Genomic DNA, 576,716 nt, shown 5'->3' with positions numbered 1-576,716 from the left:
CGTCGCATGGGGTCAGCGGTAAAAAAGTATTGATTTCTCATATTTAAAGACGAGCCAAAAATTCATCGATTATACATTTTAATAGTACATTGAATACAGAATCTTTTGGTACCAAACAGACACCAGCGTACAAATTTTTTAACTTAATATACATAAAATAAGGTTGCCTCGCATAGGGTCAGCGGTAAAAAGTATCGATTTCCAATATTTTATGACGAGCCAAAAATTCATCTATTATACATTTCAATAGTACATTGATTACAGAATCATTTGGTACCCAACAGACACCAGCTTACAAATTTTTTAACTTGATATACATAAAATAATGGTGCGTCGCATAGGGTCAGCGGTAAAAAGTATCGATTTCCAATATTTTAAGACGAGCCAAAAATTCATCGATTATACATTTTAATAGTACATTGAATACAGAATCTTTTGGTACCAAGCAGACAACAGCGTACAAACTTTTTCATTTGCTATACATAAATTAAGGATGCGTCGCATGGGGTCAACGGTAAAAGAGTATTGATTTCTCATATTTAAAGACGAGCCAAAAATTCATCGATTATACATTTTAATAGTACATTGAATACAGAATCTTTTGGTGCCAAGCAGACAACAGCGTACAAATTTTTTAACTTGATATATATAAAATAAGGATGCGTCGCACAGGGTCCGCGTCAAAAAAGTATCGATTTCTAATATTTAAAGACGAGCCAAAAATTCATCGATTATACATTTTAATAGTACATTGATTACAGAATCTTTTGGTACCAAGCAGACAACAGCGTACAAACTTTTTCATTTGCTATACATAAATTAAGGATGCGTCGCATGGGGTCAGCGGTAAAAAAGTATCGATTTCTGATATTTAAAGACGAGCCAAAAATTCATCGATTATACATTTTAATAGTACATTGATTACAGAATCTTTTCGTACCATGCAGACACCAGCGTACAAATTTTTTAATACGATAAACATAAAATAAGGATGCGTCGCACAGGGTCCGCGACAAAAAAGTATCGATTTCTAATATTTAAAGACGAGCCAAAAATTCATCGATTATACATTTTAATAGTACATTGATTACACAATCTTTTGGTACCTAGCAGACACCAGCGTACAAATTTTTTAACTTGATATACATAAAATAAGATTGCGTCGCATGGGGTCAGCGGTAAAAAAGTATCGATTTCTAATATTTAAAGACGAGACAAAAATTCATCGATTATACATTTTAATAATACATTGTTTACAGAATCATTTGGTACCCAACAGACACCAGCGTACAAATTTTTTAACATAATATACCTAAAATAAGGTTGCGTCGCATAGGGTCAGCGTTAAAAAGTATCGATTTCCAATATTTTAAATCGAGCCAAAAATTCATCGATTATACATTATAGTAGTACATTGATTACACAATCTTTTGGTACCATGCAGACACCAGTGTACAAATTATTTAATACGATAAACATAAAATTAGGATGCGTCGCACAGGGTCCGCGTCAAAAAAGTATTGAATTCTAATATTTAAAGACGAGCCAAAAATTCATCGATTATACATTTTAATAGTACATTGAATACAGAATCTTTTGGTACCATGCAGACACCAGCGTACAAATTTTTTAATACGATAAACATAAAATAAGGATGCGTCGCACAGGGTCCGCGTCAAAAAAAAACGATTTCTAATATTTAAAGACGAGCCAAAAATTCATTGATTATACATTTTAATAGTACATTGATTACAGAATCATTTGGTACCAAACAGACACCAGCGTACAAATTTTTTAACTTAATATACATAAAATAAGGTTGCGTCGCATAGGGTCAGCGGTAAATAGTATCGATTTCCAATATTTTAAGACGAGCCAAAAATTCATCGATTATACATTTTAATAGTACATTGAATACAGAATCTTTTGGTACCATGCAGACACCAGCGTACAAATTTTTTAATACGATAAACATAAAATAAGGATGCGTCGCACAGGGTCCGCGTCAAAAAAAATCGATTTCTAATATTTAAAGACGAGCCAAAAATTCATCGATTATACATTTTAATAGTACATTGATTACAGAATCTTTTGGTACCAAGCAGACAACAGCGTACAAACTTTTTCATTTGCTATACATAAATTAAGGATGCGTCGCATGGGATCAGCGGTAAAAAAGTATCGATTTCTGATATTTAAAGACGAGCCAAAAATTCATGGATTATACATTTTAATAGTACATTGATTACAGAATCTTTTCGTACCATGCAGACACCAGCGTACAAATTTTTTAATACGATAAACATAAAATAAGGATGCGTCGCACAGGGTCCGCGTCAAAAAAAATCGATTTCTAATATTTAAAGACGAGCAAAAAATTCATCGATTATACATTTTAATAGTACATTGAATACAGAATCTTTTGGTACCAAGCAGACAACAGCGTACAAACTTTTTCATTTGCTATACATAAATTAAGGATGCGTCGCATGGGGTCAGCGGTAAAAAAGTATGGATTTCTGATATTTAAAGACGAGCCAAAAAATCATCGATTATACATTTTAATAGTACATTGATTACAGAATCTTTTCGTACCATGCAGACACCAGCGTACAAAATTTTTAATACGATAAACATAAAATAAGGATGCGTTGCACAGGGTCCGCGACAAAAAAGTATCGATTTCTAATATTTAAAGACGAGCCAAAATTCATCGATTATACATTTTAATAGTACATTGATTACATAATCTTTTGGTACCATGCAGACACCAGCGTACAAATTTTTTAATACGATAAACATAAAATAAGAATGCGTCGCACAGGGTCCGCGACAAAAAAGTATCGATTTCCAATATTTAAAGACGAGCCAAAAATTCATCGATTATACATTTTAATAGTACATTGAATACAGAATCTTTTGGTACCAAGCAGACAACAGCGTACAAACTTTTTCATTTGCTATACATAAATTAAGGATGCGTCGCATGGGGTCAGCGGTAAAAAAGTATCGATTTCTAATATTTAAAGACGAGCCAAAAATTCATCGATTATACATTTTAATAATACATTGATTACAGAATCATTTGGTACCAAACAGACACCAGCGTACAAATTTTTTAACTTAATATACATAAAATAAGGTTGCGTCGCATAGGGTCAGCGGTAAAAAGTATCGATTTCCAATATTTTAAGACGAGCCAAAAATTCATCGATTATACATTTTAATAGTACATTGAATACAGAATCTTTTGGTACCATGCAGACACCAGCGTACAAATTTTTTAATACGATAAACATAAAATAAGGATGCGTCGCATGGGGTCAGCGGTAAAAAAGTATTGATTTCTCATATTTAAAGACGAGCCAAAAATTCATCGATTATACATTTTAATAGTACATTGAATACAGAATCTTTTGGTGCCAAGCAGACAACAGCGTACAAATTTTTTAACTTGATATACATAAAATAAGGATACGTCGCACAGGGTCCGCGTCAAAAAAGTATCGATATCTAATATTTAAAGACGAGCCAAAAATTCATCGATTATACATTTTAATAGTACATTGAATACAGAATCTTTTGGTACCATGCAGACACCAGCGTACAAATTTTTTAATACGATAAACATAAAATAAGGATGCGTCGCACAGGGTCCGCGTCAAAAAAAATCGATTTCTAATATTTAAAGACGAGCCAAAAATTCATCGATTATACATTTTAATAGTACATTGATTACAGAATCTTTTGGTACCAAGCAGACAACAGCGTACAAACTTTTTCATTTGCTATACATAAATTAAAGATGCGTCGCATGGGATCAGCGGTAAAAAAGTATCGATTTCCAATATTTTAAGACGAGCCAAAAATTCATCGATTATACATTTTAGTAGTACATTGAATACAGAATCATTTGGTACCAAACAGACACCAGCGTACAAATTTTTTAACTTAATATACATAAAATAAGGTTGCGTCGCATAGGGTCAGCGGTAAAAAGTATCGATTTCCAATATTTTAAGACGAGCCAAAAATTCATCGATTATACATTTTAGTAGTACATTGAATACAGAATCTTTTGGTACCAAGCCGACAACAGCGTACAAACTTTTTCATTTGCTATACATAAATTAAGGATGCGTCGCATGGGGTCAGCGGTAAAAAAGTATCGATTTCTAATATTTAAAGACGAGCCAAAAATTCATCGATTATACATTTTAATAGTACATTGAATACAGAATCTTTTGGTACCATGCAGACACCAGCGTACAAATTTTTTAATACGATAAACATAAAATAAGGATGCGTCGCACAGGGTCCGCGTCAAAAAAGTATCGATTTCTAATATTTAAAGACGAGCCAAGAATTCATCGATTATACATTTTAATAGTACATTGATTACACAATCTTTTGGTACCATGCAGACACCAGCGTACAAATTATTTAATACGATAAACATAAAATTAGGATGCGTCGCACAGGGTCCGCGTCAAAAAAGTATTGAATTCTAATATTTAAAGACGAGCCAAAAATTCATCGATTATACATTTTAATAATACATTGATTACAGAATCATTTGGTACCAAACAGACACCAGCGTACAAATTTTTTAACTTAATATACATAAAATAAGGTTGCGTCGCATAGGGTCAGCGGTAAAAAGTATCGATTTCCAATATTTTAAGACGAGCCAAAAATTCATCGATTATACATTTTAATAGTACATTGAATACAGAATCTTTTGGTACCAAGCAGACAACAGCGTACAAACTTTTTCATTTGCTATACATAAATTAAGGATGCGTCGCATGGGGTCAGCGGTAAAAAAGTATCGATTTCTAATATTTAAAGACGAGCCAAAAATTCATCGATTATACATTTTAATAATACATTGATTACAGAATCATTTGGTACCAAACAGACACCAGCGTACAAATTTTTTAACTTAATATACATAAAATAAGGTTGCGTCGCATAGGGTCAGCGGTAAAAAGTATCGATTTCCAATATTTTAAGACGAGCCAAAAATTCATCGATTTTACATTTTAATAGTACATTGATTACAGAATCATTTGGTACCCAACAGACACCAGCGTACAAATTTTTTAACTTGATATACATAAAATAAGGTTGCGTCGCATAGGGTCAGCGGTAAAAAAGTATTGATTTCTCATATTTAAAGACGAGCCAAAAATTCATCGATTATACATTTTAATAGTACATTGAATACAGAATCTTTTGGTACCAAGCAGACAACAGCGTACAAACTTTTTCATTTGCTATACATAAATTAAGGATGCGTCGCATGGGGTCAGCGGTAAAAAAGTATTGATTTCTCATATTTAAAGACGAGCCAAAAATTCATCGATTATACATTTTAATAGTACATTGAATACAGAATCTTTTGGTACCATGCAGACACCAGCGTACAAATTTTTTAACTGAATATACATAAAATAAGGTTGCGTCGCATAGGGTCAGCGGTAAAAAGTATCGATTTCCAATATTTTAAGACGAGCCAAAAATTCATCGATTATACATTTTAGTAGTACATTGAATACAGAATCTTTTGGTACCAAGCAGACAACAGCGTACAAACTTTTTCATTTGCTATACATAAATTAAGGATGCGTCGCATGGGGTCAGCGGTAAAAAAGTATTGATTTCTCATATTTAAAGACGAGCCAAAAATTCATCGATTATACATTTTAATAGTACATTGATTACACAATCTTTTGGTACCATGCAGACAACAGCGTACAACCTTTTTCATTTGCTATACATAAATTAAGGATTCGTCGCATGGGATCAGCGGTAAAAAAGTATCGATTTCTGATATTTAAAGACGAGCCAAAAATTCATGGATTATACATTTTAATAGTACATTGATTACAGAATCTTTTCGTACCATGCAGACACCAGCGTACAAATTTTTTAATACGATAAACATAAAATAAGGATGCGTCGCACAGGGTCCGCGACAAAAAAGTATCGATTTCTAATATTTAAAGACGAGCCAAAAATTCATCGATTATACATTTTAATAGTACATTGAATACAGAATCTTTTGGTACCAAGCAGACAACAGCGTACAAACTTTTTCATTTGCTATACATAAATTAAGGATGCGTCGCATGGGGTCAGCGGTAAAAAAGTATCGATTTCTGATATTTAAAGACGAGCCAAAAATTCATCGATTATACATTTTAATAGTACATTGATTACAGAATCATTTGGTACCAAACAGACACCAGCGTACAAATTTTTTAACTTAATATACATAAAATAAGGTTGCGTCGCATAGGGTCAGCGGTAAAAAGTATCGATTTCCAATATTTTAAGACGAGCCAAAAATTCATCGATTATACATTTTAATAGTACATTGAATACAGAATCTTTTGGTACCATGCAGACACCAGCGTACAAATTTTTTAATACGATAAACATAAAATAAGGATGCGTCGCACAGGGTCCGCGTCAAAAAAAATCGATTTCTAATATTTAAAGACGAGCCAAAAATTCATCGATTATACATTTTAATAGTACATTGATTACAGAATCTTTTGGTACCCAACAGACACCAGCGTACAAATTTTTTAACTTGATATACATAAAATAAGGTTGTGTCGCATAGGGTCAGCGGTAAAAAAGTATGGATTTCTCATATTTAAAGACGAGCCAAAAATTCATCGATTATACATTTTAATAGTACATTGAATACAGAATCTTTTGGTACCAAGCAGACAACAGCGTACAAACTTTTTCATTTGCTATACATAAATTAAGGATGCGTCGCATGGGGTCCGCGGTAAAAAAGTATTGATTTCTCATATTTAAAGACGAGCCAAAAATTCATCGATTATACATTTTAATAGTACATTGAATACAGAATCTTTTGGTACCATGCAGACACCAGCGTACAAATTTTTTAATACGATAAACATAAAATAAGGATGCGTCGCACAGGGTCCGCGTCAAAAAAAATCGATTTCTAATATTTAAAGACGAGCCAAAAATTCATCGATTATACATTTTAATAGTACATTGATTACAGAATCTTTTGGTACCAAGCAGACAACAGCGTACAAACTTTTTCATTTGCTATACATAAATTAAGGATGCGTCGCATGGGGTCCGCGGTAAAAAAGTATTGATTTCTCATATTTAAAGACGAGATAAAAATTCATCGATTATACATTTTAATAGTACATTGAATACAGAATCTTTTGGTACCAAGCAGACAACAGCGTACAAACTTTTTCATTTGCTATACATAAATTAAGGATGCGTCGCATGGGGTCCGCGGTAAAAAAGTATTGATTTCTCATATTTAAAGACGAGCCAAAAATTCATCGATTATACATTTTAATAGTACATTGAATACAGAATCTTTTGGTACCATGCAGACACCAGCGTACAAATTTTTTAATACGATAAACATAAAATAAGGATGCGTCGCACAGGGTCCGCGTCAAAAAAAATCGATTTCTAATATTTAAAGACGAGCCAAAAATTCATCGATTATACATTTTAGTAGTACATTGAATACAGAATCTTTTGGTACCAAGCAGACAACAGCGTACAAACTTTTTCATTTGCTATACATAAATTAAGGATGCGTCGCATGGGGTCAGCGGTAAAAAAGTATCGATTTCTAATATTTAAAGACGAGCCAAAAATTCATCGATTATACATTTTAATAGTACATTGAATACAGAATCTTTTGGTACCAAGCAGACAACAGCGTACAAACTTTTTCATTTGCTATACATAAATTAAGGATGCGTCGCATGGGGTCAGCGGTAAAAAAGTATCGATTTCTGATATTTAAAGACGAGCCAAAAATTCATCGATTATACATTTTAATAGTACATTGATTACAGAATCTTTTCGTACCATGCAGACACCAGCGTACAAATTTTTTAATACGATAAACATAAAATAAGGATGCGTCGCACAGGGTCCGCGACAAAAAAGTATCGATTTCTAATATTTAAAGACGAGCCAAAAATTCATCGATTATACATTTTAATAGTACATTGAATACAGAATCTTTTGGTACCAAGCAGACAACAGCGTACAAACTTTTTCATTTGCTATACATAAATTAAGGATGAGTCGCATGGGGTCAGCGGTAAAAAAGTATCGATTTCTGATATTTAAAGACGAGCCAAAAATTCATCGATTATACATTTTAATAATACATTGATTACAGAATCATTTGGTACCAAACAGACACCAGCGTACAAATTTTTTAACTTAATATACTTAAAATAAGGTTGCGTCGCATAGGGTCAGCGGTAAAAAGTATCGATTTCCAATATTTTGAGACGAGCCAAAAATTCATCGATTATACATTTTAATAGTACATTGATTACAGAATCATTTGGTACCCAACAGACACCAGCGTACAAATTTTTTAACTTGATATACTTAAAATAAGGTTGCGTCGCATAGGGTCAGCGGTAAAAAAGTATTGATTTCTCATATTTAAAGACGAGCCAAAAATTCATCGATTATACATTTTAATAGTACATTGAATACAGAATCTTTTGGTACCAAGCAGACAACAGCGTACAAACTTTTTCATTTGCTATACATAAATTAAGGATGCGTCGCATGGGGTCAGCGGTAAAAAAGTATCGATTTCTAATATTTAAAGACGAGCCAAAAATTCATCGATTATACATTTTAATAGTACATTGAATACAGAATCTTTTGGTGCCAAGCAGACAACAGCATACAAATTTTTTAACTTGATATACATAAAATAAGGATGCGTCGCACAGGGTCCGCGTCAAAAAAGTATCGATTTCTAATATTTAAATACGAGCCAAGAATTCATCGATTATACATTTTAATAATACATTGATTACAGAATCATTTGGTACCAAACAGACACCAGCGTACAAATTTTTTAACTTAATATACATAAAATAAGGTTGCGTCGCATAGGGTCAGCGGTAAAAAGTATCGATTTCCAATATTTTAAGACGAGCCAAAAATTCATCGATTATACATTTTATTAGTACATTGAATACAGAATCTTTTGGTACCATGCAGACACCAGCGTACAAATTTTTTAATACGATAAACATAAAATAAGGATGCGTCGCACAGGGTCCGCGTCAAAAAAAATCGATTTCTAATATTTAAAGACGAGCCAAAAATTCATCGATTATACATTTTAATAGTACATTGATTACAGAATCTTTTGGTACCCAACAGACACCAGCGTACAAATTTTTTAACTTGATATACATAAAATAAGGTTGTGTCGCATAGGGTCAGCGGTAAAAAAGTATGGAATTCTCATATTTAAAGACGAGCCAAAAATTCATCGATTATACATTTTAATAGTACATTGAATACAGAATCTTTTGGTACCAAGCAGACAACAGCGTACAAACTTTTTCATTTGCTATACATAAATTAAGGATGCGTCGCATGGGGTCAGCGGTAAAAAAGTATTGATTTCTAATATTTAAAGACGAGCCAAAAATTCATCGTTTATACATTTTAATAATACATTGATTACAGAATCATTTGGTACCAAACAGACACCAGCGTACAAACTTTTTCATTTGCTATACATAAATTAAGGATGCGTCGCATGGGGTCAGCGGTAAAAAAGTATAGATTTCTAATATTTAAAGACGAGCCAAAAATTCATCGAATATACATTTTAATAATACATTGATTACAGAATCATTTGGTACCAAACAGACACCAGCGTTCAAATTTTTTAACTGAATATACATAAAATAAGGTTGCGTCGCATAGGGTCAGCGGTAAAAAGTATCGATTTCCAATATTTTAAGACGAGCCAAAAATTCATGGATTATACATTTTAATAGTACATTGAATACAGAATCTTTTGGTACCATGCAGACACCAGCGTACAAATTTTTTAATACGATAAACATAAAATAAGGATGCGTCGCATGGGGTCAGCGGTAAAAAAGTATTGATTTCTCATATTTAAAGACGAGCCAAAAATTCATCGATTATACATTTTAATAGTACATTGAATACAGAATCTTTTGGTGCCAAGCAGACAACAGCGTACAAATTTTTTGACTTGATATACATAAAATAAGGATACGTCGCACAGGGTCCGCGTCAAAAATGTATCGATATCTAATATTTAAAGACGAGCCAAAAATTCATCGATTATACATTTTAATAGTACATTGAATACAGAATCTTTTGGTACCATGCAGACACCAGCGTACAAATTTTTTAATACGATAAACATAAAATAAGGATGCGTCGCACAGGGTCCGCGTCAAAAAAAATCGATTTCTAATATTTAAAGACGAGCCAAAAATTCATCGATTATACATTTTAATAGTACATTGATTACAGAATCTTTTGGTACCAAGCAGACAACAGCGTACAAACTTTTTCATTTGCTATACATAAATTAAAGATGCGTCGCATGGGATCAGCGGTAAAAAAGTATCGATTTCTGATATTTAAAGACGAGCCAAAAATTCATGGATTATACATTTTAATAGTACATTGATTACAGAATCTTTTCGTACCATGCAGACACCAGCGTACAAATTTTTTAATACGATAAACATAAAATAAGGATGCGTCGCACAGGGTCCGCGTCAAAAAAAATCGATTTCTAATATTTAAAGACGAGCCAAAAATTCACCGATTATACATTTTAATAGTACATTGATTACAGAATCTTTTGGTACCAAGCAGACAACAGCGTACAAACTTTTTCATCTGCTATACATAAATTAAGGATGCGTCGCATGGGCTCCGCGGTAAAAAAGTATTGATTTCTCATATTTAAAGACGAGCCAAAAATTCATCGATTATACATTTTAATAGTACATTGAATACAGAATCTTTTGGTACCAAGCAGACAACAGCGTACAAACTTTTTCATTTGCTATACATAAATTAAGGATGCGTCGCATGGGGTCAGCGGTAAAAAAGTATAGATTTCTAATATTTAAAGACGAGCCAAAAATTCATCGATTATACATTTTAATAATACATTGATTACAGAATCATTTGGTACCAAACAGACACCAGCGTACAAATTTTTTAACTGAATATACATAAAATAAGGTTGCGTCGCATAGGGTCAGCGGTAAAAAGTATCGATTTCCAATATTTTAAGACGAGCCAAAAATTCATCGATTATACATTTTAGTAGTACATTGAATACAGAATCTTTTGGTACCAAGCAGACAACAGCGTACAAACTTTTTCATTTGCTATACATAAATTAAGGATGCGTCGCATGGGGTCAGCGGTAAAAAAAAATCGATTTCTAATATTTAAAGACGAGCCAAAAATTCATCGATTATACATTTTAATAGTACATTGATTACAGAATCTTTTGGTACCAAGCAGACAACAGCGTACAAACTTTTTCATTTGCTATACATAAATTAAGGATGCGTCGCATGGGGTCAGCGGTAAAAAAGTATCGATTTCTGATATTTAAAGACGAGCAAAAAATTCATCGATTATACATTTTAATAGTACATTGATTACAGAATCTTTTCGTACCATGCAGACACCAGCGTACAAATTTTTTAATACGATAAACATAAAATAAGGATGCGTCGCACAGGGTCCGCGACAAAAAAGTATCGATTTCTAATATTTAAAGACGAGCCAAAAATTCATCGATTATACATTTTAATAGTACATTGAATACAGAATCTTTTGGTACCAAGCAGACAACAGCGTACAAACTTTTTCATTTGATATACATAAATAAAGGATGCGTCGCATGGGGTCAGCGGTAAAAAAGTATTGATTTCTGATATTTAAAGACGAGCCAAAAATTCATCGATTATACATTTTAATAGTACATTGATTACATAATCTTTTGGTACCATGCAGACACCAGCGTACAAATTTTTTAATACGATAAACATAAAATAAGGATGCGTCGCACAGGGTCCGCGACAAAAAAGTATCGATTTCCAATATTTAAAGACGAGCCAAAAATTCATCGATTATACATTTTAATAGTACATTGATTACAGAATCTTTTGGTACCAAGCAGACAACAGCGTACACACTTTTTCATTTGCTATACATAAATTAAGGATGCGTCGCATGGGGTCAGCGGTAAAAATGTATAGATTTCTAATATTTAAAGACGAGCCAAAAATTCAACGATTATACATTTTAATAATACATTGATTACAGAATCATTTGGTACCAAACAGACACAAGCGTACAAATTTTTTAACTTAATATACATAAAATAAGGTTGCGTCGCATAGGGTCAGCGGTAAAAAGTATCGATTTCCAATATTTTAAGACGAGCCAAAAATTCATCGATTATACATTTTAATAGTACATTGAATACAGAATCTTTTGGTACCAAGCAGACAACAGCGTACAAACTTTTTCATTTGCTATACATAAATTAAGGATGCGTCGCATGGGGTCAGCGGTAAAAAAGTATCGATTTCTGATATTTAAAGACGAGCCAAAAATTCATCGATTATACATTTTAATAGTACATTGATTACAGAATCTTTTCGTACCATGCAGACACCAGCGTACAAATTTTTTAATACGATAAACATAAAATAAGGATGCGTCGCACAGGGTCCGCGACAAAAAAGTATCGATTTCTAATATTTAAAGACGAGCCAAAAATTCATCGATTATACATTTTAATAGTACATTGAATACAGAATCTTTTGGTACCAAGCAGACAACAGCGTACAAACTTTTTCATTTGCTATACATAAATTAAGGATGAGTCGCATGGGGTCAGCGGTAAAAAAGTATCGATTTCTGATATTTAAAGACGAGCCAAAAATTCATCGATTATACATTTTAATAATACATTGATTACAGAATCATTTGGTACCAAACAGACACCAGCGTACAAATTTTTTAACTTAATATACTTAAAATAAGGTTGCGTCGCATAGGGTCAGCGGTAAAAAGTATCGATTTCCAATATTTTGAGACGAGCCAAAAATTCATCGATTATACATTTTAATAGTACATTGATTACAGAATCATTTGGTACCCAACAGACACCAGCGTACAAATTTTTTAACTTGATATACTTAAAATAAGGTTGCGTCGCATAGGGTCAGCGGTAAAAAAGTATTGATTTCTCATATTTAAAGACGAGCCAAAAATTCATCGATTATACATTTTAATAGTACATTGAATACAGAATCTTTTGGTACCAAGCAGACAACAGCGTACAAACTTTTTCATTTGCTATACATAAATTAAGGATGCGTCGCATGGGGTCAGCGGTAAAAAAGTATCGATTTCTAATATTTAAAGACGAGCCAAAAATTCATCGATTATACATTTTAATAGTACATTGAATACAGAATCTTTTGGTGCCAAGCAGACAACAGCATACAAATTTTTTAACTTGATATACATAAAATAAGGATGCGTCGCACAGGGTCCGCGTCAAAAAAGTATCGATTTCTAATATTTAAATACGAGCCAAGAATTCATCGATTATACATTTTAATAATACATTGATTACAGAATCATTTGGTACCAAACAGACACCAGCGTACAAATTTTTTAACTTAATATACATAAAATAAGGTTGCGTCGCATAGGGTCAGCGGTAAAAAGTATCGATTTCCAATATTTTAAGACGAGCCAAAAATTCATCGATTATACATTTTATTAGTACATTGAATACAGAATCTTTTGGTACCATGCAGACACCAGCGTACAAATTTTTTAATACGATAAACATAAAATAAGGATGCGTCGCACAGGGTCCGCGTCAAAAAAAATCGATTTCTAATATTTAAAGACGAGCCAAAAATTCATCGATTATACATTTTAATAGTACATTGATTACAGAATCTTTTGGTACCCAACAGACACCAGCGTACAAATTTTTTAACTTGATATACATAAAATAAGGTTGTGTCGCATAGGGTCAGCGGTAAAAAAGTATGGAATTCTCATATTTAAAGACGAGCCAAAAATTCATCGATTATACATTTTAATAGTACATTGAATACAGAATCTTTTGGTACCAAGCAGACAACAGCGTACAAACTTTTTCATTTGCTATACATAAATTAAGGATGCGTCGCATGGGGTCAGCGGTAAAAAAGTATTGATTTCTAATATTTAAAGACGAGCCAAAAATTCATCGTTTATACATTTTAATAATACATTGATTACAGAATCATTTGGTACCAAACAGACACCAGCGTACAAACTTTTTCATTTGCTATACATAAATTAAGGATGCGTCGCATGGGGTCAGCGGTAAAAAAGTATAGATTTCTAATATTTAAAGACGAGCCAAAAATTCATCGATTATACATTTTAATAATACATTGATTACAGAATCATTTGGTACCAAACAGACACCAGCGTTCAAATTTTTTAACTGAATATACATAAAATAAGGTTGCGTCGCATAGGGTCAGCGGTAAAAAGTATCGATTTCCAATATTTTAAGACGAGCCAAAAATTCATGGATTATACATTTTAATAGTACATTGAATACAGAATCTTTTGGTACCATGCAGACACCAGCGTACAAATTTTTTAATACGATAAACATAAAATAAGGATGCGTCGCATGGGGTCAGCGGTAAAAAAGTATTGATTTCTCATATTTAAAGACGAGCCAAAAATTCATCGATTATACATTTTAATAGTACATTGAATACAGAATCTTTTGGTGCCAAGCAGACAACAGCGTACAAATTTTTTGACTTGATATACATAAAATAAGGATACGTCGCACAGGGTCCGCGTCAAAAAAGTATCGATATCTAATATTTAAAGACGAGCCAAAAATTCATCGATTAAACATTTTAATAGTACATTGAATACAGAATCTTTTGGTACCATGCAGACACCAGCGTACAAATTTTTTAATACGATAAACATAAAATAAGGATGCGTCGCACAGGGTCCGCGTCAAATAAAATCGATTTCTAATATTTAAAGACGAGCCAAAAATTCATCGATTATACATTTTAATAGTACATTGATTACAGAATCTTTTGGTACCAAGCAGACAACAGCGTACAAACTTTTTCATTTGCTATACATAAATTAAAGATGCGTCGCATGGGATCAGCGGTAAAAAAGTATCGATTTCTGATATTTAAAGACGAGCCAAAAATTCATGGATTATACATTTTAATAGTACATTGATTACAGAATCTTTTCGTACCATGCAGACACCAGCGTACAAATTTTTTAATACGATAAACATAAAATAAGGATGCGTCGCACAGGGTCCGCGACAAAAAAGTATCGATTTCTAATATTTAAAGACGAGCCAAAAATTCATAGATTATACATTTTAATAGTACATTGATTACAGAATCTTTTGGTACCAAGCAGACAACAGCGTACAAACTTTTTCATTTGCTATACATAAATTAAAGATGCGTCGCATGGGATCAGCGGTAAAAAAGTATCGATTTCTAATATTTAAAGACGAGCCAAAAATTCATCGATTATACATTTTAATAGTACATTGAATACAGAATCTTTTGGTACCAAGCAGACAACAGCGTACAAACTTTTTCATTTGCTATACATAAATTAAGGATGCGTCGCATGGGGTCCGCGGTAAAAAAGTATTGATTTCTCATATTTAAAGACGAGCCAAAAATTCATCGATTATACATTTTAATAGTACATTGAATACAGAATCTTTTGGTACCATGCAGACACCAGCGTACAAATTTTTTAATACGATAAACATAAAATAAGGATGCGTCGCACAGGGTCCGCGTCAAAAAAAATCGATTTCTAATATTTAAAGACGAGCCAAAAATTCATCGATTATACATTTTAATAGTACATTGATTACAGAATCTTTTGGTACCAAGCAGACAACAGCGTACAAACTTTTTCATTTGCTATACATAAATTAAGGATGCGTCGCATGGGCTCCGCGGTAAAAAAGTATTGATTTCTCATATTTAAAGACGAGCCAAAAATTCATCGATTATACATTTTAATAGTACATTGAATACAGAATCTTTTGGTACCAAGCAGACAACAGCGTACAAACTTTTTCATTTGCTATACATAAATTAAGGATGCGTCGCATGGGGTCAGCGGTAAAAAAGTATAGATTTCTAATATTTAAAGACGAGCCAAAAATTCATCGATTATACATTTTAATAATACATTGATTACAGAATCATTTGGTACCAAACAGACACCAGCGTACAAATTTTTTAACTGAATATACATAAAATAAGGTTGCGTCGCATAGGGTCAGCGGTAAAAAGTATCGATTTCCAATATTTTAAGACGAGCCAAAAATTCATCGATTATACATTTTAGTAGTACATTGAATACAGAATCTTTTGGTACCAAGCAGACAACAGCGTACAAACTTTTTCATTTGCTATACATAAATTAAGGATGCGTCGCATGGGGTCAGCGGTAAAAAAGTATCGATTTCTAATATTTAAAGACGAGCCAAAAATTCATCGATTATACATTTTAATAGTACATTGAATACAGAATCTTTTGGTACCAAGCAGACAACAGCGTACAAACTTTTTCATTTGCTATACATAAATTAAGGATGCGTCGCATGGGATCAGCGGTAAAAAAGTATCGATTTCTGATATTTAAAGACGAGCCAAAAATTCATGGATTATACATTTTAATAGTACATTGATTACAGAATCTTTTCGTACCATGCAGACACCAGCGTACAAATTTTTTAATACGATAAACATAAAATAAGGATGCGTCGCACAGGGTCCGCGTCAAAAAAAATCGATTTCTAATATTTAAAGACGAGCCAAAAATTCATCGATTATACATTTTAATAGTACATTGATTACAGAATCTTTTGGTACCAAGCAGACAACAGCGTACAAACTTTTTCATTTGCTATACATAAATTAAGGATGCGTCGCATGGGGTCAGCGGTAAAAAAGTATCGATTTCTGATATTTAAAGACGAGCCAAAAATTCATCGATTATACATTTTAATAGTACATTGATTACAGAATCTTTTCGTACCATGCAGACACCAGCGTACAAATTTTTTAATACGATAAACATAAAATAAGGATGCGTCGCACAGGGTCCGCGACAAAAAAGTATCGATTTCTAATATTTAAAGACGAGCCAAAAATTCATCGATTATACATTTTAATAGTACATTGAATACAGAATCTTTTGGTACCAAGCAGACAACAGCGTACAAACTTTTTCATTTGATATACATAAATAAAGGATGCGTCGCATGGGGTCAGCGGTAAAAAAGTATTGATTTCTGATATTTAAAGACGAGCCAAAAATTCATCGATTATACATTTTAATAGTACATTGATTACATAATCTTTTGGTACCATGCAGACACCAGCGTACAAATTTTTTAATACGATAAACATAAAATAAGGATGCGTCGCACAGGGTCCGCGACAAAAAAGTATCGATTTCCAATATTTAAAGACGAGCCAAAAATTCATCGATTATACATTTTAATAGTACATTGATTACAGAATCTTTTGGTACCAAGCAGACAACAGCGTACAAACTTTTTCATTTGCTATACATAAATTAAGGATGCGTCGCATGGGGTCAGCGGTAAAAATGTATAGATTTCTAATATTTAAAGACGAGCCAAAAATTCAACGATTATACATTTTAATAATACATTGATTACAGAATCATTTGGTACCAAACAGACACCAGCGTACAAATTTTTTAACTTAATATACATAAAATAAGGTTGCGTCGCATAGGGTCAGCGGTAAAAAGTATCGATTTCCAATATTTTAAGACGAGCCAAAAATTCATCGATTATACATTTTAATAGTACATTGAATACAGAATCTTTTGGTACCAAGCAGACAACAGCGTACAAACTTTTTCATTTGCTATACATAAATTAAGGATGCGTCGCATGGGTTCAGCGGTAAAAAAGTATTGATTTCTCATATTTAAAGACGAGCCAAAAATTCATCGATTATACATTTTAATAGTACATTGAATACAGAATCTTTTGGTACCATGCAGACACCAGCGTACAAATTTTTTAACTGAATATACATAAAATAAGGTTGCGTCGCATAGGATCAGCGGTAAAAAGTATCGATTTCCAATATTTTAAGACGAGCCAAAAATTCATCGATTATACATTTTAGTAGTACATTGAATACAGAATCTTTTGGTACCAAGCAGACAACAGCGTACAAACTTTTTCATTTGCTATACATAAATTAAGGATGCGTCGCATGGGGTCAGCGGTAAAAAAGTATCGATTTCTGATATTTAAAGACGAGCCAAAAATTCATCGATTATACATTTTAATAGTACATTGATTACAGAATCTTTTCGTACCATGCAGACACCAGCGTACAAATTTTTTAATACGATAAACATAAAATAAGGATGCGTCGCACAGGGTCCGCGACAAAAAAGTATCGATTTCTCATATTTAAAGACGAGATAAAAATTCATCGATTATACATTTTAATAGTACATTGAATACAGAATCTTTTGGTACCAAGCAGACAACAGCGTACAAACTTTTTCATTTGCTATACATAAATTAAGGATGCGTCGCATGGGGTCCGCGGTAAAAAAGTATTGATTTCTCATATTTAAAGACGAGCCAAAAATTCATCGATTATACATTTTAATAGTACATTGAATACAGAATCTTTTGGTACCATGCAGACACCAGCGTACAAATTTTTTAATACGATAAACATAAAATAAGGATGCGTCGCACAGGGTCCGCGTCAAAAAAAATCGATTTCTAATATTTAAAGACGAGAAAAATTCATCGATTATACATTTTAGTAGTACATTGAATACAGAATCTTTTGGTACCAAGCAGACAACAGCGTACAAACTTTTTCATTTGCTATACATAAATTAAGGATGCGTCGCATGGGGTCAGCGGTAAAAAAGTATCGATTTCTAATATTTAAAGACGTGCCAAAAATTCATCGATTATACATTTTAATAGTACATTGAATACAGAATCTTTTGGTACCAAGCAGACAACAGCGTACAAACTTTTTCATTTGCTATACATAAATTAAGGATGCGTCGCATGGGGTCAGCGGTAAAAAAGTATCGATTTCTGATATTTAAAGACGAGCCAAAAATTCATCGATTATACATTTTAATAGTACATTGATTACAGAATCTTTTCGTACCATGCAGACACCAGCGTACAAATTTTTTAATACGATAAACATAAAATAAGGATGCGTCGCACAGGGTCCGCGACAAAAAAGTATCGATTTCTAATATTTAAAGACGAGCCAAAAATTCATCGATTATACATTTTAATAGTACATTGAATACAGAATCTTTTGGTACCAAGCAGACAACAGCGTACAAACTTTTTCATTTGCTATACATAAATTAAGGATGCGTCGCATGGGGTCAGCGGTAAAAAAGTATAGATTTCTAATATTTAAAGACGAGCCAAAAATTCATCGATTATACATTTTAATAATACATTGATTACAGAATCATTTGGTACCAAACAGACACCAGCGTACAAATTTTTTAACTGAATATACATAAAATAAGGTTGCGTCGCATAGGGTCAGCGGTAAAAAGTATCGATTTCCAATATTTTAAGACGAGCCAAAAATTCATCGATTATACATTTTAGTAGTACATTGAATACAGAATCTTTTGGTACCAAGCAGACAACAGCGTACAAACTTTTTCATTTGCTATACATAAATTAAGGATGCGTCGCATGGGGTCAGCGGTAAAAAAGTATCGATTTCTAATATTTAAAGACGAGCCAAAAATTCATCGATTATACATTTTAATAGTACATTGAATACAGAATCTTTTGGTACCAAGCAGACAACAGCGTACAAACTTTTTCATTTGCTATACATAAATTAAGGATGCGTCGCATGGGATCAGCGGTAAAAAAGTATCGATTTCTGATATTTAAAGACGAGCCAAAAATTCATGGATTATACATTTTAATAGTACATTGATTACAGAATCTTTTCGTACCATGCAGACACCAGCGTACAAATTTTTTAATACGATAAACATAAAATAAGAATGCGTCGCACAGGGTCCGCGTCAAAAAAAATCGATTTCTAATATTTAAAGACGAGCCAAAAATTCATCGATTATACATTTTAATAGTACATTGATTACAGAATCTTTTGGTACCAAGCAGACAACAGCGTACAAACTTTTTCATTTGCTATACATAAATTAAGGATGCGTCGCATGGGGTCAGCGGTAAAAAAGTATCGATTTCTGATATTTAAAGACGAGCCAAAAATTCATCGATTATACATTTTAATAGTACATTGATTACAGAATCTTTTCGTACCATGCAGACACCAGCGTACAAATTTTTTAATACGATAAACATAAAATAAGGATGCGTCGCACAGGGTCCGCGACAAAAAAGTATCGATTTCTAATATTTAAAGACGAGCCAAAAATTCATCGATTATACATTTTAATAGTACATTGAATACAGAATCTTTTGGTACCAAGCAGACAACAGCGTACAAACTTTTTCATTTGATATACATAAATAAAGGATGCGTCGCATGGGGTCAGCGGTAAAAAAGTATTGATTTCTGATATTTAAAGACGAGCCAAAAATTCATCGATTATACATTTTAATAGTACATTGATTACATAATCTTTTGGTACCATGCAGACACCAGCGTACAAATTTTTTAATACGATAAACATAAAATAAGGATGCGTCGCACAGGGTCCGCGACAAAAAAGTATCGATTTCCAATATTTAAAGACGAGCCAAAAATTCATCGATTATACATTTTAATAGTACATTGATTACAGAATCTTTTGGTACCAAGCAGACAACAGCGTACAAACTTTTTCATTTGCTATACATAAATTAAGGATGCGTCGCATGGGGTCAGCGGTAAAAATGTATAGATTTCTAATATTTAAAGACGAGCCAAAAATTCAACGATTATACATTTTAATAATACATTGATTACAGAATCATTTGGTACCAAACAGACACCAGCGTACAAATTTTTTAACTTAATATACATAAAATAAGGTTGCGTCGCATAGGGTCAGCGGTAAAAAGTATCGATTTCCAATATTCTAAGACGAGCCAAAAATTCATCGATTATACATTTTAATAGTACATTGAATACAGAATCTTTTGGTACCAAGCAGACAACAGCGTACAAACTTTTTCATTTGCTATACATAAATTAAGGATGCGTCGCATGGGTTCAGCGGTAAAAAAGTATTGATTTCTCATATTTAAAGACGAGCCAAAAATTCATCGATTATACATTTTAATAGTACATTGAATACAGAATCTTTTGGTACCATGCAGACACCAGCGTACAAATTTTTTAACTGAATATACATAAAATAAGGTTGCGTCGCATAGGATCAGCGGTAAAAAGTATCGATTTCCAATATTTTAAGACGAGCCAAAAATTCATCGATTATACATTTTAGTAGTACATTGAATACAGAATCTTTTGGTACCAAGCAGACAACAGCGTACAAACTTTTTCATTTGCTATACATAAATTAAGGATGCGTCGCATGGGGTCAGCGGTAAAAAAGTATCGATTTCTGATATTTAAAGACGAGCCAAAAATTCATCGATTATACATTTTAATAGTACATTGATTACAGAATCTTTTCGTACCATGCAGACACCAGCGTACAAATTTTTTAATACGATAAACATAAAATAAGGATGCGTCGCACAGGGTCCGCGACAAAAAAGTATCGATTTCTAATATTTAAAGACGAGCCAAAAATTCATCGATTATACATTTTAATAGTACATTGAATACAGAATCTTTTGGTACCAAGCAGACAACAGCGTACAAACTTTTTCATTTGATATACATAAATTAAGGATGCGTCGCATGGGGTCAGCGGTAAAAAAGTATTGATTTCTGATATTTAAAGACGAGCCAAAAATTCATCGATTATACATTTTAATAGTACATTGATTACATAATCTTTTGGTACCATGCAGACACCAGCGTACAAATTTTTTAATACGATAAACATAAAATAAGAATGCGTCGCACAGGGTCCGCGACAAAAAAGTATCGATTTCTAATATTTAAAGACGAGCCAAAAATTCATCGATTATACATTTTAATAGTACATTGAATACAGAATCTTTTGGTACCAAGCAGACAACAGCGTACAAACTTTTTCATTTGATATACATAAATTAAGGATGCGTCGCATGGGGTCAGCGGTAAAAAAGTATTGATTTCTAATATTTAAAGACGAGCCAAAAATTCATCGATTATACATTTTAATAATACATTGATTACAGAATCATTTGGTACCAAACAGACACCAGCGTACAAACTTTTTCATTTGCTATACATAAATTAAGGATGCGTCGCATGGGGTCAGCGGTAAAAAAGTATAGATTTCTAATATTTAAAGACGAGCCAAAAATTCATCGATTATACATTTTAATAATACATTGATTACACAATCATTTGGTACCAAACAGACACCAGCGTTCAAATTTTTTAACTGAATATACATAAAATAAGGTTGCGTCGCATAGGGTCAGCGGTAAAAAGTATCGATTTCCAATATTTTAAGACGAGCCAAAATTCATCGATTATACATTTTAATAGTACATTGAATACAGAATCTTTTGGTACCATGCAGACACCAGCGTACAAATTTTTTAATACGATAAACATAAAATAAGGATGCGTCGCATGGGGTCAGCGGTAAAAAAGTATTGATTTCTCATATTTAAAGACGAGCCAAAAATTCATCGATTATACATTTTAATAGTACATTGAATACAGAATCTTTTGGTGCCAAGCAGACAACAGCGTACAAATTTTTTAACTTGATATACATAAAATAAGTATACGTCGCACAGGGTCCGCGTCAAAAAAGTATCGATATCTAATATTTAAAGACGAGCCAAAAATTCATCGATTATACATTTTAATAGTACATTGAATACAGAATCTTTTGGTACCATGCAGACACCAGCGTACAAATTTTTTAATACGATAAACATAAAATAAGGATGCGTCGCACAGGGTCCGCGTCAAAAAAAATCGATTTCTAATATTTAAAGACGAGCCAAAAATTCATCGATTATACATTTTAATAGTACATTGATTACAGAATCTTTTGGTACCAAGCAGACAACAGCGTACAAACTTTTTCATTTGCTATACATAAATTAAAGATGCGTCGCATGGGATCAGCGGTAAAAAAGTATCGATTTCTGATATTTAAAGAAGAGCCAAAAATTCATGGATTATACATTTTAATAGTACATTGACTACAGAATCTTTTCGTACCATGCAGACACCAGCGTACAAATTTTTTAATTCGATAAACATAAAATAAGGATGCGTCGCACAGGGTCCGCGACAAAAAAGTATCGATTTCTAATATTTAAAGACGAGCCAAAAATTCATCGATTATACATATTAATAGTACATTGATTACAGAATCTTTTGGTACCGAGCAGACAACAGCGTACAAACTTTTTCATTTGCTATACATAAATTAAGGATGCGTCGCATGGGGTCAGCGGTAAAAAAGTATGGATTTCTGATATTTAAAGACGAGCCAAAAATTCATCGATTATACATTTTAATAGTACATTGATTACAGAATCTTTTGGTACCAAGCAGACAACAGCGTACAAACTTTTTCATTTGCTATACATAAATTAAGGATGCGTCGCATGGGTTCAGCGGTAAAAAAGTATTGATTTCTCATATTTAAAGACGAGCCAAAAATTCATCGATTATACATTTTAATAGTACATTGAATACAGAATCTTTTGGTACCATGCAGACACCAGCGTACAAATTTTTTAACTGAATATACATAAAATAAGGTTGCGTCGCATAGGGTCAGCGGTAAAAAGTATCGATTTCCAATATTTTAAGACGAGCCAAAAATTCATCGATTATACATTTTAATAGTACATTGATTACAGAATCTTTTCGTACCATGCAGACACCAGCGTACAAAATTTTTAATACGATAAACATAAAATAAGGATGCGTCGCACAGGGTCCGCGTCAAAAAAGTATCGATTTCTAATATTTAAAGACGAGCCAAAAATTCATCGATTATACATTTTAATAGTACATTGATTACACAATCTTTTGGTACCATGCAGACACCAGCGTACAAATTATTTAATACGATAAACATAAAATTAGGATGCGTCGCACAGGGTCCGCGTCAAAAAAGTATTAATTTCTAATATTTTAAGACGAGCCAAAAATTCATCGGTTATACATTTTAATAGCACATTGATTACAGAATCTTTTGGTACCAAGCAGACAACAGCGTACAAACTTTTTCATTTGCTATACATAAATTAAGTATTCGTCGCATGGGATCAGCGGTAAAAAAGTATCGATTTCTGATATTTAAAGACGAGCCAAAAATTCATGGATTATACATTTTAATAGTACATTGATTACAGAATCTTTTCGTACCATGCAGACACCAGCGTACAAATTTTTTAATACGATAAACATAAAATAAGGATGCGTCGCACAGGGTCCGCGACAAAAAAGTATCGATTTCTAATATTTAAAGACGAGCCAAAAATTCATCGATTATACATTTTAATAGTACATTGAATACAGAATCTTTTGGTACCAAGCAGACAACAGCGTACAAACTTTTTCATTTGATATACATAAATTAAGGATGCGTCGCATGGGGTCAGCGGTAAAAAAGTATCGATTTCTCATATTTAAAGACGAGCCAAAAATTCATCGATTATACATTTTAATAGTACATTGATTACAGAATCATTTGGTACCAAACAGACACCAGCGTACAAATTTTTTAACTTAATATACATAAAATAATGTTGCGTCGCATAGGGTCAGCGGTAAAAAGTATCGATTTCCAATATTTTAAGACGAGCCAAAAATTCATCGATTATACATTTTAATAGTACATTGATTACAGAATCATTTGGTACCCAACAGACACCAGCGTACAAATTTTTTAACTTGATATACATAAAATAAGGTTGTGTCGCATAGGGTCAGCGGTAAAAAAGTATGGATTTCTCATATTTAAAGACGAGCCAAAAATTCATCGATTATACATTTTAATAGTACATTGAATACAGAATCTTTTGGTACCAAGCAGACAACAGCGTACAAACTTTTTCATTTGCTATACATAAATTAAGGATGCGTCGCATGGGGTCCGCGGTAAAAAAGTATTGATTTCTCATATTTAAAGACGAGCCAAAAATTCATCGATTATACATTTTAGTAGTACATTGAATACATAATCTTTTGGTACCAAGCAGACAACAGCGTACAAACTTTTTCATTTGCTATACATAAATTAAGGATGCGTCGCATGGGGTCAGCGGTAAAAAAGTATCGATTTCTAATATTTAAAGACGAGCCAAAAATTCATCGATTATACATTTTAATAGTACATTGAATACAGAATCTTTTGGTACCAAGCAGACAACAGCGTACAAACTTTTTCATTTGCTATACATAAATTAAGGATGCGTCGCATGGGATCAGCGGTAAAAAAGTATCGATTTCTGATATTTAAAGACGAGCCAAAAATTCATGGATTATACATTTTAATAGTACATTGATTACAGAATCTTTTCGTACCATGCAGACACCAGCGTACAAATTTTTTAATACGATAAACATAAAATAAGGATGCGTCGCACAGGGTCCGCGTCAAAAAAAATCGATTTCTAATATTTAAAGACGAGCCAAAAATTCATCGATTATACATTTTAATAGTACATTGATTACAGAATCTTTTGGTACCAAGCAGACAACAGCGTACAAACTTTTTCATTTGCTATACATAAATTAAGGATGCGTCGCATGGGGTCAGCGGTAAAAAAGTATCGATTTCTGATATTTAAAGACGAGCCAAAAATTCATCGATTATACATTTTAATAGTACATTGATTACAGAATCTTTTCGTACCATGCAGACACCAGCGTACAAATTTTTTAATACGATAAACATAAAATAAGGATGCGTCGCACAGGGTCCGCGACAAAAAAGTATCGATTTCTAATATTTAAAGACGAGCCAAAAATTCATCGATTATACATTTTAATAGTACATTGAATACAGAATCTTTTGGTACCAAGCAGACAACAGCGTACAAACTTTTTCATTTGATATACATAAATTAAGGATGCGTCGCATGGGGTCAGCGGTAAAAAAGTATTGATTTCTGATATTTAAAGACGAGCCAAAAATTCATCGATTATACATTTTAATAGTACATTGATTACAGAATCTTTTCGTACCATGCAGACACCAGCGTACAAAATTTTTAATACGATAAACATAAAATAAGGATGCGTTGCACAGGGTCCGCGACAAAAAAGTATCGATTTCTAATATTTAAAGACGAGCCAAAAATTCATCGATTATACATTTTAATAGTACATTGATTACATAATCTTTTGGTACCATGCAGACACCAGCGTACAAATTTTTTAATACGATAAACATAAAATAAGGATGCGTCGCACAGGGTCCGCGACAAAAAAGTATCGATTTCCAATATTTAAAGACGAGCCAAAAATTCATCGATTATACATTTTAATAGTACATTGATTACAGAATCTTTTGGTACCAAGCAGACAACAGCGTACAAACTTTTTCATTTGCTATACATAAATTAAGGATGCGTCGCATGGGGTCAGCGGTAAAAATGTATAGATTTCTAATATTTAAAGACGAGCCAAAAATTCAACGATTATACATTTTAATAATACATTGATTACAGAATCATTTGGTACCAAACAGACACCAGCGTACAAATTTTTTAACTGAATATACATAAAATAAGGTTGCGTCGCATAGGGTCAGCGGTAAAAAGTATCGATTTCCAATATTTTAAGACGAGCCAAAAATTAATCGATTATACATTTTAATAGTACATTGAATACAGAATCTTTTGGTTCCAAGCAGACAACAGCGTACAAACTTTTTCATTTGCTATACATAAATTAAGGATGAGTCGCATGGGGTCAGCGGTAAAAAAGTATCGATTTCTGATATTTAAAGACGAGCCGAAAATTCATCGATTATACATTTTAATAGTACATTGACTACAGAATCTTTTCGTACCATGCAGACACCAGCGTACAAATTTTTTAACTGAATATACATAAAATAAGGTTGCGTCGCATAGGGTCAGCGGAAAAAATATCGATTTCCAATATTTTAAGACGAGCCAAAAATTCATCGATTATACATTTTAGTAGTACATTGAATACAGAATCTTTTGGTACCAAGCAGACAACAGCGTACAAACTATTTCATTTCCTATACATAAATTAAGGATGTGTCGCATGGGGTCAGCGGTAAAAATGTATAGATTTCTAATATTTAAAGACGAGCCAAAAATTCATCGATTATACATTTTAATAATACATTGATTACAGAATCATTTGGTACCAAACAGACACCAGCGTACAAATTTTTAAACTTAATATACATAAAATAAGGTTGCGTCGCATAGGGTCAGCGGTAAAAAAGTATCGATTTCTAATATTTAAAGACGAGCCAAAAATTCATCGATTATACATTTTAATAATACATTGATTACAGAATCATTTGGTACCAAACAGACACCAGCGTACAAATTTTTTAACTTAATATACATAAAATAAGGTTGCGTCGCATAGGGTCAGCGGTAAAAAGTATTGATTTCTCATATTTAAAGACGAGCCAAAAATTCATCGATTATACATTTTAATAGTACATTGAATACAGAATCTTTTGGTACCAAGCAGACAACAGCGTACAAACTTTTTCATTTGCTATACATAAATTAAGGATGCGTCGCACAGGGTCCGCGTCAAAAAAAATCGATTTCTAATATTTAAAGACGAGCCAAAAATTCATCGATTATACATTTTAATAGCACATTGATTACAGAATCTTTTGGTACCAAGCAGACAACAGCGTACAAACTTTTTCATTTGCTATACATAAATTAAGGATGCGTCGCATGGGGTCAGCGGTAAAAAAGTATTGATTTCTAATATTTAAAGACGAGCCAAAAATTCATCGATTATACATTTTAATAATACATTGATTACAGAATCATTTGGTACCAAACAGACACCAGCGTACAAACTATTTCATTTCCTATACATAAATTAAGGATGCGTCGCATGGGGTCAGCGGTAAAAATGTATAGATTTCTAATATTTAAAGACGAGCCAAAAATTCATCGATTATACATTTTAATAGTACATTGAATACAGAATCTTTTGGTACCATGCAGACACCAGCGTACAAATTTTTTAATACGATAAACATAAAATAAGGATGCGTCGCATGGGGTCAGCGGTAAAAAAGTATCGATTTCTGATATTTAAAGACGAGCCAAAAATTCATGGATTATACATTTTAATAGTACATTGATTACAGAATCTTTTCGTACCATGCAGACACCAGCGTACAAATTTTTTAATACGATAAACATAAAATAAGGATGCGTCGCACAGGGTCCGCGACAAAAAAGTATTGATTTCTAATATTTAAAGACGAGCCAAAAATTCATCGATTATACATTTTAATAGTACATTGATTACAGAATCTTTTGGTACCAAGCAGACAACAGCGTACAAACTTTTTCATTTGCTATACATAAATTAAAGATGCGTCGCATGGGATCAGCTGTAAAAAAGTATCGATTTCTGATATTTAAAGACGAGCCAAAAATTCATGGATTATACATTTTAATAGTACATTGATTACAGAATCTTTTCGTACCATGCAGACACCAGCGTACAAATTTTTTAATACTATAAACATAAAATAAGGATGCGTCGCACAGGGTCCGCGACAAAAAAGTATCGATTTCTAATATTTAAAGACGCGCCAAAAATTCATCGATTATACATTTTAATAGTACATTGAATACAGAATCTTTTGGTACCAAGCAGACAACAGCGTACAAACTTTTTCATTTGCTATACATAAATTAAGGATGCGTCGCATGGGGTCAGCGGTAAAAAAGTATGGATTTCTGATATTTAAAGACGAGCCAAAAATTCATCGATTATACATTTTAATAGTACATTGATTACAGAATCTTTTGGTACCAAGCAGACAACAGCGTACAAACTTTTTCATTTGCTATACATAAATTAAGGATGCGTCGCATGGGTTCAGCGGTAAAAAAGTATTGATTTCTCATATTTAAAGACGAGCCAAAAATTCATCGATTATACATTTTAATAGTACATTGAATACAGAATCTTTTGGTACCATGCAGACACCAGCGTACAAATTTTTTAACTGAATATACATAAAATAAGGTTGCGTCTCATAGGGTCAGCGGTAAAAAGTATCGATTTCCAATATTTTAAGACGAGCCAAAAATTCATCGATTATACATTTTAGTAGTACATTGAATACAGAATCTTTTGGTACCAAGCAGACAACAGCGTACAAACTTTTTCATTTGCTATACATAAATTAAGGATGCGTCGCATGGGGTCAGCGGTAAAAAAGTATCGATTTCTAATATTTAAAGACGAGCCAAAAATTCATCGATTATACATTTTAATAGTACATTGAATACAGAATCTTTTGGTACCAAACAGACACCAGCGTACAAATTTTTTAACTTAATATACATAAAATAAGGTTGCCTCGCATAGGGTCAGCGGTAAAAAGTATCGATTTCCAATATTTTATGACGTGCCAAAAATTCATCTATTATACATTTTAATAGTACATTGATTACAGAATCATTTGGTACCCAACAGACACCAGCTTACAAATTTTTTAACTTGATATACATAAAATAATGGTGCGTCGCATAGGGTCAGCGGTAAAAAGTATCGATTTCCAATATTTTAAGACGAGCCAAAAATTCATCGATTATACATTTTAATAGTACATTGAATACAGAATCTTTTGGTACCAAGCAGACAACAGCGTACAACCTTTTTCATTTGCTATACATAAATTAAGGATGCGTCGCATGGGGTCAGCGGTAAAAAAGTATTGATTTCTCATATTTAAAGACGAGCCAAAAATTCATCAATTATACATTTTAATAGTACATTGAATACAGAATCTTTTGGTGCCAAGCAGACAACAGCGTACAAATTTTTTAACTTGATATACATAAAATATGATTGCGTCGCATGGGGTCAGCGGTAAAAAAGTATCGATTTCTAATATTTAAAGACGAGCCAAAAATTCATCGATTATACATTTTAATAATACATTGATTACAGAATCATTTGGTACCAAACAGACACCAGCGTACAAATTTTTTAACTTAATATACATAAAATAAGGTTGCATCGCATAGGGTCAGCGGTAAAATGTATCGATTTCCAATATTTTAAGACGAGCCAAAAATTCATCGATTATACATTTTAATAGTACATTGATTACAGAATCATTTGGTACCAAACAGACAACAGCGTACAAACTTTTTCATTTGCTATACATAAATTAAGGATGCGTCGCATAGGATCAACTGTAAAAAAGTATCGATTTCTAATATTTTAAGTCGAGCCAAAAATTCATCGTATATATATTTCAATAGTGTATTGTTTGCAGATTATCTTTGTACCATAAGCATACCAGCGTACTACCTTTTTGGTCTAATATACGTTATATAAATCTTCGCCGTATGGGATTTGCGGCTTAAAAATTTTAATTTTGGATATTTCAAAACGTGCAAAAAATTAATCTTATATACATTTTAACAGTACATTGTCTGCACATTATTACGAATTATGCGTGACTGCATGCATATATCGCGGTAATATATGTCGAAACTCATTTCTACTGCGCATTCGGAATTCGAATTATATCAAGATTATCGAAATGTGTCGGACGAAATATATTTGTGATTCTAATTAAGAAAATAATTTTTGTTTTAAAAATTATATCTACGAAACCTTAATTGTAAATTTGTATTCATGTCTCACTTCTATTCTTAACTTAATAAATATACTTCTTAATTAAATAAATATATTAGAAAATATTAATATAGTAAGGTAATTAAATTTTAAAATAGTAATATGTTATAAAAATTAAAATAGCAATATATTGTAAGTAATATGTTGTAATATCTTATCCTCGATTAATATTTTTGTTACAGAAATCAGCTGATTAAAACGTTAATTTGCTAATTAATTTTTAAAATAAGAATATGTTATAACATTTAAAATAATATGTTTTAAATAATGTAATATATAATTCCTTAAACTCGATTAATATTTATAATAGCTATCAGCTGATTTCTGTCAAAAAATGTTAATCGAGTTTAAGGAATTATATATTATTTTAATTTTTATAACATATTTTAATTTTAAAATTTAATTGGCAATGTAATGCTTTAATCATCTGATTTCTGTAAAAAAATATTAATGAAGTTTAAACAAACTTTATATAAATACATCATACTTTTTTTAATAAAATCGAGGAATGGCATAACGCTTGTGTTATTCTAGTCTTTTTCTAAAAAAGACATATTAAGTCGATTCTCGCAAGTATTGTTGCCTCTTGTCCGCGAAAATATTAATCAAAATTTAAAGTATTATAACATATTATTTAAAACATGTCATTATTTTATTTAATTTTATTTTGGACTAACTGTCAAACTGCTAACTGCTAACCCTCACGATGACAGCCTCTTCATGCTTCAAATATAACACACAACGCGAATGTCAAAAATATTAATCAAGTTTAAAGTATTATAACATATTATTTAAAACATATTATTATTTTATTTTATTTTATTTTATTTTGGACTAACTGTCAAACTGCTCACTGCTAACCCTCGTGATGACAGCCTTTCGATGCTACGAATATAACACACAACGCGAATCGACAGAGAGCCAATCAGCATCGCGGAAAAACGACAACAATGTCAATAACATGCCTTTTTTAGAAAGGGGATATTAACTATTAAATTAAATATTATGTATTAAATATTATATATTAATTTATATATTATATAATATTATATAAAATTTGTAGATAATACCAATGTACTGTTTCATAAATATATTTGTGTAATCAGTAAATCGGATCGTGCAGATAAATTTTTCGCATTAAAGTTACAGTCACGGCATTGGTAAGCATGGCTTATTGAAGTCGAAATTAGCAATATCTCCGGGAATAATCTGGATTGCCACCGGAATAATTAACAGAAAATGCATAATTAGCGCTACATTTGTCGCTGTTCTGATTAAATTTTCACTCGCTGGCAAGAAATGTCCATGGAAAGGCCACATTTGGTCATATTGAAAATTAAGAATCGATAAGATCCACTATGGAATGCAAATAAAAAATTACTCAAAATACACGAATATTCAAAAGCCAGTCAAATGTTTCTTATCATTTCTTTACAGAATTTTTTATAGCAGTGACAAATTATATTTACAATTACGAAATGTTTTATTTACTGTGTAAAATCGAAACTATATAAAAACAGAAACTTTTTGCACTTATAAATGGATAATGAAGTTTTAGTTCATTGCATCGCGTTCTTTAATGACAACATTTCTTTGCACACTCAAAGAAACTTCTGTGTCTCGGTTCATTAAATCTCGCCACACCAGGATCGTCTTCAAATACTTGCAGTTTCAATATCTATCCGATATTAAAGCAAAGAATAAGAGACCTTCCGCGAAGAAAAATGAGAGAATTATGTATTATAGATCTTTTTTCATTTCTCACTTTTCCAGAGGTGAATATTTAATTGCTTTTTAATGAAATGTACCGAGACGGTCTACAGAGCAAGCTGTGGCAGAGTAAATTTATCTTGAAGTATATAATAGCTCGTTGTTACTATATATATATATATATATCGAGAGACGATAAAATTCTCTTATAAATGGATAAAAAAATATAATATGCATTAGCTGAGAAAATATCTATCGGTTTATGTATAATAATTTAAAAAATTACATTTTTTTATATCTCTTTGTTAATTTTAAAAAATACATTTCCGAGAACTGAATAAAAATCAGTTCATATAATACGCATGAATTCGTTAAACATTAAAGGCGCATTATAAGCATTGTATATTTTGCATGGAGACTAGCAACGTTGAATGCATTTTTAAGAGTAAAGTTTCTAGCAGTTGTAAAGTGGTATAAACGAGCCAATTCCACTGTGTTTGCCATGCGAGAATGAATTCCACCCCGCAGAAAGTATCTCTCTATATATTACCTTACGGATTAGAAAGTTACCTGCGAAGGTGAGAACGTTTCTGCAGAAACAAGCCCTCTTCCATTCCCTTTATGACTTTTATTCTTTATAATGCATTTTTTAGTAAAAGAACTACAACAGTGAAATGGATTTCCAATCGGTCACACGATTATATACATTATATATTACAATTATAACATATAACTTAACGCTATTCAATGTAATAATCATTATTTGAAGTAATACAATTACCGTTATTATTTTTTATAAGTTATTCGATAATAGCGTGATTAAAAGCATTTGTGTACTATTTGCGCGAATTAATATATAAAATATAAATATTGTACACAGTCTGTGTGTGTATATAATAACTCTTAAAAAATCTTTTCAAAAAATTTTAATTAAAAATAATTAATTAAAATTATTAAATAAAATATATTGGATTAATCCACTTTTAATTTATTTTTCTATATACTCATAAATTGGATAATTGGATCAGATTGGCGTCATCAAGAAAATCATGAATTTGTTGTCGATATTTAATTTTTCTGCTTTTGCACTGCGCTGAGAAGTTTGAAAGGAAAATCTGAAAGAGGTCAGATGAACATAAGTCGTCTAGTTTAACTCAGAGAATGCTTGCTAGAGAAATACAAGAAGACTTGCATCGAAACAGAAACATTATCTCAAAATATTAGCTTATATTTTTCTTGCATCTAGTTTAGTAATGGCATCAGGAACGACATCAAAGTTTTTTTCTTTTTTCTTATATATATATAGTATAACTTTATAATTTTTATTTTCTTTAGTCCAATGAAGAATAGAATAAAACTAGAACAACACAAGCGCGCGCTACGCGCGCGCCATTCTTCGGTTTAATGTTAAAAAATATATTTTTTTTAAATAATATAAAATTTGTTTAAACTCGATTAATATTTTCTCATAGAAATTAGCTGATTAAAGCGTTAATTTGCTAATTAAATTTTAAAATAATATGTTAAAAAATTGAAATAGTAATATGTTGTATATAATATGTTATAATATCTTATTCTCGATTAATATTTTTTGATAGAATTCAGCTGATAACTTTCAAAAATATTAATCGAGTTTAAAGTATTATAACATATTATTTAAAACTAATATTATTATTTTATTTAATTTTATTTTGAACAAACTGTAAAAACTGCTAATCCTCACGATGACAGCCTCTCGATGCTACGAATATAGCACACAACGCGAATTTTGACAGCCAATAAGCATCGCGGAAAAGCGACAACAATAAACTTTGATATATGCGAGTATCGATTTGACATATCTTTTTTAGAAAAGAGAAAAGAATTCAGCCTTTTTGTCGCGCAATTACTCTGCCATGAGAATAAAATAATAAATACGAGTCAAAAATAATAAAAAAAATAACACGCACTTTATATATCGTAATTTTATTATGCGCAAGTAAGAATTTTGATAAATTAAGTAGTACGAGTCAACAATTTCTCACTACGGTTAGCCTTTTCGTCGCGCAAACACTTAATTAATAACATAAAATCATTAATGCCAATCAAAAACAATAAAAAATTATACGCACTTTATATATCGTAAATTTATTATGCGCAAAGTAAGAATTTAGATAGATTAAGTAGTACGAGTCAACAATTTTGCACTACGTTTAGCTTTTTCGTCGCGCAATCAGTCAGCTATTAATATAAAATAATTAATACGAATCAAAAACAATAAAAAATTATATGCACTTAAATATCATAATTTTATTATGCGCAAAGTAAAAATATAGATAGATTAAGTAGTACGAGTAACAATTTCGCAGTACGTTTAGCCTTTTCGTCGCGCAATCATTTAATCATTAACATAAAAAAATAAATACGAGTCAAAAATAATATAAAAATAACACGCACTTTATATATCGTAATTTTATTATGCGCAAAGTAAGAATGTAGATAGATTAAGTAGTACGAGTCAATAATTTCGTACTACTTAATCTATCTACATTCTTACTTTGTGCATAATAAAATGAAGATATATAAAGCGTGTGTTATTTTTTACTGTTTTTGACTCGAATTTTTGATTTTATGTTAATGATTAAATGATTGCGCGACGAAAAGGCTAAACATAATGCGAAATTATTGATTCGTACTACTTAATCTATCTATATTCTTACTTTGCGCATAATAAAATTATGAAATATAAAGTGCATATAATTTTTTATTGTTTTTGATTGGCATTAATTATTTTATGTTATTAATTAAGTGATTGCGCGACGAAAAGGCTAACCGTAATGAGAAATTGTTGACTCGTACTACTTAATCTATATACATTCTTACTTTGCGAATAATAAAATTACGATATATAAAGTACGTGTTATTTTTTTATTATTTTTGACTCGTATTTATTATTTTATGTTAATGATTATATGATTGTCCGCGACGAAAAGGCTAAACGTAGTAAAAATTGTTGACTCGTACTACTTAATATATCTATATACTTACTTTACGCATAATAAAATTATGATATATAAAATGTATATAATTGTTCATTGTTTTTGATTCGTATTCTTTTTAGTAATACATTTTATACAGATTACTTCTATACCAAACAAATTGAAGCGTACAAATTTTTTCGTTTAATACACATAGTATAATTCTTCGTTATATAGGGTTCGCGTTAAAAAGTATCGATTTTTAATATTTTGAAGAGAGCAAAAAATTAATTGATTGTTTTTTTAAATAGTACATTATATGCAGATTATTTCTGTACCAAATAAATTGGAGCCCAAAATTTTTTCATTTAATACACATAATATGAATCTGAGATTTAATGGGTTCGCGACTATAAAGTATCGATTTTTAATAATTGAAAAAGAGCCAAAAATTAATCGTATATATATTTAAATAGTATATTGTTTGCAGATTATTTTGGTACCATAAGCATACCAGCGTACAAACTTTTTGTTCTAATATACGTAAAATAAATCCGCGCCGTATGGGGTCCGCGGCATAAAATTTTAATTTTTAATATTTTAAAACGCGCAAAAAATTAATCTTTCATATATTTTAACAGTATATTGTCTGCACATTAAGATGGTACCATCAGCATACCAGCCTACAAACTTTTTTGTATAATATACGTAATATAATTGTGCGCCGTATGAGATTTTCCGCTTAATAATTTTAATTTTCAATATTTTAAAACGAGCCATCAGCATACCAGCCTACAAACTTTTTGATCTAATATACGTAAAATGAATCCGCGCCGTATGGGATCCGCGGTATAAAAATTTTAATTTTCAATTGTTTAAAGCGAGCCAAAAATTATTCTTTCATATATTTTAACATTACATTGACTGCACATTATGATGGTACCATCAGCATACCAGCGTACAAACTTTTTGATCTAATATACGTAAAATGATTCCGCGCCGTATGGAGTCCGCTGATTAAAAATTTTAATTTTCAATAGTTTAAAGCGAGCCAAAAATTATTCTTCCATACATTTTAACATTACATTGACTGCACATTATGATGGTACCATCAGCATACCAGCGTACAAACTTTTTGATGTAATATACGTAAAATGAATCCGCGCCGTATGGGATCCGCGGTTTAAAAATTTAAATTTTCAATTGTTTAAAGCGAGGCAAAAATTATTCTTGTATATATTTCAACTGTACATTATATGCACATTATGATGGTACCATCAGCATACCAGCGTACAAACTTTTTGGTATAATACACCTAATATAATTGTGCGCCGTATAGGTTTTGAGGTATAAAAATTTAAATTTTCAATAGTTTAAAGAGAGCCAAAAATTATTCTTTCATATATATTAACATTACATTGACTGCACATTATGATGGTACCATCAGTATACCAGCGTACAAGCTTTTTGATCTAATATTCGTAAAATGAATCCGCGCCGTATGAGATCCGCGGTTTAAATATTTTAATTTTCTATTGTTTAAAGCGAGCCAAAAATTAATCTTGTATATATTTCAACTGTACATTATATGCACATTAAGATGGTACCATCAGCATACCAGCCTACAAACTTTTTGGTATAATATACGTATTATATTTGTGCGCCGTATGAGATCTTCCGCTTAAAAATTTTAATTTTCAATATTTTAAAACGAGCCAAAAATTAATCTTTTATATATTTCAACAGTACATTATATGCACATTAAGATGATACCATCAGCATACCAGCGTACAAACTTTTTCATCTAATATACGTAAAGTGAATCCGCGCCGTATGGGTTCCGCGGCTTAAAAATTTTAATTTTCAATATTTTAAAACGCGCCAAAAATTATTCTTTTATATATTTTAACAGTATATTATCTGCACATTAAGATGGTACCATCAGTATACCAGCCTACAAACTTTTTGGTATAATATACATATTATATTTGTGCGCCGTATGAGATTTTCCGCTTAAAAATTTTAATTTTCAATATTTTAAAACGAGCCAAAGATAAATTTTTTATATATTTCAACAATACATTGTTTGCATATTATGATGGTACCATCAGCATACCAGCGTACAAACTTTTTGATCTAACAAGCGCGCGCTACTCGAGCGCCATTCCTCGTTTTGATTGAAAAAGATCAAACTTTGAATTAAAAAATTAAGGCCTGTGTAAATCATACAGCATTTTTTTTTAGCGCATTGTAAAGATGTCTTCAAAACCTTAATTTTTGAAATCAAAGTTTTAATGTTTTATGCGAAAATTAAGGCCTGTGTACCTCGTAGAACATCTTTTTAGGCGTGTTTTAAATATCGCTTCAAGACCTACAAAATGAGCCCTCAGAAATTGTTCTACGTCTTACACAGGCCTTAATTTTTGAATTCAAAGTTTAAACGTTTTTTGCTAAAATTAAGGCTTGTGAAAGTCGTAGAATATTTTTTTCGAGCGAGTTTTAAAGATCTCTTTAAGACCTACAAAATGAATTCTCAGAAAATGTTCTACGACTTACACTGACCTTAATTTTTAAATTGAAAACTTAATCATTTTTTGCGAAAATTAAGGCCTGGGTAAGTCGTACAACATTTTTTGAGGTCTTATTTTGTAGATCTTGAAGAAACTTTTGAAACGCGCCCAAAGAAAATGTTCTACGACTTACACAGGCCTTAATTTTCGCATAAAACGTTTAAACTTTTAATTCAAAAATTAAGGCCTGTGTAAGTCATAGAACATTTTCTGAGGTCTTATTTTGTTCGTCTTGAACGCCTTTTTTAGAAAAGGAAAAGGATATATAAATTTTATTAAAAGAGAGGTGTCTATATATGTGAATATTTTCACATTATTTACATAATTTGTGTGCGTAAATATTTCATTATCTATGAAGGAAAGCACAAGAAAGTATACTGTAAATCTCGGTAAATTATAACTACCGTTTATATTAAAGAAGGGATACTAGAGGGAATAGGCAAAATAGACATTAGATAGTCCCATAGCAGTTAAATTTACAACTATGTATCTTCAAAATTCAACAGTAATTTATTAACCGAAACTTTTTTGTATCTTTCTGCTCACATTAAAATAATAATATAATAATATCTATTATTATAATATTTTCGATTATTTGCCACACATAATTATGATAATTATCGATGCAGGTTGATAAAAATTCTAATAAGTGGAGAGTTGGAAAAGTTAGAAGTTCGCGCATAATCGTAAAAGCGTCGCTTCAACGGCGACACTTTTTTTCCTAAATGTCTCCACGATTTCTCGAGAGAATAGGATAATCGGAATAAAGTAACTGCGATTTGGTCCGCGAAAAGAATCAAGAAAGATTCTATGTGACGTGCAAGCGGTGACGAAGTTCGCGAATTACGATTGCAAAAGTCTCTTAGTTGACCAGAGAAACGCGAGCGAGATAGGGCGCTGCTTTTCGCTTCATCTGTATTTATTGCCAGGCGGGTTACGGCACCAAAGTCAAGAGTTTTATGCTCATTGATGGATCGTGTCTTTATGACGCTCTGCCGTAAAATAAGCATTTCCGAAGCTTTCCCGAAGTGGAGGAGGATCTCGACTCAGCATTCGCTGGAATCGCAAAAATGGAGTTCCTATATTATGTGTCTTTATATATAGCACGTATACAGAGGAGTAGTCAGATATTGCAATAAATATAGCTGTATATGTTATTGATACATGTATATTCACCTAAATATCAATAACTGCGAATGCTAGTGCGCTTTATATTATTCTTACTTTGAAACAGAAGAGGAAACACATTATCTGCTTATAGAACATTGGAACCTTTACTTTTATGTCGCAGAATTATGTCTATTCTATATACTGATATTGAGAAATATTGCGAGAAAACGTACAGCAATAATTGATAAATTATATATATCGATATATTTAAATTTAATTAAAAAGGACCGCATTCTTTATATTTCACAAATGTTTGAAAACATAAGTACGTGAATTTTCTGCTCGTTTGTGCCAGCACATAAATTTCTATCTGACGGAAGCACGATCGTAAAATAAATTTTCTCTTTACGTCGAAACGAGAAACTACTATCGTCCGCAATATTCAGATGTAAACGTCACGACGATGCGCTGTTATTCAATACTATCATTCGCGAATACGAATTCGTATTCGCAAATGGCAAACAATAAAATTTCTAAAAAAAAATGCGATTTTTGTTCTACGATTTCGCCGAGTGTACTTAAGATCGAGATCATCTAAAATTATCATCTAACTCTTGAATCTCATTAACAACTTCGAATTCTAAAGCATTCAAAGCCTGTGAAAGTTTTCTTTGAAGGGCTGCGAGATAAATTTCTCACAGTGGCTCTTGAGAAGCATTAAAACCATTAAATAAGTTTAAGTGCAATTTGATACATGCAAATCTCGTTATAACTTATCACGGAGGTATAACTTTTTAACCATCGGTGCAGTAAAAAACTCACGTTACCGAACACTCTCTTATACAGTCTGGATACTTTTATTATTGATATTGCATTTAATGTTGTTTACAAATTTTTTCTCATTAAATTTTTTTCTTTATTACACTTATTCCGTCGAAATTTAAAAATCTCTAACAAGATGAAATAAATTGGAGCAAAATTCATACAAAGATGAGAAAGATATTTATAATTTAAATAAGATATTGAAGAAAGAGAGAGGAATATTGCGACGAACTCTTCATCGAACTGTTTTATTCGGTCTTTTAGTGCGGCTTCGTCCATGACGAAGTAGATAGTAAATTCGCATTTCGTCGAGAGAACGTAAAACTTCATTGAAAGTGCATTTGTCGTTCGTATCCCGGTATCTTCATTGCCGGTGAACGAATTTACGCTCATTGGAAGATCACGATTTCATGACGCCTCGTTGTCTAATGTCCTGACATATGGCGCACTAAAGACGTTTCTGGAACGCGCTCGTTTTGGACGGCCTATTGGAAAATTGTGTCCTCTTTCTTCCCTCGTAGAGGTTCAACCTGTACGAGGGATGGATAGGGAATGCCATTACACCTCTCGAAGACGTTGTATTTTCCGTTGTATGTCTCGCGGGGACATAAATATACCGTTAATGGCTCTGCCATCCTATAGACACGATCAACCCAATTATTTCGTTCACCGGAGCGCTGCGAATTAAATACAGCCCCGCTAATGTTTCATTAATAGTCACATTTTAACGAGCGTTACGCAGCAACACGTTTAATGTTCCGTGCTGCATCGAAAGTTAGCGCGATTGCCAATAATCAATCATTGAACCACTTGACAGCTCTAACGATTTGTATACCATTATATCAATAAAATCTTAAACATAATAAATTACTTCAGACTTGAAATATTATCATCGGAACGCGTCAACTACTGAATAATCTATATTTAAACGTTCGAATTGTAAATGAAGGTATAAACTGAGAACATCAAAAACGATTCGTAAAGCGTACTTGAAAAATTGCATACTTTTAGGAAACAATCCGTGATCATTAGCCGTCACCTACCAGCATATCTACCGTATTTCACAGCAGGCGTAAAAGCGTTAACAGCCGCTGCAGAAGGTGTTGCAGACTTATTTCGTGCAAAAGCGCGCGAGTGGACAGTGATTTAATTATGACGTTTATATGGCCATGCCTTGAAAAAGCATGGCACGCAGGAAGCAGAAAAATTTACATAATATCAGGAAACATTCAGCGTTAATTTTACATCGGCGAAAAAGCTTGAAATTTACTTCAACACGACGCGAAGCTGTAAATCCAACTCTTGAAACTATATACACGCGGATTATCATTATGAATTTTACATTTTCTCTTGCAAAAATTTATAATTATATAAATTAAAAAATATAAAATGTGTTAAAGTAGTAAAATACAAATGCCGATAATATATATATATATATATATATATATATATATATATATATATATACTATTACTAGTGATTTTAATAAGCAAAGGATATTTCGTAAACTGAGATATAAGTATTAATAGGGGGATCAAAATCTCTTTGCACACACAAATTGGTAACATGATATTATAATCCAGCAGTACGTATATACAGCTCTGTCCGTTATCACTTACTTTCGCGAAATAATCAAATTATCGGTGTCGGATCGAATACGAAGTTCTGACTCGGGATTATTGAAAGAGAACAGGGAGGGCAGGATCAACCATTAATGCATATTAATGAGCATTAGCACAGTCCTCGTGCAGCACTTTGCGGTTAAATAAATTAGCGGCCGAACATTGAAAAATGCGTTTCCGTGGGATTAATGCACCGACATGCACATTCCGTGCCTTAAACTTCCAAGCCTTAATGGGGTTGTCGATTAAGGATTTAAGGCTAATGCTCCGTGCAAATACTTGGGTACCTTAGACCCGTGTGGCTTCCCCTTCCTTTCATGTTAGCTGCCTTTAAATAAAGAGAGCGGTCGCGCGGCGACTGATCGAAAACGAATAGTTTCTTGCACGAGTAAGAATCGGTATCGGTCTTAAAGTCGAAAAGAATCTTAATACGGTGATCTATATTCTTTCCGCGTTTTCCGCAGTTCTCGTAATAAGCTTTAAACTTGGCGATTTCGCAAACTCTAAAAAAAAGTATTCATAGTATAAAAATATTACTTTATATTGCAGTAGTATATACATTTTTTATCTTATGGGGGGAAAGCAAAACTTGAGAAAAAATTACATAGACAGATATCGACTTACATTTAATATGGAGAATCTGATCGTACACTTGGAACAATTTTTCTAAGGTCGGAAACAAGTTTTAAATCAAGCGAGCGGACGATTTCTTTTCTATCTCGAGAAGAACCTCTCTCTATGCTCTCAAGAAGAATCTTGACACAAGTTCTCTCGAGAGTCAAGAAAATGCAATTCACGCTGAAGGGTACTTTCAATCTGACATATAATTTGACGGATCGCGCGTCAACGTGTAAACAACATTTCAGCTATCACGATGTAGTGTGAAAAGAATTATGATACAGATCAAAGTTTGGCCTGTGGCTTGGAACAGAAAATCATGTGCAATTGTTTTCAAAATTTTAAATCTTAAACAATCATATTATTTACAAAATAATATCTGTTTGAATCAATTTTATCGAATCAACGTTGATATAAAAACATAACAGGCCTTTTTATTTGAAAAGCGAATTGTGTTAAGACGTATATTTTTATAAATAAAATTTGGGATATAGACTTTTTAATAAAATTATATTATATTATTATTACTATATTACAATCACATAATTAATTCATTTAAGTAGTTTTTATTTTTTGCGAAGCTGACAATTTGTGGCGCATCTTATTATATTCATATTTTTGCAAATAATAATATCGCGATACATTATGTTCAAAGAATTTCATAAACTTAAAAAGCGAACAGTGAATTAAGATCATCAATTTCGCGAATGATGATAGAGAAAACACTTGTAGTTGCATTTATGTTGTAGTGGTAAACAAGTCTGTTCGCGCATGGATACACCGCCGGAAGGATCCAGGAAGAAAAGGCGATTCCAAAAGAGAAGAGAAGAGAAGAGTGGAGAGGCGGTGGCAGTCGACGAGATAACGGAATGCAGTTCCGGCTTTATGATGTAACCCCGACGTCTAGAGATAGCTGTATGCGGATCAACCATCGCCCTCGGCGGCATATCTGCATCTGCATCATCGCGCGCAGCCAAGCTGCAGACCGCGGAATTCGCAATACCGCTTTGAATTTGGATTTATATCTGGACATCGACGGCTGGTGGTTTTAATAAAATGTAAATATGCGCTGACGGGCCCTTCGAAAATGCATTAATTCCCGTCGATCGATCGGGGCCGTAGTTTCCTTTCCTAGCGCCAACATCTCGAATGGAACGGTTAATGTGACTGGATGAAAGTTAATAAACGCGGTGGCTTAATCGGGATAGCTCGCAGCAAAGATTAGATCGATGGTTGTATAATTTATAAAAAAAAAAACAAATATTTTTCATGATTTTCTTTAACATCGCAAGTCTAGTAAATGTTTTGAAATTTGCACGATTTATAAACTTCTTACTTAAAGTTGAATTAGTCATTATTATACTTTTCAACAACTTACGCTTGAGTAAAAGAAAGCAAATCTTTCCCATCGAGTTATCTTTAATTAAGTCGACAGAATAAAATAAAGCTAATGTAAAAAACACGAATGAAGTAACTTATTGCATTATTTCTCAATAATTATAATAAAATTAATAATTCTTATTTAAAATAATTATTATTTAATTAATTATTATTATTTAAAAAATTAAGAAATGTTTAGATAAAATAAAGAGAATAAAATTCTAAATAATTAGAAAATAAATTAATTTTACTAATAAAGAGTACAATTTTTTAAATTATTATTTAAAATAGATTTTAAAAATTATATACCTTGATATATTACAACTTTAATAAATTTTTGTCACAATTTTTCATATCTTTTACTTGTGAAAGCCAAATGCTTCCGTCGTCATCGTATATACCTGATTTCTTTCCTTGTCGAGTTACTCTTGCGGATTATCGTAACGGAATTGACTCTACACGAGGCTCAACTGTATATATGTTCGATCACCGTACGTGCACACCGCACCCGCACTATGCTCTATGTGTGGATCACATGTGAAATAGAATCATAGCTTTTCCGATTATCCACTCTCCGATCATAGCGTCGACCCGTCGTATCCTCTCAGTTCTCGCAGAAAAAATATTCGAAGAAGACAGGATACCCAATTGCGATCCCTCATAATCTTCCTGTGAAAGTTCTCTCCCTCGGAAAATTGCATTTGCGATGACGGATGGTAAGGGACACGACACATTATTCGTATATTAATCGTTATATCGAAACGCATTAACAAGAAACAATATATCGCGATTAATTTCGTAATGATTTTTTATTAAATCATAGTGTAATAAATTTTTAAAAGTAATTTAATGCTATTTGTAAACTTATTCAAAAAATATTAAAAATTTTTTTAAAAATAATTAATATATATGTCGCTATAAAGTGTGTCAAATAGAGATAATAAATAAAACGAAAAAAAGAATCGTTTTTGACAAATTTTCATGATAGCGAAACATCTCACGAATATTTTTATCTTCTTAAAATTGCTGAGCTTAAAGTTTTATGACAGTGAATTAAAAAGTTGATTTAATGGTTAAAGATATTAAGCAATCTAAAAGAAGCCACGTAAAAAGGTTCAACAGCTTTTAAAACTAACGACTCGATCTAATGAGATACATTTGAGATAGATAGTCTGCTATTACAAATGAAATTCATAACAACTACTATTTCATAACAATAACAAAAATTTTGTAGCGAACATTATACTCGTAATATAAGAGAAAAAATTAAATTGCAATTGAAAAACATATAATACTTTAATATAAATTATCTACAGCGTATAAATATATATTATCAGCATAAATAAGTTAATTGTTTTAATTCAAATAAAATAATTTTTAATATATTAAATTTTTATTGTATAATTATAAAAAATAATAAGCAGTGTTAAGTCAAAATTATATAGAACGGGACGAAATATATATATTACATACAAACGAACAATGGAAATAATAGTCATAAATAACTAGCAACATTGAAATCCGTTCAGACAGTTGCATAAATTTCTAATGCATTGAATGGGGATCAAATTCAATAATACCAGTATTTACCGGTAATTACAACCAGTTATGACTATAGGATTCCCGCAATTATTTACTACGAGGATCAATTATTTGGGCTACTATTCCATATTACAGTACATTTTCCAATATAATATAATTATTACAGGATCAAAATCACATATACATATCTGTATATTGCATGCAATTTGATATTTGTAAAGCAATAATCTTATTTTAATGTTTGGATTTAAATATACATATATAGGTTACTTCGTTTTAAACTTATCATTGATTTAAACGACATTTCGTAATTATTTATAATTAAATATATGCAATAATATACAAATTGCACGATTTAAGTGCCGAAAAATCGTGATACATTAATCGCATGTGATATATTAACTATAACAATTACTTTAAATATTATTATAGAATATTATTTATTAATATTATTAAACTACATCGTATACATTCTTATTTCATATTCATATATATTTATTTTATACTGTACGTATTAAATACTTTTTTACTACAAACTTTTTTATATAATATACATAATATATAAATAGGCGCCGTGGGGAAGTTCCGCGACGACAAAGAGTCGAATTTTAATATTTAAAGACGCGCCAAAAATTCGTCGCCTACTCATTTCAATACTATATTGTACGTAGATTATTACTATATCAAACACATACGAGGCTACAAACTTTTACATATAATTTACACAATAAAAGTACGCGCCGTAGAAGGTCCGCGGCGATAAAGTGTCGAAATTTAATATTTAAAGAAGCATTGAAAATTTTTTGTTTGCATATTTCAATACTATATTGAATGTAAAAAACTACTATATCAAACACATTCGAGCCTACAAACTTTTATATATAATTTACATAATATAAGTACGCGCTGTAGAAGGTCCGCGCGGCGACAAAGTGTCGAAATTTAATATTTAAAGACGCGCCAAAAATTTTTCGTTTGCATATTTCAATACTATATTGAATGTAGAGAATTACTATATCAAACACATACGAGCCTACAAACTTTTACATATTATTTACACAATATAAGTACGCGCCGTAGAAGTTCCGCAACGACAAAGAGTCGAAATTTAATATTTAAAGACCCGCCAAAAATTTTTCGTTTGCATATTTCAATACTATATTGAATGTAGAGAATTACTATATCAAACACATACGAGCCTACAAACTTTTATATATAATTTACATAATATAAGTACGCGCTGTAGAAGGTCCGCGCGGCGATAAAGTGTCGAAATTTAATATTTAAAGACGCGCCAAAAATTTTTCGTTTGCATATTTCAATACTATATTGAATGTAGAGAATTACTATATCAAACACATACGAGCCTACAAACTTTTATATATAATGTACATAAAATAAGTACGCGCCGTAGAAGGTCCGCGGCGACAAAGTGTCCAATTTTAATATTTAAAGACGAGCCAAAAATTTATCGTTTGCATATTTCAATCCTATATTGTATGTAGAAAATTTCTATGTTAAACACATATAAATAAGCGTACAAATTTAAAATAGAATATTTTACATATATTTAGTCCAAATACTTAAACATTTATTTTGTATTAATACGTCTTTAATATTTCATTGCAACGACGAATTAATTTTTATATTATATGAAATGTAAATATATTTGAAATGTAAATATGCCGTTATTATTTACATACCTTTTCCCTCTCATTCACACGACTGAGACTCGAGCGACAAGATTACGATGCTCTGCATACATACGTAATCGTTATATTACAGATTGTTTTATTTTGATATTTTTAAAGCGCGGTGATTATTTCTTTAACACTTGGAATTATGTCACGTTCAGTATGTACGGATACACCGACATGTCATCGCAAATATCTACATACATTATATATATAAACGCGATTATTTATAATTATTTTATAATTATTATACCTCAAAATCATATAAAATTATTTTATAATTATTATACCTCAAAATCACATAAATTTATTTCGCAATATTTATATAAAAATGCATTATATAATACTAAATTTTAATTGAAAGTTATCGAATGATTTAACGCGTTTTAATTACGCATATTAATTCAATTTGTGGCGTATCGACATGTGATATATCAAAGCATAACAATCAAAGTTATTTAAAAATTTTTCGATTATTAATAAAATTCGTAAGTATAGGATAGTGTTCAATGTAATTAATAAATATTGTTGTGTGTTAATAAATATTATCTATATATTATATAATAGTTAAAAAATATAATCAAGTGTCGAGCGTATAATAATTTTCGAATTGTTTTCTTGTGTTTTCGGAATAAGTGTCCGTCTTGATTAACATCGGGAGTGCCGTACAAAGTATCACGCGCTCATTACATTTTGTTGATTAATGCACGCTCGAATTTAATCGTATTTTCGCGAATGAGAAAGTGAGTGATGTATCATGAAGATTGAACACGAGAGAAAAGAACCAAAAAGACGTCGGGCGATGGCAGAGCAACCGTAAAGTGAGTAATTTGTCACTTATTCAATTTAAATGCAGTATTTAAATGCAGTATTTAAATACAGTAAACTCTATGATGCAATAATATCTTTGATACATTTTTATAATGCGGTAAAAATATTATCATAAATTGTGTGTAACATATAAATCTATATAATAATAATAGATAAACTTTAAATTTATTTCTTTTATAATAACTCTTTATAATAACTTTTATAATCATTTCTTTTATAATTAACGTATGTAATTTTATGCAACTTATAAGATGGATTATATAACACGGAATATATCTCTTATATATACGAAAATTTATTGCATGTGCATATACATATATTCTATCATGTAATGTGTGAGAAAAAAGAGAAAAAACAGGAAATAAAAGGAGCCATTTTAATCTATAATAGTTAAAAAATGGAATTATTAGAATCTTTAAACTATTTTATACTAGTTTTGGCAAAATTTTTATTTGTAAAAAGAACATTTTTATTTTAAATTTAAAAACTTAACATTATTAAATAATTTAAATTTTAATTGAGCAACTGTAAATGAAAATTGCAACTAATTATATATTCTTCATTTAGTTATTATTTTTTTTACCATTTAAATCTTGAATTGAAGATACACAGTTGGAAAATTTGTGTTTTCTTGTTAAAAACGGTCCCCGTAAAAATTTTTGTGTTAAATATTTAACACATTCATGTGTTAATTTAACATATTGCTGTTATGTTAATTGGACTCAAATGTTAAATTATTAAAACAACTAAAAAAAAGTGTAAAACTAACACAATGTATATCTATTTTTAATTCTACACAATAAATATGTTCCGTATTATTAGTGACAAGATTTATCTGTTAAAATTTACGGAAAAAAAATGTTAATTTTACTTTATAATATAAGTGGGGGTGATAAAATGTAAAATTAACAATTTTTTTAGTTAATTTTTACATTAAAACTATGTTAATTTTACACAAAATTTATTTTAAGTTTATTTGAAGTTTGCATTTATTTTATGTTAAAATATTAACACAATATTCGTGTCACCATTTAACATATCCGTATTATGTTAAATTAACACAAAAATTTCTGTGGACCGTTTGGGACAGGTGATATTTATTAAATTTAACACAAATTTTTCAACTGTGTAGTTTGCAGAATGTGCATAATGACTTGTCATTCGATTAATTCACATTCGGTCTGATTACATCGAGCGAATCGATAATGAAAACGGACTCTATTATACCTTTTACCTTTCTACAAATGGAATCGGCAGTGAAAGATATTTTAATCGTTCAATATTTGACAGGCCGAATTGTGCGCCGTTTGACGCAAACAAATTTAACGTTACCGAACTAGTCGAAGTCAACGTCGAAACGTTTTGCGAGCCCTATAATTGCCTGTGCATTTCCAACAATTAATTAGTCAATCGCGCTTACGGATTTCACTAATTATTCGCACGTCTGGAACGGACTGTCGTTGTCGGTCTATTATAGTTTATTGAACGTAAACTTATGAATATAACGTAGGTAATGGACGATTACGTTCGTATTTGATTGTTGTAATATCGTGTTTTATGTAATTTACATTACATAAAAGTATATTTTTATTACACAAGTAATCTGCAGACAATATACTATAGAAATATGCAAGGAAAACATTTTTGGCTTGTTTTAAAATATTTTGTATCATGAAATTATCTCTCGGACTCTATACGGCGGAGACTTTTTTATGTATATATTAATTAAAAAATGTGTAGGCTCGTATATGTCTGTTACACAAGTAATCTGCAGACAATATATACTATAGAAATATATAAGGAACAAATTTTTGGTTTGTTTTAAAATATTAGATATCATGAAATTATCGCCGCATAAGATATAATTTGGAATTTATATAATATTTTTATAATTTATTTTTAATATTAGGCACCATTTCCTACAAACAATTTTCGCTACAATAATCCGTATTACTTTAATTCTCATTATTATTAATAATCCATAAATATCAAAATGATTGCTATTTAGTCAAACAGATATATACATAGATATATTGCGCGATTTATTCATTTGACACAGAAATTGAAGTAAGAGAAAAATGGAATTTTAATTTATTGTTAATTTAATAAACTGTAAATTTATTGTGTAATATTTTTTACGGACAATATTAATTCTTTAATAATTTATTTTTATTTTCAGATAGAATAAAATAAAACATATAAATCACCAGATCGAATAATTTAGATAATGGAAAGTGCGAATAATGTACCGATTTATATATTATTATTCAATTTATTATGCAATAAGCAAAATATTCAGTATAGAATTATAAAGCATTAAATATTCGATAACGCACTTTAGAGCGACATATCGATATATCGATAGATCGGCCGGCACATGGCCTTGACGAACGCGTACGCGTGACGTAAACATTCGCAGTCGCGCGGTGACGCTCGAGTCAGCAGGTAGGTGAAGCGTGTTCCGTATTTCATTCCTTGGAACGCGATTCTTTACAAACAATTATCAAGCTAATAACAGTTAATTAACTAATTAAATATAGTTTTATATTTAATTGTCATTATAATTATCATATCCGAATAGATAGAGTAGAATAACATACGAATCATACGAAGCATACATATGAATCGCCGGATCGAATGATTTAGGTTAGAGTTGTAATGTGTACCGATCCATATATTAATAATTAATTAAATGCACGCGAAGCAGCATATTCGGCATAGAAAATAGCTTATAAAGCGTATATTATTAAGTATTCGATGTAACATTTCAGAGCGACAATACATCGGCAGGTGCATCGCCTTGAAGTTTGTTATGATGCGTGTATATGAGCGTCATAACCATACTTCGTGCTACTGTAGGCATTTGTACGGCGACACTCGAGACTCAAGCTGGCGAGTAGAATGCTGTGTGCATTTCTCGAAACGCAATTAATCTCTACGAACAGTGATTATCAGGTAATTAATAATTAATTAACTTTACGATTAAAGATTCATAGACGTATCAAATATTTCGTGCAATTTATTTATTCAAAGTAGAAGCGATAGAGAATGAGAATGATTTATTTATCGCGACAAATTTATAACCTAATTATTTCTTTAACACGATAAATACATATATGCACTTCTTATATTCGAATATATCTTATTCATACGTGTATTCATATATATATACACATACATCTCAAATTTGAATATATTTCGCATCGCAGTGATAACAATTGATTGAATCCCTTTCTAAAAAAAGCATTAAGTCCATTCTCGCAAATATTGTTGCATCTTTTCCGCGATGCTTATTGACTGTCTCGATTCGCATTGTGCGTTATATTCGTAGCATTGAGAGGCTGTCATCGCGAGAGTTAGTAGTTTGACAGTTTGTTCAAAATACAATAAAATAAAATAATATGTTTAAAATAATATATTACAATACTTTAAACTCGATTAATATTTTTGATAGTTATCAACTGATTTCTGTCAAAAAATATTAATCGCGGATAAAGTATTATAATATATTATTTACAACATATTACTATTTTAATATTTTTTACATATTATTATTTTAAAATTTAATTAGCAAGTTAACGCTTTAATCAGCAGTCTGTAAAAAATATTAATAAAGCGTTAATTTGTTAATTAAATTTTAAAATAATAATATGTTAAAAATATTAAATAGTAATAAGTTGTAAATAATATGTTATAATACTTTAAATTCGATTAATATTTTTTGACAGAAATCAGCTGATAACTGTCAAAAATATTAATCGTGTTTAAAGTATTTTTATTTTATTTTATTTTGAACAAACTGTTAAACTGCTAGTAGTTGATAAAATTTTGATGCAAAAAAAGACACATTTGGCATATATTATAGAATTTTATAATATATTATAGAAGTTTACAAATATATTATATAATTTTACAATATGATATATAATATTCATATGATATATAATATTCATTCGTTTTCAGATGGTTGTCGCGTCTTTGCCTAATGTTATTATATCGGGTGTCGCACGTTATTATATCGGTTACGTTTCGGTCGATTGTCTGATAAGGATCGGTGGATCATCATAGTACAGATCGTCGTCCAAATTCGGGAGTGTCGTTAAAAATGTCGCGCGTTTAAGTGCGGGAGTGTCGTACAAAGTGTCGCGCGTTTTAAACGCGAGAATGTCGCGTAATAAACTTTTTGCGAGTAAAAATAAACTTTTTGCAACGTGCGAATCGACGGATCTTGAGAACCTGAGAGGAGGAGCAGGCCTAGGAAGCATCGGGCAATAGCGGAGCAATTCTAAAGTAAGTAATTTATTATATATATATGTATTATTTTATATATCATTTTAATCGCGCACTATTCCTTTGCATAACTTAAATAAAAATTAAGAAAAAAAATTGTTTATATAATATTTAAAAATTTTTTGTATATTTTAAAAAGTTGAGCAGAGAATTTTTTCGAAAATCATTTATATAATTATTTTATTAAATATCTGTTTATAATTGTACGCATCAAATATCTGCATACATTTTTTCAAAAATGTTAGTAATTTAGGCGTTGCTATAATTTGGATCTTTTTATATGTTACAGATCAACGTAGCTTCAATGTCATCAACTCGGCTGCTGCGATCGGTGAGTGACAAATTTTTATTTTATGATAAAAAACACTAAGCATATACAAATAACATGTCTCAATTTTTTATTTTTTTTAAATTTCTATTTGTTGCATACAAGAGTTTGAATACTTTTTTGTACTTAATAATAATAATTATATTGTAAAAGAATGATATTTTAAAAGAATAATATAAAGCTTATTTACACTCGATTAATATTTTTTGACAGAAATTAGCTAATTAAAACGTTAATTTGCTAATTAAATTTTAAAATAATGTTTTAAAAATTAAAATAATATATTTTAAATAATATGTTATAGTTCTTTTAACTTGATTAATATTTTTGACAGTTATCAGCTGATTTCTATCATAAAATATTATTCGAGTTTAAAGTATTATAACATATTATTTGCAACATTATTATTTTAATTTCTATAACATATTTTTATTTTAAAATTTAATTAGCAAATTAATGCTTTAATCAGCTGATTTTTGTCAAATAATATTAATCGAGTTTAAATAAACTTTATATTATTTTTTAAAAATATTCTTTTTAATATAAAACCGAAGAATGGCGCGCACGTAGCGCGCGCTTGTGTTGTTTTTAGTCCCTTTCTAACAAAAGGCATGTTAAGTCGATTCTTGCGAGTATTGTTGCCTCTTTTTCGCGATGTTGATCAGCTGCCTCGATTTGTTTCGTTGTACTTTATATTTATAGCATCGAGAAGCTGTCATTGCGAGGGTTAGCAGTTTGACAGTTTGTCTAAAATAAAATTAAATAAAATATTAAAATGTTTTAAATAATATGTTTTAATACTTAAAATTCGATTCATATTTTTGACAGTTATCAGCTGATTTCTGTCAAAAAATATTAATCGCGGACAAAGTATATATTATAACATATATTATTTACAACATATTATTATAATTAAAATTATAATATTTTGTAAGTAATATAATATGTTATAATACTTTATCCGCCATTAATATTTTTTGACAGAAATCAGCTGATAACTGTCAAAAATATTAATTAATATCGAATTTAAAGTATTATAACATATTATTTGAAACATAATATTATTTTATTTAATTTTATTTTGGACAAACTGTCAAACTGCTAACCCTCGCGATGACAGCCTCTCGATGCTACGAATATAACGCACAATGCGAATCGAGACAGTCAATCAACATCGCAGAAAAGAGGCTTCAAAACTTCGATACAAATTGAATTCACTCAATTATGCCTTTTTTAGAAAGGGATGTTAAACACAAGTTTACAACTCGCTATTTATCTTAATCGTATTTCGATGCATTCGCTTCTCTTTGTCACCTAATGTCTCAAAGTGCCAACACACGAAGGAGCTCTCTTATGCGAGGGAGCTCAACGAAAGTTGTATCAATTTCCCCGCGCACTCTTGAGGAAAGTATCGTCGTGCGGATTTCCGGCTGCGAGGAAATCGCGTTCCACCTCCGAAAGACGTCGAACTACGGTGAGGTTGCATACTCTTGATTAATTCAAGGATTCTCCTCTCACCTTTCCCCTCGCGACAATCCGGATAATCGAGTCACTCGCGACTAAGCGGATCCAACAATGATGATACTGTTACGCGTAGATAGCACTACGAATGGCCCGGGATCCATTAAGACTCGAATCGCGATGTTAGAGCACACCGGCAGATGCGCATCAGGATTTCCCGGTGTATTATACATACCCTTTACATCTATAATAGCTATCTTCGCGTGACGTATCGTGAACGGCGATGTCAAATACATTCGATACAGATCCAGCTGCCAAGCGTATGCATTTACGTGTAGGAAGAGATAGCTCGGTATTTTTGCTTCGTATTCCAAAAAACGCAAAATCGTCTTTTCTGCATATCGTATGTTAATAAATATTCTCCACTTCATCTCTCGCATTATTGTGCTAATTAATTCAAAAAATAAATTAATCATAAATTTGTAAATCGATATTTATGGAACATTGATATAAAATTAAATAGACTAATTTTTTCAGTTTTTTAAAAATATTCTATATATTTTTTTCATTATCTTTTTAATCTCTCAAATATGAATCTAAAATATGAAACCTGTATCTAAAAGACATATAGGTATATTTTATTGACATAAATAAATGTTTTCTTGATACAATATTATTGATACTGAAAAATGATTCTTATTATAAAAAATATGTTTAATAACTTTAAAAAATATTTGCAACATTTTGTTATAAAACTGATTTTTTTTCTCCAAAATTACATTATTAGCTTCGAATCATTTTCGATCAAAACAGATAATTATTTTTGGATGTTTATAAAATTATAAACTGTTTATCTTAATCACGACAAATACGAGTATAATATTTTTGTTAAACACTATCAGCATGTAGGTATATTAGTATGTTGCATGAATTTCACTAATAATGCAGTTGCGGAGAATCGGGAAACCAAGCGCCGCAGAGGAAGTCGCTTAGTCTCGGCGGAAATAACGAACGTTTTATCATTTCTGCTTCTGTCGACGCGTGGAAAGAGAAGAAGAGAGAAAGAGATTTATTAAAATAACACTTTTGGTATTTATTAGCATGAATAAATAAAATAATTACATAAAATTATATACAAATAAACTAGATACGAGTATACATGGACAATTGTTTGTAATGTTGTTAGAACGCATATTGCTGTTGGGTTAGAGAAACACCATGTAATAGTCTGAATGCACTTCGAGATGCAGTTCTGATTACACGTTTGCTTGTTTTGCCATTGTGCAACGTGCTACTGTTTACTATGAAAGATACCTGAAACACTTGAAATTGTAGTTTCCAGTGTTACGACACACTGGGCTTTAGGAATTCTATTTTGCACTAAGATTATACCAATATAGGAATTTAGCAATTAAAGAGGCTGTTGCTTTAATTTAATTAATACAACAAATTATTAATGTGTGTACAACATATAACTACAAACTGTGCATAAATTAATTATTATATAATTATCACTTATTGTTCTCAGGATTTATACACTTGACAGTTATTACGTTAATATAAGGAGTTAAAATAATTCATCTTACATAAAGATTTTAAATCTGAATCATATAACATACATTATATTTTGAATATAATTTAAAATAATACGTTGACCAGAAAGTTGAAAATTAATTAATATTGTTTTTTAACTAACATTTTTAAAAATATAATTAAAACTTTAGGATAGGATTTTTTTTCTATGCATTACATTTATAAATGTTACATGACAAAAACCGCGCGCACGAATTTTAGACTAAAATAAAATTTCTATCATAAAATCAAATTTTTGAACATTGGATACTACGATTTAAAATGCTTCTATTATTTTTGATAGTAAACAATAGTAAATGGCACAATAACAGTAGAAACAACTAAATGTACAGTAAAAACTGCATCAAAATAAAAAAGTATATAAAATTATTCACTACAAATTGTGCTTAGACTTTATAACTGATAACTTAACTCGATAAATAATACACTATTTTTTCGCGGATAAATTAAAAACGGCGCATCGAAAAACGAACGCACAAACGCAATGCAACAAATTTGTGAGCGTGCAAAGTATTTCTTTGAAACTTGAAATTGGTATGCCATTCGCATTCGTATCGCGAGATCGTCTGGATTAATAACCGAACAATGTGACAATGCTTTTTTGTTCGCTTAGACGAAAACGACAAAAGCAAATGTTTGCGATGGCCGTAAAACGAGCGACGAAGCATGAATTGTACATGAACCAGAGATTTTGAGGCACCCCATCGTCATTTTAAATGTCAAAAATTGCATTCATCATTTGACTTTGCTACGTAAATTAGAACATCAACAAAAATTCCACGTTTCGTCATCAATTATTCTAAAACGGAAATCGAGATTTATCGTTTTTTTATTCAACCGTATATCATCTTTTGATTTAGCACGAGACTTGAAAGAAATGCGTTATATTTCTCGAAATTAATTAGTGTTCTATTTAATATTAACAAATTTAAATTTTCTTTTTATACTTTTTTCCTTTTAAATTATATTTTTGAGAACTATCTGTTGCTGCAAACTAAGAAACTGTTTGTACTGTTTGCTTTTTTATACATAAAATTATTAAGTTAAATTCAAATAACGTAACTTTTATATTAAATCCGATATGTATTAGATACAATATATATATTGTATTATAAAAACGTAAAAAAGGAAAGAGAAATAGAAAAAAAGAAATTATTTAAAAAAGTATAAATTTTTTGCAAATTTTTTCTCAGGAACTTTATAAAATATTTATGCTAGTCTCAGAAATTTGACTTTTCTTATAATAATTAAGAATTAAAGATAAGATATGTAGTCAACTTGTTTTTTTCTCGTCGGAGTAAAATATGAAATACGGTCAAGTTGACACGAGAAACCATTGTTGCATCAACTGTTGACAATTAATCAAACTTTTGGAACATCAATGGGGTCACCACTAATTTGCTTCGAGGTCCCTACCTTGATCGCCCGTTAAAGCTGTTAAACTCTAGCTATTATTTCGACCATTAATCATTTTACGATATATAATACATGCCATATATCTGCCTTCCTTTCAGTTAACCTTTCTCTCCATAGGGTTCATGTATTTTGACTGGGCTTTAATATAGAAAGGGGCTTTAAAACGATGATGAATACATTGAGCTTTGCCTATCTCATAAAGTCACCGAAAGTTAGTTAAAAGTAAGCTTCAACGAAATTTAATAAATAGATGATAAATAGATATAATATTATTTATTAAATACATCATATTAAAAAATAATACATGTATATTAAATTATTTTTAATAAATAATTCTTATAAGATAAAAAATTTTTTAAAAAATAAAAAATGTTTAACATTGTATAAAATATATGAAGAAAGATAGAATAGCTGCAGAAAAATATGAAATATATGTATTATATTAAATTATCATAAAATAACATATCTTTCTTTTCGTGCTAAATATTAAATAAATATACATAGAAAATTTTCCAATGGAAATATTTTATTACATTAAGAATAATAGTCGCATTGTATGATTAAGGGAACAATGTACGTATGCAATAATAAATTCGAAAATATCGGAAAAATAATGTATATAACATAATCGCGTGCTAGAATTTGCCAAAGCGTTAAGCTGTTGCTCTTTTAAAAAAAGGTACGATAATATTCTCGCTGTTTTTCGCGCGAGTTAACTGCATAAATCGCGTAACCCCACATCCTGCGGAATATTCAGTATCATAACTACTAGCTATCGTGGCGATACATTTTATGTCTCTGTGTTGTATTTAATGCGGAGATTTTATTAAGAATTTTTATACGTCATCTTCCACTCGTATCTTCCGATTTAATAATTATCGTGCGAATTAGTTAGCCTAGTCCTTCTTTCGGAACCGCTCATTCACTCTATTATATTCATATATTTGCACTTCTTTTCTTTCCCAGCTGTTTCTTAAAATCGTTGTCGTAAAGAAAAAAGAAAAACAAAAATCGGTAGATATGAGGAACAAAGAAAATAAAGCAGTACGACAAAACAATATATTTGATCACTATGTGGAATTTCTGAAAATCGTTCGAGAATTTCTAATAATGAACAGTTACAGTTTGCTATAATTATTAGTACAATATTAAACTTGTTTTACTGTGTTGTTTTTTTGGTCATTGTAAACGTACAACTAGCAATATCTAAATTTATATTTGCTCTTTGTCCTTTATTATTCATTATATCCAATTTCTGACGTACAAATTTGAAATATAAATTTAAAATATAAATTATCACGACAAAGAGAAAGAGAGACAGTCATCAACGTTTATGATGATCTGTGTGATCGCGATTTATGCGATGACATGATTGCAATTTATCACAACATTGTTTCATTTAGATCGACGGTTGATTTATTTGTAAAATAATTTATGAATAACTAATAATAGATTGCAAATTGTAATATTTTCTATAAATAGAGTAAAATGTTAATTTTTATTTTACAATTTATTATCGTGCGAGCTGAACAAAATGCCAGCGCAATCGTAGGATTTTATAGATTTTTTTACGTTCTTTTCTTCCCCACGGACTTTTCGACTACTAGAAAATTAATTTTTCCTGAAATAAAAGCGCTGCGGGAAGCTTGGTACACGTTATTGGCATAATCGTTCACTGATACTGCGACCGCTCAAACGACTACGGCAATGTTCGATAAAGTGCCAAAGTTCTCGTGATACCTTCTACGGGAGTTGGCAGCAGCATAATGAGAATAATGCACCTGACACCAGCCCGAATATTACTTCCACAGGAAGGAAGTAAATGCGTTACAAAACTCCCCAGTAATATCGAATTATCTAAATATATCGTATAACAATTATATTTTTAATCGAAAACCAATGTCATAATTGCAATAATTTTTAACAAGCTATCGAAGACAGATTTAATTGGAAAAGTTTCCTATTTAGCTTACAAAAATTAATGCAATTAAGTTTATTTGCTTCTGAAACATTCGCATTAAATGATGAATGAAATCTGAAAGGGAGTGTGTCACTGCGTTGCAATTCTATAGCAATTAAATGTGCAATTACGCGCGCGCAACCGCTGCGGTTCATTAGCATAAAAAATAATCAGGGGTAGTGTGCGAGTCCCACGTGTAGCGGTCTGGTATATTTAATTGACCATAGCGTCGACACGTATATACATAGTTAAACAATCTCCGACTAAGAGTAGCCAAGAGGACTATCTTGCCGCGTTAATCGCGAGTGCAAGATGAGTTAGGCCGGCCCGTATCATCTATCCTCATTGCCGGGAGATCCTCGGCGGTATCCATCCCCCTCTGTCTACCTCTTCTTCACCGTTTCTCCCAGCATCTCTATTTTCAACCCGCTGGGGACCCACTATCCCCCAGACTCCAGCGACATGGTAACCACCGGCACTGTTAGACACATCGGCACACAAATATCGGGAGTTTCAGAATATCCGAGTAGATGTTTGCTTAATTACAGATTCCTTTGACGAATAGAAATATCAAAATGCAATTCCCAAGTAATTAGGAATAGAACGATTTTCACGATTATTAATCTTTAAGCAAATAACGAAGCAACTTTTCGGAATTGATTTCTCAAATTAAAAAAAAAAGACTTTAATAAAGTTTAAATTTGTTTTCGTGGAAATTAGAGAGTCTCAGAGTAAACGTATTTCTCGCCTGTAAAGGGATCGGCTCCAAATTGGCCAAGAAATCTATAATTAGAAGGGTGGTTCTTCGAACACCCTGTGTACACACATGCATTCGGAGATTACGTATATGGGCGCATGTGGTCTCTACCACTCACTCTCGTGCCATTCCTCCCTTTCGGGGACGGAAAAGAGGAGAGGAAAGAAGGAAGGGAATGCTGAAACGCCAGACGTTGAATCGAGCACACCCCCGGGTACGAAGATTACGCTCTTTTTTTTATCTCGGCCGCAGTTTTACCGCTTTCCCCTTCCTCTAATCCTCTCTCCCCTTTTCTACCGCCAATTTTTTCCGAGCTTTCTCTTTCCCTTCGGTTTGTTCACGATCTTCACGTCTCTCTTTTCTCGTCGCCCCTCGTAACGAGGGCTGATAAACCCGAGAACAATCGACGGGGATACGAGCGACGCTGTCGGCACGAATTGACCACCGCGTCTTGCTGGAGTTTGCTTTTGTAAGAAATAAGAAAAGACTACGTTGTAGAATCATGAAATGATGGAATGGAGAGAAAGGAGAGAGAAAAAAAATTCGATTTATTATTCTCCGTTGGAATAAACCAATACACATAAAAGAAGGATACGACGTTGAAGGATCACAAAATTATAGCACGTATAAAAGATATAAAAAAAGTTATTGGGAAGAGAAAAAGAAATACTATATATTTAGCTATATTTTAACGAAAGATAGAAATTAAATTAAATAATAGGCCTTTTTTTAAATTAGAGACATGCACTAATTACATTTTTATTATATATGCATATACATGTATGCATGAGATAAATTTTTATTCTTTGTAAATGTTTGTTTGCGCGCATCTATGACACTGAAATTTTTTATATCATGTAAAACTTTATTTTCTTTATAAATATTTAAAACTATATAAATATTTTTATAAATTCAGTACATGATATATCTTTAATATACGCTGAATAATAAGTTACGCAGAAATTGAATGGCGTTACTGGGCGTGACGAGAAATTCTAATTTCGTGAAACCACCTGCTTTAAAATTTATTATTCCGTTACTAACTCTAAGACACACCACGTATATATAATTAATTAACTGTACAGATTAATACAAAAGGGAAACGTGATTTCATTCTCTTTACTGGAGATATATGAGTGACGAATTGCAAGATACGCGGCGTTCTCTAAATTTCCGCGATATTTCTGGATTGACATTATCAATAATCTTTATTAACGCTGCACTAACGCTGCACCACGAGTTTACGACGATAGATAATAGTCGGATAATGGTCGATATTTTATCGAAGCTGTCCTCGCAACATTACACTATCCAGTCCAATGTCTAATTTCACGTTGATTAATGCCGCCGGACATTACGCGTGTATATTTATGCAATGTCCCCGAGGTAATGCATTTAGATCTACATTCGTAACTGAATATTCTCTCGCAATATCGCCTCGCAAGACTGATATCGGATTTTCGTTGATTAACGTCTTAGCGCATCATTGAAATCAAAATAGACTAAATTATTTTACATATTATTTCTATTATATCTGAGAATGCTATACTATACATATTATTTCTATTATATCTAAGGATACTATACTTTATTTAAAAAGATGACAAAAAATATATTAAATAGACAGTGCACGAGACAGTGCAATATCTCTTGCAATTACGCAACTCAAGCGAAAGTGATCGGCAATTTCAATCAATTTACTAGAATTATGCAACTTCCTTGTGGCGACTGATTCGATAGAGATCTACAATACAGTAGTTACAAAGTTGCTAATCTACTATCTAGTCGCTACTATCAAAAGCATTGTCCGAATGATGGTATTGTACCGCGAGAACTTCTGACCACAAGTCGTAAGCATCTGTCGTCTGGAACCATCCAAGTCCGCATCCGCAAATCTCTCTTATAATTTATAGTATCTGTATTTGCGCACGTTAACTTATTAATATCAGAAAATAATAATTTTATATATTCATATAAAATAAACTCGATTTAAAGCAAACTTAACTTATTAACGTAAAAACTTTTACTCGCGTGATTGGAATTTTCAGATTGATTGCTTTATTAATATTAAATTAACTTTGTCATAGTAGTTCCATCATTACAAGTTTAATCGTGATCGTCAAGGATTAAATTTAATTTTACGAGGATGAATTATTTCACAATTTTATACTTTATCGTCCTCATTATTTCTTTATTCATGTCATTATATGAAATAACAGTTCAAATGATATCGACGATTAAATTGTCATCGTAATGAGAAATTGAAAACAAGTTTCGAAACTTATGCTATTAATGATGAATCAAAGTCATCAAGGATACAGTGCAATGTGAAAACTGTTCAGAGTACGCGTGACCTCAGGAGTAATAGGATCTGCCGACGAATTGCACGAGGAAAGACAGGAATTCAATATAATAAAAACATGTAGTCGTTTCGGTCCGTTAATCACTCCCGCGCGAACGAGCAATAAAATCCCGTACGTTTTTCAACTGGTGGATCTCGTTGAAAGCTCACTCACCCATGTTACGAGTTATAGGCGTACATGTGATGGCAAACGAGTTCTTGAATGTGATAAACACACATAAAGTGAGAGAGGAGAAAACGAGACCTTTTGAGTGTGATTAAACGACAATATAAATATATATACATATATTTAATCTATAATATATAAATATTTATACATTTGTATATAGAAAAAATTTTGCGCAAACAAGACAAGCTTTGCATCAACGAGATTATCATGAAAAATTTGACAAGATAATTTTTTCCTGATTCAAGAAAATTTGCAGAAAATTTTACAAAAATATATCATCTAAAAAATGTATGCAAAGGCAAGGGAAAATGTATATAATAAATAAATATATGTATATTTATAATTATATATATATCTATATAAAAAGAAACGCGAACTATATAAGCTTTACACAACTATGTAAACGCGATGCATAAGTAATCACGGTCGGTGAATACATCGTAAAGATTATCAGAGTAGTTTAATATATAGCCGGAACTTGCTTGAAACGAAACTTTGGATAACGCGTTTATAAATTCGACGAAACGTAATTTCGTAGCAGTATCGAGAACAGTACATCGATAGTTCTCTCACCCTCGCATAAACGTAGAGCTGCATTCTCGGCGCACGTTTCTCGATCGTTTGACGAGCCTCCGTGGAATTGCCCGTTTTCTCGCCTTCGTTTTCTCTTTCTCGTATTTTGTCGATGATTTGCACGAATCTATCGGTAGAAATGTTCGAAAGTTCCGCGAGATAGTTGGTAAAGTTTATTTACAGACGCGCGATGCGCCGAGACGGAATTTTGTTTGGAACTTTGTGAATGAGAGTTTGCAGTCCCGAATTGAAACTACAAAATAGAAACACTCGTAAAAGCGCTGATTGGTACGAAACAAAGAAAGTATCACATATGAGTGATAGTATATATTGCACCCAAATTAATAATTATAATTAATTTATAGGCTGTTTTATGTGTTCCAAAATTGTACAGCTTATTTAAAAAGTACGCTAAAGATAAAGAAAAGAAGGAATATTAAAAATCTTTATCTAGAAAATAATTAATTAAATATATAATGATATAATATAATATACTGATGACAATATAATGTCGTAAGTTATATGTAACCTTTTACATTGCGCGAAATTACAACATCTTTTTCCAGTTTTTACGCGATACTTGTACGTTGAAGTGTGTAATTTTCAGCTTTTTTTATGACTATTTTTTCAAGCACGTTATGACTTCTCTAATTCTTCTCGTATTTTTACAATAATATCTTGACGAAACAGGACGATAAACTTAGAAATTTCCGCTTCTTACAGAATATGAGGCATTATTAAAATCTTCCATGTCTATTAATGAGAAGAAAAATGCATCGTAAAACGAATATTATACACATAGCAGGCAGTTTTATTCAAGAATTGTTAATTTATAATAAAATATGAGTAGAATCGTTAGTTCTCATTAAATTTCTCTACTTAATTTTGCGCGCACAGTAATTATATGCGCGATATTTGCCTCTTGCACACGCGTGTCTTAAGTAAAGCGTGAAATTACAAACCCTTTTACCATGCACTCTTGTTATACTACGCCTATGCGCTGCGTTATACTTCGACCAGCTGCAGACTCTGCTCGGCCGTTCAGATAATTTACATCCGGTCTAACTTTACGTTACTAGGAACTGCAGAAAGTGCATCCTGACCCCGCCCTAGCTTAATATCGTCGGCCAGCTATCGAGACATCGGCTAACTTCGGCGACGCAAAACCGTATTTAATATTTTAACGCTGCTAATATATTGCCATTCTCGCGCTTGCTATCCCAATAGCTCCGGATATTATAAATATAAGATGCTGAAAATCAATTTAATAAAATACCGCGTTTTTATTCCTCGTTTCTTACAGATATAACTTTATTAACTTTATTAAATTTATTAGCATATTTAAAATTATCGGATCGCGCATTTTTAAAATACAAGATAGAAGCTAAATTATTACACACCGCATCATCATCTTTTACATAATTACTTAAATATGAATATTTTAATCGACATTCGTTTATATTAGCTAAATTAAAATACAGGACGGCAGATTACGTGCATAAAAATATAAAAACATCGCTTCAGAATTCCTTGGAGAACGCAGCTGTTCTCAGACAAAGTTTAAGAATCACTAGGAAATATATCCCGAAAGTTCAGTGCTCCGTCATATTGTTTCAACTACGAAAATTACATTTTGTTTTGCTCATCTATCACTTATAAATTCGGCATATGATTTATATGAGATGTGATTATCTACATTAAAATATTCGTCATTCTGTCTGCGAGTTTAAAAATGCATTTAGAAAAGGAAACGAGATGAAAAATTCTATGCTTTGTTGATGATGTATTTTTGACAAGTGAAATATCTGTGAATATCAGAGATGGAATACTTTTAAATTCTAATTTAATTTATTATATTATAATAAATTACATTATGTTTTATAGGTAATATAAAATTCGAACGCGCGTTAATACATTAGCTGATATCGATATGATTAGCGTTATCGATATATTAATTGAAAGAATGGGAGCTTTTCGCGTTGGAGAGATGCGAATAAGCTTTTATTAAAACGCAATCAATTACTAAATATACGAGTATGTAATTTATTATCAAGTATAATTATCTGAGCGTAGAGAACTGATATCGCACTAACGATTGAAATACATCAAAGGATTGATGTGGGTACAGCAGTTAATTATTTATCCGTTACATAAATTCGTTTCGCAATTCGCACACATATCGCAGACATAATTTAGTAATTATAATTACGATTAATCAAAATACTTCTTATTTAATAACATTGATTTACTGTACACGAAATAACGAAGGACGGCTATAAAAATTATTTTTATTTTGTATTTCAAAACTGAATAAAAAAATATTGTAGAGTTTTTAAGTCGAAAAACACAGAAGTAACTTAAAATTTATATTTCCTATAAGTCCTCACTCCACTTAATGGCAATGACAAGACTTCGGCAACTACTTTCGCGCACTTGTCAGTTACTAACTATCTGATAACCACATGAAGCGTTCGCACCAGAAGGAAACTGGCATATCGAGTTTAGCCGCGAAACTTGGGAAACGACTGCAATCGTGCAACTTCTGACGCAGAAGTTCGTCTTCGAAGACCCTGATCCTACTGTTTGTGATAAATTGATAGAATATCAATTAGCTTCTTAATCGAATCGATAAAAAAATATACATCAAATGTATATCTGTAATTTGTCTGCTTATTACATTTTGATCACGTTGCATAGTTAAAAATTAATTTCCGAAATGTATCAAGACTCGCAGGAAATATACAACACATGAGTATTCTCACGTGTGACAAGATCCCGAGGATTCCTTCGAGGGCGGATTTAATTTTCCGATGTAACCAGAACTTCGTAGACTCGATACTTATCCGGTCTACGTGCTAGGCTGCACTCGCATACTGTGTTAAACGGAATGCTGCAAGCGTGACACAATTGAGACCTACTAGCTCGGGATCCTCGAACTGCATTTTGATCACGAGACATCGTCTTATTGCGTGCCCCGAGGAAATCGATCGCGCATTCTAGAATCATTTAAGGCACTCTCTATGGCGTCTCTTCCTCCTTCCGCCATCATATAATAATACGAATCGATGTGTCGATGACTCCGTACAAACATCCGAAATAAGATTTGGATTATCTATGTGTTTGTGTATGTGTGAAGAAAATATATTTTTATTTTTTGTGCTGAAAAAAGTGAAAAATATATCTAGTAAATTATAAAATATTTTAATAAAATTTTTTTATCTGTTTTATTATAAGATAAGAGTAATTTATTACTTTTTTTTTATAATAAAGAAAGTGTGTTAGACTACGGAAGTGTGTTTAGTATTTAGTTACTGTCGAGCGTGAAACGAGAATAAATTTGATTTTCTCGCTTTTAAGACGCTTTGAAAGCAGAAGTGCGTCGTCACGCAACAACGATTTCTTCCCATTATTTTGCTTGAAGACGCTTGAGATATTCTTAATATGCTTTCAAAGTTTACGCAGTATACCTGCTTTCGGCGTGATTACGGTCTAAATCAACGTTCTTTGAAAACGTTCGAAGACAGAGCCATTTTTCGAGTCTGATGTAACCACTTATAATAATTATGATCATAGTCTGACAAAATCGGTACGAACCGAGATGTACATAGATATTCCCAGGACACCTGCATGTTTTACGATGTTTGTGCGGTATAAAATAAAGTCTATCGAGATACAGGCTGATGTTTTAAAAAGTTGCCAACGCTTCCCGTTTATCATTCTGAGTTGTGCGAAGGAGTAGCAAGTGATTAACTCGGGAGAAAATGAGAACGATGTGAAAAGAAAAGCCTTCGCAACAGTTCAACGATGATTAATACGCCGGCTTTATCAATGTGTAACTTGTGCGAACTCGTTACAAATTAATTAAGTCACGCAGATGCCAGAAGAATGTGATTTATTGCGCTGAATTATTATAACGTACAATTATAGCCACACAAAGACGAATTTTTTGGTTGTTATTTATGATCAAGAAATTTTAAAGATTATATTAATTGTTAGTAAAATTGCACTGAACACAATTGTTAATCGTAATCTTTAATATCATACAGTTTCTTGTATTAAATCGAAAAATTATTGGAGAATTTCTTGATATACATATTAATAAGATTATTAATAGGATAATATATTAAATTTATTCTATAAACAGTTCAATAATGATTTATTAAACAGTCCATTAATTTTCTGCACTTAATAACTCGATAATCGATTATCGGATTAAATCAAATAGAAAAATCGATTAAATTATAAATTATAATTTTAACAACATACCGATTTTTCACTTAATTTCGTCTACATAATGTAAATAAATTAATACTTGAAATTTGATCAGTAATTTTATAAATAACATTATAAATGTACTTTATTGTCTGTCGAGTTTAATCACTTGTTTTTTTATTTTAAATTTATCAAGATATATTAACACGTTCCATTGCATTTACCGATGCAACAAAGTCGAATATATATTATTTTATAATAATTTTCTTAAGCTCCATTTTCCTCCATTTTTCACTTTTTTCTATTTAACTGAATCTCTAACGTCAGACGCCGAAGTACTTCACAGTAATGCGCTTTCATCGTATCAGCTGCTGGAAGGAATCCAGCTTGGGCAGTGCACTAGTAGTGTGATCAAAAGAAACTCTCAACTTAACTTTGCCTTTGTTCATATACATTGTAAAAATTTAGTTTACCTCGATCTCTACACTAATGCACAAGAATTTGTATCGGAATTGAATTAATTATATTTAATATATTTAATATTAAATCGAGAGAGAAAAAGCAATAAACAGGATAATAAGCTTGAAACATTTTTTCTTAAATATGATTCTCATATTTATTTTTTCGTTTACGCGAAAAATGTGAGAAATGATTTTTATACATCCTATATAACTATATACGAAAAACTTGAGATAGCATTTTATTACATTATATACAATTTTGAGAAATTAAGTTTAAAAATACGTAAATATTTTTTTCTACATATTCCGTCTAATTCCAATATTATTTCAATATATATTCGTAATAAAATCGACATGAATATCAGTCAATATCATCGTCATGAGGGAAGGGCGCATAATGAGTTTGATCCAAGTGACGAACAGCGAACGTGTTAAAGACAAATGACGCAGTCAATCACATTTTACATCCAATTAAATTACGAATGTCCGCTGGGATTCCGGAAACCCAATGGTAAAGAAGCCTATCATCAAGCGAATGATTAAGCGTTATAGGATCGCACTTGACATTATTAGCAACTAAACTCACTGCTTGTTTTAACATTAAACATCAAGAGAAGTAAATTAAAATATACATCATAATATAATATAGAAAAATGTCTCATTTATTAAATAAGAAATAGATTAGATAAGAAATAATTTTATCAACCTCTGCGCGCGCGAGCATAAAATTTATTTTGCCAGTTTTATTAATGTCTGCGATAAAGCGGTGCAAAAAATATCTCCTAGCTCAATTATTAATTCATTATTCCGCTTAAATAGAGTTAATTACCCTTATTGTCGTCAGTTATAAAAGTTCTTAAGTGGGTAGCTCTCTATAAACTACCGGCAACTGATTTTCACCTCTATCTAAGGGTAAGACAATTGCTGAAACGTCGCCCTTTCAGAAACGCTGACGCGGTGCGCACTGCTGCGAAAACAGTACTGAAAGCCCTAAAAGAAACTCGCTTACGCTACACTATTCTCCAGAACTTTACAATTGCTGGGCAGAGTGTATTGCTGTACAAGATTATTATGACCAAAGAATGCTAGTCATGTCTTGTAATAAAGCGCAAATTATATTTTCTGTACACATATTAGTAAAAGAAAATTCATACTTTGTATAAGATTAAATTTAAAGTCGGAACAACCACAATCAATTAAAATAACTTTATTGGCAAGCGTACTAAAAATCTAATAATTTAAGAAACAAAATTAAAAAGATATAAATAAGCAAGTTGATCAAAAGAAGAGAAAAATATTAAGCTACAAGAGATGACTTGAATATTTCTTGTTCGTTGAATAAAATCATGAAGAAATATTCATTGTTTCGTGAAAAACGACATGTGTATATTCTATGGCGGAAATTGTGCCGAAAGACAGGAAACAAATTTTATTTATGCTCATGCGAAGAAGACAAGTCACCTAGGTAAATGTAGGAGTATATTGCGGTTCAGATTTTTCTCTTCTTTCTCACTACAGAGGTCGACTTTTATGTCGCCGACGGAGGTCAATATAGTTCAAGGTGATGGTACAGAGATATACGATCCTAATAGAAAAGATTTAAAAGGACCTAATCTCTTTATGTATAAAATGATAGCAAAAAGTTATTTTATGAGAATTACGTAAGTAATCTAAAAAAGCTTGCATATTTTGATACTAAAACCTTCGGACAGTTTATATCTGAAAATATCGGTTTTATATATAGAATATAGAGAAAATATACAGAATCTCTGATAATAGATATATATTTGCAATGAATCTTTCTTTATTATATTAATACTAAAGTGCTCTTTTACATTCCCTTTAATAATTATTAATCGCTTATAAGCGATTATTTATTAAAGCAGATGCTAATTCCGCAGGATTTGCATTCTGATAATAATCTTCCCTGAAATTAATCGCGCGTCAATAAAATCTTTTTCCAAACGTAACCGATAGATTTCAAATGATGAGACAGATATTATTGACTGTCAGTAAAGAACAATTTTTCAATAAATGCACATCTAAGATTTTCTGAAACGTAGTTACGTCTGGAAAAACGAGCTTTTGCACCAACGTCAAGATTTATTATTTGATTCTGCGACGTCGAAAGAGGACGGCGCAGAAACGAGTTTTACTTGACCACGAGATGAGATCATATTTTACAGAGATATACGCACAGGATAAAATGTATCCGCTTTCTCAGCCATCATCGGTGTATATCAAGCGAAAGGATGAGAAACCTTATCACTTATATCGCAGTCATTTTCTACAACATGGCACATATTTCAACGCTCTTGGCTCCTTACAAAATGTATCAATTAAGATTATTATAATACGGGTTATATATTGCAGTCTAGTTTAAATTATTAAGCATCTTTGATAAACTTACCAAGTATGATTTCCATAAATCGTTGAAATTTACGTTTAGATATTTATACAACTAAAAGTGAAGTGCAATTAATACGAATTTATTGAAAATTTATATTTCATATACTACTGTTGAATATACTAGCTATAATGATGCATACACTCCTTGATTATAATGCTTAGCGGGATAATCCTCTGTACATTAACATTTAATATCACCTTGCACGATATTACACTAATTTACTGGAGTTATTGCAATCTAGCTGTAACATATGAAACTAATAATATGAAAGCCTTGTGATTGTGCTGTACATGAAGTAAATATGTAAATTTGTGAGCAATGCGAAATATTACATTTGCCAAAATATTAAATTTATCGGAAAATTATAGATGTCACGCAATGCAAAAAGTGCAAAAATGGAAATTAATGATTTATCGGAAAATTATCAGAGATGCAAAAGATACAAATGAAAATTAATGATTAAAATTAATGATTATGAAATATATAATGCAATTACGCTGTATATACAAAAAGTATACTTTATTGTTTATTACATACTATATATAATAGAAGGCTCTGGTATAAAAATATAATTTCGAGAGAGGGATGGGCTAATAAGAGCCAGGCGCGGAAATAAAGCGCAACAAATTTGTTAGATTAAAATCTTTTTTTATTCAAATTTTTGAACGATTTGGTCCTTTTTTGGACCATCTTTTTTGGACCATTCTTTTTTATTACCATCATTTAATTTTGTACCTGACTGAAGTCAAGATGCAGGCATTTTCTCGCCTTCTATTTCTTTATCTCGCCTTCGATTGATTTGGTGAGTCCCTCTGTTATATGTTACCCTCTTCAATATACATTTTTAAGTACACATTTTATTTTTAATTAATACAATTCATTGCGAAATAAAAACATGAAAAGTAAAGAACGTGCACTAATAATGTTTTAATCAGAACTCTCATATGCAAGCTTATATGTAAAATTTCTGTCACAGATATAGTTATTCATTGCAACGTTGAAACATTCAGATATCATTTCAGATATCAATTTAGCCTAATTGAAGAAACATTAACATTCGCAGAGAGGCGACATTCGCGTGATTTGATATAAGTAGTGACAAATATATCGGTTTCCTGTCATCCTTTTTCGTATTTATTACGCGCAGCGAGAGCATTCGTTCTATTACTCCACCTGATGCAAGAAGCTCACCGTACTGCTTCATCTTGCAACCGTTTGCGAAGAGTGGCAGCAAAATGCGTTATCGCGTCATCGTAAAAAGACATGTCGCACGATTCGCTGTCGCGCCGTGAATGTTGACAAAGTCTCACGAAAGTTTCTTTTTTCGCAACACTTTTCCCTCAGTCATATAGCCACCATCGTCTTCGTCGTCGTTCCTCCGGAAATCCTTGTTATTGGTCGACGGAAGGCTTTGACGTCAACGAAACGAATAAAAGGGGTGAACGGAATCCGGATAGGATTTCCTTCAGTTTGGGATCCTGTCTGATTTGAAAACACCGAAGATAAACAGAGGATCTTTATTTCCGACTTATTTTGTACAACGCAATAACCATGAGATTTTTAAAGATATGATTTTAATTTAAAATGAAAGCGAAGAGCAGAGAGTTTTTTTTTTATCCCGAAAGTGTCATATCTGTTTCGAAGATATTAGGAGTAAAATTAATTACGCGATGTATCATTATACACATATTGCTGTTTCTATCTTGCGTTGCTATACATATTGTTTGGTATTGGATACGCGTCATTTGACTAATTAAATATTCGATCCAATTAATTTGCATTACGTTGTATACCTGCGTAATTTATGTGCATGCAAATTAATAACTTATTAACTATACAATTCAATCTTACTAGGCGTGAAATTGACGTTCGTTTGAAGTTACCAGGATTATCGCAACGGTACGAATAATCGTCTATGTGTGTGATTCAATATTCGCTGATTATAAATCAAACGTAAACTCATCTAATGAATGATGAAAACGATCGATCGTAGGTATCAGCGACTTGTAAAAATAATTATAAACATGATCTAAATTGCAAAACTACGTAGGTATGTGGATTGTCATATATGTGGATTTGAAGAAGAAAACATTGCACATAAAGGAGAAATCATATTTATATGTTTGGCTGATACATGCGCAACGTAGATCATGAGCGTAAGAATATTCTGCAGATGTTTTTTTTCTCATGATCTCTCTTACTAACTCACGAGAAAAGTCCTGTTTTCCTCGGAATAATATTAAATCAAGTGAATACGTGGTTCTGTGAAATTCCGTTTCGCCGTGAGCAAAGAAAAATCTGAGCGACGATGGGGCGATAAGACAAGGCGAAATAAATAAACGGAAGAACTGAGAATATACATTTTCTTCGGTGTGAAATATTAAATCGACCGAGGCGACGATTCCGCAAGGCAACTTTGCATACGTCTCTTATGCAAATTGTTAGAATACACGGTCGAGAAATAAATTTGCCGCTTTAAAAGTCGCCAAGCATACTTGGTCGCCGCTTAAAAGTCGCCAAACAATATCAACATTACGCGTGTCTTATCATTTTATTGTATTTATTTTAAATTTTTATTTGATCTTTGCAATACTGTAAGTAGTATCGCATTTGTTATTTCTACGAAGAAATTCTTAATTAATCGACGAAACGAAAAAGCTATTGCCGATTTTCGTCACTATTGCATTTAATGGTCTATAATCTGAAAAATGTATCATAAATTATTGCTTGCAGCCGCAGAATTTGGTAGTCTATAGTATGTAATATTTTTTATGACTCGTAAAATAAACTTTATCACTTCCGAAGCTATCGGTGACACTATGCGTAGGGCGGAGAGTGATCGAACGAAACATTTATAAAACATATATGGGGTTGTCACCCGCGGCTACAACTCTGGGCAGAATACGAGTCCAGTTTTCGGGGTTGTTTCGTTTTGATGCTGTTGTTATCGAGAAAACAACGCACACATCCACCCCTCTGTATCAATATTCATAATATTATGTGCAACCAGCGAAAGTTCGCTCGTGATACTGCGCATCCATCTTAACCGTGCGCGACTCGACGCCTGTGAACGCTGTAAAAAATTTATTTCGCCACAGCAGGTGTGATGCCGGTGCAACGAAGAAAACATATCGTCCCGCCTGGTAAATTTATCGCTGCGTCAACCAGCGCGGAGCTTTGCCTACTCGAGCAAAATAGAGAGGGGAAAAAAAATGTCCAGCCGCGTGCGCTTCGCTCCGTCGTATAAAACAGATGTAGTCTAAGAATCTGGGCCACCTAGTCAACAGCGTCGGGTAAAGGGACTGAATCCCTGCTTTATGCTGGGCTTTCCACATCGAATCAGGACACAGTGCGCCTCGCACGACGACAGATATAATGAAGATTTAGTATTACTCGCAGATTTACTGTTTTGTCATGTTGCGCCGATTTTTTTTATTATCAATTTGGCACGATCAAAGATAAGAAGTATCAAGCGTCAAATTCTTTAAATAAATCAATTACGAAAAAAAAATCAACTAAATGTAAAATATCATATATTGCTACAGATTTTTATTATAAAAATGTGATACTAATAATAAGATATATTATAAATACATAAAGAGATCTAAGAAGCACTAATATAAATTATATATGATTGATATTTGTACACTAATGAGAATAATAGCGATTAATCTTTATCGCATTTAAATTCTATAACAAACAACATTGTCGATTTTAAACGATCTCACCTGTTTTCCGCTGTACTTATCTCGATCCATCGCTTTAATATGTGTATCAGCGCGTCCGATATAACAGAGTTACAACTAATTGAACCTGTTTATCTCAATCAAGTAGTATAGAGCTTATTTTCTCGGACATCGGACAATATTACGAGATTTGCGGACCTTCCGCGCTCAGTTGAAATCAGACATGTATATATACATGCAATGTAAGTATGTGCCATATAAGTATGTACCACATGGAGTCGTATTTACCGCGAATAGATTGCGTTGTACTTCACGTGCTGATGTATGCCGGACCTCATCGCAATTGCGATCTTGTTAGGTGACCATTGTACAGCCAAAGTCAATCGTCACCGTGAAACATCGACAGCCGACAAATGAAGTAGAAACATAGTTCCACGTATTTAATGCAGATTTCATAAATCTTTAGATCAGAAAGAAAAAAAAGAGAAAGAAAAAAGAGTTTTACATTGACACATCGGCACAATAGCAACATTAATATAATATATAGCAACGTTTATCGGCTAAACGACAGATTTATTGCGCTCCATCAAGTCACTGTAATTGAGATATTTAGATTCAATAATTAGAACTGGCAAACTCGATGATTTGAGGCAATTTAAGAGGACTAACAAAAAAAATATATTATTGTGAAGATATAAGAAAATTTCTAGAAGCAGGTATTAATTAAATAAACAATCAAGTATAATAACCAAAAATGTGTGTGTATGTGCATGTGTGTGCATGTGTGTTTATTGTATTATATATTACAAAATTATATAATATAATAATCCCCCCAATTTGAATAATTAGATAATTAGCTGGCACATTAGAAGGAGGATGTCTCTCTTTCAATTTGAAAAAATACGCATATCTAATAAACCATCAAAGATGAGCGCAAGTAAAATGCACTTATTCGCCAAAAACAATAAGCAGTCGATAAATAGAAGGCATGTTTATCTCTTTTTTCGTTCTTTGACTAGAGCTAAAATGTGGCTAGAAAAATAACGAAAGGTAGGTCTAACTGTGTGTGAGACCCGAAAAATATGGAAAAATATAACCGAAAAATACAGCTACGCATAAAATAAGCGGCCAATACTGGCCAAAATGCATAGCAAGAAGTATATACTTTGAGTGTGTACAAAAATATTTCACTTATTTTAAACTTTACTTACAAATACGTGCAATAGCACATAATCAGGAATGCTATCGATGCATTCGATTAGAGCACGCGATTAGGGCACCCGAGTAGGATAATCGAGTAGGATACACACCCCGAATCTTGGCTAATCGCGGATTAATTAAAGTATAATTTATGTAATATTTTTATATTTTATTTTGAAAAATAATAAACTCTAAACTGATCAAATGTTGAATTATTTTGCCATTCTGCAAAAATAGTAACGATTAATTATCTTGGATTATACTTTTGTATTATTTTGAATGTAAAATAAAATTAGTATTTTCAAAAAGAATCGGGAGTATATTGCGGATTTTTCTCGCGGTGCCTCTGATGGACAACCTTAGCATCTCGTATGCATTATACATCATTTTAATTTCTATGAGAAACGCGAGAACGGAGATAGTAAGCGTCGAGACGCATTACATAGCAACGCAAATGGTAAAGCGCGCACGTGACTTTTTCCGCTATTTTAATAATTTTGCATTCGCTCATTCGCGTTTACTGCGACGGCGACATGAAAGGCCATATTTCACACGATAAGGCTGCTTCGCGAATCCATCGCACCATTTTTCACAATGCTCGATGATTAATTATCAAAATAATACGCCCCACTATTCGCCCACAACGATGGATTATTATAATATAACCAATTACCTAACGATCATGCTCTTCAATTGTAAATATATATAACATATATTATATGATTAATCAATATTATTCCGTCTATTATTTCAATCATGTATAATCTAATATATGTATTACATTGTGATTTTTTATCATACTAAATAACGCTTTAAGAATCATGATTTTTTTTTATTTAAATATTATATATAAATAACAATTTTTATTTACTAAAGATTTATTATTAAAACAAAAATTATCGCAAAAGCAGACATATAAATATATTTAATTATTATTTTGATTAATTATACTTTCTTCTCATTGAAAAAAGTAAAAAAATCAATTTTTTAAACTTGCAGTATCATCCCTATTTTGTTCAAATCAAAGATTTAGTAGTATTTATTTAATTCCAACAAATTTATCTCTCATCTCGAGTACTGTCGTAATCGGCACTTTCATTTTAGCCACTTCAAACGACAGGAGACAAAGGCAGGAATAAGATCAAAGCGCTTTCATACTCGTTACAATTTTCATTATGTGCTCTGATGCGTGCAGTCTACTTGCGTGGCTTAACTAATTGATGAATGCACCTAGAAAGTGCATTGCCCTTGTAGACTAGGTATAATTAGACTGTGTAGATTTTTCATAAAAATTAAATACTATTTGAAAAATAAAATCTCTGCATATGTTTAAAGGAATCTTTTTCTTTTTGAAATCTACACTGGTACTTTTTTTAAAGCTATTTAAGTTGCAATGTGTTTATGGAGAATACACAGAAGATATCCTTAGCGAATTATTAACGTAAGCTTAGCTTTTAATATCTGTAAGTGATAGTTTAGAATGCTATATATCGTAATTATATTATACTAAAACAACACAAGTACGCGCGCGTCATTCTTCAATTTTATATTAAAAAAAATAATATTTACAAAAAATAATATAGTTTGTTTAAACTCGATTAAAATATTTTTTCACAGAAATCTGAGCACAGGAAGCTGATTAAAGCGTTAAATTTGCTAATTAAATTTAAAAATAATAATATAGTAAAAAATTTAAATAGTAATATGTTGTAAATAATATGTTATAATATCTTATTCTTAATTAATATTTTTTGACAGAAATCAGCTGATAACTGTCAAAAATATTATAACATTATTTAAAACATATTATTATTTTAATTTTTATAACATATTATTTTAAAAATGAATTAGCAAATTAACGCTTTAATCAGCTGATTTCTGTCAAAAAATATTAATAAAGCAAAAATTTGTTAATTAAATTTTAAAATAATAATAATATAAAATAATATAAAAATTAAAATAGTAATGTTTTATTTTATTTTATTTGTTACAGGTAGCATTGCTGATAAGCTGCGCGCGAGTTTCTGCGAGATTATCGAGTGTCGAACGGACGTTGATTCGTGCGATTATAGTTTTCGCATCGTTATTTCTCATTGCAAATGCAATGTACGCGAAATACGCGTGCGATTCACGATTTGCGTCGGGAGTGCCGTGTAAAGTATCGGGCGATCGTAATTATTCGTGATTTTGCGAGTGTCGCGAGTGCTATCATGAACTAAGAGAGGAGGAGGAGGCCCGGGGAGGCATCGGGCGACAACGGGGCAACTTTGAGGTAAAATCTAAAAACATTTTTTTCTAAACTACATTGAGATATTCGACCGTTTCTAGACTTTCAAAACACCTGTACACACATATACACCCCCTCCCCCCACACACACATGTATATACATAATTTGAATATTTTATTTTCAGATCAATGTGTGCTGTCTACTACAATTCCGCTATTGCACGGACCGGTGAGTGAGAAATTGTTTATTTCGATCACACACAAGTTAATAAAATATTATAATATCCCTTTCTTAAAAATGCATGTTAAGTCGATTCTCGCAATATTGTTGCATCTTTTCCGCGATGCTTATTGACTATCTCGATTCGCATTATGCGTTATATTCGTAGCATTGAGAGGCTGTCGCAAAAGTTAGTAGTTTGTTCAAAATAAAATAAAATAAAATAATATGTTTTAAATAATATGTTATTATAATACTTTAAACTCTCTCTTGATTAATATTTTTGATACTTGCGAGAATCGACTTAATATGTCTTTTTTTAGAAAGGGATTATATTATGAAAAATAAATAAAATTGTTTGTATGTACATAGTATTTTGTTTTACAATACAAATATAACATACACAAGACGAGAAGATAAAAAAATTAAATTAAATTTACTATTATAAACTATTTTGACAAATCCGTATTAATTTGTGCTTCACAACGCTGATAACTGATTAAAAAATATATCTTTTAGTATGCAAAATTGAATGGAACCTGTCTTAATTGTTCAACGTACAATATGAAATACGAGATGCGGAGAGATATAAGTCTCGGTTGATTATAATTAACTCTCGCAGCGACTGTAGTATACAAGCCTCATAATTAACTTCGCTATAGTTTCCTATTCTAAATATCGGCCTAAACTAACCTAGGCAGTTAATTGCCAATTTTCTGGCTATATTCAGATATCAAGACGTAAACTTGCTTATGGTCATTTCCTCGTTGTAGGAGCAGTTATATAAACTCTTGTTGTGTGTGTGTGCGGTATGGTCCATTCGAAGAGAAACATAGAACGGGTTGAAAGCTGTAGTTTAATCATAGAAAATCGAGAACATAAAATTATTTTTCTTCGAACGTAAAATCTCATTAAATTTTATTTATATTTGTAACTGATAATTTTACTGAATTAAGAAATTCTTCTTTTACATCACAATTTTTAAGGTTTATATTATATATATGTAGGTTTAAGAATTATATGTAGAATATAATATACAATATAAAATGTCACGCGCTAGTGTAACATTAAATATCCTTACATAGGTCTCAAATAGAGATATACATACTAATCGTCATAGAATTGGATCGTTATCGATATTAGACTCGTTCATACATAATATAAACAAAAAAATTTTTTTTTTCGCAAAGCTTACAATTAGATTTTTTTAGAATTTTTTCTCTATTTATGTATAATATGCAACATGAATGCACACTTTGATTGCATTCATTTGATTTACTCGTTTTCGCTTTTAAAGCGCGAATGATAACTCGCTCGATGACTTTCAAGAAGAACGCTTCCGTTGTCCGGTCGTAAGTCTCGTGGACAGTAACATCAGAATCTTTGAAAAATGCAGACATTGAAAAAGATGGTAGTGCCGGCAACGCGATAGCGGTGCATTACTCGAGGAAAAGGTGCATTTTTCATTCGGAATGTCCCCCTGTCGCGTGTGAAACTCTCCAGTGTAATATGCATGATACAGCATTACGTGTGGAGCGAGATGCATTTAAACAGCATCCCGCAAATACATACACAAACACATATATACATTTCGGAAACTATTCACCAGTCGTCGTTGTCACCGACACTTCATGAAATTGTCTACCACGCAGTAAACGCGATCGTCGTCGATTCTGTTGGTGATTCGTTGGAAAACCTGCTACAATCTTAACATAGGTATACATAAACTAGGAGAAATTAAAACAATTTTTCCTGAAAAGAAAGTGATAGTAAAAGTGACATTTTAAGAAAAACGAACTTCTCAATGCCTGAAATTAAAACATTTTTTTTAATAATGAAAAAATAAAAAATAAACCATCGATTAATAATATTATAAGATTATTATCAAAATCCTCAATTATATAAAAGTATAATTATTGTCATTTAAATGCGATTTAATCGTTTACATTGAGAAGATCTGTGAGGATCAAAAGTCTATACGAGAAGTTGCTCGGATTTGATGATTTCGACACAATATAGATATACATTGAGAGAATTTTCTCTTAGAATTTACCCTGAAAATCATGGTAATCGTGGGACAATATGATATGGAAAGAATTTTATTTATGAGAGAATTTCTCTGAATAATATTTATCACAATAAAAATAATAATATCTATTACAATAAAATATAAAACATGTATGATTAATTTCACTAAACTGCGTAGTAAAATTAATCAAACAAATTTTATATTTTATTGTAATAGATATTATTATTTTTATTGTGATAAATATTATTCAGAGAAATTCTCTCATAAATAAAATTCTTTCCATATCATATTGTCCCACGATTACCATGATTTTCAGGGTAAATTCTAAGAGAAAATTCTCTCTGTGTACATATATCTGAAATGGCAAACGCATAACATGCGTATTTAATAGCACACCTCGTAAAGTTGACGATTTGAAATGCGCACGGTTTATTCGAGCAATGTGCCCACACATGTACGAATACACTGGAATACGGCAAAAAATGAACAAAAGATCGACATAATAAATGATCGGGGCAAACAGAATCTCCAATTGTTTGCGCGGTCGTAGTCGTTCGAATCAATCGTCGCGACGTTGACCCGAGGGCTGTTATTGTTTGAACACGCCATTGACTTCCATTTTAACTGGCATTTACATGGAAAATGTTACATGAAACTTTGAGCTCGCAACATCATTTTTAACATCACGGTTTTATTTGCACTAGAAAGACTTGTGCATGCCGACGCGTTATCGCTCAAGAAACGGGTATTGATATGTCATTTTTATCGAATGAACATCGTTGTACAGTTGAATATTAAAGTATTGTTATTTTTGTATTTTTTTGTCCACACATTTATTATATACGTTAATTAATTATTTTACCGCTATTAAACATATGAAATGGCTATGAAATAATATTTGCAAAATTTTGACAAGCATGATTTTGCAAACAATAAGCGCGAAATTCTCTCTTTGTTTTCATTATTTATACGATTATAAATACTCCAGTCTAATGTAGAAATATAAATCATAAATTCATGTTTTTAATATTATTGATGAAATATCGTTGTAGTTCCCAAGGCATTTATCAGATATATATTCGTACAATTATTATATTAATTATAGCTACCGTGAAAAGTGTCTACGTTTATTTGATTCACTATTGATCAAAAAAGCGTACTCCGATGGGAAATTAGAAAGCAAATCTCTTTGACGTAAATGTACCGATTTTAACGATGTGTCTCGCGTTTGACAGTACATTTAATTTATTAAGTTGCAAAATGAAATGATAGTTAACCCAATTATAGAACTCGATTTTCAACAACACTTTGAATCACATTCTTTTTTTTTAGAGAGAGAATAATTGATTTCTTTTAAAGTACTATGTTACTTTTGCGCCATTGTTTATTTTACAATAACTCTATAACTACAGCTCTATAACTACAACTCTATAACTTCCTCTATAGCATCGTCTTCATGATATCTGTCTAAACTTTTGCTCTTTGATCATTTCTCATATAACATTCCCATATCACGGTCGTGTCAATGCGGGCTTAGAAATTTCATGAATTGGTTCGCTGAAGTGAAAATAGATTTATTTTCTCGGCGTTTCCTTTCGTATATACCTATATGGAGAAAATGTTTGCAACCGCATCCCAAATCGATCCAAGAGCAACTGAATAGCTGAAAATCGTTACTAAAATATTAACACTCGTATAACCGATCTTTGAAGATTCTTTTCAATCCGATAGTGTTCTTGTCATATACATATTCCAAATTTTTCTAAATTTTTTTCTACATATTTCTAAATTTTTTTCACATATCGAGATTACAATATTCTTATATTTTTTTTTATCGAGACAAGAGAATTAATTTATGTTACGTTTGTTATCAACGAACATATTTGTCAAGCTTTAACGATCTAGATTTATATAAATATTCTATGCATCAAGTGTGAACTATGAATATTCTATTTCTCATCTCAGATATTGGTTATTCAACGCATAACGATATTCATGCTATCCGTGCTATATAACAGAAACTTGAAACTCGGATATCTCTCTCTTTCTACAAATTGTGTTTTTGTAAAGGAACGTTTAGTCTATTGCTAGATCCCCAATCATTAAAATTAATATTTTATTACAAAATGATCAATGACTTTGATAATACACAGAATCTAAATGCGAAGAGTCGATTTCGCCAGAGAAATCAGAACTGATAGTAAGCCGAGTTTAATTCGCCTTAATGTCGCACTTGCAAACGAATTCCTCTAATGCGAGCATTGTGTCTGTGATCGTAATGCCATTCCTGTTTCATGACAATACGCTTAATCGATCATCACCGATGGAAGAGAATTCGCATTGCGCCGGAATATCGGCGAACGAAGGACAGGATAATAGATTCTAGCAACGTGCCATATAAACGATGAAATTCCCAAGAAAATTAATTAACCGAGTTTAAACGGGCAACGCACCGCAGCCAGATACCTGCTGGTTTATTGCTCGCATCTAAAACTTGGAGGCTATGAGATCAACGGCATAATGATCGCGACAGGATAAATGTCGCTGACGAGAATTATTTGTGCATAACCACGGACGTTTTGAAATATGAAAATATACTTGCAGAGAAATATGAAACTATTGTATAATAGAGGTAGAAAAAGAGTTCAAAGAAATGTCTTTCTCCCACAAGAATTATATTTTAAACATGAATTACTTTTAAAGTTTTTATGATTTTAGCGAATACAACTATCATAATTTTCTCCATTATTTCTTTCTTTTTCTCTGTTATATGATATATAATTAGCATTATTTTTAATTAAAAATTTTGATTTTTAAATAATTTTATACTGTTATTTCGCAAAGCTTCTCATAATTATATAGGAATTATCCTATGATGAACAAAATCTTTCTGTGCATGGTATAATTATGAATAAAGCAGATAAATAGCAAACGAATGTCGGATAGTTTACAAATTATCTGTGTTAAGCAGATTATTCAGTCAAAACAATAATTTTCTGTTTCTATCTACAATTGTTATTTTATCATATAGTAGAAACACAACGTAAAACTTGTTATATTATTACAAATAAAGAAAGACCGACGAATTGCATAAATGAAAGGAATTAAGATGCGAGAATTATATTATAGGGCAAAGTAATTGAACAAATTTTAATGATAATCTAAGTAAGGTCGATTGCTTTTAGACGCTATCAAATAAAGATAAACGAATTGTCTGGTGTAGGATGACTTGGACGAAAGATCAATATAGCAAATAAGCGGTCCAGCTGAGAAAAGCTCAGGTGGCTTTAACTTTGCTGTGATGTCTTACAAACCTGTAAAAAGTGTTAAATGATGGGCAACTCGGAGTTGGATTGGTTAAATAAAAAACTGAAAAGTAGAATCAAGATTAACCGGGAAGTCGAGTTCCCTTTCGATCGCCGGCCGACCTTTCTGCCTTTTTCTACAGCTATGTCTCCATCGACTCATTTAGCACCTTCCTTTCTATTACATCCGACCAGTAAGCTTCCAGTTCCGTCTGTAACAAATGAAAGCACAAAGAGCTACTATTCATTTTCGTAATCATTTTCTTTGAGAAAAGAAAAAATAATTTACTTCGTAGAACTGATAAATCAACATTGATTTCAACGCTAGAATTGACGTTAGATTATTGACCTTTTAAAGCGAAATATTAATTTAAAACCGAATTTTTATAATAAATTAAAAAATAGATGTTATATGAACAATATAAATCTGCACTACAACTATTACACATATAATTTTTATATTACTAGAACAACACAAGCGCGCACTACGCGCGCACCATTCTTCAGTTTTATGTTAAAGTGATATCTTTTAAAAAATAATATACAGTTTGTTTAAACTCAATTAATATTTTTTCACAGAAATTAGTTGATTTAAGCGTTAATTTGCTAATTAAATTTTAAAACAATAATACGTTAAAAAATTAAAATAGTAATATATCGTAAATAATATGTTATAATATCTTATTCTCAATTAATATTTTTTACAGAAATCAGCTGATAATTGTCAAAAATATTAATCGAGTTTAAAGTATTATAACATATTATTATTTTAAAAATTAATTAGCAAATTAACGCTTTAATCAGCTGATTCCTGTCAAAAAATATTAATAAAACGAAAATTTGCTAATTAAATATTTTAGCTTACATATATTTATATTTATATTGTGTTATAATGCAAAATAATAAGATTATTTTGTTTTTAGGTCAATGTGTGCTGTGTACTACAACTCCGCTATTGTACCTACGTATCGGTGAGTGAGAAATTGCTTATTTTATAACATTTTTATAGCTATAGCGGTAATGAAGGTGTAAATATGTGAAAATATTAAAATAATAATATATTTTAAATAATATGTTATAATATCTTATCCGCGATTAATATTTTTTGACAAAAATCGACTGATAATTGTCAAAAATATTAATCGAATTTAAAATATTATAACATCCTTTTTTAAAAAAGGTATGTTAAGTCGATTCTCGCAAGTATTATTGTTGCATGTTTTCTGCGATGCTGATTGACTTTCGATTCGCATTGTGCGTTATATTCGTAGCACCGAGAGGCTGTCATCGCGAGGATTAGTAGTTTAACAGTTTGTTCAAAATAAAATAAAATAAAATAATATGTTTTAAATAATATGTTATAATATTTTATCCGCGATTAATATTTTTGATAGTTATCAGCTGATTTCTGTCAAAAAATATTAACCGAGTTTAAAGTATTATAACATATTATTTAAAACTAATATTATTATTTTATTTTATTTTATTTTAAACAAACTATCAAACTATGCTAACCCTCGCGATGATAGCCTCGATGCTACGAATATAACGCACAACGTGAATCTTGGCAGCCAATGAGCATCGCGGAAAAGCGACAATAAACTTCGATATATGGAAGTATCGACTTTACATATTTTTTTAAAAAAAGAATACATAATAATATATAGCGTTAATTTGCGAAATAAATTTAAAAATAATAATATAACGCCGAACCGAGCCGAGCTCCGAGCTCGCACGCCATTCTTACGCTCGACCCCCACCACTACGACTTGGGACTTGGCCATCTTGTCGCACGTGTCACGTGTTGCGCGCCATGCGCCATACTTACGCTCGACCCCCACCACTACGACTCGGCCATCTTGTCGCAACGTGTGACGTGCTGGTTGCGCGCGTCCCGTAACTGGCAGTGCCAGTCCGGCAGTCCGACACTTGACAACAGTACTGCTATTGTTAGGTACATTTTCGATTGTTCGCGATCGACGTTTGCGCGCTCATCGCCAGTCCGCGACAGTACGCGCGTGAATTTAGTGTTTTTAAGTGCTTAATTATCATATAAATCCGATCGCGTCGCGAAATCGTGTACCGACACCGTGGTCGCGATCGCACGAGCGAGTCTATTACATGGGCGAGTTTACTACACGGGCGGATCGAATTATCTGCTGCGACACTTTCGACACGAATTTCCGGAGTTTTTCGGCGTTGGTGATCCGCGATTTCTACGTCGTTGAATTGTGAAATATAAAACTCTTGGAATATCGACGACTCTTGACCTAACCTAAGTACGTCGCGGGGGAGTCGCCGCGCATCATCGTCGTTCGATGATAACATTTTATTTTTAAGAAACAATTTTTGTTTAAGTATCTCTATATATATGTATATATTTTATTTGTTACAGATAGCATTGCTGATAAGCTGCACGCGAGTTTGACGTTGATTCGTATACGATTATTATTTTCGCATCATTTTTTCTCATTGTGCAATGTACGCGAAATACGCGTCGCGTCGGGAGTGCCGTGTAAAGTTTCGCGTGTCGGGAGTGCCATGTAAAGTGTCGGGCGATCGTAATTATTCGTGTTTTTGGGAGTGCTACCATGGACCAAGAGAGGAGGAGGAGGAGGCCAGAGGCATCGGGCGACAGCGAGGCAACTGTGAGGTATACAAAATAAAAACATTTTTTTATAAATTGCATTGAGGTATTCGACCGTTTCTAGACTTTTAAAACACCCTGTACACACACATGTATATACATAATTTGAATATTTTGTTTTCAGATCAATGTGCTGTACTACAACTCCTACAACTGCTATTGCACGTATCGGTGAGTGAGAAATTATTTATTTTGATCGAATTGAAAATATTATAACATCTCTTTCTAAAAAGGCATGTCTCTTTCTAAAAAGTCGATTCTCGCAAGTACACTGTAAAAAAAAATGTGTTAACTTGACTAAACCGTTCAACTAAATAATATTTTATTAACTGAACATATAAAAATATTTAAATTAAATATAACATATTAAATCTAACAAAACTTTTGACAAAACGTATTTGACTTAAATACTAATATATGTTCAATTAACAAAACAGTAATTTAGTTGAACGGTTTAGTCAAGTTAACAAATTTTTTTTTACAGTGTATTGTTGCATCTTTTCCGCGATGCTTATTGACTGTTTCGATTTGCATTGTGCGTTAATCGTATATATAATCGTAGCATCGAGAGGTTGTCATCGCGAGAGTTAGCAGTTTGAGTTTGTTCAAAATAAAATTAAATAAAATAATATGTTTTAAATAATGTTATTATAATACTTTAAACTCTCGATTAATATTTTTGACAGTTATCAGCTGATTTTTGTCAGAAAATATTAATTGACTTTAAAGTATTATAACATTATTTACAACTTATTACTATTTTAATATTTTTAACATATATTATTATTTTAAAATTTAATTAACAAATTAACGCTTTGTTAATATTTTTTACTAAAATCAGCTGATTAAAGCGTTAATTTGCTAATTAAATTTTAAAATAATAATAGGTATGTAAAAAATATTAAAATAGTAATATGTTGTAAATAATATATCATAATACCTTATCCGCGATTAATATTTTTTGACAGAAATCAGCTGATAACTGTCAAAAATATTAATCGAGTTTAAAGTATTATAACATATTATTATTTTATTTAATTTTTTATTTTGAACAAACTGTCAAACTGCTAACCCTCGCAATGACAGCTTCTCGATGCTAGGAATATAACGCACAATGCGAATCGAGACAGCCATAATCAGCATCACGGAAAAGAGGCAACAAAACTTGCGAGAATCGACTTAACATACCTTTTTTAGATTATATGTGTTGTAATTATATTTAATATATAAACGTATTATGTTATCATTATAGTCTCTTTTATCAGAAAATTATATACAGATAATAATATTCTGATTTTATTCTAAAATCTTATGAATGAGAAATCTAGTATCTAGATAGTATAATCTGTCATATAACGAAAAATGTCATATAACGAGATGCAAGGTGCATTAAGCAACACACGAGATATCGCAATTTTGTATGTAATAATATGACATTAGTGGCATGGCAAATGCTATATTTTAAAATTTTACGAAGCTGAATGTCACACAATCTTCTCTCCATTCCGTGGAAATTGGACCACTTTGTCCAACGGGTTTCCTTGTACCGTGAACCGCTTTTGGTCGGCTGAGATTTTCCAGAGGATTAGTGCAATCGCTTAAGTTATTTTCATTCAAATAGCTCGCTCGATAAGAGGCAACTTGCTTTTGTCGTTGCACATTCTTATGCACTTGTTACTCGCGTTTATGTACCTCCATTTCCGACTATTACACTCGAGGATACCTGGACTGCTTTTATGTAACGTGGAAACGGTTACCCGATCTCATAAACGTGTACCACATAGCAGTTTTTAGAAACGTACCGAGAATTTTCGGCTAGGAAAGATCGCCGATTTAAACCGCCATCGTGTCAGATATTAGGAAATTTTTGCAGGCGTATAAAGCGCACACACAAAAACATGAATAAACGATTATAAACATTTTTCGCAATTTAATTAAACGTAATAAAATTCACGAACTCGCTTTTATAAAAAAAAACTTTGCGAAAGCCACAAATTAAACTGAATGTTTTAAATAAAAACCTAACGTATTGTGATGTATTAAAAAAAAAATGAATTTATCGATTCCGTTATCCACGAGCGTTTCGTAATATACGCAACGGTTATTACAGCGAATTGTGCAAATGCTTGTATCCAGTACGCTCGAACAAAGTACGTCGAAATTACCATGAAAGCGCAAAGCCTATTAAGCGGAGTTCATTAGAGCGTACTGCAGTGTTCCATTGGTACAATATTTGTGTGCTCCGTGCTTCCGCTTATGCGAGTAACAAGCCGGTTTTAAATTATCCGTCATGCTAAAAAGCCGTTCCTGAAACGTTTCTTGCAACAACTTGATCTTCTTACTTTAACACCAACATTAAATTACACCTACAAATAATGTTTTACAAAGTTTCTCGAAAATCGTGTCGAAAGACAATTATCACATGTACATGAAGTTTCGTCGCATAAAGGCCGATTCGTCAGAAAAAGAGAAAGAGAAAAAGGGCAAAGAGGAATAGAGAGGAAGAGAGAAAGAGAGAACTACTTAATAAACATTTTGCTTAGAGATAACGAGCATTACATCGCACATATAAACGCGTCTTCGACGGCGCACCGATACTGACAGAGATCGTTTCTCTTCTCTTTTGGGCTTGCTTCTCCTTCCCTACCCACAATATGCAAATGTTGGTGAATTAATGGCAATGTCTTATATGCATGTAGATCTACCTAACATCCTCAGATACGCGCGAGAGGACCAACGACATGTTACGACGACACGGGTCGCCCGGTATCCTTCGCGGAGGAATTGCGAAGGCCTTATTCTTGTCGCACCTGCGACTCCCTTAGGAAATAATTTACGGAGGAATATGTGGACTTTGATATAGAATGCTATAGAAATTGAAGAGAGTGACCAAATTGAAGGAAATCCGTCTTAAATGAAGTTTGCTTGACAGTTCGCTTGATGCGAAATTACATTATGCATTTAGAAAAAAGAAGGCGTATATATGAAAGATACAAAAATTATTAATTATAGCATTCTATTAGTTTTTTATATTTTTCACAGAAGAGATAGACTTTAAACCGACATTTTAGCTGTAGGAAAAGAAATATTTTCCATTTATTTAATTTATATATTTCCATTTATGGCACAAAGGTTTAGCAAAAAGGATACAAAAAAATTGAATATAAATTGACCAGCGGCAATTTTAAAGAAAAAAAAATTACGATATAAAATAACATGAATATATTGACTTAATTAATAATCAATGATCACTATGCAGTTTAAGTCTAATTGATTTCAATATTCATGAAAAGTCTAATAGCATAACAGTATATTGAATAAAAAGAGAAATTTGTGTCAATTTAAAAATATTATCTTTCATAATTTTTAGTAAGTCTATATATATAAATGCAAACACATCTCGCGAAAATTAAATCTTTAATGAAGAAACTTCTTCTAATACTTAATAATCCGAAAGTAGATTGAACAAAAACGTACAACTACATGCAGAATATGTCTAAAAATTTATAAAATTTTATATAAAGTTTATAATAAAATCAAAAAAATATAAAGTTTTATATAAATTTTTTAATATAAAATTGTATATAAAATTAATATTAATATGTTGCTTGTAATTTGCGCTTAATTCTTTTATTATTATTTTCTATTAAATTTTCTAAAAATGATTATAAATTTATACAAATCTACTTTTTAAAAGTGCGGATGTAGCTATTACACAAAACAGATATAAAGCTTAAAATATATAAACCATCTAAATTTTTTTTTTATAATATCACATAGCTTTTCAAATCATAGAACAAACATATAAATTATATTTTTTTATAATTTTAATAATGCAATAATAGATCGGATTAATTGCAATATAAAATTAAGGATATTTACGGCTTACGATATATAAATAAAGTTGCAATAAGCCTTTATCAAAAATAAATTCTCATGTTTACTGCGAGGAAATTTAAATTTTATCTCTTGACAACTCGCAGACACAAGAAAAGAAATGTTTTTTTATGATTAAAGAGGCTATTATATTCTCTCCGAAAATTCTGTCGCATTTCTTCCAACGGAGAAACACGTGTCAGAAATCATCTTCAAGGTTAAATATATATAAAAAGTACATTCACAAAAGGTTTGTTACCGGCGAAATTAATCTCCGTAATCAAGAGCGCGATAAAGGTTTAGTGTTAAATCGATTAGTCGAGCTAACTGGTAAAGTTTCAAGGGAATTGGAACGTACCAACAACTCTTGAATTCATTCTGCTTGCGGCCAAATACTCGGCGCGCGGATGCAATTCGAGCTTCGAGATGTTTTCCTCTGACGAGTGCGTGTATTTCGGTCGACGTAAGCACATCTCGGGATAAACATCTTATCAAGATCTTTAATCTGTGTACACTTCGCTATATAGAGAGGGTATCAAAGAGTTAAAAAGCTTACACGGGAGGTTACATTTGCGTTTAAACGGTGAGATTATGGGAAAGTTGCAAGTTACCCGAAAATCTGCGGTAATGTACCTCCTATTACGCTCTGAATGAAGTTTACAATATACTTGAATGGGATCGATATATGTATACGAGAACCGCGGCTATTATATTAACTTTACGAAGTTTGGTTTGTGTCTGACGAACATCACTTTATCACTGTCTCCTTGGTTATCTTTAGTTAGACATTTATTTAATTCTTTAAGCATTTACACGGAAGCTAAGCGTTTCATTATTACGTGGCGTATGCATCGCGTAATTATATAAATTAATATTAAATTAATCAATTAATTGCTTATATTAGGGTCAGTTGCTTCGAAAGCGTATAAGTTGTTAATTTCAATTAGTATTGCGATTAACAATTACGATATGATAAACTATCGCATTTTTAATTTTAAAAATTCACGGAAGAAAAATTCAATTATAATAATAATTGTTATACGCTAACACAGAGATATAAATGCAACCGATCTCAAAAAACAGCGCGATTACGTGAAGCGCATTAATTTTCAATTTCAGTTTGATGAAATCAAATCAGACCATGTTTTAATATACGCTGAAAAAATAGTTCTCGCGCAAAAAAAAAAGCGTCTGTTTTGCTTCACAACATAAAACATAAACGAGCTTATTGTCAAATAGTGCAAGCTATTGTTTGTTATCAAGCTTATAAAAACTCGTCTAACGATGAGAGAGATTAATTTGACACGTTCATGACAGATCCTCCACGACAAAACATTGAATATTCCTCTCCGCCAAAATTGCATTTAATTAAAATCTTTTCACACCGACAAGAATTTGCAGATGTTCAGTCCTGCATGCTCAGACTGAGTCTGCGACCTTCTGGATTTTAATAAAACACGTTCTAGTACTCCTCTATATCTCTATATCTCTGTATCTCTCTCTTTTCTATGTAATGAGCTTCAAGGGAAAATATTTAATATAAAGTAATTTTTGCAACGTGTACACGCAAATTTACCGGTAAAAACCGACATATTACGGAGGGATTTTAATCCCCCTTTGTTTACATAAAAAAATACATAAAAATATCTTTATATAACATAGAGATATTATATAATATTAATAAATTAAGAACAATAGAATTATGTAGTGTAAAAAGCACATATTGACGTTTAAAAAAGAGCATTGGTTACCTTATAATTATTAATTATCTGATAATGCGATTTCAAAATATTATGCAAGAGTTGCATGAGATTTCATTAGTATATTATTTCGGAATATTTAAGCATAATTATTTAATTGGCAGAGATCAGTAATCTATTTTTGTCTCAATGTCTAATAATTTAAGTAAAAAATATTGATTGTTGCTGAAATAAAAGTTGAAAAAATGCGGCTCTCTTTTTCATTTACCAGTTGCAATATTTCCTTAGATTTTCTTTATCATATTAAATAGATTAAAAATTTTTATTTAAAAATATAATTTATACACAATATTTAAACATTTAGAAATTTAATAAAATTATTATATACAAAACAAATAATTATTTAACAGATGCACTTTTGATAAATTTATTGTGACAGAAAATATTTCAGCGCACATACTTCTATTGTATTATGAGATTTGCAACCTTAATAGAATTATAATATATATATAACGGCAATAGTATCAAAAATTATTGTTAATATCGAAATACAATTTTCACATTTATTCTAGGCTCTTTGTGTGTCAAGATCCAAAGCATTTGGCATGATAATAACCGCAATTAACTCGATTAATTTTTCGAATATCTGTTGAGAGAGTCATTTATGTGTCCATCCTTCCATGAATAAACATTGCTTAACGTGTGCACATGCTGTGTGTATGATATCCAATATTCTGGAAAACTTTGCTTGGCGTCGAATTTAATTATCGATATTGTGATCAACTTAAAGATTATGGAAAATTTATAGAGAAAAGAGGAAAAAAAGCGAAATTTTATCATGTCGAATATTCTTATGTTTTGCATCGTATCAAATACGAAGTACTATTTATCGACTTTACAAAGAAATTGTTCGTTTATCAATCTTCATGCAATGCGCAGAGAATGACTTCGTTTCTTACAAATTGCGAAGATTTTTCACGCTCGTGAATATAATATATCGAATAACTGTCTGATTTACGACTTTGTTATAGTTGTTAACTTCCTTCTTTCGCGTGACTTGGACAAAAGAATTTTCTTTAACAAGCTAAAATAAGAATGTAACAATGTCTCTCTTTTGATTTTGAAATCTCTCAATCTCTATATAATCTCTATATAATCAGATCGATAGTTCAACTAGATAGACATATGACGCATATAAAAGTAAGCTTGTAATCTTTTATTTGAGACCCTTATTAGGTATAAAAGTCTTAAATATATGTAAATATTTGATGGTCCACTCTTACATTTTCTTCGGAAACTAAGGAAGACAGATGTAGATGCGACAAAAGTTTCGCAAACTCAGAATTTGTGTTTGTCACTTCTTTATAGTTCTCAATAGGAAATCACAGAAGCATTTCAACGGTGTGCATCTTCGTCTTATGACAAAGTTTGACAAAGAATAGGCAAGACTTGGACGACATATCTCAGAACAATGGCGTCTTCGACACACCCGTCTATCACGTAATGTCCTAAGATATGTTCGTCTTGTCGATTTATTGGCGAATGCGCGCCAAATTGACAGCGGAATTCGAGCAGCTTGCGAAAGCGAGGTAGACATTCAGAAAGTTTCTTCTATCTATTCTTCAGTCGGTTTATTTTGAAAACTATTTTAGAAATTTAGATCAAAAATAAAAAAAATACATATATAAAAATAATAAGATTTGAGATGAAAAATAATACAATTTATTTTCAGCATTTATTTTTTAGATCTTGAAGTAGTATACAACGTATGTGTGTAGCAAAAATAAAAACAATTATTAAATCCAACTATCAAAAATTTATCTCTTTATTTTAACATAAATAATATCAAAGATAAATCTATTTTTTTAAATATCTCTAATATTTGTATTAATATCTTGGTAATTATATCAATAATTTTTTAATAATTTTATAAAAATTCTTAATTTTGAAAAACTTGAAAAACACTATATGTATATCTATAACTTATATTACAGTATTAGATCTTATACATAAATGATTTACGAAAATTTTCAGATCATTGTGTCTATTACGCAATTATAATATATTATAATATCATTATTATAACAGTTATTAAATAAAATGTTCTTTCATCTTGAGAACAAACGAGCTATTTTGCATTGAAGATCATTCGTAGCTATATCATCTGATTCTGATTACTAATGTTATTCATCAGTTAATAAATCTACGGAAGTAAATTTAAAACTAAGTTATGTCATAAATTATGCATTGAGTATAAAGAATATTGATGTCCATAATTTGCTGAGAATAATACCAGTAATACGTTTCTTAAAACACACGTACATTTTTTAATATATACACACGATATTAAGTTGTAAAACTTGATAAAAGTACGTAGAAAACCAGCAATCCGTAAACTGTTTTCTATTTTAAACTATTTAATAATTGAATGTTTTTCTTTAATTAATAGCAGAAATGAGTTTCTTAAAGTATAGTAGCTTGAAAAATCTTCAATCTCGGAGAGTATATAGAGAGTAAGATATATAAAGAAACGAAAGAATAAAAGAGAAGATATATATTTCCGGTATGGTGTTGTGTTATACATTCTCACTGTGCGTATGTTTAATAATACATCTGATGCTATTTCCATGGTACTAAAAGCTCTAAAACCCTGTAACTAAAAAAAAACCACACTGTTGGAAACGTTCTTCGAACACGTGACACGTGAAAAATATTCGTTACTGCATGTGCGTGAGTTTAAAAGCATGTAGTGTTTTGTAGAATTGCCGGGATGCAGTGGATAAAAAACATAATCTAGTATTAATCTTTCGCTTTTCTCTATGCGTATATAATTTTACACAAATCAGAATATATTAATTTTATTATATACATCTCGTACATTTGTCAATATCAATAAATAATGCAAAGTTTGCTCCCGCATATATCTTCCACATAAAAAAAGATTTATTCAAAAATTCCACAAAAGTACAAGGAAGGTACACATTATGTAAATATTTAAAATTTAAAACATCACAATAATAAATAATTTAGTATTTGCTATCATATATGGCCTTATTCATTCAATCAATATCTACCTCAAAGTCTGCATTGCAGCATGCCAAAACTTTATCTTTGATCTTGTTGCGGATATCAAAGTTTATCAAGTTATTTGCAATGTTCCGAGCCATCAACGTGTTGTCTTGTTACCGAAAAGTCGTTTGGCCACTTAACCCGTGAAATTGATCTGTTAGTCATTGAAGTGTTTGAAACTTGAAACGCTCAACAAACCTCAAGTAGTTGCAAATTTCATAACATGATGATTCAAAGTGCTTAAACGTACTTTATTGCAAACATGCTCTTCCTTATAACTATCATATCTATATCGCAACAATAAAATAAAGATGTTTTTCATACATACATATATATTTTTTATGGATCATAAAAATATAATAAAATTAATTTACAAGAAATATATATATTGAAACTTTTCAGAGAAAAAATTTAAAATTTGATGACTGCTTTAAATTAATTTAATAGTTTATGCATTAATAGTTTATGATTAATAATAGCATATAATTACTGCCAACTATTTATACAATTAAATAATATTATATTTTTTGATTAATTACTCGGCGTAACAATTAAATGTAACAGTTTTGATGATTCGTGGTAGCGCGTTGCAATACATAGACCAATAGATGATTTCGCAACGTGCTATCCGTATAAGTTGTTTCATTTTCGTGTCGCCGAGAGATAGAAATGACCGCGGGCAAGTTGCTCTGTAGTATCAAACAGTATATATATATATATATATATATATATATATATATATATATATATACACATATATAATAGTATATTCCTTTGCAATAATAACACCACCGACTAAATGTCAATACCAATAATTAAACTTCATATTTCGCAGAATACGCAAGAGAATTGGCAATTTTTACTCGCTCGCAATTAAATGGCGATTTGGCGAAGCCAATCTTTTCTTCGCGAAGTAGTTTATTCGTTCGTCCGGGTCATCGTACTTGCGAGAGCTTTCACATCCCCTTTTAGTCCTATTTATTCAAATTAGATGCCCCGAAAGTTGGTCATCGCGTCGGTCAGTGCTAACGAGAGCGTACTTTCTCGTGTGAGCACTGAAATTGGAGAGCATCCGAATGCAGAGCGAGTTGGTTCAAGGACCGCAACTTGGGTGTACTTTTGCAATAAAACGGTTGTCACATATCTTCACGAAACTACGAGCGCACTATTCATCTCTGTCATCTTAAACTTAGAAAGTAATTATCGAGAAAATAACTACAATATGAAAAAATCATCAGAGAAACAGCATTTGTTTGTGGTCTTGTGGATAAAATATAAAAAAGAATTTTGTGTATTTTTTACTATAAAATCTATCTCGCCCGTATAATTTTATAAATCCACAAAGTACCGCGAATTATAATTTGCTCTTCTCATTATGTGTTCTTTATAAGACTTAATGATATAAAACAATTCTCTCCGAGATTCTCTCTAAATAATTAACCTTATTTACTTAGAAGAACGCGGCTGGGTAATGTTCCAAAATCTTCTCTTCAACGTAGATAAAATTAATATGCTCCCCTAGTCACGCAATCCCCTCAGCAGTCATCTCCGTTGGTGTAAAAAAATATGCGGTATTTCTTCTCGCGTCAGATGGAAACTCTAATCAGATGTTTCGCAATTTCAGCCCACATAAAATTTATTTCTTCTGAGATAAGATGAAGTTACCCCTTATGCAAATGTGGATCATTATTCTGCGAGAAAGTCGATTTTCGATTGTATCAAAATAATAGAAAACGGGCGAACTGCGGTTTCCCAAACTTTAATATTTATTACTTCGCTTTTAAATATATTTTTATATATCTTTTTTTAATGACAAATCTTTTTATTAAGTTTAAAATTGAAATAAAACTGTTCTTTAAGAAAATTAAAGTCATTTTCAAAATTTTATATTTTATGACTAAACTTTAAATTAAAATTCTAACAAAGTAAACTTAATTTAAAATAAGTTCTATTCTATACAAATAAAATTTTGTTTGAAAGTCGGGAAAGAACTCTTTGTCTTTTCTTTTTAATTATTTATAATTTACACAATATTGACATTTTGACATTGTTAAAAAAATTGTTGAATCTTATTTATTTGCTTAATTTATAATTTCTTTTTCTTAGCAAAGATAAACATGCTCTTTTTTTTATAATCTCTTCTGATGATTTTTTAATATCAAGATCCATCGACAGTTTTCTTCTCTTTCCTGATATCTCTACCTCTAAGAGACCAAAGTCACTTAGCCGAAATATTTGAGAGAATCGATAGCTGCTGCCTTAATTTGACATGCCTCGCGCTTGACGCGAGCCGGACAAAGAGGCAAATCAAATGAAGTGAACGCAATTGAAGCGAACATTGTCAGCGCGATTATCCTAGGCGTCATCGTTAGAGCTATCGAGTTATCAAATGAGAGCTGCGCTCTCAGAAATGCCTTAGTCAAGTTCCGGTCGTTGAAAGCGTGGCGCGTATTAAGTGTCCGAGAGACCTGGGAATTAACATCGTTCCGCGTTGTTTCTGACTGAATAAGCGCACAAATTTTCTCATTCGGCACTTTAGAAAATTACTCATACTCACGTCATTTCGCTCAAGAAGATAAGAGGAAAGAAGAGAACAAAAAGTACAAAGAAAATATCACCTTATTTTGCAAAATCAAAGCAATAATCTTAGAACTAATTTGATAACTAGCTTTACGCGAGCCTTATTTTTAATTTATTATTTTATTGACTGTTTATTCGTTTTCGTTTATATTTAGGCTGGTAACCGGTTTAAACAGCGCTGTTAATTTTCGAAGAATACTTTATAACAAATATCATAAATAAATTGTAAAAATTAGATAAACTTATTACACTTATTTAATTACTCATAAATTGAACAAAGTTTGTAAAAAAATTGCAATGACTACATATCGGTATATTCTTTCGCGATTTATGCAATGACCTTTCGTGAGAAAAGTCGCTTCACTCGCGAGGTGAATACGATATCTTAGCGACAAACGTAAACACGTTTTCACGTTTCCATTCATCAGGCATTTCTGCGCGGCTCGCGAGATCATAAAGAATTCAGAACGCGAACTGCCAAGTATCGGCTAACTTATAGTAAGAGCGAGGGAACCACCGCGACAAACTTTCAAACTTTTTAACTCGCAAAGTCAACGCCGATCGTGCGTTACCGCGATTAACTCGAATCTCTCTTGTCGTAAGAGAAAAAAAAATTAAATGCAATACATCATGACGTTTGTGGCCGTATTAAAATACAGAGTAAATTGGCCTACTCTCAATCAAACATTAAATATACTCGAATCGGTCAGGCTTGCTTTCATTTTCACACTCACAAGAAATTTATACAAATTATGAAACTTTTATCTATCAAAAATGAGAGAAATTTATCTCCAAAAGATTGACAATATCTCGAGGAAATATTTCTCGTAAAAGATAAACCAAATAGGATAGGTTTATTTAAATTCTATAAGCAAAGTCTTCAATGAAATATTAATAAGAATTATATTAAAGGATAAGAATAAATACAAATTGTAAAATATTTTTAAAAATATGAGCAATTTGTAATAAAAAAATATATATGTGTATAAAATGTTTTTGATATTAATATTAAAAAATAGCTGTTATGTAAACTTTGAAGTTCTAAAATCAGATATAAAAATATAAATAATAAAATATATTAATAAAATAAAATATATATTATAGATAATTTATTTTAAAATAAAATATGCATTGATTACACATGCTACGTGCAATGCTTCGGTAAAAATAACAATTTTCCGATACTCTTGCGAAAATAAAACGCTCGGAAGTTCAGAAATCAGTAGTTGCCAAGTATACGTGACATCGATTTATTTTGCTATGCAAAACGAAGTCACGTTTTCCTGCCATCCATCGTAAACTCCGTGTAAACAGATCCGTGGATTATATATTTCTCGATGTAACATGCGGATGCAAATGAAGCAGCAAAGCGCCATACGCGATATACGCTTTTTTTGTGGTTGTATTACATGTTTTTTCAGAGATGTTTTTTGGTCAAATTTTCAATAAAATTAATTAAAATTAATTAAAATTAATTAAAATTAATTAAAATTAGTTAAAGTAAACAAACATGCATTTACTTTGTTTTGTCACCATCTATTGCGATAAATAAAGTAAATGTCGCGAAATAAAATAAATTGTATAACAGACCATAAATAGACAACCTATTGCAGGATAGTTTGATAATTTGTTTGATATTTTAAAATTAGTCAATTGATCGATTTTTCACGTTTAGTGTATTCCGAAATGGCATTATTGACAACTGGCAATATATGTACTTGCAAGTTGAAAAGTAATTTTTAACTAGCATCTCTATAGATTTGGAGCAATAAATGACGCCAAATGTATTTGTAAATAAAATTAAAATACAGAGAAGGATCAAGATGTGAAAAAATATTTCAGTATATAACATTAAAATAAAATATCTCAATTCTGTATTTTAATTCCATGCATACCTATTCAACAAAATATTTCATTACCAACTTTATTTAAGGAACTTGCATGTACATTAACGTATTTTATTATTTTGTTATTTTATGTAAATAAACATAATGTTTTAAAATGATTTTATCCAAAACTTCTTTGTATGGAAGAGAAATTATATTTTCCATTTAACATTTTCAACAAATTAATGCAAAAATTAATTTGTAAAATTCATTTATAATGATATTGGTTTATAATAATGATATAATATTTACTGCGATATATGTCAAGAAAGAGAGAAAGAGAGAGCGCGAGAGAGAAAGAAAAAAATCACAGAATTTTTTTCTTATTTTATTTTGCCAGCTGGCGAATCGCTATCGTCGTAATTGTGGCAATCAAACTCATTTATCTCAGCTTGCTCATCCTTGATCTCTTCCATGTACGGACTAAGATATCGATACTCTAAATCCTGCTCATACGTGACCCACTTTTCTTTGGGTAGATATATCTTCAGAAAACTCAGTTGCATAGCACGTATGATCCTGCAAAGCATACAAAACTATTATGTGTTTTTATTCGATAAGCGCCGAAGGAGCTTAACTGAAAATCGGCTACGTAGTCGGGAAGCGATTATCTACTCCCGAAGCTTGTAATATATATAAAAAAAAAAAAAAAACAAGAAGTTGTTTCTCTTTCTCTCCCCTAGTTCGCGCGTAGACAGTGAGAACAATGAAGCAATTTTAGAAAAGCACCCATCGGAAATAAAACGATCTGTCACAAACAGATATCAAAAATTTCTCGTAGAATACGAGCGCTGACTACCAAATTAAGATCTCGTTAAGCGAATTTAGCACTTAATAAAAGTGGCGCTTTAGCAAGTCTTTGAAACGCCGTGCAATACGCTGACGCATCTGAAGGCATCCTCGTCAGGCTGGCTATTCATGTCCGAGGTGAATCTTAAAGAATATCCAGCTTTGCTTAAAGAAATCTTATATGATATTGACTAAAATTTACTTTCGAATTTTAAATATTAGTGAGATCAAGTCTGTGCGATCACAGTATATAAATGTATTATAAAATATTTTCAAAAAGAGAATACTCTCTCGTTCTCATTTTCTCTTTCTTTTAAATTTTTATTTTACAACTTAACGTATAAAAATGTCTATGATTTATATACTATTTATATTCTTTATTTTATTTTCTTAATTAGAGAAAGAGAATCTTGTCTTCTTTATTACTGAGAAAATTCATATTATAAAAGTTCATGATAAATTGAAATACCTGAAATTCCTAGCGTCCAGCATATCCATTGGCAATCGACGTAGTGCTTCGCAAACTACAGGATCATTGTAATCTATGACGTCATGTGTGTAAAGCCCGTATTTGTTGTATCCTGACCATCCGAATGCTAATTTCCTCAAAATAAATCCCCAACTTTTTTTACTTTCGCATTGATTCTGTGTGAAATTTCGCCTTGATAATTGCAGATTTTTTATTAATGTCCAAGAAAATTTTATCCTGGACGACATTTTTTGATAAATAATCTTTTACACACATCCAACAGCATAACATATAATCGAAACATTAACCTCTTAATGATAATTGCATATTAGCCTGTGATGTAGATTCAAATGAACATCATGCATCTGTCTCTCTCTCTCGATCTCTCGATTGTTTTAATTCTTTTTAAATATATGCAAAATTATTGGCGCAATTATTGTCAGTTAATTTGTATTACTGACGCGTGTATTTATATTATAATATAAAAATTATTAAATATTATTTTTAATTTTTCCAATAAATGTAAAGTTGCTTAAATATGTGCAAATATTTAGCGATATTATTTAGCTAGCGTGCAATACAATTATAATTAGTTGAAATTATAAATATTGTATATATTAGCATATTAAAATCAAAAATTTTATAGATATACATATTTTTATGATACTGAATATAGAGTTTGTATATTTTTTCGTTACGTTATGTTATTCTTTCTTTTCATTCTTTATTTTTGTAAAAGCGGGCTTGCGAAACAGTTAGTTGAAAGTGAAGCGGATCGAAAAGCTACAAAATCTCGCGAAAATAAAACTAGGAACACTTTTTCGATTAGTTGAACAATAAAAAAAGAGAAGGAAAACGAAGGAAAAAGCCAACGACAGGAAAATCCGGGTAACAATGCCTTAGCGAGCAATGCATTTCTATTTCGCTCAATTTTGTATTCCAATTTCATTTATTCTAATGCATATAAAAGTAAAATATATATGTACGAAAAGATAACATGTTCAGTATGCAAAATCTGAGTCACGAAAAATAGAAAAGACGAAACGAAAAGACCGCATGTGCTTCTCCTTGCACTTTCGCGTAAAGAAAAGAGAGTAAAGTCGTTGCCGGATTTATGAAGATTGATTTCAAAGATGGAATTAAAACGGTTATCGTTGGTGCGTATATTTCCGCAAACTAACTTCTACAAGAACGTACAGACTACGATTACACTCATGAATAATATTACGTTTCGATTTGTTTGCACGCAAATGCATGCGAAAAATATATACACATATATACATTTCTTGTTCATCTCATACTACGTTGAATAAACTTTTGCGTGCATATTTGTTTGAGCAAATCGCGAATACGTAAACAATCGCCTACGATCTTTTTGTATTGTGCTTTTGCATACGTTTCTCGTAGAAAAGTGTATTATTATTTTTTACTTGCGTTTTCTTTTTACGATACTTCCGTCATGTAATTTATATATGTACCTATATATGTATATGTACATATATGTAAATACATGCAATTTACTAGATGTCCAAGACGTGATGCAAGACGTGATGACGTGACTGTTAGAATTATTTCAAACGCGGGAGAACACTTTTGCATCTCGTATCGTGCTCAATGTGTTCTAATGAGTTGCATGGTGGCACTGATTCCATGTAATACGTGATGAAACTTTTTGATATATTTTATGTGTGACTATGTTAAAGTATAATTAGATATGCTATTCAAAAACAGTACACACACAAATATGAAATTAAATATAAAGTTAATATATTATAATATATTATATTATTTAGATATGAGTGTAAATATATGTAATATACATTCTTAACACATCTTGCAATTTACAGTTAATAATCTCTTCTATAAATTAAATTAATTATAACGACAGTTTTTTTATATATTAAATTTGTACAGCAATTTATAAATAACAAAAACACAATAGTAAAAATTATTAAATTAATCGTATAAGAACCCGTTTATTTCATAGATTTTCAAATTTTTGAACTCTAATTAATTCTGCATATTAATGTGGCTGTTTATATTTATAGAAGCGTGAATATTTTTTTATAAGCACAATCCATTTTTTCAATATATAGACATTATTTCTATTTGTGATTGCCGGATTTTACGTATTCAATTTCACACATTGCACAATCTTCTAATCTAAAGTAATGAAATTATAAAATAGAATGTCAATAAGCATCGCTCACAGTATCATAGTCTTTTACAACTGCAGAGTGGAGAAGATAATATTGTCCCTCAATCCTGAGATGAGAGTGTAAGAAGGGACTGTCGCATCCCCATAAAGAGCACGCGGTACCATAAGAATTTCAAATGGTGAAATCTCGATGAGATGAGTTCTTTTTTGTGAATAGCGTCGATTCCAGTAGTGTGGTTCGCGACAACTTCGTAAAAATCGCGCCATAAAAATTTGTTCGTAAATTTTTGCATTTCGTGTGCTTTCTCGCCCTACTGTCGAAGTGTTCACTTCGATTTCATTGTAAAATATCGATCGATAGCGGCTTTTGTTCCGAGTTCGACTATCTTGCCCTTTTTATGAGCGACTATTTTCCGCGTTCCGGCTCGCCTCCTATTCAGCGAGAAGAATAATCACATCGAGCTATCATGGTATATGTATATATCATTGTACGAAAGACGCTCTCGACGAAGAATACATTTTTTTTTTCAGTTTTATTCATTGAAATTGTATGTGATCTTTCATCGAGAGGAATAAAATGATAGATTTTAGTATTCTGCAAAAATATCGCGCGTGTACGATCAAAATGTAATTGAAAAAATATGATATACATGATGTAGAAATCATATGTATCATCTCTATTTATCTATTGGGTTCTGTTTATGTTTTTTACAAGCTTCGTTGAAAATTTATACAACAATTTTTATATATTAGATTACTATATTACATATATATTAACTTGTATTGTACATATTTATATTTCTATTTCTGCGGTCACGGAGTATCTCATATTTTCAGTTAAACTCGTTATTTATCAACAAAAATATGTAAAATATTCTATACTATATATATTTTATACTATATATATATTCTATAATTATATATATATATGTATATATATATATATATATATATATATATATATATATATATAAATGTATATGTATATACACACATATCTATTTTTTCAATTTGTTCAATCAAAATACCTCTGTGCTTCCATTACATTCGCGCATTAGCCTCCATACGTCCATCACGTTACGCGTTTCGCGCGAGACTGATGCAACAGTTCGGCTTTCGACTCTCGACCTCGACTTCATTCTTGGCTGTGAAGTTAGGATTCGCCGTTAGTTAGCGACACCGCTGCGCAGAGTATTGTAGTTGGTGGGGATCAGTCTTCCGTGAGATGTGCAGCGTAGCGAACGCATGGGACGTGCAAGTCTAGTGGAAAGAGAGAGACATTAGGTTTGGTCAGGCCTTCAGGCGAGGTGCCGTCAAGTGGCGACACCACTACGCAGTCTTGTGATCGTGGTCAGTAGTGGGAATCAGTCTTCCGCGAGATGTGCAGCGTAGTGGACGGATAGGACGCGCGAGTCTAGTGAAAAGAGAGAGACGTTAGGTTTGGTCAGGCCTCCAGGTGGGGTTCCGTCAAGTGGCGACATCGCTACGCAGTCTTGCAGTCAGTGGTGGGGATCAGTCTTCCGATCTCCCGAAAGACGTGCAGCGTAGCGGACATGTGAAGATGTGCGAGTCTAATGAAAGCACAGGTTAGGTTAGGTTAGGTTTATATCGAAACATTCTTATAGGAAATTCTATTTTTCTGTTCGCATTTCCTATTAAAGATTTAAATATTGAATTTTTATGCATGCATTGCATTAATTATTTTTATGCAAACGTTGCAATTTTTAAGATTTTATTATCAAAGAATAATATAACTTTGCTTCAAGCGCGTAATTATATTCGGTTAGATTAAACGAAATGAGAAATATATATAGGTATATATATATATACAACAAAATAAAAAAAAAAACATATAATTAATAAAAGGCGACATTGAAACATTTCTCATTGCGGCGATAAGATAGAGATTAACTTTCGAGTTAGAATTCGAATGCGTCATTCAGCAGTAGTTTACTTTACAGAGTACCTTGCAGAGCAACAGTAGCAAATATTTCTAAAAATATCTAATATATCATGTAATATTAGTTAAATTAGACGTTCATTCGTGTAGGTGAATTGCAGAACAATATAAGCGCGCGCTACGTGCACGTCATTCTTTGGTTTTATGTTAAAAAAATATTTGTTAAAAATAATATAAAGTTTGTTTAAACTCGATTAATATTTTTTCACAGAAATTAGCTGATTAAAGCGTTAGATTGCTAATTAAATTTAAAAAAATTAAAATAGTAATATGTTGTAAATAATATGTTATAATATCTTATTCTTGATTAATATTTTTTGACAGAAATCAGCTGATAACTGTCAAAAATATTAATCGAGTTTAAAGTATTATAACATTATATTTAAAACATATTGTTATTTTAATTTTTATAACATATTATTATTTTAAAAATTAATTAGTAAATTAACTCTTTAATCAGCTGATTTCTGTCAAAAAATATTAATAAAGTAAAAATTTGCTAATTAAATTTTAAAACAATAATATGTTATAAAAATTAAAATAGTAATATGTTGTAAATAATATGTTATAATACTTTATTTTTGATTAATATTTTTTGACAGAAATCAGCTGATAACTATCAAGAATATTAATCGAGTTTAAAGTATTATAACATATTATTTTAAAAATTAAAACGCTTTAATCAGCTGATTTCTATCAAAAAATATTAATAAAGAAAATATGCTAATTCTATTCTAGTTAAATATTCTAGCCTTACATATTTAAATTTATATTGTGTGTTACAATGCAAAATAATAAAATTATTTTAATATATGTATGTATTTTATTTGTTACAGGTAGCATTGCGAGTCACGCGTCGTGTCGAGAGTGCCGTGTAAAGTGTCGCGCATCGGGAGTGTCGTGTAAAGTTTCGCGTGTCGAGTACCGTGTAAAGTGTCGGACAATCGTAATTATTCGTGTTTTCGCGAGTGTCGTGAGTGCTACGAAGGAGCAATGATGGTCGACCAAGAGAGGAGGAGGAGGCCCGGGGTGGCATCGGGCGACATCGGGGCAACTGTGAGGTATGCAAAATAAAACATTTTTTCTATAATAAACTGCATTGTTTATGAGATATTAGACACACATATATGCATATACATAATTTGAATATTTTGTTTTCAGATCAATGTGCTGTGTACTACAACTCCTCTATTCTACGTATCGGTGAGTCAGAAATTGTTTATAACATTTCTATAGCAGTAATGGGGTTATATAATATATTGAAAATATATTAAAATGTTAAAATATATTTTAAATAATGTGTTATAATATCTTATTTGCGATTAATATTTTTTGACAAAAATCAGCTGATTGTCAAAAATATGAATCGAATTTAAAATATTATGACATTCCTTTCTAAAAAAGGCATGTTAATTGTCGATTTTCGCAAGTATTGTTGCATCTTTTCCGCGATGTTGATTGACCGTTTCGATTCGCATTGTGCGTTATATTCGTAGCATCGAGAGGCTGTCATCGTGAGGATTAGTAGTTTAACAGTTTGTTCAAAATAAAATGAAATAAAATAATATGTTTTAAATAATATGTTATAATATATTTTAAACTCGATTAATATTTTTGATAGTTATCACATGATTTCTGTCAAGAAAAATTAATCGCGGATAAGGTATATTATAACATATTATATAAAACTAATATTATTATTTTATTTAATTTTATTTTGAACAAACTATCAAACTGTTAATCTTCGTGATGACAGCCTCTCGATGCTACGAATATAACGCACAACGCGAATCTTGACAACCAATGAACATCGAGGAAAAGCGACAACAATAAACTTACGAGTATCGACTTTACATATCTTTTTTAGAAAAGGAAAAAGATTAGACGTTCATTCATGTCGGTGAATTGCAGCTGATTATATAAGCCATTTGAATGCCAATGTCTGAACTTTGATTTTGTGCTATTATTCTTCCTTTGTTTCTAATAATTGCAAAAGTATAATGAAAAAATTTAGTTCGTTGAAAACGTGAAATTAAATTTTTTATTTACACTGTACAAAAGTTTCATTAAATTTGGCAATAAAATTGTAATTAAGATACTTTATTTTTACTAATTTTCTATCAACAAATTAAAGATATCTTGTTTTAAAAATCTATCGCATATATAAGACAAAATTTTAATAAGTGGTTACACTTTCAAGCGAAAAGTGAAAAGTATTTTTATTTTTGCAAATGCAAATGTTGTCTGTTATTCGGTTGCGGCTTGCATCAAGATCTTCGAAATTTTGTTTTTTACCCCTTATAACGTTAAAATGATAAATTATGAATTTATCAATTAAATTAAATTAAATTATAAATTTATCGATTAAATTATGTATTTTCTCATGTAATGCATGTATTTCACCAGTTATTGCGAGTGCAGTAATTACTATGTTACACATTATTGATTAAGAATTTTTGAAATTTTTGAATTTTGCGAAGATTATCTTATGCTTTTACAAATCGATACGAAGTTCGCATGCGTTCTAACTCGTTTCTTAAGTTTTCGAATATATTATATCAATAAAATAATAAGCAAACACAATTAGAAATTAATATTTATTTACATTAAATGTTTAAAAATTTATATTATTAAAATATTTAATATATTTATGTGATATTTAATGTAATTAAATATTTTTATTAATATTTTAAATTTCTATAAATAACGTTTACACATAAAAAAATTAATATCTTTACTACGTCATCATATTTCGAGTGCAAAAATAGAATATTCTGCAAATTGAAGATCTTGAATAATGTTTTATGGAAATGCAATCATAATTCCGCCACTATGTAGGTCACTGCGATGACATTTTGGTCAGTAATTACTCGTGCCGGAAATGAAACGGCGGCCATTTTGCACCTGCCGCAAATCGAACGGACTGGCAAATCGAGGAAATTAACCACAGCAGATTTAATTTCTCTGGGAATCGACGATTCCTCGAGAGGAACGCGAACCAATCGACTTGGAAAAGTGATGGTACAAATCAAATAAATGATAAAAATCTAAAAAGTAAAATATGATTATTGGGATAATATTTTTTATGGGAAAATATTATTATAGAACAATTAGTAATTTCATGATAATTTGCAAAAATAGAATTCAAGAATATCTTTATTAAAAAATAAATGGTTATACATATAATAAAATAAATGGTTATACATATAATAAAATCAATATTCATAATACATCGAAAGTATAATATATAACATAAAAACATAATATAAATATATTAAACAACATTTCTTAACAATTATTTTGCTACGAAATATAATTATGGAATATTAATATTACTGCATCATTTTTGATATTCATGAACATTTTGTTCAACTAATGAAAGTTTATTGCAATGAATTTATATCTCCATATTTAATATTAGTCACATTCGTTCTTCCGGAATGTGTCTTTTACACCATAATTTATTGTGTTTCTGGCAATATCTATTAGTCATATTAAACGGATTCCTGAGCCATACGGTACTCAAAAACACTTCCACGCTCTGTAAAATTACGCAAACTTTTGTTAGATCTCTCTTTGTATTTTGATGAAAGTCTTGTTGCTAAACGCTGAGAGTCGTAAACTTTCGAAGATAGAACTGAAGATTCCTTTGCTTGTTCTATTTTGCTAACAGGACCGTAACCACCACCCCCTGGAGTTTTCATAATGAATCTATCCTGTTAGAAAAATTTTATGAAAAATTGTTAGTTTAACTTACTTATAACAATAATTACATGTTATTGAGTTATGGTGAAATAAAAATACTATATTGGCAATAGAGAAGCTAAAAGTTAATTTATGTCATAAAAAAGCATGTGTTTCTCTTTCATTACAGTACTAATTTCTTTAAAAGAATTAACACATTTTATTTTATAATTTTATTAATATAGAATCCAAGATATACGCGTATACAGTTACATAAAATATAACAATAATTATTTATTGCTGCTATTGTATATTTATTATTTTTATATTGCCATATTGTGTATTGAATATATTATTATATTTTTATGTGAGGATATGTACTCTTTGTACATACACTAATAATTTATAATGTGGTAATAGATGCTTTAACGAGTATAAAGATATATCATAAAGTATCGCCGACAGTTGAACTTACTTATCATTAAATTATAAGTTTATAATTATTAAATGCAGTGAGAAACGCGACAAGCACCGAAGAGCAATAATGCTACGCTACTACAGGTTTTTACATGCGCGGCTATGTGCATCACAACTTTTGACTAAACCGCTGGAAACTATTCTATCGAAACTTCGATGCAATATCATACCGCAAAATAACGTCATCAAAATTTTTGGAAAATTGCTTTCACCCTCGCCGCAAAATCACGTCGCATATTAATCGAGATTTATAACGCAAATCACGCGTGATGTAGAGGCAAACTTTAATTTATATGTAGAGAATTTTCAAACATAATATATCTAAAAAAAAAAAAAACGAAAGTATTTATATGCGCGTTTACTACTTGATTGCAAAGTGTATTGTATTATAAAGACAGCATTACTAGAATAATCTCTATAAATAATTACACAAACGTGATACAAAATAATATCGTAAGCACTTTAATTTAGATAACATAAAAAATTGTGATAAATAAAATCATTTTCTTATAATTACGAGCTATAATTTGTAAATAAAATTGCATCAGGAATTCTTTTTATTTCCGTTCTCAGAATTATGAATCAATCCTCTTTTAATGAGATGCATCATCAACGCGCGGAATATTTTCCGGTGATAACGACCGTAAAGCCGTTTTAAATGCGAAAAAAAAGATAGAAACTTTTCATTAATATTTGTTTCGTCCGACACACCGATATGTGGAAAAGATTAAATAAAGAGCCTCACGGATGCGTCGTCCATCTCTCGCGAACGAGCTTTGAAAGGAAAATATAAGTAAACAAAAAAGCAAAAGTACCGGGGTAGATTCCGGTTTATACACCTGCATGATAATTGCTATCTACGTTTCACGGCGCTACGAAATTTTCGGAAACGTAAATGCACATCCGTCGCCGGCTTTCATGCTCCGATAACTGTGCAAAGAAATTTTTCTGGTGTCGGCTAATGCGCATACTTGTACAGGTTTTATCGCCTCTTCCCTCTACTACTATTTCATCCATCTTCCCTCAACTCGTCTCACATTTTTTTTATCTCGCTTAAGGAAGCAAGTATTATAGGAATCAGAAGGTGTAGGTTTTTACGAATGCACAAAGCTCAGCTTCTTTTAACAGAGGAGATGAGAGAAAAATTTTCAGAGCTGAAAGGCATACTAAGACATATCTATGGTCTTTTACATATTCTTATAAATTATAACTTTTGATATAAAGAAAGTAGTATGCTCAAGTATTATGCTCAACGCGCGCGTAAAAAATTTTTACAGATAATGTTAAGAAAATTACATTATGTATCTTTTTGATTGTATATAATACTGCACGATTTTTTTAAACTCTCATAAGTTTTTTAAAATTAGAACATACTCAAACCTATAGAATCGCAGGGTTTCGAAAAAGTTTTTGCTCCTTTTGTTTTAAGATTGAGAATGATATATCGAAATTTTTTCGCTCATGCTTCAGAATTAGCTTAACATGTGGCGCTTTCACGACAAACTTAAAAAACACGACTACTATCTAATAACGCGCACACAGCTGCAAAGGAAATTATTTTACCCCTTGCTGCGTAGCTATGTACAAGAGTACGGTAGACGGCAGATCCTATCTACCGGGATAAAATCTTTACGAGCCGACATAAACCATAGAGGATTTCTCCACTACTAAAGATAGAGTATCTTCATCTCTGCCTATCCCTTAAATTCTACTACGCTGACTTTAAACTTTATTATGCAATTATTTCTCCGAGAGAACTAAATGTATATCAATTGACCATTCGCTGATTGTAGGTGAAATATATTTTTTTAACACTTTAAGTGTTGTTTTATTTTTATATAAAATATTTATTCAGTTTATATCACAGCAATTGTAGCAAAATTTGAATTATTATTATTATTATTATCTCTTTATGCAATTATCTATATAAAATTAATTCTTTCCGATATATATTATAATTACGTACTTGCGAAAGATGTAAAATTGCTTACCCCTGTATAAACTGGAATGGCAGCTTTTGGACCTAAGTTGATTCGTCTGCCATTAGCCCGTACCAGAATATTTAAGCCACATGCCCCTTCCTCGCCATCATCAAATCCAGGTGGATGGTGCACTCTCCGTTCGGTTAATACCGATAAGGTCATCGGAGCTCTATAAACAAATGTTCAACAAATTTTATGAAGACAATTTTTACCGACACAATGATACGTTAGCATTCTCAAAATTTAATTTTTTATTAAAAGAAAAATTGATACAAAGATTAATAATATTTAGAAAAATTTAAGATTTAACAATGTTTTTAATTACCTAAATATCATCTCACGCACGACACCGTCACCACCAATATACATCCCATTACCACCGCTTCCAAATCGAAGCGAGAACTGATTAAGTATAATTGGATAGCGAAGTTCCAATATTTCTGGATCGGTGATTCTAGTATTGGTCATGTGCGTGTGAACGCCACTTCTGCCATCCCATGTTGGTCCCTGTAGGAACACAGACGTGTTTATTAAAAGAATCTGCTACAACGTTAAATAATATATTAATTTTTAAACAAAAATAATTAATTATAAATTAAAATAAAATGCAATATACAATATGTGTGTGTACATATTTAAAAAAATGTATACCTAATATAATAAAAGAGATGTCTTGCATTTTATTTCAATTTATGATAAATGAATAATTAATGATTTTAATATATACATATATGCATATACATGTATATATACGTATATCATCTGATTTAAACTTGTAATTATCTTACTGCTCCACTACCGCCAGCAACCGTCTCGTAGTAACCCCAGTCTTCGGTGCCGAGGGTTACATTGTTCATACAACCCTGTGAGGCCGCGCAAATTTCGAAAGCTGTTAAGATTACATCAACAATACGCTGAGACGTTAGGACATTGCCGCCAACCACCGCGGCACCCTCTGAAGGGTCGAGTAACGATCCTTTAGGAATAATTATCTTTACCGGTTTCAAACAGCCCTACAAAGGAAATGACACAAATACGAATTTATTGTTGAATTTCCCTAAGAAGGCTCGAGAGGACGTTACCTGATTTAATGGTATGTCTCGACCGACCATACACCTCAAACAATAAATTACCGCAGACAAAGTTATGGCACGCGGTGCGTTGCAGTTACCCCATACTTCATAACCCGTGTCACTGAAAATTCACAAATATCGCCTTGCAAATTGTTACACAATTTCGGTAATGTTATATAAAATTATTACACATAAAATTGCCATACAAAATTTCTCGAAAAACAATTAGAAAAAATAGAAAATAATACTGTATTTTTTCACGATTATTATTTAGAGTTAGAGCACAAAAATGTCATTGTATAGAAAAAAATGGAAATTGCAAATTGTTGATAGATTAAAAAAATAAATATCCAGCAATTATAATTATTATAAAATGTCGATATATTGATATTTAATTAGAAAAACATACCGGAAGTCAAAAACAGCTTCGCCTTTCTCTATATCGAGATCCACATGTAGTTTGATAGGACTGCCATCGTCGAGATAATCAATGGCATCGATATCGGTTTCTTTCTGTCTTCGCTTCTTAATCCTCGTACCTATCGACTTCAACATTTCTCGAACAGCAACTTCGGCATTATGCTGGATATGATCCATATACGCTTGAACTACTTCGAGACTGTATATGTCGATCAGTTCGTTTACCAGCTGTGAACCCTTATAGAAAAGAAAACTGATTTATATGCGAATTCTACTTTCAAAAATATTTCAACTTGAAATAAAATCTTTATTTGTAGAAAGAGAAAAAGAGAGAAAAATAAGGAGAGTAAAAATAAAAAAATACAAATAAGTTTACATAAATTTTATAGAAATAATTAAATATTATACTTTTTGATTTGCTGCAATTTGAGCTTTGATATCACTGATATTATTCGAAAGGTTTCGCGTTCCCGAACTTCCCGGTATTTTGCCTGGTGCCATTAAAGCGTCCGTCAATTCTTTTTCTTGAAATATTCCTTTGTGTACTAACAGAAAACTTTTAAAAACAGCACCTTCCTATACAAAAATACATTTTTCATATATATATAATTTTTTTCTTTAATCTTTGCATTCGGTGACAGTATTCTCGTACTTGATTTAAACTCGTTGAATGCGGTGGCATCGAGCCCGGTGTGATTCCACCAATGTCAGCGTGATGACCTCTACTAGCCACGAAGAATACTGGCGTAGGCACATTTCTGTATATAATTTGCATTGGAATATTTAACTTTCATCAAATTAATTTTTTTTTTTTTTTTTTTTTTTTCATTAAAACATCTAAAATAAGTACGGTGCTCGCATATGTAACGTTTTTCAGAGAATTTTTTTTATGCAAAAAATATACAGACTTGTAAAATACTGGTGTAATGACTGTCAGATCTGGGAGATGAGAACCGCCTGCTGACGGATGATTAGAGAGAATAACGTCTCCCGGCGAGAATTTGCCTTTGAACGCCGTCATCTGATATTGCACGGTTTCTTGCATAGCGCCCAGATGCACCGGAATATGAGGTGCGTTTGAAACGAGACCGCCGTCAGGACCAAAAATCGCACACGAGAAGTCCAATCGCTCTTTAATATTCGTAGAGATCGAAGTTCTTTGAAGTACTCTATCAAAAATTAAAGACGCGAATATTATCTTGCAATCTCTAAAGGGACACTGAGAAAAATCACATATATTATTTTTATTTATTGATGTACATACCGACCCATTTGTTCGGCGATGCTCATGAAGCGGTGCGAAAAGATACTGAGTTGAATCGTATCGAGATCGGTGGTAACTTTTGTTCGCAGACCTTTCCCAATCGTAATTTTTACGTCTCCGCGACAAGTAATTTCCGCAGTACAATCTGGTTCTACTAGAAGTGTGCTCAAACTATCCATGATAATGACAGGACCGTGTAAGACATTTCCAGGAGATAATGTATTTAATTGATAAACGCTGGTTTCCTGATAACCGCCCTCGAAATATACCATGGTAGTCTAGACAATTTAAAACATTTCGGAATTTTTTTCTTAGTGACAAAATTTAATAATATATTTGAAAAATTGAATTAAAATATAGAAAATATTGATTTAATAACCATGTAAAATTATCGATACATCTATTAGTCATCTAACCTTTTCAGCTTTCGGAAAAGCTTGTGAAGGAGATAATACGGGATCCTCCGGAATTTCAGTCTTACCACTTCCTCGAACTCTAACATCATTCACCAGAATTTTACGCTCTGGTATGGTAAAACCAAACTCTGTTTTATATCTTAATTAAAAGAAAATTTTAATATATTACAAATAAACAATTGAATTAAAAATTACAAGTAAATAATTGAATAAGAAATATTTCTTCAAGTTCTCAGACCAGAGAACTTACCTTTCTAGAAAAGGAGTAAGAAAATCTCCGTGTCTGGTGGCAATGTCTCCTGAATTTTGATTTACAGAAGTGCACATTAAAGCGCAGTCGGTGCCATCGTAACGCAAGTGTAGAAATGATTCCGTTTTTATTTGAGAATCAGCGAATCCTTGCGCACGGAGTTTGCTTTTAACTTTGGCTTCCATCGCACCCAAACGATTGTCCAAACGTGCGAAACTTTCTACATAATAATACGAATAATATAAAAAGCATAGCAATAGAAACAAGCAAAATAAAATTTGTTATCATAAATTATAATTATGTGATAACAAATTAATAATTATTAATAGATATATAATCATATTATGGAAAATTGTCATAAATCACCGGGTTCGTAAGCTTCGGCGCTAGGCTCTTGTAGCTCCTCAACAACGTCTGCTAATGCCATTCCATAAGCTGACAATATACCGGCATACTTGTGAACGAAAACAGTGCTTATGCCTAACGATCGAGCAATTGCACAGGCATGTTGTCCTCCGGCACCGCCGAAACATGCCAGAACATGACGGGAAGTATCGTGTCCCTTTGCCTGTTTCATGAAAGAACAATATAAAGATAATTTAAAAACAATATAACACACACAACGCATTTATACAAGAAAAATTATGAGCTGACATTATTTAACTATAGTCACCTGAGTCAAAGCGCGAATTGGTCGGCACATGGTCTCGTTCGCGACCCTGATGAATCCCATGGCTACTTCATCGACCGACATTGCTTCATTCTTCTTCAAGAATTCATTTATCTGTGACATTTGAAAATCAGTTTAAGAAATGTATTCTTTTACAACGCATAAGATTAAATGGAGATATTTGATGAAGATTCCATCTTCATACATCAGAAAATTACCTCGTATGTAAGTTCTGTGAACATGCTCAATGTGCAAGATACATCGAGTGGCTCGTTTTCTTGTGGTCCAAAAATTTGAGGAAAGTATTCGGGTAGCAAGCGACCCAGTACGAGATTCGCGTCTGTCACAGTCAATGGACCACCCTTCTTGTAACACGCGGGACCAGGATGAGCCCCCGCGCTCTCAGGTCCAACCACGAAGAGACCCGATCTGAAGAAAAGCATCGATCCACCTCCCGCCGCAACCGTATTGACATCCAACTTCAACCCAATTTTTATTCAAATAAAAGAAATCGAAAAGTGCTCTCTTGACGAGAAATCTTACGATTTAAAGTAATATTTGTGAAGTAAAAGATTAATTATATTCAATATATATTTTTTTATTTTATATATTTACTAAATTTTTTATATATTTACTAAAAATATATCTTAAAAGAGATTTGTACCTGTGGGGCTTGTATAGCGATGCCGGCTGTAGTGCTCTCGTAAACATGCTCGTAGCTTCCTCCGTATCGGCTTACATCGGTCGATGTGCCACCCATATCAAATCCGATCACTGGTAAATCAGTCTCCTTTCCATAAGTCGTCATCGCGTATCCCACAACACCGCCAGCTGGTCCAGAAAGTATAGCCCGTGATCCATTAAAGCTTTAATGCGTCAACAAAACATAATCTAATTTAATATTAAAACAATGAAAGAAATTTAAAAAAAAATAGATTTCAATACTTACGAATTCATAGGTGTTAATCCGCCATCGCTTTGCATGAACAATACGTTTACATTCTTCAAATTATCTTTAAATCCTGAGGAGAAAGCCTAAAAATTTATCCATTAAAAATATAAATATATCTTAAGCCCTAGAATGGAATCATTTTTTGCAGATTCCTTATATAATAAAATAATATTACTTGTAAATAATTTTTAATGTGCGGTGTTAAATAAGCATCTGCACACGCTGTGAAGCCTCTAGGAACTATTCTAGTCATTGGCATAACTTCGTGTGAAAGAGAAACTTGCGAAAAACCTGCTTCCCGAGCTAGTTCGCCGATTCTAATTTCATGATCTGCATAACTATATCATATAACAATGCAATAGCAATATATTGAAATAAGCGTATAATTAAGATTTCATTAAATTATGAATGTAATTATGAAGTATAATATACTTTCAGAAAAAAATTATCTAAAAAATATTGGAAAGAAATTTTTATTTGAATGGTTTACTAACGTATAGCTATGTGCCAGAACGACAGCGAGACTCTCGATTCCTAAATCACGAAGTTCTTTCAAATCTTCTTTCAATTGTGTCTCATCAAGTTCTTGAGTAACAAATAGATCTTCACCGGTAGAACCCTTTACCCTTTGCCACGATTGATTTTCCATAAGACATTTTCCCGGCAAAGCGGGGATTACTCTACATTTTACCCCAACCACATATTTGTACAAAACCTCGGGCATCGTTATCTCCTGTTAATATTTAACAAAGGATAAATCAAACGCGAAATAGAAGTAAGAAACGTAATTATACAGCGTCCTAAATTTCAAGAGAGTTATATATTGCAATCTGCTAAATTTAAAAATTTTGAATATAAATATTACATTTATTGAATTTAACTATACGAACCAAATCAAAAATATTTGGCCGTGACTGATTACCAATGTATAGAAGATCCTCAAAACCATTATTTATTAATAGCGCCATTTTTGCGCCTTTTCTTTCCAAAAGCGCATTAGTGGCGACTGTCGTTCCCATTCTGATCCATTCTATATTAGAGATATCCACCGTCTCATCCATTTTAATATCAGTTTCCTAAAATTAATACACAAATATAAAATATATAAAAAATTTTTAATTATAAGGCTAAGGAGATGTTATATAAAATATTTCATTATGCATTCGCGCGATTATGCACAGAGTTTTCGTTAGTATAATATAATGCAAACCTCTTCCAATATCCTACGAATGCCTTCTGTCGGTGCATCATTGTAATTATTCGGATCGACCGAAAGTAATTTCATAACTCGGATTTTACCTCCAGGACATCTAGCATATATATCGGTGAACGTGCCACCGCGATCTATAGAGAATTGGAATTTTTCATTCTCCATTGCTCTTGCTGACGTAGATTACACTAATAAACAGAGAAATTCGCCATGCTGTTATACTGTAAGGATTGCAATTCTTAAAATTTATGCAAACTATATTTGTTTCCCCTGTTTGAATTTTAATAAAAAATTGTATTTCCTATTTTTTAATAAAACACAGTATATCTTAAAAAGCCTATTGGCTTTAATTTTTTTGTATTATTTTGGTATTTTATTATTTTAACATATTTTATATAATTTAATTTTAAATTCAATCCCTTTAATTTTATTAAGATTTTATAGATATAAATTTTTTATACATTTTTAATACATTTTTAGAGATACGTGCACACACACTTGCTTAAACAAAAACAAATATGCGTGTACTGACGAATCAAGTATGACTTCTGATAAGAAATTAATTTATACCTCTCGCGAGAAAAAGAAAAAGAAGACTTATTATTTGATAAAACTTGTTATTATTTGATAAAGCTTCAAAAATCTTTAATTATATCGTGTAATCAGTATAATAAGTATTTTTCGATTTATAGCTTTAATTCTCGATAAGCACACAAATTTTACAAGAATTATAAACTAGACTTTATCTTCAAGAGATAATAACCAACAACTGATAAAAACTATTTGTCAAGATTTGTTAAAGGCAAATAAACATAATGATAAAGATAAAAATAGAGATAAAAGTCATATTTAAATCACTCTTGACAAAATAATCTGAAATGTCTAAAATACTACATCTCTGTATTTGTGAATTAAAATTGTATATATTTTATTATTTTGAGATGTTTTATAATTTTATTATATACCATATAATTCATAAAATATACTCGCAACGATTTGACTAAATAGTTTAGAAACAATTTAGAAACACATTATATACACAATATAAGTCACCTCAGACATAAGATACTAATAAGGTACTATAATTTTTCTTGAGTATAAGAAGAAAATTTTATTAATTTATTAAACTTTTAAAAATATCAGATATTTCAAACTTTACAATTCTTGTTTACGTATGCACATAAATATCTGTATTTATACATTAATTATATCTTTATATTAACACTTCATCGATAAAATTTTATTATTAATAATAATTGTTGTGATATATTGTATAATTTTATCACAAAATATAATATCACGTGATAATATCGTAATAATCTATCACTAACGTTTTCTTTTGGCTTTACTATATCACTATACGTTTTATATAACACAGTAGCTTTAACAGCACCAATCTGCAATGTCGGAATAACTACGACTGAGAACATGGCGATTTTAACGTCTAGTGAGTCCTCATGTAAAGGTTCTCAATCAAAAACCAAAGAATCAACACTAACTATATACACACATTTACATATACAGGTGTACATAACATACATACATACATACACACGCACACATACATACAGACAATCATTGTATTGCAATAATTTTCCTTTACAATTCTTAAAAATAATAAGTAAGTTCCTTATTTTTTTTATACTAAAACAATTAAATTTATAAAAAATTTTTAATTAAAAATATACTTAAAAATAATTTTAAATTTTAAGTTAAAAATACAAATAACAAACACAAACTTACGTAAAATATAGTAAAAATTCTATATTTTTTAATTGTATTACTATATTTTATATATTATATATTTACGTAAAAAAAAATAAAACATGATATATATTTTATATTGATTACTTTGTATTGCACTTCTTTGGCTGTGTCTTCAGTGGAAATTGTTTAGAAAAGAAGAAAGGCAAAATTGAGAATTATTATTATTATTATAAAATTATTTATTTATATAAAAATTATAACAAAATTAAAAGAGATAATATTTTGAAAAAATATATCTCTGAATATATATATATATATATTATGTTAAACTGTTTGTAAAATATTAAGCAATTGCTCATATAATGAGAATCACTGGAAAATACGGCGACTGCGCATCTCGAACTAAACCGGTTTAGCTAATATATCGGGTGACCAAACAGTAATATACAGAGATTTTGTTGCTATTTTCAATACAACTTCCTTTGAGAAATAGAATTCTTTATTTATAACAGTCGTACATTTTCAAAAATAGACGTTAACAGTTCTGTAAAATACACCTCTGAATATATATATTGATATATGTTTGCAGAGACTGGAAGATATTGTCATTAACTAACAGTATGAGAATATAGTGTAATGATACATTTTATGTTAAACTATTTTTAACGAAAAAAACAACGTACATATGTGAATATTTATATAATGAAAAACACTCTAACAATAAGTCGACACAGATCATTTACAAAATTAAAACTGCAGTCAGTATATATTAAGCAGCTAAATTTGGGACCCATTAAAAAACATGTAATTTATGTTGTCATATGCAAAGATTAGCCATACGGCCAGATCCTTTTCTTTTTAGATATAAAATGCAACATTCATTACAACAATTAAATTATAATTAAATTACACATCTTAATTATCGAGAATTGAAAACTAATGGAATGAATTTAGGAATGATATGTAAATTATATCAAAATATTGTACAGTTATATGTTTACAGATTGTAACCTATAAGATTATGATATACATATAAATTCGAATATTGTGTTTGTAGAGATTTTCGATGTGTCTCAATAATAAGGCTTATTAACAGCAACGCATATAAATCTTGACAAATAAGTAATTAAAGCTCGGGAATTTAAAAGGATATACAATTAAGCCGATACAATCTTAATCAACAAATTATTGTGTGTGACTGTTTCTTTATCTTTGAAAACTTTTTATGTTTTTGTATTATGATAATTATAATAATTTGCAAAAATTATTACATTTTAAAAATCAGTATACCAAATTCGTCATATCAAGAATTTACAAAATGCATTTATAAATTGCTATTAAATTCTCTTGCTGAACTTAAATAAGATAACAGAGAGTTGTATAAAATTTAAAAATATAACTATCACTTTATAAGATATGTTCAAATTTTTATTATGTATGTACACATAATATTTTTTTATATAGGTTTAAATAATTATGATTCTGTTATATAAATAATTTATAAATTATAAAATATTAATTTTGATTATTGTAATCGAAAATTATGTTGAAATGATTAGTTTTCAAAATGATACGTTTTTGTACACGCGTATTTACGAAAGAAGACATACATAACAATTAATTGGTCCACAAAATAGTGATCATCGAATACTATATGACTAATTAACACACTGGGGAAGCTTTTATAAACCTTTACATCTAGAATTCCTAAATTCTACTTTGTCTTAAAAAGGAAGTATCTCCGCAGGAAAACGTATCAATTATAATCGAATTTTTTCTTCAATGATATCATTGTAGTATTTATCAGTCAACTTCACATAGGTATCATTGTTAAGGAAATAGATCGGATCTTTGACCTGTAAAAATTATTATTGTCATATAACTATTGTCTCTATTTTAACAAATCAAATGGATAAAATAAAACTTACTTTCTTAATATCAAAGGCTTCCTGTCGAAGGTCCTTCTTTTTTAGTTTGAATGTTCCTGTCAACGAACGAAATCATTCATATTATTATAGATATATGCCAATTTGCTTCAAATGTATCGAGATATCAATAAAGAATAAAATCTTTACCGGTCAATGACAGTTCTGGCACAATACGAACGAAACGAGGTTTGGCATAGGACGGTAAAACTTTCTTTAATTCTTCTCCCAACTCTTTAAGATCCACGGAATTTTTTGTGTCGTATATAGCAACCATACCCGCTTTACCCTCGTTTCCAGGTACCTAAACGCATAATTATATATGAAGAGATATTTATCGTTTTTTTTTTTTATACATTCCTATTGATCGTGTGTAAAATAATTATTTATTGATTTATAAATTGACATTATGTTTTATCTCATATAAATTTTTTGTATACTTTCCTTCGATAGAATTGAGTGACTAATAATTAATAATTGATGTAATTGACATTTACCTCGACACCATATACAGTTGCATCCTTCAAACCTATCACATTGCTGATGACGGCTTCTACTTCCGCAGTGGAAACATTTTCACCTCGCCATCTATAATATTATAGTTTCAAGAATATAATACCATTAATCAAATTTATTTTTATTTATTTGTTAATTTACTTCAAAAATATTTGTAGTTATTAATTTACTTTATATATGTAATTAATTTAAATTATATATATTTATAGTTAATGCTCTTTTACTAAATTTGATTATGCTTAAAATTTTAATTATTTGAATTTTATTCTCTGTGCTATATTAAAAGTGCATGTATATATATATACATATATATATACATATATATATATATATATATATATATATATATATATATATATGTATATATAAATGTGCGTATTTGCCTGAATGTATCCCCGGTTCTGTCCTTGAAGTAATAATATCCAAATTCATCCATGACTAAAATATCTCCTGTTCCAAAAAGAACTCATATCACTTAAATGATTCTCGATATATTAAGTAAATAGATTGTGTTACATTTTACATTATCACCGACCAGTATTAAAGACGCGATCACCCTTCTCAAAGACATCGTATATAATTTTCTGCTCTGAAGCCTTTTCATCCGCATAACCAGTGAAATTGTTAAACGCTTTCTTCGGATTAATTTTGCCCACGAAAATGCCAGGCTCACCTAAACGAATAATATAGCCACAATATAGTGTGTTTTTTATCTGATTTATTTAAATATTTAACTATGATTTTCGATGTTCGTCATATTTTTAATAAATAATTTGCCTAATAGAGAGATATTTTATATCTAATATTCAAGTAATGTAAGTATACAAGAATTCTTAAAAGAGTTATTGAAAGAAACAATGATAGAATATTACTGCTAGATGTTTTAATTATTATTTTGATAATCAGTATAATAAATATAAGAGTAAATTTTAGATTTTTTATCCTGTTTTTATCGATATAAATTTTCGATGATACATACCAGGTTTACATAGTATGCAGAGTCCATCTGTTCCTCTCAACAAATCTCCTGTTTCTTCGTCAATTTTTAACAAAGCAACAGGATAGAGACGCCAAGCGTATCTTGGTATAAAACCAACAGCACCAATTTTACTGTTAATGTTAACTGCAAGTTATACAAATATTTTAAAAATAATAACTATAATCGATAAATATAAAATTTTTAAAACTCACATTTGTCACTCTTTAAATATATTTTCAAATTTTTGAATAGATAAAAAAACTTAAAACATTAAAATTTTGTTACCCATAAAAATAAATTCAGAAATTACGATCGATTTATTATATTTTTATATTGTTTAATTATTATTATATCTTTATTGTTTTCTATTTTGAAAGTGTATTATTTAGCGAAATTCTAAAGTTAATTAAAAGCATACAAATTACCAAGATTTGAGTTTCCTTCAGTGACTCCATAAAATTCGCCTATTTGCTTTATGCCAAATCTTTTTACAAAAGATTCCCAAATTTGCGGCTTCAGACCGTTTCCGATCATTAAGCGTACATTATGTTTTCTATCATTTTCACTTGGTGGTACTGTGAGAAGAAAACGACAGACCTCTCCGATATATTGCGCTACCTGAAAACAATTTTTATTTTTATTTCGTTATTATTTGAAAATTTATTGATAATGCAATTTTAATGACAAAACTCTAATTCATGATACTATTAACAAAAATTGATGATATATAAATATATGTTGCAATCTATATATGGAAAATGTATAATTATTGCATTATCAATTTTATTAATATTAAGAAATATTTAAAAAACTCAAAAATAAGCAAACAGTAAAAGAACATAGAGATTTAAAATATTCACAAAATTCCTTCATTTTATTTTTTCATTTAACATAAACTTTCTTTTTGTTTCTTTAGTTTAAAATTAAATTGTCGCTTTGAATATTTTTACTACAAATTTCTCTTTCTAAAAAGTATTTCAAGTTGTTTCATTTACTTTTCAATTAATTCTTAGATCAATAAAAGCTATATTATTAGTGGTCTACACATAAATTTAAATTTTGAGTCATTAAATAAACATAGATTTAATTTTAATAGATCTAATTTTATTTTACTTTTGTCCCGATTTTTTTTTTTTAAGAGAAGTTTGTGGCATATATTTAAAACAATTTTTTTCAAAATAAGTATTATGTACTAAACTGCGAGTTTTTTAGTAATTAAAAAACTGTTAAATTGTATAAAAAAATAGAGTGATCGTACAGTGCAATCGTAATAGATGCAATCTGACCAAAACTTAGACGCACTGAATCGTCTACGAAGCACAATGGTCACGCCTCGCAAAAGTATTTGACCTACTCCAATTATTCCACCTGCGCTGTGATAAAGAGGCAGGGAGTTGTAAATTCGATCATCGGAGCGTAAACGAAGCATTAAGCTCGTGCCACATGCCATATACATATATCTGAAAACGACAATTATTATTTCTATTTGTTGATTTATGTAAAAAAACATATTCATTCTTTCTCTTATTTAAAAGTCATTGCCATCTTTCTCACTTATTGTTAGTATCTTGTATCAGAAAAATCTATTTCTGGTACAAGCGTACTTCCATATTCTTCAGTATCGCATTAAATGATCTTTCGTGCAAAAGTGACAGAGGATCACAGCAGTTTACCTCAAATGAGTGATAATGGCAGCCTTTGGCATTCCCGTTGTGCCAGAAGTATAGATGTAAATCAATTTGTCTTGGGGACTGCTATGGTCAAGTTGGACCAAGAGAGGTGCGGAATCGATGCTACGGATTCCGGTTCTGATATCTAGCGCCTCTTCTAGAATCGGTGTGTCCGTCGACTCCGACCATTGGTAAAGTCCGATATCGGGTATTTTATCCTTAATGTCACGAATTGCTGTACATGATAAGCAATGTAAACAAGTTTTAAGTTTTCCATTCACAAATAGAGAATTCATTAGAAAGCTATATTTACCAGAAAAAAATTTAATGATTATGAAAGTTGAGAGACACAGATCAAAATGTTTAAGAATACTTAAGATAATATGGACGTTTGTGATTGGTCTTTTACGCAGAAGATATGAAACCGTGTGATTATCTACTTGTCACAAACATCATGTATAAAAACTGTCATCGCACAGTACGTTTAGAGAAACTTGCATCGTGTTTTACGATCAAGTATCTCTTAAAAATATAATATAATTATTTATACCATATACATATGAAAATATTAGACATATAACACGATGCATATTTCTCTTTAAATAAAGTGAATTATATGGGATGTGAAAAAAGCTTTTCAAAATAATTCTGTACAATACAGTGTAATATAATGATGTGAAACAAAAGAGACATGCTTCTCTTTAGTTTGTTTTGACCAGTGAATAGCAAACACGAATATATATTCTATGACTACAAATGAAATCTTGCCTTCTTTCTGCTTTCGAGTCACGGATGTTAGCCATTTACAATGTAAATCAAAGTAGTCTTACCATCCTTAAATTCGGACCCGAAGATGATAGCTTTACAACCGACGACATTGATGCTATATACGAGCATGTCATGACGGAGGTTGGTATTGATGAGGGCCGCTACGAAACCAGCCTTGCTGAGGCCTAACCAGATACCGATGTATTCAGGACAATTTTCCATAACCACAGCTATAGTGTCATGCTGAGAAAACGGTCTCGTGCGAAAGTAACGTCCGATACGATTGCTAAAGAGATCCAGCTGTATGTATGTCATTAGGACGTTGATGATTATTATATTAATATAATATATAAGAGAAAAGTATTATATTATAAATATAATTATAAGTATAATGACTTGCAAGTAGGAAAAATTCATAATGTTTTCTTTTATCTATCATTTTTATTTTCTAAACGCAATCCATCTTCGAAAAACATATTTAAAAAACTTGCTAACTTGTATTCCTACTCTTAAAACTTGACGAATTTATTAATTTTTAAAAACATTGTCTGACTACTAAATTCTTTATTTTTAAACTATAATTAATACAAAAATTTGCATTTGTACGTATTGCAACTGTAATCACTGCAGCAATCAGTTATTTAAATCTAATAGGTTCGCCTTGACAATCATTGACACAAGTGCTAAATGCGCAGCACAGTGCAATCGTACGAGTGCAAACGATCTATCTCTTGACTGAACTTACCTCTTCAAATGTCCACTGTTTGTCTTCGAAAACAAGAGCGACTTTATTTGGATGAACTGCTGCGCATTTTGAGAAAATTTTCGGGACGGTGTATTCACACTTTTCCCACCACCAAAGAAGTATATTAACCTTAATAAATAGGTAACCACCCCTAGACAAAATAAGATACAAAAATCAGCCTACATTTTATTAATGTAATTTAATGAAAATATTAATTCAACTTATATTAACTTAAGCACTTAATTTATCCATATAGAGTTTTTATGTACCATTTATTAATAGCTTTCTTGCTCTAATAAATATGTCAATCAACTTTATTGTTGAATGGAATGATACTTAGTATCCAAAAATATTTTACTTATTGTTTAAAATTTGAAAAATTTTATTACTTTTATAATAAATTTATTTATCTCTCTCTTTTTCTCTCTTCTTCTTCTTCTTTCTTTAATGTAATGTAATATTAATTAATTAAAAAGAAATAAGAACTGAACAATTAAATATAATTTACCAAGGAAAGAATTATAACTATCATATGGATGATTTTTTTGATACTTTTTCGATATTTTTTTCTAAAAAGAAAATAAAGATAAAAAATGGTAAATGATAAGATTCCATTTTTTTTTTAATAATGAAAATAAAATTGATAACACATTCTTCACTTGATCCTTTCTCATGTCTTTGCAATTGGTTAATATCGCTACACGACATGCGCGCATGTCACGCGAATGTACAACTGCTCCATTATTACTGGCCTAACACCTGGCAAGACATGAGAAATGCGAATTCACCGTCGCAATTTTCGCATAAAATATCTGTAGAAAATAAAACTGTATTTTCTTAATTTGAAATAATTATATATAATTAATTTTAGTTTATTAAATCTTATTTTCAATAATAATGCCGAAGAAAAGAAAATTTAAAGTAACATTGAATTACAGATGCCACACTGATACACGATAAGTTTTTTTATATTCTAGATAATATCGTGAATGACTTAAATTGTAATTTCATTATTAGAAGTTACAAGTTATATTCTATGTAATTAATTATAAATATTAAATATTATTATATTAATTATAAAAATATTAAACATTTTTTATGACACAGTTTGACTTTTCATCTATTATTATTTTCATAGATCTACATTTTTATTGTAGAAACTGTTATATACATATATGCTATCACAAGATAATTATTCTTTTTCTCGATTCTTTTTCATATACTTAATATTCTTTTTTCATATACTTAATACACACTTTGATAATTATTATTAACTAGATAATATAATAATAATTCTGTTCCATAAGAAAACGAGGAAAAAATTCAAATAAGTTATTTTTAACAATCTTATAAAAATGTAAAGAATATATACACAAAATATTGTATAAGTTTTCATATATTAATATATTAATATATTAACTATTTTTTTATAAATATAGAAACTAATTTATATGTAGCATAAATATCGTTAATAATTACATCACATGCATATACATATATGTATATAATACGCATAGGACAATACGCTCAATGCGCACAATAGGAAAATTACGATTAATAATTTCAACGATTACATAATGTGATTTTATAATATACACATATACATATACATATAATCATAATGTATAATGCGATAGCATAAATTATACACATAAATCCTAAAAAGGTTATGTGTATGAGTTGTATTGTATAATAAAATACATATAAAATATACATAATAATATATACATATAATAATACTTATATAAAAGATAACTTTTATAAGAATATTTATATCGATTTATATCGATAATATCAAAATAATATTATATAATGAAATTATCCCTTTTTGTTCTTATATGCGCGTATATATATATAATCTGATATTTAGATTCATTTTATGTTTACATTTGTAAATTCAACAACACGCACGACCTTTGACGATATAATAGATATAGACATTAGATAATAGGAAAAGCACATATATTAACAATTTAAAGCAAAAATTTTTTTAAATATACATTCAAAGCAAATTTACAATCTAATAGATGTTAAATATATCGATATTTTTAAATATTCCGCCCGTTAATTATAAAGCATTACAAAAATTAATTATTGTAATATTCATGCGATATAGTATTTTATATTTTATAAAAAATATCTAAATTTTTAAACATATGTTCCTTAAAATCAAAACATTTTTTTGCAACATAATATACTCTTATTAATTTAAAATAAAAGTTTTTTATGCACTTGAGTTCAATGACATCTTTTATTGTAGAGTAGATAGCTAATTTCTATGTTTTTAGAATAAATTACGAAGTACGCAATGCATTATGTAGTCAAAAATTGCCAACTATCATACTTAATTCTATGTTTCTTGTTTTTAAAGAAATAAATTAAAATTAAAATGTTTAATTAAATTATTACTCATAAGCTTTTTAATTATTGATTAGATTACTTTATAATTAAATCTTAATGCATATAATTTTATCAATAAACACATCTGAAGATATTTATTATCAATTTATATATAATTTATATATAATAATATAATTGATAAAATAATATTTTGTAATGTCGAATAAGTTTAATAACTTAAATTTCAATTTTTGTTGTTATAATCATATCAAGACAATTAGAAATTGCAGTTAAAAAAAATAATTTTACTTTAATTAACTTAAAGTTTATACTTGAAAATATTTTTATATACTCATATATACATACTCATATATACTCATATATAGCATATATTAACAATTTAAAGCAAAAATCAAAAATATATTTATCTATTTCCCACACACGAAAACGTTAAAATAATGTTATGTGAGTCTTTTTGATCGCTTAGTGTTGTAAATAGAAAACACATGTGCATATCTAATGCGATCTTTGCACTAATGACACGTCATATTCCACATGACTAAGACAATGCACATAATATATGTATTATTGAATACATTATTGTACTGAAAGCAATTCGAGATTTATTGTTCTGCATATGATGCGAGTATCTCTGTTGGAATGTTATGTGTTTATTCGTGCGAAAAATAATTTAAAAATGACAAAAGAAACCCCCCAAAGTAAAAATATGAAATATTGTTTAATATTTTGTTATAAAGATTATTTTATTTTTATATTTATTATTTTAATGATATTAAAACAAAATTTATACTTACAAATCTCAATCCGTTTAAGAACAAAGAAAGTTTTATTTTTTATTAGTAATGTTCTAATTGCTTGTATTACATGCTATTAGATAATGTTTTTAAATGTTAATCTTATGTATATATTTTTAAACATATTGGCACTAATTTATGTATTAATTTCTCTATTAATTATACTAAAAAAGAAAGAGAAAGAGAGAAGGGAAAGAGAGAGAGAGAAAGAAAGATTAAAACCTTGCCTTTCTTAATTTAAATAAATTGTTCTTCTTAAATTGTTAATAATCTAAATAGGAATCAAATTGCATTTACAATTTTATTTTGTTAATTAAAATTTTATTATTTTTATCACATTTTAATGTTTTAATGTCTTTACCTTTATATTCATTATACTTATTATTCGATTTTGTAATTATAGATTCTTTTTTTATTTTTAATGATTGTATTATTTGTTACGCTGCATAGAACGTGTAATGTAATATAAATTTTAATTAAATGTTTATAGTTTTACAGCTACAAATAAAATTAAATGTCGTTAATTATTGTATATACAGTTGTATATTTGATTAGTTTTGGTTTTTTTTTATGAAAAAAGATTTAGAATATTACACTAAATAAAAAAATAATTTTTAATTTCAAATTGATGTTAAATTATTTAAAATAGAATTGACAAATTTAAAAGCAAGATAAAGCAATTTAACACTTTAAACTTTAAACCATGTGAATTTATAAACGCTCGTTATATATCAAATATGAATGTTGAAAATTACATTGGCTATGCGAGCCAAACGTGGATGTCAGTACGTATGCTTCCAATGAAATTAATTTTTTCGTTGGAATTTAATTCATTGTGCACGAGGCACGAATCTTGCTTGGTATTTATGCCAAGACTTTATTTGGGAATAATCTCAATTCGAGATTTAAGTGAGAGCTCGTGAAAGCAGTCGCCCGGCAAGCGAAAGGTCTCGGGTTCGATTCCCGATTCAGCGACTTTCGGATCTATATTTTTGCACAATGAATTAAATTCCAACGAAAAAATTAATTTCATTGGAAGCATACGTACTGACATCCACGTTTGGCTCGCATAGCCAATGTAATTTTCAACATTCATATTTAACACTTTAAAATACTATAATATTATAATTAAGTAAGACTAATTTTACAGCAGGCACTTTGAATAAAAAACTTGAGTTAAGAATATTTTTATTATAAAATTAAAAAATATATACGAGTATTAAACGACTACCTTTCATAAATTACAAGAGACACATCTTAAAATCTAAAATATATGTGTGACTATGACAGAGCAAAATACAATAAAATTTATCTTTGAAATATTAATTTATATAGCTACATAAATATATTTGTTACTATTATCTTATCTAAATAAAATAAATGAACTGTTTTTTCTGATAATGTTTAAAAAATGTTATTTTTCTTTTATACATGTGCGCAAAATTAATAATTTAATCGAAATATTATATATATATATTATATATATAAGAATATTATTATATTAAAGTTTCTTATAACTTATAAAGATATTAAAATTGCAATAAATTAAAAATCGAATAAAATATAAAGGCTAAGCAATATATACTGTAAAAGTAATTGTAAATATTTTAAATAATTAAAATTTTTATCTCTTTAACGGCGTATATATAAGATATTAAATCAATAAATAGTTGTAAATCTCAATGATGCACAAATTAAATTTATGAAATAAAGTGATTACTCCAATATAGAAAATTATAATGTAATAAAAAAATAGAAGATATATCAAGAACCCTTGCGAGTTCCCTTATCTTTTACATTGCATTCCGACGTCAAACGAAGCATTAAAGTGAATTTAACGAGCAATCATGCATTCCGGGCAATAAACGCAAATTATTAATCCATAACATAATGTAAAGCACGCAAGCCTCCTGCAACTTTAAATGCGGTTATATTCCAAACATTTTTTTAAATATATAATACAGGGACCCGGACCGAACCGGAACCAAAACCGATAACCGTTCCATAACCGTTTTTTTAGTGGAACCGAAACTGTAAACCGTATTGAAATTCTATTAAATTTATAACACCGGAACCATAACCGGACCGTTAAATTATTTTCGGTTTACGGTTCTTTTCGGTATTTTTTTCTGTTTTGCGCAAATGACGGAAATGTCATGATAATTGTCTTCTCGAAATGCAATTATAATTATTTTTTAAATATTCTGAAACGTGTACCTATGTATTATCGCAATAGTGATAGCAGTGAGGATATTATATTTTCCGTTTTATATATATATATATATATATATATATAATTATTTTTATAATTATTTTTTAAATATTCTGAAACGTGTACCTATGTATTATCGCAATAGTGATAGCAGTGAGGATATTATATTTTCCGTTTTATATATATATATATATTGCGATAATACATAGGTACACGTTTCAGAATATTTAAAGAATAATTATAATTGCATTTCGAGGAGACAGTTATCATTTCCGTCATTTGCGCCATTTGCGCAAAACAGAAAAAAATACCGAAAAGAACCGTATATATATGTATATATATATATGTATATATATATATATACATATATAAAGTATATATAAATTATATTATTTTAAAAAATTATTAATTTTTATGACATATAAAAATATATTTATATATGTACCTATCTATATTATATACACAGTTGAAAAATTTGTGTTAAATTTAACAAATATCACCTGTCCCAAACGGTCCACAGAAATTTTTGTGTTAATTTAACATAATACGGATATATTAAATGGTGACACGAATATTGTATTAATATTTTAACATAAAATAAATGCAAACTTCAAATAAACTTAAAATAAATTTTGTGTAAAATTAACATAGTTTTAATGTAAAAATTAACTAAAAAAATTGTTAATTTTACATTTTATCACCCCCACTTATATTATAAAGTAAAATTAACATTTTTTTTCTGTTTAACAGATAAATTTTAACAGATAAATCTTGTCACTAATAATACGGAACATATTTATTGTGTAAAATTAAAAATAGATATACATTATGTTATTTTTACACTTTTTTTAAGTTGTTTTAATAATTTAACATTTGAGTCCAATTAACATAACAGCAATGTTAAATTAACATGAATGTGTTAAATATTTAACACAAAAATTTTAACGGGGACCGTTTTTAACAAGAAAACAAAATTTTCCAACTGTGTATATATATATGTATATCTAAATATATTTTCATGTATAATATAAAGTGTTGTTTATTTATATGTCATAAAAATTAATAATAATTTTTTAAAGTAATATAATTTAGAAATTAATTAGAAAAACGAAAAGTAAAAATTTAAAAAAAACCGGAACCGTAACCGAAAAAATCATAATTTAAACGATTTCGGTTTTTTTATTTATCAAAAACCGAAACAGTTATTAAATATTTTATTAAACCGTAACCGAAACCGAACCCTAATTTTGTTTCGGTCCGGATCCCTGATATAATATAATATATAGTATACATATACATATACATATATTTACTTTATTTAATTATATATATATACATATATTTAAATAATCCGCAACAATTATTTTATCAAAAAATTAAATTTACATGCATTAATATAAATATATAAATATTTCTAAAACTATATAAAAGTAAAAGTAAAAATATTTTTATATAAACAATAAATTACAAACCGAGTGATAAACGTCATACAGTGTTACCCATCGCCACACACATTTCAACAACGATACTCTATAGAAAACGATTTAATGGGCCTCTAATGATCATTTTTGTAATAATGCGCACGACTAGCGTCATCGGACACGAATGTACTTCACATATTTTTTGTTTTTTACAAAGACATCGACTATTTTTATACTGAAGAAGGCTTAGTAAAGCCGAAACGTATATATTTAATAAAGTATTGTAAATCTCATGATTAACATAATATCTATAATTATTAGTTAATTTTTATTTTCATCTCCATCCAAATAATTGCTCGTTTAGTTGGCCTATGATTTCGAATTTTGCGTTTACAATATACGAGCCTATTTATAAAATTTTGTTTCTATATAAAATATACTATATATAAAATTAAATCTATATTGTATATATATTTTTTTTTTTATTTTACATAATTTGTATCATTAATATTGATGTGTCAAACATTTTGGAGCAAATATTTTGGCAAAAATTGAATAATTATCACCATTTTATATTTCGAATTATATTTACCATACAAAAAACTCCTGAGAGAGAGAAAGAGAGCAAAATAGAAATGGAAAAATTATAAATAACAAGACTCATATAAAAAATAAATTACATCTCTAAATGTTCTCTAACCTGTTCCCTATCTTGTATATTTGAAAAGATAGCGGATCTAAGCTCACATCTGATTATGCGCTTATTGTAATTAGAACATCTGTATCTGCGTCCTCTCCCGCCACATGTCTTTATATTTATTTATACTCACATAATATCTCTAGGCAGCGTCTTGTAGAGCATATAAATGATTCGTCGACGATTTCCGGTGAGGAGAAAGCCGCCGAGCAGGAGGCTCAGCGCGGTAATAACGATCTGGTAGAATTCTGTCATTATTATTTTTCGCACGTTTCGTCGTCTTCGTTTTCAACTCGATAATTAACAGCTAGACTACGACTTAGAAATGGCGCCAGCGGCAACCGGTCGGTCGCTCCGTTGGTTGACAAACGCCGATCGTGGAAACGCTTCGAATTGATTCCGCACGAGAACTGATAAATGCGGATGTCGCGATACGACTGAAACGGGACTGAAGTAGCGACTTCGACATATACCGCAAAGTCCGTATCTCCCCACGTCCGCCGTACAGAGAGAGCTGTACAACATATGAGTAATCATTGGGACTTCACTAGCCGCCCTACGAGGCTACTCCGAGGCTGGTGGGATTGATAAAAGCTTATAGAGCACGCTGCATCACACATGCGCAAATTCTTAGATGAAAGCCAAGCTTCTGAAAGCGGGAGCTGTGAAAAATGAGATGTGCTTGGAGATGAAAGTACATCTCGGTCTCTTTCTTAATTGACATGCGCTAGATTCTCTTTAAATAATTCCCATCAAATGAACAGTCCTCTGTAATATGCGAATCGATAAGAATTTTATATAGCAATTTTATGCTTTTAATTATTATTCCTACAATTCAGCTTTTTCTGCAGTGAGATTTAAAAAGGTAGAAATTTAAAATGCTACAAACTCTCTAATAATTGATAAAATAATTTACTGATCATTGTCTTCTCATTAATGCCTGAGTATCTGTAGCTATCGAGAAAATACGATACGAACGTGTGATATAAATAATAATTAGAAGATTAGTTAGAAATACGCGTCAATTACATTCCTTTTTCTTTTTACACAAATTTTGAGAGATGATTTAAATTTAAAAAATGCATATCTGATATATTAATATAACGGTGGTTGTTATTGAAAGTCATTGCTGTATATAGACAATGATGTAGCAAATCGATTCTTTTGAATTCGATTAACTGATCATAAATTGTCTCGCACGTCCATTACAATTTGTATTAGGTCACCGCATTACATAAAGTGTCACGTATAACATTGCTCTATAACATACTCGCTTTCTATTGCAAAACCTAATGAATTACATTGATCAATGAAATTAAAGAATGAATTGTGTGCCTAGCTTCCTAGCTGGATTGGAATTTTTCTCTGCATATATATCCTATTCATACCTATTAATTTCTACGTTTAATAAATATTTAATAAACATTTTAAACATATAAAAGAGTTTACTTATTTCATGTTACTTTATATTATCTATTGATTTTAATCTATATATTATCTTCTCAAAAGTACATATTCATTTTTTACATGAATTTTTCGGTCTTTTGTTCAAGATATAAGGCGAGAATAAATTTTTAAAAATTTATTGATGTAATCTGTGTGGAAATAATACAAAAATAAATAAATAATTATGCGTATATGTAATGCTATTAAAATATTTATATTCATAAATAATAAGAATTCTAAAAGCCACTATGTTTTATATTAATTGATATAAAAGAATATGTAGCACATATAAATAATTAATATTACTAAATTATAATAATTTATGATAATATGTTATTTTTCTTTCCATAAACATTACAAACTATACATCAAGTCGCAGTCAATTCTAGCTGTTAGCCGATATTTAAATACGAGAGAAGCTGTGTTTTTTAATACAGAAGATTTGCATGTTTTAAAATAGAATCTTTATAAATCCAAATACACAATCATGCTAAAATTTATCAAAACGTGGCATGAATTATACAGATTAAGCTTAACATACATTTGCATTTCTTGGAAAAAAAATGTGTGATAAGAAAGAATTATTGATACATATCATTTTACAATTTGATTTTGATACCAAGCTGTAAGATTAATGTTGAGAAAACTACGTATAATATTGTACATTAGTATACAAGAATCTTCTTCATAATTTTATTGAAAATCATGAAAATAAAACACGAGAAAGCATAAATAAAATAGAAGAAATAATTTATGCTATTTAAATAGTACTCCTACATAAATAAATAGAATCTTCTTGATATTAAATAATTAAAGATAATATATTCTGTTTCAAACTTTTACAGATCTATGTAAAAGTTACAAATAGAATATATTGTCTCAAATTATTATTACATTCTTTGTGTAACAAAGATATTCTTCCTAATTATTTCTTTGTGCAACATTACTAAAGGCAAATACAATCTTTACGATGATACAATGTATGAAAATGACAAGATTTACACAAAAATAATAGAAGATATATTTATACAGATTATTATATTAAATATAATACATATAATTAATTTGTAGGAAGAAAATATTTATGTACAACGATGTAGACAATAGATTGACAGTCCCTCAGGCATCACGTTTATGTGTACTTCACGACGATGGATACTAAAAAGAAATAAAAAAGAAGATTGAAAATCCCTCGTCATACTATAAACACGTTGACGATGATTACATAATGAAATTGCATCTTGCTATGCTATTAAAAAACAAGAAATGTGATAAAAAGAAGCGAGCAGAGACAGAAAATGTTGATATATGTGCGCAGAATAAATTGCAAATTACGCATGAACATTGCGTAGCACAATAAGAACACTTTAACGATTTTTAAATGCACGATTTTTAATTGTATTATTATTATTATAGCCTCTGAACAAAAGCCTTATTATGGAGTTATGGGAAAATGTGAAAAGTCATGTACCTTACAGTGAATGATCGAGGCTCAAAACATCGTGCTCGCTATCTGAGAACCAGGTAAAGCACCATGATGTCCAAAACTGGAAACGACACGCGCTATTCTAACTAGAGAGTATTAACCCCAAAGATTGACTGAATGAAATTAACGTTATTTAATATTCACATTTCAAAGTTTTAAAATTGTCATCACTTTGGTTTGAAAGTGAGCAGAAAGTTTCATACATTTATATACTGTGCCAAAAATTTGTGAAAAATTAGAAATGTACAGAATTGGATAGGATAGAATAGAATAAAATCATGTATGAAATAAATTTGATGCAAGTATGATGCATCAAACCCAGACCAGCACCATGTCCAAAATTGGAGCATAAGACATCTTTAAGAAATCCTTAAAATATCTTTAAGAAGTCTTATGATATGATATCCAAAAGACATCTTAAAAATATCTTAAAGATATCTTACGTGCCTATTTTTGATATGGTGCTATCTGGGAATTTATTTCAAATGCAAATATCTAGCTTATTGAATTTCAAATTTGTAAAATAAGTATCGAACTCTCAATTATTCATGCTCTTATTTTACGTCATTCCTTTACATACTTTACGCGTACAAATCGTTATACATTCACAAAACGTTTCGACTCACAAAACTGAACCGTCAATTAATTTTAATTTCCGATTATTTATACAGCATGTTATGTCCTTGCGTAACAGACTTTACAAAATGAGAAGAAACCAAGCAAAAACGCGTATGCAAATTGTGAGACGCAAGAAAGTTACGAAATTGCTAAAAAAAAAAAAATATTTGAAATACGTAGTTATGTGAGATATTACTTTAACAAAAACTATTCATACTCCACGTATTATCGTGCTGTTGTTAAGTTAATACTATTCCCTACCAACAATGAAAAGCACGATCGTCACAGTGATGCTGATAATGATGATCCTCGATTTCACATTCTGTAGCCACGCTTTTCGTTGTGCTTTCCTCGCTGCTTCCCTAAACTCGTTACCGGCCATATTCAGACGATCGCTCGCCTCTTGTAAATCCTCCAGCCTCTCGCCGCGATCCATTACTTTGTGAACATTATCCCGCATTATGTCTGTCACCTCCTGGATTTGCAGCTTGACGCTTTAAATGAAATAGATATTTATCAATTGCTTGCAGTAATAATTTCACATGTTACACTTAAACATATATATGTCGATGCAAAATAATTTAAAATTAAGCATTACATTTTAAAAAAATTAAACATACTGTAATCACCAGTAGAGGATACTTATGATAATAAATATAGTTTAACCAGATAATGATTGTCAGAAAGAAAAATTATTTTTTTCTAATTTAAAGCATTTTATACATTCTATTTAAGAGTATTTTAATTAGATAATATGATATACACTTTTCGAATTTATTTGAATCCTTAAAGATAAAAAGTATATTATTATTGCTCACCTATCCATTTTATTGTCAACTTTTTCGTCCCCATTTGACGTGCTCGGTCGACTGTAATTATATCACTCATATCAGTACATATCTGAATTAATTGAAATAATTTCTGGAAAAATGTGGCAAGAGTCGAATTTATCAGATGAAACATTTCAACAAACAAATTTATAATAAAATTAATAACTTATATTAAAATTTAAAACAGAAATAAAAATAGTACTTTAAAATAAATATATAATAATCATTATTTGTCCAACAAACATTTGTATTAATTTTTGTATAGTTTTTTTTTTTTTTTTTCAAAAAAAAACTGGCTTTTGCAACACTTACAGAAATTTTGTTAATTAATCACAAGTAATTATAAATTAAATTTTCTATCTTACGTAAATAACATTTCCTCGTCGTAATCACTATCATGCTCCAATAGCGTCTCCTGCGAAACAAGAAATATAAGTATGTATGTCAAATTTCCCGCCAAGTATGCCGACATTTTAGGATATTGCATGTTCTTCGTGCATGCTGATACAGTGATGAAGGGTACTCACTTTCTCATCTTTATCCGCAGTTTTGATGTCCTCTTTAGATAAGCTGCGTTTACCGGACGACAACATGTCGTCAGGAAAATTGATCCACGCGTTATACGCGGACTCCAAATAATTGATTCGCACAATTAAATGATTTCTTTCACCGTTCGAAATTTAACCATCCACGAACACTCAGCCATTTTGACAGAAACCATCCTGTTTTACCGGCTTTAGAACAGTTTGAATGCACAGACTATATGGATCAATATACTATAGCAAAGAATGAGTATCTCGTGAAGCAATGTGACACATACAATAAGGAATAAAATTACATGTATCTTTAGAGAAATAAACTTACGCGGACTAAATAACTGATTTGCACATTTAAATGATCTTTTATCGTTAAGAATTTAACTGTTCGAATATTTTAACAAATATCATCTTGTTTTACCGGTTTCAAGACGGTTACATTCAGTACTCAGGCTGTAGATCAATATAGCAGAGGGCAGTATCTCGTGGATTAATTTACACATGTAAAAAACAAAATTTATTCTTTGGTAATACTCAAATACATTTTATGTTAAATAAAACTAATAATTTTAATACATTTGATTTAAAAAATTATTTTATTTTATGTAATATGAAATTAGTTGTAATAACTAATTTTTAAAACATGATATAATGACAGCAGAGTATGTGATACATTATTTAAGGTTTAACACAGGACTTAGATTAAGTATTAAGAAAACAATTGTATTATTTTGTTGCTTTTATTTTGACGTAAACATTTATATTTAATTACAGAGAAATACATAGTATATAGCGCGAACAATAAAAAATTATTTGATTGTCATATAGACGCGCAAGGGTTCGCAAAAAACATTACAGTACAACGAACAAATATTTTATAAATCTTTTATACGATTAAGATTTTGAATTAATTAAAACAACTGCAATAAAGAGAAAAGTGTAATAATGTATAGTTTTCATAAAAATTATTGTAAATTTTTATTACTCTATGAGATATAAATAATTATAAGGATTCGATATTTGTTGAAATTGTTTTATAAATTATATTATTATTTAAATTATGTTTTTTTTTAAATTAGAAGATAGCGATATTTGTATATATTCACACACGTCGTCAAGTTACAAAAATGTAATGAATTCCCCATGCACATACTAGAAAATTTTCTTAATAGAAATATTTTTATAGAGTAAAAATCGCATCTCACGTAAATATTAGATCACGATAAAGATAGAGAGTATAAGTATATATATTTATACATAATTTTATAAAAAATAGACGAGCTTTGGCGGGGATATCTTTGTTGCTGAGGTATGCCTATAGTTTTAGTTTCGTAAGGTGACGAATGATACGTGCTTCGATATTATTGATTTACATTGATCTGTTATTCTCATGGCTCTTTTCAAAAGAGATTGATATATTTTGCACACACACACACACACACACACACACACACACACACAAACACACTGTTTTAAATTTCACTTGAAATTGAAAACCGACCTTCGTTTTTATATCAACACACGTATTTGCTTCCAACCGAATTTTCCTCTCTTAATATATACGATATAATACTGTACTGTATAGAGAGACAATTTTCCATTCGCATGAATAATCCAATTCTCAAAAATTATCGCGTGAATCCATATAAATGGAAATTCGTATAAAATTGCACAAAGCAAATCTCGTATATTGTATTGGAAAAAAAATTTTTTTAATTTTACAAAATTAACTTAATAAATGAAAACTTTAATAAACTTCATTAAGTGAAAAAAAGAATATAAAAACATATTTTAAAACTGAAGAAAAAACATAGATTTAAGATAAATGTAAAAAGAATATTTAATTTAAAGATTTTTGATTGATTGATTCGTTCACATTAGCTAAAGCAATATGAAATTACAATATTACATTTTTGCATGATTCTTAAAACGCATTATCCATGCAAAGCGATAATTATCCGCTCGTTTAGGCTCTCATATAAATAATATATAAATAATGCATATTTAATCGACACGCACTGATCTTAGGACCATAGTAATCCACGAAAAGAAGTACGACAGACAAAACATCTAAACTTGAAGCCGAAGCCACGCACTTCTCGTTTTAATACTCGCATATCGGTCTGTAACTACTTCCATATATGTTAAAAAAAAACGAAAGAAGGCTCTCTTGATAAGAGTAGCCAAGTGAACCGATATGTGTAGCACCGTTTTACAGCATTTTTCGATACGCGTCGCATTATCGCGACGCGATTGTAAATACATTATGCTTATCTCAAAATAATATTTGCGCAAATATTATAATCGCGATGTCTACAAACGTATGTATGTATATGTACGTATATACGTGTATAATTATAGGTATATGTGCTCGTCGGAGACGTCTCGGTCTCCAATTCCATTTTTTTATACGACTTTAGGCCGCGTCTACTTGAACGCATTGTTTTCCGTCAACAAGCGTGGCGAATGATATAATAAATTACGCATTGGAACACGCGTTCACATCTCAATAAGAGGAAGATAAGAAGCGAATCGATAGGTCGATATCGCTCTGATAAAGCGCAAAACGTCCCAAATCCGCAAATTTTTACATCTATGTAGAGAAATTCGATAGATAAATTTTACACAATATTTAGTACAGTCAAAAAATAATTTTTTGCGTACTTTCTGTATTAGAATAGTAAGCTAAATTAATTTGCACGTTAAGTGTACGAAGATACAATATATAGAAGTTTATAAATTAAACTGGAAATTTGCAAGCGTTAGGAATACAGTCTTATAAGTGATTCTTTAAGAAGAAAGTCTTAAATATACTTGTTTATAGAACCGATTAATTCGGGATTTTAACGATGATAGAGACTTGCCTCTCATTTGGTTACAACAGATAATTCTTAGGAATTATATCGAGTAATATTAGATGATTATATAGATGAAGATAAAACACAAAGAAAAATAGAATATACATGTTTTACATGAATTGACAAAAATGCATTTATATTTGCTCATATATTCAAGTCAAGATTTTAAAATAATTTAATTCTTTTATCACTCAGAAAATATCATGAAATTTAATTTTTGCAAATAATCGTGTAATTTTCTAAATAAAACTCGAATAAGTCGAGTAAATATATATTAAAAAGTAAGATCAATTCTTTTCCTTTATTTTCAAATATGAGTGAAAAAATATTGTGCATATGAAATTATGAAAACATTAAAAGGAACAATTTACAAGCGCATATTTTTTTCGAATAATCTGTATCTGCAAATGTGACATTATTTTTATTTTGCTAATAGAAGATTATGACGATTAATGCTAACTGCAATGTTAGTGCGCAATGATTAAATACAGACAGCATTTTAGATTTGTTGGAGTGTGTTACAGCTTTAATTAACCTAATTCCGATTAGTTATTCCTATCTAGGAATACAACCGTATCATAGCTGTAAATATACGAATGTATGTTTAGGCAGAGAATGAAAATTTAGGTAATGCAGTAAGTTAAAAAATAATGCAGCAGAAATGTCAGACCTGACCTTTAACACTGTTCCATCTATAAACATTACTTTATTCTATATGAGACGTGTGTGTGTGTCGTTATATAATAAGATAGATTACATTTTATAAAGTGAAAGACGACCAGCGTCGCAATCGGACGAAACCTGCGTCCAGCGTAATAAAATGATATACGTGACTTAGAACAATTATTAAATATCGATCATATAATGTTACCATCAACAATAAAGTGAGTTTTCACTTTATTCTTTCATCCCTTAAGATTTATTTTAATGATCAATTATGGTAGACATTGTTTTGCGAATATCTAACGAACATCTGTTTTTTTTTTCTTTTATAAAATGTATATAATACTTTAATTTATTTGTAATTATAGTTGGAATATAATTCTGCCATAATGTTTACTTTATTTCGAATTAATATTGAGGCATTTATGTACAAATAATAATAAATATTTTCGAGTTAATATAGTTTGTTGATATTTAGAGAGTTAAATATTTATGGATCAAGTTATCTAGTGCAAAATAGTGTAGGACAAAAAATAGTTATGCAAATATCATTTATTATTATTTAAATTTTAATTTCTCACTTGCTTAGTCCCCAAATTTTTAGTTCCGCAATCTATAATAATATTCAATGAACGATATAGAATACGTATAAATATCTTCAAAAAATTATGTGAGAACGTCGTGGTCATTGTTATGTGATTGCGATGCATTCAATTGCCAAATATTCGCCAAATGGAAGTTTTGATGTGTGTACAACACAATTTGATGAATTTTCACGCTGATTAATTCTTTAATTCAATATATTCCATACTACGTGCACACATCATAATTACCTTCTACAATTATTTTGCATCTCTTCACAGAACGAGACGCGTTCGCCATAACAAAATTAAATTATAATCAATTCCACTAGTTTAAAAATTTACGCTATACTATCTGAATAAATTAAAAATCAATTAGTCTTTTTTACGGAACAACGCTCAATTTTGTGAAGCATCATTTTTTTTATATAATCTCACCAGATTCATTGTATAAGTAAAAAAAATTTGTTTTGGGATATCGAGGAATATTTGGTCAGCGATCGCGTCGTTCAAAGACTTTATTCACAAAACGCAATTATCGGAGCGCCGCATTTGCATGGGATCGAACGCACATGCGACTCTCATTAGGCTCTAATAAATAATCAAATCACTGCATTGCAGAGTGACGGCGCGTCAGTATTTTTTTTTTTACCTGCGCCGTCATTCATCGTCTCGCGCCCGAACGAAACAGATCCTGTCTAAGATTGTTAATCTTACATTAGATTCTAACTTCTGGCTCGCGCGCACAAATTCATATACACACATACATGTTGTAGGTCTTACTATACTGTAATCACGATAACGTATATTGGAGCTCGGTATTCACTTCGTGCTCAATCCGCTCTCACTGTTACTCTCGAACTTTATATGAGCACGTACGAGAGGAGAAAACGAGACGGCGAAGGTTGAGAGCCCTCTTAATCCTTTAATCAGGTACATCCACCTGTGTCCTTTTTCTTGTCGAGGCACGTTCCCAAGGGATACATTGCTTGGGCGTTTTACAAGGCTTAGTATATATATATATATATATATATATATATATATATATATATTTTTTTTAATTCGTAATTTATTAAATCCATCATGAAGGCTCATCTATTGCAAAGAATAATATAAGAAAGAATAAGGATAGCGAAAAAAAAAAATCTTATTGGCTTTATTTTGTACTCTTTTAGTTTTATTAGAATCTCATCATCGTATTAAGAAAATAAATATATATATAAATAATATAATTAAACTTATAATAAGAAAAAAATTTATTTATTAAAAAATATAAATCTTTTTGTAAGCTGTCAGAAGTTAAGTAAAATTTTACTCTGAAATTTTATCACAAAATTGATATTCTTTGATATACATATATAATTATAGAAAACTGCTTTGATATTATTAGTCTTAATCTTTTTCGCATTACGTTTAAGAAAAAGCAAGAATGTACAATTTGTTTGCCCGTATTTTTTCGCCGTACGTTAATTCCGATTCATAAAAAATTAAAGTGAAGTTAATGGTACACAGAGAAAAGTTTCGCGTGTGTTTTAAATCAGTGCGAATTGCTGCTCTGGCGCTCTGTGCACGATAAGGATACATTGGATAATGTCAGAGGTCTGTTACGGGAACGCGCTGCAAGAACAAAGATCCGAACAGGAACGGCGAACATAGAATACATAGGTCGTAACAACGGCTCCTTACCGGGACACATAATCAGTGCGCAAATCGTAAAATCGTTATACGACCTCCTGACTGAAAAAGTCTTGTCCGAGGTTGGAGTGACATAAAGCTCATAATATCCGCCTGGATAAAAAATAATGAAAATGTCATGCAACACCCTCGCGCAGAGAATCGCCGTGTTTACCTTCTCGATCTCGATTACCTCTCGTTCGTGTTTCCACCCGTGGAACAATCCTCGATTGTAAAAGGGAAAAATCCCCTTTCGACATTTCTGCTTTCCCTCCCTTATATCCCGTCGCAATATTTCACAGCACGTGCAAGTTCTCGCAGCTCTTGCTCTTGCTGTCGTTCAAGCATATCTTGTTGAGAATTTCCCTAGCGAGATTCAGGTTCAGGACGGTCTTACTATTGTGCAGCTTCGACAATAGTTTACCCTTGCTGCCTTGACGCCGAAGTTTCTTTTCGCGGGACTCTCTTAGGCGGATTTGCTTCAGAACGCCGACCAGAAGCTCGTCCACATTGTGCTTGAGCCCGCTAGATGTTTCAATAAACTTGCACTCGCGCGACGTAGCCAACTGCTTCCCGTCTTTAACAAATTGCAGTAATTAATTGAAATTGTGCGTAAAATACCGATAAAGTCGGCTAAAAGTTTGATTATATTCGATTTTAAATTACATATGCAAAATATGAAGAGTGACTAAATCTAATAATAATGAGAGATTAATAACGATCATTTTTAATTAGAAATAATTTTAAGTACTCTTTCTGTGCGTATAATTCATATAAATATAAATAAATTATTTACCGTGAACTAAATTTTCCATTATAAAAATTATATAACTATATACATGCAGGCAAATAAAGTAAAGAGACAAGTATACATGGAAAAAGAGCAAAAACATCGTTTGCAAATACTATTTCGTTTTATTGGCAGTATTTTTTTTTACCATTTGCCGAAATTGTCCGACTTCTGGCGAGGTCGGACTTGTTGCCGACGACGATGACTGTATGTTCCTGAGTGTAATGTTCTTGCCACAGATAATTCAGTATCTCTTCAGCCACTTGAAAGCTCGTACGTGAAACGATTGAATAAACCACGATGCAGGCATGTGGCTCGTATGTCGACAAAGAGTTTTCGACCTAAAGGGTTTTCACAAAATTTTTGTATTTTAACTGACATTAATCGCATAAAATGAGATTGAGTGACATTAAACGCTTAAATATCATGCGGATATGAAATATTTGCTTTTATAAAATTATGAATAATACATATTTTTTATATGATGCTATTTCTCTTTTATTTCTTATGTCATATATGATGCTATTTCTCTTTTATTTCTTATGTCATAAAGAAGAGAATTTTTTAAATCAAATTATCTATTAAACATCATGATAAATTAAAATATTAGTTAAATAATTAGTCCATAATATAAAATAATATTCGAAATATACATATATTTGCATATTTGATATATTGAAAGAGAAGAATAGCATTAAGAGTTTGTTTGACAATGTATTCATCTTCAGTAGATATATGCAAAAGAAAATAAGAAGTTGAAAAAAATGCATGACAGAAGATTTTAAAGTTTGACTGAGTTAAAGCTTTGACCGAATAAAACTCCATAATCGAGAAATAATGTGACAAGTTACAGCATATTGTAGACGAGAAAATAAACTAGACGTCAAGAAAATGATTATTTTTAAAATTTAAATAAATTACTTTTTTATTTTAATAATTTAATAATAATTTTAATCACGACTGTTACAGCAATGATGATCAATTTCATCTATTAAATAATATTATAAAGCAATCTAAAGCTTTCGAATGTTTCAATTATGATTTATATTCGTATAAAAGCACGTTTTTTTTAAATACATTTTGGCTATTAAAAACTATCTCTTTGAATGTTCTTTCCAATATTGCTGCGTTTATACTATCTGTATCACGTTATTCTTTACAAAACAACGAGTTGCACAAATAATTTAACAAACTTTGCAACTACAATATTAAAGTTACAATCCTCGTCGATTTACGGCTTGGTACATGAAATTCGCATTAATGCACGCTGAGCGGACTTAGATAGGTAGGTAGTTCAACAAATCCCGAGAATGGTTCAGATTAAGGAAGTCGATTTAACATGGATGTCGAAGTACTATTCAAAAGGGATTTTGTTCAGAACTCAATTATATGAAAGCAAACTTTTAGAGAAAGTTAATTCCGTTTGCTACAACTTAATACAAATTATTGCTGCGCATTTATATTTAGTTTCAAGAAATTATATCCGCTAATATGCCATTGTAACGTTAATGTAGAACAAGGTAATCATCAAAAATACATTAGCAATTATTTTCTCTAAAAAAGTTTTAACTTTATGTTAAAGCCACTTTACATTTACATTTACAAAGGAAAGAATGATTCTTTATAATATCAATTATGCATTCTTTGCAACTTTTTTGCAATTTCTTCTCTATGTGTTTCTCTGAGTATTCCAATTCAAAACTGGCATATATTTTAAATTATTACTCTCTTAATTTTATTCTTTGATCTTTTATTGATCACTTTTAACGAGTTTGCCTTTATCTAGTTTCATAGCAATTATGTAGAATAAACCGTCGTCGCGATAACGTAAGAAATAATTAAGACATTCTACAGCGGACAAGATAAAAAACAATTTTCACGAACATAATTATTGCAGTAGCTCTGATTTGCACACCGACAAAGTGCACATGATATATATCAAAACAAAAAATATTATTTACTTAAACCAAATTTGATTAAATTAGAGAAATAATTTTGAAATATATTATGTTATAAAAATATAAAAAAAAATAAATATATAAACAAAATATGTGAGATAACAAATTTAAAACCTTTAAAATAAAGATTAGCTTATTAGATGAGTAATTTAGTAATATGTATATTAATATATTACTTTACACCTATGTAGTGTAGTACACATAAGATGATAATAGGAGAAGATGAAAAAAGGGCAGAGGAAGAGAAAAAGGATGGAAATATATATTAATTGATAAGAATAATATATTTTATACACACACTCTTTCTCTCTCTTTCTCTCTCCCTCTCTTTCTCTCTCTTTCTCTTTCTCTCTCTTTTGTCTCTCTCTATTAATATTATATTCTTCAATTATAAAATAGTAATTATGAATTGCGCCGCGTTAATATAAATTGCAGAGAAATCTGTCTGTGTCACAAGAATTGTGAAATACTCGGGCGCAGCAAAATTAATCATTTGACGAGAAGAATCTATTGAGCGACGTTCTCACAACCATTTGCATGATAAAACCTCTAAATGTCACCACGAGCCCTTTATTTATAAGCGAATTTATGCATTCCCGATAATACTGCACATTATATTGATTCAATGGAAAGATTCTGTGTTACAGGAAATGCGTATAGAACACTTTAAGCTATTAAAACCGAAGCTAGTTTAATATACTGGTAATCAATGTTTATCTACGCTCACACGTTATGAGATTGTAATACTATGCAAAATTTGCTAAGTTATGTAGAATTGCTAGATTTATGTAATAGTATACAGAGACAAAGCGTCGCAAGCATCTTAGATTTTTATATAAAAATTCATTAATTAAAAGTATGTGAATAATAAATTATAATATAAATATATATATATATATATATATATATATATATATTGATATAGAATAATACTATAATATTATACGCATAATGCAATAGTTAATAAGCCTATTGTTTATATAAATTTTAAAAATAATTTAATACTTACGCTCATTTCTACATGCGGATGATCAATAAAGATCATTTCCGATTCCTCACCATCTAACAAAATGGAAACGGTTTTCTCGCCAAACTCGTCATCTGCAACATAAAGGCGAAAGTCTATGCTAAATGTTGTTGAAAATTGTTGAACTTGTGATTCACGCCATATAAGAAAAATGTATTAAACATAAAAATTTTCATTCAATCGCATAATCTTTCTATATAATCTATAATATTTATTTAAGAGTACATTATCATAAATATTTATTTAAGAGTATATTATTATTTATTATACACAAATATATATTTGTTCATTTTGTAATCCAAATACTTGTGAGTTAATAGTAAGCTAATTTGATACTGCTAATTAGATAGCTTTACAAGTCAATAATTGTAATTAACATGAAATTTAAATACTTTTCTTATGTATATTCAATGCAAGTTATTTAATGAATTTTAAATTATTTAATGTATACACGTGTGTCTTATATAATTATTAATAATAATAAACCGATATATTAATTTCTAATAAATAATTAAAATTTAATGTGATTTGATATTGTAATTCAATATGTATAAATATGCATTTTGCATCAAATAAGTTTTATAACTGCTTCTCGAAAAATCTATTTTATAAAGCTAATAGACACATTCAAAGATCTATTACTATTTCTCATTGCAATTTCTCGTTTCTCATGCAATTGACATTCATGATAATCTTAATCTACGATACATTATTTCGTCACAGAAAAAATGTTCTGTAAGTTTACCAAAAAAATTTGTCGCTCGTAGAGGATGAATCATTGAGTTGAACTTTATTTCGTGTATTACTCATAATGATGGCAAATGCCACCATTTAATAAACCTAAAAAAAATTATACTAAACAAATACAAGCTATGATTTTAATATCAATCTTAATTCAGAAAGAATTAAAGTTGCTATTTGTTAAATTTTGTCTACTTTTCCATTTTGTCGTAAGAAGTAATTTTGAACTCTTCCTTGAGATAAAACTTTGCCGTATAAAATAGTTACCTAGTCAAAAATATTCAAATAACTTACATCATAGAAGACCTAATGACTGATTCAAGTTTGAACAAGCAACCAAAAGTTTCAAGGCGGAATGTTAAACTAGTTTGATATAACTAATGTACTACGCAAACTGTATAATTTGTCGCGTACGAGTTTGAACACCATTAACGATCTCTAATTACAATAACTTATATTACATTTACAAATGGATATGTTCATTACTTCCGATCGCGGAAATATAAATACGGAATCAATACAGGTACATTGGATATTTCGAGACGTTCGTATGTCAAATAATTTAAAGTCTCTCTACTTTTAATTATTAAACACAATATATTTATCATAGAAAGTATGTATGTTCTTTTATATATATATATATATATAATCACATATAAATAATTGCTAAATATTGAAATGTCCATTATAAAAAATGCAGGCCGTGATTAATTTTCATTCGATATGTGTTTCTTCTTCATTTTTTAAAAATATTTTTTTTGTCTGAGAAAAATGAATCTTTCACTGATTGTGCTCTCTGTTTTTCCTTATCTTTTTATATCTCCAGATAGTATTATCTGGTATTTACTTGTAATAAACTATATGGAGTATTTCGAGTACAGAATAGAGGAATAAACACGTGAGGAAAAATGTAAGTTATATTTGAGCTTATACAGAAGAGATTGTAGATTTACTTTATATATGAAATGGCGAATGCAGAAAATAAGTATGTAATAAATATATATTCTGCTAAGTTAGCGAATTATAGGAAAAAATATATTACTTAATATTTCTCTCTTGTTTGATTATAATTTTAATAACAGACTTCTTCTTCTAATATATAGTGTGGAGAAAATATTTTTTTTTCGGAAAAAATGTTCTCAGATGAATTAAAAAGATATTAATCTTTCTTTTAATATAGCAAATATATATAATATATATAATTAAAATATATAATTTAATATTGTAGAATAAATTATAAAGAAAATGACTTTAATGTTTGCTAAGATTTCTCATCAAACACAAATCCAATAGAAACAGAATTCTTGTAGACCACTTTATCTACATCAAGTAGAAAAGAGAAATCTTGCAAATTAATTAAACATAAAAACATTACATTAAAACATTACATTAAATTCAAGACAGCAGTATAATGAGAAATTATAAATCTATAAAAGATTGTTTAAATTAAATTTAGAGCCTTTTTCACTCTAACCAAATAAACGCGTATAAATATATTAATATGAAGTCATTTATAGACAGTTTGACAATGACTTGTAATGTGAAGCTCTTTAATAATCGGGACTGACATAATAGAAAGTTGCATATGCGAAAGGGATGCATCCGCATGAACTCTCGATACTGCGCACCGCGCGTTCTTACACGTGACATTCACGCACGTGTATGGAATGAATACCCGAAGCGCACAATATTGCGCCTGTGTGCGAAAGCTCGATTCATATACTAGAAATTATTGCAGCGCGAGTACTGCAACATGCTGTGACCGGAATTGCGTGAGGATGCAGAATTGGCCTCTTCATACAGCGCTTGCCGAGTTTCAAAGCCGCGCGATCCAGCAGCGTGGATGCAAAACGAGTAAAGTGAATTTTTTTCTTTCTTCAGCTTCCGCGTTATTATTAACTACCTTCGCTTTTCAGAGAAGTGGGCGTATAGCGTGTCTACGCCGCGCGCGAGCCGAGAGATTGGTTACGCCATATGTCTTTAAGCGCGTTAGTTTTAATTAAAAGTTAATTAATTAAATCAGAGAAAGGTTAATTAAATGGCAAAAGTCCCATTTGATCGATTTTATTATCGCGCGCAATAAGACTGCGCTTTAACAAAGTATGAAAATACGAATCGACGATGGATATCGAGAGGAAATCTATCAAATGACATTATTATCAGGAAAAAGGGGATTTTTCAATAAATCAAATTTTCTAGGTATATACTTTTTTAGAAATGTATAGAGATAGAGTATTCCAAATGTCTTACTTTGTTTCTTTTTTTTTCAAGAAATTATAAAAGATTAAAAATAAAGAAAGAGAGAGAATTTAAAAAACTTTGATGAACAATTATCTCTACTGAAAAGAGAAAGGAAAAAATTCTTGAAATTATTAATACGTAATCATACTTCCAGAGACACATTATATATTGAACTACGTCAAGTGTCGTGATGCAAAATCCTATATCAAAGGTGCAGGATAATCAATCTTTTTAATGGAAAATCTCGAGTTCCCACGTGTCTTGTTGAAGGGTGTCAGAGTATTGTTCTACGTGCGAGGGTGCACAGACTTACCTAGACTGGCATCGTACGTGTTTATGTATTCGCTCGTCATGAATTGCGAGACCAGAGCCGTCTTTCCCACACCGGAATCTCCCAGCAAGATCACTCTATATTTGGAAATACTTTCCTCAATGTCGCTACCGCTGCTAGCGTCTTGTCCGCTACAACAAGAGCCGTCAAATGGTGATCTCTCCCCCGACACATTGCTGTTTCTGAAAGCAGAAGCAAAAATATATTGAGAACCGCGATGATCATAATAAAATATTTGGAGTATTATATACAGACAAGTGTTATTAATACAAAATTACAATAACGAAGAAAGTTACTTTCTTAATTAATATTATTTATTCGTTTGTAAAAAAAAATTAATTTATTCGTATTCTTATAAATCGCATTTCACAATGATATTAATTTCTTGTCACGGAGAGCTCTTTTTATCTATGAAACGATCATTTAAAAAATATGGAGAATGTAGCCTTCCTTATGACAAATCTTCATATCTCTACGTTTTACTTATCATATTATTTAAATCCATGCAGAATTATTTTCCTCTTGCTTTCATCTGTATCATATCGAGAATATGCAAAATACATTCTCCTTTTTCCCTGCCTTCTCTGACCTCCATTTACGTCTTATGGAAATTCGTCGGTGGGAAGCTTTTGCAAATATACAATCTAATCATATATGTATTCTTCAGAACGCACATATAGACATACCACACAAATAATAATTAAAATTAATTAAAATATAATTTTTTATTTATTAGAAGATAGTTAATCGTCGCAATATTTTCTTTGATCTTCTCAGAATAATATATACGTTGTGTATCCTAAATATGTTTATTAAAAATATATACAATTAATGCAAATTGTAGTTATTATAATAAATTGTATCTATCTTTTTGAGACTTCTCTCTCGATAAATATTACAGTTTTGAATTGCAAAGTAAGAACAGTTTCTTCCTCGGAAGTTTTAGCAGAGCCATCGTTTATAATTTCCTTCATATTAATCTTCCAAAAGTTAAATACTTTAACAAAGTCATCATGTAATCCTTTACATTAATTTTCCAAGAATCTTTTAAGTACTTTGGAATCCCGCAACAATTATATTCCGTTACTTGGTAATATTGTGTACGTTTGGCCGAGCATCGATTTGATCGCATAACAAATACTGTTGCAATAAGCTACCAATGTCTATATACATTTATGTACAGAGGTTGTAACGTTATTATTCGAACAATATCACAACTTCGAGCAAGCCTTCGGCTTTGGCATCGACTGTAATAATTATCGCGTTTTAGCCGTCCGCCAGTATACAATATCAATCCGATGGATTTCGGCGTCCCCTAATGGTCGAACAGGCTGTGAGTCAGATTAACTTTGATAAGTTTGCAGATTACAAATGTCAACCGTAATATTAGCGTAGGTCTGTGATATATAGTTATTCTTAAATCAGATCAAAATTTTAACACGAAAATTTAATGATGCACATCGATCAATGCAACATTATTTATAAATGCGTATTAATCATGCAAAGTATTTTAAAGAATTACACAACATTATTAATTGTTATTTTACGTAAGAAACTAAAAAAGAGGGAAAGAGGTAGAAAAGTATGGTTTGGCTTATCGTTAAATCGCTTGCTCGTTAAAGTTACGGCATGTGTGTATACTCGAAAGTATACACGACAGCCATCGTTATGTTTAAAATCAGACAATAGTACAGAAATAAAACGGAGCTGATGTTATATCAGAGTTTCCACACAGGATTATTCCCGACGATGTGCTTGTCTGCAGTAAAAATACAGAAATAAGTAAAGACGTTTGTTATCAATAGAAAGAATCTTGTCAATAGGGTCTTAAATGGTTCGTTAAATCGTTCGTTTGTTTAAAATCCCTTAATAACATACGCAACGAACATTTATCATTCTGTGGCAGAAAATATAAAGAGATAGAAAATATAAAAAGATTTCTTTGTAATATTTAAAATGTTTTAAATTTAATATAAATTTACACAAAATATAGGTATAAAATAAAATATATATCGGATACAAAATATATTTAAGTAATTACACAAAAAGATTTCAGTATTTCCTAATATTTGCTTATTTAATTTATTTAATGCTCGATGTATGTAACTAAATTACATCTTGTTGCAGTATATAAATATTTACTGTACAGTAGCGCATACTTTTACAATTACATATTCGATTTGCGGATGAAACAATGTTGCAAACAATGTGATTAATTTGATTATTAAAATTATTTTGCCAACAACAATAAAATGTTAACTTTTTTTAAAGAAAACACATGATAAAGTATAAATATTTAGAATTTAATCAATACACATGATAAGAACGTGCAAATATTTTCTAAGAATTTATTGTTCAAAGCGAAAGGTACACAATTTTCAGTTGTGTAAGGTCAAGACTACAAATCTCGATGAATTTACACTATATTTCCGAGAACATTTTCCGCCCATGGCAATATCCAATTACGCGATTTACGCACAGACAGATCGAAAGATATACACATTTCTTCAGAAGCTAACAAGGCAAACTCCTATGTCCTTTATCTTCATCACCGAGCAAATGAATATGATGTAATATCTCAAAGTTGCTCGCTTTACGTGATTTTCTTTAATGTTTTTCCCCGAAAGATCAAATAACGTGTTATTTTCAAAAAAAGTAGCAAGAATTTTTATAAAGTAATATAGATGTAATGAAAAATTAATATTAAAAAGTTGAAATCAAAATAATATCAATTTCTGTTGAGCATGAAAATAATTTTGAAATTGTCTCTCTTTTACTTTATTATTCTTTATTTTTTATATTTTAGCATTATTAATTTCTTTTGATAAAATAAAACTTTTTGTAAATAAATAAATTTGTAGAAAAATATTGTATAAAAATAAGTCATACAATTTATTTGAAATAGTAATAATTTATTTTACTTTTATAAGGAATAGTGTTAACAGAAAACTCAACAAAGCATAAAAGCAATAATTTTCCTAATGACTTCACGTCAATGTATCTTTCAGCATTCCTCGTAACATTTCTTTCTTCAAAAACTCTCGAGGCAACAGTAAATTATCCACGCGAACATAATATAATTTATCGCAAATTAATGTTAAATTATTAATGTTAAAATACCGTAATTAGAATAAAACTTTGTGTCACACAATGAATTTAAAATAGTTTAATATTCTATCGAATTTCTATATAAGAATTTCTATCGTAAAGAATCTATTTGGATTAAAAGAAAGAATGTGGAATCGCGTCACTTGAAAGAATTAAAGAAAATTTCGCAGATTCGAAAACGATATACAATTATATTTCAATAATTCATAAATTCATGTTAAATCAAAATCCAATATTGCTTCGAAAGCGATGTTTTTCCTAGCGATTTAACATCAATGCATGCGCATCGTGATATCATCAAAGGTCATGATCGAACTGCAAAAAATCTTCGAAATATCTAAATGGCGTGAAAGGTAATGGCGCGAAACTGCTCGGCAAAATCCTTGATCGAACCTCGCAAATAACGCGTCGACCCGATCGTCTACCACAGCTGTGATAATTTAATTTTTCCTACAATTAAATTTTAAGATCACCAGGTACGTTAAATATCCTTGAGTCTCTCGTCAGAAATGCGATAAGTGAATGGCAAGAAAGGCTGAATTTGTGTCTTGGAAATATGCTTTGTTACTCTGCTGCTTTAATTATCAAATATATTATGTATAAGAAAAAACGCGTCATAAAAAATTAACGTTAATATCGTGATAATATTTAATTAATTATTTTATTAGTTATCTTATTTAATAGATAGAATAATACGAAATATTTTTCTCGAACGCGATTATAAAGAAACAATAGCGCGTATAAATGATAATATGAGTTACACGACTGCACGAATGAATATCTATTATTAAATCCATTGCATCCAGAAGTAACGATTTCATCATGCATCGTAAAATAAAATCTCTCGTGAATTTTTCACTATGTATTTCATTTCGTTGAATTCGTTTCGCCATACATGTGTAACATGGTTACAATGACGATTGTCTCTTCGACTCCGATGCCAAACAAAAGAATTTACTTTTTTGTTAGTAAAGTTACTAAATAAAAATGTCAGATTTATTGAATAGCGTTAAAAGTAGAAACAATTCCTGAAAATTCTCTCTACCGATCGGCTCTGAAATTCAATTAAAAGTAACCATTACGCCACTGAACAAACCTCGTCCATAAAATAGATTAATATGAATTTTTTACTTATCCTGAGATTTACTATCGAGATTTCCACTTGACATACGCACAATTCTATTTATATTAAAATAATATTCGCGTACTACAATGGATAATAAAAATCTCAGAACTCCAAAAGAATTTAATTAAGCTCCATTAAGCTTCCTATTAACGATTTTTGCAAGCAAATTTTAAAGAGTTCAGTATAAGCACTAAATTTTGTTGATTGTAAAATAAGCGATTCTTGCAAATTTACACTGATATAATAATTCATGGCGCGTGTACAACTCTAAAGAAATTATTCGAGCAGCAATTTATAATTGATGGCAAAATCTGATACTGTAACTAAAGGGATACACGATATAGTTAAATTCCCCCCCGTATTTCCTTGCTAAGCTCGCTGATCCGTAACCGTGTACGATCCAAAAAGGCTATTACTATAGAACCCCCTGGGCTGGATGGCTCATACGATCGCCAATGTCCGTAAGCCGAAAAGGTCGCGCGGTTGATCTATGGTTCGTGAAAGTTACGAGATCTATGTTCCGCGTCAAAAAGCAAACGTGAGTTGAGCTTTTACAAATGATTTGTGCCGAAAGTGTTGCGAAAAATAAAAACTGTGTAATTTATCTGCGAGATAGTAAAATATAACAGAAAAAAATCTTTCAGAATATCGAACAGTAGATTTTTTTATATCGAATGATTTTTCAGCTCTTCCAACTATAACGAAAAATGCGTGACTTAATTAATAATAAATTTAAAAAATTCAATTTCCATGAATACTTGTCATAATCAAGTACATATGTATCACATATTGAACAGGAATAATGGATATTTGCGAGAAAGTACATAATGTATGTGACATGCAAATACTAAAAAATATTATTTTACAATTTCATTTTCCCGTTAATTTTATTTTTCCGGTTAAAAAGTAGCGTACCTTTGAGAATTTCCACCATAAAGCGAAAATGTTTACCACGCTCGGATTACAAATTGATTGCGCGTGTCGGATTAACTTTTTTTTGATACATTATCCTTAATACGAAATAACATGAAGAATTGTTGCTTTGTGTAATGTTATCAATTTTCACTCATACTGCTACTTAAAGTAGAAAAATATGTATATGTATAATGACGAAGAAAAATCATCTTAAAAAAAAGAAAAATTATATATCATTAGTGCCAAGTAATTAATAATGTTACGAAAAGAGTCTTCGCCGTTCCTTCAAAGCAACCCCATTATCGAAAGTTGATCTCGCTTCCAAGAAACGAGTATGGCTTTCGGAGACTGCCGGAAGTGGCAGATTAATTATGGCTCCAATTAAAACGACGTTGCTCGCCCTAGACATACAACACTGACCCATAGCTCATTTTCTGGTCGGGTATAAACGCATATTTCAGCCAAGAACAATTCGCAGTAGTTATGCTTGGCACGCGTGAAAATATATACCTATACGTGTATATGTGTACTTAGGTATGTCGAAAAAGGGAGAGGAAAAAAGAAAGAAAAACAGAGCGAAAAAGAGAGAGAGAGAGAGAGATGGCGAAGAAAAGGAGAAAACAAATGCAAATATTTACCTCGTCTATTTGGAGAGACGTGGAAACGCATCGGCACAAGAATGGAAAATCTGTGCAATATATTATAAGTTTGAAGATAAAACAATCGTTATTCAAAAAATTTCTTCCATTTTATCGTTGCTTGGTTACAGAAAAATCCTATTTGCGATGACAGATTATATTTATACGAGTACATATGTATATGCATAATCTTATATCTTCTATTCTAAAGGATTAAATTTTCCAGAAGACATTCGGTGACAAATCAATTGTTGAATATTAAGGTTTAAAAATTTCAGATTCGATTTTTCAGCTTTAATTATTCAAAGAAAAAAGAATCATCTGACAGCTTAAATTATGCTAAAGAAGGCTTCTCTGGAGATAAATCTTTAATATCATGCAATTTTTTTTATCAAAAAGCAATATGTAAATATGCAAAATGTAAATTGCAAAGATATTTGTATAAAGAATATATAAATTATAAATAAATTATTCTGCTTTTATATTAAGAAATATATTTAAGATATGGTTTTAAAAGAATTTATTATCATGAAATTGAGATCGAATTATAATTTCACATTAAATCATGATTTCCTTTTTATTCAACAAATAGGGGGAAAAGCTTGTTAAACATTGTAAAATATAAAAGCATATATCGTGACATCCGTATAAAAGAGAGGATTGATCGTTGAGTCCAATACGAAAGAGAAATTAATGATAAATGATTGGACAGTGGAACAATTTTTTTTTCATGGAAGCAACTACAATAAAAATGCCTTTTAACGCATTTTGAGTTAAAAATATTTTTTTTTAGCTTACATCTCACCCGTACAATGAAAAAGCCGGTTGGTATAATAAAACTGAGCTTACAACGAGCACCGGCAAAGTCGTGACTATTTTGAGAGAGACGCGCTAACGAGATGTTACTCGTTTCGTAGCGAAGCTGGTGATGGTTGCATACCAGAGAATACAAGACGAAGTAGACGTGACCATTACACATGTAATGTTTTGCGCATTTAAAAAGATACAGAAATAAAATTGTCAAGTTTTTCTCATTAAAAATATTATTTTTAGACACTTATTAAGGGTAATATTGCAAAGGCTGTTAATATTATCCAGATTAATATTAATTTTACCGTTTAATCTCAGATTACTGTAAAACCTTGGTGATCGCGATTATAATGGTAAATTCCTCGGATAACTGACTCGGATATCTCGCCGTTAATGATCTTGCAACATTAATTCTGTACAACACAAATAAATTCGCAACCTTCAGTACCAAGGTAGCGTATTTTGCTACGGCGAAGTAAGCCGAGCAGTTTATCTTACAGTTAGTGTCACCTGCAAATTCTGCCGAGAGAAAATTTACTCAGTTAGACGCTCGCACGTCGAAATAATGAGTAATTATTATATTTCACAACGCGTTGGCCAACCGCAGCCGAAATTCGTACGTCTGCGTCGTAACGCTATTTTGGACGAAATCCACGACAACGTCAAATTCTCTAAGTTAGAAGTTCTAGTCTTAGAATTCTAATCTCTGAATCATCGATGACGATCTCGCTGCGCAAGATTCTTCGAGGGAATTGGCGAAAAACACTGTGAGTCATCCTTTCTCGGGAAAGAAGAATCATCAGATCGATGATTACAGAGTCTTAAATGGACGATGATTGAAGTTTTGGGAAACCGTCTTACAATCAGAGAGCTCACCAATATTTTTATAATTTACTAAAAACTGAGAATAATATAAGACCGTATATTATAAAATGCGACGAATATTATTTAGTCAAATTTTTCCAGGCGAGAAAATGCAAATGCAACTATTGATTCACCAGTAACATTTCTTACCCAGCGCCAAGAAAACTGCGAACACACCGTATGAATAATTCCTCAGTTTGAGAAATGAAATGCACATTTTTCGCACAAAGTGCACATACTAAAAAAAGAAAAATAAATTACCTTCAAAAGTGCTATTCTCTTTACAAGAATAGATTAGAAATTATTCTATTTCTGTTCATCAAACCAAGCTTATCACAAAATCGAAAAAAAAAAAGTTTGCAAAACGTGAATTTTAATATCATCTCTCTCTCTTTTTATTTATTAAATAAAACTTTCTATTAGAAACTTTTTGTTAAAAAAGTTATTTTTACCTTGAAGCCATATATAACTTTCCGGAAAATTGCCCGTTGCTTTATACGACATCTACTTGCCATTAAATTTTTAACCCATCACTAGCGTGCGAAGAGAATATCTCAGGCACTCATATTAGATCCGCAAACTCTTCAGGGAGCAGTTTAATTCTCGCGGATTTGCCGTAATAATGGCCATTTACCGCGTTGCTTTCCATTCTGTCGACCGACGCCGTAACTTTTCGCTATTATTCAATGCAAAAGCGTGCTTATCCGCGAGCTTTCGTCTCTCGAAAAGCGTAACAACGCCACAGCATGTGCGCTTGTTTACCGAAGTGATTTTCGCAGCACGCGTATGCACCTCATATACACAATATATATTTATATTTATAGCATGTGACTATACATTTTGAAAGCTTTCTTTATTACAAAAAAAATAAATAAATAAATATTTTAGTCCTATTATTAAAATTTAGCCCAATTATCAAATCTGTTATTAGAGAAATTAATACGTCAAATAAAAAATCACAATTAACAACAGTTGTAAAATTTATTTCTCTCACAATTATCTCACAATATTACGATCAAAATGTAATTTCCTGAGATTACAAGTTATGTACTTTATTTAGAAGCTCTGGTAAGAAAAATACGTAGTCCATTTGCTTAATATTCTACTTTGAAATTGACCCTAATTTCACTGAGATTCCCTACAGGTTTTATATAAAAGTCCAAGCAATTTCTCTTGTGAGATTTCTATTACGGGACAAGCGTAACTTTTCCATGATTTTCATTTATTTCTTGGTACGTTTTGCACGAAATAATCAAATGTCCTCCCCGTGATATTTCTATGATACGGCTGCTAGCAGCAGGACAGGATTGTATTGACGATTTTGCGAGGGAGCAAAGCAAATCTTATGTCGTACAAAAATAAACTGCGCTTTGTTGGCTTCAAATTGTAATATTAAAAGAATCGAATTTAGAAATCCGAAGCTTCTGATATTTCTTTTAACGCTTCTTTTAACGACACTCTTGCATAAATAAAACATTGTTGTTATGATATTGTCTGTTTTTTTTTCTTTTTTTCCCCCCTTTTTTTGTCATTGTGTGAAACATCATCCGTGACATCATGACACGCTATCTCTCCTCGTAAAAATTATAAGCATCATGCTATTTATAAACTTTGCAGAAAAGTACGTAAATCCATTTATCTAATAAAATATTTTACACAAAATATAATTTCAATAATATTTATATATTCCATATAAATATACATGTACATATATATAGAAATTTTCTATTACGAGTTCCTATGTACAAATTATAAAATTTATTAAATTTATCAGGCATTATATAAAATTTATTTTTACCGAAAGTCCACTTGTAATATTTGCCCGGCAAACCTTTCATTTATTCATTTTATTCGACAGTTTCGTAAATATGAAGATTGGATTAGAGTAGAGAACCCTGTGTCGAGAAAGAAGCAAAGAGATGCATATTTTAGATGATGCTCGAATAAATATAGATTAGTAGAAATATTCTAGTGTAAAAAATAAATAAGAGAACAAAAATGAAGTTGCGGTACATTAGTGAATTACAATACGAAAAGATTACAGATCGTTCAAAAATGAAACAATTATCTCGTATTTTTCTAATAAGAATTAAGAATTATTAGTAATTCTCTTTTGTTTACACTAGAGCATTTAGACTAATCTATGTTTATTCGAATATCTCGTAAAATATATAATTCTTTATTTATTAGTTTAATTAGATATTAAATAGAAATTATTATAAAATATATTTTTAAAAATTCGTTTTTTTTTTATTATGCTTTCTTATCGTATACTATCGCTTTAGACGAATTTCATCTCGCTATATTATTAACGATCATTCGTCGCACGTCATCAAAACGCACAAGAGCATTGACTCAGAATTGCATCCACATTGCACGTTGTCACTGGCCGGGATTCCACGAATATTCTACATCGTAATTTTTCACGTTTCCCCTGCTTGTTTATCTCTTGCCACGTGATCATAGACTTTCCCTCTCCGCCATCACTGCTACCAGTTTAGAATAACCCGAAGCTCCGACATCCTTACATTCGTGAGTTTAATCTTGGATAGTTCGCATCATTGTTGTATTGTCCTCGCGAGCCCCACCGAAAGCTCCGTAAGCTTTATCATGGAAGTTGCCAAAGGTAGGCTTACGATAAATTGGATTTTACATTTCAAAAAATTCTATTGAAATTATTACAGCTGCACTGTCTACTTTAAATTTTATCTGACTCGCAATTATGCTTTTAATTAAAAATATCTCTCTGGCGCTTTGCACTTTGCCTTCAAATAGCTTAACTTTCAATAGACTGAAATAAATGATGCTCAAGTCGGACAAGTTTTCTGTTCAATACGATACGCAATTTCAGGTTCGCATACGAAGATGAGAAATATCGCAATATTTAGTCCTTACGATAGAACTTTCAGATGTATATTATAATATAATATTATATATTTTATGATTTGTAGATATATACTATACTATATAGTATTATCTATTCTATTTTTGTTCAATTTGGCAAGTCCTCTTGTTGCGTAGACTCTATTGCATTATTATTATTATAATAATAACTATTCATATAATTTATCATTTAATTATGATTATTTCTAATGTACCTATAATGTCTATTGATTTATTTGTAATTCTCTAATTTAGTGTGCTTATTTATTTTATTTTATATCACTTCTCACGCGATTTTTATTATTTTGAATTCACGGCAGGTTATACCTTTTCCAATTTTCATATAATATCAACTGATCGTTCAATTGAAATCAATTAACGGTGTTAATATACCTATATCGCAAGCTACTTAAAATATAATGTACAACAAATAAAACCCTCAATCGATCTTCCATGCGAGTCATTTGAGAATCTTCAAAGTATTATATAGTCACAATCCGAATATAGGCAAATTATGCGATATTCTTTCAGTGAACGATTCGAACAGCAGCCTCGTCGAGCAATCAATGAATGTAACGTCAGCAACAAAATCCGTCTCGACGGCGAAATCCGTACAGAGCGTTCAGGCGAAGTCAATCGTAGAGTCATCGACCTCAGTTAAATCCGTCTCTTCGTCATCCACCAGATCACACCAATCGGTAGAGTACGAGGAATCGGTCGAGTATAGCGATTAGTGTGATTAGAATAATGTAAATCCTCTCAATAAAAAAGACATATCACGCGGGGAAAAGCTAAAAAACGCGACCAAAATCAGCTCGATTTGATTCATCGTGCGTTTGAGAATTCATCCTCGGACGTTACTCGATTCGATCACGCTATTCCTTCTTCGAGAAAATAATATTTGCGTCAGAAATGATAAATATCACTCGTAAGCTTCGAAGGAAAAAATTAACGACGGAATTCCGTGACCTCCTTTTCAATCTCGAGGATCCACGATAGATGATCGAGCGGAAACGAGAGAGTCAAATTGACAGGTCAAGGCGTTTACTCGTCAGGATTGTGCACCGAAATAACGAGATCGTCGCATGCACAGTCTGGCTATGCGACGAGAAGAAATACCACGAGTCAGAGGAGACGGATGGAGAGGAAGAAATTGAAAATGTGCCCGCGAAGGAACGCTCGGAAGCCTCTGGCCATCATCCAATCTATGTGATTCGCCGCCAAATAGTAACTCAACTTCCTTTTTTCTTTCGAGTTTTTTGTTTTCCTAATCGACGCTTCGCTGTCGATCCCTCGAGTAGATCGCTTGACATGTATGGCTACTCATTTACATTTGTATAATGAATTCTAAGACACTATGTTGAAGCGTTCGTTCATTGATCCTCTCTCTCCCTTTAATTATATAGTTTATAATTAATCCTCTGGTTACAATAGCGTCGTGTAAACTAAAATTATTATCGTTCGACAGGATCGTTCATTTCCTAATTTATCAAGTGCATAGATTCATAAAAAAGTCATTAACATATAATTAATATAAATTGATGTAAATATGGATATATCTCATTTTTGTATATATTTTGGAGATCTACGTATATTTAATAAATGGAGATTTAAAATTAAAAAAAAATTATTATTGTAATTCTTAAATTTTTAAGCTAATATAAAACTAGTATGTATACCAAGATGTATATGACGAGGCAATTCTAGTCGTGATTTATGATATGTGCAATAAAGCTCTGTGATATTAACCAACATAAAGTTAATGCTGAAAAGATTTGGAAAGAAGGTACTCCTGAGTAGCTTTTACTACTAAAATGAATCGCAACTTTTTCATCTCGTTTTATTCTATTCTCCCTCTTTCTCCCTACTTCTCATTTTCCGTGCTTTCTCACAATATTATATACCAAAGCGAACTGACACGTGCGACTGTGGCCCGATAGGAAGAACTCTGCTGACGAAAGGAAATATGGTTTGCGAGAAGACGGATATCAAGGTGGATAGAGGGTGAGCGCGATAAAGAGAAGTTGCCAAGCAGGGGTGACACCCTCTTACAAGGGGAGTGTCAGACGTGCCCATCACCGATTCAAACGGCGATTTTTTTATGAGTAGTATACTCAGTAAGAAACAAATTCTGTTAAAGGGAGAGAACGCGCTTCTCAAGCATTCGTCTGAAAAAAAATATTGGATGTGTGTGCATGAATTTTCTTTAAAATATATGGAACAAAATGTTAAAAATTAAATGTCAATCATTAAAAAAACTCGCGTAATATTTATTTATTTAATGTTAAAATGTTGCTGGGAACAAAAAAAATAAATTATAAAAAATAAAAGAAAAAAAATAAGTCACACACGGGGAGATTCGAAATCTTTAATATTTTTTTTCAGACGAATGCTTGAGAAGCGCGTTCTCTCGCGAGTACTACTCATAAAAAAATCGCCGTTTGAATCGGTGATGGGCACGTCTGACACTCCCCTTGTTAGATTAAATAGCACTTTCAACGCTCTGCGGGAACACGGCAATAAACGACGATGAAAGTTTTAGAATCGCGCTAAGTTCGTATAACGCATGCCCTCAGAATCCACAACAGGTAACTGTCTCTCGAGGGAAAGCGTATGTGGCAAAAGAGAGAAAGGAGAGATTGCGATCTTGGCGCGGCAGTAACAGAATGAGGGTTTCAATATCCTGTCGCTCAGGCAAATGGAGCAAATAGTATATTCGCGAAGATATGGGAAATCTCGAACGCTTTAGCAATTGCGGAACACGGATCGAATGATCCGCAGGAAGTATTTGCGTCTTATAGCGAATTGACTTCCGTTTCCCGCGCGATTGTGATTTAAAACTTTGAAAATCTACATAAAAAGCTGGTGGAAAGAGACGTTTCTTCGGTCATGCGATATTTATCGCTCGGACAATATTATATTGTGAATTAATATTTGATGGGCGTAACCGTAATTTCATGAATCTATGATCATACTATTCCACATGTTTATTCCTTACAAAAGCAGCACTGTTGCAAACATTAAACAATAATAGAATTTCTAAGCAGTTCTCTTGTCTCTCATTATAGCTCTTGTCTCTCATTATACTTATTTAATTTATATCTTATAGAATAAAATGCCAAGTCAACTTATTGCATACACAAATTTTGAAAATAGCGTCGAGAATCATTAAGTTCTCCAATATATATACATATATATTTTACTTGAATCATTTTCTGCCGCGTTTTAATATACTTGATCACAAAAGCGTGACGCTGATTTAACCGAGATGGATTATTTACAAGAATCCTCGCGAAAGCAGGTCACATACATCATCGAGACAACCTTCCAATGCTCATTCAGAAATCCTGCGCGATGGAAAGAAATGGATCGTCGGTGACTCGTTTTATTTGATGGAAAGGTCATCTTTTATGTGACCGAATATTTGGTTGATAGAAGAAACGAGACGACCTTTGTGGAGTTTGATATTCATTTTAAATTAATGCGATTGGGATTTTCTTCATAAAAAGAGGTCTTCGTAAAGCTTGATACATTTAAGTTAACTTTGTCATAAGCTATCTTATTCGCACGTTGAAAAACCCCAAGACTGAAAAGTATATTTGAAAAAAAAGTTTCTCTTTTCGAACGAATATTGCGAATTTCTTTAACGCCTACACTCTTTTAGCCACAAGATAAACTTTCAGGTTTATCATGCTGTGAATATAACTTTGAAGGATGATTTCATCCTGAATGTCGAAGGAATCCCGCTGACAAGGTATCTATCGCTTGTTACAGAATGAACTCAAACAATCCATCATATTACATCATAACTAGACAGAATTGTTTAGACAAGAGTATATACATATATAATAGAAATAAAATATATATGTCGATAAGAACATTCAACAAAGATAAAATCGATTTTTAAGAAATATTTAATGCATAACAACTTTTATTACAAAATTGATCCATCGTTTCGAGAACAAACTAAAAGAAAAAATAAAAATAAAAGACAAATATTTTTGCTAATTGCAAATACAAGAATATGTAGAAGTTACTAACCTTGTTACCGTAAAGACTATTTATCAATGAATCTTTATCACATTTTATTCATAACTTTATCTCAGTGTAATCAAAATATTGCTCCACAATAAATATCTTTAGATATTTTTTTAAATTTTGCCAGATTTATTAAAATTTTATCACAACGCACATATTATATTATAGTTAAGAATTTGTAAAAGAATTTTACGTCCAAAAAAAGCAAATCAATAACAAGAGCAGCCAAAAATATAAAAGCTTGAATAACACGATCGCGTTTTCCAACACAAGGTTTCAAAAACATAGTTCAAAGAAAATGTAATTTAAAAAGAAACGAATAATAATTATAAATTTAATTTATAATAAAATATATAAAAATATTTTTGAAACATACCATAATATTCGCCTTTCTAGAGTTTTTTTTAAAGGTTCGATTCTATTTGATCGACAAGTTTCTTTGCGCGTGCCTCAAGATATAAAGTAATGTAAAACTTATGCCTTCGAACCAAAATGAAAGTATATATATAAATCAGTACATTTTGTTTGTTTTTTTTTGGCGGCAACTTTTTTAGCAACTTTGCTTCGTCATCAATCAAATAACTAATCACTCCATATTGCTATTACCGATATATATTCCACATACTCTTATGCTTGTTACAACTTGATACAGCTATAATGAACGTAAAAATTTCAGACAAGATTTTATGTTCGAATTTATCTATTTAAATATAATTTCTGCTTCATTAAATGCCACAATATATGTTCAACATTTCCAATTCCGTTTATTGTTAACAATACGATTATATCATAAAATATCATCAAATTGTCATTGTCATAGCAAATATACGTATACATATATACACACAATAATACATATAAATATATAATAACATAAAATAATAACATATATATAAAATAACATATAAATATATACATATACAATACATATAAATATATATACACACACAATAAAAAAAATATTTTCACAATCTTTACTATCGTTTTTTTAATTGTTTAATTTTATAGAAATATCAAATATTCACGTCCATGCATAAAGCTGATTTTTAAGTTATAAGAGAGTAAACTCGATAAAATTTGAGAGAAATAATCATATATTTTACGAGAATAAACGGCCTCCGAGATTTCAAGTTCCCAGGCGACATATCTACATTGTCACAGTACCATAGTTCCGCGTGGAACAATTTTTCCAATTCACGAGAGCGCGCGCCTGACCTCTTCAGTTGCAGTTTATTTATAAGTTATTCCGTTTCCGATGCAATTCACAAACAAAAATAATCTAGTTGCAAAATGTTAAACTCTATCTGCAATTCCTGCGTAACCTTGTAAAGCAGTTTCAAACTCACTTCGTTTAATTTCCTAAGTGGAAGACATTAAAATTTGAGTGCCGGAGATTTATTACGAGAAACGTTGGTAAAGCTACTCGGGAAATAAGAAGTAAATTGATACGCGCGTTAAAGTAAAACGCGATTGAAGTTAAATAAAAAATTAATCATAATATAGCAATCTGCTTATTTTTGCCGCTTTTAAATTGGTTAAAGTTATTATAACGATGCAAGTAATTTATGGTGAAACTATGTCTATTGACACCTCTCATTATAAAAACTATTTATAAAATTGAAGTAAATTGACATTATATAATAGAAACTTTTAGTTATCTTAACATAATGGCTGGGATACTCTTTAACGATAAAAGTTCGTAATGTAATCACAAAATAAAAATATAGTGACTAAAATACACACTCTGAGCCAATTTGTATACTGTTGCCATGGTATTGAAAGGCATGAGGAAACTTCGTCGATCCACCGCTTTCTTAAGGCAAAAAGAAGGAATCAGACCGGCCTAACAATTAACCTTCGACAAGTCGCAAGATTAGATCCCCTCGATGTGAACTTCCAAAGAAATTTCTTTCATTTTCGTTTCGCTTGGGCGCTTCCCCAAATTGGTAGCATAAGAACTAACAAGAAAAAGAAAAAGAAAAAAGAGAAAGAGAGCGATGGTAGAATAACTTTAAAGGTAAGAAATATTTGTGAAAAAATATTTTATCGAAGGGGCGGCATCACGTATTTGAGATTACTATGTCTTCATGTCAATTCTCTGTCGACGCTATAGAGCTTCGTTTCTGCCATCATACCTTCCTTCCCCTATATATCGATTCCTCCCTTTTTTTCATTTTCAGAATAGCATGCGAAACGAGAGTGAGACACTCTGTTCAACTCTCAGAATAAATATTGACGCAGAAACGAGAGATAGTTGAATTTTGGTATCAATATTTGATCTTCTTATATCCGAAGAAACACATTTATATATATATATATATATATATATATATATATATATATATATAATATATATACACGACAAATTTAAATATGCGTGTATCTATCTTGCCAAGAATGCCAAGATTTGTAGCGGGTATCACGTTATGAAATACTAAATAAATCATCAAAAGAATTAAATAATAATATTATTCTCGTATAATATATAAAATATTAAAGCAAATCTAGCCTAGATGCAAAGTTCTTATTATCAAATCAGTTTTGCCTAAATCCTTATAAGCTGAAACTGACTAATCTTACAACAATAATAGTTAGTGTGTAAAAATATACTTAAATATGATTGAACTTTATTTCTAAAAAATTTAGGAAAATTCTTATAAATTCTGTCGAAACTTTACGCGATAAATATGTAGCAAAAAAATATGTACCATACGATATTTATAATATTACAATAAAAGATAAAATTGAGGTAATTATTTAATCGAGTCTGACTTTCTGAAATCTTAGAAATATTAAAAATTTTTAATTTAAATTTAAATTTAAATAAAAAATAAAAATGAAATTCTCTCTATGGCTACAATTTATAATTATATGCGGTTTCAATATAATCGTATCTCAAATAATACTTATCTTCGGCAAAATAATATATCATGTACTTATATCGAAAGTACATGATAAATTTCGCGCATTAAATGTATACATGTATTTCTCGGCAATATTTTCCTGCAGCTTAGCGTAAGATTCAGTAGTTGTCACACGTCATATATTTGCATATTCATCGAGCTACATAAATACTCAACTTACGTGCCACACAAAACAAACGTGTAGACACGTGTGAACACAGCGAGTGAATGAAATAATTAAACGTTAATTTATTCTGCACATATCAACTTTCACTTCTTTGCGCATATCAACATCACAGAGAATCTCAGTCTAGCAACTCACCTGCTACTATTGACGGAGGTATTGCTCCTGCTGCGTCTGGAAATGATGGAATCACCCCGATTTACTACACCCTTGTGAGTAATACTAAAAGCTCGGAGTCTGTACAGGTCGTCGCCTGCTCGGGGATTATATGCTTTTTCCGGGAGACTGTGGACACGTGGTCGTATATGATCCGGCACTGTAACACGATAAAAAAGAGAATTGAAATTTATTTAAGAAATATTTCCAATAATTGCAAATATGTGGCATAATTAAATCTTCTGTATAAAATCTATTTATGTATACACAAAGAAAAGAAGAACGTGTGGCTATATAAATATATCTAATAATTACACATGGTATGTAATAATCACACTGACAGTATTGATTAATTCACATTTAATAATCACAACGGCAGATTTAAATTATTTTTCTCGGATATTAGAGAGAAAAGAGAAAAGGGAGATATGAATGGTACATATATTTTATTCTAACATTTATATTTTTAAAATAATTATTTTAAAAATCCTCATATTTCTGATTATATCGTGCACGAATGCGCACAAGCGACATGAATCATGATAATAAATTACTTTCATAATGCACCTGATCATATTTCATCAACATTCTACCAATGTTTAAAAGTGATTGTTACGAATAATCAAAAGCGTATAGCGGCTTATCGCTCGCATGACAAATGTTGCGGCTTTTGATAGAATTACAATCAACGCTGATTGACCTATAAATCGATGTATGTTGACAACTAATCCATGTTTTGCACGTGTAATAGGGTATAAATTCGTTGTAAAATCCATCACTAAAAATGTATACCTTCTTCCGCCCTTTTTCTCCCCATCTATATTTATATCCAATGTAATCCAGTTTAATTACTTAGCTGGAGATCGCGTTCGCACTTATACTAACACTTATGTGTAGCAAAGGAGCACTTTATAGCGAATATGACAGCGTCCCGACTTTTGTACGGCGTTATTACGTCGCTAACACGACTAGATAAACGACAATCGATGGAAGCTAAACCAATATCGCCGAGTTAAATATTCATTCCATTACCGAGCGATATCGATTCAACGTCGAACTGTATATTGCACAGTAATAATTTCAGTATGCATCTCGAGTGCTGACGATATCGCATAATTACTAGTCAAACACGGGAAACTGAAGTTTCATAAAAAAAAAGTTATCAATTATCAGCATGTCGTTTTGATTCATTTAAATCGCTTCTCACGTTTTTTACGTAAAATACACGCGAGTCGGACACGAAGTAATGATACGTAAGAGTTGGTGTAAACGGCAGAAATAATATGAGAATAAAAAAAGCAGGAAGAGATAGAAGAGACAGATATACAAATGAGATGCCATTCCCGAGTTCATTTACTTTCGAGCATGCTATTTCGCTCGAATGACGAAAAAAAAAAAAGAAGCGGGTCAAACCATGGGCGACCGTTCGCCATAATTTGTCACCCAAACGTGTCGACGGACTCGGATGATTAGACAGCGGAAAGAATTGCCTCATATGGCTTCTTTGTCGCAAAGAGAGAGAATTATCGTGACAATATCATAAATCGCATGAATATCGTAGGTAATAAATGTACTGTGAAAATTCCGCGATAATCAGTTATCCTACTGTAATGAAATCCTATGTCGTATAGCGGATCTCGGAAACGTAATATTACCAGACGCATACTAATCGATACCTTTCCCAAACAAACGACATGCGTAATTAACCGAACGCGTAATTATCGGTTGCAATTTTTGGACGCGACAAATATGAAAGTTTTCAAAGACAGATCATTGGCGAATTCGTATTAAGTTGTACGAAATAACTGACAGTGTGCATATGCGCTGTGAAATATATTTATTATAGATTTAATCGCGACGTAAACGTGTAGAATGAATAAATACAATTTGTTATACCTCTGTTAAACTACAATTAAATATAATATTAAATCGTGTATTTTATAATCTATTAACGTAATACCGCAATCAACAAAAATTGAGATATAACATGAAATTTTAATAATTTCGAATTATATATAAATAATCATCCACAATTTTTTTGAGCATATCGCTCTAAATATCTTTACAAATTCCTCCCGAATTAAAGTTATATTAAAATGAAGTTGATCATTTTTAATGAAGATATTTTACAATAGCTGCATTTGTATTTAAATCTCTTATTTTCTTCTTCACTGGCAATTCGGGCTTCCACATAGAATTTGATTTCAATTGAATGACATCTCAATCGAGAATGAACTAATCAAGACGCATTTTTCAGGATTCAAGATCTCATTCTTTTGTCAAGACCGACCGCTGAGTCGAGCAAACAGAAAAATTGATCGACCGGTTCGATTTAGTTTAGCAACTCTAGTTTTACTGTCACTTTTATGACCGAGCTCGGCAGAGCTTGATTTGTACGGCTTTTTGAATGAATGACATTGCAAGCTAGCAAAACTGACCTGGCGCGAGCGACGTCGGTCATTAGCGATTCTTAACAGAATGATTTACGAGATCGTTTGTTATCTTCACGACCGTGCAAGTTATCTGTCATGTAATTTCCACCTTATGCATTTTCATTTATGCTTCTTCCACGCGATATGCGAAAGTGACACGAACAAAGCGATTAATAAAAGCAACCGGATTATTCTGTTTAAAGAAAGCCAAAGCCGCGGATTTTAAATCTGCTTGTGCTTTTACTATGATCGATGATTTCTCGTGCATATTTACTACGCGCTGTTGGCATTGTGTCAAAACATATGTTTCTCATCGTTTTAGTTGAGAAAATATTGTTTATACTCACAGATTCTCAGTAGTTATTTTAAATAAATCTATTTTCTTAAAAGCATTGCGTTAAAATCATATACGATAATTAAACTAAACGGTGCAATAAAATACGCATTTTACGTGTTTTTTAAAATAAATATTCTTTTTTATTATCTAAACAAATTTATTATATTTAATTTTAAAGTCAGTTTAATTCGAGAAAGCTTGTTTTTGTTCTATCGTCTTTCAAATGTATCTTTCAAATTTCTAATAATATCGCATTCGAATATTTGGTATATTTGTGCTTTTCGACATCTTGTTTGACGTTTGTCTGCCATAACACATGAAACACTTAAAGAAGTTATTTCAAGAGGCAGTTACGTTAATCCGTATCATAATAAATAACAAATAACCAATAGAAATAATATACTTATAACTCGGATTGTTTTATAAATCATACGATAAGACGAACAATATCGTCATATGTATAATTCAAACATTATTTAATCGATTTCGTGCTTATAATTACATCATGATATTATTTCCATATGTAGATTTTCTGTAGAATTTTCAATAGTTATAGTCAATCTAAATATAGACAATCGCATATTCCAAGAGAAATTCCAAATTTCATCAATATACATATCTAATTACATTAATGGCATCGCTAAAAATTGGCTCGCTCGAAATTCCAAGAGGTTTCTTGCCGTCTCTAATGAATCATGTATCGCGGTATTTGAATCTTTAATAGAATTACACTCAACTGAACACTCGAGAGTTCCAAGCACATGATCCGTGATAAGAAATTTGCGGTTACGTGCATCCAAAGTTAATTAATTAATTTAATTAATTATACAATATATCACTTATGTCAATACATCCTTTGTTATCGAGTCTTTGAACATATGCATTATTATCGATTATAAGATTTACAACATAAAGATTTACAAGATTACAACATAAAAAAATAAATAATAAAATATAAATAAAACTTAAAATTTGAATACATGTTTCATAGCTTCACATATTTAATTTCTGCAATAATAAATTCCGATAATCTTTCAAAAATTTCAAATAAATGATAAAAGTCAATAATTTATCAATTTATCACATTTTTTCCGTGCATATTTTCTCGCACATTCTGAGCAATATTAAACGAAAGATCGGTAAGAAATTTACATTCCAATGTGTATAAAAAATTTAGTAATTCAAGATTAAATAAGACGATCAGAGCACTATATTTGCTTGACCGAAATTATGTTTCACTGGAATTCAATCCTGCGAGAAAAAAGAAAGTTCATGAAAAATAATAAATAATAAAACAGACCTCGTCGAAGGCAAGGAATTAATCTGCGGAGGGTAGAAAGTATCCTGCCAGAGATGCTTGTGAAGAAGCGACAAATTTTCTTTAGGTATTTTATTTCATTGTACCGTGTACGTTGTTCGTTGCTAAGAGAATTTTACGTAGAACGAAAAAAATGCTATCTACCCAAAGAATGCGTGAGCCTCTGATTTCTAGAAATTTTATACAATACTCTAAAATTGTAAATTCTAAAAGCATCCAACAAACACTTGAGAAAAAAATAATATGCATTTCCTTAAATAATATATTTTCTCGTATTTTCTCAATTAAAAATCCCAGATACGCTTGATAATCAAATTTTTGAATCTGTATATCCTCAGAATTTCGAACTCTCTAGTTTTATAACAACAAATTTCTTTTGAAAAAGATTTGCTAAAATATTCTTATATAAATCATTTTTTAAATTTTGTAATTAGTCAGTCTCTCTTATTAAGTATAAAAATTATATTATTGGGAATAATAATATCCTGAGAAACACACCGAAAGAGAATCATTGACGATTAATTTTAATTATTATATTTCTTCATTCGATGTCACACGACACAATCACAAATTATATTGCAGGAAATATCATACTGTTTGCACGAAGTATTTGCAAAGATGACAGACGAGTAATTAATTTCCGGCGCGTTAGTGTAGCTATTTCGAATACTTGGATAATCTGACAATTTCATGCGGTTTCCAAGTTACATCAGAATCCGAGAGTAAATAGCATTTCAGTAAGACAGGATCGTTCATTCAAATAGCTGTCGGCTGTGTATATAAAGTCGGGAAAAAAAAAATGAATTAAATTTCGGTTTAAAAGACTTTCAATGACCAGTTTTTAAGCTAATAAGCGCGTTAATAATCTACATGAATTAAAAGAGACATAAGAAATGCTCAATATATCAGAAGTTACTATAATGTGAAATTAAACTAATCATTATTTAATGAAATAATCAGCCACGTAAATACACGTAATCCGAACAAGATTACATTAGTACAATTCGGACGTATACTTTATAAGATGTCGCAATCTAGGGACCTGGCCTACGATGAGATTCAACTGAGCATTTATTAATTTCGTACTTCGCGCACGTATATTAAATTCGATATTACGGCTTTCAACTTGAAGTGCCGTGAACGATTAATTAAAGCATCGCAGCCGGCGCAAGTGCAACAGGAGTGCAACTTTTGCGTAACTGCAGAGAACTTTGGGCTTCGAGATTATACATATTCACCCCCCCCTCCTTAACCCCCGTTTCTAGAAATGCAAATCCACAACGCGTGATTTTCGTCGCTCTACCGTCCGCGTGAGAGAAAGCTCGACATTCGCGCAAATGAATCTCCTCGAGACTAGCTGGAAAGTAGGCCACGTTTGGAGACTAATTACGCGCGCAAGAGGCATCCTCAATCCCTTTATATCAACTCATTATGCCGTAAATTTGACGCGCGCGCGATAGGGACAACATTTCACGTGCCAGAACTCTCACGTGCACGTCTGTGCACATTAATATTTAATTACTTTACTTAGTCGCTGTTGGACAATTTGACGCGACACTATGTTCACATTTATGGTAAAATCTAACAAGAGGCCGTTTTAGCTTTTTTACCGTCTTCATTATGCGAAGGAAAGATATTAAGGCAACGATATTAAAACTGCTTTACATTTACATCATATGAAAGTGTGCGATATAGACAATAATAAAGTGACGGATCGCGCAAACTAGAATAAATATCGTATTAATTTCCTATATTAAGTCATACGTGCGATATCGCGCTATGTTTTGCCACGATCGGAATGTAAAAAGGTGATATAGGAGAATATAGAGCTAGTACGTCAAGGTAGCAATCTCTTTTTGTTTTTCCTTGAATATAATAGAAATTTAGATAAATGAAAACGTAAAACTTTAGAATAGATAAATATATCGTGCATAAAAAATAAAGTAGTGATTAAAATCAGTAGTATGATATTAAAAATTCGACGTTGAATAAAATTCATTTCCGCACAAAGTCCAATAAATTGCACGATATTTTTGCAAAATGTACATAATATACAGGATAGAATTGTGCTCACTCTTGAATATTGACAGCGAATTGATCAGCAATCATTGTAAAGTAGTGGAGTCTGATCGATACATCGAGCTATTCATTTGGAAATAAACGAAAGCGTTACTTCTATCAAATCCTGTTCACAATACAAGAGCTTATCAAGAGCTATAATGATTTTATTGTTAATTATCGCAACCGCTGTCATGTTTAAATGAAACGACTGATTAAGGATTCAATCAAAATCTATTATTAAAAAATAAGTCTAATTTTACCACAGAAAAATAAAAAAATTAAATAAACATCTACGAGAAACGAAAATTTAGTCCAAGCACACTAGATCTATTATAATATTTACTCTTGTGAAGAATTACTATAATTTTAGTAATTACACTCGTGTAGTTTCGGACTATTTATATGTCACGATTATCCTTAAACATATTAACAGCAATGTCGCTAATCAACGTGCCAAATAAATACCCAGTTATAATTGATGCTGCAAATTATGTTACATATTTGGATTTCAAATATGAAAGCTATTGTTGATCTCCTATTCAAATCAATCGCTTTAAAATCGCTTTAGAAAGGCTGAATTATAAGTCACATACTGAGATTTCTCTACAAAGATAAATATTTGTTATGTCTATATACCTATATATTATATATATATATATATATATATATATATATATAAAATATGTTAATTAAAATGTTGTAATTAGCTTTTCCTGGTTCGTCCATAATATTTTAAAAATAATAATTTAATTTAAATATTAAACACGAGAGAGAGTTTATACACGGAATATATTTGATATTCTCAATACTCGCTGTAATTTTTTATGCGTTTACTATCAATACGCACGAGTTTTTTACTGTCATGAGACAAATTTTGTTCGACATTAATCGGCTAACAATTCACAGGATACTTTTATCTTATTGTCACCGATCTTGCCTTCGATGAACGAACTGTGCATTCGAAGTTTTAACCAGGCCAAACGCAATTCATGACGTTAACGCTTTTGATCAGGTTTCGATAAGTTTGACTATATACACATGGAAAAAGTATACAATGTAAAACAGCGTTTGACAAGTAATATTAATACCGTAAACTGCAGAAAATTGCGTTATAGTCTGGTAATTGTTAGATATGCTTAAATTAATTGTGTAAGCATCTTCTATGAAGCAGATAAATGTAAAGGATAATATAATAAAATAGTTATGGAAAAATGTGTTTTTCTAAACAATATATAAAAGAATATGCGTAAAAAATTAAAATTTCTTGTACTCTAAGAAACACATTTTATATAAAAATTACAAATTTTAATCATTCTTCTTCCTATAAGTTATACTTAAGACAACGTTTAATTTTGTTCGAGGAAAAACAGGATACTAAATTAAGAATATTAAGTAAGAGAATGTACAAGATAAAAGGAAACCATAATTAACTGAAATTAGAGCAAAGTAAAGCTTTACCTTTTATATCGTTTTATGTAACATCTTGCAACGTATAAGAAAAGGAGTTAGCAAGAAATTAATTATTGCAAAGTCTTGCACAATTTTTTTTTCTAATTTTAATATTATATCTTACATTGTATTATATAAACATAAAGTTATAGTCTTTTTGCATTTTGTACAAATCATATAGATCAAAACAAATGCAATGTTAAATTCTTTTATTATATTGTAATTATTTAATTTTATATCATAAATGTAACGCTACATCTTTTTTCTGTGCTAATGAAATAAATCATTTTTAATTTATCAATTTTAATTCAATTTATCATGATCGTTACTACAATTTTTCAATTCTTGAGACTCAGAAAATGTTTTAATATATATCTTGAACTACGTAGATATACATATATACATTTGATAATTATAAATGCACTCACCGGGCAGCTCAAGAAAATTCGAAGTTCTGCGTTGTCGACCTCGCGGATGAGCGCTGAAATTTAAAGGGCCCACATCTTCGTTGGTAATTTTGGATATGTTGGATATGTTGGAGCATTGACTATCGCGGGAGCCACGTCTGGATGCCAGATAAGCTGCAACACAATCACGTACGAGAGTTTCATGAAAACACATTCCAACACATTCCCAGTATGCGTTCAAAAGGGATCGTCAAAGAGTAAACCGCATCATGATGCGCCATGCTATTCCTGTGTGTGTGTGTATTGTGTGTCTGTGTGTTACATCACAGGTATATCGATATACGATCGATTGAGAGCGCGACGTTTGAGGAAACTCATCACTCGACACTATGTGTTGTGTTATGGCCATTAAACTTTTATAACTCGAGACCGCTCGCGAGAAATAAATTCTCGATGACGAGAAATATGAGGGTGACGTCTCTTTTTATGAATACCGACGAATATATATCAGGAATGAATTTCAAGATTATTGTCACTAACAGAAATCCACTTTTAATAACGATGATAATATTTTTACTATTGTTTACCACCGTAATATTGAAAAATATATTTTCATTGCTCCGACGATAATAAATAAATTCGCGTGAAATATTTTAACGAAATGTCAGCTCGATTCAATCTAACTGAGATTTAATTTTCCTTGAATCAAATAATATTTCCATAATGTCTATGACACGAGAGATATCTCGCAAATTTACGTTGGCGTTGTCAAATTTACGATTTCGCACGAACTCTGTGCGATCGTTTTCCCACCAACTCAACCAATGAAACCGCCAAACTAATGAAAGTCGAATGGCCAATGATCGAAGAGAATTGGAAGATTAAATCTCAAGAGTATACCGCAGCTCTTTCATCTAGTTTTATTCGGGAGTGAAAAGGTCCAGAAAAGTAAGAGATGAAAACAGATAAAAAAAAAGAACGCAGTAAAAGAAACTTTAGTAAGTGAATAAAAAAAATTACGGAAGAAAATCAGAAGTAAGAAAAGATTTCAAGAAAGTGTCAAAATAATTGACACTAAATGAGAAGAGGGTGAATTAATTTTATTTATCACCCAATAACACAGATTCATGTCAAAAAGCAATTATAAAAACTTCTTGTATACATATATATATGTATATATATGTATGTGTGCACGTATAAATTACGGATACGTTTAACACGTAAATTACGAAACTTGCATTACGCCCGTTATTAATATGCGTTATGGATTTTCATCGATAGGAGAGTACTTGGTCGGATTAAATGAGCCAAACTATTCGTAAGCTACCAATTTCGCTTTGTAAAATCGCCGTAGTAAAATCCCAAATTTCACTCACACGGAGGCCAATTATCGATGGCCAGTGTGCACATGCCCGAGATTATCCACGTGTCGTCGTTGTAATTCTCGTTTCCATCCAAATCGATCTGTGTCACGCTCGCTATATCGAAGAACTTTATACGCGATGTTCAACGCAAAAAAAATCCAGTATAATGTGATAATTGCGCGATATAATAAATATTGAAATGCAATATAACATTTACATTTAATTAATATTAAAAAATTGTTTCATTTGAATTATATTATTATAATGCACTCAAAAATTCTTGCAAATATAAATATTAACAATATAATTAACAATAAGAGAAGAATCTTAATTATAATAATAAAATCTAAATAATAATATATACATATTATAAAAATAAGTCAGATAAAAAGATTTTAATTAATGTAATTTTATGATGAAAAATATATGATAAACGATATTAATTAATGAGACTTCAAGCAATGAATTATTAAACATTATAAATTAATTGTTAATACTTATCACAAAATTACAAACTTCCAAATATTTTTCGTACGCTTTAATACAGCTACAAGGCTACGCTTATAAAACCTTTAATCAACCAACCCTCGTCAGAAAAGCAAATGTTTTATGCCTCTCGAGAACATCGGATGTCGTTTATTACCCAAAATTTCGCCACGAAATTACAGAAGTAAGATACAGAGAAGGATATATATTGGAAGGAACGAAAATTCTCTCTCGTTATAAACGAGGACATTTTTATATCACAGCTCTCTCTCTCTCTCTCTTTCTTTCCAGGATAAAAAAAAGTATCATAGAAAAGAGGAAGAACTCACCTAGGCCACCCTTCATGGAGCCTCTTCTTCTGGGACTGGATAGCATGGTGATCTCAGTATCAGCCTCGCCCATGTCCGTGAGATCGCTGGTCGATCGTCGAGACATGTTTTTCTCGCCCCTTCTGTGTCTTGAGCGCTCCTTTAATCCCTCACGATGATCACGACCGACTTCGTCGAGGCAGCCTTGGCTCTTGTTGAAGCGCTCGTTCATCTTTACACTTCTCGATCTTTCCCCGGCTCCCTCATCGGCGATTTTTTCCTGCATGCCAAGAGAACCTTCCATAGATGGCGGTTTGCCTGTATCGTTGCTTTTGTATCCCCCGGTCTCCCTATTGACGCCCTTCTGATCCACGTCCGGGCTTCGATCCGCTTTCGGGCTGGTCGCGTCGTGCGTTACTATCGTCGGCGACATGGGATTATTCAAGCTCGTCAGGCCGAAGCAGGAATTCCTCCGCCGATCAAAGGATTTCGGGCTCCTCTGACCATAACCGGTTGGCGAATTGACCGATCTACTGCGATCGATCGGCGAGGTCGCCGACATCGGGTAACTCGCCGCTTGTTTCAGATTCTTGCGCGGACCGCAGAATTGAAAGATGGGCGATTTCTGGCCGGGGGAGTGCAGGATTTCGTTGTTGGGAGTCATGGGACTGCGCGGTGGGCCGATGCGAGCATAGTAACTGGGACTCCTGGGGCTCCTGGGACTTCTGGGACTCCTGGGCCCGCGCTGCTGCTCGAGCTCGCCGGCGCGCCCAAACTCGCCGAAGTCGAAGGTCGTGTTGGATGTCTCCGGGTAGTACTCGGGCGGAAATTCGAAGACCAGCGGAGTACCGGGCGACTTGGTCAACGTGGACTGACCGTGAGTTGGACTCCGTTGTTCGGCGATCGGTACCTGCTGCTGGAGGCGAGGTAGCGCCGGCAGCTGCCGTGGACTCCTCGGAGACTTGAGATGGATCGATTGTCCGGGACTGTTGGTCGCCATCTCCGACACAGGGTCTCTCTGACGGATTTACCTTCCTCCCGGATCGCGTTATCTTTGATGAATCGACGTTCTGGCCCGGGTATTTATCGCGGTTTTGTCATTCTCGCGTTGCAGAAACGATTCGCCGTTCGACTTTCAAGCGACGTCCGTAAATCGTCTGCGTAATGTTCGACTACGACAGCCGCTCTTTTCATTTCAATGGATTTACTGTCAAATTCAATTTTCATAAAAATTTATACGATTGCAGGAATTTATGTATATTGCGGAATAAGTGTGCTTGATTGTCGTTTTGGCTAAACAAATCTTCTGGACTGTCAAATACGAAAATAAAACACGAAATTTAACATTTATAATAAGATAAATTTAAAATAAGACGTAACTAAAAAAATAAAATTAAATCGTATATAATTTTTTAACAAAAATTTTATATGTATATAATAAAGTTCAGTTGATCATACAATAGCTTTTTACATGCTTTAAAATTAAAAGTATAATATAAAGCTTAGAAAAAATATTTACATCTAACTTGTAAAAGTTGCCGTTTCTTATTTATTTTATAAAAGAGATATCTCTCTCTTTCACACACAAACACACAGAAAGAGAAAAAGAAAGAGAGACTTAATGTTTATATACACTCAATTTTATATATCTCTTTAGAATTTCAATTTTATTGCACAGAAAATTACCTTGAATAGATTTAATTAAATGAAAAATTACTTTATCTCATATTCAATCGATTCCTGATTAATTAATTACGATGGGATACGATGCTACTCTATATTATAGCGCGTGACCTATAACCGCAAGGTTAAAATGCTATGTCAAGTTCACAATCGAAATCTGGCGAAAGTTGTATATTGATCCAAATAAAATAAAAAAGAAACAAAATATTTTAAAATTTTTATTACTAACATTATTATTTTAATCAAAATAGAGACTCCACCAGAGTAATAATTATTGTAATAAATAATGAGAGAGAGAAAGAGAGAGCTTATTTCTAAAAAACAACGTTTTAAACAAAAAAATCAATATTTGCTGAATAAATGTTTATAAATAGTTTTTTTAGTCAAATTTTCTGTTTACTTGTTGCCATAAAAATTTATCAAAAAATGCACAATTTTATAACAATAATAATATAATAATAAAAAATTTTAACAAAGAAAGATATCACTTAGTCACTGAAGAATACATTTTGCAAATCATACAATAACATTGAAACAATATTTATCATGCACAACGTATTGTCTATATTCGATGTAATAAATGATAGAGATTATAAATGATATGACACGCGTGTTGCTTACATCGTAAGATAAACAGACACGACGATACACATGAGATTATTGGCCAAAGCGATACGCCAATTAGTCGAGACTAGAGATTAACCTGTTGATCGTCGCTGTCACGAAGAATATCGTCACGTTGTCTAGCTGCGCCAAGACGTCAAACGATAATGTTGCGATGTATAAAACGGCGAAATACGAACTCGTATCACGCTGATTGAAGAAAATCTGATCTTAAACGGAAATATGCACTCGTGTTGGGTCGAGCCGAATTTTACGTCGTGAGAGGAACAAAGCGTCGACACCTCGAAGATGCCACTTCGACGATGGCCGGCACGTTACTGAGGGGTTGCAATATAGCCAATCCCTCACCACCCGCTTCGTATTCGCCGCAAGCCACCCTTCCCGCATCCAGCTCGACCCTGGGGGCTTCTGTTGTTCTCTCCCTCGCACATGCTCTTTCAACAGTTCGCATTCGCGTTCGATGTTATTTACAACTTTAATGATTTTTATCGAATCTTCGTGATTTTTAAATATTATATTTTTTTCCCTATAAATATATAATAATAATGTTATATTTTTATTAATTTTATATAATCGGAGATTTATTTTTAAAATTTTTTATTTATATTGCAAGCACACACATTTTAGGAATGTTTTTTCCACATTTTGTTTTTATTTAATAAAAAAAAACTTGTGGAAATATCTATTTCTATTATAATTCAATTTTACGTAAAAATGTCTGCTAAAATTTGTTAAAAATAAATAAGTTTTGACAATTTAGATACGCAATTAAATCATGCACGTTACACACATATCGATATAATAAATTTAATAAAATCACTGTGCTAGTATTCAAGTTTGTAATTAATATTTCTTCTGGTCTACGAAAGGTATCGCCTATCGATAGTCTATCGAAAGAGGTTGCGTTTGTGTTTATGCAGAGAATAAAGGCATGAAGGTATCGCGTGCTTGAAGCCCGCAGCGGTGGTTGAAGTCTGTTGCAACAGTATCCAACAGGTAGATGTTTAGTGTATGCAGGCACATTGCGAAATCTAATATACCTCTGATGTTGGTCCAAACCCGTTTACATAGCATAGTTTGGCCTTTAATCAGTAAGGTACTATAGTAAGGCACTATGAAGGTCTCGCGCATGGAGTAATCTAATTTGGCCTCTTCATCAGTCTGTAACTCTGTCTCTCACCACTTTGTTGACGCGTCAGTTTTTGGCAAGAACGACATTGAATCGCTTAGATGCTTCGAATTAAATTTAAATGTCTAGCAGATATTAAATATTTGAGATATAAAGAGAAAAAAAGATTGATTGTTTACATAAAATAGGAAAAAGTAAATTATCTATTATAATCCCTCTGCATTAACTCTGCTTAACTAAATTTGCATATTAAAAATTCGATGGAAGTTTTTAATCAATTTTAGAAAAAAGATTATTAAAAAATGTATTCCAATATAATAATATTGCTTCATATTTTATGCTGTTTGAGAGAAAAATTTTATAATTTATTATAAACTAAAGTCAAGTTAAATTAAGATTTAAAAATAATTATCACGTTAATTAATAAGAAATATATTGTCTTTTTCGTTTGACTTATATCATCAGAGTAATGCATAAAATTAGTAAGATAAGAGATCGCTAGATAGCAGACACATACAGTGAAAAATATTCAATATATAATATAAATAGCGATAAAATTGTGCATATTATCCAAGCAATAAATTTTCTGATTCCAATTTATATATAAAATATATAGCAATTTTATTATTAATCATTCTCATTCTATAAATTATATAAATTAATAAATTAATAAATTATTTGTGCTCCAAAATTAAAACATTAATCAAATAATGCTTCTTAACTTTTGATTTAAGAAAACATTGCATAAAATCATACAATATGTGCTGTATAATTGATACGACAAATTGAAATATTTCCTTTTGGTACGATAATAATAATACTCCATCCTTAAATGAAAATGAATCTCTAGATTTTATATAAATGTTTCTCATTTCTGTATTATTATTTTATTTATTTCATTTGTAAAATATTTTATTCATATGATCTTATGATAAAAATCATTATACAATACTCACGAGATATTCACAATTGCAAAAGGAAATATGTTAAGGAAAATCATATCTAACGAATTATACAACTCGCTTAACGTTCTCATAGTGAGATATCGGTACAAATTGCTTCACGTTTTCGCTTAAAACTTGTTATCAAAGTCAATCAGAGTCCGTCATTCGCCAATTGTATTCATCATGTTACGCGATATTTCAATTGTTCGATCTCGATATAATTCGATAAGCAAAATCTTGGCTGAAATGCATTTTAGAGACACTATCGTTGAAAATTTTCCGTATCGAAATCGATCGGCCGGATCAACTTTATATATGATAGTTTGTTAGATCTATTGTCTAAGAAGTAATTAGAACAATATCTTAATTATTGACGCCTATATATATATATATATATATATACAGGGTGTCCGGTAATAGTCGCATCAACCGTCGTGTGCAGGTAGAGCTAGTTAAACCGAGTAGAAAAGTCCTCTACCATTTTGCGATATTCTCAATAATAAGAGAGAAATAAATTAAAGAAAATCAGCCAATTCGCGCGATGATAAGCGTGCGGCGAGAAGAGACAGCCCACTCTGGGGTCCAGAGTTAGCGCTACTCGTATGGAGTTACTGTCTTTTGTAAAGCGCTCCTCCCCGCTTCATCGCGCGTTTAGCAACCGTGTAACATTATACTGTTTCTTTTCGCCGCATGCTTAGTAACGACATAAAACTGGGCTGTCTCTTCTCGCCGTCGTCACGCGAACTGGCCGATCTTTATTAATTAATATCTCTCTTATTATTGAGAATATCGCAAAATGGTAGAGGACTTTTCTACTCGGTTTAACTAGCTCTACCTGCACACGACGGTTGATGCGACTATTACCGGACACCCTGTATATATATATATATAATTTTTCACTTTCTCCATAAAAATACTTTATATATTGAAGATATCAAACCGATACTTCTAAAATTTGATGTAGGACTAAATGCGTCTTATTCAAATTCATGTGTCGCGATAAATAATTTTTATAATGATAATGATGTGATCACTCGACATATTCTGCTTATTTATCTATACTAAAATATGACAACGTTGTTTTCTCTTTATACAAAAAATATTCTAAATAATTTATATATGTATAAACGAGAGGTCAATTTCTATATTCGATTTAATTAAAAATGTTCATTATTCAATTTTTAGTAAACTATTATAGAATTCCAAAAACATCGATTTGATTTTTATACATTTTATATCATAAAAATATAATTACAAATTATCTTTCACGGACATTAATAAAATGCTAAAATGTAATTATATACATGAAAATTATTGCACACTTTTAATCTAAGTTTTAGAAAATTTATCAGATTAATATTCTTTTGTACCTTAACACTTTTATTGTACAAAAAATGCTACATTAACAAAATAATCAGTAAGTTTAAACACGTGCACCAGTAACTTTTCCGTATCTAAATATCTAGTCTAAATTTCTAATATCATATATGTGAGAAATATAATTAGGCTGTATATTTTTGTGCTATAATTTTATATTTTTATCGAATTTTTGCATTATCAATATTTTTCTTACAGATTCACTTAATATAAGTTATTTCTATTTAATCTAAATTATTAATTTAGAATCAAAAAATAAAATAAAAAATTTAGGATGAAAAAAATTTCATAATTCTTATCCTTATTTCAAGTTTTATTAAGAAATTTGTTTTTATGTATAGACGTATATCATACGAGTATTGCCGAGAATGTGTGAACTGCCACTGGTATACAATGTAGTTACCTATATTTATTTCTTTTGTATTATATATAATCTATTTAATATAAATTTTATTCTCGCGCGCTAAAAAAAGACTATGGCCAAAAAGAAAAATCGAGTAAAATAAAAAAATATTAAAAACTAATTATTATAAGAAGAGAATAATGTAATCATTTAAACTTAAATACTGTCTGACTATATCATACGAGAACAAGGAAGTTAGTGGTGTCGGAAACCGTCAGAGAGCGGATGTGTACAATACAAGTTTCAGACGAGTTACGACGAAATGTATTGATGTATTGATGAAAACCATTATCAAGCGCAATCTACTTCAAAAGAATAAAAAATTCGCAATATATATATATAATAATAATATATGTAATATATGTAAAATATTATTATATATATATATATATATATATATATATATATATATATAATTAATTAATATATATACGTATATATATATATATATATAAATTTAAAAAAATATTTAATAATTTATCTCATTGATTATACCTATCAATTGATTAAGATAATGGAATGATAGTCCGCAATCTGCAACTCAATAAACTTGCATAGAAACGCGCAACACGCGATATAATTTTGCATAATCATCTCGATTGACCATTAATAGGTCTGACGAAAATCATTTGCGAAAGTAGCACATTTCCAACAGCTTGACGAAGAACAAAAATACATCACTCGCGGTGATGCATTCCCAATGAAAGCAAATGCATGTCTCGTAATGCATTAAATTATTTAATCTTATCTCTTAATTATATTTACGTTCCCTATTTTTTTATGTAAAATAATTGGAAATCTGATCTTTGTAATTCTCATTGATTGATCATCTTCACGTTACTATGACTAATCATATACAAAAATAATAATCTTACATTGCATCTTGACATTATTCTACGTCTCGTTATATTAATTAATTCTCTGTAAAACGTTGACGTTTTAAAGAGTTATATTTTTATCCAATAGAGACTGCAATAGACGTCATACATATATACGATATATATAATTGTACATTGACTCACGTTTTTTAATATTTTATAGGAACTAATTTAACGTTTTCTTAAACCCTCCCTTGCGTGGGATGATTATTATGATGACTCAAGTGTTTTGCAGTTTTATAAAAATACATATTCTCATATATTAATATTTATACTAAAAACTACATTAAAGCCTATTTACTCAAATTTTTCAAACAAACACATTCAAAATGCATATTATATATACTTATTCTTTCCAATTGTTCATACACGAATTTTTCTTTTTAAAATTGATAGGAATAATATTACTTTTGTTATCGCAGTTAATGGGAATAAAATTTTTTATCGAATATTTTGCAATGCGCATTAAATACTTCATAAAATTATTATTTTTAATTAATTTTATAGCATACATTTATACACGTCATTATAAAAGTTGCTATTGTAGTATCTTCTGTTAAATATCATCTACTAACGTCCTCATCCTATCATACTTTAATTCTTCGATTTATTCCTAAACAAAAAAAATAAGTATCTCCTACTACCATCGTACTACCATAAGGGAAGCAACACTCCAGCACGCACCCATGACGTTTCTAGTGGGGTGCTGATACAGAACCCACCCACGGTCTCGACGTTAGCTCGAGACTGGCAATCAGCCAGAACCGGTACCAACGCGAGAGGATTCGCATTCAGTCGTCGAGCGTCCCGTTCGTCAGTTACTTCTATAGTATAGTATCTCCCACTTCAGATCCCGATCACGAGGTCTCAGAACCTCGATCCAACTCGATAAAAAGCGAGATCTCGACACATTCCCAGATGCCGTCGTTGAGGACTTTTCGCATCGAATTCGATCGACCGGGCGCTACTTATACCCCTGGTGAATTCGTCACCGGCAATGTCATCGTCGACCTCGCCAGGGAAAAATCCATCAGAGGTAAATAGTGTGTCCAGAGTCCAGTACAATACACGTGTCGTGGCAAGAGATCGAGTAGTATCGAACGGGTCTGTAGTCTGTCGCCGGCGTCGAGTCGGATGAACGTCGGCGCCAAAGTGCGCACATGCGTGTCTCTGTGCGAAAGAATGCGTGCTAATGTGAAAACAGTGCCGTGAAAAAGAGGCACCGAATTTCGTGAAGAATGTGTTATTGTTTGGTTCTTTTAGACGTGATAAAAGAATGCTTGAATATCTATTTTATGTGGATAGATGAAATAAATAATTGAGAAGTTTAATCAGAAAAGGCTCAACAAGTATTAGCATCGTGAAAGAAATCTTGTTTTTTAAAACTTCAAACTTTGTAGTTTTTTAAAAGAAAAGATAAAAAATTAAATGAGAAATTAAATAAAAACGTTGATGACTATGCAAGAAAAATTAATTATATCAAAATTTTCCATTACATTAGAACACAATGAAGAACGCATTTAATTTTAGATAGAATTAATTAAATTGATTGTTTCTGTATGATCATTTTAACATACATATGTCTTCAGGATATGTTTTTATATACTCTTCTATTTTTATGTGTAATGGAATAAATAAGATATGAAATATAATATTTTCACCGATTGCTTAAACGTGCGTCCCTGTAAAGAATCCGATTAGCCATAACTTCCTATCAGACGCTTAGTACGACGTCATTTACAAACACAAGCTAAAACTACATGTGTAAATTATATCTTTCGGATGCTCACGTTTTTTAGCCCGTGCTTTAATATATTGTATAAGCAGTTCTGCACACACTTTATAAAAATAAAAAGAAATAATATATTAAAGACTTGCGTAACAAATTAAATATACAATTAGATACTATACAGTACAGTTATCGATTCACAGAAATGTGTTATCAGAAATGGCATCCTGACAGTTGAAGCAAACAAAGACCTACTAACATTATATCAATTTCGCATTTATTTTAAGAAATAATCATTAAAATGTATAATCCGAATTTTCCGAATAATATAGGAGCAAAATACATTAGGATATACTTCCCAAAACTTTCTTACTATCGCTCGTATGTGCTAACAAGTCATATTATAAAATAATTCACGTCTATGCATTTCTAAATTAATTTCTTGAACGTGAAATGTTACTCAATATGCACATTCTACAGTCTACGTTTCTATAGTCGTAAACAGACTAAAAATAAATTTATCAGAATTCGATCAGCGATTCCACTTACTCTGATCCGTTAAATTGCTAAAAAACCTGATACATCTTGTTGTATAATATATGAAACACACCATAGTTTTGCCACATTCTCGCATCTATTTTCGCATACCAGTAATTGATTATGCAACGCACATATATATACTACGCATTTAGGAATTCTCAATTGATACGTTTCAAGTGAATGATATTGAATTTCGAGCGCTGTAAACGTAACATTGTTGTGTAATGCGCAAGTCTCTTTCCTAAATCGTTAATTTTATAAAAAAAGAAAAAATCATCTGCTTTTTTGAAATCTTTAAGAATATTCAATAGACATATGGTCAAAAAAATGATTACTCCTGTTTGACCAGTGATGATCAAGTTTATTTCAATATTTGAGGAAGAAAATGAGAGAAAGAGATGATCGATTATTTTTTTAATGTATAATATTTTAATAAAAAAATAGATAACAATAAAAAAGATGTATATCTTTTTTTATTGCAGCGCTGAAATTGTCAATTAAGGGAGAAGCTAATGTTAGCTGGGAGAGAAGAAGAAGTACCAAGGATTCTCAAGGACGCAGACACACCCAAGTTGATCATTTTCGAGGGAACGAACAGTATTTTAATCTGACTTACTATCTGTTTGGGAATACAGGTAATATTTACAAGACTATCAAAAACTCTAAAATAGCATCCTGTAACCGAATATTATGATCAAGATGATTGAATTACTTCATCAATTATTATTCATTCCAATTAATCGGAGATTAATGCAATAAAATATTTTTAATTTATATACACGTCATTAATTATTACAGGTGAGGAAGTGCGGATGCCAGAAGGTTTTCACAAATACTCTTTTAATTTTTCACTGCCCTATAATATACCGTGTAGCTTCGAAGATAAACACGGTCACATCAGGTACACGACGAAGGCGGTTATTGACAGACCCTGGAGATTCGATCACGAGTGCAAGATTGCATTTACCGTGGTCTCATCTTACGATTTGAACGCTCACAGTGAACAATGTGTAAGTAAAATCAGTATGCGAAAATTATGTGCATTAATTATGCATTTCTTCTATTTTGATATTAAGCAATTATAACTTCGCAATCTCTCGAATTACAAAAATGACTACAAAATACGCGAAACATGATATATATTTGTGAACAATTTATGTTTCTCTCACAAATATTTATAATATGTATCTTCATATGTCCATATGATTTTTCATTAGCTAGGTGTAGACGACGAAATAAGCGAAAACTTTTGTTGTTTCTGCTGTGTCAATATGGGTTCGATAAAGACGCGTATTCGAATACCAATAACGGGGTTTGTTCCGGGACAATCGATAGAAACGATGGTCAATTTGAATAACATCAGTCGTGTCAATGTGACAAAGATCTGCGTTAAACTAGAACGGGTAGGTTCAGCCACCGTCGTCACAATTTACTATAGCTATTCTATATCCACAGTTATAGCTTATATCCATTTGTCTAAATTATACAATTTAATCTATCAAATTAATTTTTTCGTTTATAAAGTTCTTGGAATTCCATGCGAAAGTACCATATAATACAACGAAAAAGGATAAAGCAGTCGTAAAGGCCGAGCAAAGTATGGGACCATTCGGCCAAAATGCCGAGATTATATCAAGATTACAAATTCCGCCGATACCGCCATCTCAATTGGAATATTGCGGCATAATAGATCAGAAATATATCTTACGCATTACAGTTCACGTCTCAGGAATGTACGTACATTTTTCAAAAGCACGGTATTACTTGTGCAAGTAGCTATCAAAAAATGTCTAATATATTTGAAGAATTAATAAAAAAAGAACTCTCTCGAGTTATTTATAATGTATACAATTATTATTAAATTTATATATATATATATATATATATATATATATATGTATAATTATATATAATAAATAATTATATAATTATAAATAACTGGAGAATTATTTTTTACGTTAATTCTTCAAACTTATTAGAAATTATATTGATAGCTACTTGCAAGAAATTTGCCTATTGTAATTGAAATAAAATAAAATTATATTGATTGACAATTCATTAAAAAATCGAATTTCTGCGATAGGCATTGCAGCATCACCAAGAATTATCCGATCCTGATCGGGACGATTCCACTACGCTCAATAATTTCATCTGTACCCTACACTCAAACCGTACAGCCTACAGCTCCTGTAATGCCATATGATGACCCTCCCCCACCGATGCCGACGTCACCAGACTATGCTCCACCAAATACGCCTTACCCAGGACCTCAACCGATAGGTTTTGCCATTGCGAATCAACCTAGCACCTCGGCTAATCAGTGGGACATACGTGAGTAGATTTTCTTTATGTTTCATTGACAGCACAATTTTTTTTAAATTATAATATTTAATCTATTAATATATTAATAAATTAATAAATTAAATTAAAAATTCATATATTAATAAATATATATACCGATAAATATATATATATCGATACCGAATGTGCGATATAAACGAATATCGCACTTTATCTTGGAAGATTAGTATTTTAATCAGTTTAACAATGTGTCGTGTATGCATAAAAGAAGATAATTTTAAAAAATGATTATTTTCTAGCACCGCCATCATATGAAGAATGTATGCAAAGAGCGGATAGCATTAAAGAAGAAGATGAATCTAATTACGTACACGGTGCCAACGAGTCCTTCGCACCAAGATATCCAGTTTTTAATTTCCCAATGCCATGTAAGAACGAAATAAGAGTTACTGCTAAATGCTTTATATCATATTCTGAAAAATCATGCATATACCTACATATTTTATTCCATAGATCCACCTGGAAAATAAAATGAAATATCCATTTGGAAAATAAGCACAGAGAAAGCGAAAGAGACCCATAGAGCACCGACCAAGTTACTTCTATTTGACGCGCTTTGCCATAATGCAGAAGCAAGTATGCTAGAAAAATGCAGACTTCAATCGCTGCTACCTCATGTAATATATTCAAATATATTAGTTTTTTTACGTATAAATTGTGATTATTTTTATACTTTGTAACATATTCTATTGTATTTACGATTATAAATGTATCACGTTCTATGCCGGACAAATAATGCGTATTATATATAATAAAAAAAACAATTTTGTATGATGCGTATTTTGTATTCAATGTTTGTTTATAACAATAATTAGCATGCTTGAACGTTTAAAGAACGTCGCAGGATGGAGATCCGTAAAGAGAAATTTATTGCAGGAGGCGATAAAAATAGTTACGCGAAAATAGTATATTTACACAATTTATTTTATATTTCAACATCATAATATCATAATCATCATCGAGTCATATAATAGCAAAAATAACGCTAATAAAGTTTTGAATTTTTGGAACGGATAGATGAAATAACGTATAATAAAAATAACGCAACGAAGGAGAGGAGAGGGAGGAGAATTTATCTCGATAACTTTACAAACCAATCGATTTGAAATCGATCTATGAATGCGGAGAGTGGAGCATGGAAATCGAAGGTATAAAGTAAGACATGTAACGAGAAAGGACTTATGACATAATCGTGAACTTAGCACGAACGGTCACTCCTATATATGTGAAATTTTCTATTCTACATTGTACTCCTTTACAGCAAATGTACATGGTAAAACTATTCACATTCAGCCATCAAATGCCCGGCAAACGTATCATTGTAGGAACTGAACCCATCCATCTTGAAGCGATCAACGCCGCCTTAAATACTGCGAATATATGCCGGATATCTATTGCACGATATTGCTATCGGATGATTGCGAAAAACGATCGAAACTAAATGTTCTTATTTCGAGATCTCAAATGTCTCCGCAAACTATTCTTACTTCGCTTTAATATCGCTTACGTAAATGATCCTGTTGATTATCAAAGCTTGCCCTTGTTAATGCAAGTATTATTGAAATCTATATATTCCTTTGATGGATCATCTTTACAACCCCTACACTTTTGCAACTTTCGAACAGTCTTACGTGTTATTCAGAAACATCCGAAGCAAAATCGATAAGAAATAATGCGCTAATTCATAATCTGCGAGATATGATTGACGTTCGATGAATGTGTACGATCCTAAATACAGTGTCCGTAGGAGTTTACTCGTGCTAATTCGATATAATTCACAAGATTGGAGTAATTAGTGGAATAAATTCATATTAAACACAAGAATAATAAAATCGCAAGGAAAATTCACGTAATTATAGAGATTCTCAATGTGTAATTATATTTTTTTTTAAATACCCAGCCAGGAATCGCGAGCGCGGACTTATTTGGCAATAAACCAAACAATGTCATACAATGTCATAAAATCTTAAATTAACAAAGAATTCCAAATTAAGATTAAAATATAATCATTAAAATATTTGAACATACAAAGACAAGAGTATTAATAAATTAACAATAATTAAAAATATCATGATCAGAATAGAGCGATTTTTTTGTCCTTGACTCGATAATGTTTCCTGACTTTCTTTCTAAACTTTTTTAAGACAAAGTGTCTGGTTATCGGGAGGGAAAAGGAACTGTGCGCTCCGACTTTACAAAAATTTACTTCGCTTATATTACAATAACCTTCCCTCGATTTAAAACACACATCATTTTTTTCAACCCTTAATATATTATTATCATAAATAAATTTGGTCTATCGGTAATATTGAATACGCCAGTACAAATACTGGCAGTATTTGGTTAAGTAAAAATCATGATCACTAGAAGAGGTAACTTGTACGGGATCGATTGCGACATTGTAAGAATAATTCTTCTCGTAAGTATTTTTAATATTACTTCTTTTTTTACATTTCGCGCGAACACGCACAGATACGTCGTTTTAATGTCATTTCGCAAATTTGACGAAAAAAATTCTGTATTGAATTACGTAAATACGCACGTTACTACTTCCAGCAAACTTGATTTGGTATTCTTTAATTGTCGGAGGTTTCGCAAATCTATCCACGATAGAAGCAGAACTTGCTGATTAAATGCCAATATACTTTCCTTTGTTCAACATCATTTATATGTAATCTAGAGCGAAATAGAATTGTTAATGCCCTGCATGATCGGTTTCTTAATAAAAAAAACAATCCCCATAATCGTATGTTTACTTTTTTATAATCGTTTCCTCATTGTTAGATTAATATTCCACGAAAATGAGCTTGCAATATATATAGATATCTATCAAAAAGATACGAAAAAGACTTTCATATTTCGATAGGTTGCATAAATCTCGAATGCACTTCATGATAAGTAATAAGTTGACGCGCGACAAAGACAAAAAAGATAAAGCTACTTCGTGAATAGATCTACCAAATGGAACCGATAGGGGAGTGCTTTGAGTCAAGTAGATCGGTTTTAATTTAAAAAAACAAGCGTTATAACAGATGTCCTTAACATTTCCAACTTGATCTATCAAGACTGCCCCGCTCAGCATATATTGTAAAACTATCGCGATCCACTTATTCGCGCCTCGAGGCGCCTTATTTTAAAAAAATAATCAATGTGTTGTGTTATTGTTGCCGCTGCAGTGGCGTTATAATGGGTTCAAGACAAACATCAACATTTCGTATCTACTTATGTGTACTGTCATACCGTCAGTACAATCATTAACATTAAATGAGATTAATGAAAAGGCATTATTTTACATTGTCATCGTACATATGTTGATCCAAGTCATGAACCAGAGGATACTGGGTTGTGCACATGTAATGTTTATTTTATATATATATATATATATATATCTACATGTACATATATATGTATATATATAATATATATTATATATATATAAAATATATATATATATATGCATTTATGTACGTGTCTCATTGTGTGTTTATGTTGTGTGGTATATGTTTTGCGCAATCACTTTACATTATTACATTTTCTTTCAGTCCACACGCTTTCAAAGACCTGGAAAAAAAATTACATTTTGCTCCATTTGTCTATCCCCATGTTCCGATATTACTGCCAGTACTGAAAATATATAATATACGTAATGTAAACTATAGATTTTCAGTACTGGCAGTAATATCGGAACATGCCCTATATAATGAATAATCATTACACATTGTATATTAATATTACACACAAGAAGAGATGTAATAGAAAAAAACAAATTTTTTTTCATAAAAACGGTTTCAATTTTTTTTTAGATATTTAATATCTTTATATTTTTAATATTACAAATTAATTTTTCATTATTTTTAACTTTTTAAATGATGGATTTGAATAATAGATGATAATTCGAATAATTTTCAATTACATGTATAATAAAAATTTTGGTTATGCATCTTGAAATAATTGAAAATTATCCGAATCATGTCGAGTTTGACGTAATTTGCCGCAAAAGTATCATTAAAATTACTTCAAAAAAGAAATTAATTAAAAATATAAAAACTTTAATTTTTTTGTGTTAATACTGTTTTCTTCTATTAGAACAAAAAAAAAAAAAAAAAAAGATTTTCTTACATCTCAACACACACAAAAAACTGTTTTAATTAGCTTTTATGAAACTTATTAGCTCTTGTTTTGTATGTTCAATATATGTGGTAACGATGCGTAGAATAAGGTCACATTTTATTCGAAAATAAAAATAGATTTGCACAATCAATAATTACACAATGAGCTCTTTTGCAGCATAAGCATAAACGTATGTAATTCCAAAATCAATACTGTTGTTAAATAAATTTAGCTAAATAACTCTTTTTTTGTTATTATATAAATACTGTGACTAAATGATTTCCTTTTCTTTTATTATGTGAATCATACATGTGATTCAATTAAATTACCAAATATGCATAATGAAAAAAAGGAAAATTTGCAATATAGTAATAGAAAAATTTGAAGATTGTCTAAGATTAACTAAATAAAATATCAAAGCATACCATAATCACGTGTGTATCTTCAATTTTCTCTCTTAATGGCACCAGGAGCTTCAGCTAATCCTTTAACTTTAAGCCGGTCTGCCGTTTTGAGAAACGCTGGTAACTGATCTTGTGAAACATTTACTTCGCCTGCATACATGAATTCTAGAATGGCTTGCAAATGGCTGTACGCAACATCCTTTAAAATTATAATAGGATGTTTGGACGGATTTTCCTGTAATATATATCAAACAATGAGTTATAATTTAATTATACAATATATTAATTACCATCCATCAGTGTAATATAAACAACATACCTCTAACAAGGATTTGAAGTAAGGACTACAGGCAGACAAAACCATTTTATGCGCTTTGCAAGTTTGACCATCGCAAGCCAACGTCACATCCGTGAAACTTTTTTCATCTCGCAAGTGTTTGAACGACGACACCATGTTCGACTGGAAGTCGTTCCATTTAAGAAAAAACTGCTGCTGTTGTTCTCCCGCCATTGTGAATGCTGATATTGCCCTATAACTCCTACGTAATTGTGCACTCTGCAAATAAGATAATATCAAAGCATCAGTCAATGTCAATCGTGTAAATAAAGTAGAATCGCATAAGCATGTTCTTATACGTTTATGTAACAAAAAAAAGAAAAAAAAAATACAAAATAAAGCAAACGAAAGTAACGTCTCACGAAGAGATGCACGTTATGATCGCAAACTATCAGTATGAAGTGAAAAATGTGCTCGCACGATTCGAGCTTCTATGAATCGCGACAAATGTTGGATTGAAGAACGAAAGAAAGAGGAAAAGGAAAGAAAGCGAGAAAGAAGGTCCCTCGCGCCTTATACAAGATACCCTTAAGATAGGTTAAGCGAGAGGATATCTCGGCGAGCGAGCGAGCGGGACGCGACGACGCGGATCGGCCGAGTTTCGCCGCGAAGCGGAGCGTATCATCTCGCGACAGAGGAATATCGATCAGCCGAATACGATCGGCTAAACGGATACTGAAAGATCCGTTAAATCGCACGCCTCGTCACAACACGCGTGCGTCCGTCCGCCCGTCCCATCGAAACGGCGCACACGGATCCCCGATCCACAACACACTCTATGTAAGCGCAACGCAGGGACGCGCGAGCCTTACTTCGCGTCGTCGTCGACGTATCCTGGACGAGGCGCCGACGTGTTTGCAACCAGCACCTTGCTGCCGAGGGGACGCTAAAAATGCGCTGCGCCGAAAACTTTTTGCGCGATCACCGCACCGATTTTTTTGTTGTGACTAATATCGCACGATGAACAGGCAAGTTCGGCTAACCTCGAGTCTTTCCGGCGACGATCGGTCCGCGTATACGTTGTACCGACTGAAGTTCCTCTCGAACGCGTTGTCAGATGACGCGACTGACGCGACTCACGCGATTAATAGTCGCAGAGTTCACGACGTTGCAGGAGTTCTCGGAGTAATTTCGGTAAGTCGTACTTTTAATCACTATTTTACATATTAATATGTGCAACTGATGTTGTATAATATCATAAATCTTAAGTTAAAGTTATTTAATAATTGATTCATCTATATTTTCCTCGCTCCCCCTTTGAGAAACAAAACTATAATGATATAAAAAAGTCGATTACAATTGCAGTAACTCTAGCCTATATTTAACGGCCTTATATTTTACCGTTTTTTTTATCGCAATATAATATTTATCATTTTGTTGATATTTAAAATTATATATATATAAAATTAAATGTCAAAATAATTTTAAATATTATATTGCAATAAAAAATAAATGCACGTAAGGTAAAATCTATTGTATTAAAATTTATTATATAAAATCTAACATTTTTTTAATTCTTGCAATTATGAGGTTAAGAAGCTCAAATGTAGATAGAATAGATTTTAGCGTTTATAAATTTTGTAAGCAAACTATTATATTTAAAAAAATATACACAGAGAGAATTTCCTCTTAGAATTCACTCTGAAAATCATGGTAATCGTGGGACAATATGGTATATGGAAAGAATATTAAAAATATGTTTCATTAATTTTACCATACTTTTAGTAAATTTTACTATACTTTTAATAAAATTAATCAAACATATTTTATATTTTATTGCGATAGATATTATTTTTTATTGTGATAAATATTAATCAGAGAAATTCTTTCCATACTATATTGTCCCATGATTACCATGATTTTCAGGGTAAATTCTAAGAGAAAACTCTCTCTGTATATTTTTTTAAACATATAAGTTTGCTTACAAAATTTATAAACGCTAAAATCTATTCTATCGACATTTGAGCTTCTTAATCCCATAATTGCAAGAATTTAAAAATATTACATTTTATATAATAAATTTTAATAGTAATATTTTGAAGCTAATACACTGAGAGAATTTCCTCTTCGAATTTACCATGAAAATCATGGTAATTGTGGGACAATATGGTATGGAAAAAATTTTATGAAAATTTCTCTGATTAATATTTATCACAATAAAAATAATAATATCTGTCACAATAAAATAAAACATATAAAACATGTTTGATTAATTTTACTAAACTGCATAATAAAATTAATCAAACATATTTTATATTTTATTGCGATAAATATTATTTTTTATTGTGATAAATATTAATGAGAGAAATTCTCATAAAATTCTTTCCATGCTATATTGTCCCATGATTACTATGATTTTCAAGATAAATTCTAAGAGAAAATTCTCTCTGAATATATATATATATATTTTTTAATATGTAAGTTTGCTTACAAAATTTATAAAAGCTAAAATCTATTCTATCAACATTTGAGCTTCTTAATCCCATTGTAAGAATTTAAAAATATTACATTTTATACGTAATAAATTTTATATGTAATAAATTTTAATAGTAATATTTTGAAGCTAATACACTGAGAGAATTTCCTCTTAGAATTTATCATGAAAATCAAGGTAATCGTGAGACAATATGATATGGAAAAAATTTTATGAGAATTTCTCTGATTAATATTTATCACAATAAAAATAATAATATCTGTCACAATAAAATAAAACATATAAAACATGTTTGATTAATTTTACTAAACTGCATAATAAAATTAATCAAACATATTTTATATTTTATTGCGATAGATATTATTTTTTATTGTGATAAATTAATCAGAGAAATTCTTTCCATACTATATTGTCCCATGATTACCATGATTTTCAGGGTAAATTCTAAGAGAAAATTCTCTCCGTGTATATATAGGTACATATATATTTTTTTTTAATATGTAAGTTTGCTTACAAAATTTATAAACGCTAAAATCTATTCTATCGACATTTAAGCTTCTTAATCCCATAATTGCAAGAATTTAAAAATATTACATTTTATATAATAAATTTTAATAGTAATATTTTGAAGCTAATACACTGAGAGAATTTCCTCTTCGAATTTACCATGAAAATCATGGTAATTGTGGGACAATATGGTATGGAAAAAATTTTATGAAAATTTCTCTGATTAATATTTATCACAATAAAAATAATAATATCTGTCACAATAAAATAAAACATATAAAACATGTTTGATTAATTTTACTAAACTGCATAATAAAATTAATCAAACATATTTTATATTTTATTGCGATAAATATTATTTTTTATTGTGATAAATATTAATGAGAGAAATTCTCATAAAATTCTTTCCATGCTATATTGTCCCATGATTACTATGATTTTCAAGGTAAATTCTAAGAGAAAATTCTCTCTGAATATATATATATATATTTTTTAATATGTAAGTTTGCTTACAAAATTTATAAAAGCTAAAATCTATTCTATCAACATTTGAGCTTCTTAATCCCATTGTAAGAATTTAAAAATATTACATTTTATACATGTAATAAATTTTAATAGTAATACTTTGAAGCTAATACACTGAGAGAATTTCCTCTTAGAATTTATCATGAAAATCAAGGTAATCGTGAGACAATATGGTATGGAAAAAATTTTATGAGAATTTCTCTGATTAATATTTATCACAATAAAAATAATAATATCTATTACAATAAAATATAAAATATGTTTGATTAATTTTACTATGGAGTTTAGTAAAATTAATCAAACATGTTTTATATGTTTTATTTTATTGTGACAGAATTATTATTTTTATTGTGATAAATATTAATCAGAGAAATTCTCATAAAATTCTTTCCATACCATATTGTCCCACGTAGTAATAAATTTACTTCATACGAAAGTTGTAATTTATAAAGTATATATATAGCATATAAAATATATCTAATATTCTCATTAGTTATCTTCCTAAAGTATTATATATTGCACTATTACTTGTGTGTGTATGTGATAAGCATAAATAAAAAAAAATTAATTAATACTTTTAAAGTCATCATATACGAGAAAAATGCACAGAAATGCTTTCATTTAATAGAGATAAAAAATAAAAAGAATAAAATCGGAACAGCAAAAAATTAAAAAGAATATGAGATAACGCATTATTCATAGATCTCTTTTTTTTATTCCCGTTTCCCGCTGTTATGTAATGTACCTAGTGACATGCATATATATAAGATGAATTAGAGCGCGTAAGAAAGAGGGACATTTATGATTAGTGATGATGCACAAAACGATGTTAACGCGATTTTAATCTCGACGTCAATCGCGCACAAAAATTGCTTCCATTTTTTTTCTGTCTTGAGAGCCACAAAAGTCAATCAAAGCGAGTTCCTGATACGTAGAAACTTGTCGTTTTTCAATTTGCACGATTAATAACGTCAGCGTGCATTGGCTTGTATAGATCAACGCACGCATAACTACTGCGCGCGCGATATTAAAGATAAAAATCTATATGTTGATAAACAATCAAAATATGACGCAACAATGACAACTGTTTCTTGTCTATTCACGACTCATCTCGCGATGAAGTCGCCCATTGCAAAAAGACGATCTTGAAAAAGATCTTTCTCTCTCCGATTAAGCTGATTCAGCAATAATACCGGAAGAGGATAAACGCGGTTGAAAAAGTTGAAAAATTCCGGGGCAATTCTGGAGAAAGTACAGATAAATATTTTAAAACGATAAAGCAATCAAAGAAAGCTAAAGTATAAATAAGGAAATGAGTAAGATATATATATATATTGCTTTAAATTAATAAAAACAACTGTAAATTTCTTAGAGAAAATGCAAAGATCTGACCATCATAAAATTCGTTTATTTAATCCACTTCAATAAAGCGCGTTAAGGAATCTTTCGTAAATCTTGATTATCATATCTAAAATTTTACGAATAGTAATTATATAGCTCTTTTATAGTAATTATGTAGCTCTTTTCCGAATTTATTCTCATTAGTGTTATACGATAGCTCTTAAATCTTGTTTAAATGCAAATTAAATCTTCGTCAACTAAATCAAGATGCGATATATTTGAAAATAATGAAGATCATTTTCATTTGCAATCTCTAAAAATGTCAACAGAGGAAAATAAATACAACGAATGATTTCTGCTCAATTGGTTACCATCAATTGCGCAATATCGTGCAAACGGTGACATGTTTCTATATCAACTGCAACAGAAAGTATTGTTAACCGCACTTAATAATGAGGATTATGAGTATTATACCGATTATAGCGATAAGTATCATATAATGTCACATACATTATGCAGATTGTATTATACATACATTAAATTTTTAATGTATAATATATTTTTTGGTCAGATATACAGAATGTTTAATTAACAATCGAATCTAATCATCGCGCGTCCAGCCAATTTTCGCGTTTGATTCAAGTTTGATTTCTATCCATCTATTCGATAATTTTTCATGTCGTAATTAATAATGAATAATCTGATTATGAATCTTAAATAATTAATTTTTGAGTGGAAAAAATTCGTGCATTCTTAGCAAGTTAAAGGCAAACCACCTTTCTTACGCATATCGCGCGAGCGTTTGGCATCAAGCGGAGAATCAAAGCGGCGGAAAACTTTTTCCGCCGCGCGGAACCGTGACGGAACCGCAGCATGTGAGAGCACGAGGTAGAGCGAGAAAAAGAGAAAGAGAGAGAAAAAAAACCCATGACAGAATCGGATGAGGAGCGAAGGGGGCACGCGAAAAAGAAACGGCCGAAATGCGTCGGAGATAGAGAGGGAAACGTGAAAAAAAAAGGACCAAAATCGGAGGAAAGCAAGAGAACGAGAGAGAAAGAGGGAGAAAGACGAGTGCGTAGATAGCTAGCGCGAGAAAAGCGAGAGCAAGAGTTAGAAATAAAACAGGGGCCCATGGAGGAGAGCCAGGAGCAGGGGGGAGAATGAGAGCTGACTCGTACGAGCAATGACGGACGAGAGGAAGAGTGCGGTCCGGAGGAAGCTCCGCGCTTGCCTCCTCTCTCGTGGTCCTCTTTCGGAGGGGACCAAAGCGGAACGTGCGGGAGAAGCGTAAAGTCGCGCAAGCGCAATGAGGTCGCGCGGGCCGCATTGAAAGCTTGTAACATGCCGCCGAGGCGAACAGTCGCGCGCTAACTCTCATACGGATTGTATTGTCGCATCGGCCTCTCTTTCTCTCGTTCTCTTCCTCTCGTAGCGGTGTCTCTCTCTCTCTCTCTCTCTCATGTGTATTTCGCATGTGAGAGACAAGAAGTAGAATCCGGAATCTCCGTTGTGCGTGTAGGCGTCAGAGTATAGAGAGTTTGACGCGGAACGTCATCGTCGTCGACAGACGGAACGTGCGACACCGTCGAGGTCTTCGTGATCTCGAAATATATATAATCCGTTAGATCCATTAACTAAGTATTTGGAACAGTGTCAAAAACACGCGACGGTGGTGGTGTGAATAGATAATATATAGATTCACGCCGAGGAAGATACGACCACTGAAGAAGAGGAGGACAGGATAAAGTAGAAACAGCGAACGTGGACCAGACCAGAGTTCTTTCTACGTAGAGGGATAGACGTACAGGTGGTTGCGGTGAAGTCGCGAAGGGACTTTCATCTGTGATGTGCGAGTGAACAATGGAATCACCGGTCATGTACGATTCGGCCCATCAGGCCCAGGCCCAGGGTACGGCCGATCTGAAGAAGTCCCAGGTGCTCAACAACAACACCAGCAATCAGAACAACAACGCCGCGACAAACAACAATAACAATTCTACTCTGCAGATCAATCACAATCATAATCATAACCAGCAGTTGAGCAGCGCGGTGGTGAGCAAGGTCTCCGCCAGCAAGGCGACCTTACATCAGCAATACGCCGAGCACTGCGCCGCTGCTGGCGAACTCACCGATCTCAACACCCCGGAGATCTCGCTGGACCTCCAGAACCTGATCGATGACAATCACTTCAACGACAATCTATTGGACATGCTCAACGCCGGCAACGGGGTGAAACACATGAGGACGGGCAACTACAACACGCGTACCACACTGGCATACATGCCGCAACCGGTGCACAGCGGCGCGAATTACCATCAGGGAAGTTGTAGTGACAGCAACAGCTCGAGCTCGGAATCACCTAGCATCAAAGAGGAGCCGCTGGACCCGACGGATTATCGGCGCCACTGCCCTCAGTATCCACCTGGTTACAGCTCAGTGACGAACAATCCGTTCGCCAATGGCGGCCAGACCTTCACACCCCTGACACCGTCCGCGATGCAGGGCAATCATCCAGGCACGCCGATTCATCAACCACCGCCTCGGGGCGGCCCGATAAAGGGACAGGTGATAAACCATCAACATCACGCGGCCGCCAACGTCGCCAGGAAGCAAAGCAAGGCCGTCGACAAGGCGAGCGACGAGTACAGACGACGGCGGGAGAGGAATAATATCGCTGTGAGGAAGAGCCGCGAGAAGGCGAAGGTGCGATCGCGCGAGACCGAGGAGAAGGTCAAGTTGCTGGTGAAAGACAACGATCTGCTGAAGAAGCGGATCGAGCTGCTTACCGAGGAGCTCAACGTGCTCAGATCGCTCTTCGGCAACGTTAGCATGCTGCCCGAGCATGTGCACCGCGAGATCTCGAGGCACCTCGACCAGTTCCAGCAGCACGCGGTCGGACCCATGTAGCAGCAACGCGCGGACATAGTCGCGCGATGATCATATCGTTAGAGACGGCGTCGTTTATAACTCGCGTCCCTGGCCTATCGGGCTGCTCCGATTGTGAAACGAAGTCGTCATCGTCGCAGTCGCGCGTCTTCCGCTTCCCTCTCGCGTCTCCGCGCGTCTACACGCATCGCGTAAATCTCTCACGAGAGTCGTCCTCCTCCCCGCGTTCGCTCATTCCCTCTTTCTTCGTCTTCCTCCTCTCTCCTACTCGTCTTCTGCGTCGTATCTTATATCTTACTCGACTCGGAGCACGTGCATACGTTGTCGTCGTCGTCGTCGTCGCCGTCGTCGTCGTCGTCGTCGTCTTCGTCTTCGTCGCGAAGGCGCGAACGTGGGAGGGAGAAGAGGGGAGTCGACGAGTCTCGCGTAGGAAGACGGTCCAGAAGAGCGAGTTACTCAACGCGAAGCCTGCGACGAGCTGGAGAACAGCTGAGCGATCGGCATGATTCAATTTCGCGTGTTCAAAGACAAGTGCCTCCGCCCGCGGAAGTTCTTCCCTCGAAAGGAAGAGTGCTTAATGTCCGGACACTGAAGGAAGGCGAAAGGGGGCGAAAAAAAGCCGAAAGCAAAATAGCAAACCGTGAAAAATCGATCGCGTGAGCCGCAAACAAGCTAGTGTTGCGATCTCTTGACGTAATCGACCGAAAGTCGCGTAAGAAATTGACGAAGGACCCGAAAAAGGCTGTCCGATCTTTTGTTTTTCCCCTTTTGTTTATATCTTTTCTCTCCTTCGTCTCGTTACTCTTCTTCTTCTTAATATATTAATTACTTCCCCATCGTTCTTTTCTTTTCCTTGCGCTTATGGACGCTCTACGTAAGTAAGACTGTCGGTGATCTACCTAGATAAAAATTCGAATTTCTCTTGGTGAACGCGCAAAATCGCAACACGGAGCTCTCCGAGACTTCGAACAAATCATCGAACAATCTCTCACCTTTAATTATATTATATATTTCGTATACTACTACACACATATACACGGACACGATTTACCTAAAAACCACACCTTCAACGCGAAAGACACGTTAAACACACGGCGCTGTATTTAGATTTCGGTCCTTAGATAACATTAAATTAATAAACGTAGATTATATATTGCTCTCCAATTACCAAGTACCTAAAGAAAGAGAGTCACGTTGAAACAACGACGATCTTTTTCAATATGGCTCATGTATCGATATGTGTATCAATAAGAGAAGCCAATGTTCATTTTTTCTCTCGATACGTATTCGCTTCCGCGCTCGCCCTGTTCGATAAAAAATAAAGTCGAGTAAGGCAAGCACGAGCAATCAATCGCGCTCTTGTATTATAGTTCTTTAATAGTAATTTTATTATTATTATATTCGAAATGTATATATATACATATATATAAATATAGTATATATATAAAAAGCTAATATATTTTGTTAGAGGAGAAAAGCCAAGAATGCGCGCGAGTATGTGCGAGAGAAACGGCCGGGAAAATTGCATGCGTGCAAACGCGAGCGTACGTCAATCTATGTATGAGTACCTGTATGAATGTGTGTAACATATGTATGGCTGTGTGTAATTCTGCGTGCGTGAATGGGTCGATAGGAACGACGATAAACAAATTATTGTAATTACATATTTTATTAGTGTGCGGCAAGAGAGATAGAGAGAGATAGAGAGAGAGAGAGAAAGAGAGGCCTGAATGATACCTGAATGTTCTATTACATGCTTACAGTCGTATGAAAAAAAAGAAAACAATTTATCATCACTCGTATATGTAAATCCGATGCCTGTAACAGTGGCTGTATATATACCGTGCATTCATCACGGTTGCATGTATCATTACGTGCATTCGCGCGCAAATGATTTAATTATGCGAAGACGCGCGATCGCGGTATGAATGTGAACGTTTGGCACGATGTATGACTGATACGTATGATATTAGGGTACGAGATTACCTGTCACAGATCACGGTCATCTTGTCTATGCACAAATATATTTTGATATGAAACGTATGCGCGATGTCTCTGCTTCCTTCTCTGTCTCCGTATCATCTCGCTCCGTCCATCTTCCCCTGCGTCTCACTCGTAAACTTAATCTTTTGTGCTCTTAGATTTTCGATGCTACCTTCAACAGAGAAATAACGAATATATGTTAGAATGTCAAATATAATACTAGAATTTAAATTGTATGAAAATCATTTTTTTTACATTATTGTCAACGTGTCGTGTGCTACATCGTATGTCACGCGCTAAATACATGCGTATATCTATTTATCGCACGATGTGCATCACGTAAATATAAACATCAATCTTTAAAACCATATTTGAATTTAACAAGCAATTAAGAGCCAGACGGAAATCCGTGTGTCAGTTTCGAGGAAAAATTAATTTTTCGTTGAAATTGATTCGTTATGCACACTAACTTTCCTTGGTACGATACTAAGAAATTATATTAATCTTAATTCGAGATTATATTTCTTTAGGAGAGGAATAGAGAGGGGGTTTATTAAAAATAAAATTTATTTGATTTTCTTGGTAACGTGCCAAGGAAAATTAGTGACCTATGCACAACGAATCAGTTTCAACGAAAAATTAAAATTCTCTCTTCCTTGAAACTAACGCACTACTGTCGTCTGCGTCTGGCTCTTACTTGCCTGTTAAATTCAAATATGATTTTTACATTGAGAGTCTAGACTTTTAATTAAATTCAATCTTTAATTATTCTTATTGGTATTCTTATGGGTATTTAATTATTCTTAATTATTTTTACTTAGCGTGCTATGTTTTGGTTTTTTTTTTAAACTTTTTTTGTAGAATTCATTCAAGTATTCTCCTTTTATTTTTCAGGAATATAAGATTGATAAAATATATATCACTATTACTTTAATAACTCTCTATAAATATATTTTTAATTATTGTTAATGCATTTTTATTCTTTCTGAGATTTGGTAAAAAAAAAGAGATTATTTAGATAGGTTCGTACGCGATATATTCTTTCTTCAAAAAAAGAGAGAAATAAATCTATCATAAATTAATTGATTAAAAAATGTAAAAAATGACTATTATAAAATCAAGAATTTACTTCGTTATTTGAAAAGATGAGATTCAAGCAAAAGAATCTCAAAATAAAGAATCGAAGAGTCGAGCACGTTATCACATTTAAGCTTGATCTTAATGGTGTCACGTGCGCGGTCAAACGAGCCTCGCCTAAGGGAGATTTCTTTAAGGCACAAAATGCCACGTCCATACAAAGGTGGACCCTAGTAACCGACTATTAGTCCGCCAGAAAAATCTTTCGGCGCATACGTATACCCATACATATGCATATACTTATAGGATATATATATGGAAAGCTATTTGCGCGCAAATCTAACGTAGCGAGAGTGAGTCAGGAGATAAGTTTGTTGTTAGTCAGATTAAATAGATTAGCATTATTGTGTGACGAGCGTGACGCGCGTCATGGCGAGCACCGCGGAACAGGATACGACGTTTCACGTGTATGTACGAACGCATGTGCTTGCATCTGAAATCGCACAACGCGCAGTCGATGCACGAGGAAGCGCATTGCCTGCTGCTGCGATGGCAAAACGAGTATTCCTCATATCGTGATATCATAAAATCATAACGATATACGCGGCTAAATATGCATCTTTAGGTCGATTGAGAATTTAATGAGATTTTTTGACAGAAATTGTTGAAAGAACAAAGAGAATGTCAAAATGCACACGTCGAAGTAAAAATATTTAAATTAACTATCCAAATAATTATTTTAAAATTTAATTAGCAAATTAACGTTTTGTTAATATTTCTTGACAGAAATCAGCTGATTAAAACGTTAATTTACTAATTAATTTTTAAAATAAGAATATGTTTAAAAATTAAAATAATAATATGTTAAATAATATATGTTATAATTCCTTAAATTCGATAAATATTTTTGACAGTTATCAGCTGATTTCTGTCAAAAAATATTAATCGCAGATAAGACATTATAACATGTCATTTACAATATATTACTATTTTAATTTTTATTACCTATTATTATTTTAAAATTTAATTCTCAAATTAACGTTTTATTAATACTTTTTAATAGAAATCAATTGCTAAAACGTTAATTTATTAATTAAATTTTAAAATAATAGTATGTAATAAAATTATAAAATAATAATATGTTTTAAATAAAATGTTAGAGTACTTTAAACTCGATTAATATTTTTTGACAATTATCAGCTGATTTTTGTCAAAAAATATTATTCGAGTTTAAAGTATTATAATATATTATTTGTAACATTATTATTTTAATTTTTATATCATATTTTTATTTTAAATTTTAATTAGCAAATTAACGTTTTAATCAGCTGATTTCTGTCAAAAAATATTATCAAGTTTAAACAAATTTTATATAAAAATATCATTCATTTTTATATGTATAAAATCGAGGAACGGCACGTAGCGCGCGCTTATGTTGTTCTAGTAGGGAAATAAATTTATTATAATAATTTAGTTCTTGAAAATTTTTAAGTACATTAATGTGCAGCTTGAGCGATTTAAATCTGATTTTTTTTATTTTTACTATTAAAACTCTTCTTCAGGAACACTCAGGGACTTTGTTGTTCTCTGTGCGTACTGTCTCACGTGAATTCGCGAATTGATTAGATGATTCTCCCGGACAATTTATCGTATTTCTACGTGATACAATGCACAGCGTTGCATTGCGTGCATTCGCACGCCAATTTATTGTCCTGGCAAAGCGCAAAATGCACACAGGCAAGTGTACGAGAAATGAAAATGTAATGTCGAGACGGAATACTTCCGAAGAATTGGAATCGACATTAATGCAGGGGAATGCACAAGGTGCTTATATACGTTATACAAAATACAGGGGGTATCTTAGAATAACTTAAACATTGAAAATTACGTTGGCAATTGTGCAATATGGAGAATGTCATTCAATAATATAATCAGCACAAATTAGAAGCTAAAATCATGCAATAAAAATATTTTAGCAATTATAAATAAAATTTATTTTCGATATAATTTAAGATAAGCGTCAGCCTGCATTATATTGATATTCATTTTTGTATTCATCAAACGATGAGATTATAAATAATTCTAAAAAATTTTAAAAATATATATGTTTTTAAAATGTGGTATCTATGGTATATTATATATTAATTCTTAAACGTTGCTAAAATTACATTAAAATGATTATACAATAATCTTTATCTGTATATTAAACCATAATCTTTATCTGTATATTAAACCACTTTAACTTGAATATACTAAAGCAGCGTAAGGCTATCAAAATAGAATTTAGAAAAGAATCTAAATAATTTTTGAGAAGAAAAATAAGAGATATATGTAGCCCAAAATGATTCTTTAACGATAGCCATTTTGCATTACTCATTTATTAATTATTCGAAAGCTAGATAACTAAACATATCTAATTACAACGCCTTAGGGTAGATTTTAGTATTTACGATCGAAAGAAAGTGGCGTTCTCCAAAATTTCTTTAAAATTTTTATTTTAATAACTATTAATTTACTATTGATTGATAAAATATATCAATTGGACATTAATTGACAAAGGCATATCAAATAAATTATCTTATGCAAAAGTTTTCATTGAGAAAATATACTAATTTGTTTATTTTGATGTTAATATTAAGTGTTTAATTTGAATGAAAAAACGTGTTAGAGTATAATTTTCAAATTTTTAACAATTGCCAAAATAAAAATAAATAACCGACTAACGTGATTGTAAAAAAATTGTAATATTGCTTTGTAATAGCATTCGTTATAGATTACATTAGAATTTGCATTTAATATTTAGAGAAAAATTAATTTTTTCTTCATCTGTTAGAAATATTAAATGTACATTTGTATAATCTAGAAAATTCTAATTTTTATTAGATTTTTGCGCTAACTAGTCTATAAGAAATTTTACTCTTTCAACAATACATATAATGTATATATTTTAATAAGAGATACGTATTTGATTAATAAGGCCGCTCTTGATGAATAAAACAGCTTTTTATTATTTTGTGATTTTCTTGTTATAATTAAAATAGAGTGATAAATAATAATAAGTAATAAATAAATTTTGTAAATTTTTATTATTTTGAACATTTGATATGCCAAATGTAAAACATTATATCTTTAAAGTTTCAAAGTATACCCTATGACCCTATGACATATCGTATCTTGTTTTATGCTCGTACACTTGTGAAGATTTATTTTCATTAAACACAACATTATAAACGAAATAAATTCTTAATATGATTCGTTTTCCGACATTCGGCGATATTCTCGCAGCAACGTCAGCGGTTTAACTTCGTTGTCACATTAAATTTCTGACATAATACGCCAAGTTTTGACGCCGAAATGTCTGCATGCACGTGTCGTCGACGATTCTAGTTTTAGATACAAGCTGTGCCAATGTTCGTACACGGTATATGTCCACTTTTCGAATGTTCTTTCGAACTGAACAGCAACTTCTAGAGACGAGCAAATTCGCCGGGACGATTAATCTCGTGCAAACATTTCAACTTTGTTAACCACAATGTGTGAATCAATATTCTGACAAACTTTATGAATCAGGAAATATTGAATTTTCGAATGATAAATTACTTAAAATATTCGTTTTCTAATCTAATCTAATGGATAAAATTCGATTTAATTTTGTTTATCGAATAACATTCTACACATCTTATTTCAATCTTAATATCGATGCTATTTTAATTATTAAGCTTTGCATAAATTCTATTTTACTAAATCATTTATACTTCGCGTGACACATGTAAATTATATATTTCGATTTTAATCAATTGATCGAATTACTGAAACGATCACATTAATTCGCATGTATTCTCTTTCGGTCTGATTTTTCAAATGTTATATATAATACTTTTAATTTTACCAATCTTTCATTCATCTAACATACACACACATATAACATACATAGACATACGAGATTAGGATTAATATGATACAATATCTGTCATTAGTATTTATTATCAGCGAGTTATCAGTATCATTGGCTTCGTTTAATTTTTCATACTGACTCAATTAATTTGTTCACACTCGCGGAGTCAATCTACAATAATATTTGTTCGCGATCATTTTTTATTTCATTTAATTTTCCATAATTAAAATACTTTTAAAATATAATTAACATAAATCATAGTTCTATCTACTCACTTCTAATTATCAATCTTATTATCAGGATGTTTTCAATTGCTATACACATATCTATATGATAAATATAATTATTATATGATTATAATTTATCGCATATTCTCGATGTATTTTATTCATATCTGTATAGAAACTCATCAAGGATCGCGCATTAGTAATTTAATACAGAAAGTTCTAGTCGCGCCGAATTTTACCTGCACTCCTATTATCAATTGGCTCTTTGTTCTAGCTTCAGTGATCATGGCACAGAGCCAGTTCGAATTATAAAAGAGACAGTAGTCTTTAATTCGTATTAGCGTTATTATTTGCTTCTCTCTGTAGACATTAAGTGTCAATACCCATTTCAATTTATCTCTTACAGATATTATATACGAAGGAAATAGGCCGAAAAATTCGGTTGCTCTATATATTAAAAATAAAGATATAAAATAAAATATTTTACTAATATTGATATTATTGTAAAATTACGGCAAAGTTAAGACAGCAATTAAAACTTACGATATTTTTAAAAATTATTTTTTTCCTTAAGGTCACAAATCGTAAAATATTCCTAAATATTTAAGACTAAATAAAAAGATTGCGAGCTGTTTAAAATTATTTAAAAGAGTGTAAAAAAAAGATATACTATATATTTACATATGCTAATCGCCGTTCAATATCGTCGAACGATATTTCAAAAAAAAAGAAAGAAAACAGTGGAAAAGTCTGATAAAGGCGCGCCGTCAGCAACACGATACTTCGGCTTTCCCGGCCGTGTTTATAGTTACCTGCGTTCCTATCCGCTCACGACCGCCTGGTCTCTATTCTGGCTACGATGGTATATGGGTTAGGGCCAACTCTGCCAAGACCGCCCCGCACCCACGCGCGTTCGTTTCGCGCCCGATTCTCTTTTCGCGCATATATGCACGACAAATAAGCCTCACGAAAGTGAGCGAGCGAACTTGTATTTCGCGAATTGCACTGCAATGTTGCGTGTAACGCGAAACAAAGTTGCACTTGCTCGTGCATCTAGGAAAACTTCGAGATGCTCGCTAATGCAACAGATGACATTGAGCCGATCGTTGGTTGGTGTGCTCGCATCCCGAGCCAGATTCGCAAGATGTGCAGCGGAAGCGGTCTCCGAATTAGTCGCGACGCGTCACCTCGCAGCATCTTAGCCGTCGACATTTGTGACAGCATCTGATCTATTAATTTTAGCTATTAATGACCGGGGATGACAAATGTTATTTATTATCAGATATTAAAATATATTATATTCATACAGAATAATTCATTACTTTAATATTAAACGATTGTAAAATAAAAAAAAATGATCTTTTATTTTTTTAAATTATTTTATGAATTATGAAAGTCTCGTGATAAAAAAATAAGTGATAGAAATGAAGAAATTATTGTGACGAGATGCTTAAGAATTGAAAATCGGGTATTTTTTGGACCTTAATTAATCGTCTTAAAATTAATGTTTGCATGTAAAATTTCTTTTGTAGAATTTCACGAGCTGGATGGAAACGCATCTAATCCGGAGTTAAAAGAGGTCTGCCGTCGATCGGCATCGCGAGACTCAACGCCGCGAGCACGATGTGGGTGTGACCTGGTTTGCGAGAGTTTCACTTTCCTGTAACATCGTTGCACGGAGGAGGTAAGGAGGATTCGACCCCAGAGTTACGTCATGCATTGTTATGCCGGCCGTAACGGCTTGTAGTCATACGTGCGGAACTCTGCGAGAATTAAAATTAACGAAAGAAACGAGAGAGAGAAAGACAGAGAGAGATTCAGATCCCCCGCGAATCGATTGTCGCCGATGGACTCTGGCGATCTCTTCTATTATATCCTTTTCTATTATTGTACATTTCATGATTGTTCGAACAATGATCGTAGTTTGAAATATTCCAAGTTTAAAAAAAACGATAGAATTCGACATCTGGATATATAAAATAAATGTTAAATAAACATAAAAATAAATTTTCAGTCAATTAAAAAAATTTTATCACAGATGAATTTTTAATAATTTTTTAATAGAAAAATTGGAATTATTTTATAATCAAATTACAAATTATTATATATATTATATATATTTTATTATTACAAATGATTATATATATTAATATATATATATATATATTTTTATAAATTGAACAAAATCGTCTCTCACTTTTGAAGTATGAACAATGAAATGTAAGAATTAAAAAACTGACAAGATATTATATATATTTATATACAAATTCACGCTTGTGTGCTTATTATAGCATACTTATTCGGGAATATAATATGAATTTTTTTATTAAGTTCTTCAGAAAAGATTTTCTATACGGATGTTTTTCCACAATAATTAATAATTTTATTCTGCCGTGCGAACATGATAAGACATCGTGTCAAACTCACATCGTGTGTTGCTATATGAGTGCCTGTAACTGTGTATACATATATCTTCACTATGATCTTTGAGTGTCGGAGTAACAAGTACATAAAAGAGCGTTCTAGCGTGCGACCTATATTCCACGCCTGCATCGCTATATTAGACGCGTACGACGCATCAGGAACACGCCTGAAAGCGCCTCTCTCTTTCTCTCTCTTTCTCTGTTTCACCTGATGCCAATCAAATCCAAATTCAAAAAGCAATAAATAAGTATATTCATAGCTTCCTTGTATATTTAAACGAAGATTAGAAAAAAAGAAGGTAAGTAAATATTGAGATGACAAAAATAAATATTAATATGACAATTAAATTATATAAGAAATAAATAAAAGAAGATTTAAGATAATTTATATAAATCTATGAAAGAAAATAACGAAATAAAAGAAAAAGATTTAAGATAATTTATATAAATCTATGCTCTATGCGAATCTCTGAGAGAAAATTCATCAGAATCTCAAATTTCCAACAGCTGATGTTTATTATTCTTTTGTGAAATTCACTTTGATGATTTAAAACGGCGCGTTTTCCCTTACATCGGTTATAGAAATAAATAATCAAGCAAGGTGCAAGAATTTTCCCCCAAAATAAAAGTGCACACGTTTGCATATTCGATGTCGCATAACATCCAAACGACGAGAATGACAAATTTGTCACAGGTGCATATTTATAGTAAATTATGTACACGTATATGAATAATGACGCGTTTACTTCCCACGGGAGAAATGATGATCGTTCGATCGAGCGTTCACGAATTCGGACGTGCAGCCGGTTCTCGTCCCACATGAATCGACACGAGTATGTGACAGCACGCGTGCACGCACGATGCGCGTTTACGCGAGGAAGTCGGAGGATTTATTTTCGTCGCGGCCGCGTTCAAACGCATCACCCACTCGCTCTCGGTGGACTACTGCAGCCACACTCTAAAGGCCACATACCGGTATCTTTATACGGTCGTTTATTCTCCGGGACAACGGTAAAACGGGGTAGGGACGCTACCTAAAGTCAATGAAAGCCACTTCCGCGTTGGCATCTTATACGCTCCGCACGCAATGTGTCATCTTAGGACACACACATACACTGAGAGCATTTTCTCTTAGAATTTACTTTGAAAATCATGGTAATCATGGGACAATATGGTATGGAAAGAATTTTACGAGAATTTCTCTCATTAATATTTATCACAATAAAAATAATGTCTATTACAATAAAATATAAAATATGTTTGATTAATTTTACTATGCAGTTTAATAAAATTAATCAGATATGTTTTATATTTTATTGTGATAAATATTATTATTTTTATTGTGATAAATATTAATCAGAAAAATTCTCATAAAATTTTTTCCAATATTGTCCCACAATTACTATGATTTTCAGGGTAAATTTTAAGAGAAAATTCTCTCAGTGTATGCACTCGATTTCTGAATCAAAATAATAAAGAAGCTATTTTTTTGACTGCAGGATAATTTTTTTACAACTTTTTATGTTTTTATATTTAATTTTTATGGGAAAGAAACGTCAAACTAATTATATTTATGTACATTATATATGCCTGAAAAATATGTAAATTTTTGTATTTCTAACTATACTTTTCATTATTCTTTCAATGATAAACTATTCTTGCAATTTTTTCATTACAAAGAGTATTTATTTGATCTATGTTGTAATTTTTGGTACACATATCTAATTTGTGTGGATCCACGTTAGATCAATGCACCGAGAGTATGCGAAAAAGTAGACCTTAATTAAACTTAATTAAGGAGGTTACAATTATAGTTGGCTGCTATGCAACCTGGATAATCAGTATGAAAACATTCCAAAGATATGCATATCGCTCGCGGCAAAAAGGGTTAACGAGAGTGTTCTCATGAGTGGATTATGCCATTCGCTTAGTTAACGCTGCATAAATCTAGCAAATGACTAGCATAGCACTTTGTGAATTAATGGAAGATAGGAGCATTCGTCGTGTCATCACTATAAAACTTCGATTCGCATGGGAAAAACAAGAAATAGAAAGGATGCAATGCAAAAATACAACAAAATTCATAATATATAAAACGCATTTCAGATTAAAAACGTATTTAACGCGAGGTTCATCAATTTCGTTCTTACTCTAAATTCTTGATATATAGGAAAAATAGATGATCTCGTGTATTGCTGGAATTTTTTTGTCATTTCAAAAGTGTCCATTAACCGAATAAATATATATCCGTAATATGTTATGCATTGATTGCATTTTTAAGAACCATCATGCATATCGAGCAATCAATTCGATTGGCGAAAGTCAATATTTTGCGAGCAGGACAGCGCGATATTAATAATTGGCCGAGAAAGAAACGCAACGATTCCATATGGCCAACCTAAATTCTATAAAAGTTGAGTGTAACTAATGTAACTGACATAAGATAAACTACATAGAGACGGCGGAAAGATTAATGCAAAACTTGTGTGTGTGTATGATACTCTAGAAAATTAAACTTTTAAATACACATGTCAGATTTCCGAAAAAAATTTAATTTATAGAAGCTTGGAAAATTTTTATCTCCGTCTTTATATAGGCTTGTAATTATTTATGTATATATTAACATGATTTTGTGATATTTCACGAATATTACTAACAGATAAAATACAAATTCAGAACTGAATCTCTACCTCAATTGTCAATCGTATCTTATCGATCGCGAAAATGGATTCTGAATTTGCAATTTCTTCTTGCAGAAAATTGTAAAATTGGAGATATTTAATTGGAGTCATAATGAGTGTCCACGTTGACACAAAAAACGCGAAAATTGCTTTGTTCTACGATCGAGAAATTCGTGTTTACACATTCGATTCGATCGAGATATTGAAAAAAATACGCCACGCGTAAATCTTGACGATTCAACTGTGCAGTCGATGTCCTCTCTCCGTCGAACGACCGCGATCTCTCAGCTCCTCTCATTAAATCACAAATGAATGACATTAGCGGTGCTATAATATCGTGCCGCTATTACCGTGACGGGTATTACGTGTCACGAGGCGCGTATTCTCTTGCTCTCTCTCTCTCGTTCTTCTATCTCTCTTGTTCTTTCTTTCCCTCTCACTCTATCTATGTTCCTCTCTCTCACTTCCTCTTTAACCTCGCCACTCTCTCTTTCCATCTCCCTCCCCCCTTCCTCTCCTCCTCTCTGGAAACGCTCTTACTGTTGCATGCAAAGAATCAGGTCACTGCGCTGCAAGAAAGCAAAAGTCGCGGCTACGCGAGAGAGCGCGGATTAGTATTATCGAATATACCTATATCCTCCGGAAAGGGACGATGACTAAGGCACCGTTTCGACAGAACTTTCGCGCACGCACACGCGATCGCGGCCACGCCGAGTCGAACCGAGCCGCGCTACACTCATTATCTCATGCGTGAAAACTTTATCAGTGATCACGCAGTGCGTGAAATACGGGCTCGTAATTGCTATTTTCCTATATTTTCATTTCCCTCTCGTCGATTCGGAATATCTCGGTAAGAAAAAACTATAATAGATAGATGGATTAACAGCGAAAGAAAAGTCATTTTACTCGTCATTAGTTCGACTTAATTATTTATGTCATCATCATATTTTTCAAGTCGTATAATGATATGAATTAAGAGATGTTTTTTTTATAAGTTACTATGTTATTCTACAAAGGAAGCTAATAATTGATTAAACTGGAAGCTGGCTCTGAATCTCGCGCGATCAGCTGACGCGCTAGTGCGCATATATAGAAAGAGCAAAGGAAGGGTCGTTTGCGCAGGTCATGGTTCAATATTATTGTATGACACGTTACTCGAATACGGTGCCGCATCTGCATACATACGGTAATCCTAAATGCTAATGGCATTCATTCTTCGCGAACCTTTCTCTCGCACTGTATATATTCCGCGTTACTCTCTGTGCACGCGCTTTTCTCATATCGCGCGTTTCGCAATACGAGTTGGAGCCTGCATCCATTTGTCATTCGAGCGTCTCAACAATTACAACGGTATCTTGTAACATCACTGCAATTAGTAACCGTTTGATTGCGGAATAATCTAAATATACCGGCTAATTCAAGGCACGCGAAGAATACTTTCTCATTAAAAAAAGAATTACTTTCGTAGAATAGCCGCGCAGGATTTACGGCGACACGTCGGTTTAACTATAGAAAGTGAAAACAAATGTTTATATATCATGTTGGTGGAACACGCGAAGCTAGAATATCGCTTTCATAATTAACCCTTACACTCTAACCGACAACTACACCGTATAAATGATCGAAAGATTTCCATCTTTCCGAGTGCAGACGGTTAATTATATTATTATCCATCCTGAGCGCGTGATAAACAAATGTATGTTTATTTCTGATACTCGATTAATGCTTAAAAATTTTTTTTTTAATATATATATAACAAATAATAATAATTAACAAATTAGGAAAACATTTTCCTTAAATATAAATAAAAATACGTAAAGTTTTGGAGCATTTTGAGTGTTCATTCGCACATCGATCATTCGGATATCCTTTTGTTGATCGGAAAATACGACCCTTTTATAAATACTTTCACCGCTTAGCTACCTTATCTCCAACTAACAGTCGTTAATTATAAAACTAATCATTATCTCGCGCGTATCTGAGACGCGGACGCATGCAAAACGCGATATAAATTACAGGTGACTATGTCAAGAAGAAAAAGAAGAAGAAGAACCGACGTATTTTCGCTACGGAATACTGCGAAACCATAAGATGGGGTCAGTAAAAGTAGGGCCGCTAAGACGGGTCGCGGTTCAATGTCGTTTAGTTATGCGCATCGTAAATGCATAATTTGCGACGATACTTATTGAGGTGTGCGTACTTCGCTAGGAGAGAAAGAGATACCGGGATTACACTTCATTATTCCCTCCAACTATCTTGTTTAACGAATCGTAACGAATTAACAATTTGCTTTGTAAGAGATGCACGTCGAATCTTAAGAGCAAATCGTCGAAATAAATTGTGCATTAGAATATAGAAAAGTTTTATAAGATTATAAAAATTTTTTTTACGTTACTCGCAATAAAATTTGTATCCTTAATTACCATATGAATATGCCGAGAGAAAGCAGAATCTATAATTCTGATGGAAATTAAAATTCGAATGTTAAAACGCAAAACACACACCGTGAAATATTAAGCGCTGAAAGAGCGCAATCAATTTAATTAACCAGAAGAATGTCTGTAGCTGTATATCGCTCGGCGAAATTAAACGATTTATCGCATAATTATTATGAACGCGATTAACTGATTGAATAGATAATTCCGAGAAATATCAAAGAATTGCTAGAATATACGTACAATGTAAAACAAAGTTTCAATGTCTAATATTAATGGTGATACTAGTGTGTGATGCCGGACGTGTGCGTGAATATATGCGGCTCAATCACCGCCGCGCAAACGCTTTAATTAATTAGAGAATTAAAACAATTGTACCGCAACGCGGCACGCCGCGTTCCTACTTTCGCAAAGTCACGACTCGCGTAATCGACTCGCTATCACTGCTGACGCCGTTTTAATTAAACGCTATACAGCACATTTCGGGGTGTTCGAGGCTTCTCATCCTTTCACCTTTCCTCGCTCGTATTATTACGAGATTTTACATTACATTTCGAGAAATATAAAGTTCGTTACGCGTATCACGAAGACGAATAATTATCTCTTACTTTGAGAAATTTTAGACAAGTGAAAAAATATTTGAGAATATATAGATCATTATACATATATAAATAATTTTAAAGTATACGATTGAACATTCTATATTCTATATACGTAATATTTTTTTCCGTTTCAATTTTTAGATATTTCTCTTAAATAAAAATTTACAAATAAAACACGAATTTCTAAAAAAAATTTTATTTGTCATATAGACTATATCATACTTATTATGGTTAGTCATGTACGTTGCCATGTGCACTAAAGACTTTACTTGATGACAAGGAGTAAATTGCATTCACTGCGCTGCATCAGTTTGCGAAAATAAACATTATGCAGCGCAATAATATTATATGCCACGAAATCTCTCAATCAAGATCGCATTTTTTAAATGTATGTGTCATTACCAAATTTCGCGCGTGATAATATTTTTCTCTTTATACATTATATTTACAAGTAGCCTTTCATGAAAAACTGTAATGGAATATAAAAAAAATTATATCGGATATCTGCTTTCACAATTAAATTCGACTATAAAACAGAAGCTTAATTGTCGAGTCGACAATTTCCTATTCAAGAGCGACAGTCGAATGTATTTCATGGTTCATCGAACTGCCGATCAATGAACGATGAGATTATCTTTCATCGTATTGTTACCGTTCTAAAAAAAAATCTCATGATAGAAATTTTTATCCAACATTTTATCGTTAAAAATAAAATAATCGATATGAGTATATCTTTGTGTAAAATGCATTTATATAATATAATAAATATTGTTAATATTAATATTAATATCTAAAAAGATATTTGTCTTTCAAAAAGTTGAGAAATGTGAAAATACACGAATAAAATAAATAAATGCATAACACATATTAATGATTTCAACTTAAAAAAGAAAAAAACGGTTATATAAACGTAAGAATAAATTTTCTTATTAATTTTACCGACTACATTCTGCCAATGAATGTGAAATATATTTTAGAATCGCTAATAAGCATCTAGAGAACGGTCTAAATTTATTCCTTCCTGAATTCCACGTGCGAGGACGAAAGAGTCTCATCCTTGGGACCTTCTAGATCTTCCTCAAGCGTTAACGTCAAGTCATGACGATGGCATGAGGCCCTCCGGCCGCTTTGTTCCCGCACATCGTTTCATGAGCTTGGAACAGTCGTGCCACTTTTTTTTCCTTAGCCCTGCTACGCGTCAGCAAATAGCAGTCGTTCCATTTTCTCGGTCTTACGCGATTAGTTTTTATCTGACAATACGTGTGGCGAGGAAGTTAACTTTCTTTGTTCCTTTATTTATGTAATTTTAATTTATCGACATTGCATATAAATAAATAGAGTATTGATCGAAAAAATATCGATAAATTTTTTTAAAATTCAAAAAATTGTTTGAGATTTTTATTCTATTCTTCAAGTAAAAATAGAATTATATATAATTTATACAAAGAATTATATATGTACAAATTAACATATATAGACATAGTATTAAAACGATTCCTCTTTGTCGTTAACATTTCTCGACTAGTAAATTCTGGTGATGTTAATCGCGATTGGAATATCGCAGGAATAATATTAGATAATTTTTCACGCAACCAGATCAAGAATATCTGTTCTCGCGATTAATAATAATCATGTCTTCCCATACTTGGACATTAATATTTCAAGTTCAGTAAATTGTGCTCATATCAACCGATTCTTATCGTTGCAACAGGAAAAACCCGTTCTATATTCACTGATATTTTATAATATTTAATATTTATTAATTAATTATAATATTTTGTAATGCTTTATTAAATGTTAGTCTTAAAATTCGAAATACTGTCTAAATATTATGCTTTGACTGCTATTTGGAAATTTAAGTCCGCGATATGTTTTTACGATTCGAAAATTCAGTTGTAAATTAAATTTCTGTCAAAAATATATAAAATAAAACATAACAAATATCACTACACGACACTTACTTCTAATAATTAAAAGATTATACGAGAATAAATGTAATAATATTCGCACAATGAAAATTTTTGCTTATAAGCACGCTAAAACGCAGATACGCGAATTATTAATAGTTGAAATTGATATAAACGAAAAAAAGACACGAGATTTGTCTAAAGTTGTATTAACTCGCGCCAGAGTTCTTAAGCGCCAATAAGCGATTTGCAGTAAATAATTATAGATTCGCGCAGATTGAGTCGCGCGGAAATAGAGAAGGAGAGAAGCCAAACTGAAGTCGGTCTGTCATTATTCGTTGCCGAGATTCGCGAATTGCATAGCAGTGACGTTAATCGCGCCCTCGCTCGCGCGATCGCGAGCTCCACGCGCAATTATTTATAATCAAAAGGATAGGTCGGGTTACGATAGTAGCGATACGCGGCGAGTCTACAATTGACTCGCGATAATGACGGCGACGAACACAACGGCAGCGCCGAGCGAGCGACGAGCGACGACGATGACGACGGCGCGATCATAATAATTATTGCATAATGAACGCTGGAGGAGTCCTAACCACTGGTAGACGTGGTAGCCGGCCACTTTCCTTTTTCAGTGGCCTGGATCATCCTGTCTTCCTCTCTCGGAGCCGCACAAACGGCACGGCTTCGTTACCTTTTACTCTCAGTTTCACCGATTTGTATACTCAACAATGTAGGAACTCTGCGATCGTATGCTACTTAAACTCAACTACGTATCGTTATTCGAAAATATAAGAGGCTATAATAAAATTAAAATTGATGCTTTTCTTAAATTAACATCTATATGTTCTGAAGATCAAATACTGAATATTAATAATTTATATCTTCAAAACTATATCGTTTTTATAATAATAAAAAATATAATTATTTTAACTTCTCTCGTCCAATTATTAATTATTTGCACATATTATATTAAAAATCAGTGCACATCAATTATCGTCTAATATTATATATTTTTTGTGAGTTTTAATAAAAAGTCACATCTCAGGCTTGGAATCTTGCTTATAGATTTCAATTATACGGACATAAAAAAACTGCCACAAAAAAATTAGAGAATTATAATTTTACGGGAAAGTTGTCAGGATTTGAATGCAGACAAAAGCGACTTTCGTGGTGTGGATTATAAGACAAGAGAAAAAAAATATACACCGGTTACACGTGTACGGGTTTTTTTATGCATGCATTGAAACTAGCACTAAGGGATCAAGGTTCAAGTGACGTTGTATATCCAGTTCGCGCTACTCATCCACGTGTATGGCGTAGGTATCCGGCACGTGTGTATCTAGGCGTGTACGCGCTACACGCACACGCATATATGCACGCCTTCCATCGGCAAAGTCTCAGGAGAATGCTAATGCATGCCTCGTAGCAGTCGCCTGTAGCAACAGCGACTCTCCAATGAGAGCTTCCGGTCGCGTGTAGGTTCAATGAAAAATCATACCGACGAACAATGAGATTTTCAATTGCAGAAAATATTTTGTCATCGGTAATATAATTAAGATAATTATATTTTTAAGATTTGAACCTTTAGCGAGCGATTCGCAAACGATAACATTTTTTTTTTCGTTGCACAGTCTTATCGTTGTAAATTTATATTTATGTAAGTAGGTATACATTAACGTTCGAGAAAGAACACTAATATTGATTTACCAAATATATTTATTCGTTAGTTCTTTCTAAATAATGTCAAATACTATACACGATGCAAATAGCTGAGTTGAAAAAAAAAATCGAAGATGTAAAGGGACTGTCACACAAAATCGTGTCTGCATTACATCATGCTAAATATTACTCGGTATCGCGTCGGCAGGAAAGGAAAAGGCACAACATTACACAATGTAACCATCAAGCTTAAAGAAAAAACTATCGACATATGTGCCAACAATATTAGATGTTCTGTCGCTTTTATCATGCATGAACAATAATAAGTATGCAACTTATAGTGTTTTATAAATCGGGCAAAAGATAAAGTTATGGCACATTGATTCGGCGAGCGTTTATTCTTAGAGAAGCTTCCCTCGCTTATTTATGAGAATTAAAATTTATCAATTTTTCGTCTGCGGAATTGTCGAATATTATATTTTCTATTCTCACATTTAAAATTATTTTATTTTACCTTTTTCGTAAGGTCCTTTCAAATTTTTTTAAATGATAATTTTTTTAGTTTGCACTAGATTCTGATCAATTTAATTCAACAGACAAAAATTATATTGTACACATTATTTCGTGATTTTAATAAAAAAATTATCATTTTAAAAAATTTGAGAGAAAGTTATGAAAAAGATAAAATAAAATAATTTTAAATGAGAATAGGAAATATGATATTTAATTATTTTACATATAGTTAAATAAATGTATCGTATTTATGGATATTTTTCAATTATAAAAAAGTCAAAACATATACATATATTTAGTGGATACATTTAATACATATTAATGATGTAAATTTTTTCAATATATAACTCATATGAATATTTTAAATATATCTACTAAAAAGATGATCCTTCAATGACAGCAAAAGTGCATTAAGATCTTTAGATATACAATCAAAAATTGCTGGTATCAGCAATTAAGCGATGCATTAAAGCAATGAGCACAATTTAAAAACACACCAGCAACCTTGGATCTGGCTACGTTTTATTCGGTCTTATTTGGGTTATTTGTATTTCTTGTTTGATCAGCAAACAGTTCTATCATAAAAGTGTAACGAGTAGAAGGACATCAATCAAAGCTTTCATTAGGAAGCATTGAAAGGACCATCAATAAAACGTTGTAAATAATTTCGTATTTAATCTCTCTCTGAGCATCATTATCATTTAGAGTATTTGCTAAAACAATTATTCCTGCTGTTTTTAGAACAAACTGTTATCTAAAATAACGAAAGGTGGCAATCTTATGTGTATGCAGAAGGAAGATTATATATATCTGAAACTTTGCTTATCTACAGAATCATTTAAAGAGTCGACCGAGTAAAACTTGTTGAACATATTCAACCTAAATATATCTCTGTGCGGAATTTAAATTCTGTTAAGGTAAAGACCACTCAGGTTTAAATACGGAGCTCTCGAGTCCTAGGCAAGGGTAACGTAAGCCTCTTTTAACAGCGTGCGGCTCCACGATAGTTAACGGCGCGACGAGATGCAGAGGTTGCTCAGGCTAGAGAGGCGAAGAATAGTTTCGGCTCATCCTTTCCCCGGGACCCCGCGGTTCTCCGCGGTGATTCGAAAAGTGGGTCAGCATTAGATACGAGGGAAGCGCAAAGCACGTTGTAGGAGAACGCCGCCTCGCGCGCGTGTTGTTAGGGCAACCTTCGCGACTATTTCGACGCCACTCTTCCCGTTCTCACGTGGGGACGTGTTTATTTATCTCCCAGATAAGGTCTGCGATATGGTCTCAGATATCTGATCGCATCTATGTATAACAATATCATATATAACATGTATATAACATGTATATAACAACATCCCGATTATTCGCAATATTTGATTTGATATAGTATCGATATTTTTATAATTTTCGAGAAGTAATATTAAAAGAAAGTGAGAAAAAAAGAGATCACAAATATATTGGTACTAACAATGAATAATTTTGCAAAAGCAATCAAGGATAATAAAAGATAAAACTTCTCCTTTAACATATCTAGTTAATATAAAAGCTTTAAATTAAAATTATATTATTATTTTTAATTGATTTGAATCGTATAATAATAATAAACCACTTATACTTTTCTTCGCATGTATAAATGCAAAACAAAATTTTCTACTGAAGGAAACTAAAAATGACACATATATATTTACTAATGCAAAAAATATAATTAAAGTATTTTATCTTTTATAAAGGAGCTCCAAATAAATTAATTTAAAAAAAAAGAGAAACTTAATAAGACTTAAAACATATATATATATTTGATGAAAGCTGCAATAATATCTTTTTTGGTAAATTTATAAATAAATAATGATTGTAAAGCAGATTGAATGAGATCATTGCAATGATATGCGATGATACGGCCTTCTTCGATTGCTTTTTCTGTTGCCCGCCACAACTGCTGTCTTATACTTTCGCACTTTTGTTTGTTATTTTCTTTATATGCCGGCCTCTACATGCCGTAATTTACGTCCCCTGGAACATTATTTGTGTCGCAAAGCAGCAAATTGCTTGGTGGCCTTCCGTCACCCTTGCTCATACGCTTTTATTTCCAATTAGATATATCGCTTTCATTCCTATTAAACCGCTTATATTACGAGTAATAATCATAACGGTATACGTACACTCTTTATATTTATTTATTATTAATTATCACAGCTGAAACGATATTCGAACTCAAAGTCGTAATTATATTGAAATATTTATTTTTCTATACTCATAATATTTAGTTAATTAAAATGATTAAGATTCTCGTGTACGAAATTAATGATTGAAAAATCATATCTATGTGTTACAAATTTTAAATTGTGTTAATTAAGTTAATTATAATTGCAAACAATAGAAGAGCTTTAATTATTTTTATATAAATCAAATTTCCAATTGTTAATTTTTTATTTCATATACAAAAATATGTAATGCTCACACTTTCGCAGACTGATTTCCGGGATTAATTTTTCACAGCGTACGATATCGTTCGAAACAATTTTCCAAGAATTCCGTCTGTATTTGATGATACATTTGTAGACGCATCAATCGGCTTCTCTCCGTAAATCAACGGGTCGACGTACGATTTTTCCTATCACGAATATATGGCATGAATTTTAATTACTGCGCAGTAACCGCCGGATTAGACTCGTAAGAGAAAAAGAAACAGCGAGCATCGTCGTCTGTAGAGACGAACGAGATATAGCGAGAGAGGAATAAAGATGATAAGGAACTATACTTGCATCCACACATTTCATATGAATAATGCAATCTCACATATATCGCAAGCCAAATTACTTTTAGATTATATACATCCCATTATTTTGATATATTTTTATCTCAATTAAATAATTCCATCAATTTTTTGCAAATTTAAATCTTTTATTGGAGAAATATCTCAATCAGACAGATAAATAGGCGGTTCATAAATTCGCAGACAACAGAGTTAAGATAACGACATGTACAGATAATGCGAAACATATCTTGTGGATGTTTATAGTTCCGATACTTTTCTCGTTATAATTATATATGCGATATTATATAACATATTAAAGATAATTTCCAATTAACTCTTATCAATGTAAAAATTCTCTACATTCACCTTTTATATCAAAAGGATATTATTCTTTTCTCCCTTTAACATGATACTTCGATCTCATATTTGTGTGCGCTTAAAATTTTTTTATACAAAATATTATTACGTCGATATGGACAATCATTGACGTCACGATAATTATATGTTGCCTTGCAAAAAATAAATCGATATCTGCACTTCAATCAGATACTTTTCAGATCGAGCGCAATGCTGCAACTTTGTACTTCGTCCGCAGCTAGTATGCCGCAGAGTCAATTTTCTCGCACGTACGATCACTTCTATTTAATGCATTGCTGCCAATTTGCAGCACGATATTGTCACGACCTCGGCAAACTTGCACACGTATCAAAAACGGTAACCCAGAAATGCTTAAGAATTTAAACAAGTCGTGAACGTCTTGTCATACAACGCGATTGACTAAAATAAAATTATATGTGTGTAAATGCAACATTTTTATTAATTTTTAGTAAGTAAAAAGATCATTTACTTATAATTTTAAAAAAATTCGTATAAGATGAAATTAAAAGTTACCATTATAAATTTATTTATAACCTGATAATATTGTCCAATTATATAATAAAATTCCAATACATTTATTCATTATTTATTTTTTGTTTAAATCAAAAGTTATTCAAAGGACAAATTTTCATTTACGTTGATGACCAATGTATGTGTATGCATTTACATTTTGATTCATAAATAATTAACTTTCCGTACGCGCAAATTATTGTTAACATAAATGTATTGTTTATTTTGAGAAATGCATTACTGGTTGACGAATTCCTTCACGCGCAAAAATTTTCTTCTCAGACGAAAATTCGAGCAATGTTCGACTATATACTGCATGATTCTGAAATAAATCCAACTTTTTGTTGCGTTCTTCACATCTACGATTTTTTTCTCTACAAATATATAATTTAAAAAGTTTCGAAAATATTTCAATACATCTCCGACAAGAAATTATTTCCGTCCAAACGAAAAATTTCCTTCGCTCTTGTGCGACAGATATTTTATCGGGGAACGATAAAAGCGCCAATGTTTCTCCAAACGTCGATACACAAACGCACAGGCTTATCACTAATAATTAAGACTTTAAACAACTCCTCTCTGAGCGCTTTCCGGCCTTTATTACTTATATGCTGTTCGATATGCGATGCACAAACCACGCGAGATATCCGATAATTCTTCTCGTTCTTAAGAAGAGATCACGATATCTCAACTTATAATAATATACATGTAGATAGTAAATTTATCGCTCGCCGGACAAGGCGACGTAAGTTGAAGTTCGGAAGGTCATCTAATAAGAAAATCTCGTTTCGCTCGACTATCGAAATGATGTAACACAGAAATATTCAGATCACGCACTATTACAGATATAAGTAATTTGATGAGTATATCATATTCCTATTTCTAATAGGATTTATTTTTGTTTAAAATTATAGATTAATAATAATGTAGAATGTAGAAAATAATTAAGTTCAACGACAAGAATGAAAATACGTGTACATACTTTTGCACACAGATATAACTGGTCGTTATGTTATACGAAAATCACATAAGCAACAATCTTCCAACAATGTTTGCTTAATCTGCTATGTCATATTTGCAAATAACACGTGTGAATAAGCATAATTATTCCAGCCCACTTTTAACAGAAATAATAAACACTTTAGCTATATGCAAACATTTAGTAAAAGTATTATAAATATTTATTTTTCTATAAACTTCAAGAGATAAAATTCATAAATATAACCAACTAAAAATCATTACGTCAATGAACCTAAGAACTGAATATTGATTCTAATTTCTGATAAAACATACAGCTTCTAAAGGATGCTCCCAATACTATAATTAATATCTGACTCGAGAAAGCTAATTATTAACCTCGTATTCTACACACACATATATGATTATAATTATCAAAGATTTAATTAAAAAGTTTACGAGCTCGAAATATTCGTCATGTAATTGATGTGCACATATGCACGATGTCACGAGAGATATTTTTACAAAAAAAAAAAAAGAAAGAAAGGAAATAACGAGACAAAAATGTCAGTTTTGCAATTTATAATCGCATGAATTAAATTGCAATAAATCAGTTGAATTTGTCACATATCATTATAAGATATACGCTGTCACACATATAATTATAAGATATAGACTGATTGAAATATTCAATAGATAAACTTTGCGCGTGAAAGTGCCACGTGGCTATTTGATTATATATTATTTTTAATTTTTTGGGAGGAAGAGAGAATGAGAGAATATTAATATAGAAAAATTTCACAATATACATATGTGTATTATATGACATAATATATCTCAAACAAACAAATAATTGATAAGGAATATCGACTAATTAATTTTAAAGAATCTTTTGACGAAAATAATTTTTTTTTTTTAGAGAGAAAGTATGTATTAATCTGAGATATCGCTCATTTATAAAAGTATATATGTATATCATTCTTAAACCATTCTTTAATGTGCTCCGTTTTTAAAATTCATTAAAATGAATAGATAATAGAGAATAATGACTGTCGCGGTACAGATAAGTTAACGCGGGGACCAGGGACGGCGCCATGAGATCTCGTTACACGAAACGCAGCTATACGCACGATGCACCGCGATACTCGGCGGCGGGTTGCAAGTTGCACACGCACACACGTCATGCGTAACACGCGTGCAACATGCGTACTTAACACATAGCTGGACCGTTATTCGCGCGTGCGGGACGCGCGCGGCCCGCAAGGTCGTGCAATGTGCATCGCGAACTGCATTACGTGTACGCACATAGCTAGCATTGCGCGCCGTTCACTCGCACTCTCTCTTTCTATCTTTCACTCGATTCCGCTGCATCTCTCTTTCACACATACTCCCGTTTGCCTCGGATCTCTTTCTCGCTCTGATTTCTCGCATCGTCCTTCTTGCATCATACTGCATTTCCGGTGCTACTTCTCTTGTGGTTTCTTGTTCTACTTTGTCTTGTCTTTTTTGCTTTTCTCTCGATTCCGCGGATCTACCTGTTGTTCACTTTCCTTCTAGAGGATAAATCCTCATCTTCCGGAAACTTGCAGTTTATGATGTTACATTTGATAATGTTGCGCGTTTTTTCTCGCAATATCCATCAATTATCTTTATTTCGATTTATTGCGTCATCTTGATGTAAATGATTTCTAAAAATGCTCTTGCCTTTATCATATGAATATATTATTTTTCTCTTTTCTCTCATTCTCTCATTTGTCTCTATTCGATACATTGTAATTTAAATAAATTTGCGATTTAAATTAAATTGTTATTTAAATAAATAAATAGTCGATACTAATAAGTGTGAAAAATGTTTAAAAATTTTGCTGCTCGATAAGGATTTATTTAAACGCATCTGCATTTCTTTCCGAATATAGTTTAATATTATATATAAATAACAATGTTAAATATATTATTTATTTAAAATAGTACTTTGTAGCTCAAAATATACTGAAGGATAAAAAGTGTACGAGCGCAAGGTAAATATTATACGAGAGTAATTAACGAATAGAATTACAAATTCACTTAGTTTTATACTGTCTAGATTTTTTGAGATTTCTGAGGAAGATGTGACACGCACGGCATTGATAACGTCAGTATTATTATAAATAATTTAAAAAAATACAATATTGCATGGTATGTTACACAAATAGTATCTTTAAACACGTAATGTCTCGATGTGCCTGTTAGCACGTGCTTGAAAGTTGGAATTGGAAATGTGGAATTGCCAGAACTTATGAATCTACGTAAATATCCGGTTCGAGAACCAATTTGTATCTTAATGATATGCGATGATATCCATGACGCACGTGCGATACGATGAAAGAAAATAATGCTTGAGAGAAATTTACATATATAACACTGTGACATGACGTAAAAGAATATCCTTAACGCATTTATCGCACAGTTTTTCAACAAGCTATCTCTCCGCTTGATCATATAATCGTATCCATCATTTTTTTCTCGACTCGAGTGATTAAAAGTTCTCGCGTCTATATAAAATTCACATATGCGAGTTTTTTGGGCCGCTTGTTCTAACATATTTATATAGCTTGTTATAGCATAGCTAACAAAAAAGCTTTTTTTCTCACTTTATTGAAATATCGAACAGAGAGCCTTCTCTTCATATATACTGTGTTTTCTTAATTCGTATATTTTAAAACAACAAAAAATATTTATCGTTTCCATTCTTTTTCGATTTAAGAAATTTTGAGAAAAAATTACTAATTAACTATTTCACTACATTTTAAATTTTGAAATACGATGAAGAAAGGATATAAATTTCTGTAGAAGGGGAGGGAGCGTGAAAGGATTCAAAATCAATCTTCGTAAGCACACACGCGCGCGGAAGTACACGGTGTCACAATGCAGAAAACTGATAGCATGTCCACGAGCCGTGTAACGTCAGCTTGATAAAGAAAGGAACTGCATGTGCCGAAAGTGACTCATCGAAATATTAAGAGCCGTAGGTGCAGCAAAGTCATTGACCCGCGCGTCATTGATGACCGGACAGCAACGTCGATCACCTGTCGGGTTTGTCGGACGCATATCGATAACAACTTTTGCGATAACTCTCTGCCGCGTGATCTGTCTCGAATCGACCGATATTTTTCATTACGAAAGATTCCTTGCACCTAAAATAGTCGCGATCACTAAAGCAGCTTAATTTTAATTGATCATCTTGATCAAAAGAGGTTTCTCAAGATACGTACATATTTATACAATTTTTTAATAAGATGCAGATTACAAAAAATTATCTATCTTTTTTCTTGGTCTCGATTTTAATTTCAACCTTGATTGGTTTTGACTCCAACATAAATTCTTCCGGATTTCAAAAGGAGGAAGATCTGTTCGAAAAACTGATCTTCACATAACTGTGAAGTTATATGAGCTACAACTCTTTCTCTTTATTTAAGAAATTTTTTAATTATTATTTTGAATGAAAAATAATATTTAAAAATATATCATCGTGCATCTTGTATATTTCTAAAAAAAAAGAATCTAATTAGAAGATACGTAATTTATTATAACGAATTGTTTCTCTTAATTTCGTCAGCTCACATATATTTTCGCGCAAAAGAAACGTTTTTTTTAATCGCGATCTTGCCTGATATAGTTCTATTGATATAGTAAAACTGCAACTATAGAAAATTAAATTGCGATAAATAATTGTACTTGTTTTCAACAAATGTCAGAGTAAACAGAGTAAACTTGCGATAACGTATTTAAAAGAAAAATGCATCGTATCAACATTATGAATTCCTGTTTAAATCCGATAAAAAGCATGAAGAATTCTGCATGAAAGAATTTCGCCTTATTTTTGATAACGCGTATTATCAGAATGGTAGCAAATCTTTTCGCAGATAACAACGTGTCCAAGAATCTGATGTACACCAATTAATCGCAGTCGATCTACGTACTGGCCCACGTGTCTTTTCTGTCATGCCCGTAATTCAGTCGTCTCCATAATTCTATCTCTATAACAATAATTATTTGACGAGATAAATCTTTCGCAGTTGCAACAAATCGCGAATTTGTCGGTGACGTCATTGTTAAGATTAGAGCCGGGTACCTAGCAGAGACCTAATCATCTCATACTATACCTATATCATATTATGAAAAAAAATATTTAATTTTTGCAAGAATTTTAATAATTGCAAGATTAATAATTGTAATAATAGATAAAGTATCTTGATAACTAATTGTAAGTCTAGTATCTGTGAAAAATGCACTTAAATTTAAATGAAAAAGATAAGTTTTCGCGAAGGTTAATTGCAGTTCAAAAGAATCTCAGTTTGTAAAGAAAGCTCTTTATTTTCTCAATCGCTTATAGATATACGTAAATCTATAATTTGGAAATATTATTATATCTCGAGTTTTAATTCACGAAAAATCGACTTCAAATATTCATAAAATCTATCCTTGAAATTAAAATTAGAGATTCTGTAGAATAAAAAAAAACTGTATGAGTTACATATCGCATTTTAACACATAATACGTTTAATGATATCAGTTTCTTCAGTATCTCTTATCATTTTCTTATTGACATATATCGCATTGAGATAAACAATTGCTTATGCGTATTTGTGTTTGTATATGTGTATGTATGAAATAGTATGTGTACATCAATAATTATCAAACAATTACAAGAATATTAAAAAAATTGTCTTTATATTATTTCGATATTTTAAACAATTTCGATCTATTTTGATATGTCTTTTTATCGCATTTGTACATTATAATTAAGCTGTGATACATTTCGCGTACTTGCACGAATAGTCCTTCACAATGTTGCTTTATATGTGTCGGGCACGACATAATAAAAAATTCTTAAGTTTATATATTCAATACTAGTGTGACGACTTCGCATACACGTGCGCGCATAATTAGAAAAAAGACACGCGCGTAAATAATTAAAAAAAAGAAGCTATAACATAGTGTATGTGTGTGTGTGTCCGGAGTGTCGCGAAGATAATGGCTAGAGATATCGTGAAATGTATTCGAAATAGAATTAACATATTAACTCACAATCGACTTAGTTGCAATTCGTATTATTATTAATGTCACATTTGATCATTATTAATTGATCATCATTAATTGTAATTTGGATGGTAATGCGTCATTATGATAATTATCGCGATTCATCGATTCAATATATTCAATTGATTCTGAGTACATCGAAGCATTCGATTTGCCATGCACGTGTGTCATGCGATAATATCTACATTTTACAAACTTAAATAAAGTGTCGCTTTTCTTAATAACCTGTCAATCATACTTTATTTTATCAATTTTTTTTATTTTAACAAATAATTTTCTGAAACGTCTCATAATTATATATATGGACATGTCATATCAATTTTGGAAGAATATATTACATATATTAATACGTATTTTTATTTACTTACATAAAGGCATATAATATAATTGCCAAATTATAATATATAAATTGATTCAAAATATTAATATATATATTATCTATTACAAATTTTTAAATTAAAATTATAGATTATTACAATTTATATAGAAACTTTTGACAAAATTAAGTTACTATATTTACGTTTAATTTTAAATAATTCTTGCTCTTTATCTTTGCAATCGGATGGACATTTAAATCAAAATTAATGATGCATTTCTTTTTAATTCCTGTCATGCAATCAAAAATTCTGCAGCTGCTTCAAAGATCCTATCGAGCAGGAAGACAGCTTTAAAGATACTATCGAAAAGGATATTCAAACAATCACGGAATATGACTCGAACAAAATTTCCTCGTTCTTGACGAATTCGCGTATCGGAATAAATCGCGAGTGAACGGTGGAAATTGCACGTGTCGAGTATCTTTATGAAACGCTTATCCTTATCGAACCCTCTCGCCGAGTATACTGACTCCTCGGCGATGCATCGGTAGTTGTTCACCTGTTACCTGCGACGCAATGATAGGCTCAAACAAACACATTTTAAAAACTGTCCCGACGCGACAGATTAGCGCGACGAGTCATGCTTTTTCTGCGAAAGTTTCAACGCGACAGTTTACTGTACTTTCGGCTGGATAACGAAGTGCGGCCAATGACGGGAAAAGTCAATGACGGAGAACGAATCGGTTATCCCTTATCGAAAATAGAGCGCAATTTTCGATGACAGATAACATCGCGCGGAATATATCTTAATGCCCCGCATATGTGAATCATTATTGTTAATCTACATATATGGCAGATATATCTTTTTGCTCGGAAAAGTATGTATTATGCTATCGTGTAACCAAATTTTTTACAATGATTTTTTTACAAAGATATAAGATATATAATAGACTTTTATTATAACTTTGCTGGTATTTGTGCGGCAGAAATTTATATAACTAAATATTTAAGCAACGTTAAATTCATTCTAATAGAAAGAAATGCTGTCGAGAAAAAAAAAGATTAATAGCCGAAGTCACTAAATGACGTGCGTCATTTAAACTGCACGTGCCGTAAGTTTTAATTTTATACAGAGAATAGATCCGTGTAAAATCTCATTATAATAAAAGCAAATGATACCTATACATATATATATATAAAATGTTACTGAAAGAGAACGATTGATCGCGCGCACCGTCTTCGAAACCATAGATATTAATAAACAGTTTCGCGCAATTTACGACGATGGAGACGCGCAAGTTGTGACGAAATATACAATTACAATGCAATATTCGCGTAGATTTTTAACCGCAGGATCGTCCTGTGACTAATGGCGGAAATCTGCGACCGCGAATTGCAAATCAGCATCGAAATGGCATCGAACATTGCGCGAGCTATCGACCGCATTTTCGTTTAAACGACCGCGCGTGCACGCATTTTACATGACTCGCGACGATGCGTTAAAGCTGACGTTGCGTTCTGTCACGCGCAAACTTGCTGACTCCTTATTTTTTAAAGTAAATATCGAATCGGACCGATTCCGCTCGAGTAGCGAGTATATTGATATCGAACGGATGTTGTACATATCTCTCTCGTTATTTAAAATTCCGCGTAAATGCGTATGACATCATTAAACGTTATATTTTAGTTTACGGGAATGCATCTGATTATTTTTCCATTAACGCGCACTTAAAGTTACTAATAGCACATTCTGCAGTTTCTTGTGAAAAAAATACTTCTTTCGTTTTATTTGTTATGCCTTTAATTTTAATGAACGAATGATCGGGAAATTTTCCAACATTCGACGTAAATCGCGAATTTCCACGAACACGCTTGATTCATCGTCGCATGTTAGAGCATTTAGCATAGAGATAAAAAATATTCATGTCGACTGAAAGAATCAAATTATCTTGATTCACGATAGCATAATATTTACACAATGGCATGATCTTTCATAGTTTGTCCCATTAAAAATGTATCTATTTTTTCAGGTGTAACATACATATTCATTATATAGTCATTTAGCTCTTTATCCTAGTAGCCTAGTATAATTTATTAGAGATTTAATTTATTTTTAAGCGCCCATAAAATACAATACAATATAATATTTCCTATCACAAGGATATTCGAAATTTTCAAGAAGAATTTTTGCGTATTTTATAACATGTAATAAGGAGACGTTATGTAATCAATTTTTATTACTATGTTCTACATGCAACCACTCTTCTCTCCCCCCAAAAAGAGAAAAAAAAGGCTACAAAAACAGCTGGGATAAATTAAGAATTTAAAGAAGTTTTTACAGTTCCTCAACAAACTCAGAATTTATTTCTCATTTTTAGAATCCTATAGGCCTTCTTACGTGTGCGATTCGTCCAATATGTTTCTGCGCAAAATATACGTGATTACTCCGACTTATCGAACGATGACAACTCGCGCATCGTCCGCACGAGAATGCATGTTACGTACATATGTGTGTCGCCGTCGTCGCGCACGTGTCGACGGCAGCTCATGAATGAACGCGGCGGCGCACAAATACACAGCTATTTTTAAGCGGTGCGAAGACTATTATCAGAGTGATTCTCCACGCGATAGTCGCGTCGGCGCGCTTATCATCCATGCAGTTTGCCCGACTTATAGCGGTATGCATGACTAAGAGAAAACAAAAAGGAGTCTCCTCCGTGACGCCTCGCCTCGCCTCGCCTCGCGGCGGAAGCTCCGCACCCCATCGCAAAAACGACACAGTTAATTTCGTGCTTACTCGCCGCGTGAATTATCTCGCTTATCGATCGCTTTCTCTCTTCCCCGGCCTTCCCTCTTAGATCCCCTCGGTCAAGTGCAATCCTTCGAGACGATTCGTGATAACGACTCGTGATAATGATTTGTTATTTGAGTAATGACATACATCATGTCAATTAAAAATATTTATGTATACTAATTATTATACCTATATAATACTTATATGTAGCAAAGTATCAAATACTGGACATTATTAACGAAATATTGGAAATTAATTAAAATGCAAATAATAAATTAGAAAGTTCGATATTTTCTTCTTAAGCTTTCCAAGTTGATCCCATTTAAATTTGACGCTAATCATTAGTTAATTAGAATTGCCGCGCTTCGACAAAATAATTCTGTAATAATCGAATTTTTTTTCAAACTATATTATTCTTGAACTCAGCAATCGGGTCTAACAAAAGTGGGCTCCGAAAAAGAGGAGGGAATCCGCGGGAACCTCGTTGCGAGGCGATGAAAATCCAATCTGGCCGATTAAGATTTCGTCGAATAAGGATTACCTAATTCGTTTATTGACCAATCGTTGCATAATGATAAGGCCTCATGGCCCAAAAGCAGGCCCGGTGAAACTCGGTGAAACCACGGCCGCTCTAGTCGGCCCCGAACCGACGCGACTGGATCATGGAAATGGAAACTAACTAAATAGCCGAAACGCGCGCGATGCCGTACGAAAGAAAAAAAAATAAATTAACAAAATAACCGCGTTGACCGTACTTTCACTAGATTTAAGCTTGTCGCGCTGGACTCGATTAAACTCTGTCTTTTTCTGTCTCTATCTTTTTCTCGCAGCTCTATATTACCCCCCTTGACGCGGGACACCGTGACGATCCGCATCAGGGTGTATCGCGTTTTTTTCGCAGTCGATTCTTTTTGCGCGACGCGAATGACTCACTGGTCCATGTCGCGAGAAAATAGATAAGGTATGGGAAAGAGATCGAGGGACTTATTTCGGTAACGAATATTGCTTTATGCTATAATTGCTCAGTCGCAGAGAGCGTGGTTAAATTTGGATAATGTTATGATTATGGGATCTCTTTGAACGCGTGAGAAATAACATTCTAATTTATATTAACGGGTTGTAAAGCAACATTGACTCTGTCTTTTTATTCCTTATCTTCAAGATGAAATATGTGATATAAATAAATATGAGAAAGTATAATATTAATGTATGTTTCTATATATGATCTTATTCGCAGTCGTATAAATAGAATCAGCAGTCTTTCTCATACAAAAAAAAGAATTTCGAAATATTAAAATTTTTTTACATATATTGTACTACATGCTTTAAAAGTGTGTAATCTCTTTCTTCTGAAACATATTGAATATCTACATATATATAGGATCGAGACCTTTAATAAAATATGATAAAATTAATCGGCTTGTTTATCAGAATTTCCGCACGTTTGTAGCTCCCAGTTATCATACTTAAGGTATATACATTATATATTTATTCGCGAACTTCGCAGTATTTTCCTATTATAGTCGATGAAATATGCGATAAGATACGATATACACATTTCTCTTTGTTGACCAATGACATGAGTTTTACGGGGCTTTTAGTAGTGGACATATGATTATCTGACTTATGCGAATTAATCTTGCTCGCGTGATATTTTTTGTTGGATTAATTTCATCGATACAAATGTCATGGATTTTAATTTTGAAGCAAACAATTAAGATGTCATTAAAACATCACCGGGGGGACTTTCCTTTTTCATACTTTTATCCCTGCTCTCATGCGCAATTATTAACACGAATACAACGAATATATCTCCATTATGGATGTGCCTTATTTATGTGAAATATAAGGAGTGAACGCACTTAAAATGTCATTAGTAACGACGAAACTTTCCTTCCTTTTATTTACGTATCTTACAATTTGGAATAAAATGCTTTCTCTCGTCCTTTCTATAAGCTAGACCTTATTCTTAGAGACTTTATATACATCTAAGTATATAATTTCTGCTGTACTTTGTAGAATCACTTATTACAATTTTCAAAAATAATTGTTACAAATTTGGTTATAAAATCAATATAAAATTAATATTAAGAGTTAATTCATCTTAAATTAAGATTAAAATCGAAAGAGGTAAATGATTGTCGATATTATCTTTAAACTATCATGTTATACAAATCAAAAGCTTGTATTGCTGGATAACAAGTATTAATTAGTATTAATAATTATACGCTATACACATATGTGCTGTCTCTATTTTCAAGTACAGGATGAGGAAGGAAAAAAAAACGAATGACAGACAAGCCTTCTTCTTAAATGAGATTGATTCGCAATTAAACGAATGACACAAGTGTATAGGTGTGACGGAAATCTCACACAACTTGTTTCGCGCTAATGAGATTGTGAGATCAATCGCGGCAATTACAATGTGCCTTTGTTTAGTAGCGACAACGCGATCGGATTTTTCATCGCGGTAGAGAAGAGTGTGGTATAAATTAAAATTTTTTACTCAATAATTGTAAATTCACTGAGGTGATTGTATAATTCTAGAATGCAAATATAATTCATTATATTTCACATCCGTGAATATATTACATAAATCACAAAATCTTTATTTCAAGATCTCGTGCAACGAAACTCTATATGTATATGCATATATTCATGACAGAAGAAAAAATAGTACAAGCGCATTGGATACAAAAATTAATGCCAACTCTTGAATATTCCTTCGCAATAAAACCGCAGCAGAATAAGAGGAGGATGCATATGCAATTAAAGAAAAAAAAAAAAGAGATCAATAGAGAAAAAATCCCAAGATGGTATAGATGACGTTTGATGAACGCACATATAGTATATATTACATTTTTAAATGTCGCTTTCTCAAGAAAAAAAAATGTATATTAATAATTTTGAATTTGAAAAGGCTCTGCCGTCACACTCTGCGCGCACACGTCGCGTTTAAGCGAAGCGAGACGAAGCCAGGAAAAGTAAGGAGCTCGCGAGCGGAGGAGAGAAGCGTGCACTTCTGCCTCCGCTGTTATGTAACCGAGCGATTCTCGGAGCCAGCAGCAGTCAATTTGTGTGGAGCCCATCACACATGCGTATAGATACATGTATGCACACACAAACCCATATATACATGTGTACGTTCGCGTTTATTCGTCGAACACGAGAATGAGTTGGAATCAGGCATAGAACGTGAAAGTGAAGCGGCCAACGTACATGTGTGTGCACTGTGTGTTGGTGTGTAATGTGTGTATATGTAACGACAAGAAACTGGCATACACGTGGCATATGCGAGTGTGAAAGTGTGCGTGAGCGGAGCTGCGTGGAGCGAGAGAGCTAAGATCGGCTTACACCATTCACCAAGTCGGCATCACCGTTATCGAGGAAGAAAATGAAAAGGAAGATAATTTATTGGGAATAATACTATGTGCGTGACCCCTTCGCGATATGATCTCTCTAAGGGTGTTTTGGGAGTAATTTATCATAAGCGAGAGATTATATTATATATATTAGTATGTCCCTATATATATTTATTTTTCAAAAGAATTGGTGCGAGAATTATCGCGGCTTACGCAACTGCATTTTCGCCAACATCTGCGTTTACCGGTATCTTAATCCTCGAACAGTTAGCCAATTATAATATTATTGATATTAAAAAGCTTATTTAATAACATCAGCAGCAAATTGACCGAGTTTTTGCCATTACGTTAATCGACAACTTTCACAATAATATGCTTATTTAAATGAATATAAATACTTATATAATATAATTTCGAGTTAAAATAATTTATAAAAAAATTCTATTTTTTATTCTAATCTAAAATTTAATTTGCATCTAATTATTAGCAATTATTTCGCACAAGTATTTAAAAAAAATCTGTTGTTCGTGAAATTATGTACGGACTTCAGCAACAGCAACAAATATCGAGAAAAAGACGCGGAAGACAAAGGAGAGACGGAACGTTAGCGGAAAGCCCGGTTTCGAGGAGTAGGAGCAAGCGGATAGAAACCAAGTGAATCGCCGCGACGACGACGTACTCGCGTGGACTCTCGGCGGAGCCGTGTACGGCGCGGAGCGGCGTGGCGTGGGGTTGCGCCAGTAAGTGTGCCAAGGTGCACTTCTCGAGAAAGCCGGACTGACCGGACCGCTACCACACCGCGCCGCACCGGCCGCACGGATTTGGTCCTATTCCATCTGCGCTACGCTAAGCGCGGTGTGCCTACGATACTCGGGGTATCGATATACCCCGTTTCCGATACGGAGAGTCTTCGTCATACAGAGTCTGACACATGTATATATAATTATACTTGTGACCGATAACAAGTAATTTATATGTAATACATTGCTCTACATTTTATCTTTTAATTATTCATATGCGTACATTTATTTAGATTAATTTTTTTATTGATTTATTCTCGGTAGAATCGTCTTGCAGATTTTCTCTTGTCTATTTTTTCGGTCGAAATTTTAAGCCCGCAATATTATTCTTCCGTTATTACCAAAAATGCTTTTGAGAAGCAGAGTGAAAAAATCTAGCTGACATTTAAAAACGAATATCTTCATATGTATGTTGGAAGACGTGGGCGATAGTATAAACACTTTGCAGGTTCGAGGATTTAGGCAGTAAAAGGGGAGGCAGTAAAAGTGACCGGTCGCGAAAGAATAATTGAGACGATTGTGATAATGAAGATAATAACACGGGCTTATATACTAATAAAGATAATAATAAAGTTGATTGAAAGAAGGTTATTAGCGAAAATACGAAGAAACTATCATAACGAAGATAATACGGCGAAAAAGACATTAAATGGAATGCGGGAATGTTACGATCGTAAATTTAACGTGGTGCATCAGCTAAAATTAATGCGATCTGCACATGCCTACTTGCAAGTGCGATTCGGTATGTCGTGTCGCGTTTTTTTTATTTCTTTTTTTTCTATTCACCGAGAGTGATAATTAGGAGGCGCTCAGACTACCTTAATGCTAAATTAATTAACGTGCGAGCGGATACGAGCGTCTAAATTAATTGTCGTCTCACCACGGGGTGCCCGCGAGACTAAAGATATCGCTGTACACAGCCGCACAGATCCGAACGATTTAATCCCACTCCATAATATATACATAATACGCGATATAAAAGTCGTATCCGTTAATTGCGGGAGCGAGCTAGGTTCTGTATACGAGCATAAAAAATGCCGCTCGCGCTACGGCTGCTGACGCAAATCTAAAATTGTGGTATTCCCGACTCGCTATCTACAGAGACATTTAAAAAAAATATCAACGATCAATGATTAGGATAGTATTTATAGTCGGGATTAAATAGCAGGAAAAATAAAAAATGCAGAGATGCTGTACTATCAGTATTCGAAAATTTTTAACAATCTTATATAAAAAAAAAATTACATATATATTGTAATTTTTTTCTGTATGAAATATAAAGATTGAAACGATGATATCAATGGAAATAAACAGTCATTACCTAATTGCACGCAATCAAACTATAACTCATCGAAAAAATGTCAAAACATATATATATATGTATCGAAATCTTTTTTTTAATATATAATTATTATTCCCTATGTTAAAGATCGAAAAGAACATAGAACAATAATTATTAGAAAGAATACGCATATTGGCTTTTAGAAATATAATAAAATATAATAAAAATGTAAATTTTATATTCTTTTATAGAATCAAAATAATATGTCATCTTACCCCCCCCCCCTCCTCCCCCCGTTTCATACAACACTGTCATTTTTATTCATCTCGGGAACTTTCGACCATAAGCGAGACCATTCACGGTAACAAAGAAACCTGACGATGATATTCCCAGAAACGAAATAATACACGCATATCGAGAGAAAAGTGAAACAAGGAACAAGAAAAGCGAAGGAAGCTGCGTTGACCGCAAACTCTGGAAGCGAAACTTCCGTTGTATACAAGTACCATTCGATTCTTGAAGCACGTTATCGAAAACTGACTCCTCCTTCGATCTTTCAGATCCAATTTTATCCCAAGCACGTACATAAACTATTTTCAATAATAATAATTTAAAACAATCTTGCATATATTAATCTCTCTCTAATAGTGCCTTCAGAAAAATATTCAAAAGCGACAATTGATTTTATTGAAAAATCATATATTTGACTGTACTTCACAGAAATAAGAACGTTTGCCATTTGTTAGAATAAAATGCGGACGCGCGAAAAGCAGGAAAGAAATTGCAAGATTGAAAGCGCAGCGATTTCCTTCGGAGCTTAGAATCCCATTCTCTCTCACGGGCTTCTAAACTCGATTCTCTCTAAATATATCGACCGAAAGCTCACGCGCCCGTTTCGTTTTTCTTTCTCGATATTCAAGGCGACCTGTGGTATCCCCTGCGGTAGCCAGTAAGGCTAGTAAACTGATCATTTGCTCCCCCTGGCATACATCGGTGGTCCAAGGTGTCCTATACGTGGACGAATGCACGCGCGATGCGTACATACACGCACACGCGTGATACCTGCACATGTGCGTATACGCGCCGAATATAGATGCCAGTATTGAGGGCACTCGCCCTAATAATAGAAGTTGAGAAAATTTTTAGCCCTTGATGCCGGCCGGCGGTCGCATCCCCTCTTAGAGAGATCCGATTTGGATCTGCGCAACATACAGGAAAATTTTTGGTCGAAATTCATATCGGAAATTGGTAAAAAATAATACCGCGGTGATGTATAAATATACAGCTAAAATCATCGATACAGACAGAATTCGATGTAATAATAGTCTGGTTAAAGCTTGTTTGTGAAAATATATTCCAGCAAAAATAAAATATAAAAAAATTTAAAAAAAGAAGTGTCTTTCATGAAGGAGATAAAGGAGATAAATACTATAAAATAAAGGAAAATAATTATATATATAAAATGTGTGTGTATAAGAATTATGTCATAATTTACTAATTTCTCGAAGAATGATATAGATTTGAAATCGCGCATAACAGAATGATATTCATCAATCATTTAATTTGCTGAAAATAAATCGCAGAGCTATAGTATAAATATCATTTACAACAATTTCTGTCAAACTGCCTTTCTGTTATGTTATATACGAAACTTATTTACTGGTTTTCCAAAAATACTAATTTTTAAAGAGACAGACTAAATATATATTAAGTTAATGTATATGTGTAATAACTTTTATTCGGATACATCATACGCATATAAACTTTCATACAAGTCTCGATTAATCGTTGCAATTATCGTAATTGTAATCGTTATCGTAAAGAAGAAATGATTAATGTTAGTTGAATGAACATCGCAAGAGTAATGCCGGTACATATCAACAAGATTACTACTATAATTTCAAAAATATTTTAAATATAATTAACATATTAACACATTTGTGTTTTGATTATCCAGAACTATTTAAAATTATTAGAATAGATTATTTTAATGAGAGAAATTAAATAACTTTTGAAAAATTTAGATTGTATCATTCCTAAAATATTAATTGCTAAGAAGAATCGCATTTGAATTATTAAATTATATCTTTTATGATAAAAAGCTAATTATGAATCATTAGCCGTTATTTTCCTCCTGAAAATATTAAAAGATCTTTATTATTTACTGTACTTGTTATGTTTTAGATAATAGCATGACTTAATGCACTGGCGCCAGATTTTTTTATCGCTCTCACACAATATTTAACGTGATAAAATTGTTCAAATTTTTAACGTATTTATTATGACGCATTACTTACACGAGTATTCTCGTTTTGATTAAATACCATCGATTCATTCTTTCTCCCTTTTCTCGTGTACGTTGCATTTTTTATACGTACGTACTTGATATCACATATAGATAATATCATCATTTGACTCTTATAACTCTTTAAGTGATGTTGTTTGAAGAGTTAGTAAAATGCCCTATATCTTTACACATACTGAGTATGCAGATATTATGTTTGTTTACGAATTTTTGCGATGAAAATGCCACTACTGTCTTTAAAATTTGTCATTGATAATTGCAATTGTCATTTTAAAAAAATATTAGAAGCAACAAGTAATTTCTCCTTTTTATTATATTATTTGTAATATTTTTATATTTACAGTTTTAAATACTATCTTTTATATAGTACTATTATATAGTATTATTATACTAGTAATATAAAATAAAGAGGAAATTCTCACAAAATAGTCACAATCATTTTACAGAGTATTGACTTATCGAATAACCCGTACGTAGAGATTAAATAGAGATTGACTCTGGTAAATAGTAAATACATACTATTTCTTAGACATCTCTTTCATCTTTCACTAATAATATATTTTAAGACTTAATATATACATATATATTAATGACAAAATGTATATATTTTAATTTAATGCCACCAATTGACGATTTTTATTTAATATAACGTCGCACATTTAATAACATAAAAAAAAATTAAAGATTTAATTGAGCAATAACTTCCCGTAAAAAATCATTCTACACGATCGCGTTTCTAATGAATTAACTAAATCTGAATCAATGAATTAATAATTTCATTGATTACAATTTTGATAATCTTTTCAATAAAAATCTAATAATGATGTAACAACAAGAGCTACATGATGCTTAATTTATTCGATTATTAATTAATATTAGAATTGTTTGAAATCTTTCAGTTGACGTCATTCTTGTCTTTGATCAAAACTATTTTAAATTATTCCTTTTACAGTTAGTGTGAAAGTTTCAAAGTGATAAAAAAGATAGTCAGAAATACCGTAGACATATAATCTATGATAAATAAGATAAAAGAATGCATCATCAATGTATTGATATTGTAACAATATTCATCGATATCGTGATATATATAGTTAGATATATTACATTCAATTAAATTGATATCATCTATATGTATATGAAATACGTGAAATACAACTTCAATTATGAATAGTGTATATATGTGAATATACACACACACATTATATGTCATTGTGTGTGTGTGTGTATACCACCATATGCATATTAAAAGTAAAATTGAGAGATTGTTTATTTCAAGTACACAACAAATCAGAACACGTGAATTATTGATCTACGTAATCGAAATATTATTCTTCATATCAATCAAAATATTTGTCAACTGTCCAAATACATCTGACAATAAGTAAAGAAATCTCTCACCGCGACTGTTCATCACGTCATTTTCGGTGGCTATCAGGATATATTTTTTAGAGAATCGAAAAGATAAAAATCATTTCATGCCAAATTTGAATTATATGATGATGATTCATTATGATATAGTTTACTATTAATTTTGGAATAACTCTCCGGACTCCCCATTTGTTATATTTATCACAGAATTGCTTTAACTTTTTTGTTAATAATAAATGAAATGATAAATGAGAAGATATATAATTCACGTTAAACGCTAATTGTAAGCAATCACATGACCGTTTAATTGGGATACGAATATCGCGCGTTTTGGGCCAAGAGACCTTTCTATTCCTCTCGTTGTCTATTCATAGTCGTACTAGAACTAGATTCGAGGGTACCGCTGACTTTGATCCGGGAGAGAGAGAGAAAGAAAAAGATAGAGAGAGAAAGAGAGAAAAGCCTCGTTTCGGCTCATATATTATATACAATATGCGGGCTATGATTCCTTTTTGTTGCATTTCTCAACGAAGACATGATTCACTTGCACGCTAATTCGTGGAACAATTACACGCCCATATAGATCATTCGCACTATTTCATACGCGTGCGCTCAAAAAGAAAAAGGAAGCCGAATTTCGAAATGACTTCCATTGTATTCATCCAATAAAACTTATTAAATTAGACAACATTTTTTCGCAATATTTAGCGATTCTGATGTCATTCTATTTTATTTGGCGAAATTATTCTCTATTCCTTTTTTTTTTAGAAGAGTTTACTATTATTGAGAACACTTTCAGACTTATTATTTCACACTTATGATGAATAAATTTAAAAAATGAACAAATAAATGAGTAAACAGAAACAGAATAAGATGATGATTTTATAAAAAAAATCAGACAATTTTTACATTATTTTCTGTGGCGAGCGTTGATTACGATGCGATCTCTGTACGACAATAGTCGGCATTCGCGCAAGCCTGAATGACTAGTTTTTAAAACAGGTTGAACGCACAATGAGAGCCGCGCGCTAACCCTTTCATCAGCCGATCGCTCCGTGAGTTGCGCGGAGAGTAAATGAGTCAGCTATAATTCACTTTCTCGTCCTTGATCGTCCCGGAGAAACATAAAAGCGTCCCGCAAGTTCCGGCTGCCGGCGAACACGGATTTCGTGAGTCAAGGGCCCACGATCGCGGACGAAATCGGATCAGATGAGCAATGTAATTGAAGTGGATCGTGTCTTCGAGATTATATATCGATAATGCTTCGGTTTTAATTGACGACCGATTTCATGAAACGCGAATTTAGAAGCGGAAAGATAATTATTAATAATGCAAAACTTATTCTAACATAAGACGTATAAAATAATTGAAACTTTTAATAGATTTGTATTTTAATGGAGCTTCAGTTTTCTTTTCTTCTTGCATAGACCATAATTTGATCGATTCTTTGATCAATTTGAAGAGATTTCTATTGTTATTAAAATGTTGAAGCATATGCACGAATCAAATTGAAAATTTTAATTATAAGACCAAGAAAATATTTGTTATAAATCAGTCATATTCCGGTCCTTATAATTAGTACTCTTACAACACGATTCTACCAAGTCTTATTACAGATTTCTAAAATCTTCTTATAATGAGTTACTGAGATTTTACAGACTTTCATAGAAAATGCAGAATCAGCGTTTAAGGCGATGTTATTAGTTATCCGCTAGAAACCATTTTTAATCAATAAGTTGTGCGTCTCAAGATCATTAAATAGCGCTCTTCTAATAGTTTGTTAAGAAATACCACGAAAATATTAGATAATTATAAAAATATATACGAAGAATGATGAGAGATAAAAGAATATATTTTTTTCATAATTTATTAATATCTTTATTAGTCTTCTCATTAAGAATGCAGAAAAAAATAAGGAAGTTTTAATAAATTATAATAAATTATAACAATTTACAAGAGATATAAAAACTGATAAACGTGGTAAATGAGAAAGAAATCGAAATTGTTTTTCGTATTCATCCATTTTCCGTAAAACTAATGATCTCTGGAAGATATCAAGTTTATAGTTTTACTTGTACATACATTTCATACTTTATTAAGCCTACATTAAATTTAATTATATCTTAATAACTTATATAATTTAGTAATTTTGTAGTTTATAATAATATGCTTTTTCTAATTAAAGGCTTCACGGATTATCCTAATATAAGTACAACTGTATTCAATAATAATCATAGGAAATATTAAGGGAAAATGACAACTGAAAATTAATCTCTATTAAGTGATATTGATAACTGAGAAAAATCTGTTTGTATAGGACTTTCATATACTCGTAAATTATCATAGATAGCCGAATGGAAAATTTCGCAGACGTCATTTTTCTATGCATCTAAAATTGAGAAAACGATGCGCACACCGCTAGAAACGTTCGAAAAGAACTCGACAACAACAAACCCTGGACGAGCCGAAATTGTCGCTCGCGCGCTAAATTTACGCGCCATCGCCTACCGGCACTTCGACGACCGAGAGAGATCGAGAGATGCCATTCAAGTATTTCCAATTAAGTCACTACCGGCGAGAATGAAACCCTTGTAACGGATCAATCGTCATCGTCCATGCTGCCCGAAGCTGCGCGTACGGAAATGAGAAGCTGCGTACTCTGCGAACGTTGAAAATTAGAAGAAACCTGAGCGCGGCATGGCGACCAAATGACGAGGAAAAACGTGACGCAGAACAATGAAATACTTTTCTATTGGCACTCATATATAGCAAAATTGCCCACCGTCCATTATAAGATTCATTGTGCATTAATATCAGATTTATTTTTAAAGATTTATTTAATATATACAACAATTGAAAAAGGTAGAAAAATACAGGAAGAGAAAATGACAAGAAGAGAAAAAGGAAAGGAAAAAATAAAAAAAAAATTGTAAATGAGAAATTATAAGGAACAAAGAGAGAAAGATAGGATGAGACAGAAAAAGGAAGGGAGGAAAAAAGACTGAATAAAGAATCTGATTAAAGTATCTTCACGAGGAGGAAACGAAAGAAAGGCAGGCGAGGCGATGGAAAAGCACGCGTGAGCGAACATACGCGTGTGAGCGCGGTAATGTGCATTTCCATAATTTCTAATTAGTAATCAGTCGGTAGCTGTGCGTGCGCGCGCGCGCGCATGTTTCGCCTTCACCTCATCAACTTCACGCTGCGCGCTCAGGGAAAGAACTGTATATGTATATGTACGTAGTCGGAGTGCGTGTACGTGTCACGTAGGCACGCAACGGCGACGGGGGCAACGCGGGTATAAGACACACGTGTGTGGGTGAAACACGACGTGGTGGCGGCGCAGGCCATGCCTGACCAGTGTGTGCCACTTTCACTGGTTCGTATTTGGGTCATCGCATCCACCTTGCCTGCCTCTCTTGTCGCTCTTCTGGAGGGGTTGTTGGAAAGGATCCGATCGCGGACGCGCCAGCTGTTCGAAGCGCCGCGCTCGTAGAATATGCTGTCAAAATACAGCGAACGAGTCATCTTCCATTACGCTTTTCCGGATCAACGTGAACTACCTTTCCCACCTGTTGCGTCGCCTTCTCGCGCTTACGTCGGGAAAGGATCAATCAGAGGAAATTAATACTCGAATTTGTGTGCACGTTCAACTTGAATTTTAATTTACGAATTTTTTATTTCCTTGTTTTCTTTCATATGGTATCTTTAGTTAATAATTGATAATAATTATTTCCGATCATCCAATACTGGATATTATAAAAAAATTAATTTGTGGATTTTATTTTCTCTTATTTTGATATTTATTTATTGAATCTTTCTTTATTTGTACTGAATATTGGTTATATATAAAAAAAGATTTATAAACTCATCGTAAAATCTATAAGCGTAATTTTATGAATTTCGTGCTTATTGTGGCGCGACTCGAATTAATCTGACTCAGTGAAAGAAGTTAAATACGCGCGACACGTTTGAGTACTCAACTTGAGCGAGTAACAACATTAAATGCACATTCGCTTCTCGCCTGAAAGACCGCACTTAAGTTATCGCCAATTATGTAGTTACCTCGTGTTGTGCGGCTAAGCACATTATGACGCTACCCGACAGCATGCACGCTCGATTTGTTGTGACTCCGAGATGCTCTTTTCTCCGCTTTTAATTCGCTTACGCAAAAATCGATCGATATGTATATACACAGTACATACCGAGTGAAAGAGCGCGAATGCAATAATAATGCGATTGCGGCGTAACTGCGCATTATTATTAGCGCTTAGTGGCTCCATTGAAAGGGAAGAGAGGACATAAATCTTTAATGATCGTGATTGGAGGCGCTCTTCAACTTTGCTCGCTTTAGACGCTGTTAGAGCCAGATCGCGAAAGAACGATCATAAATCTCTTGACGGTACCATAGTTGCCATAAAGCGAACGCAGTGACACATATGTGCATATGCATTCAAAAAAAAAAAAAAAAAAGATAGCTATTTTCTATAATTCACATTGAGAAATCGCGCAATTTCGAATTAATCTACGATGAAATATAGCTCCGGATAAAATATTTCTCGCTCTAGCATATACATTTGAATGTCTAAATTTTTCCGATCAGTATTACGTAAAATTTGCGGTCTACCTCTTATTTATGCAGGCCGCATCAAACCGCATATTTAGCATTAAATTATGATTTATCTGATTCACCTCTTATTATTACATTATAATGATACTGCAGTTACATTATAATGAATAATAAAGTGCAAAGTCAGTTGCTAAATATTAATTATTGATCTAAATATTAAATATTGATCACGTTTTATATATTATATTTCGACGATATCGCAAACTTTAATTAAGCCTAACACAGTCATAGAAACTGTTGTCGATACAATAAATAAATCAACTTTCGTAACTCGAAAATCTACCATCTGTAATCAATATAGCCTGCCTATAAATTGATAGATCGAATAAATAAATAAATTATCAACTTCGTAACTCTCCAGCGGAAACTTTATCCGACGTGGAAAAAAATTTCACCGTAATTGAGCTGACAATATCTCCACGATCGGTGCCTCCATTCACGCCTCATTGCCAATATATCAGCACGTTCATTATTCAGAAAAGCCGTGGACCAGCCGTCAGACTTTGCAACCGGTGCAAGACGAGAGATCGCGAAAAATGCAACGACTTGTACCGGTAAGTCTATGCATTTTCGAGATATTCTACGTTCGCGATATGCTCTCATCAATGTAATATTAAACATTCTTCATTAATATACCTATATTAATTCAGGTTATCGGAGATAGCCCAAAAAATATCAGTTTGAAAACGGACAATTCTAAACAAAAATACATCCCTCTGAATATATAATCCTATTCTAATGCATACGATATATACCTCTATATTATATCCCGTAATATAAATTTTGGAGGATCCATCGGTATTTTCGTTGACGAGTGAAAGTATCGATATAATATACTCTGCTACGAACTTAAACCGTCCCTACTTAGGACACCAAAATCGTGGTACTACTACTCGCCGATGTCCTCTCCATGGTACGGTGATGCAGGCGGCGCAGAATCGTGTTCTCCCATTTACCCAGTTCCTCTCGCTCGCTCGCTCGCTCGTTCGCGCGCGCACGAGCGTACCTTGGTTATGTAACCAAGTGAAAGTGGCACAAGCACCGCCGCCGAGTAGCGCGCGGGCAAACCGGCGACGAAGACGACGACGACGACGTCGACCCGCGAACAGCCGTACCATACACACACATCCACCGTGATACATACATATTTATTTTTACTACTACTGTTGCGACTATTACAACCTCCTAGACCGACCAAAGATATGATACCGCTCCACGACGCGTCCTAACTTATTAGAGATTACGTCGCGTTGTAAATTCTACCCCTCGTCTATATCCTCGTGGTCTTGTGCACTCTATGATTTGATCTAACGCCGTCTTTGGTTTTAAATACAGTTACAACTGCGACGTTATATTTTATTTGCTTAGTAATGAGTATCAGGTTGAACTGAACACGTTTTATTCTGGCTGCTTTGTACAACAGCTTTAATTAAATATCAGATTCTACAAAGGTACATAATTATATATAGATTATATGTAGATTAATGGCAACGTCAATTAAAAATAAAATTGCTACGTTTAATGTTACACGCGATTCTTTGTTTCTCGTTGCAAATTATTTCTTAAATTATTCATCCAAAATTTATATATGATTTTTTTTTATTTAGTTGCCTTTTTTATGCGTGAAAGTAAAAAAAAAATTAATGTGATAGATTGTGCCTATATAAATAGAATGCTCAAACAGGAAATGATGTAAGCTATTACGGAAACTAAAGGCATGAATACTCGTGTCGATTTAATGTTTGTGATGTTTCGATTTATTTTACGTATTTCCTTATTTATGAATCTAACTATAAATTATAGTATGTCGCTTTTCACTGTTAACATAATTTCTCACAATAACTCTGTTAAGTTTAATTTTTGTTTCAAGCATTATGCACGCAACATCATCCGTTTATACCTAGAAAAATACTCGATTACATCAAGATTTACCTATATGCAAATTTGCCCTGCCCTTCCTAATTAATCTTCTCTAATGAAACTTTTTGTAAGATCAATAAATTTATGTCAAATTATCAGATAGTTAAAAATTTAAGTGTTTTATATCATATTTATATAAATCCTATAAAATTATTTAAAAATACTTTCATAACAACATTATTGCGAGAAATATTATTACAAGTATCGCCGAATCAACGTCGATTACTTAGAGCTGGAATGCAATAAAAATTCAACATAGCCCAAGAAAAAAAAAAAAAAAAAGAATCAAGCAAGCTATGCAAGTTAAAGTCGAACGAACACGGGAGAAGTATTTGCATTTAGAAAAATTCAAGTTGCACGATTACACTGTAGACTGTAGACTATCGAGGATCGACCGCAGACCGCGGTTACTTCGGCAATTTCTCCCCAAAGGCCGACCGACCGCTACGAGTCTCTCTTTGCATTCTCGGTCGAAGTGGAAAAACATTTCGTGGCCGTGCGTGTAGTCGACTTCCAGTGTAAACAGACAGTGGCGTAATAAGTTTCTCAGCCGGTCTGGCTCGAACGGCTATCGAGGTGGATGTGTTGGCTTGCTACCACTTTGTTGACCACGTCGCCTTAGAGCGAAAGGAATTCGCTGTTTTGTCGCGAGAACGCAGGAAAGAGGGAAAGGGCAATCGCGCGATTACCTATGCATTTTGCACTGTGCCGAATACGAAGCGTCGTCCCATTGTGCAAGAGTAAAGAGGCACTATCGAAAAATTTTGTAGAAAATATCTTGACAACTGATATAAAAGAAAAGGTGTCTAAATAAAAATTAGTACCTACTTCTGGGGCTATGAAGACTACAACAATTTTTTGTTACGTAGATCTTAAAGTAATATCTGGGTTGAGATATTTTCGTATGCAAAATAATAAATGCGCACTGCAATTTCTAAAAATTGTTTTATCGAGGTGCAATCCTCATCGACTTTATGCAATAGATATTTCCTTTGAGTTTTGATAAATTACATCGCGATGATATATTGAAATCGTGGTAAGACATGTCATTCCAACGCGAGTAATGAAGCTGTAAATAATCGTTGCTCTAGATATTAATGTTCGACCGATCGTGCGACATTGAACATTTGCAGTTACGCGATAGAAAGAGCGATCGAACGATCCGTGCTGGAGATTGTAGATATCGAGATCTCAGGTGTATGCAAATCTCTCTACTATCCATCTGTCGGATATTCTCCTCTCTCGGTGAAAACGAGGGAACGTATTTCAGAAGCTGCACGCCAGATAAATCGAGCATAATCGCGGCGATAACCGGTTGCGTTAGCGGTGCTGTAATAGTAATGCATACGTAGACAAAGGTCGTTCGCATTCGATAAGAAGGACGTCACTGAAACGTCAATTTTATAAAAATTTATTTATGTTCAAATTGAAAGCCAAATATACCACGACTGAATTAATCCATTTCTTTCGATTAAAAAATAAGCAGTAAACTTATATTTTATATACATAATTAAAGATACTAAATCTATTCTCTTTTATCAAAATATCGAACTTCATATTCACTTTGAATTCGAATTCTTAACTCTCGGAAATTCATGAAAGACAAAAATCCTCCTTCGGTCCACGAGACCAAGATATCATATTTATCCCTAAGATAATTAATGAACCGTGTAGGAGAGATCGATCTGGATACATCTATCCCTATTTTGGCCCTATCTTGGAAGAAAAGCAATTACCATGCACCCTGTTTGTTAACGCTATCGCGACACTCTCCCGCGAGCTCCGGTTATATAACGGCTTAATTACTCTGCCCCATTTTCGCGAGCCATTGTCTCGACGGAGGAGGCGCTTACTTTCGAACCTTACGGCGCACCGTCGCGAGCGAGCGAGGCGCTTAGGAGTTTAGGAGCGATTGTAGCCGCGCCACCGCGGCCGACTTGCGCAACGTTCCTTCACTTGCGCATTTTCTTTCCTCTTATTTTTCGGCTTCTCTTTTTTTTCTGCCTAAGTCTCATCGGTATGTACATTCATTTTTTTTTTTCGCTATTTTGCTAAATGTTGCTTCTTGTCTTTACACGAGATCATAGTTTTCGACTTTATGTCTCTTGAGAAAGGATTAGGCACACTTCTCGATTGAAATATATTCTTTGCAAAAACAGGAGATTTCTTTACACGTACGTAAGTTAAAAATCGATGAAAAATTAAACAATGTTAAAAATCAATTAATCAATTTAAAAATATACATATAATACTATATAATATATAAATATAAAAAATATATAAAATATTTTTTTAGGCTAATTGTCAAAAATCTTAATACGAGAATTTATATAATGATAATGATAAAATCACTAGTGTAGGCCTGCGTGGTCACCAAAGGAGGAATTCTAAGAAGATAGTCACGAAATAGGTCTACGTGACTCTGGGCGAGCAGGATGCAGCGCGGTCGGCGATTATAAATAGGGATTTCCGTCATATCCTGCGAGGATCTGCCCGCGCGTTTTGCTCTCCGGGAAAATCGGGCGTGGGTGATTGAATCATCGTATAGTGGTTTACAAATCGGCAGAAATTTAATTTCCTTTCCTCGCGGAAGGAAGATAGTCGCGGTATCCTGATTCACTTCCAGGACAGCGTGCGGTTTACTTCCGAGTAGTGATTCTGTTGCGTCTCTATATAAATGTTGTAGAATTACTGTGTCTGTGCAATCGTAATCTCTCGCGTTTCATCGCTTCCTTTCGCTGCGTCATTATCGGACGACGTCGTGATGATTAACGATGTCATCAAGGAGGAGTGATTGTTTGACCGCTCAATCCAACACTTTCCTGTTCGATCTGAATCGCGGAGGAGGTCAATGACGTTCAAACGGAAGTGACGTATGCCGAGATAATTCCAATTCGAATCGAAGATAATTGATATCGAATATCAAGAGAAAATGCTAAATGTCTAATTGCTAACTTTATAAAATTAGCACAAGAGACGCTGATTTTCTTTTTATAAAATAATCTCCAGTAATTAATTTATATATTTTTAATTTTTTCTATGTATCATCTTAAAGTCATCCCCGATTTTCGACGTAATATGGTTTATATTTTTCGATCATAAATTAAGAACTCGCTCAACCTTTTTCCCTGGGAACCATTACGTATTCCTACGCCGAATCGTCATACTTTCTCTAAGAATCGTGAAGTTTTTAACTTTGGCTCGAATTATTCGCTGTTATTACTATGCCGCGAGCGCATTACCACTTGAAACAGGCGTGCTACGAGGACGATAATCAGCAGCTTATACCGAACCGCACATACAACCCGCGTTTTAATTTGTACGCATTGGCATTTCATGCTGCCGCAGGTTTACGATCGAGAGCGCATATCCGTTCGCCGCCTCTCGCGGAGAGGCATAATACTTAATTGAGTGCACTTTGATGTGATTAACATGAATATTGACCGGGATCGCACCAGAGCTCTCACGTACGTGGCTCAGCAATAAACGTGATTGCGGAATGGCTTAACAGACCGACACGCCGTTGCAGAACTCGATTTATCGTTTCGTTCATCACTCGGTGAATCGCGATCGAGATTGCTCACTTTAAAGATATCATAATTTCCAAAAATCAAGAGAGAGACAGGGGTGATAAAATATACTGCAAAGATGGATCTTCATCGGACAAGTGGCTACCGCTTCTTTTAATGGTTTAGATTCGTTGTAATTTAAAAGATGCAACCGTAAAAAAATTTATGAAAATAAGAAAATCTTGTGTGATTTTTAAATAGCATATGGAATAATATATTTGTAAAATAATCGCGTCAGTAGTATCTACCAACGTCATAGCAGTATCTGACAGCATAAAAAAAATCAGTTGATGCTTATTGCTAATAATTATAAGTATCGTAACATATGTATAATGCTTTTAAAAACTATATGTCCGATATAATATTACATATATTTTACTCAGATAAAGTCGAAGGATATGAAATGCTAATTACTTTATCGCACTCTAACGTTTCTGCTATCCTCACATAAATCGCAATAAACATATGACTCAGCCATCACAGTCGGACAGTGGATTTTTGCGCTATTGCTTGTGATTTCATTAACGATCGCCTTGAAAGGTTACTCGTTTATCATCTTGTGCCTACCTGTATTAAACTATAACGAGCTACTTTTACTTCATTACGTCAAAATAAATGTTGAAAATCGTTCTTCATTCGCTTCTAACCGACGAGACAGAAATAAGTATGCAACTATATGTATATAAAGTGCCTCTGATAAAAAGTGTGATAATTAATAAAATAAAAAAAACTATGCATAGTTCTTACGTCTAAAAAAGAACTGTATACGGCTGTCCAGGACAGGAAGGGGGGATTTAGAGGGGAAAAAGTTTAGAGTAATCGGAGAGGACGAAACGGCATGTCTGCTCTCCGGAGTGAAGGCAATCGCTGCGACTGGCTTGGCAGGAGCTCACGATCCGTGACGCTCCGTGACTCCCCGGGATCTAGGCCGATTGTATAATGCCGCGAACGTTTTCACTAAAATCGTTAAATAACAGCCTACTTTGGCGGCGACTCGCCTAAGTCCGTCCAGAGAGCAGGCGGACCGTCGCGCATCGAACTCGTTCCCCGCGCTTAGTCATCGAGTCTTCCGCTCTCCCGCGTTCTCTCGACGGGATAATTGATTTTCGCTTTCGGTACGTCTGCTCACGATTCTCCGTTTACACGATCCGATCGCCGGCAAACGGCTCCTCATCGCAAGCGCAGCGCAAAAGGAGCGAATCTCGATTTGCGCTGATGCACTACATAATCGATAGGTTTCATAGAAGTCATAGAATAAAGTCGAATTTCATCAGAATCGATTTTTCTATTATTCTGTATTTGAATTATTTATTTTTAACTTGTTTGTTTTAGAAAAAAAATTATTAAACTAATCAATAACATATATTTAATTAAGAATGTTATTATTGTCGATCATATTTAGTTTTGTACATGTCGTATTCTTCCTATAATATTTTTGTTACGCAAGCGATAAAACTGTTCTCGATTCGGCACTTTCCGTTTTGCATGGCGACTTTAGTTAGCTAGTTATGCTATATTCCCTTCCATTCCTCCTCATTCTCTCTCTCGTTTTCATCTTCCATGTTATACTCATGGAAAAAGAGACTTCGCCAATCCCACGGCAAAGACGACCACACACGACTCGACAGTGAAAAGTATTTGGAAAGTGACATGACGTACTCGCTTCCGGTCCTTAAAAGTTCCCCACGAATGGCGGTTTCTTTCCATCTCCACTGTCATTTTTCATCTCCGATGTCATTTTTCATTTTAACATGCGTATTTCCCGTCAAAGAAATTTAAATGCACCTGCATATATGACAAAATAATTTAAAAAATGAGAAGAAATTTGTGGCAATCTAGAAGGAATGCTGAACCGGAAAGTATATTCTACATAATTAATATTTCATAAAACGGACTAGTCTATAAATTATTTTTTCTCAGCAAACATTTGAATTTTCTGGACTCTATATTCTTTTATTTAAATTTAATTCCTGACTCGTCTACATTTGCAATCACTCGCAATTTTAGAACGTGACTTTGAAATCTGAAAATACTATTATACTTATTGTTAAATTGCATGATACCATAATCATCATCCTCGTGACGACTGTCGATTAACGATGAATAAATAAACATCAGAAATAAACATTTTTCTTTCAGCGATTTCCTCTTACTTGCTATCACGATTACGCGATCGCCGATCGAGCGTTTTTTTATTCCTTCCAAATCGTAGCATCCAAACAGTCGTCTGTCAAAGTCTATTGGATTTGTGTAAAGTTATAATACCGTTCTATTTCTGTAAAGTTTATAATACCGTTTTACTTATTTGAAATTCACTGTTTCTTCTCCTTCTATCAGGGAGGAGGAAGAGAACAGAACCGGATTTGTAGATAAATGTTATATAAGATCTAAGCGACATCGAAAGCGTCTACCTTGTTAAAGATGTCCACGATAACGCTCAAGTAAAACATTAGAAAGAGAGAATGGAGTCGGTAGATATTTTTCAGTTTTCCAATTTTTGTGCTTATAGAAATTATGGCATTACAGGAAAATAGAAAAGTACATATAAAAGTATTGATATTATTAAACAAATGATATGTACATATTTGTTCAATAGAATCATTGTCGTGAGCTTATTAATAAATGTATGCTGTATCAATAAATTTTTTTTAAATAAATTTGCAGTAAAAAAATGTCTTAAAGTATAATTTGAAATATGCGGAAAATTTAATCAGACATCTATTATATTAGAGAAAAAAATTCATATACACATTGTATAACTTTTCCCCATGCTTAGCAATTAACAGCGCCGACAGTTTGTTATGTTCATTGTCAGTAAGAGTCTAGTGCTTTAAGCGATCGCGTTTTATTTGCACTCAGTAGACCCGGTGACACACTTTATTAAGCCGACTCATGATTCCCTGCGGGAAACCCGTATTGCAGAGAAAGTAACAACACGATGAAACTGGGGGGCAGCTCGTTATTGATCATAACCAACATTATGTCGCCGATGATGATGATGATGATAATGATACGCGCGACGCGCCCGTATCACATTCCATTGTTATGTACGTGGTATTATTAAACTTTTGTAGAACAATATTTATGAACAATCAAGATTAAGTTTTGTGTCGAGAAATTCGATTTAGTTGTCACAAACGGGAAATCAAATTTATATTATCATTAACGTGTACGGGATGAACCATATTTGCTGACCGGCGATAGTACAAAGATATATATTTATATTCAGGAATTTATCTTTATCAAGTTCAACGCTTTCTCATGGAATTAATGTAAAGATTTATCATCTCGATTTTGTCTCATCTCGCGAAATGTCAGCACAGATATCTTCGGGATTGTGTCTTCTCTCGATTATCGTTACTTTTATGGAAATCCTGGAAATGTGGAATTGGAGAGAGAGAAATACAATCTCCAATTTCTACGTCAGGCCGCGTAAAATGGAAAGGCATTTCGTGTTTCTCGCCGTCTCGCGGGATAAGCATTCTCGTTCGATGCGTGTCAGTGGGTCTTTACGGTGTTACATCAGCCACCGGAGGATTCGCTTCCGTCGGCCTACTGTTGCGACTCGACAGGAATGCCGGCCATCGAGTTCTGTTACGCGAATCGCTCCGGCACACTTCTCCCCTCACTCTCCTTATCTACGCTTATCTAACACCTTTGCTAACGTGACGGAGGTTACCTGCTTTAATAAAATGAAATAATGACTAAGCATATATATCTTTCATCATAAACTAGGTACTTAATAATCTCAGTCACGTTAAATAAATAAAAGAAAGAGAGAGAGAGAAAAGAGATCCTATATATCATATAGGATAGATATCGCGCACTTCATGAATGTACTAAAACGAGAGAGAAGAGAGAAGGATCTAATCACTATAGGTTCAATCTCTTCATGACAATTATTAGTACATTAAGCGCGCGCGATAGAGTATATCCTCGTGTCTTAGATTGTAATTTAATATGCAGAGGGACATTATCGTCGGCAAGAAAAGGGTTCGAAGATAAACACGAGGAAGAGCGCCAAGTGGCACCTAGTGATCATAACATACTAAAACGAGAGAGAAGAGAGAAGGATCTAATCACTATAGGTTCAATCTCTTCATGACAATTATTAGTACATTAAGCGCGCGCGATAGAGTATATCCTCGTGTCTTAGATTGTAATTTAATATGCAGAGGGACATTATCGTCGGCAAGAAAAGGGTTCGAAGATAAACACGAGGAAGAGCACCACGTGACAATTAGCACGAGTAAAGGATATATTTGCTTGTGCGCTCGCGCGTGAACAAAGTTTCACTTTCCTTGTTGATTCGCTTCCGTCGGCTATTTTTGTATCTCACGTATCTCTCACACTCCCCCTATACCATCGCGATGTATACGGCCGTCCTCCCGTGGTGAAAGTTCAAATTTTCGAGGGTCACGGATGCTTTCGAGGGCCGGCTTTCGTGGGCCCGCGTCACGAAAAGAACTCTCACGTGGCCTCGTGGATCCCACGAGTGTCGTGATTTAACGGAATGACGAACATGCTCGATGACTTCGCCGCAGATTCGCGCAATCTAGTTATGCAAAAATAGCAAACACGCGAGAAATATATACGCATATGTGAGAACAGGCCGAGCAATTGTTGGAACGAGCAACAGGTGGTCGAGGAATCAGGTTTTCCATTGATGTAGAGAACTACTAGATGAGTATTAACAAATATTTAAAGATAAAAAGTATATTACGTACGCGTATTGTCTATAAAATTAACTAAGTTAAAAATGGACTGATATAGAATTTCGCGAAAAAATATTCAATCATTTTTCGCTAAGGTAAATCTTTTTTATTTTAAAATAGAAGATATTTATAAGATTGCCTCATTTAATAAGCAGAGTGTCACGCGTATATTGAATTCGGAAGATGCTGTACTTAAATAATTTTTAAAAATCTATTTTAAAGAAACGTTCTGCTCGCTCAAGCGATTTTTTTCTACGTCGCATATAATCGTCAATGCCGGGGCGATCGAGGCTGCAGTTTAGAACGCTGAAAAGGCGATAGGATCGAGGACGCATATTCGGCGTCGAAGTCAGCTCTTTCAAAAACGAAAGTCCCAGGCTCTTCGCGTATTCCAGGCTCGTGTCGGCCCACGAGTTTCACCGAACATTCGCTACGTGTGCTACGTCTAGCGCGGACGACCAAGGAGAGGTCCGAAACTTGAGAGGAGAAACGAGAAGAACGAATGAACGGCGAAGGCAAAACGGGTCGAGTTTAAGACGGGCAGAAATGTTTGAACGCGACGATTACGATCCAAATCATCGACTCGATAATAAATAAACGATATTGCCGGCAAGATTAGGAACGACTGTAAAAGAAGCGTATCCGTCAATTTATGTTTGATGCATAAATTCATTCATAACATTTATATACATATATTATATGTTAAAATTAATTTTCCTTGTTGATTTCGAGAAATTCGTAACGCTTTATAAAAACAGGTAATTGGGAAAGTATCTGATCGGAGAAAAAAATTATACAGCAGATGATTCAGGCTTAAGGAATGTTGCTATTAGGTAACTGCGCAAATTCTCCAACCTTGGCGCAACACGAACTGCGTAGCGCTTCCAAAGTTTAATCTTTCATAGTGTCTTTACTATTAAAAAATTCTTCCATCCCCATTTTAGTGATGCAATTTAAATATTGACGTATCATTTCATACGCATATTAAGCTCCTTGACGATACAGTATTTTTACATTAATTTAGTTAGACTTTTTAGAATGACCCAGGTTGATCGAGAGTCGACAGGAGATCGAACGGACTCTGACTCTGATGGTGAGTCAAATATGCCATCGCGGCAGCGAACATTATATATATATGTGTCTTCTTCTTTTACGTGGATTTCCGCCCTGGCAAAACGCGGTACCGTGATTTCAAACTGAATATACACGTTGAAGAACGCTAGACGAACCCCGGCCAACCTCCCGATGGTCGCGGAGCGTGGCGTCGAACGCTGAAAAAGTGAAACTCAGCTCGCTGCGCGTGTAACCTAGAAACGGGGAAGCGGTGCTCAACTCTGCGGGCGCCCGTACATACGCTCGACGATATATACGGTGTAATAGATCTGGGCGGATAGTCTTATCGCGTTTTTCCGCGAATAAGTCCGATCCGGCGTAATATAAATCACTATAGAGAAAAAAAATCCAGGTGTGTCGATCCGCCACGCAATGTCTCATAGACGCGCGCTCGAGAATTCGCTCTTGATTATTGTGAATCAAAAAGTCGAATTTTTATGTACGACAAACTATGTTCAGTCTTTCTGTATCAAAATTGGGAAATAAATTTTAATTTTTTTTGTCAGCTGAAGGGATGAAGCATTCTTATAAAATTGTTTTACGTATAGTTTGTTTAAAAATAATGATACTGCGCTAAAATAAATCAGAAGAATCATATTCATTTTTCAAATTAATCTGAAGTTATTTTTATTATTTGCCAAAATATTATATAGATAAAAATATTCAGAGAAAGACAAAGAGAAACTAGAAGGATAGAACCGTATAAATAAGAATTACTCAGATTCTCGCTTATAATTCCCTCCGTTAAAAAAATGCGAACTCGTCCGTACCTACGCATATAGAGAGAGAGTGGCATTCCTACTTCGTGCCTGCGGGCGGGAAAGAAGAGCAACGCGCGTACAATTTTATTATAGCGTCAAATCTCTAACGGGACCGTTTGATAGAGATAGTCAAATGATGAGTGTGTGTGCGGTGCGGTGCGGAAAGATGGAGAACCGGTTGAGAGTCGTTTCCATGCCCGCGGTTTTAGCTAGGCTCGAACATAATGCGCAAGCTTATGTACATACGATTGTACATATATGTATGTATATGAGCGCGCGCGTTCAGGATAGGACAGCACACAGGACAGAGTACTTAGTTAGTGAAAGTGGCGAGTAGTCGGGCTCCGGGCGACTGCAGCACTAAAGGATCAAGGCCGGCCGCTTAGACGACGACTGCGGAACGCACGATAATAAGACGTTCTCCATCGTACCGTTTTCTCTATACCGCCGATATATCGACGGTCCACGGAAACTGAAAGCCACTGGCTGTCGCGCTCTCGGTAGATCGGTCCCGGAGATACACGGGACGAATCAGGACGAATTGACTCGCGAAATACGGCACCGAGAAGCTTCAGATGGATGAACGGCCGCCGCGAACCGTTGCGTAATTCCTTATTTGAATGATGAAGTTTCAATCTCAACCGGGATAATGGAAGTCGGATAGAGAAAAGTTTGCATCCGAGTGAGCGATCTTTCAGGATAATCTGAAGAAACCGGTGGACAACAAGCGAGAACCTCGGAATATAAATTATTCTTGGCTTAATAATTACGCTGTTATTATCTCTTTCTGATCACTCAGATGCTTAGTCTACGATAAAATTATTGAAATATCGAAATTAACGAAATTATTAATTATTTTTGTTGCGAAATCAAATTTTTCTTTTTTCAACACAATTTTATTATAAATGTTTGAATCCGTATTATTTAAATTATCCTGATAAATCTCCTTCGGTACAGCTTTACTATTCTGTATTATAATTTACAGATCCGCGTGCAATGCCTCTCTTCGCTCGTAAATACATCCTCGATGTCGTAACAACGACAGCTCGTCTATAAACCTAAATGCGTTCAGAAACGACACTTCGCTCCCCTCCGAGAGACCACCGTTTATCGTAAATCCTGCGTGCATCGATTTGCGCTGATTCCGCTTTATTGCGATTGTATCTCGACAGAGCACAAGTCAGCTTTCAAAGACGAAGGCTATTTAAGAGATTAAGAACTCTCGCAAAACGCACGGAACACGTCAAATGCTAGCGAGAAAGATTAACTCTCCTGAGAGTCAATAGATAATACACGTCCACGCATATGAATTATCGCATTATTATTTCAACGGATATTGTTGTCATTATACTAATGCTAGGTTTACTGGACAACACATTCTGGAACGCGTTTTACTCATATAGTAAAAGCGAGCGAGAAGACGATGGAAAGAAATATCTAGAACATTTCAGAATCGTTTTAGAATGTCATCCTTTGCACTAATATACATTATAAATTCGCTAATTAATTTAAAGAAACTTATATTTAATATAAAAATTTATTTATAAGCAATTATGAATAAATTTCAAAATCTTTTTATCCTAATTCAAAATAGATTTTAATATAATATAATTTTTTAATTTTTTTAAACTTAAGTAGTATCATTGGGTAATTACCATATATTCAAACTTAAAAGTTACAACAAAATAGATTGCTTAATTAAAAAATTAAAACAAAAATATATTGTGATTATTTAATTAATTTAGTTAAACCTTTCACACTGCTCATTTTAATATATTCTTCTAAATGAATATTAAATATAATTGTATGTAAAATTGGCGTCGCGCATAAAGTTTGTAGGTGGCTATTCGCGCAACAGTCCCTACGACTATCTTAAAAAGAGAAAAAAAAATATCGATCCTGTTCGTAGTCCCGAGTCACGATCAAGCGATCGCACTGATCGAGAAGAGACCTTCCCGCCCCCGTTCCACACCTAAGACTACCCACGCCAAGTTCTCTCGCGCGTATTACGTATAGCTACATGTACGCACGCATGCACGCACGCACGGCATGGCATGTTCACGTTCAGCGTGAGAAATTAAAGCGTCAAACACCACACCCTGATTTCCTACGCATTTTATCATTTCCAGCGACGATTGGAGCACAACGCGATACGCTTGACAATTGTTATGACGAAGAAAGCACCGACTTTTCCGGAAAATCTATTTTTCTGATACACAATACATATTAATGTAGGTATTCATTATTTAGACATTTTTCTCTAAAAATTAGATGTAAAGAGTACATGTTATTGTACCAAAAAACTTCTCCACATTTTGAATATAATTATTTATAATATCAATATATATATAATGTAAATATTTTATATTTATTATTAACTTACATTTTAATTGTGTTAGTTAATTATGTTTTGTGTATTATGTTATATTTTGTAACAAAAAATGCAGATGTAATATGTGCATCCAAAGAAAATTTTTAAATTGTATTTCACTATCTTTTACTCATATCTACCCCAATAAGAGCTATCGTATAACTTATAACTGATTAAAAAAAAAAAAGAAATACTATTGTGTGTACATTGAACTTTCTCGTTGCTCAGATATTTATCAAATCACAGTCATTCATCATAGTAGAACGCATAATATTAAATCGTAGTTTTATATTTATGTTTTTCTTCTTGAATGAATGAAGGCTGAATACGTTCACCTAACAAAGCCGAAGGCTATCGACTGTATGCAACTGAAGAATAGATCGCAATATGCGTGTCAATTCAAACAAACTGTTCATAAACATCAATGAAAACTGATTTTTGGACGGATTTTAGACTATCCAATTTAAAATTGTGTATATATATATATCGATTGTATAAGTTATATTTAAAATACAGACCATATAATTTATATATGATATCAACACAAATTATATAACATATAAAGATATAGTCAGACTTTTTTAAAAATATCGAAACTGAAAATATAAAAATTATTTAATTTTATGCAATAAGATATCAAATTTAAATAATGCATATATTATAATTTGTCAAATTCTATTGTCTTTATATCCGTATGTATAAATGTATTATCCATTCCATTGAACTGTCATTCAATTAATATTAGAGAATTGAGGGATCATGCTGTAAATCATAAATCACATAAGATGAAGTCATATATCTATAATTCTAAGCTAATATTTAATTATATATATCTCAATTTTGTTGTGTATGTCTATTTAAGAAATTTAGTAAATTTTTCAGATATTATCAAAATTACATATTGATTTTATAGTTTTTCCTTACTTTTATCAATAGGATTATTAATAGGATTATTCACCGATTGGATATTTAAGAAATTGGAAAATAGAGACCAAAGTCGGGGATAATATATAAAATAGCCTAATATGTGCGTTATTGCGAATTAATTCACACTACTGGTAATGCATTACGCAAGAGGATTTTTTACACACGCATGCACTCGCTCGCGTTCAAACGAACAGCCACGCCAAAGGTCAGGATCAGATCGCGATTTTTCTCTCCGGAGCTGCTAAGGCCGTTGCTATCGGTCTCTCGTAAGAAGAATAATCGTGCGTAACTTATGACGTCTCGAAAAAATGGCGTCCCGAACGAGAAGAATCGCAAAGAAGCGTGTTGCAACTACGAAACAATGCTTATAACCCGGTGGAAACGCGTATATCAATGATTTTTGCTCACTATCTCTCTTCGTCATGCATTGCGATATTTTTTTTCACTGATGAATTTTATCACTTGTCATAATTCCTAAGTCAATGTCAGACATCGCATTTGCTTCAACAATTTTGACTAGCAATAAGCAAAATATAGTATCCAATTAAATCCTTGTTAAGAAAAAATCGATTCGGAATTTGTCAAATAGAAAAAAAAATTGTAGGAAACTAAAATATATTATATATTTGAAAAGATGCTAGTACCCCGAATAGATGTAAATGCCGAGAGAAATTATACGATGGCTCCAACTATATCTCTGCAAAATTTTTGAATGAACTTGTGGACATTTCTCACGAAGACAACGCGTGGCAGAGATAAACGTTTGCTATCTCTTCTACCAATTCGATGAAAAAGAAAACTCTGAGAATGACAAATGCAGCTGCACATCAAAATTTATCTTATGTAAACTATATAAATATTGTATCAAATTTTGAGAGTCTTTGGAGGAATATAAGTTGTATATCTTATCGTAAGTCATATTTAATAATATATATATCTTTCTCATTTATCGTTATATAATGAAAACATTCGATAAGACTTATTGAAAATTTTAGCGTATCTTCTTCAAGGTTCAAAACTGCAAGGAATCTAAAATATATATATTCTGTAAATGTGTGATTATAATAATGCAGTTATACGTTTATCTCGTGAGATTCTTAATTCAGATTGAACAAAAATGGTTCGACTTCCTCTATTGTTTAACGCAGATGCTTGGTTTACGACATTCGCCTTTCTCTCATCGCGAATGATTCATCGGCGTTGATTACGAACCGCGAGAGAGCACGAGTTTGCTTTTACCCTCACAATAGGTAAGAGAGTGACATCGGGCGATAGTCAGAGGGTACCGGACACGCGACAGGACCGACGAGTGCGGAAACAGGGTGGTATTACATTTATATTCGTGAGCGAATACGAGTGCAAGTTTGTTTCGCGCGCGTATGTGGGTTGGGTTACCTAACAGCTGTTTCGCGAAACCCTGACCTTGCCTTGGTTTACGGCAGCGTGTGTATATGCACGGCCTACGCCGAATGGACAAGTCAGTCCTAATCAGCAACACAGTCAGTTAATCAGTCAGTCAGTCAGTCAGTCAGTCAGTCAGTCTGTCAGTCGGAAATAGGGGCAGTTGGGCAAGCGAACTACTTTTCGCAATCGGCGTCGTTGACTTGGCTTACGATTTACCAGCGAGACAAAAGCTCGGCAAATCCGCCAGTCTGCATCTCGCGGGAGAGTTGCTAGCGCAATCGACGGCGCCGACCGTCGCGTGTTACGTGATTACGTTCATTGAACGCGCTCGGATACAGGGTTATTCGACCTTTATGGAAATGTGCATTCGAGCATTAATTTATTCGTTAAATTTAATTATTAAATTATATATGATTTAACTGGAGAATAATTATATATTATATGTATATGTTTCTAACTTCCTGTACAGAAAGTAACACGAATTCTGTTAATATTTATAACTTATATGATTTATTTGCCCATGATTCTATAACTCTGTAAAACATATTTTTTGCAATTATTCTGTGTGCATTTTTTTTTATTTTCTTGAAAATTAATTATATTAATTACGCGCGCTGTTAAAGCAATGAATTTTATATAGTATTAAAATAAGAGAAGAAACCTAACCGAGAAAAGACAATTTATTACACTCATATGAGAGTCACTCTGTTAGATCATATACTTCTTTCAAATAAATCATCTTTCGCCTCTTCACAACCGAGTGATTCCATTTAAATGCTCCACTCTGTGTATTACAATCAAGCAGTGTAGGCGACACGATCATCGTCTAGGCTTTAGAACAGCCTCTAGAGAGGCGCCACGTTTATGCAAATATACACTCGTATGCGTTATTTGTACGTCCGCTGGTGCGTTTATATTTAGCGTCCATTAATCGCGTGCGAATGCATTGTCAGAACTCACACGATTGCCGATATATATTAGTACACACTCGAGACGAGCATCGAAACTGTAAACATTTGTTTCCGTCATGTAAAGATATTGAGAGAGTATTAACAGATACGAATCTTGAGATTTTAATTGTCGAAATATAATCTAGACATTCGAGATCATTTTTTAAAAATACTCTATAAAACAAAGACTTAATCTTTCTTAAAATATGATTGCTGTCGCACAAGACTAACAATAAGTCTAACGAGAAAGAAATTCGTACTTAGACATTCATATTTTTATTTACAGTTTTGTTTATAATTTTAACGAATAATTTCTGCACCTTTTAATTGCATATTAAGAAATACGTTCACTCTAACTGTTCTACTGCTAAAGAGGAAAATATCGAACTTTATTGATGATCTATATATTACTAATAAGCGAAAAAATCTGCACTGATTGAAAATATAAACGCGACGTATACTGCTATTTTTTTATCCGATGAATCTATGTTTAGACGCGAAAATAAACGATATGTGCACAAATTCCAGCGCTGTGTATTTTTATTATCTTCTTCCACATGTAAAAATTCTCGTGTGTTATCGTAGGTCAAGAACACCAGACAAAAATAGTTAATATTGAAAAAATTGTAAAACTAATACGGACTATTTATTAATAAGAGATTTCCGATGAAAAAAATTATCATATAGACTAAATAGCATATATTAGTCTCAATTAACGACTATAATAAAACATCTATCAATGAAGTTTTTATTTTCGATTTAAAATAACTTTAATACAGACTATTTAAAAGTCTCTATATTCCTTTTTCATCTATATCTATTTTAAAAAATTTTATGCAATAACAAGCAAAAAAACAAGTCATCAAAATTCGAGTTTTCTATACTCATTGTACAGAAGACGTGAATGTATTATTTTTTTTACTAAATACATTTAATTCTGACTGCATTTAAATCGCTCTTTAAAAAGCAATTAATTTAATTTGTAGATACACTTTTAAAATAATCTGCAAAGCAAGGAACGAATTTTACCTGAGAAAAATAATAGAAAATAAATAATTTCACATTTCGAGACAATTTTAGATTCCGCAGTATAATACGAAAAAAATCCATAAAAATAATATAATTATAAAGAAAAAATATTCATGAAAATATACATTATTTATAAATAGCATTACCGATCAATTGTGTTCAATTAATTTTATTTTGCGAGATATATGTATATATATTGTCTGGAATTTATACGAACATATATATAGCGAACCCATTTTTTGTCCCAAAGTATCGTTGATACCAATCTCGAATTTGAAAGACGCAATACGAGATGTGCACGTCTTCGTGAGCCAAACGACAGATATATAGTTATTTTATCGCTTGGGCGCTATAAATAATCATCACGCCGTATAGCGTACACACTTCCGCATTTTTTCGGCCCCATCTCCACGTCGCCTTCCACGAAGACAGAGAGCCCATCTTCTCGCATGATTGGGAATTAGATCCGGCATGGATAAAAGAAGAAAAAAAAGAAACAAGCGTAATTCTCCGGGAGCGTTTCGTGCGCGTTTCTGACCTTAAGGAGATGTTCCGTTCGCCAAGGTGCGCGCGTGCGCGAACATCACCCACACGAACACGAGTTTATTTATGCCGAACTCAAATTGGCAAGCGCCCAACAAAACCCAAAGCGGCTGTACGAAAACTGAGGCATCCGCCAGCCCCAAATTTGCCTTTTGATTAGGGTCTCTACCTGTACCGTGTTATTTCATATCTTTTTTTCTCACGAAATGAAACGAGGCGGAAGCGGCCCGGTTCTTTTGAGATATTTGACTTCGAGCGAAATAGGGCCGTCGACCCTTTCCCTATTTTCTTCGTTCAGAGAGTTTGTCCGACTCTCGCCACGGGGATCTACGAACAAAGGTATCACAAAGGATGCCGAAGGAACACTATCCTCAGTTCGATTTCTAATGTCCGTAATATTCATCATCTCTTACTCTATAACTCTATACTATACAGTCGTGCTAAGAGTTATGTTTCTCGATAAACGTTCACGTGTGTTTACTACACAGATATAATTGTTACGATCAATTTAAAATGGGAACAAAGAAATGAAATTTTGGCAATGACAACTTATTCTCATGCAAAAATATCTATCGATATTTATTGAAAAAATAAATCACATTTTATCTTGCTAAAATTTCTTTAAAATCATGGAATGGCTAATAGATAGCACGTACCCTGTCGCAAATCTGCGAAAAGTTATAAACCGTCTTTATCGGGTGTTACATCGGAGATGATCGCTCTAATTCGACCTACTTTATGCAAATACATTCGAAGCGGATCGGTCAGTCATGGAGCCGCGTAAAAAAAAAATCATGTGCACGCGACGAAGTTAACGGAAGAGGAAGAGTACAAGGTGCAGGCGCGACGGGTCGTTGGCCCGCAAAGAGTACACCAGCAGGACAAGCAAACGAGCAGACATGATCTTCCCCCTTGCAGACCCTCGCCGACACAGCGAGGAGGCGGTTCCTCCCATCGCCTTACCTGTACCGAATTCCTAGGTAGTCGGTCATTGACCCTTCTAGAACACGCACCTCTTGCATTCTATTTACCGGAAGAATTCCGATACACTCCGCTTATAAATCGTGACAAATCAAGATCAATTCTTCATCGAAAGATATTTATACCTTTAGATAAGAAAACCTCTATGAACTTCGTAGTTAATCTAATCCATATCTTTAAGAAAAGGGAAAGTTTTTCCTTCGATAAGCTTTACGTAGCAAACAATGAGCCGAATCTATACGGTATATATATATGGTATATATATATATATATATATATATATATATATAATCTATATGAGTAATAATTATCAATATGTTGTCATCAGATAAAAATGTATCTTATTGTTATAGAGGACCAAATAATATTTTTTAAATATTTATTTTAATTATAATAATAATGTATTTTCATTGTATTTTCCTAGATTGTTATTAAAATCGTAAAAACAGTCAAGTTTTTTGCATTAACATCCTTCGTACGTGAGTGTAGATAATAATGCCTATTTTTTTCAAACTGACACTTTCTACAGTGCAATGTGATATCAAATATGCTAAGAAACGACACGTAAGTCGATGAAATACGCTTTGCACTATATATTGCGAATCTTCATCAGTTTATATAATTCCCCATGCATTAAACAGTTATTTGATTCTAAGTCAATTTTTCTAGATTTTTCATAGACGCGCACGTGTAGAATATGGGGAAGTCATATAATTATGTGTAACCGAGGTTCAAAACAAGTTTCTTTGAACTATAACAATAAATCATTCTCAACTGAGGCACATTTTACCGCGCGTAAAGTATCGAATCAAGTCCGCGTGATATTGCTAATAGATGCTATCAGATATCATCATACAGGACGGTCGGGAGTCCTTGAATGATTCGACCGAGCAGTCGTCTCCGCACGTGGAGTGATACCAACACGCTAAGAGGTCACGGGTAACGACCTGACCTCGCGACTAAGCTCGTCCTCGTTATCGTCGCTCTATCAGCGCAGTCGATTACGAGACGCTACTTCTTCGTTAGATACATGTAGTACACTTACTCGGATTATTTATATATAGTGTTGTTCTATGTGGCGTTGTGTTTTTACAGTAATACCAGAAACACGGAACAAGATTAATCTGGCTTATTCCGAAAGAAAAAAAATGCAAAATACATGAAAAAGTATCCAAACACTTTGTATACAATAATTAAACATTTTTTTAAGTGAAAAATTAAGGACATTACATTCATATGTATTTGGCATTTTTTATCATAAAATAAAGAAATTAAAGACTCACCGAACCGATGCACAACAGCGGAATTTACGACGTTGATCTGTAACATACAAATAAAATACCAATTAAAGCAACGCACAAAATAATAATTAATTTGAAACAATTATTATTGTATAATTATATTATATTACATTATTGTATATTATATATATTATTTTATAATTATTGTATAATTAATATTGTATTTTATTATAAATTAATTTCAAGAAATTATTATTGTACATATTGAATTTTATACTCATACAATATACATGTATATAATGAACAAATATAATGGAATAATTTTATGAATTTTAAAAGACTATTTTTGTTAAATAAAAACATTTACAAGATTTATATAAATGGCATTAATAAAAATATTTCGCAGAAGGATTAAGCCCGAAGGGGGGAAAAAACGAAATCGATAGAATTGACACGAATGCGGTTCGCTCGACTTTTGTCGGTATACATATTCAGATCTCATTGTCAGTGCGATAAGAATTTGATTAAGCATATTTCAGATGAGACAGGGTGCTATATCACACACGATATCATAGAACAGGTAGATATTTCCGATGCCAACAATCTATGCAATCCAGAAGAAATGAAAACGCAATCTCTCTTCTAGCGAGTTAAATCGGCCTAAGTAGTCTAGTCAACTCATCAACCCGACGGTAGATGGTACAAGAGAAAAGATCCATTAACGACTATCCCAAGACAATCGAACAAACAAGTTTGTTATGCTTCATTAGCTTTTTTCCTACCTGAATTTATATTTTTATTTCGTATAAAGATATATATATTGTATATCTTTATATAAAATAAAAATTATCATTAAATATTATTTAATCTAAAGCAAGATATATTGTGAAATATTTTTTTAACATGCGCACATGCCAAAAGTATAAATAAAACAAACACAAGAAATATTTCTCGCAGCACATAACATATTTCAATGAATTTATATTTCATAAAATACGCAGTAATAACTACTTATTGTATTTATCTATTTCATAATTTGTCTTTACTCTATTTTCTCTTAGTCTGTCTCTTACTGCATCGTTTGACTTATTGTTGGTGAATATTACAAGGGATATGATAGTATCTTATTGTGTGTTAAAGTTGATATTATTCTATAGATATTACGCTCGCGGTGCACGATATCTCTGAAATAGGTCGCCAAACTTTAATTCTTATAGAATTCTTTGCCGCAAACAAAAAATGTTTACAACTCGAAGTAGAAGAATAATTTTTGGCCGTATGACCTCTCTTTATTTTCAAGACGATAGGTCACTAAATTTTACAACTCGTTTAGTGACTTATACTCGTTTTGAAAATGGGGAAAGGTTGTAGGATCAAAAATTATTCTTTTACTTCAAGTTATAACCTTTTTTAAAATATGTCACTGAACTTACAAGCGTATATTCATAAAGTTTAGTGACCTATTTTAAGAATATTCCGTATAGTTATCCGATTGCTTTTGGAATTTGGTGTCGCGCTTGCAAAAACGATATTTTTTTCAGCCGCGGGAAACAACGTGATTTTACGTGACGCGGCGATTCGATGCGATGATTAAACACGCGAGTACGATTAAGTTCCGCGATGCTATTTTTAACGCCGGATGACTGGAACCGGTCGATGGCGCGTCATCAACATCTATTGCCAGAGGCAACATCAGTATCGTCTTTTGACAAATGGCATATAAACACTTGATGAAAACGGCGTCAAAATATTTAATGTCATCCATTGTTCAAAGATTTTAAATAATTTCAGTTTTTGCTCAATTAATATTAATTACTTAATCATATTGATTTCATAAGATGAATGAAGAGAAGAAACGTAAAGTTGAGATTGATAAATCTGTCTTGATTCTATAAATTCTATAGCAGCAGTAAACAAATTAAGAAACAAGTTTAAATGTTAATTAAAATTCAAATTATATTTCTCGATATATCGATACATCGAAATATAAATATTATACTTTTTTAAATTTAGTTCATGCTGTAGAAAGATCCAAGTAATTTTTGTTGTTTTGGTCTCTTTGAAACTATAAAGATGACACTGATCAACGAGCAAAAAGAAGTCACAACACGTTCGACATATTATCATGGAAATTCTCGAGGAAAAATTAACAGGAATCCCCGCTGAATCGCCACTGATGTCAGAGCAATGTCATTACATAATTAACGACATAATAACACACGCGAAGCGAAGGCCTCGGGCAAGCTACGCTCGAAGGAAATCCCGTCATAATGAGAAAGCAGCGGCGATGCGTTTTTTCATACGCGAATATTAACCCGAAGATACAATACAAATTGATTATGAATAATAACTTTATGTAATATGTATCTATAAGTGTGGCTATTGTTTATAAATTTCTTTTACCGTTAAGGAGGATTTTAAGAGTTTAAAATTTAAGATTAAGAAAAAACTTGGTACAAAATTTTTTTTGTTTTGTCGTTCATATCTTAGGTCGGTTCTCTTCGCATTTTGAAGGAAAGAATCTTATTCCCTAGTTGCGAATTGTCAAAATTTTTTACGAGTTAAAATTTCACGAAAACGCATCATTGCACAGCTGGTCGATATTTATACCGGAAGAGATTCTTCGTCAATAAAATAGGATCTCGAATTGTCGGAGTAAACGCGATTATACGTGCGCGTGGGATGTGTTGTATATCTGCGATTCAGACAGAGTCCATACACTCTCGGGTCCCGTCGATATTATATATATATAGACACAACATGTCGACGTAAACACGTGTTCGCGTTCGGGAATAGGTATAGTCGGCCGAAGAAAATCATCCAACGTAGCCTATATTTGCGGTAAGTCGATGCGTAATAGAAAATACGTTGCTTTGCGTCACTGCTCTGACACACCTACGATTTCTACGCCTCTAAAAGCGCACCTCACCAAAGCCTTTAATTGCCTTCTCACCATCTTTTGTTATTATACGACTATTATACGTTATGTGTATACGGTTATTGCAAGGAGGGGCTATCTCTAAACATTTGCCGCTTATTGTTTAGTCTCGCTCGCGTCAAACGATCAATCACTTCCCAGAAATACAGAAAGATAATGTGATAATCTTCTCATCGCAGTTTCTTCTATGGTAAATCATTACGGTATCGTTGTTACGCGACGATAGTTTTATCTTCGTAAAAATTATAGACGTGAATAAATTATCACTTACGTTTGGAGATTCAAGAAGAAAGACAACGACCGAACTAATCCCAGAATAAACATTGCGAATTAAAGTTCAGATGTGATGTAGCGTGATGTAATTTGAAAATAATGACGTAAATAAATAATTAGAAAATTTTTACGTAATAAAAATATTACTTTTGATTTAACATTGAAATATATTAATGTGTATATTATAGCTATGGAAAGAAAAAAATTATGTCTGTCACATAAATTTCCGTTTTCATTAATTACGTCAAAAATAAATATCATCCCTATATCTCTAATTTCAAATTACAGGTGAATTAAACGGAATAGCCGCGAGTATTATTCGACGATCGATCGATCGATCGAAAGGAAAGTCGTTTTGCCGAAAGCGAGTCTCATCGTGAAACTGTGAATCCGTTGCGAGAGTTACATAATCGATCGATTGGCGACTGGATACCGGTAATACCGGCACCAATCGACCGTTCTAACATCGATCGAAATGCCATATCTCCTCGCGGGAATATATTCCATGGGAAATTACTCATGTATCGGCAGCCTAACTGCAGGTGTCATTGCTCATTTATCAGACACATACGTGTTTAATAAGTGTGTAATAGGTGTTTAATAGGCGTTTAATAAGTGAAAAACTTGTTGCCGTATGAGACATGAATTTTCATATGGGCGATTCAATATTTATGCAAAACAATTTTCAACAAATTTTACAAAAATTAAAGTCTCGTTTAACTAGAAAAATATTTTAGTATATCGATTAATATCGATAAAGATGCATATTCAAAGTAGAAAATAAAATATCCGGGAAATAATTCTGAATATTATATTCTCGAAATTAAAATTTCGAGAATTTTAATTTCTTTCAAACGCTCTGATCGGGATCGAATACCGATCAATAATACTATATCTGCGATCTCTTTTTGCCACGGTTTATGTTTTCGCGATCGAGCAAACTGCTGATCGCGCTCGGAAAAATGTGATGATCGGCGCTTTCGCTGGAAACCAAGGACGTGGCGGTCGATGCCTCCCGTATTTGGTGATTCTGATGTCTGATGATAAACAGCGATTGCGCTTAATGCAATTATGATTATGCTCGATTAATTAAATTTTATTAAATTAGTCAACAAAGAGCGACTCTCTCGATATTATGAATCCTTGAAATTGTCAGAATGCGCCAACATTATATAGTTTATAGAAGCCTTGGCCCCCCCTTAACAGCTCCATAATTCTTTTATCCTTTTCACATCGTCTTCTCAAAATCAATTAAATCAGATGGATTGTATTTCGACAGTCATTTTGAGAGTTACTTAATTGTGCGAATTTCTTGTTATTTATCTTTTTCATTTTCGATTATTGCAAATGTGATGTCCATTGCTAAACTAACATCGACATGCAAGGCATCATTGAGAGCCACTGCGATGGCGAGGCTTCCTAAACAATGCCCGACTCACTTTCACTTTGTCCCCACCGTCATGTCGGCGTCGCTTAGCGTCGTCATCGTCATCATCGTCGGCGTCATAATCGCTTGGTTACGCGCCAAGTGTAACACGCTTTCGATAACAATTAATTACACAGAAAAAATGCACGTAACGCGCAATTGCCGATGCAATACATGCGGTAAAAGTGCACGCGCGCGTTTCTTTTTAATGGCACCGAATCGACGTGACAGATTCTTTTAGACTAAGAAAACATACACTTCGGGCATAATTAATTATGAATTTAATTTTGTAGCATTGCGTTTTAGTCGCCATTTTGACGGCCTAATACGATCCAATGGCATACATATGTATCATTCTTGCATATACTTATGGTTTAGTGCGAGTACACTTTCTGTTACTTATAGAACAATAAAATTTAATTAATTCGTTGAATGTTGATTACATAATATCACGTGTGCTGTATTAATATGCTTATATTGCGTTTTATATATATATATATATATATATATATATATATATCTTTATCGCGTTATTTTTAACTTGTTAGCACATATATCGATTTGTTAATTATACTTTTATATCATTCAGTAAATAATAAAATTGTTACAACAAATTATTCAATAGTTCTATCTATAAATATTCATCTTTGCTGTGCCAAAAAAAGCAATATATGCATGACAAAGATAGATATGATGTTTGTAGGACGCGATCGAGATTTGCAAGCAATGCGCAATTAACGGCACTATCATTAACCTTTCCGATTAGAATATTCATCGTGCATTATCTGGCACAATGTAAAACGGATATCAACGTCGAAGCATATGGTGGAATTGAAACGAACGTAATTAGATTCAGAGAAACAATTGTATTAAAGAACAATTGCATATTCCATAGACAAAAAGGGACAAGAATTTTCACAAATAAAAATTTAAAAGTTATTGATGTTCGATCAAAAAGTACTAATATAATTAAAATTCGATTTCTCATTAATAAAAATCTGATTTACTTAAAAAGATTCAACCAAGAAAATTTTAAAAAATTTAAAAAAATTAATTAATCTAGAATAAATAAATGCACGAAAGAGATGATTACTTGACAGGGACCCTCTGTAATAAATTGATCTAATGTAACGTTTTGAAAGTGCAGAATTTATTTCACCGCCCTCGGCGCGGAACACGAACCGGGAGGGTAAAGAGCGCGAAAGATGAGGGAAATGATAGAAATTCCCATGCGACTTCTACACGGGCGGATTTTATAAGAAATATCTGGCGCCGTTTCGCAAACCGCCTCAGCTGGATTTGCAACGTTCGCTCATTGTTGCGCGAACTTTTGTCGAGCGTCGTCTTCCACGAGGCGCCGATTGGCGGGCGCAACTAGATCGGGCCTGGGAAGATTGCAAAAGAAGGAATTCTTAGCGGTCGGCCAACAATGGAGCGGTCGCGATCGTCGAATCCGCTCCAGATTCGCGCGCCCGGGAGACAGCGGGGCCCGCGCGAGCGTTCGCGCGACCCGCCGCTAATTGCCGTAATTAATTCGCCGCGGTTTGCGCGTCGCACTTTCGTCCACCAGTCGTCCCTCTCGATTCTAACGCGATAACGTGATTGAGAATGCGGACGTGATTAAAAGCGCGACCGCGACGATCGACTGCGCCCGCTAAAAATCGAACATCTGATTCATCTCAAATTTAAATAAATATTGTTGAAATGTATAAAAATTTCGTAAGATTTGTTCTTAAAAAAAAAAAAAAAAAAAATATTTAACTTAATATTTAATGGAAGATTGTGGTATCCAATATTTTTTATCTCAAATATTCTTTTCATTAATTATTCGTGTGGAGATATTAAATAATCAATTGCAACTTAAGCTGTTAAATAATGTCGGAGAAAGAAGAATAAACATATTAAAAATAAAATATTAGCCCTCAAATTCATTGTTTCTACTTTCCCCTAAAGAGAGAGAGAGAGATTCTCCTTTCTAACTTATAGATCTCGTCTAACAATAAATCGTTTGAAATATTTTGATTGTATCTCGAAGGGAAAAAAAGTCTGAGATTCTGTGCTCTTCTTCTCGACACCAATTCATTTTCTGCGACACACCATATATCAAGATATCCGGCTGTTATCAGCATATCTCGCACAGTTCTCGCGCTACTCTTTTCGCCCCTCTTTTCGTTCTCTTTGTTTTTCCTCCCGCCATAATATTCTGCATGGCGTTTTGTCCCGGTTACTCTAGCGGAATGGTGTCAGTTACATAAGGACTCCTGCCGTGCCCAGAAGTGTCAGAGAGGATTGCTAGAGAGGGAGCTCGTCCGTTCTAGAGGGGATAAACTGAGAAAAGGAGAGAGGATCCTCGGCGAGCGAGTAAAAACGATCACACGAGTCAGAAAGAGATGCATGAAATAGAGATTGAAGGGAAGAAGTGAGAGGTCAGAGAAAGAATCGGATAGAGAGAACTCTATAAGAGAGGGAGGCCCAATGAACGAGGAGACTGAACGAAAATCGACCAATTGCGAGTTGGTACCGCCATGGTACTTTTTAAGAACCACCGTGAGAGGGGCGAAGAGGTGAAAAAAGTGAAAGTTTGCACCAACGCTACGAGCAGTCCTCCATCCCTTCTTCTTTGTCAACCCCCGTCCTTCACTCTTCCCTTCCACAATCGATGCTAGTCTCTCTTTCCTCCTCTCCATCTCGTTCAACATTCGCTCGATTTTCAGCATTTTTTTTTTTTTTCTAGACGATTGTCATCTGCGTCACGTTTGATTCCAAGTTTCTTCTTCGAGAATAAGATTAATGTCCTCTATGTTCACTTTCTATCTGTCATTGATTCTTTTATGCTATCGGCATGGATGATTCGCTAACCATTACATATAGTATCTTATAATGCTAGAGAAAGACTGCACCATCTTTTAACTACATTTTTTTAAACAATATAATATAATAATTATTTATTATTAAGTTGTTATTTTTATAAAACTTATGTGTAACAAAATACTTCAATACTTATGATATTTTAGGAAAAAATCAATAAAGTGCACTTTATGTAATGCTGTCATAATGTCATTAGCTATATATATTAAAGTCAAATGCCTGAGATAATATTTAATTTTCCACTCTTTCCATATTACATAGATGGAATGTAATTCAACGATATAAAAAATAGGCAAAATTTCACCACATGAGGGGATTATAAAAAAACGACGATATGTTTTCGTATTCGTGTGTGTGCCTTTCCCTTTCTCAAGTCGAGGTCATTTCGCGAGCGAAATCGAGTAACGAGATCAACGCCAACCTACTTCCGGCAGACATGCGGGCTACTCAGTAACCGCGACGTGCGAACTGTTTGTTCCTGTCAGCCGAGTGACTTCTCGACGAAGTCTCGGCATCGTCAGCGGGGCAGAGCGAACGAACGAACGACCACGGGACTCCGGCGCGGCGCCCTCGATTTCACTTTCATTACGAGGCCGGCGAAGCGCTTCGCTCATTCACTCTCGTCCGTACGTACTTACGTACATACACGCGTGCACGCGTACCGATATATATGCAATCGAGTACATGCATACTTGTCCCCTAAGTTTTATTTTTGTTATCAAGGTCTCGTTATCGTACGTAAAAATAGATATGCGCCCTCACCGAGGAGGAAATCCGTGCTCGACGAGAATTGAATCTCTTTTTTAGAAACAAGTCTCGGAATTTCGATATCTCAGAGTCGGAATGCGAGAGACAAATACTATCGTAGCAAGTAATAACAAAAGGTTTAAATATATATATTTATCCGTTTTTTTATCAATATTTTTCGCATTAAGGCATTATCCGAACGAGCCTCTGAAAAGGGTGCTGAGATTTCCTTAATTATGAGAGAAGCGAGATCCTCGGTTTCGCGAGAACTATAATGCATTCGAAACACGCTATTAACAATCGCGGATGCCCTTCTGTTTTCGTAGTAGAAAGGCACTTTCTGGGTTAATGGCGCGCACTGAATTCTAAATAGTGCTTAGAGCATATCGATTGATACGCGATCGTATATACTAACTGTTGATGCGCCAACAAAGACATTTAAGTCTTAATTACTTTAACCGAGTTAAAGTTAGTTTAGCGCACCGTAAATCTATCCAATGGATTATCCAATAAATTACTTCAAAAAAATCTTATTGTTAATTTAAAATTCTCTCTGTTACGATTTCATTCTTCTGTACCATAGAATTTGACAATTGTCATCGAGGGTAACGAACAATCCTTTGCCAGTATGCTGAAAGTGGCACTTTTCGCCAAGTAATCTAAACATCATTGACGTAATATCATCAAATTCGCGGGTGTCGCAATCTAATTGCAGATTGAAATTTTGTGCTAGCTACAGCGTTAAATTGGGTTCGAAGAAGACTGCGCTTGGAATAAAACTTATAATACTATGTAATATCATCTTCTATAGTGCTAATAAAGAAAGTTTAATATTTACAGTGGTTTCCTATTTTTTTTACAGATATTTGATTTCCAAATAATCTTATACTATTAATCCAGAATACACTTATGTCATTAATAGCTTCTTAATTATATGATTTATTTATTTAATTATACATATATACATATATGCATAACTTGATTTGAAAGTCACAGAGAATATGCTTATTGGTTCAAACTTCAAACAATTCTCATCTATAAAAAACATTTCCATATTACTGCAAACTGCAAGAAAACTACTATATTTTTGTTTAGCTCGATTCATACTTTGTACAATTGTCGTACAAATGTTATTGAAAGATAATCAAGAAAACTAATCTTCTTCGATAATATGTCTAAATATTTATCTCCAAAGTTCCAGACTATCACAATAAAAGCATATATCTTGTGTTTGAGGTTCGAGCACAATATTGACTTCCAAGAATTGGATATATCTATATATATATATATATATATATATTTACAGAGAGAAATATAAGTTTTCTATATCAAATTCGATAAGAAAAAATTCTATCCTCAAAAAATTTATAATTTATTAAACATATCTAATAATTATAATAATCTATTTAAAATAATTCTACAGAAAAATTATTGTGTAAATATAAAAAATACGGTATAATATTTTATTTTGTTCATGTGAAATAATAAAATAATAATTACTTTTAATCTTCAAACGATTTGCTCAACGTTTTAACAAACGATATTTTTTATCGAAACATATTTAGAGAGCAGTTTCAATCTTCTGTACGTTGTCTTCAGATAACAGTAAATTGTTTCACTGCGCGAAATTTCAGTTATCAACAAATAGTTGGCAGTAAGTCTTTTACGACTGTTGAAACGGAAATTGTTTTAGGTAAACCGAGTGCTGAGCAATTTTTATTATTAGCCATGTATGCTTTTTTAAACATTATTTTGAACATTCTTAAACATGTTTGAAAAAACTCGTCTCACACCCAAGCATCTGACTATATTGAAATATTACATATACTTATGTAACAGAAACAATTATAAATTTGACATGTAATATTCTTTACGTTTAATATTCGCTGACGGTATTAATTAATTCATTTGCAAAGCGTGGCATAACGACTAAAAAACTACTAACTAAAGTAACTCTCAAGACATTGTATGGAAACATAGTGCCAGCGAACGAATTCATTAAGACTGCTACTCCAATCTTTTATTCGACTTGAACTGTCGATATCGCTATTGTATTAGTCAATAGCGAAGCATTTGTTTTGAATGGAAATACCCACTGTTAAATTTCAGGGGCTTACATGTTGCTCATTGTACGATCAACATTAAAATGAACATTATATGACGATTAAAAGAAGAAATCGATATGCCGCAGCTATGTATATTGCTAATCTATATATCTACATATATTTAATAATATTATTTAATAATAATATAAATATAATATTCGGTATTTCTCTCTTCAATTATATATATAATACAAAATCAAACAAAGATTCTATGATTAATTAGAAATGACCCAAAACAAACATCGTCCTAAAAATTATTTTTGAAATGAATAGATTTTGTTAAAGATGAAACATATACATATCGAATTTTTCAATATAATTTAATTATTCAAAAAATTTAAACTTGATTAATAAAACTCGCTCAGAGAACTCTTCTAATAAAATTAAATATCAGATATAATTATTAGTATTTATAGTTTACGAAAAACATTTATTTAAGAGACATAAATTATTAAAATTTTATCGTTGAAAAGTCACACTGAAGTGGATGGCGATCGGACAAGGGAGTCCACGTGAGATTCTTTCTAATAATAAAACCAACAAAAACAGGATCCGTGCCTAATACGGCGTGCTAACGTTAGAAGATGGAGAGAGGGGGGGGGGGGGCATCGAGAAGAATCGACATAATCGGTGAAAGTAACGTGCTCACTACCTTGGCCTTAAGTTAACGGATAAACGAAGTACGTACAAGCTGGCTTAACGGCTGTATTCCATAACGGGACATGTAACATAACGTCACTATATCGCTTTTACCGCAGGCGCGGACACTTCGCATACGCGAGCCCGCCTCAATCAAAATGAGTTGGCTCGCGAAACAAGGTTCATACATGCGATTCGTTTTCAGCTTATAGTATATATTTACTTTATTTAAAAACGAAGGTCAAGGACATCGTCGTCGCCGTCATCATCAACAATTAGATGTATCTCTACTATAAAGCTCCCCCTCCCCTCAGAACGATTTGTAGTATTTTATCTTAGAGAGATATGTACTATTACTAAATAAAATATGTGAAATGAGTATAACATGAAGCGTAAACAAGAAAAAAATAAAAAAATCATGAAGAGAGAGAGCTAGACGAATTGGTGAAATGCAATTTTATAGTTCCTCAATTTTTTTTTAATTGGCGCTATCTCTTGAACTTCGAAATTTAATATGACAAATAAGATGCGAGAAAGAGAAATTAAATTAATATTTGATACTGCTGAAGTTGAAAGTTTCTTAATCACAACCCGTCATGTCCCACCGTCTGACTAGTAAGACTGTTTCCACTGATTAGCAGTCCTCTCGTTTGGATTGTCGTTCAGAAAGAGCAATCCGATACGTGCAATGCAACCGCATGCATGATATCTACAACTATAACATCGACATGTCGCTAGTAATGCCGTAACCTTGACTCTGGCTAGCCAAGCAGCTGGCTGGCTAGGCCAGGAATAAGCTCAATGCGCGGTTACCATGTTCCGCTGCTAATATTAGCGAACGCAGTCGTATGTACTACGAGTGACCGAATGACCGACGCTCGTGCTCGTTGCATCCATCTCACAATTTCCTTCTCGGAAATCGCGATCTGGATAGAGAATAATCAATCATGAAAACGATGCCAAAGAAAGAATTAAAAAAAAAAAAAAATGATTTATTGCGAATAAATCGTGAAAGAAAATACGCGGGAAGAAACTATTAATTCTTAAGTGCGTAATTTTTTTTTAATACACATCGATATAAAAAAATAATAACAAAAAGAGTGAGTATGTATAAGATATTTTAGTTATAGATAAGTTTGATTTAAATTACATCGAGATGAATTATATCACACGAGATAATTGTTAATCAGAAATAGTAGAAACAGTCTCATTAGTCAGACAGTAAATTATACATTTTAAAAAATTAGATAAATTACGTAAAAATAAATAACACTTTTAGAAATAATTGATTAAAGCAAATTAAAATCGAATAGAGTATAGATTATCGAGAGTAATATATCAGGTTTATCTCAAAAATTCATGAATGATATGGCTCTCAAACAGTTATCAGATACAACATATATACGTAAAGTCATCCATAGCATTAAAGTATTCATATCACATGTCATTAAATTGCATACATAACATCTGATGCAGTTACATAATAGACGCATAATAGATCTCCCCTCATTAGCATACAAAAAATATTCAAGAAATCATTATCTATTGTGATAACAAAAAATATTTTCCCTACGCTCAATATTTACAAAGAATATGTTGAAGGAAATTAACATATAGCGGTTGTTTCTGTGTAGAATAAAACGAGTCGCGCGACAACTGATGTAATGGAATATAACTTATATGCTGATATATACATACAAACGCTTATATATACGCATTTTACGAATGGAATCGTCGGAAGGTCAAAGGACGTCGCCGTCTCTGCGGACCGACAGAATATATCTGCTAATTATATTGTCTTATGCTGCACATAATCTATCGCTCATTACGAACAAAGGTCAAAGGTGATTTATTCGATCATATTTCTGTTACATTCCTAAAAGTAATATTATATAAATTTGCAAATTTATCTCTGGTTTATCCGAATTTCTGTGGACGTATTTGAAAATTAACATGCGCGTTAATTTTCATATTTGTTGTATAATTAAAAGCCTCATTATTCAATACAATTTACTTGCTTCGTTCATTAAACTTGCCACAATTATTTGATATTTAAAAAAAACGTGGTCGAAGACAATTTTAATACAGTTATTTTCCACATCAATTTTAGCAGGCGAACTGTTGTAATTCATCTGTTATGGGTTTGGATGTTGAACTCATCATTACAGACTCACCATTACATTGATAATAATGTCTTATCAACCAAATTATGGAAGATTCAATATCTCGTGACATGATGAGGCACAAACAGTCTCTTCTACCGTCAATAATATTACCACGCCCAGTCTTTTTGTTCGCAAATGACTCACTATTAGATTTGCTAAGTATATGTATATATATATATATATGTATATGCGAAACAAGAAACGGATTAAAATACGATGCACAGTAATATTTGTTTTGTTTATAATTGTAAATTATAATTGATATTTATTCATACAATTATTTAACTTACAATTAGATATTTCTTTTTTTATCGCGATATAATTTTTTCTGAAGTTATATTCGATCGAAATTCATACGTGACATAAAATATCTTGAGAGATGCATCAAATCTCTTTTTTATTCCTTGCATTGCATATACATCGAAGACGTTCTGAGTCATGTTAGGTAGAATCGGATAAAATATGATATAATAGCAAATTAGATTATATACGCTTCATTAAATAATTCGTAACGCTGTTGAATTTTGTCAGAAAGAAAAATGTAATGTGTCAAAGAAAATTCTTTTCTTTTTCTCATCAAAATGTACGTATTTCGAGTTTTGTCAATCTCATCTAATGATTATCGTTTCGTTATTATCCTAAAATCTCATCGCGCTACGTCGATTTGAAATGCATCGCAAATGCATCTTCCTGAAACGGATGGCTGATGTAACCTAAGGAATACTTTCCAGGGACATCGATGCGCGCAATCGACGGCAGTCGCGAAGGGATGCGTCGCGACGCGGGGCACAGAGGCAAAGATTGACCCCCGAAGGGGGGAAACCCCGCAATACGACGCCTTCGTCGGCTCCTCGCAGGCTTTATCACGCGAGTTATCGCTGACGACCGCGACGACGATAGGCGACAAGACGAAGAAGAAGGGGCACCTCGCGCCGAAGATTAAGAGCGCCGAAGAGAACGAAAAAGAGTAAAAATACGGAACGATAACCCCCAGGGAGTCGCGTTATTACTGGAAGCTACTGACGCAATGGAAATGAGCGATAGGCTTCACAGGGGGTCCACGTCGGATCGTTGTTATTGCCGTTTTCCACTGCCTGCCTGTTGCCCCTACCTCCCGCGAATGTCCCCCGCACTACCCTGGGATCCCCTGGCGACTGATAAACACTCGTCGCCTTTGAACCCCTTTTCTTCCGCGAGATCACGCAACGTGCATTTTATTGCGGAATTATCGTGGATTAACGTCAAACGTCATGTACGCGATCTCTCTTGACGATGCTCGATGATGAAATTTTGATACTTAATTGCTCACTGTCTTCTTATTGTCACAGTGAATTCGGAAGTGTCTAATACGGAAGAATCTACTAATAAAGAAAGAAAGAAAAAAAGACAGACAAGATACATATACATCTCGCACTTTAGAATTTTTTTCAAGCGCAAGACGCTTTGAATTTTGATGTCATTGAGATAATAATATCGAAAAATGTGTTTTTTTATATAATAAAATATATATATATTTTTCTTCTAATTTTGAATGCGCGAAAATGCATGAAAATTATATTACGTTTAAAAGAAGAATAAGACTTAATAAGAAGAACATAAAAGACAGCTTTAATAATATATTGATCAAATTAAGTTTCTATCATGTTTGTATCAATTTCTCATTCCGCAATTATAAATGTATCTTGTTTATTCTCTCTCTATTTTCTAATAAAACGATATAGCGATAACGATACTTGGTGTTCAGTTTTGTTGTTCTTTGCAGATTATACGTATTATATTTTCCAGCATTACGATAATCATATGATACAGTCTAAATCAGTCCACGTGCGAATAATCATAATTATACAATAACATTTGTATTTACCAAGATTTCCGTTAAAGAAACGTGCGTCAATATGTATTATCTGCGACGTAATATGTCACAAGCAACATCATATCAATACAAACGCGAAAATAAAGATATCCAATCCTTGAGACAGCATTTACTAAATTAGTTTTCGCGATATCCCTTAACATATATACAATAATATTAAACTTTAAATAACTAGATTAAATCAAATATTTTTTTATTTATATTAATAAGAAATTATTTTCGCGCAATATTTATTTTACAGCTAAAATGTAATTATAAAAGTAATGAGAAATCTTTATAATTTATTGTATAATATATACGCAATAAATTAATCTTGTTAATAATTGTATCCGATTAATAAGTAAATAATAATCAATTGTAAGCTACGTTACGATTTAAAAATGAGTAACATTTAATTTGCATAAGGAAAATCGGTTGCAGGAGATACAATGGTATATTTTTGGATAAAAAATAAAAATGATAATCTCGTGCTTCCGATAATTCTTATCCGCATTGTATGATAACTTTCAGCCTGAATATAATTAATCGTCTATTCTCTTATATCGCACGCTCTTTTTACGTCTGCACTTGTATCTTTACTTCACGCCTTGACCCAAAGCATCTACATATATCGAATTCGTCCGGTGATTATGTTCAAGCGTTTACTAATAATTTCCAGAAATTTTTGGATAAAAGCTGACGAATTTAAAGAACATCGACAAGCCAACTGTAGAATTTACGAACACGTGATACGTTGTTTATTTACGACGATTAATATTTCGTATCGAGACTCTAACTTGTTGAAAAAAAAAGTTTATCACCGAATATTCTGCTGCATTGAGTAGGCAAATACTGCTACCGAAACTAACTGCTCAATCTCTTCCTTTAACTCCCTAAGTCATAGAATGACGTTTACTAAAATCTTGTCGTGCCAAACTTTTAGTTACGTGTCGATGAAAATCAAATCGAATTCCAGGGAAGTCCTAAATTCGCATTGAAATGGAAAGTTGGCGGAATTTAGCCGGTTACCCGATGCAATTATTCCAAGAATGCTTGCTCGTGCAAACGATGACCATACAAATTCCAGAGAATCGGAACGCACTCCGACCCCTCGATCCGAGTCGCACGCATATGTACCTCATCGCTCAAAGTAGGTTACGGTTCTTGCCGTTTCCTCGTAAAACCCCCTACGTGCATACTAGCACACCTACTTTTATGTAGGCCCACTCCATGCCTACGTGTTCCTCTTGTACGACGTAGGCATATACATATATATACGCTTGTGCACGGTGTGACGAGTCAGCACCGGTTAGGATTTCGACATGAATCTTGAGGTATTCCCTGATGTGGCTACCGCTAATCGAAGGCAGCCACTTCGCGTCATCGTCACTTCGATTGTCCTTGACGTTTAAATACAATTGTAGACACGAAGTATTACGTGTCCCATTGTATTGTATATTGATATCTTTATTTGCATTATTATTTCAGCGAAACCGATTTTTTTAAAACTCTTCCGCTTTTTTCTGTTTAAATGTTTTTAAAGACTTAAAATATGCTTCCGCCAAAGAAACTAATTTTTATCCTCTGAATGTGCGATATACAAAATAAATTCTGATTAGTATTTCTTCTGCAATTAATAGTTTTAGCGTTCGAGATACAGTTTATATAAAAAATAGAAATTGATATAATAATGATCTTGATGAATATTTAATTAGATTATTATCTTATAAAATAGTATACTGATATTTTCGTTTCAGCCAAGAATTGCGAGGAGAAGTAATTGAAAATGATTAATTCAGCGTTAATTAGCGATCATCGCCTGCCCTCTCATTTTCAATTCCTTCTCCTTCTAACTCTCTTGGTTAAAACGGATACCATTCTATTTTCATTTTCGTGAAGTGGAGCGAAACACTGCGTAAATGTACGTGTATTAGAGTCATGCAGGTAAGTAGCGCACGCCGTTGTTATCTAACAAACGGCGAGCGCACGAGAAGCGGGCGCTTCGCGCGATGAAAGGGAAATTCTGCCTTTTGCCCCGCTTAGCGATCCGCAGAGATCACGATGCGGTTCCGGTCGTTGATCCTAAGTATTCTCCCGCCGAGCGGATCAGCTGCAGTTAACCCTCCCCGGCGCACACTATTACTTGTACTACTACTTTTCTCGGCACCACCGCTCACCTTCACCTCGTCTCTTACTCAACGATCGTGCGCGGACCCCGGGTCTCTCTACCCCCGTTGCGTAATCGCCGTGCACAATCATTACCGAGTCGAATCGTCACTCGAGCGGAATAAGTGCGCGCTGGATCGAAAAGCCGGCGCATTAATCGAGCGAGCACCGGCTGTGTGTCGGGTGCGAAGTTCAGGATGGCCAAAGCGAACCCGTGACATTTCGAGTAAACAATCGGGCTAACTCTCGAACCTTGATTGAATCTCGGTTCTTCATGTTCCAACAATGCCTACCAATACGGAAGAATGCAAATGCCTTTTACATAAAAAACGATAATGAGAGCAATTTTGTGCATTTAGAGAGCGTTTAAAATCATAAGATAGAAGCCTTAAGAAGCCTATATATTATTATCGAATGACAAAGAAAAATGATACCAATTGGAGACTAGTTACAGTCGTGCAAGCGATAAGCTTTAAAATACTTAGAATATACGAAATTAGCATGATGAGCGCAATTTAAGCGTCCACTCGCTGCATTTTAAAATGTAATGCAAACAAATTATTATAAAACGAAGTTGTTTAAAACATTTTACGTGACAACACACTACACAAATGTCACGGTCTGCCCGTTATCGATTTGGGGAAAAAAAAAAAAAAAAAAATAGCTTTTCCTGTTTCTTGCAGTTTTCGAAAATTACTAATGCAGCGTATTTACTCGTGCTTATGCGGCTCAGGGTTAAGATCGTTATTGATATCGCAAAAGCAGCGTCGGCATCGCGCGCTTATCGGGACTCGTTTAAGTGCCAGCTGTCAAGGTCTTATCATTTTTCCGCGTGTTAGGTAGTAGCTCCTCAGGCTCGCTCGTATATCGACTGCAAAAAATATCAGTGTTTTCACGTCGACGGTTTCGCATCTATATCGCCGTTGACGATGGCAGCCTTGCGTCCTTGCATGAAATGAACGTTGAACCCTGATGTCGATGAGAAACGCGACATAGCACAGCCTCTCGACATCTCGCGATTTCTCGTGAATAATCCATCGCACATATTGTCGGTATCTATAAAACCGATTACTGTTCGCTCGTGTGTGTATGTTTCGGGTCTCGATATAATGATAATAGAATAATGCGAAGCGCGTTTAAATAATGACAGTACAAATCGTTCATTACGACCTTTCGTAGAAATTCATTTAAATTAATAATAGAAGCTATAATTATTCTATTAATCCATCATGCGTGCATCTTTTCTCTTTCTGATATAAAAATAAATGGGCAATAATATAAATTAATAGGAGGATTAAATATATATCATCTATATCTATTTATGTATATAGGCCTGAGTATTATCATTCTACAATATCTCGTAGATTATCTCATCTTTCACACTTAAAGAAAACTGTATGATAAAGTTGCTGATATACTAAAGAGCGAAAACCCTAATCCTATCAATGTAACTTTTCAAAAGTCAGTAGCAGAGATTGTTGATTTCTCTTGTATAAAGAAACAGTTGAGAAGTTTTAGATTTTAGTATGACAAAAGTATTGTAAAATACAAAAACATGTTTTGATCGTAACGTGGACCATATGAGATCATCATCAAACGCTTTCTCGTTTACTTTGCGCGATGCATATTATGCATGTTTTTCTTTAAACAAGGTCATGATCCTCCTAAAAAAACATACATTCAAAATAGGCATAGATTTCATCTCATTTCTATTATTTTTCGATTTACTTATATATTACGATAGTTAAGTTTACGATTGTCATAATAAGAGAATTGTCCTAATAAAGAGAAAAAATGTTTTTATAATTTATAAATAAATTAAATAATTAAATAAATGAGAAAAAAGATAGAAAGAGCTATGTATAAAATTATAAAACATAAAAAAGCAATCTTTACTAATATAAAACTAAAAATTAACTGTGCCTCTAACACTATTAAACACAAGCACAAACTTTGCTTTTTTTCTTTTACATCATATTTATAAGTAGACTTACGTATATGATTCAGGTAGAAAAACTTATTGAAAGGTATAGGAAGAAACAGTAAGTAGTGCTAATTAAAATTAGGTAAACCCGACGTACCATACAATCCTAATTTAAGCGGCATTAGTTTTAAGCTAATTATAAGTAAAATAATGGTAAATCCTCGATTGGAAAATCGAGAAATTTCCTGGCGCAATCTAATAAAATGAATTGTCATTAATCTCTCAATTCTGTATTGTGTAATGCGATCCAATTGACGTATGCGAGAAAGCGAAGAAGCGATTGACGGTTTGACAGAATGATTTAAAGCGTGAATCATCTCGACTTATCGAAATCTCGCGTGGCACTATCGACTTATGGCGGCTCTCGAAACCCGCACAAAGATGTATCTAATTTAAAACGTATATCTTATAATGTATTGCGCGGATGTAATCTCCTAAAATCTCACGATATCTTTTCAGAGATAAACGATTATTCAGATATTTTTTCGATTAAATAATTTAGTATTAATTGTGTCAATAATTGCCTATGAAATTTTAAACGATTTCAATAACTTGAACGTCAATATTGATCAAAATAATAGCTCAATTTATATGTAAAGATTATACAAAAAATACTTTTATTTATAATTATTTATATTTATATTGAGAATCATTATTTATGTGAATAATGGAGATAAAATATTAGTCTTTTTTATACAATTTTTACATATGTATTTATGTAAATGAAAATTAAAATAATCATCATTTAAAATGCTATTAACATATTTGAAAAATCGAATATACAATGTTAGTTGATCTTCCTGTCATTTTTATCAAAAATTCGCCTCATTATTTAAGAAACTTAATTTAATTTTCTCAAGTTTTTATAAAATTCTTATTGGATTCTTTGTTATTAAAAGATAATTCGAAGATATCTCGCAATTAAATATCAATGCTTTCGCTAATTATAATCCAATTGACGACAATGACAATGACGAGGAAAGCGGACGAGAATGATCGTGCGCATCGTTATCGTCAATGTGTTCTGACAAACATCGGTTAGTCGCCCCACGTGATAATATACAATTGTTATCATGGATATACAAGAATATCGACGTATATGAATGGTACGATGGTAGCGTCGACCAATAGGGCTCGTCGTCGTGGTGCCTTACCCCCTTACACGTGACCCCACGAACGGTTACTACGTCATTATCGTGGCTCTGACCCCGCGGGGGCAAAATAATACGTGATATTTAATAACGCGCGTTGGCCGACCGAAACAAGCCAACATATTTGTTGCGCGGGCTATCGAAATGTGACGTGCCCTCGCGGACCGATTATCTCGACGTGCCGTAAATCATCCGATACGTGGGCCGCCGCGCCGCTTTGCCTCCACGTGGCGAGACGATTTAGGGATGATTATAACGCTAGCTTTCGATTCATACAATGGGGATCAAGCCGAATCTGCTAAACACTCATTTTCGTAAGCTGTACGAAATTAAAAACAGATTTCATGTGTATATATAAAAGATTGATAAGTATTCTTAATTATACATCTTACATCTCGTTTTCAGATTCTAATATTCAATAGCAATTCGAATGGAGAGTAGACTTATAAAAAAAAATATAGAATTGCCGTAAAAATCAAAAGTAATATATGTATATGTATAGTATTTTTATACTGTGTCACACATAAATATATCTAGATTTTTACAGCTGTTAATATTTTAGTCAAAGAAGAAAAGAAGAGAGGAAGAAAGAGATTCACCAAATGATGAATCACATCTTCGAAGAAGAAATCAAAGTCATTGTATAAAAGGAAAATCAATCAATATAGAGAATATCTATCCTATGTAAATCTATTCTATATAAATCTATCCTATGTAAATCTATCCTATATAAATCTATCCTATGTAAAAGATGGGATATTTTTAAAATAATTATAAATAATATCAATTATTAATTAATAAATAATCACTATACATTTTTCTATTAATTAAAAAATATATAATTTTGCTCTTGTTAAAGAAACAAAGTTTTATATACCGCAATACGATTACAATTTAATACCCTATTAATTTCCCTATTAATGGTTTCGATGTATTATTATGTAATACATTTTTATTTTATGAAAAATGAATAAAATCACATTTTAATCACTATAGAAATTCATATTACATGATTTGAAATATATCATAATACCGTATAGATGCCGCTATCATACGAGATTGCTTTGAAATGATTTTCTGTATTACAAGGCAACGCCGGTAAAATTGAAATCGTGGACAAATTTATCATTTCTATGAATATTTTTTTAGTATTAAGTAAATAAAATTATAAATAATGAACAATTAAACCTGAATTCAATCACAATATTAATTTTATTTATTATAATAGATACCTGAATAGCGCAATTGCTAAGTATAGATAATAATATCATAATAGTTGAAAAAAATTGGATTTTATATAAGAGATATAAAGAAAATTCTATATTATATTACATAATGTGTAAAAATAATCAAAATTAAAAATTAAAAATTGTTTTTGTACAACATCTAATTATGTTCTTTTAATTGGATGTTATGTTTTAATTTTATAAAATTAAAAGTATTAGGATTGTTTAAATTTTTATAATTTTTGTAATTTCCTGCAATTTCCTGTAATTTCATTAAAGCAAGTGACATGATACTTTATTCTAAGTATCAAGTATTCAGTACTTTCAAGTTATCTACTGAGTCTAGTATCAAGCATCGATATTTTAGGCATTCTCGAACAGAGCGTTTCAAGCTCGATATCTGTATTCTGGATATGTTATCTACTGCAAGAAGATACTAACGAGAGAGTCAAGGATGTATTAAAAAGATGGAGCATGTGGAAAGTACTTTAAAATTTGCTTTCTTCGCGATAGCAATATCGATAAAACTCTGTGTCTCGTGTTTAGTAACACGTAAACGTTTCCATTCGTTACCAAAAGGAAATTGTTCTTTCAAGAGTTTTTAATGTGCTTTAAACAAAGCAAGTGGTGGTAAACGAATTCTTAAAAAATCATCTTTTTCGCCTGCAAAGGTAAATTTTTTCCATAATTTTCCGCTAATACATACTTGGTCTATTTTTATTTGTGAAACAAATAATTAAGTTTTGGTTCTCCGATTTTATTACTCGTGAAATGAAATAATCATATAACAAACTCGAAGCGTATTTATCATGAAAACTTTTAAAGTGTTATCAATAACTATACCGGATTTTAAATGCCTACATGTTTCTAAAATTAATTTAAAAAATTCGAAATATATTGAATATGAGATTCTTACAAAATTGCAACTTATGGAAAATATTTACAACAAACAGAGAAATTATCTTCCTTTTCATATACAATAAATACAATGTCTTTATTACTACACGTCACTTCAATTATTTATAATTTACTTTTAATTTTTTATAAAATAAAGATATTATAGTACTCATTCTCTTGCAAAGTTTATTTCTAGCGACAAGTTATTATATAACAATTTGACGTTTCGTGCTGTCACGAAAGAGTTTAAAGTTATAGTTATATATACTTTTCAATTTACGTGCATACCAAATAAAATATCGTTGTAATAGCAAAGTCAAAAGGGCGAATTTATCGACGACGATCGAATTCCTTATCGCGACTGCTGCGGGCGAGCACAAGTCCCACAGGTGAAATGATCAAAGTTTACTAGACGCCGCACCACTCGTGCCTGTCCATGTCAATTTTCGCGTAATATGTCACGTAGAAGGTACAGAATTGCTGCGGGGCGTCTTTGATCTTGCAGCCCGTCCCCTCCGGACTTTGCCGTGCCTCTGTCCACCTTCCGAAAACCCACCCTTCGAGTCACGCGCCACGTATGCGCCGAGATAAGGGTGGCCAAATCCAATTTTATTGTTTGCACGCTTAGGCGCAGCCGAATTACACGATTGTAAGCGTAACGCCGAGAAATTCGCCTTTCTCCAGCGCATCCTGCAAGCAAGGTGCGAAACTTTCTCTCGCCTCGTGCAGGAAAATTTCGAATTTTATATTTAAATGTGTGTGCACGATGCTTCACATGAATAAAAGTGAAGCGTACGTTCTTAGCATAAGTTAGAAACAATGCTTATACGTAATTGTACTATGCAATTTGTACTTTTCATTACTTACATATATTTATATATCTTTACTTATATTTTTCAATAATTACTTTTGTAAAGAAAAACAGAAGCATTTGTTATCCATATGTTCTATCTTATTTTCGTGTAATTCATTATTAATGTATTATCGAGCATAAATTTCTTTAGAATTCACTCCAACAATGGTAATATTATTCGAAGAAAAATGCAGAAAAAATAGCAAAAAAGTGAAAAATATAGTTTGTGTCGAAATCGCATAATCATAGATTGACAAATCTAAATGCAGTCGAGTTTTTCGGCAAACAAAAATTTGTAACCATGTTGTGTTAAGAATCTAAAACAACAGTAAAACTTTACAAAGATCCACAAAGGAAAGTCTGAGATACCGATCCGTACTCGTAGCATCCATAGATCATTCCATTGTACTAAAGGGGGTGTGTACACACACATTATAACAAGAGCATAATGGCAAACGCCGATGTGTACACACAGTGGGACCGGTGGTGACACAGAATGTGCGGTGTTTGGTCTCCATTAATTTCGGATCGACTGGATGGTTACTGCAGGCCACCTCTCATATCTCTCTTTTTTTATGGAGCCATATGTCTGTCGTCCGTCGCGTCCCCGCGCTCATTTGTCAGTTTGCGATCTGCCGATCTGTTGCGATTTGATGGCAGCAGTCAAAACACATGGATCGGTTTTTATTCGCAAACTACAAACTCACCGCGCACGTTTCCGAATCTTATTTTAACCGAGAGAAAAGCAGCTTTTCATTGCGCGAAATTGTGAAAACACATGATATATAGCTTTTCGTCTGATCTTCTTAAATTCGCAAATTTTTCTCGCATTCGTGATCATTCTAATATAACAGACTAATAAGCATTCATGGTCATATTTGTTGTAAAATAATTGTATAAAAAAATAACCGAAAAGATCTTTATAATTATTTTAAATTTATGACTTTATCTAATTGCAAAAAATATTGCGAATAAAGGAAGCGTCCAATGATTGATAAATTAAATTTAAAATTAGTTGTAACTGTTCTAGCCATATATCGTCTCAAATAACATCCAAAATCCTCTCACAGTAATGAGAATAAAACGATACATCCCCCTGATATCGATAACTCAATGAAGCATCAGACCGTATCGTCGTCTCGCGGGCGAGAGATCGCGTAATGTACGGATAGTGACGTAGAAAATTACGGTGCTACTCTGCGAAAAAGGAGAGCCAAAGGAGGGTTTGCATAGCGCAAAGGCAGGGTGAGCAGGAAATACCGAAAGGGCGAGAAGGGTACGGGCATCCCCATGGCGCGTATAATATCAATGGACGACTGGGTGGCGATGATCGCGTCACATTAGCAGTCGAGCGTTCTATGAGCCACTGCCACACGATGTGTGTGTGTGTGTGTGTGTATGCGCAGAAACCCGCAGTGTATATGTATATATACATATATATTCCGGCGCGGTGGCGATGTGTCACTCCCCAACGGCGCGGTGCCTTCGGATGTAAAATAAACGACACCTAATTATACGCGGGCCGTCTGCGTGAAAAGGGCCGGCTCGACGGTAAGGCACCGCAAGTGCGTGCGAAGGTGGCCGTCTGCTTAATGGAATTACGAAATTACAATTTAGATGGATCGTTCCGCGCGACGATATTTATGGGCGAGATAATCGCGATATTTTGGATATCATTTCCATGATATCGATACTGTCAAATAAATTTCAATTCCTCCCGCTCCAGATAATAATATTCGTTAATTATTTATGATGCTTCTTTAACCGTATACTGTCTTTTGTCTCGTTAACAATGGCAATTTGTTTTATATCACTTCTGCTCAAGTATTAATTAACATCGAGAGATCATTATCATTTATTATTTGACAGAATTTATAGTAACTTGATTTATTATTAACTTTAGCTTCGATATAATAGGTATTAACACTTACTATATATTAAACATTCTTTTAAAATTTCGAAGGAAAGTGTAAATATCTTTTGTTACCGAATTTCATATATTTTTCCGCGAATTTACGCAAAAATCTCGCTACATAGTGACGACTTCGACATTTGGACATAACTCGTAATATATGGAGGTGCCTGCGTAACCGCGCTCGCTTTTTTTTTTTTTTTTTTTTTTTTTCGTAGACTGCCAAGGGGGTGACTCGCCGTGGGTGTGCTGGGCAATGATTAATTAGCGTTTGATGAATATGTATGAGAGAAAGGCGACCGCGACTCTGACGTACGTATGCACGTACAATACGCGCGCATCAGCATTCACACACACATGCACACATATGCGTATACGTATGCTACATTGTCAGGCATATCCCTCGCGTTACAATATAACCACCCAACCCCCTTCGCATACCTCGTTTCAACCCTTCCCCCCTGACCGACGTCGCTCCGTGTTTCACCTCGGCGGATTCTGCGAGTCCTCCGTGAGCTGTTTAACGATTCGTTTCCTATGTGAGATAACGTGCCGGTTAACGTTGCACAATGATCTATTTCGTTTCTATAAATTTGCATGAAGTAAAAAAAATCATGTCACCGAATAGGGGAAATAATTCGCGACGGAAGTTTGCTTTCAATTATTTAAATTATAGTTACAGAAAAGAGAGAATAAAAAAAAAGAGAACAAATTATATTTTCTATATATAATATCAAATTTAGATAATAAAGATATATATTATATTTTACATTAATATATAATTATTATTTATACAAAATATATTTCTTATAATGTTCATATAATTAAAAGAGAAAATTTTTGCAAAATTTGAAGCATATGACATAAATATACTTGATGCAATGTGTGTGCATCATACTATTAAATTCTGAACATAATTTGATAATAATCGTTACAATTGAAAATTAGCGTCGTGCTTTGTGCTACGCACATGGTGGAGCGACGGATTAAAAACGCTCTAGATCGATATGGATATTTCCAATCGAACGGGCATATTTCCATTCGACAGACATTCATCACGCGTTGTTTTCGCATCGAGGCGAAATATCACGGCATGGATGGCGAGTGAGTGGAGCGGTCCGAGGGGGTTTAGATTTCGCCAAAACGCGAGGCTGAAAGGCTGCGCGCCGGGCGCGGATTGTTCGCGCCGCGAGGAGAACAATGCAAACAATGGCCGGGACGTAGCGCTGCGGTGAGCCCAGGCTTATGCGGCGAATACAATTACATTATGAACTCGATTACCATTTAAATGGAAACAAACGTGAAATGCTAAAATACAGCGGCGAGTCTGCCCGCGCAGCGAGCACGAAACCGACGCAAGCACCCCCCTCGATCATCGGTATGCAAATTGTGCACGAGCATTGTATACAGAATGTTCCATACCTACCGAAAAATATTTTACGCACAGATTCTTTGATGAACGCGAGAGAAGTCGCTTTTTCCCAACGCGATAATACTACTTGACTATTTCAAGTTTCGTATGACAATTTTTCGAAACGACAGTATTTTTTTCAAACAAGAATCTATCGCGGCATAATAAATTATATTAATTATTTATATTATAAATATTTATATCATTATATATATTTTTTAATATATACCTATATATATTTTAATAAATTTAATAAAATCATTTTTTTAATAGAAAAAATATATGTATATATATTTTTTTTTTTTGACAGTAAGTTGCACTGATTCATAACAATTTTATTTTTGAAATAAACACAAAAAGGATGTAGCATTTGTTATATACCAATAGTCATTTTAAATCGCGCATAAATTAGATTGATTTAAAGGTAGAGATTATAAGACAGAGCGTTTAAACGTCACCTATCGGTGCCCCGATTCTAATTATTATGCACTTAACTTCCTAATGAAGCGCGTCGAACGAGGGTCGTGGAAAACTGCGCGCTCGTGCACTGATTTCACGGGCCACCTGTCGCACTGTCGCCTCATCCGCCCTATTCGTTTCGTCGCATCGGTCACGCAGGGTGTAAGACATTATTCTACAGGGTGGAGGGTTACGGACTATCTGCACCATGGAAACTAGTTCTAATAATATCTGCAAAAAAATCGCAGTGAAAAGTTACTTTTTCGCCTGCGATCAGTTATAATCTCTTACTACGCGTTTCAATCACCGCGATTCTTAATTTTTACTTTATAGCCTTTTCCAACAAAGTTATTTATATGTCTGTTTAAAGGATATAATAAATATTTTCAAAATTAATATACGCGCGCGTTAATTTAATTATCTGTAATTATACGTCTCGTATTAATGAGGAAAATAATAAAATGAATAAAGGACCAAAATTATCAAGATTACAAAATCGTAAAAGATCCAAATCTACGCATTTAATATTTATAAAACTCAAAGATATATTTTTTGTTTTGTAATTTTTGATGGCACATTGAAAACGTTACCCTAGATCCCAAATCCTGCGATGGGGCGTGTCGTTTGCCCGAATCTGTTTGGATGTTTTCCGACAAAACCGCGCTAGCCTTTCCCGACTTTTGTCGTCATCATCATCTGTCGCCGTTCGGGCACAATACCGGCAAAACGACAAATATGTCAGATCACGAGGAAACAAAGGGAAGCGCGCCGGGCGTCGAAACGCCCCTTGGACTCAATCGATTAGAAAGTGTCCATCTTCTCGCGGTAAGAACCAACTATTCGCGCCACCAGTTGGATCGATTCGATCACGCTTTTTTTCTCCCGAATCATTCATCGATCTATCTCTCAGATGGGAGACACCCAATGTCGGAATGACCGTGGAAAAAAAGTTAAGAGAGAGTAAGGAATGTGTGTGTATGTGTATAAACGAATCTCAACGATTCTCCTTTCCTTCGGCGCGGCATTATCGCGGAACAGACGGTCGTCGACAAAAAGGGGGCGACTAGGGGGTAGGTGGATCTCGCCCTTAGATAGATAGGTAGGTGCGGTCAGTGTCACGAGGCCTGACAATGCCTGACCGCCGGTAGGGGCATTCAAATGGTAATCGGCTCGCGCGTCTAATGTACACCGACGCGCCCTATCCAACCCCCCCGTTTCAAGGGGGTGCGAGAACGGTGCGCAGCCCCTCGGCACACAGTCGAACACATTCGCACCAGAATCAAGCCAAATATTGGCAATATCATCCCCCGGCATTGTCCCTTACCGCGACCTGCCTCCTGCCACCGTCATCGCCGCCGTCGGTGGGAAACGATGTCCATTTGAATGCGCGATTCCATTACCGATGCCGGTATATCGGCCCGAGGATATTACTGGATTAGGATTTAAAGGGAAGCGGAATCTCGGCACGGCCGCAGAAACTCGGTCATTCCTACAAAATAAGCCGCGATGCAACGATACAACAGATAAATATTACTATTGACAAAGTAAAAAAAAAAAAAAATTCATCGTCTTTTCTTGCTCGTCCACGTGGTCCCTTATTTCTCCAATAAAAAATATACAGTATTATATGTTAAATTTTTATGTGAATCAAAATTTATGTATTTTATATTTAAATAAATCTCTTGTGTTATAGATAAAATTATAAATTAAAAATCCAAACTATAAGTATCTCACTGCTTTTATCACAGTGTCATAATGCAACGTGATATTAAAATATTGATAGTTATAACGTAAATCAATTCGTTGATTCGTTGTTTCGAAAAATACGTGCAATTATAGGGTAAATTCCGCGATCACATTTTGCTTAATTAGCGTCGTCATTTCGGTCGAAGCACACTTGACGCGCTTATGATAGTCGGAGATAATCCAGGTCGTTGCGCCGATTATCTCTCGTAAAACGGATTCGCCGCCGTTTGGATGGACGCGTCCGTTTGACGTTCACGAATAGATCTGTGCGATTCGCGATCGCTGTTGATTCAGGATGTGCAACGTCGCACGTGCGCCAGTGTAGACGCACGCAAAGCTCCCGCAACCCGAACTTCAGCACGCGCCACGATTACGCGATTACGCGATTACGCGTGTCGTCGTGTAGTCCGGGCTGATGCCCCGAAGGAGAGGTCGAACAAGCAATGACGCGGAAGATGATTCGTGGACCCTTCTCCACCCTCCGCGAGAAGAGGGATCCTACGATTGCGTAATAAGCGCGCATCTGCCAGAGAAATAAAGGGGCGCCAGAGTTTTTCGTCGTGTCCGACATTTATTTAGCTAATGTGAGGATTACGTTCAGCGCCGACGATATTCGGCATCGTGAGACGAGAATCAAATATCTACGGTTCATATTAAACGTGTTAGAAGTGGTGAGAAAAATTCTCTTAAAAGTTTAAAGTTATGTGGTGTTGATTAGAGAGGGTTTTTATAAAGTTACGATAATGAAATTTCTTCGTGTCTATTTAAAATAAGAATGTAAGACTCCACTAACGCGCGGGATGTTATTTTCTCTTCGTGCGCCTCGGAATCCGAGATGTAAGGATACATTTAGAATGGCATGGGTACGTACTTGGTAGGATTCTGCGCGTCGCCTACGCAGTGCGACGGGAATTAAAGAACAAGCACAGAAGGGAGTGATACGTACGAGTCGGCACGAGTCGACACGTGGCGGTAGCGCTTTATACAAACAGCATTATGCACGCTCGCGCTAACATAAATTACCGCGGGTTTAATATTGGACGTCAACGTTGGCCCTGACCGACCACCTCCTGAGCAAAACATGTTAAACGCGGGGAGAACCCGATGAATGCGAGCGAGATTCTTCGAATCATTCGAGAAATTCCTCAAAGATCCGAGATATATAAATTGCAACAATCGCGTGTATATTGTGTGTTTCGGTAAGATAATGTACGGAGAAATCGCAGAGAAAATTATTTCGTATGACGAAAAAAACTATTAAAATTGAAACTTTAACATTCACGTTTTAGATTTATTTTTCACGTCATTTTTGACTTTTACTCTTTCAGAAGAAAAACTGCAGAGATTGATTCGTACATATATATCACTGCTACAAAGCGATGCACAATTTCTAGATTCAGTTACTGCTGTAATAAAAAACTCATCTCTCTACCGGATACGAAATCAATTGACCAATTAAATTTGAACGAACAGAAAAGAGAGGCGTGTGAATAGCATTATTCGTGGAAAATCTCGACCGAATTTCACAGTAAGCTCTTTCACAGCGCGAAAGCATGTCCGTAAAATGACTTCGGGAAGAGCTTTGAGCCTTTCGTCCTTAGAAAATACCAGAGTATACCGCGAAGGCGAGAACGAGCGGAAGGAACGATAAGTGGAGAGTGATGCGATGCAGACCGTTTGTATGAATTAAGATCGCTCTCGTTTATGAATGAGTATCGGAATCCACGCGAGTCGGCTCTCTCGAGTGTTGCCCTTCGGCCAAAACCACGGCAAAGTCGCGTCTTAATCCCGAAGAAGCCGAGACCGGATACGGCCTCTTGAGTTCCGAATGTATTGATATTGTTTGCTAGAGATTTACGGGAAATTAAAGAGAGGGACAATCGCTCGTGTGAAAGAAAGCATAGCTTTCGTTTTGATCAATTGAAAAAAAATTTCGGAAAATATAAATAGAAATATTAAAATAATTAAAAATAAAATTAAAATTAAAATTAATTCGAGTTCGCGAAAAAATAGCGATATATCGATTCTTTACTTTTGAATCGTTACTTTCAATTATAGATTTTTTGGAGGGAAATAAAAATTATTGTATGCGTACTACATACATATAAATAATTTAATTTTAGAATTTCTGAAACATATGAATAACCGACAGATATTCTTGCATACTTCTCACGGTAAATTAATGTCAATGAATATTGTCGATGAATCAAACGATTCATTGACAAGACATTTTCCGACTTTGCTTTTAGTTCGCGATAGTATTGTAAAATGTTCCGACCAGAAAATTGACTCGTACATATGTTTCATATTCTCAAATAGTGTTGGTAGGTCGCGCTATAATATGGCGCAGGCATTCTACGTGCGGAATCCTTATCCTGTGCCGGATGTCTCCCGAGAGGGAGCGTGGATATCACGCGGACCCGTGTTGGGAGATAAAGTCTCGCCGTCGGATAGAGACTGGAACGTCAAGTTGAGCGCCCACGAGCGTCTTTTCGCTCATCATACCCTGAACAGCATCCGCAGGGATCGCAGATTCATCAGACCGCAGGTTTAACATACAATATTAAAATTTTATCACGACTTTTGTCGAAACGTGCGAATGTTTTTACAGGTTCCAGATGACGCTCTCGATTTAGCGCTAAACAGCGTTTATACTCACAGTCGAGACAGTCTGGTGTCAAAGATGTACGTGCCTATGCAACCGGAAACGCTCGGCAGAGAAACTTGGCGCGTCATGAGAAACGAGATTAAGGTATATATGCATATAATAAAATTACGAAACGCGCATATTCGACAATTTCCGATTTTTCGATATGAAAAATAAATCGATGCGATTGCACATTTTTAGATTTTCCCGACACCGCCTAAACCGGATAGACCGATGCACGTGAGCGGTCATTCGGACGAGGAACTTAAATCGATCGTACCTTTATCGGCGGATAAATCGAGGTGTCACAGTGGGCCAACTTTACCGCGGAGAATTCATCCGAGCAGCGTGAAATTAAATATCGAAGGTCCTCATATGGACCAATCGAATCCCGGATACAGTCGCAAAATCGACGGAACTTTTTACAGTATTTAAACACGGATTTAGATAGTGTTTGAGCGGGGACACGCTTGGAGAACATTCGGATTAAGTTGAAACCTGCCATTCGCCGAATAAAGTCCCCGCTTTTACAAATACCATTATCGCTATTGTCATAATCTGCCGAGATTTGCACTTTTGGGACGCTTCAAGAAGTAGCAAATTCGTCAACGTGACGTAGACGCGCAAGACTCTTGTGTATCACGAAGACGTTGCAAGCTTGAACAATTAAATCGCGCCGATTGTTGCAATTGCTTCGCGATTACCCTATCCACGCTTATCTGATTGTGTTGACAAATTTACTCAGTGGTACTCGGTGCTTCGCAAATCCGCTTTCAAGGCTATCGCTATCAAAGATCTCCCGGCTGCCATTCGCCCCTTTGACAGTCCGAGACTGCGCAGGCAGATCGACAGAGCGAGTTAGACAGAGGCGTGAGTCAGTGCGCACCAAGTTTCTCACTACTCGGCTCGCCTCGGCTCGGCAGTGAGCCGAAGGGACAGAATGTCCCATTACCCGGGTAATCCTTGTTTGTAATAAACCAGCGCCCCGCTGCCAACGGGATGACAGCGGAGCCACCCTTGCCGAGGGCCCGCGCGGAGGAGGAGCCATCTCCGCACGCATATGCTCCTCATGGAATATCATTTATGCTTCTCATCCCGCGCGCAGACGTCTATCTTGCGACCCGTTTGACCCGGCTCGCAACCCTCCGACATCCCTCTCTCCGTCAGACATAGAGACAGAGACAGAGAAAGAGAGAGAGAGAGAGAGAGAGAGAGAGATAGTAGGCAGCATAGCACGGTATCCTTATACATACGTCTAATCCGGCCATGATTGCCCCGCCAACCGCTTCGAAAACTCTACCTCGACTATGAGACGTAGCATGTCACCCTTCCTGCATGTGTCTCCGTGTGTGACCCCATTCTCCAAGCTTCTTTAAAACACTTTGTGACAAACCTCGCGACGTGATAAATTTTCGCGCGCGCTTCGCTTTCTTCTATTTTTTTTCATTTTTTTTTGTTTAATTAGTAGATTTATTGTATTATCGATTTATAATAATACAATTCAATGAATCCATTTTTATTAGACTGACTTAATATAACAATATTAGCTCGGATTAATGTATAAAATCACGTGGATACGTTGTGGTGATTGTTTTCATTAATCGTAAACTCCGGCAACCCCGAAGATAGTAATTTTTCTGCGGATTACGTCGCGGCGCGTGTCTATTGACGCGGATCCTTTTTCTTTCCCGATCTAGCGACGGAGAGAGAGAGAGAGAGAGAAAAAAAAAGAAAAAGAGAGAGAGAGACACACGGAGGGATGGTATAAGGGTAGAACGATCTCAGACGGCCGTCAGGCAACGAGCGAGGTTACCAGCCAATTACTTGGCTGAGCGGTTTTATTTGTATTTAATTCTTATTTAATTTACTTTTTACGGTCGTGTGGTTTTGCCGCCACCGTTAAGGAAATGGAAGGTTTCTTCGTTATTGCAAATTAACGGTCGCTCGCCATTTATCCCGTGGAACACAATCAATGTAGATAAAAAGCATCAGTTGCGCGTTATTCGTAACATTCAACAACAAAATTTGCACTTGATAAAAGTTGCGTATCATACGAGAATGCGCGAGTGCTTATTCTGTAATTAAATTGATCAAAAATTAGATTGGATTATCTAATAATATACGCGAGGCATATTAAAAGAAACAGCCCTCCCCAATTTTATATATATTTTAAGCATTAAAGATTTAAGAATCGATTTTAATCAAAGCATCTTTAGAGAGACATTCTTATATAGATAATGACATAAACAATGATATATGATAATGCTGCTGTCGTGAAAACCATGCTTAGACTGACTTCACTCTATCTATTCGATTCTTTCACGCGTACACTTTTCCAGAAGGAAATTCTCCGTGAAAGTCGAAGCAAAGTCGCATTGATCCCTTCGGGATGAAGCTGTTATTCCACTGAACTTGTTACGTTATATTTATCAGCGCGGTGCACACTGGCACCACCCGTCGGGTTTTATCGTTCCTTTCGGATCCGTTCTTCCACCGTCATTTCAGTTAAATAGAAGCCGCAAATGACATAGCGAATAATAAGCAGCACTAAATTAACCAGACGTCATATGTAATTTTCCATTTTAAACTTTATATTGCTTCTCAAACTATTAAATGATATACATACTCTTTATAATATGAAAAATTATATTAGAATAGCATTTCTGTAAGCGCATAACAAAATGACACTCGATAAGAGAAAAATGTTAAAATTTTATCGCGAACTATTGTATGATATTTTTGATTTTGTAAACCGAGTTTTCTTCTTTAGAAAGTTTTTGATATTTCTGCAACTTTGTAATATATTTAACTCTTAACATATTTATTTTGTATATAAATTTATGTTAATTCATACATGTATATCGAACTTCTTTGTCTTTATATCTTTACTTTACTTTAACTGTAGTATATCCAAAGTAAACTTGAAATAAAATCTCATATTATAAAAACCTTATTGATATTCAAATAAATGAAACAATACTATGAAACAATTACCCTCTGATCTCGCGGTTTATTTTTTCGTTTCTCAGCCCACGCTCAACAGAGAGGCCACCCTCCCTTTAACGAACTAGACCTATCAGAGAGTGGCAGCTTAGAAAGCTTATTTTTTAATTTTTACACAATATGGTCACACGCGCCGACGTAGTGTTTACTCAATGTTTTAAAGTTATTTTAAAACAACTCGTCCCATGACGAGGAAAGGGGTATTTCGCGTGGCACGAGTGTCAGGGGTTGACATCATGATCTCGAATATAGTGGGAACAAACGTTCGCCGTGTTATCATTTCTCGTGCACGAACTTTAAAGGACACCGCTGCCGAAGAGGATCAGCTATAGAAATATATTTCAGAACTTTTTCACGACTTACAAAACACAATATTTATCACGAACTCGCAAAAATCACATCTTACAAAATTCGTTCTAAAAAAAGTATCTCCTTATTAGTCCTAAATATCATAAAAAATATAAATAATCCTTTTCTAAAAAGATATGATAAGATTTTCAACATTATGGACCCCCATTACCACTATAAAAATGTTGTAAAATAAATAATTTTTCACTCACCGATACGTGCAATAGCTGAGTAGTTGTAGTACAGCACACATTGATCTGAAAACAAAATATTCAAATTAAGTATATACATATGTGTGTCGAATATCTCATAAACATACACAATATAAATATAAATATGTAAGTTAGAATATTTAATTAACAAATTTTCGCTTTATTAATATTTTTTGGCAGAAATCAGCTGATTAAAGCGTTAATTTACTAATTAATTTTTAAAATAATAATATGTTTTAAATAATATGTTGTAATACTTTAAACTCGATTAATATTTTTGACAGTTATCAGCTGATTTCAGTCAAAAAATATTAATCGAAAATAAGGTATTACATATTATTTACAACATATTACTATTTTAATTTCTATAACATATTTTCATTTTAAAATTTAGTTAGTAAATTAACGCTTTAATCAACCGATATCTGCAAAAAAATATTAATCGAGTTTAAATAAACATATTATTTTTTTTAAATACAAAACCGAAGAATGGCGCGCGCGTAGCGCAATGGGTTGTTCCAGTAGTTTAAAATTTTTTATGAAATACAGTTTTTTACACGAAGACAAAATATACAAATTGAACAGCATGCGTTCTTTTTGATAATCGTCGAACAAGCGCACATCGCGTTTCCTCTAATCTCGAAATAAAAAAAAAAGCGAAATAAATTTTAGTACCGCGCGCAGCCTCCACTTTTTCTTGATCTGCGAGCGGATAGACAGGGGGAGAAGGGAGAAAAGAAAAGCAACAGAGTGAGGGAAGAGAAGAGAAAAGCGGATTAAAACGCGGGGCGAGAAAAGGCGTCTAAACGACGGTGGAAGGTCAAGCCCGAGATTACGACAGCCCCGTGCGACGTTTGCTCGTTAATTAGGGAGTTCTAATTATAGTAAATGCATGAGCCCGGACGCAGTGGTGGCGCGGAGAGATCGTGCCACGGCGGAAGCTCCAGGGATCAAAATGCAACCCTCCGCGAACGAGCCAAGATTACCTTCGAGGGCCCTCGGGCGCTTCCCTCGCTAAGGCTCGACCCACAACCTGCGCGACGACGACGACCGTCGTCCCGTCTCTCTTCCGCCTCTGCTCAATCTATTCACCGTTCCCTCTCATCCCGCATCTCTCCCGCATTTCCTCAACGATACTCTCAGATATCACCTAAAATAACAACGTTCTAGAAGCGCGCCCGAGCAGATAGATTTTACTGCTGGTGGTGTATAACAAATGGATTAGTATTTCGGTAGACGCCTAATCCTCTCTCGTTGTGGCCCCGGAGATTATTTCGATTATCCGGACCTGATTTTAGTTAATTAACGCTCTCTGCCCCCCCCCCCCGTTCTCTTCAAAGATCTAGTCCGATGAATAATCTGCTTCAGACTTATCTTTGATCGTCACATTGATATTGCAAGTACTGTTAATTATACTGTTAATTATTGAGCAAGATAAATCCTCCTCCTTTCTGTATAAATGTAATGAATAAATAATCTGTTATATTAAAATTAATTCAACAATAAATTTTTTTTGACATTAATATTACGAAAACTTAAAAGTTATTCTCAACGAATAGATAGAATATTAAAAAGTAAAATATATATAATTTCAATATAATTGATATAATAAAATAATTTCTCTTTCAACGAAGTTCAAAATCAATCCCGCCTAATAAAGTTGCCATTTGGCGCGAATACAAGAACAACGACGAGAATGCAACGCGCACGAGTGGGAAATCGTATCGTTATGATGAGAGGCGCCGGATTATTTGTGCAGAATTTCGAGATTGTCTGTCGTAGAGATCGGTCGCGCCCACTTACAGCCGCGAGTAAGGCAAATATCGGTGTAGAATCCGCGCGAGTGAGAAACGTGACGGAACAACGGCATACAATGAGGAGGGTGTACGTGTACGCCGATACGACCCCCGGCATCGGCGTTCACGTGGGAACGTGAACACGCGTCCTCGTCGCCCCTCCGTGCGTGCCCCGACGCGACGCAACTCCGGGGGTTGTTTCTGCCATCTCGACTCCCTCGTACATTCGCGACACATCTCGACCATGCAAATTATTATTATATAGCGAGAGAAAACGACTGTAAATATATGTACAATCGATTGCAACAATAATTCGCCAAAATTTTATACTTGTAATGAAAAAAATTAATCAGTCAAATCTGTACAAACATATTCTAAACAGCATCAAATTAATAAATAAACATTTAAAATATAAGAGGTTTTAAAATATTTCATCTTACAATTAGTATTATTTTAGCAAATTTATAAGCCTTTTTATACTGTTATTTAAATATTTCGTGCCTAAATATTTTATCAAATCTACATATATCTCTTCGAGATATAAAATAGATATCCATATCTCGCGTGAATAAAATCGCGGGATATTTCGTTTCCAACCGCCGCGCGGTGAGAAACGCGTTTCGACGGAGATTGCCGCCATCCCCTACGTGTTTTCACCCCTAAAGTTTTTCCCTACAGTCGCCTATGAAGAGCGCGCGTCGCGTCGACTCACAGCGCGGAAATCTGACGGATGCGAATACGCGACATGTATACATATAATGCATCTATACGTCGCACACATATGGTATTCGAAAAGGCGGACACATAACAATTACCATAGCCGCGAGGGTGATTGACGTACGTCAAGGTCATCAAAGTGAGCCTGCTTCTTATCAGACAATTACGGACAGTGTCATAAAAGGATAGGAGATTAATTAAAAATCGGCTGTTATGGCAGATTCAGTAACGATAAGAGAGATGAGATATAATTAAGTATAATAATGCAAACAAAATAATAAAATAAAATTATTGTAATTTAAATTTCATTAATTTTTAGGACAATTATTTTACAAACTATGTATAATATTTTAATTTGAGATGGCTAATAGCCCAATAATAATTAATAAGCGCTTGTCACATTTGTTATAATAAAGATATAAACCTTGTACTATTATTTCATATCAAAAGCTAGATAATTTTAGAGTCATAAATGTTTTCTTCCAACTCAACGATAAAGACCTATCATTCTTACAGAATTTTATCTTTCCACTTATTTTTTATTCGTTTCTTCTTGACTCTATTTTTTTATTGTGCATGCCTTTTAAAGTAAAAAAATATATAATGTAGTATAATTATAATTATTTCAAACAATATGTTTTAAAACTTTTTAATAATTTTAAACGTTGTTTGAAATTGTACTCTGTTGTTTATAAAATAAACAGATGTTTGCTGTTCTGAATTACTCTGATGCAATTTGTATTATGTGAGAATTCAATATTATAATGGGTTATAAAATCATACATTCGCGCACACATAGCCGCCTTGTCTGCTTTAGAAATAGATGTCTCTTTATCTTTCATAATCTTATCGTTGATCGTTGTCATCTGACTCGCGGTTATCGAAAGCGCAGAAAAAAAATTCATATGCGTATATCGTAACTATCGTCAATGTTTATTATATTTGTTTAGCAGAGGCTCTGCCAATAGCAAAATCACTCTGTAAAATTTTTGGCGGCAATAACAGTGTATATATCCTCCAGAGACTACCATCTCTCTTTTAAAATAATAATGCTAGAATAGATGGAGATTGTCTCAATATTGAAGTATAAATATTCAATAAGTTACTAACAATCAGTTAAATTACTAACTAAATTAAAAATAAAAGAATTTAATATGATATGATAAAAATTAGATATAGATAGAAGTTAGATGTAATAAAAATGAGAGATATATACTTAAATAATAAATAATCCTGAACAAAATATTAATTTTAGATGTAATTGTGTGTAAAAAATATAAAAATAAAATTTAAAATTGCTAAGAAAATTACACTCTTCCTTCTCCTTTATCGGTCAAATATTTTTTTTAAGGAAAGAAGAGATCAATTCACAAAGAAATTTACAAAAGAATTCGCGAACAAGATGATAATTTCGGGACGCTATGTAATCATTTGGCGACCCGTCGTTTGTTACAACACTCGCAAACATTTCTAGAATTGGCCAGCTCTCTGAGAGAGCAAGATAAAAAAAAGTTACGATGCGGTGGAATTTACGTCGAACGACGAGAATGTGTTTGGAAGCTGGCGTGAGGCTCGTTCGCATTCTCTTAATCGTTTCTCGTATTTACGTAAAACCAAGAGAAGCGATAGCGTCGGCGGGAGGGGTCCGTTTGCTCGCGCCGAACAACAGATGATAAGGTTTTATGAGTTGTCAATCATCGGCGAGACAAGTCGTTGTGAGAGTCGAACGAATTGCGTGCACCACGTCAAACGTGCCGACACGATTTTGATGTCATCGCGAAAATAAAAGCCAGACGACAATTGCGCTGCGCGATTCCGACCTGTTCCAATTCTCCATCAAGCAATGATTTTTTATTGTCCGAAGAATTATAACAGGGAAATTCTCTCGCAACATTTATTATACCTCGATGATAATTTCTCCCGAAAAATTTGCCTCGCCTTAAATCATCTCGTTAAAATTTGCCAAAGTGGCTTTATTCCTATCGTCATTTTTTTAAACGCGAGCAATAAAATTTGATAAAACAGAGTTTCCTCATTCCTAAACTGTCAAGGTTCCCGAATAATCGTTTGTTATTTTTAAACATATGCATGATGTCAAAACCATTATTTAAATATCTATAATCTATGAAATATTTATATATGTGTCAGATTATTTAGCATTCTGATCTTTTGATATTCCGCATCTTTCTCTACTATCAACATTCGCGATTTTTCAATATACATATAATCCCCGTTGCACGCAACGATATAGAAAAAAAAATATTCCACATATCGCTGAAATGAGAAAAAAATTATTCCCTTTAATAGCACGTTCTCGGAACTGAAATATGTTGTAACGATCTTAGAAACCGCCTAAATAGATGGTCTAAATAGGTCTTAACGGTACCGTCGAACGCGCAACGTCTTCGAGCAATTACGTCAGTTGCCAATAGCGGCGGGTTGATTTTGATAAATGAGACTGAGGGTAGTTCCGCGCGGAAGTTTAAGGAACCGATGGTACGGTTCGCATGAAGGAACCGCGGGAGGAAACCGAGCGTGAGGCTCTTCTTTTCGGTAGGAAACCGCCGGCAAAAGGCGCGGGTTGCGCGTCGAGGCGGGGTGACAGCAAACCGGGGGTGTCGTTCATCATTTCATTGCCGGAGCGAACGAGAATATTCATGGACTACCGCCACACCCCTGCACCCTTGCAGCGTCGGAATGACAGAGAGATGCAAGGAGAGGAGCAAAAAAGGAACGGGCGAGCGAGCGACGGAGAAGGAGAACGGAAAGAGCCGTGATATATGAGCGCGTGGTAGAGAGCACGTGGCTTGTTCACACCTTCTTACAATCTTTGTTCCTACTATCTTCGTGGAAAGAACTTATCTTTATGTCGGTCCTTGAACATATACATACATACTCACGATGCACGCGGCGTTGGAAAAAAAACGTCGCATCTTAATCTCGGAATTAATAAGAGAGAATGTGTAATTCTTTTTTATTTCTTAAAGTATCTCACGAAATGTCTATTAAATCTTTATTACACTTTAAGTGACATTTCAACGCGAACCATTACTTGCCATTATTTGAACCATCATTAGACGAAAATATTCTGATTATATTAAGTGTATGCTATACTTTTAAGATTTCTGCCTCATTAGCACATTATATTTAATAAAAATTTGCGCTTCGATTAATATTAAGATGTGTATAAATATAATGTTTGAAAGACGAGTTAAAAAATATTTGGCCTAAGTAAATACATATAATTTTTGTCTGTTTTAAAAGTTAACTCTAACTATGCGACAGGACAATTGCCAGGAGCATCGGAAAATTCAAGCTCTTAGCTTTTAAGGTATTTATAGGAACATTATCATTGAAGCAGATAGGACGGGGATAATTATTTTAGGCAGGCACTGCTTAATCCGGCCCACGGTGGGAAAATAATTTGCGATATCACCTAAGCCATTATAAGTTATGCGGAGCTTCAGACCAAATGAATTTTCCGCGGGCAGACATACACAATGCTTTTCCAGTCATTATTATCTACATGAGAGATTAGCTGCGCGGTTCACGCCAACTCCATGTTTCCAAAGTCGCCTAAAATCCTGTAATGATATATTATTGACGCACCCTATACACTTGTTTGTGAACTCTCTCGCGTTCAGATCTGGAGAAGAAATATTTTGCAAGCTTCCAAATAAAGATTGTATCGAATCGATATAAAAATTCGGAGACACGAGAAAAAGAGATATATTATTAGTTGGTCATTTGCAACGATTGATTTTAAGCTCTTCAAGTACCATAAGATTTAATATCACAACGCTGATTGTGTATTCTTTAATTAAATTAAATCATAATATCAGATCTTGATTACGTAATCGTAATTATGTAAGCGACATACAATGATGCCTAGACTGCAAGTCATTACGTCTCGTTCATTTTCAATATCAATTCTGCACATTTTAGAGAAATAGATATCTTTAAAATTAGATCACCTCGAGCCTTTGATTTTCGAATAATTTTCGTTTAAAATTTGTATAAAGACACATATTTGTCTTTGGCTTCACATTTGCTATTCCATCATATTTCTCATTTTCTGCCAGAGACAAATTTATCTTAAATTCATCCAACGTGGTTTTCGCTAGAAATAAACTCCAGCAATCAATCAAATTAATCACGTCAGAGAGTCACGTCCAAGAAGATTTACTTAAGGGTCAGAATATCATACAGACAGAGGAATGTGAATTTCAAGTCGAATTCCAAGCAGATATCGAACACTTGGTGATATCCCTGGCGAACGGTGAGCTGTAAATTAAGAATGATACAATTGCGTCGTAGTAGTCTCGCTTCACCTGTCGCTTGCACTTCACCTCACGTCCGGCGTCCGGCGACGTGGAAGCTGTCCTTTACCTGGCGTTTACTGAAAAACAATGCTATAGACGTATCTATCCGGTCCGAATTACGTGGGTCACTGCATCGTGAAATTTCTGGCAGTTGGCTGGCGAGCGGAGACGCCGCGACAATGAAACGTGCGAGGAACAATAGGTGGAAACGGATGTATCGACGAGAGACGTACGAAGTGGATCTTCCTCCGCACTGTGTCCGCCGGTGGACGAGCAAGATGAAGAGCTGCCATGTTGGTCGACACCAAAGGCACCGCCCCGGATGCGCGATTCCATTGGTCGTCGGCGTTGTTCCGGAGCACGGAGAACGAAGGGGGCTGCGGGGGTAGTCACACACACATACACTTTCTCTCTATCCCTCTCTTTTCGGCTTCATCTATCGCTCCCCGCCGCGAGATTCTCCGGCCGCGCGTGTGCGAGACCGATATACCAGGACGGGTATATATGTGTGTGTGTGTGTGTGTGTGTGTGCGCGCGTGAGTATCGACGCAACTGCGAACATGTGGGTGGCTACGTGGGTGGCTACGTGTGTGCGTGGTATCGACGCACATGATACAACGCACACACTCGTGCGTTGAGTAATTTCGAGTAGGACCAGAGGGACTCTTCCTCTCGCTTCTTCTCGGGGACCGAATCGAGGGCAAGAAAGCGTCCCTCCGACTGGATAGATCGTAATTTCAAGTATATTTTGCGGCCTGACGGGTCGTCCGGAGAACCGCGGAGGAGACTGCCGGCTGGATTACGGAAGATTTCTTTGATTTCGGTGGCCCTCGATGTTATTTCGCAAAGTTGAAGCTAGTTTCGGGTCGAAACGAGACACACATACAAGAGAGTCGTAAGAAATGTAATGATTTTTAGATCCAATCATTTTTCAATGTCGCGAAAGGGAGAGACCAAAGATCACTAAATAGAAACATATCTTACAATATCTTAAATAAAATTAATCAAAAGGTAATTGCAGAGAATATATATTATAAGTAATGACTTGCAGTGATGACATCAATAATTCTCATTTGTTTATTTATTTATCGATTTCTGATAATCGTGAAATAAACTGCCATATTTCTACTGATTTTATTTTATTTTAATTTTTTATAATTATATATTAGAAATCACTCTCCATATGTAATTATTATGATGTCATAATAATAGTTTAATTGATACTGTCAATATTATATCAAATTTCTTGTTTCTGCGATGGTATTTCATCAATCGATTTATAAGACAATAATAATAAGTGAAAAAATATGTTTATGGTCGAACCGTCGCGTCGGCGCGAAAGGAGATATGTAATTCGTACGATCGTTAATGTTTGCCATCCACGTACATTTAATATCTCCATTGGCGTTTAAACACAACCAATGCGTGCTGTCCGCTTTCAATAGGATTAGTCACGCACGAGACTCGAGTTTTGCCAATAATAAAAAAGGAAAAAAACACCTGCTTATCTTACGCGCCTCTCTTTATCCACGTAATCCCGTGCAACACGCATTGGCCCACGGAAACACAATTGTGGCTATAATTTTTTGTCATCAATGTTATCATTTATTTTGTTTTCATTAAATTGTTATCTATTTCGTCGTGCATATTACTCTGTATATGATGCTGATGTTTAAAATCAAAAATTAATTGTGAAGATAAATTGCTATTTTTAAAAAATCTATTAAATAAATAGATAGATATTAAACTTTTCGTGATAAAAAGAAAAATATTAATTATCGTTATTTTTAATTAAATATTTGTTTTGAGACTTGAAAGAGAAAAAATTGATCTCGTTTCACGTATTCAAATTCGACACACAGTTCGATAAAGATTGAAAAATATACCTGTGTGTGACAAAAGATTTTCGCGAGCTAAGACAGGTGAACCACAAGTGTGAAAAGGGATATAGAAAGGAAGATAGAAGAACGAGTATATACGTAGGTAGCTATAACCGGCCAAAGAAGGAGCCGCGATAACCGTGGCGGTGGCAGAGCAGAGACTTCTTTGTGATTGAAAATTGATGGAGTGGAATCAAGGGGGCTGAAGGAGTTCGGGTAAGGGGATGACGGTGCTCGCGGTTCATTTATCAAAACACGCAAAAGGGTGACGCCGTTTACACGTGCGCGTTGAATTTTAGAGTAACAAAGAGAGCTTAGGTAGCGCGGAGAAAAGAGAATTTTGCCTTCCATATGCTCTTTTATATAGCGATGAAATAGTAGTAGTTATAATCTTATAGATGTATAAATAAAAAATTAATATATTGCGATATTCTCTTTATTCTGATGCATTAGATGCATATATCCCTAATAGCACACATGTTAAACATTCTCTAGACATTCTCTGAACACGTTTCGAACATGAGTATTGTTTAACATGCTCTAGACAGCCTTTAAACATCTTTCGAACATATGTGTGCTGTTAGAGTAATAATAAAAACGTAAGAACATTGTAATATAAGATTCTGTATTTTAAACATAATTAACTTGATATCGCTATTTGATAGATTAATTTTTTTTAACGTAATATCATCTAATAATAAATATATTAATATATAATAAATATATTTCGTTATGAATTATAAATAGGATACAAAGGTATACGAAAAATAAAAAATAATCCTTTTTTTTTAGATAGAATTAACTCGAGGAAATCGAAACACAAAGATCAGACGATAGCGATGTCAAGTTTATTGAGAATCGAATCCTATGCTATGTATTTAAAGAAGCGCGAAACGAATCCGCGCGCGAAATCGTTTGCTCCATTGAAAGCTCGTTAACGAGATCGTCGCTTCTAATGCCACTAAGCCGCACTATCACCGGAAGGCTGACCGAGTAAGAAGCCAAGTTTTCGCCTACTTTCCGTCCATCTTAAATAGGATTAACCTTAAACTGGGAATAATCCTCGCCGTATAATCGGCCGGTAAGCGGCATAGTCGCAAAGGACCGATCGATTCCTTGCATTGTGACTTATTATTCCGTTGCATTTTCTTTTCAATTAATCGCAATCCCATTTCTTACGGTTTTGACTAAAATATTTTTAATAAGTAGCTTGTAGAGAGAGATATGTAATATAATTTCAGAGAGAGAGAGAGAGAGAGAGAGAGAGAGAGAGAGAGAGAGAGAGAGATTATAAGTTTAATACATATTAAATATTTTATATACTGCTGGTTATTAAATAATTGCAATACTATATACATATATGTATAGTGTTGCAATTTTAATAACTAATGTACATATTGTGTACTTTCAATTAATTTATTTCTAATAATTCATAATCGGTATGTGGATTTTAAAAAGCTACCTTCCTTCACTTATTACATATGTGTGTGTATTTCGATACGAAATTTATCGGCCGCAAAACTCGATCGTGCAAAAAACCGAGATTGTTCTCCCGAAACTATATTTTGTTCTACGGATAAAAAGACATATCAGCGATCGCGAATTTTTTAACAAGACAAGACACGAAGCGTTTCTCAATATACAGTTCGTCCGGCGAACTACAATTCACCAGCACCACCCCTAACGCGACGCAGCATCCCCTCCTGCGGTCATCGGCTTTCCCTTCTCTTTCATACCCCACGCCGACGAGCGAGCACGAGGGGATGCAAACTGCTCCGCCCAGCCACGTGACTATAGCGTCGACTGGCGGGGGTGGTAAGGGTACAGAGAGGGATGATTTGGACCGAGAACACTTCCCCTACGTCGCTCTCGTTACTCTAACTTTCTTTTTCTCTCTTCTCTCCTCGGTCGGCTTCTCGACGACTTTATGCCTCATAAAAATGATATAAAATTTGTAAAGACGGCGCGCTGTAACGACCGAACGGCTTGGCCGTATGGAGTGGGAGCGAAGGGTGAATCGAGGGAGAAAGGAAAAACGCACGAGCGGTCCGAGAGAAGGGATTCGAAAGAACGACTGGCACCACAGTAAACGAAATCGAAACAGAGAGCAACCTCTCAGGTCTTTCTTGACGGCAATCGATATGATTCCTTTTCTTACGAGAATAAACTTGGAACGGTTCGACATGTATATGTGCGACAACGCGCGCGTAAAGATGTACGCGTTTCTCTTCGTTCATATACTTGACGAAAGATGCTTTGGCGTGTTTGGATGTCAAAGTGTCAGAATTATTTTGAAATTATCATGGCACGACGCGTGAGTGTTGTTCATTACATGTATTCAAAAATCACCGATAAAAAGATTCTGTTCGAAGATAAACTCTCCGCGCGTCCGATGGACGTGTTTTACAATCGAGATAGATAGATTAGCCATTTTTATCGTACAAGCTAATCGATATAAAGAACAAAAATCAATTGAGGATATTGTAAATTATTGCGTATCTTTCTATAAATCATTCGATTTTTCGAAATTACGAAAGCGATAGCCGACACTTTATTTTAATTGAATCGGTAAGACGTTCATATACTTCTTTTCTTTAAAAAAAATGTATTTTATTATGAGGTTTATATATTTGTTTGGATTCATAAAGCTTGATTATAGAACGCTATTTAATTATTAAAGAGCTATATTGACTTGTTTTTTTTTTAATATAGAGAGATTTATTTTATTAATGAACATGTATACATTAAAAAAATATAACGAAAATTTACAATGATAACATAAAATGCAATTGTATATATAAGAAGATAGTTTTTCATGAAACATATCATATATATACGTATATAAGAAAAGAATTACTTTTTATGCAAATTCGCGGATTAATCTTGAATGGGCTAGATCAACAATATAAATTTGTTAATCGGTGAATCGATTACCGCGCAATAAATGTCATGAGATGCGTATCGTTCTGAGAATGGCGATAACGGAGGATCGAAAAATCTTAGAATGCGAATTCTTTGCCTCCCCTTCGAGGTCTCTTTGTTAAGATTCGGCGATGAAGGAAACGAAACGCAGGCACAAAGGTGGGCATTATCGCGTGAGTCAGATACGAATCTTGAAAACGATATTCCGAGTATCGATTGTTTGCGCCACGGGCACGTTTTACTGTCGCTAGTAAAACACGAGCTAGTCACGTCGGCATTGGCGCCAATTGATCTGCTCTCTTGCGGTCATAGAAACGCTTCGTGCCGTCGATAGATCCTTTACGGCGGCCGCACCGAGACCGACTTATCTCACCTATTTTGTCGATATATTTCGAATATAAACCGGGATAAAATTTCTCGATCCGTTCATCTTTCCGTAAGAAGTGGAGAAACGAGAGTGAATCCGCGTTTAAAAATAAGACATGCCTGAATTAAAGAGTTTAGTGCGACAATTACTTTTAGTTGCACGAAGTCGAAAAAACATGAATTAAAGATAATCATCAAGATTTAATATCAAAAGTCAAGTGGACGTTTCCTGAGAAAATACTTATGCAAGAAAAATTATCTTCACACTGATCATGTTGCGAGAAAAGAGTAGATAAAGTTTTGATAAAATTACATTAATATATTTCGCACATTAAAAAATTATCAGTTAATGAAAATGTACAATTATTTAATTAAATTAATAGAAATACTTTTGTATTAAATAATATATCAAGATATGTGTGATTTGTTATATGGTACGTATTTGCCTTAAGCATGTATGTTTGTGTGTGTGCATAATACAATTATTTTTATTGATTTAAAAATGATCTGTTTTCGAACTTGTTCTCGTATGTCAATCGCATATTTTACACATTTTTGCATCGCATTGCGAAATAATCATATTCGCGGATAATATTTAACGTCAAATGCGCGTTCATGAGTCAAATTCTCGTCGTTAAAATGAAACAACCGACCGCTCGTAGCTGATAAATGTCTATCTTATCCTTTTATGGCATCTCGGCAATAACTTAGTTTATGGTTGTCGCCGATATCGAGCAAATGACAAGTGCAAATAATAATCCCACGTATGACGCTGAGTAATAATTCCAATTACGAGTGTTAATTAGGTAATATGAGACTCTGTTTCTGGCGGCTCGTAAAACCAAAAGGTACGATAAGATTTATGGGAACCAATATGAAGACCAAATCTAGCATTGATTGTACACAATTTTGGTTTCATATATATATTATTAATATTTATTATACATTAATAGCAAAAGCTTCCTACTTAGAATATAAATCATTAGATTTTCGCAAATTTAAATTCATTTTAAAAATCTTTCTCAGGTGGACATGTTAAATTATATCTGTGCTTTCTCAAATTCATCAAGTCTTATTCTCACTATGTATAATTAATATTAAATATTTATTTATATTACACTTCTTTGTCATATTTATTCTCGCAAAACGAATGAAACTCAAAATCGCGCACAATCATACGTTTGTTTTTAAATATAGCAAATAAGAGACTATCTATATTTTAGAGGATAAAAAACTTCTGCCAATTTTCCAATGTGAACACCCCATATGTGCATGTCGGATTCAAAGCATAAAGAAGCAATAAAGAAAAAAACAACGCCGACGACACGTTCGTGCCGTTACACAAAGTTTAACCATCGATAGAATGGGCCGATTGTCGAATCGCAGTCAGGGTTGAACGTCGATCGAGAGAGACCAATAGTGAATAGTCGATGCAATCGTGCGCGACAGCCACGGCATTGAGGCCAGCCGCAAAGCCGTGCTGCGCGTGGCTCTTCTATATACAGAGATAATCCGTAATCCTTCAATTATTATCGAATTACAATAATTATGGCCGGACGTATAATGCAAATGCCCGATTCTGCCGATCGTGTCGAGTAGCGATAGAAACGGCACGTCGCAAAGTTCTATTTTTATTAAAGATAACTTTACTAAAGTTATTTAATTATTTAATTATTTATTAAAGTTATAGTATGTCAGTCATATCTGATGACTGACTATTAAATACTACTAACAGTAACACATTTGGCGTATCGTCGATCGCAAGAGGATAGGGGACATAAATTATTTTTCTCGCGTTACAACTCGGTCGCTTATATTTCGTCCGGGACCAGCGTCCACCCACGATCATCTTGGACTTTAATTTACCGTAGCAGAGAGTAGTTTCTCTAGCTTTTTCTCCCCAATGTCGCGAACGACGTCGCACTCGCCGTACGTTGTGTCCATATAACTTGGCCGACCACTTCAAAAATCAGGAAATACCCTGGCGAACACATCCTACCCCTCGTCTACCTTGTACATAATCCGTCTCTCACTCTAGTTTTCTCCCTTCCCTCCCCCTCTCTCTTTCTCACTCTCTCCCTCGTTTCCGTCCCACCAGATCGCTACTGAGTCGCGCCGATGTGGTATGCTCCCACTCTGGCTCTGAACTCTGGGAAGTCACACGCACACACTGGCAAATAACGCCCATGGAGCCAGTGTGGTAGGCGTGGCCATCTTGTCATTTGTCTCTTCTACTTTCCCCGAGGCGTTAGGGGATCCCCGGGATGGCGCTCTCTGTTCCTAGCTTGACGTATGTACTGCCGCTACAACCCCCGTTTTCGTATCGCGCTCTCTTCGTTTTCCGCGCGCCCACCGCGTTCTCCACCATCGAGTGCTTTAGAGTCGCAACGTCCCTCCTCACCCACGTTTACCCATCATACCCACCGATGGCCATTCTCCGTCTCTTTCTACATTTTCCCTACATCCATCGCTCTCTTCCGCACGCTCTTTCGGAAAAGACGCTCCCTCCCTCTTTCATCCCCCGGTGCCATTCGTTGCGTGACAACTTCTTGACGCCAGTCACGACGTCTTCGGCTTCCCTTTACCGACGACGATTCTCTTACGAGTATCACACGCGGCCTACTTCGTCTTTGACCCTTTCGTATACTGTTCCCCACCCTGATAAAAGAAACAAGTCATGTCTTCTAAGTAGCTACAGAAATAACTAATAGGTTATTTGGTTATTGCAATACTCTATCGATATCGCGAAAATGGAAAATATAGCTGAATCCAACTTGCAATTCGGAATTATTTTAATTTAATGAATTCTAAAGCTTAAAATGAGATATCATTCGCGGCTGATCTTACATTTATCTTCTCTCCTTATTGTCTTCAAACTTTAACGCACATAAACAATCAGACTAAATGAACAAATTAATATTATATATGAACAAATTAAACGATAACTTTAAAATGCAGATAACAAGATAAATAATAAATTAGAGCTTTAAAATCCATCTCTTGAACTTTACAACATTTGAATATCGAAGAAGAACGAATGTACTCTTTAAATTGTTGCCTATTGCATCCAAGAATTATTTTCGAGATTATCATGCTTGATGCACCGAAAATGTATTCCTTCTCATTTAGGATAAGAAATCGCTAAAGTCGCGGAGTAATGTGTAATATAATAAATTTCAAATTCTCAAACTAATCGCGCGTGAATGTCGCATCTGTATCATTTGACAATAGACAACCGGGAATTCTCGTTTCTTCTCGAGATCTCTCGCGCACGCGTGCACGTACGAGATAAGCATTATTGTGTTCGAGTCACACCTCTCTGGAATCAAATAGTACGCCCAATATAGACGACTGCAGATGTCATTGCAGGCTGATATTTACTTCGACTGATAAACCGAGCGATAACAGCTCAGTTTCGATTAAGCACGACTTTAATGTCAGACAAATTCATGATCGTAAAATTATCGAATCGATAGCACGATTATATTCAAAATAGAACAACAATTTTATCAATTAGCCAATTATAATTATAAATAAAATATTGATTATATACATCTTTTATTTGTAACTCGCGATCATTGTCAAATAATTTTTTAATATTAAATCAAGCTATACTCTTTAAATTGCAGACAATTATTCGATAGATTTATTAAATATATAACGAAAGATTGTATATGATAATTTCCTAATAACTATTACTTCCTTTTTTCTTCCATTTTATTTATTTTTCTTTTTAATCACGAAAAGTGACAAGATTGACTTTTTACAACTGCATAGAGATATTTAAACTTTCTATTCATTATTTTACTTGCGTGTGAAATTTTTTATATAAATAAACAGATATATATGTATAGCGATGTATCTCTCGTAAAGGCAAGGGGTAATCATCAAAGCTATTCCGACGACGAATCGCGATCTTTCGTGATCAAGGCGGTATGAGGTCGGCTGCGAGAGAAACAACAAACAATAATCGTCATAGTACGGCAAAATCCGCAAGATCGCCACCGCTGGTCCAAGAGAAGGGAAGAGAGGAAAACACCACGTGTGCGTGTGCGTTCGTCCGAAGGGGCGAGTACGCCGGCCACTGTCGGCACCGTAGGAGAGATGACGCGGGGTCAAAGGTGGGGTTGGAGTTCGAAGGTAGGGATGGACCGGAAGGGGTGCGCAACAGTGACACCGAGCGTTGACCGGCGTGCGACCGCCTTGGCTAACTATCCCGCGAAAAGAGAGACGCGAAAGATCGCGGCGGTGTATGAAAAAATACGAAGTGATCGAGAACGAGGAAAATAATGACACAGATAGAACTCTAGTTACATCTGCAGGGGGAAATCGCGCCGTCGCTGTAGTCTAGATACGAGACGGAAATTTCGGCGATAGAGATCGCGCCGAGATGCGAAGAAAAAGGAGTGATTCTGGAAGAAGGGATGCTGCGTGAGAGAAAGACGTTGTGGAAAGATTGGCTGGAGGGAGAGTGCGAGAGGAAGTAAGAGATCGCGAGATAACGGGTGAGAACCCGCGTTACGTGGACAAGGACGGCGCATACGATCGCGGGGGTGCGGGCGGACATGAATCGCGGATGAACGGCACGGAAAGAGAGATGCGACTGGGTGATCTAGACGAGAGAGAGAGAGAGAGAGAGAAAAGAAGCAAAGCGGCGGCGCGAGCACAAGCGTGAGAGATCGTGCAAAGGGGTGATAGAAAGCGAGGGGTGTCGGAGAGCGAGCGAGACGTGTTAGATAGGGGGGGAAGTTGGGATGCGGCAGCGAAGAGAGAAGAAGCGGATGGAGGGGAGTAAGAGCGAGCAAACCGGAGGGAGAGACGCAGTCAGACAGTCAGGCAGGCCGCCCGGCAAGCAAGGAAGGCAGGCAGGCAACCAGGCAGGCAGCCAGGCAGGCAAGCAAGCTAGCAGGCAGCCAGTGCACCAGCCAAGACCACTAGATCCGCTTGGCTTACCGACTTAGAGACTTAAGCCGGCAGGCAGTCCGAAAGGCTCAACCGGCTAAGCCTGGCAGACCCACCTACCAACCGACTTACGCCGCGGTAGCCACTACGCCGCGTTCCATCCACCGACAGGAAAATCGGGATACACCGCTGCGACCGGCGGCACCGCCGCCGCCTTCTTATATTTTCCTCCATCACCGTCTCCCGCGCCGCGCTTCTCCTCTTTGACGTACGTTAAGGGCGGAGGTTGCGAGTAGTGACGAGTGTCGCGCGGACATCATCATCGACGCACGCTCGTGCCGACGACGACGACGACGACGACGTCAACGTCGTTGCCCGCGGCCGCGGCGTCGGACGACGGTCGCGGGGAGAAGACCCCGTCGTCCTCGTGTCAAGTCGCGCCAAATCGCGTGTAAGTCCGCGCAGTGGAGTCTTAGAGTGGAAGACGAGATATCAGGAATCGAAAGTGGATAATATAGATCGTGGTATCGCGGAGGTGTCGCATTCGTTCGTCGCTCGCGTCATTTCGTCGACGTGACTCTTTAATCGGTGACGATAGATTGGTTGGTTCTTGGTGAACGCGCCTTGTCGAAGAGAGCGATTAGTGGTGGTCAGCGTAGTGTCAAGGATACTGAATGAAATTTCGACGTCTTTCCTGTCGATCGTCTTAATCGTGAGCGAACCTGGTCTACAAACGTTTTGCTCGAAGAAACTCATGTGAGAAACGTACAGGCGTGAATTGCGAAAATCGAGAATGTTTGTAATGATAGTCTCTGTCAAAGTAACAGAAAAATAAAATAAAAGATCGAAAAGATAGAAGAGCAAGAAAAGAAGAGAAAGGATGATAGCGCTGGTAGTTTAACCTACTTGAATGACGAAATTTATAACTCTTCGCCTTTTCTTACGTAACGTGGCGACGGTTATCTAATTTATCTGTCCTTCATAACGCGCGCGTTATCCACGTGTCTCGCATTGCTTTTCGGAGTTTTGACGTGTATTTGCGACACTCTACGTATTTTCGTCAATTAATCTCGGATGCCGACGGTGCGAAATATCGCCAAAACATCGTTATTAAAGAAATCATAGTGCAAACGGAAGAACGACGACATGCTGTAATCGTCTCTTGAAAAATCGCATAATCCACAAACATAATTTCCTCGCAAATCTATATCGAAAAACGTCATTACAAACTCCATCAACCCTGGACATCGGATTTCCAGCCGACGGAGGCTTTGACAGAACCTGCTATCTCTCAAAACTCTATTTTCTCTTCGGCAAAAAAAAAACAAATCTAATGTTCTCAGCTAGTTATCGTCTTTAAAGAACGATTGCTCCGATTTTCGCGACGATACTACGACCCGATCTACGAGACAGGAGAGGACGCTTGAATGTGTCCTTAAAAGGAGGCGGCGTGCAAATTCGGCGCTAATTCGCGGGGCCTCTCGCGGGCCAGGTTGATCGTGTCATCAAGTTGTAAGGAACAGTCAACACGACGTTAACCTTCTACAGTATGGACCGGGGCGGCGGGGCCGGGGGGAGCCTCGAACTCGCCGGGGGCGGCGGTGGAGGAGGCGGCGGCGGCGGCGGCGGCGGCGGCGGTGGCGGTGGCGGCGGCGGCGCGGATCTATGTCTTCAGGATCTCGTGATCGGGCCGACGAGCGGCCTCTCGGTGCAGCATCATCAGCACGCGGTCGCTGCGACCGCCTCGATGGCCAGCCTACACGGCGACCATCTTCAGGGCGCGATGCACCATCACGATCTACACGGTAATTCGCATCACGACACGTCAATGCTGCACAGTTCCAGCCACCAGCTGCACCACGAGCCGTTGGAGAAACTTAAACGTGGTGAGTCGTTCACAATACTAAAGACGACCGGCGATCTCTTCGATATTCTGACTGACGGGCTTATTGTTTATTGATGGGTTTATTGATTTATTTTATATGACTTGTATATCATTTGACTGCTTTCGTGGACAAACATTGGTACATTTAATAATATTTTTACAAGAATTAACGTGTATATCTCTATTATTGTCAACATAGTATTGTTCATAGCAACTTCTAAATCATCAGATTTCATAATTGTGAGATAAAATAAAAAGTTATCATTTGACAAACAGATTGGAGCAATTAGATTTTAGTTTGTACAAAAACAAAGGATTCATTAATGTTTTTCTCGTAGAATAATCGATTTACCTTGATATACGCATCCATAAAGTGTTGAGAGATAATTTACATAGTTTGTCCAAACAATAAGTACGTCAGATTATGCGATTTTTCATATCTAATAGTGTAATACATGCCTGTATAAATATACCACTTCAAGATTCAATGTAATTATGATCGAATATGTCATGCATAAAAATGCATGACGTGCAATGAACCGAATTCCGTTCTTTGAGATAGTGATAAAAGAATTAAGCGCGATAATGTCACGGTAAAGTGGCTTCCTGAACGAGTTCGGTAATTACAAGAGACGTGTTCCTTTGTACGTACCGATTCCGACGAGATATGAGATTTGCTTTTTCTATAATGTCGCTGCATTGTCGCTGCGTTATCGCGATGTAATCGCTTGTAGCTGACTTGCCGTTTGATTTTGTTGTGCGATAATATCGATCTTTTTCGCGCGATAAGTATCCGACATTTTTCCGCTGGCACTCTTTGCACCGCGCGCGCGAGAATTCGCGTCGAATTCGCATTATCTCGTGCATCACCGCCGAAAACCTCGTATCACAGACGTCTCGCTTGCGAAACAAGATTGATGCGTGTGACATTGCACAAAAGTAGGAAATTTTCTTTATTCTCCCCCGTTTTTACGACAAACCGCCGCGATAAACAAACAAACAAACAACACGCGACGCGTAAACAACCGGGTTCGATGAAATAATTCGACGAAATAAAAAAAACGAAACGATTCGATCGACGCGAATCAATCGCGATGAATCGCGACGTGACGCATCTGAAATATTCAATTACACGGTACCTCGCCGAGATAAACCTCGATAAGAAAGCAAAATTTAATATATTACGCCTCCGTCATTGCGCTCTTATCGAACGATCTGTAATCCAAATGCGTCCATCGCAAATACTTCCAATCTTGCAAGAGGAAACATTGAAATCGAATAAATGTTATTTTTGTTGTGAGCGATTGTAATCAAATTATAATGAATCATATATTGCAGGCGCACGCAATTTTCTTAAACAATGGATGATTCTTTGATAAACATGTAATCATATATTTAATAAATTAAAGTTAATAAATTAAATGACGGACTCGAGCTATTTTAACATTTTTTTTTCTAATTGCAATATCAGAGAAAATCTCTGATGAAATGGTGTTGATTATTGTCAAGTACTAGGCGAAACAGCGATAAAAATTTAGGAATAGCTTTGATAAGCACCGTGCCTGTTGTGTTATTTCACACGCAAGATATGAGATAAAACTTCAAATTTATTAAGTGTGAAGTGGCAGTGCGTCGCAGCTGAAAAATTAGGAACTCGAAATATTCGCATTTTTGTGAACTACATAGCACATAGTATATATCTATTTCTTGTGACAAAGATAAATAATTTAAAGACTATACGTTAAAAAAATTTGCTTATTGTTTAATCTTCTTAGAAACTGTAAATATTATACTCCCCATATTTATATTATTATTTCATATTATTTAAATTTCATAATATTTTTTTCTTTGTCATATTACATTATTCTTTCTCGTATACTATTTTCCCCTTATAATTCTTAACAGAAACTTTGTTTAAAATATAAATATATACTTAAGAACACGTAAAAATATTCACTATTATTTCGCGCTACAAAACCGCGATCGAAAATATCGAGGGGAATGTTTAAAATAGGCGGATCTCAAAGTCGAGTTTTATAATACTCCTTGTTCATCGCAAAGCAATATCGTTCGGCGACGTATGAATTCATGCGAGTATCTCGCACATACGGCGATCGACGAAGACTATTCTCTCTGGTGGCAACGCCACCACCTGTTTTGTGATTCATTAACTCACCGGCTTATCGGGATAAGGCAGACTTATCCAGGGCTCGAACCCGACACTGCGGCTAAACCCGATCTTATTCCAATGGCATCCTACCTATCCCCCTTTCGGTTTCATTCCTAGATCCGACGCTCTCATCACTTAGAATCGCAGGTATTATCTTACGAGAGTTACAGTCCTCTCGCAAATACATCGAATTTTCTTCAACGTTCGCTCTTTCCCGACGGTAAAGTGAGACTGACTCGATCTGCGCACGCAAATAACGTAGAAGATCCCGCGTGGGATAAATTATATTGAATGCTATGATTTTATATCGTCGCTCATGAATCCGTCCAGAGAGCAAAACTCGATTGTGCAAATTCACGTGAAGTTTTACAGTGACAGAGGCTATTCGTAACATTATTCACACGCCTCTCGTGCATTACGCGTTCCCGATAATTTTTTATTCAACTATCCCATTATCATTATATTCGGCTCACTTTCGCGTTACACGTTATTTGTCGTCGCGCTTGATCGGTCAACAAGTACGACAGTGATAAATCCGAAGCGGCCGCGGGCGAATTAAAATTTCTATCGGGAACGCTACCCCACATATTATTGTCATTAATATCGCGGCGGGATTACGCGAGCTCTATTAATACCGGCACGTCGATGGAAATTAATGCCAGCGTCGACCGCGATAAAAGCAACGCCGCCCTCTAATGAAAACGATGACGCGGAAATAGCGACGTCCGGTCGAACGATCACACCGAGATTACGAGCGAAATATACGGCGAGGAGAATCTCGCACGTATCTCGCGGAAAATCTCTGTCTGTACTCTCTCTTATTCGGCCGACGGGTATAGGCCCAATATTTTGTCAACAGGGCGGCATACGGTCTACTCCGATCCACACACGGCCCCTGTTAGTCATTAACTACCCCTTTATTATTATCGCGCGGCCTTGCGATCGAACTAGCAGATGCGCCAAAGTCATCCCTTGGTTTACCCCTCTCCCCCGAGCTAATGGTGTTGACAAATTGCTCGGCTAGCCTCTAGTCTCCCCGGGGAATGCGCCTGCAAAAGTCTCCTCGCCGCAAACTTATATAGACGTTTAGACGGGAAATTGGACCGTGAAATTCAGATTTTCGCATTTGTGAAATAAACTTTGTCGTGCAACAATCTCGGACGAAACTTCGAGTTTCTGAACGTAACAAAAACATATTCGTGCAAGGAGCGAAGTATTGCATTTGTTGAAATTGTTTCATTTTTGCGACCCCGTATTTAAGAACTCAATAATGATAATAATAATTGATTTATTGTATATTGATTATATTGCAGATATTTTTTAACAAATATATAATATACAATATATATTTTATATATAGCATATTTTTACTTGTAAGAAATATTTGCATACTTCTAAATCATAGTTATTTAAAAATTTAAAACTATGCATTTACGTTTGGAAAAATTTAGTAGTAAGTTTATTATTAATAGCAACATATTACTGACGTTGTTATTTTTGATCTACATAGTTAATTGAACAATTAACGGATATATTTTTTCGCATTTTACGGAATTGCTTCTTTTTTTTTTTGGATTATTCACGATCGACGAACACGATCGAGTTTTTCGATGAGCCGCGCTGATGTTACGGTTCGAATTTCTCGATCAACCAGCCAATCGTGGCGATCCTTTAAGCGCCGGGGACCGAACTGGTGGGATCAACATAGAAATGAACTGATTTCCTTCCCATTATCTCAGCTGCTGCGGCAAGGCAGGTCCCTGTCTATCTCAACAACGAGGTTTTGTGTACTCAGTAGGCGGTTTCAGTCGCCGCGCATCGGCTAGGATAGGCTCGTTCCCGAGGGTTGTCTCATCAAGAAAATTTCTGTGCGTGCCGAAACGTGAGAACCAAACGATCGGGTCAACAGTCCAAATGTATAACAAATGTCATGCTCGCCAAAACAGGTGCTATCGTTATATCTTAGAATTATGATTCAGAAAAATATTTTTCTATTCTTCCTTATTTTTTTTATTAAATAATTATATCTTTCTATTTCTAATTTATTTCTAGTTTATTCATTTAATATACATCTTCAGCACATTTTATATATATGCATTTAAACAATTTTTTTTATTTTATAATAAAATTTTGCTTTTAATTGCGATTATAATTATAATTTTAAAAAATCCAGATTATATTTTTCTAAAATCTTTCAGAAAGATATGATTAAATTTTCTCGAAAATCTTGTATAGAAAGGAAAACATTCGTCACGTCATAATTTCTCATTGCAATGGGATATTCAATACCCGATCGTCTGTCCTCGACATCTCAAATTCTGACCTTCGAATTTTCAAAGCGCCAGGCAGTCTGAGCCTGCGGAACCTTTCAATCTGTAGAATTTTTGGAAATATCTTCGTCACGCCCCTGTAAAATATACGAAGGAGCCACTCGTTCTCGGGTTACTTATCGGTTCCATGTGCTTCCCTTGCCCGTCAAAATGAAATTAAACAAATTTCTTGACAAGCGACAATGAACCCTATCCGAAGAGCTGTAGATGCTCGATGACATTTTCGTATTAGGCAAATAAACTAATGGATTGTATTGTTCTCTCTATTGTGAAGAAACAGATGTCCACATAGGACAAAACATTCTAAGATAATCTATTTCGGACACTCTATACAATAATAAGATAAATGGAAATATGTCACAAATCGCTACCATCAGCAAAAGTGATAATATAGTTAATATGAGAAACGTAATTATTCGAACGTGTAGTGTGAAAAAGAGAAGATTAAAATCTATTAAAATCTATGTTTGCATTTTTCTCGATATCTTCCAACAATAGATTTTGTGTAACGACATCCATCGGCATGACGCGCCGCACGAGTGCACGTATTTATAGGCATAGAGCGATTTTAAGACTCCGGACACAAAATACTTTGCTCCGGTGACGCATAGCGCCCGGTTGCGGTTGACTAATAAACGACTTCCTAAGGAAGCTAAGGATTAGGAGATTAGGGGTGGAGACCCAGCGGCAGACTAGGACTTTCTCTCGCCCGAGCACACAAGCTGCTGGGTCCGCAGGTGCTCTCACCATGCCGTCGTACCTCAACCCCTGACGTAACCCCGATGTTTCCTCCTCTTACGATCGCTTTAGTAATTATTGAACTCACGGCTGCGCTCGTCCGTCATTCGAGAAACGCTATCCCCTATACGTGCCACATTTTGCTTTTCTCAGAACGCGCCAATTTAAGAAAACACGCGTCTGTCAAAAAGACTCGTACCTCGCTTTACATGGTAAGAAAAAAATACACATGTGATAGATTAATAAAAAAAATTGAGGGAATTAATCTATTTCGAGAAAAGAATCAATCTAAGAATTAATTTCTGGTGCGAGAGATATTTTTATTCAAATGTATAATTGAACTCTATTCTATGCAGCATGTATTGTTAAAAAAAATTAGGCTTTAAGTTTATTTGCATTTTTCGATATAAGAATATAAGCTTAAGAGAATTCTGGACGATCGAGCGATTTTTCGTGTGACTTTTCAAGTGCTTCACAGCTGTGTGATACACATATTTCGCCAACCCTCGTAACCCCCTTTGTCATCGAATTATGTCGCGTCATAGTCCACTAAACACGCACAATTTTTGTGCCACGTGTTACCTATTCATGTCTACGTATTATCTTCTCATTGGCACAATGATCGCCGAGCATTAAATGATCAAGTCTTTGAAAAACATATCAATTATTCCATCGGAATGTAACATATTATATATCATTATATTCGCAAAAAAGAATAGAAAGGTATAGACATATATAACGATGTATTAATCTCTTAATATCTGAAGTCCATCTATAATAAATATAAAAAGATATTCTCGTTTTATCGCGTTACTATAATTATTTTTACTATTGTTTATATATGTGTAATATAAAAATATTCATTCATATGTGTGCACTAAAATATAAATAATTTTAACGAAGAAGATTACGTTTCATTACGGCAATAAATTAATAGCACCGGAATGTCAATTCGCCAAATATCTCTTGATCGATGTCCCGTATATTGAAGCGAGCTTTATTGCCCCGCGTGAGTAAAACTTGCGGGTGATGAAAGCAGCAGCGTCGAAATAACAGCACGTTGTTAATTTTGTATCGGAGATCGGACTACAGTGGCCTAAATCATAATCCACGGCTTTTATAGTTTCCACGGCTTAACGTCGGTGTACAGTTATCACGGCCCGGATTATGCTTGCACGTATATCGAAAAATTAACGAAAGTGCATTATTTACTCGCGTATTACAGACAAATATTAATTTTCAATTATATACACCGACCATATTAAAATTTTGCAAAATAAATGTTTTCGTGATATTCTTTTACAATATATTAAAAATATACTATAGAGATGTTATTATTTCGATTGTATCGCAGTGTATTATTTGAAGTATATAATTGTCTAAATCTTGATGATTTTTATAACTTCTATACGCCATCGAGATATAGTTATTGCAATAAAATTTCTCGAACTTAAAGAAAGGTGATTAAATAATTATTTTTCTTGATAAATTTCGTAGTAAATTATGTCACATCAATGCAGTTATATTTCGCCCTGTTATTATAATAATTATTATCATTATTCTAGAAAGAAAATAGACGTTATTGTAAGGAATCTTACGCGGATCCTAAAAACATGCCGATTATCCGGAGGTTTTCGATAGCGCAATGTCGGCCGACAGAGAGTTCACTGTAACATCGCGATATCGACGAAAGGGCGCAAGACGACTTAGCCCGAGCGCAAACTCGGACATGGCCGAGGTCATGGGATCGGGAGAGAGTCGATGGTGCTAAATGGAACGGGATGAAAACGGTGCGCCCGTTGTAGTCTCTCGTCGCCGTCGCCCGACCGTCGTCTTCGTCGACAACAACGACGACGACGACGGCGACACTTTCTCGCATGCACAGCCGCCCCGTAAAATCCGTGCGGATTAGCGGTCCACTAATATATCCCGCGGGCGTAAAAACGCGCGCGACGACGCAGCTGAGATATTCATTCCCGTCGTCGTTTCTCCCTCTCGTTCTCGCAGGACGGACCCGGTTTGTCTTTGGCATAAAATAACTCGAAGCATGCAGGGAAAAGTAATAAATTTGTGAGTTACAACCTGTCTCTCTCTCTCCCTCTCTCGCGTCGTTCCTCTAGTTACCCTCATTCTTCCCCTACCACCATCGTCATCCTACCCATCGTCATCCTAACTCTTGCGTTTCTTTATTCTGTCCGTTCGAAAACATTGCGGTTCCTTTTTCCTCACTCTTCTCCTTCTTTCGACCTTTCCTTCTGAAACACGTGCGAACAACGCGACACTTGGTGTGTGAAAGAATCCGCCTCTTTCTCTTATTTTCGAAACTTGACAGAATCAAAAATCCCTTAGACTTTTTTATACAGATAGCGCAATCCTACCGTTCATTTAATTTCAAGCTCGTATCTTTTTTTTTTTTTTTTTTTTCAATTACATTTGTTTAACAGCTGTCACAGCGAAACATTATTCATACTTGTGTTACATATCCGAAACTCGCGCGATATTTCTGACAGATGTCCAAAGTAGCCTTCGGTTGCGTAGACAGAAAGAAAGGTCCATATTGTTTCGACGTTTTCAGGTCGAGGGATCAATATATGATCTCTTTCTTCGAGGAACGAAATGCTCGAACGCGCGAACGGGATCGGAGTGTCAAACGTGTTTGACAGGACGGGGTGGAGAGTGTCGGGGCCACATTCCGCCCTCTCTCTCTCTCGGGATCCTCTCTCATACCCGCGATAACTCCGCCACGAATCCATGGTGGCCGCCGGCGGACAAGCACACGGCCGTCAAACGATACGACATCTTAAGCCTCCGAGAACTCCGCAGGGGATCTCGTGGGAACGCGCGCGCTAGACGCGAGAAAAGTGTATCCACCCCCGAACGATACCATAGAAAATCATTGCGCGGTTTATTTATATTATTATCGGCCGCGTGAAAATATTCGCAATGTATCATCGTTTCAGCGAACTCAAATTTCTCGTCTTCGGCTTTGATAATCAAGTCGATTATATTCAGTAAATTCAATTTATATATAGAAAAATTTTTAATTTTTATTTTTCACAGAAATATATTTTTTTTATAAATATACCAGAGATAAATTGCATAAATCAAAAATTAACAATTTTCCAAATTTGAACTGATTCTAGTTATTATAAAAAGAGCATTTTCAAAGAAACGAAACGATGAAAATTAGACTGTTGCACAAACACATGATCATCTGTTCGTGACATACTAAAACGTGAGAAGTAATAGTCTATAAATTTTAATCGATGAGTAAATCGCTCGAATAATGTTAATGAGAGTACGATGTAGATTATATGATTAACTCTAATCTTGAAATAATATAGGTACAAGCAGCGATACATAGAAGATTTCGTCGGTATATATTATCTTTATCGAAACAAGAAAGATGAACGTACATGCGTATCCATCAAATAACATTTAAATACCTTCGTAATAAATAACAAAGAATTTCAAATTGTGAATGCTATGTGAAGACAACTTTCTATCTTATTTAACTATATAAATTCCCCCCAAAATTTTAAAATTTAGAAATAAATATAGAAACATAGAAATTTATGTCATCGTGTTTGTAAATGTTTATCTTTCCTGCGATTTATTATATACTATAGATTAACCAATAAGGATCTTCAAATAATTTCAAAATAATTATTTGCTTATTTATTAATCGAGAATGATTCGACGATAAGGCGACACTATTTCGATATGGTTGTCTTTTATCGGGGAGCAGCCTTAGCAAACAAGTCGCTCGTAACATGAGTTTATCCCTGTATTCCCATTCGTAGGGAAACACTTTTACATGTGTTTCGTGGCTCGAGCGACCATTTAAGTAACCGATCTGTTTGTGGAACCGAACGCTTTATAGGCAACCTATTTACACGCCGATATCAAAGGTATATCTCGATCCTTTTCTAGATGAATGATACTGCTGAATTGCAGGTAATAAATTTCGGACTAAATTTCAAGCGAGTTTACATTTCAGCGATATTACACACGGGCGATTGTACTTCGTTTCGTTGAAAATCGCGTTGCACTTTGTGCCTTGCATAATCCTGTCGTCGCGATTCATCCACTCTCGCATTTCGCCGACCGGCGAATTAATCACAAATTTTTCTGGACGAATCGCAGCATCATGAGTCACGTTTAAATATTTATATGATGCTCGAAAGAAAATGCATACACACATATTTGACAAGATTGAAACTCGATATAATTTGCGGTGAGTTTAATTAATTATTAAATATTGACTCATGCAAAGTAAATGCAAAAATATAAAAAGAAAAAAGAATAAATTATATAGAAAGAAATTTAAGAGATTCGCTTTAAATACAAAGCCGTATAATTATAAATTCTATTTTTAATTAAAATATACTTTAAAGACACATATTTCTTTCCTGCGCTAATCGTCTCGAATAAATACAGAGATCATTTCCGCGTGTCTGTAGCACCGAGACCTGAATTCACCGAAATTATACCGGCTTCAATCCTCGCTACCAAAGCGATAAATAACAGTAATGATTGTGTAAACATACATGGCGCGGATCTAGCGAACGCGCGACGAGAATCCATGCATTTGGAGTCCAAACGGAAGATTGATTTATACGAAGTCGCGATATTTGTCAATATCAATTTTCCGCGGCAGTATTACGATTTTCACCACATACCCGTCTCGTATAGTTACCTTTCTACAAATTTATAACCGAGCTATAAATATACAGTTTGCCCCCGAGAGAGTTCCTTGGGGAACATATGCACTCGATTTTTAATATAGAAAGTCATGCATCAACGAATCTGAAACCAAAACAGAAATCGCAAAGCGGACACGTATTACCGAAAGCTTTCTCTGATAAATTTGCCCCCTAAGAACCAGGTATCAACACGCGAGAAACTGTTTGACGCTGTCGACATTTGGCCCGCGTCCGTCAACAGTTTCGACGACTTCCTCATCGTGTAGACTATGTAACTCGCGAACGACGCGTAAATTGGTACCGCAGGACGCACGTCGGCTGAAATATTATACGCGCTGACAAGTACATCTTCCGTGGCCAAAAAAAATCTCTCGCGTCTATTCGCACGAGTGCATCTCGAAACGCCACCGTGATAAACTGAACTGACCGAGGTGTCATAACTTTGCTTGAAATAGGCGCGAATAAAATATTATTCGACTGAAAGTTTCTATGAACTATTTCATTATTGTTTCTAGTCACTTTTATTATCTATTATTAGTCCCTTCTTTCTCAATTTATTTATTTAGAGATGGAAGAAAACAGATTATTTCAAAATAAGCTTAATCGAAATTGCGATTTTTAGCAGATGTGTAATGTTAAATCGCAAAATAATATAATTGTATTATTTTAGATATCGTATATGCGGCTAACAATAAGAGAAACAAAGTTCTTCTATTAAATTAGAAGAATTAATCTTTGTGTAAACAAACATTTTATTATATATCTATAAATGGCAATGGATCTACAATATAGGTATTTATTTATATTATTTTTATTTTACTCAATTTTAAGATATATATATATATACTTTTTATTTTTAATATAATAATATGTAAAAATAAATATAAAATAAATTTAGATATATCCACAAGCATTATAAAGTATCAATAAAATTACATTTAAATTTTCATATAATTATTAGAAATATGTCTTTAATTTTTCGATTCTTTTCTTATATTCTTTTCATTATACCTCTTATACATAAATCTGATATAATTTTCGCAAATCCATTATCATATATAGAAATTAAAATAATAAATAGTTTCACTCACCGGTATGATGCGCAGCAGTGGAGTTGTACACAAATGTCGTCTGTCATCTGCAAAATACAAATATTTAAATTATAAAGTAAAGTTCAAAATATAATTAAGAAATAAAAGAATAATTATGCCCAATTAAATTTTTTATATAATTAATTATTTAATGCATAATTTTCATAAATCCCCAAAAAAGATTTTTTTTATAAATATATAAATTTTTATAAAATATATACGATAAAAATGAGAATATATTGTTAATTATAATTACACACCCTTCAATCACGAGAATACGATACGTGATTACTTTATTATATTGCAAAGATAACACGAAAATTATAATTGCGTACTCGAAAATCATATGACTAAATTTATTCGTCACTCTTGCCACATCGACGTTGTTTATAAATAATATATTCTCTTGTTTTAGTACGTATATTATCTTGTATTAAAAATTATAAATATAAATATGAATATATTAGTCACAATTAAAGATAAATACGCAGAAAATAAGATCTTCTAAAAGCATATTTGTTCGTTTTGCCAATTATTCATCCGATAAATATCGATAAATTTCGAATAAATTGTATGAAATATATGTTTACACAAATCACCGTTGTACAAATATTAAACTTTTACTATGCGGTTGACCAATATATTAAAGTAAGAGAGAGAGAGAGAGAGAGAGAGAGAGAGTGATTAAGTTCTTTCTAATTAAATTTATTCTAACACTCGACTCCGAAATCGTTCCATATCCGTGATACATTCAACATTCAACGTATGACATCGAAATTAATATTGCGCGAATCAAATTGATTAACTAAAGTACTATAAATTGTCCGAAAATATATTACGTCTCATATATTACTCCTATTTCGAAAGAATAAACTGCGCGAAATGTCTTTTTAAATAATCCTCGTTTACGTTTACGTAATCATGTTTACAAATAATTAATGGTTAATTATAATTATCACAAGGATGATTAAATTTGATGGCTCCTTGTACTTGTGATAATTGTGTTTCGCGAGATACTACGACACTACTCCGAGAAGACTCACGCTACTGCCTGATCATTGAGACTCGCAGCGCGTGAATGATAAAAAAAATCACTGAGAATGTCAACAAACACGCGCCGCGCACATGTGTGCCGCAAAAGAAAATGCATATTCGTATTCACATACAAATATGTGTTACAAATTTTAATATACAGTAATAATTGTCTTAAAACGAGATTGTATATTATTTGTTAGCAACAGACGTAGATTATTAAAACATGAACTTATTAATATTTCGCAATGTCGCTCGACTCGGAGTCGATCTGTCCTATATCAGTTACGTTTCATTTATGTAAGTTCAGTTAATGTTCAATTAATGGTTAAATAAAACGCCATTGTTTTATGGGTTTGTTTTTATAGTTTGAAATTAGAAATTAAAAGGAATCTCTTTAGTACCGTTTCATACGTACATATACTATGTTAAAGTACAAGATAATAATTGTCCTAAAATACGAGATTGTATTTATTAATGATATACGTATATTATTAAAATATACAATTAAATACAACCGTGCGTATTTATTAATACGTCGCAACGTTACTTGACTTGAAATTGATCTGTCCTGTATTAGCTATGTTTTATTTATGCAAATTTAATTAATGGTTAAAGTAAGACGCGATATATCGTTTTAGAACTTGTCGCGATCACGATTCAAGGGATAATGAGATGATATATGGAGCAACTTGCGACACTATTTTCCCGTTCGAGTCTCACTACGCGAATAACAACAAAGGATCCCGTATAAACTATAAACAATAGGAAGCTATATATAAAATATATATATATATAATATATACATATTTTTTTAAATTAATTTTTTTCTATTACATTTTCTACGATACAAATGTAATACCTTGTTGTAATATGCTTTCTTGTAAAAGAATAAAATCTATTTCAATAGTATTTGATAAATTCAAATATTTTTTAATTTAAATATGTTTGAAATCATCATTGAAATATTGCAAAAGGAATTCCTTCAGTTTCGTTTTGTACATACACGTGTGCGCCGCTCGCACACTTGGCAGAGGAAGAGTGACACGGGCATCTCCGAGTTCGTAGGCTACTAAATCAACCCGAGTTATGCGCCGACTAATTGTGAACTACGTCCCTCCTCTTTGCCTCTCCCTTAGAGAAACCAAATATAACTAAACGGAGCGAAACTAAACGACCGAGCCGATTAACTTCTCAACTTGCCTCGCGTACGCACACATACACACGAACACGTAAGGAAACACACATCGAGCACCACAAAGTGTGAAAAGGAAGCAACGGAGGCAATCTTTCTTTTTATCGCGTCTCTACTTCGTCGGTAGATAAATAATCGTTGATTAAGAAGCGGTTCGCCACAGCGAGACATAACTTTTATTTGGGTGAACAGAATACATACGTTTATTAATCATCTCGTACGAATTATGTACTACGATTATGAGAAATTACTGTCTAAAGTTTCCTAAATGCATTTTGGAGTAAAATTAAAAGGACAAAAAAACGGAGCGAAACGAATTGATGAAAATAATTGCCTTTGAAATAGATAGAAAATTAATTATTTTTTAACAAAGAATTCTTTATCAAAAAATAATTAATTTTTTTATCAAATTTTTTAATTTTTAATTTTCTAAAGAATTCTTTGTCAAAAATAATTAATTTTCTATCTATTTTAAAGGCAATTATTATATCTCTTTTTATTGAATTACTTAGACTTATCAGATTATCATTAACACAATGAATATTAATAATAAAGATTTATATAATGAATCAGTATTTCTCCAATTATCGCTATCTTAATCATTTGTCTTGAATCTGGAATGGTAACATATATATATATATATATATATATATATATATCGTTCGCTAAATCGTGCGAAGATGACTTAGCGAAACGCGAAAAGAAATTGTCCCCCTAATTAACGAGCGTGGCTTCGGCCGAGAATAAATAAGGATTATCATACGCCTAAACGATGTTGCAAGAGAGTGCGATATGTTTTGTAGTCTGGGCGCAGAGTGACTTTGGAGACGAAACCAACGGGGGTCTCGCAAGGCTTGATTCGGGCCATGGCACTCATACTCCCGGTGGTAGCAATCCTAGTACCCCGGGGGCGACTCCCACGACACCTTCCGGTGGATATTCTACCGGTCAGCCGAGAAACCGTACGAACACCACTCATAGGCAGGATATCCGAAAAGGTACGTTTCGATTGTACAAAAATAATTCAATATAAATTTCTTTATGCTGAGTGCGTCAAAACAATTATAATCTAATTATTGAAGCATAAATAATTTGATATTTGTTTCGCATCAATTATTATTTATTATTAATTATTGGTTTTATTATTTTATTATTAATTATTAAATAATATCTCTCAATAATTTTTACATATATATTTTTAGCATATTTTTTTACAAAACACACGGTACGAGATATGTGATATATCTCGTATATCCAAAAGCATACATAATTCAGAATTCGACATTAGATTCTGTAACGAGAGAGACGTGTTTGCTCGAATCAAAATTTAGTTCACGGGAAGGAGAGGGGAATTTTGCCAGACACCATCCTCTCTCGCGTTTACACGGAGTTCTGAAACGAATGCGCGAAATGGTGGATGGCGGCGAATGAGAGAAGAGACGCGGAAAAGGTCGCTTTCGTTTGTTTGCACGTTTGTTCGGCACTTAGTCGGAACACTCTCACCCGCGCCCCAAATCCCCGCAAATTGAAATATCTCCCGGAGTCTTACATTCCCGGTTAACAACAAACCTTCGCGCCACGGATCTCACTTCATTCGTTGTAATACCGGTAAAAACGTCAGTTTCTGCATGTGCTTCTCACTTGAGTCCGTCATATTTTAGTGACGACACGACGCATAAATAAGTTAATTTTAATTGGCCTATCTGATGGATCAAATATATAATAAAAAATGACACTCTTAGGAACATGATATTATTTGAAATCCAATGACAATTAAATTACACTGGATTAATCAATATATTTTACAATATATATTTTGCCTGTGAAGAAATATAATTCAAGATTCTATTTAATAAATAATAAATATTTAATAATAATTAGAAGTATCTTCTTCTAACTATATCACTTTTAAATATGTATTGTGAAAAATGAGTCAATTCTTTTTTGATATTGCGAAATTTTTTTCTGTTTAAATTTAAATAAATATACTATATAAATATACAATTAAACTGTGAAATTTGTTTATTATTATTTCCACGGATTATATAAGTTATTCTTCGAGAAAAATCTTAATTTACGATCGGTCCTATGATTGAAATATTATTAGCGGTTTCGTCGAGGATATGATACCTTAACACTTTTCAGGTGTACGAACACCACCAGAAGTGAAACACGAGTTGGGTGCAGGCGGTGTCGTTTCTCCTGGAGTGGTCGGAGTCAACGATACCGATGACAAGGACGGTAAGAAGAACAAACGACAAAGGCGACAGAGAACGCACTTTACGCAGCATCAGCTACAGAATTTGGAGATGACATTTATGAGGAACCGATATCCGGACATGTCGACCAGGGAGGAGATAGCCTGCTGTACGAACCTTACGGAAGCTCGCGTCAGGGTAAGATTTATTACGATTTATATTGTAAAGCTTAAATTTTCTCGCTAAGGTGTTACAAATACTTTAATTACCCGAGATGACTTTCCGTGAAAGAAGATGATTCAGAAACAGGGACTAAATAGATTTGCCTCAAAGATTTATTTAAGAACTTGTTCGAGAATCATTTAAGTTTGTTAATAAAATAATAAAAAAGGAATATATGAATTTTTTCTAAATTATATTAAAAATTAATATATTTGATTTTAATTCATTTTAATTATTCGTTTAGCAGATCAATGTTAACTCTCGATCGAACACTCGTGTTAAGTGTCCGTTTTGTGAAACATTAGTAATTTTCTGAATTGTCTTCTCAGGAATTATCTTGGGAAACGAGAAGTATAACAGTTACATGAGAACGATACCCAAAAATTTGAGTTGGTAACAAAGCAGTAACAGATGCACACAATGGTTGCATTGAAGCGTTGAAATATCTATTACAAAGACAACAATCTGCTGACTGCGGATATTTTTGTATCTTGCATTCGTGAACTTTACAAACGAATTTTACAAGATAAAGATGATGATAAAATTTTAAACATTATTAGCTAATTAATTAAAGCTTCTCTATTCGCAATGATAATTTTTCTTAACACACAATTTCTATTCTATATAAATTTATATTGAAAAATAATAATTAAGTTAGAGACAAAAATAAATCTTTAGCATAAATTAATGTATTGTTTTACATAATAATGTTGCTAAAAAAGATTCACTATCCATAACGAAATCTACTCTTAACTAAGCTAACAATAAGAATTTTCTATGAGAAATTGAAATCTCGTATACAAATGCGTTGATAATTCAAAACTATTTTATATCACTGTAATGCGGAACACGACAAGCGGTAATAATGTTTCTCCGAGAGAGTACTTCTAAAGTTGCTAAAGGAAGGCGCTTCTCTCTCACTCTCTCTCTCTCTCTCTCTCTCTCTCTCTCTCTCTCTCTCTCTCTCTCTCTCTCTCTCTCTCTCTCCCCGCGACGAAAAGTGGCGGCTCACGTCGAAGAAACTAAACCGTTAGAAAGTTCGCAAATCCGAAAGCGCTTTATAAATCCTCTCGCCGTCCCCGCGACTTGATTCGCGAACAAACGACGGATCGCGCGCGGTTTAAGTCCGAGAGACTTCGAAGCGGATCAAGCAAGCGGCCAGAACAGAGCTCCTTGAAATCCCGGCGGCCTGCTTGCGTTTTCGTCGAGACGAAACGGTCGGCATCGCGAGAGACGGCAAAGCGTGAACGAAGTGTGCGTGAACACACGGCACGAAAGGGTGAGGAAGACCGGGGAATGGACACGGAGGGCGGAAGAGAGAACGGGTCAGATAGGTCACACGCAGGGAAAGAGGTGAGAGGTGCCGCGCAGGCCGCAGGGGAAGCTTTGCGCCAGTAAGCCCCGGTGGATTTATAGAACCACACACAGCGTAGTACGGTGTTCCCGCCACGGTGCTATACGCCATGTACCAAAACGCTGCAGATCCCCCGGCCGTCGCGATGTCCTGTCGACTGCCGCTGTTGCTCATTCGCAAACTGTATCGCCGTTATGGAGAGACATTCCTCACTCTAAACCTCTCTTTGCGCGCACCTTACCTCGAGGAACCTGTCTTGCTACGCGATCGCCCAGCTAGCTTGGAATTTCATTCCGACCTTGGTCGTTAATATGGAAATCGTAATAGAGCTCAAATACTTGTCGAAAGAATTCGCGTCTACATTTAAATTTCATTGCGGAGATTTTCGTCTGATAAGAAATAAAATATATCTTTTATAAATCTTTAGGGAAATATATATTATCGCGTTCTCTCTGTGCAAGCAGGATCGTAATGTTTTAGGAGATCTAAATTATTAACTCGGTATACGAAAGAAATTTCAGAGTTTTCTAGTTTTAATTTTATGACTTTGCTCTCTCGGTCACAATGTGAATTATTACGTGCTACTTTTAAAGACGAACGATCTCATTGAGAAAAACTAGAGACGTGCGTCGTCATTTCGGTTCTCCGGCTTATTTTCACAGACTAGCGTAACGTCATAGAGAAATCCCTGATATCGGATTAAAGGTCCGGAAACGTCATATTGGAGAAAAGAATGGAAGAAGAGATACCAAAGAGTCGACGAGAGAAACAGGTCGAGAGAGGCAAAATGAGAGAAAGAGAGGAGAGAGAGAGAAAGAGAGAGAGAGAGAGAGAGAGAGAGAGAGAGAGAGAGAGAGAGAGAGAGAGAGAGAGAGAGAGATCGAGCGTGCGCAAAGCTGGGTACAGTTATCTGCAAAGAGGCAGGCGTATGTTTCGGTTGGTGGCAGCAGAGCGCGGCTGTCCGAGATAATCCGCCGGTGATTAAGACCATAAATCCATCGGCGGATTAGTATGGTTGCACCGCACACCTCGTGGCGGCGCTCTGCCTGGTGCACGAGAGAGTCGCTTTGCGCTCCAGCTTCCACTGGTAGTCTCTCTTTCTTTCTCTATTCTCTAGGTCTCTCTCTTCTATCTCTCTATCTCTTTCTCTCGCTCTCTTTTCCCATCTCTGTCCAATTTTCATTCTGTCTCTCTCTTTCTCTCTCGCGCAATCATCCACCTCTCCCGAACCCCTGATTGCGGCGCGACCGACACATATCCAGTGTCTGTATACCACGGCCTGGTCCAGGGGGTTGCGCGAATAGAGAGAAAGAGAGAGAAATAGAACGAGAGAGAGAGAGAGAGAGAAAGGGAGAGAGAAGAGAAGGAGGAGGAAGAGGAATCGAGCTTACACGCTATGGGAATGGGAAATGGGACGCCGCGGAATATAGGTGGACACTAACCGGTATGAGAGTGAGGATTACCGAGTGTCATCCGTATTCGGCCGGGTTAGCGGCTGTCAGCGGCCAATGCTATCGCTATATATCAATTATTACCTTTGGCTGCGCCGCGCGCGTTTACGCTCGGCTGCATTCCGCCGATGCACAAACTCCGTTGCATCGCGATGCAACGCGACGCATCGCATCGCTCGTCGCCGTATTTCGTTTGCGTCGCGCGGACCGATTTGCATCGCGACGTATCTCGTATATATACGCTTTGCACGGTATATATACGCTTTACGCGTTACGCGGGTTTAACGTCGAACCCCTGGCGGTTACTGTCTGGCTGATTTGGACCTCGAACTCGTAAGTTTTGGTAAACGCGAAAAACGCGCCGCACCGGCTATCTTGAGCTTTCGAAAGAAACGAAGTAATGATTATAGCGAGGAAAAAATAATAGTGATATTATGAGTGTATCGTCGCAATAATCTTTATAAAATGATTATGTAGTAAAAGTAAAGCTCGTATAATGAACACCAGCGCTATCAGTACTAGGACTGACATAATGAATAGATGACAACACTCTTATAATGAACGATCTTATAATAGCTCTCACATAACAAGTGATGGCAGACAATCTCGTACATATTCAAACGTCCTATACAAATTAGTCTCAATAAAATTAATAAATATATTTTTAAAAAACCTTAGAATGTGCGATGTGAAAATATGTTGAATACAAATACGTTATACGAAGGCTCTTTAAATATCTAGTATTTATTCATAGATGATAAACATGTTCATCATCATACGTATATATAACAAATTGATATGGTTAAATTCAATTCAACGTTAGGCATCATAAGTTTTTATCCCGCAAAAAGACTCCCTTTCGCCCTAGCTTTGGCTTTAGAGCAGGTTCGAAGCGGAGATATGATCGGCTTTACGGTAATGTCCGAGAGCGGCCGTTTTCAAGTTAATATCACGTTGAACGAGATGAAAAATGGCAAAGAGCGCGCGTACTCTACAGGCGAGTCAGGATTCGAATCGGCGGCAGTTAATCTTCCATCGGGTATTGTATTTTTGATACAGAACATTGCAATGCGTTCTGCGCAATTCCATCGCAAAGCGTGTTGGAATTCTCTTTCAAAGTTTTCAAGATTTAATACTATCATTTTCGAATATTATAAAATATTAAATTATCTTCATAGTAATTGTAGATAAATTTGGAAAGATAATGCTATTAAGAATAGTGGTTAATTATATATTTCATTATTTGATATGTGAAAATTTTATTAAGAAAAACAATATTAAAAAAGTCTCAAATATATATATCCATTTTTCCTTGTGATATTATGTGTCTGATATCTCGATATTTATATCTCGCAATCGCGGTCAAAGTCAGAAATATTATATAGATTTTTGGATAATCTTTTGAAATTGATTAATCATTCTTCCGGAATTGATTGTTTATCGCGATAAGAAATGTTTTCAAGGTTTTAATGGTCAGTGATCTCGATTCGCAGAGGTTGCGTCCAAAATGAGAAAATGTACGTCGCAAAATAAAATCATTGCTAGCATACTTGTTTACAAATATTGCAGCGATATGCAAAAGCACAAGGAAACAAATTCATTCAAGAATTATGTACGATAGATGCATCAATGAATAAATAGCAGTGCGTTTTTACGTACTATAATATAAAATAATGACATATTTAAAAAATACAATATTTTAAATAATTCATCTTTGCACACACATACACATATAAAGTTAACGGAATTCCAACAATTTGAATTTTAATTAATATATATATATAAAAGGCACATATACATATAAGACAATAAGATAATATATAGTATTTAAAAAATTATATGTATAATAATATTCATGAAAAGATTGAACTATGTAAAATATTTTTCAAGTTGGCATTTACTGATGCATCTATTCTGATATTTCCTGTGTGCAACAAGTCTTAATCGAATAAATAAAGAAAAGTAGGGAAAAATAAACTACATGATCCTGAAATACACCTAAAACTCTTTGCGATAAATTTACACGGACACTGCTCTTGCGTCGATATCGCGGAAGAATCGCTGCCTGACGGAATTCGATGCAGTAAAATAAATAAAAAAAAAAAAAAAAAAAAAGAAAGGAGGAACGGAAAAAAGTGTATTTAACTGGAAACGAATCGCGGCAATGAACGCGGGCAATGAGCCGTAACTATTTATAAATTACAAAGAAATGGAGAAGACTCGCGAGAGAGAGAGTTAGCAGGACGGCGGCATTAAAAATCACGTGTTCCGCTTGAGCTCATAATCTCGTATAATCTTTTGCAAAGTTGTTAATACTCGCGGCTTACGGGTGTTAATTTAATATCCATACAGGTACGCCGACATTGAATATCCGAATCCCACCGGCTGCAGCTGTTACGGTCCACCAGCACAACGATAAAAAAAATCCATAAAACTACTCTCGCCATGTGCGAAAGAGAGAAAGAGAAAGCCCAGCTTCCCATTTCGCGTCGTACGCGCCGGCTCGTATCGCCGTTTGTATCGTTCAGCACCGCCCTTTCGCAACGATTTCCGTCGGCCGTATCCTTCCGATTTGCATGAATACTATAAGATGCACGATAAAACACAAATATGAGACACAGAGAGTTCAAATACGAGATTGGACGTGACTTTGTACATACATAACTTCTCGGGTCTCAACTTTAAGCTCTCAATTTTGAACTCTCAATCCTCACAGATTCCTTTTTTCTCTCACGTTTATATAAAAATCGTGTTTACTTTTATTATACTTCTTTCTTGAAAATCTCATACTTGTAGCATCAATATTTAATCGATATTTTAAATATCGAGTAGAAATTAGAAAATGCTATAATATCATATATTAGAAAAAAGAAAATATACCCCCCCATCGAAGCTCGTATTTTCTTTCTCTTCAGAGAAAGCGCGAAACAACGTCCGATTATTCTTATTCCAAGTTGTTGATATACGCGTAAGCGGGATTCGGCGTTGTCACAGACGTGACGAATTTTCTTCATATCCACTCTCGATGGCCGATGGTTCGCCCATTACGTGTTCACCGACCTGAGCCGCATCCGTACTTATCCCATCCCCGAACGTATATACATACACCACGTATGCACGGGGCAACGTATATGCGACGATACAAACGCAGCCGTGTCCCGTTTCCCCCATGTCGGACGTGGCCATTCTCGCTGATCCATCTCGACGTTATAGCGAGATTTATGGAGACGCTACTGTTGGAACCCGAGACTGCGACCAAGTGTGGAGAGTAAGGGAGGAAGTACGGAGAGGATGAAGAGAGAGAGGGAGGAACGACCAGAAGACGAAGAGTCTATTTCGTGTTCGAGGAAGCGAACGCGCACGTATGAGGGTACACGTAGAGGCGGTAAAAAGAAAGAGAAAGAGAGAACTGTTCACAACGAGAGGAAAAAAAGGGTCAAAGCTAGGATAGAAAGAGAGAGAGAGAGAGAGAGACGTGCTATGGGGAAGAAGCGAGAAAAAAGACGAGAAGAGAGAGGAGAGAAAGGAGAATTTTCCTGGCGGCCATGATGGCCCTGGTAAGCGAGCAGCTGCCTTCTCTCTTCGTACATCGAACGTATTTATTTTCTCCGCAAAATGGAACACTTAAAAATTACCGGGATGTTGTCTCGCACAACTATGAGAGCGGGATTAATCGTTCGTGAACAAATGACGGGGTAGAGTCGAGAATATCGATGCGGAAATCAGTCGCGCGATGAACCCTCCTCTATTCCAGAGAGATGGAATACACACACACGCGGAGGCGGGAAAGCGGATGTTGTTATAAATCGCGGACGATGTCGCGAGAGCTTTCGCAAAGAGATGTAGGAGTAGTTCAAAGTTACGAGTGGTGAACCGCTTATTCCCGACAGACAAAGGTTTCCACCTTCGCGCCACCGTCAAATCCCCGCGAAGCCCCGGATATCCGGCGGTATACTTCACGGAATTTACTTTTAACGAAGTGGCGTCGCGACCCCACTTTTGACGCGAAACTACCGATGCATCTGTTTGTTCGACGCGACAATTATTTGCATTTTTCGCAATGATGATAATGATGATGATTTTTATAATATAATACGAAACAACGCGATGACAGACAGATAAAGTGACGGAATAAAAGCTGTTTGAATGAGAAAGATAATGCTAATAATAATGCATATCCAATATAATGTCGATCGGCACGAGATATGACATATACGAATTATTAAATTTTGAAAACAGAAGATAAAGAAACGAGGATTTATGAGAACGTAATGATATTGACACGCGTTAAAACATTAAAAATCATATAATATCTATTTCTGAATTTTATATTAATATGTGATTATACAAGACATTTTTTTAATGTGCATTTTTATCCAACTATAAATTTCTTATTTCTTTAGCAATAATTAGAATTAATTGTCTATAAGATAAAGATGTTCAATTATTGTTTATTGTAAGAGCAATAATGTGAAAATCCGAAAATTCCTAGGAAATTCTACTGATTGTGAGAATAAAAAAAAATTAAATAGTGCACAACTAACTCACAGTACAATAAAAATAAAAAAAATAGAGAAACATTGGAGTTCACGAGACAAATGAGAGAGGTGCACCGAATTATGGATAGGCGAGTGTATGTACAGGGAAAAGAACAACGAACGCGAAACTAAGGTACGAGATAGAGCGAGAGAGAATAAAGAAGCGAGTCTGCGGCGTCAAATCCTCGCGAAGCCCCCGGATATCCGTCGGCTCCTTTACGGAATTTATTTTTAATGAAGTGGCGCTTCTCTGTTTCTTTCTCTCTCTCTCTCTCTCTCTCTCTCGCATGCGCGTGGTGATCCTCGCAAGATTTTCGGGTAACCTGCCGCGAATTCTCCGTGGCCAGGGCAACGCTCTTCTTCGAGCCAACTTCTCATTTCCTTTCTCCCCGATGCGAAAAGACGTAAGAGTAGCAAAAAGGATAGCGGAGAAAAGTTAAGAAAGTGGCGAAGACGAAGGGAATCGCGGTCTAGGAACACAGAAGACGTACGTAAGGATAGCCTTCACATATTTCTTCCTTTTCCCTCTTCGGGAACATAGGACAACATGCGCGCCAGGACAGTTTCGCGAGTTTCAAGAGGTCGTAGGTGCGCATACGTCGGGAAACGGAGACGGAGGGATGGTGGATAATATAATGATGGCGTCGGCTGGGCGAGGAGGGGCGGGGCTACGAGGGGATCAATATTATCCTCCTCCACCTCCACTTCCGTTTCCTCGTTCCATGCATCTCTCTTTCTCCCGTTCTCCCTCGCTTTCTGTCTCTCCTACACCCACGACTAACCTTCCCTCAGACTCCCTCTCGAGTTTCCCCTCCGATGCGACCACCATCACTATCTCCACCCTACGAATGTCAGGTTGCTCTCCCTTCTACCGCCACCCGCGGCTTCCTCCTTTGGCTCGTCCTTCGGCTCTTCTCTCCCTTTAACCCCCTTCATCTTGCGAGCTACGCGAATTCGCACGAACTCACGCGAACATTTCGCACGGAATGGGCGAGATCGTTAATTTAGACGCACAAAAACGTAAAGAAACTACGATTTCTCACGCCACGTTCGAGATATTTATATATTTTGTTGTTTACACGCCGCAAAGATACTTCAAAATTTTTTTAGTTTGCATTCCAATCAATATAGAGTGAAAGAAACTTTTGATTTTTGAAATGTGTCATTTTCAGATTCTTATCATTTGCATTTATAATAATAATTAATCATCGATGAGATTTCAACGCAATCAACGTAAATCTATGATGTATGTCTTTAGATTTCGCAAATATTATAATTTGTTTATCCGACAATCGATATTCGTCATAATCATCGTTCTAAAATACAAGCTAGTTTATCGAAATAAAAAGTATCGGTCTTTTCATACGAAATGTTTGATTTCGCTTTTATTTATTTGTTATATCGAATCTACGTGATGTAAAAGGAAGTCTATAGTGGGCTTAATCGATTACTGGTTTATTCCGGAAAGACTACATATTTTACAACTCGAAACCGTCGAAAAGCAATACGTAATATTAAAAAATAATAAATATAATATTTATTTCGTCTTGAATTTCTCTGATTACACTAATCTTATCACAAATGTATTATAATTTTGCGAAAGTTCTATAGCTAAAAAAATTATTAATTTACAAAACTTGAATAATATAATGAAAAGGAATTAAGATAATAACTTTTTATTCTATTAAGATATTCATGCTTTAAGCTTTAAGAGGTGGTGTATATATAAGCAGGTTTTAAAAGTTAAGAATTTTTCTTGGTTATAGAACTCTTCCGCAAGGTTATAATACGTTTGTGATAAGATTACTGTAATCTGAGAAATTCAAGATGAAATAAATTACATATGTATTACATCATATTATATTACATTTATTGCTTTTTTTATATTACATAATGCTTTTCGACGGTTTTGAGTTTTGTAAAATATATAGCCTTTCCTGAATAAACTAGTAATTAATTAAATCCAGCATAGACTTCCTTTTACATACATATATGTAATATATATGTATATATATATTTATATATATATATTTATATTTATATATATATATATATATATATATACGTATATATATGTTTCAGAACTTAAGGAAACTAAACAAATTTTCAAGTTATACTGCAGTCAGTGTGCAGTAAATACAGTGGTGCATTATAGAATATGAAATTAAAATAATGTGTGTTAATAGTGCCTGAAATGCATCTATATCTTGAAACTATAAGTTTCCATTAGTAGATGATACAAACCAGCCATTTCCAAATCAATTTTATCGGCACAAATAGTACTTTTTAATAAAATAATAAGCATTTATCAAAATCTTAATTATATTTCGTTGCTAAAATAATTATAAATAGCGTCACACGTAAACAAAGTATAAATAAAAACGCCATAAAATAATGCTCCGACTCGATAAGATATCCTTCGAAAACCGTTCCGTTTAAATAGGTCTTACTTGAGAGAGCTGGGCTCCAAGTAAGGCTCCGGCTATAAGACTCTCTTGACCGAGGAACTAACGGCACGGCGTGGCGCGCAACTTCTGAGCGCAATGGAACAAATCGCGGTTACTCGGAGAGCCCGGAGCCCGATGTTAAGTCACGGGATTACCACGGACGGGCCGGTGTTCAAGGGTGTCTATGTAGCACGTAAACGTATGTGCGGCGCGGAAGACGACCGTAGAGAAGAGCGACGCCGCCAATGGAACGGGACAGGAGGGGCCCGTAGGGGGTGTGATTGATGAGGCACCCCCGGTCACGGTCTCATTACATTTATATAAGCTTTCGTAGATTGAGCCGAGCGCGCGAGCGAGCGGGAACGAGCGAGAGGCTTACACGGTGGCGAGGGGTCGTGATTTGATGAGGTTTTATTGCCTGAATGACGTGACGGGGCCATTGTTCTCCGAGCCGGTTGCCAGGCGGGAAACAGCGGATTCGATTTATCGCATCTCTCTCTATACTGAACCGCGGTACTTTGACATTTTTCGACGCTGTCGAGAAATCGATTGGACGCGCCGCTTCCGTGATTTCGATTAATCGTCAAAAGAAATGCAGATTCTTATGACAGATAGATGTATTTTAATCGCGCCACTTTTTTAGCTTAGTAGAAAAAAAATTACGACAAACGCGCAGTTTTACGAGAAAACATATCGTAAACAGATTTTATATATCACAGCTCAATTTGATTGAAAATAGCTGATGAGATTAATATGATGTATTAATTAATTATATTTTGAATTATTATATCGGGATATAATACCCGCAATAATATATTGACATATTTATGTCGCAATCACGATTCCTTTCGCGCGATTCGGAAAGATCATTCGGTCAATAGGTGGAATCTAGTCGGTCAAGCGATAGTCTCCGCTCCGGGATTTGAGCATACATTCGTCAAATTTACGATCTTATGAATCAGAGGCATTACGATTCTCCTGACGGTTCCACGTGGTGTTAGTCGAGATTCCGTGGCGCTGTTAAACTTTATGGGCGCGGCACCTCTCTCTTGTGTGTATGTACACGGGTGCGCCTTTGCGAGAGAGTTTATTGATTCTCGAGTCGCGGCATCTTTCGCCCGCCGTACCATTCTCTGTCCTATCGAGTTTACTCCCTCCTGGCTTACCGTCGTCGCCCATGGCGTCTCGCGGCTACCGGGGCCGCTTCGTAAAATTCAATGATGTTCCTCGTGTGGCTTATCGACGTGAAAAAAAAGATACACGTCTATACGTATAAACCTTTCGCGAGTTCAGATCAAAAATAAAGATTTCATAGCATGAAAGTAATAAAAATAATAATAAATTTATATTGCAATAACTGATATATTGTGTGCGCGTTAGTATCGACACACAAATACGATATTACAATAAGGATAATTATAATAAGAATAACTTCTCTTGACAATTAAAAAGAGCGATATAAACTAAAGCGAGCATAAATCAGCGAATGAGATTTTTTACATTAAAATCTCAATGAATTTTTGATGCGTCCCTCTACCCGCATTTCATAAAATTATTCCAGTTACGTAATCGAGACTACTAACAAATTCGGGCTGTTACGCGACATTCCGGGAATAATCGTCGAGAGGAAAGGACATTATTCTTCATTAGCTAGTCTTCCGCCCCTACTTTCAATGACCCGGCGTCGCGCCTCTTAGCGTTTCCACGGCGTGATCGTAGGGCCATCCATCTTACGGAGTATTCTCCCGACCTCCTTCAGCATTGCTTCATCCTCAGTACCATCCTTCGTTCCTTCCTTCCTACCTACCTTCCCGCCCGCTCTATCCGACCCTCCCTTCATCGAATACTTACGCCACGACCCTTCGTATGTCGCATTTTCCCGCCCCTTGCCTTACAGTTACGCGAGAGCGACGTGTATCTGAGCGCAACCACCCGTATAATTGTTGGGGGCAAGCAGGGAACGAACGGCGAGAAAGAGAGACGACATAGTCGGAGGACTCCGAGGTGGGTTTGAGGTTGAAGGGCGAGCGAAGGGATGGGAAGAGGGTGGAACGGCTGACGAAGTTCGCCGTAGTATCGAGCGCGGGAGAGAAGAGCCGCCTTGAATTAACGCCGTCATATTTCAGGATGGAGGAGTTCGCCGGGGTTTTCTTGCTATTTGTCTCGGGACTCGCCTACCGTCTACTATACGGAGCGGAATCGCCGCCCGCCGTTGCTTTCTTTGTTGCGTTCGTGACTAATAACCTGTGGCGTGCGAGCGCTCGGGAAATCTCTGGCAAGAAACTCTACGGGTTATTACGCCTTTCCTTCTTCTCTACCGTTTGATGTATATGAGCTATATATACGTTAACAGCGAAATCTGACGAACGAAAAACGATTTATCTAACGATGAATAAATAAACCACAGGATTTAAAAAAATATATTCTAAAGCTCGAAGTAAAGATTCACCGGACTAAATCTCTGTCAAATTTCTCAAATATAATATCGCATGTCATAATTATTAAATTTCACGACGCTACGCTTTTCTGCTTCTAGGTCTGGTTCAAGAACCGGCGAGCGAAATGGCGGAAGAAAGAGCGTAACGCGATGAACGCCGCCGCGCAGGCCGCGGCGGACTTTAAATCTGGCTTCAGCACGGCCAGCCTGAACGGCTTCATCGCGCAACCATTCCCGGATCCGGATACCCTCTACAGTTCGTATAGCACGTACAACAACTGGGCGGCCAAAGTGCCATCGCCGTTAAGCGGCAAAAGCTTCCCCTGGATGAATACTCTAGGCTCGGTGGTGCCTACGGCGTCGCATCATCATCATCATCCGCAGGTCAGTCCGGTGAATCCCTTCAACGCCGCGGCGACATCGGTCGCGGGCAGCCACGTGGGCGGCATGTCAGTGTCGGTCGGCCAGGCGGCCACGTCTATGTTACCCGGTATGGGTTCCGGTCTGGGTGTCGCGAGTTCGCCAGTTGCTGCATCCGGTGCTGCGTGTCCGTACGCAGCGCCGGCTGCGCCGCATCATCCGTACGGGCCCCCGGTTTACACGCCGCATCATCGATCACCCGAGTCCTGCACGGTAATGACATCGAGCAGCATCGCCTCGCTGCGTATGAAAGCGAAGCAGCACAGCAGCGGCTACGGCGGCGGCGGTACTTTCAGCGCGGGTGGTACCACCGGTGGTACCACGGCAGGTAGCATAAGTCCCGTCAGTTCGAGAGCATCATCGGTCGGCGGCGGTGGCGGCGGTGGTCTAAGCGCCTGTCAGTACGCGTTAACGACAGCTGCTGGAACGAATCCTCATTCCCCGGGCGGTCCCGAGGCGCACGCCAACGCTACCGCCAGGGCCCAAGTCTGAGGCGAAGCGGGGGCTACCTCTAGCCCCCACCATCACAGCGTAACGAATCCAAATTCCGCAAATTCTCTCAGCGGCGGCGGCGGTGGTAACAATCAAGGGGTACCGCCGTCCGGCCAGCCGAGCGACAATCAGCTGAGATCGCAAGAGTGACCCAGGCCTAGGTCTGCCGCCTCGCCAACGTTGTCGTCGACGCCGTCGTCGACGACCTCGCATCCGCATTATCTCATGTACGACGAGGACGGAGTCGCGGCGGACCAGAAGCTAGAAGTGGACGAGCGAGGTGTAATCGAGGCGAGTAGTATGGTAAACCCGGAACAGATGGTGGCAGCCGCCGCCGGTGGTATCGGCGTGGGGGTCGGCATCGGCGTAGGTGGACCGGCTACAGGAAGTGGTACCGGACTGACCGGATATTGGCAGCACGCGACCACCGCCACCAGCTACTGGCCGTCATTGTTCGACTGTTGGACGACGCCGCAGATTGCATCCGGCTCGCAGACGCTGTCCTTGCCGCGGGACGATGATTGAGGCCAGTAAAATTTTATCGAATTAACGTTTTATTAGCGCGTTGCCTTGATCCTCTCGCGAGATCTCGTTCCGTTCTGTCAAATGTCTGACGCCTAAACTAATACGACTCGCAGACCATGTTCTCGGAAACCGATTGCAAAAATAATGCTTATAATTCTATTATGTTTATTAGAATTTTATATCTCTGCCAGAAATCGATTATTAAAATATATACCGGAAGAATTCTTACATGTCTCTCTCGCGTGTCTTTATAAAATTCATAAAGACACAGTGTCATTTTCAATATGTTAATCAATGCTCGATTAGAATCGGAAATAATGCAAGTTTCGTCGCGGAATTAAATATTTTTTTTTTATAAATTTCATCGATGCGATTAATAATTTTCATTTTCAAGATCTTCGTGAAAATTGAGAATTAGAGAAACGGTAAGGTATCAGTATCTGCGACAACGGTTATACAATGTTAACACAACTTACAGTCGAGGAACATTTGCTTACGTTGTAAATACGAGGTATTACGCGAGCAATCAACTACGTCGGTCGTATTCGGCAAACTACAAGTTCGGCGAGTTCATTGGACTCTCGTATATATTCTTCAAGGCAAATAAACGTTGATGGAGTACAAATATTAAACTTCCGCCGCGATGAAAAATACGTTTAACCCCTCGATTTCCTTTCTAATATTTTTAATTCGGCAAATATTATATATTCATTATATATATTAACGATGCTGTTGTATATATGTCGCAATAAATAAACGTGTAATTATTATTTCATTGAAAGGAACGAGAAAAGCTATGTTTCCTCGCGAATTATATATGCGCTAATTGTATACGATGTATGCTCTAATAATTTTTTGTTTCTCGACACGACGCGAAAATTTGGGGGGTTAATTTCTAAGCAAAAAAACAATGGCGCTAATAAAGATCCGTCGCGGATCACGTACTCATTATTCTGTAGATATATGTATAGTAGAAATACCGGCTCTTTATGCGCGGGGCGTAACTGTATACCAAAAAAACTGTTACATTGTAATGATGATAATAACGATTATTTAAACAGAATACCAAAAATCTTGTAGGTTGTAAGTATAAGCGAGCGAATTATACGGATTGTACAGTGTATGCAACAAGGAGTATTCTATCGATTAGGCGTACGTTATAAATATGGATTAGTATATCTCGTCGAATAATTATTAAAACATAATATTCACAGTATCCTCGCGCGACGCGTGCAATTGGATTTTTCAAAAGTCCGTCGAATTTCCTCTTCATACTCTTATCGTTCTAGCGACAGCGTTTAACTTATACGTATATCCCTTGATTGTGCAATTAGAGAAGCGTTAACGTAACCGCAACAAAATATCCTATTTTTATAAGTAGCTTATTATTTGATAGATCATACACATTTGTGAGAGAAAAAAAACAAAGCCAAAGTTAAACCCAAAAATATTACATATGTATAGAATGATTATATGCCGCGCGTCGAGGTCACGGATAATTGTATAAATTATTATATATAACGGGGAAATGTGTTGTGTAATGTATCGAGAGGAGAGATTCGAGATTTCGACCGAGTGAAACGACGATGACACGACACGAATCGATCGACTTCCGAAAGTCGATAGCGAGTGGCCGATCGCCGTAAAGAGAGATCGAGACATAGTCACGTAAGATAGGCGTAAGAAACGACCGCTATTTTGTATGAATCCCAATGTCGTACAAATGTTCGTCGTAATCACATATCCCAGTCTCTGCGGTGGGTGATCCGTAACGTCACGCAGAATGTTTCTTCATTCCCGGTTGTCACCTCACTCACTACGTGTAAACGTTCCTACTGGGCGATATTGAGCGCCGTAAAAAGGCCCCGTTTGTAATCTAGTCACAATAAAAACCAATTCTATTCTAAAAAGCAACGTGTCTCGAAACTATACGCCCCCCTACCTATACACGATTTCGCCGATTATATTTTTTTTTATATTTCAATCGATTCACGATCTGGCAACTTTGATGATTTTAAAATTGGTCCTTTTATTTAAATAAAAATTCTAGAGTTATGTGTGGACATAAAAAAAATTATAACCGTGGAAAAGGTACATACACCTCGTAACGCGACGATAATACTTTTATATTGCTCCTCGCGTTGTTATGTTGCTGAATAGAAGGCGAAATGGGGAGAGATAACGGGCAATGAATGCCGATACATGATCGCGCTATTTATAGATAGTTAGTTATGCCCCTCGGACATTGAGGGAGTATCGATAACCTACGTGGAATCCACATGCATGCCGAGCATGTAACGTATTGCATTACGGTGGTTGGAACGCGGCGATAAATTATGCACCCTCGCAAGGGGTCGGTGGCTCGCAATCACCCCCGTGCGCTCTAGCTAAACTAAACTAAACGTATATTACAATGATCGTGGTGCCGTTAATGGCGCAGCAGTTATAAGATGTCCCGTATGTTCCCTATTATGCGTATATACATATAACGTCGCGTTTTAAGAAAACGACGCCAATTTTATTAATATCCGATGAATAGCAGCGCTCGAAAAGGAGTAATACGTTAATTATAGCACAATTACATCGATTCATATTGCGCGTGATAAGCTAAACGTAATCTTAATTGTTATCGCGAATGCAAAGTTATCGGTATTTTTTCAAGAGCTCAGCAAGATCTCGTCGTGCTGCTTAAATTTCTCTTAATTGTAAGTCCAATGTACAAAGAATGTTTTATCTTTTCACGACTTATCTTCTTCCGTAATCTTATCACTCATACTACGCGCCATACGACACTTTTTCCTCAAAAATCTCCGAGCGTGACAAACTTCTTCGCTATATTATTTGCTTTCATTTAGAGTTCAAAAAAATTTTCTACTCCTTTCATATTTAATAATATATTGATAGAGAAAATATATTGAGAATCTCTTGATAAACTCGAGGAAAAAATATTTTTGTTCTCAATTATATATATTCGATTTCCATTCATTCTGTTTTCGCGTTTATTTTGAAAAAAAAGAAATGTAATAGAACTTTGCTTCGTACGTCGTATTAAAATTATCCAACACAATTCATTTCATATATTTGGATAAAATTTTGAACCACATGATACTATATTTCGCGAAAAAGAAATGAAAAGGGGGAACCTCCTCTCCATCAGACGTCCTACTTTCTTCTCGCCTCGCTTCGTAACAACGAGTTCTCCCCCGTCCCTACGCCGTTCTCCAATTCAGGGCAGGTAATTCGGTTCTCGTCCGCCTCCGCGCATCCCCGACCGAACATTTGAATACGGACGAGCTTCGGCGAGACGTGGCAGGAAAACGAGAGGCTGAGACGGTTGGAGGAGGAGGAGGAAGAGGGTGGAAAGAGATGAAACCAAGTAGGCTAGGGCGGGCCTGCCATCCACGTTTCTCCGACGAAATGACCTTCGTCGGTAGAAAGACGCACCAGGGCTGTCATCGTCTTCGTCGGCTTACGAGCAGTCGCCGTAACTCCCGAAACTTCTTTCCGCGAAGTGAAAGCGCGCGCGGACGACAAGAAGAAAGAAGGGTGAAGGGGAAGGGGCGAAGAGGGTTAAGGACCATCGCGCGGTGGGACGAATCGCAAGGGAGCGAAAGACGGAGATGCAAAGACAGAGACACGGGTCCGCTGAGATTCGAGGATTTACCCACGGAATAAAATCCGATACAGCCTCGTGAATACGTTGTTTTTACTTACGGCATACTCGGTTTCCCATGGGCGACGATCTCTTTCTCTACTCTGATACATATATGGCGCTCGAGCTCAAGTAAACAAATATTACGATTGCTACGTCTCCGTATATAATCTTCCCTTCCCTCACTCTCTCTATCTACATTTCTATATACTAATTGAGTTACGCCATCGCGACGATCTATCGGTGTTGAGTCGACATCCGTATAATTCAACGAATCGCGACGAAAAATAAAGCAAGAACAAGAACATTTTTAAGGTAAGAATATATCCGACACTTTCTTGTATAATAAAATTTGTGACATTTCTTCTATAATTATGCTCAATTAATTAATATTTCAAGGTACATCTCGATTGTCGAAACGAGAGTTTTCTCTCCTGTCGCCTCTCTCATTTGCGCACCATAAAGTTTGCGAGAATCACGCGGTCAAAATATCAGGCGTCTGAGTAAGATAAAATGGCAATTAACATTAACTTGAGCAACGTGTCTCGCGAGGGGTAATAAAGATACCGGGCCGCGTATCTCCGCTAACATCACTACGAACCTTATCGCCGCTCTTACGCATTGGCGTAACTAATGCATTTAATGGATTCACGCAAACCTTCCTCGCACCTTCGTCGTTATTATCTTGTCAACTCGTGTAGCCAAGGTCAGTAATGTAGCCAGAATGACGCTAAAAAAAATTAACCACCCGCGGCGCGTTTAACATTAATACTTTTGTATAAAATATCGACTTTTAATATATCAAGCATATTTGCTTTTATTTTTTTTAATTATCAAAGAGAATTATCGTTTCAATAATTCGCCCGATGTACTAAATGTTAACGACGTTAACTGCAAAAAATGTTTAGTTTTAATTTCTGCACGAAGTTATTCTCTTTCGCTTTTCTGTACTTGCTGTATCCCGTGTGCGAACTATTGCACGTTATAACTATTGCATACTATACTATATCTCGCATATATCATAAAGAGTAGATCTCGGGTATCGTGTTATTTATTGCCGGTACGCGACCCGATGGTGCCGTCGAATCAAGCGAACCGCTCTCAACTTTCGAAGTTGCTTCAACTAGTTCGTTATGTCATAGTTTGGTATCAAGAAACTCATTAAGCGAGAAAATAATGTACTTTATGTTTTAATGAATTGGATGACTAATCTTTGTTAGAAAATTATTATTTGATTCGTTGACAAGTTGAGAAATTTATTATCTGCCTACATCTATTTTTATAATTATAATAATTTATTATTTATATCTACATCTTTTAATAATATATTGGTGAGTGTTCTTTTTCATTATGTATTCGTTAAATTAAATATATATTTACATTATATTGCCACGAGCACGAGCTAATTCATACACTAATTTATTTATTTATTCTTGAAAAAAGTTAGAAAAATATTACTGCAAAAATATAATAGAAAATATCTTAATATTATGCATAAAATCTCAAACATATATACGTATAAACATAAACTTTTTACTAAATCAGAGTTTATAAACATTTTTATTGCTATATGCTGATACACTCAGAAAAGCAAATAATAAGATTAACGAGTATGTGCAAGAAAGAATATAATTATCGTATCAAAAAATGGGAAAAAATTTGTTTTATGTTTAACCAGCATTTTGGCAAAAAAATGGCAAATTATTTATTCGCTCCATTATAATTGTAACATCTGGAAGTCGACGTCAATCGATCCATTTGGCAGAACCGATTGTCTTTACGCATAGCAATCAGACAAAGTGCGAAACGTTGTACTTACGTATGCATGCTGCCATAAAATTGAACTGTACTCGCATTTTCTTTCAAACAAGACTCGAGCGATTCGATACTTCAAGTGATTAAATGAATATAAAAGACTCCATTTAAAAAAAATAATGGATTGTTCTCACCAATATTATATTAAAATTGTGTAAATAAATATTTGGAATTATAACAATTAAAAACTACGACACGCGATAATAATTTGATATTAAGACAAGTGTTTAAAAAAATACAAAGATCTCTTATCATTCTAAAAATTCCAAAATTATAATAATGTTTCTTACTTTTCAAAAATAATTAATGATGATTAAAGAACTATAAATTAATTAAAGTAAAGAATATATTTTGTTTCTTTAAAAATATGCAAATCTGCTAAGATTTTCGTAATCGATGCTTGTCTCGAAGATGAGAAAAAAAATAAACTCCAATTGTCAAAAAGATTTTTTTCAGGCATATGGAAAATATATTGACAGAATATGTCTGCGGTTACGTTAACGGTTCGCACCACTGGTAAGTGTCTTGGTACAGCACGCCTATAAAGTTGGTGCGTTGCGAAACCCATGCATAGATGCATATAAGGATCAGCGAGGTACTACATAATGCATCACCGCGATTCTCTCCTCTCCCATTATGTATGTGTGTGTGTGCATATGTATCTGACTATCCGGCGTATACGACATCGACTAACGTGTTTCAAATGGAGCCCTTTGTGCCTGCGGCGTCGGCATCGAGATTGAATATAAACGCGGGAATAAGAAGCCATTTTATCACGCTTTCCATTGAGCTTTTACTCTAGTGAAATTGAGGGCTTAGGGCGGAGGCTTAGAGAATTGGGAGAATTCTTCCTCGGCTTCGTTTGCCTCGAAAATGAAATGACGTTGCCGTGTCGGAGAGAGAACCACTCTCCGCGTATTTTCCACCCGCATTTAATTCGTATGGTAATCGTTAGCCGCGCGCTTCGAATATTTTGGCTCACCCGGTGTTTTACTACGGGTATGAAACCAGAACGCTTTGCGATACGAAAATAACAACGCGTTTAGATTTGCTCGTATTTGACTAAGGAATGCTCTTAAAACTTGGGGAGAGACTGTAACAAGTAATTCGAATTGAATTAATGCTTATTTCAGATAGTAAATCAAACAATTTTAGAGCGTACTTTATTAATTCTTATTTGTACGAGTTGATTCGAGTTGATTCGAGTAACTCAAAAAACACATGTATATTATTTCGGAACGCCTGACATTTCGTAAAATATTTCATCGCGTACCGAGTGTTAAATCGGAATTCCACAGTGTGAGTTTCGTGATACCTTCGGTAGTGACATAGGAGAAAGGGACGACTGTCGGGATAAAAAAAAGCGCGCATTCGACGAGCACATACGAAACGGTGTCGTTAAGTGCGACTGACGCATCATGATTCAACGTTCTGTCGTGGAAGAGGATTCGAAACGGAGAGCCTGCACCTGCAGGGCACTTTGAAGTAAGGTAGGTAATCCCTGCTCGCAAACGACGGCAACTAAGCCTCCATGATTTAGAAGCTCTTGGAGTATTTTAAGAGTCCCCTTTGCTCTACCACCCCCGAAAACAGCCGCTCGTATGAGCGCGCTCCGGCCCGTGTTTAGAGATGCAACACTGTCCACCGTTGTCTTGACTTGCCTAATCTTCCCATAGTTATGCTATCGCTTTATCGCGTTTTCACCATCTATATATTATGCGACGATGCTCTAATCTCTAACGTGAGAGGATAAAATTACATTCCAGAAATCGAAATATTTCAAAAAAATCCAAAAAGTAATTAAATTTTTAATAATTATCGATTCATAAATAAAATTATTAATTTCGTGCATTCGTTAGTTCTAAAATACTATTTTATCTAAATAAAAAATATACATATAATAGATTCTCATAATTTTATATTCATAAATATATAATTGTATAAATGTTTGATGTACAACATATAATATTTTTATGTTTTTAATTATGCATTATACATTCTTTTTTTCAAAACATGTATGAGTCTAATAGTCACAGATACAATTAAATACTGATATTATTATTTCTCAGCAGATATAAAATATAATTATTTGAGATTCATAGTTTCCAAACATAAAAAATAATTATCGCAATTATTATTACACTAATTGATATTTGTATATAATGAGATCGAGCATCGAGCATTTCGTTCCGATTCATTTGAAAAAACTTGTTTGACGGAGAATAAGAATGTCTTGCAGTAGAGTATAATAATAAAATTTATTCGCCGTGCGAGCACAAGAACGAGAGCAAACGATTCCGGAAGCGTGTATGCGCCAAAACCGACCCGCCGTAGAAGGGAGTTCGAGTAAAGAAGAATGAAGGGAGTTGTCAGGATATTGTGAGGGAAAACGAGGAAACCTCTGGCTATCCTCTGGCAATGGTCTTCTTCAACGACGTACCTCGAGAGCAGGCTAACATTCTGGGCTACCACCTTTTCCAACCTAACAGCCACCCTCCGCCTTTTCCTCTTCTCGCTCGTTGAATCTAATTACACCCGCCAAGACCCTCCCGTTTTAGAGAGTGAGCGGAAATTCTCGGGGAGTAAAAGAAAGAGAGAGAGAGAGAGAGAGAGAGGGAGAGAGAGAAAGAAAGGGAAAGGGAGAGAAAGAGAAGGAAGGACTAAGAGGACTAAAACGAGGGAAAGAGAGATTGGATCCAAGAGATAGAGAGAAATGGACAGAGATAGAGGGAAAGCAAAGAGAAAGAGAGAGAGAGAGAGAAAGAGAAAAGCGAAGAGAGGGTGAACGTAGAGAAGCAGAGCGTTGCCAGGCGACGGGAGCCATCTTGGAGGGTTGCAGCCACTAATGGCCTAATGAATTTAATGGAGGCTCCCCGATATAGAGTAGCAAGAGAACCGAGGTGGAGAATAACAGAGGCGAAAGAAGGGAAAAGGAAGAGACTGGACGTAGAAAGAGAAGGATGGAAGTCATCGTCGCACGGCGACGACGTTCTCCGCGCTTCTAATTCTCTTCGGTGTCGGTGAACACCAAAAGCAACGAACGATGCGATTCCAACGGAGAAACGAGGAAGAAAGACGGTAGTGAGAAGATAGCGGATAGGAAAAAGAAAAGGAGAAAGAAAATCATCGGTTTTCTAGACTGCCGAGCGCGACAGGGATGGTGCATTAACCGAGCGTATAGCATTCAAAAGGCCGGGGATGGTCTACCTCTCGGATTTTCGCAATTAAGTAAAGAATGAGTGTCTGTCGCTCGCGAGAAAAAAAAGCGATGACCTACGCCGTGCCATTCTTTCGCAAAAATCGAGAATAATGAATAAGATAAAAATCATAGTTCTGAAAAATCATAGTTCATAAATTCTGAAAAAGATGGATATGAATATAAAAAGCAGCAGCTTTGTGAATAATTGTGATACATTTTTCGAACATAAGAGCGGTTATATTTTTTATGTATTATAAATTTTTATGTATTGTAAATTTCAAATTATAAATTATCTTTATATATAGATATTTGTATAATTAAGAGTTACAAATATTAGTTGTGTTCTATATCGAATGACCACAGACTGGACTTCATAAGATTAATTAATGTCATCAACGCGAGGAGAGAGAGAGAGAGAGAGAGAGAGAGAGAGAGAGAGAGAGAGAGAGAGAGAGAGAGAGAGAGAGAGAGAGAGAGAGAGAGAGAGAGAGAGAGAGAGAGAGAGAGAGAGAGAGAGAGAGAGAGAGAGAGAGAGAGAGAGAGAGAGAGAGAGAGAGAGAGAGAGAGAGAGAGAGAGAGAGAGAGAGAGAGAGAGAGAGAGAGAGAGAGAGAGAGAGAGAGAGAGAGAGAGAGAGAGAGAGAGAGAGAGAGAGAGAGAGAGAGAGAGAGAGAGAGAGAGAGAGAGAGATGTATAATATCGCCGAACTCTAATCGCCGAACTCTAAGCTTTTTCCTCATGAAGGAAATTCAAAATAAGATAATATTTAAGATTGATCGTCGCATGCTTCGCTCACGTTTGCGCGCGATGCACCGCGATGCAGACTAATTGTAAGAGAGTGATTCTGCGTTAAAAAGAGGAAAGACAGACTGCGTTTAAGGCAAGGACGTTGTTTGCCGATACGTGCGTGGCGAACGATCCGAGAAAACGAAAAAGTAATAACGGTTACAGGTGGCTTTTAAAACTCCCTCTCGACCCGTCCGTTTGCGCGAAGGTTTAACTTCGTTAATTATTTCTAATTTTATCCAACCTCCGCCACTTCGACACTAACGAGCGAGAAGATCGACTAATTAGCGCGAACGTGAGACTGCGACTGTATTATATCCGACAAACAAACTTTATTGCAAATTGTTTTCAATTGGATAAAAAATTAACAGGAGTATAAACGAGAGTATCTTTAAAATTCACAACACAAGATTTGACTGAGAATATCATCTGATGCAATATTTATTGCCATTAAATGGTATATTCTCGTCGGATTTCTTATATGCTTTGATATAAGATTGCACGTTTCGTAGATTCTGATAAAATTATGTGTATCTGCATATAAATGCATATACAATAATTGCAAAAAATAAGAAAACTGTTCGTTTAACTTTTCTATTCAGTATAATAAAAAATTAAGTAAATACTGTCTTTTCAGAATAGCCAAGCTTAATTTTGCTATTTTCAAAAATATGTATTACAAAAATCTAAATTCGTTAATTTGTCTGTATTCAATCTAACACACAAGCAGACTCAATTTCTATAAGAAACAGAGCATAAAATGTAAGAATAAATTTTATTTATTTTAAAAATAAATTATTGTATCATAATTCACATTATAATAAAATTATATTATTATTAATAAATATTAATAAAAAGCAATGTAAATTATCTAGTAATAGAAACATTTTCAAGCAGAGTATCGTGAAAAAGGATTACCTTAAAACAAGGCCGAAAATAGAAATAAGTTTAATAGAAATAAATTAGTAGAGTACGACAAACGCACGTGCGCAACAATGATTCGCCGCTAATGGAAAAGTCAATAAAACATCGAGCCTTCTAATGATGAAAACGCGCAGAAAACGATGCGCTTTATAAGTGCTGCGTAAACACATGTCAACGTAATTGAAGCGGCATGAAAAAGCGCGCCCGATGACTCTCGTCGTACTTCTATCTATGTCTATATCTCTCGACGTGGCATAGGTTACAATTGTATGTTATATATGGTTACCTATCTTTACAATAATCTCATATCGCATGCGGCGGTTATCAGCGTGTAAACAACCCTTTCACGGGGGGACCACGCGCGCACGTGTTTCACTCGAGATTTATCTGATTCGTGCGACGCGTATGCGTGGGCTCTCATGTACGCGCGAGGCTTGTCTCTATATTGCCGCTTTGATCGAGCGTACTTTGCAGTCACGATCTCGTAAGCTCAATCAGTGTAATTGTGACACGGGAGTAAACGCTGAGCTTTATCTCAATTTTAATCTCAAATTTTTCAGTAATAAACACGTAAAACTGTTTACGTAGAATATTGTTAAAAGTAATAACCCTCTTGTTCGGTAGATATCACGACGTTGTAAAAAAATAATTAAATTATCAATAAATAAATTGATTAGATATTTACACTGAAAATTTTCTCTTATAGAATTTACTCTGAAAATCATGGTAATCGTGAGACGATATGGTATGGAAAGAATTTTGAGAATTTCTCTGATTAATATTTATCGCAATAAAAATAATAATATCTATCACAATAAAATATAAAATATGTTTGATTAATTTTAGTAAACTGCATAATAAAATTAATCAAACATATTTTAAATTGTATTGTGATAGATATTATTATTTTTATTGTGATAAATATTAATCAGAGAAATTCTCACAAAATTCTTTCCATACCATATTGTCCTGCACGATTACCATGATTTTCATGGTAAATTCTAAGAGAAAATTCTGTCTGTGTACGAATCGACAGTTTCGTGTAAAAATCGCGATTTTAGAAATAAAAAATTACAAATCTAATAAAATTATAATGAAAAAGAAAGCGAATAATTTTTGTATTATCATGAATTATCAAATTTTATTCATCTAGTCATAAATAGATTCGAGTCAGAGAATAAATTAAATATTCAACTTTAGGAGGGAGAAAAATGGAATGTAAAATTTAGATAAGAAAGTGGATTTAATATTCGACTCATTGTCAGTCTTATTAAGTATTTTTCGAAACGTTGAAAGTGTGCAAAAGTAAGCCGAACGGGAAAGGTCGGTCGACGCGTTTGCCGAGTTAGAAATGAATGAAGGAGCTGGCGGCCTAAGGGAAAATGGGGCGACGGGGAGTCCCGGGTAACCTCTCGCAGATGAGGTAGGATTGAATGGACGTCGCGCAAAGGCGAGGGATAAGGTGGCAAGAGAAAAAAGAAAAGAGTATATGAAGACGACGGGTAAGAAAAGAAGGAAAATGTGATGGAACTAAAATCAAGAACGGAGAACGGGAGAAAGAGAGATAGCACAAATGAGCAGACAACGAAAGAGAAAAGGAGAGAGAGAAAAGTAAGAAAGGACCACAGGGGAATACACGGGCGATGAGACGCGACCGGATGAGACGAGATGATAGTGTTGCATGTAGCGCGTGCGCGTACCGACTCAATAAACATCCGTGGAAGCCTCGGTAAGACCCGGGCCGCGCTCTGGATTACGGATGCTACTTTCCTTTATTTTTCCGGATGCAATGCTCATACCCCTTTCACTCTCTTTCCCTTTCTCGCCATTTCTATCTCTCTTTCTCGTTTAACCCTTGTCCCACCTCGATCGCGTTTTGCTTTCCTTCCATGGTTTTCCCTTACTAACCCGTCATCGTCCTACGTTTCCTTCTCTCGCCCACGCGCACTAGTTTTCCCTTCCATTCATATATAAACCGTATAAATTCGATTCCCTGCCCTTTAACGGAACAGACTCGTCACTCTGACTACAGTTTCCCCGCTCCAGATTGTTAACCTCCCGGTCGAAATGGAAACTGCCCCGGTGTTCTATTCCCGGTTTCCGTGTTCGCGAAACCGAGCTTTCGGATAATCCACTGATTTGTCCCGTAATCACGAGCCACCGGTCGTCGTCGATTTGATATCGCTATATGCTAGACGAATCGCAAGTCGCCTCATCTGTCTCAAATCGCGCTGATATAATAAGTCGCAAATATATTTATATCGTACAGAAAATTAATTGCTCCATATATCATGCTAGATAACAAATTACAAATTTAAAATTACCTTTATAACAAATATCATAATATAGATTTCCCTAGATGCATTCTCTATAATATCGGAGTGTTAAAAGATATAATTTTAATGATAGCTTCTTTGATGAATTCAGGTTTCTATTATATTGTAAAGAATAGCAAGAGTAAAATAAGTCCATAATTTGTACGCTTCCACGTTAAATATGATGTCGTATTTAAAGTGGATTTTACGAGTTAAAGACATACATAATTTTTACTTTAAATTCATATTATTGCAGTTTCTAATATTCAACATTAAATCTGCATTAAAATCCCAACTTGGTCGAAAGGTCGAAAATTAAGATCGATAGATTTGGTACATCTCTCGTTGAAGTCCGTGATATAAATCGAGGACTGTGTATATAGGGACACACTAGGCGAGGCGATTTCCCTTCAGGGCGCAAAGCCGATAATCGATGAATCGAACCGCGTTTAATCATTCTTTCGAGCGAACGGGCGAGCAAGCGAGCAGTTTTTAGCGCGAGCGACGCTATGCAGGACGAAAGACAACGAAGAGTGCCGCCTAAAACCGATAATTGGCGACCGAGATTAACGTTTCTGTTGTCTCTGACGACGGAATAATGTGTACACTCGTCCCAGCCCGCTCTACCATCGGCTCTGCCATGTGACTGCCATTAAAATCTCGGGAAAGCAGTGAGAGAGCGTAGCACCGGCACCGAGCTCCCGACAGATAGGTACATAAAACCGCTTTTACGGTAGAGAGATTAGCTGGCGGATTTCGGCGCGATCGCGAGCGATTACGCGCCTTATAATATTTTAGTACTAACGATTAAAGGATTGGCTTTGCAACTGATTCGCGAAACCTTTTCGCGGTATTTTCCAAGCACTATTTCGACAGAGGGTGTCTTTCAAAACAAATTAATCATTATTGATGACGAAGTAAAGATTTGAATCATCTGTTACATGAAAATACGTGACAATTGTTTGATTTAATTGTATACAAGATACTACGTCTTTTTTCCAGAATTTATATTCTTTTCACATAATGATATATCTTCGTAATACTGTTACTTCTTAAAAGAGATAAAATTTTAAAAGTTAGATAAATTATCATAAATCATAAATAATATCCGACAACAGAGTAAAAAGAAAAAAAGATATAAATATGTAATGCGAAAGATCGATCAGAGGCTTGAATTTAATTGTCTGCTCGCACAATTCTATTTCAGTTATCTATTTCAGAAATTATTTTGTTGTCTGTTGATTTTTATTATTTCGCGCATTATAAAATATGGAACCACGCTAAAAGTGATATACGCTGATAAGGTATACTTAACGGAAATATCGCCGCTCTCAGCAGCTAATAAAAAGCGCGAACGCGCAGAGGTGCTCGAATGCGAAGCAAGGATGTTCATGATGATGAGTGGCGAAGGAGAAGGCGTAAAGGAACGGAGGAATAGGTACCTGAGAATGTGAAGTAGGGTGATTTTGCCGAGGCCTTCTAAGCGGCGGGATTAAGTGCTACGTAAATTCTACGAGCCGCCAGCGCGCTCTCCGTGCACACTCTTTCTTTTTTTTTTTCTCTCGCATAGATAAAGAATCGCCGTCGCTCGGTTAGACGCATCGTCGACAAAAAGTGAAAGTTACTCGTGAATCGCAAAAGGATTGCAAAAAGGCTTACAGGACTCTTAATAAGACGGAAGGATACTCCGCGCACCTAACTTCCGCCGGATCATTTCTTTAGCCCTTTCTAAAAAAGACATGTTAAGTCGATTATCGCAAGTATTGTTGCATCTTTTCCGCGATGCTGATTGACTGTCTCGATTCGCGTTGTGCGTTATATTTGTAGCATCGAGAGGTTGTCGCGAGAGTCATTAGCAGTTTGACAATTTGTTCAAAATAAAATTAAATAAAATTAAAATGTGTTTTAAATAATATGTTATAATACTTAAACTCGTTAAATATCTTTGACAGTTATCAGCTGATTTCTGTCAAAAAATATTAATCAAATTTAAAGTATTATAACATATTATTTACAACTTATTACCATTTTAATATTTTTAATATATTATTATTTTAAAATTTAATTAACAAATTAAAGCTTTATTAATATTTTTTACAGAAATCAGCTGATTAAAGCGTTAATTTGCTAATTAAATTTTAAAATAATATGTAAAAAATATTAAAATAGTAATATGTTGTAAATAATATATTATAATACCTTATCCGCGATTAATATTTTTTGACAGAAATCAGCTGATAATTATCAAAAATATTAATCGAGTTTAAAGTTTGTAACATATATTTTATTTAATTTTATTTTGAATAAATTGTCAAATTATTAACCCTCGCGATGACAGCCTCTCGATGTTACGAATATAACACACAATGTGAATAGAGATAGTCAATAAGCATCGCGGAAAAGATGCAACAATACTTGCGAGAATCGACTTAAATGTTTTTCTTAGAAAGGGATGTTATAATACTTTCAATTCTATTAATATTTTTGACAATTATCAGCTGATTTCTGTCAAAAATATTAATCGAGTTAAAAGAACTATAACATATTATTCAAACCTATATGACCATTTAATTTTTCGCAATATTTAGATATATAAATATTAAATAAATAAAATAAATAATTAATAGACTTACCGGTCGATGCATCGCCGTCTCGCCATCCATCCCGCGATGTTGGAAAAGATGTCTTCCAACGGATACGTAACACTTATCACAAACTGCGCGAAATATGTGTTTGGAGAAACGTCTCACGACAAACACTCGAACTCGCGAAGCGACGAACGCCGATTTTAAATAATTGCGAGGTGCCCGACCGCGTAATCCAATGGGTAGATCGAGACGTTTGTTCGTCGCTAGATTCGACACTTCCGGCTCGTCACACCCGCAGGTGTCCGCGACACGTATCACAAATTACGCGAAATACGTGTTTGGAGAAACGTCTCGCGACAAACACTCGAACTCGCGAAGCGACGAACGCCGATTTTAAATAATCGCGAGGTGCCCGACCGCGTAATCCAATGGGTAGATCGAGACGTTTGTTCGTCGCTAGATTCGACATTTCCGGCTCGTCACACCCGTAGGTGCCCGCGACACGTATCACAAATTACGCGAAATACGTGTTTGGAGAAACGTCTCACGACAAACACTCGAACTCGCGAAGCGACGAACGCCGATTTTAAATAATCGCGAGGTGCCCGACCGCGTAATCCAATGGGTAGATCGAGACGTTTGTTCGTCGCTAGATTCGACACTTCCGACTCGTTACCCGCAGGTGCTCACGACACGTATCACAAATTACGCGAAATACGTGTTTGGAGAAACGTCTCGCGACAAACACTCGAACTCGCGAAGCAACGAACGCCGATTTTAAATAATCGCGAGATGCCCGACCGCGTAATCCAATGGGTAGATCGAGACGTTCGTTCGTTGCTAGATTCGACACTCTCGGCTCATCACACGCGGCAGGTACCCGCGACACTTATCCCCGATTGCACTCGCGACCTGTAACAAATAAAATACATATATATATAGAAAAATACTTAAACAAATATAACCAAAATGATATGTTTCTTAAATGTTATTATATATTTATTTTTCTTACCTCACAGTTGCCTCGCTGTCGCCCGATGCCTTCCTGGGCCTCCTCCTCCTCTCTTGGTCGACCGTCGTTGCTTCTTCATAGCACTCACAGTTATCAGCTGATTTCTGTCAAAAAATATTAATCGAGAATAAGATATAACATAATATTTACAACATATTACTATTTTAATTTTTATAACATATTATTTGAAAATTTAATTCGCAAATTTTCTTTATTAATATTTTTTGACAGAAATCAGCTGATTAGAGCATTAATTTGCTAATTAATTTTTAAAATAATATGTTATACAAATTAAAATAATAATATGTTTTAAATAATGTTATAATATTTTTGACAATTATTAGCTGATTTCTGTCAAAAAATATTAATCAAGAATAAGGTATAACATATTACTATTTTAATTTTTTACCATATTATTATTTTAAAATTTAATTAGCAAATTAACAACTAATTTCTGTGAAAAAATATTAATCGAGTTTATAATAAATAAACTTTATATTATTTTTTTTTAAATATATATTATTCTAGTCGTAATAAAAATGGGAGAGAACGAGATAATTTTTATATATTAATTATGTAGATTAATAATAATATAATATTAATTTATAAATAAGAATATAGATAAAATAATAATTATTTTTTTATGTTAACCAAATCATAAATCAATATGATTATTTAGTAATAATATTATTTATATAATATTAATTGCTAAATAATCATATTGATTTTTATGATTCGGTTAATCTAAAAAAATAATTATTATTTTATCTATATTCTTATTTATAAATTAATATAAGATTATTTATTATTAAATTAATATATAAATAATATTATATTAATTTATAAATAAGAATTTAGATAGAATAATAATTATTTTTCTATATTAATGGAATCATTAATCGAAAATGATAGAAATTTAAGATGCAAATTTTGAAAAAGAAAGAGGAAAGCCCGATTTAAAAAATGTTATAATTAAAATAAAATCTAATATAATTTTTGTTCATTAACATGTTAAATTTTGAAGAAATAATGACATATTGTTTTAATAAATTATGGTGTATAAATTAATATTACTTTTCAATTAAAATTTTCAAAAATTAAATAAATATATAAAATTTAAATAGCAGATTTTCTTATTAGTCGTCAGATTAGTTTCATTAGAAAAATTAATTATAAAGATATTTCACTCATAAAATTATTTTTTAATTATATTAATAGATTCTTTATTAAAATAATAGTTTTAAACCTTTTTTAGATAATTTATAATTTGCAACAAAATTCAAGGTAAAATTTTTATAATTTTTAAATTTTATGTATATATAAATTAATATTAACGTATATTAAAGTAATATTATGTATAATATATGTATTTATCATATACATATATGTATATATTTTATTTTTCTCAAATATGTGCTTCCTGTATTATACAATATATAAAATTATATCTATAAATATTTGTCCTGAATTTTGTTGCAAATTATAAATCATCTAAAAAAAGTTTGAAACTATTATTTTAATAAAGAACCTAGGTATTAATATAATTGAAAAATAATTTTATGAGTAAAGTATCTTCATAATTAATTTTTCTCATAAAATGACTAATAAGAAAAAATCTGCTATTTGAATTTTATATTTATTAGACATTAATTTATAAGGATATTAATTTATAAGGACCTTTGTTTTTAAAGTTCGCAGAAGTGTGGTGTCTTGAAGCAGAGTCGTCTTCTTCTTCTTTTTCTTTTTGGCTGCTAGGGCTTCCGGGGAAAATTGAAGCGGAGTCGAAGTGTCGACCTTTATACGCTGGCTGAGATGCTGCGATATATCTGTAAAGAAAATTCATAAGAATTTATTCAACAAATTAATACTCTTAAATAATACAATAAAGAGAGATATTTTGTAAGGATTTATGTATATTTTTACAGAAATATTAAGATATGAAAACGATAAGAGCCAAAATTGTAACCGAGCATATCGCGTAGCAGATCAGAATTTCACGGACATTGTAAAGGCCGAACGAAGAATTGTGAATATTTTCTTGCCGACAAATATATTAACGTTGAGAACGCGTATAACTTGAAAATTTCGATGTAGTTACCCCATACCTTATTCATGTTATTCAGGAATCGATTTCTGTATCATTTCCGGCAAACATTTTTCACTAACAATTAATATAACTACACGATGAAAAAAAACGCGTGCGAACTACAACATGCAAGGTTTACGAAATGGCGAAGACGTACTACCTTTTTCGCAAGTGTAATGCCCTCTCGAAGCGGAGCGGAAGATCAAACTTCACGCGCTGGCTGAATACTTGCCATATATATCAAAGATGGAGCATGGAGCATTCTATGTCTGAAAAAAAACTCAACAAATTAATATACTCATAAATATTACAATAGAGAAATATTTTATAAGGATTTATATGTATATATTCAGAAATTATTATAGAAATATTATAGAAATATTATAGAAATCATTATAAAAATATTAGGATATAAAAATGATAAGAGCCAAAATTATAACCTAACATAGAGCAGATTAGAATTTCGAGAGATAATCAAGTGAAAATTGCAAATATTCTTGTCGACAAATATATTATTGTGTTACGAAAGCGTACAACTTGAGAATTTTGATGCAGCTATCACGTACCTTATTCGTATTACTTGGAAAACGACTTCTATATCATCTTCGACAAGTATTTCACGAACGATTGATATAATATTTCTCGGCGGAAAACGGGAAAGATATAAACACACGAACCGCGGCTCGCAAATAACGAAAATCTTTTGAATGCATAAACGCCACCACACAGCAAATCATTTTCGGCAAACATTTTTCATGAATAATTAATATAACTTCACGAAAAAACGCACGCGAACTGCGACATACAAGGACTACGAAATGGCGAAGACGTATTACCTTTGTCGTCTTACGTAGTGCCCTCTCGATGAAGCGGAGCGGAAGATTCACCTAACTTCACGGCGCTGGCTGAAATACTTATCATATATATATATATATATATATATATCAAAGATGGAGCATTCTGTCTGAAAAAAAAAAAAAAATCAAGAGAATTTACTCAACAAATTAATACTCATAAATATTGCAATAGAGAGATATTTTATAAGGATTTATATGTATATATTCAGAAATCATTATAGAAATATTATAGAAATCATTATATATAGAAATATTAAGATATGAAAATGATAAGAGCCAAAATTGTAACCTAACATATAGCAGATTAGAATTTCGAGAGATAATTAAGGCCAAGTGAGAATTACGAATATTCTAGTCGACAAATATATTGTGTTACGAAAGCGTATAACTTGAGAATTTCGATGCAGCTTAGTACCTTATTCGTCTTACTCGGGAATCGATCTCTGTATCATCTTCGGCAAGTATATTTCACGAACGATTGATATATATATTTCGCGCCGGAAAACGGGAAAGATATATAAACACACGGACCGCGACTCGCGAATAACGAAAATCTTTTGAATGCATAAACGCCACCACACAGCAAATCATTTTCGGCAAACATTTTTCATGAATAATTAATATAACTTCACGAAAAAACGCGCGCGAACAGCGACATACAATAAGGACTATAGAATATGGCGAGGACATCTTTGTTTTCGTAAGTGTGGTGCCCTCTCGAAGCGGAGCGGAAGATTCACCTAACTTCACGCACCGGCTGAAATACTTGCGATATGTGAAGCACCCTGTCTGAAAAAATAATTCAAGAAAATTTACTCAACAAATTAATACTCAATATATTGCAATAGGGAGATATTTTATAAGGATTTATGTATATTCATAGAATTATTGAGATCTGAAAACGATAAGAGCCAAAATTGTGACCGAATATAGCAAATTAGAATTTCGGGAGAAAGAGAGAGAGAGAGGGAGAGAGGGAGAGAAAGAGAGAGAGATGGTCAAGGTCGAGCGAGAATTGCGAATATTCTTGTCGACAAATATATTGTGCTTTAAACGCGTATAACTTGAGAATTTCGATGCAGTTATCACGTACCTTATTCGTATTACTCGGGAATCGACTTTTGTATCATTTTTGGCAAGTATTTCGCAAATAATTAATATAATTTCGCATCTGAAAACGGAGGAGATATAAACTCGCGCGGACCGCGACTTGCGAATAACGGAAACGTTTTGAATGCAGAAGCGCCACCACACAGCAAAGCGTGAATATCTATCGGTAAAGATGAGTTTGCTCAATAGATAACAGGTTGTATAGGTTAGATTAATACAGTAATTCTAAAAGAAAGATACGTGTGTTTTATAAAAAAGTGCTTATAAAAAATATAAATGTGTGTAAATATCGTATTTTTGTTCATTTCAATATGCTTAATAGACAATCATAAAAAACAATTGTGCAGCATTTATTATATTTCTAATTATATTATGTATGTGTATGCATATGTGTGTAACAGTAGAAAGTATATAATTACTTAATTAAAAGGAAGATTTCTTTACAAAGAAGGAATCTTTCGGGCGGTAAGTATTCTTTTTAATAAATAAAATATTTATTTCTCTTATTTTCTCAACAATTCAGAGAACAACATTATTTCATTACAGCCGTTACCATCTACTTTCTACTTAAATAATGTAAAAAGGCTACCTCTCTAAAACGTGGAATTATTCTTATTGGAATCAATGAGGTAAAAGTATACGTACAATGTATATAAATATCATCGTTATATGCTTGTTTAGTACAATTATACCATTCGCACAGTTTGTAATTGGGAAATATGCGAATTGTGTGCATAAGTATGCGTTGGAAGTTTAATGGTTTGCGAAATTACATAACATCCCTATTTTATCAATCGTCAGTGTTGCTTCGCACTAAATAATCATTCACTAATATTTTGCTAATATACGTTGCACACGTTTGATATCAATAGACTCTCAAATAATAAAGGAAAGACTTTTTCACATCAGATATACCCACGTCCCAATATTTCTATTATTCTTAAAATATTTATAAAAAGGTGCATACAAAACGCTGTGTTCTTATTAATCTATATCGAACAATTCGAAATGTCCCAGTCTCCTTGAAATGTGTATAAAGAATAAAAACAATTCTAACAAAGATATATTCTTAAAAATTAAGGCTCGCATTTAACCCCAGCAGGAAACGGTTACAAAATCTCATCTCTTTATTATTGTTATATAATTCCTTAAGATTTATAAATCACTTAATAAATCTAATAATTAGTTAAAATTTCTTTGTATAAAAAATCTAATATAAAAGATATATATTTATACCTATTTATATTTATTATTTATTATTAAATATACTTTTTGATTTGGAATTATAAATTTAAAGAATATTTTTAATGATATTGAATAATTAATTATTGACTTGTCTTTAATCCTGCTAGGATTAAGGACCTAAAAAAATAGAACGTGATTTAGGATAAAAAGAATTATTTTTGCAAAACATGTATAAATAGTGATGTTGAATAAATATAAATAGAGCTACAGAACATTGCAAATAATACCCACCACGACGAGTGTCTCTTTCTATCTAAAAATCGCAATCTATATTTCCTAAAGACGTGTCGAGACTATCGATATGCATATACTCGCAGTGGATTTTGTATCTCGCAAGATGTATTCTTCAAGATACCGTAAAACGGCGGTTCCGTGATTAAAGACGACCAAGTCTTCATCATGCAAGAGCAGTCCATGGCGAGGACGGATGCTGTAACAGAGTATTTACAGTCATAAACCTTGAACTTATCGCAGTATAATTCGGTGTAATTTTAGTAGTCGTAAATTTTTTCACGAGATTAATAAATGTTATAATTACTTTTATACACAAAATATCTTGAACTTTTACGCTCTCATTCAAATATTGTATCTATGTGATGATATGAATATTTTAACTTTTTTTATAAAGTTAATATTTTTTCTCTTCCTTACAATTAACAGTAAAAATTTAAAATATAATAAATATATTCTTAGATACGACCGGAGATATGGAATATACTGGATATTGTGAAAATGTGGTTAAACGCACGCACATACACACATAAATTTACGGTACTAGTCGCAACCGGCATTGAATTATGACTATCATTTCGACATACGTGGCTGGCCGTCGGAATCCGTATGTCATAATAGCCTACTGCTCGGACATCCATGATTCATTCTGTATTCCACATAAAGCATTCCGCTGTTATGCCAGTAATAGAGGGCTAGCACGACCAATGCGTGCCACCATTGATGCGACGAACCGATATAGTCTACCCAGCCTACGGTGAAAGCATATTGCGAATTTGCTTATTTCGACACATATGACAATATACAGTGATATTCTATTATATTTCGTAGTGCAGAATGCTATTACGATAACGAACGCGGTAATCACGTCAATAATAATCGAATTACCAGGGTAAAAACGTTCGGGTATCTTGAACATGTAGAACGTGAACGCTATCGCGTTAATAATGTACATTCCTATCACTCTGGGAATGAGTAACTTAACGATCGGATTATCGAAGCCGCCCATCGCGATGGTCCAATGCAGCGTTGGCAGCACTCCATATATCGCCCAGCACACAAATACGGCTAGCTTAATGTTGCCGTTGATGTTTAGGCTCGGTATCTGCAGTATCATCGCGAAAATGAAGATCACGAACACAGTTATCAGATAGAACCATTGTAACTCCTGTAAAAAATTAATTGATTCATAAGTCAGTTTAATTGGTCGATCGCGTTAACACTATACAAAATTATAGAAATATTTTTCTTTCAACTTTTTAAATACAAGTGATATATCGTAGCGTGTATATAAATTTAAATAATAACTAAAGTTTTGCTGAAATAATAACTAGATGAAATTAATATTACATTACCTTGTGACACCAAAAAGCATAATAAACACCAGACAAGTAGATCGACAACATGCTCAGAGCAATGCCGAACAAGTCGAAGGATAGGAAGCACCAGTAATCCTTTTCGCTTCGACACGAAAACGTGTGATATACGGACGATAGGATCATACATATCTAAAGGCAATTTTATTTATATTTATTTCGTCATTTCTTATAAAGAAAATGCTTTTTTTTCTTTTTTTTTTCATATTCTATCAATTTTCTTACCTGAAAACAAAGAAGCAACAGGGACACGATCAATTTATCGCTGAACGGCGCGTGAATATTCAGTAGACAGAGATCGTATAGAGTCAGACCGAAGAAGAGCATCCAGCCGAAGATGTGGCTCCATATGTTGACGGTCTCGTTTGTCCACCAAAATATGCTACAAAACGCAATTTTTCCATCAAAAAGCGCATGCTGTCGCCCGCGTCGAAATATGTATGTCCATGTATTTTATCTTCGAGACCCGTTTATTGCCCGTTTATGAGTTAAGGAACATTAAACTCAACCTTTCGAGGCATAGTTTGGTGCTCAAGCAGCCTCGGTAACCGCGCAGTATGTAAGGATTATATTGAAGAAATTGGGGCGCTTCTTCGAACCGGAGCAATCGTCTCAGATCTTCTTCCTCTTCCGGAGTAACTTTTTTCTTGACTGTCGAATTGTCGCATGCCTGAAATGATTTGAAAACGGAAAGAAAATTAAGACATATTCAATATATTTAAACACAAAATTAAAAAAAAATATCTAAAATTTTAGACATTTGTTTTGTACGATGTCTTCTAGACTCTTATATTGTTCGGAAGTGTACGTTCAATATTTTATACAGTATACATATAATTAAAAGCCACATACTTCTTCTTAATTGTAACGCTTTTAAAGCGTGCAAAATTGAAAAAAATACTGTTTTTTAAGTATTGAATAATAATGGTATTTAAATAATAAATTTTCAGTATACATATATTAATGATTAAATCGAATATTATGTCACTTTCAAGTTATCAGAGGAATTAACTATTATATATACCTGTTTTGCCTGCTCTTTGTCGAGCTTATCGCTGATATTAAAATTATATAATGAGATACTTATATAAGTTATACATTTTTTTAAAACAACTATAAAAATTATTAATGTATGACATTAATAACTATAAAAAAAGATTTCCATAAAATAAAAAAAAATGTTATGTCTCTTAATCATATTAACAGAATCAAATGAAAAAATGTTGAAAACTAGAAATTATATAATATATATATATATATTTTTTAGCTTAGCAATTCTTCAATCTCTGACACAGCTATTTCTAGCTAATATATTCACATTTTTTGTTTTAAATATGAATGAATAATATCTGTGTATAAAAAATTGCACATTATATTGAACAATAATGTATTGAATAGAATAGAAGTTGTGTTTTCTTTTAACGTAATTGAATCTAGATTTCAATAATAGTATTATCTAAAGGTATCTTACATAAGAGAAAAGACCGCACAATGACGCTTCGTTGCACTCGTAGTATTCTGAACAATACGAAGTGCTTTCATCGCTTTCATCCGTGGCATTCCTCAGCAATGTAAACTGTCTCACGACAATGGGATGTGATACGACTTTAGAATACAATGAGTTTCCTTTTTAATTTGACGTAATTATTCATAATTATCGAATTATACATAATTCTTTCCGTTTCCAAATTATATTTTTGTAATAACTAAACAATAAATCAAAGTCTAATATATTGGAAGAGAGAGCAATTAGTCGCGAAAATTATAAAGATATATTATACGTAACTCTCATGAAACTACTTAAAATAATTCTGTTTCATATAAATTTTACAAATTTATATATAAATATAGGAAATCAATTCTTAATGTAAGAAATTTTAATATTTAATGGAGTAATATTTAATGTATCGAAATTTAGTTGAATAATAGTTAGGACTCATTTAATATTAATTTATAATGATCTATTTTTACAGTTCAGAATACAGATTAATATACGATTGATCCTATATGATTAATGTCAAGACACAAAATGTCACTCGAGTAAATTGAAGATGTACTTAGAAGGCGAATTTAATGCGTACAGGATACGCTCCTAATGACTTGCAAAGAATCGCAGACGAGGATGTACAAAACGTTTTAGTCACACTATCTCGCGAAGATAAATGCGGTAAGTAGGCCACAACGGGACCTGCCTTTCATCCGAGTGTGTCAAGTTTATGTCTGCTTTCCTCTTGCGGCCACGTAAGTCCATAGCTAGCGAAATCGATTCTCGTAGTTGTACATCCACTATGATTAGAATGATTATCATTGCGGGCAAAAAGAGAATAATGATCGAATAATCTCGGATTTTGCCGGAATATAATTTCAAAGGACTATATACCACCATCGTAATAGATATTCATCGAATAATTAATGATCAATTCCCTTTATCTATCGTGATTCATGACCGAATAATTAACGCGATAAATTGCGAATGATTAATGTATCTTAGCGAAGTAGATTTTATTGTAAACGTTGAATTTTCACGACGATAAGGATAAGGATTAATCGCCTTTGCAATGTACACACAGAAAAAAAAGAAATGCAAAATTTACACAGTTTATGCGCAACCTAGAAAGCATCTATTCATGTCTTCAATTTAGAAAACGGAAGCAAACGACTCTGGCAAGAAATGGAGCACATCAACTATGTTTTCTTACATGGTTCGACAATTTCCGGAATCAAGTCATTGATTATATTCGCGAGTTTTCCGCAAAGCATACTATTTTTATTCATTTACAATGGCATATCAAATTCGCGTGACGTATAATCGCTGCATAATCGCACCGCATTTATTCTACACGTTCGCTTTTAATTCCCTTTTATACTTTTCTTCTTTATTCTTAAGTCTTTTGTTCCTGGATTATTCTTAATTTATTCTGGATTTAATTAAAATTACCATATCCAACACAATCATTATATATGGAACGTCGACTGACCTTGTTGACGAGCGGCTCGCTTGCTTCTTGAACCAATTCTGTTGCAGATTGCTTTTCATGACTATTATTGTTATGCAGTTGGCCATTATTAGACTCTTTTTCACAGTGGTCGCTAACCTCCTCTACGCCCGCAAGTAGTTTCATCATTCAAACAGCGTGGACCCTTTATATAACACCTGCTTCCTGAAAGATATAATGATAGAAATTAAAGATAACTGTTCGTCGCAATAATATCCGCGATAATATTGCTGTCAAACGAGACTCGCCCTAACATATAATCTTCATTTGGAACACGATCTAGAATTAAACACACGACAGAATATATTTAAAGAATTATACTTGACAGCGAGATTAATCGCAAATATAAAATTTCCGTATATCTCGAAAAGAATGTGTGTATATATAGAATATCTATATTTTAAATTTAAGAAAATTTGGAACCTGATAATTTAACAAGTATCCAAACATTATTAATTATTATTGTTCAGTGTGAAATATGTATATTTAGAGAGATATAATAATAATTTAACATACTAATAATTATACTCTGTCGATTACAAACAAGTTTTTGTTCGATTGCAACAAGATGTGTGCCTCTGTGATTTTTATCATATTCTTCATAAAACTTAAACATCAGATTTAAAATATTTAATTTTCCGCATGACGTTTGATGCACGTAACTTTCTTGAAAGGGGAGATTGCTCGCAAATAGAAGGTAAGCAAGAACCGTCACAAACGCTTTCTTACGCGACGCGGTCTAAATGGAAACGAATTTTTTTTCTAGCCGAATAAAAAATTGGTACATCATCGAGAGAGAGAGAGAGAGAAAGAGATCCCTTGTAAAGAGAAAAATTGCAAAATCGCGCAAAAGGAAAATTAAGTAGCGCGCAATTAATTTCCAAGCCTCGGCGCGTAATCGAATAAAAGATTAGAAATCTCGCGGTTATATCGAAACAACATTGGGTTGAAATTTTACGTACAATTTCTAATCGTTAATTCAGTGCGGACGGAAATAAAATGGAATGTGCAAATGTCAATGTACACATCGCGCGGGGATAATGCTAAAAGCGGGCAAAAAATGCATGTCCCGCGAGATTATTCGTGTTGTCCTAGTTGTCTTTTTATCTGGACTCGACGTGAGAGGAGAAGAGGAGATACCTGTTCACTCTCTCTACGTCACGCAAAGTCTAATCTACGAGAAAGTTGAAGGCGCTCTTTGGAATCTGTTGAGATTGTACGTCTAGACCCGGTGAAAAGTACAATCGTGCAGATTATATTTTCACCATTATATGAACAGGAAGTATAGCATGTCTACGTAACGATTCGTACAATTTCCGAAGTTTTGATCTTTTCGACGCATTATACAACGTTTCACGTCCACTTATTTATTTATATTTTCTGATAATAATAATAATGATGCAGTGAATATGTTAGATCGATACGAAAATGATGATAATGTCCACAAATAAAAATATTTGTTACGTATTTATAAAAAAAATTACATATGCTATTAATTTAGTAGTAAAATTTTAAAATTTTCTAATAATTTATTTCAACATTTATACGACCTATTTAAAAATCAATATCTAAGAAGCTTATGATTTATGCATTAACCTACTAATTATATATTTCTATGTCTTATTTTATCACTATTGTCGTTCTCTCAAATCACAGAAATTATTTTAACTAATATAAAAAATAATAAATTTCTCTTTTTAACAAAAAACTCGATAAATTTATTACTTTTTTAAATTAATTATACTTCACAAAACTTATTTTCCATTTAAAATCTATTTTAAAGTAAAATAAACTAATTGATATAAATTAAACAGATGTATAATATGTACGAACACATGGCCATAAAAGTTATAATGCATCGTCTAATTTTTTAATATTTGCTCTGCGTAGAAAGATAAATTTATTCTTTTAACTTTTGATTAAAACAACACTGATGTATTCTTGGCAAATATAAGTAAATATGTGTATATACAGGGAATACATTATATTGCGTCCTTCACGAAATTTCCGCAAAATCTATATGCAAAACTGCAGATTATATTGCTAATGTGAAAAGACGCATTGCAGTAGGTACAAACTTCACGCTCATATTTCAGATATTTATGCTTTCGATACCTGCATAATGAATAATTACGTTAATCATGTTGTGCAATGGATATATTATCTTGCGAACAAACTAGAGAGAGAATCAAATAATATCGTTCAATAACATAATTCTACACTCTGTAAAATCGATAAAGGTGCGTGTCATACTCATTTATTAAATTAATAAAAAGATTTAGATATTAATCATTAAATTTATCATTAAATATATGCAATATATGTACGTACGTATTATACTATACGTATATAATATAAATTTATATAATATAAATTTATATATATAAATTTATATAATATAAATTTATATATATAAATTTATATTATATAAATTTATATAATATTATATTAATACGTATAATACTATGAAATACCTGTAGCTTTCTAAATTATCTGCATTAATTCAGAAAAGCTAATGTGAATAATTGATTTATAGCGCTCTATGTATATGTATAATTAATTTAAAGTTATTCTTTTCTTAACACACTATTGTATGTAAAAAATCTTCAATTTATATAACAATAACATATGACAATAAAATGAATAACTATGAAATAGTAGCACATGTAAATGATAGTATTGTTCTCACGCATCGTTATCGAATTCATGCGATAAGCCAAGTTAATGACCTATAAACGCGTCAGTTATTAAATAATTCATCAGTCTTCTCATTTCCTTAGATTTATGGGGAACAAAGTCCTACTATTATTGTAAAGCACTATTACTGTAAAGCACTAAGCTTCAAGAATAAGATGACATTGAATTCATCGAGCGAGATATGTGTTCGGTGCCAATTTTGCAGAGTTAATTTTAATTTATCTTTAATCAATGATAATCATTATAAATCTGCGATGTTGTTAAAATATTTTCAATAGTAATTTTCATATTTTTTTCAAAAGGGGACTATAATACTTCATTATATGTTGTTTTTGTTATAAATTTTCTCGTTTACGATATAAAAATTTTTATTTTTCTAATATTGCAAAAAAGCATATCTCTTCTAATCTGTTTAATTTAATTAATTAATACGCTTTGAATATGCATCATAAATAAAAAATGATCTTTGATAATGATTGATATATGTATCTAATATTCTATCGAAATAATTTTCAAAATATATTCACCGATTAACGTCTTCAACGAGCACGTATCCTGAAGAACGGCAATCGTCAGTTTTGCAGATAGTCGAAGAAACGGAGAGTCACATCGAAGTCTCGTAGTTGATCCTATTGACACATTGGCAAACTCCTCGCATGTGCGAGTCTCCTCCGCGATCGCAACACGATCGACCGCACTGATTGTGAGCGCGGCGAGCAGAAGACTGGCAGCGAGCGGCGAGGAAGACGATGACGACGTCGACGTCAGCCAGGGTCGCACGAGGAACACACGCTCAAGAACTACTCAGGTCCCCCTCGCGCGTTCCAGATATAAAAGGGGGTCGCGTTAATACTTTCACTGTTGCTCTCGGACAGCCGAATGTCCGTTCTGTTCACCGTAGGTTCGGGTTCGGATAGCCTTCGTGTTATCAATATCATGACACTCTCACCAGTACACCTATACACACATATATGTATATGTAGAATATATAATTATATAATTTGCAAAAAATGCAAAGATCTAGTTTTTTTATCAGTAATATATGCGTACTGCTTTTTTATGTCTTTACGGAATTCTAATAAGATTTCCTTGTTGAAGAAACATGTTTTCAAGATTCTTCAAAACATTTTTTTTAAGTTGTATAAAATTTCTAACATCTGTGAAAACTTTGTTCTTTTTCTTTAAATTACTTGAGTATAACATTTCTAAATTTTAACATGGATTATTACTTGATAATTAAATCATAACATCTTTATCTAACATAATTATATCTCTTACATTCTTATTTAAATTTTGATTTAATTATACAGTTTTAACAAAAGTTTCTCCGTCATTTTCAAGCACGAAGAACTTTTTTCGTTCGCAAAGATCGCGTGTAACAAAATTTTTAGCAGCATAAATAGGTTTCATGTTACTTTCACATAGAAGTTGTTTCACGCTGACATTGAAGAATTGAGAAAGACGGGTGATTATTAAGACTTTCGAACAAGGCCATCGTTGGTATACGATAATATTTTTGCAATTCTGGCACGAATCTTCAATTACAATTTGTAAACGATAAGTAATATGATAAATGCATAACGCAAGACGTGGTCGATGCATCATCATATTATCTGCTTATCGTGCGCACGCTCGAATCTGTGATCTGGCCACGAAGAAAAAAAAGATTCGCTATTATTACCTTATCATGTGGACTTTATTATATAAAGGGCTAATGCTAAAATATACACAAGATAAGTTATTAAAAATGTTCATTATTGCGGTAGTAATAATTAATTATACACATGAATAGTCATCTTCTACTAGAGGTGAACGATGATTAATTTTCTTCGAGGACTATAACTTTTAAATACCAGATTCGACGTGTTTTTCGTAATTAAATTACAGCAAATACACGTTCGTATGAGACAAGGTCGGCGTAAACAGCGGGCCGCCGTATTACATACTAATCGATTTGTGTTTGTTATGTTGTATGTGTTGTGTTCATGTGTGTCTTCTCTAGATTCCTTTAGTCGCCCCATCAACTTGCCATATTTAAGCACCGATTACATCGAGACGCTTCGCTATAACGCGTGCTTTACATGTTTTCGCAAGACAAAGTCGTTTTACTTATGCACTAATTAAGTAATTGTATTTTATGACGTATCAGATTTTATTTATCTATGATTAGAAGCCAAAACACATTGCTAGCACCATCAAACAGTGCAATTATGTAGTTTTATATAATCTTAAATAAACTATCGTGTTGAATGACATTTCGCAATTTAACAACATAATTTGTTCATTTTGTATATAGCTAGTTTTTTTAAAGAAATATGTAATCACATCGCTTTACTCTTACAGCCATAATATATTAGAGATACAATATTGAAATTGCAGTGTTTAAATAAGATTTTATTTTAATCTATTTGCCCAGCAGAATGGACAGTCGTGTGTCGCAAATTTGTGTTATAGATGAAAAGAAAAAATACCAGAAGAAGGAGCGATCACAAGAACTAAATTAAAATAATAATAATAAAAAATTGTCGTTTAAACAAATGCAAATCTGCACGCAAAACAGCAGTAAAAGTATTGATGCGAGTAAAATAAAATGTCACGACGGATGACGAATTTCTGACTCGCAAAACGCGAACGCACTTAATAATGTATATTTATGCACTATAGTACGAAACGAATCGCCGAGATTTTAGGAATCCGATGGCAATCTCTTCACGCCATCGACATATTTGTCGCCTAATTTATAACGCGACTTATATATGAATTTAAATAATCGGAACTTAATCGCTCCCTTATTCATTGATAGTGACACCAACAATTTCTCATATCAGTTTAAAAACTGTCAGCCGAAATGGATCTTATGACACGAGCGATTCACTTTTGTTTTGTGTGCCTTCGATAAATCATATAGCTCTACAGAAACTGCAGGTACATACACAGAGGTCAAATAATTATATGTACTTTTTATATCTAGCATTTGCTTATACTTCCGATTACTTAAAGTCGCATGGTTGCCATCTGCCGATTAACGATATGCATAATTAAATTACTACACACACACACACACAGGAACCAAAAGCACAGATTTTGAGTTACTCGTAGAATTTGTCAGGTATAAGGAATTTTAATAATTGAAGAAAGCATACACGTACAGTTTCAGTAATATTTATATATATATATATAGCCCAGTCTTACAAAAGAGTGACCACATCGTTCCAAGGGACGGGCAAACATTGCTCACTTGCGTTAAGACTAACAATCGATGTGCTGTCAGTTCAAAGTTTTCATTTCCACTGAGAAAGTAGGTATCGTAATATTATAATTATTATAAGCACAATAATTCGAAATCAATCTATTAGATTCAAATACAAATCCTACTTTCACTCTCCTATATGTTACTTCCATTTTTTTATTTATGAAAAACAAAGCGGACAAGTTTTGTCTGATTCAATGTATATAATGCTGGGTGACCACCTTTAAAATTGCCTCCAAATTGCCATAGTGGCAACATTTTAATATTCGCGGGCTTCCCGAACCACGGAAAGTTCAGATCGATCACGTTTGCCTGAGGATTCCTCGAGCCCGAATACTGACTTAAAAGTTTAAAAGTATACGAGCCATAGCTAATTTCAATCGGTGCTGATGCGTAAGTGGCAATAGGCTGGGGCTGTTTCTTGGTGGTGTTTGGATGTTGAAGTCAACGGAGATTGGCGCATCACATGGCATACTTGCGCGTCCATTCACGTGCCAATTCATTGTACTTCTCCCTATCGGTTTTGTATATCCTGGCTATCTCTGGTACCAGTGGATCATCTGGATTTGGATCACATAGCAGGGAGCATATTGACAGTAACACTGGAAAATAATCAATAATGTCATATATATATATAGTGTGCCATTTAAAATACATATTTAAAATTCAATCCTTTATTTGACACATTTAAAAGTTATAAAATACATATTTTTGATTACAACTTAGAGAAGTTATACATACCCTTTGATATAGTAAGTGCAGGAGACCATTGCGATCTTAGAATATCCAAACAAATACTTCCATTACTGTTAATGTTGGGATGATAAATTCTAGTCGTAAATGCGACCTATAAATTAACAATTAATAGTAAAGGTTATAACTGGTGTAATTATTTTTGTAATGTAAAGTTAGAAATTTCATTTATATATCATATACCTTAGGTGGTTTGAATGGATAATCTGTCGGAAAGTGTATTGTTAGGAAAAATACCCCTCCTTGGTACGGGCTATCGGGCTGAAAAAAAGTTAAAATATATATATCTAATATATTACATATATTATTTTATAATCAAACTTTATATTGCCAATTTCTGATGTGATGTACATGTTCATTAACAATCTATTCAAGGAAAATTATTACGACATACAAAACAAAGTATATAAGATATAATCACAAGTCGATCAAAACTCAATCACAAGCTAATATTTTTTTATATTTTAATATTATAATATGTATAGAAACTTTGGTAAACAAAATAAATTCAAAGATATTAAAATTTACATAAGGATATATATTACTTACTGGTCCCATGATAGTTGCCTGCCAGTGGAATACTGGAAAAATATTAGGTCCAAAAGTTACATGCAAATAATTATTAAATCACGATATGTTTTTGTTTCAATATAATTAGATAATATTCAATACAATTAATAAGTTCAATATATAATTAATAATCATATTTAAAAAAATGCAATTCAAATAAGATATTCGCTGAGATTTCAAGCCTGCGAGATCTATAATTTGGTATATTGATATAATATTTATTTTATTCTGAATATTTATTTATTTAGCACTTGATGACTTACAATCATCTCCCACAGGTCCAGCCGAGCATTGTGCTGGCGGATCTCTACCAAGGTCCTGAAGTTCCTGAAATTATAAATACAGAAAAGATATTAAAAACATTCTAAAAATTAACCGCACGTACAATATTGCATGTATAATATACAGAGGGAATATTATTTTACATTATCTTAATTAATATCTTTTAATTTATATACGATATATGACATTTCATTTAAACCTTTTAATTAAAGATAGGATGTAAATTTATATTTAGAATGAATATATACCAGTTTGTTTTCCTCATTATATGTATATACTGCAATAATTCTGCACACACTGCATCATTATTCTTTAGAAAAGGTTTGGTATTTATAAACATGTGTACATAGTGCTAGTTACCTGACAACATATAGAACTTTCCAGATAATCTTATGCATATATAGTAATCAGAGATGAGATATTATTATATAAAGAGAATCAACTTTCGAATGAAGTTTTTTTATTCATTATCTATATAAGATCTCTTCGATAAGACCTTTATAATAATGAAAAAGGAAAAATGAAAAACATAAATATCAATAACTACAGTGTATTATGTTGTTTAAATATTAAGTAACTGTAGAATTATATCAGTTATTGATATCAAAATGCAAAATAATAGCTAATCAAGATGAAATAAAGCTATAGGAATAGAAGAAGTCTTTCGCTGGACATTACGCCTCCCTAAATCTGAAACTAAGCTCTTCGACGCTCCATATCATAATCCATTCTGCGATGAATAATGTGCATGACACATCAAATATTGGCATTCATAATATGGAGACGCACTATATGTCAAGTGATTCACTTAAATCGATTAATATACACTATGACAATTTTACATGAAACCACAAAAGAAAAATGGTCATGGAGATCACTATGAGATATATGAATATATGTGTGTGAAGGGACACAAAGGCCCAGCACCAAGGGGAGATAATTTCAGAAGCTAACTACGAGCCAATATATCGGAGCACGCGTGTAAAGGAGTAAAGTGCATAGATGCACGTCTTTGCGTTACTTCCGGCAATCTATCGCGTAGAAAAGTAACAAAAGTACACAGAATCCTCGGGATTCTCACTGTCACCGCAGCCGTGGCCGGCTGGGGCGGCGAGAAGACGATTCGCGCGGCCGTCATTTCCGTCCGGCCGGTGCCCCGGGTGATCCGGACGCGACGTCGACGTCGAGGACGTTCCGCGAAAAAGGTCCTCTGGCCGAAGGTGGACCGGACCGCTCCGTCCTCCGCACGTTCGCTCACATTGCTTCACATTGGCTCGGCGAGGAGACGTAGGTCGTTATAAAGGGGCGTACAAATCGAACGCGGCTGATCGCGACAACGCCCGGGTATTGCCCGACTACGGCTCGTACGGCCGTAACCGGCCTCCACATACCTTATTAATTCGCTTTAAAGCCATTTGACGAACTGTGTGTTGATATTAACTGCCCGCAAACCAGACAGCGATACCCGCTAGCTGTAGATCTTTGATTAGGGATTGCAAGATGGCCGCCTTCTAAACGTAGCCCGACTGCGCTGGTCAAGCGCGCTGTCGCGAATCTCGCGGAACACGCGACGACGACCCGTAAACGGGGAGATGCGACCGATTTTTCCACCCGTAACACGGATGTCGCGTTTTTATCGCGACGCTTTTTCGCCAAGGTCGTCACGTCCCGCGACCGTGTACACTTAACGCTTTTTCAAAATCTTTACAACCGGGCCAAGGCAGCCACCGCGGATTTCCTTTTATCGGCGCGATCAGCGAATTTTTTTCACCTCGTTTGCGCAGTCGCCGGCAGATGACGCGACGTGACGTTTCGCGCTGCGAAAGTCACACGCGGGACGCGCGCGCGCGCGCGTGTGTGTATGTGTGTATCCTCGCTCCGCTCCTGTACATATGTATGAACGATTGTATCGATGAAAGCAAGATCAAAAGTAAAGGAGGTTTGTAGTAAAATGTGTGTTGGCGAATTAACTTTCCCTTTTTCCCTGATTATCTATCGATTTCTAATTACAGCGCTTAAAGAGTTTCACTGCGATATAAAGGAATAAGGACGCTCATTATATGCGTATTTAGTGTTTGTCCTTGAAACTAATGTCTTAATTATGTATACGTGTCTGTCGAACATTTTATATATGTCATGTTTCTTAATTAAATTCAAAGCGGATGAGATTTGAAGATATTTATTGTCATTCTTTAAAGCAGGCATCTATATTTTATATATTCTGAGTTATATGATTATAATTTAAAATACGTATATGTGCGCATGTACTAATATAATTATATGCACTATGCATTTTGATCTTTAATATATATTATTTATACATGCCAACCGGTTTTCTTTTAAAACTTGCATTCGAACGAAAATTGTTTTACAAGAATTCTTTTAAAAATTACTTTGCATATTTCTCGCACATTCTTCGTCGCGTACTATTAAACAAGCGATAGTATTGAACGTTATCTTTAAATTATCTATTTACTGCATTATTAAGATAGTAACGCACTCGAAGTCTCCTCGATAAATTACGATATGCTATATATATTATAATGCAATAAATTGCGTAATAAAAATTTAGCACCGAAACAAAACGAATTATATTAGTTGTACTATATAAATTTTACGAATTATAAAAAGATTATGGATAATTACAATGGCATAATTACACATAATTAGGTTTGTTCTTTTTAGCTGCACTGATGCACTAGTTCACCAGTGCAGCTAAAAAGAACAAACCTATTGCGAATTACAAAAATTATCCGATAACAAACAATTTATCGAAGTCTCGCACATATCTATACGTTCGATCAATCGATCCAATCGATTCCATTTCACTCTCACGACGCTCCCACGACATAAGGTTAGAAAATTAAGGCGAATAAAAAAATCGACGAGTAATATAAACCGATATCCATCGAAATTCATCGCGAATTATGCCGAACGTACCGCAATACAGCAGACTTCAGCAACCGTGCGCTTGCCGCGTTAAAGTCTACGCGCATCAGAAGAAGAAGACGGACTACTGCAAAAGGAAGAGGCAGGTCTTCGTGTACAATCCGGAGGAAGAGAGCTGGTACGAGCCCTATATGCGGTTCCTCCGTCGCCAATTTTCGGACGAGCCTGTATTATGCGACTCCAACATCGAGTTACCTTGGAGGGACATCGCCCTGCCAACAGCAGGCATGAGAATTCGGCCTGACGCGACCTTGACAGCTGATCGGGAAGCCGAAGTGGCGGCTAAAGTCGAACCCGTAGAAATCGAGAAGAGAGAGTCCACGGGCATCATGACGTTGCCGTGGCAGGATATGCTCATCACCGAAACCGTGCGGAGCACGCTGGAGGAAGCTTGCGACTCCTCGGTAGAGATACCCTGGGGCGACTTGGCCTTGGAGAGACCGATGGTGATACGATCGCCTAGAGAAGAGACTTGCGCACCCGACGACGTCGAGATACCGTGGGACGAGATCTTGGTGCCGCAAAACATCGTCATCGAGCCTGAAAAGAGAAGGAAGCATCCCTCGTCCGGACAACCTCCTCGCACGCGCGCAGATGTCATCTGCGCCTCCAGCGACGCGCATCCTTGCTCCGCGAAGACGCGTGCGGCAACTTCTAACCCTTCTAACTGGACTGCTACATGCATGTAGTAGTTGCGTGTAAATATATCATTAATATTAATTTGATTAAATTTCACTTATCTAGATGCTTTAACATATTCTGCATATATTTGTTATGGCACGTTTGATATATACAATGTCTCAAAATTCAAGTCAAATCATCTTTATTTCATCTATGATTCTCATACAGTTTTATATATTATTTATCAAACGAATATTAGAAATTTTTAATATAAATCATCTAGATAGTTTAACATATTCTGTATATATTTCTCCGATTTATGCCACGTTTGATGTACAAATGTCTCAAAATTCAAGTCAAATCATCTTTATTTCATCTATAATTCTCATACAGTTTTATATATTATTTATCAAACGAATATTAGAAATCAATCTTTAAATATAAATTAAATAAAAATAATAATTGTACTAAAAAATGGCGCGTGTAAAACGGCGTGCTTTTATCGAGTGTGTCGACCGTGTCGACCAACTTGTTGCCGCCTCTCGACCGGAAGATTACGCCACCAGCAGTTCGGCAGCGTTCGGTTCCGGTCGGTTCTCATGATTCGCGATACGCCATCGCCATACGTCGTCAGTCGGCACTTGTCAGCGAACGTGAATGGTTGTTTGTCGCAAGTACACGCGAAAGGTGCCCTGGGGAGCGTCGTGCGCGCAACAATCGGAAAAATGGCGTAAGTAAAATCCAGTGCGCACCTCTTGTCGCGAACAAGCGATCCCGCAGGATCCCGCGTACGGGCGTCTCGTTCTCTCGCGTAGACAATCGACCCAAGTGCGCCATGATCGTGTTGGGCCGACGAACCCGGCAACGTCGTTGAGTGAAATTTATACAGTGTGCGTTTCGAGTGTGCTCTTGGTGAATATCGCGCGCGTCGTGATAAGAAATCCCGACGATCGATTGATAATGATGTCGTCGTCGTTGTCGTTGTTGTCGTTGGTACTTCCGCCAATGACGACGCTGACGCGAACGGCCTGAAGTCGCGCGACACAACGCGATACAACGTGACGTTACGTGACGCGTGACACGCGGGTCACGCAAGTACGTGCAGCATCTTGGCCGGAGTGTGCATGAATCCCGAGAAAGCAGGCGAGGAATGGCCTGTGCGCCCGCAACTAGGATTCGGTGATCCAGCTCATTCAACGTGACAACTTGACGACTCGCTCAAATCCGGGCGAGACCAAGATGGCGCCACCGGCGTTTTGACACTTGCCGAAGGACGATCCGTCAGCTGGACTTCGCCGTCGCCAGCAGGCGATCCGTCTATTATGAGCAGAGAATTCTACGTACCCTGCACACCTTATACCTATCAAGTAAGTTCTCGAGACACTAATTATTTTCATTCACGCCCCATTGGCGTCCTTTTCTCGATGTCGATTGTTAAACCGATCATGCTTCAGGGACGTGTTTCGTATTAAAAAAACTATAAGAAATCTATACAAACATCTTACGATGTTTAATTATGGCAATAACACATGCGAAACTGTTTATAATATATCTACTATAAATATTATAGTCTCCTAAAATGTTTATTTATTAAAAGGACTAACGATTTTTTATGTAGAGATATAATATAATTTTAATTCCTCGTTGAAATTAAAACATATTTCTAAACATCTTATTTTACAATATAAAATTTCTTTTTTTCATCAGCATTTGAAATTATCATAAAAAGTATATTATTATTTTTTATTTAAATAGCATAAACTTCACAAATTATTGTTTCAATTATAAATTGTGCATTCTAAGAATATCTCGTTTTGATCAATTTTTTATTTTATTGTTATGCAATATATTCGTTTAATGTATAACAAGATTTTTATATCACGGTATAGTTGACAAAAGCAACTCGACCAAATGCAATAGTCGATACCGAAATGTACGACGTTCAAATTGATAAGTAGAATTTTACTCTATCTTTATCGATAATATGATTCAGATATGAGTAACACGGCTACTAATAGGGAAGCTTCGAAATCAGAGAGTTCAGGTACCTCGAGACAACGAGCTCTCACGGATAATAATATAAATCCTACTGAATTCGATCATAGAAAGCCCGATAAGCAATCTCTATTCTCCGCGATAAATCAGAAGGTGAGAATAAAATATTTAGAATTTCTCGATAATAGCACATCGAAAAAGATACAGATATTTTAAAACAGTTTAGAGACGTCTTTTAGTTGGCTTAATTTACAGCATTGCGCCATGTGTACTTTATGGTGTATAAACTTTTATAGTATTCCCCCCAGCATTACATAATTAATACGAATTTTGTTGTACACTGAGAGAATTTTCTCTTAGAATTTACCCAGAAAATCATGGTAATCATGGGACAATATATGGTATGAAAAGAATTTTATGAGAATTTCTCTGATTAATATTTATCACAATAAAAATATCTATCACAATAAAATATAAAACATATTTGATTAATTTTACTAAACTTCATAGTAAAATTGATCAAACATATTTTATATTTTATTGTAATAGATATTATTATTTTTATTGTGATAAATATTAATCAGAGAAATTCTCATAAAATTCTTTCTATACCATATTGTTCCATTACCATGATTTTCAGGGTAAATTCTCTCTGTGTATGTTTATTGAATTATATGAAAAGGGAATGATATCTATCAGAAATTGTAATGAGATGTAAATACTTACTTATAGTCATTCAATTGCTTATTACACAGCGCGTAATTATTGATATTTTACGGTCACGTTAATTGCGGAAATTTCAATTTTATGAAACGACGGCAGAGTGAAATTATATCTTGAGTGGCTAGGCAATTAATTTATTATACAAACCGATTAATAAAATATGAATGAAGCAACTTAATCGGCTTTGTTATATAAAATGGAGGAGAAGTGAAATGCGTACTTTATACGTTTAATAAAAAATGAACATTGTCTAACGAATATAATGCACAGATTAGATCGAAACTGCCCACTTTTCATAATCCTTTGAAGCGTTTTATAAAATCGAAGAATCAAGGGGAAGCTGATTCCGAAGTAAAGAACAAAAGTCAGCGCGAAATTCATCCTCGTGTTTTTAAAAAACTCGACGAACTCGCGAATCTCGACAGTGGTAAATATTTACATTCTTGATGAATTAAAATATTAAAAATCGAAAGAGGAGAGATGTATCTTACTTCTCTCTCTCTTCTTTTCTCTATCTCTCTCTTTGTCAGCGTCTACGCTGAACGAACAAAGTACTGCGAAGAGCGATTCCTCGATTTATCGATCCGAGCATCATTCCGTCGCGGATGCTGCAAGGACGCGTGAATCTTGCCAGGACCTCGCCAGTTATTTCTCCGAAGTCGACCCCGGTGAACCTTCGACCTCCACTTTGAACACCATCGTGTTCTCCGCGAGTACCTTCGATCGCGATGTCGAACCGAGTAAGAAATGGAAATTCAGCCCCACGTTTATTCACGAGATAGATATAGAATCGCGAACGTAACATTTGTGCGCTCGAGTCGTGTATTCGGAAACGGAAACACAAAGTCGATATAAATTTATCTTGAATTTTATCTAAATTATTCCGACTATGTTTTTATCGCAATAGTAAATTGATACCGATAAAAGACACACAAATATTTGGTAATAGATTACAGATTATAATCGACAGAAATTACATCATGATAAATTCTTAAAATATTTATATACTGAGAGAATTTTCTCTTAGAATTTACCCTGAAAATCATGATAATCGTGGGACAATGGTATAAAAAGAATTTTATGAAAATCTCTCTGATTAATATTTATCACAATAAAATATTAAATATGTTTTATTAATTTTACTATGCAGAGTTTAGTAAAATTAATCAAACATATTTTATATTTTATTGTGATAGATATTATTATTTTTATTGTGATAAATATTAATCAGAGAAATTTTCATAAAATTCTTTTCATACCATTGTCTCACGATTATCATGATTTTCAGGGTAAATTTCAAAAGAAAATTCTGTCTGTGTAGGAAATAGGAAATTTTCTTATTTACAATCAAAAGATATTTCGATTATTCAGATTACTTTATCTTTGGCTATTTCAAATCGATAAAATTTACAATCAGCGTATAATTTAGACTCAAATAGGTTTTAAATGCGCGGGAAAACGTTAATCGCAGCATCAATTTAATATATCTCACTTCCGTTTTCCTTTCGCACAACGCGGACGACGTTGCAGGCGAGAATCTGCAAAGTATGACAATGACATCGACGACTTCCACTTCGTTTGAAAGCTCAGATATTACCGAAATCGTCTCAAATTCTATGAACACCGAGGAAGTGTCTGAACCGGATTTCATGGACGCGTTGCAACACGGTATCATTGTCGCGACTCCTATGGAACTTCCTGTGGAACTGGCGCTCTCCGCTCAATTAGGGTACCGCTGATTCCACTTTTTACTTTTCTCATTCGAAGAAAATAACATTTCTTAAGTAAAATTAGCTTCTAATTGTCGTGAAAGTAAAGAACATTTTTTTTTAATCTTAATATTCAGTATAGAGCGACATCTAAGAGGATTATATATAACTTAACAATATCTATATTCTATGAGATACATCTCTCTCTACTCTGTAGATTCTTATCGGTTTTAATTTTTATGTGTTTCTTTGTTTTTCCTTTTTAATATCGAGCCTCGATATCGCATGATCGATATGATATCGAATTTGCAAGTGCGTATAAAGACGATGTTGCGGCTCGAATCCGCTCGCGTGCTAACCGCGCTAAAAATCGGTAACGGTATCGCCATTGCGGTCGGTTTACATTCGATCAACAGTGTCAGCGACACTCGGTACCATACCCGCCGGAAATGGTCTCGACTGGTTGATCAGCTTGACCCTTATTGGCCCGCGTAAACGATATAGACTATAGACGAACGAACTTTCGAAATGAGATGCCTTGCCGCTTAAGAATTGCACGCGATCATATTTTGCGCTATCATTTTATGCTTATTAAATGAAGCATTCGATACAAGAGCAGATTAGAGGTATACCTTATAAATTCTACCCTATAGAATGAGAAATCGTATCTCTCTAAAGTTAATATTTACGGATGATTGATTTCATCCACGTTTCATATAAACTTTCGTATTTGTTGCAATATATTTATATTCTGATTTTTTTCTGAAAATATTTCTCATAAATAATTTAAATTTCGAAACAATGCACTGAGAGAATTTTCTCTTAGAATTTACCCTGAAAATCATGATAATCGTGGGACAATATGATATGGAAAGAATTTATGAGAATTTCTCCGATTAATATTTATCGCAATAAAAATAATATCTATCACAATAAAATATAAAACATGTTTGATTAATTTTATTAAACTGCATAATATAAAATCAAACATATTTTATATTTTATTGTATAATAGAACATTTTTTTTTTTATTGTGATAAATATTAATGAGAGAAATTCTCATAAAATTCTTTCCTTATTATATTGTCCCACGATTACCATGATTTTCAGGGTAAATTCTAAGAGAAAATTCTCTCTGTGTGCATGTCTTCAAAACCAAAAAAAATATTCTTCAAGGAATATCATTTAATCATAATTCTTTTATATTGAAATATATATATCTCTCTCTTATAGACATTTTTATTTTATTTTTAAAATGCAATACATATCGTCTCATTCTCGGATTCAAACCGTAACGAGTTCTCTAGGATGCAGAATTGCATTTTCGCAGCTCCTGTACACTGGATCACTTGGAGATCCTGTTTGATTATAGGCTGTGCTATATGCGAATGGCGGTTACGTCTCTCGGCGTGACTCACTCGTTTCGCGTACACGCGTTATATGTCAAAGTGCTTATATCTATTAATCATCTCGTTCGAGAAAGTTGCGTGAGGTAACGCGCGCATTGAAACATTAGTTTTGCCATAAATATGAAATCAGCCACCGCTAGCGATACCTTGGTAATTTTCATTTCGCGCAAGCCTTTTATCTCGCTCTTATCTCGTCGGTGATGCGCTGCCATTCGTCATTGATTAAATCGAAATCTAGCAAATAAAGCACTTATCTCATCGCTTTTCAACAATTCTTACCTTTGAATACAATTTCTTTGCGCGTATAAAATTTTAACGATTTTTTTCGTTACTACTTTTTAATTAATCGTTAATGATAAGCCAGTTCTATTTTTGTGCATTTTTATTTAATTTTATAATTTAGGAAAATTAAAATTTTTTATACACGACATAAATACACTATAAAAAAATCACTTTTTACCTTTTTTCAACTATTGATTTAAAGAGACATGATCTGATAAAGATTAATAATGTCGCAGTGACAATATCAGTTATAGCAATCCAGTCATTTGAAAGTAGGAAGAGATGCACTTTCTCTGTGCGCGATATAGATGGGAATTCGAGCAAATTTCTCTTTTCGAGCTTTACTGCGGTTATTTTTTCGTGGTCTCGCCTTCTGTCCACCGCGGATTCTCTTTAATGAAAGCTTAAATTGCGCTTTACCGCGGAATAAGTTTGGTGATTTGTCGGGCAGGCAGGTGCATCCTGGCACGGAATATGGATTCGGGACATCGTACCATGGAGCGGTCGATGTCGGCTTATGTAATATACAGAATGTTTCTCAACTCCACTGAACGAAAAAGCCTTCATCCACGAACTCTTATCTTAATTTTTAAAGTTGATATTTTGCAATGACGAAAGTTTAACTATGAGAGCTATTTTTCCTATCACATTTTAATTTTCAACATTGAATAATTTGATGCAAATTTAAATAATTATTTTATTGAAATAAAGATTGAAGAAGACTTAAATTTTTGAAAATTAATTTGCAGAAAATCTTTCATTTACTTTTAATTGCGTAAATTATTAGTGCTTTGATATTTTTGTTAAAAAAATATAAAAAATCTATGTAGACGCGCAAAAAGATCACACGACAGATTTGAAACACTCTGTATACTGATGTAGACAGCTCTATGGCGTGTCTATAAACTTTGAAAAATCGATTTCGCGAGTAAACAAGGAAATTAGTCGTCTCGTGGTTCCTACTGATACCATCGATCAAATCCAGTAACAATTCCGTGACATATCGATAATCTTAGTGAACAATTGCTGATGTCTCTATTACAGAGTAAATCTAAATTATGTCCGTACAAGCTGATTTAAAGATACGTGTTTGCTATTCAAAATACCTATGTAAACCGCGGTATATCACGTAATATAACGGAGCAAGGGTTTTAGCATTAATTCCGTTTAAGTAATAGTTACTAATTCCTGCTAGAATGTTTCGGCCTTGTATTATATATCAACATTTTTTGTTTTACAACATGATACAGTTTGTGAAACGGGTATGAGTCACGCAGCACACGAATCGTTTTATATCACAGGCGGTAATACAATTAGTATAAAGAGACGTGCGCGCGCAGCAGCTGATGATATAAATGCATGAATACGATTTCGCGTATTAATCGATAGAAAATACGAACGTGCGGGTTGCTTGCACGAATGGACGCACGTGCGTGTCGAGCATAATATGTCAGTTGTGGTTATTATACGCGTGCTTTTCGTGGGCGTCTCCTAATGTAATTTCAACCGGTAATACGAATAACGTATGTACGTATATTCATATTGTATATGCATACGCGTAAGTTTGTGCGATAGCGTCTCTTATTGCTTTAGAAAGTAAAAGTCTCCGTCCTACGATGCGCCACGCGCATGCAACGTGTTCTATCGATGCAAAGTTCCGCATGAAATCACCTCTTCGCGCAATTATCCATTGAATCGTCTTCTCCTTCGATAAGTTTAATTCCGTTCGCTACAATGATGTGAATTACGGATAAAACTAGAGAAAAAAAATTTTATAAAGTCTTTAAAAGTCGCAGTCTTTTAATTTCTCGTTTATACTCTAAAAAAATATCTGTTTAAAAACTTGAATTTATAGCTTTCATAAAATATATTTAGATAAAATTTCATAAGCCTTTTTGAATTTAAAGATTTTTTTTTTAATATAAAATCTAATTATACATTAGATTAATTTGAGCTATAATTTTAAATAGGTAGACATAAGGTAAAATCTATAACGATAATTAATCAAATCTCAGGAACGAGATTAGCAGCGTATCTGGGAGAGTCGGATCAAGAACGCAGGATCAAAGAATAGGCCGGGACGATCCACGAGAATTTTACGACAGAACTTTACGCATGGTGATTCGCAAGCCAATTTGTCCTCAGGAAGACGAGCCCAGCATATACTGAAATTATGTTAGGGCCGTCTGTAATTATCGTGAATTGTATGCGAGAAATTTTTCTTGGTGCGCGAGTATCGTACGAAATAATAAACTGTCGGTGCAAGATTCATAAATAAAAGCTTTTGTATGTAAACACGCGCATTTAGTTTATTTTTGGGGGGCGAAGCACCGTGCTCGATGAAAAGGGGATTATTCGATTATGCAAAAGACAAGAAAATAACTTGTCTCAGAACTCTTTCTCTCTCGCGAACTTGCGAATCCCTTCAAATCCCTCGCATGTTTTATACTCCCTGCTGTCGCACGAGTTGTCTCTTCCACTTGCATCGAAGAGGGTTTAAGCGGCATTTGTCGCACGAGACACGTGCACGTAATATGCCTTCGTTGCACTAACAATAAGCCAACAGGCTGCGCGTGCGATCAATGAGGAAAAGTTTTCTCCTTGCAAATTTTAAGATTATATACTCCTCTTATCGAGGCGCAGTTTCGTGCTACGCTGTGTAACTAATGATTTACTCGGAGCTTACTTTCGTTACTCTAAGGAACGTGAAAGTCTTTTCATTACAGTGGTTTTTATCTGAAAATTACGCTTATTATAGAAAAAGTTCGCAAATAGCTTCAAGCTTTTAAAACAAATAAGCTTTTAATTATATAGACACTTTATTTAATATCGATAAATTTTAATTTCGAAGATTGATGCCCTTAGAAACACCTTTCGAGCATGACATTTATAATATACAAATTAACAATGACACGGTTTACTTCTCTCGGGTTACACGGGTGATCTCGATAACGTATCGAACATCGATTTCTCACAAAAGCGCATGCCAGAGTGCTGGAACAATAGCGCGCTCGTTGATGTCGGTATTATTAGGCACAATTATGTAGCGTAATCAACGCATGCAGTGAGGTGTAACATTTATAATTAATCCTTGGCTAACTGCGTACGCGCGTGCATGCCGCGATGTAATCAAGAATTGTAACCGGAAGTAATCTCTCAGCAAAAAAAAAAGAATGAAATACGTATCTGCTCATCTAACTGGCATTAATGTGCTTTTTCTACGATTGTATTTTTACAGAGTCAACAGATCTCAATAATTATCTCAATAATTCATTCGCCTGATTATTATAACAAAAAAAATTACGTGGATATATTAAAACTATACGCAGTCAATTTTTTAAATTTGTTAGAATTTTTTAACAAAAATATTTTTATTTTTTTAAGGATATTCTATTTTATTATTTTATCCTCTCTTGAAAATATTTTAAATTAATTTTTTACGCAGAGCGTTTTATCATGCACGCGTGGCAATAGGAAAAAAATAAACAACTGAAAAAATACAGACATATTAATTCGGTATCATCGTCTTAATAACGTTGGGCAAAACAACGATTCGTCCTAGTTTTAATACACGCGAACATCGGGCGCTCGCACATGTCCGAATGCCGGTGTTAGAAAGCGAGTTACGCGAGCGAGCGCACCTTTGTTCGCGCTCATTATCCATGCGGTGACGGTGATTCGACGGTAATTTCATTTTTTTTTGTCTGTCTATCCTTTTATATAAACGCGACAACGAGAGGGGCATCGAGACAATGACTGACAATGAGATGCCTCAGCATTTTGACGTAGCGTATTAGTCGGCGTTGCAGCGACTTGCGATATAATAATTTTGTTATTGCGAAATGCAATTATACAATTCGCAATTTAGTTGTATATTTTTATAGCACAGAGCATGTATTAATATTACGGTTAAAAAAAATCGACGCCGGTTTGCGAGTCGAGATAATTTATTGACAGAATTATACGAATTATGATAGACTCTTGATTCTATATGGATTTATCTGACAGATATCGACATTTTTTTATATTGTATATTGAATGCCTCGAAGTATACATATAGATTCTTTGTCTATCCGTCCGCTGAAGCATAAAATCGGCCAATTATCCAATTTTGCAATTGGCGAATTTATTTCGAATGAACGATCAGGATTATTCCGGTGCAGTTTACATCACCAAAGTTACACCGATTACGCTCAAGGGAGTTTCGTATACAATCAATGATACCCGGTTTGTATGCAATCGAATGATTCGACATAATTACGCGTTTGTTATATGTTTCTTATTCATATAGCTTGCAATGAAATGCGGTGTTAAATGGTAATACTGCGGTTGTTACGTAGTCGCGTCCATTGTTCTTATAGAAAATGAGTTCCTGACATTGAAAACAATTCACGTGTCAGCGACATGCGACTTAAGGTCCATTTTTTTACGTGATTACGATAGCATGAGATTCCAATTCCGATGATTGCCATATTTTGGCATTTAATTATTATCGCGCGGCGGCAATTATTCGTGTTTATGACAACGAACGTGTTCCGACAAAATGACACGCGAAAACGACGTTCGTGAAACGACGATTTTTAGTTCTTGATTATCGAACATGCGTGAAAAATTTTGCTCACATCTCGCGAGTTTCTACTTTCTTTCTTTTTAGCATTATATTATTCACGCAATTTTTATTTCCGCAAGACTATATATTCACTTTCATATTTCGCGATTTTAATATTCAGTTATACTTATTAGTTAGATAGATAGTATAGATAGATATTCTTATTAGTAAGTTGATATTTAAGCATTGAGGCTTTACGATCTCTGCTCTAATCGTTAATATTATATACATACATAGCTTTATCATAAAAAATACTCGATAGCCGATTGCGTACATTTCCGTATGTGATTTGTACGAATATAACGAATGCTATTGCTAAGACATTTAAATATATTTGGACATGGACTCATAAAATGAGAATTCATGTTTTCTTATGTACTGTTCCGAATTTTTTTGCAACCTACTTGCTTTACTATATTAAAATTATCTATTACAATCGCGTCTATTGTCATAAATTTATCTATAAATATTTAGAATCTTACAACTAATTATAAAACTCTGACTAAACTCTGACTGAAAATATTTAATTTAATCTTCTCTCAAACACTACATCTTTTCGCTCGCGTCTCATAATTTATATGTCAAAGCTATATACGCTTTGATATACTGCTATTGTAACCCTGTTGGGGGGGGAGCCAAGTACATACATACAACATCTCGCGATGTTCACGATGATACGCACAGTAATGTTTATTGATAGAAGCCCAGGAGGTTTCACCGGCGCGCTTTCAGCACTGCCTATCTGCTGTATGTAAGAATGGTTTGCATTTCACCGGAGAAACTCTTGCGGGTCGACGAAATCATCTTACATACGTTCGCTTTCCATCCTTCTCGAAGGCTTTGTCCTTGCTCGCTGCACGCACTTCGCTCTCGCACAGAATGCTCTTTTCACGGATTGTCGCGCTGTCGGAACAACATAATCCCGCGGTTCGATGCGCCATGTATGTATGTACCAGACGCAGACGAAAGAGCGTTTTTGCCTCTCGCCGGCCTTTTCTTTTCTAGTAAAGCTGTTCGCGTTTAAGCCCTCTCAAAACTCGCTAATATTTGTAGAAAACGTACACTTGATTGAAAAAAATGCAGTATCATTTTGTTAACGTTGATAAGTAGCGAGAACGATTGCGTGTGAATGGAATTAATTTTTTGATAATAATAAAGAAGACCTAGTTTAGTCAAAAAAAAGTTCGAGGAGAGAGCGTTTTAATCGCGGCAGGTTTCTTTTATTCCCTATTTTCCCGCCTCGTCTCGCTCGACAGAATCGCGGTTGGAAAATTTATCTGTGGAAAGTGTGCCGATAGAACTCTTTTCGCGACCCTTCTCCCGCAGGAACGGACATGAGAAAGTGTTTCTAAAATCAGAAAATCACGTGCGCGCAAACGGATTGCGACAATAAGTCGTAAAAGCTATTTGATCTGGACGATTCTGGAGGAGTAAGATCGTAGATCATGTCTTATCGCTTTTGCGAAGATTTTATGCGCCCATTAACGGCACGATGCGTGGTTTATTTTTTATTTTCGAAAGTATACATCCGCTGTTGCGAGAGGATTCCCCCCGTGTAACGATGCGTTAAGAGTCGAACGCGTACATTTATCATTAATGAAATTTTGTGACACGTATATACTTGTTGTAAAAGTACAGGAGTATAAACAAGTATAACTCATCGTGTTAATTTATACCAACTTATATCGGACATTTTGATCGATAAGTTGTTTTATATTTTATGGATGAATAATTTTTCAAGCTTTTACTTTTGGCTCACTAATTATTGAGTATATAAAAGGATTGCGAATATTTTATCGCTGCCGTACAATTTACATATTGTGTTTTATAAAATGAACTTCTCTTTATCACAAAAAAATTGTACTATCATTTATAAGCTGTATTTGCTTTATAAAGACTAGAGACATTGTATATAAAAGGATTCACAATCCTTGTGGCAATTAATTCGAAAGTTGCGCTCATTTTGAACACATTTAATTTCATTAAAGCAAGCTCATCGAGCGCGGAGAATCCAACGCGGAATCTCGTTCTTTTTTTCCGCTGCGATGAAGAAATTTCCGCTTGCAAAATTGCGACTCGAGTTCACTATAATTAAGCCCCCTTTTTGTCGAGTGTCGCATGGCGAAAAGAAAGTGGAAGAAGACCTTTTGAGAACGAGACGAATAAAATTACATTACTTTTACAAAGTGTTCCTAGTCGAATATATATATATGCGTGATGCGTTAAATTTCATTTAATGTATTTTTTGCCTCAATGGTTAAGTGTACTTTCTCATGTAATGGGCGAGTATTACTCTAATGGAGATTATTTCTACATCGTATGCAATTGATTCTCGATTAAAACGTAGCGTATTTTAAGACGCAATCGCTAACTCAGATATCTCCTTTAATTTGCTGTCCTGTCAGAAATTGCAAAATATAACAGAGCTGTTGCATTTGCTTTCTATTATATATTTCTTGATATTTCTTACATCGGTCTTTGCATAGTGAATATATATCACAATTATCTAATTTTTAATATAAATGTGTAATGAACAAATTTAATTATATTTAAAATTCGAAATTATATTTAAAATTTATATAATAAAATTTATACTTTTGCTTTACTTAATTTTTTATTTTAATTAATAAAATAAAAAATATCTCTGTTTATTAATTACTTTAAAGTTACCAACTGTCAAAATTTTATGCGCATGAAATATGATCTTTAATATACAAAATTCTATTCTATTAAAAAACTTAAAAAAATCTTTATCAACGAATCTGTAATTAAAACTCCAGATAAACGTTCTTTTTTTATTTCTATACATATTCAGCACTGCTGCAGTAGATCTATTTTTCTTTGATCTCCAGCGCGTTTCACTCGTATAAAAGACCGCACTTTATTACGAGCCCAGTATTTTACATTATCTTTATCTATCGTAAATCGATTTTATTCGCCGATACGCTGTCACGAAGAACGGGACGTCGGTGTGCATTAAATTATCCGACATTATCGAAGAATTTTCCATTCTCGGTGTCGTCGATCGTGAAATATCTCGATCGTAAATGTGTCCGACTCGTGTGTCGAACTCAATGTGGCGCGACGGCCGACAAGTTCCTCCTCACGCGACACAAAGTTTCAATCGTGATATGTGTGTCAGCATGTTAACTATACGTGCGCCCGACTCGACGTGTTGTGCGACCCGTTTCCTTATTTTGCAGAAGCTACTTTTAGCAAATCATTCTTGCGAATCCGCACGATATACCCCGGAATCGCGGAAGTCCATTCAAGGCTGACCAGAATTTTAATTTGTTCACTCGAGAATTAAACAAAAATTCTCTCTTAATAAAAATCTATAACTTCCGACCGTGTATAAGTAACATAAAAAAAATCAAAGCTGACGTAAAAAAGCTACGAGTTAATCGTTCTTTCGAGAAAGAGAGAGACCGCTCCTTCACGCTCTATAGCCCGTCCTTGATTCCGTTCGACGGTAAAATCGTGAGGAAAAAATATCTCTTTTTTTCCCTTTCGAAAACAAATTCATGGATAATGTCTTTATTCGCTGCGTGGTTTCTTCGGAGCTAAAGAACACGCCGGGTGAATGTCGGGTGATTTCCGCGAGCGGCGCACCTTAACGAGAGCCCTTGAAGATTTTCTCTGCACAATATGCGGCGCGATTACACTATATACTAATTCGCTCGCATTATCATGGCGCATGGCGCCATATGTATATGTACATATATATCGCGCGATACGATCGAATTTATTATTCCACGCATTCCGCAATTGCAGCCGCGCCAAGTCGAAAAGCCGACAAACTATAATAAATCGCGGTTAATAACGGTGAACAGGCGCGTGTAACGTGTAAGGCCGGCGGTGTCTCAAAATCGCTCTCGATCGCGCGATTAGCGGTGCGACCTGGCAATGTACTCGTGAATTGTGATCAAATTGAATAATACCGCCGACACGGCATCATAAGGTGAAACGTCATACGCGGATTATTAATTGCGCGTATATCGCACGCGATTCGCGATGCAATAATTTCCAATTAAACCGTGGAGGTCAAGGCGCGTGCACTGAAAAAAAAATTTGTTAACTTGACTAAACCTTTCAACTAAATATTATTTTGTTAACTGAACATATAGAAATATTTAAATTAAATATAACATATTAATCTAACAAAATGTATATATTTGACTTAAATATACTAATATATGTTCAATTAACAAAATAGTAATTTAGTTGAAAGGTTTAGTCAAGTTAACAATTTTTTTTAGTGTGCTATATCGACCTGTGTAATAAAATCTTTCGATCGCTAAAACAGCTCTAAATCGCTCTTTACTTGAAAAGCTTTGACTTGCTGCAAATATGCTTGTAACATTTGCATATAAATTGAATACAAATTGATTGAAGTTTACGAAATTAATTAAGAACTTCTAGCGCGTTATTGGTATAGATATATTTTAAAGTTAAAAAGCACAATCGATACCATTCTGGAAATAATAAAATATCAGAGAAAATATTTCAAGATATAAAAAATATATTTTAAAGATACAGATTTTCTTCGATCACGTTAAAATGATGTAAAATAGAGACATTGGAGATTTAGATGTATTTAGAAAAATTTAGAATTGATTTTTCTCGGCGTCCTTCCTCTTTCTTTTACAATTAGATTCAACGATTATTTATTTACGATCGGTCGTTCACTGTCGTATCTATTCTATACCTTTTCTTTTCTCTGGCGCGTTATTTGCGCCTCGCTGCTTCCTGAATGTCCATTTCGAGTCGATTGGACGAGAGAACACACTGTCGTATAACGTCTAATCTGCATTGAACGCGGAAGCTCGCCGTCCGGCGAGACTGGTTCTGATGTCGGGCAAGATCAAGGCTCGATCGTTGGCGATCTATTGATGATTTATCTCGAATGCGTGTCAACGGCGATTAATGATCGGCCAGTGTCGGTCCAGATGGATCTTTTTCAATCTCACGCGAAGTAGCGGATAATACTCGATCCGCACGCGATTCACGCATTCCTGAAGCCTAATGTATCGATACCTTACGCTGTTGCCTTCTAACCGGTATGATGAGATTTCGCGTGGCTATCGTAACTACCAGTTACCGAATCCATTTGGTAACTGGCAACATGCTATATTGCTAATATCTTTCTCCGCTTCCTATTTTCTCTGCATAATATAAAGTCTTTATGTTTTTCTAGATATAATATATATTTTCAAAACTCTTCATGCAAATATAATTTTAACAAAATAATAATTTAAATTTACCTATTTATAAATATATTAATAAATTTAATTATAAATATAATTTATATTTTCATTTATACCTTCAATTTTATTTAGTAAAAAATTTGCTATATTGTGTTTAATATTATTTAATGTAAGAATCATATTCACACAATGTCGATAGGAAACGGATCAGACGCGTTTCTCACGTTTAGAGTTGAATGTCCGCTAAGAACATTTGGGCTATTTCAAAACTTCCTACAAGTTTTAGAATAAACGGCTTGAATCGAATACGGGAATCTCATGCGATTTTTTTCTTTTTGTACATGGTAGCCTTCGGAGAAGCATAAAAATATTTATGAGAATGCCATAATATCCTCGTAAAATAGCGACGATGAGCGTAACTTTTCTTTCGTCACCAAAGATATAAACATGCATATATACTGTAGATACTGATGAATATAAAACATTAGATATTGTTTCATTATGTTATGGACATGATATTTTTACATAATCCGCGCTCGATCATCGATCAGAGTTCGATTTAGAAAAATACGATGCGATATTCGAGACAAGGCTGCGAATCATTCGCACTTCATGCGTTTAAAAATAAAACATCGGTCTAGGAGGCCTTCTCGATGTAAGATACAAGGTTGCGCGAGCAACGAACCAAAGAATCGTATCGACGACGTGTCTTCCGAGTTCTCTTACTTTTTTTTTCACCCACGTTCTGTGGCATTCGATTTGATGCGGTAAATCAATCGATATAAATTGGTCGATTCATTCGCCATCGTCTGTATTTTTATCGCTTATAAATGCCAAACGAGATATGCCACACTCTCTTTATATATTACAGTTAAATTTATCTGTAACGTGTTATTAATAATTATTACTTCCTATTATAATAATTGTCACATTTGTGGAAGCCTTGTACAATTAAATATCCCACATACATATATACAGCTGCAAACTTATTAGCAACACGATATGTCTCGCGTAAATCATTAACAATCCGTATCTATCATTAATGACCGTGAACTCGCTCTCACGGCATTTTTGTCTTACTCTTGGAATTTAACATTAAATTCTGATTAATTTAATTAGTGAATGTAACTCACGTTACCGTTAAGTTGTCCGTTGTATACATATGTTGTTTCCAATTAAATCTAACGCGCTGGAGATGCCTTTCGTGCCCGTGAATCGTGAACCACATCGCGATCCTATGCGTGGGTATTGGAGTATGATTGATAGCGATCGGCGATTTTGCGATACTGTTAGGGCGCAGTTAACGACGGATCTCACGGCGACACGGCTCGTTAACCAGTCAACCGCGAACAACCGCGACGGGGAGCCGTTGCACATCTCCGTGCAGTTCTGCATGCGTAATTAGCCGGCGTATGCGCATATGTATACATACACGTGTGTTGATCAATAGATGTTTGACGGTTTTTTTTTATAGGTCTTTGCTGTTTATCTTTGAGTCTTGAATTTATTTTAATTTGAAACTGTTTAAATTTAAATAATTTGGACTTATCGATTAAGCGTTTTTATTCTTTCATTATATGCAAAGATGCAAATGCAAGTTTTTTGCGATATTCTATTTACTTGGGCTTTTATTTTTTTTTATTTGTCGACATGAAAGGAATGTAATAGATGCGCTATCGTGCAGTCAATGTAGATTTAATATACATATATGCATCGTAACGATTATAATATAAAAATGCAAAGCTTAAATATTATAAGAAGTTGTGTCGCAATTGCATTATTTTATAATGATATATTTAGCAAATATTTTACGTAAAATTATCGTTTGTCACAACTTTACAAAATACGGAAGAGAATTTGACAGCTTCTAACTTTCACAAATTCTCTGAACACATTTGTACACTTAACGATGCAATTCGCGATACAGCGAACGCATCTTAAATTTCACATCGTTTACTTTGTTTTATCATCTGCCTCGTCATTTTCAGAAATGCAGGAATCTTTGATGCGTAAGCATTTCGTAAAGCATTCCTCGAGATTTACCAGGCGAGGAAACGCCTGAATTTGCATAATGCGGATAATTTATTAACCATCTACGCACTCGCGGGCGAAATTACGATATACACATTTTTCCTTTTGAACACATCGATGATTCTGTCGATTTACAATAATACACCGAGAGAATTTTCTCTTAGAATTTATATACCCTGAAAATTATCGTAATCGTGGGACAATATGGTATGGAAATAAGAATTTTATGATAATTTCTCTGATTAATATTTATCACAATAAAAATAATAATATCTATCACAATAAAATATAAAATATGTTTGATTAATTTTATTATGCAGTTTAATAAAATTAATCAACCATTTTTATATTTTATTGTGAAAGATATTATTTTTATTGCGATAAATATCAAAAAAATTCTCATAAAATTCTTTCCATACTATATATTGTCCCACAATTATCATTTTCAGGGTTCATTCTATGAGAATTATGATTTTCAGGGTTCATTCTAAGAGAAAATTCTCTCTGTGTACAATATTGCTGCTCAAAGCTATAAATAAGAGCTAGATAGGTGACATCAAGCCAAAAGTATATTGCAAGTGCATATTGTTCGTTTTAAAAGTTTGATAAAACTTTTGAATACAATAAAAATAACAATGATATTTTAATAATAACCAAGACCTTTAAGAGACTAATGTCATTTTAAATTTAAATTATGATGTATGCTTTTAGCAAAAGTTTCAAAATGTAAACTATTTTGAAATCAGTTCTATTATTATTCTTATATATTGATCGTCTGTGTAATTATATTCTATTACATATATAGATAAAAATCCTTATTAAAGTCCATAGTTACGATGTCGCTTTAGCTTTAATATTCCTTTAGTCGTGTTTTTTACCCTTTGAAAGCTTTTAAAAGAACGGAGTGTAACGTTTCTTTGGAAGCGGATATGGCTTCCCGGGACAGTCCGAGCGGCGTTGGCATATGCATATGCATTATGCAAACGACGAAATGAAGGTTCAGAGTTCGCGGCTGCGCGATCCGTAACGAAAAACGCGGATCATCGTTTCTCGCGCGTTTTAAACGTCGTCGACTCGGTTCGTAAACGATGTACGGAAAATTACGCGCGACGATAAAAAGGGGTAGATGAAAAAGAATAATGCATGCGACTCAGGTATCTAAGGAGTTCCTGCCAACGTTGCATGTGTCAGTGAATGGTGTCTTGAAGACGCGTCTTCAATTGCGATTGCACGTACGGATTTCCTCGCGTTTTCCGGTAAAAATTACTTTCGTATGTTTAATTCGAAATAATTTCAGGAAAACGATGTTATCTAACATCCGAGTTGAAATAACGAATGCATCACGTATAAATTTATATCCGAGACTACTTTCTCCCCGCGAGGCGGATATCCTCTTTAATTAAAAATTTATGGACTTAGTGTTTATCACGAACAGTTTATTAGAATTCCATGTATTTTGCAAGACACACCGAATATGCATAAGACATGTAGAAAGTGTTACCAAAATTAGATACAACTTGCCTCAGACTCATCGGACAGTATTTCGAGGGTATATTTTTTCGTGAAATTGGATTTTAAGTTTTTTCTCGGTGATAAATTTTTATTTAAGAAAGTCTAGAGAGTTAATATACGTTAATATACGGAGAGAGATGTTTCATACTGAAGCTCGTAAATGTGAGTTATATTTCAAGAAAGGATATTAGAACGTGATACGAGTGCGCGATGTCTGATCTTGATAGCTCCGATGTTAACGATAATAGGTATATCTGAGAAATTTCCGAGGAATTTGTTGCGGTGAAATCGTTTGTGCGTCACTTTTGCAATGGCCGGCTGAGTCAGGCGTATAGCTCTTTTAAAGTTTCTATCGGAGAGCATCACGGTCACCGATAAACTCTCGGTGTAAGGATATTGTTTGTTGCTCATTTTGTCGGAACAATGAGACATCGCTCTTCGCGTGATCGGTGAATACGATAATGAATATCACCGTATCCCTGCTTTTATGTAATAATCGCCGTTTCACGCAGAGGAATATTAATACCAGCGAGCGAACGCGGACTTGCAATAATATTCATACTAGTTGATCTAAAATGGGTCTATTCTCTCTTTAACTATACTTTCTACGCTTGTTTTCTATTTTCCTCTTTTCTTCAGAACGCGAACGTACGCTCGTCTCGCGCTTTAAGTGTAGAAAGTGTTGAAAAAAAAATTGCTGGATGAAACACATTTGTTGCGCTAACGAGATGGCTGGAAAAAAAGAGTTTACGTTAACGAATTTTGTTGTAATATAATTAAAAAATCAATCAATGCGTATGTACGACGAAAATTTTTGAAATATAATTAAAACTATAATACGCGAATCAATATAATATATAAACGAGACATATATACAGAGCCAATTACTCTTTCAATTTTTTCTTTATTTTTTTATTCTTATAATCATTGATGTAATGCTAGAAAATTATCAGTCATCAGGGTTACGACACATTGTCTTACATAAGGTTTCGTATATTCCCGAAATATGGGACGAAGGATAATGTACGCATGCGTAAATGCATATGCGGGAGCCGGTCTTTAAAGAAGAGCAGTCAGGCTTTGTGAGTCAAAATTAAATCGCCAATTCCTGTCTGTCTCTGAACGCGATGAATGATCCTTACAGTTAAATTGATTTTTTAATTGCGAGATTTACAAAATGAAGATTTTAGAGTTAACAAACAATTACAGAATTAAATAACACGATTAAATAAGTAAAACGCAAATTTTTATTACTGTAAAATTTTATCTCTGAAAATATTGTAATAATGTATGAATTTAGCAAAGTATTTTTCATACACTGGCATCCAGTGTCTTGAGAAGGTGAAGTGATTTCTGGTTTTACTACATGTTTAAAATATACTCAGGATTATTGATGAGGCGATAAATCATGAAAAATCGAGAAAGTAAAATCCATCATCGAGCGAGCGTTATAGCAATCATTATTAGATGACTTAAGAACGTGATCTATGTGCGCCTTGAAGCGGCTAATCTCTTGACTGCGACTCGGAGCAATAAAGGCTATTTTTTTTTTCTAGAAAAATTATAAAACAAGATCGCCATTTTTAATTACACATATGGAAGCGACATATGAAATAAGCTATATAAAGTTCCACAAAGAAATTAATTGGTGTACATCTCTGACGATTGCATCATTCCTCGCTCATACGTGGGATAAATGTAAAAATAAATGTAATTCATAAATAATGACGCTAATTTTCTACCAATTGTAAATAATAACTTTTCACGAAACTAATCAGTAGCTGATTCGAGGTTTATTATTCGAGATGAGTTTCTCGAGGGTTCAAAAGTTCTACGAGATAATGATCTCCGTTTTATTTTTTCCGCGGAAAAGCCGTTTTCATGCTCATTAGGGAATAAACTGTGCAGCGCTGCTACCGATTTCCAGTTTTTACGAGACATTCAGAATAATTTTATAATGTTATAAGATTGAACACGCGCATGTACACACATATACACACACACGTGCGCGCTCGATGATGACGGTCCGAGGAAGTCGATGTGTCTGACAGGCGAAACGAATGTAGCATAACGAATTACGCAAGTATCTCTCTCCTCTCTCCTCTCTCTTGCAACGATGCAACGCGAGCGCGCGCGAAAAAGCATTATTCTTCTTTGCGCCTGCGATCGCTCTTACTTTTTGCCAAAGAGGATCGCGACTGCTTTCTTTTCCGCGTTAAGAGATCTGCTTATAACCACGCTCGGAAGCGTGGCTCGATATAATTATTGCCGCTCGTGCGATTCATGGCGTTATCTTTCGCTAAAAATGGACTTTCTCCGTGAATCGTTTTTCGAGCGATTTGCCCAACGGATTTGCGGCGAGAGATTTTTCCGCAGGATCGAGGACATCGCGATAGGCAAAGATTGATGCGAATCTCGCGACATTTGGAACTAACGCGACTCTATAAACGCGCCGCTTCTCTTCTTTCGCGACTGCCAACTCCAGTTCGCGATTGTATCGGCTGTCCTCCTTTTAATGCCGGGCGAAATTACGGGGCTGCGTTTAATTGAGAACCTCGGCGTGAACTCTCGGCTCGCTTAAGGATAACGGTGCGTTTTTATTATCTCGTTGGCCTGGAACAATCGAGAGAAGTCGGACTCGCTCCAGTCAGGATTTTTCATTTCGACATTCGATGCGGAAGTACAAGTATATATATATATATATGTATATATACTTCCTTGAGGTTTATAATTGGCGATCAACCCCCCACCTTTGCGAAAGTGTTAATTTTGACCCAAATGGAGGAAATTTCCATTTCGTAATTGGTAACGAGCGCGTATAACAGGCTCGAAATTCTTAATTATACTTTGCTTTAATTTTATTATTGAAATTCATCGGTGCGCGTGCGTTGCGTAACACATTTCTCTTCTCAGTGCTCATTTCATAAATGATCTTGCTTATTAAGCGTATTGATATTACTCTTACATACTTTATTAAAATAATGAAGATAATCGGCATCAATTTTTCAACAAGTTAAATAAGAGAAGGCGGAAAAAGGTAAACTGGCTCCTGTAGCACAATCGATATTAAATGCAACGGAATAATCTCTAAAAAATAATCTTATCTGACAATTGACAATACCTAAAATAATTAAAAAATTCTTTTGTAAGAATTCCAGTAATTATATTTAAAATATATTATGCTGGTGAAGCGAAATAGTATATATAATTTAATAGCTCTCAACAATTTTATTTTATATCATTATTTAAATAGAAAATGAGATATCTTCTCTTATGAGAATAATGAAAGAAATTTCCGCTGGTTGTCTAAAGTTGTTAAATAAAAACGAAGGTAATAAAAGACCGAAGGAGGAGCGTACGCTTCCGTTTTCAGTCCGAAATGACTTACTCTAGATTCTTGATGTCAATAAGAAGATAGTTCTGGACAATTAAGTTCTATCTACAAATTGCTCCATCGTATTAGATGCCATCTCGCTTTAATAATCGGGTGTCGTTCATTGTTCCGCTGTGTTTATTATTGTCTCATAAGCGTCTGACTAAAACACTGACTAAAATCTCGGTGTCGCTTCCAGTGCATACACATCCCCTTCAATCAAAATGCAAAAGTCGCAAAAAATGCACTTTAAGAAACATACATACAGTTTACCATTCTATAATTTTAATTTAGTAATTAATATTTCTCCATAATTTGGAGCACAGAAATTATATCTTTTGTACAAAAAATACTACATATGATATTATTGAATATCCAGTTAAATCTAGACAATTCGCGATCGACGATTAATCGAGGGCGATCCAGGAAATGGCTCGAATCGCGTCTCGTCAACATCTTATAAAAGATCGATGAATCTTTACCGGATCCCCCGATCCTCCTCTCGCGGACCAGAGTTTACGATTTTTTCGCAGCTCGACGCCCACCCCGACATGATTTATTCGGATTATAAATCGGCGAGACTCCTACGTCGAAACGCACAACGCCCGCCTTGCATTGGAGGTTGAACGCGTCAATTATACACGACCCACGCCGGTCAGGCTCGGTTTATGCACATGAAAGTGTTAGCGTGTCACGAACCCTCGCGCGCCGGTCTTTCCGCACGCGTACAATCTGTTTGATTTTTATAGATTTTTATCTAGGAAAAACGTTTCGCATTGAAAGGAAACTTTTGTTGCAATGATTCTTTATGCAATATAATCCGCGCAATTTTTTTATTTCCTTTCATTAATTTAATTACTTAAATCATATAGCATTAAGGAAAGAATCACATTTTTCGAAAAATATCTATTTTCTATCTGAGATATACATATATGTTTTATATTAGGCATAATATAAAAAATAATAAATTTAATTACAATAATAGCAATAATTTTGATTTGAACATTCGCTAAACAAAAAAAAATACTATTGTTTAATATTTTATATACCTATACATATACTTGGAATATTGTATATATTAACTTTATTATTTCGTGGTCATTTATTAAAAAATTCCAGTCATAAATGGCAATCAGAATTTATCATCCCATGTAATGTTTTTGATAAATACGTATGCTTAAATGTATACATTTAATCATATCTTATTTTTTATTATTTTTAAATTATTTTATTAATATTTTTTTTAATTTTCTCTCTTTCTTCCTTTTTTTCTTTTCTTTTCTTTGCTTCCTCTCTCTTTACATAAGCCTATAGAAATTTACATTATCCTTTTAATTAACGAATGTGAGCTTAATTACCGCAATTTATGGAAGGGAGTGGTTCTAAAACGGCGATATTTCACTTTTATTTTCCATTGTGCGGATCGGTACGAGAAGTCTCTCATCTTACAATTAGAACATATTTCCTTTGTTCGCGCAATCGAAGCATGCATAAATATATATTTAGAAGTGAAAGGTTTTAATAAACAAAAGAGAAATTGTAAAAATCTTGCGCAGTTGCGTTTGTGCAATGAGCGACGCACATCGTGAAAATGAATATCCGCAAAGGAAGTATTCTCATTAAAGTCCTATAGAATAGAAGCTCTAATAATCAAGGTACTTGCACCTGCGTGACTAGCTGCATACCGTTCTCGGTATGATGATGATGATGATGACTACGACGATGATGATGACATTCTTGCAGTGAGAGAGACCGATAACCGATGTGAACTTGACATTTTACTTTAAATAAATTAAGTTTTCTATATATGATAGTATTGATATATGAGTAGCGTTAAATTAATTAAAAATTTTTTTAAAATTATAATATATTCACAAATAGCTTGACAATGTAACTTTGTCAATTTTAATGATATCTTAATTATTTCTATTTGTAAAATTAAAATAAAATAATACACAAAAAATAATTTTTCGCTCGTTGTCTCAGAACAAATCCAAGCAACAATAAGTCATTACAAACTTTATAAATATTAAATATAATATGTTATTATATAAATAACTACAAAAAAATATTATCATTTTTGTGAAAAACTTAATTTATATTAAAAGTAGATTGGCAAGCTTACATAGATAAACTGATGCACTATATATAAATTTTTTTTTACATCGGTCGATTATTTTCGTATCTAGCGATATCGTAAATACATATATACATATTATATTTTACATTTACGTACACATATGCCTGAGATTGGCTCGTACAAAAACCTGTACCTTCATCCTTATAATATTAAAATAATGTTAATCAGAAATAATAGAGAATTTTAATATTTTATAATAATATAATTTATCAAAATTTTTTTTCAATTATATGTAAATTGATTATTACACATATGCGCGCAGCTATTAGTTATTCGTAATATTCGTACTATATTTTCTAATTTTACTCTGGTATAATTTTTTCGTCACTTTTTTCATCATTGACGTACATGTCGTCTATTTTTCGACGTGGCTCATCCCAGAATAGCAAATTAATATTTCCCTGCCTTTCTTTTTCATCTCTTCTTCTTTTCTTCTTCCCTCATCAGCCAGATAACTGTGCGACCGTGTCGTATAGCCCGCGGAACGAGTTTTGTAACTAGGCGACCTCCGCAAGGCGAGCGAAGCTATACAGAACGAGCGTTTCTCTCTTTCTCTCGTGAGTCCGCGAACGAAAATAAGCAACGCGAAAGGCGGCTGAAAAAAGTCTCGCGCACATTTTGCATTCCGTGTACGGAAAGTAAGTACTGTCGAATGATCCGTAATAAAATAAGGCGATAGTCGTCGTCCCGCGGTGATGCCGTGCCGCGAATCCCGTTTTCAAGTATGCAAGCGCGAAGAAGATCGGCTCGCATAAACGAATAAATGTTCCTCCGCCATCGGCGAAAGGAAGGGAAAGAGAGTGTGCTACTGTGCGAAGAGAATTCATGCAGGTAATGCAATAAGGGATCCGCGATACATGAGCGTGCAAACCTCAAGATCGCGTATTTGCGATGTGATACGCTAATGAGGAGAGAGAACATGAAGGAGAGAGCATAAAGCTATACATATATCGTTTACGTGTTCATAAATAAATGCAAGATGCGTCATAAAAGATACTGCTGACTTGTGCGTAAAGAGTTGAGCAAAATATAATTACATTGATAAAAATCTAGCATATAGAGAGTTATGATATATAAAAAATATGAATGAGACAAGTCGTATGAATATAAATGCTATTTTAAACGTGAAAAATATGAAAATATAATCTGATATTTTTTTAAATCTTCTGTAATATATTATTTTTGGTTTTAAAAGATTAAAAAACGAGTTTGTCATTCGAAAATTGGCAATTTGTATGCTAATTTTGATGTCGTCTACAAAGTTTCATATCAACGTATCCGAAAACGATGCGTGTTGAAAATTTTTATACGTGAAGTATAAGATTCGTGCGCGATGGTCAACGCACGTGAATTTGCGTAAACAGCTATACGTGGTTTTTTTTCTCACGTAAAGCTCAAACGTAATTAGATATCTCGAGTATAGAATTATGTCGGTAATATGTACATCATGTATTACTGATGTAACATACAAGATACAAAGATAAAGATTCTCTTCGCACGTGACTCATATTCTGTCCGCTAATGTTCTGTCCTCTAAGAAAGACAAAGGTTTGAATTGCATAACTCTTCTGATCTTTTCTTTCTTACGTGCAAAAAATTTTTGAGGAAAATTACATATTAAAAAGACATATCTATTTTTCTAAGGATGAGAAGATTACGAAACAGTCAAATTGAAAGTAAAATTTATTACATTATATATTACATACACATACGATAAAATAATAAAATTGCGTGCTGATTTTCGTTCCACGTAGTTTTGTTCCGATTGTTAACTAGTCAGGTGACTCTCAGGAGCCTTGAATGAAATAATCAATCGGACTATTATAATGACACACTGGCGCTCCTCTCGTTGCTCCGATTTTCCTCTTTCAATTCGCGCCGTCGTTCATCGGATTAATTTCCTCCGATCGATTTCGCGACGAATTAATCCACAACGATTCTCGCGTTACATTGAGAGGTCGAATCCTGAAAAGGTAAAATGACAATCGTGCATCCTGCGGAAACGGATGCCGACCAGCACGCTTGGCTAACTTTCCCCGTTGTTTCGCGGGCGGTCCCCCCCGACATTGAAGTAGCTTTGAGTGGCCGTTTGCATTGCAGAGATATGAATATAGTATGCATGGTCTCGCAATGACGTCATCGTCTTGAAAAAATTTGCACACTGCTTATAATGCTAAAAACGATATTATCTTAATGATAAATGTATATAATCTCTATTATGTACATTCCATATCGTGATTATTATTTCGAACCTTTTTGATCTTTATATTTCTAGATAGACTATATTTTAAATGTTGTAATTAATTCTGATACCTTAATTTTCTTTTACTTAACACTTAACATTCTTATTTAAAAAGTTGAAATGAATAATTGAGTTTTTATATTAATGATAAATAATCCAGAATAATTTTGTTCTATATATTATATATAATAATTAAATGCAATTATAAGATTTTCATTCGTGACTGTAGGAAAACTTGTTTTATTATCTTATCATTGTTTGCAAATATTTCGCAGCCGTTAATATCATCTAGAAAATTTTTTAAGTAAGTTTTTGTAAATTGTTCAAATCAGAATTTGGAATAATCCAATTCTACGACATTGCATCCTTCCCCTGTGCACCATGTGCACCATATGTGCATGGCCAGTTTCAATTCCAGGAGCCTAGTTTACGGATGCAACACACTACACTCACGAACCGATACGCGTGCAGCGAACGTGTGCTGAGGAACGGGTTAAATCGAACATGCGTGTACATGACTGTGTTTATGTGCTTCCGAGCACCATGTCGAGATCGCTGCAACACGTACGGATTTGAACAGTATTTCCGGTTGCATTAAACAACTTTATTTATCCACGGGAGGATAGAATCGTAGGTGAAGTCGAGGGCATCCTAAGGAGTTTTTCACAGAATATCTATTTGGTTTGGTCATTTATTCAACGTGAAAGATATGTGTTTATGTTACTCTCGAACGGCTAAATACAAATTTTATAATTTCTAATATTTTAAGTATATCCAGGATGGTTCTCGAACTTTAAAATATTCAGAAATTGTTTATTTAGAATTTAGATAATACGTTCATCTCATCTTAGCTAGTGCAGTTTGATGCTCGATATAAAAATTTTCTCAGACGAGGCGAGAGATGCGGAGAGGGACAAAGAGAAGGGGGTGACATACTTACAAAAAAAAATTACATACCAACCTCAGTCGTAATGATAGGCGATATATGTGCCGCTTTCATGACAAAAATAACTGTCTGAACTTCGGCTGCTCTTTGTAATCGCGATACGCAGCGATAATGTAATGCGCATACAATTGCTCGTTAATTGACCCGTTTACGTCCCATTGACATAACATTAGCATCCGTTTTTCGAGATTACGACGTACACGCGGACGCGAACGGAACGTAATATGTCCCACATTAGTCTAAATGGCTCTTTGAAACAATATTGCGGGAACGGTACACAAACTTGCTCTTCTTGCAGACGAGACCGAATTAATAGAATGAGAATGACACGCAATCTGGTGTAGTCGACGACAATTCGATTCCCGTTATATCACGAAAGAATAACGCGCCGTGCCGTAATCCTTTCTGCGTTTGACTGCATTTTCGCTATTTTATTGAGAGAAAAATATATCTCGGCGGCGGATACCGTTCCTCGTTTAGCAAAAACACCTTATCTTCACGCGAATCTTCGACTCGCTCGCAAAGAATACGATGAACAAAGATAAACGTGTGGTATATGATGACAAGAATGAGGATTACCTACATCTAAATTCGCGCGAGAACGTCTTCGCCTAATTCGCACATTATTATATGACTTTATTAATTTATTAAATTAGTATTTAATTAATAATTTAATATTAATAATTAAATATTAATATTATATAAATAATAATTAATTTATTAAATTTTTTTCTACGCTATTTTGATCAGTAATGCAATTATAAGTATTAAAATTTCACAAGAAATAAATCCACTTAATAAATATGGGAAAATTCAAAGTTACAATATCAATATTTTACATGTTTCTAAATTCATACATTTCTCTAAGAAATTGGGCGTACATTATATACATTCTCGGTATTCTCGGGTTAAACCGCCACATGGACCAAGGCGCGCGACCATATGCGAATCTCGCGTGTTATGCCGATCGACGAGCGAGATCTCTTCCTCCGCCGGACGCGGTTGAACGCCCTCGTAACGCCTCGAAGGAGGAATGATTGAGCTGCAGCCACAGAGCTGCCGTCATTTAACCGGATTAGGAAGCCGGCCGGAGAACCGAGCGGGCGGACTCGTGTGTCGCGCGATATACTTCAGATACCAACATTGATATGTGCATATGCGGGATATGATGCACGCGTGCATTACACACGTCACGCTTGTACGTGCACGCGCGTGCGTTACCGTATGAAGAAGACCGACAAACCCGGTGAACCAACCTCTCTAATACCGCTGTTTTGCCGAGATACACATGTCGAGCACCAGTTGCAGTTCCCCGCGATCCTTCCGCTTTCTGCATGAAAGCCCGACATTCACTTGGAATCATCTTTGTTCTTAAGTACCATGCAAATTAGTAGTAATTAATACCGTGATTACGTATGTGAATCCGAGCATGTTTTAAATTTCGGTTAATTAAAAAAAATAGTTCTGTGCTGGAATATTTATTATATATTTATTTACAATGTTTAGAAATACAATATAACATTTTTGTTTTGAAAAGCGATATATATTTTATATTAATTATATTCTCATACTTTATATTTTCTTTTCTTTAATGGCAATTTTTAAAATTAAAGTATCGTTTAGCTCTATATAGCACATAATCTTTCATCTTGATATTTTGATAGTTAGATTTGCACCCTTATACATGTGTGTGAGAGTAATTTGTCCATAAATCGTTTGTAGATTGAAAGAGAATGCTCTGTATGTACTTACAATTGAACTCAAGTGCTGCAAGCACTATCGAAATAATTTATGCGGGTTGAACTTCCGGCGATGACGCGAATATAACTCGAGAAATTTATCGTACGCATTTGAAATACGCATTTAATTATTTTATTTTAGCAGAAACACATTATTAAAATTAAATTATTAGATCGTCTTAAAATATTAATCTGATATTGTTAAGTATTTTTTTTTACAATTTCTTTTTTTCTGTCAAATTTCAGATAAAATTTAAATTTTTCGTATTGCGAAAAATCGTACTCTCGGAATTTATTTTTTTTTTATATTGATGAGTATTACTCTTTATATTTTTAAAGAATCTTGTAATTGCGATATAAAATCATATATTTACGTTCGCGGAACGAGAATTTATTGATCAAGATAGTCGTGCAAAAAAAAAAGAAGAAAACATTTTAAAAGCGATCCGAATAATTCAATCGATCGATTGCACAATCGGCGATAAGACACGCGAACTTTTGCACGTATCTTCGCGTCGAGGTTTGCGGATCATCACAGAAACGAATGTTGGAAGTTTGGGGGGCGCATCGCGTGCGACAATGCCTTTTACCTAGGTAAAAGGTACGAATTTCACGTGACCGCATTCATTTGCCAGTCTAGCTTATTTATGCTTTTGTTCTGAATCGAATAATCTGCGGTGATAAAACTTATTTAATCAAACTCGTTCAATCGTGCAAGCACAAAAACCGCGACTATATTTGCTTACAAATTATATTATCGAATACAAACGAGAAATCACTAAAATTATATTAATTTTAGATAGCCCGTAGTTATTTTAATCTCAAATATTTAATTTAATTAAATGATTCTTTAATTGAATTCTTTAAATTAACTTTTTTAATTAAACGAAATTCGGGTAATGAAAAGAGGGGTATTATAAAAACAAGTTGCTTCCGATTAGCATAAAATAAAATTTCTTTCGAGATAAAATTTTTATTTATACGATATATAAATGAGCGTAATTATCAGTCGCTACCTATTAACCACCGGAGATATGACATTAACCTCGTTTTCGGCGTTGTGTTACCAAAGCATTGTGTAAGCGATTTCTGCAAACCTTTCGACAGTGGATTCCAGTTGAACATGCTCCGATGATTTCCCCTCTCTTAACGTTACGTCGTTAGTACCAATTGACCGATGTGTTTAAAAGCGATTACGACAGCGCGGTGGAAAAAAAAAAAGAAAATCCACTGCCTTCGGCTGAGTACGAATTATAGCTGTAATCGGACGTGCACCTGTAACATAACGCAATATATACAACATCCGTGTAATAGCTATAATTACAATGAGAAATGTGAAATGTGAATCGATCGTTCGTAATTCGCAGATTTCTATCTTTATTTTCACTCGTTTATTCGAGTTTTCTGTTTATCGCTAACTAATTACATAATTACTGTTGAATAACATATATATGTTATTAGTAGTCTTCGCTATATTCATTTTTAAATTAATAAATAGAAAAGTAGAAACTTTTCATGAAAAAAAAATTTATTTATAGACTGTTATCAGTGACTTTTCTCTTGTTACAATTACGATAATAATTTGCTATCTTTGTGACTTAAATGTTTAATAAATCGAAAAAGCCCTAATATATAAAAAAAATATTAGGTCCAACAAAATATTATATAAAAAAAATATTATATAAAATAATATATATAATATAAAAAAAGATATTAGGCATAAAATTATTTTTAAATTCCTCTATAGAGGAATTCTTACTAGCTCTTTATATATCTATGACAATGAATTTAAATGTTTAAGATAGAAATGCCGCATTCTCTCGTGCCTATCTAAAGTGCATTTTAATGTCGCCGGTCGATATCGAATTAACTAACTGTTGCAATTCTCTTCTCGCTTGGCTTTTCGACTGTATTTATTCACAGTGCGTAATCAGCAACTGTTTTTCCTTCGTGAATTATCTCCACTTTATTTTCCGCTTCTCTTATCTCATAACAGTATCATCGATGCGAAACTCTAACTATGCACGGTGCGCACTTACGCGCAACCAATTGCTCCTCCATTTTCCAGGATAAATGCATATTTGTTGTACGCGCGATTTAATCGTTGCCTACTGCTTCGGCACGATAGAATAAACCGAACAGCTTATCGACATTGCAAAAGATAATAACGATAATTATGTATAAATATGCTTACACATAATTATGCATGTTTATTATGTGCATTAAATATAATAAAAATAAAAATACATAAATATAGATTTTACACGAAATCTTTGGAAAAATATATGGAAAATGTTGCAACAAATGCACACATAAGAAGTTACATATAAAATGAAAAACACATATATATTTTATGCAGAGTGCACTATCAAGAATTTTAAATTAAAAATATGATCAGAATGGACGTAAACGATTAAAGAATGCTTTTGATGCCAAGAAGTATTTAACTCGCGTTTTCTGTACATATTTTTGAGTTCTTATAGTGAGCAAAATGCAGTTTTCTGATCGTCAGATTACGCGCATATAATTATCGCGGAACGATTAAGCGCTGACTCATCGGACGTCGTTTACCGAAGTTAACTGAATGTTCTTTCTCCACGAGGATCATAATGATGATGGTGATACGAGAGGAGGAAGAACGTAAGTAATCGGCGTCGGAGGAATCGATCCTAAATCATTCTTGATTCTGCTATACCGCGCTTTAGCCTGCTGCGCCAATGGCAGTGTGTTCAATTTCCGCTCGCATCCACCTGTACCTTTTTATTTATCTCGTACATGTTCCGAGATAACCTGATGTTGCACGTTGCAGACGGGCCAACTGCTCGCAATATCATCGGGTCAGAGCAGACGTGCGCTAGATAATTTTATGATCTTACGTTGCTGTTGGAAGGCAAAATTCTTAAGCCTATTTCAAAAGTGAAGAGTCGGACCAAATTTAAGTATTGCACTAAAGTTATATTAGGGGGAAAAAAATAGATGGAAGAAAATTAATTCTCTTCAGAATGACAATAAATGTTTGCGTATATATAAACCAGAGATTAGAAAATGACACGTATATTTATCAGAGACTTATGAAATTAATTTAAAAATATGCTTATCAATATATACTCACTTATCTGATAAGTACAGTTAACTTCTGTGTAGCGTGATACTTTTATAACGCGGATTTAACGTATAACGTGGTAAGTTTTACCCTCGTATAACATGATAGATAAATTTCAAATTTTGCGAAAAATTTGGTGTTTTTTTATAACAAACATATTTTCGAATTTTATAACCCAGTATCATACAACGCGATATCATATAAATACGGAATATATATGAGAATATACTTATTTGTATCTTAAATTAATTTATATAAATTTTGAGAAATATTTCGGAAAAAAATTACAAAAACGCATTAAATTCATTTCTCTAAAAACTTATTTTTTAATTTTTATTTTATTTTATGATTTTTATCGCAGTTTGCCGCAATTTTTAATAGTGGTAGAACATTCTATCTTTATTGTCTTATATATATATAATAAATGGGTCTGTAATTTACGAAAATGTTCTTTGACATATATTTTTCTTCTTCGCGACACGCACAGCTTCTTTCTACATCATGTTCGCGATGTACGCCGCGTACGACCGACGTACGCCGATGTAAAAGTTGATAACATCCCATTATGGTTAAATAACTGCTGACCGGGAGTAGCGCTCGTTGAGTCTGACCGTGGATAAAATAAAGCAGCATGCTGCGGCTACGCTCTACAAAGCAGCGGAGAAAATGCTCTCGCGCCTAGCGCGATACTCCATACGCGTGTACGTTTTAATTCATCGCCGCGCCTTTAATATAAAAAATAAGAAGAAATCTATAAAATTTTAAAAATAAGAAACTTATAATCAGAAAATATATACTATCATATAATGTTTCTATTTTATATCTGCTTTAAAATTTAACGTGTATCTCTTTGGAATTAGAAGAGAGGAAATTGCTATCAGAACATTGATCCATGCATGTGAAAAAAATCACTGCGCTAGTATTTTTTTTAAATAAAATGTAACGAATATTCGCGACGTATATTCTTTAAATAATGCATCTCTCAATCGAGATGAAGTTGCGAGCGATTTCACTCGTTTTATACTGCCGTTCCCACCATCTGCCATCTGTCACCTTTCGGGAGGGAACACCTGTTTATCGAGTGTTTAGCTCCGCGTAAAAAGAATCATGAGCAAGTATTTCCTCATTACACCATCTTATCTTCACTGCCATTCGCGGATATATAAAAAAAGAAAGTGTATACCCCGATTATAATCCAGGATCTCAATTTAATTCGTGATCAAAATATCTGAGTTTGTCATCGACTTCATTAGCTTATATGACGAGAAGAAAGTACACAATTTTAATTGTCAAATTTACATTAAAAATGCAGTAAAGATTACACATTAAAGATCACATTAAAGCTTGTATTACGATTCTGGCAGAAGTCTACAACTATAAAAAGCCGGTGATCTTATTCGGGGAAACATATTAGCGTAAAATTTTTATTGGTTTTAGAAGAAATCATATGTTCAATGGTAGTTTGCCGCGCCGAGGGCATCCATCGGATATATAGACATGGGATATCAACCATCTCGCGCCCTCCTCTTCCGTGTTACTCGATAATTACGCTGGCCCATTTCGCATCTATAGTTACAGTTATTTGCAATCAGTGGCATTACGTCGCACCGCTAATTTCCGCGACTCGATCTGGTATGCGTAACGCGATCTGGAATTATAACGATCGCTTTTCGTCCCGGGAAATTCATTAATTGCGTACGTAAAGAATGTGATTTACATCGCGAACCGTGCATGACACCGCGTTTGTCGCTCGAATGCTTTGTCCATTTCGAGATTCTGAACACACTCTATATTTTGAGTTTATATTTGAAATTGTAGTGCAATAGATATAATTAAAGAAATGAGAAAATAGGGCTTGTAAAGCTTTTTTTAATATCTTCTTTTATTCGCGGTTCTTTAATTTGTCCTATTAATTTCCTATTTAGTCTCAAAATTTAAATGTTTAAATGAGGGTTCAAACGCGATATTAATCGACCAAATTCTTTTTTTTTTTTTTGCGCAAAGTTTCAAAGACCATCGTTCAGAACTATACCACTTAATTGCACGCGAGCCAATCTCGTTGCCGCACAATGCGCCGAGTTGCACCGAGGGTCAAAGTGACTTTCAACTATACCTGGCGAATCTCGCAATTAATGGCCATGCCCCTCGCCAAGAAGTAGCACCTTAATTGAGCCTTCTTGATAGAAAAACGAACGCACAGACTATACTTTTCTATCGACGTTAATTGCCGCGACAAGATTTCGCTTATTTATCTAAGTTCTAAGTAACTAAATGTGTGTCTGTGTATATTGAAAATAAATTTATATAAATTATTATATATGGAAATATGGAAATTACACGCGTTGCCAATTATTTATAAGTGTTCTTACAAGTTGAAGGAAACGATAGATAAGCTTAATTCGAACACGAACGATCGTCGACGGAATATTCGACCGCAGAAAAAGCCGTGCCATTATTCGACGACTATAATCGAAGTATTCGTCTGATCGATTAATGATGCCGATACAAGCGGTATATCCGGTCTCGGTACACCTGTCCGTTTCGGCCGGCTGAAACCCCGCGTTGTCGATAGAATCGAAATCGGGGCGGGGATTTGTGGTCGCGGTCGATTAACTTACGTAATCACGCAAACGCAGGAAGCGATACAAATAGGCACCGTCATTTTGCGCGTTTGGCAAGGCGGTCTTATTTTTGCGACGCATAGAGATGCTCACTGTTCGATCACTAGCGATCATAAACGAGTTTTAACGGTGTCAATCGGAGACGCGAGACAAAGATGTGCGGCTTTTGTTACCCAATTATCGTAGCCATGCAGCAGCTAGGTCAATGTACTCCCCGACTATATGTGCATGCGTCTCGTCGCGCAGACACGCGAGAATTTCTACGCTTTACCCATAGGATCGCGTTAATTGCCGCTTGTTGCCCCCTTCGTCATTGCTGTAAAAACTGCGCGTGCACGCAGCACGCTTTGTTGCTGGTTCCCCGGCTGTCCTTGCAGGTTGCAATTTATATCGCCTGTGAAGTTTGAGCTGAGTATAGCTATCAATATTTTCTGCTGAAGAATATTTTCTCTCGACATAATAGCGTCGCGATACACTTTCATGCTACGTATATATTAATATAAAAGTAGTATAGAAAAAGTATTTTAAAAGTCAGCATTCATTGTTGAATGCATTTTCTATAGCCTTTTTTTAGAGTGACCAAGTATAACGTTTGAACGGATTTTCCCTGGTACGATCGAACATCGCCTTGCTCTATTCTTTGCGCATATTCTTCGCGAATAATAGGTAATTTATCACCGCATATTTGCAAAAATGATACTAACTTGGGCAAGTCGGTACCTACAATCGTATAGGGAACGATTCGCCGTCACGATAGTTTTATTATCCTTTTGTGCTACCATTTGCGCGCGCGCGTTATAAGAAAGAGTTACGACGAGAGGTGCAATCGAACAAAAATGGATCGAAGAATACGACGGCACGAGCTGGCACCTCGTTATCCTTGTGATATTTGTTAAAGTTAAATTATAGAATCGGTCGGTGTCAATCGTTGTTTTTTTAATTTCAATTTCCTCGAAAAATAAATTCCTGACTTACAACGAAATAATAATTAAATTGAGTAATATACGTATTTAATCAACACATTTTAGTTCACAATTCTAAAGAAAAATAATATTTGAGCAATCTGAATAAAAATATATCACCCACAGAAGTCTTTTTATATAATATAATAAATTAATTTCGAGTTTCTTCTCTTTCGCTTTTTCATCAAACTTAGAATTAAATGTGTAACATATTAAAATAATCTAAGAAATTAGTGAACAAATTTTTCAATGGTTTATTCGTCTAGTTTTTCCTTCCTCAAAGGAAGTATTGTGTTCAAAGAGAACCTGCGTATGTTCCATTCGACAAAGCAAGCATCACGTTCCAGGATATCCAAGAACTTAATTGGCTCCTTAGCAGGTTCACAAAGGCGCAACGATACATCTGAAATTAAATCTAAATTTATATGATTTTAAGTAAAACATACATAATTGCTGCATAAATGTTTTTTTTTTTCTTTTCAATTTGTCGAGCTTTTTTTCTGCGTATACAATTATCTCATAGTTAATTATTCTAATTACTTTTGCTGTCATTTAGAGAGAAATCACTTTACTAATATATACAATTTTTATTTAATACTATGATAGTACTTACAAGAAATATTGACGTGTATCTTAATGTCATCATTAGGATTGAAATGAATAAAAATAAAAAGCTAGAATGAGAAACGTACTTGAAAAAATTACTTTATAATTCTTTTGTATTATTTGAAGAATCTGTCATTATAAAATTAAAAACAATGAGTTTGTGTATATATATATATATTTTTTTTTTCTACATTTCTGCTTTCTATTTTAGAAATTATACTTTTCTTCTAAATTTAAATTTAACATCAACTATTTTTAACTGGAATATCCTCATAGAATATCAAAGGGAGACGTAAGAAATTATAGGTTTGCGAGCCTTTGTTCTGATGTATCACGCATTCGCTGCCATGTAATCACTGCTATGCAAAATATACTCTCAAAATGCGTATTGAAAATGTTTGTGTCCCGACACGCACATTCTCGATGCTGCCTCACGTTGCGAATTGCCAATCAGCTGCATCCTGCGACCCAATTCCCTCTTTCTCTCTCTCTCTTTCTCTTTCCTTCTCCCTCACATCTCGCTCTTTATTATTTTGTTTGTTTTAACGCTGTCGATAAGCAATGGCTATTAAGACTCGAAAAAAATTTAACGAATCTTCGTTATAAGAAATGGATGTATCGTGTGGTTTTTTTTAATGGCGTATGAATGCTAAATAATAAACGAGGCAAAAAAGACACAGATACATATATTTTAATGAAATATATTACAGGGTGTCCGATAATCGTCGAACCTCTCGTGTGCAGATAGAATGAATTAAACCGAGTAGGAAAATCTGTTTTGCGATCTTCGCAATAATTAAGGAGGAATTAATTAAAAAGGATCGGTAGAGGATTTTCCTACTCGGTTTAACCCGCTTTATCCGTACCCAATGGGTGGGGCGATTATTATTGGACACCCTTTATACAGTTTGAATATTATGCAAGATAATATTATGTCCCAAAATAGAACCGGTTCAGTCTCCTTACGCGATTACGGATTCTCGAATTAAATTAAAGATATTTTTAACAAAAAATATGATAAGATAATATTTTTTATATATATTTAATTGTTAATATGTTAAAAATACTTTGATAAGCTTTTATATATTTCATGCTAACACTCCTCCCTCTTTCTTTTGAACTTAAAATTAATTGATGTGTGTGTCAAGCACAATAATCTCGTGAATTAGTGTCATATTCTTCATAACCCCTCCTATTATGTATATAGATGCTTTATTATATGTATATATTCGTTTTAGTAAATTCTCTCGTCAAAAAAAAATGTTTGGTCGATACGATGCCGCCTGATATTGGCCTACATTGCTTTCACTTTTGCCGTATCTTTACTTTCCCATGGTCACGCCGCGAGGATTATTCGAGTTATATTGAATTGCACGATTTGCGAAAGACTCTGGAGAATTGCACCGTGTAAAACACGACGTCGCGATTGCCACGTAGAAAAACATAGAATAGAAACTGTTTCGACAAAATTGTCGGCGAATAATCGGCTAGCGCAAAAATTATCTGTGTCAACTCTTTCATTCTTTTCACACGCGTATTACTCGATTAAATTCGACTCCTAAATCTTCCTTCGAAGATTCCGAACAATACCGAGACGCCTGTATAACCATCGAACGCAGCTGTGCAAAGCGTGATAATTTACAAGTACCTAATAGACGTATTTTTCCTTGATCGAGATACACATGCCTTTCCTGAGATTTATCGCTAACGAGATGCTCGCTGGCTCGCCTTCATACATAACATATGGCGTGCATCTGCCACCCTGTGAATCGCGTGATAAAAAAAATTGCTTTCGTCAAACAGTCCTTGCTCTTTGCTCAATATTATTGTATTTTATCACTACTTTTCGTTATCCCTCATATAATATCTTGTATAATATATTAATAATATATTGATTTAAATATAATTTTAATTTAGATATTATAAATTACACTTATTAAATTTAATTTTTATTATAAACTTATTAAATTAAATTAAATTTTTGAATTGTATATAAAAAAATTGAATTGTATATATATGTATACAAATTTTTAAGTGATATATTTTATTGTAATATCTTGAGGATTGTAATATCTTTTTCTCTCTCTCTCTCTCTCTCTCTCTCTCTCTCTCTCTCTCTCTCTCTCTCTCTCTCTCTCTCTCTCTCTCTCTCTCTCTCTCTCTCTCTTTTGTACGTATAATATCTAGACACATAATACTTTACGGCTTGCATTAATGACGAAGAGTTGCGTGTCAAGCAGGAGCGATTTCGTTCATCTTCATAATGCATGTCTGCGCGTATGACATTAAACCTTGCGCATGTATAAGCGTGAATGAAACACAGTCGAGTCGGATGCAACGTTACACGCTATAATCGTTCATTATCCGAGGGCATCGTGAAAGCGAAATTGTGGGAGTTGGAAGAAATTACTACCGCTCCACTTATCCGCTAATCATTCTTGACTAACTCGAAATCTTACAATTAGTACGAATCGAATCGGACGAAGTTAAGCGCGACTCGCGATAGATGAACATTTCATTACCGATGAGAAGAAATCGACGTTTAGATTATTTATTGCACAGATAAGGCTTCTTATCTGTATCTGTTCTCGCACGCAATTGCGCGTGATTAATTTTCCGTTTTAATCTGTCATCGGAGTCGCGGCGTTTTTGAAAATCAAACGTGTGTACATATGTATGTATATATGTGGCTGGAAATTCTCATTAATAATGCGGATACGGCCGCTTTATTTTGGGCGGTCGACACTCAAATTATTTTAGCACGTGGCAAGCTACATGGGCCACTCTGATATTTTAAGAATTATCTCATCATTCATCGAGAATGATCTGACCGAAATAACCGTAACGTTACACAGACATCCAGGATATCATTATCACTCGCCTGTAAAAAATTACTGTTTCAAGAGTTTTAAGAAGTTAATTAATTTTTAATATTGCTTTGGTGAAACATATACAACAAAGTAACAATAAATTATTCTTAGTAATACTGCGAATCATTGTATGATAATTCTCGCCGAAGTTACGCTGTTTATATATTTATAAAAACGCTGTAAAATTTTAAGAAAGTTGAATATATAACATGAATTTTTCCAATTTTCTCGTGAAAAATTGGCAGTAATGAATGCGAAACAGAGGAAATAGTACGACATAAACTACTCAGAAAACGAGCAGTTAAAAGATCCAGAGCAGAGAAATATAATTTCACAGATGCACATTGTTTTTTTTTATTGCACCGCATGTAAGAATCGACTATTAGAGAGGATATCTCGCGCGTTTCTAGAATAGCATTAGCGACTAATTCGAAAACGTTCAGTATAAACGGGAGCGACAAATACATCCGGCATTATAGGATCTGCAATCAGGGTCGTGATCCACTATTACAAACCGCCGTAATTCGTTCGAGTCCTTAAACACGAGCGAGATCCGTTTCAAACGCAAACCACTCGTGCTAACGATCTGTGATTTGCAGTGTTTTCTCTCGAGTATGGATCAGCAAGGTGAGCGCCCTCGAAATTATTGAATCGTGCCCGAGATTTAATTTATAGAGTCCGCGACGGCTGGCGCATGTTGCCCGACTTGTGCGAACCAGCTGTTGCATCTTATAGGTACCAGCGTATAGATAGGCTGACCGGATAGGTGCAATTATTTTGAGACTAGCACACAATGTCTTCGGGCGATGCGCGCAGTAATGTGCACTTGGAAGCCACTTTCACTGTGCAAACAATGAGAAATGATGATTGCTCCAATATGGGCAAACTATCGAAGCGCTGTGTATGAAGCTAGAGCAAATTTTTGCTACACGGTTTGCTTGTTTTTACGCGATCGTCATCACGAAGGCGATTCGTTGTCGATTCGACGTTATTGAGCTTTCATCGTACTACTTTTCTTTTTGTGCGTATGTAGAAAATATTCCAAGTTTTTATATTCTTGCTCCAATTTAAAGAGCGTTTTATTTGTTCGCAAAGATTACAAAAATTTATGTTAAACACTCGCCGGAATAATTTTGAGAATAGTTAAAATGATTGTCTTTATACATAGCGATAGAACTTTAATGCTAAATAATATTCATAATAAATAGAATTAATTCTTGAATTGCTCTAATTTATCGCTAAATATTCGGCTACCATTTAATAATGAAGGCGACTTTGTATTAAGAATCATACGCAGAAGATGAATAGAGCCATTAATTAAATTAGAAAAAATATTTAAGATTTCCAAACATTGAGATCATTAAATCAAATAGTATATTACATTTTCACAATATTAATTAAATTTTTATAAATAGTGAAATATAGGATTTGCTTCAAAGACAATACATAAAATTTAATTGTATGTAAAGGGTTTAAGAATTGGGTCCATGGTCAGGACGAATACAGAATCACAGACAAGATTGCAACTGGTTAACGTGTGTCCTTATATTGATGCAAAGATCGATAAATTCCATAACAGGACGACGAGCCGGTATTATGTAAACCTTCGGGGACCGATCGATCGATCAATCGAGTTTCGAATCGTCAACATCGATCAGTCATCGTTGTTTAATGTATGATCTAAAATAATTTCGAAAAGTTCGACATTAATTACTTTTCCGTTATCGATTGTTGAATGTTTCATTAAATTTCTTTTTCGGCCTCTCTTCGGTCTCTCCTCGGTATCTATTTGTAAATTAATATATCCGAGCTCTAATAACGTCGAGAGAGATTCGGCATTAACAAAGTTTTTGAAAGTCATCGAATATTTTACGCAATAGAAAGTGAAATCGTAGCAAAGTGCCAAAGAAAATGCGCTAACATATCTTGCTAAGTTTTTTTTTTTAATGACGGATCAATGATCCTGCCTCACCGCATTTTAACGGTAAACATGATTATTCGATTTTCTGTGTTCGGTTACATAAAATAATGATCTCTTGCAATATAAAATTTTTTATTCAATGGCAACGTTATAAATTAAACACAGTTTCTTAGTTCTCATTTCATATCGAGATTCGACACGATCGATATTATGTATTAGAGAAATAATTTAAGAGGCGTCGAAAAAGGTGCGCCGCTAATAGAAAATAGGGGCCAATAATGTTTAGCAGAGTATGTATCACACGAGCGTATGAGATCAATTGGGCTGCGTAAACGTATAATAGAAAATTGGATGGAGTGGAAAGTCGGGTCCCCGGCAGTCCTACTTCTCGCGGCATCGATTTTGATCTTACAGTATAATCGAATCTCTCACGATTCGCTCGTCGAATCCGTTAATTTAGCCAATTGTCGAGACAAGAATGTGTCGTTTCGATGAGAGTCGATCTCTAACTTCGAAATCGGCATATTCGTTAACATATCTCGTGTCAACAGCATCCACGGATGAACAAAGCATCGCGAACCGGTCGTTCATCAGATTGCCTCGCGGATTTTTTATGGCTTGACATTTCACGCTCTTTGACGTCGATCGACGATAACGAAAGTCAAAGCGATCGATCTTCGCTAATCGAGACAGTTATGAATCGCTTCGCAATTGTATCTCGAGTTTATTTGAATTATTATTTTTTCTTGCAGGAAAAAAATAACGACAAATATAATTCTATGAAAAGTAGAGTAAGTTAATGTTTATTGGAAATTTAATTTCATATTATATATGCAGCCGAATAATATAAGTCAAAATCTGCTACAAAAATTATTTTTCTTTTTCTGTGAGATAATTCCATTGAAAATCAAGTATTTTAAGGTAATTTACTGAAGTATCGGTCTACTTTAATCTTTTATATTTATGTCATTGATAAATAATGTGTGCTGATCTATTTTAATAATTGTAATTTTAATCCTCAAAATTCATGTATTCAGACGTTAAATATGTAGTTCTTGTGTGTATTAATACATTAAACATTTAATTAATAATTAATTATAATTTCATGCATTTCTCAACGGAAGTGAAATGAATGTCATTGAGATAGATAATCATCTGATTAAGTAATTACATTTCTATACATTTCTGATACATACTCATATGTATGGGTATTAAAGCATATCTGCTATATTAATGTGTGTTTTATTTATTTATATTTTTTTTTAGTTTTTCTCATATACATACATATATATATATATATATATATATATATATATATATTTGTGGTATAAAGCAAATAATTATCAAACTAGTTTTATATGGCGTAATGGCTATTGTAAAATCTTAAAATCTTGTTTAAAAAATTAAACTTTATTGAATTTTAAATCTCTTTTAAATATGAGATATTCTGCATTCTGTTCTATGTTATATTATTATATTGTTGTATCGCGCCATACACACATACAATATATTAATATATCGATTCAGTGTTTTTCAAATATAATATATACATATGAAAAATTAACTCCCTAACATTCGAAAAAAATTAATTTACGTGTGTCATTTGACTGTTCATTACTTGCTCAGAAACGTTGTTTAAATTTTTATTTGTACGTTTTTATTAGCACAAAAGTTAAAAAAGAAACATTTGAAGAGATCAGCTCGTTTCACATTATCCTACTCATTATTACAAAATAAGATTTTAATCAATCCATTTGATAGATTTTGGAAAACCAAACGATTATTCAAAATCAAATTTATCAAAATCAAATTTACTGTCAATTTTACATGCTTTGCGCCGAAGAAGCGAGGCGTGTCGAAGAAAAGCAATTTACTCGACGGCAGACGATTCTTTTATGGGAATAAATTGCGTGAGAAAGTTCGTAGAAATTTTCACGGGTCAGCCTATAGAAACTGCTTCCTAGTTACTGATGTCTCGCGTGTCACAAACCCCATTACTCATCGGCGACTCCCTTGACCTGCATTACGGTTCGCCGCCGCGTTGTGTCTATCGATGAATTTTCAACAATTAAGATCCTACAACTCGATTCGAGACTGGTTAGTAAGATCAATTGGAGACCCAATTGGAGAAAGTCGCGTAATCAGTGCTTCCTATCAATCGACTTCTGTTCATAAAGACTTAACGCGAGTCCTATGCACCCTCGTTTATAAATTACAGTAATCTCAATACGATCGTTACATAGCTCATCGTGATAGAATTATTCAACGACACATATACATAGATTAAACATTTCGAGTAATAATTGGCAACTAGAAATTGACATTAAAGCTTGCAAGAGACAAAGATTATTCTATCTAATTTCTAGATACTATAAATTATAAATGAACTAAATTATTAAATAGATTTTTCGAATAACTACGTTCTTTCCTAAAATATTCATAGAAAAATACATTTATAAAAATAAACGTCAAAATTATCTTTTTATACGAATTTTCAAATATCAGCTCAATATACTCTTCCTAGAATTTCCAAGGAATTTCTGCAAAGACAATTATATTTGCAATGTGCAGCTGACAGTTCGAATCCTTGAAGCTCGAACACGACCTTCCTTCGGTTTCATCTGGCGCCCACGTATCGCCGCTAACAGATAGTCTCCCTGTGAGACTAGTTCGTTACATATACCATGAACTTGAAGCGTAACGAGTGCTTCCTCACGCAAGTCTAACGTGTCGATTCGCGCGAGATATTTGCGGGGTGAAATAAACGCGCTTCACCGTATATATATTCTCGAAAAAATGCAATAGTAGTAAAAGAATTTTCCTCTTGCGAGAACGCGCTACTGCGTGTTCGCCGACGCCCATTGTTAGCTCCAAGATTAAATAGATGCTCGTACACGTACCGTGTCGCGTGAAACCGCGTCCTTGAGACACGGTCCCGCGTTGACTACCATACTCGACGTACTCGCGAGTACTCCAAGTTTTTGCCTCTGGGGTTTTAGTCTGGCACGACGGACTCGTCCACTCTTGGATGCAGGTGGGCAATGTTCACGATTTAGCATCAGATAAGAGTGTTTATGGACTTCCATTCGGGGGAAACTTGTTTTTGCGAATAATTCTTTACAGGACTTATTTAGATTTTTTAATACGAGATGTATTGTAAATTCATGCTTCAAATTATCTCTCAAAAGGCACTTCTCGTATATTTGTTCAGACTCTACAATAATTATTTGACTTAAAATATTCGGATTCTATATATTTTTATTATTTCTAGGGATTAATCCTCTCTTTTCTAAAATACAAAACTCGTATTCTCTCTTCGCGAATAATAGATTTCTACGATATATAAACGCCGAAATTGAATTTACAATGTAATTTTCGAAGATCTCGGTGTAGCCTCGGTATACTTTCTACATAGCTATCTCATCTTTAATTGTGTCAGTATATATCTTGCACGGTTGCTTGCTGTTGCAACTTTTGGCCCTGTCGTACTCCAACGTCAGTTACGGCGGATTAATTAACCTCGAACGAAATCGCGTAGAGAGGCGCGAGTACAAGTCTAAAGTTTTGTAATTGAGCAATCGGCTCACATTAAGTTTCGGTCAAAATATTTAACGTTACGTTCCTCGTTTGGTGCGCTTCACCGACACGTAGGAGTTACGCGGGCTTTTAACACCCACGCCGATATAAGCTTTGAAGAGTGATCGAGACGATAATGCTAGTCGAGAGAGCAACAAATTAGCATCCCGAGGAATGTACCATATTAGGGCTCGTACTTTATTCGTGAATTTGCACTTTATACCAAGATATATAAAAGCTAGCTAATTTTTTAAATGATAACAATTGTAATAATTGCAGCTTTCTATCAAATAATATATGGAATCTTTCCTCTTCTTATTCTTTTCTCTGCCAAAGCTGAAATTTTTAAACTTGTAAATTGCTTTATATATCTAAAATTGTTATACTTATTATTGCTGCTATTTTTATTATTCCTGTTGTGATATTTATTAAAGAAAAGTTAGATTTTTTGTTTATATATATATATTTTTTTTATTATCGAGTACATTAAGAAGAAGCTGATCGATCACTCGTTCGAAAATTCAATTTAATGTATCAAGTCATTCGCGCGTATTGCGATACAAATAGCTGACAGCGCTTATCTGCATGCTACGACCTCGGGGCACGTCGGCGCAATCAACACATGGGGCGTCTAAGAATCACGGCCCTTTACATCAAGATCTTCACTTAGCGAAGTCGAAGGCGGGTGAAGGTACATATACGTGAAGCAAACGACGCGCGCGAACACGTGGAGGCGGACAGGATTGTCTTTTTTTTCTTTCTTTCTTTCTTTCTTTCTCTTTTCTCCTCTGCTTTACTTTCCTCCATCCTGTTCTTCCTCAAAGGCAGAGGCGCGATAGACACGAATAGAGAGAAAGAGAAGAAAAATTACAGCGAACGCGTAGGCATCAGCACGCTCCTTATAAGAGTGACACGCGCGTGCAATGACCGAGCCATTATTATGCGGATGATTACCGCGTGCGGGGGCCTCCTGTTGCATACAGACGGAGTCTAACCCGAGGTCTTATCCTGTGGGCCGGAAAGAAAAGCCGCGATCGATGAATCATACTCGTACTGCGAGTTGCGAGGCATCCATTCCTTTTCGTTCTTGATGCTGACAATTATGATGTGATTAATGAATAGTTCATATGAATTTAACAATATTTTAATTTGACGAATTTTATATAGTAGACTCAATTAAGTTTGTGATTTTAATTACCACATTGAGACGAAACAATTTTGAAAATATTTTATTATATAGATAGAACGAACAATTATTCATTTTATTGATATAATAAAGATGCACAATATATCGAAATTACATTTGATTAAGAGATTTTAAATGCATTGAAATCTTGATGGAAATCTCGAGGCTGCATATAAATTAGCGTCGACATTCGGCGCGATGTCGACGGAGGCTTTGCCCTATCGAACGCTTTGTTTTTCAGAATGTGTGTGAAAAGGAGGCTTTGAGATTAGCATCGACGTATCATAAATCACGCGAACCCCTTGGGTGCGTACAGGCGGACCTCCTGCACATTTCCCTTTCTCTCTTTCTCTCTTTCTTTTTCGGAGCGCTAATAAAAGTTTGGCCCATCGACGTGGATTTACGCGCTAAATAAATTATCCACGCTAATGATAATACTACTTTGCTCGTCTTGTACAATTCCATGAACAATTTCACTCTGCCAGTCGTTATTCGCTAAATTCATGACCGATAATAACGAGATGCAAATTAGTTTCCTCATTTATTGATATCCTATCAAAAGGGACGCATGCTCTTCGTGATAATTAACATAAAACAATAAACGTATAAAGCGACACTCTAGTTGAAGTTGCTTCCGCAATTGAAATCATATGGTCGATTGTCTTCCTCTTGATGAGATGTAAATAATATTATTTACATCTCTTGATATAATATTATTTTTGAAGAAATATAATACTCTAAAAAAATACAATTTTATTTTTTAAAAGATACTCGCATCAATAGATTTATTTTTAACTCTTTATAAGTTATTAATAAAAATATTATACTTATGACTTTGTATTGTAAGTTTATATTATACATATTATGGTTTATATCAATATTTATTATACTTTTGGTTTTTTTTTCTATAGGTTTTTTTTAATTTCTAATTTTTTTTTTTACTCATAAGATTTTTAATTTTTAAAAAATTTTTGAGAAAATTAGATATACATACCTATATTGAAAATTATTAGCACTCTTTTTTTTACACAAGCGAATATATAAATGTCCCGATCAAAACCGTGAACGATGATGATGCTTGCCTTATCAAGACATCGTCTGGCGATGCTCGTCATCTATGAATCGCTCGTAAATTTCCGCAAATCGATTCGATATTTCGATCGTCGTGGCGTCTTATTTAGGAGCGAAAATAGTTGTTGGGCAGGTCGCGTCGTTTCTTTAAATCTTGGTCCATTGCATTATACGCCGCGCGACCTCGCATGAGAATTCACTCTCGTGGAGGTCTCGTCCTATATACTATAGAGCTGTTGTATCTAACGAGAAACGTTTTAAAAGGAACGGCACGTTTAAGGGGAAACAATAGCGAAAACATATGTGGGTGAATGGAAAATGCGGAGGCCGTGATGCCGAACAGCCTTCAATTTGAAAGGAGAGAATTGATATTTCAGAAGATCGCTGGCTCGTTATCAAAGACACTGATGAGTGTAGAGTGATTTGCAACTATTGCAACTATTGGAATTCTAAATTCCTTGATTAAATCGGGTGTGTGAAGTTGGCACCCCTATGTTATGCTATCATAGTTCTGTTAAGAGTTCTGAGTTATTTAGAACCATAGGAAGAGTTCTTGATCATTTTTAGAAATAGTTCCGATCATTACGATAACGAAAATCAGTTTCAAAAAATAGGGGTGCCAACTTCACATTTTTTTACACATCGAGTTCCAATAGTTTGGAGCAGAGTTTTAAGGTTCTTTTAAATAGTTATATAGTTCCTGATTATTTTTTGAAAGAGTTCTGCAATTTTTAGATAAAAAAACGTATCTTCAATATTGAAAGTATGTTTTTTTATCTCTATAAAAAAAATAATCAGGAACTATGTAACTATTAAACAATTTAAATTTACTCACCTCACGGTTGCTCCTTTGTTGCCCGATACCTCCCCGGGCCTCCTTCTCGTACAAGTTTCGAAACACTTGCATTCGCGTTATTTTTTTTTCGTTCGCGACGCGCGGCGACGCCCGGGTTTTAGCTATCACGATTACGATATTGGTACGTGCGACGCGATCGGATTTATACGATAATTAACCATCAAAGACGCTAATTAATACACTCGTCCTTTCGCGGACCGGCAAGAAGCGCGCGACCGTTGATCACAAACAATCGGAGAAGAAAGAGTTTTGAAATTTTTATAGAGATAAAAAAACATATTTTCAATATCGAAGATATTTTAAAAATATCTTCGATATTATTTAATCGTGATTTTTTATGACAATTCATCATAGTTATTATAAATTTTTAATTACTTAGAACTTGGAAATTGTTTTGCTTCAAAATTTTTTTATAAAAAAACGTGATTTTTTTCTTAATTTAAATAATGAATTCACTCTTCATGTTATCTTAATCGCTAATCATTCTGCATACAGTGTATCTAAAGTTACGCTTCTTTGAACTATACAGATATTACAAGTTGAATTAATTAAATATCCTGATTGAGATATCTCAGTTAATTTTTTATTTATAATCGATTAAAAATCAAAGGTTCTCTGTTTATATTATTGGAGTGATTCACAGACTATATATCAACCTTCTTGCGGTGATGAAAGGTACTCGAAGGTAATTCACGTGAAGTCCTTTATTCGCATCGAATAAATAAGCGGTCGAACTTGTTTCAATGCGATCGCTATGTCATGATTCGAATATGCGTGGCGAATTCTCGATCGAATAAATATACTTTAAGAATGCTTTAAAATGCGTATAACAATATCATTTATTTTCTGACATCTTCCGGTTTGTCGAATGAATATACGAAGGTGAATTCGGTCGGAAGTATCGGAACTAGACTATCCCAATGTTGTTTCGAGATATGATACTATATATCCAGCTGGGCATGATTCATCTGTTCATGGATAAAGATAGGATCCGTTTCCTTGCTTGAGGCGCATTATGACTTCTAGTGACACGTTGCAACATCACGACTGCTTAAACACCGCACAGAGGTGACCATACAGATAAAGAAGCGTTATGCAAGTAGCGAGTAGAAAAATTTCTTTGCGCAAACATTAATAGAGATAATCACTGCACAATTAGCATTATGAAAATTTTGTATAACTACTCAAGCGGGACATGGAATTAATATCCAAGAGACATCTAAAAATAGTAAGACGTATTACAATATTTTTTTATTTGCATCATTTTTTATTTAGATTTTTTATTTGCATTGATATTTGAGTATTTAATTATTTCGTACACTCTATGATTCGAAATATACAGAGAATGCGTACGTGATTCAATTTAAAAAAATATATACAATGAGTCTCTCTTTGCGACGAATTAAATTAAGTTGTAAGAGAAATAATTTTTTCACTACTATTTATTTTGTGATTTTTTTATACAAATATAAATAATAGACTCTTTATAATTAATTTATAAATCGCCTAAAATGCGTGTTAAAATTAAATTAAATAAAATGTATTTAAAATTAATATGAAAATTTGAGGATCATGTTTGCTCTTTATCTTGGACGTTTGTCGCTCGATAGAGAAATACTGCGAGAGAGACTTTGACACGAAAGCCCCGTTTTCTCTCGTACTTTCCTGCCGCTTTGCCGCTTGACTAGTCGCACTACGCACGCTAAATCAAAGACGTGACGGTGACGCGATCACGCACAACCGGCGCCAGCATCTTCGGTGGCGTGAATTACACGACGATAAAATAAACGGGCGTGAAGTGCATGTCCACATTATGGGGAATTGCCACTTTCTTTTTCAACAATAAACGCTCTGCGGGAGACAATACAGAATTCTAAACTTGCTAATGCGCATCCCGATATTTGACAGTGTGTGACTGCGGACGTATAATAAATTCTAATACACAGAGAGAATTTTCACTTAGAATTTACCCTGAAAATCATGGTAATCGTGGGACAATATGGTAAGGAAAGAATTTTATGAGAATTTCTTTAATTAATATTTATCACAATAAAAATAATAATATCTATTACAATAAAATATAAAAGATGTTTGATTAATTTTACTATGCAGTTTAGTAAAATTAATCAAACATGTTTTATATTTTATTGTGATAGATATTATTATTTTCATTGTGATAAATATTAATTTTGCAAATATTTTTTATATATTCGCCCACTATATACCATATTTTTATATATCATAAACGTTAGATATTACTTTATATTATAATGTGATGTTTCTTTGCTCAACAGTGATATTTATTGATAGGCTATTTAAAAATCTTATCTTTTCGGCAAATATAATAATATATTACAAGAAATATATATATCACTCGAATTTTTTGTACCGCAGATCAATTCGCGAGCAGGAAAATGATAAGAATAATGACACTCACAGTTTTTCCCGGATGACGCGATTTTTGGATTACGAATTATCTATGCGGTTGTGCATATCTCACAATCAGCATTCATTGTTGTATGTCGCTTTCGATCGCACGTATATTTTCTTTACAAGGGAAAACGCGTGGTCAGTCATCGAAATGATTCGAGATCGAATTTGCATCTGGCATGTTTAAAAAAAATGCAGTCGACTCGCAAAGGCGTGCGATGCAACAACCGGTGAAAGTAATCAAGAGGAAGATTATTACGCCACGTCGTTAGATACATCGGCCTAAATTCGGATCATTAAGCGAAGAGAATCGGTCTTTATGACCGATGCAATTACCGGGTCCGTCTGTAATTAATGAGGAACGGTTGTTCCCCCCGTATGAATTTCCATTATCACTGACGCTCTAATGAAAATAAGAATGCGCATATCTCAGCGTAATCAATATATGTAATTATCTCATTCGTTCCTATCCCGTAAGTGCATTTTCGGTGCAATTGGATCGCGGAAACAGCCTCTTCGCATTGCGAGAGAGAAACGACCGGATATTAGGCCTCGACAACCTGATTCTCGTTACTTTATTCTAGCTGCGTCAAGAGCAATGGTTGCTACATGAAAACTCTCAAGAGTCTGAGTATTGTTTCACAATCTAACACACGTATCCGATTATCTCCTTATGCGAACGCAATAATTTCTGTAACGCGTTGCAAATTGCCTGAATCTTCACGTTCTAGAAATTTGGAATAACCTGATAATCTTATAGTCAAGAATACTCTTTCGATGGATAATTAAAGGTACCAATTATAGGCTCGCTTGGTTTCGCATAATGAGAAAACTGCACACGATTCAAGACGTAAATTCGATCAATGCTCTCGTGGCTTCAAATGTATTATTCCGATAATTACTGCATGCATAACAAAGTATATCGAATTAATAATAAGTACTGAGAAGCACAAAGGGTATAATGCAACGTGTGCATGTGTATATGTGTGTGTGCGCTGGAGAACTCTCGACATTAATTTTAATGAGAGATTCTTCGACTGATTTATATGGAATCGATTTATTGCATGCAGTATGTTCCAAACGACAACGACGGTTTTAAAAAATATATGTATATTGCGCGAAAGTTCTGCGTGATGCATTGAAAGCATTGTCAACAGCATCCATCTGTCAAGAGCGTGAGATATCGGACGGGACATGATGTCCGTGGAATAGAATAGAAGGACCCGTTTGATCTCTCTTTCTCGCGGCAGAACGAGGCAGAAATTGCACTTTCGAATACGATAAATAAGGTCGATTATCGGCGTAATTTCCGCTGTCACGGTACGTTCGTGCGCGGGTGTGTTCCTTGGAAAGGAACGACGAGATTGTGCCAAAGGAGATGTGCTAGACTTGGAGGATCACTAGCACACGCCTGTTGCGAATAACGCGTCTCACTTATGTGGAATTAACGCGTGGCTTATCTTCGTGCAGGAAAGTGGACGGTTTCACCGTTACGCACTCGGGGCATCATTTCGCAAATCTATGTAGGTTTATAATACTAGAAAACGATCAGGTGTTAAGCAAGTTGTTTGTTTCATTGTCTGTTTAAACGCAAAGCAGCTCTTTGACCTGAATTGTTGCTATTAATAAGCCTATAGCCAACTTTTTTCGCGGACATCATTAACATATTTTTTTAGTTATCATGTTTAGTATTATAAGTTTCACAATTTTATAAAATAAAGTTTACGTTATTATTAAGAATAATTTTTAAATTAAAAAAACGGTTCTCTTTTGTATAACTATCTTTTATGAAAAATAAATATGATTTCGAATTTTAATAAATATATAAGCAAGAACTGCAAAATTTACAAAAATTGTTACAATCACGGAAAAAAATGTTAATTACTATGCTTAAATTTTAGCTATAGTAACTAATATCTTTAAGCTATAATTTTTTAGAGAATTTTCCATTAAATTATAATCAAAAATATTAATTATTATAGTTAAAATTCAGACATGATAATACATTTTAGGTGTAATATAAAGACACCTAAAATTTAGGTAGCTTTATGATAGCTAATGTATTTTTTGTGATGGCAATTTTCAAATTACAATTTTAGCTACAATTCATAACAGAATTCTCTTTATAATTTAACGTGTTTTAACATATGCCATATATACAAAATAATAATATGTTTTAAATAATATATTATAACACTTTAAACTCGATTAATATTTTTGACAGTTATCAGCTGATTCCTGTCAAAAAATATTAATCGCGGATAAGGTATTCTAACATATTATTTATATTTTAATATTTTTAGCATATTATTATTTTAACATTTTTAATTAGCTAATTAACGCTTTATTAATATTGTTTGGCAGAAATCAGCTGATTAAGTACCTTACACGCGATTAATACTTTTTGACAGAAATCAGCTGATAACTGTCAAAAATATTAATCGAGTTTGAAGTATTATAACATATTATTTAAAATGTATTATAATTTTAATTTTTATAACATATTATTATTTTAAAATTTAATTAGCAAATTAACGTTTTAATAAACTTATTTCTGTCAAAAAATATTATTCGAGTTTAAAAAAACTTTATATTATTTTTTTTAAAAATATTTTTTTTAATATAAAATTGAAGAATGGCGTGTGCTTGTATTGTTCTAGTCTTTAAATATTTTCTATGTTACACATATAAAATTGTAAATTAAATACAATCACAAACTATAAACTGTTTAAAATGGATTTCATGGGTTTCTGGTGATTCTCTCGCCTCTGTTTGAATTTATACGAGCAGTGTTTACTAAACAGATTTCTCCTTCATTGCAGCAGTGCGGTAGCGGCAGCAGCGGCGGTGGCGGTTCGACGGAGGGTGTCGTGGTGAGCGTCGGTGCCGGAAACGGCGTCGGCAGCAACAGCGGCGTCGGTGGCATGGACTGCATGCCCCTGCGTCCCGGTCCGTTCCATTACTTGATCAGCGAACAAGCCAAGTCCCTGGTAGCCTTGCAGGAACTGCAGAATGAGGTCGGCGCCCTGCTCGAGTTCCGGGACCTCGTCATCGAGACGTTCCCAAACCTCCGGCACAAGATGGCCGCGACGGCGTCCGCGGGTGCGTCCGTGATGTCGTCCACGTGCACCCAGAGCTCGCACATTCCTCTACCGTTGTCGAGCCCGTCCTCGCGAAGGATCGGCGAATGGGAACCAGGCAAGATAAGACGGCGAGTGACCCGCGAGGCTGGCAGCAACGGAAGTAGCGGCGGCGGCGGAGGAGGCGAATCCTCGTCCTCGTCGCTGCCTAGGAGTCGCAGCAACTCGCACAGCGGCGGTACCAAGAACAACTGTAGCGCGACGGTCCAAGATTCCGGCTTCAGCACGGAGACTTCATCGAAGGACAGTGCCTCGACGGCGATCGCACCGCGAGCGAGTAGTCCCAGGCCGAATCCGTTGGACGAGGCGGAGGATGAACTCTGGAACCTACTAGATGTAATCCATCGCAAGGGAATCCGGCTGCGGGAGGAGGTCGAGTGCCTTCAGGGTCGCCTGGAAAGTGTGGCGACGGAGGAACTGGCGTCGACGGACGTGCTCGAGGTCGTGAGAAATATCACTGGGCTCGACGATGCCGATACGACGATCGGTCGAGGTAGTAATATCATTGTCGACGAGCAACAGCAGCAAGATAGCAGAGACCCGCAGGTGATAGCGCTCAGACGAGAGAAGGAACAATTGCTGGATAAGGTGGCCGAACTCGAAGCGGAGACGATATCGAGTCGCGTCAGAGCTCAGGAACTGCAAACGGAGCTAGCTGCCTTGTCTGCGTTGAAAACTGGACTGGAGGATCGGCTGCGGGCTGGACTAACCGAAAATGCCTCGGAAATCTTAGTGCCGGGTGTTCAGAGACTACAACCGATCGCGCCAGTGATCTCTTCGCCGAAGAACGCCAATATTAATATCAAAAGCAAAAGCTCGGCGTTCACGTCGGTCACTGGTAGTCCTGGAAGCAAAACTTATAAGAGTCGCTTTCGCACGAGGACTATCGAGAAGAACGTGCTGCTGGACGTTGTCGGATGCAACGACGAGCCGCGTAATATCGAGATCGATATTGAGGCTAACGTGAACGAGAGGCGAGCCAGGTTGGGAGCGCTCGATTCCATCCTAGTATCGCCCACCAGGGTGACTCACGTGAAGGATGTAGATTCGAGAAAGATCGCGGCCATTCTTCGCGAGCACTCGCCCCTCGAGCTTCAGCGGCATCTAATCACTACTACCGTCCATAATCAGGTAAGATCCAGAATATTTCCTATATTTATTTGTGAAATTTTGCCCATATAATTAATTTATTAATACTCTATTGTTTCCAGGTCCTACAAAAAAGACTAGATGAAGTGGAGAAGAGTGCGGAAACTCTCTCCGAACGATTAGACAAAGCGCGCGAGGAAAACGATGATTTGCGGTTTCAGGTATCAAATTGCTATATAATGACGCACTAGAAAGAGTTCATCACAAATCTTCAAATGCGTCGCATTCTCTTCCGAGAAAATTTCATTCAATATTACAATATAAAATAATGTTTTTAGTTGGAAGAACGAAACATCGAACTAGAAGGCACGCGGGCGCGAGTGCGCGTACTGGAACGCCTTCAGCAACGACCACCGACGGAAGTCGAGCCCGAAACGGATCTGGAACAACCCAGATGCGAGCAGAGCGGCGTCGAGCCTGGCAGCAGTACGGAATCCGCGCGAGACCATCATCAGCCGGTAGAGATCAAACCGTCGCCACGACGGCGTCCTAGTCGTATACCTTTACCTGGCAGCGCGAGTGGCAAGACGACAACGTCGACGACGCCTACGACAAGCGCGACTACGATCGCGCCATCGCGACCTAGTCACGGCAGGAACGACAGCAGGGAATCGCTCAAATCGCTGACGAGACTGCCGCGTGATTCTAGTCGCGACAGCCACGGCGGCGGCAACAAATCGTTATCGAAACCGCGCGACTCTAGCCGGGATTCGCTCGGCAATAGGAGTCTGTCTAAGAACGGGGGCAACGGAAGCAGCAGCAGCAGTAATGGTGGCGGCGGCGGCGGCGGCGGTGGCAACAAGGAAGCAAACCGGGAGTCGTCCCTGAACAACCGATCCCTGCCTCGTAACAATTCCAGTCGAGATTCCCTGAATAAATCCTCCTCGCTGTCCCGCACCCGTGACTCGTTGGAATCTAACAACAACCTCGGCACATCTTCACCCACGACTAACGCCCCTCCCCGACGACCGCCCGCTCCCGCGCGCCGTTCCCACAGCCTGGCGCGCGCGGCGACGTCTGTCGACGCGTCCGAAAACGGCAAGGTACGACCTGTAAAGCAATTCTTTTGGAGCAGCTGGCTGAAGTCACCGTTGTCCAATGGTCCGGTATAGTAGAAAGCTTCGGCAAGCCTTCTCTTCCTATGAACGACAGGCCATAGTTGCTCTTTCTCTTCCCTCCTCCTCCCCCCTCTAGACACAATCATCGTCTCTAACAGCGTTTCCTTCAAAATTCGTTCTGTTACCTTTAAAGCAAGATTTAACAAACCGTTATTCCTATTCGATAGGGTCCTATCTCGGTCCGGATTTATTTTAAGCTCATCAAAGTTTGGCTAGACAGACTAAATGGCATCGCTCTCATTGATTATCTATATATTCTTTGCTCCATCATTATTTCTACTTGACGATAATCCCTCTCACTGTCTTACTTTTCGCCATTGTGACCATCATTGTTACTGTCATTACTGTTACGTCATACCGTGTACAATAACCGTGACTAACTCAACCGTGATACTAAGAAAATACATGCGTTTACCGAGGAATATATCTGGTCCGATTTCCTGCGATGATACAGACAGATGTATGCAACAATGTCATTTTTCCTTGTTTTTTCCACGGCGTCTTTCTCCATTATATCCTTGTTCTATTCCCCTATCTCTATCCCTACCACGAATTTCGATACGGTACCGCCAATGTACGGAACTTTTCCGTTTTCGCTGAGAACCTGCCACTATCTTTGCCTAGTAAACCAATGTTCCTGAAAAACACATCTCTAATATACGTGCAGAGACTCGAGCGGGCGAATCGACCGAGATTCTTGTATTAAAATCATCAATTGCCCGCCCGACCGTCCACCATACCGAAATCAGTCTGACCTGGAGGGCAGGCGAGCGTGCGTTCGAGCCCGTCCCCGGCGGTCCAATAAAGAAAGAAAATGGCCCCTTCTCGCGTGCCACCGGTTTTTTCTCGTAAGTTATGCTTCTTTTATTATCATTTGCTTCGATGCTTCTCTTTCTTGGATGTGGTGAGCTGCACCCTCTGCCTTTTCAATCCACTTTCATATATCCTAGCTTACACTGATAGAGTATACACTATAGTTTGAATATCCTCACTTGAATTTTAGCATGCGCACATACCCGTAGTTAAATCTCCCAGGTGAGTAATAATAAAAAAATGCTTATGCTCGTGAATATTTATTACGTGAGTTTTTTTTTTGAGCTATCGGAATGGATAACAACAGTTTTAATACGCTAAGATTTTTTGCCTGAACGTAGAGCTAATATAAACAGACTGATTGATCGTGTTAGTCTGTTATCGTGAAGCAAGTTCAGTACTTAGAGATTCTTATCTTAATTTCCACTTTTTTCTCTTTCAAGGAAGAATGCTAATGATATAAGTAAATCTAGACTAAAGTGTGTTATAGAAACTAATATATCTTTAGTTTCCTAATCTCTAAGCAAGTTTCAACAATCTGTAGTAAAAATTTTGGGAATTAGCGTAAAACGAAATAAGTTTTCTGAATCGGTATAATATTGCATTTGATTATAAAGGGTTATCAGGGTTGAATTTTGCTGCTTTTTCTCTTCTTTCGATCGTTTATTTACGAGACCCATGCATGCGAATATTTATTCCAAGTCTATACATTCGTCTGTGCAATGATTGAAGTAAGACCGACCGCTGGACAAAATTAAGAGACATCCTAGGCACGTTTAAATAAATTTCCAAATTTACCTTTCGCCCGTAAAGACGCGCACAAAACCATACACGCTCAATCCGACACACACATGTCCAATTATTATCTCGACACTCCCGTTGATTCCGCCAGTATATATTTTTAAGCATCTGACGAGATAACATTTCGTTTGGCACGCATCTTCCCGATCGTCATCCTTCCCTCTTTCAAATATACATTTGTATGTTCAGTTAGTTTGCTCTTTTTGTTTGCTGAGGTTTGATCTTATTTGCTAGTATGCGTTGCTTGTATGCGGATGTAAAAGCTCGAGAGAGTCGTCGCAGATCTACTACAAAGTCGTACAACGCGACCAGCGATTTTGAACGAAAATGAATCGAGCACACGCTTACCTGCTTGGCCTTGCGGTTCATTGTCCATCTCATATGATACTTTACGATATATTTGTCCATGCAAATGTAATTTCATGAGACGCTCTCTTGATTATATTACGAATTTTACGTACGTTTACATTTTTACAATTTGATTAACTCGAATCAAGTAGTAAAGCTCTGCTTCGTATGAGACTTTTATTTTGACCCATATACAACATATTTTAATAATAAATATGAGATGATACCTCATCTTGATACTTCAGCATTAAAACAGCCAGTGGTGTCAGTGTTAATTGTAGAGATTGTTATCGTTTTACATTCATAATTTTTTTCACATGCAGAATTGACTGTTCTACTGGCTGTTCCAAATTCTTGGGTATTAATATAATTTATTAATATAAAATTTGCACTTCCAAGACGACGCAAATCATAGTCTTGAGAAAGAATTTTCTCGCTTGTAATAGAACAGCAGGGTGCGTTTTATTCGTCCAACTGATTAATATGTTTTTTTGTATCTTTCTCAGAGCTGCACCGAACCACCAAGTTCCTGGTGCTCGACCAATAGCAGCTTCCGGCACAGTGATTCATCGCTCTATCCGGACTCCCTGAATCAAGAAACATCGTCTGTCACCGGTTCCACGCGAGTGGAATTCATAATCGGTTCACCAACTCGGCGCTTCCGTACAAACACAACCTGGCCTCATCGTTACTTCGACAGTATTGACTCGGCGGCTACCGTACCAGAAAGCCTGTTAACCGACGAGTTTCCTCTGCGACGCGGTGAAGCTCTGGCCGAGTGCGACTCGCTCGAATGTCATCCAATTTCGAGCGAGGAATAAGTGCCGCGTAATTGTTGACGTTTACGGAACAAATAGGGTGATGAGTCGCGTAGCGAGCAAGTTGCTGTTGCTTTTTTTTTATTTTGCGTTGGATAACTGGCTCACGCGGCCTTATTATCCTAGTATCGTGTCACCGACGAACATGCGAATGTAGAAATAATAGGATTTAGACACACACTCATTTAGGAAATGCGACACGCTGAAAGAATGACACTAGCATTCTTAATGACCCTTATTCTGTGCCTTTTTAATATCGAAGTTAATTGTTTTTTTTTTTTTTTAAATCATACGATTTTAAAAAATTTTGAACGGAATGATGTGTTTCTAAACAGAAATATAATACTATTTCTCACTACAGGACATTACTATGTACTCTTCTCAAGTTACATTTAGAGAAAGCATTTCATGCATCTTTGTAATATGACAAAAATTCTTTAGCAATCTTGTCTAATCAAAAAGAATAATATCGACTTACTTTACGAATGTACATCAACGAATATAACTGACAGCTAATAATAATAAATGCAAAAAGATTCACGCTATGTTTTTGCCGGTGATATAGAAATATAGTCAAAATTTCGAATTCGCATAAATATATCATGTTTATTTATAGTGTAAAAAAATGCAGAGACGTAATCAAAAATTATTTGACATCTTTTTACGAGTTTCTATAAAAATGTATATTATTTTTATTCTAGCTAGAGTTTCCGTATATATGTGAAACATATATCTAATTTATCGAAAAATATGCATTAATTTGAATCGATTAAAATTTTTTTTTTTTTTTTTTGAATATCTTATAGAATTATATATGTCAGTAAAGCCAAACGCTTGTTTTTTTCTATTTATTTTGATATTTTTTTATATTATTTGATGTTTTTTAATATTGTGTATAAGCGAACAATTTGGTTTATTTAACCAACGTCAAGAATGAGTTTGTTAATCAAACTTTCGATTACTTGGTCCACGTTTGGTAACAGTACTCTGCAATTCTGTTAATTTCATGTAATCTACCTGTCTTATATAGCATTATTTTTGTATATTTTTCACAATATTTTGAATATTATTATATCTTTAACCTAAAGCTATCATTGTTTAACAAAAGTTAGCACTCAGGTATGTGCAAAGATTTAATCGGATTATTAACTAGCAACAGAGAATATCAGAATCAATATAATTCACATTCCATATGTCCTTTTATATTCCATTTAGCATTTGTATCTTTGATTTGAATCTGTTATGATTTTTTTTTATTTATTGCGTGTGTTGAATAATAATATGGATAAATGTCTGATGATTTTTTAATTTACAAGAAACGTTGTTTGTATACTATACGGGTAATAAGCGGATTACGTTAAAAAATTGAAATTCAGAAAATGAGGGAGGCACTGAAATTCGAGTTCAGAAATATATCGAGTGCACTATTCGCGCTCTCTTTCGAATATAATACATATCACGTTTAAACATTAATTATCGCGTGCTCGTCCGCGAGATACAATTAACGGATACACATTAATGAATATACATTAAGCGCACGAACAGCGAATATCTACAGAATTACGTTCGATTTATGTTCCGTCTGATTCACTAAAGTATCGCGCGGTACATTAAAGAAGGTTTACATTCGATTTATTTGCTCTTTATTCGCGTTGTTCGTTCGCACATAATGTATACCCAAGTCGAGAGTGATAAGAGTAAGCGATGTTATTCGATATCGTTAAGCGATAGACAAGCGTCCTTACTCGTCATAGGGAAGTTGAGGCTCGTCAAAGTTGACTATAAATTAATTATTCGTCGAAATCGCATTTTAATTTGCGTAGCTCGCGTCTTCAGCAAGAAAAAAACACTATGTACTACACACAGTTCCTCGCTTCTCAAGAAACAACCAATTTTAATTATTTATATCTAACAATGACAATTATTGTGAACACTGAATAATGTATAATCACAGACGGAGCTTGTGATCCTAGTTATAAATAAACTGCGAAACATGTGATTAACATATATAGTTTAAGGTGTAAACCACAGGACTGACGGACTCTACTTATTATTTTATTAGCGCCTAATCGTTTTTTCACGCGCGGCGAAATGAACAGGAAGAGACGACCGATGCGCATTCGGTGTGAATCTTGCTCTTTTTTTTTTTTTTTTTTGTACGAGGGTTCGTAATCGAGGCCGCGAATGCTCAGATATTATTGTTATTCGTACAGCCGGTGTCTGCTGCTCGTATCAGCGCTACCGACTGGAGGCTATTATTTTTATACCTTTAATTAACGAGCGTTTAATATCGAGAAAGAGCGTGTAAATCCGGCTGCGGCGATACAGCAGCCTCCCGACCCGATGGTTATTAAAGCAAAGCGCTGTCACTGCATCATACTTTATCTAGTGTCTAGATATATGTCTTATCATTATAGAATTATTAATTATTGTTTTACGGATATATATATATACACACCGACACATTTGTATATAGACGACGTCGCGATTTATTTAAATAGCGCTCTAATGTAAATAAATTATCTATAACGAATCTGCGATAATGTGATCCTATTAATAAAAATGAAATTACCTAAGATATTTATTTATTAATATCCAATCATTAATTCTCATGTAATTCTTAGGATTTTGACATATTAATATGATTACAAAGAAAAATAGCTCTGTAGCAAGACGCATATTATATTTCGTCATATTGAAAAATTAAGAAATCAGTTACGATATTTTTTTTATCTTTTGCGATATAAAATCACTAGAGTTATCTGAATTGATATTAAATATACAAGAACATGCTGAAATCTTTCAGTGAAGTATGACAAGTTTAGTTTATTGATTAATTTATTGATAATTTTGACATTAATCTTATTAGATACATATATTTTTTTAATTACATGTATAAAAGTTAAAAGATTATATTTAAACATCATAAAAAATTTATGCCAAAGCTCATTTTCATAAATCGATCAGCGTTACGTAAGATCGTAGACGATGCTACTTACGAGAAAAATTACTAATGAGCGATGAGAAAATTTATTTATCAAAATTTTATTCTTTTATTTTATCTATTTCGTTGAAATGCCAGCAGAACTCTAAACAATTTATTTTTTTTTAGTTGTGTGATTACAAGTGACGAGTGATACATTTCCTGTTATTGATGCAGTTGAAAATTCCTGGAAATGTATGCGCGATTACAGCAACTGCATTCTAACAATTAATTACTCAGAAACCAAATTGATTTGTCATTGTAAATTTTTGTTAATTTCTAGCAACTGTTTTTACATTTCTAATTTTGTAGATAATTCTTATAGACAGTTAAATAAAAATACCTTATAATTCTACATTTGTGCTGCATATGTAATACGGCAGCGGCAAGATATTTCAAATTAACGGGATAGAGAGAAGCCAAGGCAATATTACATAATATACGAAGAATTGTGTCTCCGGTAGTAATCGTCCAACAATGTTATTGTTGGGACAATAGTTATATTCCGCAATAACAGTAGAGCTCGAGCAATATTATCACACTGTCGCGTTAAACGGCGAGCGATTGATTGTTATGCACCGGATGTTTCGCATTATTACGGACGAACATATAATTATGTGGAAAATTAGCTCTTCAAAGACTCCAAGTTTTTTTACATATTTAAAATCCTGATTGAAATTCACACGCAGAAACCTGTCCAAGGAAATATTCTAGCGTTTTCTCACTTGCAGGCATATATAGTACTCAGCTTCAGCTTCTCTATCCAGTTTCAAAGAATGCAAGCGATTTCAGTCGATATCGAGAAAACTTCATATATCGAATGTAAATGTCAAATTCGAGATTCTCAAATAATTGCCAATTGTATTAAAATAATTGTCTTTCAATCACGCTTTTTTTAAACCATCGCGTTTTTCTCGACGTGTGCGTGTTTTTTGCTGAATTAAATACTGTCCCCGTTAAGTGGTTTTCTATGTGGAAAGGTGTTAATAACTTCGAACATCGTGCAAACAGGTTAATAGGTAATTTATCAATCATCGGTTCGCCGATAGCATCCGCGAGCGAGAGATCCGGATGCTTCGCATAATCATAAAGAGAAGAGATCCAGCGAAGGCGGAGGACCTTGCGGAGTTCTAGGCAACGCGCGATATGATCGACAAGTGAGACGACTCAAAAGGCCTCGTCACATATTAAGAAGATGTATTTCGTAGTATCTACATTCTCTTATTTATAATGACAACAGATCCGACATCTCAATGAAGCAAAATGCAGAAGGCACCCAAGATGATCAGCAAATCCAAGAAGGAGAGTACGAGCCTTTCGCCGATCGTCCATCTGCACCTCTGACCTCGTACATTTTATTTTTTTTTCTGCTCTCATTGATTTTTTATTTTTGAAATTTTTTATTGATTTATTAATTTGATATTAGTTTTAAACTACTAGAACAACACAAGCGCGCACCATTTATCGATTTTATAATAAAGAATTATATTTTTATATAAAGTTTATTTAAACTTGATTAATATTTTTTGACAGAAATCAGCTGATTAAAGCGTTAATTTGCTAATTACATTTTAAAATAATGATATGTTATAAAATGTAAAATAATAATATATTGTAAATAATATGTTATAATGCCTTATCTGCGATTAATATTTTTTGACAGAAATCAGCTGATAACTGTCAAAAATATTAATCGAGTTTAAAATTTTATGACATATTATTTATAACATCTTATTATTGTAATTTTTAAAACATATTTTTATTTTAAAAATTAATTAGCAAATTAACTCTTTAATCAGCTGATTTCTCTAAAAAAATATTAATAAGGTGTTAATTTATTAATTAAATTAATATTATTATATTTTTTATTTATTTCTGCACATCTTTTATGGTACAATCTCACACAGTAGAGAGAAATATTAATCATATTCTGCATATAAGAAAAAGAATTTCGCCATATAAACTACGACATTAAAGTTTATATATATTTGATATAAATTCAAAATATAATAAGAAAACACTAACTATTCCATACGGTCAGCAAGGTCTTTTTAATCGGAAACACGATTTTATCTATTGAAATAACTGAAAGTGACTTTTGAAATAATACATAATGAGAGCTATATCTATTCATTTCCTGGCCAGACTTTATCTTGATTATTCAGTCGTATATGTTTTAAACACAAATGTATATATATAAACTTCTGGAACGTTGACATATATTATCACCTAATAACTTATGATAAAATATTATTATTATTATTGTTGTGACAAAACTGTCAAAAGACATATTAGTTGGAATCATATTCTTATTTTCATTTTATCAGGGTGTTGTTAATTAAATTTATTATTTAATTCTAAAATGTACTGTTTATAATAATTTCAATTACATCAAAAATTTGATACAATAGATAACTTCTTATGATCAGACTTACGTGTCAAATATTCGTCGAATAGTCATGGTAAATTATGTGAAAAAAATGTTTATCAGATCTCGTGAAACTAGTTAATAACGAGTTTGTTTGAACGATTAAATATTATCTTATTTATACTATCGCGTCATTACAATCGCGCATTTATTATCAAGATATTATTAAATAAACAGGAAGATTGCACTCGTAATATTTAGAAAAAACCACTTTATTGATAAAAACTATTTGCAGAGATTTCGCCGCTTTCGTTCATCTGCTCAAGTGCGCGATCGGCACCGGCATACTCTTCCTGCCCCATGCTTTCAGAAGAACCGGCTACGTGATGTCCATCATTTGCAGCATCGTCATCGGCGCATTGTGCACTCACACGGCCGTCATCGTCGTACGTGAGATAATACGTGGAAGGCAAAACCTTTTATTTCGAAATTTTATTGCTAATTCAGAACGCGATGACAATTAGCAAGAGGTAAAAGGAAACTTCTCTCTCCTCTTTCTCTCTTCTTTTTTTTTCTTTCTCATTTATGACACCTGCCCTTTCTGCCACGACTCAATTGTTTGCGCATCACCGATGAGATAATCTGATAGAGGAAAAGGAAGTTCCTCTTGCATCTCCGAATGCACAGACAGGCTCTCTCTTCGGTGTACAGGTGCAGTGCTCTCAGGCTTTATGCAGGCGTAATCGCGTGCCCATGCTGGACCTTGCCGAAACGGCGCAGTTCTCCTTCCAAACAGGTCCGGAGAGGATTCGAAAGTACGCCAGGCTATTCGGCGTAGTTACCAACGTCATCATTTGCTTCGTACACTTTCAGGCCGCCGTGATATACATCTTATACGTGGCCACGTCGTTCCAGCAGGTATAACAAGCAATGCCGTGATTCTCATGACGGCAATCGGGACGGAATTGTAAAACGGTGCACCGCGACGTTCATTCAATTTTTATGAATGGAAAATTCTACGTCTATTCGCGGATCAGTCAATTACAATTTTTAAAGATAAAGATTTCTTTAACGAAATTAATCAACTTGTTTACTTTTTATGGAAATATCCAGTGGCTTGTACTAAAAAAATTATTGCTTGTCATATTATATTTTAATATTGAAGAAAATTTGAGTAAAATTTCTTTCTTCAAGATCAAAGATCTGTTGTTAGAATGGAATTTTATAGATTAGACTTTTATAGATTGATAGATTATCTGCGTTATCTACGTTAGTTTTACTTTTTTATTATTGCAAAAACAATAAGATTACAAAACTGGAAAAACATCTAACAATAAGAAGTCTCGATATCTACGAGACATTGCGATTATTTGCGTTATTTTTTCATTCGATGAAGAGTTTTTACTCGTTTCGCAATATCTCTCACAGATATCGGATTTGAAGACAACAATTTACTTCGGGATAAATAACGTTCCGTTTCATGTTCGACATTTCCAGGTGATCGAATTTTTCACGAGCCTCGAGATGAACCCACGAATTTACATCGTCATCTTTTTTCCCTTCACCTGTGCCCTGGGTTTCGTGCCGAATCTGAAATATCTGACGCCGTTCTCCGTCATCGGGACTCTCTTCTTGGGTCTCGGTATCTGCATCGCGTTCTATTATTTCTTCGACGATATTCCCGATCCTCGTAGACTGAACGCTTTTACGGAGATTCTACCTGTGCCCATGTATTGTGCTATTTTTCTATTCGCCTTGCACAATATGACCCTCTATTTACCATTGGAGAACACGATGAGGCATCCCGATCATATGCCGCGCTTAATCGTTGCCAGCACGTTCCTGAACACCGTTATATACCTGACTTTTGGTTTCTTCGGCTATAACAAGTACCCGAATGCCTGCGACACCGTCATCAAGAACTTGCCGATAAAGGACACGTAGGTCTATTAATTCCTTGCCTTGCAAACTGCTTACATTGCCGTTCATTCGCATATAATTGATATTACGATATCGAGTATAATTAATTTGATTGATCAATTTAAATTTTTCGGTTGAGCAACTGTCTGCTCTCTTTACAGGCCATTTGTAAATAGGATTTATTTAGAGAAGTTACGTCATCGCGAACTTTTTTTTTCAGAGAAATTCATCGTTTATTTAAAATTGCGAATAAATCGTTACCGAAGGCAATTAAATTGTATATATCACCGTTCGACGATCGACAAATATATGTCGACTGTCTTTTTGAGATGACAGCTGTATAATTAATAGCGTGTAACCGGTGTGAGCCGGTGATCACCGAACAGGATACGCTTAATATTTGCGTGGTCGTGCGTATGTATATATCTCTACGTGTTTAGTATTCCCGATTTATTTCATACATTCTGTATAGTCTTTGTAAAGTCGTATAATAATAGACGATATATATCTGTGGCGAGTCCTTCAAATAAATTCAAGCGAAATTTAACAAAAGCAGAATCAGCCAACCGAAAAAAAAAATTGTGCATATACATACAATTGTGAGAGTCAGTTTCGTTGACCGAAAGGTCTAACATAAGCTCAATACTGTTTTATCAAATTATTATATTATAGAACAGTGAATCTTGATAACATAAAAATTCGATTTGACAAGTACATTTTTCTAGGAATCATCTGATTATAATCTATTAATTTTATAACACCGATCACGATTTCGATCTTTTCGTTATTAAATTGTTCACACTTATCTAGAAGTAGTTGGCGATACTTTTTTTAAACATGATGTAACTTATCGTATAATTTCGTTATCAAAATTATTTTCTTGATTTGATTGACTGTACATACATTTCATTACCTATTCAATGATTACGAATTAATTAAGTAAAGCTTGCGTGTATTTCTTCTTTTTTTATATTATATTTTTTATTTATATTTTAATTATGTAATTTCAATTTAATAGTACACACATATATGTAGATAATTATACTATATTGTAGTGGTATAATTATAATTATATCACTACAATTGTTCATTTTTATTTAAATTACATACATCAGCCTACTGTTGTAACACAGTCAATTCTATTTAAACGTCAATCAACCTATCTCTTTTGATATATGATAATAATCGCGCTGTGAAATGTGTATTGCAAGTATCGTTTAAACGTATCTTTCGAACGAATCAAAATATTGCTTCGCGATAATTCGTATCGATCGCAGACGCGTTTCAAAATTGAAATTCACGGCCAATTTCATTATCACCTTACACATTCTCAATATTCTCATTATACTTACGTATTGCAGCCTGGCTCAGATAGTCAAGATAGCCATTTCCTTATCGGTATTGTTTACTCTGGGTTTGGCGTATTACGTCCCGATCAGCGTGGTGTGGCCGATGATCCGCACGAGAATCGCCACGAAGAGCACTCTGTATCATCGGTTGTACGAAACCTCGCTCCGGTTTGGTGGCGTAATCGGAACCAGTAAGCATGTCACGATATGACACGAATGTTGAACGTAATATGATCAGGAAGTAAGTTGTCCTTGTCGGTCCGCAGCACTGCTGGCCATCGCCGTACCCCAAATGGTACCTTTACTGGGTCTGTTGTCCGCCTTGGGCATGTCGACAATCATGCTGCTGATACCCATACTAATCGAAACGTCGACCAAGTGGGCGGACGCCACGAGGCCGATGTTCGCGAAGAACGTTGTTATTTTCGTCGTCTGGCTGCTAATCCTGGTGCGATTCTTCTCCGAAATAATAAGCGGGAATAAAACGCGAAAGAATATAATCGCAGGATTCCACGAAACCTTGAAATTTACATAATATTCTGCTAAATTTCTCTATTTAAGTAATTAGAATTAATTTTTTTTTTTCAAGTTGTTACGAAGTTTGTTTACTCTTTGACTAAATCTTTGAAAAGAATATCGATTAAAAAATGTATCCATCCTTTCTACGATAATTTCAATTAATCGATCGTGTTAGATTTAGATTATCAGTCGTATATAAATATAATTATACTGTTTATTTGAAATATCAAATTAATTTTTGATACACGTAATATCTGGATGATGTAATATGTTACTTTGCAGATTTTCGGGGCGATAGAAAGCATATGGTCAATTGTTAGAGAATATACAGGGACGAAGCAAGAAGAATGCTGATCGATAAATCGGTAGTCAAAACTACTTAATAGGCTTTTGGTGCAAAATTATGAAGATGCTGCTGTGTTACGCGAAAGTGCCCGAAGTTACTTGGATATTGAGAATGCAAAGAGTCACGTAACAGGCTATAGAAAGAAGTCTTTAACACAACAAGGCGAGAGGAGGAAGCAAATAAAATATACAGAAGACTATTTATTTCTTCTTGACTGGAATGACTGGTCTGCGGTGTGATTTGTGTGGTAAGAAATATCCTTTACATTCATCAATTTATTTTTACGAGAACAAGAATAGATAATGGTTCAATTTACGCTTCGATTTTCTCGCTTCGCTGTTAAGCGCTTGAAATAAGCTTGATTGATATGGATATCAACGCTCTTTAAGTCCCGTAAAGACCGAAACGTGGCATTTGCAACATTCCGGCGGGACACCTTCATTTTCCCTCGACCAGCGTTTACGTAAGACACGTGACAAGACGGAGTTGCGCCGCTCGCAACGTGGAAACAAGAGCGGCAGCCTACAATGAGAAACTGCATCGCAGTGCAGCAATCAAAGATCGGGAGAGAAGGTGGGAGATTGTCGGAGACCTTCTTGCAAGGAGACGAAAGAGAGACGCCGAAAGAGCTTGTCCTGTGAATGGAAGGAGACGAGGCTAAGGTGAAAGGGAACGTACACGAGGTTCAGAGGCGCGAATCGAAGAGGAGCTGATCGCAGTCGAACAACCGACGTCCCTAAACCCGTGTGCGAGTAGAAGTGAACTACTCGACGTAGTTCTCTTCAGGAATCGGAAGTGTGTCGACGTTTTTGATTCGAGCGGCTCCGTCGATTTTTTTCTTCATCGATTTTAAAATGTCATTAATCGATTAATTACGCGGGTGCCAATGTTTGAGGGAGGATGAATGAGAAACGTTTCCGCGAGAATTAGGTGAAGAAAAAGAAATGATTATTCCATTCATCAAATCACCAAAATTTAGACAAATAATTTTTTTTTTTAATCTGAGTGTTACTTTGCAAATCAGATTTATTTATTCTCTATTTTCAGAGAGATGATAATTATTTTACACTATATGTGTACATTTTATCTTCAGAAGAGAGTTATAAATTAAACTCTATATTTAATTCTTATTCATTATATAATTTTTCTATTTTGTATAAAAATCTGCATTTTGACAACAATGGTTTTGTCAACAATATGAATAAAACAGCCACTATCTTTTTGTAGTTTATCGTAAAGGATATCTTACTTTTTTAATCGAAGAATTTTTCAAATGGAAATGACAAATGACTTTTAATTTCTTTTTGACGTACACGCGACGTTGATTGTTATGCGGGGACCAAATTTTTTGTATATATAAATGCACACACAAAATAATTTATGATAATATAAAAGTCAATCGTCGAAATTACACTGGCTATAAATACTGTTTATCGTGTGTACTTCAAAGTAACATTCAATCGAGCACATTACAGACCGTCACTATCTACTCCCTCCCTTTCTGATGTATACGCACGAGCGAGGAAGCTTAAGCTCGGTAGTCACTCACGTGCACATTGACTGTTCGTATATATAAACCTGGCTAACTCCGAAGGAACTTGCCCAGTCGTGTGCGGTCTGTCACCATTCCGCTACAATATCATCACCTTCGTCCCGTTACCTCGTTGTTGGCCCATTAGTATCGGACAAGGGAACCTGACACATCCCGCAAGAAAACGATCCCGGTTATTCAGCAATTATCCTGTGCCACTCATCGATTTATCTGAACACCGGACGAGAACCCATCATTTTCCGGATGACCGCGGTTACTGATAAATCTATCTATCATCAGAAGAAGAAAATCCAGAAATATCTTCATAGAGGAAATATTAGCGATAATTTTCGACAGTGTTTAAAAATATCGCACACCAAATGAGTTGTAGGATAATTTGTCGCCGAAATCGAAATTTTCTATAATAAAGGACTCTACGACTTTCCACCGAAGAGAAATCTATCTGATCGTCATCTCGTAGCCGTGCGATATCTTTGAATTATCTCATTTCCGACACGAGAAATCGCGCTGAACACAGAATCGCGACATCGAAAATAAACAGTGGCAAGTCATTAATCGTCATCGTCGGGAAAGATCATCCGACATTGTCATTCTTGTGCAATTGCGACATGTGCTGGATGTCGGAAATTCCATTTGCTTGGATTTTGTCGGATATCTCGTAAATCATATCTGAAGATATGTCTACTGTGATCGCTTTATAATCCGGAGATAAGTCATTTTATCTCGCTGTATTATAAATACAATTTTTAGCAAAAAAAAGAAACCAGAAGAATACGAAACCTTGACTAGAACGTATGGTTTCAGAGCGCATGTGAATAATTTGCATTTCACGAAAAGTGGAAAAAAGAGAAAGAGATAGAAAGAAAATAAAGGAATATTGATAAACGAGAGAATAAACAATTGTATTTAAATTAAACGTTGAATTGAGTTAAACGCAAGAGAGGATCGAAGAATAACAATGTAAATCGGGAGCATTTAATGTCCTTCAACATCGTCTTGCGAAAGAAATTCAAATCCTTTGTGATATCGAGAGTATTGTTCAACATATCTACGTCGTAACACACAAGAGTAAGTACGATTTTAGTATGTAAGTCACGTTACGTTCACTATACGAGTATTTCAAACAAATTTATGTGTGGTCACTAATATTTAATTTATGAATTACATAAGAGATTTGTTTTATTTAAGAAAGTTATTCTATAAATATATTGATAAAGATGTAGCTTTCGCGATAGGTTTATTTAAAGAATATGTCGACCTATATATATATATAACAATGTATATATATTATTATTTCATGATAAGTTATCAACTAATAAGCACTAATGAGTAACATAAATGTCACATTCATGCTTGCGAATGATAATTTATTCAATAATTTCTCAAAGTGTAGAATAATTCTTACAATATAGAACAAATAATATGCAAATATTCTATTTTAAAATTACACACACATTCATTTAGGATGCTCTATCAAACTTTAACATAGAAAATTTTAATGGCAGACTTTTTGTCAAAAGTTTTAATTGGGTTATAATTTACACCAAATTTTTGTATAACATAAAATCAGATAGAAATTAATTTAAAAAATAGTTATAAAGTTTATATATATGCATATATTTAATAAAATTAATTTATACAAATTTTTAATTATTAATTATCTCTAATTTACAAGTCAACAGTTTTTGCAAATTAGATGCTAGATATCTTTCATTATAGAAAAGTTCTTATTAAAAGTCGGTTCAAGATTTATCGAAAAATTTGTCATTTAAATTTGATTCAACGAGATTAAGGTACATGACATACATACTACATCACATAAATACTACTATTCTACGTATTAAAATCGTGACACACTATAAACATCGCGTACTAATATTTGCAAAGAGATTAAATTAACGCGTGGTAGTTAATCCTTCTGTAAATGAATGTTCATATTACGACAGGGATAAGAAAGATATGGATTTACGATGCGAGAGAGAATTGAATGATAACTTCTGTGGGTGATTACCCTGATAAATACAAGATTAGCAGTGATTTAACTTCACTCGACGCATGCTTATGCACTTTTACATTAGCATGCGATGAATGAACAATCCGATAAAAATGGTTCGCGCTAAAAATAATATTTAGATATTTGTATTTCGATACAATGAAAGTTAATTATTTTTCGAAATAAATAAATGAAATATTTAGATAACATTTATTAGATGATATTTAATAACATTTTATATTTTTTAGTTTAATGTGCTGATGGATGTATTTCACAGGAAAGTTTTGTAATATTATAAGTAATATTATTATCCTTTGTGTAATTAGTCCTAACTTGTGAAAGTTAGAAAGTTTCAACTTTCAGATGGCTTAATTTTTTGCTATAGACAAAAATAGTAGAAGATAAAAATAGTATCCTTTGTAATAATAGGATCTCTTCTAACGCGAGACAACGATCGTTTACTGTCAACGCGTGCTTAATACACAAAACAGTAATCATTCGTTAAATAATTATTCCTGAATAGAGAATGCAAATCCATGAGATATTAAACTTTTTACAAAAGTTTATATATGATTCATAGAAAAAAAATTACTGTCAACGCGTGCTTAATACACAAAACAGTAATCATTCGTTAAATAATTAATTCCTAAATAGAGAATGCAATCCGTGAGATATTAAACTTTTTACAAAAGTTTTAGAGAAAGTTTTAAGATTTACAGAAAAAAAATTAATGCAAAAGATACGAGAGTTAAAAATTATAGTCTGTTCAGCAAAATGTACACATCATTTAAAATTCTTACGAAATTGCGTTTCAAGAGTAATAAAATTTACTAATCCACTTAACTCGATTCTTGATTTATAATTTAACTGTAAGTCTCTTCTACGAGTCTAATCTATTTTGCGAAAATTAATTTACTGATTTTTTAAATTATAAAAAATTTATACATGACAAAATTCAGTCACGCTTTCTTTTTATATTATATCTTGGTATGACTCATATGCAGATAAAAATATTAATACAACTTTTTGCACAGGAGAAAAAAAATATTTTTTTTTTACTTTTCATCATTTCATTAATATGTGAAGTTGAACGAAGTATAATTAATCGTAAAAATTATATCTGTATATATGTATCTTTTAACAAAATTAATATTTTGATAGTATTATATGTATATAAAGTGTTTTTATTTCTAAAGTATTAAATTAATCCACAAAAAGAATATTTACATATACTTAATCATAGATTTTTAATTATTATAATTATATTATTCTAAATTTCTCTAAAACTTGCTATTTTTTTCATATAAAATTTTACCTGTGCAAATTGTCGACATTAATTACAAGTACGAATCTCCTCTATTCTCGGCATTGTCCTTTGCGGTTTTTCTATAATGAAATATTTATGAGTATTCTCAAGTTTACGTGTTACGTATTCTCTCAATTGTGTGACATTAAAATCTCGCATGTACACAGCGTACTCGTTCAAACGCGATCAAGGATTCCCCAAGGATTTTCAATTACAAATTCATTTGTTATCGCATGTACGATCACAGTGGATTCGTTCGCGTAACGGTGGGACATTATACCTGCCACTTTTACGTAAAATGGCGAAAGCAGATCAAGTCAATTGGTCGCACTATCGACTGGCTACAATCTCGAGCGCAACAGATTCTCTTACACAACTCCGCCTTTTTTATTTCCCATTAATTTCTCAAGCGAATTTCAGTTCGAGTTGTCCACCGGGTCGTAATTCGCGAAAAATTTTCGTCATCGTCCGTCGAGACAAACGGTGTGTTAGCTTTTATAAAGGCAAATAAATGTCAGAGAAACTTTTGAGAAAATTGGTCAAGGTGAAGCATCATAACGCCGATTTATCGGATACCTATTGCGTATATATGCGCCATTTTTTTACATAACTGATTATTTCTACCGATAATAAGCACAGATCAGATTGCTCTGTTCATTACGTGTTTTTCTCACATTTGAATTCGTCATTGTTTTTAACATAATCCATATCTTAGTAAATCAAAACATTTAATAAAAATTAATAACTGGTTATAATCGAGTTTTTCTAACGTCGTGATTCGCAACTTGTGATCTTTGTACAATCATAATTGTTTACATATTTAATTACTGTCTTGTCAATTTTTTATACTACACTGAAAGAATTTTCTCTTAGAATTTACCCTGAAAATTATGGTAATCGTGGGACAATATGATATGGAAAGAATTTTATGAGAATTTCTCTGATTAATATTTATCACAATAAAGATAATAATATATATTACAATAAAATATAAAACATGTTTGATTAATTTTACTAAACTGCATAGTAAAGTTAATCAAACATATATATTATATTTTATTGTAATAGATATTATTATCTTTATTGTGGTAAATATTAATCAGAGAAATTCTCATAAAATTCTTTCCATATCATATTGTCCCACGATTACCATGATTTTCAGGGTAAATTCTAAGAGAAAATTCTCTCTGTGTACTGTTATACTATAAATTTGTATATTACTTTTATACTACAAATTTTTATATTCTAATCAAATATAATTGATATTTGTTCTCCTTATCGATATTTTTTTCATTTTTTTTTAATTGTTTGAATTAATTGTTAAATTAAAAATGATAAGACTTCGTTGAAAAAGTGCTAATCTTATCAAGAATTAATTTCTAAGAGATTCACTCGAGTGTCTTTCAATATTGACATATGAAACTACCAAGAGCAAAAGGATTAATCAATTTATAATCTCAAAATGAAGCTTGTTAACTTTACTTTATCGGATTTCTTTTTCACGATTCACGTTATTACAAACATTCGCGAATGCAAGAACTTAATCAACGTATCGTAGATGACGTCGCAGGTGATTGCACGAAAAAGAAATTGCTCAAAATAGCAATTATAATCAACATATATTTGTTTTTATTTTTTTCACAGACTTCATGGATTGCTACACTGATTCACGTCAGTATAAATACTCACGATCTGTTTAAACACTTAATCTGTTTTTTTTAGCTGTCGATATCTTTTATATTTATGCTAAAACGTCAGCGAGAAGCATTATGTTTCCAAACAGCATGCTTGACTCGTTAATGCTTATCTGATTCGATGCGTCGACGATTCACGTTGTTTCTAATTATAAGATCAGATAAAGTCCGATAGAGTTGAGAATGAGGAAAATAATATTCAATGTCACTATTCATTTTTTTAACACTCAATGTGTCTATATAATAAAATGAGAATAAAACTGTTCGCGTCAAAAAACTAGAAATGTTAAAAATATTAATTATTATCTTAATGACACATTTTTAAATAACACATTTGTAATAATCTATTTCTATATATTATATATCGTAATATTTAGTCAATGTAAGATTAAATTGCTGCGATTTTCATATAAAATTGTTGTTTTTAGGAAAACCATGGGTCGAATAGAGAAAGAGGAGTCGGCCACTGATATGAAGGAATTTAGCAGCAGGTATTTTCGCCATATCATTAATATTTGATACCGCGATATAACAAAATATATAAACGCTGATTAAAAAGTAAATTACGTTGCAAAAAGTTTTATCGATATTGGTACTTTGCCGAAATCATGCAAATCATGCGATAACGATTAATACAGGCAAGATTGACAGGGACTTTCTTAATGAGTAGAGTCATCATTTTCGATAGACGTCAATTGTAGATAACGCAATTTTTCTATATGCAGTGTGTAAAAGTAATCGTTATTGATTGATGATGATTATGGAATGCGATCATATCGCGTTTACACAAAGATAAAAACCGCTTTATATAAAATTGGTTTTTCCTTTTCCAATATTTTTTAAGTGTCTTAATTCTCGATTAAGTAGAATTATAAGAAACTTTTTATTTTATAAAAATTTATATTAAAAATATAAAATAATTAGGAAAAAAGATGTCAGAAAGATTAGGAATATCGCTCTCGCTTTTTAGATTTATTCTTCTTATATTTTCATAATTTTGTGTTTTAGCTGTTACCTTTTTTTATCTTGTTATTTATTAAAGCGTTGTCTTTTTAATATTTTTAATTTTATTTTATATTTCCCATTTTTAGCACAAGAATAGTTCCAAACGTTATTGGCGAATACAAAGAAAAAGATGAACTATACGATCCTTTCGAGCATCGTGATAAGCGGAATGCGACCTCGTAAGTTTCGTTCTAGAGTCTTTATCAACAGATTAATATGTATATATTTAAATTTTTTCTAGTAATACTGTGCATTGTACAGCACCTTTTTAACATTTAAAATACTAGGCGATATCTGTGTATACGTCAACGCAAAAATACAAACTCATTGTTTAATCTTAAGAATGTAGTTTCTATCTTCCTTTGATTATCTGCAAAAGTATAAAATTGCAGTCCAATATTGCGATAAGAAATCGTTTGATGATCTTGATAATAATGAGCACGTATTTGTTCATAAAGACAAATTTCATTTAGTATAACAAGAAAGAATCTCTAAAGAATCTCACGTAAATAATTATTTTTTAAATAATTTTCATTATAAATATAAAAATTGTATTAATCTTATCGTATTGGTATAATACACACATCAAATATATTTCTGCTATATATTAATATATTACTGCTTTTTATACTTTTTGTACTGAAATGAAATAAAATTAAATGAAATCTAAATGACACATGTGTTTAATATCGTAGCTTCATTTTTGATTATGTGTTTCAGGGACCTAGGCGCCGCGGCGCATCTCCTAAAATCCTCCTTAGGAACGGGGATCCTTGCCATGCCGTTTGCAATAAAGAACGGGGGGCTACTATTTGGTGGAATCGGCACGATCATAATCGGCATTATTTGTGCCCATTGCGTGCACATACTGGTGCGTACGTCTCAAGTGCTCTGCCGGCGCACCAAGACGCCGCAGATGTCATACGCCGAGACTGCTTACGCGGCCTTTCTCTGCGGACCCAAATTGATCAGGCCCTTGGCAAACATCAGTAAGATATTCGTAAATTCTGCACTGTGCACGACGTACGTAGGTGGTACGTGTGTCTACGTCGTGTTCATTGCCGCGTCCCTTAAGCAGGTACGCACCTTGCATAACTTATGATCGCATGATACTGTCCTTGCTGATAATGAGATGTGCTCTCGCACAGTGAGCTTTTATCAGTACATTTTCGCTTTATTCTTATTTAAAATTTAATATAATATACGTACAAGTGTGAAAATTTTTCCTTTATTCCTTTAATTAATCCTTTTCTAAAAAAAGGCATGTTATTGACATTGTTGTTGCTTTTCCGCAATGCTGATAGTCTGTCTTGATTCGCGTTGTGCGGTTGTGCATTGTATTCATAGCATCGAGCAGCTGTCATCGCGAGGGTTAGCGCAGTTTGATAGTTTGTCCAAAATAAAATTAAATAAAATATTATGTTTCTAAATAATATATTATATAATACTTTAAAGTCGATTAATATTTTTGACAGTTATCAGCTGATTTCTGTCAAAAAACATTAAAATCACGGATAGTATTATAACATATTATATTACTTACAAAATACTATTGTGTTAATTATAATAATATATTGTAAATAAAATAATATTATATATACTTATAACTTATAAAATATACTTTGTCCGCGATCAATATTTTTTGACAGAAATCAGCTGATGACTGTCAAAAATATTAATCGAATTTAAAGTATCAAAACATATTATTTAAAACATATTATTTTATTTAATTTTATTTTGGACAAACTGTCAAACTGCTAATCCTCGCGATGACAGCCTCTCGATGCTATAAATATAACGCACACCGCAAATCGAGGCAACTAATCAACATCGCGCAAAAAAGGCAACAATACTTGCAAGAATCGACATAACATGCCTTTTAAAGGGACTAAAACAACACAAGCGCGCCCCATTCTTCGATTTTATGTTAAAAAGAATGATACAGAAATCAGCTGATAGCTGTCAAAAAATATTAATCGAGTTTAAAGTACTATATTTTATTTAAAACATATTATTATTTTAATTTTTATAACACAATATTATTTTAAAATTTAATTAGCAAAATTAACGCTTTAATTAGCTGATGTATATCAAAAAAATACTAATAAAGCGTCAATTTGCTAATTAAATTTTTAAATAATAACAGGTTATAAAATTTGAAGTAGTAATAATATATTAAAAATATTGAAATAGTAATACGTTGTAAACAATATGTTGTAATGCCTTGTCTGCAATTAATATTTTTTGACAGAAATCAGCTGATAACTGTCAAAAAAATTAATCGAGTTTTAAGAAATTATAACATATTTAAAACATATTATATTATTTTAATTTTTATAACATAATATTATTTTGAAATTTAATTAGTAAATTAACACCTTATTAATATTTTTTTGACAGAAATCAGCTGATTAAAGAGTTAATTTGCTAATTAATTTTTAAAATAATAATATGTTATAAAAATTAAAATAATAATATGTTTTAAATATGTTATAATTTCTTAAAACTCAATTAATATTTTTGACAGTTATCAGCTGATTTCTGTCAAAAAATATTAATCACAGACAAGGCATTATAACATATTATTTACAACATATTACTATTTAACATTTTATAATATATTATTATTTTAAAATTTAATTAACAAATTAACGCTTTAATCAGCTGATTTCTGTCAAAAAATATTAATCAAGTTTAAACAAAGTTTATTTTTATATAAAATCGAGAAATGGCGAGCGCGTAACGCGCGCTTGTATTATCTATTCATTAGAAATTTTTGAATGTAGATGTCATTTACCATATTAATTGTTATTTCTTTCATTAATCTCTATAAATAATAAATACTAAGCAATCTGACGATTCGCAATTTTTACGATTTGTGCGATATCGAATGAATGATTTTGCTATATATGATGATTATTGCATTTCCTAATTAAAGTTAATATTGTTAATAAAATAATTAAAAAATCTATGATAACACATAGCGATAACATAATTGCTATTTATCCAGATATAATCATTGCTCATTCTGATCACTTCTATGTAATTACAAAATTTTTTATTGCCAATTCATAATTGACTGATTACGTATAACAAATTGTCTAATTACTCTCAACTATCTAATCAAAAAAACTCTGATTTATTTAATTTATATTATTGTTCTTCATATTACTCTTCAAGTTATTTAATAAAGACTTCAAGTATTTAAAAAATTCGTAGGGACAGCAATAATCTTGATAGTTTTTATGAATACAAAAATATAAACGCGCGTAGAAAAAATTAAATAATGCATTGCTTAAATGATATATTATTTTAATAATAAGATATATAAGAAAAAAAAATTCTTATTAAAGGAATAATTTTGTTTATCCTCATTTTATGGTCGAACAAGTACTTTTTCCTTCTGCGAAACTATGCCGCAATCTTGCCTCGAACCCTTCCATAAGTCGCGCGATCGATCTTTCCTGCCACCGCTGTGCATCTCGTTTTCTCTCACCAGGTCACCGATTTCAACACCGGGAAGGATATAGATATACGCTTGTACATCCTCTCGCTGATCCCGGCATTGGTCCTGCTCGGTCAGATTCGCAATCTAAAGTACTTGGTACCGTTCTCGATGCTGGCCAACATTTTCATGATGAGCGGCTTCGCGATCACTCTCTACTACATCTTCAGCAACGTCAAGTCGATCGAGAATGTCAAATTGTTCTCGTCGGTCGAGCAGCTGCCCCGTTTCTTCGCGACTGTGATATTTGCCATCGAAGGTATCGGCGTTGTAAGTTCCACGTTGTCAATGTATTACATCGCCATTTCTTGGCTTGGTCTTCCGCATTCTCAAACTGCCGGTCATGATCGGGATCACAGGTGATGCCTGTGGCGAACAACATGAAGACGCCGCAGCACTTTCTGGGATGTCCTAGCGTACTTAACATCACGATGACGATAGTGGTGATCCTGTACGCGGTGATGGGAGTGTTTGGCTATCTCACATACGGCGAGTATGCGCAGCCCAGCATCACGTTAAACCTACCCACCGAGGAAGTGTGAGTGGATCGTATCTCTCTTTCTGGATATTTCATCCGTGATGTGTTGTAGACTGACAAAGAACAATATGTTTCAGTCTAGCTCAAGTGGTGAAGCTCCTCATCGCCGCGGCCGTTCTCTTTACGTATGGACTACAGTTCTTCGTACCCCTCGAGATCATATGCACCTCCGTCAAGCACATGTTCAACCACAAATTCGCGGCCATCGGTGAGACATTGGTGAGGATAGGAATGGTTATGATAACAGGTAAAGTGTTTTATATTAAAAAATTTCACGCTAATTTTCTGATTTATTATAGTTGAAATTCAATAGCATAATTATTGCGATAGAAATAAGAGCTTGATCTGATTGAGCAAATGATTAAAATTTGTGCTTACTAATTCAGAAATTTTTAGCAGAATTTATAGATTTTGACGATAATATATATATAAAATAAATAAGAGTTATTGATATTAGATACAAATAGCTGATTCCAAGCACAGGTAATTTTCTGCGCTATTCGCAAAAATTATTCGACACGAAATAACACGATTGTTTTTACAATCGTGTGACTCACAAGTCGCCTACAACGTTCGGCGACTCGTATCTTCTTTCATACCCATAAATGGATCTAGAAAGAAGTTAGAGACTTAAAAAAAGCTAAACTTGTTGTTTTATCTCAGATTTATCTTAAAATTGTTTTCTTTGCATTGTACATTTTTTTATTGGTATTTTATTATATTTCTAATTTTGTGATTTTATTATTGATTGATTTATGTTATATGAAATATGATCTGTCATCATTTAAATAGTCATAATATTTAAAGAGGTGATTTTTAAATGTTCATAACGCGCTTGAAAAATTTATAACGCCGCGTTCTTGTAATCTTATTTGATTACATTCTTGCCACGAACTTTGATGCCTTCCTATCATTGCGATAGTATTATATTATATATATCGCGATATATATTAGATATATCGCGATCGCAAGAGGTTCTCATAGCGGTAAAATCTTTTTGCCTCCGGTGACGATGTTCCAGCGATCGCGAGACAGAGAAACCGCTACCAAACCATGATGAATCACATGCTCCCGGTAAAAGATCGATCGGAGATTCGAGTGAACAGAAATGGTGTCACCCACTTATTCCGCGCGTATATACGCGCGATACATTTTTTGTTACCAAATACACTGAGAAAGAAAGAAATCGCCTACCTTGTCTGCTTGTTTCTGCTCGGGTCAGTTCGCAATAGACTTGATCCAGTTCGCGTTTGCTTCCAATATGATCTCTCATCGCTACATCGTCTTCGAGATTTTTTTTCGACTATCACACGTCGAGCCCAGTAGGTCATGAATGATGTTAGATGCCTAAATATCGCAAAAAAAATGTGCAATTTATTTTTAACTTATTCAAATAAATAGCTTCTTCTAATTAATTAATGCCTTTCTTAATTATAATTATAATCTCTTAAAAAAATATTGTTGCTTTTCCGTGATGCTGACTAACTGTCTCGATTCACGTTGTGCGTTATATTCATAACATTGAGCAGGTGTCATCGCGAGGATTAGCAGTTTGATAGTTTGTTCAAAATAAAATAATATTATGTTTTAAACAGGGACCCGGACCGAACCGGAACCAAAACCGATAACCGTTCCATAATCGTTTTTTTAGTAGAACCGAAACCGTAAACCGTATTGAAATTTTATTAAATTTATAACACCGGAACCATAACTGGATATTTAAATTATTTTCGGTTTACGATTCTTTTCGGTATTTTTTTCTAATCTTTTGCGCAAATGATGGAAATGTCATGATAACTGCCTCCTCGAATACAATCAAAAATAAATTATTTTTAAAAAAATGATCTTAAACGGATGTATTATCGCAATAACGATAGTTATGAAGATCGTATGTTCCGTTATTTTTATATATCAATTATATCAAGCAGAAGGCATTACAACAAATTATTTACAATATATTACTATTTTAATATTTTTAATATATTATTATTTTAAAATTTAATTAGCACAAATTAACGCTTTATTATTTTTTTGACAGAAATCAGCTGATTAAAACGTTAATTTAATAATTAAATTTTAAAATAATAGTGTATGTAATAAAAATAATATAATACGTTATAAATAAAATGTTATAATACTTTAAACTAGATTAATATTTTTTGACAGTTATCAGCTGATTTCTGTAAAATAAATATTAATCAAGTTTAAACAAATTTTATATAAACATATTCTTTTCTTTATATAAATAGAAACAAATAGAAATTTTTTTATAAAAATCGAGGAATAGCGTTTGTGTTGTTCTAGTTTTGTTAAACGATATATTATACAACAAAGATGATATACATAATATAATAAAAGTCGTCAAAAATGCGTTGATAGTAATGACATTTTTTTATAAAATTAAGAATTATTTTATGTGCGGTTTTAACGTGAATGTGTGTAAATTTTTTTATTCGCTAAGATATACTAATGTACTTACGATATTTACAGTGATCGTAGCATTACTGGTGCCAAAGCTGGACCCGTTCATCTCTCTAGTCGGCGCAATTTTCTTTTCCATCCTCGGCGTCAGCATCCCGGCTGTCATCGAGACGATTTCGTGCTGGGAGAGGCATTTAGGCATCTTCAAGTGGCGCCTATTTAAAAATTTCTTTCTACTTATATTCTCGTTCTTAGCGTTAGGATTCGGTTCATGGATTTCAGTACTAGATATAATTGATTATTATAATGAATAATAAATTTTATTTATAGGTATCTCTTGAAGAGAGAGAAATTTTTTCTCTATTTTCCGCACATTTAAAACTACTGAAAAAAAAGAACAAAATTTTTCGAAACAGCTAATCAGATATGTGCGAACTAAGTGATATTTTGCACCGTTGAGTTGATTATAATTGTCTTCCTGTATTCGATCATCAAAACGAAATTGTAGAAATTGGAGTAAGAAAATAATCGCTGAATTTGATACGCATATGCCAGCAAGAATTTTAATGAAATGAACTAAACAATATAAACGAGAGATGTATCAAAAGCAGCGTATCTTGTAAAATATTTTATTATATTTTTGATTTTATTATTTTTTAATTTCATAAAATTCTTAGAATTAAATATATTGTTTTCGTTGTATATAAAACAAAGAAGTTTTAAATTATAGATGTAATCATCAAAAACTCGTCAAAATGTAAATAAATGGATATATATATTTTGTACAATTACTATAAGGAAACAAAATGCGATAATTGCGCGTACTTTATTTACAAAATTAATGCATATAATTTATAACGTCAGTTTGACTTAAAAAAAGAAATGAAAAATATCTTGAATCAAATTATTAATTAAGAATACCTTCAGCAAGAATCCTCGCCGCACTTTTTCCACAACACTATTGGTTTCTACTATCGCAATCGTTCCGACAATAACCTATAAATTACGGAAATGCCGCTCTGCAACTCTAGGCACTCTCGTCCGTTGCGGTCGACAGATGGCGGGTCAATGCAGCATCGATGCCTGCCTAGAGTCGCTTTATTTCCAGAGTCGTATTTACTTCCGAGACGCTTGTCAACGAAATACTTTATTACACTTCGTAGACGTATCTCGTCTAGCGCGACAACTTTATATAAATATACAAGTAATATATGTACGTACTTTTGCTTATGAAAAGCTTTATATTCCAAGCGGAAATCAATTTAATATATTGAATTCAAAATTGGCGGACGTGCGATAGAGGCCGGAGACTCTACCTTACGTCATCAGGCGATCGAGAGGTCGAGAGCTACATTCGTACGACAGAACGGAGTAGAAAGTAGAAATGGTTGCGTTCGACTCTTCCGGTCGGGAGGCTTAATTTTCTCCTCGATTCTCCGTATTTCTCTGTATCTAGGTACTCGGCCGACTCGCGAATATTTACGCACGCGATCCTGCAATTCGCACTCGAGTCCGAATTTTCCTCCCTCCTTCGTAAGTTCCTTTTTCCGTATCGCGCGTGGCCGAATCGAGCGGCATAACCTATCTCACGATAATCGGTCGCCAGGCGTTGTTGCGTGTGTTTGTGTGCTAGACTCCGAGACGGCACAATGGCAATGAACGAGGATTTTAATTTCGCCGAGCTCTGCAGGCTCTGCTCGTTGAAGAGCAATCACCAGATGCAGATATTCGATAAGGAAGGCGAGCAACGGCAGCTGCAATACAAGATACGCTCCTGCATCACTACCTTGGTATGCATATAGGAATTTGCAAGATATTATTGTCCTGGTCAACGTGCTTTGGATCTTGGTCAAAGCGTGCTCGAGAGTTAGATAACTCTCGTATTAAGATTTTCAAGGATATTGCATTACGAGAGATTTTGGAAAAAATATATGTAAAATACAAAAATATAATATTGCGAATTTTGGAAATTATTCGAAATATTGAATATCAAAAAAGAGGCTTGTTGGGTTACAAATATTTAAAAACAGTTATATAACTGCGTTGTTTATTTGCGCATGCTCATCTGCATTTTGATTTATAAATATTGTTACATTGCTCCAATATTAATATTATTGATATACTCTGACTTTATTATATATAATGACTATTTCTATAAAATATAATAAGACTTATCGATTTTAAGACATTTAAAAATTCTATAAAAATACGTTAATATTCATAGTTATTAAAGTAATATTGCTTTTATTTCATATTTTCCATATTAATTTGGAGCACGAGTAAATACATCTAGAGTCTAGTTAAACAGCTGATTGTTATATAGACTCTTTTCTTTAAAGCTTTAATTTTGCAAAAATATTTGCTACAGCATAGAAATTAAGATCAGGCTCACAGTTTTGCCTTGATTATTCTTTCAATCGGAAAAAAACATGAAATTATTTTTTTTGCAGGTATCAAAAGAGGATGGATTGCCAAAAAATATCTGTCAAAGGTGTATCTACAAATTGGACATGTTTTATGAATTTCGTCTCAACTGCATTACCACAGAGACAATGTTGAAAAATTATGCTGACAATTTAAAGAACATTGCTGCACTCAATCAGGTAAAGAAAATTTTTTTTTCTATACAAGGGGAATTTTAAATTATAAGAAACTGAATGATTCAATTTATAACAATATGATAAAATGATATTTTTACTATTTATTGATACGAACTGAAATTAGTACAATGAAAAAACTATGTGTTTTATCGAGTTTGAATTTTGCGAATTAACTCTTTTCTGCGAAATATTTTATCGATATTAAAAATAAATAATAATAATATCAATTATGCTATCGTCAAGCAACATATATTTCTCTCGTGAAAAATCGCGTCAAATATAATAATATCAAATATAAAAAAATGACTAAAATCATTACTGCAAAACAGAGTATCTGTTTTTTAATAGAACGAGTGAAACTTGCATTTACGAGATCTTTCATTTGATCTGAAGTAATTTTATTAAAACTGATTAAAGTATTTTATTAGTGCATAAAGTGTACGAGACTCTTTCGCGATCTCGTAAAAGCACACCATAATATTCGTAACGCATTAAAGCGGTTTTATACCGATGTAGTTTCGCGTTTTGTACATTTAAAAGACTTTTTTTCTCTCTCTGCCTCTTTCATTCACTTTCTCTCCATAGTAACTTAGTAATTTAGAGAGACATTCATTATCATTCTATCTTATTTATCGTTACGATAACTAGACGCATTTTAAGATCAGTTAACTTGCAAGTAGAACTAATTAGACATCGAAGAAATCGGCCACACATTGGAGAAGAAGTCATCATCAATGAAGGGAGAATTCTCGTTAAGCGCCTATCCTTTTCATTCCATTCCATACTTCCGATAACGAGAGACGAGAGAGACGAGGACAGGGATGATCGGATGGGAGAGCATGGGTCCTGTCGAGAAGGGGAGAAGTTTGCGAGAGGGAAGAGAAGAGGAAACGGGCACAGGGGCGTTGCTGATCGGTAGCCGGAGGTTCCCAGATCCCCGCTGACCCCACGTTCCCTTCCCCGTCTGGTGCACCCCGGCGGCGCGCGATCTCAATAATTCCACCCTCGCGTATGTAACGGAGACGCCGGCGGGGAGGCAAGAAGGGTCAGAGAGAGCAAGAGCAAGAGAGAGAGAGCGAGGACGAGGGGGAAGAGCGCGACGACCGACGTCGCGGCACATCTATTGATCGGCGCGTCGCGACCGCGAGTTCGCGTCGTGCGCACAGAAAGCGAAAGTCGTAGCATATACTTCTTCTTCCTTCCGTCTCGACTGTTCCCCCTGGCTCCCTTCCCGTGTCTGCTTCTCGCCAACCCATTTCCCTTTTCCACCTGCCGTGTGCTTCTTCTCTCGTTTACATCACGTAATGTCCCTCGATTCCGCTGCATCCCTCTGTCATTTATGTTTCTCATCTCATCTTTGCCTTTTTTCTGACTTCTTCAGAATATATAAATGCTCTTCTGTTCTGTATTGTTCTCTATATGTCATGTGATGCACGCAGCACGTCAATGCTATTATCTACGTGTTTCTTAGAGGTTTCTTAAGAAAGGCTTGCGATTATAATTCTGCAATATCTTTTATCATACCTTTATTAATTTTTTTTATATTCTTTATAAGGATAAATGTGTTTACTCGCACGTTTCAAGAAAGCTTAGTCATAGAGAGCCATGATACAAATTCTATACTACTACTGTGCTCTTTATTATACTATAATTCTATTCTTATTCTTTCTCTTCTTCTCATCCCTTTCTCTCCTCTCAAGAACCCTTGCTTCTCCATTCCTGCTCTCTCCTGAAGATCCTAGGCACAGGTGCAACGTGAGTTGTCCGCACACCTCCGAGAAACCTGTTCCGAAACCCGGGATATCCCGACGATCGACGTACAGCCTCGTTACGTGGGTGACCCTTTCTTTCTCTCTCCCTCTCTCGCCCTCGTTCCGGAATATCGGCGGCGATGGCTTGTCGAAGGACGACGCGACGAGGAGGAGATCGCGACGATGTCCTCGTCGTCCCTGCCGTCTCGCTGCCGTATATGCGCGCGCGCAAATTCTGCTCACCCATCTTCCTCTCGCTCCTCCCGAGTTTCGCCTTCTCTCTTTCGCTCTCTCAATGTCAGTGTCAAGGTCAGCGGGCCGACGCACCGGTCGCCGTCGCCGCCGCTACCACTATCGCACGGCACACACAGCCGCCGATGCTTCTCCATGTATTTTGGTCTCGTCGGTGGTTTGTGTAACGTATACTGAGAGAGAAAGAGTGAGAGTGAATCATATAACGCTAGATCGTATGTATATACATTGGCACCCTTAGACGACACTCTTACGTCGTCTCCTATCCTTACCCCCTCTTCCTATCTCGCTTACTCCGATTTGGTCGCGCCGCGACCATCATTCGCTGTGCATTCCTGGGGATATTCCGGTATATATCTTCCAGCGTGCTAGCGGTCCTTCTTTTAGATCTTCGTCGTCCTCACTTTTCTCTCTCTCTTTCTTATCCATATTATTCTGGAGCCTCTCTGTTCTATCCCGTTCATTCTTTCCTTCTCCCTCATCAGCCGCGAAAGTGATACACACGAATCATCGTCGCATGCATACACGTAAACACACACCTTTCATTCTTCCCCGTCGACTGACCGCCCTTTTTGTCCTTCTCCTTCTCTCTCTTTGTCCCTCTTTTCCTCCCTTCCTCTTTCGATCGTGGTCTCCTCGTCGCGTCAGCGTGCCTGTGCGTTCACCTCCTCCCCGTTGCATCCCCGAAACGCGTTCCACGTCGACCACGGTGCATTCCGCGGGGAACCTCCGCTCGGGATCGTTTGTATCTTCGTATCCGCTCCGTTCGTGTGTGTCACCGGCTCTGTCTTACTTCGTTCTCTCGCAGTTTTCTCTCCCCTCGTCCTCATCATCATCATCATCTTCATACGCACGCAATCTCGTTTCTCTCTCTTTCCTTCTCTCTCCCCTCTTGAACCCTCTCTCCCGTCACCTGGTTCCGTCTTTCTTTCTTCTCCTCTCGGAGTCCGACAGCGAGGGAGCCGTCTCCCCGGCCGTCTCGCGCTTATCCCCTCCGCGCGCTGTCGGCTGCTTTTTTTCGTCTCTTTGTCCTTGCATCCTCCCGCGCCGGGAATCAACGGCGGCAGCGGCGGCTAGCTTCGCGGGTTCTCTGGTTCTCTCTCGCCGTGAACAGCCGCGAGATTCCTCCGACGCCTCGCGAAAAGCCTCACGAAAAAGCGCGTAAGGAACACGCGCGTGTCAGTGTTATCTACATCAGAGTGCATCGTCTCTTGTGCGGGTGCATCATCTCTTGTCGTTGTTCTGGACGTGTTCTGGATCCCGAGCAAGAATCTCGATCCTCGCCGAAAATGAGCGCAAAGTTTCAGTCGTAGTTACTTCTTCGGGATGCTGTGAAAATAAAAGAAAATAATCTCAATTGGAAAATCGTCTCTCTCTTCGATCGAAGGTGTTTCGCTCGATTCTCTATCGATTTCCGAGCTCAACGGCCTCTTTGGAACGTGGACAGGACTCCGATAGGTATAATATAAGCGCCTCCAAAAAGACGGCTGGCCCCGTCTCTTTTGAGAAAGAACGATCGACTCGTGCGATGGCTTCTTCTTTCTCCGGTCTCTTTCTTCTTTCGGAACGTTCCTCGCTTTTCGGCCATCATTGAGTGTTTTCTGGGGTTTCTTCTGGTTTGGTGCACATTTAGAAATCTCAGATGAAGAGATAGTTTTTGTTCCTTTATCGAGAGTTTTACGCTTGTACTGAAAATTTCTCCGAAAATGATTAGATATAAAAGATAAACTATACTAATATTGAATTAATTAGTGATTTTGTTTAGATTTTTCTCAAGACTTTTTTTCTAATATTTTCATCATTGTTCTTTCCTTCGCGAGAGACCTTGACAAAGCAATAACATGAGATGTATCGAAAGAAGGAGTGCGAGAATTCGCAATTGTGCTTTTACGTGAGAAGAAAAAATCTCAATTAAAATTAAAATTTCCATTCATAAAAGGAAAGAATAATTTACTGATGTTAAATAAACATTTTATAATATTTGCTTTAAAATAAGTACAGTAACATTATGAAAAATTGTGATAGATTTTAAAAAATTCCGTCCTACATCCAGAGTACGCAGATTTTCGAATCTTCGTAAAATCATTTTTAAACGTCATTACACGACACAATTTGACATAAAAAGAATCATACATAATCGGGATACGCACCGAGAACTTAACAATTATTTACGAACTTGCAATCGCAATTATATCTTAAGATAAAATAGCGCTTTAAATGCTGTAACATTATAACGCTGACGAGTCCATTTATTTAAAAAAATACGTATTTAGTAAAAATTATATTTAATAATTTTAATGCATGATTAATAAAATGTAAACAAAATTAAATGAAATAAAATGTTTGATAAAATTGCATTTATTTTACGTGCCGTTTGGACGATCATAATTTTAAGCCAGATTTTTGCAAAATAAATTCGCGTAGCATTTTTTTATTAAACGAAGAATTGCCGTCAATTATCGCGTGCGATTAATGAATGTAACGAATTTAGGGTACAGATAAAGACAAGATGTCAAACGGAGGACAGCAGCAGCAGCAGCGCTCGACTTACGTGGAATCGCACGCTCTAGCACACGCGGCATTGCAACAGCACATGGCCCAACAGGCTGCTCAGGCGAGATTAGCCGGACCTGGACCACCCGCGGCTCCGCAACCATCCAACCCCACGTTCACTTTACCAGATGACGGGCTCGGCTATGATGACGGGGTGCGAGTGCTGCGTGCTCTCGGATCATGGTATGTAAAATAACATATTTCGTTTCGACAGTCCCTTATTAGAGTATTTCTCTTTCTGCAAGCATCATCCTCTACCAAAAACAGATATAACACATGATATTGCAATTCGTTGCGTTCTATTTCTTGCAGGACGTCAGATTATCCTGCCGCAATGCGTCCCGGTAGCATGATGCCGGCATTTCCTGGCGCAACGGACCAACAGTTTAGAGCACCTGTGAATCAACCCTTACGGACGACAACGACGACGACGAATAGCGTCGGCGTTCGTCCGGGATCTGTTTCAAAAGCTACCAATACGGGCGAGCCGACTACGAAAGCATTTTCTTGCACCGTATGCGGGAAAGGACTCGCTCGTAAAGATAAACTTGTCATACACATGCGTATACATACCGGGGAGAAGCCATATTCATGCGAAGTATGCGGTGAGCACAAAAATTATCTCGTCTTGTAGATAGGAACCATTTTTAATCCTACGAAAAACTTTTGATTTTAAAGTGAAGCAAATAAATAAAGAAATGACTGCGTTCTGTGTTGCAGGCAAAGCATTCGCACGTCGAGATAAATTGGTCATTCACATGAATAAACTTAGACACAGACCTGGCGTTTCACCTCTCTCGGCGCCTACGACACCGAGATCCGATCAACAGCAGCAACAGCAGCAGCAGCAACAACAGCAGCAAGCGCAACAGCAACAGACATCGCGTCAAGATACTATTCATAAATTGAAGGAGGAGCCAGTGAACTGGACTTGCGAACTATGCGGACGGATGTTCGCTCTTAGAGAGGAATGGGCGCAACATGCTCGGTTAGTATTATTTTTTTTTCCAAAATGTCGATATATATATCTAGATATATTTACCTAATTTAATACTTTAATCGCAGATCTCATTTGGAAACATCCGCGCCGCCACAACATGCCGCCCCATACTTTCCCGGATCCGCGCCGCCGCCACAATCTTACCCGTCCGAGAGGAATTTCTGCTTAGTGTGTCGCACCGATTTCACAGATAAGGCCGAATTTTTATTTCATATACGCACGCATTGCGACTTGCACGCGCAATCGACGGGGCAACCGTCGAGCGGTAAGCAAGGCGACGCCGCCACGGCTGAGCTCATTGCCAGAGGACTTGTTGATCCTTCTGGATTATGCAGCTAGAATTACTCTTTCCCCTGTCACTACGTACCGTCGATTTGTGTCTTACCATAGTACAAGTTTTCTGCTCCACTTTGACCAGAAACTTTCGCATAGGGTGTCATGCATATTGTGATTGTAATGATATACATATATACCAACTTATCGATAATAGATACACAGTAGTACATTCAATAACGTTAATAGGACTAATAAGCTAAATACGCGATGTTGTTACAATATTCATTTAATTGACTTGATAATCCGGTGTAACTGATTTTTTTTCTAGCATATTTTTATTAGAAACTTTAGCACATGATGATAAAAATGAATCATTTACGAGACGTCTTCGTTCTGAAAAAATGAAGACGAATCTTACGTTTCAAACTTAATTATTCTCTTTTGGGATGACAATCCAAATTACAAGAAAAATTTCTTTTTTAATATAATCTTGGTATTTAATAATCTCATACACAACTTTATATTAAAGAGACGGTAATTTATGCATCTTAGAGCAAGTACATATCAGGACAGTTTATATAGAGAAATTATTTTCAAGAATACTACTGTGTATCTTGATACGAGATAAGATCTATCTCGTTATCGAAGAAAAGAAATTTAAATACTGACGAAATATTGAGAATGCACTATTGCGTCAATATTTAAAAACTATTACTTAATAATATACGTTCCTACATAGCTAGCTTCCCGCCATCCATAGGTACCAACACAGGTAGGTATTTTGTAACTTTTTAATATATACATAATAAGTTTATGAAGTTGTATTCGTATATAACATCATAAAACAAATGCACAGAGAGATTGATTATTCGTAATATAAGGAACACCATATTGCTGCATACTTTAAATTAGATAAAAAAGTTATACTTAAAAAGTTACAAAATAGCAATCCATAGCAGAATGTACTTCCTGATTACAGGTTTGTTCTCAATGCTATTATATTTTTTTATATATATGTGTATATACGTTTTACACTGTAACGTTATAATTTAGAGAATTTATTATTTCGATGCTATCGTGTTCTTTGACATAGATTTTGAAATTAAGAATAATGAGAATTGTGCCGTCGTTGACGGATTATATTGTTCGGAAAATTAATCATGTTTTATATTAAATTTTTATACAAGATGATTTATTTAAATTAATAATTTTAAACATTACTCTTTTATTAAATGTTTTCATATAATAAACATAAAAAACTGCATGATTTCGAAGATATCTTAATCACGCATTTTGTTTTGTTAGATGTCAAATATTCTAGATGAATCACATTTTACGCATAAGAATATTAAGTTAAAATATAATCTAAAAAAATATCTTACAAGATAATTTATATTTCTTATCAGAACAAAATTATATATATATATATATATATATATAAAATTATATAATTATATAATATTTTATATATATAAAAAAATTTATGTATGAAAGAAAAAATGTACGGTCCTATATCTTAAAAGATATACATAATTTTTAAATCTTGAAAAACGATTTCATTAAAGGTGTATTCCATGCTTGATGCTTCTACATGTTTTAAATAGAAAGCATTCAAAGTTTAGCATTAATTTGAATGCACCTCAAAAGATATAGGCAAATCATCTTGTATACAATCGTTTTTATATAATTTATTATTCAGAGCCATTCATTGGTTTTTTGTTTATATGTGTATTGAGACATGCTAGACCATCGTTGACTAGTAAATTATACGATATTTTTGGCGGAATTTTATGATCTTCCAAAGACAATGTATCTCTATGATGCATTGTCAATTTTTGTATACCAAACGTAGATCGCCGCTATGGTATAGCATAAGTGTTGACTGTGGGTCATATGTCTAAAAATGCTTACGCTGAAAACAAAAATTAAAAAGCGAGCTTTAATTTTAAGTGCGCGAGAAAATTTTTCAATATTTTAAAATCAAATTTTTAAAATTTTTTAAATTTTTTTCTAAGAAATAAACAAGTCTTTTATATGAGCCGCAATAATATCAAAAGAAAGAAAGAAACATGTGAAACACATGCTGAAAATCTTAGTATTATTGATTGATTTTTTTAGTACAAGTAGAATTTTATTGCTGTTTTTTTCTACTATGATATACTTATTTTCTATTGTTACGATCCTTGGGACTTATGAAGTATTAGCATGTACTTAATCAGGGGTATTGAAAAGATTTATATTTAGTTATTATACATACCATGAGAATGGACGCAAAAATATTTCTCTGATAGTTAATCATGAATCAAATATTGTAATGCATCGATAAAGAACAAAGAAAGATATAGTTTTTAAAATTCCATTTAATTATAATTAAAATATTTTGTTTTATTTAAATTCTAATTTTTTTAATTATAATAGATTAAAGACATTTTTTTTAGTTATATTTTATCTAGAGTTTCGGGCAATGAATTGTAATTATGCGAGTCGGGAAACAGTCTCATTGTTTTATCGATTTTATTACAAAGAAAAACATATGTATACAAATATGTTTATTATTTGCAATGGAAAATTAGGGACAATAATCGAGTTTCCAGCTGGAGATCGAATACATGCATGGACAGACATTCTCGAACATCTTATCGTGAATTTGCATTGTGAACAAACTATATCTTCCAAAAAAGAGCCGATTGGATCCGCTTGTTACGGCGCTTAAAAATTTCCTCTCTCTCTCGTCTCCCCCTAGAATAGTATCCTAAGATAAGTCAGTAAAATGCGCTAAGAACGCGAGACTGCCGTGCCTCCTTCCCCACGTACAAATATCCGCTTCCGGGTTGTTTTTTATTCGATGATCGCTTTTAGGACGTGCCTCTGCGTGATGTAAAAATCAAAAGTCGGAGCCTAACGCTGAGCATATATTTTGTGTAATATTTATACAATACTATGTCAGTAGGAGTAATCAATAGTGACAATAGTGACTGTCTTAGATTATCATGCATACGACAAACAATTATAGGAACGTTTCGAATTTTTATATCTGAATTTAATATTTGAACTGAATATTTTTAACGAAGATGTATGGTAATTTTTTTAACATGAGATTAATGAATATAGCACCTCGCGACATCGCGGGATGGATTTTTACTTTACGACGTTTATCGCGCGAAAAACTGCGAACGAAAGTGCCATCAAATTCAAATTAATGCCTTTGGAGTTGATGTTCGCGATATTTAGGAGATAAATAATTAACATTTGCCTACTCTAATCAGTCATTACATCTATCTAATAACGTTCGATAGGAAACACTAGGAGCAACTCGAGGTAGCATATGTGAACAAGAAATATATGCCTATATTACACGCTTAACCATGTGCGACGTAAGCACAATAACATAAGCTAGCACTTAAGTTCGCACTATAACTTTGATTTTGTTTCGGAGAAATTTTATACGGGAAAAAAACTAAATAATGAGGCGTGCAAGAGAATAAATGCAATAATTTCCACGGCGGTACGTAACGTTCGTTGAGGATTTTAAGGAATAGACGTATAGTGCCTTTTCTCTGGGACTTATCCATACCATCGGTCATCATTTGAATTCACGTGTTAGGGAGGCACATCGGCATAAATAAGACATTGAAGTAAGTTAGTGACTTAGAGAGATAAGGATGGCATTTATTTGATTATCGTTCTTCTGTTATGAGGAGTGAACGTTTTTTCGATGCCACACTGCCTCTATAGCAGCTGTTTTAGATTACTTTTTTATACTGTTGATGTCACGCGCAGCTAATCAGAGTCTGTATATTACTGCCATAATTATATAAAACGAAATGTATACTCAATATACCTTTATAAATAAAACACGACCAAAATTACATCGGATTTCGTATATTCATTATAACCGTATTTATATTTAACAATAAGTATATGAATCTTTACACGCGTAAGGATTTATTGGATACGGAAGACATAGAGAGATTGAAAGATAGTGCAACACGGTGAAACTATGCTATCAATTGAATCGGCGAGGTATTATAATGCTAGTTTTCTATACGGGCGACAATAGGTCGGGATGACGTTGAAATATTACGGTATGTGCATTTCTTTCTGTGCCCACCTAAGATTGCCGAGTTCCTGTTCGGATATGCAGGCGGTTCACCTTGTCGAATCGCGCCGCGCCCGTATTACGGGCTAACAATAATAATGGCTAGCCAACCGGCTTGACTTCGTTGCATTTTTATTTCTTCGCCCTTGCCCGACCCTTCTCGATGGCGTGGCACGCTCGCATTATCACTCGCAAGCCTGGATAATAAGATAATCACTCCTTTGTCTGTTTTTTCTTCCCGTGATCTCTCGTGTCTTTCGCAAAATAAGAACGATATCTTGCGGAATACAGTAGATGAGCGTGAGCTTCAATTTACATGACATTCATACTGATTTCAAATCAATTTTAATAAATAATAAACTTTTGTATAAATTGGTAATTATTTTATATTATAAAAACACACAATGAAAAAAAAATAATTAAGAAACATTTTTTCAATTCATTAATGTAAACAACATCACTTATTATTGAAAACTTAAATCGAGATTACAATAGTACTCGTGTTAAATGCATTTAATTAATAGTAATTGCGAGTTAGATAAAAAATTCGCGTGTTGCAATAAACATATTTCTCCCTAGTATGTTGCACAAATATATGTATTATAGGTATATATATATTGGGCGTATCCCCTTATTTTCTTCGGTATCGTGGGATTCTCAATTGCAACATCAAGAGAATGCAAAGGTTACCGGATGAAAGTGAATCGACCCTATGAAACACGTGATTGTGCTCGCATTTGCGCGAGAAATTGTTATGTGAGACGCAAACAGACGTTGCATGAACGAGCGAGATAAAAGTCATTCGATTCTGTGCAGTTTTGACGTTTAATTCTTCTATTAAAACAAAATATGGATAATATAAAATTTATTCCATTCAGAGATATTCTTACGATGATAATATATCTTTACATATTTAAAAAATAATTTTATTTAACTAGAACAACACAAACGTGCGCCATTCCTCAATTTTATATAAAAAAGAGAATGACATTTTTATATAAACTTTCTTTAAACTCGAATAATATTTTTTGACAGAAATCAGCTGATAACTGTCAAAAATATTAATCGAGTTTAAGGAATTATAACATATTATTTAAAACATATTATTATTTTAATTTTTATAACATATTCTTATTTAAAAAATTAATTAATAAATTAACGCTTTAATCAGCTGATTTCTGTCAAAAAATATTGATAAAGCATTAATTTGCTAATTAAATTTTAAAATGATAATATGATGTTATAAAATGTCAAATAGTAATATGTTGTAAATAATATGTTATAATGCCTTATCTGTGATTAATATTTTTGACAGAAATCAGCTGACAACTGTCAAAAATATTAATCGAATTTAAAGAATTATGACATATTATTTAAAACATATTATTATTTTAAAAATTAATTAGCAAATTAACTCTTTAATCGGCTGATTTCTGTCAAAAAATATTAATAAGGCCTTAATTTGTTAATTAAATTTTAAAATAAATATGTTATAAAAATTAAAATAATAATATGTTATAATTCCTATTTTTATTTGAAATCTTCTCTTTTAATTAATTATGGCAGCTCTTAATCTGCTAAGATTCGAAGTTATGTGTGTGCGTGCTTTTTTTTTATCAGACTGAAAACTTTACTTACGACTTAATATCTCGTCGTAGATGTATCGCCGCACACATTTCCCATTGTTATTATAATTTAAATGCCACTTAACTTTTGCTGAACGTGTAGGAGAAGCCGTCGGGGGTCCGGTTGAAGTTGAGCTTCCCAGGCGGATAGAAATTGCGGGGTGCTGGGGTCGTTATCGCGTTGTACTGATGAGGCGCGGGACGAATCTGAGACTGATAGTGCGGTTTCGGAGGCGCGTACGAGGGTATGCTTTGTAATTCCGAGGGATGATGATAACTAGGTTGCGGCTGCTGCCGATACTGATACTGCGGCGGAGGCTGCGGCTGGTAAACGGCAGGCTCCGGCTCATAATCCGCCGGTTGATACTGCTCATAGCGACGTGGATACTGAGGATGCTGAGGAGCTAGTGGTGCGTAATTCGGGGGTTGATAATCCGGCGGATTATACTGCGACAGCGGTACATATTCCGGCTGCGGTGGTACCTGCGGAGGTGCGGTGGGAATATGGTCCCCGGTCGCCTATGAGACGAAAAGAAGTGCCCGAGAATTAATTTAACAAATTCCCTCTCCCGATTAAAATTAATTATAAAATAAAATAAAATAAACTAAATTTTTATAGCTCTATATAAGTTAACAAACGCGCATTTTGCGTACCTGGAAGCCATTCTTTCCCGCCGTATAAGTCACAGTGCGCCGTTGCCCGGTTGGATCGACATACGAATATGATCCACGTCGATTACCTTCGACATCGCTTTCCTCTTTAAATTCAACGCCGTCTTCTTGAGAATAGGCTGCACCAAATGTGCCATCGCCTGCGAGATATCGCGCGTCGCTTAAAATCGCCGCTTGATGCGGCGATTGGTAACGAGGCTCTTGACAAGAAACACTAATGATGACAGTCAACAAAATAATCTGCAATTAATCAAATAAATTGAAATTCAAATATAAATTAGAATTAAAAAATCTGAAATAAATGAAATATCCATATTTCTAATTCAACGTACGATGGAATTTACTTGCATCTTACATTGTAATCATCTTTTATCATCTATTATAAATGCATATATATTTTCAATATATTTTATACATAAATTTATGTATAAATTTATATATAAATTTTTATATATAAATATATCATTTTATATTCAATTTATTTTGAAAAGATTGTTAGATAAATGTTGAAGCGCAGTTTAAGGAGATAAATACTTGTGAAGAGAACTTACAAATGCAGCGCGCATGTTGAAGGAATAATGGATCGTTTGGCAGCGGGAAGTGCAACAATGTATCAAGAAATCGACGAGAGGGGCGTTTTATACAGCAAGTTGGTTCAGGGCAACCCGACGAAGAGACCTTGATGGCAATCCGCGTGGATCATACCGGTCTTCCACCACACCCGACGAACATTTGCTTATACAGGCTAGTCCTCGTACTTTCCCCTTGATAACTTGGACTGACATTTCTTCCAGAGGCTCGCGAGAAGAACAAATATCTTGCTCGTAGTTCATAGTGCGACATAGTGTCCTAAAATCTCCGATATTAATTTTAATTTGCTTGTCGATGAAGTTTTAACTACTTAATTTTTTATTTATAATAATTAATAAATGAAACGCGCATTTCTATGAGAGAATACATTTATATTTATCTTCTTTATTAAAGAAGAATCTTTGACGCGCAAAGCTTTAAGCTATTTTTGAAATCGATGGCATTTTTTCTGAAAGAAAGTGTAATATTCGATGAAAATATATCTTCTTATTTTCTATTTTCAAAATTACCTATAAGTATATAAACTAAATAACCTTATACTTAAAAGAATGCAATGAAATCATTACGAATATAGGTAAGGCACTATACTTTTCTTAAAACATTTAGCTTTGATTAATTGAAGAAAAAAACACATAAAAATTCAAAAAACATACACATACAACATATTAATGTACTACATAAAATTTTTTTTAAAAAAGGTGATTATTGTTTATTCAAATTACAATTACAATATATTATCTTCATAAATAACAAAGCTCTGAAAAAATAAAAGCAGGAAAACCTGTGTACGTACAATTTATTTTGCTGAAGACTCAAAATGCTAATTGTAAGGATTCACATCTAACAATAAGGCTTTTCTGTACTCTACTGCAGATTACATATCGACGTTATTACAGAACGCTTACTGACTTACAATGGATTATGAGAGGAATAGATGCTGTAAGTTCGAGCATTCTTCGGTGTTGGCGTTTGGAGTGCGCAATTTTTTAAATAATTTTTATCTATCATTATAATAATATAATAATTTTTATTATCTACCAGGATTCTTTGTGTATCCCAAAGCGCTCATTAAGGCAAAATTATTTCTCCTCGTCGTAATTCGTAATAACCAGTTCCTTGATTGCGATAATGAGTTTTACTTTCATTACGCTATCGCTAAATTGAAATCGACGGACGCAAATCTCACGGAAAATTAAGCCGAGTGTAATTGAATTTCCTCAAAGCATACGTATTAATTGCGACCTATACTTTGCTCATTACTTCCGATTTCTTGAATTCGCAGCATGGCGAAAGTAGGGTTCTCATTGCTCTCGGCCTCGAAGTTATTAAGACATTTTTTTCTCGTTTACGATTATTTCTACATATCTCGCAATCGGCAAGGTGCGTTACGCAAATATAAAAAAATATATATGATTATATAAAACCTCTCGACGACGAATTAACGATAAAGTATCCTGTATCACTTTCATTTGTAGATAATTTGAAGATATACGGGTAGTTCTGTTGTGCAAATATTAGTTACTCGCGGAACGAAATATTTCTGCCGATTCTTACATTTTTTAATTAAGTTGCTCTTATGCGTCATTCTTTCTCTGCCGGTCTGTGAAGCGTCTAATAAATCACTTTCTAAGCAAATTCTCAGACTGTATAGAAGCAAATTGCATTGAAGTGAATTAATCCATGCGTGTATGATATCTATCGAGCGTGATGATGAAATACAACGTTGTCGAGATATCGCGTATCACGGGGAATCGTTCGAATGGAAGGAAGTGCATTTCTTCGTCCGCGTGAAGTGAATTTCCGGCGCGCCGCGATATCAGACGTCGCAGACACAAAATCTTTTCCGTCGATCGGCCAGAAATAATTGACTTTCTCCGGTCGTTCCCTCCTTGTCAAATTCCTCTTTTTTCTCCTCTCCTATATCGATCATACCTTTCGAATCTTGTCGCGATCGCGAGGCTTCCCTCGTCTATATTCACGCAGAGGTCGACGAGCTCGTTCGGGTCCATGTGTCGCAACGTTTTGCCTCTTCAACAAAACGTTTGCAAATCCGAAAATTGCCGTCAATTTGACTCCGACAAGAGAAATGGAAAAGATTGTTAAGAACCGCCGTTTTACGAGATTTTCATAGATTTTTAATCGCAAAGCGCGCATTTTCCTGTTCGCTTTTTATATAATACTTTTATATAATCCTTCTAATTTTACATATATATATCTAAGAAATTCTTTTTCTTTTTCTCTATTTATCTCCACTCCAAATGACTTCTCTAATTCTTTGGTAATTTGAAATTTAATTGCCGAGGGAAAAAGGATTTTATATTTAGAGTAGAATAAATACACACACACATATATATATCTTATTTTAACATTGAAACGTATTAAAGGGCTAATAAAATATGACACACAATATATTTTTTATATATCTTATATAATAATCACGTAAAATGTAAAAATTATATATTGTATATGGGAGTATAAAAAATAACAGGATACGTTATTTGCGATTCATGAGTTTTAATTGGCGTGATTTAATACGTCAATGCGTAAAGATAATGCTTGTTACTCACGAGTAGTTGCATTGCAGTCTCATTGCATTAAAAGTTTGCGAACGTCATGCAGTCGTGTAATTATCTCGTTGTTCGAGATTTACTTTCTGCGAAGCAATAAAATCGATGCAATCCATTATCTCGCGAAATTTATAGATCAATACTAAATTTTTTAACCGTTTTTTACCCCTCAATTTTACCTAGATTAGTGGCTTATTATATGTTATGACGCATATTGCGCACAGCAGATAGGGCACAGATCATTTGCACATCGTAAATTTAATTGTGCAACGCAAGATAGAGCGTTTATGAAACACGTTGAAAACAATTTTTTTTCAACTCGTTTCGATCATCGTTTAATTGGGAGAATCCGCATTCTTTCGAGATTGATTCACGTTCTCATGAATTTGATATGTCCTATGCTCCAATCAATTTACAATTAGTCAAATATTTTTAATGCTTTAAATGTATGAAATTTTTATGTGAGATAAAAAATGGCAATCTTAAAAAAAAAAATAAAAATAGATATTCTTTCTAATATTAATTTTTCCTTTACAAAGAATTTATATTAGAGATGCTCTAGTATTACGTTCACTTTACGCTGCAGCAAAATTTGCGTATTAAATAATTTTTTTATACATACACATATTCCTTTCTAAAAAAGGCATTCTTTTATTAAATATACATAATATAATAATGCGTCGCATAGGGTCCGCGGCGACATAGTGTCGACTTTTAATATTTTAAGACGAGCCAAAAATTCATCTGTTGTATAATTCAACAGTACATTGTTTGCAGAATATTTTGGTACCAAGAAGACACCAGCGTACATATTCTTTTATTTAATATACATAATATAAGAATGCACCGCATAGGGTCCGCGGCGACATATAGTGTCGAATTTTAATATTTTAAGACGAGCCAAAAATTTATCTCATATATTTCGATAGTACATTGTTTGCAGAAAATTTTGGTACCAAGAAGACACCAGCGTACATATTCCTTTATTTAATATACATAATATAAGAATGCACCGCATAGGGTCCGCGGCGACATATAGGCCCATAATCTGGATCTTCCTTTATCGATAAAAGAAGATCTAGAATATATGCCATTGTGTTGACATTTAATATTTTAATTAAATAATATGTTATGGTATTTTAAACTTGATTAATATTTTCTGACAGTTATCAGCTGATTTTGTCAAAAAATATTATTTTTTTAGAAATATCATTTTTAAAAATATAAAACTGAAGAATGGCGCGCTTGTGTTGTGTGTTCTACTAGTATGTATACATATATAAAATTTCCCAGAACTGATCTCTCTATCTTTTTTTTTTATAATTTATTTTTTTCTCATAAACTATCACTTCACACGATTAAATTCAAGGAACAAATAATATCCGACTGCTCGTAACATACGGAACATAAGAAGTTCTTTCAACTTTTCTTTCACTTGATACAATCCTATGTAATCTCATACTTTATTATAACATAATGAGAATTGTTACGGAAGTTTTCTTTTACACCGAGTGGTTTTTTCTTCTCGTTTCTATCGCGTCGTTACTTTTCATTTGAGACAATTTAAGTGCATACCCTACGGCTCCGTTTTAGCGTTCTGAAATGCGGATTTAGCTAAAACACATTTCGCTGATGTTTCTTGTTGCGCTACGAAGCCTCGTTAAAATCCTCGAGATTGTATAGAGCAATCTCACTACAATTCCTGAAATGCAAAAAAAAAAAAAAAAAAAATAAATAAACTGCTTTGGAGAACATGTGCAGTCAACGCATTAATATAATCAGCCCTTTCGTCGGCTAATTTTAATTATCTCAATGTTAGAACAAATTCTTTTTTGCAATGCATTTTTTATTCTCTCAAATTTCTGTTCACAATTTAAGATATATTGGTCTTCTATTAAATCTATATAAAATCATTTCTCTTTTGTTAAAATTTTTTACCTTCTTCATCTTTATAATTATTATACAATCTCATTTTCCTTTCAATATAAATGATGTCATCAAGACACACACTTTTCAATAAATTTGCAAGATATTTTCGAGATACAATAATTTCTGTATAAATCTGTCAGATCGCAACTAAGAATGTAACAAGCGAAAAATTATCGTTTGTTGCCTAATCGCGAGGAGAATAAATAAATTGCTTTTAATCGCTTCTGAGAGCAATTTTATATTATTATTATCGTCGGACAGATGCATTTACTTGCAACGAGTGATAATATATCCTTGGGGAGGGCCTTTTGCCGTAGTTTGCTCATTAGTCGGAGCGGAATTACTCTAAAAGTAGGTAGCCACCGGCCGTGTACCCTCGCCGCCAATTACGCCGGGGCGACCAGGACTATATAGAAGAGCCACGCCGACTCCGCCGGCTGATTTCTGCGAGTAAAGTCGACGCGATCATCCGCGCACATCTCTCCGCAGCCATGAAACTATCAGTGAGTGTCCAGGATATTTTGATTAAACGATCGCGTTCTTATATATTAATTAGTGACAAAAAATTTCACCGTGCAATCAGACAGATTTTACGAAGCTTTCTGACATTGTGATTATTAAGGATGGATTGTCAGTTGATTCTTGGTGTCAATTAATTTATCATTAGTCTTAAATGATTTAAATCAAATTTCGATGAAGTTGATATGATTTTATCAATTTTTTATTCATGAATAATTTTTTTAATCATGCCTCACATTTATTCGAGCATTTTTATTACTTTTAGATTGAAATCAATTCTATATGAAATTGCCGGATTATATTAAGGTTGTTGATTATTAATTCGTTACAGATATTTCTTATTGCGGTAATTTCGACCGCGTGGGCGCAAACGAGAAACGTAGAGAGACCCGGTCGCGCCCCGCAAGGACAAGTCAAGTACGACGAAATTGATGGTGAGTACGAGAGAGGTTTTTTTTTATCCTTCGCAAACTCGCTCGTTGAAAAATATACTTCGGAGAACCTTGGCCCCGATGTATCGCAATTAAGTGTTACCACTATTGCTGTCACAATGCACGCGAGACCCGATTTTCACATCCCAGATCTCTAGAACAATTCTTTCGTGATGCGCTCGACGTGAGCTCGGTGTTGCGCAAGCACCGATAATCAACGACCGACATTAATCGTGACGATGGACGCGATGGTCTCTCTTATTATAGGATCGCGAGTCAACTGGAAGTACGTCACACCAGAGAACCAATGGCAGTCGCAATTGGCGAACGCACAGAGGTCCCAACGCGCCGAGGGCGGCTCGTCCCATCGTCTTCGACAGATTCAGCAACCAGCTCCTCAGCATCGCGCTTCGGCGCCGCAGCCTCAACCCCAGCAGATCCAGAATCCGCAATACTACAGCTACAAGCCATATTCCGCGGTGCCGGGTCACATCAAACAGCTGCTCGAGTCGGCCTATCAGCCACAGGCTCCCTACGTTGATCCCTCATCCTTCCTCTACGGTGGCGGATATGCATTGGATCAGCCAGCTCCGGCTGCTTCCGAAATTCCTCGAGCTGCCTATTTGCAACCATCGGCGAGATATCAGTCGATCGATCCTCAGAGGTATAATGATAGGACAGAGCATCAGGACAGAGTCGTCTACAGGGAGGATCAGCAGGAGCAACAAGTCGCGACGTCGCCCTTAGGAGCCCTGCCCGATCCTCCGGCACCCACGCTATACCTTGATAAGAATATGCCTACGGAGATCAAGCAATTGTTACAGTATCAGGCGCAGATACCGTACGATGTCACAGCGAATCGCATCCAGTATAGGCCGAAGAACGTCTTCATCCCCAAGCCGTTGGGTGACGACGTCAAGGGACCTTATTACTATCGTAGTAAGGTTTATTACACGGACAACGATAACGTTGATGCGCAATATTCGCAGGACAAGCCGGTCGATGAGGGACAACGTCAGTAACTGTCTGATCTTTAATACGGCATATATAAATTGATATTTTGTCTCGCTATAGGCTTTTCGAAGAAGAACGGCTAGCTATAATTTCAAGACTCGCTCGAATCGAATTCCATTTTCATTGATAGAAATGGCTTTCAGCGTTCTGGCGTTATTAGGGCTTTATTAGGACGAGCGTTTTACGCTCTTTAAATTATTGCAGCGTTTATGGACGCTTTAATGATAGATTATGTCTTGCACCGTGTACTTTTCTCAACGATGATTTCGTTAGAGTTAGATGGAGTAATTAGAAGGAGTAGTTGTTCGATTTAAAACTAATGTAAAATACAATTAAATCATTAAAAAGAAATTATAATAAATAAATTAATTAAAAATTAAAATAAAAAAAAGTCACATTTATTCGAAGTTTTTTATTCGAAGAATAGAAATTTATTTTAAGTAATAATAGCAACAGAACATTCATCAAAACGAAAATGATAAAATTGGCCTATGAAATTTCCTTCCGATCAATTTCTTTTTATTCGATTTTCATTTCACTCAATTATAAGATTCAATCGATTTTTCGCACATAAGATAGAAAATGCTTAACTACACGATAGCGTGAAGAATGTATAAGTTTTTTGTATGAAATAAATATCGTTTTCCGGCATCGCTTCTGGCATTATGAAAGTCATTCACCTCGTTGTCGCGTAATCTTCGCTTTTATTATTTCAGCTCGCGGAACTGGCGGAACTTCCGCTCATAAAAAAAGTAAGTTAATAAGCGCGTGCCAGCAAAAATTCAATAAACTTTAGATTGTCGTAAATCCACTCCTTTTTTCAGGAAGTTCGCGTTTTGCGCGACGCGTGGCTTGTTTAATTACACGTGAAGAATAATTTCCACGTTATTAGAACAAATAGAAAGTCGGACAATTTTTTAGCTTTCTATTGAATAAAGATATCTGATCTTCCCGTGATATTAGAAAGTGATACTGCGCCTCGCCCGGATATTTACGATGTAATGAGAAGAGTACACTCGAAGCACAGATTTTGCGAAAGAAAGTGAATCGACAGCGTAATGTAAAAGAAATTATCAGACCGCATTACATAAATCAAAGAAATTATTAGAAGATATGAATATCCTGACAAAAGAAAGATATATTATACATGCGTAGGTAGGTTGTAACATTTATCAATCGAATTTCTGATGGGAAATGCATTAACGTCTTATCGAAAATTGATACATAGTATTAGAAATCCAATCGAAGGCATATCGTCATTGATGCGTGACGATACAAGGTAAGAATATTTATAATGCGTAAATTAAAAAACAGCGTATCACGTCTCTTTTAAAATTTCACGTAGAAGATATTGCTTCTGAAACGGGGATAGCATTTCTCCGGATGAGGCTGATGGTTCACTTTCGTAGTCTTCACGCTTCGCGTATCGACGCATCGTCCAGGAGTTGTAATTGTGAACGTCATCTCGCTGATCTCGCTCATATGGCACGGCGCAACTTTCATCTTTTTGTTTCTCTTATCGGCGTTTGCACAAACAGACAATTTGCCAGGGTCACGCCCTTTGGATTCACCATTGTCCGAAGAAATCGAAGAAAATTACAGCTTATTTTACACAGTGATTAATGACAAAGCTACATTATCAATTAATTAAGTTCACTATAGCGAGATTTAAAATTGATTAAAATGTAGAGAAATATATAGAATATAGAAAAGTATAGAAAAAAAATATTAAATAAACATGTCATAAAAAATACATATAAAATATGATAAATTTTAATCTATTAAATTATATTTCCCATTTTACTAGAATACAATGTTTATTTAATAATAATCTTAATTCTATCAGACACACGCATAATGAATATTTTAATTTTCTTGAATCCAGCTATTTGATGTAAATCAGTTTTTAAAGAAGTTATCCATTCTCTTCATGAATTATTCTGTATCATATTATCGTCCCGTTTTATTTATCGAGTATTATTTCTTCGATAAATGAATCGTATCGTATTGTTTTCAGATGTCAATGCAAATCTTGGGATTATCTGTAATTTCACGGGAGATCGAGTATTTGTCTATATGTAATGTAATGCGACACGGTGTAACTTTCTACTGTAAACTGACGTAATGACATTTCTGCTTATAAGTAAGAGCAACTTTGCAGTCGAATAATTGAATAAAATAAAAGTACGCTACGATATAATTACGCATGAAAGACAGAAATCTGTGGAACTAATAATAAGACTTTAATAATACGAAGCAACAGAGATCTATTATCAAATTTATTGTAAAAATAGGAATTTATAATTTCTAGGATATGTCGAATCGAGAACGTAGCATGAAGAATGATGTTAATTTAAAGGTATATTCTTATAAGAAAATCTTCGAGTAATGCAACACCCACATTAAGGAATAATTTCTCTTTAATGACACTTTCGTAGTTATTACCTATAGTTCAATATTGTAATAAATGGAAATTTTAGAAATTTTTTTTCTGTTTTCTCTTCTTCAAAACTTGGAACCATATTATTTTAATTATTTCTATTCTAAAAACAATAGAGTATAGCGCGCCTTTATGTAACATGACAAGATAATGATTCAATTCAATGTCGGCAATCAATTACGGATGCGCATAGTCTTCGCACCGTAACCTTTGCAAGGAGACTGCCTGAGAAACTTTGTATTAAATCGCATTTCGCTGCGACTAGTTTTTCACTGATGCACTCGAGACTTTTCACGATTATACATTGTATAGAAGATGAATGCCTCATTAGTAAGCCGTTCCTCGTACGTTGCACGAAGAAAGTTTAAAGAGGCAAACAAAACTTTAGATTTTATTTGCAAATAAGCAAATATTATAGGATTAAAATTGCATTAAATTATCGTAAAAGCGTGAAATTAAATTATTTTAGAGAAAATGCATTAATAATTTTGTAAAATTTATTTATTTATTTATTTAAATTATTTTGTTTAAAAATCTTTGCTATTGTTGTGTAAAATATCGAGTCTTTCTTTATTCTCTGTTTTATATTAAAAAAATCAAAATACAGGTGAAACGAATCTGCAATGAGCAAAGAGCAAATTGATTGTGTTACATTGATAGAATTAAATTATTTTCGAATTGCTATTAATTAACTCGAATTCGTTAAAGAATTCATCATTAAAATTATACATCTCGCATAATAATAAATAAATAAGAATCTAAAGGCCATACATTGAATTTTTAAGCAGAGAAATTCACGCAAATAAAAATGAGCATTTATAGATCAAAATTTCAATTTATTCATGCATTCTGCAAATAAAATTTTACATCGTAATTAACGTAAGACTGTTACTCAGCGCCGGAAGTATTTTTTTTAACACACTCGCGTTTGTAAAGAGAATAGTAATTGTTGGATATCGGTCGGCTGACTAATGGAGGTGGCTCTCGCCGAGTCACATCCCCGTCGTCGAAAGGTTCCTTTTACGTGGCCGACTATAAAGTTGTTCTGGTGATCGCGCGCCCGCCTCAGAAACACTCCACCCTCGAACGAATCGACTAGCTTTCTCACCATGAAATTGCATGTAAGTACGACCTTATTATGTTTTTTCCTAAATTCGAAAGTCTTCGTGTCACATCGAAAAACACTGTAGAAGATACAATGTAGAACATACGCGCGTGTTCCAAGAATCATGTTTTTCCTTTCGACGAGAATTAATGTAGGTGAGATGAAGTCGCGTGCGCTTAATTACATTGAATATGCGAGTTGTACGAGCAATAAAGTGTGCCACGATTAATAAATCCCGTAGATACTTCGTGAAAATCATCTTGTCGCATCATGAAGGCAAGAAATGCAAGACACGTTCCGGAACGGAGTGTCGGATGCATTTAATTAAACGCATGTGCTTCTTCGAATATTAATCGAACAATTTAATATTTGCATATATATACTCTTTTGCACTTTTTTTTTAATTTTATTCTGTCTCCTTATTTCTAGATACTAATTTCATCGAATGGATTTATGTGTGTGTGTTCACAGAATAAAATTATAGATATTTATTTCAAATTTCTTTTCAATATATTATATTATATTATTAAAACAAAATTTCAATAATAAAATTCTTTAATTTCTTCTATATTGAAATGTCATATTATTTATTTTTAACTCATTATCATTTTTGTATCGCACAAGTACGTCTACAAAAATTAAATTTATTTTCCTAAAATTGTATTTGTGCAAGAGATTCAGAAATAGCAAATCGCTTGATTAATCAGAGATGCTATCTTACATCGAAAGGTAACAAGCGCGTACAAGGAAATGACAAATATCGTGTACTTAATTACATCGTTTGATGTCGCAAGACAGGCGACGATTTGGAATGCCGCTTAATTATCACAGTCACTGGCCGAGAATGCATTTCGCGAGTTAATTATCAATTGGCGGATACGAGCAATCAAGATTTCGAAATCTTGTCGCAAGTTCGCGAATCAAAGTTCCAACATGGAAAGTAATTCGTTCTGTCCATTTGCTTCGTTCCCCTCCATATAAATTTTATCTGATAAATATCGAGTCACATTGAAATGTAAAAGATATTCATAGCAAATAACAAATATAAAAATTTAATTATAAACAGAACATCTCTTACTTTAATTTTGGCCAATAACAATATTTTATTCTTCAATCGTATATCTGTCTTTTCATTATTCATGTCTAAGAATGGCTATCTTTTTATACATTTTGTAAATATTATATTACACACATTTTAACAGCTATCTCAATTTTCTACTTCACCGGATCTTTTTTACTTAATCGAGAAAACTCGCAGGCCTCAATAACCAGCTTGCATGTCGCGATTCGTGTCTCGTGAAATGTCGCTAAAAGGTTCCTCGTTCCGCGAGATAAAATTCATGCGTATAATTTTAGAATTTAGAACGAAGACATTTTCAAGCGAATTAAGCTAATAGGAACTTGTTTTTCCGAATAATAGCGCCACAAGCGTTTCTGGTCTGATTAGATATCTCACTTTCTACCGGCCGTGCGTAACGTCGAGTAACTGTTGCACATTCGATCTCCTTAGTCGTCTTACGACTCGCACCTTTTTTTTCTTCCACCTGCTTTTCTGTCTTGCGATCGCGTTGCAGCTCGAGTACGCCTTGCGACGTTCAACGTGCTCACCTTTTCCCGATTACCGCGGCTACCGGTTGATTAAAGATTCATGCGCTCGCTGACTTTCGCTTCCAGCTTCCCGTTTGCTCGATACACTTCCATATATGCAATATAGTACACGTCGTAAGATACTAGATTCAGGTTTAGTGCCACGCGCGTTAGATAATGATCGTTGATCTGTCTGGTTACGAAATCAGCGAGCATGCTTAACGTCGAGAGCAATGTAGACGTTCGACTGTAATTAATGTACATTCATTTATTTTATTGTAATGGTCGAATTGATATAAAAACGAAAAGTATGTAAGTAAATTAATTCATCGAAGATAGTATTATTTATCATTAACACAATTGTAGAAATTGTTAATATTAAATGATCTTATTCATTTCTTTGTCTAATTATTTTTTCCCTTGGGCGCAATATTTAAACTATTATATAACTTGATAATAATTTTCGTCTTGCACAAATCATAGAGGCCGCATTTTATTATGCCATATTAAAATGCATATCAAATTCGTATTAAATTCAATGTTATAGGTTTTATTGTTGATGGCACTTCCCATGTGCCTAGCTGAATTCTCGATTCAAGGACCTAGCGACGGGCATCGACGGGCTCAGGGTCTTAAGTTCAGTGAGGAGAAAGGAATCGAATACACAGATGCAAGCGGTAAGCGCAGATAAGCGATCGCTAATGCAAAACAATTTATACCTGTCTTCGCATATTTTAATAGATTTCGTAAGTTCGTGAATTTTTATTTTTATTTTTTTGGGTCATTTTAAGACATTCTAATTTGTAACTTCGAAATTTTACTATCATTAAAAATTTTATTTTTAATTTTCGAAAATGGTACACCTTATGATAGATACCCAACAGCATGTGAATAAATATGTAGACTTTGAAATTTTTTTATCTCTATATTTTCTATATAATATCTTTGCATGTTTTCGATTTTTAGAAGGAGGAGGTCCTGGAGACTTTACCATTCAAGGGGCGACTGACGGTAGCAACTTCAGGATCCAAGGTGCTACGGATGGGCACACGGACTTTCAGATTCAAGGGCCTTCGGATGGTGGAGCGGCTACTTACAACATACAAGGGGCTACCGATGGGCACAGCCAGTCCACAATTCAGGGACCATACGATGCTAATCAGGGTAACGCGAAGGCGCTCCAGTACAACGATCCCAGCGGTATAGTAGCAGCTCTTTATCATGTCGTCTCATATATATATGCGTAACAAATTGATCTGACATAAATATGTATCAAAAGGATACAGAGTAAACTGGAGATCGTACGACCGTCAAACGCATCCGCAAGTGCAGGCGGAACCGCAGTACGCAAGACAAATCGCAGCCGCACCAGTTCAGCGCGGCTCTCGACAGCGAGCGTATCGGCCGCAACCGCAACCGCAACCACAACCACAACCGCAGTCGCAAGCGGATCCCATTCCGCAATACAAGCCTTACTCTAACGCACCGGAACGAATCCAGCAGTTGCTGCAGTTCCAACAGCAAATTCCGTACCTCAACATAATTCCGGAACCATACAGGTACCAAACAACGATGACGTCTAATTAATTTTTATGTCTATCTATATTTCTATCAATATATATTTAATTAATTATCATTTATCTATATTTATATCCTTGTAAAAATATTTGTAATATTGTACGCGCATGTAAGATGCAAACCGAGATAGATAGCTTTAATTTCCAATGACTGGTTCATAGATTCGACGAGGCGGCCGCAGTACAGGCTCAGTCCCAGCAGGTCCGAGAGCATCTTCGGCAGCTTGCACAGGAAGCTGCAGCTGCACCACCACCCGCCCCGGTGCCGGCGCCCACATATACCCCGGAACGACGTCCCAAGTCGCGCGGTCAATCGAGAAGCAAACGTCAAACGCATCCTCAACAGCAGTACGGCAGGATATCCCAGCCACCGACGGAGCCGCAGCCGCAGTACTCGACCAATCTGCCGTCTCAACTGCGCGACTTGCTCAGATACCAGGCACAGATACCGCACGACATCATCGCCAACCAGATTTTATACCGTCCGGACAAACCGTACGTGCCGCATCGCGTGGACCCGCCGCAGCAGCAGCAACCGATACAGCAAGCACAGTACCAAAATCAGGGTGGTGCTTACCAAGGTCAGGGTGGTGCTTACCAAGGTCAAGGTGATGCTTACCAGGGTCAGGCTGGTGCTTACCAGGGTCAGGCTGGTGCTTACCAGGGTCAGGCTGGTGCTTACCAGGGTCAGGGTGCTGCTTACCAGGCTCAGGCCAGTTCGTACACGCAGGCTCGCATACCGTCCGCGTATAATCCGGACCAGCAGTATCAGCAGGTCGGATACAATCAACAACTTGGGTACAATCAACAGCAGCCTGGTATACGACCCGTCACCGAGAATCAGTACTAATTGTTCATCGTCTGAGTACGGTGATTACTGTGCTTTGTTTCTATCGATGATGGAAACTCAATTCTAGAAGGAGACTGAGTTTCAATTTGTAATATAAATCAGATGCCAACATTTTTTATATTATTATTTATAATTAAAAAAATGGAAAAATATTTTATAATTAATTTTCTAAAGTAAAACACAAAAAAATTGTTTTTATTTTATAGAGATGTGCTTGTTATAATTTTATAAAAATTATAAACAAAAATTACACAACAAATAAGTCAATGGAAACTATAACACTTTGAGATATTCTAAAAATATTTTTCTTGGTCTTACTAGAATTGAGATGTGATAAGGGAAAAATGATTTAATATAGTATATATTATAATAATAGAGGTATCTATGTTTCTCAAGAATACCTACATGCGATTTAATTAATGCAGTGTGAAAATCTTAGAGTTTTTTACCTGTTCAAGTTTTATTATATAAAATTAATAAAATAAATATGTTTTTGTATTTTTTTAATTTTATCGAAACTTGAAATTATGAAAAAAATGTTATTATTTTACCTTTATTTTATTGAACTAGAAATTAAAGTTAAGAAGTAATGTGCGGAGGCGTTCCATCGCGGCCTCCAATATTCCATGAACCTGTACTCGAGAAAGTACATTCTTACGTGTGCGCAACCGGAAGTGTTAATATATTGAGGCCGAGATAGAGTGCAAGTACCGTTCGAGAATCAACAATTTTTTGTAATTCGTGGTTAATGAAAGGAGAGTGCAACGGTAAAGCAAATCGTTGCACACGAATGCATCAATGTACTGACACGAATTCCAATATATGTATATGTGTGTACGAAGTAGAAATATATCATAAAAGTTTGTATACATATGCTTTTTTACATTTTTAAATAAAACATTTAAATAAAACGTTTACATATTTAAATAAAACATTTACAGTGCTTTTTCCCGTTTCCTTTGATTTACAATTCATCAATCTATTTCAATTATCAATTTGATAAATTTACTCGTTAATAAATTGAAGACAATTATTATTTAAAAAATTATTAAATTTTGAATCTATTTAAGTATGTTTGCATTTAATTCAGAATGTGCTTTATTCTCGATTTATTTTAATATATTCAATATTAAATAGTATATCCCCTTTCTAAAAAAGGCATGTTATTGACATTGTTGTCGCTTTTCCGCGATGCTGATTGGCTCTCTGTCGATACGCGTTGTGTTATATTCGTAGCATCGAAAAGCTGTCATCACGAGGGTTAGCAGTTAGCAGTTTGACAGTTAGTCCAAAATAAAATTAAATAAAATAATGACATGTTTTAAATAATATGTTATAATACTTTAAATTTTGATTAATATTTTCGCGGACAAGAGGCAACAATACTTGCGAGAATCGACTTAATATGTCTTTTTTAGAAAAAGACTAGAATAACACAAGCGCGCGTTATGCCATTCCTCGATTTTATTAAAAAAAGTATGATGTATTTATATAAAGTTTGTTTAAACTTCATTAATATTTTTTTACAGAAATCAGATGATTAAAGCATTACATTGCCAATTAAATTTTAAAATAAAAATATGTTATAAAAATTAAAATAATATATAATTCCTTAAACTCGATTAATATTTTTTGACAGAAATCAGCTGATAGCTATTATAAATATTAATCGAGTTTAAGGAATTATATATTACATTATTTAAAACATATTATTTTAAATGTTATAACATATTCTTATTTTAAAAATTAATTAGCAAATTAACGTTTTAATCAGCTGATTTCTGTAACAAAAATATTAATCGAGGATAAGATATTACAACATATTACTTACAATATATTGCTATTTTAATTTTTATAACATATTACTATTTTAAAATTTAATTACATTACTATATTAATATTTTCTAATATATTTATTTAATTAAGAAGTATATTTATTAAGTTAAGAATAGAAGTGAGACATGAATACAAATTTACAATTAAGGTTTCGTAGATATAATTTTTAAAACAAAAATTATTTTCTTAATTAGAATCACAAATATATTTCGTCCGACACTTTTCGATAATCTTGATATAATTCGAATTCCGAATGCGCAGTAGAAATGAGTTTCGACATATATTACCGCGATATATGCATGCAGTCACGCATCATTCGTAATAATGTGCAGACAATGTACTGTTAAAATGTATATAAGATTAATTTTTTGCACGTTTTGAAATATCCAAAATTAAAATTTTTAAGCCGCAAATCCCATACGGCGCAGATTTATATAACGTATATTAGACCAAAAAGGTAGTACGCTGGTATGCTTATGGTACAAAGATAATCTGCAAACAATACACTATTGAAATATATATACGATGAATTTTTGGCTCGACTTAAAATATTAGAAATCGATACTTTTTTACAGTTGATCCTATGCGACGCATCCTTAATTTATGTATAGCAAATGAAAAAGTTTGTACGCTGGTGTCTGTTGGGTACCAAATGATTCTGTAATCAATGTACTATTAAAATGTATAATCGATGAATTTTTGGCTCGTCTTTAAATATTAGAAATCGATACTTTTTTACCGCTGACCCCATGCGACGCATCCTTAACTTATGTATAGCAAATGAAAAAGTTTGTACGCTGTTGTCTGCTTGGTACCAAAAGATTCTGTATTCAATGTACTACTATAATGTATAATCGTTGAATTTTTGGCTCGTCTTTAAATAATAGAAATCGATACTTTTTTGACGCGGACCCTGTGCGACGCTTCCTTATTTTATGTTTATCGTATTAAAAAATTTGTACGCTGGTGTCTGCATGGTACGAAAAGATTCTGTAATCAATGTACTATTAAAATGTATAATCGATGAATTTTTGGCTCGTCTTAAAATATTGGAAATCGATACTTTTTACCGCTGACCCTATGCGACGCAACCTTATTTTATGTATATTATGTTAAAAAATTTGTACGCTGGTGTCTGTTTGGTACCAAATGATTCTGTAATCAATGTATTATTAAAATGTATAATCGATGAATTTTTGGCTCGTCTTTAAATATTAGAAATCGATACTTTTTTACCGCTGACCCCATGCGACGCAATCTTATTTTATGTATATCAAGTTAAAAAATTTGTACGCTGGTGTCTGCTTGGTACCAAAAGATTCTGTATTCAATGTACTATTAAAATGAATAATCGATGAATTTTTGGCTCGTCTTTAAATATTAGAAATCGATACTTTTTTACCGCTGACCCCATGCGACGCAATCACATTTTATGTATATCAAGTTAAAAAATTTGTACGCTGTTGTCAGCTTGGTACCAAAAGATTCTGTATTCAATGTACTATTAAAATGTATAATCGATGAATTTTTGGCTCGTCTTTAAATATTAGAAATCGATACTTTTTAACGCTGACCCCATGCGACGCATCCTTAATTTATGTATAGCAAATGAAAAAGTTTGTACGCTGTTGTCTGCTTGGTACCAAAAGATTCTGTATTCAATGTACTACTATAATGTATAATCGATGAATTTTTGGCTCGTCTTAAAATATTGGAAATCGATACTTTTTACCGCTGACCCTATGCGACGCAACCTTATTTTATGTATATTATGTTAAAAAATTTGTACGCTGGTGTCTGTTTGGTACCAAATGATTCTGTAATCAATGTATTATTAAAATGTATAATCGATGAATTTTTGGCTCGTCTTTAAATATTAGAAATCGATACTTTTTTACCGCTGATCCCATGCGACGCAATCTTATTTTATGTATATCAAGTTAAAAAATTTGTACGCTGGTGTCTGCATGGTACCAAAAGATTCTGTATTCAATGTACTATTAAAATGAATAATCGATGAATTTTTGGCTCGTCTTTAAATATTAGAAATCGATACTTTTTTACCGCTGACCCCATGCGACGCATCCTTAATTTATGTATAGCAAATGAAAAAGTTTGTACGCTGTTGTCTGCTTGGTACCAAAAGATTCTGTATTCAATGTACTATTAAAATGTATAATCGATGAATTTTTGGCTCGTCTTTAAATATTAGAAATCGATACTTTTTTACCGCTGACCCCATGCGACGCATCCTTAATTTATGTATAGCAAATGAAAAAGTTTGTACGCTGTTGTCTGCTTGGTACCAAAAGATTCTGTATTCAATGTACTACTATAATGTATAATCGATGAATTTTTGGCTCGTCTTAAAATATTGGAAATCGATACTTTTTACCGCTGACCCTATGCGACGCAACCTTATTTTATGTATATTATGTTAAAAAATTTGTACGCTGGTGTCTGCTTGGTACCAAAAGATTCTGTATTCAATGTACTATTAGAATGAATAATCGATGAATTTTTGGCTCGTCTTTAAATATTAGAAATCGATACTTTTTTACCGCTGACCCCATGCGACGCATCCTTAATTTATGTATAGCAAATGAAAAAGTTTGTACGCTGGTGTCTGTTTGGTATCAAATGATTCTGTAATCAATGTATTATTAAAATGTATAATGGATGAATTTTTGGCTCGTTTTTAAATATTAGAAATCGATACGTTTTTACCGCTGACCCCATGCGACGCAATATTATTTTATGTATATCAAGTTAAAAAATTTGTACGCTGTTGTCTGCTTGGTACCAAAAGATTCTGTATACAATGTACTATTAAAATGTATAATCGATGAATTTTTGGCTCGTCTTTAAATATTAGAAATCGATACTTTTTTGACGCGGACCCTATGCGACGCATACTTATTTTATGTTTATCGTATTAAAAAATTTGTACGCTGGTGTCTGCATAGTACCAAAAGATTCTGTATTCAATGTACTATTAAAATGTATAATCGATGAATTTTTGGCTCGTCTTAAAATATGAGAAATCGATACTTTTTTACCGCTGACCCTATGCGACGCAACCTTATTTTATGTATATCAAGTTAAAAAATTTGTACGCTGGTGTCTGTTTGGTACCAAATGATTCTGTAATCAATGTATTATTAAAATGTATAATCGATGAATTTTTGGCTCGTCTTTAAATATTAGAAATCGATACTTTTTTACCGCTGACCCCATGCGACGCAATCTTATTTTATGTATATCAAGTTAAAAAATTTGTACGCTGTTGTCTGCTTGGTACCAAAAGATTCTGTAATCAATGTACTATTAAAATGTATAATCGATGAATTTTTGGCTCGTCTTTAAATATTAGATATCGATACTTTTTTACCGCTGACCCTATGCGACACACCATTATTTTATGTATATCAAGTTAAAAAATTTGTACGCTGGTGTCTGTTGGGTACCAAATGATTCTGTAATCAATGTACTATTAAAATGTATAATCGATGAATTTTTGGCTCGTCTTAAAATATTGGAAATCAATACTTTTTACCGCTGACCCCATGCGACGCATCCTTAATTTATGTATAGCAAATGAAAAAGTTTGTACGCTGTTGTCTGCTTGGTACCAAAAGATTCTGTAATCAATGTACTATTAAAATGTATAATCGATGAATTTTTGGCTCGTCTTAAAATATTGGAAATCGATACTTTTTACCGCTGACCCTATGCGACGCAACCTTATTTTATGTAAATCAAGTTAAAAAATTTGTACGCTGGTGTCTGTTTGGTACCAAATGATTCTGTAATCAATGTATTAATAAAATGTATAATCGATGAATTTTTGGCTCGTCTTTAAATATTAGATATCGATACTTTTTTACCGCTGACCCTATGCGACACACCATTATTTTATGTATATCAAGTTAAAAAATTTGTACGCTGGTGTCTGTTGGGTACCAAATGATTCTGTAATCAATGTACTATTAAAATGTATAATCGATGAATTTTTGGCTCGTCTTAAAATATTGGAAATCAATACTTTTTACCGCTGACCCCATGCGACGCATCCTTAATTTATGTATAGCAAATGAAAAAGTTTGTACGCTGTTGTCTGCTTGGTACCAAAAGATTCTGTAATCAATGTACTATTAAAATGTATAATCGATGAATTTTTGGCTCGTCTTAAAATATTGGAAATCGATACTTTTTACCGCTGACCCTATGCGACGCAACCTTATTTTATGTATATCAAGTTAAAAAATTTGTACGCTGGTGTCTGTTTGGTACCAAATGATTCTGTAATCAATGTATTATTAAAATGTATAATCGATGAATTTTTGGCTCGTCTTTAAATATTAGAAATCGATACTTTTTTGACGCGGACCCTATGCGACGCATACTTATTTTATGTTTATCGTATTAAAAAATTTGTACGCTGGTGTCTGCATAGTACCAAAAGATTCTGTATTAAATGTACTATTAAAATGTATAATCGATGAATTTTTGGCTCGTCTTAAAATATGAGAAATCGATACTTTTTTACCGCTGACCCTATGCGACGCAACCTTATTTTATGTATATCAAGTTAAAAAATTTGTACGCTGGTGTCTGTTTGGTACCAAATGATTCTGTAATCAATGTATTATTAAAATGTATAATCGATGAATTTTTGGCTCGTCTTTAAATATTAGAAATCGATACTTTTTTACCGCTGACCCCATGCGACGCAATCTTATTTTATGTATATCAAGTTAAAAAATTTGTACGCTGTTTTCTGCTTGGTACCAAAAGATTGTGTAATCAATGTACTATTAAAATTTATAATCGATGAATTTCTGGCTCGTCTCTAAATATTAGAAATGGATTCTTTTTGACGCGGACCCTGTGCGACGCATCCTTATTTTATGTTTATCGTATTAAAAAATTTGTACGCTGGTGTCTGCATGGTACCAAAAGATTCTGTATTCAATATACTATTAAAATGTATAATCGATGAATTTTTGGCTCGTCTTAAAATATTAAAAATCGAAATTTTTTACCGCTGACTCTATGCGACGCAACCTTATTTTATGTATATCAAGTTAAAAAATTTGTACGCTGGTGTCTGTTTGGTACCAAATGATTCTGTAATCAATGTATTATTAAAATGTATAATCGATGAATTTTTGGCTCGTCTTTAAATATTAGAAATCGATACTTTTTTACCGCTGACCCCATGCGACGCAATCTTATTTTATGTATATCAAGTTAAAAAATTTGTACGCTGTTTTCTGCTTGGTACCAAAAGATTGTGTAATCAATGTACTATTAAAATTTATAATCGATGAATTTTTGGCTCGTCTTTAAATATTAGAAATCGATACTTTTTTACCGCTGACCCCATGCGACGCATCCTTAATTTATGTATAGCAAATGAAAAAGTCTGTACGCTGTTGTCTGCTTGATACCAGAGGATTCTGTAATCAATGTACTATTAAAATGTATAACCGATGAATTTTTGGCTCGTCTTAAAATATTAGAAATTAATACTTTTTTACCGCGGACCCTGTGCGACGCTACTTATTTTATGTTTATCGTATTAAAAAATTTGTACGCTGGTGTCTCCATGGTACCAAAAGATTGTGTATTCAATGTACTATTAAAATGTATAATCGATGAATTTTTGGCTCGTCTTAAAGTATGAGAAATCGATACTTTTTTACCGCTGACCCCAGGCGACGCAATCTTATTTTATGTATATCAAGTTAAAAAATTTGTACGCTGATGTCTCTTTGGTACCAAATGATTCTGTAATCAATGTATTATTAAAATGTATAATCGATGAATTTTTGGCTCGTCTTTAAATATTAGAAATCGATACTTTTTTGACGCGGACCCTATGCGACGCATACTTATTTTATGTTTATCGTATTAAAAAATTTGTACGCTGGTGTCTGCATAGTACCAAAAGATTCTGTATTCAATGTACTATTAAAATGTATAATCGATGAATTTTTGGCTCGTCTTAAAATATGAGAAATCGATACTTTTTTACCGCTGACCCTATGCGACGCAACCTTATTTTATGTATATCAAGTTAAAAAATTTGTACGCTGGTGTCTGTTTGGTACCAAATGATTCTGTAATCAATATATTATTAAAATGTATAATCGATGAATTTTTGGCTCGTCTTTAAATATTAGACATCGATACTTTTTTACCGTTGACCCCATGCGACGCAATCTTATTTTATGTATATCAAGTTAAAAAATTTGTACGCTGTTGTCTGCATGGTACCAAAAGATTCTGTAATCAATGTACTATTAAAATGTATAATCGATGAATTTTTGGCTCGTCTTAAAATATTAGAATTCTATACTTTTTTACCGCTGACCCTATGCGACACACCATTATTTTATGTATATCAAGTTAAAAAATTTGTACGCTGGTGTCTGTTGGGTACCAAACGATTCTGTAATCAATGTACTATTAAAATGTATAATCGATGAATTTTTGGCTCGTCTTAAAATATTGGAAATCGATACTTTTTACCGCTGACCCTATGCGACGCAACCTTATTTTATGTATATCAAGTTAAAAAATTTGTACGCTGATGTCTGTTTGGTACCAAATGATTCTGTAATCAATATATTATTAAAATGTATAATCGATGAATTTTTGGCTCGTCTTTAAATATTAGAAATCGATACTTTTTTACCGCTGACCCCATGCGACGCATCCTTAATTTATGTATAGCAAATGAAAAAGTCTGTACGCTGTTGTCTGCTTGATACCAGAAGATTCTGTAATCAATGTACTATTAAAATGTATAACCGATGAATTTTTGGCTCGTCTTAAAATATTAGAAATTAATACTTTTTTACCGCGGACCCTGTGCGACGCTACTTATTTTATGTTTATCGTATTAAAAAATTTGTACGCTGGTGTCTCCATGGTACCAAAAGATTGTGTAATCAATGTACTATTAAAATGTATAATCGATGAATTTTTGGCTCGTCTTTAAATATTAGAAATCGATACTTTTTTGACGCGGACCTTGTGCGACGCATCGTTATTTTATGTTTATCGTATTAAAAAATTTGTACGCTGGTGTCTGCATGGTACCAAAAGATTCTGTAATCAATGTACTATTAAAATGAATAATCCATGAATTTTTGGCTCGTCTTTAAATATTAGAAATCGATACTTTTTTGACGCGGACCCTATGCGACGCATACTTATTTTATGTTTATCGTATTAAAAAATTTGTACGCTGGTGTCTGCATAGTACCAAAAGATTCTGTATTCAATGTACTATTAAAATGTATAATCGATGAATTTTTGGCTCGTCTTAAAATATGAGAAATCGATACTTTTTTACCGCTGACCCTATGCGACGCAACCTTATTTTATGTATATCAAGTTAAAAAATTTGTACGCTGGTGTCTGTTTGGTACCAAATGATTCTGTAATCAATGTATTATTAAAATGTATAATCGATGAATTTTTGGCTCGTCTTTAAATATTAGAAATCGATACTTTTTTACCGCTGACCCCATGCGACGCAATCTTATTTTATGTATATCAAGTTAAAAAATTTGTACGCTGTTTTCTGCTTGGTACCAAAAGATTGTGTAATCAATGTACTATTAAAATTTATAATCGATGAATTTTTGGCTCGTCTCTAAATATTAGAAATGGATTCTTTTTGACGCGGACCCTGTGCGACGCATCCTTATTTTATGTTTATCGTATTAAAAAATTTGTACGCTGGTGTCTGCATGGTACCAAAAGATTCTGTATTCAATATACTATTAAAATGTATAATCGATGAATTTTTGGCTCGTCTTAAAATATTAAAAATCGATACTTTTTACCGCTGACTCTATGCGACGCAACCTTATTTTATGTATATCAAGTTAAAAAATTTGTACGCTGGTGTCTGTTTGGTACCAAATGATTCTGTAATCAATGTATTATTAAAATGTATAATCGATGAATTTTTGGCTCGTCTTTAAATATTAGAAATCGATACTTTTTTACCGCTGACCCCATGCGACGCAATCTTATTTTATGTATATCAAGTTAAAAAATTTGTACGCTGTTTTCTGCTTGGTACCAAAAGATTGTGTAATCAATGTACTATTAAAATTTATAATCGATGAATTTTTGGCTCGTCTCTAAATATTAGAAATGGATTCTTTTTTGACGCGGACCCTGTGCGACGCATCCTTATTTAATGTTTATCGTATTAAAAAATTTGTACGCTGGTGTCTGCATGGTACCAAAAGATTCTGTATTCAATATACTATTAAAATGTATAATCGATGAATTTTTGGCTCGTCTTAAAATATTAAAAATCGATACTTTTTACCGCTGACTCTATGCGACGCAACCTTATTTTATGTATATCAAGTTAAAAAATTTGTACGCTGGTGTCTGTTTGGTACCAAAGGATTCTGTAATCAATGTATTATTGAAATGTATAATCGATGAATTTTTGGCTCGTCTTTAAATATTAGAAATCGATACTTTTTTACCGCTGACCCCATGCGACGCATCCTTAATTTATGTATAGCAAATGAAAAAGTTTGTACGCTGTTGTCTGCTTGGTACCAAAAGATTCTGTAATCAATGTACTATTAAAATGTATAATCGATGAATTTTTGGCTCGTCTTTAAATATTAGAAATCGATACTTTTTTATCGCTGACCCCATTCGACGCATCCTTAATTTATGTATAGCAAATGAAAAAGTTTGTACGCTGTTGTATGCTTGGTACCAAAAGATTGTGTAATCAATGTACCATTAAAATGTATAATCGATGAATTTTTGGCTCGTCTTTAAATATTAGAAATCGATACTTTTTTACCGCTGACCCCATGCGACGCATCCTTAATTTATGTATAGCAAATGAAAAATTTGTACGCTGTTGTCTGCTTGGTACCAAAAGATTCTGTATTCAATGTACTATTAAAATGTATAATCGATGAATTTTTGGCTCGTCTTAAAATATGAGAAATCGATACTTTTTTACCGCTGACCCTATGCGACGCAACCTTATTTTATGTATATCAAGTTAAAAAATTTGTACGCTGGTGTCTGTTTGGTACCAAATGATTCTGTAATCAATGTATTATTAAAATGTATAATCGATGAATTTTTGGCTCGTCTTTAAATATTAGAAATCGATACTTTTTTACCGCTGACCCCATGCGACGCAATCTTATTTTATGTATATCAAGTTAAAAAATTTGTACGCTGTTTTCTGCTTGGTACCAAAAGATTGTGTAATCAATGTACTATTAAAATGTATAATCCATGAATTTTTGGCTCGTCTTTAAATATTAGAAATCGATACTTTTTTGACGCGGACCTTGTGCGACGCATCGTTATTTTATGTTTATCGTATTAAAAAATTTGTACGCTGGTGTCTGCATGGTACCAAAAGATTCTGTAATCAATGTACTATTAAAATGAATAATCGATGAATTTTTGGCTCGTCTTTAAATATTAGAAATCGATACTTTTTTACCGCTGACCCCATGCGACGCAATCTTATTTTATGTATATCAAGTTAAAAAATTTGTACGCTGTTTTCTGCTTGGTACCAAAAGATTGTGTAATCAATGTACTATTAAAATTTATAATCGATGAATTTTTGGCTCGTCTCTAAATATTAGAAATGGATTCTTTTTTGACGCGGACCCTGTGCGACGCATCCTTATTTAATGTTTATCGTATTAAAAAATTTGTACGCTGGTGTCTGCATGGTACCAAAAGATTCTGTATTCAATATACTATTAAAATGTATAATCGATGAATTTTTGGCTCGTCTTAAAATATTAAAAATCGATACTTTTTACCGCTGACTCTATGCGACGCAACCTTATTTTATGTATATCAAGTTAAAAAATTTGTACGCTGGTGTCTGTTTGGTACCAAATGATTCTGTAATCAATGTATTATTAAAATGTATAATCGATGAATTTTTGGCTCGTCTTTAAATATTAGAAATCGATACTTTTTTACCGCTGACCCCATGCGACGCACCCTTAATTTATGTATAGCAAATGAAAAAGTTTGTACGCTGTTGTCTGCTTGGTACCAAAAGATTCTGTAATCAATGTACTATTAAAATGTATAATCGATGAATTTTTGGCTCGTCTTTAAATATTAGAAATCGATACTTTTTTATCGCTGACCCCATGCGACGCATCCTTAATTTATGTATAGCAAATGAAAAAGTTTGTACGCTGTTGTATGCTTGGTACCAAAAGATTGTGTAATCAATGTACCATTAAAATGTATAATCGATGAATTTTTGGCTCGTCTTTAAATATTAGAAATCGATACTTTTTTGACGCGGACCCTATGCGACGCATACTTATTTTATGTTTATCGTATTAAAAAATTTGTACGCTGGTGTCTGCATAGTACCAAAAGATTCTGTATTCAATGTACTATTAAAATGTATAATCGATGAATTTTTGGCTCGTCTTAAAATATGAGAAATCGATACTTTTTTACCGCTGACCCTATGCGACGCAATCTTATTTTATGTATATCAAGTTAAAAAATTTGTACGCTGATGTCTGTTTGGTACCAAATGATTCTGTAATCAATATATTATTAAAATGTATAATCGATGAATTTTTGGCTCGTCTTTAAATATTAGAATTCTATACTTTTTTACCGCTGACCCTATGCGACACACCATTATTTTATGTATATCAAGTTAAAAAATTTGTACGCTGGTGTCTGTTGGGTACCAAACGATTCTGTAATCAATGTACTATTAAAATGTATAATCGATGAATTTTTGGCTCGTCTTAAAATATTGGAAATCGATACTTTTTACCGCTGACCCTATGCGACGCAACCTTATTTTATGTATATCAAGTTAAAAAATTTGTACGCTGATGTCTGTTTGGTACCAAATGATTCTGTAATCAATATATTATTAAAATGTATAATCGATGAATTTTTGGCTCGTCTTTAAATATTAGAAATCGATACTTTTTTACCGCTGACCCCATGCGACGCATCCTTAATTTATGTATAGCAAATGAAAAAGTCTGTACGCTGTTGTCTGCTTGATACCAGAAGATTCTGTAATCAATGTACTATTAAAATGTATAACCGATGAATTTTTGGCTCGTCTTAAAATATTAGAAATTAATACTTTTTTACCGCGGACCCTGTGCGACGCTACTTATTTTATGTTTATCGTATTAAAAAATTTGTACGCTGGTGTCTCCATGGTACCAAAAGATTGTGTAATCAATGTACTATTAAAATGTATAATCGATGAATTTTTGGCTCGTCTTTAAATATTAGAAATCGATACTTTTTTGACGCGGACCTTGTGCGACGCATCGTTATTTTATGTTTATCGTATTAAAAAATTTGTACGCTGGTGTCTGCATGGTACCAAAAGATTCTGTAATCAATGTACTATTAAAATGAATAATCCATGAATTTTTGGCTCGTCTTTAAATATTAGAAATCGATACTTTTTTGACGCGGACCCTATGCGACGCATACTTATTTTATGTTTATCGTATTAAAAAATTTGTACGCTGGTGTCTGCATAGTACCAAAAGATTCTGTATTCAATGTACTATTAAAATGTATAATCGATGAATTTTTGGCTCGTCTTAAAATATGAGAAATCGATACTTTTTTACCGCTGACCCTATGCGACGCAACCTTATTTTATGTATATCAAGTTAAAAAATTTGTACGCTGGTGTCTGTTTGGTACCAAATGATTCTGTAATCAATGTATTATTAAAATGTATAATCGATGAATTTTTGGCTCGTCTTTAAATATTAGAAATCGATACTTTTTTACCGCTGACCCCATGCGACGCAATCTTATTTTATGTATATCAAGTTAAAAAATTTGTACGCTGTTTTCTGCTTGGTACCAAAAGATTGTGTAATCAATGTACTATTAAAATTTATAATCGATGAATTTTTGGCTCGTCTCTAAATATTAGAAATGGATTCTTTTTGACGCGGACCCTGTGCGACGCATCCTTATTTTATGTTTATCGTATTAAAAAATTTGTACGCTGGTGTCTGCATGGTACCAAAAGATTCTGTATTCAATATACTATTAAAATGTATAATCGATGAATTTTTGGCTCGTCTTAAAATATTAAAAATCGATACTTTTTACCGCTGACTCTATGCGACGCAACCTTATTTTATGTATATCAAGTTAAAAAATTTGTACGCTGGTGTCTGTTTGGTACCAAATGATTCTGTAATCAATGTATTATTAAAATGTATAATCGATGAATTTTTGGCTCGTCTTTAAATATTAGAAATCGATACTTTTTTACCGCTGACCCCATGCGACGCATCCTTAATTTATGTATAGCAAATGAAAAAGTTTGTACGCTGTTGTCTGCTTGGTACCAAAAGATTCTGTATTCAATGTACTATTAAAATGTATAATCGATGAATTTTTGGCTCGTCTTAAAATATGAGAAATCGATACTTTTTTACCGCTGACCCTATGCGACGCAACCTTATTTTATGTATATCAAGTTAAAAAATTTGTACGCTGGTGTCTGTTTGGTACCAAATGATTCTGTAATCAATGTATTATTAAAATGTATAATCGATGAATTTTTGGCTCGTCTTTAAATATTAGAAATCGATACTTTTTTACCGCTGACCCCATGCGACGCAATCTTATTTTATGTATATCAAGTTAAAAAATTTGTACGCTGTTTTCTGCTTGGTACCAAAAGATTGTGTAATCAATGTACTATTAAAATTTATAATCGATGAATTTTTGGCTCGTCTCTAAATATTAGAAATGGATTCTTTTTTGACGCGGACCCTGTGCGACGCATCCTTATTTAATGTTTATCGTATTAAAAAATTTGTACGCTGGTGTCTGCATGGTACCGAAAGATTCTGTATTCAATATACTATTAAAATGTATAATCGATGAATTTTTGGCTCGTCTTAAAATATTAAAAATCGATACTTTTTACCGCTGACTCTATGCGACGCAACCTTATTTTATGTATATCAAGTTAAAAAATTTGTACGCTGGTGTCTGTTTGGTACCAAAGGATTCTGTAATCAATGTATTATTGAAATGTATAATCGATGAATTTTTGGCTCGTCTTTAAATATTAGAAATCGATACTTTTTTACCGCTGACCCCATGCGACGCATCCTTAATTTATGTATAGCAAATGAAAAAGTTTGTACGCTGTTGTCTGCTTGGTACCAAAAGATTCTGTAATCAATGTACTATTAAAATGTATAATCGATGAATTTTTGGCTCGTCTTTAAATATTAGAAATCGATACTTTTTTATCGCTGACCCCATTCGACGCATCCTTAATTTATGTATAGCAAATGAAAAAGTTTGTACGCTGTTGTATGCTTGGTACCAAAAGATTGTGTAATCAATGTACCATTAAAATGTATAATCGATGAATTTTTGGCTCGTCTTTAAATATTAGAAATCGATACTTTTTTACCGCTGACCCCATGCGACGCATCCTTAATTTATGTATAGCAAATGAAAAATTTGTACGCTGTTGTCTGCTTGGTACCAAAAGATTCTGTATTCAATGTACTATTAAAATGTATAATCGATGAATTTTTGGCTCGTCTTAAAATATGAGAAATCGATACTTTTTTACCGCTGACCCTATGCGACGCAACCTTATTTTATGTATATCAAGTTAAAAAATTTGTACGCTGGTGTCTGTTTGGTACCAAATGATTCTGTAATCAATGTATTATTAAAATGTATAATCGATGAATTTTTGGCTCGTCTTTAAATATTAGAAATCGATACTTTTTTACCGCTGACCCCATGCGACGCAATCTTATTTTATGTATATCAAGTTAAAAAATTTGTACGCTGTTTTCTGCTTGGTACCAAAAGATTGTGTAATCAATGTACTATTAAAATGTATAATCCATGAATTTTTGGCTCGTCTTTAAATATTAGAAATCGATACTTTTTTGACGCGGACCTTGTGCGACGCATCGTTATTTTATGTTTATCGTATTAAAAAATTTGTACGCTGGTGTCTGCATGGTACCAAAAGATTCTGTAATCAATGTACTATTAAAATGAATAATCGATGAATTTTTGGCTCGTCTTTAAATATTAGAAATCGATACTTTTTTACCGCTGACCCCATGCGACGCAATCTTATTTTATGTATATCAAGTTAAAAAATTTGTACGCTGTTTTCTGCTTGGTACCAAAAGATTGTGTAATCAATGTACTATTAAAATTTATAATCGATGAATTTTTGGCTCGTCTCTAAATATTAGAAATGGATTCTTTTTTGACGCGGACCCTGTGCGACGCATCCTTATTTAATGTTTATCGTATTAAAAAATTTGTACGCTGGTGTCTGCATGGTACCAAAAGATTCTGTATTCAATATACTATTAAAATGTATAATCGATGAATTTTTGGCTCGTCTTAAAATATTAAAAATCGATACTTTTTACCGCTGACTCTATGCGACGCAACCTTATTTTATGTATATCAAGTTAAAAAATTTGTACGCTGGTGTCTGTTTGGTACCAAATGATTCTGTAATCAATGTATTATTAAAATGTATAATCGATGAATTTTTGGCTCGTCTTTAAATATTAGAAATCGATACTTTTTTACCGCTGACCCCATGCGACGCACCCTTAATTTATGTATAGCAAATGAAAAAGTTTGTACGCTGTTGTCTGCTTGGTACCAAAAGATTCTGTAATCAATGTACTATTAAAATGTATAATCGATGAATTTTTGGCTCGTCTTTAAATATTAGAAATCGATACTTTTTTATCGCTGACCCCATGCGACGCATCCTTAATTTATGTATAGCAAATGAAAAAGTTTGTACGCTGTTGTATGCTTGGTACCAAAAGATTGTGTAATCAATGTACCATTAAAATGTATAATCGATGAATTTTTGGCTCGTCTTTAAATATTAGAAATCGATACTTTTTTGACGCGGACCCTATGCGACGCATACTTATTTTATGTTTATCGTATTAAAAAATTTGTACGCTGGTGTCTGCATAGTACCAAAAGATTCTGTATTCAATGTACTATTAAAATGTATAATCGATGAATTTTTGGCTCGTCTTAAAATATGAGAAATCGATACTTTTTTACCGCTGACCCTATGCGACGCAATCTTATTTTATGTATATCAAGTTAAAAAATTTGTACGCTGATGTCTGTTTGGTACCAAATGATTCTGTAATCAATATATTATTAAAATGTATAATCGATGAATTTTTGGCTCGTCTTTAAATATTAGAAATCGATACTTTTTTACCGCTGACCCCATGCGACGCATCCTTAATTTATGTATAGCAAATGAAAAAGTCTGTACGCTGTTGTCTGCTTGATACCAGAGGATTCTGTAATCAATGTACTATTAAAATGTATAACCGATGAATTTTTGGCTCGTCTTAAAATATTAGAAATTAATACTTTTTTACCGCGGACCCTGTGCGACGCTACTTATTTTATGTTTATCGTATTAAAAAATTTGTACGCTGGTGTCTCCATGGTACCAAAAGATTGTGTATTCAATGTACTATTAAAATGTATAATCGATGAATTTTTGGCTCGTCTTAAAGTATGAGAAATCGATACTTATTTACCGCTGACCCCAGGCGACGCAATCTTATTTTATGTATATCAAGTTAAAAAATTTGTACGCTGATGTCTGTTTGGTACCAAATGATTCTGTAATCAATGTATTATTAAAATGTATAATCGATGAATTTTTGGCTCGTCTTTAAATATTAGAAATCGATACTTTTTTGACGCGGACCCTATGCGACGCATACTTATTTTATGTTTATCGTATTAAAAAATTTGTACGCTGGTGTCTGCATAGTACCAAAAGATTCTGTATTCAATGTACTATTAAAATGTATAATCGATGAATTTTTGGCTCGTCTTAAAATATGAGAAATCGATACTTTTTTACCGCTGACCCTATGCGACGCAACCTTATTTTATGTATATCAAGTTAAAAAATTTGTACGCTGGTGTCTGTTGGGTACCAAATGATTCTGTAATCAATGTACTATTAAAATGTATAATCGATGAATTTTTGGCTCGTCTTAAAATATTGGAAATCAATACTTTTTACCGCTGACCCCATGCGACGCATCCTTAATTTATGTATAGCAAATGAAAAAGTTTGTACGCTGTTGTCTGCTTGGTACCAAAAGATTCTGTAATCAATGTACTATTAAAATGTATAATCGATGAATTTTTGGCTCGTCTTAAAATATTGGAAATCGATACTTTTTACCGCTGACCCTATGCGACGCAACCTTATTTTATGTAAATCAAGTTAAAAAATTTGTACGCTGGTGTCTGTTTGGTACCAAATGATTCTGTAATCAATGTATTATTAAAATGTATAATCGATGAATTTTTGGCTCGTCTTTAAATATTAGATATCGATACTTTTTTACCGCTGACCCTATGCGACACACCATTATTTTATGTATATCAAGTTAAAAAATTTGTACGCTGGTGTCTGTTGGGTACCAAATGATTCTGTAATCAATGTACTATTAAAATGTATAATCGATGAATTTTTGGCTCGTCTTAAAATATTGGAAATCAATACTTTTTACCGCTGACCCCATGCGACGCATCCTTAATTTATGTATAGCAAATGAAAAAGTTTGTACGCTGTTGTCTGCTTGGTACCAAAAGATTCTGTAATCAATGTACTATTAAAATGTATAATCGATGAATTTTTGGCTCGTCTTAAAATATTGGAAATCGATACTTTTTACCGCTGACCCTATGCGACGCAACCTTATTTTATGTATATCAAGTTAAAAAATTTGTACGCTGGTGTCTGTTTGGTACCAAATGATTCTGTAATCAATGTATTATTAAAATGTATAATCGATGAATTTTTGGCTCGTCTTTAAATATTAGAAATCGATACTTTTTTGACGCGGACCCTATGCGACGCATACTTATTTTATGTTTATCGTATTAAAAAATTTGTACGCTGGTGTCTGCATAGTACCAAAAGATTCTGTATTAAATGTACTATTAAAATGTATAATCGATGAATTTTTGGCTCGTCTTAAAATATGAGAAATCGATACTTTTTTACCGCTGACCCTATGCGACGCAACCTTATTTTATGTATATCAAGTTAAAAAATTTGTACGCTGGTGTCTGTTTGGTACCAAATGATTCTGTAATCAATGTATTATTAAAATGTATAATCGATGAATTTTTGGCTCGTCTTTAAATATTAGAAATCGATACTTTTTTACCGCTGACCCCATGCGACGCAATCTTATTTTATGTATATCAAGTTAAAAAATTTGTACGCTGTTTTCTGCTTGGTACCAAAAGATTGTGTAATCAATGTACTATTAAAATTTATAATCGATGAATTTTTGGCTCGTCTCTAAATATTAGAAATGGATTCTTTTTGACGCGGACCCTGTGCGACGCATCCTTATTTTATGTTTATCGTATTAAAAAATTTGTACGCTGGTGTCTGCATGGTACCAAAAGATTCTGTATTCAATATACTATTAAAATGTATAATCGATGAATTTTTGGCTCGTCTTAAAATATTAAAAATCGAAATTTTTTACCGCTGACTCTATGCGACGCAACCTTATTTTATGTATATCAAGTTAAAAAATTTGTACGCTGGTGTCTGTTTGGTACCAAATGATTCTGTAATCAATGTATTATTAAAATGTATAATCGATGAATTTTTGGCTCGTCTTTAAATATTAGAAATCGATACTTTTTTACCGCTGACCCCATGCGACGCAATCTTATTTTATGTATATCAAGTTAAAAAATTTGTACGCTGTTTTCTGCTTGGTACCAAAAGATTGTGTAATCAATGTACTATTAAAATTTATAATCGATGAATTTTTGGCTCGTCTTTAAATATTAGAAATCGATACTTTTTTACCGCTGACCCCATGCGACGCATCCTTAATTTATGTATAGCAAATGAAAAAGTTTGTACGCTGTTGTCTGCTTGGTACCAAAAGATTCTGTAATCAATGTACTATTAAAATGTATAATCGATGAATTTTTGGCTCGTCTTTAAATATTAGAAATCGATACTTTTTTATCGCTGACCCCATGCGACGCATCCTTAATTTATGTATAGCAAATGAAAAAGTTTGTACGCTGTTGTATGCTTGGTACCAAAAGATTGTGTAATCAATGTACCATTAAAATGTATAATCGATGAATTTTTGGCTCGTCTTTAAATATTAGAAATCGATACTTTTTTGACGCGGACCCTATGCGACGCATACTTATTTTATGTTTATCGTATTAAAAAATTTGTACGCTGGTGTCTGCATAGTACCAAAAGATTCTGTATTCAATGTACTATTAAAATGTATAATCGATGAATTTTTGGCTCGTCTTAAAATATGAGAAATCGATACTTTTTTACCGCTGACCCTATGCGACGCAACCTTATTTTATGTATATCAAGTTAAAAAATTTGTACGCTGGTGTCTGTTTGGTACCAAATGATTCTGTAATCAATGTATTATTAAAATGTATAATCGATGAATTTTTGGCTCGTCTTTAAATATTAGAAATCGATACTTTTTTACCGCTGACCCCATGCGACGCAATCTTATTTTATGTATATCAAGTTAAAAAATTTGTACGCTGTTGTCTGCTTGGTACCAAAAGATTCTGTAATCAATGTACTATTAAAATGTATAATCGATGAATTTTTGGCTCGTCTTAAAATATTGGAAATCGATACTTTTTACCGCTGACCCTATGCGACGCAACCTTATTTTATGTATATCAAGTTAAAAAATTTGTACGCTGGTGTCTGTTTGGTACCAAATGATTCTGTAATCAATGTATTATTAAAATGTATAATCGATGAATTTTTGGCTCGTCTTAAAATATTAGAATTCTATACTTTTTTACCGCTGACCCTATGCGACACACCATTATTTTATGTATATCAAGTTAAAAAATTTGTACGCTGGTGTCTGTTGGGTACCAAATGATTCTGTAATCAATGTACTATTAAAATGTATAATCGATGAATTTTTGGCTCGTCTTTAAATATTAGAAATCGATACTTTTTTACCGCTGACCCCATGCGACGCAATCTTATTTTATGTATATCAAGTTAAAAAATTTGTACGCTGTTTTCTGCTTGGTACCAAAAGATTGTGTAATCAATGTACTATTAAAATTTATAATCGATGAATTTTTGGCTCGTCTTTAAATATTAGAAATCGATACTTTTTTACCGCTGACCCCATGCGACGCATCCTTAATTTATGTATAGCAAATGAAAAAGTTTGTACGCTGTTGTCTGCTTGGTACCAAAAGATTCTGTAATCAATGTACTATTAAAATGTATAATCGATGAATTTTTGGCTCGTCTTTAAATATTAGAAATCGATACTTTTTTACCGCTGACCCCATGCGACGCATCCTTAATTTATGTATAGCAAATGAAAAAGTTTGTACGCTGTTGTCTGCTTGGTACCAAAAGATTCTGTAATCAATGTACTATTAAAATGTATAATCGATGAATTTTTGGCTCGTCTTTAAATATTAGAAATCGATACTTTTTTATCGCTGACCCCATGCGACGCATCCTTAATTTATGTATAGCAAATGAAAAAGTTTGTACGCTGTTGTATGCTTGGTACCAAAAGATTGTGTAATCAATGTACCATTAAAATGTATAATCGATGAATTTTTGGCTCGTCTTTAAATATTAGAAATCGATACTTTTTTGACGCGGACCCTATGCGACGCATACTTATTTTATGTTTATCGTATTAAAAAATTTGTACGCTGGTGTCTGCATAGTACCAAAAGATTCTGTATTCAATGTACTATTAAAATGTATAATCGATGAATTTTTGGCTCGTCTTAAAATATGAGAAATCGATACTTTTTTACCGCTGACCCTATGCGACGCAACCTTATTTTATGTATAGCAAGTTAAAAAATTTGTACGCTGGTGTCTGTTTGGTACCAAATGATTCTGTAATCAATGTATTATTAAAATGTATAATCGATGAATTTTTGGCTCGTCTTTAAATATTAGAAATCGATACTTTTTTACCGCTGACCCCATGCGACGCAATCTTATTTTATGTATATCAAGTTAAAAAATTTGTACGCTGTTGTCTGTTTGGTACCAAATGATTCTGTAATCAATGTATTATTAAAATGTATAATCGATGAATTTTTGGCTCGTCTTAAAATATTAGAATTCTATACTTTTTTACCGCTGACCCTATGCGACACACCATTATTTTATGTATATCAAGTTAAAAAATTTGTACGCTGGTGTCTGTTGGGTACCAAATGATTCTGTAATCAATGTACTATTAAAATGTATAATCGATGAATTTTTGGCTCGTCTTAAAATATTGGAAATCGATACTTTTTACCGCTGACCCTATGCGACGTAACCTTATTTTATGTATATCAAGTTAAAAAATTTGTACGCTGATGTCTGTTTGGTACCAAATGATTCTGTAATCAATATATTATTAAAATGTATAATCGATGAATTTTTGGCTCGTCTTTAAATATTAGAAATCGATACTTTTTTACCGCTGACCCCATGCGACGCATCCTTAATTTAAGTATAGCAAATGAAAAAGTCTGTACGCTGTTGTCTGCTTGATACCAGAAGATTCTGTAATCAATGTACTATTAAAATGTATAACCGATGAATTTTTGGCTCGTCTTAAAATATTAGAAATTAATACTTTTTTACCGCGGACCCTGTGCGACGCTACTTATTTTATGTTTATCGTATTAAAAAATTTGTACGCTGGTGTCTCCATGGTACCAAAAGATTGTGTAATCAATGTACTATTAAAATGTATAATCGATGAATTTTTGGCTCGTCTTTAAATATTAGAAATCGATACTTTTTTGACGCGGACCTTGTGCGACGCATCGTTATTTTATGTTTATCGTATTAAAAAATTTGTACGCTGGTGTCTGCATGGTACCAAAAGATTCTGTAATCAATGTACTATTAAAATGAATAATCGATGAATTTTTGGCTCGTCTTAAGATATTAGAAATTGATACTTTTTTGACGCGGACCCTGTCGACGCATCCTTATTTTATGTTTATCATATTAAAAAATTTGTATGCTGATGTCTGTTTGGTACCAAATGATTCTGTAATCAATGTATTATTAAAATGTATAATCGATGAATTTTTGGCTCGTCTTTAAATATTAGAAATCGATACTTTTTTACCGCTGACCCCATGCGACGCAATCTTATTTTATGTATATCAAGTTAAAAAATTTGTACGCTGTTTTCTGCTTGGTACCAAAAGATTGTGTAATCAATGTACTATTAAAATTTATAATCGATGAATTTTTGGCTCGTCTCTAAATATTAGAAATGGATTCTTTTTGACGCGGACCCTGTGCGACGCATCCTTATTTTATGTTTATCGCATTAAAAAATTTGTACGCTGGTGTCTGCATGGTACCAAAAGATTCTGTATTCAATATACTATTAAAATGTATAATCGATGAATTTTTGGCTCATCTTAAAATATTAAAAATCGATACTTTTTACCGCTGACTCTATGCGACCCAACCTTATTTTATGTATATCAAGTTAAAAAATTTGTACGCTGGTGTCTGTTTGGTACCAAATGATTCTGTAATCAATGTATTATTAAAATGTATAATCGATGAATTTTTGGCTCGTCTTTAAATATTAGAAATCGATACTTTTTTACCGCTGACCCCATGCGACGCAATCTTATTTTATGTATATCAAGTTAAAAAATTTGTACGCTGTTTTCTGCTTGGTACCAAAAGATTGTGTAATCAATGTACTATTAAAATTTATAATCGATGAATTTTTGGCTCGTCTCTAAATATTAGAAATGGATTCTTTTTTGACGCGGACCCTGTGCGACGCATCCTTATTTTATGTTTATCGTATTAAAAAATTTGTACGCTGGTGTCTGCATGGTACCAAAAGATTCTGTATTCAATATACTATTAAAATGTATAATCGATGAATTTTTGGCTCGTCTTAAAATATTAAAAATCGATACTTTTTACCGCTGACTCTATGCGACGCAACCTTATTTTATGTATATCAAGTTAAAAAATTTGTACGCTGGTGTCTGTTTGGTACCAAATGATTCTGTAATCAATGTATTATTAAAATGTATAATCGATGAATTTTTGGCTCGTCTTTAAATATTAGAAATCGATACTTTTTTACCGCTGACCCCATGCGACGCATCCTTAATTTATGTATAGCAAATGAAAAAGTTTGTACGCTGTTGTCTGCTTGGTACCAAAAGATTCTGTATTCAATGTACTATTAAAATGTATAATCGATGAATTTTTGGCTCGTCTTAAAATATGAGAAATCGATACTTTTTTACCGCTGACCCTATGCGACGCAACCTTATTTTATGTATATCAAGTTAAAAAATTTGTACGCTGGTGTCTGTTTGGTACCAAATGATTCTGTAATCAATGTATTATTAAAATGTATAATCGATGAATTTTTGGCTCGTCTTTAAATATTAGAAATCGATACTTTTTTACCGCTGACCCCATGCGACGCAATCTTATTTTATGTATATCAAGTTAAAAAATTTGTACGCTGTTTTCTGCTTGGTACCAAAAGATTGTGTAATCAATGTACTATTAAAATTTATAATCGATGAATTTTTGGCTCGTCTCTAAATATTAGAAATGGATTCTTTTTTGACGCGGACCCTGTGCGACGCATCCTTATTTAATGTTTATCGCATTAAAAAATTTGTACGCTGGTGTCTGCATGGTACCAAAAGATTCTGTATTCAATATACTATTAAAATGTATAATCGATGAATTTTTGGCTCGTCTTAAAATATTAAAAATCGATACTTTTTACCGCTGACTCTATGCGACGCAACCTTATTTTATGTATATCAAGTTAAAAAATTTGTACGCTGGTGTCTGTTTGGTACCAAATGATTCTGTAATCAATGTATTATTAAAATGTATAATCGATGAATTTTTGGCTCGTCTTTAAATATTAGAAATCGATACTTTTTTACCGCTGACCCCATGCGACGCACCCTTAATTTATGTATAGCAAATGAAAAAGTTTGTACGCTGTTGTCTGCTTGGTACCAAAAGATTCTGTAATCAATGTACTATTAAAATGTATAATCGATGAATTTTTGGCTCGTCTTTAAATATTAGAAATCGATACTTTTTTATCGCTGACCCCATGCGACGCATCCTTAATTTATGTATAACAAATGAAAAAGTTTGTACGCTGTTGTATGCTTGGTACCAAAAGATTGTGTAATCAATGTACTATTAAAATGTATAATCGATGAATTTTTGGCTCGTCTTTAAATATTAGAAATCGATACTTTTTTGACGCGGACCCTATGCGACGCATACTTATTTTATGTTTATCGTATTAAAAAATTTGTACGCTGGTGTCTGCATAGTACCAAAAGATTCTGTATTCAATGTACTATTAAAATGTATAATCGATGAATTTTTGGCTCGTCTTAAAATATGAGAAATCGATACTTTTTTACCGCTGACCCTATGCGACGCAATCTTATTTTATGTATATCAAGTTAAAAAATTTGTACGCTGATGTCTGTTTGGTACCAAATGATTCTGTAATCAATATATTATTAAAATGTATAATCGATGAATTTTTGGCTCGCCTTTAAATATTAGAAATCGATACTTTTTTACCGCTGACCCCATGCGACGCATCCTTAATTTATGTATAGCAAATGAAAAAGTCCGTACGCTGTTGTCTGCTTGATACCAGAGGATTCTGTAATCAATGTACTATTAAAATGTATAACCGATGAATTTTTGGCTCGTCTTAAAATATTAGAAATTAATACTTTTTTACCGCGGACCCTGTGCGACGCTACTTATTTTATGTTTATCGTATTAAAAAATTTGTACGCTGGTGTCTCCATGGTACCAAAAGATTGTGTATTCAATGTACTATTAAAATGTATAATCGATGAATTTTTGGCTCGTCTTAAAGTATGAGAAATCGATACTTTTTTACCGCTGACCCCAGGCGACGCAATCTTATTTTATGTATATCAAGTTAAAAAATTTGTACGCTGATGTCTCTTTGGTACCAAATGATTCTGTAATCAATGTATTATTAAAATGTATAATCGATGAATTTTTGGCTCGTCTTTAAATATTAGAAATCGATACTTTTTTGACGCGGACCCTATGCGACGCATACTTATTTTATGTTTATCGTATTAAAAAATTTGTACGCTGGTGTCTGCATAGTACCAAAAGATTCTGTATTCAATGTACTATTAAAATGTATAATCGATGAATTTTTGGCTCGTCTTAAAATATGAGAAATCGATACTTTTTTACCGCTGACCCTATGCGACGCAACCTTATTTTATGTATATCAAGTTAAAAAATTTGTACGCTGGTGTCTGTTTGGTACCAAATGATTCTGTAATCAATATATTATTAAAATGTATAATCGATGAATTTTTGGCTCGTCTTTAAATATTAGACATCGATACTTTTTTACCGTTGACCCCATGCGACGCAATCTTATTTTATGTATATCAAGTTAAAAAATTTGTACGCTGTTGTCTGCATGGTACCAAAAGATTCTGTAATCAATGTACTATTAAAATGTATAATCGATGAATTTTTGGCTCGTCTTAAAATATTAGAATTCTATACTTTTTTACCGCTGACCCTATGCGACACACCATTATTTTATGTATATCAAGTTAAAAAATTTGTACGCTGGTGTCTGTTGGGTACCAAACGATTCTGTAATCAATGTACTATTAAAATGTATAATCGATGAATTTTTGGCTCGTCTTAAAATATTGGAAATCGATACTTTTTACCGCTGACCCTATGCGACGCAACCTTATTTTATGTATATCAAGTTAAAAAATTTGTACGCTGATGTCTGTTTGGTACCAAATGATTCTGTAATCAATATATTATTAAAATGTATAATCGATGAATTTTTGGCTCGTCTTTAAATATTAGAAATCGATACTTTTTTACCGCTGACCCCATGCGACGCATCCTTAATTTATGTATAGCAAATGAAAAAGTCTGTACGCTGTTGTCTGCTTGATACCAGAAGATTCTGTAATCAATGTACTATTAAAATGTATAACCGATGAATTTTTGGCTCGTCTTTAAATATTAGAAATCGATACTTTTTTACCGCTGACCCCATGCGACGCAATCTTATTTTATGTATATCAAGTTAAAAAATTTGTACGCTGTTTTCTGCTTGGTACCAAAAGATTGTGTAATCAATGTACTATTAAAATTTATAATCGATGAATTTTTGGCTCGTCTCTAAATATTAGAAATGGATTCTTTTTGACGCGGACCCTGTGCGACGCATCCTTATTTTATGTTTATCGTATTAAAAAATTTGTACGCTGGTGTCTGCATGGTACCAAAAGATTCTGTATTCAATATACTATTAAAATGTATAATCGATGAATTTTTGGCTCGTCTTAAAATATTAAAAATCGAAATTTTTTACCGCTGACTCTATGCGACGCAACCTTATTTTATGTATATCAAGTTAAAAAATTTGTACGCTGGTGTCTGTTTGGTACCAAATGATTCTGTAATCAATGTATTATTAAAATGTATAATCGATGAATTTTTGGCTCGTCTTTAAATATTAGAAATCGATACTTTTTTACCGCTGACCCCATGCGACGCAATCTTATTTTATGTATATCAAGTTAAAAAATTTGTACGCTGTTTTCTGCTTGGTACCAAAAGATTGTGTAATCAATGTACTATTAAAATTTATAATCGATGAATTTTTGGCTCGTCTTTAAATATTAGAAATCGATACTTTTTTACCGCTGACCCCATGCGACGCATCCTTAATTTATGTATAGCAAATGAAAAAGTTTGTACGCTGTTGTCTGCTTGGTACCAAAAGATTCTGTAATCAATGTACTATTAAAATGTATAATCGATGAATTTTTGGCTCGTCTTTAAATATTAGAAATCGATACTTTTTTATCGCTGACCCCATGCGACGCATCCTTAATTTATGTATAGCAAATGAAAAAGTTTGTACGCTGTTGTATGCTTGGTACCAAAAGATTGTGTAATCAATGTACCATTAAAATGTATAATCGATGAATTTTTGGCTCGTCTTTAAATATTAGAAATCGATACTTTTTTGACGCGGACCCTATGCGACGCATACTTATTTTATGTTTATCGTATTAAAAAATTTGTACGCTGGTGTCTGCATAGTACCAAAAGATTCTGTATTCAATGTACTATTAAAATGTATAATCGATGAATTTTTGGCTCGTCTTAAAATATGAGAAATCGATACTTTTTTACCGCTGACCCTATGCGACGCAACCTTATTTTATGTATATCAAGTTAAAAAATTTGTACGCTGGTGTCTGTTTGGTACCAAATGATTCTGTAATCAATGTATTATTAAAATGTATAATCGATGAATTTTTGGCTCGTCTTTAAATATTAGAAATCGATACTTTTTTACCGCTGACCCCATGCGACGCAATCTTATTTTATGTATATCAAGTTAAAAAATTTGTACGCTGTTGTCTGCTTGGTACCAAAAGATTCTGTAATCAATGTACTATTAAAATGTATAATCGATGAATTTTTGGCTCGTCTTAAAATATTGGAAATCGATACTTTTTACCGCTGACCCTATGCGACGCAACCTTATTTTATGTATATCAAGTTAAAAAATTTGTACGCTGGTGTCTGTTTGGTACCAAATGATTCTGTAATCAATGTATTATTAAAATGTATAATCGATGAATTTTTGGCTCGTCTTAAAATATTAGAATTCTATACTTTTTTACCGCTGACCCTATGCGACACACCATTATTTTATGTATATCAAGTTAAAAAATTTGTACGCTGGTGTCTGTTGGGTACCAAATGATTCTGTAATCAATGTACTATTAAAATGTATAATCGATGAATTTTTGGCTCGTCTTTAAATATTAGAAATCGATACTTTTTTACCGCTGACCCCATGCGACGCAATCTTATTTTATGTATATCAAGTTAAAAAATTTGTACGCTGTTTTCTGCTTGGTACCAAAAGATTGTGTAATCAATGTACTATTAAAATTTATAATCGATGAATTTTTGGCTCGTCTCTAAATATTAGAAATGGATTCTTTTTGACGCGGACCCTGTGCGACGCATCCTTATTTTATGTTTATCGTATTAAAAAATTTGTACGCTGGTGTCTGCATGGTACCAAAAGATTCTGTATTCAATATACTATTAAAATGTATAATCGATGAATTTTTGGCTCGTCTTAAAATATTAAAAATCGAAATTTTTTACCGCTGACTCTATGCGACGCAACCTTATTTTATGTATATCAAGTTAAAAAATTTGTACGCTGGTGTCTGTTTGGTACCAAATGATTCTGTAATCAATGTATTATTAAAATGTATAATCGATGAATTTTTGGCTCGTCTTTAAATATTAGAAATCGATACTTTTTTACCGCTGACCCCATGCGACGCAATCTTATTTTATGTATATCAAGTTAAAAAATTTGTACGCTGTTTTCTGCTTGGTACCAAAAGATTGTGTAATCAATGTACTATTAAAATTTATAATCGATGAATTTTTGGCTCGTCTTTAAATATTAGAAATCGATACTTTTTTACCGCTGACCCCATGCGACGCATCCTTAATTTATGTATAGCAAATGAAAAAGTTTGTACGCTGTTGTCTGCTTGGTACCAAAAGATTCTGTAATCAATGTACTATTAAAATGTATAATCGATGAATTTTTGGCTCGTCTTTAAATATTAGAAATCGATACTTTTTTACCGCTGACCCCATGCGACGCATCCTTAATTTATGTATAGCAAATGAAAAAGTTTGTACGCTGTTGTCTGCTTGGTACCAAAAGATTCTGTAATCAATGTACTATTAAAATGTATAATCGATGAATTTTTGGCTCGTCTTTAAATATTAGAAATCGATACTTTTTTATCGCTGACCCCATGCGACGCATCCTTAATTTATGTATAGCAAATGAAAAAGTTTGTACGCTGTTGTATGCTTGGTACCAAAAGATTGTGTAATCAATGTACCATTAAAATGTATAATCGATGAATTTTTGGCTCGTCTTTAAATATTAGAAATCGATACTTTTTTGACGCGGACCCTATGCGACGCATACTTATTTTATGTTTATCGTATTAAAAAATTTGTACGCTGGTGTCTGCATAGTACCAAAAGATTCTGTATTCAATGTACTATTAAAATGTATAATCGATGAATTTTTGGCTCGTCTTAAAATATGAGAAATCGATACTTTTTTACCGCTGACCCTATGCGACGCAACCTTATTTTATGTATATCAAGTTAAAAAATTTGTACGCTGGTGTCTGTTTGGTACCAAATGATTCTGTAATCAATGTATTATTAAAATGTATAATCGATGAATTTTTGGCTCGTCTTTAAATATTAGAAATCGATACTTTTTTACCGCTGACCCCATGCGACGCAATCTTATTTTATGTATATCAAGTTAAAAAATTTGTACGCTGTTGTCTGCTTGGTACCAAAAGATTCTGTAATCAATGTACTATTAAAATGTATAATCGATGAATTTTTGGCTCGTCTTAAAATATTGGAAATCGATACTTTTTACCGCTGACCCTATGCGACGCAACCTTATTTTATGTATATCAAGTTAAAAAATTTGTACGCTGGTGTCTGTTTGGTACCAAATGATTCTGTAATCAATGTATTATTAAAATGTATAATCGATGAATTTTTGGCTCGTCTTAAAATATTAGAATTCTATACTTTTTTACCGCTGACCCTATGCGACACACCATTATTTTATGTATATCAAGTTAAAAAATTTGTACGCTGGTGTCTGTTGGGTACCAAATGATTCTGTAATCAATGTACTATTAAAATGTATAATCGATGAATTTTTGGCTCGTCTTAAAATATTGGAAATCGATACTTTTTACCGCTGACCCTATGCGACGTAACCTTATTTTATGTATATCAAGTTAAAAAATTTGTACGCTGATGTCTGTTTGGTACCAAATGATTCTGTAATCAATATATTATTAAAATGTATAATCGATGAATTTTTGGCTCGTCTTTAAATATTAGAAATCGATACTTTTTTACCGCTGACCCCATGCGACGCATCCTTAATTTAAGTATAGCAAATGAAAAAGTCTGTACGCTGTTGTCTGCTTGATACCAGAAGATTCTGTAATCAATGTACTATTAAAATGTATAACCGATGAATTTTTGGCTCGTCTTAAAATATTAGAAATTAATACTTTTTTACCGCGGACCCTGTGCGACGCTACTTATTTTATGTTTATCGTATTAAAAAATTTGTACGCTGGTGTCTCCATGGTACCAAAAGATTGTGTAATCAATGTACTATTAAAATGTATAATCGATGAATTTTTGGCTCGTCTTTAAATATTAGAAATCGATACTTTTTTGACGCGGACCTTGTGCGACGCATCGTTATTTTATGTTTATCGTATTAAAAAATTTGTACGCTGGTGTCTGCATGGTACCAAAAGATTCTGTAATCAATGTACTATTAAAATGAATAATCGATGAATTTTTGGCTCGTCTTAAGATATTAGAAATTGATACTTTTTTGACGCGGACCCTGTCGACGCATCCTTATTTTATGTTTATCATATTAAAAAATTTGTATGCTGATGTCTGTTTGGTACCAAATGATTCTGTAATCAATGTATTATTAAAATGTATAATCGATGAATTTTTGGCTCGTCTTTAAATATTAGAAATCGATACTTTTTTACCGCTGACCCCATGCGACGCAATCTTATTTTATGTATATCAAGTTAAAAAATTTGTACGCTGTTTTCTGCTTGGTACCAAAAGATTGTGTAATCAATGTACTATTAAAATTTATAATCGATGAATTTTTGGCTCGTCTCTAAATATTAGAAATGGATTCTTTTTGACGCGGACCCTGTGCGACGCATCCTTATTTTATGTTTATCGCATTAAAAAATTTGTACGCTGGTGTCTGCATGGTACTAAAAGATTCTGTATTCAATATACTATTAAAATGTATAATCGATGAATTTTTGGCTCGTCTTAAAATATTAAAAATCGATACTTTTTACCGCTGACTCTATGCGACGCAACCTTATTTTATGTATATCAAGTTAAAAAATTTGTACGCTGGTGTCTGTTTGGTACCAAATGATTCTGTAATCAATGTATTATTAAAATGTATAATCGATGAATTTTTGGCTCGTCTTTAAATATTAGAAATCGATACTTTTTTACCGCTGACCCCATGCGACGCAATCTTATTTTATGTATATCAAGTTAAAAAATTTGTACGCTGTTTTCTGCTTGGTACCAAAAGATTGTGTAATCAATGTACTATTAAAATTTATAATCGATGAATTTTTGGCTCGTCTCTAAATATTAGAAATGGATTCTTTTTTGACGCGGACCCTGTGCGACGCATCCTTATTTTATGTTTATCGTATTAAAAAATTTGTACGCTGGTGTCTGCATGGTACCAAAAGATTCTGTATTCAATATACTATTAAAATGTATAATCGATGAATTTTTGGCTCGTCTTAAAATATTAAAAATCGATACTTTTTACCGCTGACTCTATGCGACGCAACCTTATTTTATGTATATCAAGTTAAAAAATTTGTACGCTGGTGTCTGTTTGGTACCAAATGATTCTGTAATCAATGTATTATTAAAATGTATAATCGATGAATTTTTGGCTCGTCTTTAAATATTAGAAATCGATACTTTTTTACCGCTGACCCCATGCGACGCATCCTTAATTTATGTATAGCAAATGAAAAAGTTTGTACGCTGTTGTCTGCTTGGTACCAAAAGATTCTGTATTCAATGTACTATTAAAATGTATAATCGATGAATTTTTGGCTCGTCTTAAAATATGAGAAATCGATACTTTTTTACCGCTGACCCTATGCGACGCAACCTTATTTTATGTATATCAAGTTAAAAAATTTGTACGCTGGTGTCTGTTTGGTACCAAATGATTCTGTAATCAATGTATTATTAAAATGTATAATCGATGAATTTTTGGCTCGTCTTTAAATATTAGAAATCGATACTTTTTTACCGCTGACCCCATGCGACGCAATCTTATTTTATGTATATCAAGTTAAAAAATTTGTACGCTGTTTTCTGCTTGGTACCAAAAGATTGTGTAATCAATGTACTATTAAAATTTATAATCGATGAATTTTTGGCTCGTCTCTAAATATTAGAAATGGATTCTTTTTTGACGCGGACCCTGTGCGACGCATCCTTATTTAATGTTTATCGTATTAAAAAATTTGTACGCTGGTGTCTGCATGGTACCAAAAGATTCTGTATTCAATATACTATTAAAATGTATAATCGATGAATTTTTGGCTCGTCTTAAAATATTAAAAATCGATACTTTTTACCGCTGACTCTATGCGACGCAACCTTATTTTATGTATATCAAGTTAAAAAATTTGTACGCTGGTGTCTGTTTGGTACCAAATGATTCTGTAATCAATGTATTATTAAAATGTATAATCGATGAATTTTTGGCTCGTCTTAAAATATTAGAATTCTATACTTTTTTACCGCTGACCCTATGCGACACACCATTATTTTATGTATATCAAGTTAAAAAATTTGTACGCTGGTGTCTGTTGGGTACCAAATGATTCTGTAATCAATGTACTATTAAAATGTATAATCGATGAATTTTTGGCTCGTCTTAAAATATTGGAAATCGATACTTTTTACCGCTGACCCTATGCGACGTAACCTTATTTTATGTATATCAAGTTAAAAAATTTGTACGCTGATGTCTGTTTGGTACCAAATGATTCTGTAATCAATATATTATTAAAATGTATAACCGATGAATTTTTGGCTCGTCTTAAGATATTAGAAATTGATACTTTTTTGACGCGGACCCTGTCGACGCATCCTTATTTTATGTTTATCATATTAAAAAATTTGTATGCTGATGTCTGTTTGGTACCAAATGATTCTGTAATCAATGTATTATTAAAATGTATAATCGATGAATTTTTGGCTCGTCTTTAAATATTAGAAATCGATACTTTTTTACCGCTGACCCCATGCGACGCAATCTTATTTTATGTATATCAAGTTAAAAAATTTGTACGCTGTTTTCTGCTTGGTACCAAAAGATTGTGTAATCAATGTACTATTAAAATTTATAATCGATGAATTTTTGGCTCGTCTCTAAATATTAGAAATGGATTCTTTTTGACGCGGACCCTGTGCGACGCATCCTTATTTTATGTTTATCGCATTAAAAAATTTGTACGCTGGTGTCTGCATGGTACCAAAAGATTCTGTATTCAATATACTATTAAAATGTATAATCGATGAATTTTTGGCTCGTCTTAAAATATTAAAAATCGATACTTTTTACCGCTGACTCTATGCGACGCAACCTTATTTTATGTATATCAAGTTAAAAAATTTGTACGCTGGTGTCTGTTTGGTACCAAATGATTCTGTAATCAATGTATTATTAAAATGTATAATCGATGAATTTTTGGCTCGTCTTTAAATATTAGAAATCGATACTTTTTTACCGCTGACCCCATGCGACGCAATCTTATTTTATGTATATCAAGTTAAAAAATTTGTACGCTGTTTTCTGCTTGGTACCAAAAGATTGTGTAATCAATGTACTATTAAAATTTATAATCGATGAATTTTTGGCTCGTCTCTAAATATTAGAAATGGATTCTTTTTTGACGCGGACCCTGTGCGACGCATCCTTATTTTATGTTTATCGTATTAAAAAATTTGTACGCTGGTGTCTGCATGGTACCAAAAGATTCTGTAATCAATGTACTATTAAAATGAATAATCGATGAATTTTTGGCTCGTCTTAAGATATTAGAAATTGATACTTTTTTGACGCGGACCCTGTCGACGCATCCTTATTTTATGTTTATCATATTAAAAAATTTGTATGCTGATGTCTGTTTGGTACCAAATGATTCTGTAATCAATGTATTATTAAAATGTATAATCGATGAATTTTTGGCTCGTCTTTAAATATTAGAAATCGATACTTTTTTACCGCTGACCCCATGCGACGCAATCTTATTTTATGTATATCAAGTTAAAAAATTTGTACGCTGTTTTCTGCTTGGTACCAAAAGATTGTGTAATCAATGTACTATTAAAATTTATAATCGATGAATTTTTGGCTCGTCTCTAAATATTAGAAATGGATTCTTTTTGACGCGGACCCTGTGCGACGCATCCTTATTTTATGTTTATCGCATTAAAAAATTTGTACGCTGGTGTCTGCATGGTACCAAAAGATTCTGTATTCAATATACTATTAAAATGTATAATCGATGAATTTTTGGCTCGTCTTAAAATATTAAAAATCGATACTTTTTACCGCTGACTCTATGCGACGCAACCTTATTTTATGTATATCAAGTTAAAAAATTTGTACGCTGGTGTCTGTTTGGTACCAAATGATTCTGTAATCAATGTATTATTAAAATGTATAATCGATGAATTTTTGGCTCGTCTTTAAATATTAGAAATCGATACTTTTTTACCGCTGACCCCATGCGACGCAATCTTATTTTATGTATATCAAGTTAAAAAATTTGTACGCTGTTTTCTGCTTGGTACCAAAAGATTGTGTAATCAATGTACTATTAAAATTTATAATCGATGAATTTTTGGCTCGTCTCTAAATATTAGAAATGGATTCTTTTTTGACGCGGACCCTGTGCGACGCATCCTTATTTTATGTTTATCGTATTAAAAAATTTGTACGCTGGTGTCTGCATGGTACCAAAAGATTCTGTATTCAATATACTATTAAAATGTATAATCGATGAATTTTTGGCTCGTCTTAAAATATTAAAAATCGATACTTTTTACCGCTGACTCTATGCGACGCAACCTTATTTTATGTATATCAAGTTAAAAAATTTGTACGCTGGTGTCTGTTTGGTACCAAATGATTCTGTAATCAATGTATTATTAAAATGTATAATCGATGAATTTTTGGCTCGTCTTTAAATATTAGAAATCGATACTTTTTTACCGCTGACCCCATGCGACGCAATCTTATTTTATGTATATCAAGTTAAAAAATTTGTACGCTGTTTTCTGCTTGGTACCAAAAGATTGTGTAATCAATGTACTATTAAAATTTATAATCGATGAATTTTTGGCTCGTCTCTAAATATTAGAAATGGATTCTTTTTTGACGCGGACCCTGTGCGACGCATCCTTATTTAATGTTTATCGTATTAAAAAATTTGTACGCTGGTGTCTGCATGGTACCAAAAGATTCTGTATTCAATATACTATTAAAATGTATAATCGATGAATTTTTGGCTCGTCTTAAAATATTAAAAATCGATACTTTTTACCGCTGACTCTATGCGACGCAACCTTATTTTATGTATATCAAGTTAAAAAATTTGTACGCTGGTGTCTGTTTGGTACCAAATGATTCTGTAATCAATGTATTATTAAAATGTATAATCGATGAATTTTTGGCTCGTCTTTAAATATTAGAAATCGATACTTTTTTACCGCTGACCCCATGCGACGCACCCTTAATTTATGTATAGCAAATGAAAAAGTTTGTACGCTGTTGTCTGCTTGGTACCAAAAGATTCTGTAATCAATGTACTATTAAAATGTATAATCGATGAATTTTTGGCTCGTCTTTAAATATTAGAAATCGATACTTTTTTATCGCTGACCCCATGCGACGCATCCTTAATTTATGTATAGCAAATGAAAAAGTTTGTACGCTGTTGTATGCTTGGTACCAAAAGATTGTGTAATCAATGTACCATTAAAATGTATAATCGATGAATTTTTGGCTCGTCTTTAAATATTAGAAATCGATACTTTTTTGACGCGGACCCTATGCGACGCATACTTATTTTATGTTTATCGTATTAAAAAATTTGTACGCTGGTGTCTGCATAGTACCAAAAGATTCTGTATTCAATGTACTATTAAAATGTATAATCGATGAATTTTTGGCTCGTCTTAAAATATGAGAAATCGATACTTTTTTACCGCTGACCCTATGCGACGCAATCTTATTTTATGTATATCAAGTTAAAAAATTTGTACGCTGATGTCTGTTTGGTACCAAATGATTCTGTAATCAATATATTATTAAAATGTATAATCGATGAATTTTTGGCTCGTCTTTAAATATTAGAAATCGATACTTTTTTACCGCTGACCCCATGCGACGCATCCTTAATTTATGTATAGCAAATGAAAAAGTCTGTACGCTGTTGTCTGCTTGATACCAGAGGATTCTGTAATCAATGTACTATTAAAATGTATAACCGATGAATTTTTGGCTCGTCTTAAAATATTAGAAATTAATACTTTTTTACCGCGGACCCTGTGCGACGCTACTTATTTTATGTTTATCGTATTAAAAAATTTGTACGCTGGTGTCTCCATGGTACCAAAAGATTGAGTATTCAATGTACTATTAAAATGTATAATCGATGAATTTTTGGCTCGTCTTAAAGTATGAGAAATCGATACTTTTTTACCGCTGACCCCAGGCGACGCAATCTTATTTTATGTATATCAAGTTAAAAAATTTGTACGCTGATGTCTGTTTGGTACCAAATGATTCTGTAATCAATGTATTATTAAAATGTATAATCGATGAATTTTTGGCTCGTCTTTAAATATTAGAAATCGATACTTTTTTGACGCGGACCCTATGCGACGCATACTTATTTTATGTTTATCGTATTAAAAAATTTGTACGCTGGTGTCTGCATAGTACCAAAAGATTCTGTATTCAATGTACTATTAAAATGTATAATCGATGAATTTTTGGCTCGTCTTAAAATATGAGAAATCGATACTTTTTTACCGCTGACCCTATGCGACGCAACCTTATTTTATGTATATCAAGTTAAAAAATTTGTACGCTGGTGTCTGTTTGGTACCAAATGATTCTGTAATCAATGTATTATTAAAATGTATAATCGATGAATTTTTGGCTCGTCTTTAAATATTAGAAATCGATACTTTTTTACCGCTGACCCCATGCGACGCAATCTTATTTTATGTATATCAAGTTAAAAAATTTGTACGCTGTTTTCTGCTTGGTACCAAAAGATTGTGTAATCAATGTACTATTAAAATTTATAATCGATGAATTTTTGGCTCGTCTCTAAATATTAGAAATGGATTCTTTTTGACGCGGACCCTGTGCGACGCATCCTTATTTTATGTTTATCGTATTAAAAAATTTGTACGCTGGTGTCTGCATGGTACCAAAAGATTCTGTATTCAATATACTATTAAAATGTATAATCGATGAATTTTTGGCTCGTCTTGAAATATTGGAAATCGATACTTTTTACCGCTGACCCTATGCGACGCAACCTTATTTTATGTATATCAAGTTAAAAAATTTGTACGCTGGTGTCTGTTTGGTACCAAATGATTCTGTAATCAATGTATTATTAAAATGTATAATCGATGAATTTTTGGCTCGTCTTAAAATATTAGAATTCTATACTTTTTTACCGCTGACCCTATGCGACACACCATTATTTTATGTATATCAAGTTAAAAAATTTGTACGCTGGTGTCTGTTGGGTACCAAATGATTCTGTAATCAATGTACTATTAAAATGTATAATCGATGAATTTTTGGCTCGTCTTAAAATATTGGAAATCGATACTTTTTACCGCTGACTCTATGCGACGCAACCTTATTTTATGTATATCAAGTTAAAAAATTTGTACGCTGATGTCTGTTTGGTACCAAATGATTCTGTAATCAATATATTATTAAAATGTATAATCGATGAATTTTTGGCTCGTCTTTAAATATTAGAAATCGATACTTTTTTACCGCTGACCCCATGCGACGCATCCTTAATTTATGTATAGCAAATGAAAAAGTCTGTACGCTGTTGTCTGCTTGATACCAGAAGATTCTGTAATCAATGTACTATTAAAATGTATAACCGATGAATTTTTGGCTCGTCTTAAAATATTAGAAATTAATACTTTTTTACCGCGGACCCTGTGCGACGCTACTTATTTTATGTTTATCGTATTAAAAAATTTGTACGCTGGTGTCTCCATGGTACCAAAAGATTGTGTATTCAATGTACTATTAAAATGTATAATCGATGAATTTTTGGCTCGTCTTAAAGTATGAGAAATCGATACTTTTTTAGCGCTGACCCCATGCGACGCAATCTTATTTTATGTATATCAAGTTAAAAAATTTGTACGCTGGTGTCTGTTTGGTACCAAATGATTCTGTAATCAATGTATTATTAAAATGTATAATCGATGAATTTTTGGCTCGTCTTTAAATATTAGACATCGATACTTTTTTACCGTTGACCCCATGCGACGCAATCTTATTTTATGTATATCAAGTTAAAAAATTTGTACGCTGTTGTCTGCATGGTACCAAAAGATTCTGTAATCAATGTACTATTAAAATGTATAATCGATGAATTTTTGGCTCGTCTTAAAATATTAGAATTCTATACTTTTTTACCGCTGACCCTATGCGACACACCATTATTTTATGTATATCAAGTTAAAAAATTTGTACGCTGGTGTCTGTTGGGTACCAAATGATTCTGTAATCAATGTACTATTAAAATGTATAATCGATGAATTTTTGGCTCGTCTTAAAATATTGGAAATCGATACTTTTTACCGCTGACCCTATGCGACGCAACCTTATTTTATGTATATCAAGTTAAAAAATTTGTACGCTGATGTCTGTTTGGTACCAAATGATTCTGTAATCAATATATTATTAAAATGTATAATCGATGAATTTTTGGCTCGTCTTTATGTATTAGAAATCGATACTTTTTTACCGCTGACCCCATGCGACGCATCCTTAATTTATGTATAGCTAATGAAAAAGTCTGTACGCTGTTGTCTGCTTGATACCAGAAGATTCTGTAATCAATGTACTATTAAAATGTATAACCGATGAATTTTTGGCTCGTCTTAAAATATTAGAAATTAATACTTTTTTACCGCGGACCCTGTGCGACGCTACTTATTTTATGTTTATCGTATTAAAAAATTTGTACGCTGGTGTCTCCATGGTACCAAAAGATTGTGTAATCAATGTACTATTAAAATGTATAATCGATGAATTTTTGGCTCGTCTTTAAATATTAGAAATCGATACTTTTTTGACGCGGACCTTGTGCGACGCATCGTTATTTTATGTTTATCGTATTAAAAAATTTGTACGCTGGTGTCTGCATGGTACCAAAAGATTCTGTAATCAATGTACTATTAAAATGAATAATCGATGAATTTTTGGCTCGTCTTAAGATATTAGAAATTGATATTTTTTTGACGCGGACCCTGTCGACGCATCCTTATTTTATGTTTATCATATTAAAAAATTTGTATGCTGGTGTCTGCATGGTACCAAAAGATTCTGTAATCAATGTACTATTAAAATGTATAATTGATGAATTTTTGGCTCGTCTTAAAATATTAGAAATGGATACTTTTTTGCCGCTGACCCTATGCGACGCATCCTTATTTTATGTATATCATATTAAAAAATTTCTACGCTGGTGTCTGCATGGTATCAAAAGATTCTGTAATCAATGTACTATTAAAATGTATAATCGATGAATTTTTGGCTCGTCTTAAAATATTAGAAAGGGATACTTTTTTGCCGCTGACCCTATCCGACGCATCCTTATTTTATGTTTATCATATTAAAAAATTTGTACGCTGGTGTCTGCATGGTACCAAAAGATGAAAAGATAAATATTATAATTGTTGTATAATATGTAATTAACGTGCAAGCTGTGGATCGAGAATGCGCTACGAATAATTCGAAACATCATTCTATCTTTGTTCCATATTAGTAGCATATTCTCGACCGCAGCTTATATGTATAATTGAAGGTAATAAATGGCGCGCGCGAAGCGCGCGCTTTGTAGTGTTCTAGTAATATCAAATAGTATATGATCTCTACTTATAAATTTTAAGTAAGTCTTAAAAAGGTCAACTTGAATTTGTTCAAAAAATTAGTTTACCTATTCATGATTTTTCACACGCATAATCGTATAATTTTCCCAGACATTGACAATCAGCTGAGTTTAATCAAATCGAATTTATTATTACACGCTCAATCAAGAATAGCCTCGTTAAATATAGTGTTAAGTATATTAAGTTGTGTGTGCAACGATTTCGGAATAATGAAAGTAGAATGCAGATTTCATTACGCAATCATATGGCATATATGCTCGACGATAAAATCGCGATACCTAATAATTACGAGAGCCATTTTCACAATATCACACTCGTCGATTAAGTTTAGCGACTTTTTTGCGAGATATTAAAGTATTTTTCAATCTAAAAGTAATGTTTGATATATTCCGAGAAATTTCCAGCAGAAAGTCTATGATGACTGATTTATGTTAATTTATTATTACTTGAATATTAATGGTGTGTCTCTCTTTTTTGCATTATGTTAATTTGCAGTGACTAATTGTGAAGATATATTATTTTTTTCTCTCTTTTTCTCTCGTGGTACCATCCTCAAAATATATATAACACGTTAATGCGTTACGCTGCAGCGATACACTTAAACTGCGCTCGATTTATAATTTGTGACGAATACGGAAACGGTGCGCGTTTCCTATATCAGGTCCGTTACGTGACTAGATGTATGCATATATGCATGCATTATTTTTTCTTATAAGCCGATATCTATTAGCATGCACTTCCACTTATTCGTCGAACACGCGAAATGCAGTTTCTATCGCGCGAGTCCGCGAGTAATCGATATGCATTCGCGATTATAAGTCTTCAAGTACAACCGTGAGATTAATAGTCTTCGAAGAAGCTTTCTGCGCATTTTATGATACACGCAGAAGAGTATAAATTACGAGGCACGAATCATAACTGTGTTCCTCGGAAGCTAAGATCGGAAGCTAATATCGTAGTCATTAAAAGAAAAATAATTATAATTGTTAATTGAAAAAAATTGCAAGTTAAATATTTATTCCGAAAAGTAGCTAAATATCGAATTTTGAGAAAAGTAAAACTCTTTTATACTTTCAAAACTTTCTTTAGATGTAATGTTAATAAGATGATAATGTAGGTGAAATTTAAGTATAGGAATCTCATTAAATAATAAAGCGATATTGATATACAACTGTATAAGTATGGCATGCAACTATAATTGTAGACAAGCGAACTCTCACGCGATTCGAAAATAAATGGTGATATACTTAGTGATAAGTAGCACGAAATTTCGGTTGTAAAATTTGACATTTGATATACCTCTCTCTCTAGTTAGGAAAACGCAAAGGAAAGGGACATGTTAGAACCACTTTCACGTAATAATATCGTCGTAATCAATGCGCAGTAATATATATGCGGAATTACATAAACTCCTAGGATATTAAATTCCATACAAAAAAAAATTTATACACTATTGCGTTATATATTTTATATTATAATTAAATTTTGTTATTTACGTATAAATATAGAGAGATATATCGTTTCGCATTTGATGTGCAGTGAAGATCAAAAATCTGATCGCTTTTATCTCGAAAATTTTTATTATATATATTGTATAAACCAATTATTGATTTTCCTCTTTTTACTCACTTTTCGATCTTTTTGAATATCTCTCAAAAATTGTTGATGTTTCATTATATTAATATTCATTTTATTCTAGCAAAAAATTTTTTATTTTATTAGACTAAAGTTGAAGCGAAAATTCTTATCTCATGATTCTTTGCAGAATGCTTGGCATACACACGAAGGAGGGATAGATATAGTCGTGTGCTCCGACTTTTCTGCTGCCACCTCACTGTCCCGGTCACTTCCTGGCTCGCTGCAGCTACGGAACGTTGGTTAGTTATACCTGGTTACGTGATGGGAGACGGGGGACTTGCACGCAAAAAAATAGCTTGAAAGCCGGCCAGCCGTGAAAGCTGGTGGTGGACTCAACGACGCGGTTCGGCCCGCGATGGCTGGGGCCCATATAGAAGTGCGTCGCGACGCGGCCGTCAGTTTTGTCTCGTCGCCCTCTGGATATTCGTCGTTCGGCATCATGAGGTTCCTCGTAAGTCCTTTACACTCGTTCGATATCGCGATCGTTATCCTAAAAGTCCCGCGAAATTTCGCGATCCGCGATACTCGGGGAGAAAGTGCGATTAAAATTATTTCGCGGAATGTCGGTGCTCTTTTTTTGCTTTCAAATCTCATATCGATCATCGTGATGATTTTATTCCATACGCGTAATCGAGGAAGAAAAAAACGCGAGAACGATCACTCATTAATCGCGGAGTGAAGAATGTCTACGAATATTCATTTCTAAATAGAAAAATTAGAAAGAATCTAGTTCATACGTTTAATTACGATTAATCTTTTCTTCTTTTTCTCGCAAAAGTGTTAACATTTGGTATATTAAAATATTATAGATATAAAAGGAAAAGTTTATAACGAAATATGCTAAATCCTTTTCATTTAACTTAACATTTCTAAACGTGATTTTCCTTGACAATTTTCTTATAAAAATGACTTTCGTCAGTTAATATTATTTTTTATATAGAAAAAGTCGGAAAGTTAAATTTTATTTATAGTCTGAAATGGAGCACATAAAGATCGTTCATGTAGATTCATAAGAAAAATATCATTATAAGATTGGTAGCTTCTTAATTTTTCATTTCTCTTCAAGGATATTTAATTTATCATTTTTTGAAATTGACGTAGAGACATTGCATTTCTTTACGATTATTACGATGAATCAAGTTCAACTGATTTACATACGTAGCGATCCAGCTGGACTTATTATTACTTAGAACGCGATTAATTCATATCTCGCGATATGAAACGCGACATTCATGCATTAATAATCGGTACTAGCTGAAAAATCTTATTTGCATTGCAAATCGCAAAATATTTCAGCTTTCTAAGATCATTTTGCAACATTTATCTTGTATTATATATATAGAAAGTATGCAGTAAAAAAATTTGCATGCACTTTCTCTTTCGATTTAAAAAAAAATGATTTATGTGAGAAAAATGCATTTTTTTAATATCAAAAGATAGACGCATTATTATTGTATGATTAAATGATACAATTTTTCTGTTATCTTTTAGTTTTTAATCCTCGCCGTAACGCCGGCGTTAGGAATGGAATTCCAAAGTAAGTAACAATAATTCTCCCTCATTTTTCAAAAATATTTTTTGTATCTTAAAAATATCTTTTATTTTATCGAGCTGTCAAATGACATAATATAAAAATAGTGTACACATAAAATTAATTTTTTCGTCAATAACTATGCGAATAACAGAACAAATTTGCACGTGTCTCTATTATTTTCAGGCCACATCCGGGAACGAAGACAACAACCCAATTATCGACAACCTAATTACAATCAAGCGCCGGCGGCGATCAGGCAGATATTGGCGGCTCAGCAGGCTCGCGATCCGATCGTGCATCTTCCACCGCAGCCGATACCGAATCTGGGACCTGCCAGACCTATCGAGCCTCAATACGTAAATCAGGCCCAGCTGACTTCGTATCGGCCGCAAGTACAGGTCGGCCAACAACCTCAGCAGCCGACCTACAATCAGATTCCCGTAAGACCGGCCCAATATACTCCGCCAGCCTCCGCTCGACAACAATACAGTCAGGCCGCTGGTCAACAGCCATATAATCCGCAATACCGCACTAATTACGCGCCGCAGCCGCAGCTACAACCGCAGTTACAGTCGCGATTACAACCGCAGTTACAGTCGCGATTACAATCGCAGTTACAGCCACAGCAGCAAGTCGCCCAGCCGAATTATCAGTATTCCAGAAATCTGCCACCGCAACTCCAGCAGCTTGTGCAGATCCAGCAGAACTTACCTAACTCGATTCCACAGGGACAACATCAAGGATAATCGATCATCTCAGTTAAGACATCAGAGCGATGATATCAATCTTGATATCATTATACTTTCATCAGATCGTATCATTTCTTATGTATCCATTTCATCCATTAATTCATAATCATTGACAATGAAACGCAAAATACGAAGGTACATATTACTATGTGCTGTTATTCGTCTTCGTAAATATTTTTTATAAATGATGTATCGTATGTCAAACTGCGTTGAGAGAGGTAGATAAAATTTAAAGAAAAGATTTTAATAGATTTTTCTATTTTAATAATTCTAAAAAAAAGTTAATCTGTGCAAAGAAATTATTTCTGTACATATGTATCTTTATAAGTGGTTTCTTGATTCGTATCATGTTTTTATATTCATTTCATTCCATTCCCATTTCATATCATTTTATTTGCATTGATATTTTTTATAAATCGATTTATAAATCGTAAAACATAAATTATATAAAAAAAAGTCTGCATAATAAATCTTGTTCGATTTTCTCGACTTAAAAATTCTATACGAATCGTCTTATAACTCTTCGAAACTACTCTTTAAAAACTTAAAGTTACGTTGCATCGTTTACGTCAAATTAGGGACGCATGCTTGTCGCTTAACTATGTACCCTTTTATCATCCTTGTCCGCTCGAACTTTCGAATACGAGACGATCGTATCGTATCTGTTAAAACCGAATCTTTTCCAATGAATGAATAAATCCGTGGCAGCATATTTCTATCGACGAATGCAGTTAGAGCGCACACTCTCGTACTCATGAACTCGGCATAGCTCGGCCGGGAAATCCGAGGGTATCATCGCACCGATGGTTCCGCACAAGGGGCGTATCTGCACGTCACCACTCCGGCAGGACAGATCGGAGAGAGAGAGATCACCCCCTTGTGTGTCACCCCCTTCCTGACGCCGGGCGAATGCAAGTCTTCACTTCGCGCACCCCAGAGATGCGCGCACGCACCGCAGTCACACCATCCCGCCCTGGCCCCTCTCGCGCCAATTCTTACCTACGTGCACCCCGTGAATGCGTGCCCCCTCACCGACAAACAGGGAAGAGGATTAGCGAGTCCATTAAAGTCGCGGACTCTATTATCCGGAGGGCACAGCCACGGTGACATCAACCGCTCGTCATTGGCGTAGACCATTTGCGAATCGAGCATTCGCTGCTTTGATCTGCTAGAGAGAATCTACTCTTACATAGAGGAAGGACAATTTTAGCGGTTCTAATTTTTTTTAATTCAAAATATTTTTATTCTATCCATTATATATATTGTAGAAAAAAGTAGAGGGAGAGAGAAATGTGGTAACTATTTGAACGGCTTCAGTAATGTATATCTAAAGAATCCCTTTGGATAATAGACTTAATTTAATTAAATTCTATATATAATCTCTCTATTTTCTATAACATTTTTATTTATTTATCAATGTTCGATTTACCAATCGCATTGTTATAGTAAAAGTACAATGGATTAGATTTGTGTGAAAGCGACGCGCCGATGATCAAAGAAGATTGTTGGAAAACGGTGCGATTGTCAGAAAAAAATCTATGAAAAAAAATCGACGCCACTGAAGAGAGAGGGGAGGGTGGTCATAGAGGCAAATTACAAAGGGAGGATTACAGGCAGCTGGGCTACCAGGCAACCATCTCTCTTCTCGTGCTCTCGCTCGCGAGAGCAAGCGGGCCATCCACATCGTTCGAGAGCTCTTTGTCCTTCGACGCATTGGTAACATAATTATCGGAGTTATAGCAAGCCAAAACCTAAGCCGCATCCAAAAAGGGGTGATGAGCGGTTGGCGTTGCAACACCACGTATACGCGCGCGCACGTGGAATCCATCTAAACATTGACGATTCATCGGCCAAGTTGTGCACGATCGAGTTTAACAATCTGAGGGATGTTCTTAAAACGCCTAAATTCGCCAAAAATTTAAAGAATATATACTGAGTATTGCTCCTTCTCATGTAAATTTATATTGCAATTTTTTTTCTGTGAAAGAATAATATATGCTTTATACAAATTGCGATCATTTATTCTTTATTAGTCATAGTTCATTCTTTCATTTATATGTAGTCAATAGTAAAAGTAAAAAAAATAATATCATTTATTCTTATTTTATTTATGCAACTTTATAGATCGTAAACTTTATTATATAATCTAAATATCTTGTTTTGACAGTAATATATGTGTGTGTATGTGAACAGAATAAATCTCAATACTTAAATAAGAGCATGAATCTATTTGAATATATATTAGATAAATTAAAAAAGCAGGATTCGAATCTTTCGCTTTGCTTAATATTCACAGGCATAAAAACGTCGGTGAATTGAGCAGAAAAAAAAGCGTTAGAATAACTGCATGCTTTAACGGAACTAGCTCGAAATGCGGTCGAGATTAAGCGCAACGCTTAGCAATTCATTTCGTGGATATTGACTAGAGCGTAATTACCTTTGCATGCCTTTTGTACGGCTAATTGCAAGACTAATAAGATGTAGGTACGTATCCTGAACCCGCTAAAACACACGTGTTTAATCTGTGAATTTTGCAACCGCGCCATTGAATGTCACGTTTCTTTCGTCGAGGTAACACGAGGGAAAAGAGAGAGGAGATTGACTTTCATGACCAGAAATATTTTAGCTGCGTAATTTCGATCATGCAACGCGATGTCTATAGTGAGTCCAAAGTTTTTCACACATTCGATTATTTACGATTTCTTCGATCAATTTGAGTTGATGTTAGCGGTATTGTAATATTAATATTATTTAAATCACACACACACACACACAAGCGATCGAAGATACGTGTAAAATCTTTCGCGAGATGAGCATTGTTGCATTTAATTTAAACATTGTTTAATTTAAAGAATTTTTCTATAAGATTCTCACTTTTGACAAAAGTCTAACTGCATTAAAAGATATAATTATATTAATTTAACATCTGAAAAGAGTGAGAGAAATATCAGCCACACCCTGCATGTTTGACACTTTGCAAATTGCGGTGTACAAAGGGTGATTAATATTACCTCGGTGTATATTACTTTATTGCAATCCATTGAATCGCATGTATATTCGCACGCAAATCTTATAATTATTCTTTTGCAGATATACAGGTGTAAAAATATTTTAAATTAAAAAAATAGAAATACTGGTTCTTTCTTTATATAAAAATTGGTTCTCTCTACTAGTTAAATCAGCAAATATTTTTCAAAAATTATAGATACACAGTTTTAATTTTTTATGATATATGTAATAGATGATATATCTATTTTTTTAATATTATATGTAAATAAAATTATGAAGAAGAAAAAGTTGAGATAATATAATATTATATTCTTATATATTTCTTGGTTCTCAATCAAGAGATTTTTAAATCTCAACCTAATTTTAATAGTTTTGAGGTTTTTGACTCACAATTAGTTGGATTTTATTATCAAGTTTTTAAAAGAAATGATATAATAATTTTATAGACATAATTTTAAAAAAACCTTATTACGAACGGAACAAATTTTTTCTAACAGCTCGAAAGGATATAAGGAGCGTGTGAAACGGGTTGTGGTCTGCCGGAGTGATTCCAATAATTGTGCTTAATCCTTAGGGTGGCGGCACGCGTATCGACAATCGTGTCCCCATCAACCCTCTCTCTTTCTCACTTCGCCTCTCTCGGCCACTTTCTCCCACTACTACCAGTTTACTTCAGATTCCCTTCAAAAGTGCCTTAGCGATGATTATGACGGGATTTATTTCAATAACAGAGACACGCCGCGTTTCTGTTTGTTATAACACACTCGTCTCACATGGAATATTCTATATGTGTCACCAGCAAACAGTCAAGGATCACAGATTTGCTGCAAGGCATCACAGATTTTCGTATCGTACGTATACAAAATATTTAGCTCGTTCATTTTTCTTTACATATAGAATTTTTCATATTTAGAAAGATAAACGTTTCTCACAGCTTCTTAATAATCCCCCTCTTCAGGATCACATCTTTATTTATTAAGAGATAAATCCACGCACGGTTGACTCGACATTGATCTCAGCAATTTTATTGAGTTGACGAGCGTTGTCAGGCGAACAATGAATAGCGAAACGCTCGCGGGTACAGGAACGAGATGTGAGATTTTATTGGGCGACCCTGATCTTTAGCAAAGCTAACTGACCCTGTTTCACGTCTGATACCATTGTCAGGAGAAGCCAGACCGGAAAAATCCAGCATGGCCGACTAATGGTAGCAGCCAATCGTTGCACTTCTCATGACAGCTGCGCATCCCTCGAGAACTCGCTCGCTTTATCATCCCTCTCTCCTGCTAGCAGCCGAGACGTAGTACGAACGGGGCCCTAACTTTCTGATTTTTGCCTTACGAAGTCAGCCATTGTGAAAGGGGCCCGTTCGAGCCCGAGTATCGAGCTGACGTGTGTGAGTCTTCGTGTGGTCTTAAGTCGCGTCGTCCTCATCGTAGCTGGTCCCGTAATTGTCTGTCGTACACACGTGCTTTTTTAGCGTCTTAAACGCCGAACACTAGGGGGATAGTCCTTTGAACTTTTGAACATCAATGTCGCAACATACAGGGAGAAAGAATATTTCTGAAAAGGCCTCACGGTGTCGTGTGACGTTTCTATCCCACATTGCGAAATAAAAGCGCGCGTTATCAGGTTCTCATTTTCAAATGTCAATATAATATTTTCATTATAAACTGTTCTTAGAAATATTACTTGCAAATGATTCAAGTATTTTGCATCTTTTTCCACAAAAAATTGTAATAAAAAATGTAACACTTATTCAACTCTTACATTCATACACTTCTTTCGGAAGGAAAGATTGGATCACAAATTATTTATTGGAAAAGTCTGTGCACAAAAGTGTCATACCGCTTCCTGATTTCTTTGTCCGAAAGATAATTACAAAATCCACTATGGTATGTTAAAGTCAAAGTCTTAATCAAATACTTTAAATTCTTTTTCTGTTATTGTTATTTTAAAGGACATTTCCTTTGAGAGGGAAATAGAAAGTGTATTATTCTTTCTTATTATCCTTTTTTTCTCCTTAAAGACCAATTGTTCCAACTTCTTGATAAATTCTACTCGACAGGTAGCATATTTTCGTCTCTTTTCAGACAAGTTAAAAAAAGACGAACATAAACTATCTAAATAAAATTTACCAAAAAGTTTGAACAATCGGCCCTAAATATCACATTCATAACAGATGAACAAACATATGTCATCTTCGTTCTTCTTTCCGGATATTGTTTTGTATTTAAACTTAAGGATGTAGAACTAATCTTTGCCAGATAAGCGATAAACTGTTTACTTTTCGAGAAATAACTGTTTAGTTAATGCAAAAAGCTTGCTTAACTATTTTAATTACAACAGGTGAAATTCAATTCATTCAACCTCCTAAAGTGCAATTTAATGTAGTTTTGACAACCGTTAAAATTGACCGCAACGTTAAATCCTTTGTCTATACATGTAAGTCTTTATTTTTCTTAAATTAAGAAATTTTTTATTCTTAATCTATCTTCATTCTTATTTCTATATTCTTAATCTTTTCTTTCAAAGATTATCCTCGATTGTCTTAGATCATTATTAATTAAGACGAATATATCAAAGCATCTTAAATTAAGTTTTATTAATCGAATTTATATGAAAAATATTGCAAAGTTAAATTATAAAAATACAATAAAATAAATAAAAATAAAATTACATAAAATATAAAATGTTTGATATTTAAAAATTTAATATTTTACAATTTGAATTTTAATTTTTCTCATCTTTGGCTTTTATTTGATTGAGATTCTCGAAGGATTATATACCTACATATATACACTTTTCTGCTAGATCTTGATTATATATTCATATATTTTATTATTTTGCTTTGATAATTACTTCCGTAAAGCATGTGAGATAATCACGATAGAATTTCGTGATTAGCATACTGGATATAAAAAATTTCGTACTATGTAATGCACCGATATAACCTGTTTATGCAGAAACAATCTCCACTTTTCATGCCAGTTTCAGTTATATAAGTTATTGCTAGATATAATGATATATCCCCGCGATATAGTTTAATTTTAAATTTGACATATGAACATGTGTTATGTATAGGTATGTAAATATTACATTTTGTTGCAATATAATTAAGATTAGATGTCTACTCGCGTGAAATATTTCGTTTTTTAATTTGAAATGAATTGATTAGTATATGAATTGATAAGTACCTTTTGATAGAGATTTAACTTATGATATAATGTTACCAAATTAATTAGCACCTTAAGTATCAAAGATTAAAATATCCAGTTATATAATATTAAAAAATCTGTGATATGTTAAAAAATAAATAAATAAAAGATAACTTATTTTATGGTTGGTATATACTGGTCTTTGATATAAATGTACCCTAAATTTTGTTTTCTCCTTATGTATAATTCTAAGAGATTTGAATGGTTTAATATAAAAAAAAATCAGGTATTAGGATATCTCGGGTTTCCTATATCCATATACTCTTGTGAATTTTTGATGGTCACTCGCGGAATCTTTAAAACTAGCAGTTTATGTACATAATAGATGTCTATTATAATAGTATCTATTATAGTATAATCTCATATATGCATATATAATTATATTTTTAAATATATATTTTATCTATTTATATTTTTTTCTCTCGATTTATATGTATACTTTTTAACATTTGCGGAAGAAAATTGACACAGCAGTTTCGAAATACTCTGCGCACAGGGATTTGTATCGTTGTTTTGCCGAATCGCATATCGAGCAACGAGGGAAGCCGGCAGCTGGAAACGTTCCCGCGACTCCGGCAAGGCTTTTCGCGAGTCGGCTCTCCGACAATTCGGGGTCGGTTGGCTGCCTGAATTTAGCGCATCCATCGTAAGAGCAAGCACACCCCGCTATTACGCTTCTCGCTCGGTGAATACGAATATTTGCACGTGCCGGGCGTCTCCTCGCGTCAGGAATTTAATAAAGAGCGAAGCCGCGCCGAGAGAGATCCGAGAGGTGGTACCCGAATGCGTTGCGTTGCATTCGTATATTTTAAGCGTGCCACTAGGAAACGACGACGACGATGACAACAACAATCTCACCCCGTCGAATCGTTTCCTCCTTCTCCTCTCACGTGGGACCACTTATTAGTCACCCTCCTTTTTTCACCACCCCCGTCACTTCTCGGCGCAACAACTACGCGCGCTCCTGTAAAATGCTATCCTGCCCCCCATTGTCACTTTCTGCCGCTGATGCGTCCATTATGTCTACTTGGCTGATGGGAACAGATTATGTTGGTCGCTGTCATTGAGGGGCTCATCACCGTATCTGACACTGATGCCCGCGGCACGACGGAGGGTAGAATGCCAGCTAGATGCATGTGCTTATTGTCCGAATAAATTATCGAGGGCAAGCCAAGCCTCTCTATAACGGCACGGGGTGTACTCGATTTGAACCGAGCCATTTCTATTTTTTTGTTGTTGTTCCAGAATGGTACTGGCATGAAGCTGAATAAAGATTGATTTTAATGTGACAATGAGTTGAGAATTTTTGTTTACTAAGAACTTGAGAAAATTAATCTTAAAGCTCGGATTAATTTATTCTGATTTTAATAAAAATAAAAATAAGATCAATGTTGTATCGCGTTACATCCACTTTAGACTACAAGAAAAATGCATCAAGTACACGAAAATGTAAATTTTAAATTTATGATTAGACGTGCCTGTGAAACATCCCACTATAGCGTAACGTGAATCTATCCGGGATCACATGGTCGCTAATTGACTACAATAGCGGTCGCGTTTTCTATTTTGTTACCTCAAAACAAAGCCAACAAAGGCGTATAAAGCAAAGCGCGATTCGTGAGAGGTCACTTGAGCAACATCGACGCGGTCTCCCCGGGCCTTTTTCTCTTTCTCTCTCCTTCTCTCGTCATCTCTTCGAGGATCGGCGACGAAATGGAGATTGTAACATATAGTCGAGTGCCCTTTGTAAGTATGAGCACCGGTCGCCGCCATGGGGCGCAATTACATCGTCGCCCCATTGTACCCCAATCGCGTTTTGTTACTGTTATTTATGGCGATATACCTCCAGGAGAGATCGCGGTGGAGGCGAGCAATGCGAGATCGACGTTATTGTTTGATTGTTTCCGATATTGTTCACCGGAATGAGCCGCGCGGTCCTGGTTTGTACGGTATGTTTTCGTCGCGGTCCGACAAGGTGCTGTCTGATATTTCACCGGTGGGAACCACTTGCACATGCACATGCAGTCATGCACTAACCAGCCGCAGTGGAATGCGCTAATAAAATTTTCTAGAAATTATCGAGATCCACAGATTTCTAAATCTTTCTGCCAATCAAATCTCGTCGCGTTTTTCAACTTGTCAAATTATCTGTCAAACTTTGCATGTTCTCTAATTCGTGATTTTTTTCAATTTAAAATTAGTTCTCTAATTTTTTTTAAAAACATAATAACATTTAGATGAGAATTGAGGTAACATTTCAAAGATTTATATAAAAATATAAACGCGCTGAATCGAGGTTTTATTAGATATATTAGAAAACGCTTTTTATTAACGTGTGTCAGCAACTGTAGCAGCTTTTATTTTAACCAGAGAAATTCCACAGCATCGGGCTATATAGCCTTGTGACGTAACAATGCCGCAGTTCTGTTCGTCATTGTTGAGAAGTTCCGGGATTATTATTCATTCGTCCGGAAACGTTACAGTGTTACTTACTGAAGAGCGTTGGCCTCCTCGACTACGAGAGCAGGCACCCCTTCAGAGGCGCAGGGAGAGAACAAGCAGATTTTCCCTTCCTCTCTTATCGGCAGACACTTTGTGCGGGAAATGGTAACATACGGCAGGCTTGAGGGCTTTATTAAATCGAGATGTTAATTGAGCGCCGTGATATCGTTTCTCTTGAGCGATTCACGCGCCCCTCGTCGTTTTCGAAGTGGTTGATAATTTGTGTAACCGCGGCGACGTTCGACAAAATTTGCCAATATTAAATTTAGCACATTAATCACATTATTTATATTTTAAAAAATTACCTTTACATTATTAATTAGGAGAGACATTTATACAAGATATACAAAATTTATACTTATTTATTTATTATTTAAAATATTGTCTCAGAACTTTAGTAAATATATTTGTTCTTCACAATTTTAATATAAAAAGTTTTTAAAAATTCTAAAAATTCTAAAGAAATTAATCTTAAAAATTTCGGTTTACATATGTTTCTCTCTCATTTAATTGATCAAAGATCAATCAAAAAATATAGACAGAAAATAATTAGGAAACTTATCAAACGAGCTAATTGTTCAGAAAAACAAACTGAACAATTCTAACAAAATTATATCAATTTGCAAGTAGATTGCTTTTACAAGTTGTAAATATGCATGTATTTTCAAATGACTGAAAAATCTTTGTATACACGATTTGAGCAAGTAAGAGAATGGAATTATGAAATGCGTGTCGACGTAAACATTTAGGGACGAGGAAATATTAGCATCGGTAAGTGGAAACATTCGAGAGCTCGCTCATGTGAGTAACGAGAGTCATTCAAGCACGGTTAAAGCAAGCGTCGATACATTTCACATGTCCCGCATCTCGCAACTTCGTGAGAATATTCCTTCGCACTTGTCAAGCACGTCGCAGCACGAGTGCAAACAAATTATATTCCGACTTCGTTACATTCCCGAATATAATTTTGTCACGTAATTTACGCTAAAAAACAACTAAAGGATACAAAAATGTAAATGCGATGTGAAATTAAAGTTATGCTAGAATTTGACGTCCTTTCTTCGATCTCTTTTTTAAGAGATCTTTTTCCTTAAAAGTTCTGCTTATAAAAAGCAAATCGAATTAAAATAAGGGGTCTGCGGTTTGTTTGGCGATACGAGACGGTGCAACAAAACCAAATCTCGGGACGAATCAAATCTAGGATCATCGTTAGGAATAACATGCTTGCATTTTTGACAGAAACGTCCTGTTGTTGACAAAGATGTGTCTCTGTTGACTGTCGACGTGAACTGCACAGATTTCGTTAACTGAAATATATGTTAGTCTGCGTGTGTCAATCTAAGAAATAACTTCTAAACTTGACAGGCGCCGGAGGTCGATGCGAGCCGGCCCTTTTGTGCCGCGATTATCGTTAAATCACCGTAAATTTCTTTCAAATGCTATGCATTGTATCGATTCTACAGGAAAAAAAAAAAACTTTGGTTTCTGGAATTTCTCTTGTAATCTCCGTATATAATGATCCAAAAATATAGCTGCCTTTCACCTTTCCTTTGGCTACTGTTAAACTTTTACATCCAGATAATTATCTCGCATTGTTGCTTTCGATACCTGCATATATTTGAGATTACATGATACATGATACATGATAAATTTTGTGAGGAAAATAATATCAAGAGATAATGAAGATGTTGTAACATTTTATATATTTACATGCTTTAAAATTTTCTATTTACAAGTACCTATGTGTTATAGAGATTCGTTTTATCGGAACATTATATTATCAGAAAGAAATTTTCACGTACTTGGCATCGTGACGCTACCGCGTCGCTTGATAATACTGTCAAATCTCCATTTTTTGTCCAAATACTTGCATAAGTTATAGGTTGCTTATATATTTATATATATACATATGTATAATTATTACACACACATACACGCGCGAAATGTCTGCAAATAAAAAATATATAACTAAGATTAATCCATTATTTTCTTTTCTTGCACAACTTTGAAGTCTCTTCAAGCTTTTGAAGGTAAATATATAAAATTTTGTATTGCTTCAAAATATAATATATTAATAAAATTTAAAATTAAATTTATCACAACTTTTTACATATATTTTTACATCAATTTTTCATGTGTCTCATATTTTTCACATTTGTTTAATTGTAGCTTTACATTCTCTTTCTCTCTCTCTTTCTGATAGCCAATTCGATTAAACGCATTACTAATGCGCATTAATGTAAATTAAAATTCTTTAATAAAGTTGTTGCAGAATTATTGCATCTGTCATACTATGTGTAGAAGAATTATATAATAATATAATTATTATTATAATATATAAAAATTATAATAATATAAAATTAGAATATTACATTTACTATGTTGAAGTTTATTATAAGTTTGTTATCATGTTCTCATCACAGCTCGCTTTTATTTTTACGCAACATCTATAATTGCATAATTAATTATGGATTTAAAATTTATATTTCTAAAAATTATTATATGTTAATATATTATGTGTTAGAAAACTCTCGAATTAAAATTAGATACTGTATTGAAAAGTTTGTAATTATTTCACACACACAACACATGCAATCTCAATTTTTTAAAATAAATTTGTCTAAGATATATGTATATTAAAGACGAGAAAGAATGTTCCAAACCTTTTGTAATATCTGTTAATGATAGATTATTGAGATCATTTGCAAATGAAATCTTATAATATCAAGTATATTTAATATACTGAAAGTACTTAGAAACGAATGACATCTCATATTGTAAAGATCCACAAATATATAAATAATGAATTAGATTATATTACACTTTTATTAAATAATTATTTATAATAATTATTTAATAATTTGATATACATATATACATATATGTATAAGTATATCGACATTGATTTATACACTTTTGTCATGACAGATGTCATTCATTCATGACACACTTTGCGTGATAGTTTTCATAATTCTATATACATCGCGCGCGCGTTCTAAGTTCTAATTCTTCTATACGATTTTCATTAAAATTATTATTATTAATATAATATTCGATGAATTAATTTTTTATCCATATATACAAATAAGAGAAATTTAAAACTTTTAATAACAGTATTGTATGTATATTAAATTGATGTTGAGAATAGAATTAAAATTTCCGAAAATATTTTCATTATGCTATATCTGCCATTAATTGATATTGCAAATTTGAAATATATATTTGTATGTTCTATAAAAAACTTTACATTTATTTGAAACAACGAAATTGATTTCGACTATATTCTGTGTAAATAAAAATCTGTATAAATAGAAAGATAAATAAAATCGCATTTAATTTGGTTTAATTTGATGAAATAGAAATGATACTAGATAATGATTAAATAGATATGTACCTTCTTTCAATCTCTTCATATAAATAGAATAGCTCAGTATTGAACATTAAAATAATGCTAATCTCATAAAAAAGAAAAACATAACAAACCTAACACTCTCTCTCTTCTGCTTCGATAATTTTACTACGTTACGATGCCTTGTACATGTCACAGATGATCCTCTCGATAGGGATAATACCGATAGTCCGCCTAAAGAAAAGTTCTTCAATAGCGTGTGCGGATACGGAACGCAAGCTGGGCAGCAGTAAGAGTAGTTTACCGAATCTGAGAGCTCCGAAGGAGGCTCCACTAAGTCGCTGTCCCAGGGTCCACTGTGCACTGTCTCTCAGCCGGGCGACGGAGGTCGGATCTCTAAGTCGCCTTCCAGGACTGGGTGAGTTCGAGCTGCTGGTGCTGCGACCGCTGGACACCGGCTCGCTGTCCAACCCGGCTTTGAAAAGCACTATCGCCCTGATACAGGCGAACTCGTGCTGATCTAGACTCATCGCGTTGAATCCAGCCAGGGTCTCGCGGAAACGAGTCACCTCGATCGCCAGCTCGATATTCTGAGGTGGTAGCAAAGGCACGGGGTCTAGAGACGGCAGCATCTGTGCCGCGGCTAGCAGGAAGAGCTCGCGCCAGGAAGATTCGAGCAACGTCAGCTGATCTTCCAGGACGAGATTCGTGTTCGCCGCTAAATTTCGTGCCCAATGAACGTTCAAAAACAATAATCTTGCTGCTTGTTCGCACACAGACTCGGATGTGAGAGGAGGGATAATAGGCATTGTATGTAAATTCAATGGCATCTGAAAAAAAGAAGAGATTCTAACGTTTTCTTGCTTGTAAAAATCATTTTTTTAAATCCGAAACTCTTACATTTAAAGATCGCCTATAAAGGTGTACAAATTTTATAGAGATCTTTAGAAAGAATCAATTCATAAATTTATTAAAAATATAAATATATTAAAAATTCGAATGATATGATGCGAAGATTTATTTGGAATTAAATTTCAATTCGAGATTTTTAATTTTATATAATACAGACACATACCTTTGACATCTCCAACACATTGCAATGTGCAAGATGCGTGAGAGGAAGATGAGACGATGGTCCAGGCATAGGAATGCGTGATTCGGTCGGCGCTTTGGGTAAAGCAAGATCTAAAGCTACCGACGGCACTATGTTAGCCATTATTTCAGGTTCCTTTAAATATAGCGCCATTTGTCTACGAATTGTCGAATTTCGCGGACCTCGTTCGTGCTGCACGGCTAAAATAGGAAACAGTTCGTGATTTCCCGCCTATATTAAGATCTGCGTAATTAATTAGCGATCTTAATATATACAAGAGCTATAAGAGAGAGAATCTGACTTATTAACGTGATATACACTTTACTAGGAAAAGGATTTGCTAGAGAAACTCTCAAAGAACGAAGCGAATGGAACGGCTGTCTTATTGGCGTGAGAGAACGACAACGCCTCAATTACCGTCTTTGTTCATGCCGGCTTGAATGCACTTTGCAAGCCTGCAGGCTCGACATTGATTCCTATGTGTCTTATCCACCATGCAACCCCCCTCGGATTTTGCTTTGCACACGTATTGCCGATTCCTTCTAATCGATCGTTTAAAGAAACCAGCACATCCATCGCACGCGAATATACCGTAATGCTTTCCCGAGGAGTGATCCCGGCAAACTTTACAAGGTATATCATAGAGAATGCGACCTGGAATGATAAAAAAAATATTCTTTACGCGAAAAAATTTTTTTCCCTAAAAAAACAAATTTTTACTTTGTTAAAAGTAATGGATCTTCAAATTTATATAGGTACTTATATTAGTGCAATTTGATCTTTCCTAGTGATAGGCATTTTTGTGGGACATTAACTTCATCAATTTGGTCAAGAAATATATACACTGACGCGAAGAGACACTTGATCATTCCTTCGTCAATCTATTCGATACAGGCTTCGTGTCAACTTTCTCGCGAAAGAGTCGTCGCTGTCGCGAGAAGCGAGTAAGCACGGCATTGTCAATGACAATTGGTGGAAAGGGCGCGTTAATCTCGGCGAGAATGCCGGTATATTTTGGTTGGAACCCGTTTACGAGCGACAACAAGAATTCGCTGAATGATGCTTCGGACGTGAATGGATCGATTTGTCGCCAAGTTAGTCCCCGTTAGCAGTAGCATCACACACATACACTCATCCATACTTGCTTCTTCGGTACATGGAGAATGATGAGGGAGAGAACGGGGGTGCGTGCCCTTGCAACGGGGCACCAACTCCTTGTCATGGGCTCCGCCTACGCCATTGAACCCGATGAGATTGTGAATGGACCTGAATGGACCGGATGTGGCTGCCGCATTGAGCGACCCTAAGTGAGCAGCCAGAAACACGACACTTTGCACGGTATCAGGCCCCGATCTCTCCCTCGATCAATCCCGCGTCGCGTTGCTTTATTTATCTCTGTCGCCCTGTGGTACTTATTATAACGATGGCGAATGGTGCGAGAACAATTCAGCCAGAATTCGTCCGGCTTCCCGAATCGCGAATAAGTACGCGATAAATACTGCACAACAACCTGTTGATTGGCTGACGACGATTTTAAGTTAATATATTATCGCGTTCTCCATTAGTCTCTCCACACACGCAACCATCAAAATTCTGAGAGTCGTATGAGAATAACGCACACTCGTTTATAAAGTCCCTTGCCCTCAACACTATTACCGTTCCTTATGCGTACTTTGATTATCAATAATGACGATAAATCGCAAAGTTTGCTGCTATAAGCCACTTTCATTTCTTTGTAATATCTATTCTTAAAAGGCAGTTTCCCTCTTTTTTTCCGATCGAGAGAAAAGGCCTCGGTGTCTCCGAGGGTAAATCATTAATGAGGAGATACGGTAATGCGCAAAGTGCGGTGCACATGTTCAAGCACAGAGAGTAGACGGGTTGCGGCCGAATGACAGAGGGTTGTACGCCCTTCGTCGCGATACGAGGAATGTCCACTTTTCTTTTTTCCTTTCAAGCAAGAGAGGGAAACTCGAAACTCAACGCGCGCGTAAACGTTCTTATTGTGGCACACGCATCGGAATCACGCAATGCATGCGTTTCTGCACTCGCCGTCACATGGCTGCATGAAATTTACATTCAGGTCGGCTCGCGAGTCATTCGCGATTGAATTTTTTATCATAGTCGAGGAATCGCGCTCCGTGTTCTCCTCTGTCGGGCGCCGATCATCTTCCTTTTCTGTCAAATATTCACATGATTTTTATAGTAATATCGTAAACGCGGACTTATATTCCTCCAGGTATATTAACCTCGCTGGAACGGGAAAGAGGGTGAGGGTGAGTTTAGGAAGAAGGAGAGAGGAGGTCCCTTTGCAAGGTATTGCTATAAAAATCGCATAAATATTTGATGAAGCGCATGAATGCGCACAAGCTCACGTTTTCGATCGAGGATATATGCGAAAAATACTATCATTAGCCGGACCGAAGGTGTGGCTCGAAAAAAAAGAGGGGAATGTAAAATCGTGCGTTTTGCCGTGCGGTATACGCATATCAATAAGTATTGCTCTAAAAGCACGAACGCGCATGTAATACGTGTGCTCCTCCCCCGTATCAATTATTTCATTTGTGCCACGACCGTCGACGAAAAACTGCGACCGAAAAATGTGCGTCAGAATTATAAACTTCGACCAAAATATCCCGCACGTGAAATATCCGACATAATGGTAAAATTCGTAGAAGGAGGGAGAAGAGAAGGGAGGGTCGCGCGAATATATGGCCGGATGTGATTCACCGGAAAGCGGGGTGGCTTTATTTTTTGACCGGCGTTCTCTCTTTCTCTCTCGCTAATACCGCGCGTTTCGTGACCACGAAATTAAGGGAAAAGTTTGTCGCGAGCGCATCCCCGCGGCTTGCGCACATTCGCATGCAAAGGGTGAACAAAGAGAAAGAGAGAACGAACCGTGGCGTCTAGGACCGAAGAGCAGCCTTGGTAAAGCCTTGTTCTCGGATCGTAGTCTCGCGTGCAAAATTATGAACTTCTCGATATAATTGTAAGGGGAGTAACAGTCCATGAGTCCTCTTTAGTGTACGAAACGCAACCCGCCTTATATGCTCGACGTACGATGGCCTCGCCATTTGGACGCCACGAATTTTTTGTCGGCAGAAAATAGCTATTCTGCCGCCAAACTTTCTCCTCTGCGAAACTTTACTTTGTGATGTGTCTGCGTGCGTCGTCGGCAATCGAAAGTCATTGCAGATATTATAATCGCGCGCTTATCAAATACTCATTATCATGTTTATTAAGTTGTATAAAATAAATAATAAAATGAAACTAAAATAGTTAAGAATTTTAGTAAGACTCTCTCAATGTAAAATACAAATTTAAATTTCATCGGGCCAGAAAGAACTAGATGAGGATGATGAGTGCATCGAAGAAAATTAATTTTTCCGTCCATGCCTGATTCTTTCTAGTCTATTGAAATTTAAATTTGTAATTAATAAAATGTTCAAAATTTTAAAAATTGCATGTTCTAATTTCAGCAAGAGATATATTAGTTACAATGTTATAGGGTTTTACATGACTTGTTTCTCGTCACTCTGTCATTTCACGCCCCATCAGGTGGCATGCAGTAAATGAGCATGGGAATGTAGTGACATGTGTTAAAAACCAGCCGCTTGCTATCAAAGTACGTATATATACCTATGTGTATAAATGATCTAGTATAAGGGTGGTAATTATCCACGTCATCTGCTTATTTCACCGATGCATTCTTCTGCGTTGGGGCACAAAAATATATTTATAACTTTAATATTTAAAGCAACAATTTCATGATGAGAGATTATTTGCGGTCTCTTTAAACAGTCTTTAATTAGATAATTAAGAGATCTGACTATCTTGTCCTAAGTATAATTTATTTTTTATTATACAATATATATATACTTTAAAATCTTTAAATATATATCAAATAAAAGCACTAATGTAATTAAGCGTAACTCTTAGATAGCTATGTAAAGCCATGCACTAGTTTGTATAATTAGCCCGATGTGTTGCACTGATTGGGAACCAAATGACGCTGTACTCAACCACCCGCGACAACCTGTTAGCCGACCATCACGGTGATTCGTTTCCGCCGCATCATTTCAAACCATCTGTCGTTATTTTCTCATGGATGACTTACGCTTGGGGATGAATAGTTTTTAAATGCACGATCGTCTACTATATTTAAAGGTACCACATGTTTGTTGTTTCACACGAGATGAAATTAACGTGCTGTGTAAGGTACCTTCGAAAATATTATAATTGATACGCCGCGATCGATTTCTACGTACCAATATTTATGTAAGATATTTCACGGGAATGGGCCTTATAAAATTTTATTATTTGTTGACATAAGTTAAACGCGCGAGTGCTATATATACCATTTATCTTTTGTTGAGAGTTATATAGAATACAGTCACAAGCCGTTCTAAGACCTTCGTTTTGAGGGTAATAAAATATATTTCAAAGATGATTTCAGGTAAGAATTTCGAGTTAATTATAGACATATATATATATATATATATATATATATAATCTTCAAAAGAAAAACTTAAAAATTCCAAGTCAGATTTAGGTAACTTGTAAAAATTACCGAAAAAGTGCAAAAAAAAAGCAATTCTTCAACGGATTGTAAGACAAACAATACCTTAACACGTTTCTCTTTCTTCACTCCTCCTAATAATACATTTGTTACAAATAAATCTTTATTTTCATCTTTAAGAATGCAGAAGCAATTTATTAATATACGTAAAGGTGTGGAAGCGATTTTGACTATTGTTAATTTCTTACTTTGCTGTCGTAACTTTTGTATTCATCAACTCCCCCCATATATTGTAAACGAGAAAGAAATAGACTTCGCTAGTATCATTAAAATAAAAAATATAAATCAATAAGCCTCTGAATGTTAATACATAAGACATAAGACTAAAAAAAGACTAATAAAGCCAGAATACTAGATAAAGGATGCGAGTAAAAAGCTACTTAATAATTTTAGGCACTGTTTATTAATTTAAATAATAAATTAATACTGTAAATTAGTATAAACTAATAAAGTTCCTAAAATTATTTAGGAATTTTTACTCGTGCCTTTATTTAGTGTTCTAGCTCTTATTAGCTCTTTTTATATACTTTTGTTAGACAAAAATAAATTTAAATATTCGGTGTAATATTCAATGACAGCATATTGTAGTAAGACTACAATATAGTAGTGATACTAGGCAAAGTTAGTCAGGATATAAAGAAATCACAAAATGGATATAATAACTATAAATAATATAAAGTTAATAATAAAATTTTATTATTCTGGAAAATATTAGGTACATTATAGAGAACATTAGATCTTTAAATTCTAAGTTCTTTGATCATGTAAACATACCATGACAAACATAACAGTTCATGTTTTTATAATTTTATAGACATGATACTAACAATAATACATGCCATAAATAATACAATAACAGTAAAGAAATTTTTCTTTAGATATTTACAAGAAAAAGAAAACTGTCGTTACATTATACAGAATCTTTTCCGAGTAAAAAAAATCGTTTTAATGATTAAACCGTTTATAGAAAATTGAAAAAAAGAAGCAGGTATTCCTCATGCTGATACAACATTAATCATCCGTTATTTTAATACTTGTTGTATGATTGTAATCATAATAAACGAGTGTGCAATATGTTAAGAAAATTGAGTCTTAAGACAATTATGTAAGACAATTAAAATAATAAATCGAAAAAGCTCCGATATATAAATACAAACAGTTTTACTTTTACATTTTTCTACATAGGTATGATATGAGAATAGATGTCACATCTATTTTTATTATATCTATATAGAAAAATGTAAAAATAAAATTTAATGAATATACAAGAAACGTAGTAGAAGCGCATATATCAGGCTTTTTTTTAAAATATTGAAATATAATAAGATATCAAAAAATTATATACGATATTTTTACAAAACAAAAAATATCGATTTTTAATGCAATAGATTCCGATTAATTTGCATATATTAAACTTCAACGACAATATAATACAATTCGCTTTATAAGCCTTTTATTATTACATGTGAAACAAGAAAAGTTAACATGATGTATAAGAATAAAATAAGTGCAAAGAGGAACTAAAACAATAAGAAAATCAAAGATTTTATTTACTTGAAGAAGCCTGCATCTTTGGCGGCGGAACTGACATGTGCGGCAACTGCGTTTCCTGATTCTGCATTCTTCGTGATTCGTCACTACACAACCACCATTCAGCAAGGATCAAAATAACTATGATGAACAGCGCCGTCCACAAAGAGAATTTTTCTCAAAGTCGGACGTTTACTTTGTCCAAAAGCCTACTCTTCCGCATTTATGGCATAACTCTTTCTGACTGTGGCACACTGAGGACTAACTCCGGGGGTGAAATGTGACTGACAGTCATCGAGACTTTTTGATGCCAAGCGCCAAGACCTTAGGTCCTGCTTGATGGTAAAACTCACCTCATTGGCCGAGGGTTTCCCTACCCTCAGCAAAGGGCGGATCTGACGAAAGAAAGCGGTTCGCTCCCGACGTGCTCGGGGGTTGAACGCTACCGCTTTCGAGGGGCTATAGAGGGGTGCATCATCATCCCCGCTACTGCATTACTTTGCGAGAGTCATCTCCAAACATGAAGGTGAGAAAGAAGGTATCTTCTTCGCACCTCTTGTCTTTTTTTATTTCTTTGTATGAATCTTAACTCTTGTATTTATTCCCGATGCAGATTATACGTTACAAATCTCTCTCTCTCTCTGCAGGTGTTTGTATTTTTTCAAATATTTTTATCTTTGGAATCTCTACCTATTCATTTACACTTACAAATTTGAATGTCTTCGAAATAAATTCAAAGATAAAGTTGAGTCACAAAACTAGGGGAGACCGGGGCGAAGTCGTCAATACAGTTATCTCGAAATCTATATGTTATGTGAACTCGTTGTTAATATTGTAAACACTATTTATGATGTCCACGTGACCAACGGAGTTTAGTGAAGTTATTTGCCATGTTGTGATTTTCATTACGACAAACGTATTTTCAGTAGTCAAAAGTGAAATTTTTTGTGTGCGCATCGAAAATTTTTAATATTTTAAATATTATTTTCTCTTCAAATCTCAAGATAAGTGACTCTAAAGAGTAATGCATGCTGAACACGAATGCAGTGAAATTTTTCTTATTTTTGTTTATTTTTAATATTTTATGAGCGACTAAACTTGAAATCTGTGTCCGGGGTGAAGTCGTCACAGTGACGACTTAGATAATATGTGCTGTGTGTGCTCAGAGATGACAGGAAACAGAGCTGATGAGAAACAGTGCATTTCGTGCAAGCGTATAGGGCACACAACAAGTGCGTACGATCGTCAGACTCTGTTTTTACCTGCTTGAACTGTTTCAGTGACATTGATGACGAAACAGAAAATTGATTTTCTTGTAATTATTTTTATCGTGTATTTTATTAATAAATGTTTAAATTTTTCTATTAAAAAATAATTAATAAAATGTATTCTATCGCTTATCATGATCGAAATTATGTATTTTCATTTAAAATCCAGTCTGAGAATGAGTGACGAATTTTGTGCCTTTGTGATTTTTACTCTATACCGATTGAACAAAGCGATGTAGATCAAACATACCCAGATAAATATTATAGCCAAGGATTCACTCTTTACAACAGTACACCACATTTCACTAAAATTATTTATTTTGTTGTTAAAAACCGGCATGAAAAAAAAGATGACGACTTCGCCCCGGTCTCCCCTACTGTTAAATCAGAAGATATATTAGATTATTATAGGCACTGCTTCTGATTATTTTGATAAAAATTATTTTATCTGTAATAAACATGTGATTTAGCAAAACAGCTAATTTAATTATAATATTAATTTAATATTATATAATATTTTTATATAATTGTAAAATTAATTTTCTTTTTTAAAATATCGATTTTTTATAGTAAAGTCTAACAATTAGAAAAAGAAATTGCTCATATTTCTATAAACATTTAAATTGAGTTTGCGCAACAATCAAATAATTTTGCATTAAAAATTCTCTTAATGTCATGGCGTGTTATAATAGTCTATAATCCTGCGGCGCGACGTCATAAAGAAACGCGCTGTTTAAGAATTAAATCCCTCACTTCCGCGACCGTTGGAAATTCATTGATGCGTACACTTAGAGGAGGCTCAGGTAAAAGGTAGACTTTTGTTAAAATTTTGCCATTAAATGCCGGTAAGAGATATGCGGCGAAGTGCATATCGTTGGAATAATAGCAACGTGGGCAGATGCGCCGCGGCTGACTCCCTGACTCCATCTTGAATTATCTCGTGCCTGATCCCTTCAGGGATCCCCCTTCGTCTATCTATGTATGTGTATGTGTAAACGCGAAACCGGGTTGGGGTGCGAGTTGTTCCTGCACTCGATGAATTACGCCAGGAATCCGTCATAACTGATGTAATATCGCGGAGATTGGATCTCTCGATGACGTATCGCGCTCCCCTCGTCCGAAAGAGTCCTATTCGAGTCGATGCTATCTCCGTAGATTACACCAGGTGTATTTTTATGATGCGTCGCAGGAGACAACTTGGGGTACTCTTCAATAATCCCAATTAATGCACGTTATTAATTCTTTATGCGTATATATCGAGTCTTTAATAATTGAAGATGAAAGATTTAAATTCTTTCTAAATTATTTCTGTACAATTGGACTTGGGAAAAATCAGAATATTTTTTTATAAAAAATGTTTTCAAACTCGGTATTTTCGTTTACAAAAAATTGTTTCGATCCTTTTTAATCATGTGTGCTTTTTCTATTACAATATCTTTGCCGCATAATTAAGTAAGATAATTGTGAGTCACGAACCGCTAAGAATTAGCGGCGCTCATCCACGATTTTTTTCATCATGAAATTTTATAACTTCTCCACGATCTTTCCTTGGGAAACATTGGCAAACATTTCGAGGGCTCAAACGCGTGGCGGAAGAAATTTTTACAAATAGAGACGTATCCTCGGTTCGAGATGTTTGCACCCTCGACTTAACCGCCATTGAGAGGCAGAAGGCCCGATGAGGCCGAATGCTCGTCGGACCATGCACCGTTTTGGCTTTGGCGCAATATGTTGGGATAGGAGATTATCTACGTAACTGTCCCGGGAATATGGACCCTGACAATGGCTACGGCGCGCTCCACCGTTCTGCGCCGTATTCACGAAGGGGGGAAAAGTTTCGCGGACCCGAATAAGAGATTCGAGTCGCTTTGTCAAGAAGGCAAACGCGCCTAAACAGCTGGTAATGGGACCGGAATCAAAATACAATTGTCCGCAACGACGGACCATGCGGAATCGTGGATTCTGCGCTGCACGGAAACGCGATGCAATAACAATTTGAGGGAAACAATGTTGTTTTAGGGTGACATTTTACGCGTGGATTGTCGTTGATTCGACGACGATTTTATTCGCTATACGATAATATGCAGGTTCAGAGGCTGCGAGAGGAACGGCTTTAAAATAGAATGTACATTGTTCAATATTCATGTATTATATTATTCCTTGTTCTGCAAAAACGCTCAAATCAATACGAAGAATGAAATAAAATATTAAGAGAGAAAGTTAGTAATAGGATTAGTAAAATAAAAAAATTTAATACAAATTCGACCTAATTATGTTAGTAATATGAATGAATAGGTAACTTTAAGTTTTTCTTCATACAAATATGAATAGAAAATCCAACAATAATGAAGCAGCAAACCTTAAATAACGAAGGTTATCATAGCTTTGGTTACAAAAAAAATCAGCGGAAATAATGTGAAAAAAAGAACTCAGGTAGCTCTGTAGCTCCTGTGAATCTCATGCCGCTATCGTACTGTCATCTCGTCATCGACTAGCTAGATTATCCCGTCAGACAGCTATTCAATCATTACCTGTTTTAGTGGCCTATAGCAAAGTTTAACAAATAAGTTTCAGAAGATTACATGTGTAAAAATTTTTAAACTACATTCAGCATTTTTTTTTCAATCATATCAAACATATTGCTATATCTCTTTTCTGTAACTCGTTTGAATGTTAGCTTAACGTTTTTAGAAATCTTTGGAAATATCTTAGAGATTGTCATTTTTTTTATTATTTATAATTAAGCGAGATAAAGAAAAAAACCAATGATACGATTTTGTTTCGTACCTATATTGCTCGTAAAGTTTTAAGAATCGATACTAAATTTTATTTTACTCTCACAACTATGATAATTTGATCTCATTTATTTGATCTCATTACAAAAATGTCTTTTTGGTATTTTGCAGAATACATTTTTATAATAGAAAATCTTGAAAAATAATTTTAAAATTAATTTGATTTTTTTATAAACATTAGAAAGATATTAGAGCTTCGTTCCCATTTTTAAGTTAGATGATTCAATTCCTTGGTAAAATAAACTTGGTAAAATAAACTCGTTACCGAAAACCTATAAAGATGGAAGTTTTTATGAACTAAATTTTCCTATTTTTTGATGGAAATTCGTCGTAAACCAGAAGAGAAGCGCGTATTATTCAGGTAGATTTAAGATTCTTGCGAAATTAAGTCATACATTTTTGTGGATAAAGCACCTTCTTTTTCAGGATTATTTAGACCCGATGTAATTCTATGGTTGACTTATTCTGTACTATAGCTACCGTGAGTTCTGTCAAACGAGAAATGATATAGAAAATGATGGTTAGGACCGACAGGAAAGCTAACAAAGATCATTGTGGGAAGCCGCGTTAATAGAGTATAAGCTCCAGAATTGACTTCGTCGAAAAATCTCTATGTTTCGGCTCAAAGGTTTTTGAAAAGCCTTTCGTAAATAAAGTTGACAATGCATATAAAATCCTTAAAATTCCATTCTGTTTTTGTAAGTCATTGGTAAATAAACTTTCGTAAATAATTCTTTACAGTAAAAAAAAAATAAAACCTAAAAAGAATCTTATTCTTATATTTATGCATATCTCTTATTGATATTTTCGATTTAGTAATCGAGAGAATTGGTAGTGCCGAAACTAGTTAAGTTACGCCCAATGCAAGTTCAACATTTTGCGCCCTTCATCCTCCTTCCCAAATATCTATAATAAAAAATTGAACTTCTGAACTATTTGCTGCAAATAAATATTTTTTTTTTTTCATAGTGTTTAAAAAAATTTTTTTTAAACTTTTTTATTTTATTATCTTGACTGCGCCCCCTTGAAGCTTGTGCCCAGTACGGGGCACCAACGGCACTGCCGTAGTTACAATACTGTTGTTAAAAAAAGGAGTAACATTTAATAGCGAATATATTATTTTAGCAATAAAATGTATTCTCAAATGTATTTGAGTTCAAATAAAATTATTGCAATTTGTTTTAATTTTAACTTTAAAATAAAGTAACTATATTTAAATTATTCACAAATTTTTGGTTTATTTTTAAATATTCTACGAAATAATAATATTTTAAGGGAGATTTTTTTTTCTTTTAATACATTATTTTTTTAAATAATAATATATAATGTATGTGTATTGTATAATAATATATAATACATAATTGATTTCTGTGATCCTTTTCCACCCTGCTTCAATTATTTTATTATTGGAATACATATTATATAATTAATCCCCAAAGTCATGTGTGTATATTTTTGTATAGCATACAATTAAAGTTATTATTATTTTAATTATTATTTTATCAAATTTTTAAATCTTGCATAGATTTTACATATAATAAATACTTCTTCATTGCAATTTCTAATGAGCAAAGCGACATGACTTGAGGTTAGATGTTTAAAATTTATATATCGAGTAAATCGTTTATACTACCGATAGCAATCCGAATTAGAACAATGATGTAGCTACCTGTTGCTGCCTCCGTCTAGATATCACCGCATGCATCAGCAACTTTGGGATGGCAATGGTATGGGAACTAACGAGCATATGGTCGGGTCAATATCGCATAAACGCGAGCATCGGTGATGGCTCCCGCGTTTTACCTGACCGTTGTGGAGGAGTAAAGCGGGTGCCCTTTGATGGTGAAACATACGAAAATCCGCCATATGCGCGAGCCTAACGCTCATGAGAACACTCGAGTTTCTGGTTAAATATAATTTGACATGGGAAGCTGGTACGCGGAAAAAGCATGTTGCGCAATGTATCGGCGATTTAAAAAAATATTTTCAGTGTACAATATACAATGTATGAATCATCGAAGATCAATTATAGCCCTATAATAGTTTAGAAGAAACACATTTTAATTTTGTTGCCACGAAACTTTATTGTCGTAAAAATGAGAGAATGGATATTCAGGATAAAATTACCTTTCGAGTCAAATGGTAAATTTTCAGCAAGATTTACCGGACAATACTGAACAATACGTAATGCTGAGCCGACTTTTAACCCCTCTTCCAGTTACTCGACGACCATAAATTTCTCCATCATGGATGACGATACTGATGTAAAAAACGAAGACGCGAAGACGTCCGTTAGTCGGCCGGAAGTTCAGTGTTATGAAAATCAGACGTCGGTTGGTCTGGTACCCGATGATACGTAACGAACTTTCCGGCGTTTTCGTATTCTCCTTTCGTATTCTCAAAGTGGGCGGTGCAGAGCAGAGCGACAAGTAGTTGCACCGGCCAGCAGATCAGAAATCAGAGACGGCGCACCTTGAGAAAGAAGAAGGAGCTCCTTAAGGAGTACCTTGCAAGACGCGCATCCATCCTGGGCGGGGACATCCGGCCTCTGGTTACGCATTCATCTATGCGCGAACTACGAGGCTGTTTGTCATTATATCAGAAGAAAGAGAAAGAAAGAGAGAGAGAAAGTAAGACGATCGGTGGGAACCGTTCCTGGAACCGACTTGTCAAAGAGGACTTCTTGATGCAACGTACTTTTGATGGGAGGATTGTTCTCTCTGTAGCTGTAGTTTGATTTTTTCATCAAAGAATTTCATTTACAGCAAATTCAATGAAAAGAAAGAGAGAATGAAAGATCTTGTACTCTTCTCTTTAGCTTCAAAAATTATGCAGCAAAATTAGACTGAATAACGCGTCACTTATTAAGCTGATTTGCTTTGATTTCTGCGCTCTTACACGATGGCCGTCCATTTTTGCACTCTTGCAATGACCGTCCATTTCTACGCTCTCGCAATGGCCGTTTGACGGGACCATTTCCATCTTGGACGCAAAAGGAATATGTCTTCTCGTACGGATCATATGGACTCCGAACAGCATGTAAGAAACATCCCCGTCGATTCCCGTAATCGTTTGTCCGCATTGACTGTAAAGCGCAGCTTTGAATGGTCGCTCTGAAAAAGCGCAACGTCCCCGACCAAGTGACGTAACTCGAACCCGCTGTCACTGCTGACAGTACGCTGCCAGTTCCTTTGTCAGCATTCTTCTTCACCCACTCTTATATTCTCTTTTTCTCTCTCCGTCGTTGGATAAAAAAATTTTTTTTTAAATGGGTTTAATTTTTATTAATTAATGTAATAATCATTTAAAGCAAGAGCGAGAAATTGTTAAACTAAGGCTATATTTTATATTGTTATTAGATAAAAAATTTTTACTATACATGTGAATTTGTATATCAGTAGAATATCCACTAAAAAGGTAATTTTCGTTTATTATTATAAAATACATATAAATTAATGAAACTATTTAAAATATATTATTTTATTCTTTAAAATAATATATTGTGTGAATTATCTTAGAGAAAATTAATACAATATTAGAGTTTAATCTATCAATTTATATATAGTTTTCTTTATTATAGAATTTGTTAATTTTTCTTTTTAAATATTACTTACGTTTAGTATTTTTATATCTTTTTTTTTTTTTTACTAGCCCCCTTTTGATCCATTCTTTTCTTTCGAAACATAGCGTTTCGTCTTCTTTTGACAGAATCTCGTCATCCCTTTCATAAATTGCGCGTTTTTTTTTCGCTGGTTCTTCTTGCTCTGTTAACGAGTGCCCCGTCGTTCGCTCCCATTTCGCCTCTCTTCGGCTTCTCGAATTTCCATCAGCGGCGTTTCGACGCTCGCCTCCCCTTTTTCATTCGTGTCCTCGCCCGAACGATTCGCCTTTTGACGAAGTGCTTCTTTAGTTTGAAAACGCACGTTATTCAATACTCCCGCGCCAAACAAAGCATTTCCGGAAGCGACGTGAGACTTAACTATCTCGCTGCAGGTAGTTGATGCTGGCTGATTTACTACTTGAGTAATGCCAATGAATAAAAACTCCAAAATATGAAGGGGGAAAAAAAAAAAAACATTTTTTTGATAAGAGAAAATACAAAAACAAATAATCAACCAGTTTAAGATTGCACGAAATGATAAAAGTTTTTTTCAATTATTTCTTTATTGTAGGTCAGAGATACCAGTTTCTTTTCTAAATTTTCGAAAGTGCGTATAAACATAAATTATAAATTGACATTTTATGTATATATATTGTATGTGTTCTTTAAGAGAGTTTGCTATAGTTTTTGTTATGGTCAAAAAGACATTTTTTCTTTACACAGAGAGTTTTCTTTATCTATATATTATTTATTTCTTTTTTAAGCATATAGTTATTACATATTAGAACATAATTTTTTCGCTCAAGTAATTTCATAAATGCAGCGTTTAGAGATTTAATTGATTAATACAAAAAGAAACAATATTGCAGCTTTTTGTTCAAGGTTTTCATAAGGAAAAACGAATTGTGTAATTTTACGTATGTTTATATATTTGTGGAAAAAAAACATAATATTAGATTATTTGATAAGTTTCCCTAATTATATATACATATATAGTTTTTTTATATTTTTAAGTAAAAAGCTAGAAAGCTTTCCAAACAATCCAAAAATTTAGTTAATAGATATTCGCATTGTCCGAAATAAAAAATGCCAGTTTAAATATCATAAAAAATATATGAGGATCGTTAACCTAGACGAGAAATCGCACGTCTGACTGACCGCTATAAAAATCATAATAAAGATCCCGACACAAGAAACTTTGTAACTCATAAAGTGCTGAAAAGAGAGAATGAGATTCATTGTTAATATTAATACAGTTCATAGTTAATTGATTTGAAAGTTAATGTTAGTAAGTATATTCTATTTATATTAACATATTTATTGTCATGATATACACTACGCAAAACAATTAGGGGAGCGCTTTAAAACTTGCAAAATTGGATAATTTTTGAGAAGCCATATCTCGGCTTAGAGAGGTATTATTCGTCTCAGCGAACTGTTTTTTGTATGAGGCTTAAAATCAAGAATAATGCTACCTTATCCACTTTAAAGAAGCTTCATCCGTTAAAATGCGCCCAGGAACATTGCTCTACGATCTCTCTAAGCCGAGATATGGCTTCTTAAAAATCATCAAATTTTGCAAGTTTTAAAGCGCTCCCCTAATTGTTTTGCGTAGTATATTAACCAACACACATCAATATATCACAAATCAATATATTTTTTTTTAATATGGAATAATAAAAATTATAATATATACAATTATGTGCACAATTTTTATCATTTAACATGTACGTATAATTATTAATCTATTATTAATCTATTATTTAATGCTTTTCTTCAGAATTATTTCAAATTATCACAAATTGTCATAATTACACAACGAGCCATAAATAATTTTTCAGCTAGAAATGACCGAGAATACTAAAGCGATGTACTTGAAAATGACAAAAATATATGTGTACATATATATATTTCAAATATTTTTTTAAAATAAATAATTTTCTTAATATTTTAAATTATATAAAGTTATTTTTATACCTAAAAAGGTATACACATGTAAAAATTATGTTAAAATATTTGAAACACTCTAAAATCGTGTTTTCTGACATTTATATATCTTTTTCTTGAAAACAATTGGTTATTATCTTTTAAAATTTCAATTATTAATTTTTTTAATTTATTTAGAAACAAATAAATTATGATTTGATATACGATTCGATTTAAAGATATTGTAATTTTATTAAAAGTTATAATTAAAATCGCCAAGTTGATCTTATTCAAACAATTAGAATTCACAAAAATCTTTTTCAGTAAAAAGTATCGCTTAAATTACAGCTAAATATATAATAAAAAAAGTATTAAAAAATTATTCAGATATACTAATTTAATGTTGAGAAAAAGCAATATAAAGATAAGTAATTTTGTTATTATATGCATAACTACCCCTTGAGAGTTTTCAGGCGAATTCAAGCTTCGAGAGAGAGTAACAGATACGATAAATGGATAATAAGATCTTTCTCATTTATTATATATCCTACTTTACGTCATTAGCGAGAAGTAGATAATTGCTAACCAGAAATTGTTAATCGGGTGTCATCAATCAATTTTCCAATTTCGTCGACGGAGTGGCGCGAGATAAACGGAGAAAAGAAGGTATCACGGCGTGAGAGACGCATGATTCATGCGGAGCATGATGCGCGACGATCAAGGTAGGGAATGGTGCGACGATGAGAGAGAAAGATAGAAATTCGAGGGAAAATATATACGAAAAAAGGAAAGAAAACGGAGCGCACGTGTTTCTTTTATGGGAACGTTCACACGGGAACCATCGTCGTTGGTTAATCTAATCATTCGAATGTAAGGTACAGGCATGTATACAAGGTGCTCTTTTCCATTCGCGAATTCTATTATAATTATCAGTTCAATTTTTATTTCAATTGTAATTCAACTTTTATTTAGCGTAAACATTTTTGTAAGTAAATTTTTTAATTAAAATTTTATTAGAGTGAAATTTTAAATTAAAAGTATGAAGAGAGGAAGAAAGAGGAAGAGATATCTCACGTATAAGATAATTAACAAATATTTTTCGATATACAATATATGTATTCCTTAACATTAAAAGTTTTAAAAATATATTCTTCATATATTTATCTATTTCTC

General features: G+C 33.7%; 24 protein-coding genes and 3 long non-coding RNA genes across 45 annotated transcripts in view; 16 read left to right on the top strand and 11 right to left on the bottom strand.

The window, feature by feature from the left end:
- Positions 1–98,546: 98,546 nt before the first annotated feature.
- Positions 98,547–99,729, bottom strand: LOC145943956 (cytochrome b-c1 complex subunit 7). Its single transcript, XM_083051875.1, has 2 exons — positions 99,482–99,729; positions 98,547–98,742 (listed from the first exon to the last, which is right to left on the bottom strand). Exons 1-2 carry the CDS (start codon positions 99,727–99,729, stop codon positions 98,547–98,549), a joined length of 444 nt encoding a protein of 147 aa, XP_082908001.1.
- A 2,943-nt stretch (positions 99,730–102,672) lies between these two features.
- LOC145943906 (5-oxoprolinase) lies at positions 102,673–117,463 on the bottom strand. 2 transcript variants are annotated; one of them, XM_083051824.1, is made up of 22 exons: positions 117,329–117,463; positions 115,998–116,185; positions 115,678–115,863; positions 115,282–115,520; positions 114,963–115,125; positions 114,785–114,870; positions 114,500–114,701; positions 114,054–114,314; positions 113,839–113,949; positions 113,532–113,733; positions 113,166–113,385; positions 112,916–113,054; positions 112,500–112,777; positions 112,144–112,404; positions 111,888–111,993; positions 111,644–111,811; positions 111,225–111,472; positions 110,825–110,936; positions 110,531–110,755; positions 110,068–110,249; positions 109,752–109,911; positions 102,673–102,899 (listed from the first exon to the last, which is right to left on the bottom strand). In XM_083051824.1, the coding sequence occupies exons 2-22, from the start codon at positions 116,160–116,162 to the stop codon at positions 102,810–102,812; spliced, it is 3,804 nt and encodes a 1,267-aa protein (XP_082907950.1). In that variant the 5' UTR covers positions 116,163–116,185; positions 117,329–117,463; the 3' UTR covers positions 102,673–102,809. The 2 variants fall into 2 exon arrangements, with proteins under 2 accessions (XP_082907950.1, XP_082907949.1); XM_083051823.1 differs by lacking the exon at positions 102,673–102,899 and adding an exon at positions 106,738–107,315.
- Positions 117,464–118,185: 722 nt separating this feature from the next.
- Fatp3 (Fatty acid transport protein 3) lies at positions 118,186–132,336 on the bottom strand. Its single transcript, XM_083051480.1, has 13 exons — positions 131,926–132,336; positions 124,308–124,458; positions 123,625–123,862; positions 122,798–123,029; positions 122,383–122,584; positions 121,550–121,742; positions 121,125–121,268; positions 120,681–120,818; positions 120,529–120,595; positions 120,127–120,217; positions 119,780–119,933; positions 119,633–119,688; positions 118,186–119,560 (listed from the first exon to the last, which is right to left on the bottom strand). The coding sequence occupies exons 1-13, from the start codon at positions 132,045–132,047 to the stop codon at positions 119,465–119,467; spliced, it is 1,884 nt and encodes a 627-aa protein (XP_082907606.1). The 5' UTR covers positions 132,048–132,336; the 3' UTR covers positions 118,186–119,464.
- Positions 132,337–134,235: 1,899 nt separating this feature from the next.
- Positions 134,236–136,907, bottom strand: LOC145943889 (vesicle-associated membrane protein 3). 3 transcript variants are annotated; one of them, XM_083051790.1, is made up of 6 exons: positions 136,700–136,907; positions 136,538–136,587; positions 136,161–136,211; positions 135,604–135,836; positions 134,710–134,785; positions 134,236–134,396 (listed from the first exon to the last, which is right to left on the bottom strand). In XM_083051790.1, the coding sequence occupies exons 1-5, from the start codon at positions 136,763–136,765 to the stop codon at positions 134,748–134,750; spliced, it is 438 nt and encodes a 145-aa protein (XP_082907916.1). In that variant the 5' UTR covers positions 136,766–136,907; the 3' UTR covers positions 134,236–134,396; positions 134,710–134,747. The 3 variants fall into 3 exon arrangements, with proteins under 3 accessions (XP_082907916.1, XP_082907917.1, XP_082907918.1); XM_083051791.1 differs by lacking the exon at positions 134,710–134,785 and having other exon boundaries at positions 136,700–136,906; XM_083051792.1 differs by lacking the exons at positions 134,236–134,396; positions 134,710–134,785 and adding an exon at positions 134,794–135,491.
- Positions 136,908–138,145: 1,238 nt separating this feature from the next.
- LOC145943767 (uncharacterized) lies at positions 138,146–179,979 on the bottom strand. 4 transcript variants are annotated; one of them, XM_083051577.1, is made up of 8 exons: positions 179,664–179,979; positions 177,381–178,670; positions 175,223–175,375; positions 167,180–167,357; positions 149,555–149,754; positions 146,242–146,333; positions 143,423–143,615; positions 138,146–143,061 (listed from the first exon to the last, which is right to left on the bottom strand). In XM_083051577.1, the coding sequence occupies exons 2-8, from the start codon at positions 178,357–178,359 to the stop codon at positions 142,781–142,783; spliced, it is 2,076 nt and encodes a 691-aa protein (XP_082907703.1). In that variant the 5' UTR covers positions 178,360–178,670; positions 179,664–179,979; the 3' UTR covers positions 138,146–142,780. The 4 variants fall into 4 exon arrangements, with proteins under 4 accessions (XP_082907703.1, XP_082907700.1, XP_082907701.1 ...); XM_083051574.1 differs by having other exon boundaries at positions 146,242–146,354; positions 177,381–178,566; XM_083051575.1 differs by having other exon boundaries at positions 146,242–146,354; positions 179,746–179,979.
- LOC145943822 (uncharacterized) lies at positions 159,501–161,274 on the top strand. The gene is made up of 2 exons (XR_014426581.1): positions 159,501–159,659; positions 160,448–161,274. It is a non-coding gene; the product is annotated as an uncharacterized LOC145943822 (long non-coding RNA).
- Positions 179,980–185,161: 5,182 nt separating the features above from the next.
- Positions 185,162–189,798, top strand: LOC145943908 (arrestin domain-containing protein 2). 2 transcript variants are annotated; one of them, XM_083051828.1, is made up of 8 exons: positions 185,162–185,433; positions 187,149–187,301; positions 187,465–187,676; positions 187,884–188,069; positions 188,191–188,399; positions 188,750–188,997; positions 189,267–189,395; positions 189,481–189,798. In XM_083051828.1, the coding sequence occupies exons 1-8, from the start codon at positions 185,316–185,318 to the stop codon at positions 189,495–189,497; spliced, it is 1,272 nt and encodes a 423-aa protein (XP_082907954.1). In that variant the 5' UTR covers positions 185,162–185,315; the 3' UTR covers positions 189,498–189,798. The 2 variants fall into 2 exon arrangements, with proteins under 2 accessions (XP_082907954.1, XP_082907955.1); XM_083051829.1 differs by lacking the exon at positions 185,162–185,433 and adding an exon at positions 185,487–185,639.
- Positions 189,799–189,930: 132 nt separating this feature from the next.
- On the bottom strand, positions 189,931–203,726 carry Lolal (longitudinals lacking protein-like). Of its 3 annotated transcripts, none has more exons than XM_083051835.1 (4): positions 203,558–203,726; positions 193,861–194,097; positions 193,563–193,776; positions 189,931–192,588 (listed from the first exon to the last, which is right to left on the bottom strand). In XM_083051835.1, exons 2-3 carry the CDS (start codon positions 194,050–194,052, stop codon positions 193,582–193,584), a joined length of 387 nt encoding a protein of 128 aa, XP_082907961.1. In that variant the 5' UTR covers positions 194,053–194,097; positions 203,558–203,726; the 3' UTR covers positions 189,931–192,588; positions 193,563–193,581. The 3 variants fall into 3 exon arrangements, with proteins under 3 accessions (XP_082907961.1, XP_082907960.1, XP_082907962.1); XM_083051834.1 differs by lacking the exon at positions 203,558–203,726 and adding an exon at positions 194,691–194,843; XM_083051836.1 differs by lacking the exon at positions 203,558–203,726 and adding an exon at positions 194,405–194,540.
- Positions 194,947–303,247, top strand: LOC145943910 (cilia- and flagella-associated protein 276). 3 transcript variants are annotated; one of them, XM_083051832.1, is made up of 5 exons: positions 194,947–195,012; positions 210,286–210,437; positions 300,169–300,397; positions 300,461–300,601; positions 300,698–303,247. In XM_083051832.1, exons 3-5 carry the CDS (start codon positions 300,191–300,193, stop codon positions 300,929–300,931), a joined length of 582 nt encoding a protein of 193 aa, XP_082907958.1. In that variant the 5' UTR covers positions 194,947–195,012; positions 210,286–210,437; positions 300,169–300,190; the 3' UTR covers positions 300,932–303,247. The 3 variants fall into 3 exon arrangements, with proteins under 3 accessions (XP_082907958.1, XP_082907959.1, XP_082907957.1); XM_083051833.1 differs by lacking the exons at positions 194,947–195,012; positions 210,286–210,437 and adding an exon at positions 291,137–291,242; XM_083051831.1 differs by lacking the exons at positions 194,947–195,012; positions 210,286–210,437 and adding an exon at positions 298,897–299,048.
- LOC145943909 (CCAAT/enhancer-binding protein) lies at positions 200,029–204,518 on the top strand. Its single transcript, XM_083051830.1, has one exon. The coding sequence runs from the start codon at positions 200,546–200,548 to the stop codon at positions 201,590–201,592; it is 1,047 nt and encodes a 348-aa protein (XP_082907956.1). The 5' UTR covers positions 200,029–200,545; the 3' UTR covers positions 201,593–204,518.
- On the top strand, positions 289,446–290,210 carry LOC145944150 (uncharacterized). The gene is made up of 3 exons (XR_014426624.1): positions 289,446–289,666; positions 289,751–289,826; positions 289,908–290,210. It is a non-coding gene; the product is annotated as an uncharacterized LOC145944150 (long non-coding RNA).
- Positions 303,248–320,166: 16,919 nt separating the features above from the next.
- Positions 320,167–351,670, top strand: Ptx1 (pituitary homeobox homolog Ptx1). 2 transcript variants are annotated; one of them, XM_083051826.1, is made up of 4 exons: positions 320,167–322,850; positions 336,915–337,109; positions 338,257–338,507; positions 350,858–351,670. In XM_083051826.1, exons 1-4 carry the CDS (start codon positions 322,514–322,516, stop codon positions 351,668–351,670), a joined length of 1,596 nt encoding a protein of 531 aa, XP_082907952.1. In that variant the 5' UTR covers positions 320,167–322,513. The 2 variants fall into 2 exon arrangements, with proteins under 2 accessions (XP_082907952.1, XP_082907953.1); XM_083051827.1 differs by having other exon boundaries at positions 320,169–322,847.
- Positions 351,671–351,894: 224 nt separating this feature from the next.
- LOC145943914 (uncharacterized) lies at positions 351,895–354,105 on the top strand. Its single transcript, XM_083051837.1, has one exon. It carries the CDS (start codon positions 351,896–351,898, stop codon positions 352,193–352,195), a length of 300 nt encoding a protein of 99 aa, XP_082907963.1. The 5' UTR covers position 351,895; the 3' UTR covers positions 352,196–354,105.
- A 16,002-nt stretch (positions 354,106–370,107) lies between these two features.
- On the bottom strand, positions 370,108–371,503 carry LOC145943915 (uncharacterized). Its single transcript, XR_014426599.1, has 3 exons — positions 371,407–371,503; positions 370,731–370,839; positions 370,108–370,310 (listed from the first exon to the last, which is right to left on the bottom strand). It is a non-coding gene; the product is annotated as an uncharacterized LOC145943915 (long non-coding RNA).
- Positions 371,504–373,672: 2,169 nt separating this feature from the next.
- On the bottom strand, positions 373,673–382,120 carry LOC145943488 (progestin and adipoQ receptor family member 3). Of its 4 annotated transcripts, none has more exons than XR_014426524.1 (8): positions 381,610–382,120; positions 378,368–378,550; positions 375,899–376,059; positions 375,615–375,771; positions 375,369–375,521; positions 374,902–375,181; positions 374,535–374,765; positions 373,673–374,212 (listed from the first exon to the last, which is right to left on the bottom strand). XR_014426524.1 is itself a non-coding variant. In XM_083051040.1 (8 exons), exons 2-7 carry the CDS (start codon positions 378,512–378,514, stop codon positions 374,626–374,628), a joined length of 1,038 nt encoding a protein of 345 aa, XP_082907166.1. In that variant the 5' UTR covers positions 378,515–378,550; positions 381,610–382,118; the 3' UTR covers positions 373,673–374,212; positions 374,601–374,625. The 4 variants fall into 4 exon arrangements, 1 of the variants encoding a protein (XP_082907166.1); XR_014426522.1 differs by having other exon boundaries at positions 374,539–374,765; XR_014426523.1 differs by having other exon boundaries at positions 374,543–374,765.
- Positions 382,121–384,233: 2,113 nt separating this feature from the next.
- On the bottom strand, positions 384,234–387,672 carry Eff (ubiquitin-conjugating enzyme E2 eff). Its single transcript, XM_083051042.1, has 6 exons — positions 387,329–387,672; positions 385,919–385,982; positions 385,635–385,666; positions 385,269–385,346; positions 385,074–385,179; positions 384,234–384,934 (listed from the first exon to the last, which is right to left on the bottom strand). Exons 1-6 carry the CDS (start codon positions 387,350–387,352, stop codon positions 384,795–384,797), a joined length of 444 nt encoding a protein of 147 aa, XP_082907168.1. The 5' UTR covers positions 387,353–387,672; the 3' UTR covers positions 384,234–384,794.
- Positions 387,673–388,517: 845 nt separating this feature from the next.
- LOC145943877 (uncharacterized) lies at positions 388,518–389,611 on the top strand. Its single transcript, XM_083051772.1, has one exon. It carries the CDS (start codon positions 388,865–388,867, stop codon positions 389,573–389,575), a length of 711 nt encoding a protein of 236 aa, XP_082907898.1. The 5' UTR covers positions 388,518–388,864; the 3' UTR covers positions 389,576–389,611.
- Positions 389,612–389,960: 349 nt separating this feature from the next.
- On the top strand, positions 389,961–449,358 carry Jvl (javelin-like). Of its 2 annotated transcripts, none has more exons than XM_083051205.1 (5): positions 389,961–390,874; positions 443,449–444,897; positions 444,978–445,076; positions 445,194–445,958; positions 446,701–446,875. In XM_083051205.1, the coding sequence occupies exons 1-5, from the start codon at positions 390,830–390,832 to the stop codon at positions 446,737–446,739; spliced, it is 2,397 nt and encodes a 798-aa protein (XP_082907331.1). In that variant the 5' UTR covers positions 389,961–390,829; the 3' UTR covers positions 446,740–446,875. The 2 variants fall into 2 exon arrangements, with proteins under 2 accessions (XP_082907331.1, XP_082907330.1); XM_083051204.1 differs by lacking the exon at positions 446,701–446,875 and adding an exon at positions 448,502–449,358 and having other exon boundaries at positions 389,963–390,874.
- On the top strand, positions 391,315–398,311 carry LOC145943762 (uncharacterized). Its single transcript, XM_083051568.1, has 5 exons — positions 391,315–391,655; positions 392,496–392,652; positions 392,756–392,965; positions 393,756–393,954; positions 397,641–398,311. Exons 1-5 carry the CDS (start codon positions 391,503–391,505, stop codon positions 397,792–397,794), a joined length of 873 nt encoding a protein of 290 aa, XP_082907694.1. The 5' UTR covers positions 391,315–391,502; the 3' UTR covers positions 397,795–398,311.
- A 3,116-nt stretch (positions 449,359–452,474) lies between the features above and the next one.
- Positions 452,475–459,523, top strand: LOC145943532 (proton-coupled amino acid transporter-like protein pathetic). Of its 2 annotated transcripts, none has more exons than XM_083051106.1 (8): positions 452,475–452,953; positions 453,037–453,102; positions 454,460–454,610; positions 454,876–455,082; positions 455,662–456,104; positions 457,446–457,624; positions 457,700–457,881; positions 458,235–459,523. In XM_083051106.1, the coding sequence occupies exons 1-8, from the start codon at positions 452,943–452,945 to the stop codon at positions 458,304–458,306; spliced, it is 1,311 nt and encodes a 436-aa protein (XP_082907232.1). In that variant the 5' UTR covers positions 452,475–452,942; the 3' UTR covers positions 458,307–459,523. The 2 variants fall into 2 exon arrangements, with proteins under 2 accessions (XP_082907232.1, XP_082907231.1); XM_083051105.1 differs by having other exon boundaries at positions 453,037–453,144.
- Positions 459,524–459,892: 369 nt separating this feature from the next.
- Positions 459,893–472,645, top strand: LOC145943531 (proton-coupled amino acid transporter-like protein pathetic). Its single transcript, XM_083051104.1, has 8 exons — positions 459,893–460,918; positions 465,272–465,334; positions 465,935–466,027; positions 466,569–466,926; positions 469,348–469,623; positions 469,713–469,891; positions 469,969–470,138; positions 472,382–472,645. The coding sequence occupies exons 2-8, from the start codon at positions 465,279–465,281 to the stop codon at positions 472,624–472,626; spliced, it is 1,377 nt and encodes a 458-aa protein (XP_082907230.1). The 5' UTR covers positions 459,893–460,918; positions 465,272–465,278; the 3' UTR covers positions 472,627–472,645.
- A 1,023-nt stretch (positions 472,646–473,668) lies between these two features.
- Positions 473,669–484,600, top strand: LOC145943631 (uncharacterized). The gene is made up of 6 exons (XM_083051292.1): positions 473,669–474,102; positions 474,763–474,915; positions 479,407–479,651; positions 479,781–480,073; positions 480,189–480,456; positions 480,534–484,600. The coding sequence occupies exons 1-6, from the start codon at positions 473,962–473,964 to the stop codon at positions 480,805–480,807; spliced, it is 1,374 nt and encodes a 457-aa protein (XP_082907418.1). The 5' UTR covers positions 473,669–473,961; the 3' UTR covers positions 480,808–484,600.
- Positions 484,601–486,272: 1,672 nt separating this feature from the next.
- Positions 486,273–487,761, bottom strand: Cpr19 (cuticular protein 19). Its single transcript, XM_083051129.1, has 3 exons — positions 487,692–487,761; positions 487,123–487,380; positions 486,273–486,987 (listed from the first exon to the last, which is right to left on the bottom strand). Exons 1-3 carry the CDS (start codon positions 487,704–487,706, stop codon positions 486,550–486,552), a joined length of 711 nt encoding a protein of 236 aa, XP_082907255.1. The 5' UTR covers positions 487,707–487,761; the 3' UTR covers positions 486,273–486,549.
- A 4,877-nt stretch (positions 487,762–492,638) lies between these two features.
- On the top strand, positions 492,639–494,852 carry LOC145943557 (uncharacterized). Its single transcript, XM_083051147.1, has 3 exons — positions 492,639–492,730; positions 493,078–493,180; positions 493,445–494,852. Exons 1-3 carry the CDS (start codon positions 492,719–492,721, stop codon positions 494,197–494,199), a joined length of 870 nt encoding a protein of 289 aa, XP_082907273.1. The 5' UTR covers positions 492,639–492,718; the 3' UTR covers positions 494,200–494,852.
- A 2,851-nt stretch (positions 494,853–497,703) lies between these two features.
- Positions 497,704–502,655, top strand: LOC145943920 (uncharacterized). Its single transcript, XM_083051843.1, has 5 exons — positions 497,704–497,752; positions 499,871–500,000; positions 500,290–500,523; positions 500,603–500,882; positions 501,063–502,655. The coding sequence occupies exons 1-5, from the start codon at positions 497,741–497,743 to the stop codon at positions 501,748–501,750; spliced, it is 1,344 nt and encodes a 447-aa protein (XP_082907969.1). The 5' UTR covers positions 497,704–497,740; the 3' UTR covers positions 501,751–502,655.
- Positions 502,656–544,604: 41,949 nt separating this feature from the next.
- On the top strand, positions 544,605–547,063 carry LOC145943610 (uncharacterized). The gene is made up of 3 exons (XM_083051248.1): positions 544,605–544,841; positions 545,882–545,927; positions 546,108–547,063. Exons 1-3 carry the CDS (start codon positions 544,746–544,748, stop codon positions 546,668–546,670), a joined length of 705 nt encoding a protein of 234 aa, XP_082907374.1. The 5' UTR covers positions 544,605–544,745; the 3' UTR covers positions 546,671–547,063.
- Positions 547,064–557,125: 10,062 nt separating this feature from the next.
- Tll (nuclear receptor subfamily 2 group E member tailless) overlaps positions 557,126–576,716 on the bottom strand; it is a 116,150-nt gene continuing 96,559 nt past the window's right edge. Inside the window, exons 3-7 of one of the 2 annotated variants that reach the window (XM_083051818.1) lie at positions 560,262–560,498; positions 559,827–560,044; positions 559,056–559,581; positions 558,886–558,985; positions 557,126–557,349 (exon numbers count right to left, since the gene is read on the bottom strand). In XM_083051818.1, coding sequence (XP_082907944.1) covers positions 557,298–557,349; positions 558,886–558,985; positions 559,056–559,581; positions 559,827–560,044; positions 560,262–560,340 — 975 coding nt within the window. In that variant the 5' untranslated portion in view covers positions 560,341–560,498 and the 3' untranslated portion in view covers positions 557,126–557,297. Of the gene's footprint in view, positions 557,350–558,711; positions 559,582–559,826; positions 560,045–560,261; positions 560,499–565,977; positions 566,212–576,716 lie in introns of those variants that run through there. The other variant, XM_083051817.1, reaches the window with a different exon arrangement.

Source organism: Prenolepis imparis, unplaced genomic scaffold, assembly GCF_030444845.1.
Source record: "Prenolepis imparis isolate NDT839.2.m4 unplaced genomic scaffold, iyPreImpa1.0 SCAF_12, whole genome shotgun sequence".
Lineage (NCBI taxonomy): Eukaryota > Metazoa > Arthropoda > Insecta > Hymenoptera > Formicidae > Prenolepis > Prenolepis imparis.
This window is presented reverse-complemented; position numbering and strand designations above follow the sequence as displayed.

Coding starts and splice junctions, on each gene's coding strand:
- LOC145943956 (XM_083051875.1), bottom strand. CDS start 99,729: ATGTCGTCCAGGATAAAATTTTCTTGGACATTAATAAAAAATCTGCAA. Junction 98,743..99,481: donor CTGGACGCTAGGAATTTCAG/GTATTTCAATTT, acceptor TATGCTTTGCAG/GATCATACGTGCTATGCAAC.
- LOC145943906 (XM_083051823.1), bottom strand. CDS start 116,162: ATGGAGAATGAAAAATTCCAATTCTCTATAGATCGCGGTGGCACGTTC. Junction 114,702..114,784: donor GGATTAACACCTATGAATTC/GTAAGTATTGAA, acceptor GACGCATTAAAG/CTTTAATGGATCACGGGCTA. Junction 114,315..114,499: donor TCGCTATACAAGCCCCACAG/GTACAAATCTCT, acceptor ATTGGGTTGAAG/TTGGATGTCAATACGGTTGC.
- Fatp3 (XM_083051480.1), bottom strand. CDS start 132,047: ATGACAGAATTCTACCAGATCGTTATTACCGCGCTGAGCCTCCTGCTC. Junction 121,743..122,382: donor GCATCTATTACGATTGCACT/GTACGATCACTC, acceptor AATTGTTTTCAG/GTAGCGCAATATATCGGAGA. Junction 120,596..120,680: donor TGATCGCGTCTTTAATACTG/GTCGGTGATAAT, acceptor TTTTTGGAACAG/GAGATATTTTAGTCATGGAT.
- LOC145943889 (XM_083051790.1), bottom strand. CDS start 136,765: ATGTTGTCGTCCGGTAAACGCAGCTTATCTAAAGAGGACATCAAAACT. Junction 136,212..136,537: donor GACGAGGAAATGTTATTTAC/GTAAGATAGAAA, acceptor ATATAATTACAG/TCGACCGAGCACGTCAAATG. Junction 134,786..135,603: donor GATCGTGCTTTTCATTGTTG/GTAGGGAATAGT, acceptor TGTCGTTTCCAG/TTTTGGACATCATGGTGCTT.
- LOC145943767 (XM_083051574.1), bottom strand. CDS start 178,359: ATGGCGACCAACAGTCCCGGACAATCGATCCATCTCAAGTCTCCGAGG. Junction 175,376..177,380: donor CTCCATGAAGGGTGGCCTAG/GTGAGTTCTTCC, acceptor ATTGTGTTGCAG/CTTATCTGGCATCCAGACGT. Junction 146,355..149,554: donor CACGTACGATGCCAGTCTAG/GTAAGTCTGTGC, acceptor CATTTAGCATAG/ACTTTCGCCTTTATGTTGCA.
- LOC145943908 (XM_083051828.1), top strand. CDS start 185,316: ATGCCGTCGTTGAGGACTTTTCGCATCGAATTCGATCGACCGGGCGCT. Junction 188,400..188,749: donor ACAGTTCACGTCTCAGGAAT/GTACGTACATTT, acceptor TTTCTGCGATAG/GCATTGCAGCATCACCAAGA. Junction 188,998..189,266: donor GGCTAATCAGTGGGACATAC/GTGAGTAGATTT, acceptor ATTATTTTCTAG/CACCGCCATCATATGAAGAA.
- Lolal (XM_083051835.1), bottom strand. CDS start 194,052: ATGGCGGGAGAACAACAGCAGCAGTTTTTTCTTAAATGGAACGACTTC. Junction 193,777..193,860: donor ACTTCAAATCCTTGTTAGAG/GTATGTTGTTTA, acceptor TATATATTACAG/GAAAATCCGTCCAAACATCC.
- LOC145943909 (XM_083051830.1), top strand. CDS start 200,546: ATGGAATCACCGGTCATGTACGATTCGGCCCATCAGGCCCAGGCCCAG.
- LOC145943910 (XM_083051831.1), top strand. CDS start 298,954: ATGAATGCGAGCGAGATTCTTCGAATCATTCGAGAAATTCCTCAAAGA. Junction 299,049..300,168: donor CGTGTATATTGTGTGTTTCG/GTAAGATAATGT, acceptor ATTCTCAAATAG/TGTTGGTAGGTCGCGCTATA. Junction 300,398..300,460: donor GCAGATTCATCAGACCGCAG/GTTTAACATACA, acceptor ATGTTTTTACAG/GTTCCAGATGACGCTCTCGA.
- Ptx1 (XM_083051826.1), top strand. CDS start 322,514: ATGGACCGGGGCGGCGGGGCCGGGGGGAGCCTCGAACTCGCCGGGGGC. Junction 337,110..338,256: donor TAGGCAGGATATCCGAAAAG/GTACGTTTCGAT, acceptor AACACTTTTCAG/GTGTACGAACACCACCAGAA. Junction 338,508..350,857: donor TTACGGAAGCTCGCGTCAGG/GTAAGATTTATT, acceptor TTCTGCTTCTAG/GTCTGGTTCAAGAACCGGCG.
- LOC145943914 (XM_083051837.1), top strand. CDS start 351,896: ATGTACGACGAGGACGGAGTCGCGGCGGACCAGAAGCTAGAAGTGGAC.
- LOC145943488 (XM_083051040.1), bottom strand. CDS start 378,514: ATGATGAAACTACTTGCGGGCGTAGAGGAGGTTAGCGACCACTGTGAA. Junction 375,522..375,614: donor TGTTGCTTCTTTGTTTTCAG/GTAAGAAAATTG, acceptor AATTGCCTTTAG/ATATGTATGATCCTATCGTC. Junction 375,182..375,368: donor ATGCTTTTTGGTGTCACAAG/GTAATGTAATAT, acceptor AATTTTTTACAG/GAGTTACAATGGTTCTATCT.
- Eff (XM_083051042.1), bottom strand. CDS start 387,352: ATGGCTTTAAAGCGAATTAATAAG. Junction 385,983..387,328: donor CTTTAAAGCGAATTAATAAG/GTATGTGGAGGC, acceptor TTATAATTTCAG/GAACTTCAGGACCTTGGTAG. Junction 385,347..385,634: donor AGGCAACTATCATGGGACCA/GTAAGTAATATA, acceptor ACTTTTTTTCAG/CCCGATAGCCCGTACCAAGG.
- LOC145943877 (XM_083051772.1), top strand. CDS start 388,865: ATGCCGAACGTACCGCAATACAGCAGACTTCAGCAACCGTGCGCTTGC.
- Jvl (XM_083051204.1), top strand. CDS start 390,830: ATGAGCAGAGAATTCTACGTACCCTGCACACCTTATACCTATCAA. Junction 444,898..444,977: donor CTACTACCGTCCATAATCAG/GTAAGATCCAGA, acceptor TATTGTTTCCAG/GTCCTACAAAAAAGACTAGA. Junction 445,959..448,501: donor ACGCGTCCGAAAACGGCAAG/GTACGACCTGTA, acceptor TATCTTTCTCAG/AGCTGCACCGAACCACCAAG.
- LOC145943762 (XM_083051568.1), top strand. CDS start 391,503: ATGAGTAACACGGCTACTAATAGGGAAGCTTCGAAATCAGAGAGTTCA. Junction 391,656..392,495: donor TCTCCGCGATAAATCAGAAG/GTGAGAATAAAA, acceptor TATAATGCACAG/ATTAGATCGAAACTGCCCAC. Junction 392,966..393,755: donor CGATCGCGATGTCGAACCGA/GTAAGAAATGGA, acceptor ACGACGTTGCAG/GCGAGAATCTGCAAAGTATG.
- LOC145943532 (XM_083051105.1), top strand. Junction 455,083..455,661: donor TGGCCACGTCGTTCCAGCAG/GTATAACAAGCA, acceptor CGACATTTCCAG/GTGATCGAATTTTTCACGAG. Junction 456,105..457,445: donor AACTTGCCGATAAAGGACAC/GTAGGTCTATTA, acceptor TACGTATTGCAG/CCTGGCTCAGATAGTCAAGA.
- LOC145943531 (XM_083051104.1), top strand. CDS start 465,279: ATGGGTCGAATAGAGAAAGAGGAGTCGGCCACTGATATGAAGGAATTT. Junction 466,028..466,568: donor GATAAGCGGAATGCGACCTC/GTAAGTTTCGTT, acceptor TATGTGTTTCAG/GGACCTAGGCGCCGCGGCGC. Junction 469,624..469,712: donor CCATCGAAGGTATCGGCGTT/GTAAGTTCCACG, acceptor TCGGGATCACAG/GTGATGCCTGTGGCGAACAA.
- LOC145943631 (XM_083051292.1), top strand. CDS start 473,962: ATGGCAATGAACGAGGATTTTAATTTCGCCGAGCTCTGCAGGCTCTGC. Junction 474,916..479,406: donor ACATTGCTGCACTCAATCAG/GTAAAGAAAATT, acceptor TAACGAATTTAG/GGTACAGATAAAGACAAGAT. Junction 480,457..480,533: donor GAATGGGCGCAACATGCTCG/GTTAGTATTATT, acceptor CTTTAATCGCAG/ATCTCATTTGGAAACATCCG.
- Cpr19 (XM_083051129.1), bottom strand. Junction 486,988..487,122: donor CGGGAAAGAATGGCTTCCAG/GTACGCAAAATG, acceptor TTCGTCTCATAG/GCGACCGGGGACCATATTCC.
- LOC145943557 (XM_083051147.1), top strand. Junction 493,181..493,444: donor CAAGTACGACGAAATTGATG/GTGAGTACGAGA, acceptor CTCTTATTATAG/GATCGCGAGTCAACTGGAAG.
- LOC145943920 (XM_083051843.1), top strand. Junction 500,524..500,602: donor CCAGTACAACGATCCCAGCG/GTATAGTAGCAG, acceptor ATGTATCAAAAG/GATACAGAGTAAACTGGAGA. Junction 500,883..501,062: donor ATAATTCCGGAACCATACAG/GTACCAAACAAC, acceptor ACTGGTTCATAG/ATTCGACGAGGCGGCCGCAG.
- LOC145943610 (XM_083051248.1), top strand. CDS start 544,746: ATGGCTGGGGCCCATATAGAAGTGCGTCGCGACGCGGCCGTCAGTTTT. Junction 544,842..545,881: donor TCGGCATCATGAGGTTCCTC/GTAAGTCCTTTA, acceptor GTTATCTTTTAG/TTTTTAATCCTCGCCGTAAC. Junction 545,928..546,107: donor GTTAGGAATGGAATTCCAAA/GTAAGTAACAAT, acceptor TATTATTTTCAG/GCCACATCCGGGAACGAAGA.